A 517,884-nucleotide genomic window follows, 5' to 3' on the forward strand; every position below is an offset into this window, starting at 1 on the left:
AAATATTTGCTCCAACGAAAAATGAATTTTTAAACTTTTGCTAAAGAAGAGGCTAATTATCCTATTGTTAAATAAATAATCCCAAAAAATTAAAGCACTAAGATATTACCTGATTACAAATTTCATTCACTTTAAAAATATATAAATAGGAAATAACACCAGTCGACTTGTTTGAAGCGCTCCAAAATAGGCGTTCATTATCAAGACTTGCCAGACGTAAATGAGAAGAAATGAAAGTGATTTGAAATATAAAATGCAAAATTGCCAACGAAACATGAGAAAATAGCAGGAACAACAGTGGCCAAAAATTGGTGATCGTAATGGGTTACATGCAGCGTAGAGCAGAATTCTCTATCTATGCCAGCACTTCACTTGCAGTCACCATTAGCGTGTGGAGAGTCATAGATGAAAGTACGTTAGTTTCTGTCTTGATTTCCAAATAGATCTAAGTTTTTCAAGTTAGGAAACTATATGGAACTGAAGACTACATCAAACGTAGTTCTAAAAGAAAGCGTCATGGAAATTTAAAAAAAAATATTTTTAACAATTAAACACGAAAAATATTAAAAAAAGAAAAAATATCGTAGTACAATCCCAGACAACAGAAAAGAGGAGGAGAGGGAAGGGCCGAAGGCATGGAACCGATCCTCTCCCCAGATGGCTTATTCGAGCGTTGCGACCTCTAACAAATCAGGTTAAAATGCATTTCCACCCTAATTTCTTCTTCACCACTTCGTCTCGGCCACTGTGATTTTTCTTGTTTTGTTTTTCCTCTTTTTTTCCTCTCTGCTACAGTGGTTTCTCTAGTTTTGTTTCTCAACCTTATTTTTCCATTTTTCGTTGGCAAATTTACGTTTATGCTTCAAATCACTTTCGTTTCTTCCCATTTACGCCTGACGGGTCTTGAAAGTGGGCACCTATTGTTGTGCTCTTCAAACGTGTCGATTGATGATCAAAATGAGCTGCAGGTGGCGTAAAGCAGAACTCTCTACGTATGGTAACACTTCACACGCTTTCACCAATAGCGCGTGAAGAGTCAGGGGAGAAGGACGTACATTAGTTTCTCTCTTGTTTTTTAAATAGATTAAAAACTTTTAAGTTGGGAAACTATTTGGAACTGAAAACTAAAAGGAGGAAAATATCGTAATATATTCCTACACAACTGAGAAGAGAGAAGGGTCAAGGCATGGAACCGGTGTTCTCCCCAGATGGAGTATTCGAGCGTTGCGATCGCGAACTGCTATTTCCTATTCATATATTTTTGAAGTGAATGAAGTTTTTAAACAGGTAGTTGTCCCACTGGTATTTTAATATTTCAACCAATAAAAATTTTCCCTCATACACTGAACCCGACACTGGAGTTTTAAAAGGGAACAATATGCACCATCTCACCTGCATTCGAAGCACACACAGCACAGGAGTATATGGATAAATTCTCTCGAAAAACGAAAATGTTCCGGTAGCAAAGACGGTAAAAGAGATGTCAGAAAAATGCGTTGATAGCAAGTAACCTCCACCCAAAGGACGCGGAAGAAATATGCGTGTGTCTCAGTTAACGTCCAACTCACACCTTGAAAAGATTCATTCGGTAATCAGAATGATGTATTTTGCACAGATTTCAGCTCTGCACTCAGAATGTGAAATAATGTATAATTTATGTACCAGACCACGAATCAACTATAATGTATGATTCTGTTTGTAGAATTAAATATTGGTATTGTAATTCATGCACAGGGCAATTACAGTAGAATCATCAGCTTTTGCAATGTCGTACTTTTTTTTTACCATTTAAATTAAAGGAGGCTCGCAACGATCAAAATATTTGCAACATTAGTTAGTGTGCTTAAATAGTGAACTGCAACAAGATAGAAAATTATTTTCGAGTAAAAAAAATACTAAACATATTTATCATAAAGAAAGCAAGTTCCACTGCAACTATATAAATACACTCCCAATTTCTATTTCTTATAATAATTATAAAATTCTTGCATAATAACGCAATTGGGCAACATACATCTAAGTCGTACTAAACAATCAATGCCCGATTGCTAAGTTTTTATTCATTATTGGAACAAATAAAAAATAATATAAAATTTCATTATTAAAACTAACCCTAGTAATTAAAATTTTTCAAGTAAATTTTTAAGAGAAGATAATTAATTTTAAAGTTTCACCTATACAATCAGTCCAATATACATTTATCTTTCTGTTCGTTATTAGTTTATCATTCATTATAAGTTAACCATTACTTGGATTAAAAAATTATAAAATTCATATCTATTTAAATATTCATTACGTATGATGATATCTTTTGTAATTTCCCTGTAAATATATTGCAATAAGTTTTCTATAATGTTTAAACTTTTAATACTGTATTCTATGGTTTTTTTTCTCTGTAAATGTGATCAACTGTCGATTCAGCATTTTTGTTAATAATCGAAATTAAATCAAAGCTTGTTAACCAAATTTAAGTGTAAAATGTGATTTATCTTTCTGCCGTAGCTCATTTGTAAATAATTCCTTTTGAGGATATAAAAAAAATGTTATTGAGGCAAAATTCCAGCATTGTATATATATAATTGAATGATCCACAAACATTCTAAGAAGAAATTTGCATAATTTGAAAATAATAATTAAAATAATGTAATTTGTCCTAAAAAATCCGACTTTACTTAATTTAAACATAAATTTGATTTCTGGAGACGTGATTTTCCTTAACGGGAGAGTAATCTAATCCATAGGAGGTCAAAACTTTAAACCATTGCTTAACTAAAATTTATACTAGTGATTATAGTTTACATTAAGTAAAAATGCAATTTACATACAAATTTGTGAATTATATACACTACCCTACAATATTGGTGGATACACTTTAAATTTTTTAAAAAAATTTTAAGAAATACGTAGAAGATTATTTTGTAACTTTAGAGACAATTAGTTCATGCGATATATAATACGTAGCAATAAAATTTTAGGTTTTCAGAGGTTTCAGGGACCGACAATAAATTATGAAAGAAAACAAGTATTTTTGTACACCCTGTGGCAGAAAATCAAGCTATAAACTTGTAACTTTCGCCGATTTGTTTGGTTGTTACTTGCAATATAGCTGCATAAAATTTCATAAACCGAACTTAAATATTTATGGAGATATGAAAAATCTTTTTTACCTTACGTTTTTTTGCTCTAATTTTAAAATATTTAATAAAATTAATTTTTTTCGAAGCAATTAAAAATTAGTTACAAAATTATTTTTTTATTAAATGACAAAAAAAATCGCTAAAAATTGCGCAAGATGTTAACAGTAATCTTCCGGACACCCAACTGTGGGAAAACAGATGAAAGGAAACATTCTTTTATGGAGGATGAGCCCCCACAATGCCGGTGTCATTTTCAATAAAACGTCTGTAATAAAACAAAATTGAATTTGTGGAAAACCAGTTAAAATTTTGAGCTTTCTTTTAAAAAGTACAAAAACTACTTATAAAATTGCTTGAAACTTTATAAATTTTTAAGGTATTCAAATCAGACTTTTTTCATTAGTTGCCAAATACGATTCACAACCAAATTATAAAAAATATTCTTTACATTTTTTCCGCGCATGCGTATTATAAAAGAATTGCTTTTAAATAGTTATACCAAGCGCAATTTTTTTTCTTCCAATTTTAATACAATTTTGTAATTGTTTTTTAAATGCTCGAAAACTTTTTTTTTAATTTTAATGAATATTTTTAAAGTTATAGCAAAAAAACGTAAGACCAAAAAAATAGCTTTTTTTAAAATAAAAATGTCCATATTTCCATAAATATTTAAGCTAGGTTTAAGAAATTGAACGCAGTTATTACAAATAACAACCAATATAATCGGTATAAGTTACAAGCATATTGCTTGATTTTCTGGCATACGTGATCAAAAATACTTATTTTCTTTCGTAATTTATTGTCGGTCTCTGAAAGTTTTAAACCTTATTGCTAAGTATGAAAAATCGCATTAAGTAATTACCTCTAAAGTTACAAAATAATTCCCTTAAGTATTTCTTGAGAAATTAAAAAAAAAACTGAAAGTGTCTCTTCCATTATTGCAGGATAGTGTATATGTAGCCCTTAAATTATAAGACGTAATAAATTGCTAAAGATTGGCCACTCCTTGTTGAAGTCTAAGTACTTTTTTTCTGGGGCAACAGAATCAATAATCCGTACAAGTAAAAAAGCATAACTTACAAATGATTTTATAACTCGTAAAGGTATTCCTACCCACTTTTTTTTAATCTCAAAAATGCAATTAGTCAACGGTAAAAAGTTAGATTTGCAACACAGTTTCTTGGACTAGAGGCACTATAAGCCTTTCACCAATAAGCACGAGAGCATTGTTAGAGTATGTTCCACTTATAGATGCATTGCACCGCGAAAAGCTGGACTTCTTTCTGTCAGATGAGAATCGGAACATTTTCGCAATGAGTGCCTTCGAGTCTTATTTAGCCCAAATATTAAGAGGATTGTGGACTCACGTTAAGACCAACAGATTTAACAGATTCAGGATATCACATAGATTAAGAAGACTTAACTAAAACGTTTTATGTTATAGTGCATTAAAGGAATTAAATATGAATGATTCTTTAATCAAGTTGTTAAATTAATGAGTTTCAGTTCGGAAACCAGCGTCAAATTATTTCATTAATTTAAGGAACTTTTAAATCTGAAAATATAACGCTTTGCAACCTGCATTTTTGCTCAATATTATTGTTATAAATGCCATTCTTCGATAAATGTATGCCAACTGAAATGCTAACCTACTACTTAATCTTAAATGAATTTGAGATCCAATTTGAGCTTGTATTAATGATGGAGAGTGGGTTTAAAAATTAAGAAAGTGATAAAAATTTCGTTTTTTCTCCCCCCCATTGTTTATTTGACTATTCATATCTAGCTACCATAAAACAGCGAAAATATTTAAAGCATTCGTTTTTAATAATAAACTGAAAGGTAGAAACAGTTTAATCTCGGCTGATTTTTACTTTTTATTAGTTACCATTTTTTTTTATTAACATTTTTAGGTGCACGCTTTATCACAGCTTGGCTAGACTGTTTTCATTATCAATTTAATAAATGTTTCAATTACGGAACTATGGTTTAATTTATGTATACTTAATTATTTGAAGTTCATATAAGTAATTCAAAAGCAATATTTCATGCTTATACAATGAAGAAAAAATACATCTTATTAAAAAAAAACCCCTACTAATCCCAAAAAATTCTCTCTGGGACTGAGGAGCTTTAAATGATAATTTATCATTAATTAAAGGCATGTATCAAGTAGCGTGCACAATATTTTTTACAATGTTTATTTTAGCGTATTAATAATGAAAAACGTGTTAAATAAGTGGTAAAGAACAATTAATCACGATTAGAGAAAGGATATAAAACATTCTTATAAGAGGAAATAAAATTGTATAATAAAAAAAACAAAATAATGTTCCTTTAAGCATCAATTTTAAGAAAAGAACATCTTACGTCGCATACCTAATATTTTTCCAATTTCTTAATAAGAAAAGCCAATGCGCTAAATATTATTTCATGCGATTCTATAAAAGGAATTTGTTCATAGCCTTAACTCAAGATAGATGTCACTTTAAAGCAACATTCTCTTTTTTTTTCTCATCATTAATAATCCAACATATGGTAATGTGTAATTTAAAGAGGAGTTATTTGGCAATAACCAACTTCATTTCAGTTGGTAAGAACCTATCTTTATTTCTGTATAAACAAGATGTACTGCATGTTTTTGTGAAATCGATGGTATACCTTATTAAAAATTGTTGCTAGTTTCAAAAGTTTTATCAATAAAGATATCATCCATTGAATTATTAATATAATTTTAGATGATATTAATGTATTGAAATGAAATAAATTTTATTTCATGTCGTAGTTAAAGCAATGTATATATAATAAACTTGTAAAAAAATTTTCTCTCTTATCATTTTAATTTATAGTTTTGATTTGCGTTCTATTCATTTTTAACACATCTTATTTCAAGAGCACTTTTATTTTTTTATGAGGTTACAATTTTATTAATGTTAGAAATTTAATGAAGTGTAGGGTGTTTATAACTATTGATCTTAATATATACCTACATATTTTTATTGAGGCTATGCATGAATTAAATATGACGCAAAAACTTGTTGCTGTTATAGCCTCGATTCTTAATATAACTGATATATATACCAGCTGAAAGTCAATAGGAAGGAGAACACAGGCTTCAACTTAGCACTTGAAAATGTAATTAGAGATTAGGGATCAATACCAGAGGAACAAATTTTAATAAGTCAATTCATATTTCGGACTGTGGTGATAACATTTGCTTAGAGGACCGCACCTTACAGGCTTTCAAACAAGCATTTACGGCCTTGAAGAAAAATGCAATAATTAATTTGTCAGTAAATGAAAGCAAAACAAAATACTTGCCTCGTTTAAAGTCCAATCCACAAATTATCCACTCGAAAATCGAAACTTATGAATTTGAAAAGCTTTCAGGTCATAATTATTTAGGAGTGGAAATAAACAACAATACTCCAATCCCTGAAGTACACAAAAAAATACTTAAAATCAGACTCTCTTAAAAATGAGAACTAAACTGCTTCTTAACAAGAATCTTAAAAGATCTATACTGACATATGAATCAGAGGTTTGAGCATTGACTACACACACATATATATTTTTAAAAAAATAAAGAGTAAAACGTACAAGTACAAAATAAAAAAAGTAACAATTTTAAAAGAAATCGAAAATTCAAAGCAACCTTAACTTTTTATTAAAATGTATAAAACTTTAAAATGCATGAAAATAATACAAACTTCATTGAAATAGTGAACATTGCAAATATGCAGAAACCAAACCAGAAATCAAAATTTTCTCATGAAATAGTGAACATTGCAAATATGCAGAAACCAAACCAGATATAAAAATTTTCTCATGAAATTTCAATGCTTAGAAACATTTGAAATTTCAACATTAGTTACTGTTTTCATTAAGGTAGGTATTAAATTTCAATAGCAATAGAAAGAACGAGATAATATTTAAGTATATTTATTTTTGATTTCTAAATGCCCATATTTGAAAATGATTTGTCATAAAGATAATTGCTTGATTGGATAAAATTTTTGAGCCAAATTGATGATTAAAATCCCAAAATTCATGATGTTCTAGTAACCAAGGATATGCACAGAAATTTTTTCAGTGAGATTGCAAACAGTAAAAAATTCATTAGAATAATAAAAAATCATATTTTTATTATCCTAAATTTTCAAATACAATTTCAATAATTTGCTCAAATCTCCTAAACCAAAGGTTTTTAGTATGAAGTTCAGTTTTTTGATATTATTTAAACTTATTATTAAAAGAATAAAGAAAAATTATAATACTTTAAACCAAATATAGTATACAAATTGAAAAAGATTTTTTTTATATGGTTGTATTGATTAAACACTCATATATGTTGTTTATGGTACAGGGGTCATTGTGAGCCCAACTCAAAAATCCTGAAAATTTCTTGAGTAAAATCATTAATGAAGTATTTCAAAAAATTAACGTCTTTATAAATTTAAATCATTGATATTTTCAAAACATGAAATTCTAAATAAATTATATACAGCCTAATTTAAATGAATAATTATGTATAAGTTTACTTTTATCTCTAATCACATTTATTATTCTACCAGAAAAAATATTTACAAATGAAAGAGATTTCAAGTATAAATTCTAGTTCTAATAATTTTAAATAAAATATACAAGAGTTTTATACATAAATGGTATCAGTAATTTCTTAAAACTTCTGGACCTTGGATTTCCAGAAAAGCAACATTTAAAAATCATGAAATATAATTTTTAATTTATTAGATTTTAAGGGAGGGGGACATGAATGTTTCTTTTTGATCCCCCCATTGATGCAATACCACAGTTAGTAGTAACAAATTTTAATATATCTGAAGAAATAAAAAAATTGGCTTTCATCCTTTTCTTTTTTAAATTCAAAATGTTAAGACAGTAACTACATAATCTTTTAAACGTGCAACTTACATTGTTTGATTGCTTTAAATTAGTTGTTGAGAAAGGCAGAGGCGTCTCCTTTTCAAAAATTTTTATTAGTATTTATTACAGGGATTCCTCTGTGGAGGGATGTGTTTTTTTCTTCGTTCTCGCCAATTTGCAATAGGGGTCAAATCTATTCTAACAGATTCGGAAAACGTTTCTTCAGTGATTTTCAGAACTGATTAAATGGAAGTTAAACAAGCATATCCAAAGATAAGTTTGGAGACAGATGTCAGACACCACATGACCATCGCCTTTCAAGATTCGGATTTCTTACCAAAATTGTTATTTTTTCCGGCCAGTTAATGGGTTTCACGGTCACTTTTAATAAAAGGCCCCTTTTGTAATAAGGAGACAAAGATGTTTGGTGGCCTTGATTTTTAACATAAGGTGTTGGAAGATAAAATAGAAATTTGTCTGAAGGAAAACATTCAAAGATTTCAAAAAAAAAAAAAAATTTTTTTTTGAGGGAAATTTTTTAAATCTTTCAGAAAAGAGTAACAATTTCTTTCAACGCTTTTATTGCAAATACTTGTACCTCTTTTCAAAAAAGTAATGAAAAAATAAGTAAAAGTATGAACTTTTTAATTTTTACTTTCGTTACTTGTAACGAAAGTAAAATTATAGCCAAATATATATATGAATCTTTGAGTCAATTAAAAAAGCTATTTGTATTGACAATATTTTTATTATTTCATAAAAGTTTAAAAAAAGATACAAAGTAAAATCAAAACTACATATGGAAAAAGAGCTGCATCCATTTTAGATGATTGAAATTTACATAACATGAAAACAAACACATTTATTACAAGTGATAAATAACAAATGCAAAGAATCATATGGAAGATTTTCATACCGAGATAAAAGTAGAGATAGTATGAATATTCGAGACCAATAAACTTGGTAAATAAAGAGTAATTTTTTTTTTAACATTTCTTCAGAATCAAAAATTTACAAAATTACGTAATATGCATCTTACTCTTTTCTTATAACAATCTTTTTCATTTTTCTAACAATCATATTTTTTTTAAAGCTATCTCAACTTTAACTCAGTCGGAATGTTATCAGTAACTTCTCCCAAGTCAAGAATTACTCATAAAAATAGATAATTCAAGTAATTAGCAAGCATAGAAATTGAACAAACAAGATATATTTAGAAATTATTAAAACTAATTATGTATCATTAACACAAAGAAAATATCAAGTTTATTTTATTGTAATTACTTCATTTTTTAAAAAACAAGTTAAATGGCCATAAACAAATAAATTTACGAGGAGTCTGAAACAGTAAAAAAAAAAAGAGCTCATTTTTTATTAAACATCATGGTTTACATAAACTGTGCATATTTTATATCTTAATTTAAGAAACACTGTACAGGTGAAATATATTATTCAACAGTAGGCTGTAGCCATAAGGTGTGCTATAAGAATTCTACTGTATGCCAATAGCACCTTTTCATTTAAGATATGACAAAATATAAAGTAGTAAATTCATAAAAAATGGCTAAATGAAACACAAATTAAGGAATGTAAAAAAAATGAACATTGGATTATAACTAATCAAAGTTAATTCAATAGAAAATGATAACAAATTATTTAATTTTAATTATTTCTGAAGAGATAGTCCTAATTAATGTTACTTTTTCTATATTTAAATATTTGAATGATTGAACAAGGTAATGATTTCAGAAACAGATGGACGGATGTTCAGTATTTAAGTGCAGCAATAAAGTATTAAAACAAAGCTTAAAAACAACGCTAAAAATTGTCATTAAAAAAAGGTGCAAGGGCTTGTAAATAGTAAGATAAAAAAAAAAGAAGCATATAAATATGATATAACTCTTTTGGCTTTTTAGACATAAATATATACCACTTTACACAATTATGTAAAACAAAGTGACAAAATTACATAAACAGATGCTGTGGCACTTCCTAAAAAAATCTAAAAACGCACTCAATATAAAAAAAAAAGATACTTAAATAAAAACAACACCACGCTATGATTATCAATGAAATGCTTGACACAATGATGAATATAATAAAGCTGCAATATTTTTTTTTCATACCTTACTTTTAACCAGCAAAGAAAGATTAAAGTTGAGAGTGACACATTGTTTGGTTCAAAGTATACATCTATACATTAATGTTGGCAGCATCTGCATACTTTAAACCTACATTTTATGGCATCATCAATGAATTATGATAAAAATATGATGAAGATAAGTTCAGTGACACTATTCCACGTGATTAAAAAATAAAACATGAGGAATTGAACACTGAATAAGGCATCACAGAGGAAAGGCTTTTTAAATAGTTGCCAACTGTCCAGTCCAGTACAATAAAATGATAGCAGGGCAAATGGATTCCAACAGTTCAGAACTCAAAAACTCACATGTTGAAAATTCTTCCAAATATTTTTTTTTTAAGAAAAGAAAGAAATAGAATGACAAATCTTAATGAATACAAAGCCCAATGGTTATCACTTCATTTATAATGTCTACGCATGAGGAAGATGTTTGTGGCAACTGATTTATGTACCATTTCTCTTAATCATTCTTCTTCACTTTCACCTTGGCCGTACATGTCGGCCAGTTTCTGGAAGCGGGGTCCCCAGCCGTTGAGATACTCGAAATCGTGGTCATTGTCATCGTAGCAGGATGCCAAAGAGCTCAGAGAACCAGCTGAGCTTCCACCTCCCTCATAAGCGTAATTACGAAGGTCATCAAATGGAGGAACGTTAATGTCCGTATCGGCCTTGTCCTGATGGTCCCGAATGAAATCTCCTACATCTGGCTGTACACCTGGTTGGGCTGAAAATTTCAAAACAATTCAATTATTCTCTATAAGGCTATTTAATTAGAGTTTAGAGCTATAAATAATAACTTAGAAGGTAAAAATGTTAAATTTTTTTAGGAATAATTATTCTATCTCTACTTAAATTGGAGCTTTGAGAGATCAATAGTAAATTTAAGACCATATAAAGAAATGTTTAAAGTTTTTTAAGTGACATAAAAACATATTTTTATCATAATCATGAATTTAATAAGATGGTAAATTTATATAAGAATATTCAGAAAAAAAATTTGCAAATCAATTTCCACCTTTAGTTCTTTAAAAAATACAAAGATGGAAAATTGCTTACCCTGCCACTGGTGAGGTTCTCTAATAGGTCCCTTCTCTGGTCCAGATTTAGCACCAATTGGAGATCCATAGCCATCAATAGGAATCTGTAGTGTCTTAATGTCATATGCATTCATGTCATCCTCCCCGCCACCTTCATCATCATACACAATGATATTCTCTCGAACATCATCAATGATGTCTTTCTGGTCATACGGTTTGGGAGATCGAAAACGTGAATAAGCCATAACAACGAGTGCCAGGACTAAGAAAACAAAGAATATTTATACAATACAAAAATCAGGCTAATATTTGTTTAGTATAAACTAAATCACATAAGTGAATTGATATATGTAAAGAAAAGACATTACATATGGAGTGGAATATAGAGTTTATTGGAACAAGAGTAACAATTACCTAGATTGCAAGAAATCTAAATAATATTACATACACAAGGTAACAAAATTGTTAAACAAAATTGTTGCTTTATAGAAGTCAAACAACAGGAAAAAGAAAAACAGAAGAGGAAATATCACCTGAGTAAAAAGTTATCCAGAAATATTAATTTTCATTTCAAGATAATTTTACGCAAATTTTAAATAAACCTTTACATTTTAATTACTACAAAAGAATTAATAGTGATCAAAAAAGGATTCAGTATTTTTGAAGTAAGACAAGAAAACTTTTAGGGTTTGTTTTTAAGCAGGTCTTGAGACAGGGCTATTATTTTATCCCCTATCTACAGCCTTATTTGGCAATTAAAATAGAGAAATGAAGCTTCTCTTTTGAGTCTAAGGATATAAATAAATGAAACTTACTTAGAACTGCAAAAATGCAGAAAATAATTAGAGCCATAGCAGCAACACTGAGCTGCATTTTCTTCTCTTCCCGAACTGCATTGCAATGCATTCCAAAGTAACCAGCACCACAAATACATTCATATCCTTGACCATCAGGAAGATTGACACAGGTACCACCATTGAGACAAGGCTGTTGTGACACACATTCATCATCATCAATGCAATCCTTCCTATCAGGTGTTACAATGAAACCTTTGGGGCATCTACAAAAAGAATGTCCAATTTAATGGCATCTATAGCGATTGAACATGAAAAATCTGTGTTAAATTTCGCCCGACAACTTTAGGATCAAATATTAAGCATGAGCTAATATGTTAATAAAATAAATTTTATAGCTATTTAAAACAAATTTTTATACAATAGCTTTCCCTTGTTTTAATAAACATAAACTGCTTTATTAAAGTAAAAAAGATTGTGAATCAGCAAAAATGTTTTCTGTCATTTTAGAAAGTTTAAAAAAAAAAAAAAATTTCTTTGGTGAATTTAACGCCAACATTTCGTTTTTCCTGAACACTTCTAAAGTTTTATACCAATTATCATACATTAAGTCAGTGGATCCCAGTTTTTTTCGGTTATGGAACCCTAAGTAATCAACCTCCTTTCAGATGATTCTTAACTTCATAAATAAAGTTCATTAAGGTAATTATGTCTGTTATAAGCTATAAAAAACTATTTTTAAAATATTTAATTAGAGGAATAAAGATTTCACATCGTTTTACCATTAATAATCTGAAATTAGGTTTTATTTCTGACAGTTAAAGTTGCAGTCCTTGTTCTATATCCAGTCTAGTTATGAATTTATTTTGAGTTCATGTTACACAAATGAATAAAGTAAGTGGAACTATGATTTACTTCGAGATAAAAACTGCTGTTGAAAATGGCTATAAAGGGAAACATATTTCTTTATTAAAGAATTATTTTATTTTGTTTTGAAAAGTGCGATAGGAAATACTAATGCAATATTTTATAAATGCTAGTTCTTTTCATAATTTGTTCATTATATGATTATTAGAAATGTTATTCTTTTAAAAAAAGATCATTTTTCATTTCATTGGCATTTTACTCTAAATAATTTTATGAAGAAAACTGAAAGATTAAATAAATTATGAAATATACATTTTAGCTAAATAAAATCTGAGATTTTAAATATCATCACTGGTTATAAAAAGTTCTAACTTGCGGAACTGCTTTCACTCTTCCATGGAACCCTAGGTTTTTGAGTAACACTATTTGGGAACTGCTGCATAAAACTATCATTAGGCCTATCTACATTTTCATACTTTTTTGACATTTATTATCACATAGAATTGAAAATAAAATAAAAATAAGTTTCATTACTTACGTGCACTCATAAATCATCCACAAATCCACACATACAAAGGGTGGTGGGCAGTATACACCAAGACAAGGGTTATTGGATGGACATCCAGATTTCACATTTTGAGAATCTAAAACAATGGCACTTTGAGAACCATTTTCCATGGGTAAATACCTAGAATCCAATCTTATATCATCCAAGCAACCTACAAAACAATTGATATATTTAAGCAAAAAGTTCAATAACTAATAAATAAAACATGCTAAAACACCATATTCACCTTCTTGGAAATCATTATCCACAATGGTAACACCAGGAGCAAGATACTGAACATCTCCGCCAGCTATGACATTTTGCTTCTCAATAACCAACTCTTGATGGAAACCTTGGTAACCCAAAAGTTCGCTATAGCGTCTGCCACCACCACCATCGAGTGATATACTGGCCGTACTACCAAATCGCTGTACTTTAACAGAGTGCCACTGGCCATCACTGACACTGACATCTGGCAACCACAGCTCTTGTTCTTGTGATTTGTAATGATTTAGATTGAAGCGGAATCTAAGAGTTCTGTTCCGTATCTAAAGTGAAAAGTAATTAAGCATTAAACAAAAAAGATGCAGATAAACAACATAAAACACACAAATTTAAAGTATGCTTACTTCTAGTACTAGATATTCACGACCGTGCTTGCTTGTTGCTCTGAATAATTCTCCTTGCTTTTGCCTCGTTCTGAAACTCAGTCGAATTTCATTAGAGTATTCCCCAGGATTGAATGTCAAAGCATAGCGGATGTAACTGTTTTGCTCAAACATTTTTTCTTGAGTTTCTAAAAAATGATGAAGTTCTTTTTAGTACTAATAATAGGTACCTATTTAATTACAATTTCATATTTATTTAAAATATTAAAGCCATAATGATGGAGAACTCACATTTGTGTTTTGATAATGATGGTTAGATGACTTAAATGTTAAAAAATTATTTGAACTTAGTAAATGAAAAAATTATAATAATAGTAAATAATTATGAAAAAAAAAGAAATTGAAAGTGAATTATTTCACACAGAATCTTTCAAACATAGAATTCTTGATAAAATAGCTAAGTTTAAAAAATATTTGTGATAATACCAGGTTTCACAGTTTAGCATGTGTATTGCAAATCCCAATATAATGAGATTCTGGGTAAAAAGAGTTTTTTTTTTTTTTTTTTTAATAAATTCTTTATTTTGATGTTAAAAAAAAGCAAATATAAAACTTTGTTGTTAAGGCATAACTTGGATGCAACAAGGAATCAATTGTGTTAAACATTTTTTTTAGTATCTTCGGTGGATTATTTTTCAGTAATTTCCCTTCACTCAGGTAGAGAGTCAGGCAAGTCTATTGATTTAATGAGTTAATTGCCTTGCTTTTTGCATTAAATGAGTTTAACAGAATTTACAATGATAAACTATTTATGAATTTGACAATTATTCTAAAAAATAATGAAATATTTCTTACTTATATTGCAACGTTCTCCATGATAACCAGGAAAACATACACATTTTGCAGAAGTGTAATTACCCACACATGTGCCATGCTTACAGAACCTTTCAACTTGATTGATATAACAATTTTCTTCAGCAGGTGGGCATCCCATAGTACTATCTTGAGATTCGCCAACATTAGCCAAGTCGTACATCTGTTAAGAAAAGATAATAGTTTTAAATGATAAATGTTCATACATGTTTTTAAAAAAATATAAAAAATGAAGTTTATAGAACTATTTACAAAATCAATAGTATTTTTACAAGGATGTTAAGATTCACCGAGCAGTCCTACGAAATACTAAGTGTGATAAGAATAAGCATTTGTATAGTTTGGAAAAATCAACAAGAGAAATTATAGAATGATCAATTAAAAAAAATTACATTTATTAATGAAAACTACCAATTTACAATTCAGTTGAATAAAAATTTTTTAACAAACTAACCCCTGAACAAGATTTCAGTAGTATCCATGAAAACTTTTTTAAGTTTTCAAGCCTATTCAGTTGTTTCACAACAAAATGGGTATCGGCAAATTTAAGACTTCATATAATAATAAACAAAAAAAAAAAAAAAAAAAAAATTTAAAATAAGTAATTTGTTCACATTTTGTGTGGCTTAAAAATATAAACATTTTAAAAACTATGTGGAAACTTCTGATAACAAGATAAATGTACAGCCAAAAAATGACAATTTACTGTAACAAATGTCAAAAAATGAACAGAAATGACATGGATTTATGACAGAATAATGGGCTTACTCAAGTCTGAAATTGGTGCATAATGACGTCATATAAGAAAAAATCAGAATTTGAAAAATAACTATGAAATGGGGGAAAAAAATGAGTAGCTATCTAAAAATATTGGAAAATAACACTGGTTTACTACAATTGAGTTGTGAATCAAGTGTGTCAAAAGTGATTATTTAAATCAATATTAGAGTGTGAAATTAATATCTTTAATAAAAAATTGGACTACGAAAAACCAGGTGGAAATGATAAAAAAAATTATTACAGGAACATGTAAATTAATGGCCTAATCAAAGGACTATCGTATATCGGTGTTTGATAGACTCACAGGAAATGGCAAAAAAAAAAGTACTTGGCAAATAATGATCGAAAAATGAAGTAAATTTACAATAGAATAGTCATGAAGAGGGAACATCAAAAAGAATAATAATTTATGTTTGAAAAACCAGTTTTATAATAATATTACATAAAATATATTAAAATTGAAAAAACCATGATTAATTGCTAGAAAAAACTATCGAAAACAGACTTTTCAGTAGAATGGGTTTCCATAGCCCAAAGTAACTGGTGACATTGCATAAAAACTACGATGAATCCTGTCTTGGTCTTGGAAATTTACATCAAACAAAATGTATTGTTTTTTCCCTTAAACTTTACAATTTATATTTTCCCCTAGTTTTAGAAAATTTCCATTAAATTATTGTAAAATATATATATATTTAGTTATAAAACTATGCAACATTTCACATTTTTTTATCATTCTGGATAGTTAAGGAAGCTATTCTTGAAATTTCAATCCAAGAGAATATTAAGCACAACATTATTAACTCAAAATAAAAGTTTCAGAAACAAGATAATAGATCCCAAAACCATATTAACTTGCTAATTTAAATAAAAAAAATTATTGAAAAAAAAATGGTATTTCATTTACATTGTTCATTAAAAGAAATTTTTTTAAAAGTTTATTCAGCATAAGAAAACATAAAATGCCAGGGAAATATTCTTTTAAAATTAATTAAAATACTCCATTTTATATTTAAATGACATTCCAGAATACCTTTCTTTTATTTAATGATAAGAAAAAGAGAAGAAAATTTAACAGAAATATGTTTCCAATTAAGATTATTTGTATAACAAATCCTCACAAAATTATTCAATAAAATATGATATAAAATAGTGAAAAATAAATGCACTTAATATTGTGAGACTTACTTCACTATTATGGATGACATTTTTAATGCAACCATTAAATCCTTTCCGTGTGTGAGCAAAGTTCCATTTGTAGGAGGAAAGTACCGGATGATTGACACCACCTAACTGCAGGGGCCCATTAACATTTAAAAATTCATTGAAAGGCTTAATAGCTGCAGTGCCTTCACACATAGCATGGTTAGACACAGGAGGATCAACATCTTGATTTCTAGCAGACATGCAGTTATCTACAACCATTCTCACCGTCTAAAAAGAAGTCATTTTTTTAATCAATAAACAATTTTTTTAAAAAAAAGTTATGTTTAATCATTGTGAAACTTAGCAATTCTTAATTTCTAAATGGTTCCATAGAGCAACTTACCATGGCTCTATAGAATAAACATTAATAAACAGAAAAATTGTATACAGGAAAAATACCCTAATAAAAATGGACTGTTTTGAAAAAATGATACAAGAGCAAGCTTTTCCTATAAATTATGAATGGGTCCTGTATAAGATAAAGTAGAGTAGCACTGAGTTATCTTTAACTTATGGCAAGGAAAAAGTGTGAGATTTTCAAACATGCAAAATATGAAAGGTCAAAGTAAAGTAATAAAAAGTACAAGTTAAGACAAATTCCTTATAAGAAGAGGAAAACCTAAGAAACATTCATTAAGCTACTCATTAGGAGTCATGGCAAGCGTGAAACTGTTTTAACATAATTTGAAATGAATTCTTAGAAAATAAAGTAAGAAACTATAGTACGTGAATTAAGGAACAAAACATGCATGCTCTAAATAATATTTGTCACATTGTGTAGTTATTTTTAAAAATGAATATTACAATAAATTACAATGCTTGCTTTATAATTTTTTTTTTCCTACAAGGGTATTCCCACACTTTAAAATTTTTGTTCCACTTTAGTAAAATTTTTTTTAGCAAGAAAGAAAAACCATAGTCTGAAAATACAAGAGTTGAAACTAACAGAGAACTGTGATAGTTTATATGATTTTCAGTCTCACGAAAATTGTTTACTAAAATCTTCTGGGACTGATGTCACCCATCTTTTTTAATAGTATATCTATATATCACAAATATATACCTTATAAAAATTGCACATTGCATTTACAAAGAGAAGTTGAAAATATTAAATGGACAAAATAACCAAGAATATCAGGATGACAACAATGCAATTTTAAAAAATTTAAACTAAAAAAAAGAAGAAAAAAAAAAAACTGAAAAATGGTCATATTGACCCTAGTTGCTTGTACATTAAGGAATTTGTAAATAGAAATAAAATATAAATACATATATATTTAGTTGAACCTCACCTCTCTATCCCAAAATACATCTAGTTGATGCCAGCCTCCATCACTTAAACTTGATCCTGTATCAATAATTATTTCCGTGGTTCCAGAACCAAAATCGATGAGGAGTCTAGGTTTACCATTCTGAAGCTCCAGAGAAAAGAAATCCTGGACAATTTTTTCATTGGAGTCTGCTTCAGATATAGGGCCATTGTACAACAAAAGTCCATTTTGACTCTGAGTCATAAATTCTAACTTAAAGTGTGAGGTTTCACATTGCTGAAGAGGTGGGAACCAAGCAAAACCATCTCCACCAAAATGGCGAGTGGTCTTTTGGCACTGGGGTCCATTAAATCCTTCACTACAGGTACAGCTACAAAATAATGAATATTAATTAGAAAAATGAATTTACATTAGGATACATAATTATAACAGAATCTAATAGGTAATAATTACCTATAAAAAATTATTTTGTTAATAGAAGTTCTTATAATTTTAATGCATATATGTATTAAACATTAATTAACATGGTTTACACAAATTAACACGATGTATTTAGAGTCCCATAACAGGTGATGTACTGTGCAAAATGCAATTTTTTTTTTAGCATACTAGCTTAGCAGTATATGTTGTTTTACTTCTTTAAAAAAAAGAAAAAAAAATTAAGATCATAAATTCGTAGATAGGGAAATTCGACGCTTCAGTCATGATATGAAATAGTTAAAACATTCAAATAACAGTGATATGAATCAATATTTATAAATTTTATGCTTTGAGAGCCAACTGTCAGAGACTTAATACAAAATTTCTTTTTTTAGAAATTAAAACACATTCTGCTATATATACAAAATTTAATTTTTTGCTCAGGACATAGCCTATTTATAGGGATCTAAAATATCATACCAATTAATGTGAACTCTATGAAGGGAAACTATCAGCAATTACTATGTGTTTAGAATGAATGTAATAAAAGAGATATGTTAAATCTAAATTACAAATCTTGGTACAATTTATGTAAAATAAATTGCAAACAAATTATACAAGTCATCATTAAATGACCATTTACATTATATATAAGTAAATCTTTATGTTATTTTATTTTTCAATATTTAACAAAGCATAATAATAAATCATAACAATAAGATATCTTTTTTTATAATATTTATAAAAATATAGTAATTCTAAATTACCTAATTCTTGAGATAAAAAGTTATAGTGATGTGTGTAAAGCAAGTAACCACATGAATATTTAAAAAAAACAATAATTAAGCAATATACAATTAAAAATATTGAACTTGATGCTGTTTTCAACTACTATTATAGAATAAGAAAACCCTATATTTGTATATTTCTGTAAGAAATATGGTAGAAAAGTTTGTTTAAATTGCAAACTTCTGCTATACAACAGCTTGCAGCACAATAAATTTGTCAGGTGCTTAAAAAATAATTCAAAATAAAAGCAATGCCGAAAATAATTTTTAAATGGAAATTTTTTTTTTTTAATTTTAGAATATCTTAACTTTTTTTTTTTGAAACAACAAATAGGACACACTGAGAAAATTTTCAGCTTGCAAATTAATTTAAAGAAATAGCCCATAATTTCAGCAATAAGTTGAACGCAAAATTCCTACATTTTGAAAAAAAATTAATAGATAAGAAGAAAACAAAATTTTCACACACTTAAGTAGAAGAAAAAAACATCTTTAAATGAAAGTTACAGAAATATATTAAGTAGAACAATAATCTATTACAAAGGACATAAAAGTCTAAAAGCAATAAGTAATGCATAAGAATACTATTTACTTTATAACTCCAAATTTATCTGAACATATTCCATCATTGTAGCAAGGTTTAGGTCTTGTCTTGCACGATTCCATTGAAGTAAAATCCCTTGCTCCGCAAGTACACTCAGCCTCAATTTGGGCACGCACACCAACCAAGGAAGTGCGATTAGCATTCACAGTTGCAGGACGATCACCGTAAACTCTCAAATAGTTTGTGCAACTGTCCTCACACTTTTCTTCATAAAGACATTCATCTATGTTCACCATCGTAATATTCACACCAACAATTTGTTCAATCTAGATAGAGTAAAGAAAAATAATTGCACACAGTTTCAGAATGATAATGAAATAAAATAACTGAAGCTTTAATTTATTAAACAAAATATTTAATTTCACAAATAGAATTTTGATAGCTCAGCCAGAAAATACAATTGATGTACAAATGATAATTTTTAGCTCCAATATTTAAATTAACTTGACGCATCAAAAACAATTATAACAGAGTTTTAAAAATTTTTTCATATTTTTTTACTTTTAGCAGCTACAACAGATTTCTATCACTAAAAAAGGTTTATCTGGCTCTTGCACCCAAAGCTTCCAAATAAAGGTAAATCACTAAATTTCTATCTACATTTTTTTTTGTTGATTTTTTTATAAATTATAACACAAGATTGAAAATGTCTCACATCACAAAACACACTATTTGAACAAGACTATAAAATGCTATGTATATTAATAGTAAAAGATTAACTTAACATTTATACTTAAGCATATAAAGATTGGCTATAGTATAATAAATAATAACTAATATTCGTTACATTTTACAAATTAATAACACTGTACTTGAAATTTTATAAGCTAATAACACTGCTTTAACTGATTATTAGAAAACAAAAATTCTCCAAGTAAAAAAAAAAAAAAAAAAAAAAAAATAAATAAATAAATAACAGAAATTTTAATTTAGGTAGTATTTGAGAAAAAAAGAACTTACATTTTTTCTGTGAAGACCTATAAGTCCATCTAATCTAGAAGCTTTATAATAAGGCGATCCATGAGCAGAAAATCGAATGTCTGCCATAGGAGGATGGTCTTGATGCTTGAGCACAGTAAATATATCTACATTGTCTTTTTTCACTTTTAACAACTTAGCTAAGATTTCTCTAAATTTGTTGTACTTGCTTTCAACTTGAACTTTATTTTTCCAGTCCCATATCCTGATAAAATCTTCATCAGAATGACCTTAAATAACAGCACATTGTTAGTTAATTTAAAAAACATTTTTATGCCGTATTTTAATGACAACTTAGAACACCACTTTAAGATTAACTCAAACATGATGAATAATTATCACAACAATAAATTAAAAAATCACTTTATACTTATCACACATTTCACTTATTGCTTATAATTAAAGTAAATATATTACATAATTGACAATATTCATTCTATCCAAACCTAAGTTAAATATATAAGACAGTTATGAAGTAAATGAGATGAAACTATAAAAAGTATTCACTACATTGAAGAAAAGTTTAAATGTAATTTCAAACAAGCATGTATAAATATTGACAAAGTTAAAAGCTAATAATTTTACTTGAGGTTATCATAAATAATATAAAAAATGAAGCACTGATATTTGATTTATGAAAAAAAGTATTTAAAATGTAACAAAAACAACCAATTGATTCAATTGAGTTTTTTCAAAATAAGTTTCAGTGCTTCGCTAAAAAAAGTAAAATAGAAAGTGATTTTCATGTTTAGTATTTTCTAATTAGGACCTGATGTTATTTATTAGAACATATAATAAATTCCAAAAAGTGAAAACTAGTTGTTTCTCAACCACAGTCAGAAACTATCGAAACAACAAGAAAATTATTGAGCTCACCAGCAATTCTTATAGAACCAGAACTAAATACAGCTTCCTCCGGTATCTCTTTGACTGTAACAGTTACAGTTGCTGGTACTTCTTCATTCCGTTTTTGATCAATAACTGTAAAATGCAAAGTATATTTTCCTCCACTTATTAATTCTATCATTGATATTTCACCAGTTTCAACATTTAAGTCAAAATTTTGATGCTGTTGATTATCTTTCCAATAATAAACTTTGTCTGGAATATCCCAATCATCTTGATCTTCTACATGTACTCTACCAATTGGAACAGGTCTGGTTGGCTTTGTGGCTCCTGAAAGATTGTATGTCAATATAGTTTTATGTTATGCAAAAAATGACAAACCAAAGAAATAAAAGATGCGATAATTTTATAAAGTTTATCATAATTTATTTTGAATATTTATAGGGCTAAAATTTAAATTTATTATATTCTTAAAATTATGCAATATTTTTTGTTGTTGTTAATATTGACATGCTTTGGATAACATAAAAAATGTTTGATATTTCTTTTATTATAAATATTTCAAAGAATACACCAATGTGGCATATAATATGATAAGTAAGCAACTAATAAGAATTTATATAAACCATACAATTAATAAAGTGGGGCACAATGCTTTATAAGTAGAAAGCATCGCATGTAAAGCACTGCTACAACAGTCTGTTTCATAGCCAGGGGGTCATAAGTGTTAAGGCTCTATATTTTGAGACTAATGGAATGACTGTGCACAGACAGGGTTACACACTGGCTGCCTGTACCTTGCAACAAGCTGGTACTCAGTCTAAAGTTGGTACATCAATCTAAAGCTGAATGAGGTTCAAGCTGCCATCGGGGATAGAACTATGATCCTCAACAGTGGCAGTTAAAAGCCTTTGTAACACATTAGATAAGGCGATAACTAAGTTATAAACGAAGACTGTTTCATTTGTTTCAAATCAGTGCATGAAAGGGAATACTACAGAAGTGAGGAACAAGTTAAAACACAGGTAATACCGACCAATGACAAAAGAGGAGAGGCAAAACTGGAAATGGAAGCAGTTGCGCTCTCGTGGGAGATTAGAGAAAAGTGATAAGATTTAGAATCACGGATGTAACTCGAACATTTGGTAAAAAATGGACATTTGAAAATAAGGAATCCTAGAATCAAATCATTAAGCAATTCAGAGAAAATCAATACATATTAATGCTTAGAACAGTAAATTTTTAATGCATACTAATGCAAGAAAAACCATGACATAAAAAACAAACAACAATACTATTATAAAACCCATGATCAGAACAGTAAATGTTTTATGCACATTGTAGCAAAAGTGATTTTAAGTCAAAATTTAAGATACAAAAATCAAGACATATCAATAATGTTTCATTCAATAAATAAATATTCCGTTAAATTTTGCAAAACGTCTAAAAAAATAAAAATTGTATGGAAGAATTTACAAAATAAGATGATAGTAATATAAAATTATTAAATTTTTTTTTTTTTTTTACAGTCAGTATCATATAGATCAGGGCTTCTTAAACTGTGGGTCGCGACCCCCCTGGGGGGTCGCAAATATCTGATACTTTTCAATCATTATAAATAAAATTTTAAAATTAGTATACACACTACGTACAAATATAAATACAAATAAAAATCATACAAAATACTATTGTAGTTTTATTATAACTATTTTTTGAAAAAAGTGGCAATGCAAAACTGTTATGTAGGGCCTATAAATGAAAATATGGAAGTAGCATTTAAAATAATAAATACAACGCGCTCCTCGATTTTCAACTGAACGTTCGACATTGATGTCTGGCCGCCGGCGTCAGTGTTTGCAAGATAACTTAGCGATTATAAGTACCCAGACGCCGCGTCGCCTTACAGCTTACACATACAATACGGAAGCATAATCAAGCTAGGCTAGGCGAATTGGCATATTATTTTTATAAAAGAATAATAAAAAAAATTAAATGAAAGCTTCTTTTTCGGCGTCTTTGTGATACGGTGCCTTTGTGCGCTGCACACTTTGAACACGCCATGCGTCGGGGTTGATCTGATCGTAATTTGTTGTCATTGCACTGGTAAAGATTTAAGTGTAGTTATTTTTCTGTTTGTACTTCAGTTTGGACTCAGCTTTGTCTTCGTAGTGACATGTGTGTATTTACTGTGTAATTTTCAGTTGGTGTTTTTAATTATTACGTTAAAGTTCAACTACATTTTGTTTAATTATTTATTATTATTTAACCATCATGGATAAATGGCTAATTAAAATTCCAACTAATAAGTCTGCCACGCCGTCACAACCAAGTTGCAGTGCTTCAAATCCGACTTCTAGCAAAACAAAAAAAGAAAATATGACGAATCATATTTGCAGTATGGCTTCACATGCTCTTCTCACAACAATGAAGAACAACCAGTGTGCTTAATTTGCAAAGAAGTTTTGGCTGCAGAAAGCATGAAACCGTCAAAACTGCAGGACATTTGAATACTAAACATGCAACGTTATCAAAAAAGCCAATAGAATATTTTGAGCGTCTTTTGCAAACATCAAATAAAGAAAAGAACACTTTGGAGAAGTATGTTACTTTGAATGATAAATATCTATTGGCATTGTATGAAGTTTCGTATTTGATAGCAAAAACGAAAAAGCCTTTTACTATTGGAGAGCAACTTTTACTACCTGCAGCTATAAGAATGTCTGAAATTGTTCATGGAAAACAGTATGCTGCTGAAATTAGTAAAATTCCATTATCAAATGACACTGTGTCCAAAAGAATTTCAGACATTAGCAATGATCAATTTCAACAGCTTCTTATGAGGCTTAAAGACAGCTCAAAGTTTGCAATACAACTGGACGAGTCGACAGACATTTCAAAAATGGCACAGTTGTTACTTTTTGTAAGATATATTTATGAGGGAAGCATTCATGAAGATATACTGTTTTGTCGTCCTCTGGAAGGTCATACTCGTGGAAAAGATATATATATAAAAGTAAATGAGTTTTTTGAAAAAGAAGGATTAAATTGGAAAAATTGTGTTGGTGTGTGCACGGACGGTGCTGCAGCAATGACCGGACAAGATCTTGGTTTTACAGCATTTGTTAAAGCTGGAAATGATCATATTACATTTACACATTGTATGATTCACCGAGAGGCACTTGTTGTTAAAAAAATTGCACCAGAATTAAACACTGTGTTTTTTGATGCAGTCAAAATCATTAACTTTATTAAAAGTCGAGCACTTAATAGTCGATTGTTTAAAAATTTGTGCATTGATATGGATTCGGATTATACAAGTTTATTGCTACATGCTGAAGTTAGGTGGCTATCAAGAGGTCGAAGTTTGAAACGATTATTAACTTTAAAAGATGAAGTTCTTATATTTCTAACAGAGCAAAATTCTAATTTGGCCGATTATTTTCAAGATAATTTATGGCTTCTCAAGCTATGCTATTTGGCAGATATTTTTGATAAAATCAATGATATGAATTTATCATTGCAGGGAGTCTGCGTTAATATGTTTATGTTAAAAAATAAACTTGAGGCCTTTGTTAAAAAAATTCTTATATGGAAGAACAGAGTGGAAAGTGGATAGCTCGAAATGTTTCCATTTACTGACGAGTATATAATTAGTAACAATATTTCAAAAAAAGATACTCCTATAACAAAAATTATAGTTAATCATTTGAAGGATATGGAAGTTTACATGCATAGGTATTTTCCCAATGATATCGATACACAACAATGGATTTGCAATCCATTTTCAATTGAAATGGAAGAAATTAATTTTTTAAACTTAAAAGCACAAGAAGAATTTGCCGAATTAACAAGTGATACTACCCTGCGACTTAGATTTTCTCAAGTGCCTGTGCATGAATTTTGGATAGAAATCAAATCAGAATATCCCCTACTATCGGAAATGGCAATGAACAAATTACTGCCATTTTGTACAACATATTTATGTGAATCAGCCTTTTCCACATTAACTTACATAAAATCAAAATACCGTTCAACTTTAATAAACGTTGAAAATTTATTACGATCTGCACTAACTCAAATTGAGCCTAGATTTAATTATTTGTGTAAAAATAAACAATCACATCCGTCACATTAATATTGTTTGATGTTAATAATATGTTTTTATTAAAAAAATTGTTACAAAAGTTTATTTTTTCTATTGAATAAATATATATATAGTTTTATGTCATTCTATTTATTGTGTTTTATTACGACCGATATCCCGTCAATGTTTCCAATTATATATATGTGAAATGAATGGGTACGTATTCTTTAATCCTTATTTTATTTACATTGTAAAATAGTGCAATATTACATCTACGGTTAATATATATTTCATTATATGGAGGAGGGGGTCGTTTAAAATTTCCTAAGCTTGAAGGGGGTGGCTATATAAAAAAGTTTAAGAAGCCCTGATATAGATCATATTATATGTCAAAGCTAATATTGAGAGCTAAAAAAATTTCAAGTAATTAGTGCATTAAAATTAAAATACATGCCTTGATAACTGTACACAAAAATGTCTTTTTCACCAGGGTACATAACATTGTCATTTTCATCACCAATGATGACAGTTAATGTGTTTGTACTAGTGAGGGATGGAACACCACTATCTGCTATGACGATTGGAACATGGTATTCTTTCTGTTGTTCTCGATCAAATTTAACTTTAGTGTAAACAGTAGCTGAACCTTTGCCGTTATCACCATCTAGAAAAGGAAATTACATATTAAATCATGGGGTCAAAGATGATGTTGATTTGATTTCTCATTTAAAATGAGTCTTAATTGAGAATAATACATTTATTTTCATGACTGACTTTAGAGCTTTGTGAAAATACAAACCAGAGAAAAAGTTAAAAAATTAATGTGTTTGGTTATTGAAACTGAAAACTTTTATTTCTTTACATATGGTTCACAATGTTTTTATGCATGTCAATATTTTTATGTTTGTTACAGATAACCTAGTCTTTAAATATTTTGGAAAAAAAGTAAGGAATATTAGTTTTAAAAAGAGATCTTTGTTCAACTATATGTATAGAAACTTTTTTTCTCTGTAGCTGTTGCTATGAAACTAAAGTTGAAATTAAAATCTCAATAATGTCACAAAACATTTTCCCACTATGTACTTTTGTTTAATATAATTCAAAACAACTTTAAGATTATTTTTTTTTGAAGAGTATCAGTGAATAATTTAAGAATTACAAATATAAAAAGAATTTTTTAATCAAATAAAAGTCGGAATTAAAGATTATTTTTACGAAAGTAGGAAAAAGACTGCTTGCCCATATTTGATAAAATAAAGGTTTATCCCAAAATTGCAAAAGGTACTAAAAGCAATAGACCATTTAAAAAAATAACCAATTAATAAACAAGTATTTAAAATAAATTTGGTAACATTATTTATTCATAATTTTCAAACAATTTCTGTTTTTTTTTGTGCCAATAGTACCTAAAACTCAAAAAAATTACAGAAATCTGTAGTATCCGACAAATGAAAAATATTTTTCAAATTATAAAAATAATTTTGAAGTTGAAATCAGTAGCAATGGATTATGTTTGTGTTACAAATTTAAAAGTTTTAATTTAGGCATTTAATTAAAAGTTTCATAAAAATTGCTATCAACGAAAAACTAGAAAAAAAAATTTGGTTATAAAACACAGTTTAATCTAACTGAAAAAATAATAAATTTAAAATGTGCAACTACCTTTGTTAAAAACAACTCTAAAGGAGTTCTTGATGGTGTCATCAGCATCAGTATCCAATCTAAATTTAAACCAAGGTTTGGTATTTGGAGCCAGATCAGGATCATCAGCAAATATTTCAATCACTTTGACAGGGGGCTCCACATTCTCCATCACCACTGGCCTGTAATCTTCTCGGAAATGAGGAGGATTATCATTCACATCTATTACATCCACAATTAAGGTGGCTGTAGCCGTTCTTGTAGGAGTACCTAAATTAAATGAGTAAACACCATTGTAACTTATTTATCATACAAAGGCAATAAATATTATTCTTATCACATAGCATATTTTGAAAGAAAAAAGATGTTTCTCAGAAGAAAAAAAAAAAAAAAAAAGGTTTATATTATGGTAAAATTTAAGAAAATTTTCAGCAGTTTTTTACTTTTTAAAGTTCATATGAATTATCAACCTACATGAATTATAATTTCTTAAACCTAAACTCGCCAAGAATTAAGCATCTGGGTAAAATTGTACGAAAATTTCCCTGCTTTGCACTATTCTTCCATTGAATAACATGGGAGAAATCGGTTATTTGATACAGGAAAGCCTGCAGCTAAAAGTTAGGAAAAAGCCTGGAGAAGTTTGGATTAATGCTCAGAAGGTAAATCATACTAAATTGTTCTAGATGGGAGGAAACTAATATGGTTTATTTTATTATGTTACACCAGTATAATATTGTGTTCAAAAACAAAAAGAGAAAAGCAAATTAGAATAATGAATATGCTGTAATATCAGTTTCAAAATTTATATTTTAAATTGACCGAATTTTAATATGAAAAATTTTTTGTTTACAGATGCTGATTTTTCAATAATGTTTCAAACCAATTATTTTTTAGATGCTTACAATAAAAAATTGGACAAAATTTTCAAGTGGTCTACTTTACTTGAATTCAAAGTTAGACACATTAACAATTTAAACCTTGTTTACTTAAAGTAATCAAATAGATATATAATAATTCTAAGAATTCGAAACAATATTGCAGTTTAAAAATACTTTAAATACAATTTCTAGTAATTTTAAATGAAACTGTTAAATTAGAAATATTTTTTTGAAATCCTTATTGTAGACTAATTTCATAGCACTAAATATTTGTTGTAAGTACATATTAAATAATTTATTCAAATTAGCAATATATTTAAAACATACCATCATCAGTTGCAAGAATCCTGATATCATGACGATTGACTGTTTCTCTATCTAAGGGTCTTTGAATAGTAACAACACCTAGTTGACTAATTTTAAACTGCCTCTTTTTATCAGATGATCGATCAATAGAGTATCTGTCAAATGGAAAATACACATAAATTATTAAATGTCTTTTGAAAAAGGAAAATACCATCATAAGCTTTAATGACGATTTTACATTCTCAATACATTTCAAATCTTACATTTTTAGAAGAAAAAAATATCTTCTGTTCTTTTTAAAAGTATTCAAAAGAAAAATACTACCTTGAAATATTAAAAAACTCATGAGCATGAAAAAAATATATTTCAAATTGCATATTTTTAAGCACATTATTTCTATAATTGAAGAAAGGAGAGAGTAGTGAAAAAAATGACAAAGAAAGGTAGAAAGTGTGTGATTTAAGAAGAACAATATTAATATTAAAAAAAAAAACTAAAATCCAGTAATATTCTTTTCTCCCTTATAATAATATTTTATAGATTAATATATTTTTATATTCAACATTATATATAAGAAGCATTTATGTTATTACTATGATAAATCCCAATTTTTCTATAGCAGACATTTTATGTCTAACAGTCTTTTATCTTTGTATCCAGATAAGTACTCAATAAATTTTTACAATTACAGCACAATGTGCATAACTGCCTTACTGCCAGCATATAAATATTCTTCTAGCTTATAATTATTGTCCCACAGTAACTAATGAATATCAAGACATTTTGATTTTAGAAAAGTTTAAAATATCGTTTTTAATATGTTACTGTTGGTTTGAATTCACATTACAAAAAATAATAATTTTCTGCTCCCTTGTGATGCAGTGAATTGTCAAATTTATATGGACTGATTTCCTAATAAAGCCATATGAAACACACATTAAAAAGAGCCTATAAGTTCAAAACACAAGTAGCAATATGCAGAGAAAAGTGTTACGTACTTGACCATCGACTTTCCAGCTTGGTCTGGATCACGAGCTTGGAACTTTTTAATGACATAGCCCACAGTCACATTCTCTTCAACACTGGCTCTTAACAAAGGTTCTGAAAACTCTGGGGGATTGTCATTTATGTCAGTTAATCTGATGAAAACTTTTGAATAGTCAATATGATAGGCATTGGTAGTCTCTCCTCCATGATCGCTCACTTGAATGGTGATGTTAAATCCATACCTTTGCATTGGATCTTCATAATCCAAAGGCTGAAAAAATGCATTTAAAATATCAGCAAATGATAAGTTAATAATGATTAAGATTACAAAATTACTTAAAAGGATAGTGCTACAAAGGATCAATAAAATGAAACTATCATAAGTTATTCTGATTGAAAGGATCAGAATAAATTACGATAGTTTCACAAACTATCATAATATATTCTACAATAGAAAAAATAAAGTTATTCCATGTAAGATTTGCTCAGTAAAATAGATAACTCTGTATCACAAAATAACTAAGTAAATTATATAAATCACCATATCCCATTTGATTGTTGCTTAATTTCACTGACTAAATTTCATCAGGTTTAATCTTAGACTGTTGTATTGTAAAATAACTAAATAATTATATAGATTATATAAATTGCCTTGTTTCATGCTGTTTTATTTGAATTTCATTGACTAAATTTCATCAAATGTACTCTTATATTGTGGTATCATAATATAAAATAAACAATAAATAAATTACATAAATAGCCTATTTCATTGACTAAATTTCACAAAATTTATTCTCATATTCAGTATTCTCAGTAAATAAATTAAGTTGTGACCCCCCCCCACACTTCATTTTATTGTGGCGTGACTCACTAGTAGAATTAAACTTATATACAAAAAAATAAAAAAAATAAAAAAAAATTGTGAAATGTGTAAAAAAAAAAAAAAAAAAAAAAAATTAGGAAAGAAAATCATCAAAGGGAAAAAAAGCATTAAACTTCAATTAATTTAATAATATGAAGTTCCAAGAGATAAGGCCTTTCATGGCTATTTTAAAACTCAAATGGTACTATTTTGTAGAGAGAGTGAGCAGGGAATAATTTAAAACGAAATTATCCTTTAAAATCAAATTATCATTATAGGAGAAATAAATCAAAATTAATTTATCATAACTTATTTTCAGAAGAGAAGGAAATAAAAACCTTAGCAATCTTGAGGGAGCCAGTTCCATCGGAATTGGTAACCATGGTAAACTTATCGGCACCAAAAGTATTATTAATAACTTTGTAACTAAAACGATTAGTTTCCAACAAATCTTCATCTTTGACAGATACAACCAAGATGGGTAATTCTGGAATATCATCACCTTCAGTTTCGTCAACCTGCACATACCACTCTTTTTTGGTGAACACTGGTGGCATATCATTAATATCTTTTATCTTTATAGTTGCTGTACCCGTACCTATAGGGAAAAAAACCAGATAAGTAAGGTGCAATGGTGAAAAAAAACTTCTTTTAGATTAAACAATTTATATAATGATTGATCTTACCTTGTAGACCACCGCCATCAGTAGCAACCACTTTGATAGTGTACTCTGATATTGCTTCTCGATCCAAGCAGCACACTGCAGTCGTGATAACACCGGTATCTTGGTCGATAGCAAAAATTAATTCATGATTTTCATTGACTTGATTTTGCTCAATTGTGTATTTTAGTTTTGCATTTGAGCCTTCATTGGGATCATCATAGTCTGTAGCAGTCATTGTCATCACAGTCATACCTAGAGAGAAAATTAAGAGAGAGTATTATTTTGTGATATTTTTTAGAACAATTAGTCAAAACAAGTTCTTTAACCCACTGGTGATTTAGCATATGGGCAACATCAGGAGAATGTTTCTCCCTTATATACTATTTCCCAATCTAATAACTTGGAAAAAACCGGTTTTGTTATGCAGAAAAGACTGCAAGTTAAAATAAGACTTTTTACGTGTAGAACCGTCAGTGGTTTAAGAAAAAGTATAAGTAAAATTTAAAAGTGGTGACAATTCAATTAGAAAGATAGCTTTATTAAATACTTAATTTATGTAAACTTGTCACATTCATAATTTAATGCTCACAGGACCATAAAGATGTTCAATTAGAATAACATAGCGAACAAATAATGAAAAAGTCGTAAGCACAAAACATTAGATTCATGAAAGAATATTTAAAAAAAAAAAAAAAAAACTTGTGGTAATAATAGTACACTAAAATTTGAAATAGAGCTTCAACAGTAAAAGAAAGTATCTAAAACTGAGCAATATATTTATAAATAATAAATTGTTCAGATATAATCTCTGATCCTTTAAATTACTAAATTCATCAATCAATTAATGAATGCTTACTCACTTTCATTAGAAGTGACATATTTAATATTTGATGCTGCAAAAATCATGTTAATATACTTAAATCATGCTCACTATATTAAAATATATAAAGTTGAATATTACTAGAGCACCAAGAGTTATAAAATGAATAGTTTGTCTGATGTTTTTAAATTGCTTCAGCTAACAAATAATTTCATTCCTAATAAAGACATGTGTTGGATTGAAATCTAAAAAGCGTGCAGCATTAAAATATAGATCTAATATTATTCAATAAGAAAATATAAACACTAAAATGAAACAAAATAATTATTAGTAGGTAGTGCAGTAGATATTTTGAAATAGTGTTGTAGACTGATAGGAGTATTTTTTTTAATTTAAAAAGCCTTTTATTACCAGTCAGTTACAATTTTAGTTAAATGTTAAAATCTAAAAATAGTAAATATATTAAATAAATAATAAATTGTTCAGATACAATCTCTGATAATTTAAATTACTTAGTTCATTAATGCTTATTCCCTTTCCTTAGAAGTGAGTGATTTAATGCTGCAAAAGTCATGTTAATGTACTTATGCCACGCTCCACTATATTTAAAGTTGGATATAACTACAGCTATAATCTTCTTCTATACTACTAGTTGAATATTACTACAGTCAAATATTACTATCAGTAGAAGTGCAGTAGATATTTTAGAAGAGTGTTGAATTATAATACTTAAATCAAGTGAGGGAAATTTAGCAAATTTCTCCGAATTTTTTAAGGAAACACATAAAGTTTAATTTGGGAGCTGCTTTCAGATGAGTAGCAGAGTAATTTACTTTTTTGATTAAAGTAAGTTATGACATTATTTTGGCAATTTATAATGACACTGTTGATAAGGGTATGGAAAATGATTAACAATAAAGTAAAAACTTTTACATATAACATCATTCTAAATTGGTTTAAGGAAAAAATGTTCAATAAATTTCCTTGATAACAAATAAATTTTATCTAATTTAGAATTATTTATTTATTCAAAGGAGAACTGAAAAATAAATTATGCAATAATACACTTATGTGTAACTAGATTTAAACTTCTCTGAAAAATGGTAATAATAAATTATATATATATATAAAAAAAAAAACTACATGTAATTTTTTGACAAGTTGCTTAGGAAAGGGAATTTATGTATCTAATTTTTGAAAAATTGTTGAAATGTTTTCAGAACTTTTTAGTTTATTAAAAAGGCGCAATAAGAAAGTTTTTAAATAATAAGATAAAACAAAAATATTATGAAAAAGAGTGGAGAGCTCTAGAAATTTTCTCAGCTCACTAGTCTACATCTGTTTCAAATATTTTAAAAAAGAATTTTTTCATGTTTTTTTTTATGATGCAACAGAAATGTTACACTACATAGTAACAAAAGGCGAATAACAACAAAAGGGAATCAATGACAAAAAGAATTTTACCAGCAGTGCCATTTTCTGTAACATTTCCAGTATAAATGGCTTGGGGAAAAAACGGGGCATTATCATTAATGTCCTTGAGATTAACCAGAACATCAGCATAGCCCACAAGGCCTTTTCCACCTTCATCTGTAGCATACACAGTGAAACGCCACTGAGAGCGTCCATGTGGTAAGTCTCTGTCCAGAGGTCTAAGAACATAAATTTCACCAGAAGTATCATTAATAGCAAACTTGCTATCCTCAACTTTGTCTTCAATACCTTGACCAGTAAGAAAATATAAGATCTCGGAATTTCTGTCCAAGTCCCCATCAGTGGCATAAACCTTCAATGAATAAATTCTGCATTAATATTTTTAAAACAAAATTTCTTACATTTGTGAAATAAGAGTAGCAATAAAATAAAAGATTTCTAAGGTTATGGGAAAATGATACATTATCTCTCCCCTTTATGAATAAACTATTTTAAAATTCTTTAAAAAATTTAAAAATTTGAATAAATTTTAATGAATATAAGTTCATATATATACAATCAGTGTATATATGAGTGTTTATATGAACTTCTATAAACACTCAGTTATATAAATTATAGAAATACTAAGTAAACAAAAAATTATATAAAAAAAATAATAAAAATGCTCATTTTTTGAATATATAAAAGTACACAAAAATTGTAAAAGGAAAACTTCAACAAAAATTTAAGTAAGTTAAAATTTAAATAAAAAAAGTAATACTTATTAAATTGTCTTGTCAGAATGTCAAATCAAATGAATGAAAATATATTTTGAATGCCAATTCATTATTATAATAATAAACTGAGTAGGTCTCCTAAATCTAAATTTATGCAGAGTGAATAATTATATTGCACCAAAATCTGTTTTCCAGTAAAAATGATCAACATTATGGGTGAGTTGATTTTTAGAAATTAGAAGAAGCAATAAATGAGCAACAATACATGTTTTAATAGCTTTTTACAACACCAACTTTTCATACAAAATGCAGTAAGACAACTAACAAACTAACATAAAAGCGCCTTATATTATTTCGAAAAATAGCATTCACTTTATGGTTGAACCATTTTCTCACTTGCATCGCAATTCCAACTCAAACCAGAACATTAACGCTATCATCATCGAATAAGCCACGCATAAATGAATAACAATTCCTTTTCTGTAGATCGCATGACAGCAATTTTCCATATAAAATTACACAATGCGGCCAATACAAAAATCCTCTTTCATTATTTGAAAAAATATTACTTATTTTACAGCTGAAAAAAGTTCTCACTTGCTCAGTAGTTCCAACTCAAACCAGAACATTACGCCATAATCGCCGAATCATCGAGAAAATTCCGCAGGAATCTCTAACATTATTCCTACTGTAAGAATAACGGGACGAGCCATCATTTATCTTAAAACAATCGTAACTGGGGAAAATAACAACGATGCAATAAACATAAAATGTTGCTAAGGAGCGAACTTCCGAAGTCTCGAGAGCGGGGTTAGGGCAAGAATAGGAATAAAATGAGATCGAAACCATGGCTCTCTGCAAGATTGATGCCAAGTACTTGAACTTACTGCTGGTACAGAGAAGATCTCATAGATTAATGTTCATTACCACCCGGTCTAGCAGATATTAACGATAGAGGCATTCTTCTTCCAAAGAGCAAGTTAATGACGATCTTCAAAAGCTCTGGTTTGAGTTAAGGCGATTTGCCATGATGGATATCATTGGATCACACTCGAGTTGGAACGAATTAAAGATTTAATAATCTTGGAACAAAACGACGACCGATTCCGAAAGAAGATGTTAAGAAAGTTTAAAATCGCAGCGGTTTTCAAGATTTTTCTTCTTTAGGTAATGACACGTAAAAAAATGACGTAGCAGAATTAACGATCTCCTTCGAGCTTATTAAGTATGCACCATCACGTACGGACGCAAAATCTAAGTTAATTAAAAGTATAATTTCAGGCAGCATAGATTTACTGAGTAAATTTAAGTTATTTAATTCGCAAGTTCGCAATTAATGTGAAGCACTTTAATTAATGGGAATTGGGGAATAACATCGGGACTTAAACATTTCTGTAATTGAAGATGAAAGCGATTTAAACTCATTCTAATTTTATTGATAATTAAATTTTATTTCGGGTAACATAAAACGATTAATGAGACAATGCATAAATTAATGGACGTCAATATTAAGTTTAAATATATATATAATATTAAATACCCTACTTAAACTTTATGATCAAATAGAATATTTTTGAAAGACATACTATAGTACATAAATTGTTAAGTTAAAATTCAAGCTAATTAAATCAAGAGTTCCAACATAACTAATTTCGAATAAATTTGCTTTTAAACTCTAGTTTGTGGTGCGCTTTTGGATTAGTTACTGTTTTAAAGTTAAATTTAGAAAGAAAGAAAAAACCACGCATGCGAATTAAAAATGTGAAAAGACTACGCGTCAAAAATCGAGTTAAGACGGGCTCAGCCCAAGCCCGTTTACTGAAAAAAGTTTACAGGCTCAGACCAACACCTCCCAGATAAGAGCAGGCCTCAGCACGGGTTACCATAAATATCCTTTAGTAGTTCAAACGCAATGACATATTTCGTATTTTCAACCACTGCGCAGCTTAGTATCCTTAACGAAATGTCATCTTTCTTATTTTTCATCTACTGCGCAGTTAACTTCGTTAGATTGGACTACTAAATTGAACCGTGCTGAGGCCTTCTTTCTTCTAGGAGGTGTTGCTCAGATGGACTCGGACTCATGATAAAATTTTCGTAAACTTTTTATTACTTTTAAACAAACGTTTGGTACAGTTAAGTATAAAAAATGCAAAATTTTTAAATTGATATAAAAAGGTTTCAATGAATATTTTCCTCCTTTAGACAGCCAAAGGCTTAATAGCAAGATCGCAAAGTTTGGCCTTTATCCGACTTATATTTGGGGTGAACTCGGGGCAATACAAAAGTTTCAATATTCCAAAGTTCGGAAGTCATTTGGAATCTTCGTTGATTGATTTAAGTAAGTTTAGCAAGCGCCGGATGTGACTATACTGCGTCAAACTCAAAGTTTCTTTTTAAAAAAAATACTAATAAATAAATTTAAAAAAAAAGCATAGAACTTCTCTAAGCAATAAAATAGAGAGATTTGTACGTGGCTCTTCAAGGAAGATTTAATATCAAAGAAATTGCTAGATTATCGATTTAATTACAAATAAATTTCCTTAAAGTTACCTTGAGGATTCTTTTAGGCAATCCATCGGAGTCTTCTTCCAGAATGTGTGTTTGATAAAGGGATTGCGTGAATTTGGGAGGCAAGTCATTGATATCTTTCACTTTTATAATAACAGTTGTGCTATTTTCAAACAATGTGTCAGAAGCAACAAGCGTCAGGTTGTACTGCAAAAGAAAATACATTTTAAATAAGACATTCACACTAAGTTATCTTAATTAAAACAAAAACAGAATTGTGTAGTTGGTAGTTTGAAATGTTCGACTCAGACATAAGCAATGTTATTTTATTGTCCATTAGAGCAGGGGTTCCCAAATGGAACCCTAAATGATTGACCTTTAAACGGAACCCCATTTATAAATAAAATTCATAAAGAACAGTAAACTTATTAACCAAAGAAACACTACTCATCATTAATTTAAAAAAAAAACATTTAATAGGAGGATATAAAGATAATTTTTTATCGAAAATAGTCTTAAAATTCGGTGTTGCGTTTAACGGTAGAATTCACAGGTCTGGAGGGGCATTTAGTCAAGTTGTGAATTTTGTTTTTGACTTGTTTACACATAAGCTAAAATTGAAATAAATAAGCTAAACTATGGTTTTCGTTGAAGTGAAAGAACTGATATAAACATTGAAAATAGTTATCAGAGAAATACATTTCTTTTTTGTTGAATTTGGTTATTTTCTTTGAATTGAAAAGCTTGATGGGTAGTACTAGTGTAATATAATTACAGTTACTGGTTTTTTTTTTAAAAAAAAAAAGGTTCTAACACCAGGAGCCTCTCTTACGGAACTATAGGGTTCCGTGCAACACCTTTTGCGAACATTAGAGCATCTACATTGAACCAGTTATTTCAATATAGCAACCGAAATTTAATATTTATCTTTAAAAAAAATATTTCGAAGGAACAACTTAAAATATTAATTCCTTACATGTTACTACACAATAAATGTAAAACACCTCGAATCCTCCCTTCCAATAAAGGACGAGTGACGTGACCTATATCTTAAGTGGATGTAATTTATGGTTATTCGCAATCATGTGTCTTTTAAAAGAATACAATAAATTTATCAAGCATACTTTTTCGTTTGGAAATTGTATTCATTCTTTTTGTCAATCCTCTTAATGTTGTTTATTTTCGAGTTAAAATATGTGGTCATTGTAGTTATCCTGACATATGTTATTTATCAAATATGGTAGTCATTTTTCACTTATTTCAAAGGGTGTTTTTACGTACATATTAATATCGAAAAAAAGGTTGCGTTATTACAAATTTTTCTGCTAATTGTCAAAATTGGTGAAGTATTTTTTTAAAGGTAAGAAGTAATATTTACGGTGCTTACATTTTTACCCGGACTGTGAGAATGACTGTATTTTTACTTTATTACGGATAAAGGTATTCAAATTAAAATAAACTTCATATCATAACACATAATTAAGTTGAAGAAATGAATTAAAAAATAAACATTTGTACAAAATATAGGAAGTGTGCTAAACCATTAAAAGAAAAGCGCTAGATATTGATATCTCACCAGCACACTCCCACACATATAGACACTTAATTACATGAAGAATCCTTAATGAATATTCATGAATTATAAAACCATCACAAATCATACATTAAATTCATTTACATATTTTTTAATTAACTTTTCAACTTAGCTAATGCTAAATAAACTTAGTTCTCGAATTTATGAATCCAAAGATAAATTATAATTCCTCTACAAATTTAGATTTTTTTTCCCCCAACAGTTCAAAAAGTTTCTGAGGTACAGATTCCCAATTTTTTTTTGGCTGTGGAACCCTAAATGATTGACCCTTTTTGCAGAATCCTGAGACTTAAAAAATTTCTTAAGGAACTGTGAACGTATAAATTAACGAAAGACTTAATTATTTTGAAAATATGTACAGATCTAAATTTTATTAAATATTTTTAATACATTTAGTGAATGAATGAAATTTTTTCATCCTATCGTTTTATCAATATTAGTCTCAAAATTGGGTTTTACGTCAGACAGTTGAATTCACAAGTACGGAGTCAAGCATGATTAATTTGATTTTAATGTATGCATAAACTAAAAATGAATATATTTTCCATTAAAATAAATTTGATTAATTCTTACGCCTCGGCAACCCTGTGACCTTTCACGGAACCCCGGAGTTCCGCGGAACACCCTTTGGGAACTGCTGTTTTAAGTAATAAGTTTGAGATAAATTAAAATTTGAATGATTACATAACTTTCTTTGGGGGGATTTTTTCCCCACTTGATCATAAATATTTGTTTAAATAATTCTTATCAAAAATGCATTTTTTTTAAAAATCGTAGAACCAGCGCCGGAGCTAACCTGGGAATCGAACAAATTTAACAGACTCCAACCTTTTCTCCATATTATACTCTACAGCGATGATAAACATACACAATAACTTTCACTATCGTATTAATTTCTAAAGATATCTATTTTAAACTCACTCAAAATAATTAAGGCAGGATTAGACCTTACAAATATGTATACAAAATTTATACACGATGCAACAAAGCTCAGCATGTTTTAGATAGTCATAAATGATTGTATGCTGAATAATTACCCAAAGGGGCTTTCATATCTCGAGGACGATATTAGATGGTAATCTCATAAGAAGTCACATGACAGGAATGATGCCCCTCTGTAGAATATATCAATAAATTAGGAGTCTGCTTCAAACCAATATTATAAAGCTTAAGGCTACTCAGGCAAGTTATAACTAAAAAAATTGCTCTATTGCAGTATTGATACGATGAAATAATAATTCCGAAAGGAAATGCAGTTTGAATATATATTTGCATAACATTGATTGAAATATGATTCAACTGAGAAGCAAAATGTTGAATAATGTTTAACTATAAAAATAAAGCACGATTTAAAAAATTGTTTATTATAACAAATTTTAATTTTCAAACATGAACACGATACAATCGATACTGCCGAATATTATTTCTAGTCATGCCTGTATGATTTTTTTTTTTATTTTTAAAAAGAGGCAGACCTCGCCTTAGATAGATTCTGTCTGAAGGAAATACATGGATATTCTGATAGCCAAAAATTGAAGGACAGTTGCAAAACGGAGAGACGCTAAGAAAAGACTTTAGAAGGCCAGGGCCCACACAGGCCTGCTGTGCAATCAGAAAAGAAAAACACGATTAAATTAAAATTATCTTGCATTTTCTGAAATCTATAATGTGTTGAGAATGTCTTTATTTCAACCATGCATATTAATATCGCACAAACAAAATGGAAATGAGAAGAATATTTTCTGAGGTAACGGTACGATGAGCAGCTAGAATAAATAATCTTCAACAAAAACGTGATTGAAATTCGAGAATTATTATTGGATTTTATTACATGTCTTTGCGCCTCAGAAAAAGACGTATTGTACAACTCTAAAATATCATCTTAAAGCTTATGTCTTAGACAAGAAAAGATAGCTATTATGAATCAAATTTCCAGACATACACCAGCATTAAAAAAAGTTTATTAACGATTTATAAATCAACTTAAGAGACTACACACGCATATATATATGCATATAAAAATTCTCAGGTAGATACTATGAAATACACACTGTCAAATAAATATTTACGATCACAAGGTTCGAGCAATAAATTTAAAAACATTTCAACGAAAAGGACATAAGCTAATAAAATAAATACAACGGTGGAGAGATTAGAATTTATGTTTTTTAAAATTTACGAAGAATATAAATAAGTCGCGACTTGGCTTGCCATCCATCCTCGCATAGCTACACAAATGACCATTTTAAGAGTTCCAGAATGACGCCAATGTAAAAGAATAACCCAAAACCGGAAACTTTTTCACGCTTCGTAAAAAACGTCTTTGAAAGGGAATAAAAAATAGGAGTCTATAATTCTGAAAGAAAGAGAGGCCATCATAATAAATTATTAATTTTTTTTCCAAAGGTAATCTGGATAGCGAAAAAAATGCAAGGGCCGGTGAAAAAAAATAAATAAATAAGAACTGAGATTTTCAGCTGCTCCAAGCTACTTTCCACACTCTTCTAACATTTCTAAAGGATTCTAACTGGCCTTTGTCCAAGATTTGGGCTGCAGAAGAAAAAAAAAAGCGAACATGGTTTTTACTTATTTGTTTTTTAGGTTAAAGGGATAAAACTTATTGTAAAACATTTCATTTTTGTTTCAGTTTTGACCCCAAGAGCCAATTCTTTTTCAAATCGAATCAGAATTGCAGCAATAATAAATTAATAATAACTCGTGAGACATTTACATTTTCTTTGCCATTTTTCTTAACACACTACTTTCACAAAATATGTTTCGATCCTATAAAAATTCAGTTATGTCCTTTCATTGTAAGTAATTCGAACTTATGCACAAAAAAGTTTTTGTCAATGGTTGAATTGAAAAACAATAAATGAAAGAAAACAGCAAAAAATTTAAACTGTGAAACAAAACAGCACGAAAATTATATTTGATTGCATAAGGGAATTATTTTATCTTCACATTTTCCTTTAACTAGATAGGAGTATTTAGTTACTTAAGTAAGGCAAACATTTACAAAAGGGTTATAATTCTTCTATAAAAACAAAAATTAAGGATTGTTATTATCAAATATAATCGCAGTTAGTAAAAAAAAAAAAAAAAAAAAAAAAAAAAAAAAAAAAAAAAACTAATTTTTAACTTTAATAAAATAATACATGCTTTCGGTATATTACAAGAAGAGCTGATAAAATTGTATTTACTAAGTAGTGTTTAGTTTTTTATGACTAAATTACTCAGATCAAGCAGAAATAGTTTAAGTTCTGGAGTTTTTAAGAACGTTGAAGGATCGTGAAGAACCCTGTATAAAAATTTATGATCAGAAGTTATTTAAATAATTTCGAAGGCAAACTGACATATTACGAATCCGGAACGATTAATAATGGATCAGAAAAAAAAATTGAAAAATGGATAGAAATATACATAAAAAAGAATTCTAGAAACTTCGAAGACTGTTGCTTGACAAAATGGCGCATCACGGTTACAAGACACGGGAACTGCAAATTCATGTAAAAGAACTCATTAAATACAAAAGATTTTGACTTAAAAATCAGGCCAACAATATTTTACGACTGAAAAGGAATATGGAGACTATACCACTAATAACTTTTTATAAGCATACTTTCCTGGAGTTTTTCTTGACATCGTAAGAAAAAAATGACTCATGAATATTAAAATTTCTCCTTCATATGAAAATTACTCGCGTTGATAGAGAATGAAGAAAATGGGCGAAAGCAATGTAAATGTAAATTTTCCACAACATTTTCATAATTTTTTACTTTTTTTTTTAAAGTTACAATGACGAAACATATTGTGAAGAGACTTAAAAATAAAGTAATAAAATGATCAGTAGGATCAACGAAAAGCTTTAGGGCAACATGCATGGCGTAATCATGCTAACTTCAAAACTTTTCATGACATTTGCATTACTACACTACTAAACCAAAAGTACTAACTACATATTTTAATGTAAATAAACTTCTCACTTAATCTCGTGATGTTTCTATTGTTATATTTATCTATTTCAAAAGAATTCTAACACAAACCTAATGTTACTTATTAATTTAAATAAATGTAATAAAACATCGAGGAAAATAAAATACCAGACACAGTGGATAAAAAGCTAACATAGCAAATAAACAAATTGAGATCCAAGTAGAATTTCAAAAAAACCCAATTTTTTTATTACAATAAATTAGAAATATTTTCTCTGTCACTTCGCGGAAATTTTAATTATTAATAATTTGTCTATAAATATATAAAAATATTAAAATAAGTTCCAACAACAAAACAGAAAAATTCTTTTTTTACCATTTGTATATATCTACAAACCTAAATTGAAACAGAGAAAATGAATTTATTCTGAAAACGGATTGGTTATAAAATCCTTCATTCAAAATTTTAATATTCTGATCACAACTCGACTTCAAAATAATACTTTAAGTTGAAAAACAGTTCAGATAACATTAGCAATTTATTTGCAATTTGACTTGAATATTTTTTAATAAAAATTAACAACTTAAAATTAGATATTATTAATATGTTAATAATAAAATGTAATATAATCAGTTTTAGCACATATTACATCGTTAACAATGAAAGTAATGAAAATGTTTAGTACTATAACAAAATTAGCCTTGATACATATAATGGTAACGCTAAAGGTATAATAATGATTAAAATTTCATGATAAATGCAAGGCTATGGAGTCAGAATCTGAGTTAGGCAGATTTTTGGGTAAAAGGAGTCATCAAGAATCAATCTACAAACACTTCGACTCCAACTCCAGTTTTTGGATAGTTTGAATTAAAAATGAATTAAAAAAAACTAATGGCAAAATGAGTTATTTTCTATTGTATCGACATATTAATAAATAATTGAAGAAAAAGGAAACTAGTAGCTTCCTAGACAATAATATCTTGCTAGGTTCAAAATATGTAGATCCAAAAAGAAAACTGTAGATGGGAAATAAAGAGAGCCATCTCTGAACTTTCACGAAATATGTAGATCGAAAACAAAGAAAGAAATCTCTGAACTTCACGAAAAAGGAAACTATTCTCGGAACAATTAGAATACTCGAATCAGGGCAGTCAGATTGCAGTCCGAGCCTACCATCCTCTTCCATTGATGAATTAAGATTTTGAAATTTATTGGGAGAATATTAAAAAGAATGAAAAAATACAAACAAGATTTTTCCACAGCTCTTGAAGAAATTACGATAGCTCATGCAAGAACGCCTCTTTTTAAAACTTATACAGATCTATTCTTAAAAGTTCAAAGAAATAGCTCTAACAGTAATAACTCTTCTTCCTACTCAAGTTAGTGTGGAAAGATTATTCTCAGTTTAAAGTATAATAGTGATAAATTTTAATAACAAAATCTAATATAACCAGTCTTAAGAGATACATCGTAAACATTAAAAGTACATTATTGAAATTTAAACTATAAAATCTAATATAATCACTTTCAACACATGCCACACGATACCTCTAAAAATAATAATGATGAAAAATTTCAATAATAGAACCAGCCTATAACGCTAATAGTATTAAAATGTTAAGTTCAAAAAAAGCAGGAGTAGAAACCAAAGAATATTGAAATTATTTTACGAAAATTCCCCCATCGATCGATTGTCAAAAGTACTTCAAAAGCAATTCAAAATTTATTGTAAGTTATCTTTACTTTAACATCAGAAGTTATTTGACAGAAGGAAAAAAAAAAAAAATACATATTGTAAAGGAGTGCCGATAAAATTCTTGACACGATCAAGACTGCATTTTTCATTCCATGTCCAGTGATGTTAGCCTTGCTTTTCTCGAAACTATCTCCCCCACGTTGGTACACTTCAAATAGCCTCTGTAAAAGCAGACAATATAATATATTTTTTGCCCCCTTCCACATTTCTTGCGTGAACTTCCGAAAGCAAGGAGTTGTCTTCAAAGTGTTGGGTCGTCAAAAAGAAGCCATGGACACGAGAATGCTTTTAAGGCAAAACTAGGCAGGACATGGCCAGACGAAAAAGGGTCTGCCAGTTATCCATAAGGACCAGAAGAGGAGGACGGAGAAATAAATAATCAAAAAAGAGAGCCGTACTTCGAAGTCATTGATTGGATAACCCCTTCTAAAATAAAATAAAAAAAATTTTTACGACTGGGAGGGATGGAAGGTTACAATTTTAGCGAAATTTTATTTTCCTTTCGAATTTAGAATGATATGAGCCGAGAAGAGACAACGATATTTCTGTCAGAAGTTGCAGGATTTAAGTTCGGTGGGAAAAAGTTCGCATATACGCACAATGAGCAGAATCTTTTAAAATGAAGATGAATGGTAAGAAACTTTTTCCATTTTAATAAAAATTCGTGTATATCCTGAGAAGAAATACTTGAAATAAAGACATTTTTCTAATCATCAAAAATATCAAGTGAATGCAACAAAGCTGAAGTGAAGTAAATAAATTTAAATTAAGTAGTTGATTTTTGACTTTGTGCACCGAATACTTGAAGAGCTTGAGCCGATATAGTAATTATCGGCTACAAAGGTGACATTTTTATATCACTGTTCCTTCATATTGTTTGCACGTAGGTACATAACGAGTTAAGAACTTTTAAGAACTTTAAATTTTGTTTATGATTAAAATAAATATGAAATATTTAATGACGTAAACTATAAGCTTGTCTACCCAAATCATTATATTAGCCGAAATAAAATGATACTTTCTGTCTAATTTTGACTTTTTTTTAATCGCGCATAAGGAACTCAAACCCTAGATCACGATTGGAATAATTATTACTTAAACTCTAATAGTTTTTAATAAAACATTTCAAATATTAAAAAAAAGTTTTTTTTCTTTAATTTCATTTAAAAAGCAAGATTGATAGTTAAAAACGAAATTTTGCTAATACCATTTACTATTCAATTTTGTCGAAAAAAAATTGCAGTTCATAACAGGAAAATGCAGAAAATATGTATTGATTTGAGATATTTTTTCTTTCTTTTTTTTCTTCCCTTATTAATGAAGAGTTACTCTGCCTTAACAATATTCAAACTTCAAACCCAAGAGATTAAGAAAAGGAGAGAGAAAAAAAAAAGGTGATTTTTCATGGGAAAAAAAAATTAAAAAGAAGAGGAACGAAATAATAATAAAAAAAAGTTTGCAATCATATGTTTATCCCATAAAACAAAATATTCTAACTCAATTTACAACAAAAAAGTTAAAATAAATGAGGCGCAAAAAAAGTGTCGAAGCAGATAATTAAGTGTCTTATTCTGGCTTAGGTAATTAGGTAAGAAAAAAGGAGAAAAAAACGTTGCAAAAACATCATGAAACCATAAATCATAATGCATTTTTCGTAATTATCTACATAATTCGTTTCTTCGGGTATTTAATTAAATGAGAAACTATCAGGATTAAAATCTAATTAAGAAAAGTTTGCAGTATTAAAAGAAAAAAGTATTATCAACCTTTATTCTGCAGTAAAAGTTACTTGCTTTAAGTAAGTTTAAAGGTATCTATTAATTTTTTTATTTCTTAATTTTTTTCCAACAATAAAATAAATATAATTAAATTTTGTTGACTTCCACACCACTTTAATTCGTCATTCCTTTTGCATTCAATTATTTCGAAGTCAACTGTTTAAATATAGCAGCTTTATAATAAATTAATTAAAACAAGGAATATAGAATAATGAAGTACTAAGTTTAGATATAAAAATCGGTACTATCATTTACATTGTTAGCAGTTTTGTCTTATATGGTTTGATGTGAGAATTGAATAATTAAATTGTTGAAAATAAGTAAGAAAGAATTAAATATAAAAAAAAAAAAATCAAATTATCCTCAATTTCTTAAAATTAATTTTAGAGAGCATTAGCAAAAATAATACTGTTATACCAACAATTTATTTTAAGAATAATACCAGTCTAAAAATGTGAAAGGATAATTTTTAATTTATTTATAACATTTTAATAATATAAAAACTCAGAAATTGGGAAAAAGAAAGCTGAAAATGATAAGGGGTTTCTAGAAAAATTATGTTTTATGATTAGACAGAATTTAATAACTTATAATACCTTACAACAAATGTTCATACATCAAAATGTGATTTAATAAGGACAGAAAACAGGCGACAAAAAAAAATAGTTTTATGGGGGATGATTTCCCACAATACCGGTGTCATTTTTAATAAATTTTGTTTAATAGTACAAAATGAAATACGTGGAAAACCCCTTATCATTTTGAGCATTCTTTTAAAAAGTACGAAAACTACTTTAAAAAATTGCTTAAATCTTTTTTAATTTTTAAGATATTCAAATAAGATATTTTTTATTAACATTTTTTTTAGAATTTTTCCCGCTATGCGCAGTTTTAAACGATTTTTTCTCAAATTTTAAAACAAAATTTAATAATTAATTTTAAATTGCCCTAAAAATTTTGTATTCTGCAAACATTCCTCATTTTAAAAATTTTTAACGGCGAATTCTGCCACTTCGCCGATAAAAATGAGCCATGTAGAGTAAATGTAAAAATGTGTTAGAATAGTAGAACGCTAGGCGTGAGAAATCCAGTCATTTTGGTAAACGATTTTAAAACTAGAAAAAATTATAATAAAAATGAAAAGAAAGTACTAAGTACGCATTGTATTTCCTAACGTCGGAGAGAGAGACGCAACCCGCATGCTACAAAGCGCCACCAAATGACCCGAAGTTAATTCGTTTCTGAATGACTTCATAACCTTAGAGCAGGATATTAAACAAGGACTGAATATTCACCACGCAATACTTTCAGCAAATGCGGCATGTCATTTCCTACAAGACAAATGTTCCTGGAGAGCTCTCTGCAGTTCTGTATAATAAATCCATAAGGAAATTCACGAGTTGCTCACTTCCAAAGTCTAAAAGAGGGGAATGTTTCTGTAAGCCTAGATGAATAAATGAAGTCTCCTCACTCCGGGAGGAGATGCTCCAATTACAAAACCGGGATTGTCAGGAAAGCATATTTTATCGGCTATTTTGCAAGCCGAGACACAAGTTAAGCCCCGGAAATTTATAGAAGGTTATGTTGATAGTTCGAAGTTTGCATAAACTCACGATAAAAAGCAATGTGTAAATCATAGCGTATTATAAACCTAAGATATCGGAGACCGAGTGGTGCAGGCTGGCAGATAGATTTACCCATTTAATAACTTCACAACAATAACTTCATTTTCGAAGTAGCAGATTCACTTTCTAACAGTGAATTGGAGATTTTATAACATTCTCCGTTCCGTTCGGCGATTCGAAAAGAAAAAGGCGACTGTACCAGTAATTTAAAAGCTTAGTGGAAGAAGGATGTACATTTTTAGCTTAGTGCAAGAAGCACATTTTCCCATTAAAATTAGTATTACATAGCTGCCAACATGGATAAGAAAAAAACCAGGAGATTTTGCAAAACAATATAAATTTCATGATAATTGTATCATAATGTACTTAATATTTTATACATAGGGAATTTTATAGTCATCAGTATAGAAAGACAGCAAAATTTTCTTGTTATGATTGACAATAAATGAACTTGAAATGTTATGTATTATGTTTAACCATAATTTTAAATAGTAATCAGCATTTAATTCATCAAAGATAGTGAAAAGATTTCTTAATCGATTTAAAAAGTTCTAAACAAAAATAAACATAACATTTCAGAACAAAATGAAAGGTTCTAAACTGATTTTTATAAATGAAGCTCTCTTCATTATGCATTTGCAATATTTAAGTATTTTTAAGTATATTTGCAATATTTAAGTATAATATTTGCAATATTAAGTACCATTTAAGTATTCAAGCAAGTTATAATAATCTGTCCAAAAATTCTATTTCATTCTTTTAGGAAACTTACTCACAATTATAGAGAATTTTCTAAAATGTACAAAAACCTAGTAGGCCAGGAGAAACTGGCAAAATCCAGTAGAGTTGGCAGCTATGGTATTACGTTAAAAACAGGTGGACATGGCCTCCCAAAAAAAGTTAAAAATCCGAACATAAACTGCTGTTTGTAGAAAATGCAACACCATGAAGGAATCATCAGAATCAAATGAAATTCGCAGCAAATGTCAATTATAGGATATTATGCAAATTAATAAAGTTTCAGAGCCATCGCGCGTGCGTGGCGCGCGCAGCGCCCTCTGAATTGATGCTGAAAGCGTATAAATAAAGTGCTGTAGCGGGACGTTGAAAATAGTCTATGATTATTTGTTAGTGGCAAACGTTTAGTGAGACCTGAGTATGCCTCCACGACGGAAGAATAAGAAATTCAAGCAACTTACGGAGTTTGAACGAGGGAGGATAATCGGCCTTCGAGAAGGAGGATTTTCCTATCGCGCAATAGCAGCTCGTATGCAGCGGAACAGTTCCACAGTGATGCGAGTTTGGAAGCAGTGGACCGACGAGCACCGAACAACTCGAAAAACAGGCACTGGACGACAGAAGGTGACGTCAGAGCGCGATGATCGACACCTGCTCCGCATGGCGGTGAATGATCGCACAGCTTCCTCCAGGCAGCTGGCAGCACATTGGTCTACTGCTACAGGTGTACAATTGTCGGCTTCGTCAATTCGTCGTCGTCTGCTGCGCCGTGGATTGCGTGCAAGGGTGCCATTATACAGGATTCCCCTCACGGCGGATCATCGACGGCTGCGTCGGCAGTGGGCTCTTGAGCACAGAGACTGGCGAGCTGATTGGCACCAAGTTGTCTTTTCAGATGAATCACGCTTCAATTTGTGGACCCATGATGGCCGTGTTCGTGTTAGACGTTATGCCGGTCAACGCTGCCTTCCTGAGTGTATTATTGAACGACATAGTGGTCGAACACCCGGAGTTATGGTCTGGGGTGCGATTTCGTATCATGGACGATCCAATTTGATACGAATTGAGGGTAATCTCAATAGCAACAGATACGTCCGTGAAGTGCTACAGCCCGAAGTCGTTCCTTTCCTTCAAGGCATCCCTGGAGCTATCTTTCAGCAGGATAATGCACGCCCACATGTTGCGCGGACTGTTAGAGACTTCTGTTCAGCACAACGCATGCAACTTCTTCCTTGGCCTGCTTATCCGCCGGATATGTCGCCTATTGAGCACGTGTGGGATATGGTTGGTCGGCGTCTCACTCGTGATCCGCGTCCTGCAGTTTCCAAAGACGAACTTTGGTTGCGCATACAAGCGATATGGAATTCTCTTCCTCAAGCAGATATTCAACATCTGTTTGACTCCATGCCACGTCGTATAGCAGCACTTATTGCAGCGCGTGGTGGCTGCACCAAATACTGATTTCGGACGCTTAATTTGTTTCTTTTGTTTTGAAAATTTCATCATTTATTTGTATCAGTACAAGTCGTTTCTGCATTAAATTTCATTTGATTCTGATGATTCTTTCATGGTGTTGCATTTTCTACAAACAGCAGTTTATATCTGACGCAAGATTTTCTAGCTTTCCAGAGTGGTACCTTGGTCGCCATAACTTTTCAATACGTAAAAATAAATTATTCAGCATTAAGTACATGAAAAGAATAAAAAGACTAAAAGAATAAATGATTTTGCCCTTTCTCAAAGCATTTGGCACTTTCATATACATAGGTTCTGTGCAATCTATGTGGCCAAAAACATTAATGGGGAAAAAAAACTCGCGAGATTTTTTCTCTTCTTGATTTTATCGAAATTCCCTGATTTTTGTAACTGATGGAATAAATTATGACTAAAAATGTAATACAAAACAAGTACCTATAATTGCTATTAAAGTTGGAATATATTTTTTTACCAATAACACAGGATGAAATTTTTTTTTAGAAAAATACCGGACTTTTGGGCATTTCAAACTAAAATTATTTTTGGAGATATACTTCTATTTTTAGGCATTAATTAAATTCCTTGACGTTTCCGACTTTGATAAAATTTCTTGACTTTTCTCTGCTCTTCCTGATTTCCCTGTTCTGTAGCCACCTTGAGGTAGAACCAAGGTTGCTCTGCAGTAACTATGCTGGTAAGAACTTACGTACTTGAACGCGCAACATGAAAGTGCAAAATCTCTCTAATTTTTTTCATGAGAAAAGTAATATACGCAGTCCTTCTTAATATTTACCACAAATGTTACAATAACTTAAAGAACATGATTATAGAACAAATATCTCAAAAAGTAAAGAATAAATTTTTAAGCTAATTTTTTTTTACTCGGAACTGAATTCAGATGGTAAGATTTAGTTAGCCAAAGAAGCATAAAAAAATCAAATAAGAGATTCGTAACTATGAGGTAAGTATTTCAGATAGAAATTCTCCACATTTGCCTTTTGGCGTAAATAAACCAGCCATGAAATAGAACAAATGCGTAAATAACACTACCATCTTTATTCTAAATGTCTTTAAATTAAATACTATATTAGAAGAGAATTTAAATTTTATAAACATAATTTTAAAAAAGCAAAATAAAATGATAGAATGTAAATTGTACAAATTAATGAACAATTTACGGTGACTAAAATGAAAACGAACCAACTTGAGTCTTAAAAAAAAAACGAACTCAAAACAATTCTCTTTTCTCTCTCAAAAGGAGGCATAAAATTTTTTCATTCAAAAAGTGAAAAAGATGGAACAAGTTATTTCTAATTTGCAATACGCAGAAGTTTTAATATGGAAACATTAATTTTAAGTGGAAACCACGAAGTTCGGGAATTAAAGTGATTAGTTCGAGTAATTAAATTTTAAGAATATATTTATATAATTAGGATCGATTTTCAGCAACGCAATATTAACATTGAAGAATTTAAGTGGATTATTCAAATTTCATTTATAGCTTCCACGAAGCATTTAAAATTTCGACATAAATTTACTGAGTGAGAAATGAAAACACGTCAGTTAATACCAGATGACGTTGAATCAATGTTTTCCCAAGAATTTCAAGCTATGGAAGCTCATAAATTATTAATTATAACACCTCATTCGGTAAAATTAATATTTTAATTTCAGAAAAATAATTTTTTTAATGAAATTAACAGGGACTTACCACACTAGCGTGTCTGTTGTTAACTCACGGAGTCAGTGAAATACGTAAGTTTGTTTTACTATGTCAAAGCTCTAATGTTCTATTGTTTTTAACTAACCTTATTTATTGGTCATTAATGTTATAAAAATTATTTTTAGTCCTGCTTATTATACGTTTACTAAAGATTCACGGCTTAACAAACAATGAGAATTCAGTCTAATAATAACACTGTTCTGTTACGTTTCGATAAACTTTGCTCTCTCAGAAGACCCGTTTTACCTGATTTTGTCCCCACACCGTACATGTGAGTCTATGCTGGTTATGTGAAAGCTGCAGTGTAGCAGAGGAAGAAGAAAACTACACCCAAGGCTGAACTAACGCTTTATGGGTCGCAGGACAAAATATATTACGAGCCTTCTACGAGCACAAAAATCCTTATTTCCATATTTTGTAGAATTTTTGAAGACCTTTTGCGGTATGTGAAATAGTTTAGCTCCAACAACTTCTTTCTCAATGTATACGGTTAAATCCGCAACACTTTTTGGGCTAACAGTAAAATCTTTTCGTTTCTTTCAACTAACAATTTAGTTTCTTTCAAAATATCTTTTACGAACAAGAGTTGGTCGCAGTAGCAATTATATATATATTTGGTACATAAGAAAAACGTAGATACGCAGCGTTCAGTTACAAAGTTCGTCAAAGTGTAGTGCGCAGCTACATCATACTGAACTCTAAAACTAGGTTTCCTTTTACAAATAATATGACAAATTGAACAGACACCCTAGTAGAATAGTTTGTCACGCAGCAAAGGGAGAGGGATTAATAGTTCTTACAGTCAGTACTGACATCTATTAATTACTAGAAACCAGGCGAGAATAAATATCCAAGTTTCTAAAGCAAAACGCAACAAACAGTACATTTTTGTCTCCTTTTTTTCTTTGCTTAATTTTTCCACTCATCGGGGAGTCTTTTGAGAGTTCTCGTCTTCCTAGTCAGATTCAAATGACAAATCCATTAATTGAATTCGCAAGTCTATTTCCCCAAATCACAACAGCAATAATTCTCTAAAATAATTTTAAAATGCCAAATGAAATTTTTAATTGACAATCTAAACAGTTTACATTAAGAAATCATTTATTTGTTGAGGTTTATTTGATTTATAATTTACGTGCTGCTTTGTAAAAAAAAAAAAAACAAACAACGAATAGGGGAGCTTGTGGGAATTAAGTTTAGATCAGATACGAAAAAAATAAAGTTTTTTTCTTCTTTTTGCTAATTTTTTACGTAGCGCTTTGTTTGGTAATGAATTATGGATAAGTAAAGCTTTGAAGTTGAAAACATTCACACAGGCAAGAGAGGACAGAAAAATGCGCTTTTCATATATCAATACAAGCAGTAATCGATGCTTGCAGCACAGCTGGATGAAGACATAATCGATAATGCGTATGTGAAAGGGATGTTTGGCGAGAAAAAAATTCACCAAACTCATTTGCATAAAATACTTTACATATTTTCACAGTGAATTTATACCTCGTGGATCACAATACGAATAGCCTGAATCAAAAAACTCAGTGAAAGGGGATCTAGATACAAACATTCCAAAACAGACACTTTTGTATATCGAAAACATTCTTTGAATGCTTATCTACACAGAATATAGACATATACATAGGTTGTATAAAATATGAAATAGGATTTTAAACTTGAATATGACATTTAATATCACTAATTTATTCATGTCGAGAGAAAACAAGAAAATTATAGGGCATAAAATAATATAATTTATTGAAGAGCTCAATGATTAGTGTCATTTTGACGAAGTTGAGTAAATTAGTGCTTACCATGCCTTTTCGAAGCTCTTTTGCCAAGAGAATTGTTTGTTTTATTCATTTACGTCGCACTAGAGCTGCACAATGGGCTATTGGCGACGGTCTGGGAAACATCCCTGAGGATGATGCCATCACAATTTTGATCCTCTGCAGAGGGGATGGCACCCCCGCTTCGGTAGCCCGACGACCTGCACGCGAAGGCGAGCACTTTACGGTAGAACAGTTTAACGAGGACCAATACCGCACACCCTCGGTCCCTACGCAGACTGATCCAAGTGGTCACCCACCCGCACACTGACCGCAGTCAGTGATGCTTGACTTCGGTGATCTGCTGGGAACCGTGTCTTAACGATCAGTCCACTGTGGGACTTTTGCCAAGAGAAAGTAAGTCCTTGTGTCTGAAGAAAAACTATAATTTTAAACCATATAAGTCATCTTACCGCGAAGAATAATCTGGGCTTTAAAACAGACGAATAACTTTTTTTTATTTTCTCAAAACTGTGGCTTTTCTCCTCATTGACATTTCGCTCTATTTTCAGAATAAACAAAAAGGGCGCTGGCTAAAGACGGGCTAAACTCGACCTAACACGTATGAGGAACTGTTGCAAAATCACAGAATAATATGTCATTCGTAAAAAAAGCATTATTTCATGCGACGATAGAGCCTTAGAAAAACAGCAGTAAATATATACATTGCCAATAGCAAATAAAGACCAGATCTTTATCTCTCTTTTCTGCAAGCTTCCATTTCGTTAAGTCTAGAAATCTTTTCATTTAAACAGTTCGAGTCACAGCTATTGCACTTTTATGATCTTAACAAGCTGATAAAAGACAATTTTTCTAAGGTTATTCGCCGATTGCTAATTGCTCAATTTTCTTCACACTAAAAACACCCTTCCCTTTATCTACGAAGATATGTTATGTTAATAGGATCTTTATAAGAGAAATCTCATCCCCCCCCTTCAGTAATGTCACTTAAACCTTCTTCCCTTACATTATAAAAAATAATAAGATCATAAGATCTTACATTATAAAAAATATACATATTAAATAATATTACACATGAAAATATTCAGGGATTTTCTCCATTGCCAGCTATTTAATTATTTAAAAATTATTTTAAATTCTCCTTCAAATAATTAAAACTCAATTTTAATAAACAATTGTTTAAAAAAAATTCTATAATATTACACATATAAAACGCATATAATGACAATTAGTTTGAAGTTACATTGGCACTTAAAAATATTTATTCTAAAAATCACCTACTTCGTATTCTTGTTTTATAAATTCGAGTGTTTAATTTCATATTGTTCACTATGATTTACATTTATTAATATTCAACTATTAAGCATTCAAAATTAACAGGGAAACATAATTCGCAACTATTATGCTAAAGTGCAACTATTTATAAAATTGAAACAATTGTTTCATTTATAAATAGCTGGATAGAAAAATGTATTCTAAAACTTCAACCACAAGACAAATGAAGATTTGAAATTGAATAAGAATGTATTTTCCATTTCAAGATTTTTAAGTAACCATAAAATGTCAGAAAATATCCCTTTTACTGAAAATCATTTGAAATGCAAATGAACTTGGAATGTCATTAAAATTAATAGGCATTCTATTTACTTATAAGTTTTAAAAACGCTGTCCCGAACATTAATCAACGTAAGAAATTCTTTTTAAAAGCACTATTTTCTTAAACATCGTAAATATTTGCTTTCCAGAAAAAAAAAATTTGATGAATAGCAAGAGACATTTACTAATTCTTAAATTGAAATGTCCTTTTTTTCCTCCCTTCTTTTACCGTTTTTACCATACATCAAAAGTTGGAGGCCAGACATGTTTCAATAATGTATTCGTTTCACTTTCTTGGAGAGCTTTGAAATAAATTGTGCATTATATCGTCCTTTGCGCTTTTGGGAACAGTGCAGAGAAAAAAAGTTACATAAAAAATTGCTTTAAAAAGGCTCAAAGTAGCATAAAATCAAAATAAGAAGATGTTCTAATTTACGTTTATTCACTCACTTTTTAACGAGTTCAAAGTTAAAAGGAAAATTGTTTAAAAAGATTTAATGTCTGCTTTCATCGCTTTTTAAGAAATTTGCTTTTCGGTGACTTTACTAAAACCATTAAAAATCAAATCTTTAAATATTTCATTTTAATTTACGTACTTATCTAAATTCTTTAACTGGATTAGAGGTTTTAAGTATAACCATTATTTTTTTCTAAGCTCTAAAAATGGTTTGGAAAATAATTATGTTTAGCAAGTTACTAAGGTTCGGAAAAAAAAATCTTATAATAAAGGAACATTTTTATTTTCTTTTAAAAAAGCTTTTTTATACATCTCTTTTATATTTTTTTTTCATTTGCATGAAACAAAGAAATTTTTAATGTATTTTTAATGTATTTAAAGAGAAATTATTTTTCTTTTAAACTTGAAATATTTTTTGTAAATCTTAAATATTAAATTTAAAAAAATACATACAACGTCATTGCAAGAGCTTCGTAAATGTGCTTTTTTTTTCTTCCTGTGCAAAATTATTTAATAAGTTTAAAAGAACAAAGAATAAAAGCGGAGAACCGTAATAAATACTGACTTTGAAAGCATGTATTTATTGAATAATTAAAAAGTGTCAAATTATGTTACATAAGAAAACTTGGTATCAAGTAATTGAAATAAATTAAGCAACTGCAATTAAATGGGAAAAATATCATTTAAATGAGGTATCGTATTTTTAAAAATAATTTTGAAACATATGGAAACCTGGAAATTCGAATGAACAATTCAGTATTTACACTTTTCTCATAGCCATCTTGTTAAATTTTCAATTTTGCTTTATCTTCTTCATTTTCTGGTATTGAATAATTTATTATTGTTATTTGTATTGAATAAGCTTTTAACAGAGTGCCTTTCAGAAAAAAAAAACAATAAATAAAGGGACCACCTTATTCAATAAGAAGAAATGGTGCTTGATAAATTTTTAGAGCTTATATCGATTTCTTTATTCAATGTAAAGCAACAAAATAATGTTATTTGTGGCTGTGAGCAAGCAATTTAAAAACTGCATAGTTGTCCGTTCTTAGATTAAGACATTTGATTTTATGACAAGCTGGAATGTTAACGGATGTCAATAATAATTTCGTTTAATGTAAATTAGGCAAAAACGAAGATATTTATCAAAAATATAAAAATCGACAAATGTATGATACTAAACTAGCTTTCGAAAAATGCTGATTGCAGAACTGAATTGGTATAATTATATCAGAAAAAAAAATGCATAAAAAACTAAAACGCTTTATCTATCAAAGTGTGGTTGGCTGACGGACTTGAATTTCACATGCTTTGAAAGATATTGACGAATATAGTGATTATCCAGCAGAAATGTGAAAATTTAATGAAAAAGAACATATTTAGAATTTTCCCTCCTCGTCTTTTACACCGTCAAAAGTTATGATGGGTCGAGAGGAAAAAGGCCTCTTAATTAGCATAACATAATTTTATTTTTTAAGAAGTTGAGTAAAAACTACCTCCAATGAAAAAAAGAAGAAGATCTAAACAAAAAAATTTCGTTTAAAAAGCACTTACCGATTTTCTTGTTTCATAATCAAGGGGACTAGCAACATAAATAGCTCCTGTTTCATTTTTCACAGCAAAAGCTCCACCTATGTTTCCCGCAGTTATTTCATAACGTATACGAGAAGCTAAACAGAAAAGAAAAAAAGGCCATTAGAAGTGGTAGAAACATTTTACACGTTACATTTATAAATGCAATTATAAACCAACATTACATCAACATTATATCAAATATATTACATTTATAAACCAAGTAAGTAAACGCATAGCTATTTCATTTATTGAATAAAAATGAAATTACAGTCAGTTAAGTCAAAATATTTATTAAAAGAACAATGGTAAAGAATCTATCAAATCACTCGCAGTTTAAATTAGTGAGTTGCAATTACTTAATGTTAAAATGTATTGAATCAGGAAGTAGTGGTGCGCATAGACTTAGGTGCAAGACCCCTGCAGGATTTAAAAATGCGCCCTATTGTAGACTTAAAATTTTTTTTAAAATTATAATATGAAACGAACACAATGAAGAGACGTTCGGGCATTTGTAATTCATTTTATTTTAATTTATGTATAGTAAAATTGATTAATGAGTGACTGAATTGATTAAAATTGATAATTGCGATGTAAGGCAGAATTTAGAAAACGTACTAAATTTGGAATGTTGTATAAACTTATCACATTGAAATGAAATTAATCTTAAAAATACGAGTAAATAACTAGCTATCTTACAATTCTTATATTCAAAGTTTAGTTAAGAGATTTTTTATTCATAATATGAATTAAAAAATATTTTATAAAGAAAAAATTATTTTTATTGTAATATAGAAGGGTGGGTGCCCAAGTATTTAAACACGCTGAGGGCAATACGATAATTTTTATTAAAACATCAGTGCATGAAATAATTTTTTTTCCAAATACTTAATTCTTTTTTATTAGTCAGCTTAAAAATATGGTTGCAAGCAACACAAAAATTCATTAAAAAAATTTACTGAATGTGCATTGAATTAAAGTAAAAATTTATTGAGCAACATAAATGTAAATTAAATACTTTAATTACAGAAATTGTATGAGATTTAAGGAATATTAAATCCGCTTTTTAAGCAACAAAAAATTGGAAACAAAGTTCAAAAACAGTTAGCAGTTTAAAAGCCCATATTCAAATTTTATGTTTTGTAATAATATTATATTAAAAATATCGAGTTTCAAAAAAAAAAAAAAAAAAAAAAAAAAAAAAAAAAAAAAAAAAAATAACTTAGATTGTGACGATGAAATCGGCACAAATGAAGCACGTCAAAGGAGATGATTAAAATGCCTGATTCGAAAATCGCAAATCGTTATAGCACCGGATTAAAATACCAGGATTTTTTAAATCCCGTGGAAAAGTTCAGCAATAACTATTAAATAAACGCCGTGGTCTTGTAGTTTTAAACCCAACCTGGATGACAAAATAATAATAATAATAACGCTGGGATGCTGGGAATGTGTATTAACTCTGCATTTGGCGCAAAGGGCCACCAGGAAAAAAATCAAGGAAATAGTGTGTTGTTTATATACACGGGGCTAGGTGATCGAGCTCGAGCAGATACAAACCTCAATGCTGTGCTCCCCAGTAGGTTCTGCTCTTAGCTTAGCCAAAGTAAAACCAAAGCAGAATACCACCCCCTCCTTTTGATTGCTGTTAAATTAATTTATGGTGGTCCGAGTAAAATTCTAGGGGTCACAGATCAATGGATCACCGTTAATTTCGTGCCCTAGTTAAAGGTGAACACTCAATCTCGAAAGACAAGATTGATTTATGAAGCTTAGCTACAAGTTTATCAATTAAGCATTCAATTACTATTAATATAACAATCTTTAGGTGAAACTGTTGAAAAAAAATATATTGTTATAGTAGCATATAGTGAAGGATTTCTTGAGGGCAATACATACTCAAAGACATTTTTACGGCGCGATGAATCTTTCAAACATATTTAATATAACGAGAGTTAAAAAAAAAATCTGGCAATTTTTTACTACCGAGCTAGTCCTGATCGAGCTCGAGCAGATACAAACCTCAATGCTGTGCTCCCCAGTAGGTTCTGCTCTTAGCTTAGCCAAAGTAAAACCAAAGCAGAATACCACCCCCTCCTTTTGATTGCTGTTAAATTAATTTATGGTGGTCCGAGTAAAATTCTAGGGGTCACAGATCAATGGATCACCGTTAATTTCGTGCCCTAGTTAAAGGTGAACACTCAATCTCGAAAGACAAGATTGATTTATGAAGCTTAGCTACAAGTTTATCAATTAAGCATTCAATTACTATTAATATAACAATCTTTAGGTGAAACTGTTGAAAAAAAATATATTGTTATAGTAGCATATAGTGAAGGATTTCTTGAGGGCAATACATACTCAAAGACATTTTTACGGCGCGATGAATCTTTCAAACATATTTAATATAACGAGAGTTAAAAAAAAAATCTGGCAATTTTTTACTACCGAGCTAGTCCTTTCGAATAAAGGAAATGAAATTTATGGCTATTTCAACAACAATATATCCTCAATAAAACTCATACCTAAATCTTAAACATTTCACAGGAGTTTGAGTTTATCAAACGACCTGATAATTTATGCTTCCCACGAGGGAAAGAAAAAGAAAATCGGAGCATTTTAAAAGTAGAATAAGATACTACGAAATGGCGACGGAGAAATTCAACAGGAACTAAAGAATTTGTATACAACATGAATAAAAAAACACACAGCGCACCGGCTTTCGCTTTTCATTCAAAATTCAATATTACAGCCGCATTCATAAAAAAATATAGAAGGAGGGTGGAGGCCCAGCTCATACATGGTAAAAATTGTATTTTTAACTCAAGCAGAAACTATTCTCCCGGATTGAATTCGCGGAACGCTGCTTTGAAGTTCGAGAATCCCTATAAATATTTTTGGCATATACACAGCTTTTTACGCAAATTATTCCATGGGAAACAAAACAGCAAATTCAAAATATACAAACATAGAGTTTAAAATCCACGCTTATTTTATAGGTTGGAAAAATATTTAGTTAAAACAATAAGTTTTACTGTTTTTATGAAACAATGAATATTAATTAAAACAAATTAAATTTACTTTATACAGTACTTTTAAGTTTTCAAAGAATTAAGTGTCTAGCGGAAAAAAAAAAAATACGTTCCAATTTTTCATACCTTCTCACTACTGCTACATATTTTTCAAAGTTGCATAAATTCATTTCCAAAGTTAGACTTTAATATTTGATTCTTTGCTTTATAAATTTTATCACCACGACATAAAAATAATTTAAATAAGTAATATAATCAATTGGTCGAGTTTCGAAAGCATTTTAGTTACTTTTAAAAACGGACGAAAATATGACACGGGTATGATTTAATCCTCAAAAAAGAAAAGTCAGAGAAATCACCATTCCTATCTGATGGGCACCTTAGTCAGATCCGTTAAAAGGATAAAGAAATAATGAGAATTATAAGAAATTAATAAAAATTCAATATTTTCGATGAACTCGATAAATTTGTACAAAGAGTTAATAGAGCAGCAGTTAATTACTACACAACAGCCACTTCTTTATAAAATAATTGTAGTTTACTAATAAGGTATGATACCGGTTGGCCTGTTTACACTACAACGATAATTAGAGATAATGTTTCGAAAGAGTTACATGAACGTATGAATAAATTTGAAATCAATTCTTTTTCATGTAATTCCTTCGTTCACATTTAACTCTTATCAGGGCACACTTAATTTTAGAAATTTATTTTCCAGGAATTTCAAGAAAATTTCAACGTTAATTTATACCATATTTTATCTATACCATGCATTTTTTCATCGGAAAATTTTGATTTTGTTTGTAACGTCAAATATTAGATTTTGTGAGCAAGAAAAAAAAATGTCACTGAATAAAGATGAAAACAAGAAAAGTTTCGCTAAAATGTGGAATTTTTACAATAAAAAATTGCAATAAATGTTAAAATTACTTAAATCTTATCTCAATAAGTGATTACTGTTACTGGCAATTTTAAAACTGGTTATTTTCCAGGTATGATTAATAACAAGGAAATTTCCCAAGTTCTTTACAAAATAAATAAATAAATAAAATTATCTAACAATTTCAGGTTTTCCCTGACCTATGAGAGTCCTGCTCTATGTATTCACACATATGAATCGCATATTTTTTTTTAAATATAAAATAATAACTTAAAAACTTTGTAAAGTTTACTTAAAAACTTTGTAAAACTTTTGTTTTTATTTCTACTGATGAAACAACATAAATCCAAAAAACTTGGCACGTTGCAAGCAAAGAAAAAAAAACATTTATCTCGATTTAAAAAAAAAAGAAAAAGTAACACGCATCTCGCAATCCAAAGAAGAATGAAATGAAAAGACAGAATGGAATCAATATAACACTTTACCAGACTACACGCTAAACAAAATAACTAAAGTATAAAAGGCATCTGATTTGTTAACACCGATTTAACTATTAAAGAAATCTTAACTATCAAACACAGAATGGACAAAAGAACGTAAATGGTGTCGCTGTACAAAAAAAAAAAAAAAAAAAAAAAGAGGAAATATCAGCCAACGATAACGTAAAAAAAAATAAAATAAAAATATATCCCATTAAGATAGTATTCACAGATAAAATATATAGGTTATATATACCGAATGCCAAAGCTTTGAAAAATAAAGACACCATTGAAAACAAAATTTCGACCATAAGCTATAGAAATGTCAAAGTCGGAGACAGAGGGAAAAAAAAAAATGATTTTAGCAGAGTTGAGGAAAAATAGCAAACCAATAGGAGAGTAGAATAAATAGATCCAAACAGACGGGTTTCGTCTTTTTTTTTGGTTACAAAGTAATACAGAAAACCGACAGAAAGCAAACGTTTCCCGTTCCAAAGAATTAACGTCAAGATAACGTCGGTCAGGACTGTCCAGTGGCAGGACGTTTCTGACGAGTGAAAATAGCCCTAAATAAAGATATGTGTGTCTGCTGCGATCTTTCTTTGTAATGAATAAAAATCTGACAAAGCTCTTGATAGAAATGTTCATTGGATAAAAGCAAATGAGATACTATTTTCACTCTTTGTAACTGAATTCCCTATGAATTAATGAATAGGTACGAGTTCAGAAAAAATGCGAATGAAGCTGCTTTGCTTTTTCAATGCTAGATTAAATATTATTTTGAACAGTTTTACGTTTTTAGAAAGAAATTTTAGGTTAGCAAGTTATATATTATAGGCTATAAGTAGCAAGATTTATTTCATTAGAAAAAAGGATTAATCAACTAAGTCTAACACTTTATCGATTTTTCTTTTCTGTTATTTTTGTGTAGCAAAAAGGAACGATAGGGACGTTTTAAAATTCTATGCATTGATGGATTTTAAGGTATTTATGGAATTAAATGTTAAGTTTAATGCTACGAAGGACGGCTGGTTCATACGAATTCTACTCTCGGCTCGCACCAACCACAGTGCAGACTTAAAATATCCTTAATGGCAGACGAATCATGGGAAGAATCTTCTTGCCGTCGAGCTAACGATAAGAGGTTTTCAAGATTTTAATATCCATGTAAAGCAATAGAGGGTTAATTCCATCAAAAAGTCCTCAACGAAGGATAAATTTGTCCCAATGCTTGATCCAAGAGTTCCCTTGTCTTCTGGATTGGGTTCAAAATTACAAGGCTACGGAGTTGAACATTAGTCGTAGTAAACTTAGAATTGGGTCGGCTGTTCAATGCCGGTAGTTAAAAAAAAAAAAAAAATGACAATAAGTAGTTTAAGAGATTACAGTTCCAGAGTGTTGTAAGCAAATTTTGATGTAATATTAAAATGGAAAGCGTAAGGGGGGAAAAAAAAGTTAGAATGCCTAGAGGCAGTCGCGTAGTTTTGGAGGTGGGGGACAAACCCCTCACCGAAATTAAACATTACTTGATTAACACTAGATTCATTACTTGATTAATACTAGATTCATTACTTATAGATTCACTAGATTCATTAGATTCACTAGATTCATTACAAGTTTGAAAAAGTAAACAGTTTTGTTTATCTTGGTTCTGAAGTCAACGTTAATGGCAATATCGCACCCGAAATACAAAGAAGAATCAATAGTGCAAGTAAATGTTTCTATGGATTAAAAAAATATTTAAACTCAAACCTACTAAAAAGAGATACTAAACTGTTAATTTATAAATGCTTGATCAGACCTATCCTAACATATGCCTCAGAAACTTGGACAACAACACAGAAAGATGAGAATTCCTTGGGAATCTTCGAACGTCGGATCCTAAGATCCATTTTTGGGGGCAAACAAGTTGATGGTACTTGGTACAGACGTTCAAACTCACAACTCTATCGGGCCCTTAGAGAGCCTGAAGTTGTCAAGTACGTAAAAATTCAAAGAATTAAATGGGCTGGTCACATCATTCGGATGAACAGAGAGCGTCCGACAAACATAATCTTTTCGGCTCAGCCCATCGGATCAAGGCCCAGAGGTCGACCAAAGCTGAGATGGGCCGACTGCGTGGAAAGAGACTTTTCAGTCTTAAAAGTCTCAAACTGGAAGACAACTGCCAGGCAGAGACAGGCCTGGAGGAAGTTGATTGAGAAGGCCAGGGCCCACCCGGGGCTGTCGTGCCATTGAGGAAGGAAGGAAGGAAGATTCATTACTCATAGATTCATTACACTAGAAGTAATTTTGACTGCTTTTAATTCCAATTAGAAAAACAATGATGACATAATGTCTTAGAATTTCGTACAATATATAATTTTTAATATTGTTAATATTTAATAATAACTTGTTATATAACTGTAAATAATATAAAAAATTAATTTTAAACAAATTTTCTTACACGTTATTTTAGTCTTTTACAATCCAGTCATTTTGACTGCTTTTGGGCAATATATATATATACTGAGTTTCAGTCTTTCTAGTTAAATGAAGTAATGTAAGGCAAGTAGGATGTTGATATAAAAAAAAGTTTTCATTATTCATTGTTTGTAATTTAAATGTTTAGAATCTCTTTCTGTATACATATAAAATGGTAAATAGAAAACTCAATCAATAGAAAAAAAAAATTATTTATGCCAAAATTGATGAGTTCATCCATACATTTCCTCTTCAAAACTTGGGATGACTATTTGTATGATCGATTTAAAAAGAGCGCATTATAACTCAGGCAATAAAATCCTTAACAATGCCATACATAGGGTCATTATAAAATCATCAAGTACGCCACTTGCGCAGCATTTTGTTTTTCAATTCCAACGATGACATTCAAGATTTCACTCCGCACTAATTCCTTAACGATTCAGAAAAAACCTCAGTACAATTTTTCTTTCGAATTAACCAGACCCAACAACAATCTTTTCAAAATAAAAGTGCAAAATAGCGAACTTAAAATTCAAGTGAATTTACATAAACAGGTCCCCATTTGGAATCGAAAATTGATACAGCTACTTCCAGAGCAGTACTTATTATTTAATCGAGCGGCGTCGAATAATGTAGCGTCAACCTCAAGACAAAGCAGATTATGCAAATCTCCAAACTAAATTATGACTTAACGAGTTTGAAATTCCCATTAGTTAATAATACTTTAGGACCGATATTTAGATTTGCACGCTGTTCGATCATATTGTCATTAGTCAAATTCTAGGGCAGGCGCATTACCATCGATTTTTACTTCACATTTTATTCCTCATCTCTCAAGATATTAAATGCTCTTTTAAAAGCTGTCACAGATGGATGATAATATAAACTTTTATAAGGATATTAATGGCAATAAGTAATGGAAGGGGTTTGCAAGAGCGATAACCACTGACCTGTCTGGACTCGTTCCATTAGCCTGGACTCCTCAAACAGTTATTGAATTCCCATACACATAACGATAGCCGTACAGAACTTAATATTTATTTTACGATATTCAAATCTCACGAAAATAAATTACAGAATAAATTTAGATTAAAATACGCATTGTACATTATAAAAGAAATTTAATTTAAAATATGGATTTTCCTTACAAATTCAATAAAATATGACGCTTTAACATATATTTATAAACTTTTTAATACGATTAAAAAATTCAAATAATTAAAATAAATTTTCAGCTATTTTTAATTATTACATCAGAAATGATAAACTTTTAATTTTTAGCATATTTTTATGATGTATTTCTTATGTTATGGAGCAAAATCCACTAGACTCAAATAGAAAGATATTTATGTCACAAAACTGTCCAAAAGACTAATCGAAACGATAAATTTTGATTAAAAACTCGTTTTAATCAAAAAGTCTAAAAATGAGAGAAAACTTAATTAAAATTTTAAATAAACAATCGATTTGTAATGGCATACACACACACAAGGATAAATCTTAAAATATTGTTTATTGTTTCACTAAATGATGTGAAAGATATCGGACGCTGGGACTCAATGAAATAAATGACAATGTTCTATTTAATTATTAATACAATAATTTACATCATAAATTGCTGAAGATTAGTTAGAGGAATCATTGCAAATGGAACAAAATTTCCCAAAACTAGTTTATTTTAAATTGAAAATAAGCGCATTACAAATCTCAATGTACATTCATTATCTTATAGGGATTTATCGAAAAGTTTAAAATAATGAAAACTAATTATGAAAATTCAAGACTAATTTGATGTAAAAATTCTAACCATTCGTTAAAATAAGTTGGATGAAATGTTGAGGACAAATTACCAGGAACTACATACAGTTCTACTCATTAAAAATGAGAATTATAAAGTTAAATTCTTTACAAATCCATTTATTATCCTGATTAAAATGAGATTATGCCAGATGTCAAATGCGCATAATGTTATTCAACCCCCCCTCGTTAAATAAATGCTTATTTAAGAACTTGCACAACACGTTAAAAAAATATCCCGAAAGTTTATTTTGAAAGAAATCAATACTAAGTTCAATGTTGACAGAAGACTTTTCAAAAATCTTTCGTTTGAAAAAGTCTTTTAGTTTTCTTTAAAAATTAACGCCAAGGCGACAGGAATAAGTACGAAATCCGCATACAAATTTTCTAAGAGAAAACATTGAAAAAGAAAAGAAGCGAAATGAAATGACATTCTCATTAAAAAGCACCGTAACCTCGCGCTTGAAAGAGGAAAAAAAAAGAAAGAAAAATCATCATGTACTAAGGATACAAATCACAAATGAAAGAAAAAAAAAAGACATTATGTGGGGAGTTGGATTGAGAAAATAAGATTATGGAAATCTCAACCTCTGGCCACGAAGTACCATAAATTTAATAAAATGGAAATCGGCATTCAGTGAGGGAGGAAGATATAAGAAAACAAATATGGAGTGTTTATATTCTGGAGTTCGCCCTCTGGGGAGATTCACCCGTCTCGGTTTAAGTGTTTACCCGGCGTTATGAATCGGGAGAACGAATTTCTGCTTACAAATAAAAGTAGATTAAACAAAAACTTTTACTACCATGAAGTTTTATTTAATAACAATTTACATCGCAGTCGAAAGCTATGAAAGAATAATGCAAACCAGAAGAATCGAATAAAATAGAAAATTCTTTTCTCTATATAAGATTCTTGTCACTGAAGTGCATCAAGTGAACTTATATTATTAAAAAGATAAAGAGCCGTAAATACGGTTTACCACAGCAAAAGCTTTTCAAATAAGTTGTTTTTACAAAAAATTTAAAAGAATAGAGGGGGTAGAGGGTTACGTAAGCATGAAAAGAAAATAATAATTATCATACGGAATAGACCTTAATGCACATTGTTGATTTTTTAAATTTTCCTATCCTTATAATTAATCAACACAAAAGAAAGAAAAAAAAGTAATTCCAATTACCTACTATAAATATGCAATGTAGTTCTGCATAAGGATTTAGTTTAATTTTGACAAAATTACAATACATTAGTATTTAACTCTTTCACGCACAATTTTTATTGATCATGTTTATTATTTTGTATTAATTTAGGTCAAAATAAAGAAAAAAATATCATATTTAATAATGTATGTTTATGAAATACAACATGAACAACATGAGTGTTTTTTTCTTCTTTTTTCCTTTTTGCGATAAAGGTAAAATCTTTCAAACATGGCTCATTTTCTCACAATAATCATTCTTTAATTTATAAAATCAATTACTGATAAATTATTGAATATTAACGGAAAAAAAAATTTCAATCTATTTTTTTCTTTTTTTTGGGATTTTATACTTAATGCAAATATAATTCCGACGACCTAACACAGGGATGGGCAAACTTTTTTGGTCGAGGGCCAAAAATCAAGAAAAAAAAATGTTCGGTGGGCCAAGTAAGATCTTCAAAATTTAAGAAAGAAAAAAAAGCGATATACAAGTTTTAATTTAAATATTTAGTGGGATGAAGGAAATTGCGATTTCATTTCTAAAAGTTCCTTATATTAAGGTTCGAAATGAGATGTGCTCATTTTCAGGAACAAGGCTAAATCCTTTTCTGTTAGTCTACTTCTGAAATAATTTTTTCTAAGGTTCATAATTGAAAACTCTTGTTCACGTATATAAGATTAAGCTACAATAGCACTGATTTTCTGGGCGTGAAATTTTTAAATTTTGGAAACTAGCTTTTGGTAATGATTTGTCAAACTTAGGCATATTTAGAAACAACTGCTTCAGATGATTGTTAGATTGTCCGCTCTTTGGAGCGTAAAATGCGCAGTCTGCCAAATGTGAAGTACAATTTACCTATATTAGATTCCATAAGTCAGCTCCTCGAGAATGACAAACGCTAGTTGGAGCCAAACTACGGTTATTCTATAAAGAACTTCTGCTTTCAACATTTTACCAACAGAAGCTGTCGGTGCCAACTATTTCCATCAATTTATGTTTTGTAGAACAAAAATAGAGAAAGTAAAAATGTCATCAGTACTTTGTTAAAAAAGGAAAAACAGAAATAATTTTAAACATAGTCGACAATAAAATGGATGTATATTGTTTATATTTGCCGCTGATCGGCAAATAAAAATTCTATCCGCGGGCCGGATAAAATCCTCCGGCGGGCCACAGTTGGCCCGCGGGCCGTAGTTTCCCCATCCCTGACCTAACAGATAAGTCTTAGTAGCTATTAGACAGTTTTTAAATAATAAAAAAAAATATTACATGTCTTTCTATTAATTAGAGCGTTAGAAAAAAAATATAAGAAAGGGACACCAGTGTCCCATCTGCATCAAAGAGTTAAAACTTAGTTTGATAATTGATTTTTCGATATTATATTAAATAATTTAGTAAATGTCAACGTCTTTGTTAAACAAAAGACCTCATAATATTGCTGATTTGGTTTATAGTAAATCCACCATAAGACGTTTAAACATTCGTCATCGCGAAAGAAAATTTAAAAAAATGTTGTGAAACTTTATATCTATTTCCTGAAACAAAAACAATATAAGCATAACCTTTATTTAATTTAGTTAAATGGAAAAGTCATGTTAAATAAGTTTGCCAGCTATTAAATCTGTAATCTATCAACCACAAATCGTTTATCTTATGGCATTTTAAAGAAGAAATTTTACCCAAAACCATTAATATAAACTTCATTGTTTTCGTCTTCTGAAAACATACCGCCATACTTTCCATGAGCTCACTTTCTTCATATTTTCTTTTTTTTAGAGGGAAGATAAAAAAAAAACGACGCCATTTAAGATGAATTGTGTTTCAAGTTACGATACATTTCTCAATGTTAAATGAAAAGGGAAAAAAAATTAACGTTAAAAAAGCTTTAAAAGTAAGACTTCAAAATAAGTAAGTTAGAATTTAAATATTTCGGTTCTTTTTAAATTCAATAAATATAATAGAAATATGGGGTTTAACTCGAGACTCATCAGTTTGAAAATAAATTAATCAGTTTATAACCTATTTAATTTTTTTCGGTTACAGCGCCATTTGCGAAGCAAAATGCATAAACCTATAACTTGAATAGGGTTACTTTTGCTGGAGAAATCAAATCTGCAATAAAAAAAAATACAGTTTCCAAACTATTTTTACATCCTGTATAATAAACGTAATGATTGTTTAGAAGAAAAAAAAAAGGAACACAAATCACCTAGGACGTAATTTTAATAGAAATTTTAATGTACTATAATAATGTAATAAAAAGCTAATCTTTAATAACCAAGTGATAAACAAATCTAGTTCTATCATATATAATTATCAGTCATACAAAGATGGAAAAGGACATGATAGTTTGTCTTTTAAACTTTGTTCATCCATTTACCAAGAGAAAAACCAGTTAGGGTGGCAGAAAAGCATTATTTATTCTGCTAGTGATTGACGTTCGGGAAGACAACTGCTTTAATTCATTTTTATTAAATTTTTTAAATTTAATAACCAATGCAAATAAGTTGGTTGTTCAACTAATGCCAGATACATAGCAGTGGGCAGTTTAGAATTTTTTAAATTTTTTCCTCTACAACATTAAAACAATGCGATTATGCAACTAAAATATTTTCTGATAAGTAATATAAAATTAGTCGACTTGTTATTAAATACATAAAAATTATACTATTTGCTTAGTTCGCGCTAAAACAAATTAATTGACACTCCAGTTTATTCACGTCTGTTTAAGAAAAAATTAAGATATTCAAAAATTATATTTGGTTTACTCAGTTCCTTCTAAGAAAAAACTGTTTTCGTCGATTTTAACAAAAATAGAAGCAAATCTTAACGAGTTTATTAACAGACAACAATAAACAAGCATTTTTGCTTTAAATTTTTGAGATACAAGTATTTCATTTTCAATCATCACGTATTTCTTAAAAATAATAATAATAATTCGAAATAGTATTTACTGCGCATGACATTATGACGGTATTCTGCCACAAAAATTTTAAAATAAATTTATTTATTTTCTAATTTTTTTCAAAATTAACATTCACAAAATAGAAAATATTAATATATAGAGGAGAAAAAAACAGTTCATAGTTTCAACTAAGCAAAATCAACCACTTACGACAGAAAAACAATCAAAATGCAACAATTTGGTCTTGTTTCGAGCATATTTATTTTTGCTTATTCTTCTGTTTGCTAGCGTAGATTTCAAAAGAAAAAAATTATAATCCATCCAACAAATGCGCCTTAGAAAGATGCTATTATTAGACAAAATGCTTTCAATCTCGTTTAAGAATTTCTCCCATTGTGCTTTACTTTTACCGAAAAGGTGGGGAAGATTTAGATTAAACTTCCTTATTTTTTCGAAAAAAAAAATCTTTTTATTTTCTTCTGATAGGTAACAAAGACATAACTAGCATTCCATTACACTCAGTAACTCATATTCCGAATTTTACTTCTATCACGTATGTTTAAACTATGAAAAAAAAATATATATATATACATTTCTCAGAAAGACTCATATTTCGTAATCTCGAGAGACAGTTTTTATAAATTTTTAATACTCACTGCGTGGCAGTTATTTTAAAAAAAGAAAAAAAAATATACACGTCAAAAATAAATGAAGTTTTTAATATTAAATGCAATTTCAGAGAGAAGGAATTTACAGGAATCGTGGCAGGAACTGTGAGCATTCTTTTCAAACATAATTACTTCTTTTAAAGAATTTATCAGTCATTAAATTGTTAAGCAAATAAGCTCTTTGAAACTCAAAATTTTTTTATTATGGCAATAGGTTGACATAATTATTCATGCCAAATAAATTAATTTCACATTTTAAAATCAAGCTAAATAACGCTTTTAATCATAGTAGTTGAAATCCTTTTAATAAAAACGAATCACTAAGTCATTTTATAAAGCTTTTATTTTGGCAACACATTATTGTCCTTTATCACAAACAGTTAATTATGTATAAAAATATAGCCAATTTTAAGCTCGCGGGCAAGAAATATGAGCAAAGCATAGTATTAGTGCCCTTTATTAATGAATAACTTTTAAAACTAATTTATTTAAATTCATTAAAATCTCATTTAAGACCCTATAGCCGTGGTCTCTAAGGAGATAGGGCGATGCCCAAGTTCGTTGCCAATGAGGTGATCCAAGTTTGAATCCTAGCAGCGGCTGGTCGATACGAATTCAGCACACCGACCACAATGTTGACATAAAATATTCTTAGTGGTAGACGGATCATTGGTCAGAGTCCCTTTGCCGTCGAGTTAACCGTGGAAGGTTTTCGTAATTTTCTTTTTTCCTCCACGTAACGCAAATCCGGGCTAGTTCCATCAAAAAATCTTCCATGATGGTAAATTTTTCCCACTATTTCATCCAGATCGTCTGGTTTCTGGATTGGATTCAAAATAACAAGGTTACGTAGTTGAATATTGGTAATCGTTAACTCAAAATTGGGTCAGCTGTTCAATGAAGGTTAAAAAAAAATCACTTAAAATCCCCATTCTCCCAGATCTTCAACTATGATGAGAGATTAGAAAATAAAACCAATTCCCCTTCAAAAACTCTATGTAATAAAAGTATATTTGTTAAAAGTTATATTGAACTATTATTTCTCACGTCTTTTGAGTTCTTAAGAGAACGCTCTACTGCAGGAGTATAGCATCCTGTTAATAACACCAATCTACTAAACAGAGTGACGCATTACTAAATAATTTAATTAGAGAAATTCAAGGGGCATTTCTATCACGAATGGGAACATCAATCATTAATTAACACCAAACCAAGTTGTAAACTATCCACTCTTACTGCGACTAATCAACGGCGAATTAAATTCAGACAACACATCTGTTACATTTAAAGAACTTCCACCAATAAAAGGTGTCACAGAGACAGGTTTCAAGTTGTAACTTGTAATACAATTTGGACAAGCCAGAGTTGCTTCGTTAGTCTCGATGCAACAGACACATTCCTATCTTCATTCGAGAACTTCTCAAATTTTCTCGCCCACCCAGAATTGTCAGGGCCCTGCGGAATTTATTTCAACTCACGGATCCGTTCATTTCTTTGTGTGTCACATGATCATATTGATCCCTTCGAAACCAATCTTATTGGAATTGGGAGAGCGTGTTTGCTTTAATGGGATTTGATTCTATTGTTCATGGGAAGGCGGATGAAATGTGTGTGTCTTCTTCCCAACATCGCCAGATGGTTGGCGCAATTCACAGACTTAAGTTTTATCTATGCAAACATTTCTTGATATTGGATGAGATTACGCATTTGCCTTTTACTTAAAAGGATGGAGATGTGGTTTTTGTAAATGGTAAATCTATATTTCGCTTTGATGGATTGCTATTGTTTCCAAAGAGATAAAAATCTTTGCAGAAGTCAGAAAATATGCTAATTTTAGCGATGGTCATAATCCTTTTTCTTTCAAGATATCAAATTGTAGCTATCTCTCATCGAAATTTGTACATTATTTAAATCAAATAGTAAAGTTAGAATTACTTTAGAAAAAGAAAAGAGCATTACGAAAAAGAATTGTAATAGAAAAATAGCTCACAGTTTCATTAATGTAACTGTGAGATGATAAACAAATTCTTGGAAATTTGTCTGAGTCCAAAGTATTATCGTAAATGCCAAATGGCGGACAAATTGATAACACGAATTAAAAAAAATATATATATATATAATATTTGAGTTCCTTAAATTCTTGAACAAAAGGTAAACGAAAAATTACCAAAATTTGTGTATAAAACTTAACCAAAAAAAGTTTTTGTTATTATTTTTTAAATATATGTTAGTTATTCTAAATTTAAGTAAAAGTCACGTATTTCTTACATTTTCTAATTACATAAAATGCTATATTACACAATTACAGTTTCGTGTTTAAGAATTTATAAACACCTATATTTACTTATTCAAGTTTTAATCCCTTTTATTTTCTATACCACAATGCTATTAAAGCTATAGATTTTATCACAAGGCATTTATGAGGCCCTTCTTCAATATACGCCCCAGTTGGAATCACAGTTTTAATTATTTATAAGCAGCAATAATAAAAGAAAACGTAGCAAATTTATTATACGAAGTAATCCCCATAGGTCGCCTACTCTCAAGACGAAGAATATAATAACATGCCTAGGTTAATGCCGCAAGGTTATAAAACTACATTGAATACTCATGGTACTGAAATCAAACATTGTCATAAACTAAGTACAACGGGGAAGAGAAAGATCTTTAAAATGTCTAAGGATAGAAAATTCCAAGTTTGAAAATAAATCTTCAGTCAAAGAAATTCGGCATGCATAAAAATATTATAAAATAATAACGGGGTTAAAAATTAAGAATTAAGATACAATTTTCCCCTCGTCTTGATAAAAATTATTACACAAATCAAATCATATATTTTTTGTCAAATAATTATTTATTCAATTATTATTTTACCAAATTATTTATTTCGGTTAACCTATAAAAGGGAATTAAATTCGATGTCTTACAATGGGAAAGATGAAACTGAAAAAGAATCATTCCTTCATTTTCCAAAACGATGTATTATTGGCACAAGACAAAAATGAAAAGCTGCCTTGGACGTTGGAAAAAAGAAGAAAAAAAAAAACCCAGAGAATTCTTACTATAAACCCCGGACGGGATGACAGTCTACAGCCCAGCATTTTGAAAGATGATTGTCCCCCATTGCCAACATTCCAATCCAGAAATAAAAACCAGAACGAGTTATTGAATATCGAGTGGAATAAATGATGAAACGGAGGCAAGAAAAGAAAGACCGCGGCTAAGGAAGAGAAAAAGACAGACAAAAGTAGACACACAACGCATGTTATCTTTCAGAAGAAAATTTCACTTTCGTTTCCAATTGAAGGGAACACTCAATTACGCAGCTCGCCAAGGCAGAAGAAAAGGTGACGCAAGAATGGGATTTTTGTTGGAAGAGCTTTTCGAATCAAAATTTTCGATAAATCATTCCTCCACTGAAGCAAGGAACACAATGATGAGGATTATGCGCCTAAGAGAATTTTTCACAGATTAAAATAGAATAGCGTTTGAACAATACGCATTCACGGACATTTGAACAGAGGGAAATCCCCTCTCCACATTTTAGTCAATGTATTAATTAAGTTTAATCATTATTGGGGACAAGAGATTTTCATTAAAAATTATTATCAACTTCGATGTATATTTAAGTTGCAATCTACGAGAGAGGAGAGAGAGAAAAAATATGAGACGAACAACGTAACGCAGTTATTTAGCAGAAATCGGTTGTTTTGCAATTTATCTAGATAATGCGCATATCTGAAGATAAGATTTTCGCTGGAACAACAGTAACGATTCTGTATGCTTCAATTAACAGAATATTTATTTATTTTTCGGTGGAATCTAGTTAATATAATTAAACGATAAATAATTTAATTGATAGAATCAATCAATATATAACTATAATACAAAGTATCAAACGGTTCAAAAATCTTATCACAATTAAGGAAATTATCATAATTTTCTTAATTGTAATAAATGAGTAGGGAAAGAAAATGAGAGAATCAAGCTTTTGAACTTGAACGACACAGAACCGTTAATGTGTACATTACCCTAGGAAAACACTGGCCTCCACACTTCAACGAAGCAAACCAGTTAATCAGTAGATTAGCTAGTTAATGTACACATAATGGCTTTCGAGCTTTAGCAGTAACATAACTATAAAAGATCACTTCATTTATAATAGATAGGATATTTCGCTAACAATATTTCAGGAAAATTAAGTATGTGTAGAGACAAAATGTGATGATTCAATTTAAAGATATGTACTTTACAAACTTGAAGGAAAAAAAAACTACTTAATAAGAGGAACAGTACATCAAACAATTTTTATTTCATAACGAGAAAAAAAAAACTGTAATTCAAACCGCTATTGATATTAATTAATATATGAGATAAAATTTAAAAGCATTAAATTTTCTTCTGAATTACATTTTTAACAGCAAATAATCGATAAAAAAAAACTTCAATCAATCGTTAAATTTTTTTGTGTGGAAGGGACGGCCATTGAGTTTTAAACAAATGCAACAGACTAACTCTGGAAACGTTTTAATTTATCATACTAAACTTGTTCAAAATCCATCCATCAAAGAGACTTTAATAAATACACAACAAGCTAAAAGTTTTTTGCTTTGAAGGAAAAAAAAATTCTTTCAATACCAGGGAATTTTTCAACATCTTTTATCTTCTTAACTTGGCCTTTCCATAAATTACTGAACATCCACTATAGCTTGATCGCTACTTCTCGATTAAGTTCAGCAATAGAGAAAAAAAATTACATTAAATAAATGAATAAAAAAAAAAAACCTTGATCCAGATATAACTTTTTTCAAAAGCGATATTGTAGAACATCTGACGGGTGCTTTTAAATCGTTTACTATCGAGTATGCTTTGGAGAAATTTTTTTTCTTCACTCATATCGAAATCTAGATTTTTGACGATGACCATATATTTTAAAGGTAGAATCCATCGATCAGGGTGTAAACGGTAAAGAAAAACATTTTGCCGGAGTTTTGGGGTAATAGAAAAAGGATTTCAAAAAAGCCGCTTTGAAGTATGAATTTAAAAATTTGAAAAAATATTAATGGTATCTTCTTTCTCGAAAGTCAATATCGGTTGCTCGAACAAAGGTGCAAATAAGCTTCACACGAAACCCATAAATACTTGTAAGGGAGTTTTTAGTTTATCGCATATTTCGCTGAACAATAATTTCATATATTGTCACATTATAAGTTATATAATTTATCCATTTGCATCTTAATTCATTTACAAGGGAATAATTTCATACCAGTTTATAACCTTTATCAATCTATTGTAGAATGAAGATTCGTGGTATTTAAAGGACCAGGCAGCTTTGATTACGAAAACATCAATCGTTTTTATTATTAATGTATCATAATGAATGGATACAACTAAAGTAGTGCTAAAAGTTACTATGTTTTGTATTTTTTATTTAAATAAATCTAAACATCTCACATTTTTATTCAATAGAAGCAGTGATTTGAAAAGTTTCTTTTCGAGTTTTAGTTTATAAAAATTATTATATATATCTAAAAAAAATAGGAACAATAAAAATGTTTTATGTTTCATTTTATTTTATTATCATTCATTACGTATAAACATGAATTTATTTTCTATACATAATTCATATTTTTCTAAATCTCTCAATAGTTCATTTATATACCATCTTTCACTTAAGGCAAGGAAAGAATAAGCAAAAAGCATTCATTACCCAATAATTAATGAATTATCCACTAAAAATCGAAACAAAATAGACAGTAATTTAATAACAATGTATTTCTTGGGTTAAAATTAGCGCGAAAAAATCTTAAAATAGAAAATGTTACAGAATAATGCCGTGACTGCAGTTTTCTCATAGATGGCAGATTAGATTTAATATCATGATCCTCGTCTCACCATTTTACCAGTCAAACCAAGAAAGCTGATAACGAGCGAATTTTAAAACTGTTTGAAAGCAGCACACTAATTACATTTTACGAAAAGATAAACACGATCAAATTGCACATTGATGCTTAGCTGAAATTAAGATCGATTCACGGGGGAGATGTTTCTGGATAAAAGCAAGGTTGGATAAAAGCTATACAATTATTGGGAAGCAGGTATTCAGAAACTAACATTAGAGAATTAGATCTCATAGATTTCCTTAAAATTAAACGCAATTTGCAATAATTTTTCTATTGAACTGCACACCAATTTTCCTTAAGTATTTTACAAAAGACAAACAATGTATTGTTAAATTACAAAAGTAAATCAACTTCAAAAGAAAACACGAAGTATAATATGAATCTTACGGAAATATTTCTGTAACCATAAATTTATTTCAATTTTAAGCGAACATCTATGTCATTTAGAAAATAAAAATTCACTTATCAGCAGATAACAAAATCTAAACACTAAAATAACAAATTACGCTAACCCCTTGACGCAGATGGGTTACCGGCGTCCGTTTTATATATAATTTTTTTTCTTCCTTAAGCTCTAATTACATGCAGAATTATGTTTTGGTATTTTTCAATTATAAAAAACATTCTAACAGTTACTAAAAAAATTTTGTTAGGTTATAGGAATTATATTTGTATAAACTAAAATATAAAAAAAAAATAATAAATTTTTTTTTTTTTTTCATTGATGAATAACTGGTTCTCTAAGATCCAAATAACCGGAAATAAATTCAAATATAAAGAATTATTGTCCGGAAGTGAGCCAGTCAAGATTGGAAGATTTTACCTTTAAAGCAGAAAAAGGCACCGGTAATCATAAAATATTAAAATTCAAAATAAAATATTTTTCACTTATTTTGACCGAAATTAGTACAAAATAAAAAAAAAAGCATGAAAAATATGATTAATAAAAAACTCTGCATTAAAAGGTAAGGTAGTTTATAAAGAAAGAAAAAAAAATGGTAAACACATTCTTGGAAATAAATATTTACCTTGAGGCAAAATGGGAAATATTAAAAAATTATTTTTGAAGCATTTCTCAAAAAGGTCTTTGGATTCAAAGGTACAAAGGTTATGTCACTATTATAAATGCGTTACTTAAATAAGGATTTTATGCAGATTTTAAAACTTTTTCAGCAACCGAAAATCCAGCATTGTCATTTAAGATATAACAGGCGGATTTGGAGAGTTGCGACCTATTACAAAATTTTAAGGGACGTAACTCACCGAATTCACATTTTTTAAAGCATGAAATACGGAAAGAAACTACAGAGACAATTTACAAACGGAAAAAATGATACGTAACCTACCGTAGCTAACATAACTAGCATAACAGCTAAAGCCTTAACCTGCATACAAGGTATACGTGTAGTGCATAATCAGAACAACTCTTAGAAACTGGATGCGATTGGAGTAGCTTTAAATTTAGCAAATTCACGCTGAGTTCAACTTGTAACTAAATCTTGGAAATCCACATACGTAACCAAAAAAATTTAGAAAAATAATAAAATCGGTGGAATTTAGTTTGTGGAGAAATTTTTTTTTTAAAGGCCAAAGAAGTCACCGGTCAAAATCCCCGAGCGCTGTTGTTGTTTCTCACTCTGGCTAAATCAATCAACCCTTCGGGGAGGCACAGCTGGTAGGCTGCACTTTTGATTCTTCTAGGATAGACCTCCATCAAATAAACAAAAGCTTTACTCCCATCTTTTCCTCTTTTTCTTCTCTCTACCAATTCTTGCACCGTCCCTCGCCGCTTATGTGATTCATCCCCATGGTGAAACAAAGGAATAAAAGAGACCAGGCAAAAAAAGGATTTTTTATTCTTCCAGATAGAGGTCAGCAATAGCTTCAAATAGATGTATTGGATTGAAAATATTTGATCTTGAGTCGCTATGTTTTCTTTTACGTCCAGATTTGAAAACTACAGATTAAGTTTCGGATACGAAACTTTGTCAAAAGTGTCAATTTTCAGATTAAGATTCGTTTTACTGCTGCGAGTTTTGATAAAATTTGGTAGACAGCTCCGACAAAATAAATTCTGGAAGGTTTCAACTGGGAAATTTATAACTCCAGTACACTTAATCCATATATCTGTATCTTGAATTAAGTGCGGAGTAAATTTACTGCAACCTTAGCAGGGTGTTAAATTGAACCACGTTTTCACGTAAGTTGAACTATAATTTCATGGAAGTTGAACTATTCTTCAGTATAATCAATTTTAAGATTGCCGAACTTTGCACAATGTAAAGATTGCATAATATATTGAACAACATACTCCAGATTATCTAACAATGTGTAAGGGTATATTGAAATACAGTTGTTTCCTTTCCTGTCAGCACGCAACATTCCAATTTTCATGGATAAATGTTACTTTACAGTTTGTCTACTTTATGAATCAATGTTAATAATTGTTTTAAATGTAAATTTTTTTACGGTCTTCTAAAGGAACTTTTAACTTATACGTAATACAAAAGTATGGGTTTAGTTTCTCTGACATCTTAATAAATTGTCTCCACTCAACAACTCCCAATTTTAACAATATTTGGGGAGCAGGTACAACAAAAACAAAACAAATAAAATTTTGGTGCACACGTAAAATAATAGTGAGAGTTCAAGATCCAATTTATATTGTCATTTCATTTTCTTGTTACATGATTTTGTGCATGTAGCTTAGAAATGAATGTTATATAATTAATTCATTATTATTTTTAGAAAATTTTTCAAGTAGCCGCACTTTCAAATACAGTAACGAACGGAAATGGGAAATGTTGCGTGTTTCTAACACTTTGCATTTCTTGTTGGTAAGACTAGATCCCCCTCCCCCTATTTTCAAAAAAAAAAAAAAAAAAAAAAAAAATTTTTTTTTTGATAAGAACATTACAAGAGGTCGTTCTTTTCTTACTCCCTCTTTTTTTCAAGGCTCTACAATTTCTAAACCAACGGTAATCTGGTCATCATTACATGAAACAGTCTTCACACGCTAGACTCATCGATCTAAATCACTCGTTGATTGAACCTTGGTACTTCACAATGTCAGTGCCTTTACCACGAAGCCCATCGCTGTTCAACGTGTAAATTCAACCTAACACTTTTTCACAGAATATTTGTGGAGAAAACAGGATATGGAATAAAAGGGAAAAAAATCTACAACAATGAAGAGGGAACAGGAAAAAAAATAATCAAAATGCTGCACTTACAATGTAGCATATCAGAATATTTTCTCAAACAATAATTGACGTAAAAAAGTTACATTCAATTTTCTTTTCCAAATAATATTATCTTATAAAAGGGATAAAGAGAGAAAAAGAAGAAGAAAAGACACAACCTTCGAAATATCTACATCTTCCAGCAGGAATGTTTTAAAGGCAAAAAATAATTTTAGTATGGAAATAAGCTGCACCGATTTGAACTAAAATTCTAGTTTTATTCATAGGATTAAGGAATTTTAAGTACGAGCGTTGTTAAGTTTTAATCGGATTAAAAATTTCACAGAAGAAAATAAGCATTGAAATAAATTAAGGCAGAATTAATTCCACAGGAAGAATATTAAGGAGAAAAGAAGAAAAAAAAAGGAGGTACGAGTTAATCATTTCACCGTCCTAAAATTAACACCACAGAAAATAAAACTAAATTTGCAAATCCATTAATCTTGATGATATGCCCAACAACATAATATGATCGTTAATAATGCTGAACTCACTATGATTTTGAAGAGCTTTTACTTTAATCTAGGGGTTGGTTATAAAATTTTTAAAAGTATATTATTATATGGTAGACTTATAATTTTACGTAGAATTTGATAAGTTTTAAAGGATTAATTGAAAGTGCTCCAAAGAGGGTATTTTTAAAATAAATAACTTAAAGATGAATGTTTATCAGACAAAGGTTTAAGAATTGACTTAAGCATCGAGTCTTTTAGTTTATAAGCCATGCACTAGATTAGTTCATAGTGTATTTTTCCCATGAATAACTTTCTTTATGGGGAACATTTTATTTAGCAAATGAATAACCAAGTTCATAGGCAGTTTTAGTGATCCTCTATATTTAAAACGTGGTAGCAAACTAAATGTTAAGGGTGTATTTTTCTAAGCTTATTCACCAAGGAATTTTTTATTTTTTGAAAAACACTTGTTTTAAACTTGAAAATTCCAATTTTAATACTGGTTTGACACGAAAATTTAATATTTATAAATATTTAACAGGTAATTGAACGTTAAAAAAATATCACCACTTAGGCGATAAGTTATTGGTCTAGATGAAAATTCTTAAATTTAAGTTTTTGCAGATTCTTCTGAGGCCAAACAATACACATATAAAGGAAATTTTCAAGGATTAAAAAAAAAGTTTTCGAAAAGCACATCAAAAGTGTATATGGACCGGTACATCACTCGTGAATTTTTCAGAATTTTTATGCAACAGCTTGAAATTTTTCAAAAAACAAATTTTTTATAAATTTTTCCAATTTTTAAAATTTGTCATATAAAAACAAATTTAAAAATTAGGAGGCTTTTTTGCGGGGAATGGGGATGATGCATAACAAATCTGAAAAAATTCATCTGTGATACACTAGTCCAAATACAACTTTTGGGAGGTAGTGCATTTCAACTATCGAAAATTTCTTTTTCGGTAATCCCCCATGTTCAACTCAATAGCCTGGTACTTCGAACCCTAGGGACACGTGGATCAAGCATTTTGAAAACGCTGGGATTCAACAACTATGAACAATTAAAATCAATAATTAAAAAAATAATTCCCTAGAAAACGTTTCATAGGACGAAAACGCTTTCGAAGCCTAAGGTATAAATAGAAGTTTTCGCCAGCACTTAACAGCTTGACTGCATGATTTTAGATAATTTATTTTATGCGTAGGAATGAACTTATAATAAGACGTAGTGTTCAATTTTGTTTAAAATCAAATATAAAATTTAATCATTATTCGTTATTAATCAATTTGTGATACATGATTTTAATATTAAATATTCATAATATTTAAATTACTTTTTCCCCAGCCATCTTACAAATTGACGATTCATAGAAACCAATGCATTTTTTCAAGGGTATTGCTATCATGCAAGAACAGAACCTATTTAATATTCGAAGCGTGTTGCTTTGAATACGATGAATGAATACAAATAACGGTTTGAGCAAACAAGTTTAGAATATTTTGTTCATACCTTCGAGTAAAATAAACTAAGGAAACTATTTATACAATTATTTACAATACATATTTTTTGTTAAAATTCTACCAATGGGGTGTCCTTAATAATAAATAAAATTAAAGAATGGAGAGGGAATACTTGGCACATGAGTTTGAGAAGCCAATTTTGGAGCAAATTTATTGAATTACTAAAATAAGTGAACAGAGTAAAACGATAAGACGGTTATATGTTCCTATGATTCAATAATACAACATTATGAAAGGATGAGAAAGTTATCAGAGAAACTTGCCCTTGATATCAAGTTTATATTTAAAAAAATTAATAAATTTCATTTAATATATTTCAATACCAAAATTGGCTTATAAATACATTAATTAAACTTTGTGCTTTGTTATAACGTAAAAACTTACAGATTTTTCCGTAGCCAGTTGATGATTTGGAAGGTTTTTAAACGTTTCTTTTAAATATTATAAAACACTTATTTTAAATTTATATTTTCAATATTTAAGCAAAAACTCACAAAATAAAAAAAGGTGTGATATTTATGCTGAATTGTATGAAAATGCTTACATCTTTGTTAATGATGTATGAAATATTTAAGCACAAAATTTGTAACATAATTCGCCAACTCACGATTTTTTACAGAACGTTTCTCCAATGCGAGGTGGCTGCTTTTGGAAGAATAATAAAGGAAGGAAAAATATATTTTATTAAAAGTTGTTTAAAAAAATCTAAAAAACACCATTTTGCCGTTTTTATTTATTTATTTTTAAATTTTATTTATTTATTTAAAAAAAAAATAGCTCATTTACCCGACCGTAAGGTGTCTAACTTTGAAATATAGCTTCTCTTCAATGGATGAAAATTTAAATGCCACTTAATGTTTAAAAATTGAAAATAAATAGGAACTGGGAGCTGCAAACACTCGGGAAAAAAAAGAACATTCCCTGATTGATTTTATCGAATTTCCTCGATTTTCTGACTGGATATTATAAGGAATTTCTTTTTTTTATGCCACATACGTAAACATAAAATATATTACAAATTATTTGACATTAGAATTGAAAATAATTGAAAAAAATTTTTTTTTAAGAAAAAATATCAGACCTATATTCATAAATTAATTAATTTCCCCTGGCTTTTTAGATATTTCAGTTAAATTCTCGATAATTCCCCCGTTTTTCCTCAGAGTTATAATTCCCTGACTTTTTTTCTGTTCTGTGGCCATACCAAAGACTCATTCACAAACAATAATGAACGATATTTTTTAAAGTTTTTTTCCCCTTTACTTTTATATTCACTTTTTGCTAGCATATTTAATTTTTCAATGTTAACACAACTAATATTATTCTAATGCACAGCTTACACGACAATAAATAAATAAAAAGAAAATAATTAATTTACTACAAAAATTTTCCTTTCTTCCAAAAGTCTATCATATTTGTTGAAAAACCGTATGAGAAAAACTGTGATGCGGTGAAAGTTAGGAGGAAAAAAGAAAACTTTTAAAGAAAGTTGATAAAAAAAAAGAGCACTAAAGAATTTTTTTCCAACACGATATGACAGTGGATAAAGTAAAATAAAATTTTTGATAAGATAGAAATAAATAATTAAGGAAAAAAAAATGGGGAAACAACACAAAGTTGAGAAAATACAAAGAAACTAGAAAATAGAAGAAAATAATTTAGGAAAGAATAGGAAACAATTTTTCAACCTCTGGAGTCATGTATCAAAACGAGTAATTGGAGAAAAATACGACAAGGATAAGGGATTCGATTTAAATCTTGAGCTGAATAGTTTGGCATAAAAGAAAAAGCTTTTTCATTAAAATACATTTTATCAGACGAAATATGAAATGTAAAATTATTAGGAGCAATAAAATTATTTAATCTGCATTACGTTGCTCTATAAAAATATCTCACAATCTATCCTAAATATTAAAGTCTAATTCATTCCGTGCATGGATTTTCTAGCACAAATGCCAGTATGAAATTCAAAAAAATAAAATAAATAAAATTAAAAATATAATAATAAAAATAAAAATTAGTAGATTTTGGGAAAGATTAATTTCATACTAACTACTATACATATATGTAATTGCTGGAAGAAATTACAGTCGAACTCGTTTATAACGACCTCGGATATAACGAGAACTCGGATTTACCGAGGGAAACGAGAATATTTGGTTGGATCAATGTTAAGTGTATGGAACAGAAGTCGCTTTTAACGAGCAAGACCCGGTTTTAGCGAGCAATATTTTTCGGTCTTGCAATCTTTTTTCTCATCTTTCTAGTCTTTCTGTCTTATTTTTTTTCATAATGATAAGAAATGGTCGCGAAATTAAAAAAAAAAACAAAAACGGCGAGCTGAAACTTGTCATAATTTTCTTTCCGTTTATTGTTTCTTTCCTTTAAGACTGTAGCGCAACCAGAAATTTTTTGCTGGTTGGGGGGGAGGGGGGTTAGTTGTCATTAAATTAAGAAAAGTATTTAATTAAATTAATTAATGTATTTAAAGTAAGTAAGTATTAATTAAATTTTAAGTAAACTCAATCATTTGACCTCCCAAGCTCCTCCACCCCCTCTTTTGGTTGCACGCCTGCCTTAGGGACTCGTTTATTACGAGCACTCAGATTTAACGAGTACATGTTACGGTCCCTTTGTGCTCGTTATAAACGAGTTCGACTGTATCTAAAAAATTTTTCTCAATGTAGTTATTTTAATGCCATATTTTTTTAATATAAAATATATTACAAAACACTTATACGTGACATTCAATTTGAAATTAGTTTTTCTTGGTAAAACATCAGACGTTTATAAATTAATTCATTTACCATGACTTTTTAGATATTTCAGATAATTCCCCGGTTTTTCCAAACAGTTAAAATTCTCAGACTTTTCCCTGTACTGTGGCCATATTAAAGAATCATTCACAAATAATGAAAGATACCTTTTTCGGTTTTTTCCCCTTTGCTTTTCCTTACACTACTCTTGACTAGCATATTTATTATTTTTTTAACAGTAAACACTAGGATTATTCTAATGCATAGCTCACAGCTTATACAACAATAAATAAATAAAAAAGTACAATAAGAAATGAGTTTATTACAAAAATTTCTATTTCTTCCGAAAAGTCTATCATATTTGTTGAAAAACCCCGTATGATTAAAAAAGTTATGCCGTGATGGTCAGGAGGAAAAAAGAGACAACTTTTAAAGAAAGTTGATAAAAAAAAGTAAGAGCTCTGAAAATTTCCAGCACGTCATTACAATGAAAAAAGTAAAATAAAATTTCTAATAAAATAAAAATAAATAATTAAGGGGGAAAAAAAGAAGAAAACAACGCGCTAAAATGAGAAAAATACAAAGAAACTAGGAAATGGAAGAAAATAATTCAGGAAATAATAAGAAACAATTTTTCAACCTCTGGAGCAATGTATCAAAACGAGTAATTGGAGAAAAATATGACGAGAATAAGGAGTTGGATTTAAATTTTAAGCTGAAAAGTTTGGCACAGAGAAAAGTGCTTTTTCATTAAAATGCATTTTGGCAGATGAAATTATAAAATGTAAAATTATTAGGAGCAGAAATATATTGTCCTTTAAAGAAAGACGAAACATTTAATCTCAAATTAATAAAATAAAATGTTTATTTTTTTAATTTAATGTTTTTTTTTTTTGTAAGAGTTTGTTAATGTTATCCTCTTTTCCCCTTTTAAAATGATCTTTTCCTTTTCTTACATCATTTACCAAAGCCTCTTCTATTGAAAAGAATTTTTGATTTATAGTTTTACTATTTTTCTCTCCCTCAATGGAATTACGTTATATTCAAAATAATTTATGTCAGCAATTTGTTATTCAACAACAATATAGTTTAAGTTTTAATCATTTGTATAAATTTAATCTGCATTCCTTTTTAAAAATAAAAAAATATATATAACAATATATCCTACATATTAAGCACTAAAGAATATTTCGCATTGATTTTTTAGTATAATTAATTGCCTGTAGAGAAAAAAAAACTCAGTCAATTTTGTGAAAGATTAATTTTATACTAATAATTGCTAATTTAAAATAAATTACAAAAACTATATTACGCGGGAAACTTTAATTTTCAAATTGACTAGAAAATAAAATGTTTTCATTGTGCTTATTACAGTTCTGAATATAATAAATATTGAGTTTATTTTATAATATCGAAAGAAATTGAATTTATTTCACATAGTTATAACATATTCTTTAAATAATTGAAATGAGAATTCTAAATAAAGCTAAACTGAAAACTTTAAAATATTTCAAAAAAGAAAAGCATTAAGCTAATGACGTTTAATGATGCTTGCTACATTGTTCAACAGTAATACTTCAATATTCGAGCAATATACAAAAACAATTTTGATAAGGATTTTTATTTCTGAAATTTCCTTAATTTTAGGAAATTTTCTAAAATGTACAAAATTTAGGAGAAACTGGAAAAGTTCAGTAGAGTTGACAATTATGTATTAAATATTAAATAATCCAAAAAAACTGATACACAAATTGATATACTTAATATCTCTTCTAGTATAAGCTAATATCTCAGACCCTTACCATACAATATCAATTCCCAAATCTTACTCTCTTTTTAAAAACTAGATTATATGAACAGGGCAGGAACACAAACATTCTCACCCAAATATGAGACGGAAGGAAAGACGAATATTCTGACTCTAACATAAGAGGAGGGAAATACACGAACATTTTGAATCAATTATGATGAGAAGGAAAGGCACAAAAATTCTTATTCAACTAAGAGAAAAAGGCACAAATATTCTCACTCAAATATGAAAAGGAAGGAATGTCACAACTATTCTGACTCAAATATGAGAACGAAAGACAACTATTCTGACTCAAATGTAAGAAGGAAAGACAACTATTTAGATTCAAATATGAGAAGGAAAGACAACCATTTTGACTCAAACATGAGAAGAAAAGACACAAATATGATTTAAATATGATGAAGGAAAGACGAATATTCTCACTCAAATATGAGAGAAGGAACGACACAACTATTCTGACTCAAAAGTAAGAAGGAAAGACAACTATTTTGACTCAAATATGAGAGAAGGAGACAACTATTCTGACTCAAATGTAAGAAGGAAAGACAACTATTTTGACTCAAATATGAGCGAAGGAAGGACACAAATATTCTGAGTTAAATATGAAAAAAGGAAAAACAAAATTATGAGGTGGGAAAGACACAAATATTCTGACTCAATTTTGAGAAGAGGAAGGACACAAATATTCTCATATTTCCTAATTTACCTAAAAGCGACCAGCATTCTATAGAATGCCGGCCTTTCCCACTTTGCCGCTATCATATATACCAGCGACTTATAAGCTGAGCTAAACACCAATATATTCAGACTCAAATATATTGGGAGGGAAAGGCACAAAATTATGAGGTGGGAAAGACACAAATATTCAGACTCAATTTTGAGAAGAGGAAGGATCCAAATATTCTCAAATTTCTAGTTTGCCTAAAAGTGCCCGGCATTCCATAGAATGCCGGCCTTTCAATCTTTGCCGGTATCATATATATACCAGCGACTTATAAGCTGAGCTAAACACCAATAAATTCTCAGACTTTCAAGATTTATTGACTTTAAAAACATATTTCCTAAGAGCTTTTTGCTTATATATATAAAAAAGGAAGCATTGATAGTGAAAAAGAGAAATCGATTTTCGAAACGTATAAAAAACTTCTTGTTTGAGTTTCCTCTGTTGGGCGCTTCTTTTTCAGACCATCCCTATAGTACCAACCCAGTTTCTTTTTAAAGTAAAGAGAATTCGTTCGCGTTTCCCAGTGGAAAGTTAAAAACTAACGTCTGCTTTTTTTTTCGTTCTTCTTCTCCCTCTTCTTAACGTCGACATTTAGAGCCTAAGGAAACAACTTACATATTAAGTTCAGCAAATACTCAAAGATCATATTTTTTCAATTTTGGAATAATATCCCGAATCAGTGTACTGAAAAAAAAAAGTTTTTTTTTTTGAAAGAAATTTGTTACACTACTAGAGCACAGAGTCAGTTGAGAGAGAGAGAGGGGGGGGGGGGAATTATGGTTAATATATAATATTTATAAAATAACATTTTAAATAATACGATTTTACACTTCATATGAAGTTTCGGTTGATTGATTGAATGTAGAGGTTTTATGGCACAAGATCCAAAGGAGGATATGCTGCGCCAAACAATTTGTTGAGTCAGATCTAATGGTAAATTACACACAATTATTTCATTGTCATAAAATAAATGAGACAAATAAAATTGTATATCTCAGGACACGTACTTTTAAAAGTTCATCAAAATCGATAAATAGCGTAATTCTATAAAATACACATTAAAAGTAAAACGGTTCATGAATAAGAAATAAGAGTGAATAAAATCAGATACAGTTATATACAATTTAAAATGCCAATAACTCGCAGAAATGCGAAAATGTTAGGATGATGAATTTCACCTAACAAATCCTTCATACATAAAATAGTGCTGTTAAAAAGGGTAAGACGATGTCGGTTAAAACAAGGACAAATGGTTAGAATGTGATGAACCGTAAGTAAAACATTAAAAGAGTCGCATTTGGGAGGAGATTCTCCAAACAACAGATGAATATGCGTAAGTCGAGTGTGGCCGATTCTGAGACGAATTAGCTTTACATCTGCATTACGTAGACGCAATACAGGTAATGGATCTATATATGGTTTAATGTTAAAGAGTTTATTTTGAGTTTGAAGGTCCCAATGCTGTTGCCAAAGGGACGAGATGAGCTGCCGAACATGAAGTTTAATGTCTGAGAATGGTACAGATATTGTTAATTCAGTAGTTGCAGATCGTGCTGCAGAATCAGCCAACTCATTCCCTGGTATACCGACGTGACTTGGTATCCAGCAAAATGAAATATCAAATCCCTTCTTGTGAAGAGCGATTAATAAATGATTAATGAAGCATAAGATTGGATGAGTATCGCTGCGAAAATTTTCTAACTGGCTCAAAACGCTCTTACTCTCGGAGTATATCAAATACTTTCATTCGGAGAGTGAAGAAATATATGAAGCTTCGGATAAAATTATATTTAACCCCTGTAACAGAATATTGTGCCTGCGCCATTATTTTAAAAACATAACGTATTATTAAGGCATAATTTAGATTATTAATAATGAGAAAAAGGGAAAATTGAGCAAGACACAATACTTACTGTGAATAGCAAAACTAGCTTAAAATGATAAATAGAAGGAAAAAAAAAAACGTAATTTTATAATTGATGTAATTTTGGTAAACATGACGCAAAAAATTAAAACTATTTCCGTTAAATAGTAATTTAAAAAATGTGTTAGCTGTTTTCTTAAAATATGTTGAAATTTGCGATTTTAAATCATATTTTGCAGGATAAGAACAGTTCGGTACTTAAAAATGAATTTAGCTTATTTTAACACCAAAAATGGTGGCGGCTATACACCAAATTTTTTTACAGAGTACATCATGATAAAAAAAATTATAATGTTCATATTTAAAAAAAAGTTATTACGTTAATCACGCTTTTTATTCCTTCACAAATTTCACAACACTTTTCTTTTTGCAGAAAACAAATCAAAAGACTAAATTAATCAATAGGAAATGCACAATTAAAATTGTACCGAAATAATGCACAGCTCACTACAAAACAATGCATTTCGTATAATTTTTTGGAATATTTTTATTAACGGAAATCGTTAACAAAAATATTTTTCTTTTTTCCGACAGGAAGCATAACAAAAGAATATTTCTCCTTCTTTGATGAAAACGGTAACTAGTTTTCTATCATTAAGTTTTTATTTAAAATCTCACGGCCTTAACAACAGGTTTTGTGGAACAATGCAGTAAGAAAAATCAATAAATTCCATTGTTTTTCTTTTAGCGAACAATATATGAGAAGCTTTTCATCTGAGAACGTTAAAAAAAATGAAAGAGAATTTAGGTTTGAAATAAATAACGTAGTTTTTTAAAAACGAATTTCAAGCTATAGAAATCAAATTAATAATGCAGATTAAAAATAAACGCGTAATTAACAAGCTAGAAGAAATCGCATAAATCACCGTTATAGCAAAAGTGAAGAGGTCATCTTAAAAAATCAGGATGCAAAAATGGGTTTCCTTTTAATCAATATAAATTTTCTATGTAATTAAAACAGAATAAATGAATGCTAATTAATTGGATCGAAAATACACGGAAAAATAACAAGTGGGGAATATGGAGGGAAAAAAAACATTTCGAGTCTTAATCAATTTAACCTTGTAATTAATAATATTGTGTTTAAAATTTAATTACTTTACAACAAATTTAATAATATGATGTACAATGCATTGGATCGAACATACACCAAAAATGTAGCATATCATAATCATAGATAGCATAATCGAATCGATCCGGGGTTTTATTAGGGGCCGTTCAAATATTTCGTTAGTTTATCTGTGGTGATCCCACCCCCTCTCCTACATTCATTCACAATAAATAATTAAACATTTTTAAAACACTTATGTTGTTACATTATTAAACTTATAATATTTTTTTTTTATTATTTAAAATAAAGGCAATTTAGAGCCTAAGGTAAAACCTCCGTCAGAAAAAAAAAATTTTTTTTTTTTGAAAGTTACACCTGTCTTAGAGGCTAACTTGTTTTTAGAACGAATCTACGACAGTTTTTAAAGCAAACAGTTTTGGGTGCTTAACACACTTTTCATGCAGAGCACACACTGCTTTGAATTAATAAATGATTAATACATTGCATAAATTATCTATAATAATTATTTAGATTAAAAACTTCATTTCCCATCATAAATATATAAAAGGGAAATAACAGTCGACATGTTTGAAGTGCTCAAAAATAGGCGCTCATTTTCAAGACTAGTCAGACGTGAATGAGAAGAAACAGAAGTGATTTGAAACAGAAAATGGAAAAGTTGTCAACGAAAAATGGAAAAATAAAGGTGAGAAACAAAACTAGAAAAATCACAGTAGCCGATAGAGAAAAAAGATGAAAAACAAAACAAGAAAACCCACAGTGACCGAGAGGGGCAAATCAGGATAATACATGCTTAATACATAGATTTAATAGAACTTTCTCGAAAATATTGAAAGAAAAAAAAAATTATATCAAAAGCCAACTTCCTTTAAAGAATACTTGATATCAAACACTAACTTTAATTATATTTAAAGCTAACTTAATATTGAATCAAAAATAAAAAAAGTGATGCAAATAAAAAAAAAATCAATAAACTTAATTATAAATAGTAATACAGACATAATTAATTCCAAAGTTTTTTTGCGCCGATTCGGCGAACCTTAATGCGTCTTTCAGGCCATGCCTTTTAATTGCTAAACGAATAAAAAAAAAAGTAAACAGAGATAATTCAAAGACAAGAACCACTTCAACCGTAAATTAAACCACACTTTTATATTTTAATTGAATAAAGATATTTTACAAGCACCCACTCACAAGAAAAGGTTTCCAAAATTAACGAAATAAAGTTTTTTCCCAGTGGTTTCAAAACTTTCCCCATTAAATATAAGTACTTAGGATTTATTTACTATCCCATAAAGTGGAAAACTCGCTGCAGCTGTTATACCTTTGTGCTTTTTTTTTTCTCCCCTCCTGCTAAATTAAAAGTATTTAATTACGAACACATAGTTTCGCACTCTGATTATTCCTCGCAGAAAGGGTAATGGTGCGCATACACTATAGACCGTCGATGACAAGAGTTAATATTTTACAAGAGTGCTTCAGTTTTTTTTATTTTTATTTCTTTCGTTCCTCAAACCAGTTCTGACGTTTTGTGTCGAGAAAAGTGAAACTTAATAATACGAGTTATGAAAAGAAGATCCAGTTGACAGGCCAGAAAGGCAAGGTTCTGGAGATGCAGAAATTCCATCAACGCAGAAAGCAGATGTCACAAAAAAGAAATTCCCGGTTGTGACACTCGATGCATGAGTGACATAGACAGGGTAATAATGAAACTGAACTATATCTTGTATAGAACAAGAGGAAACATATGTTTTATTAGGAAGGGGATAAGGAAAAAAAGTAAGCTTGGCATTTGTTATACTACTCAATCAATGGCTATTCACAAAAACAAGATCTGAAGTTTTTACGGCAAGAAACTGATTTATAGATCAACGGATCCTAAATGGTGTTCCGCGGAACCTTAAGGATTCCGTTGATGGGTGGCAGGGGTTCCGAAAGTTAGTACTCTGTTTTAACCAGTTATGATTTTCAAAACCTCGTATTAAATTTAATTCATTATTTTTACGAAATTATTTGATAAAAATGTTTGCGAATGAAGAAAATTCTAAACGATGTTTTTTTCTAATAACAATATAAAGAATGAATTACGAAAATGATACAAAAAATTACATTAGTATTTCGCATCAAATAAAATAATTAAATTCAACAATGGAGAAGTATACGGATGCTTCTCCGATAATCATTCCTCAATGATTATTTCAGTTTTCGTTTTTATTTTAACGGAAAACGTACCTTAGCTCATTCATTTTCAGTTAATGTTTGCACTAAAATCAAATTAACAACTCGACTATATGCCGCATCAGACCTGTGAACTGAACTGTTTGACATAAAACCCAAATTTTATATTAATAGTGATTAAACGATATCATGAAAAAATTTCATTTTTCAATCATTTACTAAAAATTTTCAAAATTAATAAAATTTAGATGCGTACATATTTTCTAATTGCAAATAAAATTTATTCATAAATCTCGGGGTACCCGCCAAGATAAGGATTGAGGTTTCACAGTCGAAGAAAGTTTGGAATTTGGGAAAAAGTTGTTAATAGATTAATCGTGCTCTCTCAAAACATTCACATTAACTTAAAAAAAAAAACAAGATATTACTGATTCATTCATTTTAAAAATTTGTTAATCAGCTTATGAAATTATAATGTAGTTGAGATTAAGTTACTCGTTAATTGAAAAACTGGATTTTAAATTTTTAAAAAATGAGTGACATACTTAAAATTAATAAAAAAGGTATTAGAAAACTTTTGTGAAAAAAAGGTATTAGAAAACTTTTGTGAAAAAAAGGTATTAGAAAACTTTTGTGAGTTAGTGTATTTTTATATTGTAAATTAAATGTTCCTTTTTAAAAGTACATTATAGAACAAACACATTTTTTTAATAACTCCACCTTCCCAAATATTGTCAACCAAAGGCTTTTCTTGGTTTGAAATTAAACTTACCCTTTTTATTTGAGACTAAAATTATTCGTTATGTAAAGAAAAATCGAAAGCTAGAGTACGCTAACATAAGCAAAATATTAAGAAGGTCACTTCAATTGAAATTAGCATTGCTTAACAATTTTTTTAATTTCTTTTGTACGAAACAAATGCTATTCATAACAGTCTGAACATAACTAACTGAAATCAAATAAATGTGATTTAAACTTTGTTTATTACACAATGCTTATATAACATGTTTATTTTATGAATGAAAAATAATTCATGAGAACAAAAATTAGAAGAATTTTTGAAAATAATAAAACATTTTAACGAGAAAAAGCATTATAAAACTTCTCCAACTATATCATGAGCATAAATCCATTTATCTAACGATTAACTTCATTGAAGCTTGAAATGTTTACTTCATGGCTGTTAACGTTAAAGCTATTAATTACGTAAAAAGCTGTAACCTCAAGATGAAATCTGCTAGCACTTTTCTTAAGATGCCATTTAAATTTTCTTACAGGTGTGAAAAACGTAGTAAACTTAAAAATTTTTTTTTCTTTTTCTTTTTGAGAAATGACAGAAACATGAAAAATGACATGTCTTATTTTTCTTCCGCATATTTTCCGTTAAATTAAATTAGCTAGGGGAAAGCTTGAAGGAAGAAAAATGAAATAAATTAGAAGAAAAGAAATGTCACCTTTAAAAGATAATTAATTTGGAATAACCAGATGGTAAGTTTAGGAAAATAAATAGACCTTTAAATTTTTAATCACAGTGAAGGGCATAAAAGAAAAAGCTTAAAAATGTCAAAAATACTACTTTGTAAAACTTTATAAAAATTAAACTATCATTTAAACATTAAAAACAAAGATAATTAAATGGATTTATTTCAATAAAAATTAGAAAAGCTCGAAATTTGTAGGTCTGGAAATTTTTTTAAAAATGGTAGCAAAATAAATATATATCTACATGTGTTTTTAACATCGTAATTTAGGAATAACTTTGTGATTCACAAATGAAAGATAAATTTCAGAAGTCTTAAAGAATTTTAGCTACCGCTCATTTTTTTTCCTTCCAGGTCGTGGGAGCCCTGATACATTATAATAATACATCCATAACAAAATAAATTCCATTAAAGGAAAAAAAAATATATATAGGATGCATTATAAAGAGTAATTTTTATCTTAGGATAATTATTCTTAATTTGGAAATATCCCATTTACCATCGTAAAGGAATGCGTCCTGATGAAAACCTTTACGTAACGTTTTCCCATTAATTTTTTTTCCTATTTTGCTTTATTTTATAATTCTTCTTTGTGCTTTTATATATATTAAATATTTTATCGCATTTTTGAGTTAACTATCTTTTAAGCTAAATATCTTAAAGTAAAAATCGCATTTACTGTCATTATATAATGCTAGGGTTTTATTAAGTTAAAATGCAATAGTAATTCGCACCAATTAGTTATTTTAATCAATCTCATACTCGCACATTTTAAATATAGAAAAGAGGGAAGTTAATTCAATATATTTTAAAAATTCTTCATTAAAAAAGCTACATTTATATATAAAAAAAAATTTAACCGAGAAAATTATTTTTTGTTGTTGTTACAACTAGAGAAAGAAAAAAAAAAGATGAGCTCGTAAATATTGTTAAAAATAATTAAACTTGCTTCCTCAAGCGTACAGATATACTTCGCAAAATTCGTGAGCCTGCTTTAATTTAGAACCGAGAAAGAGAGAAAAATGATTTAATCTCGGAAACTACCGAACTGTATAATATTCTAACATGACTTTCCAACGTTATCATGAGACGAAGAACACTCCTTACAAAATGAAATTTATCCCTTTTATAACCTTTTGGGGATAAAAACTTGAAACAACAGATTTCTGGATGAAGGACAGAATAATTTAGCCGAAGCGTTAAGTGAAACAAAGGAGGGCTTGATTTCACGATATAAGCCTTCAGAGACAACAGTTGAATAAGAGATAAAAATTTTTAACTTGCAAAATTATTAGAAACTTATAAAATTGTAATCTGTACATGAGAATTAAAAAGTAAAACACACTTAGTGTTCATTCTGATTAGAAGATAAAGTTTTACTGGAATAGTTTTATTTATGCTTGTTTTAAAATGAATTATTTTAAGAGTGAAACAAAAAAAAAAAAAAAAAAAAAAAACAAACAAAAAACAATTCGAATTAATTAAAGTTTTCTTTTCTTACATTTTGTATTTAATCACTTTAATGGCTGTTTGGAAAACAAACAAGTTTTAAATGTTTTTTTTTCTCCCGAAATTAAGAGTATCATATTTTGTGATTTATAATATTTTGAAAAACTAGGGTCATTCCTGACTTTTTGGGAAATGATCTGTAGTAGAGAAATTGTGAAGAGTGGCTTAAGTAATTTTTAAAGTCCAAACCTTTTTGCAATTTAGCACAAATGCAAAAATGTGGCACTTCAAAATCTTCTATGAAAGAGTCTCCAACTATATGAGGCTGTTGCAAATTTTTTTTCCATCGGTGGTAGTCAATTAAAGCAGAATTTTTTGTAACAAATAGAATTTTTACAAAAATCTCTTAGAACTTAGGCATTCGTCTTTACCAGCGCTTCTTAACATTTTCATGGCCACGGACCGGCCATCGTTTGATAATTTTACAGTGACGCGACCAGAAGAAAGAGAGGCATGGACGTTGATTGTCTATATTTTAAATGGTTTTGATTTAATAATTTTAATTTAATTGTATTTAAATATGCCTTTAAAACAAAATACAATTACGTGCAATTTAGGTGACGAATCCCAGTTTTAAGGTTATCTCAGATTAAGTTATATCCTAGTTAACCTTTAGTCCATAGAAAGTCGTACAACCGAGAGAAAAATACATCGTAGTAACTAAAATGGAAATAATTTAATGTCTTAGGGTTGCTCTTCGCTGCCCGGGGGTTGGGGATCTCTGATCTGTAAGACCTTATATGTATTTGCTTAAATTAATTGTGTTTAGAGGTCGAATTTAGTTTTTGTCCGAATTTAGTTTCAGTTTTGTGTTAATAGTTCTTTTAATTCTATTTGAAATATACATATATTAACCTTGCTATCACTAGGAAAAATATTTCCTAGTCCGTAGAAGTTAGAATGTTTTCCTGCATTCAATGTATTCATGTTGGATTGGTTTTAAAAAATAAAATTATTAATACAAAAGTTTTCTAAATATAGTTATACAAATCGATTGTTCACCGATAAAGAATAAATACTTAACTTTATAGTGAACACATAAGCTAACAGAGATAAAGCGTACGTGGACATAACACGATCATAAAGATATAGCGTCTTCCGTTAACTGCATCATCGAATTCTTACTTATCTGTGATACATTTGAAAACTGTTACGAAATACACGTAAACATAAAATAACCAATGTAATAGTTAGCATAAAATGGAAAACAACTAATATCCAGAGTCGGTGCACGTACAGCCTTTACCAGTAGTAACGATTACTATAGCAGATAAAATATAGAACATAACACCATAAAACGAAGCCCTTGAAATGGACATCAGCAGGAAGGGGAAAAAATATATTGATATCTCTGTCCATTTTTGATTTTATGAGGACGAGATAGCGGGAAAAAAAAACTGATATCTAAAAATTCAATGTTTTTTCTTTCCACGTCTGAAGCAAGCTTTGCAAGAAGACTTCTTTGGAGTCGTTACAAGTCAGATGACGAGGGGTTGGGGACATAACAAGATTCGCCTGTGAATCTCTTTTATTCCTCTGTCAACTACTGGCGATATCATTACGGGCCATTTTGTTCCATCGAAATGCCTGGCCTTTTAAGAATATATATATCCCAGCTGGTGCAACGAGAAAGGGGGGTGTATGTGATCGATACAGATCGTTATCCAAAAGCAGAATCAATGTCCCTAAATCGACTTCTTATCTATTCCTTTTTCAATTCTCTCTTTTTATCTTCACGCCACTGACCTTTCCTGTCCACAATTTTTTTTTTTAAGGCAAAAGCTATTTAAAAAGTAAAAGATGAGAAAGTTAAGTTTTTTTTTTGGCAAATAAATTCGATTGCATTTCCGAACATACGGAGAAATGGAAGCTGGAATCAGGATTGGTATCGCGCCATTAATTTATCGGAAAAAATAGATAAAAGAAAATTCAAAATCGCTGTAATTCGATAAAAAGGAATGTATATAAGAAAAATGTCAAAAATTTAAAATAATATTCAATGTCATTTTCTTACAGTACTCAGAATTGCATAGCATACAGCGGTTACAAGCAAAGGGTTTAACCATTCATCGCTTTCAAAAGTTTTATAAGTTAAACAATGTTTAAAATTAAATGATTTATTACGATTATAAATATAACCGACCTTTATACGCATTACTATGAGCCAATTTTAAAAATCCCTTTGAATACGTAGCTCTAAATTATAAATAAACAGATAAGCAAAAATGGATTTTCAGCGATGGCTGGTCGATATGAATTCTGCGCCCCGCTCGCACAGTGAAGGCGTAAAATATCCTCAGTGGTAGACGGATCATGGCTCAGAGTTCCCTTGTTGTTAGGCTAACCGTGGGAGGTTTTCGTGGTTTCCCACTCCATGCAAAGCAAATGAGAGTTAGTTCCATCAAAAAGTTTACCACGAAGACAAATTTCTCTATACACTTCATCCAGGTGTTCTCTTGTCTTCTGGACTGGGTTCAAAATGACAAGGCCACGGAGTTGAACACTAGTAGTCGTAAACTCAAAATTAAGTTGGCTGTTCAAGGACGGTTATAAACTAAAATATACCATGTGCTGCATGTAACATAAGGGAAAAAAGAAAAATCCGTATGAAATCCCCCTTAATTATCCGTATTCACTTATATAAACTAATATTAATTGTAAAAAAAAATCAACACTGTATATAACACGAAGGAAAAAGACTCCAGTTAACTGGATTAAAATTCGGTGCCGATGCTAGCTATTTGAGCTCGACTTAACATTCCGGGGGGGAAAAAAAGGTTACAAAACAAAGTTTCGAGTGATTGCAAGAAAACGCTTAGGAAATATAATCTGAAAACAAGCATTCCGCACGTACGAAATAAAGCACGTTATCGTCCCCTCGATTAACTACTTTACGATTTTATCAGACTACAGATATCTCCTCCAACAAACAGCAGATTTTTCTTTCTTTTATTTCAACCTAAAACAATGGGACGGTAAAAGACGATGAGGAGAGTTTGCAAAAGATCGAGAATCGCATCAACATTCCAGTGTGGGACGCTAAGCACGCGACACGCAGCTTCTCTCCATCATTATCACTCACGAGCGAAAGTGAAGGGATGTTTGGAAAGAGAGAGGGAAGAAAAAAAATCACACAAGTGCTCTGACATCTTATTTTCGATCCGGGAAACTGAACCCTTCCCTTCAAACTACTAATGATGCGATCTGTTTCTTAGACGAGAGTGAAGTTCAGTTCATGAGACTTTATCTTTTACCTCGTGATGTCGTATTTTCCGGAAAAAACGATGCTAATGATTCTGCCTAAGAGGTATCCCAGATTACAGATAAGCTCATGTGTGAAGAGAGGTTTACAGCTTAATTATGGAAGTTTTTACTAACTTTAGATAAATTGAATTATGAAAATAGAAAACGTAACTTACAAATACCAATTTTAATTTTCATAGAAATTTGTTAGCAATACAAATATTACTTAAAACTTCATCCGCTTCAAAAAAAAATATACAAATTGGAAATAGCAGTCGACATGTTTCAAGCGCTCGATAACAGACGCCCATTTTCAAGACTTGTCAGGGTGTGAATGAGAAGAAAAAGTAATTAGAAATCACTAATCACTTCTGTTTCTTTTTAAAATATATGACTTTCTATTATTAGATTATTGAAAAGAAACGTGATTACTTAAAAACTTTACTTAATTAGACGACTTGTAAATAAGTTGCACAATACGAATAATTAAGCAACTAATGTAATACTTCACCATTAGCCCCATTTGAATCATTTAACTTGCGGAAATGACATTTAACGAGCATTAAGACTAACTACTCTAAATTCTAATTGCGGGTAAAAGTTACTGGGAAAAGTAACAAATTCAGAAACAAGATAATGTTTGACTTTAGAGATTTTAATTTGAACGTCTTTCAAATAAAATAATTAACCACATACTCTTAGCTTTGATATTTAAGTAATGTGATGAACGATTTGTTCTTCTCAAACATATATAAGTGGGACTTATTTTTAAACAAATAAATGAAATAATAATGCTTTTTAGCAAATCAATATTATTACAATTTTAGACTGAATGCTCCGGACTTTCACAATTTGTTTCCAAATGCACCTTTGAAATTGTCATGAATTACAAAGAAATTTTTCACCATATAAATATAATTCACCAGTGTGCGCAGCCAAATCTTTCAAAAAAAATAAGCACCTTTTAAGTACTTTTCAAGCACTCAAAAATCATTCTTAAGCACTATATACATTAACAAAATGCAAAATAATTTTCAAAGACATGATAAAATAATCAGTTTCTGACAAAGAACTCTCTTCTTGATTATATTAGCCACCTTAAAAAAATGAGAGATTTTTTGGTTCGATTTCAGAAGCTGGAAAATGAAGCCTGGAATTTAGAATACCTTGCAAAATGCAGCAGAGTTGTACATGAGAGTGCAAGAATCTCACCGAACCCAGGTCAGTAGACGTATATATGGTCTCGCAAGTATTTCATCAAACATATAAAATGATTAGCGGTTTCGTACGCTATGAACCGACGGGGCGCCAAAACAGATTGTGGTTGAATGAATTGTGAAAAAGTTGAATAGAACAATGTGAAAACCACGCTTTCAACTAATATGCGAAATCATAATTTGCCTAATTTGCGAAAATCCACATAGTGAAGGAAAAAAAAATCTAATCTTCGAAAAGGGAAAATTACGCACTTAACACCCCATGAAAAAAGCACATTTAAGGGCTTTTAAAATCGAAAATAAGCACCTTTAAGCACTTTTTAAAAACGCTACGCACCATGTTCACATTAGATCCACTGTACTTAACCTAATATTAATTTTATACTTTGTTAATTAAGGTAAGAAGGCAACTATTAGACATAAATTTTAATGATAAAATACCGATAAAAAATTCGATTAATATATTTATTCATACGTGTAATACACCCTTCTTCACGCATACAAACGTCATCTTTTTTAAAAAGCCTTTTTCAGGAATGTTTATAGTTAAGACTTTCATGTAGATTTCGAAGAATTAACTATCTAACATATTTAAAAAGAAAAACGACAACATAAAAAAAGGAAAGGAATTTGAGTCGAAAAAAGACAAAATATTATAAACAAAATATATTACTATTTAAATGAATCAATCACTGGTAAAGATATACCTAACTTCAAAGCACTTTGTTCAATATTAACCAAGAATTCCAAAGAGCAAATTTAAATTCAGCAGCAACCTAATTTAATTTTAATGGCTCGATTCGGCGCAGCGGGAGCAAAAAAACAAATTATCATACACATTAGGGGGCTTCGACATGAAAGCACACGGAATATTTTCATAAAAAAGAAAAAAACAATTTTACTACCTAAAACAATTTATTTCGTTTAATATGCTTAAAAGCCCCATTTGTATAACGCTTATTTTATTCTTAAATAAAACACAAGAATACTTCATTATCTGGTCTAGACCCAAAGGGAAAGATCAAGTGTTTCTATCAGGAGCCGAAAGAAAATAGATGTTCGTCACAGGGTCTTATCTTTTTTTTCCTACTTCATCTTTGTTGTACAGAGAAATGTTTCTTCGCTTCAAGAAATATGTCTTGGTACCCGCAACCATTCGCGGTCATTTGTTAGAGGGAGGCAAAAAAAACTAACAAAATAAAGGAGTAACAGAGGAAATTCGGTGGGGGAGTGGTTTTGCCTTCCGGAAATCGAGCATCTTTTTCTGGCTAAGGCCGGTCATTCTTTAAAAAGGACAAAATCGTCTTCCAGAACTATAAATAATCCACTAGCAAGAACGTAAGTAATGTCAAATATGATATCAGATAGCGTTTCAAATATATTTTGAAGGTAATTTATTCAATTTATCTAAGGAGATGTTTTCAGATCTCAAATCTTGAGTAGAATTCAATACTTCACTCCTCGTATTTAAATCTTTAACGATATGCCATATCGATTAGCACAATGCACAATTGTAAAATGAATTCCTTAGAGCATTTTCAATAAATGACGATATTCATTTTACGACATTAATTTGCATTCATTTTACGATATTAATTTGCATTCACTTAAAGGCATTCAATTCATTTTGCTGCAGTGAGTTATATTCGTTTTACAGCAACCTAACTTTCCACGAATAAGTTTATCATTCGTGTTTTGCAAAAATGCATGGTGGAATATTAAAAGGAAACTTTTACAATGTACAATAACCTCAAAATAAAATGAATAAAGAAGTCTCAATAAAAAATGATAATAAAGACTTACTTAAACAGCGTTTAGGAAATGAGGAGATTATTTAAAATGTCATGTGCATGAAAATATTTAGGTTTGCAATAAAATTTGGAAAATATCTATCATAGAATGCTTTCGATTCGATTTTCAGGGATGGAATTCTATCATAAAAAGTGGCAGTCCACTAAACAAGTTGCTGCTTTTTTATTTTTGCACATTCTTACGTGTTTGAGGACAAATCGTTGCTTTGAAACTAAACCGTAGTAGGTAACTCAAAAAATCAAGTTTTTCAGGAGAGCGATTTCTAACTTTTCAAGATGGCGAATCTGCTCTAGCATTTAAATTTTATGAACACTACGCCAAAAGTAATCTACATTAAAAGATAAAAGCTTTAAAAAAAAGTGTTATTGTTGCAGGAAATAAATAACAAGTAAAATTCTAAGATAGAATATTATGATGGGGAAAAGAAAAGGGGATGGAGCAGACTTATAAAAATCATTTCAAAAAGTGCTTTTGAAAAACTCTTCTTGCAATCTAATACGAGATAAAATATTTTTACCTCACACAACAAACCATATCCAAAATTTAATTGTACGCTGTAATATTTTGCTAAAGTTTAACTATTTTGTACTTTAGTGTCTGCGCTTCTTCTTAAACCCGTGAAGAAAATGCTGTTATTGATTTTTCCATTAACTTTGTTGCTTTCTAAGAAAGGAAAAAAAAATTAGCACTTTAACTATCACATAACTGTATCTAGGTTATAATGAATCTTCCCAACTTTTCTTGCAACTACATTTTCCCTAATTTGTAGCGCTGTCTTCATTTATTATTTTCTAAGTAGAACTAAATGAGACAGGAGTTAAAAAGTCTAAATCAAACTTTAAACATTTAAATTTGCTACATATAACTATTCGAACAGCATCATTCCACATAAAGTGAAATTTCAAGGTGTTGGCAAACGGAAATTGTGTACTTCGCTTTTTATAATAAATAATTAAATAAAACCGTTTTAAGTTTTGAATTTGTCAGTATTTGATGGGAAAACAAAGCCTCAAAATTTAATGGTTCTTGTGCAAAAAAAAAAAAAAAACTTAGATTTTTATGAATTTGTGAAAAATTTGTTCATAAGTTTGCGAATAAGAGCACGTTTTTTCAGAAGGAAAGAAATTTGTACAGGATCCATCCATTTTAAAATGAAACATATTGAGTAGAGTAAGTTTTTGATTTAAAATATTTTGGGAAAATTCCGTTTTTTAAGGCAAAATATAGAGTGAATGCTTCGCTTTTAAGGTAAACTATTTTGTGAAGAGTCCATTTTTTACAAGAAAACAATTTGTGAGGGACACTTTTTGCGAATAAATAATTTACGAAAGAGTCGTTAAGTCCGTTCTTCGAAGGCTCTGTAGTCGCATCAAATGATGCTTTTTTGAGAATATGCTGTCTTCATAATTGATGCGTGTTTGCAACAGTTATTTGTGACCGTTAGGTTAAGTTAAGCCTATAAGCACGCGTCTTCAAGGGGCAAAAAAAACATGGAGAAAAGCCACACATTTGTGGTCTAATTTTTTAATATTTAAGAAACTTCATCCAATGCTTCATTATCTGGAATCATAAAAATTTGCAAAATATGGGAATATGCATTGAGTTCATAATTTTTATCCAGGGGGGAAAATATCACCAAATGAGCAATTTTTTTTTAAAAATAATAACTTTAAATCCGTTCTAAAAAAAAAACCCAGATAATTCTTTAAAGCAAGATGACATCTATAGCTTAAAATTATAGTTTTGCTCTAAGTGCACTTAAACTATGGCTTTTTTTAATTTTCCATGGCGAAAAAGCTTCAAAAAACCATGTTAACGGAACCACATTTCTTCTACACAGACTGCTGAATTTTAGATTTGAAAAGAAAATTTTTGGCGGATAAGTAATTCCTTTGAAGATACATTTATCTGGTAAATGTAAGAAAAAAAAGCACTTATTTTCAAAAAAAAAAAAAAAAAAAAAAAAAAAAAAAAAAAAAAAACATAACATTAAAAGCACAAAATTTTAAAATCTCAAAATTTAATTGATCCATACATTTAGTCGATAACTTACATTCAAATTAACGTAAAGAAAAAAAAAAAAACCTTTGAACTTAGTAACGAAAAAGTAACGCGCTGAAAACATAATTTCTTTAAATTTTTTAAAATTTTCCGTTTAAGTTTTACAACAAAAACGATATCTAAAGCAATATGAACATGACTCACGAAAAGATTTTTGTATCAAGAGTTTAAATCTTTCTATTTCACTCGTATAAGGTGGAGAAAAACCATTCGACTCTAAGTATTCATACGCACCGAGAGACTTCGAATAAATTAAAAGGCTATACTCACAACACGCTTTCTACAGTCTTTTCAAAAGATATGAGCGCCCTCCAGTCATAAATAATTGAAATTCTCTTTTATAGGAAGGAAAAATCAATTTCGTCAGAAAACTACGATTCGCAATCATGAATTGAGATTTTTTTTTCCTACCATCATTTTTTTTTTTTTTTTTTTAACGAAAATTTTCTTTTTTACGCCCGGAAATAATTTTTTCTTCTATGTGCTTCTAGTATACCCTCTAGTGCATTTTTATCGATTGCTTCATTTTAGTGACGAAACTAATTTTTCAGTGATAATAATCACAAGTATTTTTCTAGACTTGGTGAAATAAATTCAAAGCAATTATAGTGTCCAACTCTTTCTACTTAAAAATAGTACATATGATTTAACGTTTAAAAAGCAGAATAACTATTAAGAAGCAAAAACTTATTTTCTGAATATTTTAAAATATGTATTCATATTAAAATAAAATGAACTGATAAACCGATACCGAAAAATGGTTTTCCTCCGTTTCTTAAATAGTGAATATTTATCGCTCCAATAAATAAGCTGATAGTTCTATATATGATAAAGATAAATATTTTATGATAAATGTAACTTAGGGTTGATCTCAAATTGAGGCCGAGAAGTCTTATTATAGCTGCATGAGAAAGAAATAAAACTCACTTTATTCTTTCTTTTATTTTATTTTATAACTTGGAGCATTTTTGAATGCATATCAAAACGCAGTAAAGAACATCTAGTTTATCAATCGTATAATCATTATTATGTTTTTCACTAAAACTGCTGTTGCATTTTAAAAACAATAAACAAATAAATTAAACCTTTTACTACTTGATCTTTGAAGCTGTGGTACATCAGAAAACTTATGAAAACTTCATAATATAATGCCACACATTGTTTAATACCATTTTTCACTTTCTACTTCTTCTGTTTTACCCATTACTCAATTAAGCATTTACGCTTTTGTTACATTAGTTTCTATTCTAAAACCTTTTATCTTATTCCTCTATGCAAGCTATATGCTAATTATAATATCTTCTGGTCTTACGCTTTAAATCCTTCTAGAATGAGCGCATTTATGAAGCAGAGCTCCAAAACGGATCGTCTGAATTTCCGTGATAACGGAAATGTCCGTTAGATAAATTTCCAGCAAGTTCTATTCTAGAAAGTTTTTAAGTTTGTTAATAAATTGAAGTATATTGATTAGTTTAAATTATAATATGAGATTTGATAATGATTTAGATGTGATGATAGGTACAAATGCCACGTTTTGAATGGATAATAATTGATATTTAGAGCAATTTTCAATTTGCTTGATGAATTTCTAAGACCACACTAGTTGATTTTTTTGTGTTCATTATTTTGATATAAATAAAGATAAAAAAGAAGAAAAATCTTTGAATCCTTTTCAATAGATATCTACATTTTTGGTTTTTGTGACACCAGCATTCCTACAGCAAATAAAAACAAAACAGAAATAGCTCGAATTTAGGGCACTTTCTGCCACCAGAACTAATCTGATCATTCAAACGCGGCATAAATTTTTTTAATTAACTACAAGAAAAAACTTATTATGTCTCCTTCAAAGAAAAAATAAAATTTATGGACATCGACTGCAGTACCTTAAATTGTTAACCTATTTTACTTTTCTTCATTTATTCGCGAACTGACTAATTCATTCCTTCTTTTCTCTCTTCCTTTATTCTATCCCTATATCAAGATAACGGTTGTTATAGTGACGTAACTTTCATAAAATATTTATTTAAATTATTATAAAAGGCGATAATAATTAAATGATGTAGAATTAAGTCCATGAAAGTGTCTGGCACAATTTTGTTTTAAATTTAAATGTTGAAATTTCAAATTTATATATAGTGCTACGCTTGGCATTCATGTACTGACAGTATAATTGTTTAATAACAAAACAATATTTTTTGCTCTTTCAGAATTGTTTTCATTTAAAACTTTATAATTTTTAGATAAGTATTAATATAATATTTTGTTTGCTCCTAATTTCTCTGTTTTCCTCATTTATTTATTTGTTTAGTCTCAGCATTTCAATTTCTGTGTTGAATCTTCATGCTAATATTTTAGATTTTTTTTTTCACTTTATTTTAGTAAATACTTATCTTCAATCATTACAGGCTAATGAACTTAATTAGGTTCATGGTATTATAGATAAAAATAATTTTTGATGAGTATACCATAATAAATGAACCATCTTTATTTATTTTTTGGTTTCATTTCGAAAAACGAGTCAAATAGCACTCTTATCACCTTTAAATAATAAAAAAAAATTGAGCTGTGCTTGAGAAATAGCTCGGAATAATTTAAGGTATGAGAGGAATCTCGGTCTTGATACTCCATTGCTCATTGGAAGAGGCTATACAACGTCTTAATTAATTCCGATTAAACTAAAGCATTCTCTGTAGCTCCCCCAGATCATCAAAATGGACAGAGCCATTCGAAATTTAATCCATAGCTAAGGTAATAACACAGAAGGCGATTATAGTCACCCATTCTGATTATTATTAATGTAAATGCGTTTTGTAGTTATGCAAAAAAAAAGAGAATATTTTAGGAATACCATTCTTTGCCTTGGCATATGAACTACATCAAGCTTTTCATAAAATTGTGCAAATTCATCCAAACTTTAAATATAAGATGATTGATTAGAGATTTTCATTATATAAAAAAAAGACTTACATTCATCTTTATCTCTAGCTGTCACAGTGATGACAGTATGCTGTATGTCCTCATCTTCGTTGACCTCTGCTTCGTATGAAGCTTGTTCGAAGTAGGGGGGATTGTCGTTTTTGTCACCAATTCCGATACGGATGTACTTGGTCACTGAAATGAAAAAGGTTTGGTATAATTAAAATGCTACAGGTTGACAAAACTTCTTTTAACAACCTTTTCAAGAGAAATTATCAATAAATTAACTACTAGTTAAGAAATACCAAAACAACAGGAGCTAATTGCAAATTATTAGGTGTCATTAGGCGATCGTTTTCAAAATTTGCCAGACCTGAATGAAAAGAAACAAAAATGATTTGAAATAATAACGTTAAGTTGCCAACGAAAAATGAAATAATAAAGGTGAGAAACATAACTAGAAAAACCACAGAGACCGAGAGTAAAAAGATGAAAAACAGAACAAGAAAAACGGGGTAAATTAGGTTAAAATGCATTACCACGAGTTATGGACCGAAACAAATGTCGTAACAAGGGAATCAGCATTCATATGAATAAAACAAGATTTTAGGGCATCAAGATGAGCTTATGTGATATAACTAACATTGTAGAAATTGAATTTAAACCCAAGATTTCAACAATATGAAGTAATTGAAAATTTCTCGAATTCTTGATAACGGACATATCTGTCGTTTTAATTATCATCATAAATATTTAATATAAAACAATAATGCATATTAACACAAGTAAATTGTGCTGAAAATTGTATCCGAAACAAAAATAAAATACATTAGGGAAACGATTATCCGGAACGATCGGGACCATCGCTATTCTGGATAACTTATTTTTCCGGTTTTCTGAATCGCTACAAAAAACCGTTTTTTTTTTTATTGTTAAACCAAACTAAAAAAAAATATTTGGAAATAATCTTAAAAAGAAGAAAAAACGATGAAGTGATTATTTCCAAAATGATGGTAAGGTAAACATCGTTCAAAAAAGAAAGAAAAATCCTAAAATCTTATGAGGGGGAAAAAAAAAAATTTAAAAAAATGGCGGGAAAATTTATTAAATTTCGTTCAGGTTTTTCGGTTTTCCGGATAACGGGTTCTGTCCTGTAAAATGAAAAGTATTAAAAAAAAGTAAAAGAAAAGTTCCACGGAGCATCTTAAGGTTGTGTAAACAGTGTTTAACTTCAGATTAACTTTTCGCAGAGAAAGCTTTAACATTAATAGTCAAGATATAAAAAGAAAGGAGTAACCATTAAAAATTCAGTTCAAATAAGAATTTTTCGATTAAGACTTATGGGAATTTCTCGACTAAGATTTACAGAGCTCATTCGGTAGCTCCAATCAAACTCAACAAATCCCAATTGATTTGGAGAAATCTAGAAACTCAAGACGTCGGATTTTCTTTTACTTTTTTTTCATGGAGATCTCTCGTTTCCGGAAGAGACTTGTTCCGCCCGCTTTATTCGAAATGTTGTTCTAAGAAAGTTGTTTGCGTCGGTCCAAGGTAATTTGCGGGCTTACACTGCCAAATCTTTTCCGGGATAGTGTCCCCACTGACAGATGGGTGACGGTAATGAAGCTACGGTCTGCTGGACGATTATTTAGTAATTTTACCCTCTCCCTTTTGTTTAAATAGGAATGTCTTGACAAATGGGATAAAAAAGTGTTATCGCAGATATATATATATATATATATATATATATATATATATATATATATATATATATATATATATATATATATATATATATATATAAAATATTTAAGGATAATATCATCAGGAAAACAAGTTGAAAAATAAGGTTTCCTACATTCGAATTCGCCATAAATCTGTTAATTCTTATGTTCTGTTCTACGTTAACCAAAATGGCGATCTGGTCTCCCTTTGTATTATAAAACCAAAACATCCCTAATGGATGAAGTGAAAAATTCCATGCTATTAACGTCCCACCTAATTCATAAATTAATGTACTAACGGAAAGATAAGGATAAAAATATATATATTAATATCTTTTAATCAGAAATAAGAATGACGACTAATGGACGCTATACCACAAGAGTAACGTTTCGTCACGAATTCTCTTTCAAAACTAGTTTATAAAAAATGAGTTCAAGCAAACTTAGAGCAAGCTATGAAGTTTCAATATTGAAAATAAATTCTCAAAATATCAAAAGGAAAACAAATTATGAGAAGGTAACTTAGGATTATGTAATGGAGAAGTTCTCTTCCAATAATTTGTTTGTATTTTCACAATTGGAATTTTTTCCCCAGCAATTGAAACTTTAGGGCTTATTCGAGGATTGGATGAACTCACTTCTTCTTTCTTTAAAATTAGTAATGGATGTAAAGAGAATTTGAGACGAAAAGTTTCTCCCGTGGTATGGCGCCCTACGTTTAATCTTTTATGATAAAGACTTTCTTTAATGGCTTGACTGTCACCATTCCACGATGAAGATTTTAGATCATTTTGTACTAGACGGAAAAGCGAGAAATTGGATCTAATCACTGAAATAAAGATACATTTAATACTTCGAAAAAACCATCATTTACAAACATGCAAAAAGAATTAAGGGTTCAATAGTGTCTAGTCGAACAAATAGAAAAGACGTCAGGAGACAATTATGATATTTTAAAGGGACACGCTAACCTTCCTAAGGAATTCCATACGGCGTCCCAGGCCAATGGGCCCATACGTCAAGTATTGGATGCCTCATCGCCTTGACAGAATCTAGCCCAGGCCGAAGACCAAGCAATACGCGGACACCGGGCAAGGTCCCGAGTCATGCAAGAAATAGAGCACTATAGTCGCGATTGAGAGTAAAGGAGACCCGACAAAAACCAAGGAACAAACTACTGGTTCAAAACCTGAAGGGCTGCAGCGCCAAATCCCCTGCAGACTCAGTTAAAACCGGGTCGACAGCAGCAAGACCGCCGCCACCCCCGCGATCCATCGAGCAGTTCCAACCTGGAAGGTCTTAAACTACATACTTTATTTAAAGAAAATAAAATGAAAAATTTCAAACAAAGTAAAACAAAGCAAAATCAGATCAAATGTACAGCAGATTGAGAGTCGCCGAAATGGCTTACCAAAGTCGTAGCTAACCTTCCTAAGTTAAAAGTCCCCCAAAAGCACACGCGTCTATAATTTCTTTTCCTTGATGAAACCAGTAACAGACTCTCGATGAATAAAATCGTAAGAAATAAAATATTAAAAAAAGTTACATAATTTTTTTTACAGAGCATCACTAGGAAAAACCATGGAGAATATTAAGGCTTAAAGTCACAGCTTCGATATTTTCACAAAAAGAAAAATCAGATAATAAAAATAAAAAACCATAAGAATGCTTAAAAAAAAAGAAAAAGAAAGAACTATTTCAAATTAAGAGAGCAATTCAGGGAATAAAAAGGAAGCTGAGTAAAAAGAAAAACACTTAAGAGCAACTCTGAACATCAAGAGTTCAAACACTGTCTATTTCCCCCCCCCCCAAAAAAAAACAATTCACTTTAAATTCTAAAATGCAAAAATAAAAATCGAACAAAAGGAAAGGCGTGCAAGATGAAAATAAATTTTTTGCCATCGTCTTCGGGAAAAAGTCAAGTTTTGTTTGAGTAATGCATATTTACTCTCCCCTTAACAGACCATGTCTTCACCAAATGTCCCCAGCTATTGCTATCATCATAAAGGATCTTCTCAGAGAAGGTAAGCGAAGGGAGGAGAGGAAGAAAAAAATTAGGAATCCAGAAAGAATCTCTGGAGTTTATCCAAGAATTATCAAGTAGAAGTTGACTCTTCAAAGTGGAGAGGATAAAAAAAATAAATAAATTTAATGCTGATATCTACTTCTGATGGAATACTGGCGTGTGTCAGTCGGAGCAAACCAAGATGGGTCAATGATTCGTACACTCCTAAAGCATGTCTACTGAGGCGTAGAGAAATGGATAAGTGTACAGAGAGGGAGAAAGTAAAATTTTTCAAAGACAGAAGGAAACGATTTGATATAATGGGGATAACCAAAAATATGGAACCAAATGAAATTTTATATAAATCTTTCCTTTCTTTAAGTTATTCCGACGCTTAACTAAAATTTATCATTCGGAACGAATTATTTTATATATTCAATCAAAATACAATGAATGGGTCCTGGTTTACGCCGCACTCCTATTAAATGAAAACTATTTGTCCTATTAAATTTCTTTGTACATATTAAGCATAACTTTCGCAATAGGATAACTATTGCTATGCAAAATTTGTGGAAAACAAATGTATGAAGGAACCTGTGCAGGTTAAGAAGATGCCATAACACGGAAGAAACTTTCATCGCAAATTCTCTTTCCCCTAAATAACTAATTTTAAATTTAAAGTATAGAAAAAGTGGGTTCAGACAAATCTAGGATAAGCCATGAACTTCAAATACTGAAAAGAATTTTTTAAAATATCAAAATGAAAACAAATTATGAGAAGATAACTTAGAATTATGCAATGGAGAAATTCTCTTCCAATATATTGTTTTCAATTCGATATTTTGAAATTTTTCCCCCCAGCAATTGAAACTCCACGGCTTACTCTAGGTTTGGCTGAACTCACTTTTTCTTTCTTTTAAATTAGTAATAAAGGTGAAAAAGAATTCACGACGAAAAGTTTCTCCCGTGGTAGGGCTTTCGTTTAAGAGTTTGGTTTATTAAAACCAAAAGAACCAGGTATAATTTTATAATATAGAGTTCAAATTTTAACCATTCCCTCTGCAAAAGTCTAAAAGTAATTTTGAAAAACAAACGGGGCGGTCATTCGGATTTATTGAAACCAAGAGTACCAGATATATTTTGAATAAAAAAAATATTGCACACTTTGAAAAAGCAACTTTAAATACGAATGGGATTTTCATTCTTTGTTTAACACAAAACCTCTTTGGTTCAAACAGGAGAAAATTGGCACGCAGTAACTGATTTTCATCATTGTCACCTGGCTCGGCGCCATCAATATCATGAAGCAAGACTTCAAAAAGAAGAAAAGTAAAAAATAATAAGTTAAGCAAAATACGGGAGAACTATCTGAAGATTAACTAATCCATGATTGTTATTATTATGGTCCTCTCATCAGTCGCCAAGAGAGCCAATAATACTTGTTTTCTAATTATATCCACAGAAACTATCCGCCACTGAATGTTTTGGACTGCTGCCCCTCTCTGAAACACAGTTAATAGGTTTTGGACGACGATTTGCCCATTACCGACAATTGCCGCAAATGGAAGATAAGGTGGAGGGGGTCACCAAGTCCCTATCATTCTTTCGGCAGGCCAAATTATTTCCAATACCCAGGTGTCCTCGATCGAACTTTTCCGCTAGTCTTCTGGAACAAGCGGTAATTTTTCGGATAATTCTTGATCCGTTTTCGACTAAAAGCGAATGGCTTGTAGTAACAACTATCGAGTCCGTTTTCCTTTTCTTTCCAATGGCTGACTCAGCTTCTAAAAATCATTTTGTAGAAGTAGTTTCTTTTTACGATACTTCCCACAATGCATCGAGTTTTTAGTTTTGGGAGCACGTGAACTTTTTGGGAAACAATTACAGAAAGAAACAAAATTTATTCAATTGCATGTTTCAGCGATTGGGTAGATAATAAAATATAACACAACACGGATTATAACGGATTTTAAATCAAATTTCTTACATTAACATTTTCTTACTTTAATTAAAAGAACAATAGAAAATAAACCCAGAAATAAAACCTAGGCTATAATAATCTAAAATAACCTTTATGTAATTATTTAATCATTTGACGCACATAAGTGTCACATTTTATAAATTCTTTCTGATGCTCAAATTACAAGTAAAAATATATTTTGCTACTTGCTAATAATAAAAATAAGTTTTATAGTTATAAAAAAAATCTGTCAGATTTATTGGAACTATATTTGTACTAGATATAAAATCCAAAAAAAAAAAAAAGTTTGTTACATTTTTTTTCTTCTCATTTATATTCAAACGTTTATCAATAAGTGATTTCGTAAATTAAAGAAATTTTAATGATGAATAAATTTTTCTCTTAGATCTAAATAACTGCAAATAAATTTTAAAAACTATTCTATTAATTAAACTATACTATTAAGTGTAAATTTTAAAAACTATTCTTTGGAAGTGAACCGTGTTTGGAAGATTTTACCTTTAACGCAGAAAAAGATGTTTCGTGGTATGTTTTATAGCCGTACATTATTACAATAAACATATTTTTCACTTATTACAACCTAAATTAAAAAAAAATAATAAAAAAAAAAATATAAAAAATATGCTTAATATACCTAGAAAAAAAAGTGTTATTTGAATTGTTAAAGAAAATTTCTTAAATAATATAAATAATTGAAACATGAATGTAGTTAAATTAACTGACAAAATAGTTTAAAATAATAAAACGCACTAAAAATTATTCATATCATTCATTAATATAATATCGAAGTAATTTCCATAATAAAAAAAAAATTATAAAAAGTAAAAATGGATTTTAAGGACATAGATCACTATTCATTGATTCCGAGAGTTCCGTTAATAATATCGACACGGTGTCCCAGGATTATTGAAACAAACTTTAAGCAGAGGTAGGGGAGGGACATCAGATATGTGATCGGAAACGTCTCTATTCGTTGTTGCTAAGCGGTATTTTTCAGAAGATGGATTGAGCGTGGTGGACCGGTTTCCTGGCCACCACGCTCTCCTGATTTAAATTGTAAATAGCATGGATTTCTTTCTTAGGGGATGCACTGAAAAATGTTGCGTATGCAACAACTGTGGATTTTGAAATGGATCTGGTTGTAAGAAGTCTGTGCTGGTGCGAATATCCAACAAAATCCGGGTGTATTTGAGCGAGTCCGTCAATCCGCAGTCCGACGGTGTAACGCATGCATCGCTAGCAATGGTGAAAAGGTTGAACATCTTTTGCGAAATTTTCACATATCATCTACAACAACGTATGCAATACCTTTGTTTCCTGTACCTGTCATACTACCTTCCCATGACATTTCCGATCATGGTTTGCTATACAATTCTGAATCCTTGTGAAGTCCCTACATCCCCTTAAAGTTTGTCCCAATAATTATGGGACACCTTGCACGAAAATATCTGCAAGTATGTGTATAAACCAATCAAGATAATTCATAAGATTATTAATAAAACTAATAGGATTTTTCTACTCTAATAATTCTATAAAAAATACTAACCACAATTTAAAACACTTAAACTTATATGATAGCTAATTCTAAATTGTACAATAAATAAGACTTTCGAATATAATCAGCATTTTATGAACAAAGGGGGAAAGGAGTTCGCTAAAGAAAACATAATTAAAAGCCTTTTTAATTAACTAAAAAAAATAATACCGGAAGAAACTATAACAAGCTCGACATAAACTAAGAACAAAATGTTCTTTTTAAGTTAGTATTGTTGGTTTTTGATGTAGTTTTAATTTCACGGTTTAAATTAAAAAAAAAAAACACTCCTTTTTCACATTTTAAAGAAACAAGTAAATAATAAATCAAATTACACAATAGTCACTTCGTTAAAGTGAACGAAAGAAAATCCTTCAACTAGAGCTAATTTTCTTAATAGAACAGAATCAAAGAGACTCAGCGATTCTTAAGATCTAGTGTTTACAAACACTTAAATATTTCCCCGTATACAAGTCAGCAAACCGATTTCCTCACAACTTTCCTCATTTTTGCATCAATTAACCATTAATGAATGAGTCGATAATTTGAGTTTTTCAAGAGCCTTTTCCAGACTTAAAGGTAAAGCCTTTTCAGTCAACCTATGACTAATAAATCAAGAAGTTGTGAACTAGCAAGTGGGTTGAATGGCTGTATTTATTTCCAGCAGCATTTATCAAAGCAGATGGCAAGGAAGTTTTTGTTTTGAAGCCTGTGGGCGTACACAGTTGTCCAGTTCCAGGGTTTTAAACAATTGCCTACATCCTTTCTCTTTGACAATAGGAACAGTGAATAATACGCGGAATTCAAAATGCAGTTTAAAAGCTACTCGGAAACCATTAGAGAATTTAAACACGGTCAGGGAGATATTGCGAATTAGCAGTTGCCATGACTATCTTGAATAACTTCTATGGAAAGCATAGGAGAATTTGGAAATAAAGCCCCAAGAATTATGAGATATAAATTATGATGCAGGAACGAAAGAGATAACAATAAAATATAATATAATATACAAAGTTAGGAAATTCATAAGTGTAGTTGGTTTCTACTCAAGTTAAGCATCAAAAAGATGTCAAGTAATTTGAATACAACTAGATTTGTAATAATCCTAATGGTTTTAATATTAAACCACTAATTTTAATTCGTAATTACATTAAATTGATGAAATTTAATTGTTTAATGAAAAATGCATAAATATAACAACACACTAAAAGGCTTAAAAGTCTGTTTTGCGGTGTGTCAATTTCCCAAAATTTAGGATCACAAATTATAAGTTTAGAAACTTTTTTTCATTTATTTATTAACTTTCACAGTTTTCTCTTCAAGTTACCGATTTAATTCCTTTATTTCCTTTCCCCCCCTTTTATTTATTACTTACAACAGGATTCATAAAAAGATACTAAATTATAACATCCTCTCCCTTGGACTAACATACAATCCTAAAGTAAGATGTCTGTATTCCAATGAAAGATACTGGTTTGTCATCCTTGGTAAAAGTTAAGCCACATGATAAATTATTTTTATGAGCTGTTATTCATCAACTAAAGAAACAAAATATTTAAAAAAAACTCAGCAACCGCATATGAAATAATTTTTAAATTTACTCAAGATATATAGGCAATATTTATTACAAATATTCAGAATGGACTTGAAACTCTTATTTCCTGATAGAGAAACAACAGCACAGATTACTTGACAAAATACACAGGAAGGAACCAGAATTGTTTCCAATCGTTATCCAGGACAGTTTGTGACACAGGACAATTAATCATGCTTCATTCCATTGCATCTAGGACAGCAATCGCAGGGTTTGTGTGAAAGATGTCTATCCCAAAGGAGGTGGCGAAAAATTTTCCTACGACACCAGCCATGCCACTGATGTAATGAATGGCTGAGGAATGAAAGAGCCTAACCAACAAGGTCTTTTGTGTTCCAGAATGAATTCCGGAAATTCTTTCTAGGCAAAGTTATACCGAAATAATTAATGAACAGAAAAATTTGGTCGTTAATACCTCATATCAAGAATGCGTTTCAATTATTCAGGAGTTTAAAATTTTTCAAGCAATCGAAATTTATAAACGATTTGTAATTGGCTTTTTGGATTTTAATGTTTGAGAATATGAAAAAAATAAAATTGCATTTATTTTGTAACATTTACACAAGTTGATTCAATAACAAAGTTGTAATTAAAGATTATTTATTAAGTTGTAGAACATTCGAGAGATAGTCAATGTGAGGTATGTCTTGATTTATAGAACATCTATGTGTACGTACATACTTCATATATATTTCGAAGGCAAATAGATGGAAAAGTCAGAAAATTTAAATCAAGTGATATTGAAAAAAATATCGATACTTAATTTTGACAGTGATGAAAATATTAAATAATTTTTATTATATTCTACTAGTATAAATATATTCCAACGAACTTTGTTACGTTTACCTTTATTACTTCTTTTTACTACAACTTATGAGAAACGTAAAACAAGCAGCCTTCGGGTCAAATTATAATGCCGAATATTAGTTAACACGACTTAAAATCACTAGATATTTTTATTAAGTATAATTTATAAATACATTTTTACGGTTGAGCGTTTTTTTTCTTCCTTCCATTGATCTCGAAATTACTATTTCATATTCAAAATAGACAAATAAATTAAAGAGATTAAACAGGAATATTATACCCATTTTATTTTTTGTTCATACAAATAAAATTACTTTTAAAATTTAATAAATATGTAGTTTTATTTTATAACGAATGAAGACTTATTCTGCTGAAAATAATTTAGCATAATAATAGACTTATTTTTATGTTTATTGATCTAAATTAGTTTATTCTTCATTTGATATTTAGGTGACAAATTTTTATCTACTAATTCTCGGAAGAGTTAAGTTGAATAAAAGTAACTAGGACTTTATTTATTCAGCGACTAATTTGTAACAATTTTAAAATAATTGAAACAATATTAAGTTAGAAATTTAAGTGTTTTAGATATTTTTTATTAATATTGAGCATTATTAATATATTTTATTAAAATTTTGATTGTTAAATGAAGAAAAAAAAGCATTCTAAAAAATCTAATGTAAATAAATAAAAATCCCATTTCTTAGGATTTTTTCAAAAGAGGAAAAAATACAAACATCTTTAACAAAGTTAAAAAAAATATATAAACTCCAACTACGATTTAAACAATTTTTATTTAACAATTAAAACGCAAATCTATATCGATTGATTTATATTACTAGTAATATAAGTAAGCTAAATCGCGAATCAAAATTTATTAATGTTTACTATTGATAAAATTAAGGACTGAGTACAATCAATATTTTTTTCCGATAATATCTTTACTTTTTGTTTCAATACGAATCTCAATCGTTGAATGGCAACTTTATTTCTATACTATGTCACTAACAATGTCAAGCTACGTAATATTTTTAATGGTACGACAAGTTTATACACAACCTTTAAAGAAATGATGAATCACCGTCAGTAAATTAGGCAAATTTGCATTAGAAACAAATTGAGAGCAGAACTAATGATTGGAAAAAACATTTGCAAACTTTCAATAATCGTATTTCAACCATTACTTTTCAAAAAAAAAATTATTTTTCGTCCATAATGTTTATTTAATTGTGCCTTCTAAATGAAAAGGGGGTAAACAAAAAAAAAAAAAAACTTTTTCCTTTCAGCTTCGTGTCATTTGGAAAGTAAGTGATAACTTACAAAGAGATAAAGTTTCCGTTTGGAATGTCAAATTACAAGTATCTGTTAGAAAATTTAAGATAGACCGAGGCTGAACCTGATTGTAACCGTTTATATACTAGTTGGCGCATTACCGAAATTTAATCTGTTATGACATCTCAACTCTAGAGGGCGATACCAATATATTTATATGTTTACGTTATTTAACATTTTAAATTTCAGCATGTAGAAATGTGTTCCAGTTGCTTTGGCAGCAAAAGAATAAAAACAGTCATACTTAGGAATTTGCTTTACTATTTTAATGTTGTGAAGAGAATTGTTTTTAGTGAATGTTGTTTGAAGGGGAAAAAAGTCGTTCGATGTACTAAACCACATTAAGATTAGATATTAAACATCATTGGCATGCCTTTAAATGCAAATTGGATTTCTATGTTGTAAAAAACTCTGTCTCTATGTGTCTTTGAAATTATTCAATACATAAAAATAATTAATTTTAAATAAAGTATTGTTTGTTTCAAGTTATCTTAATTACTTTAAATATTTTCATTGATATTGTTATTATAATAGAGAAGTTAAAATTCATATGTGTTTATTAAGAACATGTTGAATTTTTGCTAATATTTACGGTTTAGTTTTTAAATTTTCCGGAAATTTTTTAAAGCAAATATCTCATTTCTGTAAATTGCTTTGTCCAGACATAAACAGAACTAATAATAAAGAGTCGTAGACATCCTTAACCACCATTTTATTTTGGCACAATAGTCCAGGGTTTGCCAAAGTCTTCAGTGGAAGATTCCTCCAGGATATCCAATTGGAGATTTTTAACTATTATTTACACAGAAATCGTTGCCCACCTCACCAGATGCAACATTACTTTTGGGGAAGTCCACTTTAATGTAATTACAAACTAAAAGGTAAAAGTTGCTGAACTAGTTAAGCCTGGATAAGCTAACGAATAAGATTCAAAGTATGTCTAATCGAAAACGGAGATTTTTAGCTTGAGCGATGTAAGAATATTATTTGAAGTTTAGTTTTAAAAATTATATCCAATTGATAAATAACCATTTCCGTAAATTAGAGTACCTTTTAGGTTTCAGAAAATCTGCACCGAAACTAAGTATTCTTATGTTTTAGAAGCTATATATATCTACCTATAATTTTTTTTTATAAAATACCACATTTGGAACAGTCAATTATTTAAAAACATATTTACGAAAATCAAATCATAATCTGAATACCAGAGTTTTGATCACGCCAAGGTAAACAGAGATAGAAAAGGAAAAAGAGATTTAACTGACATGCGAATGGGTAGCTCTCGAAACTAGTGATTGTTAGTTGAATTACGGTAGATTAAATTTCTAATTAACAAAACAGTTTCATAACTAAAGGCTAAATCAGCCATAGTAACAGAAACTCCTCACTAAAGTCAAAACAACAATGGATAAAGTGAATTAATTACATGTCTCAGGTTCTGATTCGAATAATGCCATCACTGGATTCATTATTACGTTCAAATTTACCGTAACTGATGTCATTGTTGAGGGCGTGCATCGAAAATGTTTCACTGTTAGCTAAAACCCTTATGACCTGAATATTAACTTCAGTTTGATGGAAATAAAAGAATATAATTAACTAGCTGGCAACGATGAATGGCAAACTGTTTCAAAGTATTCATTAGTAGGTTTATTTCGTTAAATAGTTTTATTGTGGTGCAAATGACACAACTTTAATTTTATTAAGGTCAATAGCAATACTGATACCAGTGAAATTTAGAAATAACAAGGCAGATAGCCAAACACTTCAAACGCAGTTGTCATTTTAAATTGAAATGTTGCGTTTGGTACTGGCGAAAGACAAATTATTAATGCATACAAAACACATTTAAAATTACTCGTAGTAAGAAAAAATATTTAGTTGTCGAAACGAAAACAAAATTTAATGGAAGACACAGGTCATAAAGGCATAGCTCGTCAGATATGCATTTTCCCCTTATAATTTACTTGCTGAATTGCAGTGGATCTTATAAACTGACAGAATATTTTTAGAGCTTATTTAAATTTTTTCAATTACTGTAACAGTAAACTTTAAAAAACAAACAAACCCGGAATGTTATGAAAAAGAAACTTTTTTACCATACATCAATTTTCTATTGTTGCAGAAGATACTTTTATTCTGAGTTTATAAGGTATTTTTTACACCTTTTTTTCTGAAATACCGTGAAACCTTCAGGAAAGATCACCAGTGTAGCGACTTCCTCTATTTGCGAGCACTTTTATGAGGCATGAAATTTTTTCCATAGACTTTGTGTTTAAGAAAACGTTTAGGAGAAACCATCAAAACCTCTGCACCAAATGCCGAAAAGGTCAAATAAGGAAACACGAAAAAAATATTAACAAAACAAATAAGTAGATTTAAATGTATTCAAAATATTTATGAGCAGCTCTTATTTAGAGAGCTCTTTTTGGCAATCTCTGATCTACAACCTCATGTTGCAGTCAAAGTGCATTAAAGACGATGCTATCAATGATTAATTTCTAGAAATGTTGGTTAAATTAAAAAAATAATTTCATTTTTTAAAGCTTAAAAAATTTTATGATAAAAAATTTATTGCAAATTTAAACAAAAATCATATTTTTTTAAATATATTTAAAGCAGTCATTTTTATTGACGTTTAATTTTATTCATGAATCCGGTTTTCATGATTCCAACAAAGTGGCATTTTTGCACCAAGAAAATGACATTGAATGAAAATAAAATTGCATGCGAAAAATCATGTACCCTAAACAATGAAGATAGTCCCTAAGAATGACTAACCTTTATCAACGACCATTTTGCTGAGATTGGTCGCTCCCGAGAGGTTTCACTGTACATTATTCGTATGTTGCAGCTAGCAATTTTGAAATTATTGCAGTTGATTTACCACCCTCGTCTTTATCTCATGATAACACCAATAGGGTTGTCTTATATCCAATTAAAAGTTTAAATTCCAAGCTTTTTTTTCTTAAACTAAGGTAATTCAATTTTTAAACGCAGAACAAAAAGTAAAAACAAATAAATAGAAAATATATTATTTAAGAAAATGATGAATTCTTACATCATTTAACAGAAATTAAATGAGATGAATACTTGAAATCTTTTACATTAAAAATAAAAAGGAAATATTTTGAATAACATTAAATAAATTTTGCAGGTGTATTTGAAAATGAATAAACGGAAGATAAACATTTTGAGGAAGATAAAACGCTTTAAATAATTAAAAACGTATTTTACAAAAATATGAATAAAATGACTATGCAAATAAAACAATCTAATTGAAGGAGAGGAATAAACAAAACAAAACAAAACTCAAAACTTTTAAAATTTCTTTTAAAAAGGGAATGAGTGGCAGCTTTTATAATGGTAGAATATATGAATTAATTTAACACAACAAACAAGCGCGAATAAACAAAGACGCGCCTCGTCAATAACTAATATTTGTGAAATGAGTTTACAAATTGCTTTTTTTGAAAATGGTAGAAATTAAAACATTGTAACCCGAAGACGGCATTGCAAATTGCCGCTTTTGAGGTTTCCGAATAAGTTTCAAAGAATATCTATAGTCTGCGAGGTTTTAAAGCTCTATACAGTTGAATGAAGATAAGCAAGCAGGATGAATTTTTAACAGTTCGTTTTCTCCTTGTTGAATATTTAAAAGTTACCAATGCTGCACGATTGATTCTAAACTAAGTTTTCATGAACTTCTACCAAAAGTTAAGATTGGCCTGGCTTCTCTCTGCGAGGTCAGATAGATGTATGCTAACATAAAGAAATCCTAATCTCTAGAACAATGATATTCTTAGCATTATTTCTAGAAAATAGCCGTAGTAAAACATTTTTGTTTCAACTGAAATTTTATACATTTTGAAAATAAAATGACGCCGATTTTTACGTAACGTATTTATAACAGTTCGAACTATTATTAATGTTGGAGTGTTAGCTTTATAAAACTGATTCAATATTACCAATCGATGTGTAAGTGAACAATACTAATAGATTTGCTTGAAGAAATTCGAAATATATTGATCGTGAACCGATTTCGCCAATATTAAAGGATGACAAAATGGTATAAAAAAGAAATGCATTGAATTGAATGTAGTTTAGCACAAGGTTCATAAAAGGGCATGCAGCGCCAAACAAACGGTCATAAAATAGAAACAACGAGAAGATAAAAGGCATAAAGCTTTTTGCGAATTAGAGCCTACGCTTTAGCTTTTCATCAATCTTAAAGCAGTTTTTTATTATTTTTATTTTTTAAATCATTTGAGACACAAAATTAAAAATTTATACCCCAGTACACATTCGTAGGTAACAGTACATTCGACCACTTTCACCATTCATAAAGGAAGACAAAATTATTTTTAAAGAAAAAATGAATTATTATTATTACTGCGAAATTATTATTTTAGAATAGTACTTGCTTTTGTAGTTTATTATTTTGAATTTAACACCCTACAAATTACTAACAAATTGACTGAAAAGAAAGCAAATGTAAAATAAAAAAATCATATTTCATATTAAAAAAAAATGGTAATTAATATTAAAATCTTGAAGCATTAATAACCTCAGCGCTCGGTATAATCCAGTTATCTAAATACGGCTGAATTTTCTTAATGGTTGATAGAAAAGTAAATATTTTGTAACGTAATTCTCTCTTCCTGAGGGAAAAACTTTAATAGCTTTTTACTCACACAGAAAAAGAGGATCGAGATTTAGAGAGAAAGAGGGGAAAAAAATCCAATCCTCACTCCTTTAATTTACCTCCTGGAGACTTGCGGGTCACTTACATTTTTCATGAGTGTCGCGAAGGAAATTGAATTTTCTCTAAACTATGATTTCTTCGAGAGCACGTCCGCTTTTAATTTAACTTCAAAAACGACTTCACCAATATTTAAGGATAACCAAATTATTAAAAAAGAACCGAAGGAAGTAAATGTAAAGAAATAAGTAAAGCAGCACGCGTTCCATCTGGAGATATTAACGGTCTTTTTTTTTAACACTTAGAAAGAGTGAGATTTAAACTTTACTTCGGCTTCGTGGCACATTTGTTTGCGTAAATATTGTAAGTCATCTTCCGAAAAATTTTCTTTCTCTCTTTTATTTTTTTTTTAAAAAAACATTAAGGGAAAATTACATGACTATGTTCACTGTGACCGTAAAATTCAAAACATCTGTATCACATAATGGCTTGGGGAAAAACTTTCTTAAAAATGTATTTATTTTTATAAAGTATTTTTTTAATGTAATGACAGAAAACCTCTTCATCAGAACCACGGTAGAACGGATTGGCGCATTATCTTTTTTTTTTAAATATATAAGTTTTGGAATGAAATTATTTTAGCTTTTTTTAAAAATATTTTAAGACATTAAAAGCACTATTTCAAAAATAAATTTTTTTAAAACATTTTATGATAAAAAAAGGAAAATAAAAGCTACATTTTAAAAATTTAAAATAAATTTTTAATTATTTTTCATTTTTTTTACAATGCCATAGACATAGCACTTAATTATAAAATGTATATAAAGCTTTTTTTTTAGTTAATTAAATTTATATCCCTCAGATTGGGGAATATATTAAAATAACCGACTAGAGACTAAAGGGAAGATCTTTGAATTAAAAACCAACCTTTTAGACTTTAATTCCTTTCTCATAGCTTTAGTGACTCCTAGTAATAAAAAGCTCACAGACAGATAAACATAATTTGTAATTCAGGTATAAATAATTTGTAATTTTCTAACAGACTGGAAAAAAATGATTAAAATAGCTGATTTCCTTTGATAAAGGCTTTGAATTGCAACCAATCATTTAAAATTCAACAGCTGTTTAACAGCTTTGATAACTCCTAGCAGTAAGAGTTTCACACATAGATAATCATACTTTTTTTAATCATGAATAATAAAATAATCTAAATCATATAAGTATGAGACATGAAAAGAGTCCACAAGCTTTGAATATGGATGCCTTTGTAATTTTAAACTTTACGCAGCATTTAAAAGTATTCCGCGGATTTTTTTAAACATTATGATGTACATTCCACGCCGGAGGTCCTACTTCTGTAAAATATTTTAAGTAGTGGTGAAATAAGACCAAGAAGAAGACCAGGGCCCACCTCTCGCTATTGTGTGAATAATGATAATGAGTGAAATAAAAATTAAGATAAGTTTAATTTACAGCAAAATGAAGTCAGGGTCAAACGCAAATCTAAGCTATTTACAAAGAGTAGTCAACTGTTTTCATCACCGGTGATATCGGTAACCGGAGTTACAGCATAAAATTGAATGTAGTATATAGTTCGTTCACCAGGAGTGGGCTCTTGGCTCCACCTCCTCGGACGCATAGTTCATTTCAGCGCGGGAGTAAGAGGAGAAACATCTCCGCGCTTGAAATTGAGACAACTCTAAATGCGCGCCAAACGCAAACAGTGAATTCTTTTTCAGTCACTTACTTCGCTTTATCATCTGCTATTATACCTTTTGTGACTCTAGATTATTAAATATATTTTAAATTTAAAAACTACTGTTTTCCCAGCAAAATGTCTCAAAAAAGACAAACTATTCACTCAAAAGAGAGAAATATCAAATTTATGAGATATTTAATGTTAAAAAAATGCCCGTAGAGATTGCGAAATAAATATTTTCGTCATACGATCGCCAATTAGCAACCTTGTTCATTATCGTTCACATCCTTCTTCCAAAAATAGCGGAATAGTATCGTCGAATACCACGTGATGAAGAGTTAAGTGCCAACTCCTGGTGAACGAACTATACCTACAATGCAACAAGGAGGATGCTCAATGTTGCCAGTGATACAGTTAATTAAAAAGAATAGCAATAACATATATGTTTAACGAAAAAATGTTAATAAAGACATAAAAAAAAACCTTGAAATGCTTTTAATTAGTAATCACTCAATCTTTGTCACGCACAAAATTGGCAAAGACAACAAACAAGAACAAGACAACGCGGCAGCGCTTGCATTATCTTTTAAAAGTAAAGTGTTAATTTTTTAAATATAAAATCAGTGGCAACAGCTCAAAAATAGAGAAATTTTTGACAAGGCCGTTATCATAAGTTAAAATAAAAAAAAAAAAAAAAAAAAAACAATCTAACCCAAGCATGTAACATGGATAAGGTGCCAAGCAAGTGAAAAGAATAGCAAACGGCCTTGGCGTTGAATCGAGGTGAAAATGAGCCATACCATAAGGACGGGAGGCATACATGGTAAGGAGCCAAGATTTAAAAACTATTTTTCAAATCTGTATATTTTAGTCAATGGGACTGTCAAGCACACATCTCGATAGATAATCATCACACAACATCATTTATGCAGCATCAAAGAAAAATGCTACACTAAGTGTTCGAACTATAAACATAGTTGCTTGCCTTAACACTAGAAAGACGAGTCGGGCCATTTACCCCTATTATTCTTTACTGCACTGTAATTCAAAAAATAATTGACTGAGAGTGTTGAGCATTTCTGATTTTTCATTAATTTAATCCAATTTAAGAGCCTACTTGAGTTGAGGGGCCACTCATGGTATTTATGTAGGTATATCCTAAATCCAGGTAGGTTAGGGTATTTATTCCATTAAGTTAGGGTACTCCCAGGGTTCTTCTAAGGTTAGGGTACTTCCTAGGTATTATTAAGTAAGGGTTCCCTATTTTCATTATAAAAACAAGAATATTTTAACATATCTTTAATTATTATCTATAGAGAAAAGGAAACTTAATTACCTGTTAATGTATAATTGGAAAGGTAGCGTTCTGTTTAGTCAAATATTTTCGTTAATCAAATCGAATAAAATACCATGGAATAGAATTTTGATGACTCGGTCTCTATATTTCTTATTAAATTAATTCTGATTATATTTTGATATTTTGGATGTCTAACTGATCTACACACAAGCAGTCTGGGAAGGACCAGACTGGCCCCTTCAAGCTCTCAAGATATCAGCCTTTCCGGAGTTTTACTTAGAGTTTACCTATTAACACCAATGCAGAATTATATTTAATGTTCTTAAAATAAGAATTTTGATAATCATAAATGCTCTTAGCAGATTTTTAAATAACCTCAACTGAAATTGCTTTTAATGTATTGGAAAACGGATTATCATAAATTGAAATTCAAGATTAATTATATGTAGTATTATTAAAAGTATACATCTCCCCCCCCCTTTTTTTTTAAAATCAACCACACTTTGTTAAAAAGTAGATATCGGCCTACTGGCAGACTGATGAAATTGAGAATAAACGATTAACCACATATTTTCCAAAAATGTAAAAACTTATCACTAAAAAATTATGATAAAAAATCATTTAACAAAATATTAAAAAAAAAAAAAAAAAAAAAAAAAATTGCCATTAACAAACCTTTTGTTACTTAAAGTTAGTAAATTTCAGGAATAATTGTGAATGTGCTGGGAAAAAAATTAATAACTTGGAATTAATATTTTTGCTTATTTTCTCAAGCTTTTAAATGCAAGTAAGCACGAAATATATTTAGTGGATCGTGACAAGTAAAAATTTAGGAACTATAGCTAATCGACATAACTTTACATATTCGAGGCTAAATTTTACAAAGCGAATTTAACGCTTACTTTCTTTTGGCAGAGTTTTAAGTGCCTAACTTTTGTCTTTAACCGTAAGGGGGAAAAAAGTGATTAAATACCAGCAAAAATATGAAGTCCCGCAGATTTCATCTTCGAAAAATTGTCGGTAAGGAAACAAAATAAATTGTCGATGTTCTTTACACACAAAAACGATTAGTTCACAAGAAAAGCGGGGGGAAAAAAACTCTTGCTTTTGCTTGATAGAATTGACATAAGCATTACAATTCTAAATGGCACTGTTAGCATTATTCTGAAAAACACATTTTCTTGAAATTTTCGCTTTACTTGGGACGAACAATAATTAGAAGAATCAGCAAGGGGTCGGTTTGAATTCGTCACGACACATTTAAGAGTGCTTAATGAACAATTACAAAAAAAAAAAAAAAAAAAAAAAAAAAAAAAAAAAAAAAAAAAAAAGTCGAAAATAAGAGTTTAAAAAAAAATCTCATTTCTTCAAAAGCATAATTGCTAATATCACAAAAGGCATTTAAATGGAGTGATAATTAATAAGAAAAAAAAGGGGAGGGGGTAGAGAGAAAAGCGGAAATTTAAAAGCATTTAGACGGAAATGTAAATTAGAAGGGAGAGCACACAACAAAAGACTTTTCGTAAAATGGCGACGCCATAAACTTTCATAATTTCTCAGTTATTCGGCTCAAGGTGATGGCGTTGGCAAAGCAGAGAGAAAATGTACTCACTTAACACAGTGCAGCTGGTGGAATTCAGGGAGCAAAAAAATGGAAAGAATAGCAGTTATTTATAAAACGCGAATTTAAAAAGAAGTCGGAAGAAAACAAGGAAATGATTCAAAAATCTTATTAAGGAGAATAGAAACTAGTTCGCTCTTTTAATCTCAAGTGTCACAGTTGTAAGTGGAAAATTAATAAACAGTTCCAAAACGAATTCTAAGCAGCAAATGTCTCTAAGAATGAATTTATTTTTTTAAAGACATATTAATTTTAAACTTTGAATCCAGCACACCTTTTTCAGCATGGAGAAAAAATGCGTCCTTATATTTATAGGAGGTAAATAGAAGCCATTGGAAAAATTAAAAACTAATTTAGGAAAAAGTTATTTACAAATGTCTCCATATAGTAAACTGATAAGTCTTTGTTATAATGATGAAAATTTTACTTAGAAAAACATTTTATCTCGTATTGTTTTTGAAATTCGGAAAATAAAGTCCTTTATTTTGGGAAAAATAATTATTAAAAAAAATTAAATGATTAAGGGTTTGCAGGCTGTTCAAGCAGTAACATTTATCAATTAAGTCAGCCGGACTTCACAAAATGTAAGATAATTTATGCTTCCCGGACCGTTAAGAAGAAACTTTAGAATATAGCAGAAACTTTTTAGGGTAAATTCTGTTTCACCTTCATTGGTAATTTAACATTTGAAGTTCAATTGGGGCAAACCCAAGGGTAAACCATAACATTTCAAATACTGGAAGAAAAAAAAAAAACGTTTTCAAAATAATCAGAACACCACCAAATTATTGCAGGATTATTTCCTGACTGCGTAAACCCCACCTTAATTAGTTTGTATTATGATATTTTGAAAAAAAAGTTCTTTTGAAACTTTATGGTTTACCTGAACTCGAACTCTGAGAGAATTTGCCACTAAGGATTCAGCGTCCTCTTAAAAATATTTCCAATAGACCCAGCCAAAAGATAAGTTCAGTGAAGAATAAGAAACTTGCAATATCAGAAACATGGTATTAAATACTTAAAATAATTTACAACTAAGATATAATTCGAATAGAAACTACCGCTTAATGAAAGCGATTTTCTTTTTGTTGATAGACATTTCTTCAAAAGGTTTCAATAATATTAATAAAAAATTGAGAGAAGACAAACTGTTAATAAGAATGTGAAAGGCTATTTGATGGGGATCGATAGCAGGCTATTAGGCGTCAGTTTTATGGTGATTAACCGCCTCCCAATTTAGGATAGCGCCAAGGATGGACATCTATTTCCCGCTGATTGGGGAGTTCATTGTCAGGTGTCAGCCATCAACTATCATGTCCGATAAATAGTTCGTCAACAAATATACACTTTACAAGCAAAAAGCTTTATCAGTTCTTTTTCTGTCGGATTTTTGTTTTTAAAAAAAATGACAGCGCCATTATTATATTTCTTAAAATAAAAGATGAACATTTGTTAATATCAGAAATGGTGTGATGGTTGTGAAAAATTGGATAGACTCACGAGTTAAGAAAAATTAACTTGACAAACCACTTGTAAGATGGGCTACGAATGACTTTATGTCTTCGAGTGGTAACGGAAATGACTGAATAAAATCATTGACAGAAAGACATTAAATCTAAGTTATTCCAACGGATTTTGTTTACAGATATAATTTGCGAAACATCAGCTTAATTTTTTTTAACGATTATTAAAAAGACCCAAAATGCAATATTTTGAGAATTGTGAGTAAGGCAAGGACACAATAACCACGATAAGCGCTTTAAAGCGTATAATCCTTTTATATTATTATTTTAAGTACATTGCTTTTCTGTTTTAATAACATGATTTATAAGTAAAATGTAAAAAAAATCTTATTCTGCTGTCCATAACAAGTACTTGTTAAATGCTGAATTAATTTTTACTAGTGTAAATACCAAGATTGTCATAAAACAATTCATATAAAATAAAAATGCTTTTTTAAAAAAAAAAATAATAATTAACGGTATAAAAAATATGGTACGTTGTACCATCAGAATGTGAGATTGCTGTGAAGTCGTCATCTTTGTTATAATTTGCTACACGGCTGATGAATTCGTTGCATCGGTATAAGCAAACCGTACAAGTTGAAAGGCATATTCCTAGTTAAATACATGTAAATTTGTACCTGATGAAAGCATTTTTATATCCAAAACGGGCGATTCGATTGACATACCAAAATTAATTTTAAAAAAATTTGCAAAATATTAATAATAAATAAATAAATTATAAATATATATTTGCCTCAAATATCCTTGTGCTAAATGCATTGAAATGAAACCTCAATGCATTACGAAAGTTATTGATAAAAACTTTTTGAGAACTATTCCATCCTCCCCCTATTCAAATAGTTTATCATCGTAAAAAAGAGTGAATCGAAAAAAATAATTTTTTTTTCAATATTTAGCTCACTAAACAAGCTGCTGATTTAATAAAACCTTCTACTTTGATTTTTTTTTTTTGACGTTTCCGTTAATTTTTCTATTGCATGGTAGTATATAAACAATTTTGTTCCTATTCTTAAAAATAAAAATAATAAATATAAAAAGAATAATTTTTTATAGTCTCCCCTTCGTGAAATCCCCCAATACTCAAATTAAATAACGGATGTCTTCTCCATTTTTTTTCCACTTCTGCATAAAACATGCCACTTAGAGCGATACAAAAAACGAGCCCAGTCTAATACAGAATCCCTATCCGTTTAAATAAATGTTTACATGCCGACTGCACGGGGGTATTACAACAAGATTGCGGAATGCAGAAGGAAAAAATAATAATGAAATACTTTGAATACCCTAGAAAGCCACTTTTAAGGTTTTATTCAAAACTTTTGATCAAGAAAGAGAAAAACGCAATGGCTTAAATCGAAGGGAGCATAAAAATATTAAATGACATTTTATCCTGCGGTAACTCAGTGACAAGTTACACGAGAATTCGGCGAAAAAGGAAAACAATCCCAAGTTTCTAAAGTACAAATAACTCAAAAGAACAATATCTAAAGTTTAAAAAAAAATAGCAATCAAGTAAAAAGCTTCTCATAGAGTAGGAAAAAAGGGAACTGTGTACCCACTTTTTATGTTTTGAGTTTTTCTCTCCCATTCAATACAGATTTCATTTGAATAAAAGCTATTGCATTTAGAGCTGCACAGTTTTAATTTTTAAGAGCGTAAATTTGAAGTTCGTCGGTGATTAAAAAAAAAAAATGAAATATAATGTCAGTTATATATATATATATATATATATATATATATATATATATATATATATATATATCGGGTTGGAGGGAAAGTTCTGTCGTATTTTAAGGAAAATATTTGAATTCATTTATAAAAATATGCGTTTAATATTAATCAATTTTATATGCTTCGTTATTTGTTACAACCTGTTGCCATCTTTCAGGTAACCTGTGAATTCCTGTTTTGTAGAAGTTCTCGTCCTTAGAATTGAAATAGTCAGCAACTGCCTTAGAAACACTTACAAAAGACTTGAATTTTTTACCCGTTAGATAATTTTGCAGAGATCTGAACAGATAACAATCTGATGGTGTAATGTCAGGTGAATACGGTGGGTGACTAAGGATTTCCCATCCTAACGCATTCAGTTTTTGAAGTGTCACCATTGCAGTATGCGGGCGAGTATTATCGTGGTGGAACACTATTCCTTTTCTGGACGCTAATGTTGGCCTTTTTTCTTTGATAGCTGCTTTTAATTTATCTAGCTGATTGCAGTACAGAACCGCGTTGATGGTTTTTCCCTGTTTCTGCAACTCGTAGTACTCTGGACCTTTCCTGTCCCACCACAAACAAAGCAGTACTTTTCGCTGATGGATACTTGGTTTTGGAACTGTTGCTGACGATGTTCCTGGTTTGCAGTAGGATTTTTTTCTCTTAATATTCTCGTAAAGATTCCACTTTTCATCTCCAGCAACCAGCCTGTCCAAAAACGGCTCCCTCTAATCAGATGTGATGAACACATTGTTACACGATCAGATAAATTCTTTTCAGTTATTTCATGTGGAACCCAAACACTTTGCTTTAACACAAACCCAAGAGATTTAATGTGATCTCCAACAGTTGTATGATGAATGCCAAACTCTTCTGCAATTTCTCGACTTGTTAAATGTGGATTATTTTCCAACATGGATTGCAAAACATCACTATTGATTGACGACAGAACTTTCCCTCCAACCCAATATCAATATATATATATATATATATATATATATATATATATATATATATATATATATATATATATATATATATATATATATATATATATATATATATATATATATATATATATATATATATATATATATATATATATATATATATATATATATATATATATATATATATATATACACACACTACCGGTCAAAAGTTTGCGAAAATTTTGAAATCTACAAAAAAAAAGTTCTAAATTCAAATGTTCATAGAACTGAGAAAAATCATTCAAATTGCATAAAAATTTGATATGTTCTAAGGTGAACCCTCTACAGTTAATTACATATGATCAAATTGCAATACTTTGTTTTTTGCGAACTGAATCCAGCTTTTAATCATGAGTTGTTTCTATGGTGAAAAAAGTTTTAAAGTTTGAACACTTGCCAAACTTGCAAAAAAAATTTTTTGTACTTTCTGCTAATAGAAAATAGTTATTTGAACAGTTCTATGTAAGCCCTCAAAATTTAAAATCTATTTGATTTTTTTTGACGAAGTTATAGAATTTTGAAAAACATGTGTACTTTTCTCGATTTTTAAGCATTCCACATTTGCGGTCCTTTGGTCTATACATCTTCGGCCAAAGAACTTTTTAATTTTAATGTTTTCTATATTTTCAAATAATTAATATTGATTATAAAACAAATATTCTTATTTATTATTGTAATTATTGTTACTACAAAGAATTTATTATGAATATAATTAAAACAATATCTAATAGATGTCACATTTCATCGAAAATTTGTTTGTTCTTGCAAACGATGCTCTGATATTTGAATCGAAGTCAGTTATGGGACATTTTACAACAGGAATGGAACTCTATATCACTTGAAGTGATTAATGGTTTATTAGAACGAATGCTATGCATATGTAAGGCTATAATAAAAGCAAAATGTGGATGGTTCGAGGAATCTAAGATTTAAATGTTAATTTATTTAATTACAAAATACGAATAAGAATATTTTAAATATTTGACCTGTTGTAAATAAAATAGATTAATAAAAATGCAAATTTTTTATACTATTGTTATTATCTTTTTAGAATTATTTATGTAATTATTGTTATAACTTTTTATTTTAATTTAATATAAAGTAAAAATATCACAACAAAACTAATACATGTAAGCAATAAATATAAACAATAAATATAAACAATAATAATTACAATAATGAATAAGAGTATTTGTTTTATAATAAATATTAATTATTTGAAAATATAGAAAACATAAAAATTAAAAAGTTCTTTGATAGAAGATGTATAGACCAGAAGACTGCATATGTGGAATGCTCAAAAATCGAGAGAAGTACACATGTTTTTCAAAATTCTATAACTTCATCAAAAAAAAAAATTTGAATCGATCTGAAATTTTGAGGGCTTACATAGAACTGTTCAAATAACTATTTTCTATTAACAGAAAGTACAAAAAATATGTTTTGCAAGTTTGGCAAGTGTTCAAACTTAACAACTTTTTTCACCATAAAAACAATCCGTGATGAAAAGCTGGATTCAGTTCGCAAAAAACAAAGTATTGCAATTTGATCATATGTAACTAACAGTAGAGGGTTCACTTTAGAACATATCAAATTTTCATGCCATTTGAATGATTTTTCGCAGTTCTATGAACATTTGAATTTAGACCTTTTCTTTGCAGATTTCAAAATTTTCGCAAACTTTTGACCGGTAGTATATATATATATATATATATATATATATATATATATATATATATATATATATATATATATATATATATATATATATATATATATATATATATATATATATATATATATATATATATGTATATATATATATATATATATATATATATATATATATATATATATATATATATATATATATATATATATATATATATATATATATATATATATAAATAAAAGAAATCATATACATACACTATGAGCTAATGTTTTTTTTCCAATTACTTAAAAAAATGTACAAAAATTTAAAGATTAACTGATTTGCATTTAACGGCTTTAAATTACATGTTGCTATTATTTTTAATTGGTTGGTGAGAGCAGAGAGCAGGTGGTAGCCCCCTAGTCTTTATCATTTGCGTACTTAAAATGAACCAAAACTGTTTGGTTTAAATTCTTAAGCAAAAATGATAATATGAAGTTCATCGCATTTTATAGGACTGAAGTTAGTGCTAAAAGCTCTCAGAGGTACAGTTGAAACTTTAGCTTATGATAATTTTGCTATGATATGCGATCAATGCAACCAATTTACTTAAATTTATAAATATATCATAAAAACCTATTCACTGAAATAAGAATATAATCTTGTAGAGTTTTTCAAATGCTCACCATTTTGTTAATTACGATTTAATTTCTACTGTCGACACACGCACCGCATAACTACATTAGTAATTGTACCGTACATACGTGTGCCCCCCCCCCTTTTTTTTTGTATGCAAGCAAATAGGTACATAGGCAATTGCGGAGGCCTTTAAGAATACGCAATTTATTACTTATCTTATTCATCAATACATATTTAATTTCTTTTTGCACCAATATTTGTAGTAACAATTTTTTATGAATTTGTTTTATTATTAATTATTTTATATTTTATTCAAAGTAAACAATTAAAAATTTAACTTAAATAAAACACTATTCTTTCCCCAGACGAAAAATAAACTACATTTTTTTAAATTATTTTTTTAAAAGTAACAATAAATATTTTATAATAAAAAAGAGGTTCTCACATCTGCGGTAAAGAATAGTAAAAAGTGTTCTCCTTTTACTTTTTTCAAACCTAAACTTTTTAATGTTAGTAAGTAAGAGAAACTTTTAAATCCTTTCTTGCTTCAAAGATTAACAGTTTTTTTCTAAAGAATTAAAGAAAACAAACACTTTTATTTTTGTCCCTTCAAGTAAAAAAAAAAACTTTCCTCAAGATCAAGTTCTTTTCACTTGTTCCACAAATTGAAGGTAGGAAAAACAGGAACATTTCACGACTACTCCTTTTGTAACTCTTTTCAAGGGTATCAATTCTTCGAATGGAACTCATTTAACCGAATCTAGATACGAGTTTATTTCCCCACATATGTTCTTTTAGGAAAAAATATTTTTGAACTGAAGAAAATATAGACTTTAATAGGAAAAAAAAAAGAAAAGTTTATTTTTAGTGGGAAAAAAAATAGAATGTTAGCGAAGTTTTGGAATCGAAAAGTTACACTGAAGGAACAGATCAAGCGAATTTGAGAAAAATCAATTTTAGTATGCATAGAATAACAGAAAGTTGTTCAGGAACTATCACTTAACATACGTATCAGAGAAATATTTAATTATTCTTTATGTGCATTGTATTTTTCACACAAATTAAATAAGAACTTAGTCGGACATGTTAAATGACTTTCTGCTTTAGAAACAACGAAACAGCAAGAAGTGTTTTTCAAAATGTTAAGTAGCATAATCGTCCACTAAGCTCTTCAATATTGTGAGTGAAGAATGCAACGCATATTAAGAATAATCGCAGTAAAACTAAGAGGCTTTCTCCTTTTGATCTAATTGAATTGTCGAAGGGGTGGAGACAGGGAGGGAAAATATTAAATATGCTTTTATTTCTTTTTATTTAATTTTCTCAATTAAACTAATTGTCGATTTCTCATCTGCTCGGCAAAATCTTTCGTAATATGTAAATTACAAGGTCGTCACTTCAATATTCTACTGTGGTCAAAAATTTTTATTAAACTTTTTTATAACACGCATAATTAGAAATCACAAATAACGTGTTAAGTTATTCACACAAAAATTTGAGATACTAATTGATAATACAGTTGAAACATACGGTATATAATATTTTTAGAATCGCAATACAAATAAAATTGGATATATTTTGAACATTTTTCCAGATCTGCGAGTCTTGTTATATTGTTTCAAATAATAATTTAGAAATGTAGCTAAATTAACACAAATTGAATAAAATAAAAGTAATGGAATTTATCAATGTAACAAGACTTACTCTATAACTATTTAAAAAAAAAACTTCGCCCCTTTAAAATAAAAACCAGAGTTTTGCTTAACCCGAAAATGATTAAATAATAACCGCCTAAAGTATCTTCAGAATGTTCTTAAAAAGTTCGGTTGTTCTATGAACTAAAGCTTTTTAGCAAATGACATGCCCTTTATAAAAACTCCTGCGAGAGCGTAAACATTATTCATGATTGTTATGTTAAGCCAGCGCTCTATATGGTTGTATGGTTATTATGAAAATGAAGGAGTATAATGTGAATATGTGCCATTTTTAAAATTAAAATCACGCGTGTTTAAAATTTGAAATATTTCTCTAACACTGCAATTTTGAGCTCCTAAAAAATGAGAAAAAAATTTAGATTATTCCATCTGTTTTAATGATTTTCATCTAGGCAGAAAAATCTCACCAAATTAGCTATTTTTTATAAAATATATAAACTATCTGACTATTTTCGAATGTAGATAAATTTTTGCCCCTTAAAAAGTGCATATAGTTTAAAATCTAGAGCATATTTAGAAGCAAATCTTTTAACTGTGGCTTTTTTAAATTGTCCTTAGGTATAAAGCCTTTAAAATACGGAAAAGGGTCATTTTTCTTTTTTTAATCTCTTTTTTTCTTCCAATAAGCATAAAAGATTCACTTATAAATGTTAGATACTTAAACTAACATCCGCATTTTAACTATCAATTTAATCTTATTGACCAAAACCGTAAATTTTACAAAATATTTTAATTATTTAAAAAGGATTCACCAGTTAAAAGCTTGCATCGATTTTTACGAGTAGCTAAGTCAGACAAACGAAAATATTTCTTTATCTTTCCTAAGAAAATTAGACAGTTAACGTTTTAAGAGTATCATAAAATGAGTAAAGTTTTAACAAATCGGAGTTTTAATCGTATAAATTCGGTAAAGAAATTTACGGAAGTAGTTAACGGAAGTCTTAAAATATATTTTTACTATTAAAGTTTAGATACAAAATATTACACTTTGAAAATGAAAGTGCATTTTTATTACACGAGTTAAAGGGGGTTTATCGTTACCTATGATAATAGTGCAGAGTTCAATTGGTAAAGTAACCTAAAGATTTATTTAAAGTAATAATTTAGCGATTATGGTTAAGTGTCAAATTTGATAGAATGAAATAAGAGCAATTAAATGTTTTCTGAAATAAAATAACAAAACCTTGAATAGTATTTTAAAAATTTATAAGTGCATCAATTAAATGAATAACCTCTAGAAACTAAAGCGGTAAGATATTACTTGATTACAAATTTCATTCAATTCAAAAATATACTAATTGGATACAATAGTCGGCATGTTTTAAATGCTCAAAAACAAAAAACTTTTGTTTCTTATCTTTCAAGTCTAGTAAGTCTTGAAAATGGGCGCTTGTTTTTTTAACACTTGAAACACGTCGATTGTTGTTTCAATAAACATACTAATATTATTTTTACTTTATTTTACTTATTTATATATTTTTTGTGAGCTAAGACGTAATCATAACTTTCAAAATGTCAAACCACAAATGCTTTTTTTCCTTAAAAAGAAGTCAAATATTTATAATTAAACCAATACAATTCAAGAATGGAGTGAGAAATAAGTTTAATAATTTCAATTGTACAACATAACTTGACATTATTTACACATCGCGATAATAATTAAAAAAAGAATTCTCGCCAAGTAGCAGGAACATTATAGCTTAAAATAAATGTATGCCAATAATTTATTCATAATGGTAACATCAAAAGTATGATAATATCCTGATCATTATCGTTTATAAGTACAAAATCGTCGCCGGTGTTTTAGACAACGATAATTATCGAATACTATATTATCGTAAGAGTGGATAAATATCTTTTCTGAAACGAACTTATTAATTAATGTAAAAAATAATAAAAATTGTTTAAAAAAGGAAAATATTGTGAAATACCGATGCCCATAGGCAATATATCACAATATTACCATTTCGTTTTCACCCTGTACTATAATACTATACCATACTATACCATATAATATAAGGTCGAAAAACATATTGAAATACCGCCAGGAATACTTGGAAATTCAATCCTTATCGGTTGCTAAGAGCATCTGATACAGTTATATAATAATATGAGGCCTACTTATTAAAAACCTAAATCGCATCAAAAATATAAAGGAAAAAATAGTAAGCATGTTTCAAACGCTTAAAAACAGGCGCTAATTTTCAAGACCTAGCTGATTGTTGTTTCTAATTTGAATATTTTTGTAGCGAATTAAGTTTTTAATAAAGCAATACAATATCACTTCAGTTTCTAGGGAATATGTGAAGACTATTAGAATTAATGTGAAGACTATTAGAATTATAAGCAATTTATGATCTGAATTTAAAAGCTAAAGATACTTATTTATATTGTGTAGCAAAATGAAATATTTCAGCCCTGTCTTTGTTGTGGGTAAACAAAAAGTTTCAACCCCTCTTCATACATTATTGAAAAATCTAAGACAGAAAAAATACATCTGTTTCGATTCTAGAAGATAATTTAATGCATTCAAATCTCATTTTTTCTTTATGTTCTTAAATATTAATTTCAAATAAATAAGCTTATTACAATTCTATTAAAGTTTTACATAGGCACAAACTTTAAATTCTGATTAGCGGAGGTATAAATATGGCAGTTCTAATTAAAAGAAGGGGAAAAAAAAGTAATATACCTCGAGTTATGTTTCAATAAAAAGAAAAATGTCGTTAGAGTTTTAAAATTATTTTTTTTAAAAGTATTTTTCGTTTTTTTCCTTAATAATATTAATTTAATTAAAGGTTGAAAAGCTTGGATGAAATGGATGATAAAAGATTTTGGAAACGAAAGAAAATTCGAAAGAGAGGAGAAAAAAAGCGTAGGTATTCTGTTTCACGACTAAATAAATTAATTCAGAAGAAAATGATTTAAATACCGTGAAATATATACAGATGAGTGCGCTTGAGGATACTTTAAAAAAAAAAAAAAAATTCTAAGACAAACCAGAATTTTAAAAACTTTTCTTTAATCTAAAATTTTCTTGAATAATAATTTTATTCAACAAAACCATTTATTCTTAATAAAAAATTAAATATAATTATTAAAAATATTTGATAGAATGAAATTTCTTTCAAGTCTCACCTTAAACTGTAAATTATTTGTAACAAATTAAGGAAAAACTCGATGCCTTAACTGTTGTTCATGCTTTTAAAAAGTAAATTCAATTGAGTCTATTCAATTAAATATTTTACTTCGGGGGAGGGGGTAAAAATAATATATAAAACTATTCAAAATCACAAATCTTTACTTCTAAGAGTTCAATATTTTTATGTAATAAATATAATATAACAAATTAAAAGGGAAAAAAATACTCAAAGGCATGTTTTAATTATAAAATTAAATTAGATAGAACAAATATCAGAGAAAATTGAGAAACAATGGCAGGAAATTAAGAGTAAATTATTTCAGTCCAAGGATAATATTGAAAACTAATCAGAATCATGAACTTTTACTTCTATGAGTTTACTCTTTTATAAATATGGCACTACAAATTAAAAAGGCTTAATAACGATAAAAATCTTTCTAGTTAAAAGGATAAAATATTCAGAGATATGTTTTAAACATAAAATAAAAATAGAACAAATATCAATGAAAATAGAAATATAATATGAGACAATTTGAAACACATAAATTTATACTTCTAATTATGAGTTTATCCTTTTTCGCGAAATAAACATGGCAGAACAAATTAAAAAGAAAAATTTAAATACTCAAAATTACGTTTTAATCACAGAAGAAAATTACATAGAACTAATATCACAGAAAATTGAGAAACAATTTCAGAGGAAAAGAAAATCTAATTTGAACGAAATATGTGTATTAAAATTATTCTAATAACAAATGTTAGTTCCTTTTTTCAAATTTTAATTTTAAACATTTTGAGATGACATAATACATTACATAGTTTCGAGATAATTGTAACTTCTGAAATTTTTGAGGAATTAAGGACAGTTTTATTAAAATAGGACATATATTTCACATAGTGGATATTTAAAAATCAAATATGAACTTCAAAAGTAAGCGGTCTAATTTGCGAGTTGTTTTATTATTTGAGCGTAACATCTGCCTCAGCTTAGAGGTACATTCCGACTATTCGACCCAAAAATAAGAAAATTATTTATAAACAACATGGCATTTGGGGTAAAATAAATGTCGGGTTGGAGGGGAAAGAAAAGGGGCTAAATGAACAAAATTTGAGATTTTTTTTTTTACTGCGTTTCTTCTTTTATTAATATATTCACACAACTTTAACTATTACCAAACGCTATTTACTACAGTTTATACAAAAATGATTTCAATTGGTTGATTGATTTAGAAGCAGAATTTAAAAAATAAGCTTATTATTCAGATGCAGTATGAATCAGGGTTCATAAAAGGATTTATAAGTCGTAAACTGATTAAAGGAGATGCTAAATCCTTTTAGAAGCATAACCTATACGCTTCATTCTAAAACACAATATATAAATTATAAAAAGTTACAAAATAATTTTATGTTATTTTTTTACCTTTTGGCTCTACTACAGTGTTCGAACTTGGTTTTGGAAGTCCTAGCATTACAGACAAGCGATTCTAGCTCGGGTATATATGTCAGGTAAAAAGAATTTAAAAAAATAATAAATAAATGAATGAAATAAAAAGTCAAAGGAAGTCCGAGACCGAAAACTATTTTTATTGATGCCAAACCCTTTGTGAAGATCTACAAAGCCCTAGGCAAACAATATGGATTATATTAAGACGTCAGATTTACTTGTAACTGAGCAAGTAACCTCGATAATGAATCGTTAGGTTTCGAAAGTGTGTTTCCTCTTGTCCCACATAAATTAATACAAAATAATGAAAAAAATATGATTAATAAAAAATTCTGCATCAAGAAATATGGACATTTTTTATACTTTAAAAAAAAAAAAAACGCCGTCCCTTTTTTTTGCAATAACTTAAAAATATTTAATATAATTAAACAAAATGTTTAGAGCAATTCAAAATTCATTACAAAATTTTGCTTTAAAATTTTAAAAAAATTATATATAATTATTTCTAAATATAAAAAACAAGGAAGCTAAAAATTACCCGAATACCAATTGCAAAGCTTTTAAACGGTAATAAAATAAATAAATAAAAAAAACCTTCGATAAGTTTTTAAAACTAACTAGGTAAACACGCCATCGTTATTCAAATCCCGTTCTTCTTATTATCATTATGCGTAAGTTTTATTTATTCACTTCAAAAAGATGCCCACCTATATTTATGTATGAAAAAGCATTTCTTTATCATTCAAAAGACTAAATTATCATAAATAGACGTTTACAGTACGATACACCATTAAGGCAAAGTTGGTTAAAATAAAATCAATACTTGAAATGCATATCAAGGGCATTATGCGAAGACTTTCTATGACTTTATTCACGATAAAACTTTTTCTATCGAATACTGTTTTTTTAACGAAGACGTTGAATACAGAAGTCAAATTTATGTTATTTATGTAAATAATTAATGAAGATCATATTTAGTTTAAAACTTTTACAACATTCTATAAATATTTATAACACTAGAACGTTCTATAAATTACTATTTAGGTTTAGAAATGTTCTGAAAATAAATAAATAAAAAAAATCTGAAAAATGTAGGATGTCTTGTTTTTTAAATTAGAATCTAAATCATAGGAGGTAAATCATATTATCTAAACCTAACGATTCATTATTGAGATAAATCAGAACGTTAAGACGGCATCCAAGAATGCATGAAAAAGATCACATATTTTAGAAAAAATTCTTTAAGTCAATTTAACTTCATAAAATAAGAAATTAAGAATATCTTGAAAACTTAAATCTATTTACTCTAAAGGAGTTCATTCTGAAAACAGATTTTAAAAAGATTTACACACATACGAAAAAATTCTCAGACAGAATACTTGCTAATTGGATTTATGTTACTAAAAAAACAGTATTTTTAATTCGCTACTAATTAATATTTCTGATAAAAGTGAAATTTATAAGAATCCGAGCCTGCAAATCCATGTATCACTTCTAATGATGTATAAATTATGTTTCTAACTTAATTAGGTCTGAAATTACATGATATTTTTGCGCGTTTAAAGTTTCCGTTTTTCTTTTTCGTGAATTTTCTTGACAGTAAAAAAATATAAGTTAATATTCTTTCAAAAATTACGTATAATAAACAAATCCCAGGAGCGTCTTTTAAGAACGATATGCCAAATACTTAATTCAGTATGTTTTTAAATAACTGAAAATATTTAAAAATATTTGACAAAAGCCTTTTTCTTTTTTTGCTTGTTTGTTCAAACCAAGCAAAGAAGTTAAACTATATTCAATTCTAATGAAGAAAAATATTTTTAATTTATGTTAAAAAAAATTGTCTCCATTTATATCTTGAGCTACATTAAAAATTAAAAGTCACTTCAATGCAGTCTGCTTCAAACTTTATTAAAGGCACTGGGAAATTAGATTTATACTATTTAAGAGTGAAATGTTTAAGGTACTGAATTTTTTGTCAAGCACAAATAATTAAATTTTTCAAGGTTCAAAAATAAATATGTATCAAAAAGCTTTTTTTTTAATCAAAGAGAAAAAGAATTGGTGAAAATCGAGTACAGTGAGGAAAAAAATGTTAATTAATTTGGGCTTATTTTCTAATTAAGTTATGAAAGTTACGAGACATGAAAACGTTTTCATTAGAATGTACATATGGACAAAATTTGATTAATAAAAATATGAGATTGGGGGGGGGGGGCACTCAGCAGAAGAGTGGTCATATGTTTCGGTTCATTGAAATTAATTTCATTTGTTTATTTTAAATGGAAATTTTCAGGCTCATTAATCCAAAATTGTAGGTAAAATATAGATAAAAAATTAATGTTATTTATTATATTTTATTTTAATAATGGTTCTTCATTTAATTTTAAACTACATAATTTTAAACAACAAAACACATAATTTGAAAAAATCTGGTTTACTAGTTCTCAAAAAATTACATCTAAAAAAAAGGATTTCTTTAAAATTTTATTTCAAACCTACTTAAAAAATTAGTAAAAAATTTAAGAAAGCCTTTAATATAAATAACAGGAAACACATTTTAATGTATGCATAATGTCCTAAAACAAGTACAAATTCCTTTAAAATGTCGATAGAAAAAAATATTGGCTGTCAAAGGGAAAGAGATCTGAAATATACAAAAGGAAAAAAAAATGTTCATGATATATCATAAATATACATGTTTTTAAAAGTCCCTTAAAGCGATTATATTTTATGAATCATCCAACTACACCATTCGTTTCCGTATTCCATGCTGAACCAGAATACAAAATTTATATAATTCTAGTCACCCGTAACTGCACCGTTTATTTCAGTATTCTCTCAAAGTGAGAAGACGTTAGTTTTGTCACCAAACTTAAGAATACCAAAAAAATTCACAGCAATTTTGTCTTTTTCAAAGATTTTTATCTCTCATATATATTCGGATCGATATATTCCGCAGTCTTCTATTGATAAATAAACTATCAAAATAGTCACACATATCTTCCTTTCCTTCTATTCAGAAACTTTTCATTTCAGGTTCTTTTTTTAAAGATATTTCTGAGAAATGTGAAAGATGAAATTGTACGAATTCCTAAACGAAACATTTTTTTTTGTTACTTTCCATAATAATAAAAGGAAGAAAAAAAATCATAAAAAGACATTTGCTGGTATCAGTTCTAAACATTAAAATAAATTTACTTGATCAAATATCAATAGCTTTCACTGTGAGAAATTCACTACTTAAACTCAGCTTCTTTGACAAAATTTTGTAGCCATTTTTTTAAAATAAATAATTAATAAAGTGATTGATTAAACAATCGTTTGAAATTTCCATCAAATATATAGTTCAAATAAAAATTAAATCATCAATAGATTCATTTTATTTTTTAAAATATCTTAAAATTCTAATTGCTAACTATCTCTCTTTACTGATTATATGCAACATACAACTTTATTTACAACACACTAATATCTCTAATAACTAAATTCCGTGGCACTCACACGATTAACTACAACGTTTAATAAAAAAATATGATTTATTAAATTCAATGTTTCCAATCAAAGAGAAAATTGTTTACAAGTTTTAAGAAAGAAAAAATATAAAATGAAGTAACTTCTTCATCATAAGAAACAGGATTTTTAAATTTAGGTTTATCATTGCAAATAGTTAATTTGAATTTTAATAAATAAACATTTTTTAAAACAGAAAACCCTTACTTGCTTATTTTTGTTCAATTTTTATAACAAACGCTATTTTAATTATAAAGACTTCACGGAATTCTAGTTAGTTCAAATCACATTGCAGAATTTTCAGTATTAAATAAGAACTTTTTTTAGTAAAATAGGAGAAATGAACGTTCTTTTTTTTTTTTTCAATTATCACAATTTCCAGGAAGAAAAAAATTATTTAATTTCAATACCATTAAAAAAACGTATTAAAGAATATTAACAAAATTACATAACTACATTTTAAAATGCATGAAAAAAAATTCTCAATCAGGGTTAATTAAATAAGCAATTTTCTCATCTTAACTCACCCAAATAAGTGCTGGCACCCGTGAGGACAAAAAGCAGTTTAAGAGCATCTAGCATTGGCAGTCCTGTCCGAGCTTATGTATTATGAGGGAGGCGGGCGTATGGGGGGCTCAGAGGACAGCGTGGGCCCCCCTGATCCGAACACCGAATCTGGTATCCAGCAGCAGTCCGGTATTATCCGTAAGTGCACCACACAACAGGAGAAACACCGTCAACTTCGGCGACGGTAGCACCACTGGCAAGAGAGCGGGACTGGCACATCGATTCCACCGCTGTTAGCTCCTCTCGATTCTGCCTTTCTTGCACAGTTGAGTTAGATGCGCCAGGAAAAAAGGGGGGCGTGGGGCAGATAGTTCCCGATTTTTCCATTTCGGACACTCCTGCCGGCTTTTATTTATTTTTTCCCCCTTCCAAAGTCCGGATAAGGGAAATTGAAATCTGATGCCGTTCACTACGAATAAAGAGTTCACCTGATAGAGCCTATCGTTTAAAATAAATACACAAAAGAAGTTCCACTTGACTACATTCCTCTTTTTGGAAACTTTTCGGAACTTCGGGGGATTCGATTCAAACAAAATGGTGTTTTCTTGACATTCTCGGTAATTTATTGCTGATTTCTAAAAGCTATTTGAATAAGTCTCGTCGTACTTTAATTCGCTCACAAAGCAACTTCAGGGTAATCAAGTTGAATTTTTTTTTATTAAGTGATATGACATAATGTCTAAATCATTCTAAAATCAAGCATCATTTTTCAATCATTGTAATAAGAGCATAAAAAAAAAAACTTAATGTATTGAAAATATTTGTAATAGAAACCAAAACTTTTTCTCCTATAAAATGAAAGATATTGCTAAGTCTATTAGACGTATTGAGATCGTGAATAATTAGACTAGCAGATGAATGGACTAACCATTAGCGAATTTCTAGACAATAGGAGAAATTAAAAAAATACACCAATAGACGTAGAAATATTATTTGAATATTTAAATTAGCAACCTACTAATTTAAAAATTAATTTATAGATTCATTTTATGATGTAAAATTCAAATATTCTGAACTAACTAAATCTAAATTGAATTTAAGACAGTATTTCAAGAATAAAACAGCAAGAGTAGCATCAAGAGTAAAAGAATAAAACAGCGGTTCAGCTTCATACATTTAAGAGTTACCAAAAGTGGAGCACTACGTGATAGGATTCTTTTTAATTTCTGAACACTTATGCGATTGAACACCACATGGTGTTTTTCTTTTGCTTTAGGTTCATTCCAATAACAAACAAGCATATTACCATCCACGCATTGAAGAAACGGAGAGTTGCATCACTGACATTTAACAAAATGGTCATTAAAAATATAGGCAAAAGCCGAAATGCTAATTATAAACTTAAAAAAGAATGAATAAAAACCCGTGTTTTCTATTAAAATTACTTCTTACGTGAATTTTGGGACACGCTGTAATCTAATTAAATAAACTTAACATGGTTTTTCAAATTTCTTTCGCCAAGGAAAATAAAAAAGCCGTAACCAAGGAAAGTTTAAGTGCCTTATACTACAAAGCTTAAATTTAAACTATTTCTATCATCTTACCGAGAAGAATTATCTGGGCTTTAGAACGGACAAATAAATTAAATATTTTAAAAAAAAGTTATTAAACTTCTTTAAAATTTGTCACTTTGGCGACATTTTTCCGCCTAGTTAAAAATCTCTGCTTTATTCTCAGTTTCTGCAAATTTATGAGCCCCGATAACATAGCATTAGAGCAAGTTGTTAAATATTAAAAAATTAGACGACAAACCCATTTCCTTTTCAGAAATATCTGGCTTTTCTTCATAGTGAAGTTTTGCATCTTTTCAAGCTTAAGCATCGAGAGGATAAGCTATAGATAGGCTTAACTTGACCTAATGGACACGAGTAACTGCTGCAAACTCAGATCAGTTACGCAAAAAGCGTATTCGCAAATTATTCGCAAAAAAGCATCATTTCATATGACGACAGAGCTTTTGAAAAACAGCCTAAAGTCGAAATGGTAACAACTTTAATAAAACTCACTGTAAAAATTGATTGTAATTAAATAAAGAGTCAACGAACTTTTACAACGTTTTAAGTGAAACGATAAATAAATATCAATGATGTCGGGGTAACTAAAAATAAAGTATTTATATAAAAAATATAAATAAGAAATTAATTATTTTTAATAATGCCATAAAATAAAAGCTTGGAGACTTAACCAAGTTCATTTAGCCTTTTTTCACAGAAAAACAGACAATTGATGCTTAGTTAAGGGAGGGTGGAGGGATTTAAAAGCCATTAAAAGTCAGTTACTCATTCTTCACGAATTTTCAAAAATGTAATTTTCTTCTTGGAAAAGAAAGAAACTTATTATAAATATGTTCCCTGACATAATTAAGGAACGTTTAACGCAAAGCATTTCATAAATTACCAATTAAATGCGTGTCACGTGTCAAATGGGATGTATTAAATATTCATGTCCAACAATGAATTCAGCATCCAACAAGTCTGATAGATAAATTTCAATTATAGGCACTTTAACGTAGAATTGGTATCCAAATAAATGTTTAAAAAAAGGACATTTCATATTTTTATGTGATTACAGAATTGCACAGTATTTTTAAGGACCAATCAATTTAAAACCAACTCAAAAAGAAATATCATCGACTTGTGGTAATGTGGGTCGCAATAATCATAGCACAACAACCATAGAAGTTATTTACTTTTCTGCCACAAGTTCTGGATCTTTTTCAATTCATTGTCCATTTGACTCTGATTGATTGCATTGAAAGTTGTTGGAAAAATTATAAATTTTTAGATAACAGGGATTTTAGATTCTTTTATAAATCGTTACAAAAAAATCAAGATTTATTAGGAACAGTATATTAATATTTTTTTAATAAACTGTAATCGGAGAAAACTTTCTTTCCTTCCAAATTTAAAGACGTCTGCTTTTCCGTAACAGAAACTAATAATCCTTTACACGTGAAGAAAAATTGGTTCGTACCATAAAACGGAGCAAGCTTGCTTCAACTTTGAAAATGTGTTAAATTGCACCAAATTTCCGTTCAAGTTGAACTCTAGTACAGCGGTTCCCAAACGGTGTTCCGTAGAACACTAAGGATACGTGAAAGGGTCACAGGGGTTGGTCCAAGAATTAAGGACTTAATTTATTTTTTTCACCAGCGATGATTTTCGAAACCTGTAATTAAATTCATATCCGATTTATACTCATTATTTATTTAATATTTTCGCACTTTTAAGTAATTATTTAATTAAAATGCTTGTGAAGAAAGAAAAGTGAAATTGAAAAAATTCTAATAAATATATATATTGAATGAATAATGAAAATGACGCATATAAGAAAAATTGTATTATTTTGCATAGAATAAAAATAACCAAATTCAACAAAGAAAAAATATGTATCTCTAATAACAATTCTCAGCGCTTATTTCGGTTTCCCCCCGTCTTTATTTCAATGCAAACCTGGTTTTAGTTCATGTATATTTAATTTATAAGTTACACTAAAATCAAATTAGCAGACTGCGTGCATGTCCACGTCTGTTAATTTAACCGCTGATTTAATAGTATTAAAAAAAATGATACGATGAAAAGAATTCATATTTTATTTATTCATTTCATATTTTCATAATAATAAATAAAAATTTAATAATTAAATATTTTCATTTATTCACTTCCGACAAAAGATGATCGATCCATAGCCTCAAAAAAAATTAAAAGATAGTATGGAATAGAAAAATAGGAATTTTATTTTGAGTCTTGTAATTTTTCCAATTTTTCCGCAAAACTTCCCCATTTACTTTAAAAATGAATTAAATTTTACAACAAACACAGTGTTAAGGTCAAAAAGCAATTTGCACACCAACTCGAATTTTTTACCAATACACGCGGCCAAATATATCTACTAGACTGGACCTTTCTGACATAGATCTGTTTGATTGACTAAACATACTTTTAAAACATGCAAGGATTTATAAATCAATGTATTTAGCTCCTCGGGAAAGCCATTACATCGAATATCTCTTAAGGTTTCGTGTCCTTATTTGCGCTGCTGACATAAATAATTCCAAGAAGATAAAAACGAGAAAAACGTGCCACAAGAAAAAGGAAAATAAGGAACTATTTACGTACGAAAAACAAAACTGTAGACTTAGCCTTAGTGAGAAAGACCAAATGAAATGTTTTTTTTTCCTTTCAAAGAAAGGATATTTAAGAGTAAGAAGCACTACATGTAGAAGTCCGAGGGGGGGAGGGAGGAAACCCTTATAAAGAAGAGGCGAGTAAAATAAATAAAATTCTAGGAAATGAACAAACAATGAGTGAGTACTGGCCACATGTCCAGTGGCCGAGTAATTCAAGGAGAACTCATTTCAAGAGAGCAATAAAGAAAGGCTAAGTCCAAAGGAGTGCCTTAAATGGAAAGGGAGGGGGGAGGCAACGAGCAATTTCCAGAGCAATTCTAACGACTGTCAATTATCAGAGGGAACAGGCTCTGGGAATGAGGTGTCTTGGGACCACAAAAGGATGCGGATGGTTGGAATTGATACTGCTTGGCTGAATGGTGAAGGACCGGTTCTCATCCCGAAATTGAATAATGTTTTGTTCTTTCCAATTCCTGATGTTAGATGGGCTTTTAAATGTTGCAGGAAAAAATAGTATGTTGAAATCAAATGAGCAATTTTCAATCGGAAAAAAAAAATGCAACTAATTTCTTCATTAAGCAGAGAAGAATTTAAAGAATTCATAGTATCAGACATTCAATCTTGTTGTGCGCGTATCTCTTGTATGAAAATATGCAGAAGCATGCATGGCTTTCAGTAATCTTATTGCGTATAAAAGCATATTAGTAGAACCTGAAGTCAATTGAACATAATACATAAACATAAAAAAGGTGTATTTCAGATAACTGATGTTTCTATCAACATAAATCGAGGTATAGAGAGAAATAAAAATTGTTTTTCTTTAAAGATTATATATATTGAGTAAAATATTAATATATTAATAAAAATTTTATCAGCTTGTTTATAGAACGAAATTGAAAGGTGCCGTTTTCTACGAATTTAACAGAAAGCCTAATTAAGAAGTTCAATACAATGATTTTTGTTAATAGATTTAGAATATCAATTTGATTAAACCAAACTCAGACTAGGAACTTAGGTTATTATTTTGAGACACGTAGCTCGTTATTAAAAATTTGCTGGGAACCAACATTTAATTGGTTATTTGCAATCTTTTTTTCTTCCGGGGTTTAAAAAATACAATACAAAGGCATAGACAACATTGTTATTAAATACAAGGCAAAAATTTTACATGCTGGCATAATTATAGAACTGAGTAGATGAACACAATGTGAAAATTTTTGGTTTTTAATAAAAGGCTAACTCCTGTGATTCAAAACATTTATTTATTTATAACCGACGTTGAACAGCCAGCCCAATTTTGAGTTTACGACTACCAATGGTCAACTCCCTAGTCTTGTAATTTTGAAACCAATCCAGAAGACAAGGGAACTCCTGGGCCAAGTATTGGGAGACATTTGCCTTCGGGGAGGACTTTTAGATGGAATTAATCATTCATTTGCATGGAGAGAGGAAACCACGAAAATCTCCCACGGTTAGTCAGGCAGGAAGTAGACTCGAACCCACTCGCCTTCTACTGAGGATATTTTACGTTTGCACTACAGTCGTTGCCAGCCGAGTACGGAATTCGTATCTCACGCAATTATTAAACCTTTTCCTGCCTCCAAACTTTCGAATAATTGATCGAATTGAATGCATTGTAATTTAATGTCACAAGAACAGGTGCATATTAAACATGCAGAAATTCATAGAACATACGTACACAAGTTAAGGAAATTTCAATCCAAATTTGATATATTTTTTTAAAGTTTTATCAATTTAGACCAAACATGCAGCTAAGCTTATTAATTCTGCAAAAACATTATAGAAAATAAATTCAATAAAAATGAAGACATCAATAACAGAAACTGTTTCAATCAAGTAATTTCGAGAAAGAAAAAAAAACTGACAAATTAACATTTCAACATCACCCGATAGATTAAAACGAAAATGAAGACATATATCTGAGGAAACGAAACAAAACAAAATAATAATAATAAAAAAAAAAAAAAAAACACCAAATGATACAGGAAACAGATTAGATAAAGCTAACCGAAAATAAAAATCCGAGAAAACATAGAGGTTACAAGATTGCAGTGGAAGAATCTCAATAATACAGAGCGAACAGGCCTCGAAATTATGTTTCGCATCTAAAGGGAAAAATCTTTTTCTTTACATAATAAAAAGAAAGACTAGTAGAGAAGTGATTAAATTTTGGGGCTGCGGCACGTGTTTCGTCTTGTTTTGCAATTTAGCTTTCGTGAAATCAGAATTTTTAAGATGGGATATTGTCAGGAAAGTTTCAGGGCCTTGAGGAAATGCAACAACGAAGAATATGCATCTGATGTTGACAGTATGGACCCTTCTCTAGATGAAAATGAAAATTAGAGCTAGTTTGAACTCTTGTAAACAAACATAACTCGGAAATGCCAGAAAGTAAACAGCAAAACTTGTTTAGTCAGGGTTGCGCAAAACTGAAATAATTTTTAAGATTTACGGAAGCAACATTTTACCAACGTCAAATGTTATCAAAGAATTTCTAAAGCAAGACAAAATATTAATAAAATATAAAAATAAATCATTAAAAAATATAAATAATTTGGCTCAAACTATAAAATCCAGAAGAAATAAAAATATTCTAGGTGAAATATTTTCGAAAAAATATGCAATTAAAATAATTAAATTAAACACAATTTTAATTAAATTTTATTATAGAAACAACAATAAATTGATTCAGAACATTTCACTATTAATTTCAGTTCAAAATTATTTCCTTTAAAATTAGGCACTATTTTTAAAAATTGTAACAGTCGTTTTATAATTAAAAAATAAATAAATAAATAAAATAAAAAACCTCAGGTAAAAAATCATACTTTCAAAAATAGGAAAGCTTTTGCATTTATTTCGATATTTTAGAAGACTTTCTCCATAATTTGAGTGAATAACGCATGGAAAATAAATCTGATAATGTTAATTTTGGAAGATGAAAAAGCCACAAAACAAGATAATTGTCTTTTAAAATCAATCATAAAACAATTTTTGTTTTGAGAAGAATGAGCATATTAATAGATAAATCGGATGTAGAAACCATTAGTTTCTAACGAACAATAATTCAATACTCCAATAAGGATGTTTTTTTTTACTCGCCTCTTTTAAATGGAAGCAGCAGCTTTTGTAACTGAGATAATGAACCTCCAGCATCGATAAAAATCGAACTATAAGAACATCCCTCTGAGTTTAGAATAAACATTTGCGAAGGATAAATCGGTTTGTCAGTTAATCAGATTTAGACACTGATGCCATATTTTTAAAAGGAAGAAAATCTCTTCAGTATCGATAATCTTCTTGATTTTGGTGATTTGCAACGACACCAAATTCAGTGACCATGCTGGAAACCAGATGAACAGAAAGTGGAAGTAATGAGACAACAAAACTATGCCAGTTTAGTATGCACAAGTTGCTGGTTGATAGAAAAACATATTAAAGAAATTACTATGAAGTACTTCATATTCAATGTACTCGTAAATAATATATCAAATAATTGATCTTGAAGTTTTTCAACCATCAACAACGTCGGTACACAATACCTATTGATAGCAATAGGCGAAATCATTCTCGTCGCTTTAAGTACATAAAATTTTATCGCCATTTGATTTAATTTAGCAGATATTTTTTCAATCGCATGTGTTGAAATTAATCAAAAAAGTGCCCATTTAATTCAAAGCAATAGAAATGCTTAACATAGAGTTATGTTTAAAAAAGATTACCACGATAAACCTTAAAAAAATGAAAACACTCGAAAGATTTACTAATGAATATTTTAAGTTTCGAGCAAAACATAATTTTTATTTTAAAGATAAGCATTAGTTTAAAGTATACATTCGAGGTTAACGAGGAAAGAATGTGAATATAATATTTCTAAGTATCTGCACATACAACAAATTTTAAACATAAACTGAATTAAAACTAGGCGAAGAAAAATATCAAAGGACGTTTTCAATTTAAGCGCCGAAATATGTTGATAAGCGCAACATTTGAAAAAGCAATATCGAACCAAGCTTAAAGTCAATTTAATTAACAAAAGTGAGGGAAGGTAATTCCCAATTGATGCAAGTAGGAAATTCCCTGTCAAGAAAGCAATCAATGGCCATTAAAAAGAATGGCACTGTACAGAAAACAGAAGTTGCAAACCACTATGGCGTAAAATTCTTAAAAGACTTCAAAAGATTTTTCCGATAATCGTCGAGAATGTGCAGGAAGGTGAGATGAAAACGATGGCAGCCAAAAATCGGGCAGAATGGAATAAAAGGTCTAAAAAGAGAGTGTTGGCAGAACCTTTTCCGGCTTCAGCAAAAGAGGGTCAGTGGTCCCTATTCAAGCTCCATTGCCAAGATAACGACGACACTCTAAAGGCAATCCATTTCTCACACGGCCTGGAAAAGTAAAGGGGGCTTGTTTGTTGGGAAAAAGAATCGATTTTACAAGATTTATCTCCTCCTACATTTGTAACACTTTTCAGCCCCAGGAACCATCCCCATTGCTCTAAGTAGGCTGACACTCGCACACGAGTGACTTTTTTTTCCCCTCTCCCATTTCATACGCTTCAAGTATCACTATAGCTATCTTTTAAATTTCAGAGGAACTATTTTTTTCCCGTGCATTTTTATAGCTGTATCATAAGCAAAGTTTTGCGAAATATTTTTACATAACCTGAACATGTTAGATGACACAATGTCGCCAACGTAATCAGTTTCTTATCTCATAGTTTGTTGCTAGCATATAGTAATATAAAATTTTTATTTGAATCAGGGAAAAGTTTCAGTCATTTGACGAACTTAGTTAAACCGTAAGACGAAATAAAAACATAAAAAAAGTTGGAGATAGAGAATCAAGTTGCGAGGAAATGAAAATATATAACTTTAATACTAAAGAATATTTCAGCAAGTAAATGGGAGCATTTTAATTCAACCTCTTCTGAACTTGTAAAAGAATGAGCAATAAGTGATACCTGTACGAAACTGATGAGTCAAAAATTAAAAATCAAGGGGGGGGGGAATTGTTTATGTACATGAGGGTTGATTCTGAGGAAAAACAAATTTCAAGGTGGATAGGAATCGTTTTTCTCAAGAACAGCTTATCTTCACTGTGTAATAACTGTCGGGGAAGACCATTTTTCACGCGTTTGATTTGCCAAAATTTAGTAAACCTCAAAATGCAACAGATGACGATCCAATCGTCATATCCGTAAAGAAAAAAATGGGCATAAATTGTTTCCCCCCCTTGATCTTCAATTGATATTCATTAAATTAGATTTATTAGATTGGATTGATATTCATTAAAAAAATTCATTTAAAAATACACATAAATGTGGTTATCAAACATAATGTGTGAAATCGTAATCCAAGGAGCTTTAACAAAAAGAAATAAAAAAAGGGGTGATGAATTTAACTTCATAGCAGGATAGAACATAATACTGAGCTTCCTAAAAATTGTCCAGAAAGCTATGTTTTAAAAATAACGTTGAAAAATTATCCAGATATTTTTTTCCGAAACAGCCCAATAATGGAGCTTTAAATCGACCGCCTCTAAGCGTTAAGTATCACTATTGGCTACGTCAGCAAGAGCTAAAACCATAAATTTCTAGATAAGATAAAAGAATGGATTTAAATAAAAGCCCCCTACATTCAACGTGGAAGTTGTTCACCCGTTGAAAATACAGCAGTAAATATATAAATGAAATCCTCATTTTTTTTCCCTATAAAAGAGGGTTTTTCATAGATGAAAAAGATATTTTAATGTGATTAATAGAGTTTTAAAAAACGCTTGTCCTTTTAATCAAAGGAGAACAAGAGAGAAAAAAAAACTTAACGCCTAGCCAAGCTCTTTTTATTCTGTTATAGACTTTTTAAATGTTATGTTTATGCATCTCCAAGATCAGATATAACATTTTTCATTGCGTTTTTCACACAAAACAGTCATCGCCATATTTATTCACCAACAATCATAAGATTTTGGAACAGATCCGGCGAAGCGACAAAAAAATAAATATTAATTTAATGAAATTGAAAAACTCTGTTTTGTTTTAAGAAATTACCTAGTCATTTTCAACATAAAATGTTAAAAAGAAGTTGCCAGAAAACTTTTCTCGGTTTTGACAACAAAGAAAAACTTTCTACCAAATTCCAAAACTAGTCATTAAACTAACATTAAACTGAAGAAGAAGCAGCAAATGTCGAAAGATAATTTATGTCCCAAAAGAAAGAAATGAAAAAGAGAAACCTTTCAACTGTCGACTTCTGCTACTGGTGGAGCTCCAAAATCCAAAGAAACTGGAGATATATAACTTAATAAACTCTCCTGGATTCACAAGAACATAAGAAGTGAAAAAAAGAAAAAGATCAATATGGAAAGAAAAGAAGAAAAAAATGCACGCATTTCCTGAAGAACAATGTATCAAATAGAGAGGAAAAACCAAGATGCTTCAAACGTGAATAAAGAATGGGTCACACTAAGTGATTAAGTGAACAATGATCCGGTTTTTAACATTTTGGTATTTCTGTTTTCTTAAACAATTAAGTTACATTGTGACAAAGGATATTTCTTTTTATAAATATGTTATCGGAAAATGAGTATAACCAGTCTTGTGAGTAGAAGTTTTTTTTTTTCTGCTAGTGTAGAGAAAAAGCATCTGAACATATTTGCGCAAAAAATATATAGAATTCGTGGAAAAATATGGAATTTTTATGTGAATGAATATTGTTTATTTTTCTTCTACTCTTGAGTTGACAGCTCGTGGTGGGTCTAGGTATTTCAGAGAATTTTCTTTCTCCATGTATATATATATATATATATATATATATATATATATATATATATATATATATATATATATATATATATATATATATATATATATATATATATATATATATATATATATATATATATATATTAGTTACTAAACAAATATCTTAGATTATCGAAATTATATATTTGCACTAAAATATTAACCCTCCCCTTCAAAAACAAAATATTTTTCAATGATGAATAACTGTTTTTCTTAGATCTAAATAACAGCAAATAAGTGAGAGTTTGAAAAATTATTGTTTTGCAGTGAGCCGTGTTTGGGAGACTTAAACGCAGAAAAAGGTACCAGTGTTTCATGCTGTATTTCATAACAATAAATTATTAAAATGCTAAATATAATATTTTTACACTTATTTTGACCTAAATTAAAACAAAATAATAAAAAAAAGTATAAAAAATGTGTTTAATAAAAATTTCGCGTCAAAGGGCTAAGTCAGCCTCAAAGGAATAGATCGAAATACATCGAAATAAAAACAAAATTAGCAATTTTTGAAAAATTTAATAGGACAGTAGAATTTATGACACCTTTAGTTTTGCATATAGATTCTAAGTTCATCAAAATTAAACTAATCTACTCTAAAAGAACGTTAGACGGTGTTATTTTTCTCAAAAGGTTAATCAAGCTTCGAAGAGTCTGTGTATTCTCGCTAAATTTCATCAACTAAATTCATTTCCCTGAGTCACTCAAGATAGAAAGGAATTTTACACAATATTTCCCTCGTTAATTTTGTTTCGTCAGGGGATACGTTGCAAAATTCCAAACGCCTCCACATTACACCACCTCCACTAGATATATTCCAGAGATAATAATCTAGCTTAAATCCTTGCCCATGACCGAAAATGGAAAAGGGCCGCAGTGGGTGTTGGACTAGACCAAGGTAAATATTTTCCCAGAGATTTTCTCTCTCCAGCACTGAGCTTTTAAGCAACATATTCGGTAGCAGACAGCCATTAATGCCGATGAGGCAAATAATGACCTCCGCCGTCAAATTCAAACAGCTTTTCTATTCCGTCAGAGAAGAGATCCACACTGGAAGCGATAGTGTCAAGTTTCATCGAGATGGCATTTTGCATTATAATATATTCGAAAACATATGCTTGAGGGGGACTAAAAGCTAGATTACGAACGGGGTATTCTTGACACGAACGAAATAATTGCAATTATCAGTTCGGAAATAGGCTGATCTTAGTAGACAGAGAAATTACAGAATCGCATAATCCCATGCATAGTGCTCACAAATATGGAGAGAATGAAGCTGGCAAGGGAAACGAGGATTAATGAATCGCCCTATCAGTGAGCTATATGGGTGTACACAAAATCCTTAAACATGTAGGTCACAAGTAGGCCGTTTTATCTCGAATTGAGATGAAAACCCAGCAAATAAACATACATGACACTAAAAAAAATATATAATAGTTTAAACTATTCTAATTATATTAATTTAGGAGTCAGTTAAACCATATTCATATTTGCTGTATATGTAAATTATAGTATTATAATATATTATAACATTATAAATTAAATTTAAAACTGGAAAATAAATTGTAGTTTCTCAGTTTATATATGTATATATATTACTCAGTTTTCATATTGTTATAATATATATTACGTAATTATAGAATTTCGTAAATTTAATCGCACAATACTGCGGTTCAATTTGAATTGAAGTTTGGTTAAAATGCAAGTTTTCATAAATTTGCATCTTATCATGGTTTGACATTGAACTGGTTTTGCTGTCAGAATATCTTAGATTCCAGTTTGAAAAATCGATTTATTGAGGGGTAAAAATAGGGTCAGACGAAAAAGTAGGACAACTGGTTGAAAATCTTTTACAGAGTGAGGGAAAAAAAAACAAACTTGGTCCTATCCATTGGCGAACAATGTCTTCGCTCAAATAGAAATATAAATGAAATAAAGAAAAGAGTAAACAAGAAAAAAAAATTTGTTGTTCAGATTTATTGTACCGCTAACGAAGCAAAAGGAAAGTAGGCCAAACTTTCGTTTAGTTAAGAGCTGATTAACTGATTTCTCATAAAATATAACGAAAAAGAAGTACCGAAAGCTGCTTTTTGAATCACAATTAGAAATTTAACTTAGTTTTTTCAAAATCGATAGAATCAGAGGATACGTCTTTTCAAGAATCTGAATCAGTTCAAAAAGTTATTGCCCGATACAGTTCAATACCGTTCCTAAAATAATAGGTAATTTTGGGTCATTAAAAATTTGAAACGTAGTAAGAAATTTGTTCACATAAAATTTTTAATATAGTATTGACTGGAATTTAGTTGTTCCCGTGCTTAACAGACTTTACATTAAAAAGTAAAACATTGGAAAGTAGTTAAAACAGAAACTATTAAGAGGTCGGAAGCTATACCAGGAGAGAAGCTTTTCACCGCAAATTCTATTTCAACTCCATAACTAATTTAAAATGTAAATGAAATAAAAAGTAAGTTCAAACAAGCGTAGAGCAGGTCATGAAGTTTCAATTGCAGAAAAAAAAGTTCAAAATATCAAAATGCAGTTACATTATACGAAGAGACTCCATTGCGGAATTCTAAATTATCTTTCCATAATTTGTTTCTCCCATGGATATGGAGTCCTCTTAGCTTGCGGTACGACACCATGTTGACGATATAAATATATAGTTGAAATATACGTATGAACAGACAAATTTATCAACAGAAACAGATTCATAACAGAACTTTAAGGCAAGTTTAAATTAAACTTTGAGCTTTTTTTCACAAGTTACATTGGTTGCAATAGCAGAGGTAGACATCAATAATATTTCTCAACCTAAAACAATCTCAATCTCAGTAGCATGTTTACCGACTTTTAACAAGTTATAGATAGCTGTTTGCTAGCACATTTTAGATCAAATCAATTTTGTTTTTAACATTCTGAAAACATATATTCTTTAGTGAATGTGTAGATCTTAAGATATAAATTGCTTTCGAAGAATCACTCTGAGGAGGAGGTAAAAATATTGGAAGTAAACCAAGATAAGAACAAAAATTTGTTTAACAAGAGAAATTGGCAAAACAAGAACGAGAATCAATTTTCCATTAAGAAGCATAACCGTTCAAGAAATACCTAAGAAAAAGAGAAACAACACTTAAAGGATAAACAGAAAAAACTAAAATGGGGGCTAGCAGAGTCCAATCAATCTTGGGAAAGTATCCAACCTGCTACTTACAGGGCTTTTCCAACAAGCGGCTCGTTCCGGACAAGTTCCTAAGACTTTCCTCTGCGCAGTTAACTCAATCCCTGTTCTTTGCGTGTTTTCTCCTCAGGCATAAACTTTTTAAAAACAATGTAACAAGAAGGGGAATATATATATATATATTCACGATAAAATGGAATGGTTGGAGGACCGGAAAACAGGAAGTTTGATGCAGAAAAGCAAAGCCCGAACAGCAAAAAAATAGAGACTATATTTTCGAGAAACAGGAGGGATAAAAAGAAATTTCTTACAAATGAGATGACTTTTTGTATACATTTTGTAGATCGAATCTTTCTACTTTTAGCTAAAGATTTAACTTCGATTTTTTTTTCTTTTTCTCTTTAACTACTTTGTTCGATAAATATTCCGAACTCATATGCAAATTCAGGAAAAAAATTGTAAAACACGGAACGTGATAAAACATTTTTTCCCTTTAGCTAAAGGGGAGTTTTTTTTTTCCTTAAAAAAAAAAAAAAGGTCGTACTTTTATACAAGCATAAATTTGATTCACCTAAAAGAAATCATAAAGCAAAAACTAAATTAAAAAGAAGAAAAAAAATGCAGTCTAAATATTCTTGAAGGACCATGGAGTTGTATTGTTGTCACCATGGAGTTGTATTGAATTTACCGGCGGCTATTCCGAAATTGCTTTAAAAAAAACTAGTCTTTAATCCTATATTTAAACAGTTTTAGGTTTTAAAAAAGTGGAGTACTAAACGTTTATTAACTGAAAGATTACTCTCAATTTCAAAATAATAAAAAAAGCAGAATACATAAGCATAGGCGATTTAACAGAGCCTTAATATATTTAACAAAAAAAAAAAAACCTTTAAAAGTTTTTTATCTGCTTTTTACCTTCAACTTAAAAATATTTGGCTAATACCTTTTAATTTCATAGCAAATTTCTAAATTAATGTGCTGCTTACGAGACTTTTTCGTAGAAGAAGAATACAAAAATTAAAATTTAATTTACAAAGTTCAACGATAATTTAAAATATAGTGCAAAAAAAAAATTAAAAGACTTCACGTGTAATAAATTAAAATCAATATACATTTTTAGTTATGAATAGAAAGAAGAAAAAAAAGTAAATATTAAACAAATATGAAGAGAAGATGGAGAAAAGCCCCTTGTCGTAAAACAAATTGCTTTCCCGCAATACGAGAAAGAGAGAACGAAGAAGTGATGCTCTGAGGGAAAACTTCAGATATTAGGTGCAGGGGTCAAAAGAATTCAAACAGATCGCGAACAAACGAAAAAATTTTATAACATGCAAATTGTTCGACAAAGAATCTGAATACTTACTTTATTTTGCACTAAAAACTGTTCTGATTAGAAATAAATTTCTGCCTTGAGTGTTTTTTTTTTCTTCTTGTGGAAGTAAGCATGCAAAAATAAAAAGCTTTGATTTTTATTTTAGTTATTTAAACCCTAAAACCAAATTTTCTTATAAAGCAAAGTACTAGTTTTAGGGAATAAATTATATTCTGTCTGGATAAATACTTCTTTTTTAGTTTTTACACCGACTTCCACAGCTGGCAATATGAAAAATAAAATAAAAATACATATTTTACGAAGCAATATAAATTTTATGCAGACGATTGGATGATATTAATATTTTAGGCGAGGAAAATTGAGAATTTTCATAGTTAATAAAATATTAAAGCAATATAGCAGTAGTAACTATAACTTTACTATTTTACATTTATAATTGATATTAAAAAAGACATGAATGTAAAAAATGTTTCTCATAATGCTTTATTATATTTTTTGAACTCATAATTCTGAATAGATATATATACTGATTTAATTTTGGATAGTTACAACAGATATTTTAATTTCTTACACAAAAGCTTCAAGCTGATTACAACAGTATAGTTTGCGTCATTATTTAATAGTAATACTTATATAATTACGCAAGTAAACAGAGTAATAAAAAAAAAATTTAGATACCGATTTCCTCCGAAACTTTAAAAACCACGTTAATCAAGAACCAAGAGAAATTCAGATTAAATTAAGCGACCAAGAGAAACTGTAAAATTCATGTAGAGTTAACAGTTAAACATTCCTTATTTCAATCTTAAGTAATCTCATTAAATTACAATGAATCAAGTTAAGAAAAGAATCAAATACAGCAGCTTTCACACGAAATAAGCGGAAGGACTGGGAATAAACTAGAGCAAAAGCAGATTCGTCGAATTGCAGTAGAAGATCTAGGAAGCGTCCTAGTAGTTAGTCAAGAAACAGCTTCGAATAGTTCGGAGGGATTAAAAATCAATATCCGTCTATCTGCGCTACCCGGAGTCCTGAGTTCGTTGCACAGATCAAATGCTCAGAGCAAATTGATATTTCATGAGGATAATAAAAAGGAAAAAAAAAGTTCGGGAAAAAAATGGAAAGCAAGGAAAGAACGATAAAATAGCGAACTAGAAATAACGAAGTGACTATAAATTCTACAATAAATCTTCTTGTTTAGATAAATCTCAAAGAAAAAAAAATAAAATCTGACCATTTGTTTAAATAGAAACATTAAATTAAAAGGAAAAAAAATCTAAAGAATCTAAAAATCCAATCTTTAGATAAAAATACATCTAATCACATTAATCTGTTATTAATGTGAATTTAATTTATTTTATTTTATATATTTATAACCGTCGATGAACAGCCACCCAATTTAGAGTTCACAACTATCAATGTTCAACTCCGTAGCCCAATAATTTTGAACATAACTCAGAAGACAAGAGATCAAGCAGTGATTCTCTTGAATTATCAACTCCTAGAAATTTGCCTTTGTGGAGGATTTTTTGATGAAACTAACCCAAATTTGCGTTACATGGAGGGAAAAAGCCTGACGGCAAGGGGACTCTAGCCCATGATCTGTCTACCACTGAAGATATTTCAAGTGAGCACAGTGGTCTGTGGGAGCCGGGTGCAAAAAAGTTTCAATTGTTATAATTTTAGACATGATTGCCATCTTTAAAATGATGTAAAAAAATTTTTACATTGAAATTCAAAAATTCTCCACAATAATTAAATTAAAAAATGCGTAAAAAATATTTTGTAAAAGTTAATTTTTACGCGGAATTATCTTTGGACAAACGAATTTTATAATTGTGTGCAAAAATTTTTCAATTTGTTTAAAAAGTTCGAGCTATGGTGAAATACTCAAAAAAGTAAAATTAACATTAAGGATTCTAAATTTTGAACCACTCTTCTGACCAAAATATTGGGACCCTATTTCCCTGTCTATATTTTGGGGGTCAGAAATCCGAATCCGTCGAAATTCAAAGAAAGTACGTTTTCGTGCATGATTTTGAAACTGAAAACATCGTTCCCCTATCGAACTAATAAAATTCAGTTCTAGAACGTGCATATTCGAAGATTAAATTAAAGGTTATTCGGTGTTGTTCGTTTTTTTTTTTTTTTGTTTGCAACCAAATTGATTATCATTTTAACCATTAATTAACCATTTTAATCTTCATTTATAGAACCATGTATAAATCTTCCGAATAATCTGTAAAAGTTGACAGACCAGAAAAGATATATCAGGGATCTGTCCAGGTTTTTCTGAGAGGTACCTATTTCGTGAAAATTTAGACATAATTTGTGAAAAATTAAAAATTACATTAAAAATCAACAGGAAAATATGACAAAAATATGGATTTATAGTTTCTTACGGGATACAAAAATAAAATTTTAAGAAAAAGTATTTTGTGAAACTACCGTTTTTCCTAAAGTTGAATTTGTAAAGGTACCGCTAAACGGTAGTAAATTTGGCCTGGACAGACCCTTGTAATACATATTGCAAAAGCAAATTATGTATTAATTTTTTTCTTTTTTTGTTTTAGACAACATGTCAGATGGGTACTTATACTCCAATGGAAACAAGCATTTCACTCAGAATAAGAAGCTCTTTAACTAAAACAACACACTCGCGACATAAAGCTCTCGTTTTCAGTAGGAATACATACCACCTGGAAAATATTCTGAGTGACTCGATCCACATGCCATTGCTTAATGCAAAGATATGCCTCCAGCTGCACCAGCTTAAACAGAGATGGGAGAGGTCAAATATTTCCCATTATGGAACAAACCTCTGTTATCTCAATGTAGTGAGACTCTCTCGGGACATCCTATGTTGTCCGGATAATATCTTAAAATTCTGGACAAGAGGAAAACAAAGGAATAACTGGAATCTTTCATCGATCGAAAAGATGGCCTTCATCAGACAACGAAGAAACACAAAACGAAGGTACAAACAACATTTCGCAGTTGTTACGCAAGGGCACATTTGGTATGGTCTCGGGGTTAATGGACCAAACAAGAGTCCCTCGGAATTATCACGCCCCACTGCTTGGAATCATGGGCACGTACTGGTAATACGTCACTGAACTAGTAGAGATTTGTGTCTTAAAAAAAAAGTACAGTTAAAGAACTTTTAGACAAGACGAAAAATGTATAGAGGTGATTCTATTTAATCCCAAGAAAACTTCGCCAAACCTTTCAAGAATATTTTTATCAAAACGAAATTGGGTGCCTAGGGAGGCCACCGTTAGGAGTAGGTTTCGAAATGTTAAGAAATGGCATTTATTTTGTCAAAGTAAGCGACGAGTGTTCATAGTAAGTTCGAGTGGGAAAAAAAAATCATAATTCCAAAATATTTGAAAAGTATCAAAAGGACTTCTTTGGAATTTCCATATAAATTTTATGCTTTTCAGTTTTAATGAAAAATAAAATGAATAATAATGCAGAAATGTTTGAAAAGCACTAAAAAGACCTTTTTAGACACACACACACATATATATATATATATATATATATATATATATATATATATATATATATATATATATATATATATATATATATATATATATATATATATATATATATATAATGGTTTTAAAGCGATCTAACCAAACATTAAAAATTAGAACAGAAAAAAGAAGTGAGAAACAATAAAACTTTAAAAACTTTAAAACCCAAAGAACTAACAAAAATTTTTTACATCGCTTAATTAAAAAAAAAAAAAATAATAATACATACAAATCTTCAATTTACTAACGATATCTAATTAAATGTGATATTTAAAATAGTAGAGGACGGAAATTCCGTTGATTTATTCCAAGAAAAGAGATCTACCTAAAACTTAAATACTTTTACAAGAAAATCTAATGAGTTAAAAAAAAATCATTTGCGAATCAAAACAATTATTTTATACAAGAAGAAAACATGAGCAATTGAAAACCGAGTAAACATTTGGAGCTAAAGAAAAACTTCTTATTTTAAGAAAAAAGTTTGAGAAAAGAAAATTTTAATTGGAAGAGGGATTATTTTTTGTTAGAAAAAAATATATATAATCATTATACTTTATTTTAACTTTCTAAGTTTGTACGACATTATTAAAAACACAATCTTAATATAAGTTTCTGTGGAACTATATTTCAACAATTAATTTTAAGTAAAGAAAATCTCATAACTTTTAATTCAATTTAAAACTCATTTTATCAATCTAAAGATTGATAAAATGAGTTTTAAATAGATTGATAAAATGAGTTTTAAATTGATTGATAAAATGAGTTTTAAATTGATTGATAAAATGAGTTTTAACTTGCTAAAGCAAACATTTTCAAAATGATGTACTTCATTTTAAATAATAATAAAAAAATAGTATTTGAATAAGGTAAAGATACGTCAAATTTCGAAGGAAATATGTGTTTGAAATAAATAAATCCACAATTTAAAAAAAAAATCTTCATTTTCTTAAAGCTTGTATCAAAATAATCACAAGATATGAATCTCACTACCTATTTTCATTAATTTTTTTAAAAAAAAATTCTCAAAAACCTCAATGGTAACAAATGATACTTTTTACTTAACATTTATGTAATTTTGTAAATCACACTAGCAAAAAATATATTTTGTAAAACTCAAACGACTTTTCGAATTTTCATTATAACTATTCAAATTGAAGTTTAAAAAAGAAGAAACACATAAAACTTTGAAAAGCGAAAATCTATAACTATTATTTACTCGAGGCACAAGTACTGAAGCAAAAATATGCCTAGTACAAAGAAATCCCAAAATTACACTTTTTACTGGTTCATGCCATTTCTAACCTTTACAAAAATCGCTAACACAACTATGGTAAGTTAAAATCATTAAATAAATACCTGTTTACTTTTTTTGTTGTCTTTTCTTAAAGTTTAAAGTATTAAATTTAATACAACGAAAAAAATAAACAATCAATCAAATTCATAGTTAATCTACTGACTAAAGAGCAACTAAGTTACAATACACTGAACCAAGTTAAAATTACTAAGTAACTTGTATCGAACAAAGGTTCCATTATCCGGTCACTTAGTAAGTTAAGTTATATGAATTAGAGCAACCACTGTACACATTTGACACTGCTGCCTAAATCCCCTATCGTCATCGAGTCAATATGTACCTCAAATGGGTATGGCATAAGGACCAGGTAATTACCAGACGTTCTGATCAACAATCGATGGTTGAATTTATAGTCTTCGAAGTCCAATTTCCGCCCCCTACTTCGTGATATGTAACATTTCAAGCGATGGGCGAAGAAGCCATCGATGTCGGGCGAGCATATTAAAGGCGGGTACATTCTGAGATGGAACATTAATAATCAGAGGCAAAGGAACACTGAATCTCACTTAGAATATCCAAGGGAAAATATGCTTTCTTTTTGCGCTAATAAGGCCGGTGAAAGATGGTGATGGAATTTTTGAGAGAGGTTAAGTTTGTCGATACTCGTTGCGACTATCCGCTTTAGCAAAATGAGATTAACGGCGCTTTGCTAGCTAATTGCCTGTTAAGCTCACTAAAATTTCGGCAGTCAACTAAGGAGGGTGTTGAAAATGTAAATGGGGCATCAAAGTTTGGGAAGAAATATTAACTTACTGTTTACTAAAACAATGTGTTAAGATTCTAGATGTTAGTACAACAGCTACAAGGCTCTAGAAACGTTAAATAGAAAATGACAGATATACAATACAAAATAGACAGAGTAAAATAAAGCTTCAAAAATATTGGAAAAAAAAACATAAGATATAATTAAAGATGTATTAAAATATAATTTTAAACAGATCGAAGAAAAAAATATCCGAAAAAGAGGGAGATGAACAGACGAGAACTGTCTAACCTCTTAGCATCTTTAAAGTTAGGTAAATGACAATTTTAATTTTAGTTGACTAATACCTTCGTTTTGTCAACCAATTATATGCTAAGTAATTGCTAAATATAAAGAATTTGTTTATTTCGCATCTTTAAAACACATGAGTTTCAAGAAATAACGGGAAAAAAAGGGAAGTCAATTAGAATCTTAGATAACAATTTAGAAATCTCTTTACAAATCGCTTTGGAAGTGATTTTAATGAGTAAAACTATACTGTATTCATTGCCAACTTATTCTCTCACAGCATTTTAGTTTCAGGATGAGGTTTACATGAAATCGAGACAGACTTATTTATCGAACTGATTGCCCCCCCCCCAAAAAAAAAAAACAATTAACCTCACTCCACTCACTCAAAAAGCGGGAAATGAAAAATATATTGCCGCTGATCGATAAAACACATTTTTTATACTATTAACCAGCGCAATTTGCAACAAACAACTTTCAAAAATATTTCGAATAAAACAAACAAGCTTACACATTGTAACGGAAAATTGATACATTTCTCAACAGATTTGTAAGCTTCCAGCAATAATTTAAAAGCCTTATTTTTCAATATTTTTAACGACAAACACTTATGCGTGGAGATGAACGATGAAAAATAGCTGCGGTACACGGTCTCTCCCAACAACAACCAAGACAACAACAACTGTTAACTTGAGACGTATTACTAGATGAAAATAAAAAAAGGAGAGAAAGAAAGTTCCAAGATTAGGCGAACAATTAATGAGAAAGGAAGGCGACTCGAAAGGCATTCAGGTTGATTAGCAACCAATCTGTTGGGCGAATGTTAACAGCAAACAAAGCTTTTCTTCCCTCAAAATGTTCGATACTCCCCCACACGAAAAATCTGAGAAGCCAATTTAAAAGTTAGAGTCGGCGATCATTAATAACTATCCGAGTCGGAAAAGGCTTTCGGCTATATTTATCTGCACTCTTTTCGAGGCAATTAAGAAGCATCGACAGCAAATTAGCACGAGAACGAGAGTAATTTTTCAGCTTTTGCGGTTGAATAACGTGACTTGGAAGACTAATGACTCGAAAGAAGCAATTTATACCGCCCATTAAAATGCCCGAGAAGAGTACAACTATTTGAAAAAGGTGATTTAAAAAGAAAAAAAACCACTGTCTTAACGGGGAAGATGCACAGCATTTTCCATGGAAAGCAACCACTTAATGCACAAGCAAAACCGATGAAAGAAAAACTGTCATCTTACAATGTTATTCGAGAATGAGATCAATATTAACATGACACGTTTAAAAATACTATTTAACAAAATTTGTAGAAAAGGATTTCTTTCTTTGTTTTTAGATGCCCTGAAAATTAAGTAATGACACAAAATTTGACTTCGGGAGAAAATACCTAACGGTATTAAACTGATTTCCTATTTATTGAACTAATAATAATATATATTTTTGGCACTAAAAAAGAAAGAACTATTTTCTTGACCAGAGTAAAAGCTAATAATGATTTAAAAAAATACAGCCCATGAAAAAAGTACAGAGCCGATGTTTAATTGGTCCAATGGCACAATATATGTAAATCAAAACGAGTAGCAAGTTATTAGAAATTATTAATTACTACTTTTTAAAAAAAAAATGACAATGTTTTACTATTCTAAAGAGCTAGAAAAAGTGCAGAAAAAGCCTTGTATCTCCAGATAAATAAAATAAAAAGTTATACAAAAGACTAATTCATTTATTTTGTGTCCTAAGTGGGGCTGATAATTAACTCGCTTAAACGTGGAAAATTTAGAGCGAATTTTTTAATAATGCTGTAAAAGAGGGTACACGCAAACGATTGACCTTGTTGGTTAAGTATCGGATTGATCTCTAAACTTTCTATAACTTTCCCGCAAAGGCAAAATTCAGAATTTTTCCCTGAGGCTATTTTTTCCGTTGTATGATGTCACGCTACTTTCTTTTTAGGAAAGCCAAATAAATAAATAAAATAAACAAATAAAATAAACAAATAATAAAGTACATGATGGAAATATTAAAGTGATTCTAAAAAAGTTTTAACCGTCAAAATAAATCAGAAAACCTTTTACCCAAAGCTGTAGCAACCTCATTTGTAGCACAATGAAAACTTAAATGAGATTTATATTCGTAGATATTACGATACTACACTTAGAAACAGATCGAGAGATCGGCCAAGAAACATCTGCTATTAATTATATACATATACAAAATGAAGAATATAAAAGTTGAAAAGTAAAACAATAAAACAGAAATAATTACAAGCCACAACAGCGTCACGCTACCGTGTTTGTCAGTGCTTTCCATTTTTGTTCTCTATTTTGTGGATATTTATTATTGTGTAGTGTTTTAATGCTGCTTGGATTATTCCTGCTTTTCTATCATGTAATTTGTTTTGATTTACATTTTCTTCAAATATATACATATAAATATACATGCACTAGTTTAAAAGGAAGAAAAAAACAATCTCTTTCACTAATTGCTGCTTACATTTGCTATTTATCTACATTAACGATAATTCAGGACTAAAATGCGGACCTTAAATTACTCTTGTAAATCCATTACTGCATAAGTTGTTTCATATAGCATACGCGGTTGAAGGATTTACTGAATCAGAAGTAAAAGGGATGACGATAGACAAAGAGAGTCAGGCAAGACAAAATTTTAATCAATCATTTTTAATGCTCCAAAACTCTAGCCAGGCAAAGTCTTAGATGGAAGGAAAATTAAAATCACAGAGGTGAAAAAAAAAATGGTAGAAAAGAGAACTTCGTATTTCTAAGAGCCACAGACCATCTTCAAGAGGTAATTAAGAAGAAAGTAATTAGTCCAAAATACCATTTAGTCATTCTGATTAAACTCTCTTTTATAAATCCTTGCTTTGGCTATCAAGTAAAGGAGAATCGGGATTGGAAGAACCAGTGATTCAGTCCAAATCCCCAAAGGCTCCAGTGCGCCTTTTGTGTAATGCATCAATTGTCTGGAGTACACCAAATGATTTAGAGGAGAAAAAAATTTACAAAAAAAATATCATTTTTATATCAGGATGGTATAAATTGATGAAGGAAAAAAAATCTAATGAAGCATTACGTTACATTTATATTGATTTCTTTTTCTTAGTAACATAAAAACATTTACAAAAAAAAAAAAAAAAAAAAAAACATTTTGTTAACGCAATTCTAAAAGCCTAATTGGAGAATTTTATGAAAATAAAGGCGATCTTATTAAAATAGATTGTTTTTCAATCTAATAATTAACAAAATTTGATCATTCTTCTCTGTAATGTGATAATATTACTCTCTGTTAGTAAACAGTATAGTAATTTCGTTAGAGATGGAAAATATAGCACGAATTCATTTTATATTAAATTAAAAGATCTATGATTATGAAGATACAATGATTTTTTTTTATTATTATTCAATATATGCGTAGTTAAAACTTTAAAGAGATGGCAATGTCTGCTAATTACGAAACATTTGAAACGATTGTTTATTAAGATTTTGATACCTTCAATTTAAATTTGTAATTCATGAATACTTCTGATAACTGCTTTAATCGAAGGTTTGTTGTTAATTCCTACAAAATGTGAACCATGCTATCATTTATTGCGTTGTGTATTAAAAAAATAACAAATAAATCGTGTATCATTGCGGTAAAGCATAAAATACTTTACTTCAAATACAGCGTATTGTTTGATAAAATTAATACTTTAAGTCGATTTCAAATCATATGTATTAAAATAGAACTGAAAGAAATTGCAATGAGAATAAAAATAAAAAAAATATGCGTCCCCCCCCCCAAAAAAAAAGAAAGCAATCAATTAAAACAATTTCACAAAAAATTAAGTGCTTTTTTTTTCCAAGGTATATTATAGTTTAAGTAGAAAAAAAATTATTTTGCGTAAATGTTCCTTTTTTAGTTTGGAAAAGTATTTTTTCAAGGTAATGCGACCAATATTTTGCACACATACACCTATTTTTTTCTTTTCTTCCCGAAGAGCGAGGAAAAGAAAAACAGATTAAAAATTAACGAACAGAACCGGAAGAAATAAATAAAAGAAGGAATAAGAAATGCACAAAATGCGGCTTTTCCCAATCATAATTAATGCATTACTAATTGAGTTTGTTTGAAATAGTTCTTGATGGCTTTTTCCTCGCGACCCAACTCAGCCGTATATAGATGGAGCGGAGAGGGGAAATATTAACACAATGTTGACCGGTGACGAGTTAATTCTTTTCATGTCCAAGCGTTGTTGACCGATGACGAGTTAATTTGTCATCGGTCAACAACGCTCGGACATGAAATCAATATTTAGAATGTTTTGCTATAATTCCATATTTATCGACAAAATAATAACCGGTGGCATGACATAGTTTCTGTGTAAATTTGTCGTTCAACAAAGTGTTAAGTATGCCTTTAATCATTTTCATTAAATTTTCACGAATAAACTTATGATGGATAATTACTCTCTCTGTATTCGGCAGTGCCATTTGAAAACATGTAAAATAGTCGACGTCAAAATACAAATGGAGATAGATAAGCAGGCATTCTGACATATAATTTCTTTATGGAATTTCAGGGTAAGATAATTTTTTGCATTAATTAAGTCTGTTTTTGCCAGTTAAACGAATAATAAAAGTATTAATGAGAAAAAAACTGAAAATAAATGCTTATTATTAAATTAGATAACTAAAATTACTAACTGCATAACTTATTGCTTAAAATTATAGCGAAAAAATACACAGCGCTATTTCTCTGAATCTAATAACCCCTAATCCCACTTTTTTCGTTAAAAAAAGTTAATATGACAACATAAGAAGAATGCTTAATCATCACTAAGTTTGTCAAAGGAAGAAAAAAAAAGTGAAAAACAAAATAATTTTAGGTAAAAATAAAAATAACCTAAAATACACAGAGAATAGAAGTTTTTAAACATAATTAATTCATTGAGTTATTAACGTTGAGATGCCACAGTAGCAACACTAATCGAAAACAAATAGTCTCCAGCTACTCAGCTTGAATTATAAAGCTACAGAGAGAGGAAGGGACAATTTTCAATACACAATTTAATTTCTATTAAGTCAAAATCATCAATTACAAGTAATACACCCTGCAGAATTTAAGAACGAGTTAACCATGAATTCACGCTTGAAACGTCAAAATTTTTCTGACCATTTTCAGGTTTAAAGACAAAATATTTCTATCGTCCTAAAAAAAATAGACTTTTGGAAACTTTTGAGTTAAGTAAACTGAAAGTAGCACTTGCCGTGAGTAAGTTACAAGATATATTAGCATTTTAAAAATAAAGCACAATTCCTAAGGCGTTATGATCGTGAACTGGCAACAGCAATGTTAAATAGTATTAGGATAATAAACAACAATATATTTTTTTATTAAAACAGATCAGTAAGTGTTCTTGTACACTATCCAATTCAGTCAAGACTAAAACTGTAAGTATTTGAATCTTTCGATTAAAAATATTGAATGGCTTATATTATGAATGAAATGAAAGATATGAGTCACCGTAATCTCATTTAACAATCAGAAGCGAAAAGAATGTTTCAATTTTAATGAAATGGCACTAGGATTTATAATCAGGAATGTCTACAATAGGGCGAAATACGTGACTACAGGGCATTAGTGAGAATTTAATCACCCATTAGAAGGCTGTTACACTATTATACACCATTAAAAGCGATCGTAAAATTTTGTGAACATTAAACACATTTGCTATAAAGAAAAGAGATAGGGGAAAAAAGAAAAAAAAGAAGCCTTAGCGTTTAAGATCATTAAATTTAAAAGGGCCGACATACGACTACGATACGATTGCATAACCGGCTCAACTTAAATTGTTTAACAACCTGAAAATTTTACACTAATTCATATATATATATATATATATATATTTTTTTTGAAAACCAAGACAAATATGTTGTTACATAATATAGGAGTTCATTTTGTTGATAATAAATAATTATAATGAAAAAAAATGTGTTGCAGCCGCTAGTTTGTATAAAAAAAATTTTTTTTTACAAAGATTTCAATGCGAAGAGGCTGTGAACGTTTTTATGATGCAAAAGAGAAAGAACAAAAACAACATTTATTATTGCTGGTTAAATGCATAGAAATAACTTTCAGAAGTGCAAACGTAAAGAATTTTCAAAATAAGTAAAATGTATTATTTATATTTATAGAACGATATGCAACACTATCTTCACCGCTAACTTGTCAGAGAAATTTTGCTATTTTTACATTTTGAATAAAAATTCTATTTGTAATTCTAAATTTTTGTATTTTTTTTCATTAAATATTCCCATCTTCTATCATTAAATATTCCCATCATACACCTTTCAGAAACAACATATTAAACGCAAGTAACATTTTAAATAACATATATATATTTTTAAAAAAATTTCGTAACTGTAAATATAATCAAATGAAAACTATTTTTGAAACTTTTAGAAGACCTTGCGGGAATTATAAAAAAAAATTTTAAGTTGAAATTTTGCGGGTCTTAAGTATACGAAATGAAATTTTTTAGGGGGGGAGGGTAAAAATTAAAAAATAGAATTTTGCTTTGGTGGGGGGCAGACACTCTATAATGCTTTGAAAAAATGTAACAGAATAGAATTGAAAAACCCCTATGGAACTAAATCAACGTTCTTTAACATGCAAAACTTGATAACATCAATTATCAAAAAAATTCTTGGAAAAGAAAGAGTAAGTTCTTGATTTTTAAGTTAAGTTCCTTATAAAGTTATTACAACAGTAAACATCAAACACAAAGTATTCATCCCAAGTTGCAATTTTTCAATAATATTTTGCATTTTTATATTAAATGTCATGAAATCAATTGAAAAATCATAGAAATCCTGCGTTTCATTTTTCAGTTTCAAAATTTGAAACATTTAAGATGCAAAATAAAAATATATTAATAAAAAATATAATTATATTATACTAGATAAAAACTTTGGTTACTTTAATTTTATTAGCATTTATCAAAGCATTTCAAATATTATTAACATATAATTCAACAAATTTAACACATTCCTTCCTTATAGATATTGCGAAAAAGTACATTGAAATAGGACTTTCGAATACTAATTGTTACTATTTTTTCTTCCTAAAAAAATATTACAAAAATAATTTTTGTTAAATTTCTGTATAAATTTTTAGGCATAAACCATAACCTTAAGATTTAGGCACATATATAAAACTGTACTAGAAAATTGACGCTAGGCATTAATGGGTTAAAGTCAAAATTGTAAGTTAATGCACTAGCATTGATATAAAATGAACCCATAATAGCTCATGACTTAGAAAAAATTATTTACCTATCATCTACGAAATCAATTGACTCTTTCGAAAAATAAGAAAACAAACATAGGGAAAATAGAAAATAACGCAATCATTTTGATCACAACGATGCATCATACAGTTCAATCGTTGATCAGGTAAATATGCCACAAAGAAAATCAAAATATATGAGAAAGATCTCAAATCTTTTTTTTTTTTTTTTTGGCCACGGTTCAGAGACGAAAGACATAAAAGATTATTCACTACCACCCTGGCAAACAGAAATTCGATTAAGTTCCTCGCGATATCCAGAGAGGGGAAAAAAATCCTTGCACAAAGCTGTCAGAAGAGGAAAAGCAAAGCTAAGACAGACTAAGCCACCTGGGACTTCTTGTATCAATTCTAACACCTGAATCGATGGGGATACACGAATAAAATCAAATCCAACCTTTCACTGATTCATTGTCTATCTCTGGTCTCGAGAGTTTCGCAAACCGCCTACACAGAACAACACGCATTCGATGCTTTACATATCTACACCTTCACCAGACAAAACAAACTTAATTACAAATTATTTATTCAAACATGCACATAATTTATAACGAGGAGATTATTATTTGATGTTTAAAACGTTGTCTAGAACTGCATTCACCGCAATATACATTTATAGAAAACTGTGAAGTAAAAACGGTGATGGCAGGTAAAATATTTACGAAAATGATGGCAACAGCTTTTAAAAATAATTCTAGATTATGTCGTGAATATGTATCTTATTATAATTTCGCAGGTTAGTTCGTTTTGCTTCAATGAATTTCAATGCAATAAGAACAATTTCCTAATTTGCTTTTATAAATTATTAATGTAAAATTTTCTAATAGCCTACGAAATTTACGAATATCAAAGTATATAACACATAGCGATATTTTAAGAAACTATTCAACAGTATATCAAAGGGAGTGAATACTATTTATCTTGCATTTTGAAATAATGCTAATTCTGTGAAAGAATTAAAAAATTTCAACACAGAATTAACAATTTCAGTAACTAAACAGAATTAACATATCTCACCAACAACTAAATCGTTTTTATTTTATCTATGGCTGAAATCTTGTAATGTTTATTACGTTTTGATAGCCTCTAAGCAAAATATAAAATGTGCTAAGTTAATTTTTAAAAAAATAAGAATGGCGAGTTATTTTTTAATGTTTTAACAAGATACATAAAATATACTAAACGTCAGATCAAAATCGATCTAAAACTAAAGAAATATTTGGGCAGTAAATTCATATTCCCACTTTAAAAATTTAGTATAAAAAGCAAAAAGAAAACAAGATTGGTGCACACTTAATTTTTTAAATCAGCCCATTTACAAACCCAAAAATAGTTTGAAAGGAACCTCAGGGTATTTACGAAACACACTTCAAGATGACAACTACTAAAATTAAATAAAACCTAAATATTATTAATTAATTCAAGCATATGAAATAAATGACATTTATCGCTACGTGGAAAAACTGAAAACGACGTTATTAAAATAAAATCAACCATTAATTTGAAAACAGTAAGCTTTTATTGATTAAAAGAGCATTACTTTTTCTGCTGATAAGGTTTTTTTTCGCTCTTTTATTTGTACACCGAAAAATTCAGTGTTTTCCTAAGAATTATCGGTAGTACTTGACGATTAGATTAGTTGTAAGTGCTCTAATTAGGTTCCGGGGAGTTCGGGCTGGTTTGAGAAAAAAAAGAATTAAAAAAAAAAAAAAATAGAAAGTAATGCCTTTAAGCTTTTGAAAGATTAATTAATAAAGATAAACTGTCTTTATTTTGTCTTGCAAAAATAGATACGTGAGAAGGTAGCATGTGCACTGAATATTCAGCTGAATAAATATATTTTTCACGGAGTGTCGATCAAAATATCTCTGTTGAAAAAAATTTCTAGGAAAATGAATGAAGGCGTAGGAGGAAACTTAAATCTTCAGAAATCGAGAATGAACAAACAAGATAATGAGTTCACTAAATTTACTCAATGAACTGAGAGCATTTAGTCAATGAACGAATTGTAAAACGAATTAGGGTAGCAACAATAAGCAACGTACATAAGTCAATATGTTAACCCAAAATAGAGCAAATTACGTAATTAATTGAACATGAATTTACGAAATGAACTGTGTATATTGCTTAATAAAAAACTGTAAAACGAATTAGGGTCGCAACATTCATCAGTTAATACGTTAACCGAAAATAGCGCAAAACTAAGAACAAAATTATACGCAATTAAGAACAAAAAATACACTTTAAACAGCATTGCATTTGACCACATACAAATAACTTTCATTGTAAAGCCTGGTTTTATGGGATGTAGAGCTGCTAGTAGTAGTAGCGACAATAACTTAGTGTTAAACTAGTATTACATTAACAGACGGGGAAACAAAAAACCTTAGTTGGATTATATTGAAATAACAGTGTCTCAATAATAAACCTAGATAAATCTTTTAAAACAAATTTACACTAGAATTATAGATAATACAGAGAGTGAAGAGTATAAATAAAGCGGAAGCCAAGAAAATGAAGCGGTAAAATATTACTTGATTAACACTGAACATACCATGACCAGTCAAAAATCCGGTTATTGTCTCATTCACTTGCGGCAAGTCTTGAAAATGGGCATCTGTTTTTGAGAGCTTGAAATATGTCGACTAATTGCGAGTTAGTTTAAAAACATCAAATTTAATAAGTTAACGCAATACTCTTTTATCCACTTGAATAAAATATTTACACCCTTAATAAAAATAATAATATAGATGAAATTTCAAACGGCAGAAAAAATTCAGAATGTGATAGAATTTAAGTACTAACTGCCTTCACTGAAAACATATTTGCATAGTGAAAAATAAATAATAAATCAAAATACGAAGATAAATAAACATTCACTTCGGAAATTACTTTCACATTCAACAGCGAAAATGCGAATTTCTCTCTTGAAAAGCTAATTAAATTTCAATAAGTAATTAATAATTGAATTCTAAGTCAGCGGATAAAACCAAAATTTAATTCATTTAACAACGTAAACAGGGAAGAAAAATCTCATCAAGCCTTACATTTCATAGCCAATGTTACCAAGTGATAATAGGCTAAGAAATTTAATAAGTTAGGAGCAAATACAGATAAGCGTTGGAAGAGGCAGTTTATGTTTACCCAATGGCACAATATGTCAGAGAGGAGATGTGTTTGAATTTCTAGATCCAAGAAACGTTTTCCAGAAATAAAATAACAAATATTACTTCTAACTTGTGAAATGAACTTTAGGAACGGGCTCATGACATAGGAAATTTTTAATTAAAAGTGGGGACTAAAACTTCTCTCTTTCAGAAGCTCGAAAACAGTTTGTGAGCGGATCAAAACAATTCAATAAGTTGAAGATATTGGGTGGTGAAATTATTTGGATTGTGTAGGTTAAATAAGATACTGCATGTAAAAGAATTGCATGATACACATGGGAGAAAACTGATTAAAAAAAAATACAGCACAGAGATTAAATTTAGAAATATATAATAAAAAAAGGAATTTTAACTAGCCATTTTTATTTTAATAGGACTAATCTACTTGCCAAAGAACGGAACTGCAATAAGATAAAATCGTACCAGTTACTATTTAAAGCCTAATTTATGTTTAATGATGTAAGTTACCGGGTTTTATAACTGTCGTTGAACTGACCGTTTGTTAAAATAGGAACATTAAATTGAAAGAAAAAATACACACAAAAAAATATGGAGATAAATTTAAAGAACAAGGTTAAATATGCATGACGATTGTCAATAAAGAACATTAATGTGAATGGATTTTATTTCATTTTATACATTTATATCTGTCGATGAACAGCCGATTTAGAGTTTACGATTAATGTTCGACTTCGCAGCCTTGTAATTCTGAACCCAATTCAGAAGACAAGGAAACTCTTGTATCAAGTATTGGGACAAAATTGCTTTCGTAGAGGACCCATACTCCCACAGTTAGCCTGGCGGCAAGGGAAATCTAGCCGATAATCTATCTACCACTGAGGATATTTTACATCCGTACTGTGGTGGTTGTGAGCCCGGTGCATCGACTAACCATCGCTGGGATTCACACTTTTTTTATACCAGAAGTTACACCTTTTTGAAAACAAACAAAGCTATATATAAATTTATAAATAAAATCAACTAGAGGTATAGTTTGAAAAAAATAGGGAAGAGATAACTTCAAATTAAATCTTCGCACAAAGGACCAATTTCATTTACGCACAAAAAAAGGTGGATTTAATATTACAACAAGTTATTAAAATAATCTGAAAAATGCGCCAGCAAATAAAGAGCAGTTAAAATATGGAGGGAAAAAAAATCGAATTTTTCAGTTGTTTTTCAAAAGCTTCATTATTGGGAACTAAAATGTGCAGAAATCACCGATATTCGTCGTAATTCACACCCCTCTGATGTTATGGTATACATGAAAGCCCTTAAAATTGGAAATTAGTCCATTATCATAAGACGCGGGTAAAAATGTACACCAAACGATTTTTAATGAAATTCGGGTAATATATTCACGAGTGGAAATGCGGTCATTCATACATAAAATTACAGTGCCTTCGTACATAAAGTTCCAAAACAACAAGTTTTCCGAATTGCAAAGCACCCTCTCGAAGAGGATAAAATTTCCATACTAGTGTGACAAAAGATCGAGTGAATGCCAAGTAAAGCTCACAATTGAACGTTTGCGAGACAGAAGTTACTAAGATAATTCTTGTCCGTAATTCCTTTCTTTTGAAACCAGCAAAGAAACCTAAAGAATTCACTATAATCCGAAGAAAAATTAAAATGAGAACGCATTTTTATAGACGGTTTTAAAAATAGCAAATTCATGCTTTATGTAAAATAAATTATTTAAAAATAGAGCCACAAAGCTAGTTGAGCAAGAAATGAAGTAGAAATAACTCAGTTTAAATGCCTCTGACTCAATCAAAAACAGAAATTAGAGCAATATAGGACGCATCACTTTCCCATTTACATTCGTTTGGACTCAAGTTAATTACGTTTTAATGGGGGTCGTCGCCAGAGAATCGGAGAGACAAGGATTTATTTTATAATTAATAGCAACAGGGGAAAGATTTGTCTTTGAAACGCTGCATCCAGCAAACTGCAATTTATTTCACTGCATTGGAATTCTAATTAGATTTACGACTGCGTGTATTTCCCTCCAAAATCTTATATTTTAAAGCGAGCAGCCCAAAAACGCCCCGGTAGTCAAGAAGTTTTCTAGTAATGAAAACGATTAAGGCTAAAAGACTAACGGGCCTAGAGCTCATCACCGCAGAGGGAGTCGAAAAGGGGGGAGAATCATTAAATGTGGAAATGATTTTAGTTTAAGCACGCTATAATGCCATCCCGCGTAATCATTTGCGCAATTAAAGCAACACAACGCTTCCGTAGAAACACTGCCAAATAAACAGATTTTTAATTTCATTTAAAAATTCGCGGATTAAGGTAAATAAAGAAGGAGATAATAAAATGAGGGGGAGATTTCTTAATAAATGCAACGCACGCCGCTTACGTAGATAAGCTTTTATTATGCTGGCTTCATAATTAGCATTTTAAACTAAAAGAACTTCATCAACAGGGTAGGATTAATGCTAATGAAATGACTTAAGTTACGATTTCTTTTCATACCGTTTTTTTTTAAAGGTAAATTTGGAGCGAAATATTGAGTTAATGAAAGTAATTTAAATAAATAATGAGCTGGAGTATCGATATCTAAAAGCTAATACGCCACTGCAAAAGCTACTAAAACTTGTAGAAATATCAGAAATAAACTGGCATTTTAAGCTTTTACTTGTGCTTCAATAATTACATCTAAGAAAACGTTAAGATCCTAATTTACTTGACGGGTTTATCTAATGTCCCTTAAACTGGAAAACTTCATAAGCTATTAACGAATAAACATTAGCAGTCGACAACAATTAAACGGGTAGTTAATTCTTAAGAAGGACATCTACGATGCAGAAGTATTCTAAGTATGTAGAACTAAGGAGTAAACTTTTGATAAATTCGAATGCTAATGCTAATTGTAGTATTGAGACAACTACAATGCTAATTGTAGTATTGGGAAAGATAAGCAGTAAAATGACTGAACAAAACAAATAGTAAATAAATAAACCTAAGAAACTGAAGTCGTAAGATATTACTCGATTAAAAACTTCATTCTTTTCAAAATCATCTAAATAAGAAATAACAGTCGACATGTTTCAAGGAGAATTCGACTTTCTTTATTTCCACCCCAGCCACATGACCTCATCTTGCTGCCCTGAAATCTTGCTTTTACGAATGCTGATTCCTTTGATAACGACATTAGTTCCTCATCACCTCTTAATAGCGCGTGGAAATGCTTTTTACCCTTATTTGCCCCTCTCAGCCACTGTGGCTTTTCTGTTTTTAATTGCTTTCTCTTTCTCGGCTACTGATTTTTTTCATCCCCCATTTTATTTCTTACCTTTATATTTCCATTCTCGTGGGCAACTTTACGTTTTATATTTTAAATAACTTTTGCTTCTTATTCACGTCTGGCAAATCTTGAAAATGGGAACCTCTTTTTGAGCACTTGAATAATGTTGATCGTGTTTTTCCTATTTATATATTTTTGAAGCAAATGAAGTTTTTATTCAAGCAAAAAAAAAAAAAAAAAAAAAATTAAAACCACTTGAGTCTATGTTCCAGATTAATTGTTAAAGTGCTAATGGTTGACAAAAAAGCATTACATCTAACTATCTAGCACAGAAGTTGTCTGCTCAGTAACAGAAATAAATTGGTTTCATAAATTTTATTTTGTACACTTCTTAAATGCTGGGAATCTATTAAGTTAATTGAATAAGTAAATAGTGTTGAATTTTACGTGTTGACACAAAATGAAACTTTAAATACTTTGGCATGAATGTATCAAAATGGAAAAATTTAATTTAATTAAAAATTTTAATTTTTAGTCCAAAATCACGAACTAAGGCTAAAAAATTTAAATGATTAAGAGAATATTCTATTTAATAAAGGAGCTCACATGTGAATAAATTGTTAGTATATATTTTCTAGTTGAAGTACATGCATCCCAGATAAAATAAGAGTTAAATCAGAAGTTCTATAAGTAGCTGAATAAATTATTAGTTTAGAGCAGTAGTGAATGTTGTCATTAATTGTTTTTTAACATAGTACCCACTTTTACAATGTCATTGGATTTAACAATTTTAATACACAACCTGTTCTAACAATGTTTTTGATATTTTTACTTCGTAATAAAGAAAATTATTTTTCCATTAATATATATTTGCCAAGATGTCAACTATTGGTTTACATTTTCAGTTCTCAAACTGTCCTTTTTCTGCTTTAAAAATTATTAAAAAAATTATGATAAAAAAACTATTAAATAATGGTTAAATACAGAGTGTCTTGATAAAAAGTTTTTAGGTGATGGTCAGTGAGACCATAGCGAATAAGTTTCACACTTCAGTTTTACAGTGATTGAAAATCAAACCGTGCAATGTTACAGCAACGTGAACGATACATAGTAAGGGAGTGGCTAGCAGCGTTGCCAAGATTTAATTGACAAAAAAAACAAAAAAAAAAAAACTTAACGATACAGAAAATCTGACAATGTCTCGGCACTAAACCGATGCCATTCTTTTCCTGAAAAGTGCACGCCTGACATGACCATACATCAGGCTTTCAACGAACTTCACTATCTAGCAGTGGGCAAGCCTGGGGTACAACTTCCCTCAAAAATTTGTTCGTCAGTCTCACAGACAGAATGTTAAGCTTGTAAATGATTTTTAGAGACACTATATTTACACGGTCTACAAAAAGTCCAACATAATCTGCATAGAACTAAGAAGTTTTTTTTTTCTTTTACTGTATGATAAACCTAATGGCGTTCTTATATACTGTGCATTCTGATAAATCGCTCAATTCTATTGCCTTCGGGAAAATAATAAATTTTCAAACACCAGAAATTGACAAATAATTTAGCAAAGAAAAAGGATTATTTCATGAATTTAATTGCTCAATAAATTCAATTTAAAGTTGACTGTTTGGCTGCCATTTGGGTCTATTGAAACGAATGATAATTACTAAGTTCAGTGACCATGAAGCAATATCAAACAAATGCAAGATGGGAAAATATAATTTGTATAGTTTATTAATATTTTCCTCAACAAAACTGTCGTATTCTAAGATGTATTCGTTATTTTACAATCTTCGTTAAACGTTTCACGTTTTTTCTTGTTCCCAGACAAATGCGATATAAAGGAAAGGAAAGAGGAGTTACTATATTATAAACTATGACAAATATTCTCCTAACAATACAACAAGAATGAAATTCTTACGTTCTCACTGAAGATTCAAATTCTATCTTAAGTTCTACCTTCATTAAAATATTTATTTAAAGACCTAAGAACGGGGATAGTAAAATTAAAACGCATCAAATTTCAGTAGTCAGCACAGCTTTCAGTGGCTATATAAAAACAGCAAATAGACTCAACCGCAAAGCCTTTTTTTTTTATGAAAGTACATTAAAAATTTCATATGATTCATCTCAAAGAAACTACTTTAATATTTCATCTTTTTTTATGAGAGAAAAATATTCATTTCATCTTAAGCAGGAGAATAAAAAAGGGATATAAGACTGCCATAAAAAAAATTTCAAATACTTTTTATTATACTAAATTCTAGAAAATAAGCGAAGGAATTGAAAGAGTCACTCGTCTTTTCATCCTACGGTTTCGAAAGAGAAGCCGAAAAGAAGATTCTCTAGACACCTGTCCCCCATACATCAAACATCCCTAAAAGAAAGTAAGGTTAGTGTGCATGCTCAGAATCGCAGAAAACCGGGATTCCTTTTCCACTGGACTATTTTTATCGTAGGGAAAGTCCAGTTTTGATCCTACCAAAAGGAATAGAGCCAGAAAAAGAAGAAAAATCGAACAATCGGTAATCAATCACCGTATTATCCCTCCACTGACGACTTTCCTCCAGGATGTTCTTTCCATTTTGGTTCGACAAGTACTCCGGTGGTTCCTCAGATAAAGAAAAATCCCTGAACTCTCCGAGTAACACTTGCACCAAGATCCCCTCTTATTCTCCAGACATATCATCTATAAGCTTTACGTTCATCCCGGAGTGAGAGAGTTGTTAGTGGGTGGAGCGGGATGGATGCGTAATTAGTTTTGAGAGAGGACATCTATCCCGGGCTACAGCTTTTAGAGTCACTCTTTTCGTTCTTTCTTGTCACAGCAAATGGAGCAGAAAGTAAATTGATTCCGCCAGAGACAGTTCCCAAAGTCTATAGCAATGATATTTTCTTTCAAAAGGGGGGGGGGGATCTTTCGCCCATGAAAATAGTTTATCCTTAGGGAATGGCAGAATTCCTCAAAAGTTGTTGGGGGATATTTAATTTTAAATAATGCGACGAGCAAGAATTTGTCAAGGAAAATTAAGGTGGGAAGAAAGGAGAAAATCTGTCGACATTTTGCTAAAATTAATAATGTCGGAATGAAAGGTGCGGAAATAAACTTAATAAATCAGTTTTCATAAGAGAAGAAGTTACTAATTAAGTAAAAATATAGTATCATACTGTTCTACTAGTAACAATTTAAAAAAATATTAGGATAAAAACTAACGTAACAAGCAATCATTTAAAACGCCATTCAGGTTTCAACTTAAAATAGCAAATTTTAAACTGAGAAATTATCAATAGGAAAGAATTTCTTTAAAAATATGTTTATAGGAAATGACTTCATTTTTTATCAATAAAATGGCTGAAAATATATTACTTTGAAATCCGATTATTTATAAACGTCATTTGAAAAAGAAAAAAAAAATCCGCAGCAGCTATTAATACATGAAATCGTAACTTTTTTTATTTGAATTTAACACCTTCGTTTTCATGCCTAATGATCACCTCTTAATGACACCTAATATGAATACCTCGCATGCTGTGCAACTAATCGACACATTTTAATCTCTCAAATTCAATAAAATAAAATAGCAACTCACACCCGGCGATGGAGACCCAAAGATTTAGTCCAAAATGTGAAGCTTACCTGCAAAAACAAAGACATAGGTAATGAGAAAAACAACTTCTCGATAAAACATTTGGAATAGAGAATTTAATGCAACTAAATAGACACAGTAACACAGAAACCACAATCATGGTAAAACAGCAGTTTTTGAACTGATGTGCAAACAATACATTTCACGGAAGCAATACCAATAAATGGGAAATAAATTCTTGGTCATCTATAAGTATCCTTACTCATAATAAAATAACACCATTGGGAAATTAAGTGGCTTTATCACAACCTTTTTTTCCGCTCTCGATATGTATTAAGTTTATAGAAGTATGGGGCTGTTGGAGAAAATGAGTCATAAATATTTAAGCACATCAAGCTATAATAAAATGTTACGATGTTGAGTTGGAGAGATGCTAGTGGTTGCAAATGTGAAATAAAATTTCGTTTCAACAAAATACATTATAAGATACGCGAGTAATAGTTAAGGCAATATTCCATGAAATATGAATTGGTTAAATTCGGCTGTTAACACGTTGAATACCATAGGGATCACTGGTGACCGGCACTAAGTTGGTTCGTAGAGCCACAGGGGTCACCGGTGACTGGCGAAACGAAGATTATTAGAAACACATAATTCGAGTAAATTTTTAACTTTTTTTATATTATTATTGTTAGTAAAATGGTTTGAAGAAATTAATGCAATATAGAACACACAAAAATAGTTTTATTTATATACACAGAGATTCTAACTTGCTCCGGACAGCGAATTAATATTTTATAAATAGTGATTCTTGGTTTAATAAATTCAGTTTAGTAGATTTTATCCACCATTATTTCTAAACAATTCGTAGGATTATAAAATTCATCACTTTTTTCAGATATGCCATGTAAATCTTTTAAAAAACTAGCAAAATCTGTCTAATATTTGCAAATTTAGTTTGTAGTTATTTACCGTTGCGGCCAGACAGGCAAGCCATGTAAAATTAGGGTGGCATTCAACGTGCTAAATACAGTTACAAAAATATTCAAAAGAAAATGCGATCGTCATCAAATTTTTGCTACGACATAAAATCACAAATGCAACAAACAAAAAAATTTAAGAGTTCTGACGCATTAACCCCATTCTCTAAGTCAGGGATGCACAACCATTTTCGAGCAATGGGTCACATAACTACAAAATGCAGTGTTGGGGGCCAACATCATAATGATGTAATAAAAAATAGGAAAATATTTAGATTATGTTTGAAAGTAATATGACTGAGTTACACATGAGCAATTCATTTTTCATCGCGTACAGATTATGAAAGTAATAAATGTAAAGAAACATACTTATCAGACTACAAAGCAAATAATGATAAATTACAAGATATTCCTACCATGGCCACGAATATAGAACATTAGAAATGGAGCCTTAAAAAATGGGGCTCAGTGTTTGGGTATGGTTAAGGAGAAGTGTTTCAAAATTAAAAGTTTTTTTTTTCTCCCTCTAAGAGAGAAGGGCCAATATCGTCTCAAATACTGATATACTACAAGTTTAACATTTCATAGCTATCAAACAAGTTATACAGCATTAAGACTTCATAGCATTCTTTGAACAAACTAAATTTAAAAGATTGACATGTAAGAGTCTGAACTCAGGGAATAAAGTTTTGACATTAAATCAAGAGACAAAAGCAATACAAACATTTATTTTAATATAAAAAGACAAAAAACATATCTAAAGTATTGTACGGTCTGACCCCATTTCAATTATTATTATTTTGGAGACATTATCAAAAATCATAAAAACTCAAGAGATCATTAAAAAAAAAGAAAATTAACACTGTAAATAATTTTTAGATAGACAAGCTAAGATATTATTTTTTATTAAAACTAAGCGGGGAAAAAATTAAAAATATGATGGTGTTTAAAACAACAAATTGAAAAGTATTGCATTCACTTCTCCCAAAACAAATGGGGAAAAAATGATATGGATAATTAGACAATATTAAGAAATCCGAATTTTATGAATATAAAGATTCTTTTTAAACACAATTTTTTCCCCCTATTGCTAAAACTTCTCAACATAGTTTTCTATCCCCTTCAGGCATTTGAAAATTAAAAAGAGCCGATAAAAAAAAAGGGAATGGAATTTATGATAAGAAAATATGATTTTTTGAAAAATAATTTTTTTTCCTTTCATTTTCATCTTTTGAAATAATAATCCTGTGTCTGAATTTTTATGTGTAGCATTTTCAAGGGATTATGGCATTATTTTACCAGCTATTTAAAAACAGAAGGTTCTTTTTCTAACTAACTTTTGCATTTTAAGTGCAAGTTATAACAGTGATTTTTTTCTTCAAATATGCATTAAAAAAAAAGTTTTACTCAAAGTCTTAAACAGTATTTTTTCTTTTCTTTTCCCTCTTAGAACGCCATTAATATTTACAAGGTATCAAACATTTTTAATTATAGATTTGTTTTCAACGTTAGCTTACACATCATCATTAACTAATCAAGTGAGGCCTCTTTTATTTTTATTCTCCCAAAGCTAATTCTTTCTAGTCATGAAGTATACAATAAAAACAAAATAAGTATGCTGCTATATAATTTAAAAAACATGCTACTTATTATTGAAATTAATTCCCTTTTCCTGTAATTTGTAAGAAAAATGAGTTAAAGGGTAAAATAACTATTTAAAAGTTCAAGTGATTTTAAAAATAGATATAAATTTAAATTTAAAAGTTAAATAGCAGCAATAAATGGCTTCACCCCCTGTGCGCTGACGCTCAATAACCCCGAAGATTGGTATGCAATCTTATATGGTTGGCGTTGCAAACCATGCTAGCTTCACACGCTGCTAGCTTAAATCCATTTGAAATGTGATCTAAAGTAAAATCTTAGGAAATTGAATCAATCACTAAAAATTTTTTAAGGCTATTTCATTTTTAAAAATTGAAAATTTTTAGCAAAAAATAACGAAATAAGCATTATTTCACTGTTACATCTTTCCTAACAGTCATGAATACTTTCTGTCGCTCTTCTTAGAGCTAACTTCTTCTTTTCTCTCTCTTCATTTTACTTAGGCAGGGCGCGTAGCCAGATTTTTCAACAAAAAACAAGCACCTTTTAAGCACTCAAAAAATATTTTCAATCACTTAAAAAAAAAAAAAAAAAAAAAAATTCATACTTAGGATCTGTGTAGCAATAAATTTTTTTTTCTTTCTATCGTTTAAAGTTCTTAATTTTTAAACATAAAATCAATAAAATTTTATAACACTTACAAAACGTTACATAACCATGATAAAATAACTAGTTTCTGATAAATATTGCAGAAAAAAAATCAAGCATTTTTTGTAATTTAGAACGACAATCGATACGGCACAGAAAAAAAATCTCTTTTTAAAGATAGAAAATTCAACACTTTTTACAAATCCCGAATATAAAAAAAGCACCTTTAAGGGCTTTTAAAAAACGTAAATCAAAAATAAGCACATTTAAGCACTTTTTTAAAACGCTACGCACCCTGTTAAAAAGACTCATACTCGGTTCATACATATATACTCATTTTTCAATGAGTATCAATGAATAAAATTAATCTATTGAACCTGCATAAGCATAATTAAAACATAATATAAAACACTTTGTGGATATGTCTGTGTGCTTTTAACCTTGCAATTATTCACAATTTATAGGTCAGTTTGTTTCAATATTTCGTTGTTCAATCAATAAAAGAATTTTCATCCAGAAATTTGTAAGCGTTTACGCTTTCAATATGCTTAATACAGCTCACGCGCTTGATATTTCAATTCTTTTTGGCCAACGCAAAAAAAGAAATGAGAACTTTGTTGTCGCCGTGTAAGAAATACATAAATACATATTTAGACAGATAGATAACGACTGTATATTAGGACAGCAAATTATAATTAATAATCTTTAAAGAGATAAAATTCAATTAATCTTCCGAAATTTCTTTAAATTTTTTTATTTTAAACGAAATGAAGAGCACGCACGTGTATACAAAAATGAATTTTAATTTCGGGATCATGGTTGATTTCACGGTTTGAATTAAGATTTAAAAAAAAAGAAAGAAGAAAGAGAAAAAGAAAGAGAGAAACGAGGAATAAAAAGGAGGGTCGGAGATAAACAAAGTAAGATAAATCAAATCAATGTATGTAAAAAATAAAAAGGAATGAGAGTGCAATGATCGAACTAATTCCAATCGATAGTTAATTATTAGCTAGAAAAAAGTAAAGGAAAATAATGGTTTTTCAGTTTCATTTAAGTATTAAGAAGGGGAGAAAAAAAGAAGGGGGGGGGGGAATTACCATAAATGACAAAGAAAGGAAAACGTCAAAAGTTTTCTCATAATCAGTTTTAAAATATATCTTATTATAAATGAGTATCGTATTAAAATTTGTCTAAATGAAATGTAATAAAAAAAAGTGATGAGAAGAAAAAAAAGAGCAATATTCATAATCAAGTCGTAATCTGTTAAGGTATGATAAATAAAAGTTATAAACAATGATTATTTAAAATTTTACAATGTTACTCTTGTAAGCATTTTCGTTTGTAAATGATTTCCAAGAAAATTTAATTTCTCTATAGTGCTGACGATTAGCACATTTTGGAAACTATTCCATTTGCATAAACACATTAAAAATATACTTATTGAGCACAATTTTGGAAAGATTTGATCCAGATATTTCAAACTTTACTGACACTGGACAAAAATCTCAAGCAGCATAACATATGTTCTTAATCATGTTTAAAAAAATATCAATATAATAAGTAAATTAATATCAATATAACCAATATTGACATAGTCGTGAATAAAAAAAAAAATTTAGTCCCATATTAAAAAAAAAAATCATTTTATTGATTAAAAAGATTTTTTTTTTAAATAAAGGTTAAAATTATTCAGGGACTATTGACATTAAGAATATATTCCTTATTCTTTACTATTCTAAACGAGGCGTTTAGTAAATTACAAACATATTATTGGACCCCTCCGTTTATCACACTGAATAATCAGTTTTTATTAATTTTTTAAAGATAATTATATCAGCATAATTTAGTTAGTTGACTATAAATTACTTTTTTTTAAACGTTAAAAAAACTCTACACGCCTTCAATATTAATATTTAATCATTATTTTTCAGCAATCTTAATCCCCAAAGCTCATAAAGGATGTAAAATAACCAAGATGTAAAATAATCAATATATTAAAAAAAATACCAATAACTCCTCGAGTTCATAAAAATTCCTAATCCATCTTATCAATTCATGGGATAAAATAAAAAATGAAAAGAATATCCCGCCAATAAATGCACGCCAAGAGAACAATCGAACTTTTTTTTTCCCTCCTTCGCTCTCCATCCTCCACATCACCTCTCTAAGCATACTAAGCCCTGATGGATCACTTACTTCGGACCTCGTAGCAGAAAAAAAATATAAAAAAACTTAACAAAGTTTCTTCGACATTAAACGTTTTGAACAAGGTCTTTCTGTCTTCTTGCCTGGAACCGCGTCTTTCTCTCCTCACATCAAAATGACTAAATTAAATTTCTGTCAAAGAGAATAATGGGATGCAAAGGAATTTTTAGCCTGTTTTTCTGATCTAAATCAGTTGGGGAGTGACGAAGGGCGACTTGAATGATGGGGGTGGAGAGCTCTTTTCAAAGTATTAAATAATAACCTGCCCCAACACATCTTTTACCCCCTTTTTTAAAAAAAATAAATAAAAAGAGTGAAACAAGGGAAGTAATGTGTTTTAAAAGCACGCTCCTGGAATTTTTATAAATCCATTATTTCTTAAAGTTTAGAACGGATTCGGCTAGTTTTTAAAAAGCAGTTAAGTCTTGTTTATTTTAAAATTAATTATAATACATTTTTTTTTCTTTGTTTAGCAGCTTAAATTCAGAAAGTTTAAATACATAAAAGTTCTTTATAAAATAGAGCATAAAATATCGCCTCAAATTATATTATTTTTCTCAAATAATGCTAAATACTCATCTTCCTATTCAACATCATTGTAATCGAAGAGTATGCTTTACTCACTGAATAGTAACACAAACTGCCAACTCGACTCGGCGGATAGTCTGATAAAACAAAAATATTTTTTTTAAGCTTGGAAAATATTTTATAAAAAAGCAAAGACAAATGATAAGCGCATTATTAAGTCTTATTTTTTATTTCGAAAAATAAAGCAACTAATTTTTCATATTAACATGGCATTCGAAATACTTTCGCCAAGGAATATAAAAGATATAATTTTAGAATATAGATGCCATGTTGCAGTTAAGAATTTGGATTTTAGAGCGGACAAACAACTTAAATATTTAAAAAGTTACTTAACTTTTTTTTAGAAATTACCAATTTGGCGACATTTTTCAACCAAGATCAAAATTATGAAAATCAATGCCCGATTCCTATATTTCGCAAATTTTTATGAGCACAAATAAGTCAGCATTGGAGTAAGTTTTTAAAAACTATTAAAAAAATTAGATCACAAATGCTTTTAATTTTTTCAAAACTATGGTGTCTCTTCATATTGACATTTTGGGCCATTTTCAGAATTAGTACAGGGGCGCTGACTAAACATGAATTAACAGTCCTGAATAACTGTTGCAAATTCACAGAAATAATGAAAACAGCATATTCTTTGCGAAAAAATATCATTTCATGTTACAATAGAACCTTCGAAAAACCTTAATGATTTATTTCTTCTAACATCCTCTTTTTAAAATTTAAGCAAATACAAATATATACAAAACCTAATCATACAAAAGGAGGATTCATTACTCACAATTCATATAAATTATTAATTCCTCAACAGTACTAAGAATGATGAATAAAATTCATGAAGGTAAAAATTAATTTTCCGCTCTAAAGAATTATTTATCGCATATCAGTATCGTTATTACCTGTTATCGTTATTGCCTGTTTATGCTTTTCTTACTTTTATAAAAACAAAAACTTATACTATTCAATATTCATAAACAATTCAATACGCACACTTTCGTTGTAAAAAATTTAAACGAGCAAAAAACGAGTTTTTTTCACTGATAGAGATTTCAATAATATTTAAACAGTATTTAAAAGTTACATAAAAAATTATTAAGAAAACTCGAATGAGTAATTAATATCAAACTGTAAAAAGTTTGAAAGCAGATAGTTAACCATCGTCGTAAAAACTCCAGAGGGAAGAAAGAAAAAAAAAAAGGTTCAATTCCCTCTTAGTCATAAAAACTGTAATATTCGCTTTGCACATTCAAATAAATGTTCTCTATTTACACTATAGAGACGAAGTTTTAAAAGAAATCGTATTAAAAAGAGGAAAGCATTCAAATATATAGGGAGATATTCAGGTTGCTGAAAGAGGCTGTTATGAAGCTTTTCATATCAATGACTCTCTGCGCAAGTTCTTAAAAAGTTGCTACTTGGGCACTTAAAGAGAGGAAATTTAGAGTCAAAGGAAAGTTAATAGGAAAGGATGTTTTAGTTGTGAGACATTTACAAAACTATCAAAAATCATTTATAGAGCGTAACAGCAATTTGGAAATTTTTATGGCTAAAATGACACTGAGCTGTAAAAAATATGGACAGTGATTCAACTATAACTAAATGGCGCTACGCCAAAACAAGATTCCGAGTTATTTGTTCAGCTTCTTTAGAAAGATTTCACGTTGATGACATCGTTCAACCAATTTTCTTCATCCCCCTAACTTGACATATTTTCTTTACTGACTAAATATGCAGAAAGTAAGAATTAAGCTTCATTGCCAAACGTATTGAAACACTCAGATTTGGAAGGGGGGGGAGAATTTGCCATGCTTTTAGAAATGGGACAAAAGATAAGTTTTGCCACTTTTAATAAATGTGCCACAAAAAAACCATCTATTATAATTTTAACAATGAGTGCATTCGGACATTTTTATCCTCTCAGTCCCTTCATGCAATATGAAAGAGAAATGAATATAATAAATACATATACATATTGTGTGTTCCACGTTTCATAAAAAAAAATGATGCTCCTTGAAATAATTTGATAAATTAAGATGTTTAGAAGCGTTTCTGTCGTCTTAAGATATTATCGTTATTTTTTCTATGTTTCAAAGCAAAATCACATACAATTATGTTTAAAAAAATTAAATGAATAATGAAATTTAAAAAAAAAAAAGTTAAATTGATAACGTAACATAAAATACCAAAGTTTTAGATTATATACAGTATTTTAAAACAAATAGGTATATAGGGTGGTAAAAATGGTATTGATCAGTTTTTTTTTTTCTCCCTCTTCTAAAACTTTACTGTATAATAATAAGACAAAAACTGTCCTTGGGATGAATAGAAAATAAAAACAACCTTTTGATTGTAAGGAACGATGTTTCCATTTGTCTAATATTCAAAACGTAAGTATCTTCAAAATAACGGTTCCCCAATCGTGTTCCGCGGAACCCTGGGGGTTACATGAGTTAGGAATTATTGCATCAGTAAATCTTATCAACTTTGAAATTCAAAATAGAATAACAAAATTCAAGAATAAAACACCAGTTTTCTATGATAACCTTCCACACGATTTATAACAGTTCTTTATCAAAAATTATAATTAAACCTATTTTATAAAATTACAACTTAAGCGGCAAAAACTACTAGACTTAACTTATACACGGGACCATGGTTAGGGCTGGGCGACTGCCCAGGGCCGCCAAAACTTCAGAACTTGTTAAATATAGTTATGTTATAAGATTATTTATTTTCCTGCCTTATCTCCACTTTCTAGCCACGTTAAGAAAATTTCTTTAACTCTTTATAAGTTATTCTCCTAGTTCTATCTCTTTCTCTGCAGAAAAGGTTATTTATCTTATAGCCAGTTATTGTGGCATGTGTAAGCATGTTAATAGATCTTTCCGCTGGGGGTTGGGAAGAAGAAATTGCCATTGAGATCATCATTCATTTTGCTATTTAGTTACTGTCAATGAAACAAGTTTCTAGTTTCAAGGAGCACAGAATACTATAGTGAAAACAAAACTAAAAAACAGTAAGTTAAAAAAAAAAAAAATTTACTGATGCTATGCTGAATTTTGTGATTGCTTAAAAAAAAATTTCTCACAGTTCCTATAATCATTACTACTACAGAATGTTCATTTCCAAAACTGCAAATTAATAAAAACAAATTTGACATCAATGATAACTACTGCCCGCCTTTCACTTTCGGCACTCATTTCTATTGAGGATAATTTATCAACTTTTTTTGGATTTTTCTGTTTTAATAGACAATTTCACTACTCAAAAAGTTAGAAAAATTGCAATATAATTAACTTATCCATATTTGTAAGCAATATTATACGTTTCTCCCCCCCCCCTCCTTACATTTTCAAAAAGTTTGGATATATTTTTCTTATTACTTTGATACATTATTAATACGAATAATTTTAATTTATATTTCCAAATCTGTCTAATTGCATTTCATTTAATAATCCTTCTTCATATTAGGAGTGTAATTTTTAAAATAATATTTGATACATTATTAATACGAATTATTTTAATTTATATTTCCAAATCTGTCTAATTTCATTTCATTTAATGATCCTTCTTCATATTAGGAGTGTAATTTTTAAAATAATAACATGAATTCAACTTTGATGTCATCGAAAATAATTATATTAAAAATTTTAATTATTGCCCATTTGAGAGAGTGAGGAGATCAATTTTTAATAACTGCCGCGGATAATGCCAAGAAAATAAGAAGTAGGGTTGGCATGTTCAAAAAGCATTTTACTTAAAAAAAATCATTGATTCATATGATTAATTATGTTGTGTTTTTTTAAATCACAGATTTATGTAGAAAATATTATTCATACTGTGCTGCATTATGTAATATGTATATACTTAAGGCTGTGATAATAGATCACTGATATCAAATCTCATTGATAATAAATGTTTTATTCTTCTAATGAGGAGTAGCTCAATAAATTATAAAACAAAATAAGATCGTTTTTTATTCTGCTCAAGAATTACTTAAATGTAGATAATAATGCAACTATAAAATTACAATATTTTACATGTAAAATAATTTGCTGTTTCACTATCAGTTAATATATTTTAATTATACCCATTTAATTATATACATATTTATTTTAATACATATTTAAATAGTATTAAATATGTAAGCAATGTTTATACTTGTAAATAAATATTAAAGACTTGTTAAGCCAAGAATAATTTAAAAATGCTTTCTGGTCTAAAATTAATTTTCATTTGACAAATAGATTTTCTGTCTTTACAATTCATTGAGGTTTTGAGTTTGATAGATAAAAATAACATTTATTCAGCTGTTAATTTGTTATGATTAAATAATAGCATTAATCTTTTTATTATTAGTGGTGCTAAAAAATTAGTTGCAGTAGATTAATAATATTAAGTATTATTTATATATTTTATCAGAGTTTTAATCGTTAAACGAGAAAAAAAAAATCAATGCTTAATATATATATATTTTTTAAATAGAACAAGATTTTGATCAACTCTGATAAAATGTCTGAATCTTTCGCCCAGGGTCGCTAAAACCCTAAGCACGCAGCTACTTCTACAATAAAAAACATAGCCTCAGTAAATCTGTGAATTCAACTGCGTAACATTAAACCTAATTTTAAGACTTATTTATGACACAAGGAAAAAATTTCATTCACGTCAAATGTTTCTAAATTAATTGGAAGTTTTTTTTTTTCCCTTTATACTCATGACTGCTAATGAAACGTTTAAGTCAGAGTTCCACCAAAAGAAGTTCAATCGTATTTAATTCCGCAGCTGAAAAAAATTGGGAACTAGCTATTCAAGGAAATTGATTTTATTTGTTTTAGCCCCGAATCTTCTTCAAATTAAAATGTATAACCACTCTTTATAGTTTGATAACATTTATTCATCCGTTTTTAAAATATTTCTTTGTGGGTAAAACAAGTAATTCTATTAGTACTTTAACCATCAGTCAAAAGAGTAATAAATTGCGATGAAAAACAGACATTATACGTTCATTCGGCAATTATAAAAGGTTAAAAATTACTGATGATTATGCAATCTGTATCAGCCATATATGTTGCATAATTATCAGTAACTTCAATAACTTTTCGAAGATATATGATATTCGTAATCATACAATCACGTTGTTGTGAACATTAACAAGCTGTTCAGTGCAAAAACGATATTCTGCTGTTACAGAAATCAAAAAAGTGCAACAAGTAGTGAAAAAAGAATTTTTTTTTTTTCCCTTTGTGAAAAGAAAATGAATCAATGATACAGGTGCAACAAGATAATGCGTTTCTATCGATATCGAGACGAAATAATGGGAAACCAGCCATGAAATCCGATTAGCCAAATCAACATGGCGACATAACAATTTTCGATACAAACGTATATAATACCTTCTCTTGAGGGACGTTTCGGCTTCGATCGAATAGAATTTTTATGATAACTAAACATCCATCTTTTCAAATACAGTTTCACCGCGTAACGTATTCCCAAAAGACGTATTGCAAAAAGATTTTTATTGATGCCTCCTCTTGCATAACCAGATGTTTATTTTCGACGCGAATATAAATTGATTGCCTTGATCGATATTCATGTTTTTTCAAATACCCGGCATCTGCCTTCACTGAAAGATGGAAGAGATATCAAGAAAGGGAGAGAAGTTGTTGAAATGTATACTGTGGAATTTGAGAGAATAGCAAATAGGGAAAATATGGATATCTAAATATTAAATGGAATTTTAAGGTTACATATTTCTGTAGCCGGGATCGATAAATCACTTGAATGTAACAGAATAATAATTTGTTTGGTATTTAAAGATAACTTTGTATATATACGACAAACAGATAATTGATAAACGGTGAATATTTCATATCTGAAGTTATAAATATATTTAAAAAAAAGATAGAAATAAAGACTACTCATGGAATAAGGTTAAAACTCTGTTATTTTTCTCTTTATGATGACTCAAATCAAATGAATACAAATTTTGTCACAGCACGAAGATGGATACATGAATGATAAAATGGGAAACAAATATAAACAGTTTTAATTCAAAGATATTAAAACGCATTTTAATAAAGAAAATTAGTTAAATATATTAAGAAAAACCATTCGTAACCAATTGAAGACCATGATTATAATGAAGTTTCCCCCCCCCCCGATATTTATCTATAAAACAAGCCCAAAAAAGAAAAATACTAAGTTAAAGCTCACTGATCAGATGTAATGGTATACCTGCAAATGTTTTCATTACAGGCAAATGAATTTTGTTACGAAAATATAGCCTTAACCTCCTGGCCCAAAACGAGCTGCTGCTGGAATGTTTAACTTTACTTCTAATAATATTATGATTCAACGTGCATTACTTGAAAATAAGCTCAAACTGTAAAATTACAGCTTTCGTTCTATTAAATTCTCGATGTCTTCTTTCTTTCTCACATTTCAAAAAAGAATATTTATTTCGATGGGGTTCAACACGTGATTCACACAGTTAAATAAAGACAAAACTAGGTGGTGATAAAAATAATAGTAGCGACTAAATATCGATTGAAAAACACAAACTGACTGAGACAAAAAGCCGACAGGAGGCCATAAAAGTAAACCTTCGACAACAACGTAAAAATGGTTGGTAAGTCATAAAATGTGAACATAAAACGTCACAAATGTTTCCACCCAACCGAAGCAATAATGTATGTTGAAGTTAACAAATCGTAAGACTTCGTTCCTTATTGATAAACACGGCATCCAATTTCCCAATCGGGTGAATTATTTTTTGCAGGGCGCTATTCTACCGTGAAAAATTCTTAATGACAAAACTTCGGTAGATAACTTTAAAAGGTCACCTTGGGAGCAAGCTGCATATTACTGCCTGGGTTGAATTACATGTTACTTGTACAACACGTATTTTATAGTGTCGCTTAGAGAAATATCGCTTATTACAAAAATATTCTTCATAATACCTGCAACTCTTAGTGGCTAGATTGAACAGTCACTTGAGAAACACCGTAGGCATTTCTAGAATTGAATTAGATAAATTGTAATTAACTCGTCCTCTTCCAGGGGATTTTTTTTTTTTTTTTAACGAAAACCTACTATCTTTAAAACTAGTATGTTATGCGGACGCACCTTACAAATGCAATGAGCTAAATTTAGTTATGAAAGAAAATATTTTATGATGCAAGTTTCTTGTATTCGTGTTTAAACTCTCAGGTAGGTTCTTGATTAGTATGTTTATTCATGTACTTTTAATTGTGCTTTATTCATGTAGTTTATTGTGTAATTCATGCACAAGACTAATATACCCTATCCACATTTTGATAGACATTATAGTTGAGGAGTATATGACAATGAAAAATGTTTATCATACTTAACTAAGCAAATTTCATTAAATTTATTTCAAACGTTTATATTTACAGCTTAGTTGAAGAAAATGATAACATTTTGAACAGTACATGTGAATTTCATCACATTGTTGAAAAAAATTTGTTAAAATTCCTCGCACCGTTGAAGATTAAAAGTTAAAATACAGCTTTTAGAATGTATATGGCTACACACGATTTCATAATTTAAGAAGTACTAGTTCAAGATTGTTAGAGAAAGTCGAGCTTGTGGGTGGAAACGTAATTATCATTGTTATAATACCGAGGTCTTGAACTTTTGTGTTCGACAGAATATATTCTAGAATACCAGTCAGGCAGCGGGCGCCATGATGCCCCCAGCAAGCGAAGGGCTACGGATCCCCGTAACAAAATATTAATTTTTTTTTTTAAATTTTCGTAATGAGTTCTAAGGACAAAATGGTAAGATTAATTTGAATAGATTGTGGGACACGGACTTCTACACAGAAATAGAAAAATGCTTGTGAACAAACGGCTAATTTACCTTTTTTAAATATAATGTTAATATTAAAATCAATAGTACATTTGGTTAGACAAAATTTTTGAAACATGCTATACAGTCTTTCCAATTTTATGACAATTTTGAACACAAAGAATATTACAAATAAAACTTTTTGGAGCTCAACAAACGAACAACATCGTAAATCCTTCGACATTAACAGAAGGGCTGGCAAGAACACAACGTACGTAAACAAGCTAACAAAAATCTTAGTTTGGCGAGACGTCTTCGAAGTTAAAATCCTTGTTCAAATTTTGGTGTCAAACTTCACGCTTCTAGAAGAAAATTTATTTCTTCCGAAGGGGGCAATGAATACGTGACGTCATGTGCAGGATATAAATTACCCGAAAACGGGCCACAGGCAGATCGATGACAAGGAAAACAAAGTTAACGGCTATGCAGGAAAACGAACCGTGTTGGATTTCGCTTTTGACAACTAAAATGTAGACTTCTTATGGGACAACCCCGACATAAGAAAATGTATAGTTTTAACAACTAAAAAACCAACACATTTAACCTTCCCCTTAACTAGGCATAATTATGACTAATTTTATAATTGTGTCATAAAGAAAGCTTTTTTAAATAATTTGAAGAGAAAAACAGTTTTATTGCTTGAAATTTGCGAACAATTAGGCAAAACTATTGAGAGGAGACTATACCGTGGGAGAAATCGCTCACGTTGAATTCTCCTCCCCCATATAAGTAATTAAAAATTTACAGCAAAGAAAATTAGAATTCAACTAAATAGAAGAAGAAAAACCTAAGTTGCGAATGCTGAAAAAAATAATAATAATAACTGCAATCAAATTGGCAGGATAGCTAATGCTCTGGATTTTCGATCCTTTTTTTTTCTTTCTTTTTCACTTGATTTCTCAAATTCCAATATTTTCATTATATTATTTCAACTAATCACTTTCTGACGCTCGCAATTAACGAAGATTTCAATGTAGATCCTCATCGTTTTCCTGATATTTATTAATCGTTTTTTCAGTGTTCTCCTTCGAATTTGAGTAATTACTTTTCGATGTACAGAGTTCACGTCTATCCGCCGTTTTCTCGGCAGTTATTATTTTTTTTTAAAGCTATTTTTCGTTTTAATAGCATTTTAATATGGACATTCCATTCCGATATTTTCAATATAATCTTATTTCGACAACCGAATTTGAAATTGGAGCAATCATTTTTTGACATGTTTCAATCATGATTAAGCTGCCATAAATCAACGTCATTTTTTAAACGTTTTCTTAGCAGTTGTTACAGTTAGTTGTTTTATTCTGGTTAAGCAATTTCCACATCGCTTTGAAAATCTCTTTGTTTTAAATACGATATTTCAAAATAAAAAGATTCTACGGAAGTATTCGGAATCGCGGATTTGAGCATTTAAGCTTTCATACTAGTATAAATGTTTAAAATATTTAATATTTACCATTCAGTGATCGAGTTATTGCAATAAGTCACAAAACAAATTGCATCAAATTCTGTACTGTATTGCAAAACCGCTTTAAAACATACTTCTATGAACCCTGATCTTGATAGTATTTTTTAACGCTAGCAATTTTAGCTACTAATTTGAAAATTGAAATCATGCCCTGGTTCAATATATAATCAAGGATTTCTTAATATATAAAAAATGTGTGGATATAATAATCTAAAAAAAAAAAATTTCTTATACATACCCCACGCTGTCCAAAATCGATATACATATTTATTTTTAAAAGCAACGATATACATTCAAATATTAGGCCTATCATGTAAGTTATAAATTATAGGGCACAAAAGGCCTTAAGGGAGCTTTTCTTATGGTAAAAATAAATTATAGATGAATAAGAACAAGTTGAAGGTATAAAATTAAAAAACAACTAAAATTTATCAAAATAATTTAAAACGTCAGTTACTTGTGTAACTCAATTCCATCTATAAATTAGGAATGTCATGAAACTAATCAGACTAATTAGAAGAGGAGTATACCACGACATGAACGAAACAAACTAGTTCCAAACAGGATAAAATTCGTCGAAATAATTTTTTTCTTCCTCACTTCTACCAGAAGCACAAAAGATCTGTCAAAGATCAGCCAGTACATCAGGATGAGAAAAAAGAAGGAAATTCTTTAAAATTTACGACACTCAAGAGAGGATGGAGGAAAAAAAAGAAAAGGAGGCATTTCCGATACAAAACAGAAAGAGGACCGAAATGAATGGTTCGAAATCGAAATCCGTTGCAAGTTCTGGAAGCTCCATTCCATTAAAGGTAATTTGCAATTTAAGTAGTCTTTTAAAAGTCTGGAATTTATCTTAGTCCCCGGGGTGACAATGATTACATCCACAAAAATGGGTGAGAGTGAGTTTTGGCGAATTGGTAAAAGCATTATTCGCGTCATTCAATCACTCATTAAGATTTGAAAAATAGATATTATTCTCAAACGGTTTCAAATAATTTTTTTTAATCATTAAATAATACTTTTTATTTCAAAAGAATTTTATTTTTGTGAATTTACTTTATCTCCAAACTGCCTATAATGCTACTTAAAAAAGAAGGTAGTAGTGGTGATAATAAAACACCAAAAAAGATGGTAAAATAAGCACTAATAATAAAGTACTTTAGGGAGATTTAACCCTAGACTCCCTAAACAGAAATCACTGTTATTCTTTATCTAGTTTTTTGACTCAAAGACGATGAATTAAAAACGCACTTATTTTGTACGTTTCCCTTTTAGCGTTAATGGAAATAAGATTAATTTAGTAATTAATATTAGCATTTTTTTATACATAATTTGCCCAGAATTAAAGAAGAATAAAAAGGCAAAATAAATTAAAGTTCAAAATAATTTTTAGATAGATTTAGACCAAGATAAATAAATGTCAATTAATCATTCGACTCATGTACGACGAATTGAAGTTGTGCTTACTTAGTCATTTCCTTTATTTACGTCAAATAAATAAATAAGAGCAATATTCTTAAATCTTTATTAAAACAAAGATAATATTTTAAGTTTGAAATTGCTATCGTCAAGATTTCACGAAACTGGCGAAATCGGTATTCCATAAAAATTTTTTTTTAGTTATCTAGATTTAATAGTTTCATTCAAACTATAAGGAAGGCATAAAGCGCTAATTTCTAAAAAAGAAAATAATAACTTATTGCTGAAATATTCTATTTATAAGCAGTTGATATAAAATCTATATTTGACCTAAATTATTCAACATCAATCATTTAATTATTTTTATTTATATTTCCTTATATAAAGCAAAATATCCTTAAAAACTTAGGTTACAGTTGGAAGTTCTGCAGTAAAATTAGATACATTTGGGTAATTAATTTCGTTACAGTCATCCTACAGGCATAAAATTTAATTTATTGATGACTTTAAAATTCTGTGTAGAAATTATATAAGAAAGTATTGAGTCGGGGAAAAAAGGAGGGGAAGAAAAAGGGAGAAATCCCAATTCATTTTCGATGAATATTTTACAACGAACAGTAATGCTATGCTGCAACAGGTCTGTTTTTATTTTCCAGAACATTTTATTCCCTCGGTGGTTATTATTTTAGTAATGGAATTAAAAAACCAACCGTTTTATTCAACATTCTAAAAAGAATCTCATAAAGGTGAAGGAAAGAAAAGGGAATAAAAAAAAAAATTTCCTCGGGGGTACAAAAAAATAAGGAGAGAGAAAAATAAAACTAGGATCACTTTAAAGAGAAGGAATTCAAATTTTGGGTAACATGGTAATAAAGGCTCTAAGTTTGATTTTTAATGGCAGAGGAGAATAAAACTTTGTAGAGCATCCACTTTCAAAAAGGGTGGTACATAAAGCTCCTGCCAGATTTTCTCCAGCTATAAAAGAGCAAGAAAATAAAATTCACACCTTTGCTTGGTGACTAAAACGCAGACGAAAGTATGGTATTTCATTTTATGAGGGTAGTCCTCCTCTGGCAAAGAACATCCCTTGAATAAAGCATCCGTCCCTCCCGCGTAAATAAAATAAATAGGAGTTTTCCACAACTATCCCCGCGTAATGTGTTCCACTATAATACTCTCTCTTCTCTTCAAGGAATAAATAAGAATCTCGGAAAACTTCCCCTGAAATATTGGAGCGGAAAAGTAAAACCGGGATATTTTTCACGGCAGTTAAAAATGAGAGAGCGCATTTTTCTCATTCGAAAAGAGGAAATATCTTGTATGGTTTAGTTTCGAAAAGATCATCCATTTAAAAACGTGTATGGGGGAATATATATATTTCTGAGGCGACAAAAATACCGAGTGGAGATTAGGTAACTCAACATATTTTGTGAGATATCCCATTAACTGTATAATTAGCATTATCTCATATTATTCAATTACAATTAATGTAATAAGATCAGAATTAATGCAATACTTGTGCTTGTTTGTTTTTTTAAATACGGAAGAAAGGAAGATATTTATAGCAATGTTCAAGATGGGAATCAGACTATGTTCCGCTGAAAAACCAACAATGATTTTTAATTACAGATTTGTAAGATGATTAATAATGGATGGTAATTAACTTATCTCGAGTTTGTTATTTAAGAACGCATCTCAAGTAGAGAAAATAAATACTTATAAGGATATTATCCGAATAAGAATTTCATTCTCTCCAAAATAAGCGCCCATTTTAAAGACTTGCCAGGCGTGAATGAAAAGTAAAAGGAATTTAAAATGAAAAACAAAGTGTTGCCAATGAAAAATGGAAAAATAAAGGTGAGAAACAAAACTAGGAGAACCACAGCAGCCAAAAGAGAGGGGGGAAAAAAAACAGTGGTTGAGAAGGGCAGTGATAAAGTAATGTCGTTAACAAGCAAATTCATATAAATAAAACAATATTCCTGGTCATCATGACTGAGGTGGAAATAGTTTTGGCATAATTGAACTTATGCCCAAGATTCTAACAATGTGCAGCAACTGGCGGCTTCACGAATTCTTGATAACGGATACATCTAACTTTGAATGATAATTTTTCTTTCATTTAAAAAAGTGGATAATTCCCGATTTTTTTTCTTTATTATTTTTTTTAAAAAACTAATATTGAAGAGTTTTTTTTTTCGAATCAAAATTTTGCAAATAAATATTAACAAAGTAACCTGATCAACACAGTATCCACAGTTTTCTCAACAAGAACTCTCGTTTCGGGGCTTTGTTTTGATTTCGAATACATTTAGAGATAAAAAAGAAACTGACTTATTGTAACTGAAATTTTATCGGATTGTAAATGCGTTGATGAAAAAAGCGTTTGCATCAATAAATCCAACATTCAACATGATTGTTGTTGTTGTTCATTTACGTCGCACTAGATCTGCACAATGGGCTATTGGCGACGGTCTGGAAAACATCCCTGAGGAGGATCCGAAGACATGCCATCACAATTTTGATCCTCTGCGGAGGGGATGGCACCCCCGCTTCGGTAGCCCGACGACCTGCACGCGAAGTCGAGCAATTTACGGTAGAACAGTTTAACGAGGACCGCACACCCTCGGTCCCTACGCAAGCTGATCCAAGTGGTCACCCACCCGCACACTGACAGCAGCCAGTGATGCTTGACTTCGGTGATCTGCTGGGAACCGAAGATAATTCCGTAATGATAGTTAATAGTTTATATGCGCTCGCTCAGAACACAAGTGAATTAAAACATATAAAAATCAATTTTCCTTAAGAAAATAAATTATCATTATTAGCAATCAAACATTAAACTTTTGAACACCAATAACGGGAAAGAAATGCAAAAAAATATTAATTGAAAAGAAAGATCGATAGAGCAAATAAGCTCTAAGTAATTTAGAAACTGGAGTTCATATGACAATATTGGGATAAAAATGAGGAGTTTTCTCCTTTTACTGACACTTTTCTGATATTTGGGGTATAAAAAAAAATTGAAGACCCCGAAAATAAATAACTGAAAAAAACTTTTTCGCCTTTACTTTCTATACTTTATTGCGCCTTAACTTTATCTGTAACTGTCCCAACGCAAAAGGAGTGAAGAATCATTTGTCATGAAATCATGGAGAAAAGTCTGTATTCTTTTTCCAGGATGATTATAAGTAAAATATTTTATACAACTATTCGTTATCCTGCAGCCGATGTGACAGCGTGGCATTTCTTTCTGGAGGAAAAACTCCCAGTCTATTCACCTTTATCAATTTTTATATGAATTCTTGTTTAGAGAATTCTCTTGGACTTTTCAAAGAATGGATTTTCGCGGTTTTTTATGATGTCTTGATTGTGAAGGCGAAAAAAATAACGTTTCCTTTTTATAAAGAAACTACGTAACAATGTAGAGTACATTTATACAAGTCATTAATTCCTTGCAGTTGTACAATATAAAATCATTCATGGAAGAAAAGTTTGAAAACCATAATAAAAATTGTTCAGCGTTGAGGAAGAGAAAAAAAAAACTATAAAAAGTTTTCAATTTATGTTGAAAACCTAAAGAGTACTTGGTCTGAATACAGTAAGGGATTATTATTCTTCGAAGCTCTATTACCAAGGAGGGAGGGTATTCACAATTTGAGTGTCTTAAGAGGACGTCCTATCACGGGAGAAACTTTTCGTTGCTAATTCCCTTTCACCTCCATAACTAATTTAAAATTTAAAGTACAGGAAAAGAAAGTTCAGAGAAACCTTAAATAAGCCATGAAGTTATAAGAAATTCAGATACTTAAAAAGAAATTTTAATTATGAATGAAAATAAATTTTGATGACTTAGGATTACGCAATAGAGAAGTTCTCTTCCAATAATTTGTTTTGTTGTTTGATATTTTGAAATTACTTTTTTCAGCGATAGAAAATTCTTGGCCAGAACTCACTTTCTTTTTCTTTTAAATTAGCAATGGAGATAAAAGGAAAATTTGCGTCGAAATGTTTCTTTCGTAGTATGGCTTCATGGTTCATCGAAGCTAAGATGTAATTTCAAACTATATATGCTAAATTGTTGAAAAGAATAGCCTGAACTTCAAACGAGACAAGTATTTTGAAAAATATACAAAAAAAATTTTTAAAAAAAGGCAGTTCAGCGAAATTTTTTTTAAAAATTTAAATCAGTCTCAATTAGGATAGTTTTGAATTGTTTCTAAAAAGCCGAAAATATTGAAAAAATGCAATAAAGGAGTAACTTTCGAAGTATTAAAAAATTAGATATAACATACGCTTTTTTATTTTCGGAAGAAAAAAATCATAACATTATTTTGCACGTTATTACTGCTATTTTGCACCATTTAAATTATCAGCATAGAATAATGTCCAGGAATGGACAGAATTTACCCTAAAATTTATGAATAGCAATTTCAAATTCTCCACACTTGTGGAATTGGCTTAATATTAACTAAAAAGTGTTATTTTTGAGACAGAACCTTTGAAAAGAAAAACCTTAAACAATTAAATATTAATAATGGAAAAAAAGTATTCAAATTTATAGAAAGTAAGCGTTATAAAGAAAAATACTTATCAAGCAAATTGCTGAAATAAAGCTGGATAAAAAAAACACTTGGAAGTACATTTTTGAAAGTACAATAAAAACAAAGCATTTAAGCGTAAAGCGCGGATCCATATGGATCAAAAGTTACTTCACAATAAAACATGATCTTAAAAAGTTATTAAAAAGCGACAGGAATTTCGATTTTTCCTTACAAAATAAAAACAATAAGCCATGATCTATGACACGACGTAAATAAAACAAACATTTAATTACAACGAAAAAATATGGATACACTTAAATTAAAGCAGAGAAACGAAGGGGAAAATCAATTTAAGAGCGCTATCAAAATGGCATAATTAAATCAAGACCAAAAAATGTCATCAAACCAAGTTCATTAGTGGTCGACCCATCCTTACCTACACGTTTAGTAGTCAAACAATTCGTTAATGCATACGAAAGAAAGAAGGAATAAAAAAAAAAAAAGAATCGAAAAATCCTAAAAAGATTCTCCGGGACAGTCACGGCCTTCTAATCACTTCAAAACCAATAATGGATTATGCGCCTACCTTGTGCAAAGCTGGGCGGCATTAGAGTTGATGAGAGATAGTCTGAAAAGATTTTCATCAATGATTTTAGTTGGAAGAAGAAAAAAGAGAGAGAGAGAAAGAAATTCTGACATAGATCGATATCAAGATTTCGTCAGAAGGTTAGAAAGAGCGAACCTTATAAATTGATTTTGGGAAAAGAAAAATTAGGAAGCCTTCAAAGTATCTCTTTGTTTGCTATTATATTTATTCTGATAGCGTAAAAGGTACAGGCATAAATGGCTGAATAAAGACAAAACGGTTCTTTTTCGTTGAACTAAGTATTTCAAAATTATTCAATTTCTTTTTTCTCCCATTTTGGAACTAGAGGTTACATGAATATAAAACAAATACCATTTGATGACCAGAGGTACAGTGGGGGGAAAGAAAAAAAAGCACTACTCTGAAAAACTTTTGATCTAATGATTCGGAGATTAGGTTTTCACGTTCTGGGACTCAATCTTAATTGCTCGAAGGCGTGACCTCAAATATGCTAATTAATAAATGTGGACTATATTTTAAGTTACGAAATCAGACACAAAAACGCAATTTCTTTGAATAAACATACAATAAACATACCTCACAATCTGGGGAATATGATCCCCATAGTTCCAATACATTTCTCTTAAAAAATTTTTTTAATTTCAAATAAATAATGATAAATAAAACATTATAAATTAAATTTCCACATTTTAAGCGTTATTATTAAATAAAAATTACGAGAAAAAAATACGTTTGAAAGCAGTAATATAGAGGACAATTTCAATAGGGAAAAAAAATATTAAGCATTAAAAAATATTTATTTCAGATTTTGAAATCTTTACACGAGAAAAAAAGATGAAATATAAACAGTCTAGTATTGTATGCTAACATGAGAACATACAACAATTTTAATTGGCCAAAGTAATTAATTTTATTCAAATAAGTTTGATCTTAATTGCGAATAAAGGCTATATAATATTTTTAATCTAACTAATTTAAAATTTAAAAAAAAAAATTTCGATTCTTTTACGAAATTTTCTCAGACATTGAATCTTTTTCTCTATGGTCAGTTTTCGGACTTGGCATCCATACCGATATATATGAAGAATATTGAGTGCTAAGGCAACAACTTCGCCTAAAATGTGTGAACCGCAAACGAAATTACGCCCTTCAGGTAGTAATTACAAAAAGATCCTGGTGAGAGAAATTTTTTTTTTATTTTTTTTTTAAGAGGAGGTCAGGGAGATATGGAACCCGCGTACACTTGAAGAAGTTAAAACAGAAGAGTATATACTGATTGAGATAGCTATAAGCATGGTAAACTTATTTTAAAAACACTGGCATTTAAAATGCAAATTGTCTTAAATGAAACCAATTTTTTCAATGTTTCCTTAACGCTGTTTTTCGAAGTTCGGTAGCCAAAGAAAATAAAAAAGCCATAGTTTAAGTGCCTTACACTTGAAACAATGCGATGATTTTAAACTATATACATATTCCTGCAGTGAAAAATTATTTGGGCTTTAATACACACAAATAACTTAAAAATTATAAAAGTTATTAAACTTATTGAAAAATCGCCAATTTGGCGACATTTTTTCACCTAGATGAAAATTATCAAAATCAGTGCCTTAATCTCAGTTTTCGCAAGTTTTTATGAGCCCAGGTAATGCAGCATAGGAGTAAGTTTTTAAATATTAAAAAATTAGACCATACAAGCTTTTCATTTTCACAAAACTGTAACATTTCTTTATATTGACGTTTTGCGCCATTTTCAAAATAAGCGTAGACAGCGCTGGCTTTAGATAGGCTAAACTTGATCTAAAAGTCATGAGTAACATTTGCAAACTCACAGCAGTTATAAAAAATAGCATATTATTCGCAAAAAAGCATCATTTCATATTACGACGGTGCCTTCGAAAAACAGTCTCAAAAGTTTTTATCTTACCTCCAACTGTAATATTTTCTCCAGTGATTCAATTAACCTTTTAAATGAAGTTAAAGATTTCAAACTTGCCATATCTCTTCAAGTTACTCGAGTAAATACTTTGTCGACTAAAAATATTGAAGAGTAAGAGTGCAACAACTAGTTGCCCAACCAAGCTCCGCAAGATTATCGCTGAAATGAACAAATAGCGGTGATCTTGCGAGTCAATTCGGTAATTACCTCGCTTTTATCTAAAATCTTTAAACAGCATTCTGATCTTAAAAGGTTGATACATTTTGGAGCAAATCCTTTCGCGAGAAGGGATTTCCAGTGACGATCGTGAAAAGCCTCCATGAATCATTCAGACTTATCGCTTTACCTTAGAATACGCAGGGCGAATGGATAGATAGTGACAAGTGCGGTTGAATTAATTGGATTTCGAATGACAATGAACCACAGTAAGAGCGATGGTCCTTTAAAGGAAAGCAATCGCAAGGCAAGCCACAACTTGATTCACAAACTCTAAATTTCAAAATAAAAATAAAAAACGAAACATACGAATTGATTTTTTACATTAAAGCTAGCAAAAATTCTGAAATATTTCAAAGTAGGAAAATTCTTTATTACTAATGGCAAGAGATTAACCCCTAAGAACTCTTGCCAAAGACCTATCTGCTGTTTAGGAAAAGGTAAAGTGCATTATACAGATGGGGATTCATGACACATCTTTCGCTCACCCAAGTTAAAACCAACTGTATATGTTACCTTAAACAATTTAACCTCGTGAGCATCGGCCCAGACGGTGCTTTTAGGCGACGAACGAGGGGGATTGTTTAGTTGGACAGCCAGTACTTAATATTAATTAATTGCTTATAAAATCTCGTCGTTTGTATGCAATTAAACATCATGATCGTTAATAGTACTTTAAAATCGTCAATGGTAAATTTAATTATTATTCTTAGAATTATTTGCGGCTGTATTATTCTAACAGCCACATATTGTTAAGTTAAGGAGGACACTTCGAAGCATTCAGAGAATGAAGTTATACAAAGACTGGAAAACACTCTGAATTGTCACAGAATTAATAGAGTAACTGAGAATTGTTACATTAATTCCCTTTCAATTAACGTGAAATGCAACATTATGTACAACTTTTAATTCCAAGGAAGGAGTTTCACGGAAGGATGTAGAAATTAAATGTAAAACATTAAATACTTGGCACCGCCATTTGTTAAAATTTACTAAAGCAGAAACAAAGCATTTCCGTCGAACGAATTAGCATTTTAAATTACGTCTGTACAAGCCAATGCAAATACACATTAGTTGAAGCCTCAACATCAAATAAACGAAATGGAAGAATGTGTCTTGTAATTCAAATTTCATTAAAAGATAGAAGAGGGAAAAGGGAGGCCTTTTTCATTGAACGATGCATTATTGGGAGATTTGATAACAGATAGTCAGTCAATTGGAAGTAATTTTTTCATAAGAATGAGTTTTGCATTAAAAACGCTATCTCTAAAATATTATAAACTGAAGTATAATTTGTCATTATTAATCGCAAGATCAACAATTTAAAATTTGAATTTAAAAAAATCACAAATAAGTAAATGATAATTATTCCAATTAATGTTATTTGAAAAAAAGCAGAGCATCCTAACAATGTTAATACCAATTTTACTGCAGTAACTTTTGATGAGCAATGCAGGAAAATATTGGTCATTAAACACAAAAATGTAAAGTACATCAAAAAAAGAATACTTCAATACTATTAATGCATGAGGTTCGCACGATTATTTTAGAAAGAAAACTAACAGAAAATTAAATGGGAGAAAAAAAAGAATAGTAATGGTATTCAATAATTAAGAAATACATTTATTCCAATCATTCATTTAATTCTACAAAAGTTATAGAAAAATAAAATGCCGTGTGCACAATTACGATTTTAAAGGAAATAAAATAAGAAAAAAATTAACGCATATTAAGAAAAAAACATGCACTTCAGTAACAGTACAATTTCTCTTCATAAAAATTTTAGTACTTCTTTTCGCAACGAATAGTTTTACATCCTACTACGTAAGACTAATCTAAGTAACACTTGAAATGTTCAAGTAATAGTTAATGCAGTAGACTTGATTGCATGCTATGTATTAATAAGCAAATTGTTGTATTTTACCTGACAGTGCGTAATTAAAAATCTGATAACTAATTAAGAATTAATTACGAAAAAAATCGTTAACGTTATTAAAAAACGTTTTCAAGGAAAATGGCGAAACTGATTATGTATTTTTACAATATTTTTCACTCATCTGCTTTTGGCTTCATTCATTTGATAGCTTGCCAAAATTTTGATTTTTGATATAAAAAGATCATCATTATATTGCTTTATGATCAGGTCTAGAGAAAATCTCCTGAATGTATTTTCAAATTATATTTTTTTCCTATCTTCCAAACAAAAGAAACTAGCTCAACACGATTTTGGAAAGTTGATGGTACACAGATAATCTTTTTTTTTTTCTCTCCCCATTTCGTTTCTCGGTAAGTAAGAAAAATGGTACACAACGTCTAATGCCCTCCAGGTACAGAAATGTTAATATATCAGAGGATTTGAAATATGACAGGTTACAAAATAGCTTTCGGATCACAATACTCTGCTTCAGATAGGACATAGCTGACAGCCTAAATATGCAACAAAACAGACTTAAAATAAAGGGTATAGTTAGAATATTTTTATTTATAAGAAAAAGTTATTCAAAAATTCCAAAAAAAGTTCTTTAGCACATGAGAAATTACGAAAAGTAAACTCTTCATTTGTAATATGACACATGTCAAACATCAAAAAAGGATAAAAGTAAGCAGAGATAAATCCAATTTTGGATGCATTCATTTATTCTTTAAAACGACACTCCACAAACAAAATAGTAAATAAACATTATGGAAAAAATAACTTATTGTAGACCGGGGTGGGTTCTATTCCCTGTGGTATTTTGAAACCTATCCAACTTAAAAGCGATGTGCAGCAGCTTGTCTGAGAAGTAAAAGCGGAAAGGGTGCAGTGCTGACCAAGTAGTCACCATTATTAACTATAAAACCTTAGCGTCTATGACCTCTAGGGTAAAACTGACCTTCCGGGTCAACGTTAATTTTTTTTTAAAAACGGAAATGAGAAAAATTACATTAAATGAGCATCTGCAAATAATGGAAATTGAAGTTTATTAACATAATTTGAAACTTTCCTATTTGAATAAAATCGAAGGTAAGCACCTTGATTTAAATTTAATAACATTAAAAAAAAGTGAATTTTGAATGCAAAATTTAAACAGCTAATTAGCAACTGCGACCGTATATCATGATGAAGTAAAGAGAAATACTTGAACTCTACGTTGTTTTAAAATAGTGATACTGAAAAACGGAGGACAATTGAAAGTAAATAATTTTACATTTTTAGCAATTTGATTTTTTTTAAATAAGTGCTGTCGGACGGAGCACACTGCGCCGAAAAGGGTTATCTTTGAATTCTAAAATTAAAATATTTCCCCGACATTTATCACCAACACATTAAAAAAGAAGAAGAAAATTTAAACAACGAATTACATAGCAGAGTTCGAAATAGCAGAGTTCGAATGCAAATTTGTATGCAAATTATCTCTCTAAATACGAAGTTAAAATAAATCTCAGTTCCTCATCCCAGTGAATATACAAATTTCCAGTTTTCATGTAAACCAAAAATTAGATTAAAAAAAAAAAAAAAATTATATCGCGCAAATAAATGAAAAGCAACCAAAGTTAGCTCAAATTACAAATCGCTGCTGACAACAGAAGCAGATTAATTCAGGGATGTTCAGAAGCTTAAAACTCTGAATAGGTTGTTTCAACCAGGACAACTTTAAATTTTAACCATCACCCCGGAGTAGCTTTCAAACGATTTTTGATGCATCCCTTCAATACAGCATTATTCCCTATTAGAAGGAATATCCATTTATCAAATCAATAGGCAAATTATAACGTTCAAAAGGAAGGACAGGCAGATACCCTCCATCTATCAAACAGGAGAATAATATTCGACAAGTGCACGAATCCGTGGATTGCGATCTTCAGCAAAGGGATCGCTCAACTGCCAGATATTGTTTGCACACGGAAAACGAAGTGGCCTGAATGAAATACACATGGCAGAGTCCTGATAAATGACAAGTATGCCTGGCCAAGGGATTAAGGCGTGGCAGCAGCAAGTGGCATCATCAACATGTAATGGAATGATGACAAATGGGATAACGTTGTTAAACCTTACGAATTTCATTACATTACATTTACAAGGGGTCTTGTTTGGCGTGAAATCTTTCATTACGCAAATATACCGGAAAGAGAAGATGCTATTTATTTAAGACTTAGACCGTTGCGTGATATCTACGGCACGAAATTCGGAAGATAAAGCTAGAATTATTTACGAAAATTGAATTCCATTTTAAACATAATCATCTAAAAAATTACTAGGGGCGTACAATGTCCGCCTCTGACACTCAAATTGGCAGTAAGGGCCCAAAAAAAGATAGTGTTTTGGTGATTAAAAATACTGTTGTAAAGTTAAAAAAAATTTAAATGCTGGTAATAAAACTAATAGTATTAAAACAGTAAGAGACAATTTATAAAAGCCAAGTTTCGTGATTTTCGAATTTTTTTGCTAACTTAAAGGTAGTATCTTACAGACAGGAAAGGTATTCTAATTCCAGAACATAGGTAAAATTACATGAAAGCAATTTCTTTATTACTTATTTCTTTGACTTTTTAATTTATTCAATGAAAAGTGTTCTGCCATGTAGTGGATAGCAAACAAAACGGACAGGAAATAAAAATGGTTAATTAAATCCATCTCTTTTAGCAAGCCTTACATAAAAAAGAGGTAGCGCTGGAAATCCTTTAACCCTTTTTCCAGAACAAAGAATTTCGATTCAAAATTTTAGTCAGTGCGGCCTTATATTCAATATATTTTAAGTGAAGCGACATACATTATTAGACCTTTGTTGATTAAAGAATAGTGGTTGCTAAACGTTTAAAAGCAATTATTTCTATATAGCTAGTGGTTTGAAACATTTGTCGAATTAGTGTTGGCAAACAGACTACACTGCGCCGGAAAGGGTTGAAGCTCAAAATCTGTATTAAAATTTAATTAATGCATTTTGATAAAATTTAAATATATTAGTAAGTTATTATGCAAAAAAAATACTATATACTAAGAGTTCTATTGAAACTAGTTACCAAATTTCAAGACAAGTGTTCTTAAAGTTTTTTCAAGGTTCAAAGCTTTTCAAAATTCAAGCTTTAATAATACTTACCTTAAAATTTTATAACTTAAGTTCAATGGAACATACTTCAATAAATAAATGGAAACAAAAATAGTTAAAGGAACTTTACAAAAGTCGGTATTTTTAAAATTCAATCACTCTGGAACTATTCGATCGATTTTGCACAAATTTTGTATTTTGCCATATAAAATTGCATTATTTAAAATATTAAAAGAAAAAAAAAAAAGAAAAAAACTGTACACCTCGAAATTCAATTTTTTTTCCGGCTATTAATAAGAGAATGAAAAATAATAAATATTTACTAAAAGTTATATTTCGCATAAACGAATCTTGTAATTGAACGCAAATTTTTTAAATTCACTCCGTCGTAATTAAGTTTTTGAGATATGGCGAAATACGTATACAGTACATTAAGAGGTTGTTCAAACTTTGGACAGCTTTCTTGTCCAAACTACTGGGACTATATTTCCCAAATAGCGGCTACTCCCTATATTTTAGGTCAGAAATACGTTGAAAATAAAAGGTATTTGTGTCTGATTACGTAACTTAAAATAGCGTATGCTCTAATTAATTAGCATCTTAGAGGTCATCCTCTCGAACCAGTAAAAATGAATCCTAGAACGTGAATATCCTATCATTGGATCAAAAGTTATTCACGGTGGTCCGTTTTTCATTTTGTGCACTGTACGTGCCAGACTAGTATTTCGATATTTCGAATTTCAACAAGCGAAAATGCTTCAATATATTTTGGAGTAATTACTAAACATTTTTCCTTTTCTTTAAAAATTATGGGGAAACATCGATTCCTACGCAGAAGAGTATAAATAACAATAAGAGTCCTATACTAATTGAAAATCATCGGTTTATGGGAATGTTTCATTCAACTTTTAGTAAGAGTTCATTAACATTGAAAGCTGGGATATTAAGGTACCGGACGAGGAATACAAGGCAATAAATAGGCAACATTGCCTTATGCTATGAGCCATAACAAAAGAATCCTATTAAGAGTTACCCTATACTAAACATGAATTATCGATGGCGGATAAGAATAATAGGAAAAGCATCCTATCGAGGCATCACGATAGAGGGAAGGGAAAAAAAAAAATAATAATGGATAGGGAAGATGTATTATGATCCATAGATCAGAAGAAAAAGAGGGAGAGGGTATAAAAAAATAGAACTGCTCATGAAGGATAAAGATTGACGCGATAAAGAAGCTTAAGAGGATTTTGAGTGGGAAATGAGAGGAGAGAAAAAGGTAAAAATTCTTCAAAACTTGTTGAGAGCTTGTGTTTGGGGTGGTAGTGAAGTGAGAAATAATTGTTCTGACAAAAGGAGGAGTTTTAATAAAGTGCATTCTCAACCCTCCCCCAGTCTTAAGTTTTGAAAATTTTTGAGCAGTTAACACCTTCTTTGAAAAGCAAAAGGTAAATCAGTTGGATGATGGCAGTAATACTTCGGAAATTAAGGCTGATTTTAATCATATCACATGAAGTTTTATTCATAAAATATAATACATTTTTCAGATACTCCTTTTTCAATTGTGCCACTATAGCAAAATTCTTTTTTTTTTTCTTAATATATATATATGTAAAACTTGACCTTAAACTCCTAAAAGATAGAAAAAAATAAACTTTGAGAAATATTATGAAGTTGTTCTATATAAAACTGATAAAAAAAATTCTGGTACTTCTCAAACAGTAGAAGCTTTTATTATCAAGTGAAAATTCATATAGCAATGAACATCTGCTGTATAGCAGCCATTCTCATTGAGCTACATAACGACATGAATACTACAGAATTTTAATTCATAAGCCTATTTATTGCCTTGAAAATACTATATTGAAAATATACATTAAAAAATATTGATTAATATCAATTTTTGCAGCTCATTAATATACTTACTACCGGTAGTCGTAAATAAAAAAAATAGCTTACGTTGTGACATAAAACAAAAAGGGAAATAAAGTTTTTTCATAGCATAGCATTGTACTTCATAGCATAGAAAATAACGTTAACATTCAGAACATTTGGAGAGAGAGAAAAAAAAAAAACTATCGACAGTCTCTTATTGAATATATGACTAAAAGGCTTATTAAATTTTGAAGGAAATTAAATTCGATTCGTAACTTGAGGCCCAAAACTGAATTCAAATACATAAATTTAGATCCGTAGACTTCAAAAAGACACAAAATATTTCGTTTTCCTTAAAAAGTTATTTTAAAATTGGAAGTACACAGTTTAAAGAAAAATAAATCTATATTTTCTGAAGTATAAAATGTATGCATGCTGTGTAGTAGCATACATTAAACAAAAAGGATAAAGGGAAAAAGATTAAGATAAAAGACTTATTTAAGTAATGGATTTTTTAAGCTAGATTATTTAGGTATTAAAATAAATAAATACTATTTTTGTTATCCAACATATAAATTTATAATTATTTTTTCAATAAATAATATACAGTAAGACCTCGCTATAACGACTCTTCATGTAACTCTTTGGAACAGAATTTTGAATTAATTTAGGTCAAAACAAGTAAAAAATTTTATATTAAGCATTTTAATAATCATGGGATACAGCATAAGACACCAGTGTCTTTTCCTGCTTTAAAGGTAAAATCTTAAAAACACATCTCACCTCCAAAAAATAATTTTCAAATTTGCTCATATTTGCAGTAGTTTATCATTGAAATTTCTTTAATTTACAAACACTGCTATTGATAATTTTTGAATATGAAAGGGGAAAAAACTTTTCTGACTAAATTTTTTTTTTTTGGAATTTATATTTTAATAGAAATGTAATTCCGATAGTTTTTTTTTTTTCAAAAGTATCAGACTGTTTTTTTTTTTTTAAATTAAAAAATATCAATATACTTATGCTTGCAATTAGGACGTCAAGTATAAATATATTTGTGTGTGTATGTATATAAGGGATTACGGTGTCTTATCTGCGTAAAATACTACAAATACTAGTACTAGAGCCGCGATGGCTCAGGGGATAGCGCGTTTGCCTTTCAATGAGGTGAACCGGATTCGAATCCCAGTCATGGCTGGTTGATACAAATTTCGCATTCGGCTTGCACCGACCACGGTGCTGACGCGAAATATTCTCAGTGGTAGGCGGATCATGAGTTAAGAGTCCCCTTGCTGTCAGGCTAACCGTGGGAGGTTCTCGTGGTCTTCCTCTCCGTGTAAAGCAAATGCGGGTTAGTTCCATCAGAAAGTCCTCCACGAAGGCAAACTTCTCCCAATACAAGATCCAGGAGCTCCCTTGTCTTCTGGATTGGGTTCAAAGTTACAAGGCTACGGAGTTGAACATTAGTAGTCGTAAATTCAAAAATTGGGCAGTTCAATGACGGTTATAAAATATAAAAAGTATTAGTACTAGTGCTTTTATAATCGAATTCTTAATATTTCATCTTTTAATAAGCCGACCAAGATTCTTCAAGTTTCAATTAATTATTTTTTTAAAAAAAATTTCAATATAATAATTTTATTTTTACATAAACACAACTTATCATCAAAGCAAAAAAAACAAATCCATCAACATCTTCACAATCCAGTTTCCAATAGGAGTTAAGGATGAATAACGCTAAGCGTAAATGTGCACGTTAGGAATTCAGAAAGTATGAGAGAATAACCAGCATTCTGATATAAACGCGCACATTAATGATTAAGATGGACAGAAAGAGCAAAATTTTTGCTTTCTCACCATTCCCCATCATTCGCCTTAAGGATGAGGAAGGAAGTTCATACGAATCGATAGATGGACGGTCAGAGGGGACAAAATAGAGCGGAATATCAAAGAGAATAGAGGACGGCTCCGATATTAAGTCAGGAACACGAGACATCTCCGCCAAAGCAATAATAGAAATTTGTAGGACGACACATAAAAATGGAAGAGAAAAAAAAATATAGCGGGAATGACAGAGTGGTAATATTGACTGAATAACGGAACGCAGGACGATTAGAAAATCAATTGAAGACTTATGGGGAAACTAGAAATATACAATGTCAATAAATTCCCTTAATCAAACGGATATTATTTTCTTTTGAGTGAATCGATTATTTTTTATTCAATTATCACATACATACCCCTTAAACATGTGTTGAGGTTCTGGCGAAATATTTTCTTTGAGTGGCAGTGAACTAAGGCAGAAATTGTTAAAACAAATTGAATTTTTATATATCAGAACTTATATGATCATTTGCCTATCTGATGATTATTTATAAGTAGTGGTGGATCGAATTCTTTTATTTCTAAATTATTAAAATATAAATAAATTACTTTTGCAACCAATAGTAAATATTTTTACTAAAAATTATGGAAATTCTGTATCGTAGTGATCATATGCAACTGTGAGAATTTAGATTTTATGGAACAATGCACTTCCATTAACAAAAGTTTACAATAATTACGTATCAAATAAGGCATGTTAAAATACGAACATTTTCCGATTTTAACAGAATTCGAAGAAGGTTTTACCTGAGATGGTATTCCAAAAATTTAAAGAACGTTATCAATATTTTAATTAAAACTTAATACAATATTGGGAACAAACTCAACTGAATTTTAAGAAGGGAAAAAATTGAAAGAGCTGTTACATTCAATGCAGTTTTTTGGATTGAAAGTTATTTTGCATTCTTATCACACCTACATCCACATTTAGCTACGGCAAATCCAAAACGATACACAGTTGCAACGAGAAAATTGTTTATACGAATTAATGGCAAATGTAGCGACGTTTTTCAAGTAAATGTGGAGCAGTTTGTCCGTAATAATTATGACAATTTTTCATGGAATGAACCTGGTAACATTAAAATGCGAACATGAAACATTTGTAAAAATTCCATTAGTTATAATTTTGAAAGAATTTAATTGCATAAAATTGGCGATCAGAATTTATTAAACTAGTAGAAGATTTTTTAATGGAATTTCTAAAAAAATTTACAATTTCTTTCAAACGAGAGGTGGAGTGGGAAAAATTGAGCAAACAAATTGAGAAATATAAGGTATCGTTCACAAAGTGAAAAGAAATTTCGATATAATATCAATCTGTTAAATAAAAATCGGGAAATTGGCACTGATCCAGTTTTCAATAGATATTCGTAATTTCGTAGTCGGAACCAATATAGAAACTACGTTAAATCAGTAGCAAATGGCATCTCTAGTAGAGCTACAATTTCAAGATAAAATAAAAATTGACCAGAACAATTTTAAATCTTGAACAGCAAGAACACAAAGTAAATATAATTTAAAATATGTTCAATAGATGCGTAATACTAAGACTCATGTCTTTAGAAAACTTTTCCATAAATACACACACACAGCATCTGTTAATTAAAAAATGAAATACAGATCAGAGAATTGGACGAAAAAAATTAGGAGGAACTTTTATAAAAATTTTATAAAGATCCCACAACAAAACTATTTCTAAAAGGATGCAAGTATATTTGCAGAATTCAATTTCAGGCTAAACACTTAAAACTAAATTAACCCACTTAATACCGCATGGTAGTTATATGAAAACTATAAATAAAAGTTTTATAAGAAAATAACTCTGCGGGTAGTACGTAAATGAAAAATCCTTCTTTTAATATTCAAATGAATGAGAAAAATTCTCATTCAGCATTGTATAAAATTCTTCATATTACTAAAAATAAGTAATAAGCTTTAGAATCTTCAAAATGATAAAAGACTAAGGCTAGGCTACAAGATATGATAATAAATTTTGGAAGAAAAAAAGAAGATATCCAGGAGAATTTTGATTAAGGACGAAGAAATAAAATTCCATCTGTTTCCATTATTTTATTGAAAAATTCTTCAAGCCAAAGAATCAAATAAGAAGAGCCTATTTATTTCATCTCGTTTTTCTTGGAATACAGTTTTCATTATTTTATTTCAAAACTATTTGGAAGATAAATCTTTTACATAACATATACGTATATCAATTTCATAATGATTTCAAAAGCTCCCTCCTTCCCGACTTTTTTAAGATTATTTCAAAGCAATTTTTGTTTAATATTATAAGTGCCATTTCAAATCTACAATTCAAAAGAAAGAAAATCGTTCACTTTAACTTGGCAAGATTATTTAATTTTTTTTTTTTTTTGTAACGTTAGCAGAAAAAAACAAGCAACTACCAATCGAATTTTCATCCGGAGATTTTATTTGACTGTGACACTTTGTTTCATAATTTAAAGAATAAGTTATATTCTTATTAAAAATGAGGAATAAAATAAGAGCTTATTTTATTTTTGATTGATTGAGCTTAAATTTATTATTATTTTTTCAACTATATTATACTTTTCCTACTTTCCAATGATCCAGAGGCCGCCTAAATTGCTATGTCAACAGAAACAAACAAATTGTATTTTCCCACTTGGAACACTCTCTCCTCTTGCGCACATGGAATTTTCTTCTTCTAAAATTCAACAAATTTTGGTTTATAATGGAAGTAACTTTTTGTTAAGTTTATCTGATCACAGCCTGATCTTCGAGCGGCCCTCAATTAAAATACATGAGGTTGGTTATCCATGAAACTATAAAATCCTTAGCTACAGTAGACATTTGAGAACAGTCAACCGAAAACTATAAATCAGAATTTCATGAACAAAATAATGGAAATTTAATTTCAGAAAAATTAGCTTCACGAAGAACCATAAATGGGGCATCGTAGCTTTTTCAAGGTTGCCACTCAAATCTGGAAGAAAAATTCTTTGTATTTTACTACTGTATATTTTGCACAATATATTAAGAGAAAACACAGAAACTGTGCTTTTGTGCAGGCTATATTAGGAGGATAACTATACTAGTTTTAATTGCCCAAAAAACTTAAGAGAAATAAGCAACAGCTCAACATACTCAAAATTAATAAAGCTATAGTAAATGAAATAGTATAGTACAAATAAACTATTATCTTTAAATATCCCATAGATTGCGCTTTGAGAAGTCAGCATATTTTAAAAGACGAAAATGAGAAAATAAGTTTGTAAGGAAAAATTTAAGATTCATTGGATTTTTGCTGTTATTTTAGATGATTTTTAAATTCCCTACATTTTTTAGGTTTGGAGTAGTGGAGCAGCAACCCTGTTTATAGAGAAAATTTAAAAAAAGAATATTAGTTCCTCCAAAATATCTTTGTGAATTTTCGATGCAGTAATAAAGTATAGACATTGTATATTTTGATCTCAACAACTTAAAGATAGCATATTACGCCTTATACGCAACATTCTCCGTCGTACGCTATTTTCAACAAACGATTTCTCCACTTCCAAACGAGGACAGACAATGGTGGACGGCATCATTAGTATTTTATATACAGGAGAAAATAGAACATTGTGGTGTTATAGAGCTTTTACAGTGTGGTGTTACAGTGTTAATTACTTTATTATGAAATCACCCGAATCATTTTCATTAATCAGCTGCAGGGTTTTTAAAACAGACTGACTACTCAGAAAAGCCAACATTCTTAGTTTGCAACAAAATACTGATATATAAGCATTTACTCCCCACAATATGAATTTTATTTCTCCAAAATCAAAGCAAAGTAGATAATTTCAAGACTTTTGGTTTTACTTTATACGTTTCAACTTCGGCTGCCTTTCTTTTGAGTGGAATGATGGAAATTTAAAGTAAAAACAAAATTAGTTATCTTCATAAATATCAGAATATTCTAAAACGAAATTTTGAGATCATTAAGAAGCAATACAACTTTTTATTGAGTATTCTGATGATGTGGACTAATGTTTTCTTAATTAAAAGAAGGAGCCTTTTTATGCAAGAGAGCAATTTGGCTTTAGCTAGAAATCTGGGCTAACGGTAGGCAAAAAAAGTACAGTAACCATGACGACTGAGTGAATGGGCGCCGGATAGGAGAATATCCAGATCCTGTTTCGATTAAATAGCCACGTCAACACCGGATTTGATAAATATCCGGTAACACATCAACCCACATCATTAATACCACACAGTGACGCCTTTTCTATTGTTGCCAGAAGTTTCTTCATCAGAGCTTTTAGATGGTTAAGAATAAATATATAAACTGAACCCAACATGTGAAAAAGCTGTGTGTAAGCTTTATAAACAAAAAGAAAAATTACAATCACGATAAAAATCAAACTAATAGAGGTTATACGATACAAAACTTATTTGCCCAGAAAATTCAAATTTTCAAAGATAAAAGAAAAACATATCCCCCTCTTAACATAAATACGAATAATAAACAGATAATTTGAAAATATTTATGTTTAGAAAACAATCAACTATGAACAATTAGATCCTGTATTAAAAATTAACAAAACGGAATCAGGATTGAAATATCATGTATTTGGTAAATCATGTTGAGAATCATTAATTCAAAAGCAGAACAGAAATAACAAGAAGTGTGAAATCAGTATAAAAGAATGAAAAGCGACCAACACTTAAAAAAGTTTTTAGAACAGAAAAAGTGTTGAAAAATTCCCCCGCGTTTATAAGTTTTTGAGAGAACTGATGTGGTATTCAAAATGTGAAACTACACATTAACATCTTACGTGTAATTTTATTACCCTTTTTTTAAATTTGTAGAATCACAAAAGATCTTTCCTAATAAGGTATTCCAATTAAGTTGTTCTTAGCTTCTACTGAATGTAACCAAAATAAAGATACATTTACGGAATACACTTCAACATACATTCCATTGAACCAAACATCTGGCGAGAAACGAGACAAAATAAAAGTTTTATAACTCTCAGTCACAAATACAGGATAAAATTATAGACTAAGTCATATTAAATAATTGTTGGCTACATCCAGTAAATTTTTGGCTACCTTTAATAATTTACACGTATACATTTTAGATAAAATTAAATAACTAAACTAATGATAAATTGATAATTTAAATATTAATGCATCTGAAATGGAAAAAATTTACTTCAGAGTTTGATTTTTCCATTGAACCGTTAACCAACTCAGATTTATTTTCCATGTTTCGAAAAATAAAGAAAGAGGACCATTCTCATGAATTTTAAAGAGGTTATAATGAATTACCATTAAAGAAACGATAATGAAATGATTATTACGGAATTAAAAATTTGTTATTACGAATGAATGTTATTATTATAAAACCCACAATTTTATGATGATTTAAATTCCATTCAGTTTTAAATATTGCATTTTCGAATAGATCGATAGGCATTAAACAAATATTGACCAATAGAAAATGTCGCATTGGAAAAGATGCGCAATCCAATCCATTTATAAGCAGTTCAAAAAATTTCCATTATATGTATGGTAATGAAACCATGGTCTTGATAAGATATCAAAAATTGAGTCAAGACTCAAAGCCATAGTTAATAGGGATTAATTACTTCTGGCTTTTTTTTTTAATTTCAAGGACTGCTTATAACTAAAAGGGGTTCATTATCATGAAAATATCCTATAAGATCAATCTTTCTTTTTTTTTTAATCACAGGAAAACCTGTTAGTTTTGAGAAAAAAAAATCAGGTTCTGATCAAAACATAGTTCGCAGTGATCAGTAAAAGGTTTAGCCCATACAATGACTTCATGAATTAACAATTATGCCAGTAATTAAAATTTACATCTTCCTCTTCTCAAATATCTATAAATTTCTTCTACATTCATTATTCAAACAATGCGTTACATTTGTTTCCCATTATGTCTTCCTATAAAAGTCTAAACTTACGCAATCCCAAAGTCTAAAACAGCTGCAATAGCAAAATGCGGGATGATTAATTCCTTAGTGAAACAGAAGGTAAAGCCAATTTGATTATATGGAATAAGGCAGCAATTAAAGAACGTCAGTAAGCATTTAAACAATCAGTCAGTAAAATAAAAAGTTGCACGTGATCTAGAAGTGGAAATATCTGAAAATACATCATAAAGCCAAATAATTAAAACATAGAAATTTGCTTTTCGAAGAATATAACAATTGTGTAACAATTCAGTCAAATACAGATTGAGCTGAACCTTAACAGATGCTAAGCATTTGAAGTTTGCGAACGTAAACGAAGGAAACTTTCTGATCGAATTAGTTTCCTGTAATTAAAAGAATAACTCACAATATTACGTCCCAAAAATCAAGAGGAATCTTGAAGAATAACTAGAGATGTTCTAGATTATCGGTATTCAATAATGAGATGGAAATAAAAATGAAAAAAACTTGATATTTTTGGAAATAGGAATAATTAGAAAAGTTATTAGTGAAACGGTAGGTTTGATATGTAAGTTGAAAGTAGTTTATGAGAATTCTTATTTATCTAAAATAAAAATTTAATAAATCATTAAAAGAAACAAGGCAACAATTTTTACCAATTAAATAATTTTACAATCGATAAGTAATTAATATCGTTAGAACAAAAAAAATAAATTTAAATTAAAAAAAAAAAAAAGAATTGACGAATCATAATTATGCATATTTGTTTTTAAAAAAAAATTTTTAAAAATTAAAGAAAAAAGTTTATTTCAAATTTCAAGTCTTGGTTTAAGTTCAGAAACATTTTTCATTTAAGTTCTAATCCCTCTGTTAAGCTTCCGAAAAATGTTTAAAAATATTAACAAAAAGAAGGAAAAAGTGGGAGAAAAGAAAAGGAAAAAAGAGAAAGAAAAAAAAAGAAACATCAAGTGTAAATTCATAATGCCAAGAAAAAGCTGAGAGTTCTTTTGTTGCTAAAATGACATTCTTCTTCGCAGGGATGATAATTTTTAAGAAGTTTTACACACCGCAAACAGCTGCGCTCGAGGAAGAAAAAAAAAACTCATTGAATCAAAGGAATATTCTTTTTCTGCTTGCAGTGGAATATTTCTTTTTTTCAGCATTATGTTCATGATTATTTGGCAACAATCTTAATATTTATTTTTATACAACACAGAAGTTAAAAAATTAAGATTTTTCTTTTCTTTTCCTCGTTGTCTTCCATTTACTTATTTTTGTCGATATTTACAAATTTTTTTGATCTTGTATTGTTGAAAATGAAACAATGTAAACGTGATATATGAAGTAAATCGCAAAAACTTGCATGGGATTGTAAAGCATCGCAAACGTTAAAAAAAATCAATATGCATAAAAACTTGCATATGTAATACAAATTAAATTATTACCAATTTTCAAAGGTTTGTCAAGATGTTATAAATCATCCTACTATCAAATAATGATCTTTATCATACACATACAATAATGGAAAAGGCTTATCAAAGACATATAGAAAAGACTTACTAAAAGTATTCTCAAAGTATTTCAACATAACCGGTGAGCATGTCAATTAATTGAAACAAAATAAATGATGGTGTTATAAAAAAAAAAATTTAAAAATTCAAAACAGAAATTATTATCGAATCTTAATACAACAGTATGGTAATTCAAATAAAGACATGCATTTAGAAAAAAAAACAAAAGAAAATTTGCAAAGGGTTGCGGTTACCCTATAACTTAAACTATAACAAAATTTTAGCTTTCCCTAGAAACCACGCTATCGCTAAAAGGGTTGAGGGTTAGCGTTACGGTTAACGTAAGAAAACGTTATGCAAAATCTGTATAGTATTAGGTGTTTTTCTTGGGTGTTATTTTCATAACCTAAAATTTACGTTGCATGTTTTCCATAATACTTCCATAATACTTTCCATAATACTTCCATAATACTTACTTAAACTATAACAGTTGAACATCTTTTACTTGATTTTTTGAAATTTAAATAATCAGCAACTAGATTAGAGAATATTTGTAAATTGTATACGAAATTATCCATTTAAATTTTTTTTAACCCTTACAAACCTTATTTTCATGTCGACTACGGCGTCTGTGTTAATAGACAAGAAAAACTTTGGAGCTATGAACTATAAAGGTGTCTTTTTTTTTTTCTCAAAAAAAAAAGATTTCGCGTCTGGCGCCTAGGCAAAATTTAACGAAGTTCGGTTACGGAAAAAATATGCTTGTGAGAGTACACAAAAGCAGAAATTCAACTAATTGGATCATGTCAAAGTAAAATAATATCTTCAACTTATAAGTTTTGAACTTAAGAAAATAAAATTCCTGAGCATTTAAGCTTAAAGTTTAAATAAAAAAATTAGACTAGGTGAATAAATTTCAAGAAAGCAAAATATTATCTTCAGCAATGAAAAATGCTTTATTTGGAGGAAATAGATGTCACTTAGCAAAACTCTGGGGAAAAAATAAATTTGGTTATAATATTTGTGGTGGTAACTATGTGGGTAATGTTTTTAAATTCATTTTAATGAATTTTATTTGAATTTTAAAAAAATTCTGAAAACCTTCATTATTAATTATATACTACTAAGATATATCTTTCGCAAAAAATGCAGAACTAATTTTCTGAGGCGAAACTTGATTTTGCACCTAACATAAATTAACGATTTGACGTGTGCAAAATTCTTTCTTAAAAAAATTATAGTAAAAAAAAAAATTAAATAAACATTTTGAATATAAGTTAGATCTAAATCGCCGTAAATTTTCATGCATCTGAAAAAGACATTCCGGACTTAGAAGGAGACAACTCAATACAATACATATACCGGGAATAAGCTCGATGCAAATGAGATTTCAGTTCGAAATGCATACAAGGCCTGAGGAAAAGTGGAAGAGCACACATTTATCCCATCAACAGCGGGAGAACAACTACACACGAATATTGAAATGTCTATGGTCATCGCCCACAACATTTTACTGTTCAGTACATTAAACAAATGAACGAAATGTCTTGTTTCCATAGCTTAGCGCGAATGAACTTCATCTGCATAAGAATGAGAAATTTCAAATTAGAAGAGATGAGGGTGCCCGTTATCAACATGAGACAGTTAATGATTAAATATGCAGATTATATTTTAACAGTGCATTCCTCCTACCAACACAAAGATGGAGATAAGCTATTTCGCTCAACAGGAACCTGACATTAGAGAGATTAAAGCAGTCATAGAGAGTTGATGAGTTGAGGCAACATGAAAAGCTCAGACAGAAAGCATTTCTTATCTTCTTTTTTTTATAAAAAAGGAAAAACTTTTAGAAAAATACTGAATTAAACTTCTAAAGAACAGCCCAGTTTCCAAAATTATACATAGTTTGATAATTATAATCGCTTAATAGCATAAATCGTTTGATAAATTAAATCGTTTGATAGATTAAATCGTTTGATAGATTAAATCGTTCGATAGCATAAATTGTTTGATAACATAAATAATTTATATAGTAAGAATAATTAGATAGTATAAATAATACGCATCCCTGTACATAGATTTTCAATTTAAAGGTAACTTAATCTTTATAAAGAAAAAAATAGCTCAATACTTAGAAAAATTCAGCATAATAATCGTTTAAGAATATAAAAATGCAGTTCGAAATAACAATATTTAATTTAAAAGGTCTTATAGAACAATAGCTCGAAATTTCATAATTCATTTTATGATTTTATACAGAAGAATTTAGAACAATAATCATTTCATAAAATAAAAATACATTTCCGAAATACGATTTTTATTTCGAATTTTCATAATAGCTAAATATTTATTAACTTATTTTACGCCACATTAAGAAAGCTTTACTTCATAAAATACAAAACATATTGTTTGTACAAATTTTTGAACTAAGTTTACAAATGCTGCAAAGAATTGTCCAATAGCATCAAGAAATGAATTTCCTAAGGGATAAAGTCATATCATTTACTTGGAAAATTAAACATCAAACTAATGTACTCAATGTAATTACACACATTAATTACACACATTAAAAGGTGTAATTACACACATTACACTCCTGCCATCAGCTTACTATCACATAATACCTTTGGTATTTATGCACTATAATAGCATTAAATGAAATATTTACTAATTTATTATTTCATTGCCGACATCAAAATTAGGAATAAATAACTCAATGGCATTATATAAGATTTTCCTGTATTTGAAGACACAGTGACGGTTTCTAATAAAATAAGGATTTTGTTCCTTTTTAGATAAAGAAACTTTTAATGTAATTTTTTATTTTATTTTTTTATGCAAAGTCAAAGATTAAATTGCTTGCGTTTTCTTTTCTTACTTTTAAATTGAAAAGGAAGAAATAATTTTTTCTCGATACATCAACATCAGGCGCAATTTTAATCCCTTATAAGGGGCTGCGAAGTATACTTTCCATTAGCTTTATTAAATTTAAAATACCCATAGAAAGTTATGTTCTCAATTGTGATATCTGCCACTATATGCTGATAACTAAAAAACATTTTTTTTAAAAAATGAAAATCTTAGTTTACATAAATGCAGGGCAAGAAAAGTGGCCAACACTGAGATGCTATTTTCTCTTATGCATTCTCTTATTTTCTCTAAGCATTCGTTTATTTGATCATTTCGCATCGAATTTTATAAGTAGTTATAAACACAAAATTTACTAATTCGGTTATTTATAAGAACAGAAACAAATAATTATAATCCCGACGAAATTAGAACTTATATTCCCTGCAAGAACTGCACCGATGTCCAACTTTATCCAGGATCACATTCTCGAGTGTCCAGTCCTTACCCCACATGTTTTACAACTGGGTATGGTGCCATTGGATTCAGAACTTCGTGAGATCCTTTACAGTAATGATGTATTGGAGCTTGCGGATGCTGTTTTGAAGGCACACGAGGCCATTTAATTGTCCATGGACACGATAAAAAAAAATATAAAAAAAATAAGAACAGAAGTTCAATTTTATGGTAAATTCTTTAAGGTGGATAAAATTTTGAAAATCTCCTCCACCCTCTTCTAAAATAAATACTCTTAAAAATCAAAATAACTTTAAGTAATAAGCTAAATGAATTTTTCATAAATCAATCTCAATTCTAAAAACGTTCTAACATAACATTGCCAGAAAAATAAATTTCTCGATAAAGGTTTTAAGTAGGTAGAATTCTTAGCTGCAGAACTTCAGTGAACTTTAGATTCTGAATGCATTTTGGAAGCTTAAATGTAAGAACTACGAATTAAATGCGGAAAAAAAAAAAGTCTTGAACTTAATTTATCTACCCTTTTTTTCCGCCAAGAATCAAGTACAGATTAAATCTACATTTGTAGACGGTCGATGTTATTTCCGACCACACCAGAGTGTAAATTCAGCCTGGAAAGAAAGATGGGGGGAGAAGGAGCTATGGTCTTTGGGGAAGGATATAAAAGGAAGTTTCAATCTGAAGACGGGAAGACTACAGCGTGTGGAAAGAATACCAAAGAGGACCCCTTCAAGATTCTTCTATTTGCGTCGAAAAGAATACGGGTTGGAATAACATAATTTCTCCCGCTTGTTATTCGTATCAGGAAAAGCCAATGGTTTCCGAACTTGTACTTTTTGTGTTATCACGTAAGCAGGCTTTTGTTTGGGAATAAAAACAGACGGGGAACGAAAATAGTGGTAACAATCAAAAACCAAAATTGAATTTAACATGAGGTTATGTCCCTCCCAAAAGACATTTTTACTACACCCGAATTTGAGCGCAACTAAAATAATTGAAGGCGCTGATTAAGTTGGTAAGGCAGCTTGTGTCTCTTTCCTTTTTAAACATCGCGATAATATTAAACCTTCAATTGAAAGTTTATAACCATATAAATATCTAAACATAAAATATATAAGTTGATATAATGATTTAAATGCAGCGTATAAGTATTAGTACTTTGGAAATAATAGCAATCAAAGTAAGTAAGTGTTAAATAAGACGTAAGAACGCTGGAAACAAAACATGTCGTGAAGCTTTACGTCGAGAGGCGTCGTTAAGAAACACATGCTGATCTTGTGTCTACAATGCAATCTTCTAAATAATTAGAACATGTTAACCCTTTAATCTATACTCTTTATACACCCGTTGACACTGAGACATCAAATGAAAGTTTATATTTGATCCATTATTAGAAATAAATAAAATCCAGTTTTCCTTAAGTTAAAAAACGCACAATTAGGTACGATTTTATTTTATTTTTTTCTGAAAAAGCATTTTCTTTTCTTTAGTTTAAATTAACTGCAATATTTTAATGTGACTAAATTTCATTTTTACTCTTTTTACAAGATACCTTAAGGTCCTTAAGTTTTAAAGCGCTTTCAATTTAAAAAAGCTCCCGTGAATTTTTCTAAAAACTTTTAAAACAATTTTATTTGCATACAATTATTTTTTGCCAATTTAAACAAACAAAACATGGAAAAAAGAAGAAAGAAAATATAAAAATTTGGAATGCATCGACAATTAAACAATTGATTAATTGCCGATTAATTTAAAGTTGACGCATAATATTGACGTTAATTTAAATTTGACGCATTGCAATGTTACAAAATACAATCTTTAAATTGTTCTAGATGAGTCGGGTATATTTCAAATTTAATTAGAGTAAAAAATATTAATGAATTATTAACATAAATAAATTGCATTCCCAACCTCCCCTTCTTTTATTATGGGGGGGGGAATCTATAATCGTAGAACATATTTTAAAAAAAACTGACAAAATTTTTTAAAATCAAATATTGTTTTTTAGAAGTTTTGTGAATTTATTTCTAGAGATACACAAAATCTAACTAAAACCCTCATCCTAAGTAAAAAAGTTTCTCCTTCAGAACAGTTTCTTCTTTGCAGCTAAACAGGTAAGTCAAGAGTTTCAGATGGTAAAGCAACTAGCAGGCGATGGGAGGAAAATGTCTCTTTCCGCATCTTCTGCCAGAGTGAGAATTACAGTACAAAATGCGTTTGCGATATGCATTAGTGTTTATTGAGCGTGGTCTTTTAGATTTTCATTTGATTTAGCTTTTCATATTTCCCGTGATTAAACTAACTTTAAAACGGAAATGATACTGAAATTGGTTTAAATCATTCTAATGTTACATAATGTACATATTTGAAACAATAATTTAGTATTGACGTTATAGGGGAAAATGTTTTTCTAACAACTTGATTAACAAATGACCCAATTTATATATCAGACTTCAACACGAAATTGAATCAAAAGACAAAACCAAGGGGATAAAAAAAAACTTGAAAAAAGGTTAAGATTTGAATTTCACGCCTAACTTGTAACTTCTAAGGAAAATGTAAGAAAAAAAAATTAAAATTTTAATAATTATTTCTAGTTAAAAAGAGGTATTCTTGAGACATAAGTTCGAGAAAAAGAATATTCAAACATATTAAATTTTCAAAAATAAAACAAAATCGAGTTATTTTCACAACAATAGAATACAGCGATATCAGCATTCAAATAAAAATAAGCTACTTAAGGACATTTGGAACAGCTGCACTAAATAATATTTACGGATACCAAATAGACTTCAAAAAAGTTTTCTTTTGAACGTTAACTCTTTTCATTTCCCCCAACAAACCAAACTCTTAAAAAGAGACTGTCAACAGCTGATGCAATATCAAACGTAGTTTTATTTCACTTCGAAAACTGATACAAAAGACTTGAAAATGAGAAAAATATTCAGATCGGAGGTGGGGAGAAATCTTGTAACGCGATGCACAACAGGTAAAAACAAGGTACGGAAAGAAAATTCCAATAAGCAAAACTACGTTGAAACTTACAAAAGGGTAAGAAGGAAAAATGCGAGGAAAACAGGAGAGCATTTTTCCCAGTATTCATTCGTTTATCGAAGAGTTGGCTTCAACCCTCGGTGTCCATGTCGCAGCCCAAAATCCGATGGCAAATTTTATTCAACGATTCTCTCAGCTGGATGAGAGGGGGGGGGGGCTTTCCAGTCTTCATCCTCCCTTGAAAATTCTATCCACGTTCGCCCCCGTGTGCTAGAAATGGTTTTACATCTGCAACAAGATTAAAGTTGGAGAGGTTGGGGGAATGGGAGGATGGCAAACGTACACACTGAATAGAAAAAAAAATGTTCGAAAAATCTGACGAAGGAATTTCTGCCGCCTGGTTAAATCTTTCATATATTCGACAAGAAAAAACGTATATCCACCTAGTTTTTAAAAATCTTTTATTCCATTCTTCTAACGGAATAAAAAGAAGTTGAAAGTTAGAATCCTTTTTATTCAGAGAGAAGGATCTAGTTCGACATTGTCAAAACAGGGAAGGGGTTACAAAAAAGCAATTGACTTAAAATCTGTTCTAAAAGGCTTAAGAACTTTTTCTTTTTTGTCTGTGTTTGTAAAAACTTTATTCGGTAGTAAAAATTAATGCTGCTCTCAGACAAACAAAACTTACATCAAAAACTAGATTTAAAAAATGTCGGATGATTTTTGTTTGATATGTAAGAACAAAAAAAAGAAGGCATACAGATTAAATGAAAAGGCAACATCAAAAGAAATCGTAAGAAAATATGACATAACGGCATTCTGATTTCGCTGAAATCATTTGTTCAGCGAATTCACGTAACTCGAAACATTTTTTCGATGAATAAAAAGAATTAAATAAAATAAAAAATTTGATAGCATCGTAAGCTGGCGAAAAAGATCAAAAGAAACATACAAAAGGCGTTTACTTGAACTGAAAGCTGGAAAATGTATAACATTTTTATATATTCTAATCTTTTATTCTTGGATAACGCAGCAACGTAAGAATTATGAAATGATCGCTGAACTTTAACTTAGATATTTTGATGTAGTAAACATGGGTTTTCAATGGCTAAGCATGTGAGTGGGAAAAGAACGAAAAGTCTGAAAATACCTATCAACTCAAATCCTGAAAAATTAAATAAAAAAAAATAAAAAAAAAGGTGCGTGAAACAATTTTGCTCGAAAACAAAACATTTAAATTATTAACATACTTTTTTACGCACATTGAAAAGAGTTCAACAAACTGTTAGGCTTTTATAAATAAATCATGATTAATAAGATGTCGAGAGCTTAATTTGACAATCATGATAAGAAACACTTTTTTTTTTTTTTTAAATAATTGTGAGTGATTGTCATATGAAATTGAGCGTCAGTCATATGTCTGGAAATGAAAGTTTTCACATTTTTTTCCATGGAAATTTCGACGACTTTTACTTTAAGACGCTTTTTTTCTCTTACCAGAGTGAATGACGGAACGTTACATCTTTTTTTTTTTCTTCTTTTCTTTCGATGCATTACTGGAATAAGTAACAAATAAATGCGTCATGTAGTACACTTCGCATTAATGATGCTCATTTTTATTAATTAAAATGCGCAGGTCGGCTATTGCCGTCAATTATCAACACATCACCAAAAATCAGATGGCTATAGCTGTCGTTTAGGGCAACGTGTTAAAGAGGATAAAATAATAACCTTCAGAAATTTAATTTCTTTCGAAGTTTAGAAGTCGGAAGAATCTCGTGCCTGATTAATATACAATATTTACAAAATTTCTTCATTTTTAAAGGAAATAATTCAGAATAGTCAAATCGCTAACTCACATTTTAAGGCAACAAATTATCCTATGAAATTAAAATGATTTTTTTTTCCGTTTAAGACATTAGAATTTTACAACCAGTGGGTACAGTAGTAAGACCCTATTAACTTTCTAGATGAAATTTTAAATATAATTGTTTTTTATATACAATGGGAAACAAAATTATTATAAAAACTAATATAAATAAATAGGCTTGGAATAGAAAATAAGCCAATAGTGTATGTGAAACTATTACTATGAAACATTTATTTATTTTGTTCAGATTCCATCACCTTATATGTGACAATACTGTACAATAAAAATAGGTTCTACATCTTGTGACGAAGTAACAATTTACAAGTTTTTATATAACATTTTGCATTAGTACATTTGCTATAAGTTATTTAGTTTTAAGAAAAATTAAGGAAGAATGCTTCACAAAATATAAATTTTACAGATTCTTTGTCCCCTGTCTGAAGTGAGGTCATCTTAGCGAGAGGAATGTGTTCCTAGCATTTGTTTTAGTTATTAAGTTTCTTTACTGTTAAATCAAAAATTATAATTACAAAGTTTCTTTTTGAAAATTAATTAGTACTATGTTTTTATTTCCCAGCCCGCTGGTGGTAAAATTCTAATATTGAGAAGCGAAAAAAATATCTTAGTTGCTTCTAAAAATCAGTAAATTATGCACATTTCTTTTATATATAGAGAAAACAAAATACATCACCGATTATCAGCCAGGCGATTTCTTTAATTAAAATTAATTAAACGCGAAACAGGGCGAATCAAGATTGAAAGCCTCCCTCCGGCAAATTAATTACAACAATCGTAGTTTCTCGAAAAAAACAAAAGCTTCAATTAAAACCTGTAAAGTAAGAACTCTTTCCAAGAGAGTATGCCTTTCATGCTTATAATAACAATAATAAAAGATCATAATTATAATCATCCAAAGATGGAAACTTTCCAGCTCAATTAGGGGAGGAGCAATCAAAGTGGACTTTTCGAACTATTTTAGCTCTGAGAGCCTACAGTGTGTGTAGAAAAGATTTCAGAAAATTTAAGAACGAATGGGTAGAAAATGAGGAAAATCCCTCGACCGGGGATTTGTGCGGGACAGAATAATAAACTTCCGGTAATTATCTAATATGTATGAGTGCGATGAACCACGCGTGGGATTTTGGAAGCTAATCCTAATGGTTTTCACGATTAAACCACATTAATAAATAGAAATGGGTTGACAAGGGGTCGAGGTGAGGGTGACCCCATCAATTTTCGTAAAGACACTTAAACGATTAACATGAGGGATTTATCAAGCCATCGTTAATAATAGATAAGTCCGGCAAATACTGAGTGATTAAAATATATAAGTAAGAGTTTACATGGACTTTTCATTTTCAAGGATTTTACAAATATTTTAAGTAGAGAAGATATTACAATTCGTAATAATAGTGAACGTCTACCTGAACTTGTAAAAATTACTATGTTGTTGTTTCTAATGCCTATTGCCAATACCAGCAAGTTTGCTTAGTTAAACCAAGCGAATTTAAGGCAGAGGGTGTGTTTCTTGTTTTTCGGCGAAACCATGTATGGCTTCAAACACGCACACGTCACTGCCCGTTTATAGGGCAAACCCATTCATGCATCCACGGGTCGTAATTTTGACCTGAACCAAAGAACGATCAATCTTCAATTCAGTACCCCCAGAGGTAGAATTTGTTGTGGGAACATGGAGGACTTTGTGACCCGACAGATTTTACGTGCACCTGTCACCATTTAATACAGGAGGAATCTTCGGCAGGCGGGGATCGAACTCACGACCTCATGGATATGGGCCCAGCAACTTGCCAACCAGAATATTCCGGCCCAAAAATTACTCTTATACATGGGTGTTCATTAGATTCAATTTTAAATAATGTAATAATACAAATTATGTCGTAGAGTATGAGGAAGAGATGAGCTCGGGTTTGCTTTTGGAGCTGCCTGTCCGAAGCCGAGATACATATATGAGGTAGAAAGGTCAAATTTTGCGGTCTCGTCACTTGGCCTTCGGAGATAGTTAAGGGACAAGGGTATTACAAAATTAAAATCTATTGCTATCGCTAACTTGTGAAAGAAAAAGCGAAGAGAAAAACTGAACCAGCTGAAACTCCAAGAAGACTGTAAAAAAATTTAAAAAGAAAATCAAAATCGTAAGTCATTGATAATTAGCGCTAATAAAAGTCATTTGATAATCAGCGCTAGCCTTACAAAGCCTGTAAATTTTTATACCTTATAAATTTTAAATTTTTTAAACTGAAAAAAATCATTTATGAAAATTTTATGATGAACCTGAGCCTTCTCGTGCCCGAAGCCTTTTTCCGGGAAACGAGCTCAAACCTTCGTGAGGCTGAGCCCGTCTAATCTCTAGGATCTAATCTGGACTTGAAAGGGTTCAGCTATTTATTTCAAGTATTGTCATGTGAGGTCAAATTGCTCAAATAATGTGAGGAGTAAGTATATTGTTCATAATCTATTGAAAGGAAAATTGCCACAAAGAATTTTTAACATCAGATGACAATTACTACCAACAATATTTGATATAACGTTATTTCCATGTGGTGTTTAGTTTATAAAAAATGATAATTTTAACGCGCAGAATTACTGAGTACATTTGTATTAAATTTGATATATTACGGAAAAAAAATTTTTAAAAATAAATAAATTTAAAAAAAAACATTTGCATTGATTGCAAATAGAACGTTTGAACAATTATCTTTAAAAAAAAATTAAATAAATAATATAAACTTTAAAGATAGGCTCATGTTCGATACGTAGCTAATTTCCTTTAAGTATTAAAAACCAGTAAAAGAAAAGAGAAAAAGAAGATTTGCAAAAAAATAAGGTACCAAACGATCTTTTAGGAGAACATAGAACGAAAGATGAGCTATGTTAAACAACTTGAAAACCATTCATTCCGCTAACAAATACATCGATAAAACTTGCTCAGTTTTTTATTCCATCACATTCTTCAATAAACTCTTATCACTACGTAACAGAATTAGCATACAGGAATTCATGAATAGCTATTAAATCGAGGATGAAAAAAATAATTAAGAATGTTCCATATTTTGACAATCCTGTAGCATCAGACATCTTCATTCCAACACAATTCCTAACCACAAATTAATCTACCGTAATATTTCTAAGGAAAGCCTTTCCTTCCACAAAACTTTAGATTAAGAAATGTCAATACGCTTTCAGAATAAATTTGGCGCCCTTTATTTGGCGGATTTCGTTATAAATGACCTCATTACCCTCGTAATTTTCCTAACACTTCCCCTTGCACTTCGATGTATCAAGGGAGGGGAAAAAAGAAGCATTTATTCTATTCTGCAATGCTTATACCGCTACAACAAAGAGGCGTCGTGAAATTGCTATCATTAAGGAAATTTCAATTCATTTAGGAATCTTTTTCTTCATTGGAGAATTTTCCTTCAAAGCTAGACAAAGGTGGGGGTGAATAAATCAAACAGAAATTTTAAGTTTAACACAAATATAGAAGCTGTGATAATTATGTTGCGGAAATTTTCTCTGAACTCTCCGGATAACAAATCTAAGATCATCCCAGCGGGTTTAATTGATGAATACCATACCATGGAATTATAGAAATAAATAAGTAATGTTTTTGGATAATTACAGGTAAGGAAATTGTTGTGTAATATTACTTTTAAAAAACACTAATTATAAAATGTATAATAATAATTTAAAAAAGAGCATGAATTTTTCACGGATTATTTTGCGTTTTGCTTAACCTTCTGAGACCCCAGTTTTAAATAGCAAATAACGTAATAGAAAAAAAAAATTCAATATATTTTTTTTTAAATTCATTTAATTCATTTTTAGCATTTTGTGAGTCTTGCAGGATATTTTTATGGTGTATTTCTTTACATTTTGTCTCTGAAACAAAATGCATTCGAAAAAATAATAATATTTTTATATGCCATAAAACTTCCAAAAGTTACTTGAATAGAATTTATTTTATTATGATTTTTCATTGAATTAAAACAAAAGATAGTAAATAGAAGGAAACATAACTCCGACAAAAGAAGATAAACCTGATTGACGTACTAAACAGAAATAAAAAAAAATCTTAAAATCTTTTTTTAAGAGATTAAAATGTACTAAATGTTATCTAATGTATTGGACGCTGTGCCTAAAGAGGGTAATACGCCAAAGAGCCATTACATTATGACCACCCTGCCTGTCCTAACATGTAGGACCACCTTTAGCCCTCAAAACTGCTAGCACCCGCCGTGGCATTGATTCCACAAGGTGCTGATAGGTAGTCTGAGGTATCTGGTACCAAGCGCTCACCAACTGGTCCTGCATTACAAGGGGGTAGCGTGGCAGCACGAATTTGGTTTTCCAAGTAGGACCACAAATGCTCTATTGAATTAAGGTCAGGTGAATTTGGGGGCCAATACATGATTTGAAAGTCACTGGAATGTTCCTCGACGATTCGACCCTTATGACATGGTGCATTATCCTGTTGGAAAACACCATCCCCCGCTGGAAAAACTGTTGTCATGAATAGGTGAACCTGATCTGCAACTATGTTCAAGTAGCTTACAGGATTGTTCTATGAGGATTATGGGTCCTAATGTGCCCCATAAAAACATTGTTCCTGGGCGAGAAACCATGAAAACCTGGGTGAGCCCATTGTTATAAATGGAGGGTGGTCATAATGTAATGGCTCTTCGGTGTATATTGCAACATACTAGAGAAACATATTTATAACTGAATCGATAAATAATTTTATTGTAAGAAAAGTAAGAGTGGAAATAAGGACGAGAGGAGAAAAAAAAAAAACAATATTTGCAACTGAAACAAAAAAAAATTTTTAAAAAAAAATTATACACTGTAATATTTAAAATCGTAAAATAATTGTACGAAAAATTTAAAACTCAATGAATTCAGTGAATTGACGTTTTTTTTTTCAAAGGGCAGGAACAACGAATACATTTTTGACGACGAATATTTACACAACTAAGCCATGACAAAAAAAATTTCTATTTTGGTATTTACAAAACAGATATACTACACTAGCAAGATAAGCCATTTTGTTCGACAAATTTAGTTCCACAAGGAATGGAATCATTTGCTGATACCAACCTCTTCTCCTAAAATTTAAAATGTGAAACAAAACGCATGCAAAATTAATAGCAAACAAAATTCCGAGTAGAATCTAAGAAGAAAAAAGAAAGGAAAAAAACAAACATACAATCGGTAGAATCTCAAGAGTCAATAAATATCACGCCATTTACTTCACCTCAGCTTAAAAAAAAGTAAAGCCTTCAGTTCTCGCATTCTCATTATCAAACACTACTGTTTCATTGTACGCTATAAAAGATAATGCTCTGCAAAATAACAAAGTTAGAAATACTCAGCTTTTAAGCAGAATCGAAGCAATTATATTCAGACTCTTTTTCCCTTCCATTTGGAATATAGGGAATGTACAATAAATAAATATTCGAATATCGACTTCATTTCCATAAGGTAATTACAGACAAAACCATCTCATTATTTAGAACATGATAAAAGCATTCTTTTAATTTTTTTTTCTTCCCAGGAATTTCGTTACTTATTTATGATTCGATAACGCTTGAACAAACTCTGTTGTCATTAATTCTAGTTCAGTTAAATATATATATATTTTTTTTTTTTAAAAATAAAACTCGAAAAAATAATCCTTTCATCTTTAGGTTTTATTAAGATGAGGCAAATAATTGTTACAGTTCTAATGCATTCGAGATAGCATAAAACCCATTTTCATCTGGAGTGTTATTTAGATTGAAAGAGGATAAAAATAAGTTCTCCCCCTACATAATGAAGCAATTATGCTTTCATTTTTTGTTTAAATATTCTTTGAAGTAATCTTATCTTAATGCATTTCAAAGAATTGAAAGCTAAAACAATACATGATTCAATAAAGCTAGAGTGTGCGGTTATTTGTTAATAAGAAAACTTGAAAAATAAATTGATAAATATAATTCAGGTTTGTTGTTAATTAAGATGCTTCTTGGATATAAATAAAATACAAAACCACTATTTTATCTCCAAACAAGACCATACAGAAAAGTTTCTCATGATTTTAATCTAGTATTTAACCTAGTAACCCATTTAACCTAGTATTGAAGTTGGTCCAAACAGATCCTAGGCTATTCCGATTATATTTGCTGACTCATACACATAACATTAAAGATATTGTCTCTTCCAATGGTGTTAAGAAGGTAAATGAAAAATTTACCTTCAATCATATTTACCTTAATTCATATTTTTATGTGAAAAAAGTTAAAACGAAGTTTAAAATTGTGAACAATGTTTGAAGACAGAAAATAATTAAATTGAAACAACGGTGGACTAAAAAAGAAGACCTTTAAAAAGTCCAAGTAAGGAAATTTATTTAGGAGAGCGGAAACTCATGATTTCAGGTTATAAATTTTACCATTTAGCTCATATTATAGAGGGACATAATTTTAGTAGTCGTAATTATATTAGTATAAATGTATTAGTCATTCTTTAAAATTTGACACTGAATTTCTTTAAATTTAATGTTTTAATACCGAATATTTATTGAATATTTTTTTTAACATTTGAAAATACCCCATTGAAGTAAAAAAGTTAGTTTGTTTTCAGCGTATACTATCACTGGCACTTTGTGTTCTTCCACTTCGTTTCGGATGGCATATTGAAACCATACGGACCGACGCGATTTTCCAATCCAGCGACCTTTCTCTTTTAGTAAAAGGGTTTTAGAGTTGAAAAACAGAGTTGACTTTTCTAAAACAGTTTCATTTTAACTGGCTCAGCATTAACAGTTTGTCAATATCAGAATAGGATAAAAACGAATGCATCATTCAACATCGAAATTAAGTGCATTCATTGATTGATTTGTCAATAGTAAATTTCTTCCGACAAGCAGCATTACTGATGGCTTGAAATGCATGCGAAATCTCTATTTATCATCGAGTTTGAACTAGGGTGACACTAATTACCCTTTTGAGCTAAATTAAAACTAATGAAGTATCCGCTTAATATGCAAACAAGCAACGATAGATTCTTGTTAGACGATGAAGAGGAATAGATTGATACTTAATGAATATAACACGCATATTTCTGAGAAGATCGCTTCCGGAAGCTCGTGAAATAACAGTTTTGCATTGCTAAATTTCAAGAATTTAAAGTAAAGTATTTTGAAGAGAAGTGGTGGTCGATAACAATTTGTCTCTGCCATCCACCGCAGGACAATCTATCATAAGACATATTTAGATTTTTTGGTATAATAACTCATTTTTTATTTATAACTAAAAGCTTCATTCCGAAAAGATTCTTTTTAAAAAATGCTCCATTTAAAGAATAGTTCCATTCAAAAATTGGGTTTTATTTCTTAACTTAGAATATTTTCAGTAATTTAGACAAAGTAATTCTTACCGAAAGCTTAGTTAAAAATAAAACTTTTACATTATAAGGGTACATTATTAGATCACCTTATCTTATACAGTAAATCATTATGTACCGTTATCGTACTTAACTATTCATATGAGAAGTAGTTTACTAACAAATCATTGGGGAGGAGGGTATACCTGACGATCTAATAATAGCTGTCTTTAAATTGCCTAATGAAATTTTAAGTTTTTTGATTACCATTTCAATCGAAGGTATTTCAAAAAATCTTCAGTTCACTCCCTTTGTTTCTTACGGCAGTTGTAAAAAAAAAAATTTTTTACGGCAATGAAAACAATTTATGTTTTTAATTTCGCTTTTTGTAGTGATTAGTTAAGATTTCAACAGCGTCCCCCTTCGCTTAAATAATGTTTAGCGACCCCTGTCCTGATACGCAGATTTTTTGTGTCAATGATTTTAACAAATATTATATGCAGCCTAAACAAAACACAAAATATGTTGAATTTTATAATTAAAACTGATAGCGTTTTTATTACAAAATAAGCACCACTAGAACATAAAAGTATACATTTGACATTAAACGTCAATTACGTGCCGTTATTAGTTAAAAGGAATATGATTTATTTAGTAAATATTTATTAATTATATCATTATTAATTATATTTAACAAAATGAACATCAGTTAACATCAGTTTAATTCAAGTTCATTTTAGAAGTACCTACTATAGTGAAGGATTCCAAAAAATACATATTTTAAGGGTCCTCTTTACGGAAGATCCAATATATCAGCAGGATGCGACACTAACATACTAATTACCAAGAATGAAAATGTTTACTAAATTCGAAAAGAAAGAAATAATTTACATATACGAGGAAGAATCATATTCTTAATTGACCAATTTATAGAAAACTCTTCCAAAATGTAGTAACATAGCAGTTGAGAATATAAACTTTATTTTAATCAATAACATTCACTGATCCTGCACAATTTCGCCCTGAAGGACACTAGATAAAAAAAATAAATCAAACTTGACACCCATTACAGAACAACGTATTTTCCATTTCATTAACATTATATTAACATATACGAGCATATCTAAAACATCCAGAGGGGTTAAATAATAAAGACAATTTAGAAGAAGCTGGTGCTCTAAGCTTCAAGACATGCCAGCCAAAATCTTCGATGGAGAAAATCTTCCGATGGGGAGACGAGGAAAAAAAAGAGAAAGGAAGACTTATTTATCTTGAGATCGAATACTTCTTCAATTTATTTTTGTTATAATCGAAAGCAGCTCTATCCTCTGTCACCTCATCGATTTTTAAATTACTCCCTTAAAAGTAATGAGAAGCAGCAAGGACCGCGGGGTCTCCAACGTTTCTATCCATCACCACGTGTTGCTTGGTTTGGGATCATCGTTTCTTTTGTTATTTATTCGGACTTATTTGAACGAAAGAATTTTTTTTCCCTTCTTTTTTCCCTTAAGGGTTTTATTTCGTTCATTTTTTTTATCTCTCTCTCTAAAGTGCGCGAATCTGTACTTTTTTAGAGCACAAACTGGCAGAAAAAAAGGGTTTTCCTATTTGTGAGGGAGCAAATCTTGAAAATAACAAGGTGGATTCTTATCCCGCCCCTTCAAAATTGAAACAAGACACACAAGTTCCAAATGAGTTCCCTTTCCGTGTTTACACAGCTCCAGACAAGACATGGGGAAAATATTTCCTTTTTTTCTTTACCCTTTTATTTTATCCCGTTGTCTTCTGTTTTTCTAGGCAACTAATCAATAGTGAAAGTTTAAGACACACAAAATAGTACCGAATTTGATTGGCACACAAAATACCTTTTGAAATCGGAAAACCAGCTCAGACACCATAATAACCTTCACAAAAATGAACGATTTTGTAACACCTGTTTTTCTTTTAAAAAGAGACTAAAATATATATTTAAAATAATTATATTAATAATAGAAATATTTAAAGGATAAGAAATTATCAACTAAAGTTGTAGTTTCATTATTTACAATCCTGCGTCTAACAAGGGAAACTAGGGAAGTGTGACTCGCCAATTTTGAAATAAACTAGTGGGATGTATGCCTTATGACGAACAATTTTAGGGGGCAACATTCGTTTCGGCCCATAGAAGGTCTTGTGAGAGATAAAAAATAATTCAATATATGGAAAAATCGGTATTTTATTAGTTCAATGCAGACTATTAGTTATTGTAATTGTCTCATAATCCAATTAATTTGTAATTAATTGGATAATTAATTAATTTTTTAATTAATAAATTAATCAGAAATTATTAATTAATTAATTGATTTGCAATTACATACTCCAATTAATTTGGAAAGTTTTTTGGAAAAAAAAAATTTACAAAAATTTGATGTCAATTTTTTTTTTCAAATTGACCTAACAGGTTTTTCTGAAAAACTGCAGATACATAAAATTTTCAAAATCAATTTTAACAATAAATATGCATTATATAGTACGTGAAAGTAATTAATTATCCAATTAATTACAAATTAATTGGAGTATGAAACAATTGCAATAACTAATAGTCTGCATTGAAGTAATAAAATACTGATTTTTCCATTATTGAATTATTTTTTATCTCTCACAAGACCTTCTATGGGCCGAAACGAATGTTGCCTCCTAAAATTATTCCTCATAAGGCATACATCCCACTAGTTTATTTCAAAATTGGCAAGTCACACTTCCCTAGTTTCCCTTGTAAGCAATACCAGTCTTTAAGATGTAATCGTAATTTTTTTTTTTTTTTTTTGTGCTCACTTTTATTAATAGACGTAACACATAAGGATCCCAAAGGACCACCCGTTTTCTAATGGTTTTGACCCACTCATAAGTGTCACACTTCCATTACCCTCTACGGTCAGGCTATATTATATATAAATATACGTCATGTACTAGCAATACAGAAACAAAACACATGATGCAGCTATATTTCAAATTTTATTTTTAAACTTTATCTTCTTTATTAATGATGATTTGATAAGATTTTTGATAATGATTAGAAGTGTACTTATTATGCTGAGAAAGATGAAAAAATAAAACAAATACAAAAATAGTTAATCTGCAGGTATTTTTATTTTTAATAAAAGATGTTTCGTGCATTTTGTTGCCGCTTATATATCTCTTGTTACTAGCTATCACGATTTCAGGAAACCCTTCCCACCAAGTGTGACATTGTTTAAAGACTAATGCCATAAAAGAATTTTTAATTTCTACAATTCCTTTAAAACTCAAAAATTAAAGAGGGTAAATAAAATAAATAAAATAAACTTTCTCTCAGGTAGCATCTGGTAAAATAATAATAATATAGTTTTTTAAGTACAACAAAAGCACTATCCACAAAACACTATAAAGTAACAAAAGCACTATCCACAAAAGTATCAAATCCTTAACGAAAGTTGAGACGGACACTTTCACCAATCAATAAATTTATTTTTAATTATTAATTTGAAAAAAAAAAGTGATTGCAATAGAAAAACCTACATAAATATTTGACACTACATAAATAGAAATCGAAGTGCCAAAATAAAATTGGGAAGAAAAAACAGTTAAAATAAAATGTTCAAGTGAAATAAGAAAATAGTTATTTATAAAAAAGCTCCAAACAAGAAATCTCAACTTAATTGGGGCGTTACTACTATAAAAATAATTTAACGATAAATCATCATTACCATGCATCAATAACCATAATATCGCGATCATTACGAATCATAAATATTGTATCATTATCGTGAGTGTTAATTTCCTTTCAGCCGACAAAACTATTTACTAATTTAAAATAATGTAAATAAGTTAAAAATCGGGAAAGGTATCGCGATATATCGTCAACGATATATATTATATATCCTAGCTTTACTGTCGCCATATTAAAACCTCTATCACTCAGCGATAATGTCAACACGTGATGAATAAATTTTCAGTTGAAAATATTCGATTTCGATACTCCCAATGTAAAGGAAAAAAGAACTTCATTTGTATATTTTTTTTTTCCTTCAACACTTTAACTACTGAATACTTAAGTTGAAACATAACTTCACAAGCATAACTTTAATAGTTAAAATTCTTGGAAGATCGGTTTTCCAAAGCATGACTTTGAAGTTGAATAAAAAATAGCATAAATATGTTTTATTTATTTTCCTAAAGGGAAAAATCGAGGAAATGTCAAGTTATGAAGAAAACGAAAGGACAGAAAAACAACGCACGCCTAAAAAAATTCTTCTCTCAAATGGTTTGAAGCCTTTACAAGCGGTGTACTGTAACGAAGTTACTTAAATCCCATCACTGGGTTTCAAGCCGCAAGGAGCGCTTTTTTTAGGAAGCAACTCCATAAAAGACAACCTTTTATTCAAAAAAAAAGGGAAAAGACATTTTATTTTAGGTATACAGTTTCCCTCTTGTCAAATTTCACTCAGAACAAAGAGAAGAAAAAAAAAGAAAGGACGGGGGGAAAAAGTTAACATTAAAGGGAAATGTATTTTTGAGGCGAATTGCGGGTGCCCTTTTCGCGAACAGCAATTTTCAAAGCTTAAGTTTTTACCTCAGAAATTATTCAATGGTTGTTTTCAGTTTAAACATAAAATGCTTAGCAAAAAAAGGGCGGAAATTAAAGTTGAAAAAAAAAAAAACTTTCTTTTGTAAAGCAGTTATTTAAAAGCAACTAGAAGGTATTCTTTAAATAGCATTACATATACTGAATCAAAATTAAACGTTTTACACGCAAACGAAAAGGAAATAAGTTCCAAAAACTAATTCAGTCTTTTTTTTTCTCAACGGGATTTTTCCGTATTCTTTTGTTTAAGCATTAAAGACTTTGCATAAACAGCTCTGACATATGAAATATTCATTTAATTAAAATGTTTAGTGGAGAGACTTCAATTTGACGTTATTACCGGCGGCTTTCAGAGATTAATAAAACATAGTTGATTACTGATTTCGTTCTTTTTTCCTTAAAAAAAAGAAGAAAAGGAGTTTACGTTATGGTAACGACGTCAAAAAGTCGATGAAAAACTTTGACAATGCAACAAAGGAATTATGTAAGCATAGAATTAATTTCTTAATATGACTATCAATGAGGGAATGAAGGAAAAATATTAAACCATCTAAGGAAAAATTCAGAATAATAAGAATAAGACCTAGAAAATTCAACACCCTCAACAACGCAAAAATTTATTAATAAATTTCATTACTTTCTTCAAATATTTATTGTAAAAAATACACAGTAAATGTCATAATCAATATTGTCATCTGTTATTAATGCTGTATAACAGATACATCCACTTATTCAAATAATACGCCTGATCATAGATATCTTGATAAAAGAAAAAGAGAGAGATTGAGAGAGAGAGAAAATGCCATACATGAATAAGCCGATGTTACGTTGTTTCATGATAATAACTACATAACTATGATCACTCTCAGCGGTTTTAGAAGAGTGCCCCACCCTGTTTGCCCTTTGAACCCAATAAATGCACCCTTTTGGCCTTTTTTGTAAAAATAAGCAGTCATCTCTTAAAAACATTGCTTTTTTATTCATATTCCATTTGAAAAAAATTAATACACTGTTTAAATAATAATTACATCCAGGTAAAATTACCTGTTTATAGGTTTAATTCTGATTACTATTACAAATATTTTCTTTGTTAGAATTATTCTCAACTGGTTAAATGTTTACAAGTAGGAGGGAGGATAAAAAATTTTTTAAGTGATTTTAAATTTCAAAATTATTTTTTAAAGTTTTTTTTTTAAAAGCAAATTTAAATGTTAATTTTTTCTTAATCTTCAGTTTAAATTATACAAAGAAAATTTCAAATTGATTATAAATTAATCCTCTTTGTTTTTTTCTTTTAGTTTATTTTCTTAGAAAAAAAAAAACTATGCTATATATAAAGTTATAATAATTAACTGTGATAATGAAGGAGAATTATTTTTAAACACAGTATCATAGAAGGTAATTTAAAAATTAAGGATAAAATTCTGTCATTACATAATATTACACATTTTAATAAGCTTTCATGGTGTTAATGAGTGTCCTTTCAAAACTCGAAGTGCCTTTTCTGACGGGAAGTGCCCTACCCTCTTTTATTCCTAGGGATAACTCTAACTATGATACATGTAGAAACCATGATAAAAGAAAGACTTGTGTCAAAAATTATGTGATGAAAGAAGGTACAAATTTTTATTACGATCCTTATTGATCCACTTCAATTTGAAAACAACTTTTGGTTTGGAACCGCATATTTTTAAAAAAGTATTAAGCCCTAAAAAAATCCAAATGACTTAATAAATTTACTTTTTACCATATTAGTATACTATAGTAAGGAAGAAAAGAATACTACGTGTCTAGATTTTTAATTAAGTATATTCTTTTTTAAGTCACATGATAAATACATCCTTATTTCACTAGATTTGAAGTTTGTCCAGATAGCTACTAAACCTAGTGATATCTGTCAAAGGACTTTTTGTTAAAGAAAAAAAAAATTACTTTATAAGATTCCTCATAAATATACTTAAGCAAAATCAGTCTATTAAAAAAATTGGCAAGTAAAATTTTTTCTGAAATCTTAAGCATTAAAAATGCCAATTACAAGAATAAAAACATTTTTATGCCTATCAGTGTATAATATCAAAACTTGTTCTCTACTCCCCTTTTGTTAGTATACTAGTAGACAATAATTACTTATTTAAAAATAGTTTCTTTGTAGGATTATTGATTAAGTACTTAGGTAAATTAGATTTGCTGTGCTTAGGTAAAAAAAAAAGTTTGAAATCGAATTATTTTTACAATTTACTATTTTTTCCCCAATAAAGCAAATTGAATGTCTTTCAATTTACTTTATTGAAAAAAAAATGACCAATGTCTTTCCTAAAATAAATTGAATTGCTTACACTACTCTGGTTTCCAGAAAGAAAGAAAACAAGAAAAAGAAAGAACAGAAATACAATCAGAAAGCCCTCTTTCTTTACCTTAGGAGCTTACATAATATTTGAACAGCATTTAAGGTACATTTAATGTGTATTTGGTTATTTTATTGCACACATTAAAAATTAATTAAGATGAATAAGATAAAATTTATTAAAATGGCCAGGGTTCATTAGATAAATGAATATCAATAAGTAGACAAAGGTTGCGTAGAGTTAAATATTTTATTTAAAAATTTTAACTTTGAAAGCGATAAAACATAAAAAATAAATCTACAGATTTTTTTTATATCATTAAAAATAATTTAATAAAGAGGTGAAAGAAAAAAAAATTTACATTTTTTCCCTATTTCTTAACTATAGCATAGTTAAGAATTATTTAATAAGTTTCTTAGCAAAAATCAGAAATTTCCGTAGAGTGAAGATTTTACATCAATCAATGGAATAGGTATAAAATAGATTTTAATATTCAACTAATGAATGTCATTATAAAGAAAAGAGTAGACTATAACTTAGACTTTAAGTTAGTTGGATTTGAATTTAAAAAAAGACACACTAGGTGCTGATACAATGGCCAAAAACAAATCTTATTGCAAAAGAAAAATCATAAGGGTATTGCAGGCTCATTAAAATCGTGTTTACCTAAAGAAAGCAAACTATCTAAGATGCTAAATTTTATAATTTAATTATTATTGTATCATTTGAATATTAGTGTATCTTTTAAATATTTTTCAATCTAATCAATTCACAAAAGCTCACTTTTCTTGATTTCTTTCATACTTTAAAGTGTTTCTTATTTTATTGATCATTTAACTTTAAAAAGTAAAAACAAGCATTAATTTTATCACTATTTGCTTCTTGATTAAGCTTTTTTTGTTTTAAAAACTAACCACACCAATAGATGGCAGCACCAGAAAAATTAAAATTGTAAAATTAAGTGCAACTTCTTATTTAAAGAATAAAAAAATAAAAGAGTAGATTTAACAAATAATACTCTATAAATAAGTGAATCCTCTAAAATTAAAACTCAAATAAAAATTAAAAATGAGAATATTTGATATAGACAATTGGCAAATAAAAATGTTTGCAAAATAGTTTTTATCTAAAAATATTTTAGTTTTCCAATATTATTAGTTGACTGTTTTACAAAAAGTGATTATGATGGTTTATTTTCTGAATGTAACTGATTCAATTCTCAATTTTTATCAATTGTAAATTTTCAGCATAATTTTAAATTCTACGCAGAACTACTTTTTTAAATACTTCCAGTTAAAAAAATAATTAAAGTAGCAAGAGAAAAGATACATTAATATTGATCAGCACTAAAAAATACTTCTTCATAGTTGTTACCGAATGATAAGGATTTATTTCCATTCCAACTTATATGAGAAATAAAAATCTCTTGGTCCTTATTCAATTAAATTAAAAGATTGTAAAACATTTTACAAATGAAAATTATTCAAAATTTAGATTTAATCTATAATAACAAAACAGTATAACGGTACGAGCCAATTTACAATACATTATTACATTATCTCAACATTACACACAGTTGATCTCTATTGAAGCTTTATCTCATTTTAGAGAAGATATATATATAATAGTCATGAAAATCCATTTTAGTAAGTTCAGTGTTAAAATTTAAAAACATTTCTTGACCTTCTATACTTTCAAAAATTACCCAGTTTTTTAAAAATTATTTGATTAAAAATATGGTTCAGTTCTTACCAGCTAATAGCCACATGTTTGAAAAAAACTGAGCTCTTAATCTGCTCTGTATATTGAAATTATAAAGAATAAGTTCTTAACTATCAATTCACTTTATATGCAGATATTTAAAGCATTGACAATATGTCAAAAACAATACAGCCACCCTCAAAATCCAATATTTATTTTTTTTTTCATTCAAGGAAACCACTTATTTGTTTTTGTCATTATTAATATTTCAGTTACAGTTGTGGTAAGATATTAGATTGCAAAGCCATTTCATTTTTACATGCCACAGAATTTTAAAATAATAATGACAAATTCTTTGAAACGTACCTGAATTTGGTTCACCTTCAGGAACATTGGGTCTAGCAGAGGGGTTTCCATCAACAGCTTTTACAATTACAACATAGGATTGTCTCTCTTCTCTATCAAAAATTTCTTTCGTAAATATCTCCCCAGTTTCTCGATCGATTCTAAATTTTTCCCCATCATCCTTATCTTCAATTGAATAATAAACCTACAAAAAACAAAAGTAAAATACATTTTACAATAAAAATGGAATTAAAAAGATAAATTTTTAATTGCTATTAAATTGCTCATAAGATAACAAAGAATTTTAATGAAATTTGTATTATTTTTAAGCTAAGTTTATAAGAAAAAAAAAAGGTAATAAGATATGGTACACCTTATTGGTGTAAAAAATTAGATATGAAGTTTTTAAACATATTTTTTAGATACTTAGTGCATTAATTCAATTATTTACAATTTACAAAATGAGATATACTGCTAACAGATTCTTTGAAAACTATAGTAAATGCAAAATATTTTTTGGGCAAGCATTTTGAATAGCTAATTTTTTTAATCGAAGGTGTTTAACAAGAGGAGCAAAATATTTAAGCAACTGGGCACGTATAGAAAAATTTTGTATTTAGTTTCAATAGTGTGGAAAATAAACAATTGTACAATGGAATGAATCTATTTGATAATTAGAAATTGAATTATTAGAAAAAACAAATGTTAAGAAAGTATGTATATTTTGTCTCTTCAAGGATAAAAAAAATACATAGATAAAATGAAATGAAAACATTCATGTTTGCTGAAATTGACTTAATCTTTAAATGTAAATTAAGTTTTTTTTTTTTTTTTTTCGAAATAAATAAAAAAAATCTGAAAAGTTGAAGCTTAATACCCACCTTATTATTAGGATATGTACCATCTTTATCTACAGCTCTTATTTGAGTAACTTTAGTTCCAATAGGCATTCCTTCAAGCACTGTCTCCTGCTCTTGCTCAACAAATAATGGAATTTCATCATTTACATCTTGCAAAACTATATAAACTGTAGCTTCACTAGCTAACTGTTGAGCACCATTATTCTGAAAATATTACAACATATACATAAAAACCTGTAATATACTGGAACATGAACTTAATCAACCAAATATTTACTGTCAGCTTTATATTAACAATTGAATTATCACATACCTCAACTCTCACAGTTAAATTATACTGCTGGACTTTTTCATAATCCAATACATAATTCACATAAATTCCTGCCCAAGTGCTGCCGCCTTCACTATATTGAGAAAGATAAAATGTATCTTTTCCATTCGTCTGCTCAGTTCCTCCTTTGATTAAAGTATAAAACACTCTTGGGTTATCGGGAATTCCAGATCTGAAATTTAAAAAGAAAAAATTATGTTTGGTATACTAAATAAATCATTACACAAGTACTTAATGACATTGACACTTAAATGCATGCATCAATTACAAGGTTAGTCAGGTTACATTAAGTTATTCTTAAAATAATTTCTTTAAAAAAAAAATGGATAACTTGCCTAGCTTTTAATGCTGCTACTTTTTGACCAGGCTGGATGTTTTCTTTTAATGAAATAGGTCCATATACAGGTTGATCCCAAACAGGTGGATTATTTTTTCGATCAACAACTTCCAAAATGACATTCACTGAAGCTTTCATTGGTGGGACACCTTTATCGGTTGCTTCTGCTCTCAGAAAGTACTTTTCACGCTATAGACAAAAACTTGATTAGTAAACTTCAATTGAAACATAAAAAAAAGATTTAAAGGAATTTAATATTAAATAAATTAAAATACAAATAGAGGTAATCATCACAAAATTTTAGAACTACTGTTTACTAGTTTTTTTTAAAAAAAACTTTTTTTGATGAAACCGATGAGTTTTTTTATATTGATTTTAAATTGTTCTTTACATTAATTAAATCATTAATCATTTTAATTAATTACATTAATTAAAAGTTTGAGCTTATCTCTTGATAATAATTGCATTACATTTTTCTATAGCATTAATTTAGTCCAAAAGTAAATAAACACAAAAAAAGTATATTGGTAACATAAAGAGACTCGTATTAGAGCTCAATCAGTATCCCTCGATGAGTCAATGTACTTTTCAGGTTTGTAAGAAAATTGGGAAAAAATCTAAATAAGAAATTACATTACCATTTTTTAATTTAATTTCAATGAACCTTGATAAAACATTGAAATTATTACATTAAAATTTCAATATGTAGAAGTACTTATCCAAAGTGTCAAAAGATTTAAGTTTCAAAATTTAATAGTGTATAAAGAAAATTTTCTTTGACTTAAACATGTTTTAAGACTTACATGTTTTTAGACAACACTTCAAATAATTTTTAAAGTATTTGCATATACGGGGTAAAGATTATATATCATTTTGGAACTTAGCCTTTTAAAAATTAAGGCAAACAAATACTTTAATTTCAATAAGAAATATTAAGTTTTTATCGATTGATATTAAAACTGAATTCATAGCTACTACTGAAAGCTTAAATTTTTTTTTCTTAGGCAGTTCTCTCCTGAAAAATGATGTGCAGCCTTAACTTAAAACAAAGAAGTAAGCTTACATCAAGTGACTTCTTCAAACTGATCCATCCTGACTCTGGATTTATACTAAAATAGCCTCTATATTCTGATGAAGTTGGAAATAGACTGTAGACAACAACTCCATTGTTATCAGCATCTTCATCAGATGCTGCAATTCGAAGAACATTGCTTCCAACAGGTGTGTCTTGCTTTATATTTTCATGATATTCTGAGCGGTGAAACAATGGTGGGTTGTCATTCACATCAGTAATTTCCACCTTGAAAGAGCAAACTCCTTCCAATGGAGGGTTTCCCCTGTCAGTGGCCTTTAAGGTGACACTCACAAATCGACCATCCTCTCCTTCTCTATTGAAGACCTAGTAAAGAAGAAAAATGCAATTAGATCTATTCACTAATATGAGAGGGAAGAAATACTAACTACAATAGCTTGGAATTTTTATCCATAAAATAATTGCTTACATTTCATTTCTTTACTATAACAAGGTCTAATTTAACTTACTTTAGTAAATTGACTATTGTTTAGTAAATTGATCAATTGTTTACATTTTAATAGTAAACTACCTATAATTATCTTAGACTATTAATATAAAAAAAAACTATATCCACATTTCCTACATAGAATATGTAATAATATGAATAATTTTCTAATATTTTTGTAATTATAAATGTAATAATATAATATGTATTATTATATGTATAATACATTTGATACTAATCAATTTCTGAATAATAATATTAAACTTCTCTTTTTACTGACCTTATTATATGACAATTTTAATCCAAAAAGTGTATCAGTACAATTTTTAGATTACAAAATGTAAATTGACATTGAGCTAAATAATTTATGAAATGTGATTTCAAAATAGTCAACACTTCATGTAACAACACCAGTGGATGGGGTAAAAAACAGGCATTTTTCCATTAGGTTGCTATATCAGGAGTGTACAAAAATATCATTCATTTTTAATAACTAACAAATGCTAAAAGAATCTAACAAAAATAAGCTACACTTTAAAAAGGCTTAAGAAAAGTTGAATAATTATGCACACATTTCAAATAGCAAGATTTCAAATTTCCTTCAATAACACATATATTATCCCCTTCATTAACATAAAATATATAAGCTCATAGAGCAGCAAAGTCTAAACAAAGTAAAAAAATACGTAAGTGGCACATAAATCACGTAAGGAGACAAACATTTTCCCAATATAGAGAGAGAGAAAATAAAGAAAAAATTTACTATACACTTGAAAAAGAAGTTTACTAAGATTTTGAGAGCATCCTTTTAAACCTAATGAATGCACACTAGTAAGCCAATTTTAGAGCACTGGTGCAATTTTTTTTTCTTTGTGGCAAAAGGGGGGGGGTGTTTACAATAATAAACTTTAACTATCTTTTAGAACAAAGATTCTAACGCATCCTGCAAATCTTCCTCCTTTCAAAATGAATTCAAGATGTTTTAAATTTAAGGTGCAGAAACATCAAAAGAATAGTGGCTTAAATAATTTCTTTGAAACTTTTATTATTAAACTGATGTGTTTCAATGGAAATGTTTTGTTTTGGAAGCGTAAAAATACTAGTTTTCAGCTGCTTTGCTAATTGACTAACTTGGTTTGGATAAGCTTTAATAATAGACGTTCATATAACATTTTAATAAGCATTTAATATTACATTGCGCCCTGGCATAGCAAACACAATAAAAGAGTGGCTTTAATAGGGGATTATACTAAGAAGGGTAGACTTTCAACAATAAGGAATACATTAAACTTTGAAGGTATTAACAATTTCAAAAAATGTACTGCTTAATAACAAAATTTGTTCAAAATTTTCAAAAATTAAAACCAGAATGCTCTTTTCATGATAAGCACAAATGCTTAGCAACTCTTAAGTTTATTGAATACTTTATAATTTCATAAATACTTTACTTACATCGCTACATAACTGAAAGTAAATAGTATAAAAAACCTCAAATTTTAAGAAACTATGAATCCATTTCAAAAGACAAGAATTTTAATAGTTATACATTTACTATGCTCAATCATGCAAGAATCTCTACAAAAATATGCAGTTTATAAAAAATAATTTAGAAAAACATTGTGGGAAACACAATTTTTTAGGAGATTATTAAAAGGTCATTTTCATTGTTAAACATATTATAAATTTAAGCAGAATATTTGAAATCGGAATACATTATTCTTGACAACTAGTACCCAATGAAACTAAAAGCCCAGGTTGAGCACTAGCCACTTTGGAATAAACATTATATACAAACCATCTTCTTGGGTACCACAGCCGAGTTGCCGGCCGAGGCCATCTCAGTCATTTTACCCTAACTAGACCTGTTTTATACTATATTTCACCATCTATTAACTCCTTAGTCCTTTAACTAATTCTCTGTCCAACTATCTTGTTATAGGTCTTCCCCTTTTTCTTTTCTGCTCTGGTGTTTGAAAGGTTATTTTTAACAGGATTTTCAACGCTATGTCGAAATACATGTCCTACCAACCTTGATGATTTTTACTATGTGTGGTTCTTTGCATTTTGATTGTAATTCATGTCGGTAACAAATTCTCCAGGTTCTGTTTTCTTTAACTGCACCAAAAAATTTTCTAATATTTCTTTCTTGAAAGTCATCAATTTCTCTTCGTCTACTTTCTAAATTGCCCAGCAATTACTGCCATATAAAACTATTGATCTCACTAGTGTTTTGGGATAACTGTATTTTTTTTAACAACTTGTGAATTTCGATTTGAACAGGTTTCTTAATCCATGATAACATCTGGTAGCCATGTTGATTCGATTTTTGATTTCAATTATAATGTCATTATTATTGTTTACAATTGTACCTAAATATTTAAATTAAGCAAACAACAATCTACAAACAATCGCTACTAAAACATTTCCTTATTAACAGCCATATTGATACATAAAACACTTGTCTTGATGCAATCAAAAAACCTTTGATTAAGTACGAAGAATGAAAAGAAAGATGCAATGGTAAGATTTCAATAAATACAGCAGTATATATAAAAATATTATTACATACATTTATGCATACATTTGTATATATTATTGCATACATTTGTAAGTATAATGTCAATTTTTTGCTTATGTTGTTAGGTCTTTAGATTGTAAATTGTATGATTAATCCACACTTTTGCATTTAGCATGTTCTGTGTTAACATAAATAGTTGAACATAAATTCCCTTGTGACTCTAGTTATAGTTTAAAATTTGGATCATGCGAAGATTTAATCAGAAGGACAGAATAGAATATATTTAATGTAACTCTAATACGTAATTTTTTTCACAGAACACATCATGGGCAATTTAAAAAACAAAAAAACAAATTTTAAGTCACAGAAATGTAAATTTAGTCTTAAACATAAAAAAATAATAAATTTGACAATTAAGTACATACTTTTTAAAGAATAATATATATATTCAAAAAATGATATAGAAATTTATACAATTATAATAGATTCTATTAAAAGAAATAAAAAAAGATAACAAATTTTTAAAAAAAATTCTAAATTGCTTTAACCTTCATACTTTGATTATATATTTATATGTGTATTGGGTGTAAGACCTTATGTAAACAGCATGTTTGAATTTATTTTTAATAATAATTCATAAATGATAATAAGACTGATAAATCTAAAAAAAAAAAAAAGTACAATTAGAGGAGAGAGAAAAATACCTTATTTGTCCTAACATCTCCAGTAATTTCATCTACAATGAATTTTGTTCCTCTTTGATTTGGTTGCTGTACTACTGAATATCGTACTTGACCATTATATCCCTTATCTTGATCTGTTGCTTCAACCTGTTGGATAACACAAAGCATTCAACGTTAATTAAGAAAAATTAACAATAGCATAGATCAGATGATTAAATAGTCAAAATATGGCAAAAATGACGTTTAAAATATACTGAGTTTTAAATAAAGTAAATAATTATTTCATCTCAACCAGTTAGACATTATCTGCTTGGTCAGATATCTAGCTTAATTGAAAAAGACAATACATTTTATCTGTATATTAAATCATTTTGCATTTATATTTAAAATAAAACAAAGTATATTCCAGAGCAATTGGAAAAAATCGCTCTGGAATATGCTTAGTTCAACCTTAAACTAAGAATTATTTTAAAATAAACAAAATCATACTCAAAACAATTTATTTATATAATACTGATAAATATAACTTTAATTTGAGAGCTAAAAACAAAAAGAAAATTTTTTAAAAAAATGCATTTTTATAACATACTATTATAAATAAATGTAAATAAAAGATTTGGATTTACTGCATTGGAATAAGTTTATAAACTGCTATACTGCATCTACTACACTGAAAATATATGGATGTAATTGTTATCAAAATCATCTTAAATATTATCATTAGGAGGTAAATCAAAATAACACATTTTGCATTATTAAGGAAAAATATTGCTCAATAAATTTTTAGTATTAAAAATAACAACTTCGAACAAAGTTAAAAGTTCCATTTAAAATCAGAAAAATCCATCAAAAAATAAAACAAATCAAATTGTCAAATTTCTTCTAATATATAGCTGCAAAACAATGACAAAAAACTCAAACATCGAAACAAAAATCTTTGCTTACTATTTTGTTTATTTCAATACAAAGCAAAAGAACAAATAGAAATAATTGAGTAGCTATTTATATTCATCAAATTGCTTACATGTTTATTTACAAAACAACAAATTCTTCAAAATTTAGTCAGTAGAAAATAATTTTCATTCTAATGACTGACATAAGTAGAAAACCTACCCTTATGACAAAAGTTCCAGGGTCTGCATTTTCTTCAACTTTGGGATTATAATTATCACAATTTTCAAACACAGGCTTATTATCATTTACATCAGTTATGAAGACAACAACAAGCGCAGTACTTGTGTGAAGTGTCCGCTCGCCATTTTTACAACAAGCTCCATCATCTTTTGCTGTTACATTCAATTCATATTTGTCTTTGTCTAGATGTATCTGACCATTAATTAATCTTATAACACCTACAATTCAAAAGAAAAAGTTAGATAATTTTTAATTACAATAAAAATTAGAACTTCACCATTTTATTTTTTAAACAGACTATGTTTATCTGCAAATGCTGGACTGAAGTTTTTATTGAATCAAATTATAATTAGATGCAAACCAAAAAGTACTTAATATAAGAAGTGAAACAAATTTATCTAATTTCTTAAATTTATTTAATATCTCAAAAAATTAGTTTTAACACTATAAATGAGATAAGAGAGAACCATACAGTGAGGAAAAAATTCAAATATTAATTTCATTTATAGATATGTTTACAAAAAGACATTAAAAGCAAAATAATTTCATGTTGAGAATTCGGCAATAATTTTATTAATAGTACTATGAAGAAAATTGGTTGAATTATTTTAAAACAGTAGTAAATGATTTAAAATAGTTCTTAATATAAAAAAAAACACAAAACAGGAAAGTGACAAAATGTTGATATTATCCTGTAAGAAAGCAGAAAACATAACTGATTCTTAATCTGGATTAATAAGTTACTAACTTAAAATATTCTATACAGCCAACCTAAATAGATTTCTCATTTTTTTCAAAATATTAATTATATATTTTCAGTTTTTCATACAGATTTTCAGTTTTTAAATATGTTAATGCTATAGTTTTACTTTAATTACATAGTTTAATTATTAAAACATTATCTGCACAGATATATTAGTGTAAAATTCCATTGATGAGAATTATCAAGCATTTTTGGGATAAATTGCAGAAATTTAGTAAGTTTAATATTACAGAATATTGTACATTTAAATATTACAGAAATCGTTACATAGAAAAACATAATTAAAGACAATAATTAACATTAAGAAGAACATTAGATAACATAAACAAGAATAAGAACATTAAGAAAATACAATAATTTTCAAGTATCATGCTCAATTTAACTCGCATGCCTGTAAAAGTAACAAAATATTATAAAATTTTTCAAAGAAACCATTTGAAAGAAACTCAGAAAATGCAATGCTCAGTTTGAAACCAACTTAATAACAATACTGATGTTTTTAATTTCTAAGGGTACATATTTTATATTAAAAATAACTACTTTGTTAACAATAAATATATTTTCAAATCAAAACATATGCATGCTAGCAAATACAATTTAATATTTTTATTCATATTATTTTGTAAAAAACAATACTATGGCATGCATAGTAAAGAACACACTGGTTATATAACAAATAAAATTAAATAATAAATAATAAAACTTGATATCTATAGTAATTCTAGTCAAAGCATGCAGTAATAAAAATAGCATGGTAGGCAGTTAATGCCTTTCACATGCATTATTTATAGGAAGAAAGCAAATAAATTTAATGGCATCTGAATATACCTGTCATCCTATATCCAAAGAGCTAAGTAAGAAAATATCCAACTATTAAAAATATTTCGAATGATAAATGGTACACATGAATAAAAACATTTATGTATTTTTTTAATTAATAAAATAGCATTTGATATCTTAAAGTATTCAGTAATTAATTAATAAAATCCCAGACAAATACGTATGAAATTAGAGGAACTCTTACAATAAATAATCTAAGGAAAGCTTGATAATTTTAAGTAGCACTTACATATTAAATATCTGAACTTAATAAATAATATATAAATAAACTTTAAATAAAGACTTGATTTGGTATCGATGTATTATCCTGTCAACCGTTATTGCTAACACCACGCCTAGGTCATTTTGGTATCTTCCAAATTTATTTTTACATTTATTTTTACATAATAAAAAAAAATAGACAACATACATAAATTATTGCATTCAAAAATGAGGAATTATTCATATTTGAACAACTTCCAAATTTATTTTCAGATTTGGCAAAAGTGGTCATAATATATCAGAAACACTTTGTTTTAATTATCTTAAATAAAAGCAATTAAAAGCAGTAAAAGAAATCATACATATAAATAATCTATGACAACAATTTTCAATGATACTAAATAAGTATGCTACCTGTTCTTTCTTCTATTTCAAACATTCCAGCAACAGTATCGCCACCTTGGAAACCGAAGACAACATTATCCCCATCAATGTCACTGGCAACCACGGTAGTCACTAATGTGTTAGGACCAGCATTTTCATCCACACTTGGAGTATAGACATCCTGACTGAACTTTGGAGATTCATCGTTTCGATTTTCTGTATAGACACGAACAGTAGCTGTACCTGTAAGCGGAGGTTCTCCTCTATCGACTGCTCGAACCGCTAACTCGTATGTATTTACAATGTCTGCATCAAGACGTTTATTAGAGTAAATAACTCCCCGAGCATCAATTGTAAAATCACTTTTATCTAAGGAATATTCTATGTCAGCATTTTTTCCAGAATCAGTATCAGTGGCAGAAACTGCAATAAAAAATAAAATTTACTAAATTCAATGTTAAAATATTTGATTTATCTAGTAATATATATTTAATATATACATATTTAATATAGTAATATATACATATTTAAGGCAAAATTAAAAACATTTCGGCTAAAATATTTATCCTTAAGAAATAATAAAAACTGAAAAGCATAATACTTCATTCAAATTAAGCACTTGTACATGTAAAAAAGATAAGAAAGTTGATAAAGATAATTACAGATTTAAATGATCCGTTTTGAAAAAACTGTTACTTGAAATTAATTAATTTAGAACAGAAATTAAAAATTTCATAGTAGTAATTGAATGAAAATTATTTATTAAAATCCTTTAGTATTAAATATTTTTTCAAGTTTTCAAACTAGAATTTTATTTCAAGCAAATTAAAGAAACTTTGAAATTTCAAAAGTTTACACTTGGCAGATAGGGGGAGAAAAACATGATTAGAAAGACTTTGCCAGTTTTTTAATTTTTAGATTCTATTTCAACAATATTCCTCTCAATACTTACAATTGTTTGCAAATTTGCCTTTTAGTTTACAATTGCAAATAAATATTATTTCACAGTCTTTATACTTTTAAACTCTTGATCAGTAGTGGCTATATTCATTCTTCAATACATTTTACTCCTATTTATTGCTTTTATAATTGTAGCAGAAGCAGGCATTTTAGCCGAAGTAGGCATTGAATCAGATATTGAAAACCAATGGGATGTGTGTTGCAGTCCATAAATGCGTCATCGACTTCAGAAAATTTTCAATATCATAACAAAGGCCCAATGTTCCCTTCAGATACAGAGAAGCCTACTTTATTAAACCCCTTTGCAATGCATTTCAGTCCACACTATTTAAAGAAACAAATTCAGAGTTTTTAAGAACATTTATTTCTGCTTTAGAGGCATCGTGCTGATCAATGGAATCAAGAAAAAGAAATGATTACCTAAGCTGTTTAATGAAACGTTTTTTCAAATTATTGAATTATTTCAAGATACAAAGGTTGAAATTTGCTGGAAAAATTCCACTCGCAAGTTATAAAATTTAAGCTCCCAAACCACCCTTCCTGTGGTTTGACCATACCACTACCCTTCTGATTTTGACTCAAGAAGGGAATCTCTTTTTACAGAAAAAAGGACAAGTAAATAAAATAGAATGCATGATCAGCTTCAAACTGTACAATAGAACAAGACTTTTTTTAAAAAATGAGAGAAAAGAAAGGAAGAATGATTACGGAAAAAGTCAGTGTGAGTCTAGCAAAGAAAAAATTATTTTGATCTGCTAGAAAAACATTAAGCAGAATTTTCTTAAAAAGAGTACATAACTTAAAATCCAGAATAATTTAATATTATCGGTATTGGCAATTTTCAGGAACTGGCAGAAAATGGCATCAGAGACAGGATAATGCATGTAACAGACAATGTAAAACTGGGGATCCACTGCATATATATGGGATAAAAATATTGAAATATCTTACAAATAGAAACGTCTTTTAAGCTATATTTAGAAACGCATGATAAATTTGTTAATGAAAGGATTCCCTAGTCAGTGTCTAGGTTTAGCCATTAGCGCTGCAGTGAAGCAAATTCGGACTGTACCATATAGGAATCTGCAAGGTAAAATTGAATGTAATCCAAAAGAAAAAATTTAACCATTTTACTTCATTTTAACAGATGCAGAACTCCAAAGAATTTTTGGGATTTTCTTAATAAGTATATTTCTAAGAATTATTAACCATTACCTACAGAAAATTCTTTTAATTAGAATATTGACTTTTTATGGCTCTTTATGAAAGAGCAATTTTAAGCCTTAAAGTTAATAAGAAAATCTATTTTAAGGTAAGAATTAATACAGAAAGACTCGTTAGAGAGATTTTATATTGTATAAATATCTATACATGTGTGTGCATAGAATATTAGTGGCGGTAGTGTGCCATCTAGATTAAAGCATTGCATCATTCAATGATGATTTGACATTACATCAGCTACATTTAAATAGCGGCACTGCTGTTGAAAGATAAATTGAAACTTTTAGAACTGATCTTACATTTCACTTTTGAATAATATAGATATTAATTTCCTGTTAGCACCCCGAATAGGAGGTCGTATAATGTATTTTAATCTTTATAATTTTAATTATATATGTTAATGATTTGTGAACTTTTATAAGAATCTAGAATTAATCATATACCTCACCCCTTTTACATACATACCTATAATATATATTAAGTATTTTAAAACTAATCACTCCACCTAACGGAGATATATACCTTGCAAAATAGATGTTCCAATAGGCACATCTTCTGGTACTCCATATGCTTGATAATCAGGGACTTCAAAACGTGGTGGATTGTCATTAACATCAGTTACATCAATATTAAGCTGAAAAATTTTAAGATTGTTAGATTAAACTTAAGTTCTTAACTAAGGAGTTGACTGAAAAAATAAATTAATAGAAGAATGATATAATTATAATACATACAAACATAAAAAATTACCTCAAATTTTAAAAAGATTTATTTAATATGGCCAATTTTTAATGGCCATAACAAAGTCAATTTTTTATATTTTCCTTTAAAAACACCTTATTCTGGATTTGCTGATTTTGAAACATACCACTTCATAATAAATAGAACTGTTTTAGACATTTTAATTTCTTCCCTGTAACTACTGTTAAAGATTATAAAAAAAGGCAAGAATGTATAATCATTTTGATGAAAGTATTCGTTTGCCTAGAAGATATAACTAATACTTACAGAATAGTACCGCATATCCTTTGTTTAGGATTTTGACCATTAATTTAAAGGTGCACATCCTGCAGTGCAGGTACCAAATGCAGCCTTTAAACTTACAGGGAGAAAAATGTAGTTAAAAAATTATCTACAAACTTGACTATTTTAATAATTAATGACTTTTAATATCTACATGACTGCAACTGAAATATTTCAAATTGTTCTTGAAAATAATTTCAGTCAACTTGGAAAAAATCTTTTTTGACATTTCTATCTTCTATAAACAAAGCATGTCTGAAATTAATGTAGTTCAAAGATTTGTTTAAATATTAAAATATTTCTTTTGACAACTGAATATGTTGATCTATAGTGTCAGTTGTGACAAACTTAATAAAAATATTCATTAATTTACATAAGTTGTGCATATTTTTGTGTTAACACATAGGTAGATCTTTGAATATTTACTTAATCACACAAACAATATAATATTAAGAGTAAATTATTGCTTCCAAATTTTGAACAAATAAATGCTTCATAGCGTACAAAAATTGATCGATGCATACATATAGATATTTAAGAAGTTGAATTATAAAGGTTTAGCAATTCTTAACTACACAAGAATACATACTTCAACATTTGTCGAAAATCCTCCAGAATCTTCAGTAGCAGTGATTTGCAAAGAAAATTTCTTAGGTTGCCGTAGATCTTCGTAATCTAAATCTTTAGCCAATTTGACAATACCATCAGTGGGCCCAATTATAAAGGTTCCAGCACCTTGACCCTTAGTACGCAAAATATAATGTATTTGTCGATTAGCAAATGACATGGCTTTCACTTGAATGATCCTATAAAATAAATTATTCAACATTAGAAAAATGATAAAATTATTAAAAAAAGATTCTACTTTCTACATTATATAATAGTAAATATACAAAATTAGGTTCGTGAAAACAGTTGCCAGGGGCAAAACTGGTGAAAATATAACATAACAAGTGAAGAATATTTATTAGAGCAAAACTATTCAAATCATACAAATATGGACTGTAATCATTGAGTTAAAAGGTTAGGCAGTATGTCAACAAAGTATTATTAAATTAAATTCAAGTACATTTACAAATAAAATAGCATTTCAACAAATTTGTCCACTTAGCATAAAAAATACCTAACAATTTTAAGTGGAGGAAAAAAAAAATTTATTTGGCAAACATTGTAACCCAGATTAATAACATACATAAGAAATTTTAAACAATATTCTCTTAAGTTTACCAGATGCTTCAATTTTTAAAGCTTCAAAAACTCAAACTTAGGGTTGATATTCAATAAAAAATAAATCTTAAAAATTAATTATCTTAAAAATAACTACATTGTTGATAGGATCTTTAAAAGATACTTCGAAAGTGAATAATAACATCACAACAGAACATATCAAACTCTTTCACCTATAGATCCCAGTCATTGAAATATTCAGATGCTTGCAATTTGGACTCAATTCCAAATTTAATAATCTAACCAGCTATTATTGAAGGGGGATATTATTATGAAAATAAATAATATACAGGTGGTTGATATGATCCACTTCGTTTAAAAAATAATACTGAAAAAACCAAATAGAAGAGGTAATAAAATGAACCATAATTCAAAAGTGAATTATATTAGAACATATCACCTGTAATAATGGAAATAATGAATTAGATTTAACTGGCGTAATTTGAAAATGCCAGGTTCCATTTTTAATAACTGTAGAACGGTGACAAGTAACAAATAAATCATCTACAAGCATCTAAACAAATTTTATATTCAGACTTATAAGCAGCATACATTGAAAACCAAGAGTAGTGTAAGAAAGATGTTAAGATGAACATTGAAAGATGTTAACATTAACATTTATGCCTAGTAATATAAAAATTAATAATTTTTTAAGGAATTTTAGGAAATTTAATTTTAAAAAAAACGAATGGGAAAGAAATATTAATTGATGAAATTTAGTCTACTGATTTTTTCTTAAGACTGATTTCAGTAACCAGGACTGAAGAGTGGTACCCATGGTGAGGTTCAAATTTATTTTAATCATAAATTTTAAAAATTACATAAAAAAGCAAATTCATACTCTGAATCCTTCTTTTTATTCTCAGGTATACTAGCAGAATATGACTGCATGAAGAACTGGGGTGGTCTTTTACCGCCAATGATGGATAGCCGTTCTTCACCTGTAGACTGTTCTTTTCCAGTCACCTTGATGCCATTTAAATCTTCTGCTTTAACATAGAGAACATATTCTTGGTCCAGCATGAAAGGATCACCTCCAACAGTTCTAACCTCCCCTGACATCTCATCCACCTCAAATCGACCACCGGCTGAAAAATAAGACAAATTTTAGAAACCACTAGAGTAATTAATAATATTAAAGAAATATTAATGTTAAAAAAAATTCCAGGAACAACTGACATTTGATTAAAGATAATGCAAATAATAAATAAAAAATTTTTTTAATGGAAAGCAAAAAAATATTTTTCCCCAATCACTCCAGTACTGAAAATTTCTGACAGTGTAATAATTGCAGCAGCGTGCTTAAGATTAGAGGTCGGAGGAAAAGTAAAACATATTTACAGGTCAATTCCATGGTGACAGACATGACATAAGACAACTTTTTTGTACCCATTTTTAGATGCTAAATATTAAGATATCTTCCAAAACTTTGCTGCGAAGCAACTTATACAAATCTCGATTAAAAATAATGCATAACATTAGCTTTATGGGAAAAACATTTTAATAAAAATATGGCGTAAAAATATATAGTAGGCATATACTTTTCTTACGAAATTTGGATTTGATTATTCAACGAATTCAGGGCAATTCATCATTTACAAAAAGCCTATTCGAAGATGTTAAAAAGTTCATTAAAAGAAATCGAATATTTCTAATAATTTTGTAAAAATAACTCCTGGCGTCATTTAACTAAGTAGTTAAAAAAAACTTTCATTAATTCAGAATTTGAAATTTTAACAAGTATTAAATTTAAAATTGATTTAAAAACAATGCGTTAACTCTATAACAGCCAGTTATAATTTATTTTTAAACAAATTTTAAATGTTGGAAAGTTAATAAAAATTAGAGTATGCATAAATAACATTTCAAAAAATATCATTAAAATTGCTTAATTTCTTTTAAAGCTTTTTGCATTGAAGGTGCCAATATAACATTCATAAAAGCTAGAATTGCCCTTCAGTAATGAAGTTCACACCTAATTTTAGGCAAATAATAAAATAAGCTTGTAGTATAATTACTTACTTCGATCTCTAACCAAGAAATAATGAATGTTACTATCCAGATCAGGATCTCGGGCCTGCAGTTTAAATACAGATGTTCCAGGTTGGGCATTAAGCTGCACAACAGCTTGCATTGGCATAGGTCGGTTGATAAAATATGGGTTTTCATCATTGGCATCTTGAACATGGATGATTATCCTCTGGCGATCTGGTTCTGAAAAAAATTTATATTATTAAAAATACAATAAAATATTTAAACAAAAGTTTAAAGGCATTTCACATAACACATTACTAGATGAATTACTTAAAATTAAAGAGAATTGAAAGTACTGAACATGAAAACGAACTGAAAAATAACAAAAAAATTATGTTTACCAATTCTTTAAAAACTATTGTGTCTTTCAATTCCAATAAATAATCTAAGGGTAAGTTTTATATATATATATATATATATATATATATATATATATATATATATATATATATATATATATATATATATATATATATATTCCCCTTTTCTTTTTTTTATAGTTTGCCACTAGGTTTATTGCTACTTCAAAAACTGACTTTTATTTTCCTTTTTAAAAAAACTTATTTTAATCTAATTCACACCAGTTATTCATAATCATCAAACATGAAACTGAAATAAATCATTCCAATACACTACTTGTCAATGGAATGATTTTTCCCCCAATTTTCATAAATAAAAAGAATTGAAATAACATTTTTATTTACTTAACAAAAATTATTCAAAAAACAATTTTTTCACTAAATAAAGAACCTTAAGTTCGAGAGTCAGAATAAATTAATTTAACTGTCATAAACTATTTTGTTTACTCTACAAGCAATACCGCTTCTAAGACTAGCACTGGAATAATTTTATTAATTATCGTATATATTTGTCCAATATTCTTTTCATTATTGTACAAATAATAAATTAATACTAGTACTAATTCAAATATATAAAAAATTTTATTTAAGGACTACATTTGAACGCAATCATTACAAAATATCTGTAACTATTTCAATAAGGGAAAGAAAAAGAAAAAAAAAAGGAAAAATTTTGACATAGGAAAAAGTAACTAAAAGAAAAACTCATTTCAAATTATACTGTTCTTATCCACTAAGATTTTATTATATTAGTACTTTTTTAGCTATTATTAATATTAGCACTTTTAACGATTATGAGTTTATCTCACTAATTGTACAAAACAAATAATAAACTTAAATTACATTATTTTTTTTACTGAAAGTGTTTTAGTAAATCATTTGCTCAAAAACCAAGTTTATATTTGATAATAAGAAAACGATTTGAAAATACAAGTGATTCATAAAATCGTTTGCACAAAGATTTGTACTTTTTACTTATTATTAAATATAATTCCTATACATCAAACTATTTTTAGAATATAAATAATTTAAATCGGTAATTCACAATTCTCTACAATTTTCATGATAATTTTGACATCCTTAAGAGAAATTTGCTTTTAGAGTACTCATGTAAAAACATAACAGGTTAAATTTCACTGATTCCTGAGTCACCGTAAAAATATGCTAAAAATTCAGGAAGTTAGCAACTCAGGTGGTAAGTCCGAAAAACCTTTCTCCCTCTGAGAATACGTTAGGAATGTTAAACCCTCTTTTAAGCGATCCCTCGCATGTAAAGAACGGCTATAGTAAAGGAACGTGCTTCTTTTTTAATAGTAATATTCTTTACAAACACATAGAAGTTGTTTTAAATCAAAAGTTAAAAATAAGATCAGAGTGAAGTCAATAGAAATTAAGTTCAGGTATTACAATGTCCTAAAAGTATGAAATAAAAGTTAATTTGTAAATTTAATAATAATAAAAGAACATTATAAAACAACTATCTACATAAATGTTCCGAGAATAAACATCATAATTTATCTTAACACTTGTTTTTTCGCCAAACGATACCCATTAAAAACAAAGAAAAAAGAAGAAACACGTTTGATAAGGAAGATAAAACATTAAACAAGCTATTTTTTTGTTCAATGTACACGCGAAAATATTTACAGTGTAAGCAAACTAACCTGGAAGCTGAAAAAACAAAAATTCTTTATTTGTTTGCGTTAGGTAAAACTTTTTAAAATTAAATTATACTTTCATTACATTATTTTATTAGTATATTATAATTAACATTAGACAAAAGAAAGAGTTTATTTTGGCAAAAATAACTAATGTTTTTATAAAGATTTAGAAAAGAAAGTAATGCTCTATGTTCCCACAATTAATATCCACCTTTTTTTTTCCCTCGAATTAAGTTACTTTGCAATGACCGATACTTTTGAAAAATGTAATAAAAAACCGCAGAAGCGAATTTATTAAAAATTTATTTACAATTTTTTTTACGAGTCTCCCTCTTGGCAAATGGTAATTCAACACTATTATATGATATACGTTTTAGTGATATCCAATTTTGATTAAACAGTACTCGCATTACACCAGGAATAAACGAGACGATGTAGAAAATTAATAAACAAATAAAAGTACTACATCAGAAAACAAACACGTCAATAACAATGACATGGGAGCTCCCCAAGAATTAAATCACAAATTCCTCTTGTCAACAACGTAGTTGCAGGCGTTACGTTTCCATACATGCAAGGTCATCCTCCTAGAGGCGATAAAGAAAATAAAATAAAAAACACTTTAAATAAAAAAATATAATAAAAGAGAGGTTCGGCTGACGACCCTACAAAAGCCCTCTGCAATAGCTGACCGTAGCTTGGTTCCTGAGGCTAACCTACGTGGTCTCTTTCTTTTTCATAGTGCAGTTATGGAAGGGGGAGGGGAAGAAATCAGACAGAACCTGTTGCTTTTCATGAGAGAAAGTTATAACAGACTAAATACGCCCCAAGGCTTTGAAGAAGAATATCATTAGGAAACTAAATCACAGCCCAGAGTCAGGTATTTAAGCACACATGCGACCGCAAAGACATTAAAAGAAAATGCCTGTTAAGATTTTCTTGGTACATATCCATCTGTCTCATGAGAAAGGATAGAGACAAAAATGTTATATGAGAAACAAAAAATAAAGTATTAACAGAAATTGATTTGATCGTTGAGGGCATATGCCCAAAATCATTAATCGGTGGAGGGTGCTAAAATTTCATATTTAATATTTTAAAATTGATCAACGAACAGATTTTTTAAAAACAAAAATCACTATTCGATCTAGTATTAAGTTAGCACAGATAGGGTTCATATATCTAACTAAAATTACACATAGTAATTCTTAAGCTCAATGTAATTAAATTTTAAAATCATATTCTTAACAGTCATACTTCGAAACTTACTTTTGAGCAAGCTAAAAAACCTCCTGTAGCGTATCAAGCTATATTAAAGAACTGTTCAGTTTTTTTATAAAAACTTTTATTTATAAACACAAACAGTAACAAATGTGAATTACCCGTAACGGGATAGTAAAAAGATCATAAAAACAACAAGAAAAACCCGTAACGGGATATAAGGAAACTCACCCGTAGCGGGATAGATAAAATATTATAAAACAAGTAGATAAAGTGCCCGTAACAGGATCTATGACAACTGAAATTCCACACAAAACTAATTCCAAAAAATCAACAACTTTCTGGTGTTCTAATTTTATCGTCTGCTTTTATTATTTAATTTATCTTTTTATGTGTTTATTTTATTTATGCTTTTGCCAGCCCGTTAGTTTTTAATATTTTTACTTTAATTCATGCTTTTGCAAACCAATTATCCTTCTTATATTTTTAGACTTTATACTCCGAAAAGTTTTGTGCTCAAAGGACAAAACTCAGAATCAGTTCTTTGAGCGTTTCATAAAATACACTATGCAAAACTTTTTTTCCAACTAAGTTTCATTTAATAAGATTTAAAATAGAAATAAATAGAATATAGTACATTTATTAAGACAAGCGTAACTTGCCAAAAAGTAACTTGTTAATATGCGTGTTATTTTTGCTTGTATGTTTTTCTTTGTAGAAATATATCACCTTAGGGATTATATTTAATTTATATTAAAAAACTATTTTTTAAAAAAGCTAAAAAACTTTAACATTCTTAAATAAAATTCACCAGTGCTCAAAAGTTCGTCCTAGAATAAGACTAAGATAAATACTACAAATATTCTCTGTTAAAATAGATATTAACTCCTTGACGTAGATGAACACCAGTGCCCCTTTATTATATGTATATTGTCGCTCAAATTACAAGCCAAAATATATTTTGGAATTTTTTAATTATAAGCGTCTAATAGTTACTATGAAAAATTGTTAGATTAATGGAATTATATTTGTACTAAAATATAAAAGTATACTAGCAAATTTTTTTTATCAAATTATTTTGTAAATTGAATAAATTTACAAAATATATATGCGCACGCACACACACACACAGATATATATATATATAATATATATATATAATATATATATATATATATATATATATATATATATATATATATATATATATATATATATATATATATATATATATATATATATATATATATATATAGTTAAAATAAAAAGCAGAAAGTTGAGACAATCTCAGAACAATTGAATTTCAATCCCCTTAAACGGAATTTAGAATCGCTAATATTAAACGAAGTCTATTAAACGAATATTATTCTTCTATTAAACGAAGTCTATTATTCGATATAAAAATTTGAAGCACTTATTCGTGATCGAAAATAAATGTCAATGAAAGGAAAATCAAAATACTCGTTAGAAGTAGTTTTAAAACAAACAAGTTACACTTACTCTTTCAACTGTATTTTCCTTATGATAGAAACAGACAGTGAAAAAGCAGCTGTTCCAATAAAGATTGGATATCAAAGCATTCGAATAACTTATTGCATTAAGTCTACACATATAATAAATAAATAGGGGAATCTGAGGAATTTGATAATTTTTAGTAGAGCTCATCAGAAAATGGATATTCATGCAATACACACCAGCAACTTAAAGATGAATCACCTTTGGAAATATACCGCAGGGCTCGAATTTAACGATGGTTAATTAGTCCTTGCGGACCACTAAAACTTGACTCAGACTATTAAAAAATAATTATCAGTGGTCCCCTAGACCAGCAGTTCCACATTTTTTTCGCCAGTGGAACCTGTTAAATCAGAACTGTTATAAAATATTTAACTATCAGTTATTTTATCTGAAATTGAAAATCCTGATGAGAAATAATTATGAATTTTTTATAAATACAAACTTTTTTCATTATTTACTCAATAAATTGCTATTGAAAAAAATATATATACTTTTAAATTTTGCTTATTTTTTCAATGGCATTTTCCATAAGTAAGTTCATGTAAACCAGTGTTTCTTGAACTTATGACTTTTGTGTACCCTTTCTAAATTCTTCGAAACTCTGTGTACCACTAATAAAAAAATTAATGTATTTTTTACTATAAAAAATTGCCTAAAAGTTAAAAATCACAACTGGCTGCTGACACCACTAATTATTAACTGTTAACTCTGCAAAAAATAGCCAATAGTAAAATACCTAATCGTTAATTTCATGGCTAGCATTGTTTTTAAATAAAATTTTCCGAAATTATCGTTTGATAAGATTTGTTCGTTTGATTCGTTTCGCAAGATATTTCACATAAGAACGCGTACCTCTACTAAACTGTTCCCGTACCACTGGGGGTACGCGTACCACACTTTGGGAAACACTGATGTAAACTATTAAAATGAATAAGTTACGGGTTATTGATTAGATATAAATACAATTTCATTTAAGTTTTTTCATTTAAGTTCCATATTTTTCATTTATTTTTTGTTACAAACAACCATTGTAATTGTTAATATTACACAATCTTTGTTTAGTAATTTTTCAAATAAATTTATTTTTAACAAAGGAACTAACAGAGGTGTGTAAACAGATCAGTGAAAACGTGTATGAAAGAGAACAACCGTTTAATCCACGGATTTAACCATGGAGACTAGATAATTTTGTGAAAGGTCCGTTTTTCGCGAAATTGTGAAAAAATTACTCACATTCTTTCAACCAGGGTCCTCTTTCATGAATTTGTGCAAATAGGGTCCGGTTATTACAAAAATCTTTTTCAAGGAGTTTTAAAATTGTAAATAGATACAAGATTATGCTCGGCACTGTAAAATTGTTATTAAAAAAGATGCAACATACAAATATTTGGTATTTAACCTATACTGCTGAACGCAGAATATTCATTTCTGACGAATAATGGAAGAAGCGTCTGTCGAAGACAAAACTTAATTCGTTTACATCCATCTTTCTTGTTTACTGCCCTGGAAAGGGTTTACTCGATTAACAAAATAATAATGAAGATAAATTATTTTGTGAAGGGTCCGATTAAAAGAAAAATCATTTTGTGAAGAGTCCGTTTTTAAGATAAAATATTTTGTGAAGGGTACCTTTTTATGACAGGATATTTTGTGAAGGGTCCGTTAACGGACCCAAATTTCTTCTAAACAGATCCCTGTAAAATGTAACACTTTCAAAAAATTTAACTAAAATACTATCACCCATAAAAATTGTCCCTTATAAATATATAATTGGGTACTTGCAACTCGAGAAGATGCAAAATGATTATGCCTAAACATGATTTAAATCAGATTTAATTGGCTTTTAAATCGTCACATGCCACGAATTACCTACGATGACGGCACTCCAATTCTCGTAGCATAAAAAGAACAAAAACTCTCACATTTTTATGGACTCAATGCATTTAGTATGCATTTCCCACTCTTTTTAAAGATAGAATTTATTTTTAATGCATATACATACACCGTTACGGAAACATCTTGGTGACATATTTCAGTCCTATAAAAACGGGAGGGAGAACCAAGGAATGCACGAATCGACCAAAATAACATGGAACTTTTTTTTATAGTCAAGAATTAAAAAAAAAAAAATTTTTTTAAAAATGCTATAAAATTTTACCTACTATTAAAGCCATTAAGCCAAATACATACGACACTTTTAAACATTCAATATCTTTTGAACACTGGGGGGTGGTGCAGCTCAATAAAATTCGCTTCAAAAGATATTTCAGGGAGAGAATAAAAGAAATATATGAGGGAAAAGGGAAAACGTTTTTTATGCAGCACAGAATGACAAAGATATGTGAAGAATGATTAGGGGGGTTGGAGAAATGTCCCAACAGTTGATGTCTCATCGTAGGGGCCTCCGAAAGGTAAGGAAATGGGTAAACCAGAAAATAACTTCCTTCTTTCCTTTACACCCACATCTGATGTCATTTCAGCAAATCTCAGAAATTAAGGGGAGAAGAAAAAATATATTTTTAGATCACTAAATGAAATAACTAATTCTTATTCCATTAAGCACAGCATACAAACCAATAAAAATATATAGACTAGAATACATAATTTCTAATGGTGATAATTAAAATAATTTCTACCTTTTTCATTTTCAAACATAGCCAAAAAAATATTTTGGTTCGAGTTTTCAGTAATATGGTAGCTTTTTAGAGTAATTTCAATATTTTGGGCATATTGACAGCTCGAAATTCTAGCAATTTGAATAATGAAGAAAAGAGGGGAAAAATGAAACAAAATAACTTTATGTAGAATAAGGAGTTTTTAAAAATAAAAAATTAAATGAGAAAAAAAACTATTAAACCATCAAAGAAAATGTTGGTTATTTGCGAAAACCTATTCATGATTGGTTGGCATGAATAAGTCAGTATAGGACACGTACTGCAACCTAGCCATTTTTTGAATAATGAATTTCAGTACAATTTTTTCTTGCAAAATATTTCAGGACATATATTCTTAAATTACATCGAATTATTTTTAGAACCGAAATAAAAAAATGTATTTGAATTATCATAGTGCTATAATCGATAATTTTTTTTTTTAAAGAAAAATTATCAAAGCAAGTGGTAGGGTAAGTTCCACCATAAAGTATCATTTTTAAAGATTCCCCTTGAAAGGATGAATAGTTAACTGAATTAAATGAATTAAAAAACGTTAATTCTGTTAGTCTGTGGTTTGTGTCCGGTTAAGGGATCCGCTTTTCTGGTCCAGCACCCATTATAAAAGATCACTATTTTTTTCCTTTATTTTTCCTCAAATATAAAAATTTTATTGTTCTTCACCAATTATGAACAATAAGAGATTTCCTTTCCAAATTACAATCATTTTTTAAAAATCTAGGACGAAGATATACACGGCGGAGCAGATTAAATAAATGATTTCTTTTTGTCTGATCATCAACAAAATCTTAACTTGTAAGATTAGAAACATGTAAGAACATCTAATATTTTGTAAAAAAAGAATACATTTTCTCCAGAAATTGATAAACAAAAAGATTTCTTTTTTCCTTCCCCGTGGTAGTTTTAATGCCAGATGACCGTAATCTACGCATGAGTGAAAATAACCTTCACGCTCCGTGATCCGACTCCTAAACCAAAAGGTTGAACGAAAATAAAATTGCGGAAAGTTCACACTCCTCTGTCCGTTACGTACAAAACGCACCGGCCGGCAACATTCTATTATTTTTATTTAACAATACTGAATTTTAAAAACTATATGAAAGGTATATCAACTGTAATACAGTAAAACTTTTCGGGAGCAGCTACTCTCTGTTCCACAGTAAAATGGTCGTTAATTAAGACTGGTCGTTCTGAGGGGTTATCTCCATTGATTTCATAATCTTAAAATGGTACATGATTATGCGCAAACGTTTTAAATTTTAGTCAGTACTATTTCCTTGGCGCAGAAATGCCACTTGAGTTGGCGTCGTGAAAACCAGATCGGTGAATAAACATTTAGCGTCAATAAAAATGATCCCTACTGAGTAGAAACAAATAATTGTGAGTGAAAACAAATTTGCCAATTACGAATAATAAAACTATTTTAAATAAATGAAATAAATGGTTTTTTGTTTAAGTATAAGAATATCATAGAAGTATAATAAGAATTGTATAAGAATTTTTCAGAATAACATTTGTATATGAGGAATTAGCGTCATTTATATAATAGCCTTACCAGGACCCTTTTTCATGCTTTGCCTTTAATAGCATTTGTCATTCTATAGAATGTCTAGGTATTATATGCTAAGTCTAAAGAAAGCATGCAATTATCATCAGGGGTCTGTTTAGAAGAAATTTGGGTCCGTTAACGGACCCTTCACAAAATATCTTTTCATAAAAACGGACCCTTCACAAAATATTTTAATTTAAAAACGGACCCTTCACAAAATATTTTAACTTAAAAACGGACCCTTCACAAATTTGTTTATCTTCATTATTATTTTGTTAATCGAATAAACCCTTCCCAGGGCAGAAAACAAGAAAAATGGATGTAAACGAATTAAGTTTTGTCTTCGGCAGACGATTCTTCCATTATTCGCCCGAAATTAATATTCTGCGTTCAGCAGTACAGGCTAAATTCCAAATATTTGTATGCTGCATCTCTAATTTAGAAGCAGCAATTGTTGTTTATTTTTTAAAATTTAATTTTTTTAATTATAATTTTACAGTGTTGAGCATTAATCTTGTATGTCTTTACAATTTAAAAACTCCTTGAAAAAAAAAATTTCTGCAATAACGGACCCTATTTGCACAAATTCATAAAAGCGGACCCTGGTTGAAAGAATGTGTGTAATTTTTTCACAATTTCACGAAAAACGGACCTTTCACAAAATGTCTGGACAGACCCCTGATCATGTATAAGTTGCCTAAAAACGTCCGGCATTATAAACAATATCTAGTTATTTCATACTTTTCCGGTAACATATACAAAGAAATCTAATCTAATAACACAACAGAAAGAACAAACTAATCAATTAATTGTATTTTTTTAAAAATTAAAAGAAATTTTTTTTTACAACTTTGTCATTACTAAGGTAGCTATGGTTGATACGCAAATTCTGATGAAATATTTGCGGTTTGTGCAAACCATAACAAATTAAACCATAATAAATCGATGGCGTGCGACCGGTATTCTAGAATGTTAGAAAATACGAGGTATGCTTGGGGACTTCCTTCTCAAAATCTTGGAGTCTCGCTTTTCTTAAATTGCTTACAACTCTTTTCAGTAACATCAATTTAGTGTGGCTCAGTAGTAAAGTCAAAAAAATTTTAATATCTAAAAAAAAAATATTTAAAAAAATAATTATTTTGTTAATCAACAGCAACCACAACCAATTTCAAAATTTACATTGCACTTATTTTAGTTTCAAAATTACCAAAAATAGAACAGACAGAAAACAAAACCTATCTAAAACGAGAAAAACCTAAAATAATTCCGTTAATATAAATCATATATCAAATGAAGGTCGAGTCATAAACAAAAGATGTCACGCAAAGGAATTTTCGATCGGCGGATATCCTAAAATCAACACGCGCTGGTGATTACAAGGACAAAGCGTCCAACGACGTATAGAGTGACTGGAACGACATTTATTGGTCAATGATTTAAATATTTCCGAAGAAAAGAAGGAAAAAATTGAAAGTAAGGCACGACAATTTATTCGATTGCAATTTTCATCTCGTGTGAAACCTGTCGGAGATTTAATAAAGCAAGTTTTGATGTTCGGTACCGTTAAGTAAAATTTACGAGTTCTTCCCAAAAGAGTTAACAGAAGTTTTTACGGGAAAATGAGCATTTTAGTGGTCAATACGTTTCTTCCTGTTTCATCCATAAAACCATAAATCTTACGCTTTATGCGTTTATAGTCGGGTTTAGAGAAAAATCATTGATCCACGAAATATAAAATGCAGTAATTAATTTTAAAGTTGGTGCCAATGACATTGAAAAAGTCGCTATTTATTACTTTAAAAGCGTTGATACGTGAAGACAGAGAGAGAAATAAGGATACAATTTTTGATTTTGGTTCCCATAGACTGATGTCTAATTACACATTCGTTTGTCTTGCGTATGTCTAAAAGTCAAGTTTTGCATTGACTCTTGGAGTTCAATTCAATCAATCTTAAATCTCTAGGAATTAACACTCAACGTCACTTCAATGCCTTAACTTTTTGACGAAGTATAATATAAAGTTCGAATTTAAAATTTGTAATTATGCTGCGCAATTATAGAATCTTTGGAATAGAATTTGGATTGGATTCAGTGCAAAATTTAATGGTCTCTATAGGAAAAAATTAGAGGTCGCCATAAGCCCACAAGGCTACTAAATCTTAAAAATAGTTATTAAAAAAATTGTCTGCCTTTCACCACTTTTTTCGTCGAAAATGCACTCAATTTGCAAAAAAGTATCAACTAAATATATAAATGGAATTATTGTGAATATTTTATAATCTAAGAATTAATGTACGGTTGTTTCTTAAAATGTTTCTCACAATAGAAATCAACCTTGTAATGCTTAACATATTGTGAGATATTTTAAGAGAAATATATCTTACACTATTAATGGGGAACAGTTTCTTTAATCGTTAAAAAGTTTCAAATTTTGAAAAGTGGCCAAAGTTAGAAATTCTACACCTGTTCACTGGCTGGTAGCAAAATTTCCATATTTAGCGAAATTTTATTTCCAAATATTAATGGTCGCTATCTAATATAATGAGCGAAATTTAAACAGAATTTGTAAAAAAATAAGTCCGTCATAAAAAAGGAATAAAAATCAGGGAGAATACCTTTAACAATAAAGAAGGTGTTAAGAAACTCAACAGATACAGTAAATTTTATTTTAAAATCTCCCAACCAGAGGGCTAATACCATTTTTGCAATCTGAATAATAAATCAAAATCAGTCTACCACTGAGCTAACAGATGTAAAGAAGCGACTTTGTTTTATTTTAAATATCTGGAGGGTTATACCCTTATTATAAGGAACTTTTAAACAAAGTAATAATTAGTTTTTTTGTTTTTGTTTTTTTGTTTAATGACCTTTATTTTATGAAATGCGATATAGTAAGACATGAGAAAACATGTTCGAAGTTTCTTTTTATACCATTCGATTTCCTTTATCTTAACTATATCAGATATGATTATTAGAACATTGAGCAAATTTCAACACACTACACATCATTTTGATCGTTATCATAACACGATCTAAAATTTCTAAACAAAAATATATGCATATATTAATACAGATCAGACTTCGTTTGGAATTAGTGTCGAGAATTCCCGTGTATCTTTAAAGGAAGAAATTTGAAACAAAACAAAATATTCAATTTAAGACCTCCTATCCTTGCTTACGTAGTCTACAAACAACTCGTTTCATTTTCACAACCAGTTGAGTGTATCATACACTCATTTCAAAATCTTTTATTCGGTCGATCCCTCAACCGCGCCAGCATACCTTAAACAACAGCACTCATCTCCGTCCAAAACAAGGGAATTTAACCACGCGTGGCTGATATACATACCATTTGTACCCTGCAGCTATGAAATAAACGAAAGAATAAAAAGCCAAAAGACGCCAACCGTGGCATCTATTCGATACGCAACTTGGAAGAAAGTTGTAGAAGTGGGCAGGTATGAGAAAGGCACTTCTACTTAAGTAAAAGGTAAACGATCTGGAATTGATAGATCTCTGTACAAGAAATATCGCACCATAAAGCCAGCGATTACATTAAAAATTGTCGGATAAAAAAAAACATAAAACAATCTGGCTTTTTGCGTCAAGGGACCAATTTCGTATTTTAAAAATAACACACTGCAAAGCCACATCAACAGTAATTTACGTCACTTAACTAGTTAATTATTTAAAGTATGACGTTATTTTATAAGCATAATAGATTCGTATAATTTCTTTGATAATAATAAGCAATACATTATTAAAATAGATAAGTTTCATGCTTTTGGGTAAGATATTTCCATATAGTTAAAAATAATGCAGAAATTTTTAAATTCATATTTTTTTCCTTACAAATATCACCAGTATTTAAAATTGTTACAACATAATCTTATACTTTTTTAATATTAGAATATTTATGTGTCTTGGTGATCAGAATAAATTTTAAAACCAAGAATTGAATCTTAGAGCTTGATATACAAATATAATATTAAAAAATGTAAATGAATCATTCTTCAATTAACGGATACAACGTTTTTTAAATATTAAATAACTTCGTCATTTTTAGAATAAACTAATGAACCACTTTTACAAGAAAAAAACCTTTAATCAAAAGTTAGAAGCTGGTAGCTATGCAATAATAATAAATGCTTGAGTTCAAAATAGATTTATGTCGAAAGCATGAAAAAATTTATTTAAAAAAATAAGACTATTATTTATTAATATATTTTATGATAATTAAATCATTCCGAAAATGTCAGTCAGGTATTTCCCTATCATATCAACAAAAAGATAAATTTATTAGATAAACTGTCATAACTAAAGATTCAGATAAAGAAATTGTCTCTCGCCTCCTCATTATTACTCAGGAAAGCTTATGCTTGTGATATCATACGTCGCTTGAAAATAAAAAATAAACAAAACGAATAATTAAAAATAAAATAAAAATATAAGGATTTGTATTCCCAGCAAAAGTCATGATAGTCAAAACAGAACGAGTGAAAAGGATAAGAAACGGGTTTAAGTAGAATATAATTAATTGTGTTTAGAATATGCGCACTAGTACGAAAGTTTTATTGCAGTTTCATATTACACGATTCGTTTCTTACAGAATTAAAATAATTACTGATTCGATCGTAATAAACTCTATTAAAATCAGGGACTGAAGTTGACCCAGACACAATTAGATTGAGAATTTCGATTATTATTCACGTAATAAAAACGGAATTTAAATGTATACAACTTTAAGATTGAAAAAAAGCAGTTCTAATAATTTATTTTTTGTTAGAATAATTTAGTGACATTTATACTTATTCTAATTTTATTTAAGTTACATAAATTTAAAATAATAATATATATACATAATTCAAAAGAGTTATGAAAAATTTCATTAGGTTGAAATAACACCTAGAGTTCTTGAAAATGTTTAAACCAATTACTAAAAAAAAAAAAAAAAAAAAAAAAAAAAAAAAAAAAAAACTGATTTCTGTATATTTAAAGTCCACAAATATTACGTTCTTCGAAAACGACAGAATTATCCTCTAAACCAGTGGTTCCCAAACAGTGTCCTTACACGGAGCTCTGGGGTCAACCGGGTTCTGGGAGCATGGAATTTTTTAAAGTTTTTTTTAAAAAAAAAACGTTTTTGATATCTGTAATTACATTTAGATCCAATCAATAATCCATTATGTACTTAATAGTTTTGTTACTTTTACGATATTATTTAAAATAAAATGATAATGAAAAATAACACTTTTTTTCGGGGGGGGGGGGGCATAATTTTTCAAACAACAATGTACTGAACAAACTGAAAAAGATACGCATTTATAAAACATTGCATTACTATTTCCCAACATGATTTTCTAACCAAAATAATGAGATTGTTTTCATATATATACAGGGGTCTGTTTAGGAGAAATTTGGTTCCGCTAACGGCCCCTTCACAAAATATCTTTTCATAAAAATGGACCCTTCAAAAAATACGAGTATTTTAACTTAAAAACGGACCCTTCACAAAATATTTTAACTTAAAAACGGACCCTTGACAAAATAATTTATCTTTTAATCGGACCCTTCATAAATTTGTTTATCTTCATTATTATATGTTAATCGATTAAACCCTTCCGGGGGGGGGGGAGAATGAAAGACAGATGTAAACGAACTTCCTTTATTCGTCCGAAATGAATATTCTGCGTTCAGCAGTATAGGCTAAATACCAAATATTTGCATGTTGCATCTCTAATTTAGTAGCAGCAATTGCTGTTTATTTTTGAAAATTTAATTTTTCTTTTATTATAATTTTACAGTGTTGAGCATAATCTTGAATCATCTATTTACAATTTAAAAACTTCTTGAAAAAGTTTTTTTGCAATAACAGAACTCTATTTGCACAAATTCACAAAAGCAGGACCCTGGTTGAAAGAATGCGACTTAAAGTTTATTTTATGTTCACAAATTACGAGCAATTTTTTCACAATATTTTAAAAACAGGACCTTTCACAAAACGTCTGGATCGCCCCCTGATATATCTATATGAACAGGCATTCACGGAATTTGCAGTGCAGGAAGAAAGTTTACAAATACCGAGCACATTCAAGCAGACTGCTAAAAATCTAATTTAAAAACTGTTTACATAGATAAACTGATTTTGTAGAGTTTAAAAAAAAAATCACCAAATCATGCTGAGATCAATCAAGGAATAACGGTCCAGCAGATAACGCTGCATGAATAGAGGGGCTTTGTTGGTGAAAAAATGTTGCTGATTGATATAACTTGACCCAGGACGTAATCACTATTAAATAGCCAAAACGTTATCACTATTTGCAGTATTGCTCACTGCTCCTCCCATGTTTCAGAAAGTCTGGGACCATGGTCGAAACAGCTAATAAACGCGATAAAAGAATTTGTTTACAAAAGCGAATTACAGAAGAGAGGAAATGTTAAAATATTTCAGTATAGAAGCGAAGATTCAAATAATAATTTCGATAGTGACCATGCTAATCCACTAGTTACGAAATAATAAAACATTGTGTACTTCAAATTTTATCTTCAGATCCCAGGGGCCTGTCCAAACATTTTGTGAAAGGTCCGTTTTTGTATAATTGTGAAAAAATTACTCGTAATTTGTGAATATAAAGTAAACATTAAATCACATTCTTTCAACCAGGGTCCACTTTTGTGAATTTGTGCAAATAGGGTCCGGTATTGCAAAAAAACTTTTTCAAGGAGTTTTTAAATTGTAAAGACATACAAGATTATGCTCAACACTGTAAAATTATAATTAAAAGAATTACATTTTTAAAAATAAACAGCAATTGCAGCTACTAAATTAGCGATGCAACATACAAACATTTGGTAATTAGCCTATACTGCTGAAAGCAGAATATTCATTTAGGACGAATAAAGAAAGAAGCGTCTGCTGAAGAGAAAATTTAGTTCGTTTACCTGTCTTCCCCCCCCCCTTCCTGGGAAGGGTTTATTCGATTAACAAAACAATAATGAAGATAAACTTGTGAAGGGTTCGTTTTTATGAAAACATATTTTGTGGAGGGTCCGTTAACAGACCCAAATTTCTTCCAAACAGACCCTTGGTTATAATCTAATTTTATTACATATTTGAATATTATCAATAATATTAATTAAATTCAAATGAAAGATGAAAATATACAGAAAACAAAACTTATGTTTCAATAAATTTTACGAAATTCACAGTAAAAAATTCTTTAGGAATTTAATGTATTTTCCTTTTGTATTCAAAACTGTTGGCTTTTGAAACAATGCGAAGATGAAAAAAAAATTTCGTTTCTCGAATTCAACTTTTTCCTAATTTAAAACGTTCCCCTCCCACGCATTATTTCCTTTTTTATTTGGCTTTTTGAGAAAATTTTAAAAATAAGGTGATTTTGATGTTTAATGAAAACAAACATTGCTCATATCTCTCTTCTCTTAGTCAGAAAAATTAAACAAATCACAACCCTCTTCTACATTAGGAGCTTACAAAATATTTGAACATCCCCAAAGACGCCTGGAGTTCCTTAATGAGACAATACTTGTCACCAAATAGTTAAGTAGTACAGTAGTCAATTTAATTGAGTCAATGTTGATACGTTAAGACGAATATGTTAATGCTAGCATGGCAATGAAAATTAATTTTTCAATCGATGACGAAAATTTAGAACGATAACACACCAAATCAAGGTAAAAATCCCAAAAGTAGCCCCCATAAAGGACTATAATTGATGCTAAAAGAGCCAAAAACCTTAAGAAATTAATCCAATCTAAAATTGGAAAATAAGCATAAATCTACTGAAACCTTCCTTCTAGAAATAGGAACAGCTTCCAACCAACAATTCTTTTATTCTAATCTAAGGCAGTCGTTTTAACACAACTGGCAACTGTGCTAATTGACACGAGAACAATAGACAGAGCCACGCCTTGATAAAACAAAAAAATTTCCTCGTTTATAAGTATTTTGAAAATTTAAATTTTTTTTTTTTTAAAAAGAGTCTATAGAGAAAACCGGATTGTTTCACTTTCGTAAACCACTTTTATTACACTTATACCAAACAGGTTTAATAGTAGAATAAGAACATCGCGGTGGTTAGAGTTTGCGGTTTGATAATTATGGGAAAAAAGAAAAGAAAAAAAAAAAAAAAAACACATTTCAGATAGTTGGGATAGCTCATACTTCATAACCAGGGCAAGTTAGTATGTCCGTCCTGTTCAATTATTCGGAAATACCTTCTAGCTCTAAAAATCTCTAAAAATATTCGAAAAAGGCGAAACATCTGTTTCACCTCGTATAAGATATAACAATAATTGTTCGAGTATCCGTAAAATGACGGATAGAAAAATTTCACTGAGTTACAGCTTCTACATTAAAAAAAGGTTTTTCTACAAAAAATTCCGAAAATTTCTTTAGAAATCCACTGGACAGAGTAGAGTACTTGATGCATAACGATCGTTTCCCTTCTGATTCTTTTTTTGTGGAATTTTATAACTTCTTTTTTTTTTTTGCGTTTTATATTTATTGGCTTTTTTACGGACAACAACTTTCTCCGAAATCGTGAAGAGTGTAAAAAGAAAGGGTTATATATTTATCTTTTGTTTTCATCGATATGTTCAAAGAGAATTGATCAAAACAATGCCTTATCTTTTTTTTTTGCTTTAATTATTTTAATTTAAAATATAAAAGAATTGCCATCATAAAAATGCTTGCTTTTTGAAATCAGTTCTTGGCCTTCACATAATCTCAACAGATGTCAATTTTTGAAAGAAAAAAATAACAAAAAGTATATAAACAAAAAAAAAAAAAAACGATTTTTGGCTTTTTTTATTATTGATTTTGAAATAAATATGGCGAAAATAATAACTATTCAGATTAGTGAATTTCTCCTCTTTCTAATGTAAAGATATATTCAAAGCACAAATGTCTACACCACAGTTAGGAGCGTTTCTTACCAAAATAAATTAGTTTATAATTGGTAGCAACTTTTAACAGTAAATTAAATTTCCCAATATTAAAATTTTAAACAAATAACTAAAAGATATGCCAAGTATAAATAAGATATGCCTAGTCAGAGAGAAAGTACGTTTTTGTGTCAGATTTCGTAACTTAAAATATTGTCTGCACTACTTAACTAGCATATTTGAGGTCATCCTCTTGAACCATTGAGCCCTAGAACGTGAAGATCCGATCATCAGATCAAAAGTTATTCAGGGTGGTCCGTTTTTTATTTTGAGCACTATACAATAATTATCCATTTTAAAAATTACACAATGATTTATGGAGTCGTAAGGGGGCCAATAGGAGTAATAACAGAACAGTTATACTAACATAATAGAATAATTTTAACGGAAAGAAAACATTCGAACCCATCGACAATACGTTTCTCAATAAATATACATTCATACCGAATTTGAGATGTATCTAAAGAATTACATCAATAAAAATATATCAACATAGTAGAAAGATATGAAGATGAATTCGCGATACTCATAAAAGAAAATAAGTTATACAGATGAAAAGAGAAAGAAAGAAATTAACAAGAAGACAAAAAGCATCATTTTGTCCGGTCACTGAATTGTTCTTTAACCTCACTTGCCTCCAAAATTTCCGTAAGTCACCAGTACAGTTATTGTCTTTCTCTGAACCCTGATGAAACCTTTTGTTCTTTAGTTCAAGGTAGGCTGATAAGAAAAAAGTCGTCCAGTCACTTCGTGAGCGGGAAATGAAGAATAAAACAATCTAGATCGAAATAAGAAGGGTAACACACTGTCACGCATATAGTGTAAGAAGAGGCAGTTGGTCAGAATTCGTACCACCCACTAAGTCCCATTATAGACCAATAAGTCTTGATAATAATCTTCAAACCGATCAATGAAGAAAGCTATTTTTATAAACATAGCGGGTTTTTGGTGTCCATGATAAAGCGCAATAAACAAAACAATCAAAAAAATTCTCACATTCTTTAAATTAAATTCCTCCTAAAAATTAGCGACTAAGACTGAGGGACTGATATAACATAACAATTTTGGAAATTGTTTTGTTTGATTTCTCAATCAACAAATTCATTTATTGCAAATTAAATTTTTTTAAAAAATTACTGGTTAAATATCAAACTACTTCTAAATGCCTACAAAATGAAACAAAAATTATAAACGTATAAACTGTTCATGGCGACTTGGAAAAGCATTGTTCATTAGCGAAGGAATCATAAATAGTTCTGATTCAAACATAAATGTTCAGCGGTGTGCATTGCAGTTTTAAGAACTTTCTAATTAAGAGAACGTTATACCACGGAGAAAATCCTTCGATATCTTGTATCTACATAACTTATTTAAGATTTTGAGTACAGAAAAAGTAATTTCAGGTAACCCTAGAGTGAATCATAGAGTTTTAAATGCTGAAAATGCGAAAAAATTATGGGAGGATAACTTTCGAATAAGCAGTGGTAAAGTTAGCAAGTAGTATACAGCGACAAAGTTATCCTGCATTACGCAGTGACAAATTCATTTTGCAATATTTTATTTGCTGAAAAAAAATTTTCAGCATTCGAAACTTTAAGGCTTAATCTAGGTTTACCCAGGGGTCTGTCCAGACATATGGTGAAAGGTCCCGCTTTTGTAAAATTGTGAAAAAATTACTCGTAATTTGTGAATATAAAATAAACGTTAAGTCACATTCTTTCAACCAGGGTCCTGCTTTTTGTGAATTTGAGCAAATAGGGTCCTGTTATTGCAAAAAACTTTTTCAAGGTGTTTTAAATTGTAAAGACATACAAGATAATGCTCAACACTAAAATTATAATTAAAAAAAATTAAATATTCAAAAATAAACTGCAATTGCTGCTACTAAATTAGAGATGTAACATACAAATATTTGGTATTCAGCCTATACTGCTGAACGCAGAGTATTCATTTCGGACGAATAAAGGAAGAAGCGTCCGCCGAAGACAAAACTTAGTTCGTTTACGTCTTTCTCCCCCCCCCCCCTGGGAAGGGTTTATTCGATTAGCAAAACAATAATGGATATAAACAAATTTGTGAAAGGTCCATTTAAAAGAAAAATTATTTTGTGAAGGGTCCGTTTTTAAGTTAAAATATTTCGTGAAGGGTCCGGTCCGTTAACGGACCCAAATTTCTTCTAAACAGATCCCTGGTTTACCATAACTCACTTTCTTTCTAAACTTTAAAATACCAATGAAGGTTTTGCGATGTAAAATTTTTTCGGTAAAATAGTGTTAGACATTTTTTTTAACCGGGTGCTAACAAAATAACTTAATCACATATAAACCACGTGCACACCGGCATTAAATTGCAAATGATTATCACAATAATATAAACCATTTAAATTTAAATTCAAATTCGAATAAATAGTATTCATCGCAGTTTGCATTATTTAACTTATAATTTTTGTAGCGTTTAAAAAAAATAAATTATTGCAAGCAGATCACTTTCATGACCAAGAGGTTTTGAGTTATTTCTGTCCAAATAGATGAATAACCTTTAACGTAACCAGATATCAAAATAAACAGCAAGTAAGATTCAATAATTGGCGACACTGAGAGCTCTCATTATTCTTCCAACTTAATGGCCAAGAAGGGAACAAGAAAAAATCATTCTTAAAAAAAGAGATCTCCCTATCAATCAGATGTGGCGAGCAACTTGAAAAGAGCGCCAGTGCGACGATTTCTTTCTCTAATTAAAAATGTTAACCTTCTGACTCGCAGACACGCTTGGCTCGTTCTTCTAATTTCTCGTTAAGAGCACTTTGTTCGGCGGCAACACAACGTCATTAATTTATTTTTATGGGCGAAAAAAGTAAAAATCAGAATGGAAGATTCGATGAAGCATTCAGGAGATTATAGCGTGGGAAAAATCTTGCACTTTTGCATATTTTTGCAAGTAGGTACTTTAACTTCTAATAGCGAGGGTTATGAGACAAAATAAAAATTCTTAAACTGAGAGACTTGTCCACCTTTTTACAGAGATTCAAGAGAAATAAAATCACTCATTATCAGTAGAGATCTTAAACGAAGAATATACACATTCTTCGTCTTAATCCCTTATATTAACCCCTTCAGTTAGTTATCACAACAATTTAAAACAATTATTAATTAGTACAACAATTTCAAATTATAAGTCAATCACTATGTCTAAAATAAATAAAAAGTAATCGCTGAATCATTTTCGGGTGGAAATCAACTTTTCTTTTTATTTTCGTACCTAAATAATCGGAAGAATTCGAGAATTTTTAAATTTCTAGTCCTATGTAAAAAAAAAATGTTTAGGGGTTCAGAGATATTTTTTCCAACCAAACTGTATATTGAAAAAAATATATGTTTTATACTGAGCAATTTGACAATGAATATAAGATATTTTTAAAATTTTCAATGTTGCAGCAAAAATACTAAAACCTACCTACTCACAGAAAATAACACACCTAATTTCTATGCTGGAGTTTTATGCAGACTAAAGTATCTTGTTAAAAGTTATCTATTCAAAGTTTATTCTTAAAATCTATTTTCTCAATTGGATCTTTTTCACCTGGAGCGCAAGATTACTCGACTTCTAATAAACTTAGGAAGATAAATTTGGGTAATTGGTTTTAGTAGCATTTTGATTAAATTCATACTATTTTTTTATCAGAATAATTTTTTTCATTCCAATTGCTTTAAGACAGTTGGGTTCTAAAAAGTGCATATTTGACTGCCTATTAAAAGTTATTTTTGTCATTAACATGATTTTTATGACTGCGCGTCAGACGTCATACTTTTACTAAATTTACTGCTAAACAAAATTAAATTGGAAAAAATTTTATAATTGTTTCACCTAAGCTTTTACATTTAAATGCTTAATGTTAACTTGCGAAAAATAAAAAATAATAATTCAGGAGAAATTTTAAATAAGTTATACAGTCGTACACTGTTGCCTACTCAATAAAATCAAAAGATTATAGATCCCTTAAACCAGGGGTCTGTTTAGAAGAAATTTAGGTCCGTTAACGGACCCTTCACAAAATATCTTTTCATAAAAACGGACCCTTCACAAAATGATTTTTCTCTTAATCGGACCCTTCACAAATTTGTTGATCTTCATTATTATTTTGTTAATCGAATAAACCCTTTCCAGGGCAGAAAATAAGAAAGATGGATGTAAACGAATTAAGTTTTGTCTTCGGCAGACGATTCTTCCAGTATTCGTCCGAAATTAATATTCTGCGTTCAGCAATATAGGTTAAATACCAAATATTTGTATGTTGCATCTCTAATTAAGAAGCAGCAATTGTTGGTTATTTTTTAAAATTTAATTTTTTTAATTTTAATTTTACAGTGTTGAGCATAATCTTGTATGTCTTTACAATTTAAAAACTCCTTAAAAAATTTTTTTTTGTTGCAATAACGGACCCTATTTGCACAAATTCATAAAAGCGGACCCTGGTTGAAAGAATGTGAGTAATTTTTTCACAATTTCACGAAAAACGGACCTTTCACAAAATGTCTGGACAGACCCCTGCTTAAACATAACTCCTATATAATGTTAAATAACAGGGGTCTGTTTAGAAGAAATTTGGGTCCGTTAACGGACCCTTCACAAAATGAATTTTCTTTTAATCGGACCTTTCACAAATTTGTTTATCTTCATTATTGTTTTGATAATCGAATAAACCCTTCCCAGGACAGAAAACAAGATGGATGTAAACGAATTAAGTTTTGTCTTCGGCAGACGATTCTTTCATTATTCATCCGAAATTAATATTCTGCATTCAGCAGTAAAGGCTAAATAGCAAATATTTGTTATGTTGCATCTCTAATTTAGAAGCAGCAATTGCTGTTTATTTTTGAAAATTTATTTTTTTTTAAATATAATTTTACAGTGCCGAGCATAATCTTGTATCTATTTACAATTTAAAAACTCATTGAAAAAGTTTTTTGCAATAACCGGACCTTATTTGCACAAATTCATAAAAGCGGACCCTGGGTGAAAGAATGTGAGTAACTTTTTCACAATTTCACGAAAACCGGACCTTTCACAAAATGTCTGGACAGACCCCTGAATAAATATAAATAAAATGGCGCCTGACAATTTAAGTCATCAGAGCGAATAAAAAACAATACAGAATATTGCAGGGAAAATTAGGCACGCTTTGAAGAATTACGTAAGGCCTATTCTCTTCAAGAGATTTAGAAAACAAGCTACTTCCGAAACTAATTACAAACTAGGTCAGAAAAATAATAACCAAAATTAAATTTAGTAGAGATGATACGGAATGCAATCACGATACCGTAGTTTAGATACCCGCCCAAGATTCAATTTTAAAATAATAAGTGGCCTGATTTTGTTTCGTTTAAAACTTGTGTATTTATTTGCAAGATGTGTAAGTTATTTTACTTTGAAATTAAAGGTTAAAAGATATTTTATTTGCTGGAATTAAAATGAACATCCATTTTATCTAAATGGAGAAATTAGTCGTAAAAAAAAATAATAAAAAAAGATAATCTTAAGAACAAATTGAATTTAAGTCTTTTTGTTTAAAAACGAGCTCAATCCTGACCTAGCTTCTTTAAAAACATGTTGAAGCAGAAAAAAGTGTTAATAGCTTAAATTAAAAAAAAAAAAAATTTAATTTAAATTTTAAAAAAATATATTTTTCGCAGTAATTTTTTTTTTCATATTTATTTTAGTTTTACATATAACTTTAAAATTTAGATTTATTGATAAATAATCCGCTTGAGCCTTCATTCTTAAAAATGTTAGACTATAAAAAATTAATGTGCTGTTTGACAATTTGAACGAACTATGTGATTAATAGTAGTAATGTATAAATGTGCAGTTTCACAGTTCTGTACACGATTCGAAAAATTCAGTTTTACTGTTCTCAGATAAGCAAAATATTGAAGAAAAATAGCTAGTTTAAATTCAGAAATTCTTTAAATTTACTTTTCTTTCTAAGTATTGCTTCTTAGTTTTCACTTAAAATAAAATGATGCATTTCCTAACTTAGATATTAAAAGAAATATTTGAACTAGATTGCAATAAAAAGGTGTGATAAAAAAAAGTGCTTGAATATTTTAATTTTTTTTTTTAAATAGTTTTCATTACTTCCTACTTATGTTAGAAGAAAACTATTTCTTCCGAGGCGGTTTTTTCCTCTGTGGAAGTTGCTATTCCTAGAGTTAGTATTTCTCTCCCTTTTTCCTCTCAAAATCATGCTTTATTTTGTCAAATTCATAAAAAACGGAATCTTTTTACACAACAATCGGGACATACTACCGGTTTTTGTGATTTTAACATGTCGATAATGTTAGTGTAGTATAACTCAGTCAAAATTAATATTACTATCTTTTTAATTTCAGAAATTGATTTTCAATTTTTGAATTATTCTATTATTATGTAACCTATATTTAAAAAAACATTTACTGACAATTATTTTTCATGATTGAATTCATAATTCTATATTACACAATTCAAATACGAATCACGAAGTTCTATTTCCGAATTTTGGTCTAAAAGGTCAAAAAGCTAAGTTTGTTCAAAACAAAAATAACCGAAGGTAAATCATGAGCACTTGAGAAGAGAGAGAGAGAAAGAAATCAACACAAACGTAGAATTACAATGAAGGGAAAATATACCGCAAGTTTAGTCTACCCAGAGCAAAACATAAACTTCCACGAAAAAGGTAAAGTTCACAGATAAAAAATAACAGTGTGGAAAAAGAAGCGAAGACAAATTCCATCAAATCCTCGTTACCCAAGGAACAAGTAACAATCACTCGGAAGTGACGTCACACGACCGCTGAATTCCTTCGCCATGATTTCACTATATACTAAAACCACTTCTTCGGCCAGCGATCACTTTATCCCGCGATAACTGTATCAAAAAAAAAGCACCTTTTAAGAAAGCCAGACTGATGAACAGTTGAAACAAGTGACGTTCATGTTCTATGAAAGAGCGATTGTAATGCGGATGAAGGAAAGGCTAAGAACAAAGAAATGATCATTTCAACCTAGGATTAGTACAATATTTTGTGTTTCATGCTAAGCTTTTTTTCCAATTCAGTTTATGTTCCTAACAAAGAACAATAATACGGGTCAGAGTTATTCCACTTGTAGGCGTTTACATGCAAATCTACTTGACACAATGGTGGCAAGGGCGTAAACCTCTAAGTTCTCAATCAGAATATAAATGGAGCTGTGAGAAATTAATTTAAATTGCACTCGGCATGGGAAATCCGGTCTTTTTTTCTTCCTATAGGCGAAAGTTTTCTCATAATCAAGGCTTCAAAAATCTTGTTGAGTACATCGATGCATAAAAATTAAACAGCTACAAGCGGAATACTTATTATTAATCCAATGAAATAGCTATTACAATGCAACATAAAATATTATTAAAAAAAATTTAAACAAATATGTGTAATACCAATATTATTCTTTTACAATTGAATGTATATTATCTGAGAATTAGCGGGTAGCGATATGTCTGGTTTTTCGCTCAAATTCATAAATTGGAACGCAGTGTCATCACAAATTCAAGGTTCAAGGGAACCGAAACATTTAAAAGGAAAATTCCAAGATCACATGCCACGCACAAAATTTACATGATTACTGTGAATGAAAACAAATGTTTCTTTTTATTATTTTGCTGAAATAAAATGGAATGAAACTCGTTTTTCCATTTATGTAAGTCACCGGAAATTTGAATCGCGCATTTCAGTGATCATCTTTGCACGGGCTTGATTTTGTGCCAATTTCATAGTAAATCCATGTGGTTTTTAGCAATTACAGTTACAAATATTTATTTATTTATTTATTTTTTATAAATTTTAAATCCTGATACATTTAACCCGTTATTATTACGTAGGTAAATTTCGAATCGCGCACTTGAATCACAATTTTTTGACCAACTTTTTGCGATAGTTACACCCATGGGTTTCTAAATGATTTTAAAACTCCTTCCTGACATTTTTAAAACGAAACTCATGAATCTTGAACCGTGCATATGAGCAACCACCTTTCGATTTTCGACCACTTTAATTCAATTTTGTAGCGATTTCATCGTTTATTCATGTGGCTTTCGATCGCATTTGAACAAAAAATAGCAAAATAATTCACAGTAAAACAACAAAATTTGGAAAAATTTAACAGTAGTGTAAGCAAGATTTAGAGCAAAAATCTATAATTAAAAAAAAAAAAAAAACTACTTATAATATTACGAATCAGTAAAAAGAGGGTCCGTTTAATGAGATTTTGTGAAAAATCACAAAAACCAGTGATTTGTTCAAATTTTGTTGTAAACCGTCCTGCTTTTGAGAACTTAAAAAAAGTCTACTCATTATTTTCGGAATCTAAAATCAATAAGAATCTTATTTTCATTTTAAAAAAAAACCTAAACGTTCCAAGATTCAAACAGGCATAGTTCTAATATTCTAATTCCTACTAAACTCAACATTTACGCGTTCTACATTAAACTTGCGTGTTTAAACAATGAGAAATAAGCACGTGGTTCAAAGGGTGTTGAATCAGCGGCTGACTACATAGCCTACAGCTGAAAGTGACAGATAAAACGTCCCCAACAAAGGCGAAATCACCAGCGCAAGAAATAAATACCCACTCGCGTGCGAACCGTCTGCATATGATCAGTGTGTTTCGGAGATTCGTGGCATAACCACAAGGAATGAAAATAATCAAATTTTTTTTTGGAGAATGCTATCACCGGCGATTATGCATTACTTTTTACGCCACAGTGCTCTAATAATCTAGAGATCTTCTTGTGTTTACATTCTCAGCGACAGAAAATACTACTTTTTCACGGAGATTTTATGGAGGGTTATTAACCTGCTTCAATCATAAAATTTTAAAGATAGTCATTAAATGTTTTTAGACATAACTATGATCAACTATGTTTAATCAGGGGTCTGTCCAGAAATTTTGTGAAAGGTCCGTTTTTCGTGAAATTGTGAAAAAATTACTCACATTTTTTCAACCAGGGTCCGCTTTTATGAATTTGTGCAAATAGGGTCCGTTATTGCAAAAAAAAAAAAAACTTTTTCAAGCAGTTTTTAAATTGTAAAGACATACAAGATTATGCTCAACACTGTAAAATTACAATTAAAAAATTTAAATTTTAAAAAATAAACAACAATTGCTGCTTCTAAATTAGAGATGCAACATACAAATATTTGGTATTTTGCCTATATTGCTGAATGCAGAATATTAATTTCGGACGAATAATGGAAGAATCGTCTGCCGAAGACAAAACTTAATTCGTTTACATCCATCTTTCTTGTTTTCTGCCCTGGAAAGGGTTTATTCGATTAACAAAATAATAATGAAGATAAGTAAATTTGTGAAGGATCCGATTAAAAGAAAAATCATTTTGTGAAGGGTCCGTTTTTAAGTTAAAATATTTTGTGAAGGGTCCGTTTTTATGAAAAGATATTTTGTGAAGGGTCCGTTAACGGACCCAAATTTCTTCTAAACAGACCCCTGTTAATGTAAACAATGGGGAACGTATGCCGACTCGTCAATCCGAATTTATCAGAAGTATATATAAAATGATTAAAAAATAACTTCCTAGCTGAGATATGATTAGACCATTTAGCGGTCACAGGGTTCTAAAGTATGGAATAAAATTTTGTATGAATATATTAGTAACACGATGCATTCGGGCAACTTTGCCACAAAAAAATTTATTACAACTGATCGATGAAAATTTGAAAAAGTTCGTTGGAAAGATTTCATAAAAGTTGGAGCAAACTTGTCACTATAGCTACAACTTCAACTTTAAAAAATAATAATAATTACGGCGAACCACCTATTTTTTTTTATTGAAAGCAGAAATTTCACTGACGAATTTTTATGTTACCCGCCTGCAATGTGTTAAGTATGCAATCAAACATGCAGGCATAAAAGGATTATCCAGATTATTCAAAAGGTTATGGTGGCAGAATTTAGCAATTTTCTAATGGAAGCACCAGCTCTTTGGATTGAATCGTGATTCTCATAGTACTATCAAGATAATTTCAGCACACTTTGTAGTGATGCTAGACAGAGATGAAGAAAGCAAAATGTCGCACACAAATCGGTGTACAGCTGAATCAATGGACACGTCGAAAATTAATTAATTCTCTTAAAGCCATCTCCTGCTAACATTTAAACCAGTGTCACCATTTTAAACATGATAATAATTCCTTAGGGGTGGAACAAAACAAGTTTCCAATAATAATAGAATATATTTTCCTCTCAAAGTAAAAAATCCAATCAAAACGTATACAGAAAAATAAGTAGGACACAGAATCGGAAAGTTTTATTACTATGTAATTAAGATCTAAATAAAATGACGAAGCTAAAACTAATTCTAACATTTAACAAACCAACACTTTACAATACAATACAACATACAATAAACGGTCTTTTGATCGGTTCTGGTGTTTTAATGCTAAAAAAGTTCTACTAAAATTTAAAACAAATTTCTTGACGTTAACCAACAAACGCCGTCTTTGAATTAGGAAAACAACCTTTCGACCAAAAATTATACAGAAAAAAAAAAAAACTAAATAATTAGCAGGAAAATCTTTGTGACTGTTTTACAAACATATTCCAATAAACTTTGAAAAGGTACTAATTACAATCAAAATCATTAGACTGTTTTTTTTTTTTTATTCTTTAATTAAAATAGGTTGGAAACAAATGTAGTTAAAGGATTATTGACCTTTTAATTAAATTATTGAAAAAGGAAATCAAGATAAAACTCAAAAGAAAGAGTCCAACGAATTGAAATAGTTTTTCGAAAGGAAGGAGACGCGTGTTTTTCGTCTGTCATCACAGGCCTCCCAGAAGCAAATTATTAAAACAACTCCAAAAGATAAGCAATAACATAAGTCTTGAAAAACGTCTCTAAATCACATAAAAAAAATTTAAAAAAAGATCAACGAATACAGATAATGAAAAAAGAAAATAAGCTTAGCTTTTTTAGAAGGAAAAAAATTCTTTTTGTAAAACTGGAATTCCTTTCAGTGAAAGTAAGACTAAAGAAGATAAGCATTGTTAAACAGTAGAACTGATAGTAGAATTGATAGTTGTATGAAAGAAGAAAAAAAATCTTAAAGATTTCATGCAACAAAGGATTCGAATAAGAGTTTAACAAATAACACTCAATGTTACTCTAGTTTAACTCTGACTAACAGACACCGAATTAAAATAGTACCCACTACTCGAATTTATGCTTTCTTCATTTAAATGAAACAATTTAACGTAACTTAAATTAAATTTAACGTAAAAAGTAGTGAACTTTTAATTAAGTGAAGATAATTGATAAAAGTTAACATATGCAATGGTAAAAGATGTTAAGGACATATCTAGACTTCGCAAATCTAGTAAAAATAGTCTATTAGATGATCTGGGGTCTGTCCAGACATTTTGGGAAGGGTCCGTTTTTGTAAAATTGTGAAAAAATTACTCGTAATTTGTGAATATAAAATAAACGTTAAGTCACATTCTTATAACCAGGGTCCGCTTTTGTGAATTTGTGCAAATAGGGTCCGTAATTGCAAAAAAACTTTTTCAAGGAGCTTTTAAATTGAAAAGACATACAAGTTTATGCTCAACACTGTAAAATTATAATTAAAAAAATTAAATTTTAAAAGATAAACAGCAATTGCTGCTACTAAATTAGAGATGTAACATACAAATATTTGGTATTTAGCCTATACTGCTGAACGCAGAATATTCATTTCGGACGAATGAAGGAAGAAGCGTCTGCCGAAGACAAAATTTAGTTCGTTTACATCTGTCTTTCTCCCCCCCCCCCCTTCTTGGGAAGGGTTTATTCGATTAACAAAACAATAATGAAGATAATCAAATTTGTGAAGGGTCCGATAAAAAGATAAATAATTTTGTGAAGGGTCAGTTTTTAAGTTAAAATATTTTGTGAAGGGTCCGTTTTTATGAAAAGATATTTTGTGAAGGGTCCGTTAACGGACCCAAATTTCTTCTAAACAGACCCCTGATGATTGTTTAGTTATTTAGGGTATTCGACTATACTCGACATAACGTACTCGAGGTGGAAAAAAACTGCATAAGATATTAGCTTGAAAATAAAATGGCTAAAAAAGCGACAAAATGAAAGCATCATGCAAGGGAACATGCATTATGCAAATTGCAGTTTTAACTTGTATTTATTTTGTAAGTTATATTTTAAGAGCTTATAATCGTATAGATGCATGCAAATCGTCCAGAATTCTTAACAATTACGTCGGCCAAAAAAAATACACGCAAAAAGCTCTGAGGGTTAATTTAATAAAAAGAATAATCCTTTGAAGATTGTTAGTACAAATAACCAAGTTTCGCGCCAATGAAAGCTACAAAGCAGCATTTAATCCAGAGATACGCACGAGCTGCTTGAAAAGCTATTTCCGGCGATACTTCCGGAAATATCCGGTCTCCGGAAATGATGGACACTAAGCGAAACAAGTAACGGACACGGAGCTGATAAAGATCGTGACCTTACATTCTTTTTTTCATAATGAGAACGCGATGTTCCGTGGTGATCAGAGCAAAATCATCGATTTCACTTATATTTTGAGGGGATTATTTAGAAAAACGATCTGGATTATGTAGCTGCGTGAGCGACTTCTTACACGAATATCCTAGAAAATTAATTACTTTGATTATAAAACACTTACTATATATTTTATAATCATTCAAATATAAAAATTGCTTGAGTGTTGCATTTCAGGGTCACCACATTTAAAAACATGTGTAGAGAGGGGTCTGTAATTTTTTACCCTTTCTCCCGCTTTTCTTTTACAAACATTGATATTTATCGATATCTAATACGATATAAAACAATAAACCTGAACTGGAGTTTTACCAGTTAATAATAAAATTTGGAAATACAAAAACCTCACAGCTAGAGCAGGGGTCTGTCCAGACATTTTGTGATTTAACGGTCCTGCTTTTATGAATTGGTGCAAATAGGGTCCTGGTTATTTCAAAAAAAACTTTTTCAAGGAGTTTTTAAATTGTAAATGCTCAACACTCTAAAATTATAACTGAAAAAAATAAAATTTTCAACAATAAACAGCAATTGCTGCTTCTAAATTAGAGATTAATTTAACTTACAAATATTTCGTACTAAGCCTATACTACTGAACGCAGAATATTCATTTCGGACGAATAATAGAAGCGTCTGCCGAAGACAAAACTTATTTCATTTACATCCATCTTTTTTCCCACCCCCCACTAGATAGGTTTCATTGGATTAACAAAACAATAATGAAGATAAAAATTTGTGAAGGGTCCGATTGAAAGAAAAATCATTTTGTGAAGGGTCCGCTTATAAGTTAAAATATTTTGTGAATGGTCCGTTTTATGAAAAGATATTTCATGAAGGGTCCGTTAACGGACCCAAATTTCTTCTAAACAGACCCCTGTTGAGTGTGGATTTACGAAAGGGAATATGCAATTGAAGGCTCCTAAATTCCAAGAGGGCTGTCAAAATCAAAAAAACGAATAGAAAGTAACTCTGCAGGGAAAATAAAAATAATTAATTGGAATAGAAATAAAATTAGTTCTATAAAAAATAACATTATAAAAATATAAATTTAATTTTAGAGTTAATAGAGTACATAAGTTAGGTTAAGAAAAAAGAGGGTAAACTTGAAACTAAAGTTTTGTGCGTTTCTCGGGTTCTAATTAACTTCTAAACTTAAATTAGGCTCTGCTTATAATATAATATAGATTAAAATCGAATAAACTTAACATATCGGTGTCAACATATCAACAGATTTTCAAACAAGAAAATTTGGCGCACTACTCCATAGCTAAAAGAAATTGCAAACACTAATTACAGAGATGCCAACTGCTCCGGACCAGCCAAAATAAATAAAAAAACGGTAAATAACTACAAACTAAATTTTGCAAATATTTGACTATTTTTGCTTGCTTTTTAAAAGGTATTGCATGACATAAGTACTTTAAAGTGGTGAATTACATAAGCCTAGGAATTATTGAGAAATAGTGGTGGATAAAAATCTACAAAATTTAATTTATTAAACCAAGAATCACAATTGATAAACTACCACTTTAAAATATATATTTACCGTCCGGAGCAAGTTGGCATCTCTGTAATTATAACCGCACTTATAATTAAAGAAAGCATTATATTAAATAACACTCAACAATAACGAAGAAACTTAGGTTTTTTTTTTTATGTATTAAAAAAAAAAATACAGAAATCAAATAGCATAACAGCAGAGAGAGAATTTCACCAAAAACTATTTGAATTAAGCTATTGTTTGCCAAGTGTTTCGGCGCCAATAGGTCGATCACGAAAGACTGGGTATAAGGAGTTCAATCCCCGAAAAAAAATGAAACATCTGTTCATTTAACCAGGCTTCAATCGTCAGCAGAGGCGTATCTATGGAAAGAAGCGCCTATGGCAAACCTCTTACTGGCGCCCTTACTAAAATATTAAATTTTTTTTTTTTTTTTATCCAATACAAAATAAAAGCATTGTTTGAAGTATTTAATTCTTTTGACAATATCACAAAAAGATTGAATTGAATTTAAAAAAAAAAAATTGATAAATAAATAAATATTAAATATAACAATAAAATTATCTCTTTTTAATTGTTATGCATTCACGTGTATTCGAAATCCTCATCGGTAAGAAATTAAAATACCTTTTTTATCATATTTATAGAAGATTCTATTGCGTTTTTTCAATTGTCAATAAAAATTCTAAGAAGAAGTTGTTTAATTAAGCACAATTATATTTTAAAGTTTTACAAATATAATTTGGTAACAGAATTACGTACACACAACAAATGTAGCTCTGAGTTAAAGAAGAACTATAACATAACCGGATGATTACTCAACATTTTCAAAATTAAAACTGACGGAAATTGATTTTTTTTTAAATAATCACGCTTTGCTAACATCAAAATAAAATCATCGCGATATAATAAATTCTTTAAAGATTACAGTGTAAATAATTACGATTTGTTATGATAATTACGAATAAAATAGCAACAATAAAAAAAAAGATATATTTTGATTAGTTTATTTACTGTTCAATAAAATAAAAAAACCGATGCTCTTAATATAATTACGTTTTACAATCCTTATATAAAAACAGATAATAAGAAAAAATATACACACAATTACATACAAAACAAGACTTAATAACGACAATAATACATTTTTTATTGAGAAATAAATTAGGGGAAGCTGACGATTAGTTTTAAGAATATCTAGAAATAATTCTTTTGCTAACAGTAAAAAAAAGGCAAAAAGTAAAAAAATAGACCAGAATACATTCTAGCATATTTAATTAAAAAAAAAATATGAAAAATTCTCTTCGCATCACAATGGAACAAATTAAAAATAAAGCAAAATATTAAACAAATTTGAATTATGAATTTTTAGACGTTCAGTGCGCAAAAAAATAAATAAACGGACCATCCTGATAACTTTTGATCTAATGATCAGATCTTCACTTTCTTCTCATCTCAATGGTTCAAGGGGTGACTTAAAATATGATAATTAATAGGTGCAGGTATGATATTTTAAGTTACGAAATCAGATACTAAAACGTACTTTCTCTGAAGTTTCTGTTTATACATGCCATTTTTTCGACGGATTTGGATTTCTGAATCCCAAAATTTAGGGGGTAATCGCAATCTGAGAAGTACCTAGAGAGATTTTCAAGCAAAGTGAAAAAAAAATTCTGCGCAATTATAAAGGTCGTTTATAATTGTGTAAATTAAGTTGTTTTTAAAGAAAAAGAAAAAAATATAAATCATTGAAATATTCGAGAAGATGACTTTTTGCATCTTTATGGAAATACATTTCTAAATATATTCTTAAAATAAAGATAATAATTTAATGAATAAATATTATTGTGATTATCACTTTATTGATAACTTTTTCTTTCAAGTTACTAAACTGTTGTAATGATTGGGTTATAAACTACACATTATAACATTAATATTATTTTGCTACCATTTTACTTTGATTATAAGAAATAAATATAATATATAAATGGAGGACACTTAATAAACCCATTTGAAAATAGTATACCAATTTTTTTCAAGCAATGTGATATGGGATGATATAAATGTAATGTAAGTAACATATATTGTAAAACACTTGAAAATTAAAAGAATAGTATTTATATAAAATTAAAAAAGTAGTATTTATTTTATCTATTTTTTATTTGAAAAAAAAGGGAAGAAAATGGCAATCTGAAAAAAAAGAAAAAATATAGGAGAAAGATTTGCGAAATTTTGTGGCCGAGAAATAAGGAAGAAGTTGATTCAATTTCAAAGTCAAAGACAGTTTGATAAATATTAACTGAATATAATTTAAAAATTCAGAACAAACATGTCTTTAAAAATTAGAAGAAAAAATTTCAATTTGTAAGTAGAAGGATTATTGCAATTCACATTTAAAGCATTAAAATATAATTAAAATTGTGAGTGAATATACTTCTGTAACTTAGAGTACAAAAAAAAAAAAAAAAATGCCAACAACTGACGATATGCTTCCTAACCATTCAAAGGAAGAAAAAAAGATCAAACTTTTACAAGTGGTTAAATTCAAAATTTATCTATTAAAAGAAATAAAAAGAAAAGCATGTTACTTCATGAATGTTACTTACTTGTAAACAAAAAATGATTTACCTATCGCAATAAATTTTCAGAAAATTTAAAAAATTATGTCCCCAATAACATTTGAAATTTTAACATTTATCTTTTTTTTACTACATATTAATTTTAATAATAAAGCATTAACGAATATTTAATTATACAATGTTTTATTATTACTACAAAAAATTCCTTGTGCATGTTAAATGTTTTTTCATATAAAACAGCAATAATAGAAACTAAAAAATATTATAAATTCTAATTTATAAAATTAAAAGGGGGGAGAGCCAAATGTCCCTCTCGATCTATATGTATATAGAGATGACAACTTGCTCTGTTTAATGGGAAACTTTTTTCTAGTGGTAGCAAAATTTATGTTTTGTTTCTTGGTTTATGCAGATATACAATTATTTAATTATTAAATTTGATATAAAATTATTTTTTAAGCCACTACGTATGTATAACTCGGAATTTCGTGTTAAACACAATTTCATTCCAGTTATCTAGTTGTAAGCATTTAAAATTTAACCAAAATTATCCAAACGTTTGCAAGCTTTGGTCTTTAACTTTCCACCACTTAATAAAATATTTCTGAGAAATCTTAGCAGTTGGCATCCCTTCACATAGACATCATTTCTAAAAAATATAACGAACGCCTATAATGCTAATTAATAATTTATGCGTAATACATTTATTTAAATATTTAGGAAATGATTACTTACAATCAAGGAAAAAAATCTTACCACTTAAATAGTTGAATGAATTAAAACCTATCTGAAAAAGCTGTAACCTATCAAATTAGATTATAAAATTCCAAAATCGACTATAAATATTTATTTTCTTGAATTAAATTTTGAAATAACAACTAGAACGAGCAGAATTTTTCATAGGAGCGTGAACACCTAACAACTTACAATTACGTCTGTCTTTATTTTTCAAAATAGAGGGGTGTACTACCAGACAGAGGCACCTCCCATTTTTAGTATTTCACACTTTTGTGGAGGTGATTCCCACCATGGATGATAAATATTTCCTGTTTTGGAAGGATTTACACTAATTTACAGCAGGGGTTCTTTTTGAAATCTATTCAACAGATCCCGAAAACGTTTTTCAAAGAGATTTTAACCCCTGATGAAACTGAAGATTTACAAGCATGAGACACCCTATGGATTTTACATTTCTCTGTCCTCTGGTCATCACCAAGATCTATCTCTGCCTAAAGGGGTTCCCTGATTAATTGCCTTTTTAGAACGACTACAATCTTGTAATGTGATACGAAGAGGAGGAACAAATTCTTTTCTCTTTGCTTGTGGTAGTGAAAAAATAAAGAAAATAAAAATTTATTCAGGGATCATGGATTCTCTGCATTCTGGTCTTTCTCTTATCTTTTCTTGTTGAATGGGGGACTTCTTCAAAAGAAAGAGTAAAGTTACAGTGGGATGCACTATGGGAGGTCTCACTTTCCTTTAGATAAGGAGAAAAAGTTTCTTTACATTTCTCACCCACTTTTGAACATCCTAAAATTCGTTCGTTCGTCTTTCATTTTCTTTTAGTCTCTTATATTTTTACTCAATTTTTTCATATAGATAAATATTTTAAATTTAAGGATTCAGCTTCTTTATTATAGTTTAATTTTAACGTATGGTATTTTCAAATATACATAAATAATATCAAATAATCTAAGTCGAAAGCATTTTTTTAAGTAAATTATTTTAAACTGAAATGAATATCAAAGTAAGCTATTCTAAATAAAAATCAATAAATATTTTTAGGATTTGTATTCTTTTTTTATTATTGAAAAGTACATGATTTTAAATAAATACGTTATGCATTGCCGAGGAAGAAGAAATTTGATATATCGATATATTTACTACTCAAAAGCTATAACATCATACATAGCACAGGCTATATAAACTATATTAATATTAATTAGTTAATCATTATATTAATTAGTTAATCATTATATTAATTAGTTAATTATTTTATTTTTATATATAACCATGATTGTGCGTTCTAAAATAATCACACTATCACTTATATACAAAACTCACTTTCTGTTGTTAATTTTCACAAACATGAAATTAAAGTGAAGCAGCATGTAACGGTTTAATTATAAATTAAGTTTATTATTAATTCAGAACTTTAAATTGTTTTACATTAAACACATTAAATGTATAGAATATTTTTGATTGATTATTATGAATAAAATAATAATGTAAAATAAACTTAACACTACGTTTTTCAAAGGAAGCAAACCGATTTTGACACAAAAAGCGAAATAGTTGAATTAATAATAATAATAAATGCGGTAGATAATAAGAAATCTTTTATTAATTCATGGAGAACTGTCTCAGGTTTCTCAACATTCTAGGACATAGAAAAAAAAGAGTTGTTTGTTATTTTTATTAATTACTAATTTCGTTTATATACTGAATTAACCTTTTGTATTCTCCATAAAAATTGGTTAAAGTTCGATATTTTTTTTTTTTACGTGAATATTAACTTGACACCCGCAGTGGAAATATTTTTATTAAAAATTTAAAAAGCATATTCGAAAACATTACGTAACACCCGGAAAGTTTGAAAATAAAATTAGGTTATATTTTATAGATTTGAAAGGCAATTTTTAAAATGAATTTTTAAAAATGAAATACCAGGAATTATTTTAATTTTCCTCTAAAATCGAAGAATACTTGATTAGTCTTAAAAAACATTCACAGAGTTAATTGAAAAATTTTGATTTCCACCAGATTCTCTGCAAAAAGTGTTAAATTTTGCAGTTATATACATTTATTTATTTTTTTAAACTTTAGTTTTCCTTAAGAAAAATATTTTATTTATTTATATTGATCTTCTTAATTATATTTAAGGAGCATCCAAAAATATAAGTACTTAGGGCCTCTGAGGTTCTTAATCCGGCCCTGGCGATAACTTAAATTCTTTCTATTACAGCTTTGACTTGTTGTGAAGCAATGATAAGCTACATTTTCGAAAATTTTAAATGCATTTGAAATTATATATGTGGTTAAAAGACTTTTAGTAAAAGGATTTTGATGAAAATTAAATGGGAATTATTTAGGAAATTTTCTAAAATTAAAAATATTTTAATTGGAATGTATCAAAAAGTTAGCAACGAGAGTAATAATTATTAAAAATTAAGCATTATTCTTTGAATTATGATTTTATAATTAAAATTTTGTTTTTGCCGAAATCGTCGTAAATATAACAGCAGAAAGGACAAAGATATTTTTTTCAGTTACTTATTTTAGTAATTAACGTGAATGTATTCATGAACATTAACAAATTATATTTAACCTGAATTGTTTGACGCTTGTCACCTACTTTGTTTTACGATTAGCGGTTCCCTTTCATACTTCACTCTCCCAGTGACAAAAAGAGTCCCTCAAAAGACGATGTCTTCTTTTCGAGCCCACATGAAATGGTTAAGTGTTGTATACTTGATTTTAATTCGCCCTCTAACTAACTCTCTCTCTCTCTCTCTGTATATATATATATATATATATATATATATATATATATATATATAAATATATATATATATATATATATATATATATATATATATATATATATATATATCAGGTTGAGTAAAAAGTTTTCCGCCAAAAAAAACAATCCTGTAAAATGATAAATAGATCGAAAATCAGCAAAGTTAATGAGGATAGTAATCTCCATTTAAATCAACAATAGTCTGCCAACGTTTTGGCAACTTTTCAATCCCTTCTGCGAAGAACTGGGAGGTGCGCAAGTCCAGAAAGCGATCAACCTCATTTATGACCTCGTCATTTGAACGGAAGATTGTGCCATCAAGATGCAGCTGCAAATGTGAAAACAGATAGTAATCTGAAGGTGCCATGTCTGGAGTGTATGGTGGATGTGGCATCAAATCCCACTCCAGTGTGTAGAGGGTCCAGCCGGTCATTGCACTGACATGTGGCCGGGCGTTATCTTGATGAAAGAGAACCACCTTCCTTCTGAACTCGTTTTTTCGTTTTTCGCGAATGGCATCGCTAACTTTGACTAGCATATTGCTGTATATTGTACTGTTGATAGCCTGCCCGCTTTTCAGGTACTCTTTGTAGATAATTCCACGACAATCCCACCAGATACAGAGAAGGACCTTCTTGTTAGTTAGCGTTCGTCTTGCAACCGAACCTGCTGATTCCCCGGGTGCTGACCACCCTCCTTTACGGCTAGTATTGTTGTAGTATACCCATTTTTCATCACAGGTCACAATTCTGTCCAGAATGTTCTCTTTCCTTTGATCTCTGAGCAGAACCAAACAGGCCGCTTTTCTTTTGCTCTTGTCTTCAGCAGTCAATTCGTGAGGCACCCAGCGGTTAAACTTAAATGTTAAATTTATGCGTTTGAGGGCATTTACTATTGTTTTTTGGCAAACGTCAAGCTCTAACGCAATGGTTCGTGTTGAAACATTTCTGTCTTGATCAATAATTTACTTTAATTGGTCACAATCAATCTCAATAGGGCGGCCAGAACGTGGTTCATCTTCAATGTTGAAATTTCCATTATTAAACTTTCGAAACCAAACTTTTACTGTATCATAAGAAACAGTATTGAAACCTAAACTTTCACACATTTTCTTGTGGCATTCAGTTACACTGAGTTTATTTCGGAATTCATAGTACATAATCGTTCTGATCTGCTTACGTGATAGCTCCATTTCAAACACTTTTCTGGTGCACAAGATTATGAAGTTTTGACAAACAAATTACACAGTTGTTAGTTCCAACTTTCAGCTTTAAAATGCAAAAGCCCATTTCAGAAAAGGTTAACTACCACGGGAATGGCTGCTGCTGGCACGGAGGTATCTCCTCTTGGCGGAAAACTTTTTACTCAACCCGATATATATGAATTTAAAAAAAACACTTAATAAAATTTTTAAGTAAAAAAATCGTTGATGTTGATCGATTTTGCGCCTTTTTGAAATAATGCGCCCATGGCATTCGCCATACTTGCCATACCCTAGATACGCCACTGATCGTCAGTAACGAAACTAGATGAAGGAAGAACAAACAATTTTTTTTCCTCGACTCTCCCCTCTCCAAACTAGATATGGAAATACACTACTATAGACTCACAACTGCTGCTGAATCACACAGCAATTCGAACCAAATTATCCCCAAAACCTAAAACTTCATCTAATTATAAGAAGAAAGGGGGAAAAAAAACTACACAATGGAACATGCAATTACAGGAGCATCTGGAATTTTAAAAAAAGAGGAAGGGGGAACCGTTTAATAATACTTTTATTTCATCAGATTTTTTTTCAAAAATCAAATGGGGTGAAATGGTTTTTTCATACATATTTTGAACATAGAAAGATGTTGCGAGAGAATAAGGATCAGAAAATATCCTAATATCTTTTCACTTAAAAGAAATATGGGCTATACTTAAAATAACAATTAGAAATCTTTACGAAAATGCTTAAAAGGGTAGATAATTTGCAATTATCTTGTTAATTACAATAAAATGATAAACGTACAAACACAAATGCTAGGACGAACTGGGGAACGGAATACTTACTAGTTTATTAAACATTCGAATGTAGACAAAAATTATTAAACATTATAAAATTCACGACAGTTATATTACTTTTAATTAAAGGTACACAACCTGCAGCTCTGATGCTAAATGCTTCGAACCAAAACTTAATTTAGGAAAGAAAAAGTATAATTATTTTTAAACTAATTAAGTTTCAATAAAAAAAAATTTAAAAAAATAATACCAAAATAGATACTACATGGAGTCCTTAATCATGATTTAAATATAAATGAAAGAGAAAGAAAGGATATGATTTATACATAAAAGGATAAAAATTATCAACTAACATTGAACTAAATGTATTGCGTTGAACTATTTTAGCTGTAGGCTAAATTTATTGCTTCCATAAAAGATCGTGTACTTGTAACTTTAATAATAATGCCCTATTTACATGTAAAATAAAATAATAAAATATAATTTTAAAAAAAACTCAACTAGTGGCTATAATTCGATTTTCAAACACGATCGAATCTTCTTAAAAAAGAAATTCACAGAATTATTTCTCTATAGATTATTAAGCACTTATATTTTAAATTCGGATCATAATTTTTTTCTTAGTGACAAGTCCAATTTCTGTGGGATTGAGATGAGAGATCGTTATGACAAACGGCTTCTAAAAAAAAAAAAAAAAACTTTTATTTTAAAAAAATAAGAACAGCAATACACTGATCTATTTCTCTTATTATTCTTAAGAACATGTGGTAACGCTCAGCACACAAAATTTCAAAACACACATTATATCGCCGAACATGTCCAAGAAGCTTAACTGAATTACGTAGTCAAAGTCAGTAACAACTTAATATTTATGGTACCATTATACACATCAGCGGAAAATGGGATTTAAATTTTTCGGCATTTACATGAATTTGAACACAGATATTTAGCCTTGAAAAAAAATTTTAATTTAAATGTTTTAATCATAGAGAAAGAAAAAAAATAAAACTTCAAAAGAGAAAATAAATCTAAAGGGTTGCAAATAAAAAAAAATAATAACAATTGTTAGATAAAGGAAACGGTCACTAACAAAGCAAGTAGTAATGAATGTAAGAACTAACTACAGCTTTCATAAAACAGAACGGCATTTTAAATTTATAATTCATAAATTATCAAGTAGGCATTTAAAAAGGAAGTTCCAAGTCACCCTTTCACAGTTAAATCGAACAATATCGCTGCTGTAATGCAAAATATAATAATGCATTTAAGGCCTCTGAGACCACTTTATTATTTCCGGACAACATAACCCATTGTATTCCACTGATAGCAAATTCTACTTCACGCTCTCGTGTCCAATGTATGGCTCAGAACACGCGCTAAAAAGGTACTTCAACATCTGCCGAGCAGTTATTTTTAAAACTTTTTCTTTTTTCAAGGCGGCATCAGATTCTTTTGGGTTTAGAATATGAGAACAGGAACTTCTACTTCAAAGTATAAAGTGTCCAAACTGTAAAGGTATCTGAAGAATAACATTAAGGGGTACAAAAAGAAAGAAAATTTGATGAAAGAAAAAAAAAATTATTTTCCGATTGAATTGATTCAGTAATCAATAAAAGGAGACGAATTAATAATATTAAATAACCTTTTAAGAACCTAAGAACATCATTGTTTGTTGTACCGTTTTCTTTAAACGCAATGGTAAATTGTACACATTATTCATTAATATCTTAAATTTCAATTAAATAAAATCGCCCCAAAATATTTTTGAAACGACCTCCTTCAAATTTAATAAGAAAGTTTAAAGGGCTTTAACTTTAATTACGCAAACAAGGACTCAGGCTGTTTACTGAACCAATTTATCTTTTAATGGGACCCATCACAAATTTGTTTATCTTCATTATTGTTTTGCTAATTGAATAAACCCTTCCCAGGGCGGAAAACAAGAAAGATGGAAGTAAACGAATTAAGTTTTGTCATCTGCAGACGATTCTTCCATTATTTGTCCGAAATGAATATTCCGCGTTCAGCAGAATAGGCTAAATACCAAATATTTGTATGTTGCATCTCTAATTTAGAAGCAGCAAATGCTGTTTATTTTTGAAAATGTAATTTTTTTTATTATAATTTGACAGTGCTGAGCATAATCTTGTATCTATTTACAATTCAAAAACTCCCTGAAAAAGTCTTTTGAAATAACCGGACCCTATTTGCACAAGTTCATAGAAGCAGGACCCTCGTTGAAAGAATGTGAGTAATTTTTTCACAATTTCACGAAAATCGGACCTTTCACAAAATGTCTGGACAGACCCCTGGTTTTAATATTTCACTACCTTTTCTAACTATTAAAGCAACTACTATTTGTCAAACTTATAATATAGTAAACTTATTTCTATAACTGCCAACATTTCCATTGTCATGAGAAATGACCTGTCATTTATTTAACAAACTCAACAATTTATTTACCAATATTTCCTTGCCCATTAATCAAATATTTTGGAGAAAAAATTATTCTTTCACTTGGCAGCTTTATAAGCAGCAATAACTAATTGTAATAATCTTTAAGATAATTAATCTTTATAGTAATAACCCTGAGGCTAATGTACTTCTCCCGTATACATACAACATATTTGGTTAATCTTTTGAAAAGTTAAATCCTTTTTGTTATACAATTATCATGAAAAAAACAAAAGGTAGGTATGCGATCATATTTTATAAAGCAAGAAAGATTATTAGTACAACTAAGCCAATTTAATTTTAGATTATCACATTGACTAAATTGTGTTGAGATTGTTAAGAGCAAACTATAGTTTGTCTACAGTAAGAACTCCCCCCACCACAAAGTCTGAGACTGCCTGCTTTTATAAAAACAAGAATAGTGCATTTCAGGGAGGGTAGGTAGCTTTTCTTCACTCTAAGGCTCACATAGTAGACCAAAGGAAATGATTCCCTTTCTCTCGCCAACCAGAGTCAAAACCTGTCCTAAACAATGATCCCACATCCCTACTTGAAATAGTTATACCTCGTTACCATAGTCACTGCCAGGGGTCCAGAAGGAACAGTTGGGGGAGTTCTTACTTTAGACAAAGTATATGCACTTTTCAAACCTTCGCCTTAATTATAAGGTGAAAAAAAAAGATAGAAAATATTATTAAATGCAAGGAAATTTAACTGCCCAAAAAAAGTTTTTAAATATGATCAAAGGAATTAACACTGAAACCTGTAATATTAAGGTAAAAAAATAGGGAATTCATCAGTAATGCATTTTACAGAAGCTAAGCAATCAAGTTCTAATATAAAAAACAATTGACTTACCTGGTTGTTGAGGAGCTTTAATTTGTACCCAAAAATCGATAGTCTTTTCACGTTCAAGCTGTTCGTAATCCCACGGTTCTTTCACTTTCACATCACCGTTGTGATCAACATCAATCCAACGGCTACCATTTTCGAGAGTGAAAATTTCGTCAGGTCGAATACTTTCTAATCGAAACATAACCTTTCCAGGCATACTGGCATCAGACTCCAAGAAATGCTCATACGTTCTCGTTTGTCTGATGGAACGCTTCGATCTCCTATGGGGTGTAACATTTTCTTCAGAAACAAGATTTCCAACACTAATCACAACAGGGATGGCATCACTATATAACATTGGAATCCTATTGTCATGCGCTTGGACATATAAATTGTAAACGCCAATTTTTTTATCACTCATCAATAAAACCTCCCCTGTTTTGGGAACAATCACAAACTCCTTGCTCTTGCTGTTCAAAAAGCTATAAACTGGTTTATCGCCATCTGCATCGACTGCTCTGATTAATCCAATTTTGGAATGCTTAGGAGTATCGAGAGGCACATTAAAATTGTAATTCCTTCTTCTAAATATTGGTGGGTTGTCATTAACATCTTTCACAGCAATTTTAATAGTTGCAATTGCAACATCACCAAGGGAATCGGTCGCATTTAACAACAACTTATAGGTGGCTTTAGATTCTCTATCTAGCTTTTTGGTGGAGACAATCGAAATCGAATTTTTGTGTCGTACGACAGCAAACCGTGAGCTGCCAGACAACGAATAATTGACCATCCCAACATCATTATAAACAGCCAAATCACTCAAACCAGCCACAGTGGTTTCCGGTGGCTCATTTTCAAATATGTATCCATGATACTCCGGTTTTGAAAACTGCAACATGTGAAATCGATGCCTAACATAGATGGTTATGGGGTGTATTAAGGTTTCGTCGTGCAACTCTTCTTTTAAAATAAGATCGACCTTACTTCCTGCTAAAACAGAAATGTTTGATGTAGATATAAGGGACCCATCTTGAAGGAGGGTAAAATGTGGTGAACTCTCATCTTCTAATAAGTGTATCCGACCATGAGATTTAAGCTTTTTTATACTATATCCAGGCTGGATGTCATGTGGAACGGAAATCTTTACTACAGCAAAGGCAGGGGTGATTAAAAATATTAAAGTTAAAAGTCTCGAAAAATGAATCATGATTGATGATGACTAGGAACATAGATACCAAGGCACAAGTACCTAAAATGAAATGAATGAATAATGTAAAGTGTGTAACAATAAAAGAAAAATTAGTAACGACATAATCTTGCCCTGAGATAACAGTAGCCTTACAGTAGCAGATGCTATAAAGCCATTATCAAACAGTTTATACAAATATGAATACTTTATAGACATCAATAGGATTATTTAAATAATACTTTTAGCTACAGAGCTCTTCAGTTGACATTGGCACATGCATAACTTTTGGAATAACTTATACTAGGAAAATTTTTTACAATTTTATGCAATACATATGTCTTACGTTTTAACGGCAATCTACTTCTAAAGTCTCTTTTTAAAGGCAATATGTTTAAACCATAGCCCCTTCATGTGACTCAACAGAACACATATCTAAGCAGCTACAAAAATCTATAGACTATAATTTCTTAATGTATACATTTATAAACAGCTTTATCTAATTAAGGACTTTTTCCTTTTCTTTTTTTGCAATTTTTGTTTTTCTCATAAAATTGCAATTAAAACAATAATTAAACTTGTGAAAGTTGTTAATTTATGCCAAAACTTGCAAAATTATTTCAATAGGCTTGTTATAAAACATAACTACTTCCAAGCTTAATGTACTATCCATGGTTAAAACTTTTACTATCTGTCAAAAGGCCCCTAATCCTGGAAATAGTTCCACATTTTGAAAATTTGTTCGGAGAACCATTTACATCACAGATTTTTACCAGACACTAAACTAATTATGTATTATTGATTTCTTTAGTTGTAACCTATAATAGAAGAAAGTGACATTGTAAAGTATCAATCACTTGGAATATCAATCCATTTGGAACACTTTCAGGGATCTTAGAATGATTGATAATATATGAATTACAAATAATTTTAAATTAAGCTAACAACAATCAAAATCACTTGATTAATCAAAATCTAATAAAGAATTGGGTAGAAAGAATATAAAATTCAAATCTACTAAATAATGATTTATCATTTGATTGCTAATACTTTAGCCTACTTTTCAGTTACACGCTAGCCACAAAAGTCAAATTATCTATAAATTAAGAATTTATATATTTGTTTCCCACATAACTCCAGAACCTTTTGTTCTATCAGCCTGAAAATTGGAAAGTCGCTGCAGAATTTTTTTTTCTTGATCTTAAAATTAGATTAGATTATCCAGGAAAGCTTTCCGAAAAGAGTAAAGTTCTCTTTGTTTAAGTGTTAGCCAATGTTATAGACTATAAAACATTCAATTTTTTTTTTAAAAAAATTTATAGATATCAATGATGTTTGCAAGCATGTAACTATTTAATCTTTAAAAAAAAAAAAAATATTTTTTTACTTTTATATTTACAGGGGTCTGTCTAGATTTTTCTGAGAGGTAACTATTTTGTGAAAATGTAGGCATAATTTGTGAAAATTAAAAAATCAAGAAAAAATTGGGGATTTATTGTTCCTTACGGGATACAAAAATAAAATTTTAAGAAAAATTATTTTGCGAAACTACCGTTTTTCTAAAATTGAATTTGTGAAGGTACAGTTAAACAGTTAAAAATTTGGCCAAGACAGACCACTTCTTTCTTCTATTCTTTACTCTCTTTATCAGATAAATTGATTGATTAACATTAACACGGCAGCATAAGAGAACTAAGTCTCAAAATTGGTATTTCTAAAATTATTTAAAACCACATATTTATTTGTTTGCAAAAACATTTCTTAGACAAATTTCTCTACAGAACCAATGGCAATCGAAATGGGAAAATATAGTTACGTGTTGTAGGGAAAAATTGATGAAGTGTTACTAACTAGTTCTGGAGAAACAGAAAAAAATGACCTGCTACTGTCACCTATGTTTAACTAATTTATGTACACATTGCAATAAAAATATAATCTAAGTATTAAGAAGCAAAATTATTGGAGTAAAGTTACTTATTTGTTCAGAAGAGCAGTAAAAAAAATCACCATTTTATTATTGACACCAATAATGCTTAATGAATGTTAGATAAGCATCAGATTTAATAAATATATACAGTAGAAATAGCTGCCTTAAGGTCCCTTGAAAGGGATAAAACCAAATAGAAATTACTTGTAAATTTTAACTATCATGAGTTGTCAGCACTAGCATCATGACAAGTGATACATAATGCAGTTAATCTTTATTGTGATGGGATGAACTATAAAAAACATTGTTTGCCTAATTTAATAAAGTCACCGGGAAGGACAATAAATAATTGGAATTATTTTAGTTTTATTAATTGTTAAGGTATTCAATTTTGTCCATGATCTCATAGTGTCTTGTTAGTGCTTAATTTTTTCTTTTTTAATCGACCCCAACTCCATAAGAGAAAGGGGTGCTCAACTAGTTTAATATTAGATCGAAAACGGGGCACTAATGACAAAGGCGAAAGTTTATATTTCACATTATAAGAAGTAAATCCCTTGATAAGTAACAATGAAAACATTATCAATACAACACAAAAATAATAAACAACAAAGAAAATACTCATTAAAAATTCATGCAATAAGGGTTTCACTAGATAAGAGGTCGTACAAATAATAACAATTTATTCGTCAAAATCTGAGAAATAAATATTCCCTCCTATTCAAGATCTTACAAAATTAAGGATATGAATCATTAGCCGGTCTTTTAAGTTGCAACGGAATGCAAACAGTCACACTTATTGCTAGAAGCAGTGACAATGAAGTTAACATATGACAATTCTGAGACTTTAAATGTTATTACATTTAAATTAGAGAGAGTAATGCCCGTTTACAACCACCATTGAATATCAGAAACACGGAGAACCAGAATTCAAATATTAAAAAGAACCAAAGAATATAACATGAAAAAAGGTAAACAAAAACTTACTTCAAGAAATATTCATTTATAATATTCCTAAAACATTGTTAAAATTTTCATAATTTGCTTTATTAAAGTTCAGACAACAAATCCAACCCTGCCCGCTATCAACGTGCCAAACAAACTCGTTGGCCTTTGAACCTGTTTGATAGTTTGAATTGAAGAAAAGAAGCTTCATGGGGTTACAATACCAATGAGCAAGTATTTGGCGTCTGCAAAGTATCGCCAACTAAATACTTTCACAAAAATTTAGTTATAATTTAATTCAAGAGATGGCAGTACTTACCAAAACTGTAAGTATGACTTTACAATTTCATCCAATCCCTGCATTTAAAGATCCGGTGATCATGTAACAATAGCCAATAGAAAAAGCGAACGCAGTTGCATCTCCAAAAATAAAATAAAAACTTAAATAAGTATAATCAAATGAATGATATCTTAACCCTAGGTGAAATATTAGTTGTATAAATGATATATATGAAACTGATCTATTAAAAATTACCATTATTAATTGCAATAATTATTAAATAGTAGTTGTTATGATTACCTTAAATATATTGTAGATGCGCAGTTATTTTTTAGTAAAAATGTAACTTTCTTTTTAATGTGCATTGCACAAATTTATAAGTAACTGTATCTGTATTCTGTTGGCTTGTTTGTTTTGAAATTAGAAATCTTGCTTTGAAATTAGAAACACGCGAGACGTGAGAAAAAGAAGATTTGTATATTACTCTAAAAAAAATTCTAGGCTTATGAAAGATTAACCATATTCAATAAATGGAACCGACACTCATTAATGAATTTGGAGTTGTCAGAACTTTGGAAGACGATGATGAAATTGATGATTCGAGCAGTGATAGTGAAGTTAGTATATTTTATTATTACCAATGTGTTTTTAGAGATTTCCTTGTGTTTGGGAAGTATAATTCCTGGTATGGAGACAAGAAAATCAATTAACTTTTTATAGAGCATTTATGTTACAATCAGCTATCTTTAGTTCGATTAGAAATATATTTTCATTTAAACTACTTAATCATAAAGTACCAATTTGAAACAAAATTTAATCTACTTATAATGATTCAGTTTTACTAATACTCTATCACTTTTAAATAATAATAAATAAGTTTTATGATTGACATTCCAAGGGACTGGCAAATATTGCTAAATTTTAAGAGCCGTAAATTTACGAATTTTGTGGTCCTTTTATTGAAAAAGATATTCTCTTCCTTCAATCAGCCATTAATATATTATAATTATTCTAATGATCGTCAAAAGAAAAGAACAGTTTACTTGGAACAATTAACGTTTAAAGTGAGCACTGATTAAGCACCTGCAACAAGAAAAAGCAATTATGAAATGTTAAAGCGAAATTAATAGCATGAAGATTTAACACATCTAAGAAATACTATTTGCATTCAAACATAGAGTGTTTCTCTTACATTTGCAGTGGTGGTTGTATATCCTGTTATTCCGGTATAAATTACGTCTAAAATTTACGAACCCGGCAAATGACTTTTCTGAGAACTATTAGTTCCCAGACTTTCATTTATTAAAAACATAATACGACGAAATTTTCATTTAACTCCGCAATCTAAAATTTAATTTCTATGATTTTTGCTATATCCCGTTATTGAGACATTTACATTTTAGTGGTTTTACTTATTTTTGCTGTCTTTAATATCTCTTCGATGTGATCAGTATTTACCTAATTTAAAAGTTACATCCTGCTATACGTTTGCCTGCATCCTGCTCATGTGATCATACGTCCCGATTTGTATCCACATGATTCAAATGTTCAATATCGCGAATTGTATTTACGCATTTTTAAGGCCATATCACACATAGCGAAAATTTGTTCAATTCAACCATCAACTCAACCCCAACTTCGACTTTCTGTTCAACAACCATCTGAAACAGTTGAACTATGGTTGCCATACGGTTGAAAAGAGTTGATCTTTGATAAACGAGTGATTTCTTTCTTTTTAGGCGATTTAGCGCTTTATGCATAATATATTTTTATATTATTCTTTACCTTTAGTCATATAGTACTTATTTTAAATTATTCAAATAAATTATCTTTTAAGTTTTTCATATATTTAATAACATAATATAGCTTTTTGCAACTTACATTTACTATGTATATTTTACAACGGAGAAAACAAAATCTAATATAAAAGTAAAAATAAACAGTATGAACAAAATTTAGGAGTTTGATAATTTTTTGCACCAAATTAATGCAATTAATTTTTTTAATGTTGACTTTTAAGTTTTTGAAAAATTATTAAAATAGTTTTTTAAGAGTTTGATAAGTATTATTATATATATGTTTAGTGAAATACTCTAGTTTGAAAAAAATTGTGCTATTTATAGAAAATTAAAAGTTTATGTGAAACTGAATTTTTTAAAAAAAAAAAGTTATTAAACGGCACTATTTTGTTAAAGATTCAACATGAATAAACACAAACTATTTAAAAATTAGGAAAAACAAGAACTGATAAAAGTGATCAATTTATTCCAAAAGAAATGTAAGAGCAGTTTCGATTAATTTTTTATTAGCTCTTAAATGATATTTCCTGTGGTGGCGGATGTTACATTCCAAATGTTTTCTTCAAGAGTTCAATAGATGTGCTCTCCATTTCGATGCTCCATTTAAAAGTTTCCCCAATGGGAGCCTGTTCAAAATTTTGACTCATCTTTGCTGCAATACGAGTAAACAATTTTATTAAGAAAGGTGAAGCAAGTCTATTTAAGGCAACAGACAATAAGGAACAGTCATTAAAAATAAAATAATACCAACCAATTAATTCTGTCAGCATATTGTTATGGTATGAGTAAGTTTTTTATTATCAGTAAAAGCTGAAATAAATTTTTAATTGTTTTCCATGTTTTTATAATAAGGTTAATAGAAAGTGAAATTAAAATTTTAAATTATGTATAATTACAAGGAGTATCAGTTACTTGTCCCATTTTTTCAAATATTTAACCTTAAGAAAAAGACTTCATTTTTAGATAAATAATTTTAACTTTATCTTTAATTTCAAAAAATAAATTAATCTATTAAATTATGAAAAAAGCAGATATAAAAAGTACCTACATATTTGTATATTTAAAGTTAAGCGTGTGTTAATATTTTTTTATTAAAAATATTACCTTGAAAAAACCTTTTAGGTGCTTTAACGGGTAAAAAAATATTTTCAACTTCCTTCATAATTTATTCAAAACCAGCTTATTAATTATATAAAGCATGCAACTGCATTTGAAAAATAGATCCTTGCAGACTATGCTATTTAAATTTCCATCTAATTTAATTTCATTAAATATTACTTTTTGAAAAAACCCGCTTAAAGTTTTTAATAGCAATATAAAATTACAGATTCAAGTTTCTTTAACTTTATAAATATTAAAAACTTTATCATATAAAGCATGCAAATCTATTTGACAAACTTACGCTACAATATAAATTACATAAAATTAAACGTGAATCAATAAGTTTTAATAAAAAAAAAAATTTTTATTAATAAAACCCACTTAGCATCCCAAGTGGGTTTTTTTCAAGGTGGGCCCACTTGTTGAACCCTGATAGAAAGTGCAAAGTAATTGGGGAAAAAAAACAAATTTTTACTCCGCGAATACTGACAAATATACAGTTTAAAAGTAAAATAATACAAAGAAATTAATTCTGTCAGCATATTGTTTAGGTATGAGTAAGTTTTCAGAAAAGTTTCTTTTTCTAATGCAATTTTTTCCTTTATAAAAAAATATTCAAAATCGCTGAATTCAGTACCAATTCTAGAATAATTGCTGGTGTAATCTTATCGGAACTATAGAAAGAGCAAAGTAATTGGAAAAAAAACTATATTTTAATTCGGCGAATACTAACAAATATACAGTTACGTACGAAAAAGATTAAATGCAATTCATAAAATTTGTTTATCATTTAAAGCAATGTCAAAATATAAAACAAAACTACTTTTATGTACTTGCAAAATTTATTTCAGATTGGCGAATTAGGCGTAGAAAATCATACTTTTAATTCTCGATTAAAAACATAACACATTTATAACATAAACTTCTTTGATGGATAGAAACAGATTTATACTTCTTATAAAATAACTTTAAAATCAATACTCAATTAAACACTCACCTGAATTAGTATATAACAAATTAGATACGCTGCTTCGTTACATAAACTTTGCCGCCATATTGTTTTGACTTGTGCTATCCCATAACCCCATGTGGTTGCTGCCACCTGATTGGTTGAATTGTGAAGTTGCTTCAACACTTTTGAAGAGATGTGAAAGAGTTGAACAGCAGTTGATCCAACTCGGATAAGTATGGCACGCCTATGTTTTCGGACGGGGTTGTCTTCAGAGTTGAAATTGAGTTGAAGGTTGAATTGAATGAATTTTCGCTATGTGTGATATGGCCTTTAAAAACAATTTTGCATCTCGTATTCCCACGAGTTTTAAATCCAATGGCAGAATTCGTTTTCATGCATTTTTATAATCCAATGTTGCGATTTGTATTCCCGCTTTTGCAATGTCAAACATAAATTTACATAATAGATAATTATATATTTATGTAAATTTATATTTGGGTTAATTATGCGTTTACAAGCTAAGCATTACAATTCTTAATCACGTGCTTTTAAAAATCAAATATCATTATATTAGTCCTATTTAGAAAAATTGTGTTGAATATGAAACAAGTATGGTAGATAAGAGATATCTTGCGCGTAAAATTTTCAGAGTTTTTCTGTTCATGTCACAATCACCCCTAACCTTTTTTTTTTTTTTTTTATTTACTAGTTTTTTATCATTTTATTTTCACTTTCTTCAAAATTAATAAATAAATTTTTTGAAGACCATTAAAAGATTGTTATTAATTATTATTTTATAATTTTTGCATTTATTTAAATTTTTTTTTAATTTTGTCTTTTCTGTTTTTTAAGGAAGAAGAAAAATCTACATTTTCATCCAATTTCACATTTGATGAGGACGATAATGCTCTAAACAGTAAATGGAATGACATTCATAAGTATACCAGGAGGAAACCGAGCACTCTAGAAGAGAAAATTGCTTTAATTAGAGCTGAAAAGAGGCAAAAGCGAGTAAGGATTAAATTTCATGTATATTACATGCATTGATCTGGATATTGTTCCTTTGAAATAGTTTTTTTTTCTTCAGCTAAATATATTTTTCTTTTCCTTATATCATAGTTTCAAAAAGAAGAAGAAGAGACAGAGGAAAATATTGTTGAAAAATCAGCAGAGGTAAATGAGGTTAATGCTGAAGAACTGGATGAAGATGATGTGGAAGCTACTGAAGATTTAGCTATATCTTCTGATGAAAATGAAGAACCCTCAGGTTAATATTAAACTCTCATTTTGTTTTATATATATATATATATATATATATATATATATATATATATATATATATATATATATATATATATATATATATATATATATATATTTTAATGTTGTTGAAATCTAGTATGTATAATAAAATGCCAGATGATTTACATGTCAATAGTGTGAGCACACATTAACAAGTTTAGGTGGCCGAGTGGTTAGCGTGTCTGACTGCGAAGCCAATGGCTGTGGGGTCAGATCCCGCTCTTGGCATGGATGTTTTTCTCCCTGTGTTGTCTTCTGATGTGTGAATGTGGCCCACCCTATGATCGGGTATTTGTGGCTGTCTGGCATGGGTAATGTTGCTCGCCTTCGTGAGTTTGGTTCACAGGTGCCCACTGGGTAACGATACAAGAGCAACACTTCCGGCATCTTCTAAAGCAAAGTACAAAGGTTCAGTGCCTGCCTTTATTAAAAAAATTTTTAAAAAGACCCACTTTTGGAATTTTTCTTCCAAGGCTTATATTATTCAACATTATGTTTGTTATATAGTACATTGCTGTTTAACATCCTGATTCTTAATTAACTGTTCTTGATTTATAGAATTACCCTTATTCTCTACTTGTGAAAGAAAAAAGGTACTTGTCTCAAACTGATAATATAAGAATATGAAAAGAAAAGCTGTAAAATCTCTCTTTTCGATTTTCAATAGGTTATTTGTAAAAAATTGAGGTAAGGAAATTAAAAGAATTGAGCAGGGAGCCAGGTTAATAAGTAGTAGAAGAAGCTTGGGAACGGTTGCCAAGGTTTTGACAATTATCGGTTATTTCCAGTTTTAACTGTGGTTTAATCCATCTTGTCAAAAACCCTAAGTTTTAGTGAATAGATTAGATGTTATAAATGAGAAGTATTTATAAATAAAAATATGCATATTACAAGTGGTCAATCGATTATAATCTTGAGTTATTTTAATATTAAATACGTTGTTTTGACCATTACTGTCTGAAACTGAAATTTTTGTGTAGAAAATATTAAATAATTATGAATAAAAATGTGTAAAATTGAAATTTATCTAATCTGTTAATTTTTTTAAAATATTGGAAATAAAAATACAAAAACGATCAGCTTAATATAAAAACACTCAACAAACATTACATATAAAAACAATTTTAATTTACTCCCATTTTAACTCCTCCTTTTCCTGAAGCATGCAGTTTTAAAAAAAGTTCTCTACTTATTAAAACAAAGCTTTAAATTTCATTCCATTGATTAAGTGTCCTTAATTTAAGGAATATGATTCATTTTTATTCGCTAAGAATGTATTTAATTACACAGGCAGGGTAGTCTCGGAACAAGAAAAAATCAAGGAATTTTATTAATTTGCAAAAGTCAAGGAAATATAATCGATTTTAATCAAAGAATCAGGGACCTAAAAGTCCAATATCCTTTCCTAAAAAAGTGATCTTGTAAGAATTTAACCTCTTCAGGAATTGCAGATGGAAATAAAATCACTTTCTCACCCCACACAGTCCACAAGTAAACTTAAAGAGTGTGTATACATAGTAATAAGGTAGTAGTACTTATAATTAATTTAAATTTTATAAATATTTCTGTTTGAATTATGTCCCGATGAGAGAGTATCACAATCCTAAAGAAATTATAAAAACTAATTTTTTATTTTCAACTTTAATCGCATATAAAAATAAGGCCCAAGTGAACCTTTTAACATTTATGCTTCCAGTTTTAAAAATCAGGAAAATTCAGAGTCAGAGGTTTTTTTCTGGCCATCCTGACTGATATAATACTGGTTTATGTTTATATATATTTAAAATAAATATATATAAAATTACTACATGTTTTTTACTTTGATGAATTGAATATTTGTTAAGATTTTAAAAGCAATGCATTTCTTTCTGTTGAGCAATATGTTCATAAATATTAAAAATTTTTAAAAAAAATTCTGCGAATGATATTTTTAAGAAAATTGAAACAATGTACTTACTATTGGTAATAAATGCATTTCTGTAGAATTTCAAATGTCTGACAGTCATGGGACCACATGTATGTCATAAAAGCAATATTTTCAATCAGTGCAATAAATCAATGCATAAGATCTAGTTTTAAGTATTCCCATCTTTGAAATGAACATGAATGAGATTTTTAAATTATTTTTGTTTACTGTCTCTTTAATCCAATATTTTAATTGTTAATTTAGATATTGTTAAAGTCAAGAAGAAGAAAAAGAAAAGGAAGAGTATGTTTGAATCTGACAAGGTTATCGATGTGAGTTTTTTTTTTTATTTATTTATTTATTTATTTTTGAACTATTTTTGTTGTTCTAGAATGATTTGATTGAAAAATTACCTTGCTTAATAGTTGTTTTCATTATTTTAAATGCAGCAAAAAATTTGTTATTTAGATTTGACAATCCAAATAACTTTAATTCTTCTTTTGATGATTAGATTTAAAAACGATTGAAATAAAAAAATTCAATTATCTCAAATTTGTTAAATGTTATGAGTGTAGAGACCATATAATAATTTACTTCTGACAAAAATGTTAGCTTCAGTACTTGTATTTACAATTAAAAAATTCAGTATAATCAATAATATTTATCTTTTTAAGGTTTTGTTGATTATGCTTTTATAAATAGCTTTTATTTAAATATAAAAAATACCCTGTATAACCTTTATAAGTAGTAGTTAAATTAATTATAATTTCAATTTTTTTTTTTACATAATTAAGTAATGTAATTTAAAAAATAGAATAACTCAATATTGAATACATTTAAAATTGTGCATAAATTGTTTTTATGGTGGCTAATATGATCAAGAAAAGAGTTCTTTTTCAGAAACTAATTATTTTATCATGATCATGTAAAAGTCTTTGATAATTAATTTGCATTTTGTTAAAATATGTATGCGTGTATTTCTAATCATTTACATGTCTTATCTCACTTTACATTTCATGTATGTTTGGTTCAATTTGTATAACTCCTTGGTGCTTTTTTCTTATTTTATCCTGTTTATTTTCATTATAGATAGACAGTGAAATCCTAGGGGAAGAAATCAAGTATGATAAGGGTATGACTTTTCAGCAAATGAATTTGTCTAGGCCATTACAGAAGGTATTAGTTCTTACTAACTTGAAAAGTTTGTGTTTAAAATAGTCTTGCTTTGTAAAAACTTTTGCTTTTTGTTCAAAGTACTTTGTTTGTTTCATTACCTTTGAAATCAATTTGATTTAGCTCAGTACATTTTAAATTAGTTTTTTTTTTAAATTTATAATGTTAACAATATTTATTACCAGAAAAAAATCAGTTCTGAATATAGTGTATGTTATATTTTAAGTTAGGGGTGCAAAACTTTTTTGAGTGAAGGGCCTCTTGCACAGCTGATTGGCTAACGAAGGGCCGCACATGTATTTAGACATGTTATTGACAAATGTTGTAATGTTTATTTAAACATTAGCTTTCTATTTTTTTATCAAAAAAGAATTAAGAACGTTTTTTTTTAACTTTTTATTTTCTTTAAATAAAAAAAAACTTTTTTTAGACGTTATTATTATAACGCAGTAATTTTTAATAGCATTTCTGTTGACTTAATTCTTTTTTCTTGGCTTTTTCTGGTAATTTGAAAACTGAGATGTTCAGCTTTAAAATTTTCTTTCAAAAATTTAGATTGATTTTTATGTTCTCTGTTTCGCTTTTCGACATTTTCAAAAACATTCTTGATTGGCCTTGTTTTTTAGAGTTAATTTACGAATACGTTTTTCCAGGAAATATTATTCTGAGCATTGAAATTTTAGTTTCAGAGTTGCTATGCTGCTAAAAGATTTTACTATTTGTCCCCAAGTGTACGGCGTTCAGTCGATGTTTTTTTTTTTCCTTCTTTTTTTTGCCGAATATTTGGTTTTTGACCAAATCACAATTCATTACCACATTCGACCAAATCAAAATTCATTGCGGGGGGGGGGGGACGAAGGGAAAATAACTAGGATTTACGATAAAACTGCACCGAAATGCCGTAACAAAAAGTGATAACTGCGCGATTAACTATCACGTGACGTAATAACATCATAGTTAAATAAAGGGATCGTAAAAATCATGTGGAAAAGTATAGAAATATTTGGGAGGATAATTGACTTATATTTATGCTCAACTCAGCACGAATAAAGCGTGTCAAATGCACGATTTAAAATTTGCATGTCGTAATAGAATAATTGGAATTTTTTATAATACGTGGGAACGCATAGCAATAACTGCTGGAAAAAATTGTCAAAAAAAGAAAGAATTGCAAAAAAAAGATAAAAAATTACTTAGATTTAAGATGAAATCGTCACGAATAAAGTTCAAGAAAAAGTGATTATTTAAATGGGCGATCTGAAATTTGCATTGCATTTTCAAAATAACGTTGAAAAGCAGAAATAACTGTTTTAAAAAAATCATTTATATTTACAATAAAATCGGCTTAAAGAAACCGCATACGTACATTTACTAAAAAATCTGTTAAAATTGATTGTGTCAAAACGTGATGACTTAAAAGTGCGATTAAAAAATGCCATTTTTTAAAAAATTTCATTGTGTTTAGAAGCTCTTGCGGGCAGCACTTCAGTAGTCAAAGGGCCGCATTTGGCCCGCAGGTTTTGCACCCCTATTTTAAGTAACAATGTTTTGAAAACACCAATTAATGATACAATTTTTTAAAAAATGATTTTATGATTTTTGATGCTGACCAAAGTTGTTTTACTCCTATTTTCTATTTACATTCGAAAATTGAAGCTCCTTACTGAAAATTAGTAACTGAGAAGTAAAATAAATTCATTTAATAGGTGTGTAAACAAAATTATAATTCTTTTTTATCTCTTCATAATCTAGTGACTTTTCGTTAGAGATGGAAGGAGAGGACTTTGTTAAATTAATTACTGATTTAAAATTATTACTAAAACTTTCTGAAACAATATTAAATTTCAATTGATTATGCTATTATGAAACGTTACGTATTTTTAAGTATATCAATATTTTTTCATATTATGTTTCCTCCTTATCCTGTAACTTGATAATGGTAGTGATCATGTGTTAAAGGTAATACAGTAGAACCTCGTTAATGAGAAATCAGTGGAACTATCATAATTATTTCATGTTAGCCTAATTTTGTTTTGTCCGATACATCATGGAAGCAATTTATTACATATTATTAACACATATTATGTACTACATTAATATATGCAAATAATACCATTGTGAACCAAACAAATTGTAATAAGCTTAAAAGTTTAAACTACTTAATTAAACTAATTTTTTTTTACTATTTTATTTACTTGCTCATCATCTACTTTTGGCAAAGGAGGAAAATAGAAATAGCATTCCTCAGAAGGAATAATTTGGATTTTATTCACATGCTTATTATCTGTGTGTCCTATTTCCTTTCATGTTAAGTGATAATCAGCTTGAAAATTTCATGTTAAACACGTAAAATACAACTATGATTGATTGCTGACTCATGGGACCAAAAAATAAAAAGAATTTTTTTTTCTTTTAGGCTATTACTTCAATGAATTTTTTACATCCCACTCCAATCCAAGCTGCGACAATACCAGTGGCTTTGATGGGAAGAGATATTTATGGTTGTGCAGCAACTGGAACAGGTAAACATTTAGTATAAATTATGATGCTAATTTTTATTAATAATCTGTTTTCTTATATCAATGATAAAAATTAAGTTATTAAAATTATTTGTCATGTTTTTATGGTCATGATTTTAAGATGATAGAACAAAAGTATTGAATCTTTTCAAATTAACAAATAATTTATTTAATAGAAGTCTTAATTAAGTTTATACAATATCTTCTGGGTTTATCTGTATTCGTGTAATAAAGTGGATTTTTTTTGTTTTTGTCAGTGATTTGATATTACTAATTAATACATTACAGTTTTTTGTGTATGATTTACATAATTTATATTTATGCAGAAAGGCATTAAACATATCATTGGTTTTCCTTCCTTCTACAAATAAATTAATTATTAAATTATTGTTTTTTGTAATAATATAAATAATTATTTAGCTAGGTGATTATATTTATATTTAATTATTATTCTATAGTAGTGAAATCAATTATACATGACGCAACAATTATACATCAAGTCAATAATAACTTTAAAAAACATTCATTGTTTCATATCCATTCATTAATTCAATTTATGGAAAAATTATGTTTTTATAAAATGGGTACTTAAAAAAATTGCTTTAAAAAAAATTCCAAAAAATTTCAATCTTTTCAATCCTTATGGAATTCAACAATATTGGGAATTGTATTCTGTACTATTATCATACTGTTTTTTAGTAAATAATTACATAATAACAAAATTCAATTTTCCTTTTTTTTTTTTTTTATAATTGCAAAGTTTTGAGTATAATTGTTAACAATATGAAAGAAATGTGATATAAAAAACGTTTAAATGTTCAATTTTTATGTTGAAAAAAAGAGAAAAAATATTATTCCTTATTTTGTTATTGTAAAGCATAATCTGTTGTATCCTTTGTTTTCATTAAGATTTTGATCATATTGCATTTCTACTTGACAGGAAAAACTGCTGCTTTTATGCTTCCTGTTTTAGAGAGGTTATTATTCAAACCTAAAGACAAACCAGTGACTAGAGTTTTGGTAGTATTGCCTACAAGAGAACTTGCAGTTCAAGTTTATCAAGTTTCAAGGCAATTGGCACAATTCACTAAAATAGAGATTGTGTTGTCTGCCGGTAAGTGAAGTTATCTACCATTCACTTAAAGAAACACAAATATTTGCTTATACAAATATTTAATAGCTAACCTGAAACAGCCATATTGTAGATTTGAAATGTCTCCAAAAAAAATCTCCAACTATCTGATGTATTTGTTTTCCATTTAAACCGCTTTGTAAATTTTGTAAATACTTTTCTATAGGTGGCCTAGAATTGAAAACTCAAGAAGTAGCTCTAAGACGACTGCCCGACATAATAATTGCTACTCCTGGTCGACTGTTAGATCATCTTGAAAACACTCCCACATTTAGTCTTCATAATATTGAAATTTTAATATTGGATGAAGCAGATAGGTAAAATTTTTCTTGCCATCATTATTTGACATCCAACTCTTAATCGCTCTAAAGTTCTTAATTTGTATGTCTTGCATACTTAAACTATTTTGCAAGGCATCCTAGATAACAGTTATTATTTCAGGGCTCCGGATTTCCGGACTTTTCGCTATCAGTGATCCGGAGATTGAAGGTCCAGGCATTTCAAAAAATCATTGATCACAGAAGTTTCCGGAAATCAAATTTTCAAAGGTGGAACTTAAAAACACAGTTTATTTTTAATGGTTTGTAAGGGAGAGCAGAGCACAGTTTGTAAGGGAGAGCCAGAGATATACTTTATAAGCTTATAATCATGATTAATATTCATTTTTTATCCGTAAATAGTTGTTATAATCATAAACTCAAGAAACAAAAGCATATTTGTAAATTTTAATTTCTTCTCTAGGTCATCATAGGTATGTGTAAATGGTATAGATATGTGTAAAATTTTAAAAGTTATTTTAAGTTAACTAAGAAATATTGAGAAAAGGAAAAAAAAAACCTTGTTTAAATTTTTTCTAATTTTTCAATTTAAACTTTTTGTTTTAACTCAAGAAATTTTCCGGAATTTTGACTCACAATCACCCCTGTTATTTTATAAAAGCTGATAGTTAGCAAAATGATTGTGTATTGGGAAAGGAATACTCTATCTGCTTTGATCACAGAGATAGCAATTTTTACGTTCTCAGAGGTGAGTTTCATCAGCATGCATTAGATGGAGTACAGCTTAATTTGAATAAGCTGGAATAAAATTTTATGAATGAAAAAGTATAATCAAAAAAGGTTATTGTGTACATGTTGTTAAGAATGCACCAAGGCAGAAACATTTGTTTTTACATTTTAATACACAATTGCTTCATGAAACAAACTCCAATAGATTTTATGTATTTATTAAAATTGAAATTGTCAGTAATATAAAGTGTTTGTAACCATCTTGAAAATACCATCAATTATGAATGATTTTTTTTAAACATAGATATTTAAAAATTCTTCTATTAATTTTATTTGTAATAAGCATATATCATAAAAATTACTATTACTTGCACATCTACAGAAATTTTATTATTTTAGGATTCTAGATGAATATTTTGCTGAACAAATGAAGGAAATCATAAAACAATGTTCTTATAGCAGACAAACAATGCTGTTTTCTGCCACTCTAAATGATGAGGTATAAGTTTTAAGATAATTGAAGCGATTTATTCTCATGTTTTTAAGAACATAATGTTAATTGAATGTTTTATCTTTGTCAAGGTTAAAGATTTAGCTGCATCTGCTTTAAAGAAACCTGTGAAAATATTTATCAACAGTAACACTGAAGTTGCCATAAATCTTTATCAAGAATTTATTCGTATCAGGCCAAACAGAGAATCCGAAAGGGAAGCTGTTCTAGCTGGTAAATAATTTGAATTTTCAATCATATTTTCAATTATAAAATCAATGATTTGATGTGAGTGCGTGTCATGAAACTTCAGTTTTGACAAAACCAACAGGGATAAAATTTTTATTCACCATTATTTAACACTTGAAAAAAATTTTTAACTGGTGTATAAAGAAGATTTTTATAGTAGTAACTGATATCATAAAATAACTAACTTAATATTTAATCAAAATAGAAAATATATAATGGTCACAGAATGGTCTTAAAATAATAGTGGTAACAAGTTATGGTTTTAGATGTGAGAAGCGGGTGACCACAATTTTTTTGTTCTAAATTAAAGAAAAATGCTGTTGCTTGCTATGAAAACACTTCCACATGAGGCTTGTAAAGGCGCTATTGTCTAAGTGTAAATAGTTTCATTTAAAACTCAACGTTTTAAACAGTTGAAATTACACCCTGGCACTAAATATATGATCACAAATGGTAAGCTGGTGAGTGGAAATTTCCCACTCTGGGCCTGATCATAACTGACACTTTTTTTTGCATATATATTAGATTAGATTTTATAAGGTAATAAATTTTATGTCGGAAAATTTTCTATTTTATTTTAATCTCTACATAAATATCATATATGGAATAGCATTTACCACACACTTTCTTTTTTGTAAATTTTTTTCCAATTCAAAGTCAAAAAGCTATGTATTTACACTTTAGGCTGTTCTGCTTCCCACCATCCAATGATAGTGTTCGGTTAGGATTTTTTCTCTTGTTTAACAAGTTAATTTCCTGTAGTAATACTCTGCAGATGTGTTGATAGCTATTTCAATAAGAAATGTGGTAAAAGGCAAATAATTTCAAGAATTTTTATCAATTTTTATAAACCAAGGGATGTTATCAAATACAGTAGAGAACCAATTAACCGGGATGCTCGGGACCATCGCTATCCCGGATGTCTGAATTTCCCGGTTTTCTGGATCAGCCAAAAGTGCCGTTAATCGATGTTTTATCAAACCCAAATTACAAGGAAAAAGTTTAACATATTTAAAAATAGGGAAAAAACAAAAATATCTCCTAAATTAAAAAAAAAAAAAATGGTAGAAAAATAACATTTAAAAGGATAAAAACAGTTGCAAATTTAGACAAGAAAAACAAGTTTAAAAAATACAAAATTTGCATATTTATTTTTTGATGATAATTAAAATCCCCAAATTAACTAATATAAAACAAAACGAATAATTAAAAATCGCAATTCGCAATTTCATACCTAATTATACTGGGGGGGATGAAAAGAAAACTTATTAATCTAAATAAAAACAACACTTGAAAATTATGGAACGGAAACAAACGATATTTAAAAAAGGCACTAACATAAGTATTAAAACCTCGAAGAGACAGAATATTATAAAATAAACGGAATTAAAAAGAAAAAAAACTTAATGATAAAATTTTTGAATAAAAAGGCCACAGGCCTGCTTTTATTAACAAATAATTATATGCTTAAATTAATAAACAATCTTCTCCTTTTATTTTATTTTTTTATTAAAAGACTATTTTTAATAAAAGCAGATGTGATTGCACCTTTCAAGAAAAACTTTCTAATGATATCGCATTTCTAAGAAATCAGAATTTATTCAACAAAAAAATATTGTTTTGTTAATTGATGTCAAATAGATGAATATAACTAGTGATTAAATAATGCATTATCCGAAATAATAAAACAATTCACCATAATAAATAACAAAACTGTGTAACTGAAGTGGATGATTTAAAATAAATCTCACATTTCACCTTTAAAATCAATTACTCTTAGCCAGATGTTTCAAGTTCCTTAACTCAAACATTCATTGCAATACCTGTGCAATGCATTTTCCCCACCCCCTTGCAAATCAAAGAGAAAAGGAAATCAGCTTGCCACTCCTTTAAGTTTGATTGATGGCAGCTTATCAGAAAAAGAAAATAAACACAGGAGAAAATAAAACGTTTGTCCCTTCCCTGCCCCCTCTGGATCTAATGATCTTCAAGGTCAGGGGAAGAATTGAAGTTCCTCTGGGCAAGTGAGGAGAAGAATTCCCCCCTTTCCCTCTACTCAACTTTAAGGATGAGTCAAATTTCCGCTATTTTTCCTTTTTTTTATAATCCTTATAGTACTTTAAAATAGAGGGAAAGCCAAGCAAAATTCTTCCCGGATTTCTGGTTTCCCGGTTATCTGGATACCGGATAAATGGTTCTCTACTGTATAACAAAAAGCATTTGCAATATATTTTGGTGTTTTTAAAGAGCGAATACAGTATTTTGAAACAATAAAACTTAATCTTGAGTGTGATATCTTCAAAAAAAATGTATTTAATATTTTTTTACTTTTAAACCTTTATAGCTTTGCTTTCTCGAACATTTCAAGATCATGTGATGGTTTTTGTACAAACAAAAAAGCAAGTGCACCGATTGTATATACTGCTTTCGTTGATGGGTATTAAAGCTGCAGAACTGCATGGAAATCTTAATCAACCAGAAAGGTTAGAATCTCTTAGAAAATTTAAAGAGGAAGAAGTTGATGTTTTAGTGGCCACTGATGTAGCTTCTAGAGGTTTAGATATTCCAGGAGTGAAAACTGTAAGTTTTTTTTTTTTTAATTGGGGTTTAATATTTTTAAGTTAATTCTTTATTGCATTTTAATAATTTATTATATTTTAATAATGTGGTTATATAAACTTTATATTTTTTGTGCAATAAGCATTTAAGGTAGTGCTTTATTTATTATTATTATTTTTGTTTTAATAATTGTCTACAGTTTAAACTTTCATAATTAATTATATGAGGCTTTAATAATTACAACTTAAAAAATATTTATGTAGTTAGATACAGGCATGCAGGTTTAGTTGCCTAGGGATATGGCATCAAGCAGGTGGTATGGATGTGTTAGTTTTAAGAACTTGCAAGTGATTATGCTGTGACCTTTGACTTCCTTATGCCCCAATTGTGGTCAGAAAAAAGAAAAAGAAAAAAAGACTTTTCCTCAAAAAAGGACAACAAATGTTGCAGATAAATGACTGAGTTTTGACTTATGAATGTATCTCACAGTTTGTTTTTTCAGTTTAAGCTTAAATATTTAAGTGCTGGAATGAGTAAAAACTTCTTAGGTAAATGATTTATTCTTTAAAAAAAATTGTAGCATTTGACTTTTTAGCATCCATGTTTTTCATTATGACATTGTTTAGTTTTCAGATTAGAAAAAAATTAAATAAAAATTATATTTAGAGGTTATTTAAACAAATGTTGAAACATAATAGGTACAAACAATCAATAAGAATAGGAAAATGAGAATAAATTAAAAATTACTTAACGGTGCAATATTTTTAAAAAGATTATGTAATAAAGAGTTTCTCCACGCTCCTGATCTTTGTTAACTAAAATCTCGACCTGCCCTATGACTATACAAGCTTTTTCTTCAGCTCTTTTATGTGTTTATTTTGTTGTGATGTTTTTTTTTACATAAACAAGACCTTTAGGATAACATTTTTTAAAATTGTGTCATGTTTGCATTAGTATAGATATTATGAATGAATAAGCAAATACATAAACAGTTTTTGCTCTAACTGAATAACATTTGTTTATAATTAGAACTAGTGATTTTTAGATTGATATGTGTTGCAACACATTTGTTATTGATTAATTGCCTGAACATTTATTTTATGTTTTAATACGGATTAACTTTTCCTTTTAAGGTCATTAATTTTACCTTGCCATGTACTTTACAACACTATATCCATCGAGTAGGAAGAACTGCAAGAGCTGGAAAGAGTGGAAGGTGCTGTATAATCTTTCATGATATTAATATAATCTTGATTCCTTTCAAATGTTTTTTTTTCTTCTTTTTTTTAATTATCTTTCAGACTTGTATTTTTCTATTTAAAAGAACAATTTCTAATTAAAAGAACAAAAAAAAATTTCCTTTAGGTCAGTTTCAATGGTTGGCGAGAAAGAACGCAAACTTTTGAAAGAAATAGTGAAGCAAGCTAAAAACCCTGTTAAGCATCGGTTAGTTCCGGCTGGTGAGTAAATTTTAAAATTATGTGTTGCTCTTATGTTTTAAATTATGTGCCCAGATGTCTGTTTTGCTGTAATTTTTTCTTACTGAAGAAAATTTTTTTTTTATTTAAAAACTTAGGAATCCTTTTAATTTTTCCTATATGTATATTAGTTTTGATGTAATAGTCAATACATATAATAAAATAAGATGTATATAGATCTCTGCATATGTCCAGAACGTTTTGGGCATAACGTTTTATTTTGAAGTAACAGCACAAGATAGTAGACACAATGGGCTGTATCTCAAAACCCGATTTATTATTAAGAATTTAATAATAAAATTTTTCATATAGTAACCCATGACATTCAATCTAAGGCAGCCTACAATTTTTATCTTAGGACAATTTTTCATTTTTCGGCCAATAATATAATTTGAAAACCGTAATTTTTCTCTATTCACCCTCCCCCCAAATCCAAAATTCTTCTTCCAGGCTGTTAAAAGTCCAAGGGAGTTCACCTGGCCCTATCCAGTGCTTAAATCTTTGTATGCAATCACTCTCATCTGTTCTGCATTCCTCTCAATATCGTCCAGCCATCTAGCAATTTTTCTTCCTTTTTGCTGTTTTCCTTCTATTGAAAAAAGCTTATTATTCAGGACTCTATTATAGATTATTCAAAATTCTATTATAGATTTTAAAGAAATTAAATTTTACCTGAAACCAGCCTAGTCTTTTGACATGTCCCTGAGCTATCTTTAATGAAAATAAAAAATACATTAAGAGTAAGGAATATGAAAAATTTTTCAACTATGTTCTAACCGTAAATTTTTGAACTAGCTCCTCAAGATTATCGGATTGTAGCCGTTTCCAACCACAACCATCGTGTATGTCTAATACTGTTTTGGTAAGAAAATTTATTTTCAGCACAATATAAAAATTATATTCTGGTTATATAAATTTGTGGTTTAAGTTTATTTTGTAATTTCATGTACCAAGTAACTATGTACTGTACAGAACCCGTTATCGGGAAATCAGAAAATGGGAACGAAACTCGATAAATTTTCCCACCATTTTCTTTTTTTAAAAATAAAGAATTTTTCCTCGTAAGATTTCGTATTCTTATTATTATTCTTTCTTTTTTGAAAGATGTTTACCTTGCCATCATTTTGGAAATAATCATTCTTTTTAAGACTATTTCCAAATATTAATTTTTTTTTAGTTGGGTTTAACAATTATAAAAAAACGGCTTTTTGTAGCGATTCAGAAAACCGGAAAAATCAGTTATCCAGAATAGCGATGGTCCCAATCGTTCCGGATAATCGACTCCCTACTGTAATAATAAATAAGTGCAAATATTAATTTAGATATTTAGATTAATATATCCAATCAAAAAAATAAGTTAACACATTTTTAAACAATTCATATTGCTTTTGAAATTGAATTTTATTACATCCTTCATTTTGATTATTAGAGTTTCATGTTTATGCTGGCTCTCTACATAGTGTTTTTTCGTTTTTGTGAAAAAAATAGTATTCCTGTGTATGAGTTTAGTTAATTAAGAATGGGACTCCAGGCATTTAAATATATCTTCTATTTTTGTGGTCACTTTTTAGATGTCATTGCCAAATATCAAGAAAAAGTGACTTCATTAGAAGAAGATCTTTCTAGAGTGATGAGAGAGGAACGTGAAGATAAAGAAATGAAATCCATCGAAAAAAATGTAAAAAGGGCTGAGAAATTTGTGTCTGGGAAAAATGAGAATGAGTCTAAAAGATCTTGGTTTCAAACACCTGCTGAAAAAAGAAAAGAAAAAAGTATGTTTTTTTTTTTTCTTTTGTCTCTTTCTTATTATTATTCTATTACTTATTATTATTTTATCTTACTATTTCTTTATATATTAACCTTTAAGTTATTATTTAAAAAAAACTTCTCTAAAGAATGATCATTTTATTTTTACACTCCTTTTTACCAGACGTAAACATAATGTTAAGAGATCAACTTAAATGTCTGATTACTTTTGCTTTTAAAAAACAATATTTACTTCTATTATAATCTTTAGTATTGATGATCAAGGGAGAAGAACAGTCTATGTCCATTTTCCAAAAAAAAAAAATGACAATTGGATTGCCTTCTTTCTTTCATCTTCAATTATAATAAATCTTAACTGAATCAAAAGATGTTATGTTTTTCATTAAAATTCATAGTTAATATATAAGTTTATGGTCACTTACACTATTCTTTTTTTATATTAATATTTGCAGTTGCATTAAGGCTTGGCAATCCAAAAAGCAAAAAGAAAAAAGGAGGAGATATACCATCAGTGAGTATAATAAAGTTAGTCTTAGAATTAAGCTTCAACAACTAGTACTAACCTAATTTAATGATTTTTAATTTATCATAAGATTTTATATCTACAATAACAAATATATGTAAAAAAAAAATTCTTTATATTATACATGTACAGAGATGCTCCAGACACGCGAAAGTAAATAAAAGAACAATAAATAACTACAAAAATTTTTTTTAAATATTTGACTATTTTTGCTTGGTTTTTAAAAGGTATAGCATGACCTAAGTACTATAAAGGGGAGAATTATATAACCCTACAAATTATTTAGAATTAGGGGTGGATAAAAATCTACTAAATTGAATTTATTAAACCAAGAATCAAAATTGATAATTTACCACTTTAAAATATATATTTGCTGTTCGGCATCTCTGCATGTAGTTGAATTGTGATGTTTTGAAGATTCCTATACATGTTATAATTTGGCCAAATTTATTAATGTAAATAAATTCAACAATGTTTGTACGTAAATGTTTTCTTAAACCTAAATTTTAAAATGCCACAAAAATATTAGCATAATATCTCGATTAAAATAAGCCTGAAAATCAATAGGAAATATCTGAAACAAATACTTTTACAATGTTGACTACAAAAAAAAATAGTGTGCTATGTTATCTTTCTAACAGTGATTTCCATTTTTACTTTGGAAATTGCAAATGTCAATTAATAATTTTTCATCAAATTTTCTACCAACTGAAATATTTATGGATATACAAACTCTTCGTTAAATAGTTTTATTAAATGTAAATGTACTACAGCATTAATCTGGCTTATTTTCACTGAAAAGCAGCTTCTTAATTAAAGAGGAAATCATTTCTTCTTAGTTTTGTTGCTTGTGTATTTGAAGTTTGTTTGCTGAAGGTTGGTAATAATAAAAACTAACTACTGGCTAGGGCTCAAATATTGTATAGGTACATATTTGTAGTGAAAAATGCTTAATCTCTGAGAAATATGTTGATGCTATATCACTATGCCTCACTAAAAACCATCAAATGTGTGAATCACTTTTCTTACCTGGTTAATAAAACAATTTTTACTTAAAGAAAGAATTAAGTATCAATAATAGCTTAGCCCAAAAATTTTTCTATTTTTTTCTTTTGATGTCCACCTTTTTTTTTTTTTTTTTTTTTTCATGTGTGAAAATGTTTTTATTTGTTTCAGACTGAAGATCGTATATCTGTGGAACTTCAGAAAGCTGCCCAGTTTCAGGCAAGACAGGCCAAGAGATCCCAAAAGCCCCAAAGGACAAGGGCGATTTCTGAGGATGAACCCAAGCATAGTAAGTGTTTATTAAAGCATTATTTTATATGTTGTGAATGCTGTATTATCTTAAGTGTAAAAAACAGGGGTGACTATATTCCGGGTTACCCCAGAATTCCATGTTTTTCTCATCATTCTTCCGGGTCTAAAAACTAGAAGCGGTGCATGCGATGTTTGTGTGAAGATTGCAGAATTTCACACACGTTGATTGTTTTACGAACTGCTGCGACTAAAAAACTTATAATTCGACAAAATTCTTGAGCTTCTTCTAAATTACGTTAACGAGATGTTTATCTACATTCTTTTGCTAATTACTTGAAGACTTACATTATTCTTTCAGTTTGGCAGACTTTTGCCATTTTGAATATTTAGAACTGCTCTGGAATCTACTTATTATGCCATTCCTATTCACGTCATTTAAAAATTTAATATCACAATTTGTTTTTACGCGTTTAATATCGCGATTCGTATTCACGAATCATCATCAATATCAATTTATACGTTACTTAAAAACTACTCATTGTGCTTTGTATTCACACGATTTAAAATTCATGTACAGTTATTCGTATTTGCGCAATTTAAAAGTTCAATATTGTATTTTTGCATTTTTAATATCCAATATCGCGATTCATATTCACGTAACCTTAAACGCAATATCTCAATTTTAGTAAGAAATGAGTTTTTTCTTGAATTAGTTACTCTAAAGGTGTGGTATTCTGTATTAGTAGGTAATTAATTATAAATGTTAGTTCAAAAAGTAATGTTAAATTTAAAACATGTATGGTATGTTAATTGACATTGATTTTTTGCACGTAAAATTTTCTGAGTTTTTCACTCTGCGACACAATTACCCCTGAAAAAAAAATTTAAATAAAATAGTTAGTTGTGTAAAAATATTAAGCTTTTTAGAATTGTACTTAAAATAAATAAAAATAAAAAAATTCAATTTCTTCTGCAGTTGCCTGAAACTCTAAGCTAAGTTTATTTCATTAATAAAAATTATCTGGACTTAAGTCAGTCTCCTAAATTTTTTTATGTATTGAAACATTTACATATGTAAAGTCATAATATGTCCTTTTTTTAATGTTATTTCTCAGCTGTAGTATGTATGTTTTTCTTTTTTTTATCTTTTATTAATAAAAATATCACAAAAAATTAATAACTTAAAAAAAATTTCTATCTGAAAGATAATTTTTTTTAAACTCATATCAATGTTGCTATTTATGTGCTATTATGCTTTTAAATACAAAAGAAGTGAAAAACAATGCATGTAACTAATCAAAAGCATCATTTCGAAATCCTTATTTACTTTACTTTTGTAAATTTTTCTGCAAAAATAAATTGTTTTTTTTTTTATTAGCAATAGGTAGACTATTATATATTCATTTTCAGGATGTGCATAGTGTATATTTTGTATATTAATGTATATTTGTTTACTAGCATAGTGTATATTTTGAGACGAAAGAGATGAGGTTTTACAGAGATTTTTCCGTGGATTACAGAGATTTTTTTTTTACAGTTTAACATATTTGCTGCCGATTTCATGCTGCTATGTTTGCTAATCTAGTAACTATCGCACTAGACCAAAATCGTCTGTAAGCATGTTAATAATGTAGTAACTCCTAACTTAACTGTCATTCTTCTCTTTTGCACTACAACAACACTAGATAAATATTCATTTAAAGCCTATGCGGCATGTTGCGTGTTGCCGTTATTACTAATGTTATACATACACATGCAGCTAACAATAGTGATTAATCTACATAGGTTTATACATTTTACAAAAGTTTGAAACTTGCAAAAGGACTTTTTTTTATTCTTTTATCTCTCAGGTGTTAATTTCTTGCATTGATATATATATATATTTATAATTGCAGAAAAGCGGAGAATGCAACGCAATTTTGACAAAGAATTAGGTGACACCAGTAGAACTACACTCAAAGGATTTAGATATGAGTAAGTAAATATATATACTATTAAGCCTCATGGAACAAACAGCTCTTTACTGTTCCATATATACTACTAAACCTAATGGGACAAACAACTCTTTACTATTCCACAGTAAAATGGTCGTTAATGGAGGTTGGTTGTTCTTGGGGATTACAGCGATTTTAATTTTTGTCATAGTAATTTTCTTGGTGCGAAAATGCCACTTGTGTTGGAACCAGATTCATGAACAAAATTTATGGTGTCAATAAAAAAGGTTTCTTACTCATATAATAATGTTTAAATACAAATTTACCAATTATGGTAGAACCATTTTAAATTAATACACAATTATGCCTTTTGTTATAGTCGCCATTTAAATTTATATCATAAATATTTTTTAAATTTAAAAGATGAGAAGAGGTTTGTTTGTTTGAGATGCTTAGTTTTTTCTAAAAAAAAAATTTCTAATTTAACTTTCAGCCTTAAAAATAAATTACTAGCAATGTCTTTTCTGCTTTCTGACTGCAACATGAAGTTGTTGATCTTTTCCAGCTATCATCTAAAAGAACTCGCTAAATAAGAGCCTTGCACAAATATTTTGAATACATTTTAATTTACTTATTTGTTTTGTTAGTATTTTTTGTTTTGATATTCTTTCGTGTTTCCTTATTTGAGCTCTTTCCCATTTGGTGCAGAGGTTTGCTCAATTGCTGGAACAGATTTTGGTGGCCTCTCCCAAAGGTTTTCTTCAACACAAAATCTATGGAAGAAATTCCATGATTTCCTTATTGGTCGTACATAGAAATCGCTACTTAGAGGTGGTCTTTCCTAAAAGTTTTATGCTCTGAATTTTGTTTCTTAGTTTTCACGTTAATCATGCCTTTTTTTAAATAGATTCGAATATATATGCAAATATACAAGTGATAGTTCACTTCTTAAAGTTAGTATAGCTGCCGTAAAATGTGTGTTCAAAGTAAATGATAGTGAAATTAATAATGTTCACTAATCCTATTCTGATTTTTTAAGCAAGTAAAGTGAGGCTAGTTGATATAGTTTTTAGTTTTTTTTCTAGTGTACAAATGTGTTTTAGCTAATATGCATGATCAAATTCCTTTCAATATGAAATGTGACGATACTCCTAATATTCAGATAGTAATAAATTGAAAATTAAGTAAAATACTTCAAACATATGAAAGATTATTATAGTATTTATTTTTATAGTTTTCTATAATATTTTTTGTCTGTTTAAATGAACATGCAATGGAGTTCTGAACTTATAGTTTGATGACTAATGCTAACAATTATAAAATTCTTTCTCATTTGTATTAATGTAAAATTGTGGTACTCAAATTGTGTGCTATAAAAATATCTTTTTCAAGGGCCACACATCATGAGAAAATGGAAAAAATGAAGAAAATGAAACTCAAAAAGAAACCAAATAAGAAGTTTAAATCAAAAACTAGGTAATGAAACTTCATTATTACAATTGATTGTTTATTTTTACATGCATAAATATTAATTTTCCATTTAAATATTTATTGTATTTCATTGCAGGTATCGTAGGAAGAAATGAAGTGCAAATATGTCTTTTATGTTTTGAATAAAAGTTTTTATTTATTTAAATCCTGTTGAATTATTTTTATTTAGGATGAAAATGTCTCATCAATAAAATAAAATACATAGAAATTTTTTCTTTGTGACTATAACAAAATATTAGCTCAGAAATGTACTTAAATGAATCTAGTTACTGATATTAAATAATTTTCACTGTAGAAATATTACTAAGTTAAAAGTAAAATACTTACTGTCCTGAGTCCTATTAGTCAAAACTATTTTTTTTTTTTTTTTTTTTTTGCTAATACTGCTAATCCAGGTGTTTTTTGTTTGTTTTTTAAAAAAGAAAAAAATTTTACCATTGATTCCTTTTTTTAATGAATCTTGATAATTTAAACTCATTAGGTATGACATCCATGAAAAGTTTTTTTAATTCTTACTAGAAGTTGACCGCTTTTCTTGATAAACTGTTATTCAATTAAAATCTTTCCATATTCTCTGTACTGTTTACTTTTATCAATACTATCATCTCTCTCCTTTTTATCAATAGTTAATAATGTTTTAAGTGTGTGGCGTTTTATTGATCCTTCTTTCTTATCTAATGCTTATTCTCTGTAGTGTTCATTAGAATTATCTGCAATGGGTTTTTTTTTTCAAATGCGGGTCATGGTTTACATTAGGGGTGCACAACCTGCGGCCCTTCGACTACTGAAGTGCGGCCCGCGAGAGCTTCTAAACACAATAAAATGTTTTTTTAAAAAATGGCAATTTTTAATCGCACTTTTAAGTCATCACGCTTTGACGCAATCAATTTTAACAGATTCTTTAGTAAACGTTCGTTTAACGCGCTTTCTTGAAGCCGAATTTATCGTAAATATAAATTTTTTTTTTTTAAATAGTTATTTCCGCTTTTCTACGTGATTTTGAAAATTCAGAATTTTTATTACGACGCGAGTTTCAGATCGCAAATTTAAATAATCACTTTTTGTGCACTTTATTTGTGACGATTTCATCTTAAATCTAAGTGATTTTTTATCTTTTTTTTTTTTTTGCAATTCTTTCTTTTTTTTTAAATTTTTCTCGGCAGTTATTGCTATGCGTTCCCACGTATTATAGAAAATTCCAATTATTCTGTTACGACATGCAAATTTTAAATCATGCATTTGACGCGCTTTATTCATGCTGAGTTCAGCATAAATATATTTTTTCCTAATTATTTATATGATTTTCCTCGTGATTTTGACGATCCCGTTATTTAACTATGATGTTATTACGACACGTGATTGTTAATCACGCAATTAAATAATCACTTTTTGATACGATATTACAGTACAGTTTAATCGTTAATCCTAGTTATTTTTCCTTCGTTTTTATTTCTGCAACGAATATGATTTGGTCGAATGTGGTAATGAATTGTGATTTGATCAAAAACCAAATATTCGGCAAAAAAAAGAATAAAAAATCTATTGAACGCCGTACACTTGGGGCCAAATAGCAAAATCTTTCAGCAGTATAGCAACACTGAAACTAAAATTTCAATGCTCAGAATAATATTTCCTGGAAAAACGTATTCATAAATTAACTCTAAAAAATAAGGCCAATCAAGAACGTTTTTGAAAATGCCGAAAAGCGAAACAGAGAACATAAAAATCAATCTTAATTTTTGAAAATTTTTTTTAAAGCTGAACATCTCAGTTTTTCAATTACCAGAAAAAGTCAAGAAAAAAGAATTAAGTTAACAGAAATGCTATTAAAAATTACTGCGTTATAATGAAAACATCTAAAAAAAGTTTTATTTAAAGAAAATAAAAAGATAGAAAAAATGTTCTTAATTTTTTAAGTGAAAATCTCAATTTAAACTTTTCTCATTGCCATAATTTTAGAAGAAAAAAAAATTGCTATAAAATAAATTTTATTTGTAACTTTATTTTTAAAAAAAATGCTGAGTCATAATAAAAATGCCTAAAAAAAGAAAAACAGAAAAAAACAAATTTTTCTTAGTTCCTGAAACAAAACTTTAATACTGAAAATCACACTTTTCTATGTTACTGGTTATTTATATTACAGTACAGGGAAAGAGTGATAATAAATTAATAGTATGAGACGTTCTGTTAAAATGCTGGGTTATAATAAAAACTGCAAAAAATGGATCCTTCTCAATTCTCAAAGTATCGAAAAAATGACAAAATTGACTTGTCTGATTATAATTTTAAAAAAAAAAGTAATATCTATAAAAATTCAAAAATAAAAAAAAACTTAGAAAAATACATTTCTAAAAAATATTCTGCCAAATATTTGACTGATCATTCAACCAACTGAATTTTTCACAGAAGGGCCAAATACTCGTTACATCCCTCCCAAATTTAAAAGTAATGTTATTGCAACTTGAGAAATTCATAAAATGGCGGAAAACGTGAATTTTTAAACTGCTCACTGTTTGTAGTTTAGATTTCAATTTTTTGTTGCTTAAGTGATCTTTTTCGATTAAAAAAAAAAAGGAAAATGTTTACGATATAAAAATTCTAATAATTAATAAAATAAAATAATAAAGTACATTACAAAATAAGCATTGAATTTTATTTTGAACTATCACAGTTTTGTTTTTATTTTAGGCTTTTGTTTAAAACCTATAAATTTTCTTCAATTAAAATGTTTAATTTGAATTTATATTACTTAATTACAACTAAACTTTTTCCTACTTTCATTCTGTGGGCATTGCATTTTTTTTTAATTTATTAGAATTTAATTCTAAAATGAGTTTTCATATTGCATGATATGATAAAAGAAAAATATTTCTTTTCTTCAATGCTTATTTATTTTGATAAATCTATTGTTCATATAATAAAAATAGCAATTTTTTTTTTTTGGTAAAAAAAAAAAAAGTATCAAGTTTTTTTATTTTTGAATGAATTCTAATAATGGAACACTACTAAGTTATTGATATTACTAAGTGTTTATTGATAAAAAAAATTGAACGCTAATGTTTAAATAAACATTATTACATTTGTCATTAACATGTCTAAATACATGTGCGGCCCTTTGTTAGCCAACCTGCTGTGCAAGTGGCCCTTCACTCAAAAAGGTTGTGCACCCCTAGTTTACATATTCTTTTTATCAATTATCAAATGCACAGGACTGCATGAAGTCAAGTATGGAACTTAACTGTTAAATAACTACTCAAATTTTGAACTTAATTTGCTAATTTTTTTTTCTGCTGTAAATTCAAATATTCCCTTTTGTGTTCTTTCGACCTTGCTTTAACTCAAATTTTCTTTGTGATAGACCTGTTCAATGTCTTTCCTTGGGTCGCATTCATTTCATCGACAATCACTTCATCGACACCACTTCATCGACTAGGTCATTTCGTCGACAGGCCGTTTCCTCGACAGGGTTGTTTCCTCGACAAGTTATTTCGTCGACAAGTCGTTTCGTCGACAGGGTCTTTTCATTGACAGGATCATTTCGTCGATAAGTCATTTAGTCGACAGGATCATTTCATCGACAAGTCATTTCGTCGACAGTGTCATTTTGTCGATATGATCGTTTCATCGACAGGGTCATTTTATCGACAAATCATTTCGTTGACAAGTCATTTCGTCGACATGGTAGTTTTGTCGACAGGGTCATTTTGTTGACAGGGTCATTTCGTCGACAGGCCGTTTCGTCAACAGGTCATTTCGTCGACATGATCGTTTCCTCGGCAGGGTCATTTCATCGACTAATCATTTCGTCGACAGGGTTATTTTGTCGACAGGGTCATTTCTTTGACAAGTCATTTCGTCGACAGGGTCATTTTGTCATCAGGGGTCATTTCGTCGACAATATTAAGAGAAGATTATTTTGTAGGCAAAGTCAAGCGTAATTTTGAAACTAGTCTTATGATTTCTTTTACAATAGACGTTATGCCCCTTGCACTTTTTTGTAATTTAGTATATTTCTGATGAAATTTTTTAAGCCTAGCCTGATGCAAAATCTTAATAGTATGTTGAAGTTGTCGGAAAAAAGCATTTCATTTGAAAATTGCCTACTCCTCTAATCATATCACGTTGCAAAAACGAAACATTAATTGTATTTTACACATTTAAGTTGTATATTACACAATTTTTTTCTAATCATATTTAACACATTTGTTTCTAAGATTAATTTTTAATGTACATTATTGTAGATTATCATCGCAAAAGCAATTGCAACAACTATTGTGAATGATTCTTGATGTAGGGAGTGAATGACGGGTGAAATTAGGAAGGAAAAAAAGACGGTATAAAGTGAATCTGTGAGATAATGAAACCATATGGTCGATAGATAATTTCAATGACAAGGTTTTTTCGTCAACAGGCCATTTCAGCTGCAAAAATTTTCTGTCGATAAAAAAGAAAATTATACTTATATAACGTTTCCCCACAATGAGTAAAACGCATTAATACAGTTTAAAATCTTGTCCAAAAAAAAAAAGAGAACCCTTATGAAAAAATCGAGGTATAAATGAGGTATAAACAAGGTATATTTTAAAGGTATAAAGGAGGTTGTTATTTAAAGACGTCGTTGAGGTTGAAAAGGGTGCAAATGAATACCTCAAAACCAACCTCAAATATACCTTAATATATACCTCCAGAGGTATATATGTTTCAACTTGAGGTGTTTAATTTTACATCTTGGGAGAGGTAGATATTTACTACTTTAAAGTGTTTCATTTTCAACCTTAGGTTATTACTTATCAGCTTGAAGTATATTTATTTACACTTGTGGAAGTTTTTATTCAACAACCTAAAGTGTGTCATTTTACACTTCAGGTTATTATAAATCAACCTCAGGTGTATGTTGTTCGACCTCAGGTAATTATTTTTCAACCTCAGGTATCTAATTTTATGCTTGTAGAGATATATATTTTTCAACGTATGGTGTGTCATTTTACACTTCAGGTTATTTCAAATCAACCTCAGGTGTATTTTGTTCGACCTTAGGTTATTACTTATCAGCTTGAAATATATTTTTTTACTCTTGTGGAAGTATTTATTCAACAACCTAAGGTGTGTCATTTTACACTTCAGGTTATTATAAATCAACCTCAGGTGTATGTTGTTCGACCTCAGGTAATTATTTTTCAACCTCAGGTATCTAATTTTATGCTTGTAGAGGTATATATTTTTCAACCTGAGGCATGTCATTTTACTCTTCAGGTTATTTCAAATCTACCTCAGGTGTAATTTTTGATAGTTGGAAAGGTGATTTTTTACTAACGTAAGGTGTATTATTTTTCACCTCAAACATGGGCGCCCATAGGGGAGGGCCGAAGGGGCCCAGGCCCCCCCCTAGATCCCCAGATTTTCACTAGAGCCCAATCGAAATAGGACAAAATGAAATTTTGGCATTTCTGAAAAAAAATGAACATAAAGCCTTTCGAATCAAAGTCCTTTTCAAGTCAACAAAATTCAAATTTTCTAAAGCAATTCAAGATCATGTTTGCTTTTGTTATCACTTGCTTGAAGGGCGCGCGGGGGGGGGGGTCGTTCTCTCTCTTTTCTGCGGCATTGAATTACTGCAAATAGGCATCAAATGATACCGGTGATTAGAGCTGTCATTCATCCCGGCCTACTCAAGAAGAGCCCAGAGCCTACGGGGGATTCTTGGACATTGGGCAAGCTCAGAAGTGCAAATCGTTGAGTCCCAGTGGCGTGCCAGCCGTGGGGGGGGGGGGGCAGTCACCCTCTCTGAAATTTTAGTGAGGGGGCAAATAATATGTTTCGCCCCTCCTGAAATTTAAACATTCGAGAAAATAAAATCAAGTAAAATTCCAATCAAAAAATAGTAAAAAAGTTAATTATTAGAAGAAAAAAAACAACATTTTAAATTGAACTTTGAAGCTATTTTCCTCTGAAATTAAAGTAATAGGTTTTAATAAATATAAAGACAAGGATCTTTTTTTCAACTTAGAAGCTATTTTTCAAAAAGAAAACTTTATTTTCCTCTGATATTTAATAAAAGGGCGAATAATGCGTTTCGCCCCTTCTGAAATTTAGACATTCACAAATATGAAGTCAATTTAAATTAGTAAACTTAGAGGAAAAAAAGCCTTTTTTTCCCAACTAAATTGAGAGGGCGAGAGCTAAATTAATTTAATTTAATTGAGGGGGCGAATAATGCGTTTCGCCCCTTCTGAAATTTATACATTCACAAAAATGATGTCAAATTATACATTAGTAAACTTAGAGGGAAAACAAACCTTATTTTTTTTCAACTAAATTGAGAGGTCGAATTAATAAATTAATTTAATTTAATTGAGGGGCGAATGATGTGCTTCGCCCCTTCTAAAATTAGCCATTCGTAAAGATAAAGTTAGGTTGGTAGTTTTAGAAAAAAAAGGAACTTTTTTAAATTTAAAAAAAACAAAACATTATTTTCTTCTGATATTTAATTGAGGGAGCGAATAGTGTGTTTAGCCCCTTTTGAAATTTAGACATTAGTGACTATGAGGTCAAGTTAAAAAAAAAAAAAGGAACTATTTCTTTTTCTACTTTAAAATTATTTTCGAAATCAAAATTTTTATTTTACTGAGACTTTAAGTTGAGGGGGCGAACAATGTGCCAGTCGTGAAAATAAAGTTAAGTTAAATGGGTAATTTCAGAAGAAAAAAAGCTTTTTTTCAACTTCAAAGATGTTTTTTTTTTTAAAAAAGAAAACACTATTTATTCTGAAATTTAATTGAGGGGGCGAATAGTGTGCTTAGCTCCTTATGAAATTTAGACATTCATGAGAATGAAGCCAAATTAAATTGATAACTTTTTAAAAAGTCTTATTTTTTTCTACTGTGAAACTATTTTTAAAATATAAAATTTCATTTTCCTCTGAAATTTAATTGAAGGGCGGCGAATAATATGCTTCGCTCCTTTTGAAATTTAGCCATTCGTTAAAATAATGTCAAGTTAAATTGATAACTTTAGAAAGAAAAAAAAAAACATTCTTTCTACTTTTAAGTTATTTTCGAAATCAAAAACTTTATTTAATAGTGAATTTAAATTGAGGGGACGAATAATGTGCTTCGCCTTTTCTGAAATTTAGCAATTCGTGAAAATAAAGTTAAGTTAAATTGGTAATTTTAGAAAAAAGTACTATTTATTTCTACTTTAAAGCAATTTTCAAAATCACAAATTTTATTGAAGGGCGAATAACGTCTTTTGCCCCTTCTGAAATTTAGACATTCGTGAAAATAAAATTCAGTTTAATTGGTAATTTTAGAAAAAAGAAACTGTTTTTTTCTTAAGACAAAGACTTCTTTTTGCATATGATAACTTTCTATATACGTAATTAAACAAGAAAAAAAAACAGTTTTAAAAACAAAATACTTCTTAAAAACGCATTGCATATAAAATATATTTAATGTTTAGAAAACTGAAATAATTTCATTTCTTTTACCCTTCCCTGGAAAGAGTAATAAAATGCATCCTCCCACTGATAAAAATTGGTTTCAAAGAATCCCTTGACTTTCAAGAATTTCCTTTCCACCCACCTTGGCATATAATTCTGGTGGCCAAACCCCCCACAAAGACAGTTATTTGACTCCTCAAAAACAGCCACCTCATGTTATTCTATGGGAAAAAGTACTTTTGCTTCTTTAATTTTCATTTTTATGGCCCTTTGCTCCTTTGACCTCTTTTTAAAATGTCAGATATCCACAAAACCATATCTTCTTTGGATATCTCATCATAAATTGTCTCAAACAAGCAATTATCTAGATTTTCTGAGAAAACAGATGTATTAGGCTTTTAAGGGATCTAAACTGGGGAAGAATCTTCTTGACATTTTTCTCTGGTCATTTTGTGATGAGACTTTTAACGCTCTCTGTTGAATTTTCTTTTTTAGCTCATTTAATTACGTAATTTAAGCTATTGATTTTAAATTAAAGCATAATTCTTTTTATTTTGTTTAATTGTTTTAAATTATTTGGTTGATTTTTGTTGTTGTTTTTTTACATCAGTTTGATAAATTAGTTGCAACAGTTCTTTTTAACCTAAATCGTGTCATCCATCAATAATTCAAATTCTTAATGAAGCTTCTCGTTGAACAACAATAGAACGTATAATAAATTTCGAAAGAGGTAAGCAAATGTTTTCATTTCATAAAATTATTTAATGCTTTAATAATTATGTAATGTTAGAATTGTTTTATATAGTTGTTCGCATAGTAAATGTTTTTATTATGTTCGTATATCAAATTCATTTATATAGTGGATTAGGTCATGATTTTACTGTTTATTGTGTATGGATTTTGTTATCAATTTACGTTAGGAATTTTTTTATTTTTTTAATTGTAAAATAATATTTCGAATTCTTTTTGCTTTTAACAAGTTTATTTTGATTCAGAAATGAAAAATCAACCTTTAATTTTTTTTTAAAAAATCACAGTCAAGTCAATAAAAAATAATAAATAAAGTACGTTGAAATAAAAAAATTTTATTTTGTATTTTCGATCATTCTTTTGACTTTTAGGAGATACATTTCAATATTGGTTCTTTAAGATCATCTTTGTCTTTATTTTATTGAAATTAATTTCACATCTTTTGCTTTTATTACACAAAAGTGATGTATATTGTAGTTTAATATACTTAAAATAAATAAATAAAAATGACCGAAAAACTGCTAATTCCAAACAGTAACATGATGGAGAAGGCATTATATCAGCTCGGAAAGGTGTTTTTTTCCCCCTTTTCTACTTTTTTAAATTTATCATTTTATTTTTTTCTTATATGATAACCATTATATATGATTGATTATGTAGAGCAGAATTCAAACACCAAATCCGTTACACATTTTCTCTCTCTTTTTCCCTCTCTCATGTCAAATAAATCATTTGAAAAAACCTTCATAGACCAACTATAATTTGCATAAATAATGATAATTTTTATCTTAATACAAAAAAAGTAACTACCATTTACATTTTTAGCAATAAAAATGCAACAAAAAAATTATTCTTAAAAAAAGCTTCGTTAAAAATTTCTATAATATTTTATTATTTTCAGTAATAAAAACTTTAATTAAACAAAACATATATTTCTAAGAATGGGGCAATTTTTTTCCGTAGCATTGGTGAGAAAAAAATTTCAGTGTAATTTTTGTAGTTTTTTTTAATCATGATTTTATAGGATGGTCAAATTGTGTTAATAACTTTGTGCTGAGTAACATAGTGAAAGCTTTTTTCATGAATAATTTTTTTAAATTTAAAGTATTAATTTTTTAAAATTTTAATGCTGAAATTATAAATACTGCTGATAGAGGATAAAAAATTGATCCGATCAATACTGTTGTAATTTAACATTTCTTAAAAATGTGAATATTTCTCTTTATCTATTGAATATTTAAATATTTTTATTTTCCGTTTCCAATTTCGATTTAAATCCTGATAAATAAAACTGGAACAAGATGAGAAAAACCCTACACATAAAACTGCTTAAATTTTATTTTTCCACATTTTTTTTAAAAATTTTATTGTAATCTGAAAGCAAATAATATTCATTGTCAAGACAAATCATTAAAAAAAATTTTTTTACGTAGGAAGAAAGTCGTATGACGTTTTTCTCTGGTATGATATTTGCCTTGGAATTTCAAAAAAATAAATAAATAAATAGTCCTGTGTCAGGATTGTTTGTCATATATAATTGCATGATGACGTGAATAGTATATATATTCTGATCAGATACACGTCATTCTAATCAGAAGTTTCAATTTGCAAAATATTCAAAAATGAATCTTTTTTAAAATATAGCTATATTTTTAGGACTGGATAGGAAATATAGCTATATTTTTGGGACACACTAAAGTAACGCAATTTTATTTTTCCCTCGATGTTAAAGATACAACTGCCGAATACTTTTTTAGTTGTGACTTTTTAAAAGGATAGCATATGTGATACATAAAACCCTAAAATTTTATCCAATTTCTATAACACGTGCTGAAAATTTTAGATTTGAAACCAATAAGTGATTTAATTTTTTATAACAATATATTAAACGGATTCAAGTTGAAACTTCATGACTTGCGTTATAATTACCTTTTTGACTAACGATACTTTATTAAAGACTTTTTTATGATTATTTATTTAATTTTAAGTTTGAAGCTTTCATTGCAAGTGATATATGTGCCAGTTATAAAAGTTTAAAATCAATATAACAATTCAGATACTTACTGAAATTGTCTGAAAAATTAAGTTAAAAAATAATTATAAGTAATAACTTTATAAATTAAATCAGCTCCAAATGTTATTCTTTTTTAATTATTATTTTATCTCATACGTCATATGGTAACCATATTATATATCGACAGAGATATACTTTCATCAAAGTCTAGGTTTTAAAGTAAATCCACTTTTTTATGTTATAAAACCTTCGAAATACAATTTTCAGTATGTATCTGACTTGTTAATTCCATTATACTTGGCTTTCTGTATACCGTATAATAATAATAATCTGAATCAAAATATTTTTGTTTTATTTGATGGACTATATCCTTAATAGCTTCGTTTAAATTTTTTTTCTTTGATAGACAATATCAATAGAACTCTTTTGGTGTTAAGATTGTTGTTTTTATCATCAATTAACATAAATAACACACATCGCATGTTGTTTTTATCACCAGTTTTCAAATTCATCATATCCAATTTTATAAGTTTTATAACTAATTTTTCATTTAGTTTACGTAAAATAAAACTATAATATTTAGTCTAATTAAAAAGTTAATTTCCCTTCTAACTAAAAGTTAATTTCAGTAAAATTTTTAGAGTTTTAAAATTTATGTACAAAAGACAAGTTATTTTCTAAAAAATAATTTCGGTAAGCTAAAAATATGCAAAAAGGAAGAAGTATGCATCAAAGATTATGCATCAGTATGATAGAAGTATGCATCAAAGAAAAAAAATTTTGATAATTTCTTTTAAGATTTCGACTGAAAGAGAAAAAAGAAGTTCCTGGGCAAACTAAAAATTAGGAGCCATCGTCGATTTTATAGCTAATATATTTAGTGTAAATTTCTGTTCTAATAATTAGTTTTCTGGATCGCTCCAAATGAAAATCCTCGCCTTAAATTCCGATTGTTCATGTGATTTCCTGACAATTTTGAGGAATCTTAATTAAGAGAATATAAATTGAAACAATAGTTCATTTCGAAGAAGCAAACAAAAATTCATAGCCGACATTTACACCCAATTCTTAAAAAAAAGTTTAAAACAAAAGTTTAGTTCAGTTATATAATCGCTTTATATAATCGCATCGCATTTTTTACTGAAAGTAATAAAAACAAAGATAAAAGAATTTTTACATTCTAATTGGTCAGTTAAATGTTAAAATTTACGGAATATGTACAGAAGCGGCTAAAACGCACCAAACACAAATTATTATTTCGTTCAAGAATAAACGTTATTAGAGAGTTCTTTCGCGTAATATCTCGCACGCACTTTTAATTTGTGATTCTGTGCAGTGCACTTCAAATAATCTCGATTCGCGTTATTTATGTAAGTGAACGAGCGAGAGGCTAAAGCTTTCTATTTTATACCAAAATCGAACAATGTATTGAGCAAATAAATAAATAATATAAGCAAATAAATAAACAAAGCTCTTAGATCAAACTCGGATTTTCGCAAGACTCAACTTGAATGGCTCGAGAGCCTAACTTTGAGTATCCGAAATAATTAGAGTAGTGCAAAAGTAGTCAAGAAATTTTCCCCACAAAAACGTTTTGAATAAACATTTTTCTTTCAACGTATGCAGATTTCTTAAAATAATGGGGATAGCCGCAATCTAGAAAAAAAATGGTCCCAACAATTTAGTCAGAGCCTTCTCATGTTTGCGATTTGTAATTTTCAATTATTAACAGGGCGATTCTAAGGTTGCTCGATAATCTTTTAATTTATTCCTCTTTTTGTGCGTCAGACATAGTTTAATGCATTTTTTGTCAGTATACATGGCGTAGTAATTTGATTTTTGTCTGACTTTATTTACTTTCTATATTTAGTCAGGTATTATAGAAATGCATTTTCCTCACATTTTAATTTTCAAACTTCGTACTTTACTTTAATTTCTTGTTAGTTATTTTTTAAAATATTATTTTCTTCGGATTTTTTTCTCTATAATAATTTTTATTCTTCAGTCCTTGTTATTTATCAAATATTTTTAAGCTAAATGGGACTTTTTGTTTTTGTTTTATTTATTTTTGTTTACTCATTAATAAAATAATAAGTCTTCATAAAAACTATGTAATAAATTTTGAAAGTACCACAAATCTTTCAGATTTATTATTTTATTAATTGTAAATATTTTTTTCGATTTCATTTTTATCGGATTTTAGCTTTTGCGTTGCTTATGTTTATGATATTTTTCTTAATTGTCTTCTCTATATTTTGTTATAATAACTTAAATTCTTTAAATGTATTTCATTTAATTTATACTTGAAGTTTTTTTAAATATTTTTAAAGTATATAACATATAATTTCCCAATATCATTTGGTTTTTCAAAAGATCTACCCAGCTATCCATTTTTGTTTTGAAGAATTTTTGGAAGAACAGAATTTTTTCCATCTATCAAAAATATTTTAATATACTATTTAACAATACCTCCAACAACTTGTATGGTAGAGAGGTCATTTAGCACTCTGAGGCGAGTCAAAACATGGCTAAAAAGTACCATGACTCAAGAACGTTTAAGTAGTTTATGTTTATTGAATGTTCACAAGGATAGAATAAAGGATGTAAATTTTGTTAAATTAGCTATTGATAAGTTTTCAAAAAGCAAAAGAAATGTTCAATTTGCATTTTCAGAAAAAGTTCTGCAATAGAACTGTTGATTAAATTCCATTTCTTTCTGCAATATATTTGTAAATAATGATAACATACTCTTCATGATAAAAAAAAAGCTAGAAATAAAAATTTTTATTTAATAATTTTTTGTAAAGTTATTTGCTTTTGATCGTAGTAGCATAACATATGATGTAGAACCGAAGAACGTTTCATGCAAGTTTTGAAATTTCGAAATTTGTACTATGCTGTTAAATTGAAATATTATTTTAACTAATCAAGCGGTATTTAATGTTTATATTTATTTTATTTCTAGGTCATTGATAAATGTTGTGAATTTTGGTCTTGATTCCCAGTGAAACACTCGTTTTATACCCCCGATTAAAGATTATATCACTAATAATGTTGTTAAATTATAACTCTTTGATAAGTTTTTACATTATCCATTTAGTGTATTTAAAAAGTTACAACCAATGCTTTATTGTAATTAATAATGAAACATATGCGTATTTGATTAATCATGTATAATTAAAAGCGAAATTAATTAATTATCCAGCGAATTAAATTAAAAATATTTAAATAGATAAAATTTCCTTTCATTAATTTTTTAATTCATTAAGCTATTTGTCGTTTTCTTTCATGAGCCCCCCCCTAAATTCAAACATATGGGCGCCCCTGACCTCAAATATAAGTTTTTATGCTTGTAAAGGAAATTTTTTTAATCAAACTAAAATATGCCATTTTTCCTTTCAGGTTATATTTTTTTATGCTAATGCTGGTAATTAAATATAATTAAAATGTTTCTCCTTAGACTGCTAATTTTTAACCTAAAATATATATCTTTTCACTTGTAGAGGTATTTATCACTCTGATGGAGTTTTTAATGTTACACATTAGGTGGTAATTACTTATTAACTTTTTACGGTCTGTCTTAATTTTCACTGCTAATCCTGATGCTAAGAAACTATTTTCTAAACACATAGGCGGAATACGGATGAATCTTTCTTTCGAAAGAATTTTCGACTGATTTCCATGTATTGTGTGAAGAAAAGTAAAATGCAATGCAAAGAATATATCTTCCTTTAATTTTGAAATACAACCCATTGGAATGTATTCTTCCTCACACAATTCAAAATAGGAATTTTCACTTAACGCCTTTAATTTATAGTTTGTGAACCTTGTGCTAATTTGCAATTAAATAGTTCATAAAATTTATTAATCTTGAATTAACATGTAGAGTTGAATAATGTTAAGTATGCTGACTCATAAACCTTAAAAGAACATTTCAAATGTTTCTGTAATTTTAATAATTTCAATTAAACTATCGTGAAAAGAGGATACATTTGTTTCAGAAAAATGTGGGAACTCATTTATATAGAACAGATGTTAAAGGCGCTAATTTTTTGTAAAAGCGAAATAACAGCAAATTTAAATAATTTAGCCAGCTTACAAATAAAAACTTTTATTAACAAAAAAAAATTAATTTTTCGTTCAAGAAATCAAAATTCTTGACAATTACTCTGCTTCTTCTGCAAGTTTGCTGTGCTTACGTTATTTGGAGCATTGGAACCTATAAATAAAAAATTGAATTAGCGAGAGTCATATTTACATTGATAATGACAAATTTTAAAAGATTAGAATAATATTTTAAAGCTTATTTCGTTGCATAAATCACCTTTTATTATTATTTCTATTCAATTTTGAATAAATAAATGGTTTCTTTAGTAACAGCAGATGAATAATAATAATGACCTGCAAAACTCTCCTCCCAGTATATTTCAATTCTTTATTTTGACTGTTTAAACATATCACTTAAAAAAGCTAATTTTTCTATAAGATGCATATAAAAACTGCTGTAGAAATAACACGCTTATTGAAATTCTTAATTTTCCAATAATTCAACCGACCATTTTTAATTATGGATTGTTATGCTGATATTTAAATTTTTTTCTCAGCAAATTTTGAATAAATTCAATTACACTGGCCTGCTTGTTTAAATTTTTAGTCCAATTTCGCAAAAGAAATTGTACTAAAACCAATTCTCAATGCTGCCGATTCCGAAAATAATTGTCTATCACGTAAGGTTTTTAAAAACAAAAGGTCATTTTCAACCTTTTATTTAATGTGATCAAGAATCAATCATCTTTTAATAAAAGAATGTAGAACATCAATGTTTTGTGTTTTTCATGCCCCATCGAAATAAAAGCAACATTAAGTTTATATGTTTACTTGCCTGAGGGAATAATTTAAGATAATGCTATAAAATAATGTTTTCAAAAATCAAAGATCATGCAAACTTTATCAGTAATTTTTTAGGTGAAAAGATTTCATTGAATCAAAGGAGAATAATTTACTTGTCTTTTTTCTTTTTGGTGTATATTTAGAGTTACTCCCAGGGGAAGGCTCTCCAGTTACTAGTCTCCACTTCCTCCTAGCTGCAGAGCACGTATTATTGACAGCCTTATTCAAACCTTGAAATTCTGGATGCCATTTACGGAGCAGCTCTGTAAAAGTTGCATGTTCAAGTTGAGTAAAATCAAGTTATATAAAAGTTGCATAGCAAGTTTCATTTGGAAATTTTCAGATGAGATTTTTTTTTAAGAAATTGAAGGAAATTGAAATATATATTTATATAACTTTGATAAGTTACTAATGTTGACAACAAAAATCCAGAGTCAATAATACTTTTAAACTTTTTTAACTACAATATAAGCAGATTAAGTATAGGTTCACCAAAATGATTTTAATATTTAATTGAAATAATAAAATTATTTTTTTGGAATAGCTGTCTCAGTAAATTTGTTTTATACAATATTCTTTGTGGATTAAAGATAAAAACTATTTTATTAGAACACACTATTTATACGAAAAGTTTTCATGTTCTTTTAGTCTCTTTACGAGTCTTCACGAGTCTTATTAAAAATAAATTGAAAATCATTCCAAAATATTAAACTGCATCATGTTGATCTAGAATAATATTCAAGATTTTGCCTTAGCGGACTAAAAACTAAAATAAAACTAAACACAGTGGCGCGACAGCCCATAGAGGGCCAAGGTCTACTGTGCCCATTTCAGTTTTCTTGACCTTGGGCTCTGGGATGCAGGAGAAGATGTTCCGGTTAGGTGGTCAGCCGAACGCGGAACCCCCAGTGTTTAGTTCCCAAGCATGCTTGGTACTCATTTATCGACCCACTGAAGGGATGAAAGGCTGAGTCAACCTTGCCCGGCCCAAGGATCGAACCCAGGACCTGTGGCGCGGAAGAGCGGGGCGTTGCCTTAGTGGACTAAACGGACAAAAAGTTTGAATTTTGCATGAGAATTTTTTAAGTGGATGCCAGTTTTCCCTTACCTATAGTTGCCTTTTTGCTAACTAACTTCAGATATTATTTAATAGGTGATACACATACAAATACTTTTAAGATACTCAACTAAACCAAGCTTATGTATAAAAGGGCAAGTAAACTTAAACTAGGCTGCATTAATTTCTTCGTAAAAATTTTAGTAACTTGTACTTGTCAGAATTCAATATGCTGTTGCTGGAATTATTATGGTGTTATTGAAGAAATGATTTCTGGTGAAAAGATGCGTTCTCTTAATCTTAATTTTAATGTTGAACTAAGCCATATTACACAAGTAACTAATTCTGGCAACTTTAACTTAATTCCTGTGACAAATATATCTTCTGTTTGTATTTCCATCCAGTGCGATGACACTGGAAAAATTTATTTTGCTAATGTGGTGAACAATCTAGAATTAGAATAACTTTTTTCTCTCTAGAGGCAATGTATATGTAAGTTCAGTAATCCCCGCTTATATATAATGTAATCGCTGCTAATATCAATCACTTATTATTACCGAAATTATTCGGTTCTGATTTTTTTTCATTGATATTATAGTTTTCTGTGATCCTTACATAATTTAATGTTATTAGAATTTAATTTTCAAAATTCTTTATTTATTAGCGTTATATTTTTATTTACTCTGCACATTTAAAAATAAAAAAAATTCTTTTCTTTCTCTGCGATAATGTTAGAATTTCCAATTTCTCATCATTTCTGGAGTTTAAAAACAAAATATTTTTCAGATTATGAAAATTTATGAAGTTTGCTTTATTAATTTGTGAGGGGGGTTAAAAAATTAGTTCACTAAAATTAGCTTGAATCTTATCTCATATTACATATATTTTTATTAAAAAAAAATTTCAGATTTTATTAGGAATTCTCATATATTTTTTAATGAAATTTGTTGATTTGATATGGTAAACTTGTTTCCTACCTTAGAATCACCTGTTAATAGTAAACATTAATTTAAAAAAATGAATATTTACTTCGAAAAACAGGATTGTTTTTTTTCTTCATGTTTGTAAATATATATTTTTATGAAAATGCAACTTTTGAAGAAATATTAAAATTTTTGTGTGATGTATTTACCCTGATTGCAATTTTTATTGTATATGTTTATTTTATTAGTTAAATATGTATGTTAGATTTTTGTTGAAGGCAACAAATATGCATTTCGTTCCTTACAATAGTATTGTTTATTTGTTTTATTACCTGCAATATATAGAAACTGTTAACTTTCAATTTTCAGTGATTTATTTATAAGAGAAATTATGAACCTTTTACTCAATCAGCTTGCATACTGCTACGTTAAAACATATACATTTAAGCAAAACAAAAAGAATAGTTATATTTGAATAAATTACAAACAATAAAATATACTGTGCGTAACCTGCTGTAACGATTCACCAGTAACGTTACCCTAAACAGCGACGAGAAATATTTAGATTGATCTGTCTTATTGCTAAGCCTACAACAATAGCCTCAAAGAATATCCTCCGACTTAAATAATGTAAGATCAGGACGCGTCTTTAAAACAAAAATAATGAAATTTAAGTTTGAAAGTTGAGGCATATTTGATTAAAAGTGACAAAGCTAAATTAATAAATGTCAAGCACACTTACCGAATTTTAAAGAAACTTTCGATTGTAAACACACACGCCATTTGCCGGCTAGCACGGAACTCTGGGAAGTGAGCTAGTTGATATGAAGTGTACTTTAAACAACCTTAAAACAACCTTAGGTATAAATAAAATGACTTCATACATCTCAATAAAGACCTCACTCTCTTTAGTTGAAAAAAATTTTATTTTTTATACCTCGTAAATACCTCTTTTGTTACAAGTGTAAAAAAAACAACCTGGTGAACCTTAAAAACTGCCTCATGATTCTGGTTGATATGAAGTGAATTTTAAACAACCTCAAAATAAGCTTAGGTATAAATAAAAGGACTTCATATACCTCAATAAATATCTCACTCTCGTTAGTTGAAATAAGGTCAATTTTTTTATACCTCAAAAATACCTCTTTTATTACAAGTATCAGAAAATCAACTTGATATACCTTAAAAATCACCTTATCAATCTGGTTGATTTGAAGTGAATTTAAAACAACCTCAAAATAAGCTTAGGTATAAATAAAATGACTTCATATACCTCAATAAATATCTCACTCTTTTTAGTTGAAATAAGGTAAAAAATTTTACACCTCAAAAATACCTCTTTTGTTACAAATGTAAGAAAATAAACCTGGTATACCTTAAAAATCACCTTATCAGTCTGGATGATTTGAAGTGAATTTTAAACAACCTCAAAACAAGCTGAAGTATATATAAATCAACCTCGTACACCTTAATTACAACCTTTACGAGGTATAATTTTTATTTCTGTTTTCTCTGCAACCTTAAATATACCTCAAATATACCTCAAAACAACCTTAATACCTCAAATCAACCTTAAATATACCTTAAATTTTCATAAGGGAAGGAAAAGGAACTAACTTTTGCAATGATAATAATGGTGATGTTTGCAAAGAATTTAATCCGAAAAACACAAACCTTTTAGAAAGTTAGCTAGTAAGATTACTTCTTGTTTTATCAAAAATTTATATATTCCCTGTGTTTAGACATTTATTTTTTTCAAGCTCAGTTGATTTTTTTTCATATGCAAATAATCGTTAATTTTGTTGCTATTGACATATTAATAAAATTTTCTTACATGAAATTTCAATATTTATATATTTTCTCTTTAAAAGAAAGATCGATATAGGAAAAAAACAAACTAAGTTGTATGAGTGGCTATTACGAAGGTTGGCGAGCGAAGTGAGCAACGGGCTGAACTTCCTAGTATTATAAAAATCTTGGGGGAAAAAATGCATGAGGGGAAAAATAAAATGAAAATCCAACTTGGAAAACATATTGGGAAATAATGTTGATAAAATTTTTTGTTCTAATCCTCTTCCTCATGTCTTTGTCAGCTATTCTGCTGAAGAGGGAAGTTTCTGACAATTCTTGTGAAATTTAAATGAAATATTATTTGGAAAAAAAATCTTGTTCTCGCATTTCCAGTTTATTTTATTTCTTATTTAATTAATTATTTATAACGTTTTGGCGTTTAATAGTTTAATATGTATTTTATCCCATATGTTCCCTAAACATTTATAAGTTTTTTTACCTTATAAAATAAACTTCGTTTAATGTAAAAAAAAAAAAAAAAAAAAAAAAACTCACAATGATTCCACATCCTCGGTATGCGATGCAATCGAAATGATATAAAAAATGGTTCTAAATCAGAGGAGGGGAGGAAACCGGTCTAATTGGTTTTTATGATCTAAAACATTTGGGGAAAAACGCAATTTACTACGATAAAACAAATAAATTGACTTTTGAGTTTATAATTGAGGAGAGTTATCTATATGCATCTGATTTTATTCCCATTAATGTTTTATTAAAATAAGTTTAGCAAACTTGTTTTTTTACTCAAATATTAAAATGTTTTTCTTTTCGATTTGCAAGAGAATAAAAATTTATTTAAATTAATAAAATTTGCAGTGAGAGAATATATTTTAAAGGCGAGCAATAAGTCCTTTAAAAAGTGTAAATGGAAATGTTTTTAAATATCATGTTTGATATGTGTCCTGATAAAGAAATGTGAATTTTTGTTACCAAAACGAAAAAAGTGGAATTTTGAATGTTGATAGAGTATTTTGTGAAATTTTGCCCTTGTGGTTTTTGCTATGCGTGAAAATTTTTATAAATTGTTTTTCTCATTTGTAGTCTATTGAACAAACTTGATATTTTAACTACATATGCATTTTTTATTTTCATTTTTTCTGCATTTTAGTTTTGAGTCTCCTGGCTTGTTCAGGCAGAAAATAATCAAAATTTTGATTGGCGATAAGTCGTGCTAATAGTGGTCAGTAAGCGTTTGAAAATTGTGTTTTCATCCTGTGTAGAAAATCAGTTAAAAATTTCAGCAATTATACTAGTAAAAAATTGGTCAAATTTTAATTGCAAGATTTATTTTTCTTTTTTGTAGAGTAGGAGTTATTTATTCTTACGTTTAAATTCCAAGCTTGACTTTTTGTTAATTTTCTTTTAAGCAAAATGTGTCTAATTTAAATCCTGCAAATAAAAAATGAATTATTTCATAATTTACTTATTACTATTATTATTCTTATTAAATTATACTATTATTATTTAATTATAATAAGAGTATAATTCAAAAATAGTATAATTTGATAGTATTAGATTAGAATTGAATAATTAATACTATTATTAAATTCACTATTCATAGAAAAAACATATTTTGTGAAGACCAAACACTAACAGACTTGCAACGTTACGCCCGTGCTTCTAAACAATTTTGGTAAGGTGAGTAGCACTTTAAATATTGTGGGAATCTACAACCGCCTCGGTAAATACCTAAACATCAAGTTTGTGTTCCTATTGTTCTTCGAAATCTCTACTAGTAGTAACGAAACTAAGACTCAATTCGATTGTTCGAATACGCATATTCCTGTCCTAATGTTAAAGATGCTGAACAAAAAGTTTAAATTGCAATTAAAGTGAACATTAAGAAATTACTTTTCCATCATAAAAAACCTAGAATTTTTTTCTACTTACGTAGATATAATAATTAGGTCTATGATTATTTTCATTTCAGTGAGAATTCGACTGATGTCTATGTTTTTGTTAAAATTTATGTAAAAATGTTGAAAATTTTTACAGCAATAAATTTAGCTTTCCTCTCCTTGAAATAGTGTCTAAATTTTCATTGTAATAAATTTTTATTACTTTTAGTTCTAAAAATATATTTTATTAATTTGATTTGATATTAAAAACAATTTGATAGTTAACGTCACACTATATTAACTGTAACCACGGTCCGGATATCATGCTTGGTAATGTTCTGAAGACAATCCTTACCTATCCTAAAAATAAGTGTCGAGCTATTACGATTTAGATATAGAAAAGTAGATTTCGATGCATCAACCGTTTAAACGCTTCTCAACTACCAATTAATTAATTTAAAAAGCGAACTTCTTTTAGTGCAATTGGAACAATAAACCGCCATAAAGAATTTTACTTTAGTATAAAATTAAATAAGTGCATTTTTCTAATTTATAATAGAAATATTTAGATAAAATCTCTAAAATAGTTTCAGAATTACGCATGACACTATGATTTGTCGACGAATGACTTGTCGACGAAATGACTTGTCGATCGAAATGACTTGTCGACGAAATGATCCTGTCGACGAAATGACCCTGTAAATGAAAAGACCCTGTCAACGAAATGACTTGTCTACGAAATGACCCTGTCGACGAAATGACCTTGTCGACGAAACGATTCTGTCAACGAAAAGACCCTGTCGACGAAATGACCCTGTCGACGAAACAACCCTGTCGAGGAAACGGCCTGTCGACGAAATGGCCTGTCGATGAAGTGATTGTCGATGAAATGAACCAGACCCATATATACAGGGTGCGTTCTGAAAGTAATGTGCATTTTCTGGGGAAAATACATTTATTGATCCTATGTGTACAAATGGTTAAAATTCTTCAAAATTGTTCCCTTGTGCATCAATACACTTGCGGAGACGATTCTGCCACGCCTGGAAGGCACCCAGGAATGCCTCTCAGGAACCTTATAACATGAGCTTGGATGTTCTCCCCAGACTCCCAGTGCCTTCCCTTCAGCTCTCTTTTCAGTCGAAGGAACAAAAAAAAAGTCACACGGCACCAAGTCAGGGCAATAGGGAGGCTGGAGCACCAATGGGGTCTTACTTTGGGTCAGGTAGTTTTTGCTCCTTCTGCACAAGCTTCGCACAGACCTTTCTCATTCGCAAATCCTCCGTCACAATCCCATGTACCGCACATTTTGACAAGTTCAGGGTGTTGGTGATTGCCTGAATGCTTAACCGACGGTCTGACTTCAAAACTTCACGCTGGACATTTTCATCTGTTCGGGATGTTGGTGACCTTCTCCCGACCCTCCTAAAGGCCTTGTGCCACCTTCCACACTGAGATCTTGAAATGCATTTCACCTTAAAGGCGTCTTAAAGCATGTGACGAGTTTCCGTCGCATTCTTTCCAAACCGCACACAAAACTTTATCGCTTCCCAGCAAACACTCCATCACGCTGTGACTCGATCGAAAAAAAGACTTTGCGCAAAGACACGTCTTACCGCTCCTACTACTCGGAGCGACCTGAGACCAGGCCTATTTGGAAGGACAAATCCCCCACCACATTTTTAGACCAATCTAAATGCGCTGCGATTGATAGTTGCGTCACAATAAAATCATGCGCATTACTTTCAGAACGCACCCTGTATATTGGCCCTTTCTTTAATATTTAAGTACTTACTTATAAAAATTTAGAATTTGTCATTCTAGAAATAATTAAGATTTGCTGATAAGAAAAATTCCAAATTTCTTCTAATGTTATACTATAGTTTATTTAACCATTAGCAGACCTGCCAAGTCTCCTGCTTTTGCCTCAAATCTTCACCCTCAGGGTGTTTTCTCCTGCTTTTTTCTATTTAGTGCACGATAGAGGAAAAAAAAATCAATTTGTGCAATTTCCTTCACAACTTGTGCTTCAGATCATGCTGGCATTTATTTAGAAAAATTTTCCCCGATAGCAACATCACTCAAAATTACGGTGTGCACGAACCAAAACAACAATAACCGGTGAAATAGCAAAATCAGAGAGGAAATATATCTGGGATACCATTAGGCAAAATGTTTTTTTTTCTCTTTCTATAGATGGCAGTTTTTTTAAATAATGCTAAATCAGCAACATCTGCAGTTTTAAAACAGTAGCAGTTTAAAAAAAAAAATATGAAGTACATTTATAAAGTATTGTATTCATTATTGACATTTTGTTAATTTTGAACTTCTTCCTAAATTTTAAAAAATCAAAAGATGTATTTTAATATAATTCTATAGAACCTTATATTTTATTGTAAGAACACATATCTTTATTAGTCAGTGTCAGAATCTTATTGTGGTCTATTTTATGTAATGTAAATAATATATTTTGAAATAAACTTCCTGTAGGAAATGTGAATCAGGCTTAATTTTCAATATTGCGCTATGTCTTGATACAGAGTCTCCTACTTTTTTATTTTCTAAGGTTGGCAGGTCTGCATTAGCACAAAAAAGTTTTAATTTTTGTTATTTTTATTTAATAAATTACTAAAAAAATAAGTGCTGCAACTTTTAGGTTAATAGATGATTTTAATGTGTTTAGATCATCATATTTATACTTTAAATTATTATGTTTAGATCATAAAATTTATACTTAAATATTTAATATTAATTGGAATATTAAAACAGAATTTAAAACAAGACACAATTTAGTAAAAAACTATGAGAAATTTTATTTTCTACAAAATGTTCAATTGATTACAAACCTCAATAAAGGGTGCCCTACAACAGGATCTACTTGCTGACACAGCAGTATTCCAAACAAAAAGATAAATATTAAAAATAATCAGCAGTAGTTTAAATTCAATATGTGATGCATATGTCATTTGTAAATTACTACTGCTCTCAATATGTCCAATATAGATTTCCTAAAATTTATTAACACTTGTCTTTAAAATTTAAAGATGCAACATTTGAATATTTTAAACTTAAAGGAGATTTCTAAACAAAACTTAATGATTAAATTTAAAAAAGAACAAGACATATAAAAACTTAAAACTACCAACCTACAGCCTGTTACAATTTAAATTTTTTAGTAAATAACTAACGTCCAATGATCTGAAGCAGATTAATAACTTCATGATAAAATATATGCAAATATTGGAAGGATTGTGTCCAATTTGCTCAGCTGCTGTGCAAAGAGAGGAGACATACTAAAAAAGGTTCCCTTATAGGCGAGCTGTAGGTTGGGCAACAAGTCAATCTTGGCAGACAGACAGGGCTTCCTCACGTTCTTGAAGGAGTTCGTCTCCAGTGAGTTTCATTTTGGATTGAGAAAACTCGGTGATCTGGAGTCCCTGGACTATTTGCCATTGGCGGTTGGCAATTGTGACCGGAAAGCTGTAAATTACACCAGGTGGTGTACCATAAGAACCGTCAGAAATGACACCCATCGAAACATATTTACCCTTTCAAAAGAAAGATACAACAAATAAGTGCATTAAATTGAAAAAGACATATATATATAAATCTTAAGTAAATGAACCACATTGGATTAATAAGTTGAAATTTCTGATAATAATTTGAACCAAAATCTTTTTAGAAAACAGATGAACTCGAAACTGTACAAAGCGAGAAGTACAAATAAAAATAGCTGTAGGATATGAGATCATAATTTACGTTACTGAGTGATTCCTGGTACAATTGCAGGTTGAGTTCACAAAAAAATAGCTTAAAAACGGAAAAAGCCTTATGAAACCTGTTTATGAATGCAAATATGGCATAAATAATTCCATATCTCAGTCTGTTAGGTCGTCTGTGTAAATGTACAAAAGAAATCAGTGGCTATCATATTTTTTAATGTGATTTACTTTCGAGTTATGTGACATACATTTGAGATGCAAACAAACTTTTTGTAGTTCTTATTTTAAATCAATGTGATGCCAGGAACAGTGTGCTTTTTAGATATTTTCACACACTGAATGTGGTATGTGACCATGTTTTAACGTAGTTTTTATGTTTTCTATTACCCCTAAAATATGCTCTTCAATTTTTATAGAGCACTGAATTATAGGATATTAAATACTAAAAACTTTATTTTAATAGCTTCTCTGTAATGTGATAAAAGTTTAAATAAAACTTCAGATAGATATTTTATGCAGATATCTTGTGCACTCATAAATTTCTCTACTAATATTGCTATGCTTAAATGCATTATTCATGGGAGCTACTTTTCAGTCCTCCTGACTGATATCAGTCTTGGGAAAAAGTCAGTGGTCTAAATTTGGTCCTCCAATTTAAATCTATTTTCAATTTGTTTTTTAAATTAATTATTCAAAAACTTTTTTTTCTTAAAAACTGTAATAAATATTTTCTGTTAAAAATAAAAAAATACTCTTTTTTTATAATTATTGCTGTATTCTCGTTCTGACGTTTTGAAATGCTAGAGAAAGTTAAATTAAGATTGCTTTTTTTAATTAAATTTATAGAGCTAAGATAAAAAAAAATTTAATAATTGAAGAGAAAAATAAGTAGAGATATGAACGGCTCAAAAGTATTTATTCAGTGATTATTGTAAAATGATATAGCAAGTTAACAGTTACAATTAATTTGTTTGCTGTAAAAATACACTTATAACATGAAGAAAAATAAATATTTTCTAGTTAAGAAAAAATAAACAGGTCATTGATATAATATAAGGGCATTCTTGAGGAAAAGTACATTTTGCAGTCAGTGAGCTATTAATTTCTGAAAATTCTTCTAAAACAGATTCAATAAAGATTTTTGTTTCTATCTCTTTCATTAATTTTAAGAAACCATTGCCAGAATTTTTTGAAAGCACCTACTATAAATATAATACATAGTTACCTGAGGAGTACCACAGAACCAATCCCTCATGTGATCACAAGCAGCTTTAGCAGCAGACATGGCACTTGATAATTTTCTTGCAGCGATCACTGCAGCTCCTCTCTTTTGAACAGTCTAAAAGGGCAACCATAAAATTATTCATATTACCAATTTTTGTAACACATAATCTTTATAGTTACTACGATAGATAAACATCTTGCAATATGGACAGAAAAAAAGTATTTAATTTGCATTGTGAATAGGAATGCAAATAAGAAAAATTTCATCTTTCAACACAACTCAGATTACAATGAATGTTTACATTTACAACTAAAAATCGGGATGTGAATAGGAGATAATTAACCATGTCCTAAAGCACAACTATTATTTCTGGCAAAAATATTTTCTATTAGCAGAAAAAAATCTATTATAGTATAAACAACATACTAGATTAATTAATTTTAAAATGTAATGAAATGCAATTTAAATTGTTTTAAAATACAAAATACTTTTAGAGCTGGGAAATCAAACACAAAAGAAGAAAGAGGTAGTTTAAGAAATATTCTGAAAAGTAATTTAAAATGAAACTTAACAAAATTATTATTTTAATTCATTATTTTACGCGACAGTTGCTTTAAGAACTAATCTTTAGACAACTTAGGAGACTTAAATAAAATTAAAAACTTTAGGTGAACATGAAATCTCAACTAAAAAGCTTGTGGCAAACAATTATAATTAACGAATACTAGTTTTTGATGAAACTTGTTCAAAAATTACCTCCTTTTTAAAAAATATTTCAATTTTTATAAAACTCTCTCTACATTGATTATTATAAAAACTAGCATGCTTGAAAATCAACTGCAATGACATAATTGCAAGGAAAATGTGACTTTGCAAAGTAGAGAAAGATCAACCCACGAGTTAGAATTAGGGAATTTTGCCCATATTTTTTTAATTAGTGATACAAAAGAATTTTCCACAATGGTGACAAATTTTCCACAAAGCTGCATATCTAAATTATATACATATCTCCAATTTAGTTTCAAACTTTTTGAAGAACATTTCTTTTAAACTTTAAGAAAGGATTAAAATATATTGCTTAATCATTTTACAAAAGCTTACATTTTATATTTGTCATTAAATGTTATAAAAAACCACTTCATGTTTGAGACTCAATAAAGTTTATATCATTGCTCTGCAAGTAGGGAAAAAAATCTTTAATTTCAATGTACTGATACTTAATTTCTGACTTATTTTCTCAGAAATCTACAGCTTCCAAAGAGTTATTGGATAAATTTTGTCAATGCAATAGTTAGTCTTAAATGATAGAGGTATTTGCTACATAACATGAATTGTAAGCTATTGACAACAAAAGGTGTTTCAAAAATTATATTAACATTTTCAGTCTCATACAACAAATGTATTCATTATATAATAAATGGATGATACTAATAAAAACTACACTTAAAATAATAGTTTTCAAATGCAACAAAAACAATATAAATATTCAAATAACAAGCAAAAAGAAACTTACAGAGATGAAGTTTCCTTGCAAGAAGGCATCATCTTTAACAGCATCTGGGACACCAGTGACTGACCCATTAACATTAACAACAGCATTAGACACATCAGGATATTGAGTTGAAGAATGATTACCCCAAATAATCACATTGGAGACATTGCTAATATTGACTTTGAGCAAGTTAGCAATCTGAAAAGATATTTATTTTTTAGTCACAAAGAGTGTATTGTAAACAAATACAAAGTAACCATTAAAGAGTAAAGAGAAATAAAAATTTAGTATTTATAAATTGATATTTGTGAGCAATCAATAAACCAACTAGAACATAAAAATATATAGATATTAAAATAAACAGGGCTGACTATTTTCAGCTGCAACGAGTCAGACCACATTTTCTAGATAGTAAGAAGTAAAATTTGTGACTTCAAGAAAAAACAGCAAGTTGATATCTAGTATCATTTTGGTGGAAATAATTATTTTATACTCTTTGATAGCCTAAATCAGAACTCCTAAAACAGAGCAACCTAGGAAATTAAATGTATCCCAATGTACATTAGGTCCATCTTTTTCTCTCCTAGCATTAAAAAACCACAAAGCAGTAAACCTTTTTCATCAACTCCTTTACACAGAGAACAGAAGCAATTTCTTAACCCTTGCTAACACTGTTAATCTTGCGGACACTGTTAAAATGTAGTAGAGCCATGTAAAGAACTGAGGTTCGAACACCAGTGGCAACTTAAAGCCCACCCAGTCTCAGAACAAAGACTACCAGCTTGTCTGAGAAGTAAGAGCAGCTAGGGCACAATGCTGACTACATTGCAAAAATCATGTGATTGGTCACAAAATTGGGGTGCCTTACTTAAAGAATCTACTTAGGGGAAGAAGCCTAGCTTTCATTGATTTAATGTAAGCTAGTGCCCCAAGGTTAGGTGTGGTCCCTGTGCATAAAGGAAAAAACAACATTTAGGGGCACAACAGCATAGGTTCTATAAACAGGTTTGCACTCGCTTCTCCTCCTAACCAATACAAGGAATGGGGCGAAGAAGAAAATTTCTCTTTATTTTTATTGTTTCGTTCTGTATTTTTACACTATTAATAAAGAGTATGTGCCATTAATTAAGATTTTGCTTTGAAAATACATTCATATCATCCATAAATCTGCTAACACATTTTGGTATAGAAAGAAAGAATAAAATGGCGGGAAGCAGTGTACCCAAACATTCATGTAGAGTTATCTAACAACCAGTTCACAGGTGTTGTCACTTTGCTTCTAATGTGCATGGCAGAAACTTAGTGCAAATGATGTTCTGCTAAGTCTGAGTATGTTGCTCACGCTGTAAGTAGTTTTTCAATATAGTGTACAGTACCGAGCAGTTCTCTTTAGTTACATATTCGAAGAGCTGGACTTCCTCTTTCTCCATTCTTTGCCTTAACCTCTATGGCTCACAACAGATTTCTTTACTTTTTTTATTAAAGTGAAAGACTGTAAATGGTGAATTTGTAAAAGACATTTTTAATTAAAGGCATATCTTTCGGTGGTTTTACGAAGTATATTAAAAAAAAAGGATAGTCCTTTACTTCAATCTCATAAAGACTAGGGTCTATCATACGAAAATACTTATATGTTTTTACCTTTTATGAATGTAAAATTCTATTACACCCTTTATACAGAAGTCAAATAATAATAGAATATACTCATACTTGAGAAGTAGCTCTATTTTGATCCAATCTTGTCATGGCTGTAAAATTTTCTTTTGGTATGGATGGGGCATATTTGCTACAGATTAAAGCATTTGTATTAGCAGGATTTCCAACAACTAGGACCTGCAATTAAAAGAAAGAATACTCTTCAGTAAAATTAAATCATAATATTCTGATGGATGTATGTTCATACTAAATGAGCATCTCATGTTAACTGAGTTTAAGTTAATATAATTATATTAAAAAAACACAACACTTGTTAACTGCATTGAAAATTAATATGAAATGCACAACACTTTGCAGATCCTTGATTAACCAGGGCTTAACCCCAATAGAAAGTGAGAGTGAAGGAAAAAAATTCATGTTAGACTGAATAATACTAGAGGAAATCTTAGATGACTTGTGAAAGTAAAGACTGTTCTGAAAATGTTGGCAAAGCAACAAAGGATTAATAAAAATTTGAAATTGAAGTGCTACATAATTTTTAAGTGCTATTGATATTGTGTTACATGTTGTTTTCACCATTGGCTCAGAAAAAACAAAAATTTTGAATGAGGTACTAACAAAAATAACTGTTTAATTACTCTATGCAAAAAGATTAAAGCATACCTGTTGATAAAGTTATACAGAAAAATTTATCAAAGAATAAAATTAAAACAAAAGCTGACTTGTATCATTCATTTTTCACACAAAAAAATAATTATATTGGGATAGAAGTATAAGTGAATCTAATTATAACATTCAAATTTATATTCATTAATGTTTTCCAAAATATATCATTTGTGTCCAATTGTGTAAAAATTTAACTTAATTTATAATTTTTTTGAACTTGTCATAAATTTGCGAAATTTGCTTATCAATGATTCCAGAGTCCACTATATTATCAGTCATCCTTAGTACTTAAAAGTATTAGATGAAAGAAAGCATGTAAAAAATAATCACTAAACAATGAATATAAAATATATTAATTACATAATACATCACTCTGAAATTTTCAAGCAAATTTAATCTCATACTTTACCTTTACATCTTTCTTGGCAAATTGATCCAATGCTTTTCCTTGGCTTTTAAAAATTTTTACATTTGCAGCTAACAGATCTTTACGCTCCATTCCTTCACGTCGTGGCATGGCCCCAACCAGAAAAGCTGAATCTATGTCGGTGAATGCTGTCTTCTCATCTGCTGTAGCAATGATTTCTAAATAAAAGGAAAAAAAACTGTGATATATTATACATAATTTTAGTATAATAAACAATAAAATACACATTATATTGCATATCTTAAACCATCAATGCTTGGACAAGATATTTTATAACCTGGAAACTGTTGCAAATCTTTTATTCTCAATATTTCTAGCAATTGAACTATAAACTGACCTGAACTAGTCAAAAACAAATAATTAAAAATGTCATTGTTCTACATGCCTTTATTACTTTTTTTTAAAAAAAATACATAACAATTTATGAAACAAAATAAATTTAACAAATACAATATTTAAATTTTTAAATTAGTAAAAATTGCAATTGAAGCTTTAAGTGAATCTGAAATTTATCATGTTTTAATAAACAAATTAAACGTTGCATATTTACCATAATAGATCCCTACATTTAATATTAAAAATGTAATGAAAAAAGTCATAAAAGTGAAATTAGTTAAAAAAAATTATGAGTAATATTCACAATTAGAATTAAATATGCTATTTTGCAAAAACAAAAAAAAAATACAAAATTAAAATTTTATTTTTTTACACTCAAATGACCTAATAATTATTTATCAGAGTCAGATTTTAGAAGTATTAGTTGGGTTTTTTTCTGGAATTTGAAGTCCTAACTAGACAAATAAAAAAAATTAAAAAAAAGCAGAAAGAAAAGGAAAAAAAAAGCCTTGTAATAGGAATGAGCATGCATAACACTTGAAGCTTAGAAAACGCATGGAACAGTTAAATTGCTGTTCCTTATTTCAAACTTAATAAATGTCATTCACATTATAATCTAAATTAAAATAAATAAAAACTCAAATTAAAAATCTCTCATAAAGTAAATAAAAAACATTCAATTAATTACAAAGCCTTTTATATTTTTAAGCAGGATTTCTTTGATGGTTTTATTATAAATGATTAAACAGTTTTCCAAACAAATGAAATGTAGCACATTAAATTTAAACCACATAAATATAAACAAATAAAACTAATTTAATGGGTTTAACACACAATTAAACAAACATATGTGAATATGCATTTGAGTAGATATGCAAGTAAAAGTTACTGAATTTCTCTCCTGATTACCATGATTCTATTTCTTAAAACGCAGTCTGATTTAAATTAAAATTCTGAGATAATAGAAAACATTAACAGAATTTATCATATAATATTCAGAAATTTAAGTAATTGCTTTATGAGACTAATATAGAAATGAAGATATATAGAATATATACATATGAACAAAAAGAATGTTGTCCTTTTTACTTCTCTGTACTGGTTTTCTTATCACATCATGCTTTAAAGAATTTATCTTTAATCATGTTTCTAGCCTTAACAAGAACTCATAATTTTTATTTCTCATTCTTAGTCAATTTGTATTCTTTTATTTAACCCTTAGTAAAATTTCTAAAAAAATTTCTTCCTTTTGCACTATATTTTAAAAAATAACCAATTCAGTGGTTTCTCCTCGCAGGAAAGTCCATGCAATATATTAAGATAATATAAGCCGATTAATATATTATATAAATATTTATATTGTTTAAAAAATATATTAATGAACTTAAGAAAAAGCGTACATAAATGTCTCCACAATCCTTTCATTTTAAGATCTTTTATGATTTGTTTGTTTTTTAATTATAATAATGAAACACTAAGGATAATAAATTGGGAAAACTCTAAAAATACCTAAAAAGTTTTTATTGTTTCCTTGAAACTTTACATGCTTTATTTGGTAGAAACCCAAAAAGAATAAAGCATAAAATGCAATTGAAAAATATTAATACCTCTTAGCAATGGGAAAGCGCAATCATTTAATTCCATAACAACACCCTCCAATACACCCATCATTGGAGCAATATCAAGCAGGTGCAAGGAAATAGGCTGAAAGAAAACATACAAATTAAAGATTTTATATTCATTAAAATACACACTATTAAAAATGAAAGACAAGCATAATATGGAAAAATAATTTAGTTTTTTTCTTCTCGCAAATCTAACAATAGATAATGCTACTTTTTGCTTCCTTGATATATACCAATAGAGTGGCTGATTTATCATAGAGCCTAACAGGCCCGAGCCTAAAGCTCTCACATTTGCGTAGACTGGGGGTGCTAAAAGAATCATCTAAAAGAATTATAAGTTACCGAAAATTGCAACAAATATATAAGCTTAAAGTTACAAACATGCCATATGTTACTTACGCCATATATATTCTGAAAGTACTTTGCAATTTATTTTATAACCAGTGATGAAGAGCCACGTAGAATTCTGAATTTATGACTATCATTGTTCAACTCCATAGCCTTGTAACTTTGATCTCAACTCAGAAGACAAGAGAACTTCTGGATAAAGCATATAACAAACTAGCTTTCATAAGGGACTTTTTGATAGAACTAAATCGCATTTGCGTTGCATGAAGGGGGAAACCACCCACAAAATCAGAAAGTAAAAGGACTCTAATCCATGATCTGTCTATCTTTGATAATATTTTATATCAGCACTGTGGTCGGTACAAGTTGAGAGCAGAATTTGTATCATCCAGCAATTGCTGGGAATCAAACCTGGGGCACCTCATTGGAAGGCTAACGCTTCGTCTCCTGAGTCGCATAGACTCAAAGCACTTTGCGAACAACATATAATTTTATTTAAAGTTATGACTAGTGAGGGAAGGTTTAGGCCTACAGTTTTTTATTACTAAATCAGACCCTCTGCAAATACTAGTAGTACATTGAAAATAGCAACAAAATTCAATGGAAATGTTCACTTAAAACTATAAATGCATATTAATCAATAAATATTCGAAAAGTTGGCATGGCAAACGATGTTGAATGGTAAATTAACAATAAAAATGAAATGCTTGCATTTCAATTACTTTGACTTAGGTTAAAAAGCTTCTTATATTACCTGATCAAGGCCAAAAACATCTCCTTTGGACACAGAGTACAGGAGTGAATAGGCAATCTGTCCAGCAGCTCCAGTAACCAACACACGAATTGGATCCTTCTGAAATACACAAGTCAGGCACAATTGCTTCAATTTTACCAATAAAATGACAGGATGCTACACGAAAATGATTAAAAATGCAAACTTGTCCTTAAAAAAATTGTTTTATCCATAAGATTCTTTAAGAATTATAAATAAGATTCGATAAAAAAAAACACTTAAATAAAAATATTAATGATTTCTCTACAATTTTATCGTAACATTTGCATCAAAATAAAAGAAAACAAATAACCGGTCAGAAAGGAAAACCGGAACTATTATATCGCACTTTAAACTTAATATAGAATACTAATTTAATAGTTAAGTTTTTTAAACGCATAATATAATGATACTTACGGCCATGATTATAAATAAATAATTGTAATTTATTTATAAATAAAAATACTTGAATAATGCTAAGCTGCACGTGAAAATCACACCACTGTAGCAGAAGAGGAAGGATACGCCAAGGACGATTTGTTATTAGTTTTTTTCTTTTTTTGTTTGTTTGATAAAGATCACGTGATCATAGTACATTGTTTTTCCTGATCACAAATTTGTGTAATAAAAGAAAAATTCCCTTTTACTATTTTATAAAACATTGCTAACTAACTAAAGAAATTGTTAAAAGCTAAAGAAAACAATTTAAAACTTCCTGCAAGTATACAATTTTTAAAAAAAATTTACAAACTGACTTTAAAAATATGGCAACACTAAGCAAATGTTTGTTTATTTATAATTACTCCTATCTTTCTGTCACAAAAACAGGTGATCTAAGCTCATTTTAGTTTTAAATACGTTATTTATTTATTACATCTCCATTTTATTGCCTTTATTAAAAACTTATGAACAAATTTTAAGCTGTTTTCGAAGAATTAGCAGTTCGTGGTCATACTCTTAAAATGGAGGACGAATATGTTATTGAAGAATTTAGTGAAGATGAGTACAACTCATCAAGCTCAGAGGATGATGATATACAAACATTTATTAAAAAAGAATATGGTTTAATAGAAGTTGAAGATGATTTTGAAGCAGAAGTTGATAAAGTAATGACTGCTCATTTACAAAAATTAAAATCGGAAGATCCAAGTGATATAGCTGATCCTACTCCTTCCTGTTCAATTGAAAACGATAAAACAGATGACAAGTCTAAAAAGACACAAGCAGAAATTAATGATGAACTTTTTTATGATCCAAACATGGATGACGATGATGAAAAATGGATAAATGACAAGAGGCGATCATATATTTTCCCAACAAAACAAACTTCAAGTTCGAAAGTAAAGCCTCTACCTAACAGTGATGCTGTCCTTAATTGCCCTGCTTGTCTGTCGCTTTTATGTTTGGATTGTCAAAGACACGATATTTACAAAAGCCAATACAGAGCCATGTTCGTCACAAACTGTACAGTAATTGAGACTGAAACTTTGAATTATCCTAATAAGAAAAAGGCAAAAAAGACATCGGGTGAAATGTTTGCAAAGCCGTCTGACGTTTATAACCCAGTTAAATGTTCCATTTGTAATACAGAAGTTGCTGTGTATGACACTGAAGAAATCTATCATTTTTTTAATGTTATTGCTAGTTATTAAACATTTATTTTCTCTGTAAATACTCTAAGAGTTTTTGTTTAAATTTAAATCTTAAAAAATTCTGCTATTTTTCATTTTTGTTTTATTTTAATAAATTAAATTAAGTAACTTGTGATACTGTGTCTTCTTCAGTAGCACATGGGTTGTGTCTTCGAGGGGGACATGATTAAATGCCTGAGTCCCCATAGTTTTCTAAATTTCCCACATAAGAAAAAAATAAATTCTTAAATGTGCAAAATAACTATAAAAAGATTAATTAATTTTATCTCTTTCTTGAGCTTTAAGGAAATTAAATTAAAAATAATTCACAAAAAGTTTCTTTTTTGTGTGAAATATTGAAGGAGATTTTTAGAAAGTTTTAGTAATTGAGGGGTACAAATAACCCCCTCCACACACACCATCGATGCCTTTGCTACAGCCTAATGTTAGCCAAAGCTTTCTTAATGTTATATTGTTACTTTTAAGGTTTTATTAAATGTCCATTCCTATTATATTTTTATATTAGAACACTTTTTTACCGAAGTAAACTTTTATTTTTTTGCTTCCATTTCAAAATAATTTACAACTCTGAAAATAAGTGAAAGTTATCATCTTAATGATGGTCATGAGTAGAAAATATATACGTCAAAAAATTAGAAGTTCCACTATGTAAATTGTTTTAATATATTTAAGAGACCATTTTTTGTTATCATGCTAAATTTTTACTGAAATAACCTGTGTTTTCAACAGTTTTTTTTTTAAAAAAATAAATAAATTTAGTGTAAAGCACCATTTTAAATGTATAAATATTATCTCAAAAATATTAAAAAATTACACAGTAAGAAATGTTAATAAATTTTTTAACTTTATAAATAGAAATGTATTTTGAAGACAGTACATATAAACATTTATTTTTAGTATTAGCTGAGTGGAAACTGCATTCACTTCAGAGATAAACAAATATGAAATAACAGTTAACATTTTTCAAGCACTTCAAAATTAGGCACCCATTTTCAAGACTGCCCGTGAATGTGAGGTAACAAAAATGATTTGAAATAATAAAAAAAAGGTAAAGTTACCCACAAAAAATAAAAGTACGAAGCAAAACTAGAAAAACCATAGAAGCTGTGAGAAATAAAAAACAGAACAAGAAAAATTACCGTTATTAGTAGTGAACGTTATTATTAGGTATTTAGAACTGTGAATCAAAGTGTAAGGTAATTGATGGAGATCACTTTGATAATTTTTCAAATACTATTCAAATTTAATTTTCAAAAGAAGGAACAGGAACCAACAAAAAAGGGCTATAACAGAAAATCAAAAAAGGAAAATACATGGTTTTTTGTGTTAGTGCTAGGGGTGTAGTGTAGTTCTTTTACTTCATTCTTAGCTGGTATTTTAAAAATGCATATTGTTGAGGATGGTCTGTAGAGAAAATATTTGGTTATGCAAAAATTTCTGAATTTATTTAACATTTATAGAATTTAAACCCTTTTTCAGAATTATCCTCCATATTGAATAGAAACCCATAAAAGTTCCACTTAGAAATTTTTTTGTTAAATAAATTTCTTAATTGTGTATTGTTTCATTATATACTACATCTCTTTTACACTTGACTATGATTTCTATTAAAATTCCCAATTCTAAATCAAAGTACTTGGTCACATTTTAGAGATGATGGATATAAGTTTAAACTGCATCTCAAAATATTGACAGTTTTCCAGTATAAATTGTTATAATAAATTTTTTAAATGTTTTTCCCCTAAATAGGTTCCCAATTTTATTTGCCATTTATCAATAAATTAAGAACTTAGAATGAAGGTGTAAATTGCCATTTTTAAGATGCGTAGGAGTAGGACTACGAAATATATATCTTAAAAATTAAATGCTCCAAGTTGCAAATTTTAAAAAAAAAAAATTCATAAGTCAATTGTATTGGGCCACATATTCTTTTTCCAGAAAGATTCCATTTCCAGAAAAATTTTAAATTGTGAAGAAATGTGTTAAGTACTTCTTTAAAAATGCACAGGAGTAAAAAATATTGATCTTAAAAAAGCTCTGTTATGAACATTTTTTCAAGAGTCTCTTGCACCTTTAGATCACTTTTTCACGAAATTAAATATAAATTTTTGACTGCCTTTTTATTTTTAACGAAAAGCGTATACTCAGCCGATTTAGTAACATTGTTTAAAAAAAATCTTTTATTTATATTTTTTATACAGATATAAGTTTAGTCATTATTAAAAAAATAATCAAAACTTAGCTTTATTATTGATAAGGGAAAAAAACTTTAATATAAATAAGGTAATTAAAAATATTTAAGATACAAGAAATAAATGAAAACTGATTAACAGTTATTTAAAAAAAAATAAAGTCGAAAAAAATATGATCTTGATTCTTAAAAGAAAACGCTAATGCTAAAAAAAATATTTTACGGCGAAAAAAACATTAAAAAAGAAAATGTCTATCAGAAACGCTTTTAAAAATGCAGCATGACATAAAAACGTCTGTACGAAACAAAGTTTGTATACAAAAGCAAACAGAAAAAATAAAAATCTGTCTTAATTTTTAAAAGAAAATTTTAAAGCTAAACATTTTAGTTTTATAACTACCATATTTTAAAGAGAAAGTGAAGATTGAAGTCTAAAAGAAACACTTTTAATTGCCACGTCATAATAAAAACGACAATCGTTCTCAATTTTTAAACGGAAGATTTAACTCAAAAAATCTTAATTTAACATTTTTGCATTGCCGTATTTTTAGAATAAAGTGATCATAAAAGAAAAACGGTTACTAGAAACGCACTTTAAAAAATACTGTCATAACAAAAACGCTGATAGAAAGAAAAGTTAATAAAAAAAGTCAAATGAGAAACAGAAAAAAAACGGTTCGTTATTCTAAAATATAACTTTAACGTAGAGAATCATGATTTTCTATGTTACTAGTTATCTGTCTTGCCGTACGAGGAAAAAGTGACATTAAAATGATTATGTCTATTATAAACGCTTGTGCTCCGTTAACATGCTTCGCTTCAGTTAAAACTAAAACAAAAAGAAATTTTTAAAAAATAAATGAAATAAAAAATATTTAAATTTCTAAAACATAGTGTTGAAATTGATTTCCTTCAGGTTTACAAGTTTTAGATCTTAACAAATGTGTCTAAAAACTATTTCTAAGTATAGTAAAAAATACGATTTTAGATTATTCTTTATTAACTCTACACCAGTGTTTCCCAAAGTGTGGTACGCGTACCCCCAGGGGTACGGGAACAGTTTAGCGGGGGTACGCGTTCTTATACGTAATATCTTGCAACAAACGAAAATTTCAAAAAATTTTGTTTAAAAACAAAGCTAGCCATGAAAATTTACGATTACTTATTTTTCTATTGGCTATTTTTTTCAGAGTTAACAGTTAATAATTTGTGTCAACAGCCAGTTGTGATTTTTAACTTTTGTGAAATTTTTTTATAGTGAAAAAATACATTCATTTTTTTATTAGTGGTACACAGCGTTACGAAAAATTTAGAAAGGGTACACAAAAGTCATAAGTTTGGGAAACACTGCTCTACACTATAAAAAATTTCGAGCTATGTTACGCCAAACGTTGGTATTCATTTGCTGGCTACATAAATTGGTGCTCAGCTTTATATATATTGGTGCTTTCACTAGCTCCAAACAACGAGAGAAGTTTGCACCAAAAAAGGGTATTTTGATTGAACATAAAAGCAGCAAAAGGTTGCACCAAAAAATCAATGTTTTGAAGCTACCTAAAAGCGTAGGAAGGTTGCACCATGATTTGGTATTTTGAAAGGGAACTAAAAGCGATGAAGGTTGCACCATTATTAAGTATTTTTAAAGCGCCAAAAAGCAGAGAAAGTTAGCATCATTATTAAATATTTATTAAAAAAATAAGGAGAAGATAATTTAAATCAAAGTTATATAAATCAAATTATGATTTAATTTCTTAAATTTATAAAAATTTAAAAAAACTATTTTTATTTTAGCTGTGTTATGTAATATATATATATATATATATATATATATATATATATATATATATATATATATATATATATATATATATATATATATATATATATATATATATATATATATATATATATATATATATATATATATATATATATATATATATATATATATATATATATATATAATATTTTCCTTCATTTAAAAATTTTTGCTTTCTTCAAGTTGATATATGTAAAATTAAAATTCTTTCTTATATTTCATTCATTAAAGAACCAACAGATGCTATAGAGTTAGTACCACTAATGTTTTAACGAGAGTTTTAATTTTAGGCTGAAGCAAATTCTTATTACTATGTATTGTGAAATTATTTTGTTATTTAAAAAGGAAAATATTACTGTCACAAATAAAAATTTATATAAAAGAGTAGGCAAATATTGGATTGGTCAACCCCCAATCTCTAATTAAAAAAATATTTCAGTATTAATTACATTGGTGTATGGAAATAATAAATTTGAAGTAAATTAAGAAATGTAAAAATAATGACATAACTTGGAAATATTAACAAGAAAAATCCAGATCCATATTCAAACATAATTTATTAATTTACAATCACTTTGATGCTTGTATACATAGACAGAATGTAATAATTTTTATGCGAAATCTCAAAATTTAAATATATTATACTTTTTTATACATACCACTGCATTCATTAAAAAAAATACAAAATATTCACTCAAAAATATGATAGATAGTATGTTTTTGTTTTGTTGTATGATAGTATGTTTTGTATGGTTTTGTTGAGAGTGCATTCAATTCAAACTTATTTTCAATTTACAGTAATTTTAAATAAAAATTACGTTAGCATATGCCTCAATGTTTGCAATTTTGAAATTTGGGATCATCTAAAAATAATTTTCAATATTTTAACAAGATACTAAATTTCTTGATATACTCTGCCTCATCTGAATTATAATTTACAATATAACAAAATTACTTTTTTACGAACATAATTTACTACTTGATAAAAAGATTAAAATTTCACTCAGTTTGGAAAAAAATTACTATCATTTTTTAACAAATTAGTAAATGGCGGTGAGTATTTGAGAAAAAGCAATATTTTTATCATTATTATATTCATTATTATATATTCATTATTAAAGATTTTTCTGGTGCTATTACTTTAACTACATCACATTTTTCAGGGGGCCGGGATAGCCTGGTCGGTAGGGTGCTGGGCCCATGTCCGAGAGTTCGTGAGTTCGAACCCCGCTGGCCGAAGACTACCCAGGGTAATAAATGGTGACTGATGCACGTTAAATCTGTCGAGTCGCAAAGTCCTCCATGTTCCCATAACAAATCAATACCTCAGGGGGTACTGGATTGGAGATTGATTGTTCTCTGATTCAGGTCAAAATTACGATCTGTGGATGTATGAATAAACGGGCCACTCTATAAACGGGCTGTGACGTGTGTATGGTTGAAGACGAATTCTTGGCCATAGATTGAGCCACTTAAGAACGAGAAATGCACCCTCTGCCTTAAATTTGCTCGGTTTCACCAAGCAGGCTTGCTAGTGTGGCAAGTGGCATTAGAAACAACAACATTTTTCAGTTGATTGTAAAAAATACAACAAGATTTAAAAAGATTACACACATATAAAAATTTGGAGCCCTTTTACAAAATAATAATTGTTTTTCCAAACACAGGTACTTCATTCTCAAAACTTGAAACTATACACATTCCTTGTTTTTTAAGCTGTTCTTGAAACTAGTACTTTTGAAGTTTGAAAAAACTGCTTATAATTTCCTAGAAATCTGGTAATTTCTGCAGAATAAATATTTTTATTAATAGGCTTTACACTGGTTATAACAATATTTTTTTCTAAGCTTCTTTCTTGATTAAAAGCATTTAAGTTGTTGGTGCCTTTGTGCTAATGAAAGAAGATTAAAAATAATGTAATTTACAGTAATAAAATGTACAGGATTTGAAATAATTTCACAGAAGAAACAAAATTTGAACCCTTACATTTTTTAAACACAGAAAGATTAATCAAAGCAAGTCATATTTTAATTACTATTTTTAAAATACAATATTTAAAAAAAATTGAGAAAATGTCGTTCTTATGTAAAAAAAATGTTTAAACATTTCACCATCTGAAATATTTTTTCGAGACCAACTATTTATAGAAGGGGGGGGGTATTCTTATTTTAAGATTCCTTTCACCCATAAAGATTCTGAAAAGGAAAGTTTTGATATTTTAAAATATTATTATTTTTTTATTGTTGTAAAAATGCGCCAAAGCACCCAAGTAGAATTTCTCCTCATAATAAATTTTCAATTGAATTTCAAGCAGGGCGACCCCGCAAAAAAATTGCAAAAGAAACTGTCAACTATTAAAATATTAAATGAACAATATGATCATCACTTGGATAGATCAAAGAGTTCGCATTGAGTCTAAGTGGGCGTGATATGGCTGCTGATTACACAAGCAGTATTCATGTAGATGGTATTAAAACTCCACATGTATACTGTTTGTGAGAATTGTTTTTTTAACTAAAGTTCTTTTGTTTCATAGAAGCAGATATATTTCAGAATAAAAAAAAATTTCTTTTATTATTATAATAATACTTCTTAAAAAAAAAATTATTTAAAAAAAAACAACAACTGTAAATATTATAAAGAATACATATGGCCTTTTTCATGATCAATTATAACGTTCAATTTTATGCTTATGTTGTCTTTTCAATCCCTCACAAAACGCAAATGTGGGTAAATTACAAAAAATAATAAGAATAAGAATAATTCATGGAAAAATAAGCATCTAAAGCAAAGTATCTATGAGCATTTAAGTACTTTTTATTTATTTAGATTTAATGAAAAAATATATTTATTAACTTTTTAAATGCGATGTTTTGTTTAATTTAAAATTTGTTTCGCTTAGTAAAAAAAATACTAATAAGAAAATCTTTTTTTTTTTTAAATTATAATAAGAAATCAGCTTATTTCTAAAGGCTCTAAAACAGTGTTTCCCAACGTGGGGCCCACCCCCCACTGGGGGGCAATTTGATTGTTAAGGGGGGCAATTCGAAAATGGACTCGACACGAGTTTAACCCTTTTGCTCCGGGCCATTTAAATGCAATGCTAGATTTCGGTGCCAAAATTGAAAGAAAAAATCAAATTCTTAAATAATTGCAGTCAATAAATATTATAAATTCTTTTGGCGAGACCAAAATATCAACTGGGTTTTTGGCGTCGTCAAGTTAACCTCCCTGCAGCAGACTCCACGTGGACTTTAAAACTTTAAAGAAAAATTTTGAAAAGAGGACAACAGTAAAGTCTCTATTTACTGCTCACACTTCAATTCATAATCGTATTCTTGAGGCTAGTTATCAAATTTTTTTATTCATCGCTAAATCTGGAAAAAATCATACTACAGGAGAGAATTTAAAAAAACCGTCAATGTCAGCATCTATTAAAACGGTTCTTGAAAAAGATGACAAAGCTGTAAAAGCTATGCCAATCAGTAACAATACTGTTAGCAGAAGAATAGACGAAATGAGTGAAGATATTAAAAAACAGCATGTTGAAAAGATGAAACAAGAAAATTCTCAGTGCAAATGGATGAATCAACTTTGATAGACAGTGTGACAGTATTGATAATTTACGTAAGATATATTGATAAAGGGCATTTTGCTGAAGAAATGTTCTTCTGTAAAAGATTAGAAAGCACCACTATCTCTAACGATATACATATATAATAAGGTAAAAAAGTACATAGATGTCAATAATATACCAATAAATATATAACATCTTGTGCTGCAGATGGTGCTCCTAAGAAAAATGGCTGCTTAAAATTGAAGAAAGATGAGAATCCAGAAATGATTCTCGTGCATTGTGTTATTCATAGGGAAAACTTGGTATAGCTAGAAAGATCTTACCTGTTTTAAATGAAGTACTACATTCAGTAATAAAGTGCATCAATGATATTAAAGCTAATGCCAAATGTGAGCTTCTCTTCAAGCTATTTTGTGAAGAACAAAATGCAGACCATGTGAGACTTTTACTTCACACTGAAGTAAGATGGCTCTCTAAAGGGAACTGCTTGAAAAGATTTATGGAACTGTTTGATATTCTTAGTGATTTTTTAAGTGACAAACCTAAAATGAAGTATCTGTCAACAATCGATGATAAAGCATTTGTGAGTTATTCAGTCGATATCTTTGAAAAACTAAATATATTAAATAAGCATCTTCAAGGAACAAAGGAAACTCTTGTTGATGCAAAAGTGAAGATATTTGGTTTCATTACCCTTATTGAGTTATATCAGATATATATTAACAACAAAAACTTAGTACAGTTTCATTGGCTCCAAAAATGTGAAGTAAATAATACCACTTTACTTGCTATTGTCGATCATCTGAAAATTCTATCGAACGATTTAAAAGAAAGATTCTATGATTTAAAACAAATTGATTTTCCAACATGGATGATGCAGCCAAAGTTAGTGGATTTGTCTGATGTATCAAATATGCAGTATCAAGAAGAACTCGCAGAAATGCAAAATGTTAAGTCAGTTAAAACTTTATTTAATATAAAGGGAATGATGGCATGGCTTTGTGAGGAAACAGAAATCAAATACCCAAATTCAACTAAATGTGCAAGAAAACTATTGCTACCGTTTCCATCTTCCTATTTAGCTGAATTTGGATTTAGTGCTGCAAATGATTTACTGCTAAAAAAAAAGAAATCGTCTGGATATAACACAACGTGGATACTTGAGACTGAAGCTAACCAAATTGGAACCTAACATAAAATCTCTGTGCAGCAAGGATCTCACTAAATTAAAATATTAATGAAATTATTATAGAAAAATCTTTATTAAAACTATTTGAATTTTAGTTTTTCATTATATGTTTTGAAAATTTGCTTACTGTGTTTCGTTAACAATTTCCTAGTGATTTCATCCTAAAACCTATCATTTAAGTTTCTTAAGTGAACAATTCAATTTTTTAATATTAAAAATTATGTATATGTTACATAGGGGGGCATAAGAATTTTAGAATGACTTAGGTGGGGCATGGCGCAAAAAAGGTTGGGAAACACTGCTCTAAAACAAATCTTGTTTTGGTCGGTATTTTGTTCGAATTTCAGTTAGATCCATGGTGAAAAAAGAAAAATTTAGTGCTTTGTTTTCTTTAACGCCAATATGTTTCTTTGTTTTCTTTCTTACCTCGTGCGCCAAAGAGAAACCCAGTTTCCATGACAACGGCTGCTTTGCTGCTTTTCTCTCTAGTGCTAATTTGAGTATAATTCGCTTTGAAAATTTTACAACAAACTCATTTAAGAATGCATTGACAAAAGATCGTGTAATTATGTGACAATACAAACGAAAATGAGAAATATAGAACATGAAAATCAAAACAGAAGCATAGATATTGATAAGAAGTTTTAATCTATGTAGATATTTTTAGAATACTATTTAAATTTAATTGTTAAAAAGATTGTTTCAGATATATAAAATTTCAAAATGCGCTCACGGCACAAATTACTCTTTGCGAATCTGTAATAAGATACTTTTCATCAACATTATTAAAAATTTAAACCGGCGATCGAAACATATAAGTGCTTTCCTATTACGCAAATGGGTAACCGGATTATGTATATGGTTACAATATTTTTTCATTCACTTATTCCGCGTAAATTATTTTGGAGTAAATACTCAGAAATCATTCAAGTGGCCTCAAATTGAATTAAATATATCCTTACACTCTTAATAAAATAGACTTGTTTAACGTCTTGATGTTATGTTGCTGCTGTACAAACTTCTTCCCCAAATTTTTTTTTTTATTGGTGGCGCCCTTTCTAAATCTCTCTATCTCTTCCTGCTTAAAGAACCATATGTAATCGTCTAAAAAAATGTGAAATAACTATTTAAATGGAATGGGAAAATTTTTTAAATTTGTATTAGTTTACAATTTCTCTAAATGTTTTTCGGTGTATTAATTGATAACTTCTAGCTGTACGGCTAGTATGAAATGCAAATTATGAGAATTCAATGCAATACAATTTTTCAATATTAAATATGAATAAATATTATATACTAGGGCTTTACATTAAAAAAAGGATACCTGAAAGAAGTATAATCCCAATTTTAGATCAAAAGTTAATGAAGTTAATTTTTGGAATTTGGTAACAATTCACTTACGATATTTGTGTAAAAAGGTATTGTTGGAAAAATATATTATAGAATATAAGTTTGAATGTGAGCGATATTCTAATGTTGTCAAAGGCAACTCTCTTTAGAAATTTATGTAAAAATGCATTGTTGGACAAATATTATGTAAAGTTAAATGCCTAAGATACACTAAAATTAACAAAGGCAACTCACTTTAAATATTTTTGTAAAAATGCATTATTGTACATATATATTGAAGTATATAAAATGACATGTGTGCGATATACTGAAATTCTCGAATATTAGAGGCAACTCACTTTAGATTTTTTCGTAAAAATGCATTGCGTGACATAGAAGTATGTAAAATTAATAATTGATATAGAAGTATAATTGATATAGAAGTATGATACAGAAGTAGAATTGATATAGAAGTAATTGATAAATAATTGATATAGAAGTATGTAAAATTAAATGTGCATAATGTACAAATATTAACAAAAAAAACTTTCAACACAACTAGCACAATTATTTTCTCGACAATCTAAATTTCAAGCTAAAAGTCTGTATAAAATCCTTGTATTGATTATAGCCACAATTATTTGTGATCGACATTTGACAAATAATCTCTACAATAATGATAATCAAACCCATATTTAAGAATTTGAAATCATTTATCAATATTTAAAAAACCGTGAGAAGGTATAGCCCACATTGTCACTGAAAGCAAAATATGGTAGCTAAAAAATCATAATTATACACCGCATCATAAAGGGATAGCTCATGTAGAAAAAATTTTGACACGTGACCCGCCTTCTGTTGACAAGACCACAAAAAACGGAAGCCCCCGAATTTTGTTTCCTAATGACTTCTGAAAATCTTTCTCCTCCCCAAGTAGCAGGTTGGAGACGATTAGTTGAAGATGCTTTTTTTCCCCATCTATAAGAATTTTTTTGCTAAAAAGGTGCCACACAGCTGCGAGAGGGTTATATTGTCAGGTATATAGATCATAAATGTCAAAAGCTCTTTTGTATATTAGTTTTTGTTCCAGAATTTTGTCATGTCTTGTTAAAAAAGTAAAAGGATGGATGGTTATTTCTGTAAGGAAAGGGTTGAAATATTTTTTGTATTCTATCTGAAACCGTCATGGCCCAATGTACAGAGAAAATTTGGAAGAAAAAAAAGCGAGATCTTTTTATCGCCCAAAATATATTTATTATTATCATTATTGTTAGAATGTATTTAGAACAAATAAAAGTAAATATCTTCCTCAAATTTAATCTTATTTATATAAAGCTTTTTTTACGCATTTTGAGTTACATTTTGTTTGAGTTAAAGTTTGAAACGGAAAAAATATGGCTAAAATAACAAAATAAAGAAGAAAAGAAAAATATGTCTATCCTTATTTATATGTTTATTTTCTGAAACAGATTCTAAAACAGTAAAGTTATTAAAACTTTTAAGAATTTTCTGATATAAAGAAATATTAAAATGAACAAAAAAATCTGAAAAATAAAAAATCCTTACCCGAAAATTAAAATTAACGAAAGAAAAAAAAATTTTAATCCCTAAGAATTAAAAAAAAAAGAAAATTTTATCAAAATCAATATTTTTAAAGCACTAGAATGGTAAAAATATTTCGGTTTTGTTGCTGCTTCGACTAGATAACAAATATATATTGTATATATTTTGTCATGACAGATTAAAAGTTATAGTAAATAAACACTTCCTCAATCACACTATAAAAGCTACCGAATCACACCGAATTGCCTTCGTGGAGGGTTGTTTGATGGAACTAACCAACATTTGCGTTACATGGAAAGAAAAACCACGAAAACATCCCACGGTTAACCCGACTGCAAGAGTACTCTAATCCATAATCCGTCTACCACTGAGAATTACGTCACTTGAAGATCACTATTTCATGTTGGTGTCCGTTGCGAGCCAGGTCCGGAATTCGTACCTACCAGCCATCACTGGGGTTCGAACCCAAGCCACCTCATTGGGTGACGTGCTCTCTATCGCCGGAGCTACCACGCCTCACTTGCACGTACATGTAATATACATGTGGAAATAATAGTACAAGATAGATATAAAATTTGTACTACTACGTATAGTCACACTTGGACTAGTAATCACAATTTCACGCGGGTTAACTAGTGAAATGAGAAACGATTTCAACAAATTTCTCACTCCACAGATTTCATAAGGGTTTTATTTATTTATTTATATAGCCACACAAAGAGAGAGTACGGGAAGTCACACAAGCCACCCACATTTATATAGCCACACAAGAAGAGAACTTCACGGGAGCATTTCGTTGAAATTTCGAATGTTGCTCATTTCTAGGGTTAAAATTTTCGAATTTCAATGCAGAGAAAAGAAAGTCACAGAAAAAGGCCAAACAAAGGAACGAAAAAAAAAACAAATCAAGAGAAATTATTCAAAACCATGCAAATAAAGAAAAAAAAAAATTTAACGTGATTCAAAAATTACAGGAAGTGTTATTAGGAAACTATTGAATTAAACTAGGGAAATGCTAAAATTTTTATTTATTATTTTTTGATGTGAATTTTAAAGCAAAACAAGATTAACTTTAATTTTAAAAAAAATGTTATAAATTATTTCTTTTGCTTGAAATTAATTTAAAAATAGCGGAAATCTTAACGGAAATGTTTTTTTTCTCCTTAAATTAATTTTCTTTTTCGGGTTTATAAATATGTATTAGCTAAAACCATAACTTCAGTCAACTGTTCCTGTTTTTTGTCACCTTAGTTCACGAATTTTATACGGGTTCATTCTTTAGGACTTCATCATGTTTTTTTTAAACACTACACGTGCGTTTATGGGACAAATATTTTAAGGCAAAGATAAAATAGGTCTTAATCTAATTATAATTCTCAACGCCATAAAGTCAATGTCAGTTACTAAAAGCAACATTTTCCTTATTTCTTATCATAATTTGATCGAGCACAGCCGGTTTCATAATTACTTCTCCCAACTGGGAAATAGCTCTGAAACTTTGCATCGCTTATTTTGATAAAATCTAGTTATCAATGTACCAAATTTTATTACAATTTGAAATGATAATAATGGATCTGGGAATAGATCCACTTTACTTCTAATGACCTACGTATAACGTACAGTACATTCTTTTTAGAGAAACCAAAGTTTCTAGTCTGTGCAAGGGGCGTTGCGTTAGAGTCACAAGTGATTTTCAATGATACCAGAAAAAGATCAATTGTATTTGACTCATTACTTTTCCTATTTTATTACTACAAAAAGCAGAGGGGAAAGTCATTGAATTTTTTTTTCTCTTCACAGTAGGACTATCAGTGACCAATGAGGTATCTACCGATTGATGACCATTGCCAACCCCTTTAACATTCCGCAACAGTTTTTTTGTGCCAGCTTCATCCCTTTACACCTGCATTGAACAATACGTTGCATAGGGAAGGGTTATGTGATGCTGCTGTAATGATTGTGGTGCACTTTTTTTCCCACCACAACAATGGTTCAGTCAGTAAAAAGAAGTCTTCTGTCAGTGTCACTGGAACATCTTCAGCTTTTATTTTTAACTCCATCCAATGCTTTTTTTTTCTTTTGAAAGAATTCGTCACACATCAATTTACTTTTTGGGCGCCAAAGGTTTAGGTGACTTTTTTTTTCTTTCTATATTGACCATTTTTTTACTGATTCTCATGTCACTGACTGTAGGTTGCAAATATCCACCCCAATTTTTCGAATCTTTTGGCATGGACAGAAGCTGTTAATTTTATGAAAGATGGTTATATTTTCGTGAGAAATCATTAAAAGATTCTGTGAGCTGATTAGATAAATTTATAATTCTTTAACTCTTTGATGCAAATGGAACACCGATGTCCCTTTTACAGATATATATTTTTTTCTCCTAGTGCTCTAATTACAAGCAAAGATATTCCTTGGTATTTTTTTTAACTGTAAAAATCAGTCAGTTACAAATAAAAATTTGCTAGATTATCGGAATTACATTTGTACTAAAATATAAAATCCAAAAAAAAGTTCTTTTTCTAACACTTATTCAAAAATTTATTAAAAATTGATTTTGTAAAGAAATTTCATATAGGAATAACTGTTTCTCTTAGATCTAAATAAGTGCAAATTTGAAAACTTTTTGTTTGAAAGTGAGCCGTGTATGGAAAATTTTGCAAACGAAGAAAAAGACACCGATGTTTCATGCTGTATTTCATAAACATACTCTATTAAAATGCTAAATATTATGTTTTTCACTTATTTTGAACTAAATTAATACAAAATAATGAAAAAAGTAAGAGAAATATGTATTATAAAAATTCTGTGTCAAAGAGTTAACAATTTTTTACAAAATCTTCCCTCCTTTTTTTCTTTTAACAATTAATTTTGATAGTGCATTAGTAGCAAAATGCCGTATTGCTACTAAAATGCCAAAATGTCGCAGCAAAACAAAATGTAAAAAGTAGGAAAAATATGACTTTCTCTTTATTCGAGAGGAAGAATTACTTTCGGAACTCATTTACAGAACCTGTGAGATAAAATTCAAGATAACAGATGAGTGAGATAAAATGAATAACGATAAAATTCAAATAATCATTTGAATTTAATCATTTGAATCATTTAAAATATGTAATAAGAGAAAATGGCGCTTTGCACACTAGTTGACAAAATATCTAGAGTTACGTCGCTGGTTGTCGTTGTGTGATATGCTGACGATTACAAAAATTAAATGACAAACATTTCGAAACCTAACGAAAACGTTGTTTGTGTAAATGAATGTCTAGATTTTCAATTAATGTTTCTTTTAGTCATTTTTATTTATTTATTATGAAACATCTATGTTTTTATTTTATTTATTTAGTTTAGACTAAATTGGAAGAAACATTTTACTGCATCAAAATTCAGCCAGAAAACAAAGATTTCACAAATTCAATGAATTCTCCTAAATTTCCTTTTCGGTTTGAGAAGATATATTTATGTTATTTAATTGATTAATTTATTTCTGTACATAGCAACTAAGGTTATTATTTTTTTTCTTTCGGGTAGCTAATGTCTTGAATAAAACTTTTACCTACAATTGCAGATAAATAAATAGTTTTGGATAAAAGCTTGGTGGTTATTGGCTTATTTATGACAAATCTATGAAAACCTCCCATACGATAAAATTCGTTTATAATAGAAGAGGAAAAAATCGAAGGAAATGAAGCGGAATAACAGTGTAATGGAGAACAGTGTAAGGAAAGTTATCATACTAATTGTAACCTAAACAAGACAACAAAATATATATAGTTTTTCATATTAAGGGAAGTAATAAGAACAATGTATGAATGATTAGATTTTCTTGGTGTAATTTATAACAGTTATCGATGAAATGTGCAGGAATTTAGTTCCCCAAACCCTCTAAAAAACAAAAAATTCTCATTCTTTAGTGTTCACAAGTATCACTAACAGATGGCGCTAGATGTCAATTGCTGTTCTTTTTGTTTTTTTTTTCTCATTTAATTCTTTTTTTAAATTCCACCGGTTAGATCCATTATTTAGATCAGCAATTTTTAAACATCCATGGTGAACTATTTAACCACTTTAAATTTGTGCTACTAGATGTTAATAAAATCATCTCAGGTGAGAAAACCTGGAATAAATTTTGTAACCAAACGCCATTTATAAGGAATATTTACAGGAGCTGCCATTCGTATTTTACTAAAAGATATCAAAAGAGAACACGACGTGTGCACTGCTTTTGATATCTCCTTATGGATTCCTCCATATTTTTTCCTAAATTTCACGGAAATTTATTTTATATTTCAAAAGAAGTATAAATCAGTAAGTTATTAGCCTCTAGTGAGTGATGGTACACCTATCACAAAAAATAATATTCAAATTAATTTGATCTAATAAGCCAAATGAATTTTTTTCCTTTACTCAAGCTCAATCCAAAATATATTTTAATATATTGTTGCTAGATATAAACGGCCTGTTAAAGGTTTAAATGTGTATATGTATGGGCAAAATAGGAATAATTTTCGCGATATATGTAAAATCATGGACAATAGGTTACTTTTTTATTCATGTTTAAAAACCTAAATGTAAAATCATTGAAGAAAACATCTTTTAATACAAACATGGGCGTTATTGTTTGGTGGAGGCGTTTATATGTCCGACTCAATAATAAGAAACATCTATAAGTTCCCTTTAATATTTCAGACAGTTAAAAAAAAATTTCAAAAGTCATCTTCGATTTAAACTTATTTAATACAAAGATTTTAATCCTTCGCAAAAATTTGGAAATTTGAGATGCTTTTTGTTTTGAGTGACAGTTAGAGGACTAATAGTATGGCTGCATATTTTAATTTCGTCCACCTCAAAAAATGGACGTAAATGAATACAAAAGTAAATGAATAATAATACAAATTTAAGTTCAAATCATAGATAAAAGTTCATTTTCCACATTTTTGAAAACCAAACCTCACAACAATTGAAGAGAGATTAATAAAAATAAGGTGGTGGTAGACAGACCATGTGTTGAGAATGTCAAGAAAGAAATCAACACATGTTCCGCACTCCTGGGTTCCTGGTGGCAGGAGAAAAAGAGGAAGACCAAAAATGAGGATGCCAGAGAGCATGGAGAAATAGATTGGTTGCCTCATGCACCTGAAAGCGTTAACAGACTAACAAATAAAAAAAATAATCATAATTTTCCACGGTTACCACTGACAGTTTTGCCCGATTTTCCAATAAAAAATATTAGAATCATGGTAGCTCAGGGGATTGATCACACATCTTACAATGAGGTGACCCACGTTCGAATCCCAGCAATGGCTGGTTGATACGAATTCCTCACCCGGTTCGTACCATAGCGTCGTCGTACGATATCATCAGTGGTAGGAGGATCATGGGTAAGAGTCCTCTTGCAATCGTGTTAACAGTGAGAGGCTTTCTTGGTTTTCCTCTGCATGTAACACAAATGCTGGTTAGTTCCATCAAAAAGTCCTACACGAAGGGAAATTTCTGCCAGGAATTCCCTTATATTCTGGATTGGGTTCAAAATTACAAGGCTACGGAGATGAACATTAGTAGTCGTAAGCTCAAAATTGGCTCGGCTGTTCAACAACGGTGATAAAATAAAAAATATAATGAGGAGGGCATAGCTGTCATGAAAAAATTTATTATTTTATTGAAAAACTGATTTAGACAATTTTCATTCGATACTTTTTTTTTCTGGAAACAATTCCAAAAAAATAACTATATAAAATGATAGAATTAAATAGATTAAAAAATATTAAATAGAAGAAAATATTTAAAATAAAAGAAACACATCTGAACCGTAATAAACATGATAATTGTTATTGTTTCTCGTATTTTTTATTTAATTACTAGCTGAATATCCGTTTTTAATATAGTGTTTAAAAAAAAGAAATCAGAATCATTATTATTATTTTTGTTGTCCTTCCCTGTGTATTTACGTTATTCGATAAAACAAAACAGGTATTTAATAGTTCGTCGCATCAAAATATCGATGGTATTTAATATCATCCAGCATAATGTTGCTCGAGGCAACTCATGATATTAAAAATTTACCACAATCAAGCAACTTTTTCCTGTACTTAAATCTTCGAAGTGACGTAAAAAGAAAAAAAGAAACTTATTTCCGCAGTATAAACTGTATTGGTGCAGCTTTAATAGTTATTATTTTGTACTTGCATGAGAGTATATATGGTACCATTAAAACTGTACCAATTAACAAGCCAGTAGTACATATTATCAAAATTAATCATCATTGACGTCAAAAATAATTGGCCGATTTTGTAAGGTCTTTTAAGCGAATTAGTTCCCTTTTTCCGTTAATTTTGTTTTTCAATAGGTAGCTATATTTTAAAATTCATTCAGTAATTGTATAACCAAAATTAATTATCATTGGAGACAATAATAATATAAGCGTTTTTTTTTTTTGCTGTTTTTTTTTACGTTCTTGCTCAACAAATTACTACTATTTTCTATTTTCTCACTAATTTTGATTTTCAGTACAAAGGTTTCTTTTTAATTTCAATTACCGCTGATTTTAAATTATTTATTTTTATTTTAACACGTTTAATAACTTTAACTTATAAACAAAATTAACACGCGGTTTCAAATAACTTTAGGAATACTAATTTGGGACGCAGTTCGTCTATGCCACCACGATCACTCAGATCATTCAGAAAATCTGGCATAATGAATAAAAAATAATTACGTAATACAGAACGCGCAATAAAAACTTTTTTTTATTAGAGCTGCAAGCTAGTAAACATAACTGATGTAATCTTTGAAATATTTAATTTTCTGAATCGCCTTCAGTTTAATTTTGGCTTCCGCTAAATCAATGAGAAAATATCTTCTTTTAAATGTCGCTGAATTAAAAAAAAAAAAAAAAAAAAAAAAAAAAAAAAAAATCGAAAATCAGGCTTCGTGATTTGTTTACAACCGTCTAATATCTCATTTTAGTGCCTACATTCATACTCGCAATCTGGCATGCAGGTACACGCAGAGCACACATATCTTATTTTAATTATATGTATAGATAGATTATTGAATTTAAAATGAAGGAAAACTTCTTCTTTACCTTTATGGCCGATTCCCAACTAAGGTTGGCTCAATTAATTTCTACTGTGCTCCATATAATAAACCACTTTTCAATTCCACTTGCTGCACGCATCCTGCCTTTACAAAGGTATCGGGTACACAACTTTTGCCTGTACCGGGTTCCCTGGAAAAATTTGAATTTAATACCCGCTACCCTGCCAGGAGTTTAAACATTTTTTCCAAACAATATAAAAATCGTTTAGTTTCTTATCGAAAAAATATAGAATATAGAATGAATCGTTAAGCTATGCTATGAAGTGGAAACATCTACTAATAATGGACTTCATAAATTAATTTTTCATTTTATTTACTTAAATTTTCAATAAAATTTATTAATCTGGCTTCTGTTAAGCGCAAGATATTTTAAAAATATTTTTCAAAAATTATAGTACATTAAATAAAAAAAATATTTTAACTATTATTAATTTTCATTCATCCGATAACCGTAAACGTAATTAGTGATTAATGATATCGACTTTAGTACAATTCTTTTTCGATATCCAAGCAACCTTGAACTCCGAGGTGCTTTTTTCCGAGATTCTTTGAACTGTTATATGCTTCACCGAGTTTTTATCACTACTAGACATTTAGGTTGAAAACTACTAGACCTTTTCTTTGCTAGGTTGACAAAATTTTTATTCTGATTCGTTGTTACTATTTCTTATTCTCCAGTTTTCGTTATCCATTAATTCATTCTCTTAATTTTCTCAATTTTTCTTCTTCTTTTTTGTTCACAGGTCATCAATTTTTCATCATTTGATTTATACGTTATCCAAATCACTCCCAATCTTTGTTTTGCATAGCCGTATGGTTTGATTTAAACTGGTTTTATTATCCATTACAATATCTGTAAACCATACTGATTCTATTCTTAATTTTGATTGTTATGACATTGTTTATTATTTACAATTGTACTAAATATTTCATTACACCAACCTTAGCGAAAATCTAAGTTTATTTATTTATTTTTATTAGAAGCCTCAAAACAGTTTGACATGGAGTTCCTTTTTTAATAGTTAGTTGAATACGATCTGGGAAAGTTTTGTTAAAAGAAGTTAACTGTGAGTGGTGTACAAAATAGACACCTGGAACTTCACATAGAAGACTTGACTGGAGGTTTTCTGAAACTATGAAATTTCACAATTGTATCCAATACATAAGAACAGAACATAATAACCCTATTTGAAAAGTTTCCCTCTTTTTAAATAGGCAAGGGGATCCCATTAGTACTTAGAAGACTGCCTGGGGTGAAAGGGAGGAACAAAGAGGTGACTTCTGATAGAGCACCCCAAGTACTCTCTCTAGAATTTTTGTCACATTCTTTGTTGTTACTTGGAGATTTATGGTTAAAGAGTCAGAATGGTGACTAGAAAATGGGTGACGGTTTTCTTTCATGTTTCAGTCATTAGTTTTTAAACTTCCATACTTGCAAATTATGATCTGAACGGCAATTGAAAATTTTGATCTCATGATGAGCAATGTATTTTGAAGGATTGAGATCCTATATAATATAAGCATTCGATTAAAAAAATATTTAAAGCAATGTGGGATACGAATATATTTAAAATATTCCAGACTTGCTTCATCAATATAAACGAGGGAGTTCTGCCTGAGGTCTAAACATTCGATTAAAAAATATTTAAAGTTATGTGGGATTCGAATATATTTAAAATATTCGAGACTTGTTTCATCAATATAAACTAGGGAGTTCTGCCTGAGTATAATCTAAACATTCGATTAGAAAAATATTTAAAGTTATGCGAATATATTTAAAATATTCGAGACTTGTTTCATCAATATAAACTAGGGAGTTCTGCCTGAGTATAATCTAAACATTCGATTAGAAAAATATTTAAAGTTATGCGAATATATTTAAAATATTCGAGACTTGTTTTATCAATATAAACTAGGGAGTTCTGCCAGAGTATAATCTAAACATTCGATTAAAAAATATTTAAAGTTATGTGGGATACGAATATATTTAAAATATTCGAGATTTGTTTCATCAATATAAACTAGGGAGTTCTGCCTGAGTATAATCTAAACATTCGATTAAAAAATATTTAAAATTATGTGGGATACGAATATATTTAAAATATTCGAGATTTGTTTCATCAATATAAACTAGGGAGTTCTGCCAGAGTATAATCTAAACATTCGATTAAAAAATATTTAAAGTTATGTGGGATACGAATATATTTAAAATATTCGAGATTTGTTTCATCAATATAAACTAGGGAGTTCTGCCTGAGTATAATCTAAACATTCGATTAAAAAATATTTAAAATTATGTGGGATACGAATATATTTAAAATATTGGAGATTTGTTTCATCAATATAAACTAGGGAGTTCTGCCTGAGTATAATCTAAACATTCGATTAAAAAATATTTAAAATTATGTGGGATACGAATATATTTAAAATATTCGAGATTTGTTTCATCACTATAAACTAGGGAGTTCTGCCTGAGTATAATCTAAACATTCGATTAAAAAATATTTAAAATTATGTGGGATACGAATATATTTAAAATATTCGAGATTTGTTTCATCAATATAAACTAGGGAGTTCTGCCTGAGTATAATCTAAACCTTCGATTAAAAAATATTTAAAATTATGTGGGATACGAATATATTTAAAATATTCGAGATTTGTTTCATCAATATAAACTAGGGAGTTCTGCCTGAGTATAATCTAAACCTTCGATTAAAAAATATTTAAAATTATGTGGGATACGAATATATTTAAAATATTCGAGACTTGTTTGATCAATATAAACTAGGGAGTTCTGCCTGAGTATAATCTAAACATTCGATTAAAAAATATTTAAAATTATGTGGGATACGAATATATTTAAAATATTCGAGACTTGTTTCATCAATATAAACTAGGGAGTTCTGCCTGAGTATAATCTGAACATTCGATTAAAAAAATATTTAAAGTTATGTGGGATACGAATATTTTTAAAATATTGGAGATTTGTTTCATAATTATAAACTAGGGAGTTCTGCCCCTTTCTCGCTTTTCTCATTGATTTTTTTTCTTTTTTCTTACGGTAAACAGATTAGTTCTAAATGAAAAAGCATTCAATTGAAATTTCCCGAAATATTCCACCGTAATATTATATACATTTGGTTTCACAGATTGTAGTTCCTGATTCTACTGGAACGAAATTTTAGGAAATAAGAATGTCCCGATAACAATGGAAAATGTTTCATGCAATGTACTACATTTTTATTTTATTCGATGAAAAAAAAATTAATGCGGTCATTTTTATTTGAATGTTGCTAAAAAAAATTATGCTTTTTAAATATATACATTCTATTATGCCTAGAAGGCGAGTTTGAACTTATTTTTTAGACTGAACATCTTTCCCCAGCCTATAACGTTTTTTTTTTCCGTAAATTTTTTAACCTGCTGGGTTTTTTAATGAGTTGTTTTATCGTTCCTTTAATACCTATCTGTGTATTGCATACATAAATGCAGTATTAATTTAATAAAAACAAAGATAAAATATTTCAAGAAAAGATAATGTCCTATTTTTTGCACAATCTAATGACCATCTCTTTTTCCAAAATACACATTTATAATGTTTACCTAATAACCGAATTTAAAAACAATTATTATCGACACATATTTTTCCTGTACAAAAAATTTGGTACATCCAGTTTAACTCCTCCCTCTCTTAGGGGGAGTAACCCCCAAAGTCAATCGCAGCTAATAAGGAAAGGCATTTAGAACGAAGTTTCGATCATTGGTGGACGAAAACCGGACCCCCTTGATACCAGAGGGGAGTGGGGATATTTAGTCTACCTCTAAATAAAAATACTTTTTGGTTTGGTCTCCCATATCTGACTTAGCACTTCTGACATAAGTTACTCTCTCGTTTTATATTTACTTTTCACCTTCTTTGTTTTGATTTTACAAAGTCATCATGCAAGTAGTAATGCAGAGCAGATATACCCCCTACTATAAGCCTTTGAAAATTTCAATACCTGAATCAGCATCCATGGTATCCATTAATCCACGTGTGCAGCCTAGATTTGATTATCTGCCCTATTATCATTATGGGAATTATTACCATCAGTACAGTGTGCAACCAAGCTTATCTGTTGCCAATCAGCCAAGTCAAAAGAATGAATTAAAATTTGGCATCGCTTCCATCTTGGGATTAAATGAAACAAATGATTCTAATGATTCGGCATATAGCAATGAAAGCAGCAGTCAACCAGAGATGGGATCTTTGGAGTCCTCATCAAATCATTACCATGTCTCCTCACCAATCTCCAGTTCATCAAGTTATTCTCCCGAATTCTATATTGGTAAGTTTTTGTTCATGTTGTTTAAGTTTTTAAAATAAAATTTTCCTACTTTTAAAAGCAGATTTTTAGTGTTCTTAAAACAGTTTCATATTGAATTGATTTATTAATTATTAACGTTTACTGACATCTTATTTATTTTTCAAATATGATGCCTAAGTTTCTATATTGGTAAGTTTTTGCTCATGTTGTTTAAGCTTTTATTATAAGATTTTCCTACTTTTAAAAGTAGATTTTTAGTGTTTTTAAATCAGTTTCATATTGAATTGATTTATTAACTATTAACGTTCAGTGATATTTTACTTATTTTTCAAATAGGGTACCCAAGTTTCGATTTTCGAATTAGTTTCTGAGTATGATAGTAAAGTTTTAATAAGTGCAAAATTTTTCTTTGGGTTATTATTTATGCAACAGTTACTTTTTGTTTTAGTTTTTTTTTATTCAAGAACTATTCATCAAGTTTATTTTATTAATTTTTTTTTAAATTTTAAAATTTTTTTTTTTTTTTTTTTTGTCTGTAAAATGTGTTAGAATGATTTTCGGAAATCTGAATTTTTGGAAAAGTTGCGGTGATCAGTACTGTATCTTAAGTTTTAAGTCAAGTTCTCCAGGATAATCAATATTCAATCGTATTTTTCAGAAATCATTGATCCGATTTTCAATTTGGCTTTTTAAATAGTTGGTAATCAGATTCATTACAAAGCAGTGTCTGATATTTTTGGTATCTCGATTTTTTTTTTTTTTTTTTTGGTAATTAATCAAGTTTTTTACAAATTGCTGTCTAATAATTTGGGTATATCAATTTTATTATGGTTGTTAATCAAACTCCTTATTAAGGAGTGTCTAATATCTTTAATGTCTTAATTTTTATAAGCTTAATTTTATTTTCTCTCCTCTGAAATGAAAAAAAAAAAAAACTTTCGAGGTTTTTGTGCCCTCTTACTAGGATAAACGTTCAAATATTTTCTACTTATTTAGTGACTACTTATTAGATTTGTGTTTAATACAATGCTTATGCATTATCAAATGAATACAATGCTTTTACTTAGGAAAAAATAATTTTCTTTCTAGTTCTAGATTTCTGATACTTTTTAAAAAACTAACTTTTTTTTAAAATTAAATTTTAACAAAATTTTAACAATTTTATCAAAAAACAATTTTTAATTTTAACAAAATTATTTGTAATAAAAGAAATTTTCTCTTTATAAAAATGAAGATCATTTGAAGTTACTTCTTGCTATTTGATTTTGAATGGTAAAATGTGTTGGTCAATAAAGATATTTTTTTCTTAAAATAATCTTATGGTTTCAATTATGGCATGAAATGCTGTATAATCATATGTTGTAATACATATATAAATATAATGCAATAATCATATGTTGTAATACATATATAAATATAATGCAATAATCTTATGGTTTTAAATGTATGGTTTCAATTATGGCTTACCCATTAGCTAAACATAAATTTTATCATAATATTGACTTTTTTTTACTTTTTATTTATTTCTTATTAAAATCATCTGATGTTAGAATTTATATAAATATAATATAATCTTGTTGATGTAATAATCTTATGTTTACAATTATGTCATAAAATTTTCCATTGAAAAAATATTATAAATATTATTGTAATACTTAATTTTATCAGTTATTCCGTTATATACTGTTCAATTTTAATGCATGTAGCTTTATTTTCATTCTCTAATTAGCTTAGCTATTATTGATTGCAATATTTGACAGAATCAATTTTTTTTAAAATCAAAACAAGCCTATTAATATACAATAATATCATTAATATATTGTTTCATTCTTAAATTATCTGACTAGACTTAATTATTTCATAACCGTATTCATACTCTGGTTTAAGAAGATTTCCAGAGAATACAAAGTTTCTTCACTCTAGGATGGACTTTTTTTTTTCTTTTTTGAATATTGAAACTGCACTGAACCCAATTATACAATTTGTAGTAGTAGATTGAGTTTTTTAATTCATTGATAATTAGTCATATAATAGTTAGATCTTTAATGCCAAATGTTTTCGAAAGAATTAAAATGATGGAATTTGCAATATTTAAGCAGTAAAAATTAATAAAGCAACCATTCTAAATTTCTAAAAATGTAAAGATAAAGCAAATAGCTTAATCACAGATATGCATGACCACAATTCTTATGGCTAGCAAAATTTTTTAATTAAAATTTTCTGCCTCACAAACTGAGATTTGTTTCCTAAAATAGTTCATTAATATGCATTTTCTTAATTTTTAGACAGAGCTACTGAGTCTGAAATTAGCAGATATACTTCCTCACCAGAAAGTTCTGAGAGTGGGAATTCTTGTACCAATAAAAGGAAGAGCCCAACAATTTCTGTTGAAATAGAATCAGGAAAGTCTAAAAGAGTGAGAACCATCTTCTCTGCAGATCAAATGGCTCGACTAGAACAGGAGTTCAGCAGATCACAATATATGGTGAGTTTTAGTTTATAATTACGTCAAGATTCTGTTTGGCGCAGCATGACCATTTCTGCTTCCTGAACCATTAAATTCTACGTTCCTTTACCAAATAGCTTAATCTAATGAAATACTGCCAGAGAAAATCTAATTATGTAAGATTATTACGTCTTTTTTTATTTTATACCTCATTTTTAAAGTTAGAATGAGAAACATAGTTAAGAAAGTTATTTAAAGTATAAAAACTCTGATTTTTAGATCTAAGTTAAACAAAGTTGACGAATAAGCGCGTTTCAACATTCCAGTTGCCAGTAAAAAATTTGATTAATTACCAAAAAAAAAAATCGAGATACCAAAAATATCAGACACTGCTTTGTAATGAATCTGATTATCACAAATTTTCTTCAAATCATTTTAAAATAACTTCGATACATTGTACTACGAAAAGAATTATTTTGAACGTGTAAGTAAAAAATTTGGCGCATTAATAATCAAATTAGTTGTCTAAACTACAATTTACTTTAATTATTATTTGTTATGGCAGTTACCAAAGTATGTCCTATACTATATCTATCATTATACATTAACATTCTTCTGAAATTGTCATTTCTTTGGTTAATATTGTTTATATTAACATACAGGAAATCAATGTTTTTGATTCCCATTTTAATTACCTTATGGTTAATACTAATGACTCAGCATATATAAAATGTTTTTCAAGATTTAGTCAAGTACATGAAAAATCCATAGTTTCATTGACGTTATTCAGATTTTTGCTAGGGATTTAGTGTTTAATAACATATAATCGCACCGCAACACTAATCAAATGTCCCCTTCGCTGAAATTTAATAGACTTGATATTTTATGATGTTGAAGTATTGTTATGAATATCTAAACAAAAACAAACAAAAATATATTTTGAAACTTAAGATTATTTTAGTAATTTGTTGGATTGAGAAATCAGCAGTTAAAACAACATTAAGAAATCACATTTCTGTCTATTATTGTATTATTTGTTATGAGATGTTTGTTATGAGATAGAGAATTAAATATTCTTTTCTCTTAAAATTTATTTAAATTGCCAAAGATCAGAATCATAATATAAGATTAAGTATTTTTTATTTTAAGATTTTATAATTTCTTTCTTTTTTTTTATCATTTAGACGAAAATCATGTAACTATAGCTAACCAGCATGCGTAATATTTATATAAATTAATGTGTATCTATTTCAAACCATCAATTTTCAATTCAAATTTTTCTTTAAATTGTCTTTTAACTCTACATATTAGAAAGAAAAAAAAAGTGTTGAAAATTTGCCGCAATTAACGAAGAATTTTTTAAAATAGATGTTTATAAATTCTGGAAAACACTTAACTTCAGGAGAAAAATTTTGATTAGATTATTATTCGAATAAATAAAAGGTATCTTTAAGATTAATCTGTTCTCCTTAGACTGTTCTACCGTAAATTGCTGGACTTCGCGAGATGGTTGTCCGGCTAATAAAGCGACGGGGGGAGGGGAGCCACTCTCTCTGCAGAGAATTAAAATAGTGAGGGCGTGTCTTCGGTTTTGGTTTCGCTTCAGTTTTATGGTTTTGATTAGATTTTATCACACTAAGTAATCCTTATTTGTTCGAATATTAATAACGATTTCCATCTATTTCAGGTTGGTCAAGAGAGAACGTATCTAGCTCAAGTTCTAAACCTCACCGAATCCCAAGTCAAAATTTGGTTCCAGAATCGACGAATAAAATACAGAAAGCAGACTCTTGAAAATCAAAGAACAAAGCTGGCAAATGACAGGTCGTCCGAAGGCAGGGCCGTTTAAATATCACACAGCAAGAAGCACTCTTCCAACTAATCACTATAACATCTGAGTACGTACATGTGAAAAAGTGAATTTTTCACTGTAGTGAAGCTTTCCTTGTACAACAAATTGAATCTTGCAATCCAAAGGAAATGTGGTGAAACCTAGAGAAAGTTTTGTATAAGTTTACCGCTGAGCTCGATATTCCCAAGATAGAGATTTCGCTTCTTTAAAAGTGGAAAACAGCAGTGTATATTTTAGTATGCATTGAAAGCTTGTCGTGTTGTATTATGGAATTGTATTATCGTACATGTAAGCGTACATTTTAAAGCATATGTAAATACCATTTTGTAAATAAGATATTTTAATTTTTAAAGAAATGAGACTTTAAGCTATGAGCTGAGTCAGTTATCATATGACAGTTTTATACTTTTTATTTTTTTGGATTTATTTTAAAATTTTCATAGTAATTTACCTTAAAGGTTTGACTTTTTCCCTTTAATTGCCATATAATACAATTATAAAGCATTTTTATTCTTTTTCTCCGACGTTGCTACTTTTTCCCATTTCTTGGTGAAGTACCTTTTAAAAATTGAAGATGACCCAAATTGCTCATTTTTAAATAATTTATTTTGTCTTAAATTTAATAAATTTCGAAATATTAAACATTATTATTTTTTTGTTGTATTTTAGCTATGGAATTTCATATTTGATTATTTTACGAACTTAAACTTTAATTAATTGTAATTATTATAATTTTTTTTCATTTTTCATAGCTGCTCTTTGTAAATGTTCATTTTCATTCTTGCAATTTTATGCTTAGATTCTTTAGAAAAGTTCAAATTTTTATGTAATGTAAGTCATATGCTGGTATTGTTGTGATTATGTATTGTCCTTAAGGAGCCTCTTTCCTCCACCGATATCAAATACGGAATGGGAAGAAAATTCTAAATATGCTTTTAACCTTTTTATTTAATTTTCACAAAAGATGGTGGATATTTACTCTATTCAGCAGTATCTGAAATACTACACCGTCACTGTCATGCCTCCATGTTGCGATGGCGCTGTCAGCAAATGTAGATGTTGTAAATAAAGGTCGAGAGTTCGCACGTAGCGGCTGGAAAGAAAAGACGTTCTTTTGTTGGTCTAATTATTTATTTGGACAGTATGATATCACAGCACGCTCTCTTTCGAGAACCAGAGCCAAAACATGGCCAGTAGACCTAGAGATGATTTATGTAAAGTTATGGATTACAATATTTAATTCTGTGTCTTGAGCGATAGTTTTGGTTTCGTTGGACAACGATCCCGATACAGCGGAAGTGCAATGGCGTTCCCCTTTTGAATAATAATAATTGAGTATGATTTAAGTTGTAGGGGTAAGTGGAATCTTCGATTAATTGTAATTTGTGATGCTTTTAGTTTACTATGTGTATTGCTTTAGAGGAGTTAGTTTACTTTGTTAATTAGTGTTTAGTGAAGAGAATTGCTTTCGATGAAAGCGTAGTGATTAGTTGATTGAGTTACTGATATTAAAGTGTAGTTCTTTTAATAACTAAATATAAAAATGGCACTTAAGTTGAACCTTAAAAAGGATGAGTTAATTACGATTGCAGAAGAATTGGGTTTAATAATTCCCGAAAATGCTAAAATAGTGGATTTAAAGCGCTTAATTGAATCTAGCGATGAATTTAAAAATGATATTGAGTTTTTACGTGATCTAATTGAGAATGTTTTGGAAGAAAAAAAGGAAAGGTTAGAAAAAGCAAAACGGGAATCAGAACAGGAAATAGAGTTAGAAAAGTTAAAATTAGCTCAATTAGAAAAGCAGTTAGAAATTGCGAATATTAGAGGTAACCTAGTTGACACGTCTAAGACTACAGTGACCAGTGAAACGGATTGCGATAATTTAGAAAATTTAATAAAAAGTGTGAGAACATTAACAATTCGAGTGCCGAGTAAGTCGGAAGGGTGGGGCTTTTTTTTTACTTCCTTAGAAAGAGCCTTTAACACAAAAAATATATCCGAGAAATATAAAGCAGAGATTTTACTAAACTTGTTAGAGGAAAAGGCGTCTAATATTTTAACTTATATAACAGAGAAAGATCTAAACAATTATGAGGTGATTAAATCAATTGTTTTGAGAGAATTTGAACCCACAGCGCAGGCAGTATTAGAGAATTTTAGAAGGGCATCAAGAGAAAACGAAACACATATACAATTTGCTTCGCGCCTAACTACGAGTTTCGATTACTATTTAAATTTGAGAGGAGTAAAGGATTTTGAAACTTTAAAGCAATTGATAGTGTCAGACAAACTGTTTCGAACACTAGATCGAGATACAGCCTCACATATTAACGTTAGGCAGGGCGAAAAATGGTTTAAGCCACTTGAGTTAGCAAAAGAATGTGACTTATATTTTACATCTCGAGGAAAAATTATAACTGAAAAGAGAACCGAATTAAGGGCTTATAACAACAATCACAATTCGAATGGAAACCATAAGTATGTTCCGCCTCCTTTCAGAAACTCCCCATTTACTAGAGAAAACAAATATTTTCCCTACACACGCGAATGTTATATCTGTTCTAGTAACTCACATATGGCTAAGAGTTGCCCAAATAGAAGAAATAAATACTATGAGCAATCAAATAAAGCCAGTAATGATATTCAAAACAAAACACGAAGTAACACACAAACGTCTATAAATAAATCCAGTGATAACACTGCAGTGGTTACAAATGTAAATTCGAAACATTTGCAGAGTTCTAAAACTTCAAATGAAATTAATTTGTACCCTTTACAAAAAGTCTCTATTTCTATTGCAAGTAGACAAATAGACGCAATCATCGATAGCGGGGCTGAGATCTCTATTTTGAATACGACCCTACTTCCGTCTTTAGAAATAGAAGCTAAGGGAAAAATAATTTTACAATCCGCATTTAAAGAACAAGTCGAGGCGAAATTAGCAGTATTGCCAGTTTATTATAAAAACCCTGACGATTGTCTATTTTATAGTTCAAATATTTTGTTTGCTTTAACAGATAAATTAAACATCCCTTGCTTAATTACACCGGACGCTTATAATTCTTTGATTTGTCAAAATGATGATTCAGCTGAAATCGAAAACACTTTAGTTTTAGAATTCGACCCGTCAGTAGACGTGGGGGAAGAAATGAATATAAGTTCACCAAGGTCAGAGGATTCATTTTCTCAATCGAAAGAAAGTGAAACAGGGTGCGTTGTTTATTTAATGTCGGATACTAATAAATTATGCAGTTCTAGTGATGAATATTCGGAGGCTAACAAATTTCGAGAAATGCAGAAAGATTGTTTAACTTTAAAGAATTCTTTTCAAGATGCTAGTTTGAAAAAGAATAATTTCTTTTTGCGGGATGATTTATTATTTCATAAAGATAAAATTAGTGGCGATACAATATATCAGTTAGTATTACCTAAAATTTATAGGGATAAAGTTCTTCAATTAGCTCATAATGAGAATCATTTAGGAATACGGAAAACTAAAGAACGCATAAAATTATCCTTTTATTGGCCTAATGTTTCAAAAGATGTTGAAAATTATTGTAAAACCTGCAAAAATTGTCAATTAAAGAGCCCGGAGCGAAAATCTGATAAAATTCCTATAACCCCTGTTGTTAGAGCTCCATATCCTTTTCACACGGTAAATATAGATTTAATTGGAGAAATTGTTCCACCCTCAGGTAGAAAACACAAATATTGTTTATGTTTAATTGATCAAAATTCTAGATGGCCTGAAGTCGTCCCACTAAAAAATTTGTCTGCTAAGACAACATGCGACGCCCTTTTAGAGATATTCATGCGTACCGGAATTCCAGAAGTAATTTGCAGTGACCAGGGTACTAATTTTACGTCGCAATTGACGAAAGAATTTGAAAATAGGTTAGGAGCAAGTCCTCGATTTTCCACTCCGTCTTACCCAGCCTCCAATGGTTTAGTAGAAAAATGGAATAGGGTATTTAAACAGATGTTGCACCATGTTATCCGTTCAGATCCTACCGATTGGGATAAACATATTCCATATTTACTTTTTGCGTACCGCGAAGTACCAAATTGTACGACGGGCATATCTCCTTTTAAACTTATGTATGGACGCGAAGCTAGAGGTCCCTTGTCAGTTTTAAAATCTTCTTGGTCGGGTGAGATTCCACTACCCCTAAATCTTAGCAATTCGGCAGTAGATTATTTACAGGAATTAAAAATAAATTTGGAAAAGGCCGCAGATCTCGCTTCTTTGACTACAACTAAAAAACAAAATTCTTATGCTCATTATTTTAATCGAAGTACAAGAATGAAAGAGTTTAAGAAAGGTGAATTAGTTTATTTACTCATTCCGGATTCTTCGAATAAACTATACGCAAGATGGACGGGACCAGGCGAAATAATAGAACGAGTTAATCCTAATTCATATAAGGTTAAATTACCAGATGGCAATGTGCGACATATTCATGCTAACAAAATAAGACATTTTCATGCTAGAGCACAAACTGTGGGTGTTATATTTGAAGACGATGTTGAATTTGGTGAAATTCATCCTACACCGATTATAACACCTTCGTTAAGAAAAGATGACATTGAGGTAGATGTTAGTCATTTAGAAGAAAGTAAACAAACCGAGTTGCTTGAACTTTTGCACAAGCATGCATCATTATTCTCTGGTAAAGTACAAGTAGCTAATGTAGGTGAACATAAAATTCGATTAATACCAGGTGCTGAGAGGAAGAAACCCTACATTTACAAAATTCCCGAATCTTTAAAGACTGAAGTCGACAAACAAATTTCGGAATTAGAGAATCTAGGTCTTATCGAACACAGCGAAGCAGACATTGCTTACCCAGTTGTCTGCGTGGCAAAGAAGGATGGCAGTATGCGATTATGCATCGATTTCAGACAGTTAAATGCCGTAACAAAACCCTTTGATTACCCAATGGAAAATTCAGCGGACCTCATCAACCAAATTGGGCATGCTAAAATTATATCTTGCCTAGATGTCTTAAAAGGGTACTGGGAAATTCCTTTAGAAGAGGAAAGCCGTGATCTTACTTCATTTAAAACTCATCAAGCCCAATATAGATGGAAGGTAATGCCATTTGGCCTCCGCAACGCAGCAGCTTCTTTTCAGAAAGTGATGAACAGTGCTTTAAGCGAATATCGTGAATTCTGCAAAGCATATCTCGATGATATAGCTATATTTTCTTGTGACTGGTATACGCATCTTAAACAGTTAGATATGGTACTGACCAAATTAACTGATCTGAAATTCACCGTTAATGTCAAGAAATGCGTTTTCGCAAAAACACAAATCAAGTATCTAGGTCATATTATAGGAGATGGTAGACATGAACCAGATCCTGAAAAGCTTCGTGCTATTGAAATTATCGAAACACCTAAAACCAAGTCAGCTTTAAAAAGTGCGTTAGGTCTCTTCAATTATTACAGAAATTATATAAAAAACTATGCTGAGATAGCAAAACCATTGACGGATTTAACCAAAAAGAAAGTTCCAGAGCTTATTCCTTGGACTGACATAGAGGAATTATCATTCCAAAAACTAAAGAAAAAGTTGAGTGAAGCTCCTTCCCTTTATGCTCCAGATCCAAAAAAACCTTATGTTATACAGTGTGATGCAAGTTCCTATGGTGTTGGTGCTTGTTTATCCCAAAGAGATGATAACGGTCAACTATGCCCAATCAGTTTTGCTAGCCAAAAACTGAACAAAGTGCAGCAAAACTGGGCTACTATTGAACGTGAAGCGTATGCTGTAGTATGGTCGATCAAAAAGTTTGAAAATTACGTGTTTGGTGCGAATATTGATATTATAACTGATCATAATCCTCTAATATTTTTACAGAAGTCAGCACCACAATCTGCTAAGTTGCAACGGTGGGCTTTAGCTCTCCAAAGGTACAATATTCACATCACACACTGCCCAGGTGCTCAATTAAAAAATGCTGATGGTCTATCAAGACTAGTAAGTGATTGAATGTTGGTGTGTTTATTAGAAAACAAACTAACATATATAATAATCTGTTTTATAACTAGGCTTCTTTTCATCTGTAAATATACATAATTCAATTGAAATTTAATTTTCATGGTAATATCGAATCTATTGTATCAAGGTTTCTTTTCATCTGTAGTTATATAGAAATATATACCAGTTTTATATAAATTTGATTTGTACATAGTAATTGTATATATGATGCGTTATAACCAAGCAACTATACATCTGTCATATTTCTACTATTTTCATCTGCGTTTTGCATATTTTATGTGTAAGTAATTGTAACAAGTGTTCTATTCATCTGTTTTATTTATAATTAAGTGTTAAATATATTTTTGTATATATATATATATTATCCTATAGTGTGGATCAGATTTCGCTATACCAGGTGTAGCGCAATCTTGTCGGGGGGGTGTCATGCCTCCATGTTGCGATGGCGCTGTCAGCAAATGTAGATGTTGTAAATAAAGGTCGAGAGTTCGCACGTAGCGGCTGGAAAGAAAAGACGTTCTTTTGTTGGTCTAATTATTTATTTGGACAGTATGATATCACAGTCACTCAATCAGAAGTCTAGATATAAAGCGTGCAGTATTTCAGATTCTTCATTAATTTTTTCGGATAAAATTATACCAATAAAATTCAGCAGTATTTGAAAGGTAATTAAATAGTATATTTGTCTGCTTCCAGACTATTAATAAAAATCTCTGTTTTTGATAAATTTAAACTAAAGAATTTTTTAGCATCATCGAAATCAGTTTGAACTGTGAAACAGTTAAATTTTAAGCGTTGAGAAATAATTAATAGAAATTCAATTCTTTTTTGAAAGATTTTAGATGTCAAATTTTACCATCAGAAGATTAAGTACGAAAGATATTAAGAAAACGAAAATCAAAAATTTAACCTAAAATCCACTATCATGACATTGAATTCCATGTGAGGGTAGAATCCTCTTAATTATTTAAACAGATTTTTGATTATATTTGCTTATCAGTATACGATAATACTAATATTTTGTTATAATTTAAGCCATTTTTACCATGTGCTTGTAAAGCTGTGTGTTTTCGTACAATTGAATTACTTCAAAACAGTATTATGCTTTTGTCACAAATGATGATCTCAGTAAATTGTCTAGTCATGTTCTATTCCTATATGTATTTGTACTTTTTTTAATTTTACCTAATAAATATATGATTTCTGTCAAATGTTTTGGTCTAAATTAACATTGTCGACTTGTAAATTTAATCGGATTTTATGAGATTGTTTAAGGCATTTTTTCAGAAAGATATAGGGGTGGGATTTTGCATTCTCTATGCAGATCCGCGTGAACACAATTACTTAACAAAAATAGTAAGTATTTTCAGAACTTCAAGATTTAGAGATAATCTAAGTTCCTTAAAATTTAAATTTTGGTAACTGTCCAATAGAACATTTTTCGAAACATTGTAATGCATCTAAAGTTAACGCAAAGTTCATATATTACAAACAAAGGTGTAATAAAGTTTTTTTCTTCATCTTCTTCTTTTTTTTTAAAACTTAATGTAATGTTTTTAATGAATATTTTTCAAGAAATGCTATTAATAAAGAAAATTCAAAAAAAAATATTAAAATAAAACAGTGGTGTTGAAAGAATTACTTTTGGTACTGTGTAATGAAATATTTATAAATAATAATAATTAATGTAAAAAATACTGTGGAAACTTCAAAATTCCAATTCAACATGAGAAAAAGTAAGGAAAACTTTCTTTTTACTAAACTTGACATTATTAATAAATTTAAAAGTTCATTTATTGATGGAAAACTTTTCAAATACATTTAAAAAGCAGTAATATGTTTGAAATTCTCCAAAAATCAACTTTTTAAACAAACAAAATTGTGAAGAAAATTTCAAATTACATATCCAAATATTATCATAGATATGGCTCTAAGTTTGAAGACAATTATTATCACTCCGAATTATATAAAAAGCTAATGGAGACAGAAACAAAAATTTGTTCTCGGAAATAAACTTGTCTGAAAATAAACTGATGTTATAGTGCAAAGAAACATAATTAGTTCAAAATTTGAATTAACCTCTTAGTACAGGTTAAGTACTTCTCTAATAAGTAAATGTCGAATTTTAGGAATTACGTTTGCTTTGAAAGTCATAAAAAAATTTTATGATTAATTTTTTATATCATGAATGAGGACTATTAAATGAAAGAGTTATTTGATTAAAATATTTAAACGATGTTTTGTTAAGTTTTAATTACACTAAAATTCTCCTGTTCATAAGTTTTCGGAGGTTTCTTAGAAGGGAAAAAAAAACGCTTCTGAGTAACTTATAGCTTTATTAAAATTCATTTCAACTTCTTGCGAAATTGAACTTTTTAACAGATAAAAATTGTACGAATTTATAATAAATGTTTTATCTTAGAATAACATGTACTTACCTTGTATTAATAAAAATAAAATTTTTAAAAAAATTAAATTTGCTTTTTTTTTTCACACTCGCATATTTAGGGGCATCTAACATAATCCCAAATCGAAGAATTTAAGTGAAATTTGAAAAATCACTCGTCAGCTTTATCAAAAGGAAATGCGCATAACTTAAATTAGATCGGTGCTTTAATTTTTGAGAAATCATGTTGACTGACTAGTTTTATGGGCCTTACAGTTTTCAATTTTTCATCTGGTAATGGATTGGTGGGTTAGTTTCAAACGTACTCTTTTTTAGAGTTTTACTCTATTTTACTAATACCTTGGGAAAATATTCTCAAATGTATATGCCGGTCTATTAGATATCTTTCTTCAATTGAAATTTCTAAGCCTATTCTACGGTTCATCGAATTTAAATTTAGCTATTATTGTAGTTACAAACTGTCTAAATTATGTTTAATTCGCATATTTTTATTGATTATTTTTCCTGCAATATGTGCTATATATTTCAACAAAATTATTTCCATCAAACTAAAATATATGTTCATAAGAAAAAGAAGAAGGAAACGTTTTGGGCTGAAATGTTTAACGAATATTTTGACCTTCTGGACTATAACAATTATTCTAAAAATCAGATAATTCGCTTAATCTATTGTTGTTAAGTGAATGAAACGCATGTCAGCAGCTTAAACTGATTTTATACAGGACGAAAAAAATTGAAAGGATTCAAATCTATTTTTATCACATAACATAAAAACGTAATGATATAAAACTGTTTTTCATTGTTGTCCGCACATTTGATTCAAAGGGTTAAAAATAAAAGCATCATTTCTTCAAAGTAATCTTATGTTATTACCAAAAATTTTATGATAAGCATACTTAAATGGATATCTAAATTTATGAACCGTTTTACAATTGAGAAACAGTAAATAAATTTTATTCAGCTTTATGTAAACTATGTTCAGTCTGTGCAATTAAAATAATGCATACAAAACTGTTAAACATTGTTAGAAATTTTTGAAACGGGAAAAAAATTCTGTAACACCTTTTTAGAATTAGTGTGAACACACAATTCTATTCATCTTCAATTTTTCTCACAATTACTAAAAAGTTTTTGATAAAAAATACTTAACATGCTTGTCCTTTTTTCTTCTTTTATATCCATAAATTAACAAGGAATTTGGTGCACAATATTCTAGATGAAGTTGCAACGATTTGAGCAAATTGATTTTTCTTTTATTTGAATACTTTTAATCACATGGTTGTATTGAATCACGTGGTTGTGCATGGCTCGGAAACGCTTCAACTTTAAGGCTTGGGTTTAGTTTAAAATTACGCAGAAGCAATTTCCGGAACAGATTTAATTCGATACCTTCAAGTGACGTCACGCGTGTGTGTAGAACCTGATTGAAAGATTCACGCGTAACGTTGCTAGCAAGTATCCAAGTGAATGCTTTAAATTCAGTTGTTAAAAAAAGAATTTTTTTTTTTCAAAAGATTGCTATGGTCTAACCAGCAACTGTAATTTTTTAAAAAGATTAAAAAGAAGAAAAAAAAATATCAATTATATATGTGAATAGCTACAGAAGTATTATAACCGTCGTTGAACAGCCGACACAATTTTTGGGTTTACAACTACTAATGTAGCCTTGCAATTTTGAACCCATTCTAGAAGACAAGGGAACTTCTGGGTCAAGTATTGGTAGAAGTTTGCCTTCGTGGAGGATATTTTGATGAAACTAACCCGCATTTGCGTTACATGGAGAGGAAGACCACGAGAGCCTCCCATGGTCAGCCTGACGGCAAGGGGACTCTAGCCCATGATCCGTGTACCACTGAGGATATTTCACGTCAGCACTGTGGTCAGTGCATGCCGGATGTGGAATTGGTATCGACCAGCCATCGCCGGGATCGAACCCCGGTTGACCTCATTGGAGGGCGAACGCTGTATCCCCTGAGCCATCGCGGCTCAGCTACAGATGTATGTGTGAGTTTTTACGTATGCAGATTTTTTGTGAGAGTGGCGAGATTTTTTGTTATTAATAAAACTTAACATTCCTAATTAAAATCGCCAGAAAATCGTTCTTAACATAAATAATAATAATTAAGAAACGCAATATATGGAAACAAATCAGCTGGTAATGTATTGCGAAGTGATCTTCACAAATTCAAAACTGTAGTACTTAGATAGTGTTTATGCTCTTAAAACATTGTTTGAATCATTTTAAGCAAAAGAAAAAAAGAATTCTAACGTGATCTAACCCCTTAATACATGTACTAGTTTTAAAATCACGCGAGAAATTTGAATGATTTAATCTTTCAAAAACTTGGAGTTTTACAAATATTTCATTTTTTTCAGACTGTGTGCGGCAAGCAGAACATCTTTTGGGCCTAATTTTGATTTAGAATTAGTGTAATAATTTTGACAACTAATAATTTCAAATTAGTATCCGTTTAGAGAATTAAAAAAAAATAAAAAAAATGATGAAAGTGTGCATAATATCATATAAATAATGCCTGACATCTAAGATGGAGAGACTGATATCAGCTGCTACCTGGCTGACTCTTCTGAACTCACTGTATAAGGATTGATTAAAAAACTTCATTATTGTTTTAAATAAAGTTGTTATTAAATTTTAAAAATATATATATATAGATTTATAAAGATGAAAAAAAATTACTGTGGGTAACCAGAGTTCGGCTGGGTTTAAATTCAACACAGGGTCTATACAGACTTTATGCCCTCCTAACCAGAAAATGGAAATTTATAGTTTACAAAATTTACATTTATTTCAAAATATTACATCAATTTTTATATTCTTAGTAGATCGAGTCTAATAACTTAATCACTAGTCTCAAAAATAGTGTTAAATACTAAGAAAGTTGCTTATACCGTTTTAATTTTAATCTCTCTTAAAAAGAGCAGTCATTGCAGCTTACGATTGCAGCTCCTTTTATGCCCCAACAATGATCTTATACACTCATATCAACCTCTGATTTAGTGAGGTTAAGATGTAGACCTGAATCAAAGCACTTAAATTTTCTGTTTAAATCTTAACTGTTCACGTCAGCCTATACTACTCCAAAAATAAACAACCTTTTAGTTAAAGTTACCATTCTATTAGTTATGTAGGCACCAATTAACCATTTAGGATATGCGTAGCTTTAGTTTTGATAAGAAATAAACTAATCTTACACACACAACTATCAGGCATCTTTTATACTAGATATTATGTAACCGTATATGCAAACTAGGTTTTATGCCATTATGCATTTAAATCGCGTTAAAAAAATGCCACCATACTATTGCATAGTCATACTATTGCATAAAAAAAATATTTAAAAAATCTAAGTTCTGTATCAGTAATTCGTAGCTTAGGGTATTCGTTACATTAATACACCATGTCGCAGCAGAAATACTATTGATTAGCTAAACAACCATTTTAGCAATTCAAAAATAATTTTCTCACGATTATCTCGAAAGTAACACAATCCCTTATAGAAGCCCATAAAAATCTTAGCTCTTTTTTTCTCACCGTTCAAATAGTAGAACATAAAGTAATCACTGATACAATCTGAACAGCAATAAAAGCATTGACTGAACAGATGGCTGTCCCTTTCAAGAGAAAAACCCCTCCAGGGTTCAAAATCTTCTTCAGGAGCTGAACCTAATGACTTTACCGGACACCATCAAAAGCAGTAGTAATAGCGCCATTTGTCCCTCGCTGTTGATTTTCTATAGTATTTACCGGGGGCTATAGACGTCTTATTATTTTCTTCACATGGGGGGTAAATGTACAACATGCTGCTTTTTGTCATGGGAGGTCTTTGAACTTTTTCACGCCTTAATTGACGTCGCCTGTCCGTAAAGACGGCATTCCCATAATGTCCTCCAGAGTAGTTTGTCTAATAATCCTTATTCTTTTCAACTAACTTTTGTAGAGTACAATCCATTTAATAAAAAAAGTCAAAGGCCTTGGTTTTATTGACAACGAAAGTCAATGAACCATAGCTTGATCGAAAAGGTCATTTTAATATCGAGATTGAATCCAAAAACACTACACATCATTATAAAAATTAAAAAAATATTAAGCTTGAGAACCTTACCATACGAAAAAAACGTTTGCAATAAAAGCTAATAAATTATATATTTTTGTACAGGTTTATGCGTGCCTTTCTACAACCTCTAAAAAAATAATACTGGCATTATAAAATGTCTGCTTTGTAGGAATAATGATTAACCAGTCATCCTTATTGTTTCAATCAAAAGTAATTGGAAATACAAAGATTCCTGTAACGTTGCTTGCTTTCTGGGGGAGCTACCAACCAGAGTATTTAATTATATGCATTTACTAATCATTTTATTCTTTAACCGACTCTTGCTGACAAATACAACTTATTTTAATGTAAAAGTTAAAGGGGGCTGTACAAATACAACGTAATCATCTGGTGGAGTTGGAGGGGTTTGCTATTAGCTTATTTTTGCTGACAACGGGGGAAGAGAAGGGGTGTGAGCAATGCTTACATAAGATACATTAAAATCTCCTTATTCTCAAAAGGTTTTAAAAAAGAAGAAGAAAAAAAAGGGGGGGAAATGACTTATGGAAAATTCTCAAATAAGGAAATAGAAGCTGAATCCGGAGAACAAAAAGTTTCGAAAAAAAAACTTCAGAGATCAAGAGTTTTGAACCCAAAAGGGAAATGAAAAAAGATTTCTAAACAATATTCTAAGGCAGGAATGGCCAAGCTCCTTGATAAACGAGCCATTTTTCAAAATTTGAAATTTGTCGCGAGCTGCAATTAAACACGTATTTAAAAGGTATACAAAAAAGGTATACATTTTTTTCTCTACCGAAATTATATGTATTGAAAATATATAAATAAAAGTACAAAATATGTGTATTGAATTCAAATATTAAAAATTTATTTTACTTCTCTTGATAATTCTTTAAAATTTGGTGAATAATTGGTGATAGCACTTCTCAGTAATCCCTTGAGATGCTGGTTAGTTAATACTGATCGGTGTTTGGATTTCACGAATTTTAACGTGGAATAAAATGATTCACATAAGTACGTTGTTCCGAATATTGAAATAATTCGACAAGCAACCTTTTTTAATTCGGTCGATTACGGGCGATTACGCCACTGTTTATGTTTGTTCGCGCAGTTTTCGATGAGTAATATCATTCTTAACCTGGACCGAAATGAAATTTGTTACAACGTTGCACTTAGTCTTTCATATTTGCTATCAGTCATTTAAAAGACATTTTGAAACACATACGGAACGATAATAATTTTTTTTAAATATAATAGGAAGCGGCAAAGGGAACTCGGGTACATTTATCGAGACTCACAAATAATCCATCAAAGAGTCGCATGTGGCTCGCGAGCCGCAGGTTGGCCCCCGCTGCTCTAGGGTAAACAATATTCTAAAGTAGGGGTAGTCCAGAAATATGCTCATGTAATATTTGAACTGCCCCAATGACTTTTCCTCAGTTATATTGACAACGAAAGACGATAAACCCTATAATAAAATAAAAAAGGTAAATCTGAAAAACCTTCATGACTCAATAGTATTAGAGATGTATTTAGAATTAGTAGAATGTAGTGTTTAATGGAACAAGAGCCAGATGGTGCAAAAATGATAGTACCGTATTTGAGACAATGAAAAAGAGAGGGGTCTACCTTTGATTTAATGATTAATGATTTAGTAAATGTTTTTCGAGTGACCTGAATTCAATAAGCTCAATATTAAAATTAAAAAAAGAGAACATTATGTATTTAACGTAAATTAATGAAACTCTTCGCTATATTAGAAACAAAAGAGAATAAAATATATAATTATCCAAGCAAAATAGTAAAAGATAATTCAAGTGCCTCGAGATCATAGGAAATTATTTACATCGAGAAGCTTTCGATATTTACCTAACCGATAAATCTTTTCCGGATTTTTCCTAAATCACTAAATCAGCATGCATACATAAGCAGGAAATAATTAAAAATTTTAGAGTTAACAATTATTATTAATAAAATGTTAATAAAGTCAATGAAACAAACGATAACTGTCACTAATCAAATTTCGAACATGTCTGCATTTTAATAGCTTTTCTATATTTATTATCAGGCGAATATATGTGTATATATGTATACAAAAATTACTAACTACTAAGAAAAGGATCAAATTTATGTATTTACAAGCACACTTTATTCACAGGCACTTGTAAATATAAATGTTATGTGTGTTTAGCCATAAGTATAAAAATCAAATATTTTTTATTTATTTATTCTTATCTTAATTGAAATTCCTACTGTCAGGTTACTTTTTTCTAATTTGTTTAATTATATTCTATAAATTACAAACGCAAGGCGTTAAAATAAATACATATTTGGGTAAATATATCGAAAAGTGGGAAGCAAACTGTAATTTCCTCTTAAATCGTTTTTAACTTTTCTCCCGAGATTTACTTTAATTTACCTAGAATTTAATTGCTGCTATATAAATGTATTGCTTTGAAAATAGCACTGGAAAAAATTGTCTACGTGAAAAAACTACGTGGAAGGAAATGCCGCTGAAAAAAAAAAAAACCCGGTTAATGATAATAGTAATAAAGGTAATAATAATAATAATAATAATAATAATAATAATAAATTGAAGAAAGAAAAGGAGTTCCGTTAAAATCGCAATGAAAACCCGAGTCCAAATTTAATATGAAAGAACATTTGTTTGAAAGTAACTTCACATTTTTTACATCAATTTACTGAAAGCTTTATGCATTTTAGACATTCACATATTTCTTCAAATAATTAACATTGTCAAGAAGCTCCAAAATTTTTCTAGATCTCATTAATTACACTTGTCTTATAATAGTGAAATAATCGTATACAAAAAAAAAAAATTTCAATTAGTGGATGCTTTTTTTTAATTCCATTGAAATAAATCATTTATTAGACTTTCTCCCTAACAATTAAATACAGCAAATGCTTTTTAATATTTAAATTCTCAAAGAAGAAAAATAATTTATGACGTGAATTCTCTCCATTCCATTTTAATTAATTCTAGATTCCAATGGTTACACTTATCATATAATGATGCAAACATTGTATACAAGAAATTGTTTTTCAATTACAGAATATTTACTTTTTATTCTATGGAAACGTATCTTTTACCAGACGTTCCCAATAATCATTAAATGCAGCAAATATTTTTTAATATATAGAATTCTAAGGAAAAAATATATTTTACTGAGTCAATTCGCTCCCTTTTAAGTTAATTTATTCCAGATTCCGATAATTACACTTGTCGTATAATGATGTAATTGTTGTACACAAAAAATTGCTTTTCAATCAGTGAATATTTTTTTAAAAATTCCATTGAAATAAATCCCATCAGACGTCCTCCCTAATTATCAATGCTTTTTAATATTTCAAATCCCAAAGAAGTTAATAAATAACTTATGACGTGAATTCACTCCATTCCCAGTTAATTAATTCTGGATTATATTAACAATTACACTATTCGTATAATGATGAAAAAGTGTACACGAATTTTTTTTTTTCAATTAATGAATATTTATTTTTACTTCAGATGTTCACCCTAACAATTAAATACAGCAAATGCTTTTTAATATTTAAATTCTCAAAGAAGAAAAATAATTTATGACGTGAATTCGCTTCATTCCATGTTAATTATTTCTAGATTCCAATGGTTACACTTATCATATAATGATGCAAGCATTGTATACAAGAAATTGTTTTTCAATTAGTGAAGATTAACTTTTCATTCCATTAAAACGTATAATTAACCAAAATTCAGCAAATATTTTTTAATATATAGAATACTAAAAAAGAAAAATAATTTAATAAGTTAATTCACTCCTTTCCATGCTAATTTAATCTAGATTTCAATAATTTCACTTATCGTATAATGATGTAAACATTTTATACAAAAAATTATTTTTCAATCAGTGAATATTTATTTTTAATTTTATTGAAATGAATCATTCACCAAATGTCTCCCCTAATTATTACATTCAGCAAATGTTTTTTAATAATTTGAATCCTAAAGAAGAAAAAATATCTTATGGCGTGAATTCCCTCCATTCCATTTTTATTGTTTTCATTTTATTGGATTTAAAAAAAAAAAACTTCTATAATTAATCAATGAATTTAAGTATGACTTAATAAATTTTCTATATTTATCTTTAAAAAATTTTTTCCCTAACTCCAACTTAATATTGTTCCAAAACAAATAAAAAATACATTATAAATAATTCGGACATTTTTAACTTCACAATACTTTAATAACAAGGAGTCTTAATTTATTCATGACGTAAATAAATCATGTTGTACAAACAAGACATAAGAAATACCAATAAAAACGTATCAGCAAAAACCATCATTTTTGACGGCTCCAACACAGATTTTCAATTTTTTTCTCTCACGCAACGAAAAGGTGGGAGGGAGACATATCATGTTCGATAATTCCTTGAATGAGACCTCCCTGGTGGAGACATGTATGCCCCAAAATACACGCAATTATTATTTTACGACTGTCAACTCAATTATTCTCGCTTGACCATCTTGAGAAAAAAATATATATTCTAGCTAGTTTATTGCTCGAGCATTATCACCAATTCATTCTCCAAAAATATTCTCGTTCCCACGGTCAAACCAAAACTTCTGGCAAAGTGCTATGTTCAATTAGTCCAGAAGACGTTCTAAATTCTGTAAAAAGTGAAAGATAAAGCCCTCCCCTTTAAAGCTTGGAGCGGCGATTCAAGCACAGAGAAATACCCCCCATGGAGGACACGCAATACATCAGAGCAAGCCCCCCTTTATACGCTCCAGGATATCCAATGACAATTGTCACCCCCCTTGACTTGTCATTGAAAGCGGTATTTTGGCAAATAGCTTTACGATGCCTTCTTGTCTACAATTTATCAGCTCTAGTTTTTATGGCATTGGAGGGGAAGAAGATCTGCACCCTAGCAATAGGATGCTCTCGCTTCTGGAGCTGAGATTTCGTCACGGTCAAGAATTCTTGGACTTGGAAGGGTGTCCCAACATGAAGGTCCTTGTCTTCAGGTCTCGCACCTACTAATCGGCTCGTTATTTTAAACGGACCACCCATCTACGCAATACTGCTTTTCTTGCTAACGAGCTGGATGTCATCGATTAGCAGAAGTGGAGTTATAATCAGCCAACGTGAGATATGTTTATGTGCAAGTGTTCCATGAGAACGGAACACACAAGTTGGAATATCAGACAGGGTGCCTCCAGAAGTTGAAACCAACGAAAATTATAAGAATTCCTTCGAATATTTATCTATACCTATGACCATTTATTTTATTTCAAATTTGGCTTGCCACTCTACCCTCTAGTTTTTTTAATCCATAAATTATTGTGATTGCTAATTTTTTTTTTATTTTTAGAATGAAGCAACAGACTGTTCGTTCGGCGATTTTATTAAAAAAATAAAATATAACTCACTTAGTCAACGGCTTTCAAGAAAAAGTATCCGTATTCTCCTTGGAACGAACTGTTCGTTCGGAAATTTTATTAAATAATAAAATATTGGGCAATCAATTGTGTTCAAAAAATGGTATAAGTATTCTCCTTGATAGTCTTCGGTTCTCTTTGGAACAAACTATTCGTTCGACAATTTTATTAAATAATGAAATATTGGGCAATCAATTGTGCTCAAAAAATTTTATAAGTATTCTCCTTGATAGTCTTCCCTTCTCCTTGGAACAAACTGCTCGTTCGGCAATTTTATTAAATAATAAAATATTGGGCAATCAATTGTGTTCAAAAAATGTTATAAGTATTCTCCTTGATAGTCTTCGGTTCTCCTTGGAACAAACTATTCGTTCGGCAATTTTATTAAATAATGAAATAATAAAATATGGCCTATTTAATCAACTGTTTTCATGAAATGGTATCCGTATTCTCCTTAGAACAAACCAGTCGTTTGGCAATTTCATTGATATAATAAAATATTACCCTTTAATCAATTATTTTTAAGAGACGTCATCCGTATTCTCCTTGGTAAGTAAAAAAAAGAGCGCCGAAAATACAGCTCGAAAAAGAAACATCCGGAAATAAAAGCACTAGAAAAACACTTCTTATGATTTATTATTAAATTAAATTTAATCCTGTTTAAGTATAGAATTTCTTTGTAATCTTTTTAAATGCTTATAAAATTTCAATTAATCTTCGTACAATGGAAAATTTATAAGAAACTAATGTTACACACGTAAAATTTTACATTACAATGTACACATTTTAATAATAATAAGTCAAATTAATAAATACCCGTGGAATTTTATTTCCTTTATTACGTAGATAAAATGGATACTGCGGACATGTAATTATTGCTTTTCAGCTGGCGTTTAATACTATTTAAAAAAGTATAGTTTATAAAGTAAAAATTAAATTTGACTTAAAAATGATAATAAAAAAATTCTGAGAAAAATATTGTCATTGAAACAATTTTTTTTAAAGTTTTTTCTTTTTTTTTAAACTTAGTTGGAATCAAGTTCACTTGTTAACTATAAATTAATACTTAACCTTAGCATTAATTAAAATAAAAATATTAAGTTTATTTACCTTAGACTGTATTTTTAGGTTAAAATCAGTTCCATTTCGATTATAAATGCTCTTTATAAAAGCAACGATAATTTAAGTAACCAATTTTTTTGCTTGTTTACACGCACCCCTTTAGATCAAAAATCTAAAAATACATGTATATCGATCATAAGGTCATGTTATGGCCATTAATCGTTCATTAAATTCATATGTCATTAAACAGTCGTACAATTTTTAGAATTCTTCACATCAAAACTTTAAGGTTCAGTCTTTTTATGGAATTACATAGACTCTTTTCTGGTGCTTTTTTTTTTAATCGGTAAACGTTTTTCCATGCGCTTTTTCCGGTGTTTTTATCGGCACTTTCTCCCCCGTGATTCGTAAATGCTTAGTTGGATTTTTTGGAATCCCAAGATGCATAGTTTTATTATTACATAAATAATGGTTATCATTTCAAATAACAATATTGGTTATCATTTTCCTATAACAAAGCATTATTAATAATGATTTTATAAACATAGCTGAACAGCCGACGCAATTTTGAGCTTCCGACTACTAACGTTCAACACCGTAGCCTTGTAATTTTGAACCCAATCCAGAAGACGAGGGAACTTCTGGATCAAGTATTGGGAGAAATGTTTGCTTTCGTGTCGGACCTTCTAATGGAACTAACCCGCATTTGCATTACATAGCCGGGAAAACCACGAAGACATCCCACGGTTAGCCTGATAGCAAGGGGACTCTAACCCATGATCCGTCAACCACTGAGGATATTTTACGTCAGCACTGCGGTTGGTGCGAGACGGATGCGGAATTCGTATCGACCATCCATCATTGGGATTCGAACCCGGTTCACCTCGTACGCTCTATCCCCTGAGCCACTAGGGCTCTATTAATAATGATTGTAAAATATCAAACACTGGATTGTCAAACTCCACTTATTGGTGGACGAAAAAAGGGACACTAGCAAAAAGCACGAGAAAAAAAAACAGCCTGAAAAAAAAAAGCATCACTGAATAATTAATGAATTTAACGTTCGGTTTGAGCTCGAATTCAAAGTAATTAAATATTACTTAACTATATTATAACATAGATATTTTTTGGAATATTTAATGTACAAGGATTAATTTATAGTTTATGGAAAGGAGCTTCTTGCATTTACAATATTCAACAAAAAGAAAATTTAAACTCTTAATTAATCTTTTGCACTCGAGATTCTGTTTAAATTATGAAAAAAACCTTGCCCGTGTGGCAAGTCGCATTAGAAACAGCAACAATATCTTTATGCGCAGCTACCATTTAAAACCTGACGGCAATTAAAGTGGATCCTAAATATTAGAATGCATAAATTTTAACATTCAGAGTGGTAGATGATTTGTGGTGCCAGATTGGAAGCCTTTGATTGCAAAGGGATAATTTTAAAATCTTTATAATTCAAAATAATTATAGTACTTATGATATTATTATATAATAATATGCAATTAATGCTTTTTCAATCACTGATATTTTTAACAAATTGTATTTAAATGGAAAACTTCATAATTTTTGTTAATATTTTTAATTTATCATTTTGATCCCCTGAGAGGCTATTCTTGAATCATGCGTATATAATGATATTATATAATTGTATCGCATACAATTAAAATATACACTTAACTTTAAAAGTTAGTTTCCACAAACTTAAAATTTAACTTTACGCATTAATTATTATTTTTTTAAGTATCCAATTGCAATTGAATAAGTGTTTAATTACTCGATGTAAAAATGTGTAAATGTCTCGATGCTTTTTTTCCCGGTGCACATTCGGTCAATTACAAGACAAGGGGATCTATTTCCAAATCTATCATTCACAAATTGTAGTAAAATTTGGTGTATACATTGATAGCTTTTTTTTCCTAAATTCTTTTATTTACCTCATAGGTTTTAAATGGCAGTTATTTTAAAACATAAATCAAATATTATGTTTAAAAAATGAATTTTTTCCCTCCTTCTATTATTTTTTTTATTAGCACTATTTTTCCAGGATCTTTTTACAAGTTTCACGAATCAAATTCTAATTTAAATAAGCATTTAACCTGAAAAATGAAAATCCATTTTTTCTCTCTTCCATGGGTCCGCAAATGTATTAAATGTAACAAATGTATTATTATGTTTAAAAAATGAATTTTTTCCCTCCTTCTATTATTTTTTTTATTAGCACTATTTTTCCAGGATCTTTTTACAAGTTTCACGAATCAAATTCTAATTTAAATAAGCATTTAACCTGAAAAATGAAAATCCATTTTTTCTCTCTTCCATGGGTCCGCAAATGTATTAAACAATAAATGAAGTAACATCTGATTTACATTCATAGATTATTAGATTTACTTTCACAAATTAATTATTTATTACTTTCATCGATAAATTATTTTAAAATATATTAAAAACAATCGTAAAATTAAGAAAATGTTTTTGTTCTCTTCTTTTCATGAACATTACTTTTACATTGATCTTTTAACGTGTTACTGCTACCTCGGGAGAGTGTATTGCACAAATGTAATTTTGATTTTAATAAGTATTTATTAAAAGGAGGGGAACTTGTTCCACGGGTTTGCAAAGCTACTAAAAAAGCAATAAAAGGAGGAACACCTGATTTACTTCTACAGACCATTGTTGCTCTCATTATAGAACACCAACGGCTAAGAAATTTGTTCGCTATTGTCTGTTTTGAATACGTCGCCATCATCGGCAAAAAGAACTTTTAACTTATAATAGGAGAGTCTTCAGTCTCTCAATGGTGGAAATTAGTGATACTTGGTTGGGGGCAATTTATTTACGACGCCGGCCATCTCCCCTCACTGCACGGAAATTACAATATAATACAGAAGGAACATGGCTTGGAGGTATACTAACTATCTATGGAAGATATGGTTGATTTTCATCTATACTAACCAAAGGCGTCCTGAATTTATCCCAGACATGCACCTTGCACTTGTCTGCAAGAGAGTATTATCTTAAATATGTCTTTCTATGAATGCAGAAATGAACAAATGGTGCTATGGTAGGTGTACAAATGGTGCTATGAGTAAAAAGGCCGTTTTTGATATCAATCAAATTTAATAATGTACCCAATAAAAACTTAGTAATAGGTTATGTGTTATTTTTTAGGCTTCCGAATAAGACTTACGTTTAAAACCGTTGCCTGTCACACTGGCGAAAACTAATCATAATTATTATACAGTACCCTCTGTTGGTCTGAAGGGACAGTTTACACTGTATAGTATTATCATTGCATGCTGTCTGCAAAAAAAGCGTTACCTTTGATATATTGTTCTTTTATTGAAGAAATCAATACGATGATGATCATGTATAAAGGAATACTCTGTTCTCAATATGAATGGTTCCATTATTTCTTACTCAAACCAGAGTTAGGGGTAAATGAAATATTTTTGTACAAAAATTCGTGGAAAATATTAATAAGAAGTTTTTAAAAAAAAACATTTTACTGTTTTACTATTTCTTGAGAAGAAATTTTTTATTCTAAAAATTTATAAATAAATATTTACATAATGTGGTAAATATTTACTCTTAAATAATAAAAAAAAAGGACTTTTACATCAAAAAATTTTTTCATTGTTATTATCTATTATTAAGGCAATTATTATAAAAACTCGATTAATTCAATCTTATGACACATATCAGCTGCAGGTTTGTAGTAACACCAATTGAATTGGTAACACCAATGGATTTGATATCTAAACTTGCCACTCAGAAAGAAAAAAAAAACTTTATTCCAAATATTTTCAGAATAATGTCTTAAACATTTTCAATCAAAGAAAATCTTATTCACGAAATTAATCCTATAGCTAAATTGAAGGAATCAAATAGCATTTGAACTATCAAAATATGGGAAGGGATATCTCTGAAATCGTAATGCAAAACTCACTGATTCATAGTTGGTTTTGCATTGCGATCATATAGGCAATCTTTTTTTTTTTTTCTTGGTTCTTTCGTCTTATTTAGTTTTCTTCGTAATTAGTTTAGTTTTCGGAATTCAGAAAATTATGAAAGCGTTTTAGAGTTCTAGTAAATTAATTAAAGTTATTTAATTATTATCATTTAGTTCAATAAAAATATAAAAAGTTCCTTCAAACTAATAAGTGTATTTTTAAAAATCGCGAATTAACAAATAAATACAACATCAACAAATTTTTACGTAACCAAAAACAAAAATGATATTCTTATTTAAACCTCAGACGGTTTAAATCATTTCTGTTATATCATCTCTGCCATATTGATGAAGCTATACCAAGATGACATTGAGGCTAGTACAGGTTTTAATAAAAATGTTACCATTTGTGATTTTTAAACATTGTTTTTAATGAAATTAAATATTATCACAAAGAATTACTGGTGTAATTTCATAATCCTTGCATATTAACTAATTTTCAAAAATCGTCTAATTACACTCTATATATTCCGTAATATTAAATTCATGATTAGTTTTGCATTAAGACCATAAAAGAGCTCCTTCCAGATCCTTTTTTCACAGACTTTTTTTTTCGGTGCTTTTTTTTCATAAACTTTTTTACAGTGCTTTTTTCCCCTGTCAAATAATAGAGTAAGTTAAACGCATTTAAAATCATTGATGGACTGTTCGGTTGGTTTCTAAAGAAGGTTTAGAATTTGTTATGTCTAATGAAATTAATGTTAATAGAATGTAATGTTAATAAAATTACAAACTAAATTCAAATACTATAACGTCTCAATGTCTTCAACAAATGATATCATAGTACTTCTAAACTGAAATATGATTTTTAACGTCATTATTCACACGTCAATCAAAGGAAACTTTCCTCAATGCTTAAAGAAAAACAGTTCTATAGACGAGACATATTCTCCAAATCAACAACCCAATATTCACTGTTAGTAAACATAGACTTAAGATAGATAGACCAATATATAGTGTTAAACTTAATAAATCATATAGGGTTATGCTATTGTAAGGAGAAAATAACCCGTCCTATCACTTTTTTAATTGGTCACCTGAATAAAACTGTCCAATATCCAAGTGGGTTGTTAGGAAGTTCTCTAGCTTAAGCCACATATTAGCAAAACAGTAAAATCTGAAAACAGTCTCAAACTTAATCAATCATATACTATATGGTTATGATATTGTGTGGGGAGGAACTGAAAATGGCCCATAACACTTTCTAATTGGTCACCTGCATTTGACTGACCAAGGGGGTCATCAAAGCACTTTAAACTGTTCTCAAGCCACAAATTAGCCAAACAGGGTTTGTAAGTAATAGTCCCTTTTAAAAATCAGAATCTAACAATGATGTCCAATTCGCGCTGCTTTTCATATCAGTGTCTTCTTTTTGTGCTCAAGGAATGTTCCCGCCCATGATACTTATGTCACTTTTACCTTTCCAAACTATAGGAATGCTGACCTTAAAGGTTGCGGGTGAAAGTTGCTATATGTATTTTGTCACCTGATGGTAGGAGACAGGTGAAATCACCCCCCCCCCTCACAAAATGCCACACAAGATGGGTATCTTGAGTTGGGGTGTCCTCCTGCTGTGAGTTGTGGTCAAGGTATAAAAGATGTTCGGCTCGGTGTATAATTGGTGCGTTGAAAAGGTATTTATTGCAATAAAAGTGGAAAGCGGAACAAGTCAATATAAGTGTTTTGATATTTTTCAGATTTGGATGCGTTTTGAATGCGGGGGCATTCAGAATGTAGAGAAGGGGCGGACAAGAGACTTCAAATTCCGATTCTTGAGATTTCGAAACTGCAATTTTGTAGATACATTGTGAAAAGCGTAGCGAAATGGGTCTTTTAAAGTGAATGTGCAGTTTGAATGTTGTTAAGAAATTGTTTGATGCGGAACATTATGCGTCAATGATTCAAATGCTAGCAGAAGAATGATAAGTGGTTTTGAAACTAGGGAAGTATTATTAAAATAATTTTCTTCCCCTGATTTGATGTATTGCATTTCAGCACGACGAAAAAAATTTCTTCTAATTGGATGTTGAAAAAATTTTTTATCTAAAGTAATTGAAGTAAAGTTCTTGTATAAAGTGCTTTTTAAGGATTAGTTTTCCAATTGCCAAAAATGTAGTGAGTAGTTTTGCATTAGAGAAATGTATTCTCTAATGATATAACTTTTAGTCTAGCATTAGAGAAATGTATGCGAGTCCAAAGCGGCACTCTATGGAAATGAAATAGATTGTTCAACTATAAAAAAAAAATCATAGATATCATTAGAAGATCTGTAAGAGCTGTTATATCCCTTTCAAGCTGTTGAAACTTTCGGCATAAATAAGGGCATCACCATCAATGAAGATTAAACTAAATTCATGGAATTTTGCATTATAATAATAAATAATTGCGTCAACATTTTTCACACTTTACGATACAAAATAAAATAATGAAATTCAAGAGCAACGAATTTGACCAATCTCTTACTGTTTATAACAGTTCTTCTTCGAAAACAATAATTCTGCTTTCATCTTGTACATTTGTCAAAAACTAATTCAAGACAAAACTGGAAGTAGCTCCAGACCTGCGAATACATCTGCCTTACAGAAAACTTGATTTTAGGACTGTTATTGATTTAAAAAAAGAAGGAAGAAAAAAAAAATCTTCAAATTTTTTTTAATATATTTCCAAATTAATCTGTAATCTTTTTTGGTTGGTGCATTTACAGTTTTTTCATTTTTTTTTTAAATTGGGGTTCCACGAAAAGAAGTTCTAATCATTTAGGGTTCCTTAGCCGAAAGAAATTGAGAGCCGTAACTATACTCAAATGCCTTGTTTTCGTAATTGCGTTCAAATTTAAAGGTTACAAAAATGAACATACAAGCTGTATATTGTAAACAATGCAGCGAAGCAATTTGTCTACGAAAATAAAATGTATGATATTATATTAACTCTAAATCCAATGAGAAAAAATCGAGAATCTCATAATATTATTTTACAGTAAGGAATGTCGCTTTCCCGAAGAAAAAATCGACAGCTAATTTTCAAAATTCAAAAGATAAGCAATTCCCATAAACTCGGAGAATTATTCAATTAACGAATATTTGGATCAGAAAAGAATCGGGACATTTAGGATCAGGAAAAGAGATATTTTTAAAGGGAAATGAAAGTTAATCATTTACACAACAGCGGGCTTAGTGGAAGGATAAGGAAACGATTATTGGTATGATTTTAATCCACGAATTCATTTCTGGGTGAAATAAGGTTGTTAAGTAATTTCATCTGATTTAATCAATAATATTTAACAAAAAAAAAAACAACTATGAAATAGATGAAATATATTCTCACGCAACCAATTATCTTATACAAATACAAAAACAACATTATTACTATTTTTCTCCATTACTGATTCATTCCATGGGGCCATTCAAGGGCCAGGACAGCCTGGTTCGTAGGGCACTGGGCCCAGTGGCGTACGCAAGGGAGGGGTTTAAACACTTGAGCTTGGACAAAATGGCAAAAATAAAAATTTTAGTAGAAATTATGCGAGCTATTATTTCTTAAGGCTATATATTTTTATCTGCCTTATGCCTACTTTTTTTTCTCACGGTATTTCTCAGAATACTGAAAAAACATTTACTATAATAGGGTTGTACTTTTGAAACCGAATTCACGTGATAGTGTTACGGACTGGTTCCTTTCTGTCCTACCAGTATAGTTTTCGAGACTGGCTGTCATTCACGAGGTCTTTACGCGATGATTCTGGAATCCTAGACGCTCTGTCGTCTTTGAGATAATTCGAGAATTTTGGAGATGCGGTGAAAAATTATATAAAAGGTGGAACGGAGTACAGTAGAGTTAGTTAGTCAGACTAAGAGTTATCTCTGCCGCTTGTCTTTCGGAGCTTGTCGCTAAATCTGTTTTGATTTATCTCTACAAAAAGTTCATTCAATCGCTTAACCCGTCGTCGCTACTATTTCGACTAGTGAAGAAATCAGTAACAATACCATTGGAGATACTGTGCTCGTTGAAGTTATTCATTCCAGCTCGAAACTTTGAGATCGTAGCATAGCGGATATTTCTGTACCAATCCATATATATATATATTTGCTATTCTCGGATCTTTAGGATGTCAAAACGCAAGAATTTAACAATTTTTAATTATTTTGAGAAAAAACCGCGACCTGAAATTAGTGAGGTGGCAGCATCTAGTACCAATGTAAGTTTTTCTCTTGTACAGAAATGTGATACTTCCGTTGAAGAAAACGTTTCTAGCATAACAAAATCTGATGAATGTGAAAGTGGCCCTGAAAGTGTTACTTCCCACCGATATGACATTGGACTTTTTTTTAGAAGATATTACATTATGTTCTTAAACTTAAAAAATCAAATCAAAATTTAACTAAACAATGTTGTCTAAATAAAAAGTCAAAATTGTCTAGCTGTCTAAATTAGGGAAATAATAGTGCTTTATTACAGACTCGAATTTCTTTTAGTAGTTTCAGAAAATTATGAACACCTTATGAAAAAATTCTGCGTACGCCACTGACTGGGCCCATGTCCAAGAGGTCGTGGGTTCGATCCCGCCGGCAGAAGACGCCCAGTGTAGTAAATAGTGACTGATGCACATTAAATCTGCCGAGTCACGAAGTCCTTATCCTTTGGATTGGGTTCAAAATTGCAAGGCCACGAAGTTGAATATTAGTAGACGTAAATCCAAAATTGGGTCCGCTGTTCAACGACGGTTATAAAATAAAAATAAAACGGGGACATTAAAATATTATATAATTATGTCTCTGAGAATTTTGGACACCTCCTCCTCGCTTGTCAGCAAAAATGAGCTAATCTCAAACTCCTTCCCATGCATGCGAAAGAACTTGCCCTCATATTTTGCTTTAACTTTGACATCAACTGTATTAATCTAATTTTAGCATTAAATTCAAAACTTTGCATGAAACAAAATTTATCCTTCAATTAATTTTATGAAGAATATTCTTTAGAAATTTTTTTTATGTGCTTTAGAAATCACTACCACGATTTTTTTTTCTTACCCGAAAACTATCTTACATATTAAAGCTTTTAAAAGTATAATTATCCCCCAAATATTATGTTACAGTTTATTTGTTTGCTTAAGAAATACTATATAAAAATAAGGTGATCTTAACGTCTTTAAGTAAGCTTTGCTCATACCTCTAATAAGCAATTTACCAACTTTCTTGCCAGTAGTTTCCAGTTTCCTAATTTGACTATAAATATTTTCATAAAAGTGTGCAAGAGCCGTGGTGGCTCAGGGGATAGAGCGTTTGCCTCCCAATGAGGTGACCCGGGTTCAAATCCCAGCGATGGCATCGATGATTTTAATCGTTTGCTACCCATTTGCATTACGAATTTCACACCGGGCTAATCACAGTGCTGACGTTAAATATCCTCAGTGGTAGACGGATCAAAAGTTTGAGTTGCCGTCATGTCTAACCATGGGAGGTTTTCGTAGTTTTCCTCTCCAAGTAACGCTAAAGCGAATTAATTCCATCAAAAAGTCCTCCACGAAGGCAAATTTATCCTCAATACTTGATCCAGGAGGTCTCTTGTGTTTCCTGGATTGGGTTCAAAATTACAAGGCTACGGAGTCGAACATTAGTAATCGCAAACCCAAAATTGCATGGGCTATTCAACGACGGTTATAAAATGAAAAAAAAACAAAAGTGTACAAACAAAGCTGTCGTTATCTTTTTATTATTTTTCTCGACTTATTACATTATAGAAATTACTATTTTAATGCAAGAGCAAAATTATTGTAAGCTTTTTTTCTCATGTTTGGCACATTTTATTTCGGTTGCATACAAGCATATCCGACACTTTACTTGCAAATAATAAAAATCAAATTTGCTACCCATTCTAAATCGACTGGACCACACATCTTGCAAAGGCAACAAATGTGTGTGGAGCATAATTTTACAATGTCCGGCCACTTGGAATGTATTCATCGACGCAGCGGGTATCTTTGACCTAGCGCATCAGTGTCACAGTTGGACATAATGAAGAACCCTAAAAAGTTGATAAACCTGGCTACCGTTCAATTGCTTTCTGGTAGGTGGATAGGAAATCAATAAACTCAATTGGAAAAGCAATGGCACTAATCCCTTCAACATTGAAAAGGAAAGTTTTTCACTGCCCATGGAATTGTTATAGGAACGTACCATGATTGAAATTGAGATGGCATAAATCGTGGGAAAATCGAACAAGATGGAATTTGTCTACTTAGGGATTATCTATGGTTAAGACGTATTGATTGTTCATCTCAAAAGTCTTTTTTGCTCTTTTTTTTAAACATTTCAGTACGCTGGAGTTCTTTTTAATTCGTATTAATGGAGACAGATCAGTGTGTCTTATGTTCGCCTTAAAATTTTTAATTCAGTTAGCTTCTAGCTATTAAAAAAGGGCAGCATGGTTTTTCGAAGCTTTTTCGCCATTGAAAACAAAAAAGCCATAGTTTAAGTGCCTTACACTTAGCAAAACTATAATTTTTGAATCTATATGCCATCTTGCCGTGAAGAAATATATAGGTTTTAGAACGTACAGATAACTTACATATTTTTAAAGTTTTTAAACAGTTTTAAAAATAGCCAATTTGGTAACATTTTACCACCCAGATTAAAATTATCGAAAGCAATGCCTTGTTCTCATTTTTTGCACATTTTATGAGCCCAGATAATGTAGCATTGGAATAAGTTTTTTAATATTAAAAAATTAGACCACAAACGCTTTTCCTTTTCACAAAACTGTGGATTTTCTAGACATTGACATTTAGTGCCATTTTCATTTTCAGAATAAGCATAGAGGGCGCTGGCTAAGAATAGGCTAAACTTGACCTAACAGTAATCAGTAACTGTTGCAAAATTACAGAATATTTGAAAATAGCATATTTTATTTTAGGGTATACTTTAGGCGTACTTCGATAGAACTAATTTTCTCACCCTTATTTGCTTAAAATTGTTAAAGTACTCATCCTATATGATTAAATGCATCCATAGTATAATAATAAACGGGGCTTGCAACGCATATCCTTATCCTTGATCAACAAATTAATGGCATAAGCTTGAATAAATAATAATAATATGAATGGCTTGCTTCAGCTTTCAAGCAGTAATATGTTTCATTCAAACAGATTTCAATTTTGGAAATGCCGAAATTATTGAGAAGGTTCCTGGGAGCAATATCATTCTTATCCTCTTATAAAAATATTTGAAAAATTTGCAATAATAATTACTGTAAAAAGTACGTTAACTCTCTCGCTGCTTTTTTTTTTTTTTTTTTTATCAAAAAAGATATAGAAATTGCGTATTTTTTATTACATATTTTAAATTAGATGATAATTCCAAAAATAGCACGGCTTTGGAATCTTTTAACGATTTTCCATTATTAGTCTTTAGTATATGCTGTTTAACAAAACAAGGCATTTTCCTGATAACAATATTCTATAATAATATTTTGTGAATTGTGCTAAAGTTAAAAAATAATTTTAACAAAAGTTAATTTAACATCTTTTTTCCTTAAAGAGCAGCTTTCTCAAAGTTAACGGTGCAATATTTAAGTTTAAACGTCAAAATAAAATTGTGGATCAAATTTGTTTAAGCAATAATATGTTATACAATAGCAATAATTAAAAACACAGTTGTGGTTTTTTAATCAGTACTTATATGTATTTACTTTTCACAGATCAAACAAATACGAAACAGTAAATAAATAAATAATTTGTTTGTTCATTCTTAGCGAAAAAGGGATGCACTTATTTAATACGATCAGTCAGCGTTTTGTTTCGATTAATTTTAATGAAACAAAAGTTCTTATCAGCTAACTGGCTATAGTTCTGAGACTCGAAAAAAAAAAACTTGACATTTAGTTCAAACACGCGAGTGTCAATATAAAGAAAAACTTTAAGTACTCATAAAAACTAAACAAAACAGATAGTATATAATCAGAAAACATCTACTTGGTAGCAAAAAGAAGGAGGAGTTGAAAAATGTAAAAATATAGTGAAATAACTGGTAGAATAATTTTGGGAATCACACGTGGTCAGGTAATCAAAAATGTAATTTTAGAACTTAGAAGTAAGGATGATAAGATACTGATGATATTTCAAGACGTTTAAAAATTTTGGCTACGCATCGCCGCTCTTTATGATCCACATTTTTATGCTATTTGAAGTAACTTTTAAAACGTCAACAATATTTCAGAAAATTGTTTTTGATGTGGCAACAGTTTATTTCAAGACGATACAAAGATACCTTTTACATAACTGGTATCTCCGTTTATATTTTTATTATTTAGTTATTAAAATATAGATTGAATAATAAATAAATATATTATTCCTTATAAATTAATAAATGCATACTTATGGACATTACTGAACGATACAAAGATACCTTTTACATAACTGGTATCTCCGTTTATATTTTTATTATTTAGTTATTAAAATATAGATTGAATAATAAATAAATATATTATTCCTTATAAATTAATAAATGCATACTTACGGACATTACTGAAATTGAATCAATTGTGGAATGTTTCAAGGAGATACCTGCAAGTGACGTAGTGTGGGTATCTCGATCCTGATTGGTTGTTGAAACTTGGAATTTGTTTACGTTAGAAATAGTTCTTTCAGTTCTATTTCGAGTAAGCCAAGCCAGTCAAGTACCAATTCTCTTAAGTTACACATTCTACATTCTTACACGAACATTCTTTCACAATGAATTCAGTTCTTTTACTATATGTTTCTTACTTAACACAAAGACAGTCATGAAGCAATGCAGAACATAAATAAATTAATCGAAGTTGCCAGGTACACAAAACAAAAATATATCACGGATACAATAAAATACACAAACAAATAATAAATCTGAATTAAGCAAAAAACGTAGAAGAGAAATAATTATATTTTAGCAAATCCGATGTGCGATGCGGCGCTGTGTTTAATTTACTTCAGGATAATTAACATTCTTACTTACGTGAAGAAACTTAGCTCAACTTTAACATACCATTTTGCTTATGAACGATGTTGGTCACATATGTCACATGTGCTCGTGATCTTTTTTTTTTTTTTTTTGAAGTGAATTGTTGATTAAAAACTAAAATTAAAAAAAAAAAAGATGCATAGCCACACTTAATCAAAAACATTTTTTTTTAAAGTTATACTTCTTATGCGACTTCCAACAAGGTTGCGTTAAACGTTTAACGCTACATTTTCATTGGCCGGGAAATCACGTGGTAGGATCCAGTTTTCCCTCATTCATTTCCATATTGTTTTGGTTCTCACTAGCATAAAAATAATAAAAGTCATAAAAGTCGCGATCGCAACGCTCGAGTACGCCCTCTATCGGGAGCCTGTAGATATCAGACATTAATTTATCACGTTTTCATTTAGTTGCATCAAAATCATCGGCCATGACGGACGCCATTTTCTTAGCAGCAAATAAAAATCAAAATTTCCCTAAGGAACAGCTGAAGAACTTGAAAAAACTAACCAGAACATGCCAAACATTGAAGCAGAACACGCCATCCATTTGAAGAACAATTTCTCAATAATTTTTACCTTTCTATTACCAACAACATAACTTACAATTTCATGATCACTTGCTGTTACAGATGTGTATATTACGGTAAAATAATTTTTTCTGTCTTCAATTCATTACAAATTAAAATGAAGTTAACATTGATTTCGTCATTCCAATAAAGAAATGTGAATTCAGAACGTCAAGAACTGCAATAGTTATAGAATTCTTCTTTGTTATAGAGCAGTATATATTTCTGTATCTATATAATTCGGAAAACAACAATAAAGAATCAACCAAATTACTTGAAATAGTGTCATTTGTGCTGATGATTAATAAATTTTTTATCGTTTTCTTGGTAAGTATTTCTTAGTTTTGAAAGAATAGATAATTTCAACCAGAATTCAGCTGTTCTGTTTTTAAGCTACATATTCAAATTCATATCGAGATCTTACAATTATAAAATTTTGATGTGTGGTATGTTATCTAAAAGTAATAAAGGGATAATCTATGCACATATTATTTGAAAATAAAACTTTCAAACGAAGAACATTTCATTTGGAACTCTACGGATTTATAAAGAAGGTAAGTGTTATGATTTTTATAATAAAAAATTAGCTTGTAAAACTTTTTTTTCTTATTTGATAGTTCTCTACAGAATGGTTTCTTACGTCTGATTAAGAACTATAAGAATATTAAGAAACTATATGAAAGTTTTTATTTCAATGTAAAGAATTCTTAAAATCGTTTTTATCCTAAGAATTCTTTATTTTTCATTTTATAGTTTATAATTTTTTGATAAAAATTGTTGTCAAAATACTTTTTTTGAAAACATAAATGGTATAACATTATGTGTTTATGTATACTTCTTGCATATTCTAATGTTTCAAGTAATATGATTCAGAAAAGTATGAATAAAAATTCGGTACTTATGTATTAACGCCACAGCAGCTACAGATTTGGCTGTTCTTAAGTGCCGCCAATCTACACCTAAAATTTTTGTGACAAATCATAAAAGGAAGCACTTTATTTAAAATCAAAGTAGTTTATCGGATTTCGGTGGACAATGGGCAAAATATTTCGCTCCAGAAAAAATAAAATTGCATTTTGTTCTATTTTTGGCAAATCCCAAAGACGCATTTTCGTAGCACTAAAAAATGGTAACAAAAATCGAAGAACAAATCATTTTGGAATTCTTCTGATTTATAAAGCAGGTAAGTGTTAGTTTTTATAAAATAAAAAATTTTACTTTTAAGTAGTTTTTTTCTTGATGATAGTTTTCTATAGAATAGTTTTCTACGTCCGATTATGAATCAAAAAGGAAAAAACATGAAAGTTGTTTATTTTAATGTAAGGAATTTTCAGAATTTTTTTTTTTTTTTTTTATCGTAGGCATTCTTTACTTTATGTTTTTCAGTTTCTAAATAATGATTTTTATTAAAACATAAAATTTTTTGATTTGATTTACTTGTCAAAAAACTTTATTTACAAAATTAAATTACATAACATTATGAAGCTTATGTATACTTTTTGCTTATTTTAATGTTTGAAGTAATATGATTCTTAAAACTATGGAATGTAAAGTTTAAATAGGCCTTTCAGGTTATATCATTAAATTTAGAAAAACTATTTCTCAGGCATTAGGTTTTAACTCTAATAAGAAGATACATATTTTTTTCTGTTTATTTACAAATATTTTTCAGATGTGTTTTGGATGTTCCTTCTTTAAAAAAAAAAAAAGAGATACCATCTTGTTTTCGGTTGTATAAGAAAGGATATCAAACATTTTTCTTTTTTAAATTTAATAAGCCACATTAAAGAAGGAACGTTACAATGCTACACGCTACATTAAAGACGTCTCCAGAGTAACTGAATGACGGTTCATATAGAAATCGCAGGTATGCGTCTCATACAACAACGCCCCCTATAGTTCGTTGCGATCGCGAATTGTTTTTCTATAAATATTTTTTTAGTTTGTTTTGATACACATATAATTTAATAGGGTAGTATTTTTTATTTTCAAATTTAGTGGATAACAATTGTAAAAAATGAGTGAAAACAATCCCACGGACAATGCGACGGATTTAAGGTTATGTCAAGGTACGTCTCTTGTGAATATCAATTCGCGATCGCAACGAACTATAGGGGGCGTTGTTGTATGAGACGCATACCTGCGATTTCTATATGAATCGTCATTCAGTTACTCTGGAGGCGTCTTTAATGTAGCGTGTAGCATTGTAACGTTCCTTCTTTAATGTGGCTTATTAAATTTAAAAAAGAAAAATATTTGATATCCTTTCTTATACAACCGAAAACAAGATGGTATCTCTTTTTTTTTTTTAAAGAAGGAACATCCAAAACACATCTGAAAAATATTTGTAAATAAACAGAAAAAAATATGTATCTTCTTATTAGAGTTAAAATCTAATGCCTGAGAAATAGTTTTACTAAATTTAATGATATAACCTGAAAGGCCTATTTAAACTTTACATTCCATAGTTTTAAGAATCATAATATTACTTCAAACATTAAAATAAGCAAAAAGTATACATAAGCTTCATAATTTTATGTAATTTAATTTTGTAAATAAAGTTTTTTGACAAGTAATTTTATGAAAAAATTTTAAGTTTTAATAAAAATCACTATTTAGAAACTGAAAAACGTAAAGTAAAGAATGCTTACAATGCAAAAAATAAAAAAAAAAATTCTAAAAATTCCTTATATTAAAATAAACAACTTTAATGATTTTTCTTCTTTGATTCATTATCGGACGTAGAAAACCATTGTATAGAAAACTATCATCAAGAAAAAAACTACTTAAAAGTAAAATTTTTTATTTTATAAAAATTAACACTTACCTGCTTTATAAATCAGAAGAATTCCAAAATGATTTGTTCTTCGATTTTTGTTACCATTTTTTAGTGCTACGAAAATGCGTCTTTGCGATTTGCCAAAAATAGAACAAGATGCAATTTTATTTTTTCTGGAGTGAAATATTTTGCCCATTGTCCACCGAAATCCGATAAACTACTTTGATTTTAAATAAAGTGTTTCGTTTTACGATTTGTCACAAAAATTTTAGGTGTAGATTGGCAACACTTAAAAACAGCCAAATCTGTAGCTGTTTGGCGTTAATACATAAGTACCGAATTTTTATTCATACTTTTCTGAATCATATTACTTGAAACATTAGAATATGCAAGAAGTATACATAAACACATAATGTTATACCATTTATGTTTTCAAAAAAAGTATTTTGACAACAATTTTTATCAAAAAATTATAAACTATAAAACGGAAAATAAAGAATTCTTAGGATACAAAACAATTTTAAGAATTCTTTACATTGAAATAAAAACTTTCATATAGTTTCTTTGCTTATAGTTCTTAATCAGACGTAAGAAACCATTCTGTAGAGAACTATCATCAAATAAGAAAAAAAAGTTTTACAAGCTAATTTTTTATTATAAAAATCATAACATTTACCTTCTTTATAAATCCGTAGAGTTCCAAATGAAATGTTCTTCGTTTGAAAATTTTATTTTCAAATAATATGTGCATAGATTGTGCCTTTATTACTTTTAGATAACATACCACACATCAAAATTTTATAATTGTAAGATCTCGATATGAATTTGAATATGTAGCTTAAAAACAGAACAGCTGAATTCTGGTTGAAATTATCTATTCTTTCAAAACTAAGAAATACTTACCAAGAAAACGATAAAAAATTTATTAATCATCAGCACAAATGACACTATTTCAAGTAATTTGGTTGATTCTTTGTTGTTAATTTCCGAATTATATAGATACAGAAATATATACTGTTCTATAACAAAGGAGAATTCTATAACTATTGCAGTTCTTGACGTTCTGAATTCACATTTCTTTATTGGAATGACGAAAGCAATGTTGACTTCATTTTAATTTGTAATGAAGACAGAAGAAATTATTTTACCGTAATATACACATCTGTAACAGCAAGTGATCATGAAATTGTAAGTTATTTTGTTGGTAATAGAAAGGTAAAAATTATTGAGAAATTGTTCTTCAAATGCTTGGCGTGTTCTGCTTCAATGTTTGGCATGTTCTGGTTAGTTTTTTCAAGTTCTTCAGCTGTTCCTTAGGGAAATTTTTATTTTTATTTGCTGCTAAGAAAATGGCGTCCGTCATGGCCGATAATTTTGATGGAACTAAATGAAAACGTGATAAATTAATGTCTGATATTTACAGGCTCCCGATAGAGGGCGTACTCGAGCGTTGCGATCGCGAATTGATTGTTAGGTTTTCTCTTCTGAAATTACATTATGACGCATTCGCATACATTATTAATACAAATACATTTTCCAGGGCGAGACGATGAGGCAACAGCAAGCACTTCCACTGGTTCAAGAGGTCCACGAGGGGAAAATGCACAATATTACCGTGATTACAGAGCACGGAAGCGAGCGGAGCAGGAAAAAGAGTCGTTGAATAGAACTAGTGATCCTTCTACGACTGCTGATTCTTCTACAATTAACGTCGCAGGTTGCGAGGTTTAACTTCTTCCGCGCGAAGGGACTCCACGCACTATTTTTTATAAAACTTGACATACGTTAAATATAATACTTTACTCAAATTTCATTACTGATTTAGCAGGCGATTTAAAAAGAAACATAGTATATTTTATAAATGAAAAAAAAAAAAAACATGTAGAATCAGAACAAATATAACAAATGTATGGCTCATAATTCAAAATTTCTTGTCCGGTATTAAATTAAAGAATAATAAATAATAAATAATTGCTAAGAATTATTTTTGGCGTGAAATCATCTTTGGGTAAGCGAGTTTCAAGAGTTGATTTTTTTTTTCGAAATTGCTCAATTAGTTTTAAAGATATGACCAAAAACAACAAAATGTGAAATTAACATTAAGGGGATCAACGGCTCTCGTGACTAAAAAAAAAGATCATAATTTCCAGATGGTGGCTACCTTAAGGGTAAAAAATCCAAATATGTAAAAAAAAAAAAAAAAGAAAAAAAAGAAAATATATATATATATATATATATATATATATATATATATATATATATATATATATATATATATATATATATTTATTCAGAGAAAGTGTGTTTTCGTATCTAATTTCGTAACTTAATTTACAGTTAGCACTTATTAATTAACATATTTGAAGTCGCCGCCAGGAACCATAAAGATTGTTACTTAGTACGTGAAAATCCGTTCATTAGAACTAAAGTTATTCAGGGTGATATCTTTTTTTTATTTATTATTACCTGCTATTAGGTATTCAACAAAGTATACATTCTAAAGAATAAATATTAATATTGCTTAATTTAAAATTTAAATCAGTTGATTTCAATGAGGCGCTTGAAATAACAATTGAAGCAGACGAAATGTGATGTTTTGTGGTGATTCGTTATGTTTTATTTTCAAGGTCATTTAAAATAATATAAATATAGATGAAGGAGAGTATGTTATAAGTTCGTTTCTATATCTTGCAAATCTTCGCCATTTCCGGCTTTTACTAAATTTGAACACAATACGTAAATAGATGACCAATCAAAAATTTATGATGAATCTATTTAAAATATTTCACGCCTTAGATATGCAACAAGTTCAATTTTAAATCCTGTTTGTTTATTTTTAAGTGCATATTTTTTATTAATAAGCTTATGATATCTCGAAATTCATTCAAAATTCGTGAGACCATATTCACCAGCATTTCATATATTAAGTTTTATTTTATATTAAAATTATCACACATTAAGTTTTGAAATGTTGACTGATATGGGCTATTTCTAAATTTGACCATTACTGGTAAAAAGGTGCTGATTCAAAAGTTTATAATGAACCCGTTCGACGCTTTCATACCAAAGGTATACAGCAAATTTCTTTTTAAATGTTATTATTACATTTATTTTGTCTACTATCCACACTTTTTTTTTTAACTTACCCATAATTCAAAAGAAGAAAAAAACAATTCTGAAATTAATACAATTTCCGCTGATCTGTATAATCACTGGTTAGTAGAATCATTTCCAAGAACGGAATGATTTATCCATGAAAACGTCAATAATTCTTCGGTTAGGAGGATTTTGGAATAAAAACTTTCTCATCAAAATTTACTAATATGAGGTAAAGTCTTTGAATTGGAAAGTCGAAGATATTTTTAACATTTTTCTAAGAAATCATTCGTGCTCAAGTGCCCAATAACGTGTTTTTCACGTGCATTAATAAATAATTAATTCTCATCTCTCTTTCATTGAGATGGGGTTCAAAATTTGGTTGAATGAGGAAAGGTCAGGTGTTGCTTTTACTAGCAATTAAGAAATCAAAGAAGTGAATCGATTTCAATTTGTGAACTTATAATTTTATTTGTATTGTATTTTGATTAAAACATTAACAATGATAAATATTTATAATTAAACTTAATTAATAAAAACTAATAAAACAAAATCAAGTTCTGCAAAGTAGAATTTCGATTCGCGAAATCAGCCGTTTATTTAAATCAAAACCTCCAGGTACTAAAGCGATCAAATTTAACGAAGAGTAATATTTCATCAATAAAAATGTTTTTAAATCGCTTATTTATGCTAGTTAAAGTAGCGAAAAGTTTAATTTTTAAAGTTCGTAAAAAAATATAGCAGAAGAATACCTAATTAAAGATTGGTATTGCATCAAATTTATCAATTAATTGCATAGTTCCCAACTTGAAAAGCAATTAAGGAAATATTATATGATGGCAGCGGCATTAATGTTTTAATGTTCAAGTCTTTACAATTAAAGATTCCAACGAATTGCTTTATCCACATCTGCCAATCAATAACTCATACTTATATCTATCAATTAATAAACTGATAGAGAAAATACTTCATGTTTTGATCATTAATTTACTACCACTTAGTTAAACCTTACCAAATGACCGAAAAAATGTAAATTTAGCAATTATGACATTTCAACTTAGCGGCTTGGAACAAATGGTACATGTTTTTTTTATAAATGAAAGTATAATAACAACAATCTGAATTCGTAATAATTTAGTCCGAATAATTTGTTTAACAGATTGTATTTAATAAGTTGATCCTGCTCTAAAATCGCGTCATATCCTTCCTCCGTGAAAACTATTGATCAATATGATTGAGCGAAAGCTATCTCATGATCAGTGTACCACACATTGAGAAATTTCGGAAGAAAATTTTTTGTATTCTTCAAATTTTGTGACCTTCAAATTTTCACCAGTCCAAGAAGATAGTTAGTCAGTTTCGGGAGAAGCTATAGTAGACATCCAAATAAGCACTTACTACAGTACTCACATCAACTAAGTTAGGATGTTTATTGTTAATGATCATACTTCCAACAAAAGGCTACACGCATTTTCTTGGAAAAGATCCTTGCAGGTTCTGATAAACTATTCTGAAAATACACTCAATTAGTGCGACACGGCTATTCTCAGGGTTCACTTTGACGAGTTAAATGCTGGGGCTGCCAAGTCAAATAAAAGAGTTGCACTTTTTTCCCACATCAATCCTTGTTAAAACGTGCATTTCAGCAAAAGCCCAAATGGCACGCGTTGTTGTTAACCTAGAAGGGTTGAACAGGAGCGGGTTTCGCTAAAGGGTGATTGCAACTTCTGAGAATTCCAAGTAAACTCATTTTCTCATCTTCCACTGTATTGTTGTCTAGATAAACATGAAAAGAATGGCTATACTGTCAGGATATCTCCGTCATGGTTAAAAATCTTTTAAAGGAAAAAGTTCCCTAGGATGCTTTGCATATTTTATGCATAACGTTTAAGGTTTAAGATAAGTAAAGGTTTGAAAAAGTCTAATAATACTTAAATTATCATTGTCTGGCTGCTTTACCCTTTGGTTTATTAACGTATAAATTGGTATTTATCAAAAATCTAGGAAACTAATAAAAAAACACACAAAGTGAGCAAATGAGTATTATTCTAATTAATGAAAGCCTTTTTAACAATAAATAAATAATTGTAAATCTGGATCAGGGTCTAAAAAAAAAAAATCCTGTTTAACCCATTAACAAGCAAATAAATTTTCTTTAGCGAATACTAATTCCTCGAAACATATCTTAATAAATTATTCAGAAAAAGCTTAATAAGATGAAGTTAAAAATGAAATCGCTTTATCAATCCTTAGGTTGTACGGTTTTATGAAAATAATAAAATAGTTTTAGAATTATAACAAAATAAATAAAATAAGGTAAAATATATAGCACCAAAACAAAAAATAAAACAATGAAACAAAAAAAATTAATAAATAAAATAAATAATAAAAACTAATAAATGAAATAAATAGTAAAAATTAATAAATGAAATAAATAATAAAAATTAATAAATAAAATAAATAATAATAATTAATAAATAAAATAAAAAAATAAATATATAAATTAAAAATAAATATACAAATTAAAAATAAATATACAAATTAAAAATAAATACATAAATTAAAAATAAATAAATTAATTAATTCGAAATTCTTTGAAAGATTGTCAAATTATAGATCATATCGAATAGCATTCTGTATCGTAGCTTGTAATTTGAACAAACAAACACAATGCTATTATAATATACGGTTAATACAAAACTGAATGAAATATTTTCCAAATGCTTCGAATATGGACTTAGAATCGTTTCGAATATCGTTTGCTCTTAAGATAGCGAAAAAGCAATCGACAGGATTATTCAGATACAGACTGTGAATTAAAACAGTTCAAATAGTGTGAAAGATACCTTCGAACACCATTTCCGGAAAACAGTATCCTTATCTGTGATTCGAATCTAATTACGAATTAACTTGGCCCATGCGGTTTAGCATAATCCCCGACAGAAGGGTTCGATCTTTTCATCGAAAGGGATGCCCAAAAGGAAAAAACAGCAGCTGTTTCTTTCACTGAATCACAACGTTTGATCGTAACAATTGACTTATAATAAAGCCATCGCCTTTAAGATAAACATGTCGCGAAAATTTCAAAATTCGCGTGTTTTTGTTTTGACATGATTCATCTGTATATAATTTGAATTGGAATATAAATTGACAGATAAATATCAGAAATGCACGATGGAAAATTGATAAATATTCTATTCTGTTGATCCTAAAGTAATTTCGCTTTTTTCCAACGAAGGACTAATCATATTTTTTCAGTGACAACTTCACACTTAACCGCATAATTATCATGCGTTTTGATTAATGTAGCAAGACTTGCTTGTTAAAAAGTTCAATTGATTCTACGCAGTGGTTTTTGGTTGGTGTCCTCTCAAAAGTGGAAAGTAAAAACCAGAAGTATCGGCATATTTTAATTTTGTTGCTATTGAAAAGTACAAATGCTGTTCAAGCAAGGGGGAAAAAATTATCTGATGTGTATGAAGAAGATGTACTGGGAGTACGCCAGTGTCAAAACTAGTTTACAAAATTTCAATAAAGAATTAAAATGCACGATGATGCACCTAACCAGTTTAAGCTGATGAAGGCATTAATTGAGGCAAACCGGCGAATAGCAATTCGTGAGATCGCTAAGACATTAAATTTATTGAATTCGAGTGTTCATGATCAATTGAAAAGCCTAAAGTATAATCTTAAAGCTCAACATATGGATTCCTTTTGTTCTTACGGAAAGAAATTTGTGCAGTCTGTGATTTGCTTCTCAAACGTCAAAGAAATTATCCATTTTTTTTATCAACGGGGAAGAGAAATAGATTGTCTACAACAATGTTGCAGTCCCTACATGGCACAACGGTTAAGCTATGCGCCTACTTCTGGGAGATCAGGGGTTCAAATTCCAGCAGAGATATTATATTTCCTGATTTCTGATCTAATCGTTTGATATATTTGAAAAGTTACTCAATCACTGCAGTATTTAAGTTCATAAAGTAAGAGTAAAATCCATCTCTAACCAGTGTTTGGGATTTAATTCTTTAATGTGTGAAAAGTACTCAATAATTGCATTGTTTAAACTCATAAAATTTTGCAAAAATTGAGAAATATATATTCAATGATTTTCCTCTAGGTGGAAAAACATCAAACGGAAATTGCTTAAAATATTTGTCAATTTTAAATCCCAGCTAATTCTTTTCGGCAACATAGTATATATAGTTACAAATTATGGTTCTGCTTTGTGTAAATAAGAAATTTAAGATTTTTTTAAAACATTATTTTTATACATTTTTAACTTGGTAATTGAGCATTAGAGCCTAAAACAGGCTGTTGTGCTATTTAAATTTCTCTCAAGTAATCAGTTCCTAATCCTTCCTGTTCCCCTCCTCCCTTCGAATAGCCGTGATGACTCAGGGGATAGAATGCTCGCCACCCAATCAAGTGACCCAGGTTCGAATCCTAGTGATGGCTGGTCTATATGAATTCTGCTCCCGGCTCGCACCGACCACAATGCAAACATATATTATTCTCAATGGTAGACGGATCGTGAATTAGAGTGCCCCTACCGTCAGGTAAATCGTGGAAGATTAGTGGTTTTCCTCTACAAGTACTACGGATTAGTTTCATCAAAAATTTCTCTATGAAGGCTAGTTTTTCTCAATGCTTAATCCAAGAGTTATCTTGTCTTCTGGATAAGGTTCAAAATTACAATGTTACAGAGTTGAATATTTATAATCGTAAACTCGAAATTGGGTTTACTGTTTAACGCTGGTTATAAAATAAAATAGATACAAATAAATCCTCTTATAGAAAACTAGCTCATTAGTCTAGAAAGTTTTGGTACAAAACAAGCAGCGAGGATTCGGAATGGAATAGTATTCGACTTCAGACTTTTCTGAAACTAAAATTTTTTATTATTAAATTGTTTAATTCAATGAAAGAAATCGATGGCTCATCGAATCCTGTGTAAGTTTTAGATTATTACTCAGTAGATGTCAATTTCAATTTTTCTATACCTTTTTCTTTTTATGCACATTCAGAATTTCAGGTACTGTTTTTGTTTTATTAAATTTCAAATTATCTGAAGCTGCTTAAAAAATATTTTTGTACAAAATTCTGAAATTGCTCTATAAATTCTCGGAAAAGATATCAACATGCCATAAATACGTCATTAAACACGCCGTTATATAACTTAAGCAAGTCTGAAATGACATTTTCAGAAATATTTTTTAGTGCGCAATTATGATCAAATAATGACAACAAATATTATAACGTGGAATGAAACTAAACACAATATTAAAAAATAAACTTACCTTAAAATCTTTCTAAATTTTAACGATGACTAACAACTCGTATATTTATAATAAATTTTATTATGAATTGGAAATTTATAAACAAACAATTGACATTCACGTGAATAATCTCTATATGGATTCCTTTAAAATATTTCGTTATAAGAATTTGTTTCAGATGATTTAGTCTTGCATTATTACTCAAAAACTTCAATGGCGTAAGATAAGATATTTAACATGAACTAGAGATTTCACAAGCCTTCATAGACTATTAAACATTTTTAAAGCTTCTGAAGGAGCCTATATTGGAGCATCTGGAATTTCTTCGATTGAAATATCCGGTTATTGAGTTACTTCTTCTATAATATCGTAATACAAACTCGGATCACAATGTTAATCGAAACATATGTATCAATTCATCGTAATCGATTCCAGAATAATCTTCCAGCCATCGTTTAGGTAAAAATTTATCTAATTTGTCAAAAGATGGTAGATTTTTAAAGTAAATTTTGTTTTACAGAGAGAGTTTAGCAGTTTTTTAAAATAAGGTTTCTTGCTAATAAAGTTAAGTTTTTCATTGAGGTAACCTCTAGTCGAATCGAGGTGATGTCAGGTTAATTAGTAAACTGCTTCAATTACAATTTTGACTCCCCTTACCTGTCAGGCTAGCCTTAAAGTTTTTTTTTTCCCTTTATGGTACAGTTTTATTAGCTTAATAGATTTCAATAGGTGATCCTTTCCCAAATAGAAATATTTTATTACATGCCGATTTTCCTACTGTATAACAGTAAGAAAATTAGCATAATAAAAAAAAATTACAGAAACATAAAAAATTAACACGTTTCTTGGCATCTTGTTTTTTGTCGCTTTGTTTCGGAAAAATATGAATTTTAGATGTATAATCCCAGTAAGTTACGAATTTTTCTTTGAATTAAATGAAAATAATTAATACTTTATACGATAATTTAAAATTATCATTAAAGCAAAATACAAATATTTTTCAGATTTTTAAAATTATGTTTTAAGGTTTTTTCTTTTTAATCATTATTTGTAATGACATAATAGTTAAATAATGTATGTAAATCTAAATAATAATTTAATTGAAAAAAAAACATGCTTTCATTTGAATTTATAAAATAATTGACGAAACTTGTGTGAACAAATGCAATAAGCAATTATGGTTAATCATAAAATAAAATTCCAATTGCACTGCATGCCCTCCCTCAACGGGAAAAAAAAACGCGATTTGAAGTTAGACATGTTTTTTTTTTTTTTTTTTTTAAATAAATACGAACGCTAAAACAAATTGTGTAAATCAGTGTTAATTAATTCCCACTACATGTTAGTTATTTCAGAGAAACAATGTAAAATCTTCTGAAAGGAAATTGCTTATATTAGTGATCAAACCCAAACACTGAAAATAAACGTATACGGTTTTATAGTGCGTTTTGTATGGAGATTTGTCACTTAAAGCCTAGATAAGTTATGCCCCGTTAATTACGAACGACAAAGTCTGCATTTTTATTCCCTAAAATAATTCCTTTATTTTTCTAAAAAAGTAAATACACAATTTAAGAAATTATAAATAGTTGGAAGAGATGAATTAAAAAACCAAAACATTATTACTACAGTCAACCCCGCTTAAAGGAATATCATCGGTTCCAGCCAAATCTATGCAATTAAGCAGGTTATTCGATTAAGAGGAAAGTGCAATATTCAGTCTTAAATTCTATATTTTTGTGAAATTTTACTTTTTAATGGTATTTAATGCAAAGTACATATAGCGTTTTAATTAAATAAACTCAGTTTTATGATCAATAAGCAATTATTATTAAAACTAGTACCTTATATAGTACTACCATAGATAACTTATATAGAATGTACCATAAAATATAAATGTAATTTAAAGTTACATAAAAATAAATTAATGTTAGCGAAAAGTAAAATATTATTGAAGATTGTTTTTATACTCGTTTTAATTCGTCAATTTATCAAAATTAGATTCCCTTTCAGTTTCTACTAAGACTTTCATGACCTGAGTATTCCTTTCAAATGTATTCAGAATTTTTATTTTTACTTATTTATTATTTTCTGATTCTCGAAACCTGAGAGATTACAAATTAATGCCCCATTTTACCATGGCTTGGGAGTTTTTGAAACTCATTGTTTCCAAGATTCATTGTTTTTTTTCTCCCTTCGATTAATTCAAATCAGTCCTTTTCGCACACATCTTGCAACCATTATTCACTGGATTAAGCTATGATTAAGAGAAAGACACATTGTACACTAGTGTGTTAGATTTTTGAAACTTTTTCTTTACAAAGCTCACTAGGAGGGGACCACAAGTCTTGAAAACAAAACAATCAGCATTTTTTTTTTTTTTTTTTTGCGTTCTAAATGATGTGTGAGTGAAGTAAGTCAAAGAGGGATAAAACCCCCTTCCTTTACTTCAATGAATAATAAGCAGCAGGATTCGATTAATTTTTCAACTTTACCCCTTACACCTCTTCAGACCAAGCAATGAGCAGGAAGTCCCTATTGAAGTTATCACCTATTGTATCGTAATTACAAAACGGAAATTCCGTCTTAATTGGTGAAACATTTCTCAAATATAAACAATTTTTTTTCATTTCAGTACCTATATTTCATGCAATTAGGCGAGAACAAAAAACAACAAATATTCTTTTAAACGGGGACGTTTAACATTAGCTTCATATGAAATGATTTGGTTCCATTAAATTTTATTCGTAAAAGCGGGTTATTTGATTATCCGATATGCGATGTGGGGACGACTGTATTTGAAAGGAGGGAACCAAGTTGTGTTTTACAAACTAAATTAATAGACATTTAAGAGAATATAAGTTGCATTTCATTTAATAGAAATCTGTCACCTTTCTGCATACTTATTAAGCGATTATCTTGAATAGCTCTCATAATTATTTTCTAGATAACTATGTAAAACTCTTTATGTAAAGTAAGGAGAAAAAAAATAGACAACCTTGAATAATTTTTGATCTAATGATCGACAGAGCAGACGATGTTTTTAGTTACGAAATCAGACACAAAAACGTACTTTCACTGGATAAACATTATTTTTTCCCGACGTATTCTGATTTGTGACCCCCAAAATATAGGGAGTAGCCGAAATCCGGGAAATATGGTCACAATAGTTTAGTCAGGAGAACGGTGCAAAATTTGGAGTTCTTTATGTTAATTTCATTTTTTGCGTATTTCGCTATTGTGTCGAGTACTTTTTTTAAGAGAATTGAAAAACACTTTTGCACACAATTATAAAATCAGTTTATCCAAAGATAATTATAAGCAAAAAAATCATTTTTATCAGTTATTTTCTTCAATAATTGTCGAAATTTTTTGAATTGTTCCGTATGCAAATTTTTATTATATTTTAAAGAGCAATTCTATAAAGCAAAACACAAATTTTCAAACGAAATAAATTTAATAGTTCCTGATAAATTAAATTAAAAATATCAGATTTTTCTAGAATTCAATTTCTCAGAAACTATTCAACCAATTGAGCTAAAATGTTGTTTTTTAGGACCACATTTTTCAGATTACAGCTACCCTTTTTTTTCGGGGGGGGGGGGAGGGTCAGGATTCATTAAAAAAATACGTCTTTGTGGCTGATTTCGTAAATTATAACGTTTGCATTAACTGATTAGCATGTTTGTGGTTACCCTCTCGAGCCATTAAGATTGAGTGAGTCCTAGTACGTGAAAATCCAATCATTAAAATAAAAAGTTATTTTGGGTGTCTTCATATATTGCACCTCTCCCAAATCAAAAATTGGAAAATAAAATATATTCTTCAGAACATGATGAGTTGAAATAATATTGATCAGTTCTAACACTTCCAAATTTTTTATTTTATTTTTATATGATCGAAGAACCAGGGATGAAATCTTCACGATTCAAAAAACAAGGTAAGCAATTTACATATAGCGCCATCTATTCAGGCTACGTAATACTAAAAGTACAGCTCGGTGAAATGCAATTTTATACTATGTTTAAAGCAAGAATTTAATTAAAGAAAAGGTTTAAATTTTAACTGAAATGTATCTAAATAAATTTTCTCCCTTTAGAAGTTTTACATTGATGTCAAACCTTAATTTGTTAATTATTTCGTTTCAATAATAATTAGGTAGTTCATAAGATTTAATTCATCCAGTGTTACTAGACAATGGCGTTCTATTATGAAATTATCAAAACGTTTAACAGGTACACAAAATATAAATTTGAAAATAAGTTATTTCTCTCTCCATTATAGTATGATGGTAGTTTAGATGAAGATGAGGCCTTATACATATTTATCTGCCAAAATCATTGGCGTCACAGGGGATAAGTTTTTATGGGGTATTAAATTAAAATAACCCAGTCACAGTAGTTCTTTAATTTTCACACGCAAAACAAATTCTTATATCTGCTAAATATCAGCATAAAGATTATTTTTTTCTTGTATTTAACATTAATGAATTGAAATCAACAATTCATGAAAATTTTATTAATTTGTTTTAAAAATTGAGGCGATACTTCTAAAGATTAATAATTGGAGAGGGGGACATATACCCACTGTCCCCTATCCAACGAAGCCATAGTTTAAAATCTTAATAAGGAGAAGGAAAAAAAAAATCCAAGTATCTTCATACTATACAAAATTAATTAAGAGAGTTATTTTGAAATGTGAAGAAAACAACAAAGTAGAATATTATTATCCATTCCGACAATTAAATATAATTTACATTTATATCAGCAAAATAATAATGCTACATAACTGCTATATAATGCTAATAAACCGTTTAACTTTCATTTAAAATTTAATGTTTTTCACTTCAATAAAATGTTTTTAAATTGGAATTGAAAGAACTGTTAATCAATATTTACGGTGAATTATTAAAATATTATGGAAGTTGCTTTAAGTTTTTTTAATAGAGAAAAAAAAAAGACACACATTTAAATTCGCGATTGTATGAAAAAAAAATTGCTTAAAATAAATCATTATTTTTCTGATTACACATTAAAAATGTTATGCTAAATCTAATTCCCCCCAAAAAATCCAAATGACGATCGTCACATTACCCCTACATAACATAAGAAATTAGAATTAACACTTCGTAAATTTTTTCATGTAAAATTTACTTATACATAGTTAAATTATTTCTATATCAAATTAACCGTCAATCTATAAAAATAATGTTAAATTAATCAATTTAAATAACATGTTTGTTTTCCAAATGGAATTTCAACCAGTTTGCTTTTCGAAGAAACATCTTTTGGACCGATAAATTAAATAATAATTCCATTATTAATGTTCAAATTAGAATTTATATATTTTTTTCTGCTGTACTTAGCGAACACCTTCCGAACAAATTTATAGTGCTTCACTATTAATTAAGTGATATGGATAGATTTATCGTTTTCCTTTAATTGAATTTATGAAATTCTCTTCAATCGTTTTTTTTTTAATACCATAATTATTTTGTTGTTTTTTCTAATTTATCGGAAATCGAATGTTCTATCGATGTAAAGTCTGTTAGTAATTCGTAGGCGTGGAAATCTCTCCAATTTCGTCTACTTATTTGTTTAATCGGTCGAGCGAGTTACGAAAGATCATGAGCAGTTAGCTATGTGCTTTTCGAAACATTTTAATTTATAATTTTGGGCTATTTTTCAGGCTTTAATTAATTTTTTTGCTACAGCATAAAAATATTTACACGATATATTTACATTGATATACTTTCGAACCATTGATTCCTAGGGCGAGAAATTCCGTTGTTTAGATCAAAACTTATTTAGGGTTTACTATTTTATTTTGTGAATTTTCCCTCAGCACCTAAGTGAATCACGATTTGGTATACTTCTACGTTGGATACATAAGTTAGGAATGCACCGTTAATATGGATGTTATTTCTTATGACGTCCTTATTAGCTTCGAAAGAAATAGAATTTATTTTTGTAAAGTAATTAGTTTCTAAAGTAATAGAATAAATATGGATGTTACTTATTACTTCATCAATGCTTTATGGCAATTATCGCTATTTTTTTCTATGTAATAAAAATAAATTTTATCACAAAACAAAAGGAAAAGAAAATTAACTTAGGGGATGATGCCTCAGTAGAGCGCCCTCTATAGTCAAAATGCGCATGGTTCTCATACTGGAATCATAAATCTGCCAACAAAAAATACAAGAATTTTTTTCTTCATATTTACAGTGAAATCTTCTCACTGAACTGAATTATTTTGGTTACAATGCAAGATACTTAGTTCTAACACAATAAAAAATTACGCAGCAGCCGATTAAAATTTACATAATTAAGATTTTTAAAGTTTAAGTTGTATAGAATAAATACATCAAGCTCAGAGAACAATGTTTGGCAACATCTCAGAGGTATTGTGCAAAAAACTCCAAATCTGACAACTAATTTTATGTTCAGAAATTCGCACATTAAAAGATTTTTATAGCTCTCTTATTCAGAAGAGATAATACTCATTAAATGCAGTACAACTTACTATAAAACATTTAGGGCAGCATATTTTTTTTTTTTCTGTTTTAGTTAAGTACACAGAACAAAAATTATAAACTTGATAATGCTGTAAGCGTAGCGCGTTATCAAACAGTTTTGTCCCTAGCAAGAATGCATTCTTTTTCTAGCAGAAAGGTATTTCCATTACACTAAGGCAGTGTTTCCCAAAGTGTGGTACGCGTACCCCCAGGGGTACGGGAATAGTTTAGCGGGGATACGCGTTCTTATGCGAAATATCTCGCAACAAATGAAAACTTCAAAAAATTTTATTTAAAAACAAAGCTAGCCATGAAAATTAACGATTACGTATTTTCAATTGTCCATTTTTTGCAGAGTTAACAGTTAATAATTAGTGGTGTCAACAGCCAGTTGTGATTTTTAACTTTTGTGAGATGTTTTTATAGTAAAAAATACCTTCATTTTTTTATTAGTGGTACACAGCGTTACGAAAAATTTATAAAGGGTACACAGAAATCATAAGTTTGGGAAACACTGCACTAAGGAATCTGTTAGGGTTAATATTCCAAAACCTTCTCCTACCGTCGTTTGTTTAAAAATTGTATACCGATCAATTGAACTAAGTAGATTTTATTGGGTAATGAGTTGTGCTTGTTTTCTAAAATAAGGAATAAAATATCAGTCTATATTCAGGTACATTAATCGGTTCCTTTAGATGTTTAGGCTCAAGTTTCAGCAACGAGGTTGGTTAACAGTTATCTATGCTACGTGCGTCACAAATTGAAAAATCCAGCGTTTTATATATAGGGTATCTGATGCATTTTAGATTTTCTAATCCATGACTAATTCCCAAGAATATTTCATGATTTAACGAAGTTACTATTTTCTCCAACAAAAACATCACAATAAATTTAAAAAAGCATTATAATAACATTAATTGAATCTGCATTTTCATATTTGAACTGAATAACTCTGCATTTTCATATTTATAGATTTTAAAAACAGAGTAAAGAAAGAATTAAATTAAAAAATAGCTGAAAAAAAAAAATACGAAAGCAAATAATTCTTTTTTTCTACCGATTTCTATTCTAAAGATACTTTTCTTGTTCATCGGAAAGAAATACTTCTGATTTTTCTGTTCTCATTTCGGAATTTAAAAAATTTCGCAAATGACTGGCTCTCTTCAGCAAGAATTTTAAATTGATAAAATAAAAAATAAAAACAACGAAAATTCTGTAATCACAGAAGTTTAAAAGATAATTCACTTTAGAAATGATGTTTTCCATTTTTTGAAAGAACACCATAATTTTCTAAAGAACATGACATTTTACATTTTAATAAAGTATAACTGAGTGGGGATTTTGTTACAAATTCAGGTATTCGGAACTCCGTGAAATGGGGAGGGGTTTAAAAATTAGATTTTTCGGAAACCTATATCAAAGATTTTTTTTCAATAGTTAAAATTATGATAAATTTTGTCCAATGCCGAATTCACGTCTTTCCAGGTACCCTGTATATAAGGACGCCCATGCAGTTTCCAAGACATAAGCTCAGCCATATCACTTGATTATCATTCAATCAATTGCTATAATAATAGAGTAGTAAGGAGCTTCATTTCATTTGCTCATATTATTTTGAAAAATGTCTTTAAAAACGTATTCTAACATGTTGCTAGTAATAGCCGATTATTCATGGAAGTAGTAGGCATACAAGTGAAGTAATATTAGCTTAGATATCTCATCTCTATATGCTTTGTATCACTTATCCAGGTTACAATAACGACAACTTTTGCAAACTATCTGCATTGTACCTATTTCAAGTAGACTGTCTTTAACATGTTTATGAACTTTTTTTATAGGACTTCCATTAAAATTAATGTGCGATTAATTCAAAAAGTGCTGTAAATTTATCTTTTTTTTTTTTTGCAGCTTATGCACACATACATACACAGTTGAACTAACAAAGTTTAAAATGTTTTGTTTGAAAATTTAGAAGCAGCGTTTTCTATTTTGTAATAAGTCAATCATGAAAGACTGAAAAAAAAGTGCATTGAAAAACACAGAAGTTTTATGAAATTTATAACCATAAAAAATACTAGTTACAATACAGGAAAGTTAGAGTGGTGCACTATTATGTATTTTAGCTAATACTTTACGTTGTATGCATAAAAACTTTATTGTTTTGGCACCATGTGTGAAATGCCCTACTTTATAACTTATATAAAATAGAAAAGCATTAATATATCATCCCAAGCATTTATGCAAGGTTAAATAAACAAAATATTGCTGTTATAAATTTTAACTATTCTCTTATTCATTTTTGTGCATAAGATAATGACAAATGAATTAGACTTGCATTACAAGTACATTGCCACAGATCTCATTTTCATCAACTGATTGTACTTTACAAGCAACTTAGATGAAAATTGTTAACATGCAATAAATAAAAGAGACCATGACTTTACAGCCACTTCAATAAGGAATATAGCGAATCGTTAAATATACGACAGTACAATTAAACTTTTATTTCAATTTCAACATAATCAGTTTATATTTTTAAAAAAGAAAGAAAAACCATGATAAATTAAGTTAAAAGCTATGAACATAAAAATTTCTCTTGCGAATAATAATAATAAATGCCAGCCTGTGATCACAACGAAATTTGGAGTCTAAACTTTTAATGGAAGTTGGAAATGTACAAAAGCACAGGACAGGTCTAACAACAACACGTATTGACGTATGATATATAACATCAATGCCAATATGCACTGATGGAATATGGTACAAAAGTGTCTTTACAGAGGTAACATTCACAACAGAACTTTCAAACTAGCCGGACAACATACATAAGTTTGGAAAGCAAGAAAAAATTTACAGGAATCACTGTGTTAAAATCATTTTGACGTCATCATGGTCACGAATTCTGAAAAAGAGGAAAAAAAGATATAACCTGAGGGAGGCAAATAACTACAGTATAACTTAAATATTAAATTTACAATCAAAGAACAGTAAAAAAAAGTCATAAGATATAAAAATTCGTTTATACACAAAGCTTCAAAAATATTAAAGGACATATATATACAGTGGAGCATCGTCTATATGACGCCGAAGGGACCACTGAAAAACGTCGTATAAACGATAACATCTTATAATCTATTTTTACCTCCAAAACTAGAAACTAACTCTGTTTTCAGTTAATTTTAATGTTTTAATTTACATACATTTCTAAATTAGACGAAGTAAAACAAACAAATGACCATAAAAAAAAAAGAAAGATTACAGTAAGCAATTTGAATGTATGTTACATTTTATTTATATATTACTATTTTTTTTTTAATACTCCAAATTTGTTTTTTTCTCTTCACTTTAATCCTTTCACATTAAGTTTACAGAGAAAATTATATACGGTTGTTTGATGTGAGGATTAACGTTGAGCTGTAATTAATGACTTGCGAAATAACACAAATTCCTGAAAAGTTTTTTCAAAAAAATAAGTTCTTAGTGTTTTAATGGAATTTTATAATACAGTTCTTTATTGTCTGTTACCTGAGACCATGCCAACGGAATCATATTCATTGCTTGGAGAACACTTATTTTCTTGGGATTATGCTCTGCAATGCTTCATAGTGAGTTCAACTAACTGCTCTCCATACTGCAATTTTAGATTCTTAATCACGGCCAAATCTAATGGCTGAAGCACACTTGTGCAGTTTGCAGGAAGAAGTGAACTTTTACATTTTCCAAGAAATTAGTATCCGATGAGTGAGCTGGACATTGGTCGATAAATAGCAAAACTTTTAGTTTTTGCCTCTTCATAACATTGTCTAGTTTTTTCAGATAACTAGTAAAAATTTTGGTTGTTGTCCACGCATTCTTATTGGCGTCATTATCTAGCGGAAGCGTTTTGATATGATTTAGACATCTGGGATTTTTTGATTTTCCTACCACTAAAGGAGTGATCTTTTCACTTTCATCAGAGTTCACACAAAGCAGCACAGTAAGGCGATCTTTTCTTTTTTGCCTCCTTTGCCTTTTTTGGCTTTATAAGCTAATGTCAGATTCGGCATTAGATGATAGAAAAGAAAGTTTCAGTGTGAAGAATAAAAGTAAAATAAACGTAAACAGAATCTAAAAACAGACATATAACCGATTCTGTGTGTCGTATAAACTACATATTTTCACATTAAAATGAATAGGAGTGAATTGGGACCACACTAAAACGTCACATAAATGATGCTCCACTGCATATATAAATATAGTATATATATCGTTCTACTTAAAATTTTGTAAAAATGTATAATGAAGGGGTTATAAAACACTAATTGAAGGCAGGAATTTCTCTTTGGAGAAGGTAGCAATAAGATTTAATTTAGTAATGAAATATACAACACTGAGGAAGCCATATGCAGAGACTATTGACCAGTAATGTAAAAATTTTATATACTTGTAAACTAATAAAAATCAAATAAATAGAATGTTAAGAGCTAAGGATTATCATAGTTGTCAATATTAAAAACTTTGATATAGAAATGGCAGACTAAAAATTGAAATTCTAGATTATCTAAAAGAGGAAAGTTGCAAACAGATTATAAATGATTCTTACATTACTTAGAAATACTTAGGTTATTGCTCGCTTGAGAATTAGATTAGAACTAAAATAATATTTTTAATAGGATTCTTTTTTCAGAAACAAGCTGTATAAGTTAATGTATTTGAGAAATACAGATTATACTTATGAAAATTAAGTTATTTGTTTAAGAAACCAAGATATTTTAGATATTACACCAATAACCAGAATCCTTTACAAATTGTCAAACTGTTTTCATTAGCACCTTTAAGAAAATTACAAATTAATGGTTAAAATTTGATATTTTTGTGAGTCTTGTTCCTGAAAATTTCTAGTTTGTTAAATTTTTTAATAAAACATTGCTTTATAATATTTTTTAATAAATATAACTTTATTACTTTGAATATCACTGCAGATAATGCGGTTTTTACTACATTTTTATCAATATTAGACTATTTTCTTATTATAAATTTTTTTTTAATCTTTTGTTTATCCCGTAGGAAAACAATCTTGAAATGTTGCATAAAAATTATTAAAAAGTAGAAAATATATTTTCCAGAAAAATTAAATCCCATTTTCATATCTTAAAAAATTTAGTTTCCTAATATGAAATAATTATCAAAATACAGTTGCAGCCGTTTAAAAATTTCACACTTGAAACCTTAAGTGCTAAAATACAGTATCTAAAAAACATGCAAAATGGAATCTAAATTGTTGAAATTTTTATTAAATGATTTGATGCAGATTAACCTAAAGTTTAATTTCTTTCTAGCATACTATGAAAAATATTTTCTTCAAATTTTTGACTGAATCACCTTACAGTCTGACAATTATTAGGTTATTTAGATCTGGTAAAAGAAAAGTATCAGATCTTAATTTCTATAATTTCTTCATTTTGTTAAGCTCAATAGCACCAACTGGTAAAAATACAAGCACACCACAAAAGTAATCGATTAGGTTATCTAGCTTTTCACTTAATAAGACATCCTTTTAGCATAACTGCAAATGTATAGAAATAACGTTATTAATGATATTTCACTAAAAATTTAAGAAAATGAAAGTAATCTAGAAATATCCTTTTCACTTAACTGGGCTAAAAATAAAATTTAACAACTAGTTCAAGGAACCAATACCTGAAATTACTAGCCCTTAGATGTTTTTACTGCTCTTTTTAAATGTTATGATTATATATTTTTAAAGTTACAAGGCAAAGGATATGTGTCATATGCTTTTCAGGACAGACTAAAAACCAAAACAGTATGCTACTACTTTACACCAACTGATGGTTCAAGAGACCATCACTAATTATTTTATGGAAGTCAGTCTAATTCTAGTGGTCTCAGACCAACATTAATTTTAAGCTTTGTAAAGACTTAGGGTTTGGGAACTTGAAATTTCACTTTAAAGAACTATATTAAAAAAAACAATCACTTTTGGTCTGCATTATAAACAGTAAATTAGTTTTTTTACACACTTAATTCTTTTCATACACTTAACACATGCTTGCATTATTACTGGCACAGTAAATACACTCCACTGCGCCAGTCAGGAGACATGGAAAAAAAAAGCAATAAAATTGATTGCAAAGTAAAATAACAAACATAAGTACTTTAAGTGGCTTGAGTCAATACACGGAAAGAAGGGTCAGTGGTTTTCAACACCCATTGATACCACTAGCGAGTTGCATTTAGTAGCCATAATATGAAAACTTTTGCTTTAAATTGCAATAAATTCATAAAATAAGCAAATGGTAACCATAACTAATTTAAAATCCCTTGTCCTTATTAAAGCTTAATATTTCTTGAAAAATGTTGCATTTAATTTAATATCTTAAAAAAAAAACATTAAGTCATACAATTCAAACAATTACAGTACAGAACCCGTTATCCGGAAATCAGAAAACCAAAAAACCGGAACGAAATTCGATTAGTTTTCCTGCCATTATAAAAAAAAAAAATTTTTTTTTCCTCATAGGATTTTAGGATTTTTTGTTCTTATTTGAAAGATGTTTACCTTACCATCATTTTGGAAATAATCATTAGTGTATTATTTCATCGTTTTTTCTTCTTTTTAAGATTATTTCCAATTTTTTTTTTTTTTAGTTGGGTTTAACTATGAAAAAAAAAAACGGGTTTTTGTAGCGATTCAGAAAACCGGAAAAATCAGTTATCCGGAATATCGATGGTCCCGATCGTTCCGGATAATCGGTTCCCTACTGTATATCATTGTCCAGGGGTGAAATTCTACAATCAGGACTAGGTACAGGATGTTAGCTTTAGAATTATAGGTTTCCAAACACAGGGATAGAGTACCCTCTGAAAAAGGCCAATGAGGGTCTAAGTAATAAGATTAACCAAGATAATCCAAACATGATCTATAGGAGATCATCAAGCAAGTTTCTGTCAAGAGTAAAAAATTGTGATCACAACCTTTAACTCTGAGGTCGTCCCCCAAGAATGAAAGGCCTAATCTGTTGTTTCCTACAGGCATAGTTAGATAAAATAGATGCACACGCCATGTACTGATAAATTGGCAGTTGTTCCCCAATTTTGCAGACACTTTAATATTAAAAAATGTATCCGCACATGCAAAAAAAAAAAGAGTTTGCAATGGGGGAAAAAGAAAATACAAAGCAGGCGGACATAATCATGATCTACGCAAGGTAGAAGAAAGTTAGTGTTTAGTTGTATGCACGCTTCGACACAAGAGAAAAGATAACTGCCACTTTAGCCCAAGAATAGCGATCGAGAATACAATTAGTTTTTACAACTCAATTATCGCTTTACAATGAAATAAATATAACAGTAGAAATTTTAATGCAACTTCATTTGGAGCGAAATGATTAATAGAACTTAATATGATAATTACTTTATATGAACGTAGCTGCTCTATGTAAAACTATTAATATTAATCTTTCTCTAATGTTTTTATGTTAAAGGGCATGCATATCTATATATACATTTGTCAAGAATAAATAAAAAATATTAAATAGCCAACTGTTTTTGTATATTTAATAAAACTATTCTATTATAAAAAATATTCTGAGCTTGCAGATACTTTTGAATTGTGTGCGCAGATACTTTATGTTTTTATCTTACAATGCCTACAAGCAATTTTAATAAAAAATCTATCCTTAAATTTAAAAAAAAATAATTAATAATTAACTTAGCATTCTTTAGAATCTCTCAAGTACAAATATAATCTTAAAAAAAAAAAATTGGAAAATGTTAAAATATTTTGTAAAGCAGTGGTCAAATATTTATAAATTATGCTATTTGAATTAAGACAAAATTTGTACAGGTCATAATTCATAATAATAGTTAAAACATTTTTAACATCAGCTTCCATTTTTTAAAAAATTAAGAATATGAGGTACTAAATACTATTATTTTATTTAAAAAATGTCATATGCCTCATGTATAATGTCAAATGCCTGTTATTAGCTTGATAAGATGATTATTCTAGAAAAACAGCACAATCAGTAAGCATTTGTTACACAATTGAAATGTTTTTAGATTTAAAAAATCATTTGCTATTAACGTAAAAATTTTGGTGCCCTGAAGATGAATCTTAATATTTAACGCTGCAAAGTACTATTGTGAAAGTATTTTTCGACAAAGTTTCCCCACTTTTTTAAGGGATGGGGAGGAGAATCTATGCTCTTTGAGCAATATTTCTCTAGCAGTAGAAAAATTTGTTTTATTGTATAAGTATTTGTTAACAGAAATAAATTTAAAGTTATTTTGACCACCACAAAAACAAATAGTTCTCGGAGTAAGATAAAAATAATAACTATCTGTGCACACAATACAAAAGCAACTAAAAACTTTCAAGTATTATAACTTTAATAACTGAGAAATTTTATTCTAAAAACATGATTGAATATTAGATCTGGAAACATCTACTATTTCAAACGTCTTTGTTTTATCATAAAATTAAATGAATATATTAGCCTGGAAAAAAGGGAGCAATACGAAACACCACAAATATACCCAACTGTGTTTTTAACATGTGTAACTGACATAATTTAAAAATGCTCATAACACCCTTATGTTGTAGCTATCAAAAATTTTAGTTCTGAAAAACATACTCCCACAAATGTCATTGCAATGGCAAAGTTAAGCAAATTTTTAAGTTAGGAACAACCAATTTTCTGATACAAAACTAGTTTTAATTACAGACACAAAACAATCTTATGTTAATATACAAGGGTGATTGTGAGCCCAAGCCAAAATTCCGGAAAATTTGAGTTAAAAAAAGTTCAAATTGAAAAAAATTTAAACAAGTTTATTTTTCCTTTTTCTCAATATTTCTTAGTTTACTTAATATATTTACAATTTTACACATACCTATACCACTTACACATACCTATGATGACCTGGAAAAGTAATTAAAATTTACAAATGTCTTTTTTTCTTGAGTTTATGATTATAACAACTATTTACTGATAAAAAATGAATATCAATCATGATTATAAGCTTATAAAGTATCTCTCTGGCTCTCCTTTTACAAACAAATAAAATAAACTGTGTTTTTAAGTTCCATCTTTGAAAATTTGATTTCCGGAAACTTCCAGATCACTGTTAGCGAAAAATCCGGAAATCTAGATTTTTTACGGAGCACAATCAGCCCTGAATATAGAACACACATCTTTTTACCTTTACATTTCTCCAATTTTTATCTTAGATTGTTACAAGTGTTTTGCAATTTTAGAGAATTTTAATTAAAAAAAAAAAAAAAAAAAACTAATGCTACACTAATTACACTCCTGACGACTTTTTAAACACAAAGATACACTTAAACAAGTTTGACACAAAGTGAAAAACTGAAAATTTGGTGTGCAAAAAATCTGCATGAAGACAATTTATATACCATACATTTTGATATTTAACATAAATTTTTGAACAGTTTTAATTAAATTACTAAAATTCTAAGTATAAATGAGAAAACAAAGTAAAATTATACAAAATAATGACAAAACTCTTTCATTGGGTGAAGTTTCATTTTTACTTGCAGTTGGAAACAATATTACTAAGGATATATTTTTATGAAACTCTAAAAAATTTGCTTCAACTATTTCACTTAATCTCACACTATAGATAGTATGAAGTAAAGCAAGCTAAAAATTTTAGTCTAGTACTGTAGTTATTTATGTAAAGTTAAAGTATAGAAGGATTTGAAAAACAAAATCAGATCGTAATGACAAAATTAGAAATTTAACACAATTTACACCAGGGTTAAATTGTTCTGAATAAAGCTAAAATTGAACTCAATTCATTTATAAGACAAATATTTGCAAAAGGTTTTAAAAGGTTAAAAATTTTAATCACTGTACAAAAACTCTTTATCTTAAGAGCAATTATACTATTACTTTGCTTCACACAGATTAAAAAAAAAAAATCATAAAAAAGATCAAAGTACCTTCATAGTTTACTTGACCATCTCCATCAATATCAGCTTCCCTAATCATTTCATCAACCTCTTCATCTGTGAGCTTTTCTCCAAGATTTGTCATAACATGACGCAATTCTGCCGCACTGATGAATCCATTACCGTCTTTGTCAAAGACTCTGAAGGCTTCCCTAATTTCTTCTTCACTATCTGTATCCTTCATTTTTCGAGCCATCATAGTTAAGAATTCTGGGAAATCAATTGTACCATTTCCTAATAATTAAAGAACAGAAATTAAAATCATTTCAATTTGTAACAAGAACTCTTTTAATGAGAAAGCTCATTTTGACAAATAATCTCATGCTTCATCTCAACAAAGTTTAGGGAATTAATTGATGAGTGATAACAGTATAAGAAATCCCCAACAAAGTTTTAAACAGTCCAGAACAGCGGTTACCAGCTGGCGGCCCGCGAACTAAGATATATTAGTTGTCATTTTTTGCGGACTATTTTCATACAAAAAATCATAATTTCTTCATTTCTGTAAAATTTAACATGTTATGCTAACATGTATTTACATGTTGTTAAATTTAACATATCAAAAAAAAAATTTTCTCAGGTTTTGCACCCAAGAACATAGTTTTTCAAATACAAAAATCTAATCTTCTAATTTTAATTAGATAAGTTTGTTTTGTACAACTTGATAAAAATCTGACAGTAATAGTCAATGTTCCTTCGAACATAAACGAGTCCTAGATAAAATTTTGATAAGTTTCAGCCGGCCATTTGACTGGTGTTTTTAATTGCGGCCTCATGTAAGTTGGAAACTAAATATTGGAACACCAGATTAAAAGCTGGTGCTAAGGACTATGAAAGAAGTAGTAAAAGATGCATCCCAAACTGCCACTTAAAAGTTTAGGCATGCCGTATTACAGCGTTTTCAGGGAACATCCATATAAAAAATTGTTCCATGAATTTTTTCACAACATACACTTGAAATAATTTTTTTGAAGGGTCTTCTCTTATTAAACGCTTTTCAGTAAAATTTCATCAAATTTTCTTGCCCCTTTATCTGATTTTTGTCAGTTTGTAACAAAAATGCCATTATGAAAAGCTACATTTAAATTTTTTTTTTAAATGAAAAGTATTCAATTTGATTCCTAACTTTTGAAAAGTTATTTCAACATGGCACAGGGTGCGTAGCCAAATAATTCAACAAAAAATAAGAATCTTTTAAGCACTCAAAAAGTATTTTTAAGCATATCATAATTAGGCAGGGTTGGAAAGTTTGACGATTGACTGTTTTAACAGTCATGTCAAAAAAAGAAAAGAAAAAAAAACTTTGACATTTTTGACAATTGGCAAAAATCATGAAATTTTGAACCATGTAAAACGAACGGAGTTTTCATATGCTACGAACTGACAATATGCCAAAATAGATTGCGGTTGAATTAATTGTGAAAACGTTTAATAGACTAATGTGAACTGTGTCTTTTTGCATAATTCGTACTGAAAATCAACATGGTTAAGGAAAAATCTCATTTCGAAAAAAGGAAAAATTAAGCACTTTTTAAAAACACCCAATGAAAAAAAGCACATTTAAGGGCCTTTAAAAAACAAAAATCGAAAATAAGCACCTTTAATAAACGCTACACACCCTGAAGCATTTTCAGGTTCATAAAGGTATGCAAAAATTAAGAACTACGTAGCAATTTTAAGAACTTAAGATTTCAATTGACAGTTAAAATGTATGTTTCTAACTATCTTAAGAACCTTTTTCTGCCTCAACTCACATGAAAGAAATGACGTGAAAAACATTAGAAACTTAGACCTAGGTTGCTTTGTTATAATTTGAGGCTAATTTAAACAAAACTAATAAATTTGTGTGAACATTAGATATGTGCTCTGTTTCTTCCCCATGTACAAGATTTCTTCAATAGATGTGTGGGGATTGTGAGTAGTTATCGACCAGGCCAACCTTCATCTATGAAAAGGTACCTCACCATTGAATAGAGTTAACATGTCTTATATACTAGCGACTTGGAATTATTTGTAGTGGCAGATACACTTAGTCTAAATTTAGATAAACATATAGTAAAATATAAATTGTTATGAAGTATTTGAAAAAAGCAAAAGTTTTACATATAAACTAGAACGAAAGAGAAGTTTTTAATGTATGCCGAAAGAGTTGCCAAATAATCAGGGTTCTACTGTATATATGTTAAAATGTTTAAACTTTACTTTTTAATAATAATAGATTTCTTTTAAAGCAGTAAGTTAAGCTTTTTATGACTGATATTTTTAATTATTGAAGAAAAACAAAATAATTAAAGTTTTCCCCCTAAAAACTTTTCTTACGTTAAGTTAATGAAAAACATTTATAATTTTCATAGAAAAAAATTCTTAATAATAATTATTACTTTTAAAATAGCTTAACATAACATTTAAAACAACTTTTGAATTGTTACTAAGCTTAGTGAGTAGAATTTTTAATATATATAGATTTACCATTAAAAAGTTATTTTTATTAACAAAGAAATGAAAACAAAAGTGCCACCAGCTGATGTAGAACCCCGGTGTCTTAACTATCTGGCCTCACTTAAGACATCTAAATGCTTTACTATTAATAATAAAGAAGCTAAAACTTTAAGGATCATACCTTGACCCAAGAGCTGCAGTTAAAAAATTTTTACCCCACCCTAAGTTCTAGACCATGTTTTTCAAGTTTTTTTTCATTGGACTAAGAATTTTACAAATGTGTACTTCCCTCGTAAGTTGGACAGCACAAAACTTCAGATTATGAAGTGTTAAAGTTTAAAAAAATAATTAACATATTTGAGTTTAAGTCATTTAAATTATTCTTTTATTTTCTAAGTAATTCTCCCAAAAACATACATCATACTAAAAAAAAAGTTAACAAATATTAAGTTTTGATGCAAAGGTAAACAATGAGATTTCAGCCCACTGATTTGAAACCTATGCCAGGAAAAGGAAATCTTATATATCAAAGTTTATCTGAAATAACCAGAAAGCCAGTCAAGCATCTTAAAATCTAAATTCAATACTCCTTGATTCACAGATAGCAAGCACATTGTAGTGGTAAGCCATAACAGCCTTGTCTTATGCCAAGAAATATTTTGATCATTTTTTTTATTACCACTGAACATTTGTATCAAGCATTTAATCAGAATTTCACCACACAATGCTTAACAAAGACATAGCAAAACATTCAAAACAGCAACAATATTGTCTTGTTTACCAAAATCAGCAAAGCATTAGAAGGCATAATGCAGACAGGAAATTCAACATATAGTTTGCTGTATTTGAGAGTATGAAAATAACAAGCAAATGTAAACAATGAAACTCATAATTTATAAGTTCTAAATCTTACCAAAACTAGGCCATATTTTAAAAATAAATTGACAATAACATTAAACCAGATACAGGGGTCTGTCTAGGTTCTTCTGAGAGGTACCTATTTTGTGAAAATTTAGACATAATTTGTGAAAAATTAAAAATTATATTTAAAAATCAACACAAAAATATGGATTTATCGTTTTTTAAGGAATACAAAAATAAAATTGTAAGTAAGAAAAAGTATTTTTACTACAGTTTTTCCTAAAATTGAATTTGTGAAACTACCGTTTTTCCTAAAGTTGAATTCGTGAAGGTACCGCTAAGCGGTAGTAAATTCGACCTGGACAGACCCCTGAGATATGATGGTAGAAATCATTTCTGTTAAATAGCAGATGGCTAAAAAACCAAATTACCAAGTTTAAACAAAACCATGCATGCTTAACTTAAAAAAAACAAAAAAAAAACAATGTTTTAAATTGATTGACAGTTGCTCAGGGTTGGCAAGTTTTTGACACATGACGGTTTTTACCGGTTTATACCATTGTTGTTACCATTGGTTTACTGTATTTTAATTTGAGTTTAACTGCCTATGATTTAAAATTAATTCTTTTTTGGGCAATAAAATTAGAAAAAAAGTTGTTGAAAGATATTTAAGAACAGATTTTTGCATTTTCCCAACATGATTATATCAAATCATACTATTTGAAGTAAAATATTAATGATACTAAACAAAATTTTCAACATTTCCAAGCATCATTTTGTTTGGCATATTACATTACTGAAGAATGTCAAGTCATTCTTGACTTAGAGTTTGTTAGTAGTTACAAGTTTTGAAAGTTTTGTTTAGCTTACTTCTAATATTTAAGAAATGCCAAATTTTAAATTCTTCTCTTTAGTTCTTGAATTTATTAATAGTTCTAAGTTTTTTTTGTTTGTTTGTTTATTTCTAACAATTAAGTGCAAAATTTTGAATCCTTTGCAAATTAAGCTATAATGATGAAAGTTAAAGTATCACTATTTTCAATAAGTATATTACAATATTTCTGTATGAATGTATATCCTTCTATATGAAAACATGTATATATTTGCAAATTTAATAGCAATCTTTACAACATTCATTTATAAAGGCAATTCAGTGAAAATAATTTATTGTCCGCTATATGCCATAAATGAAAGAAAACAGTAGGTTTTTTACTGTTTTACCGGTAAAAACACGGTTTTTACCACTGACATATCAAAAATCAGTTTTAGACGGCAAAAACCCAACCCTGCAGTTGCTAAATTGAACATCTTTTCAAATTTGACATTCACATGGGTGTTAAAATAATTCTTAATTGTAATTCCATAGAGGCTATGTTTTGACAATTATAATGAAATGCTTACCTTACCATCCCATAAAGGAGTAGAACTTTGTGGAGAATTTGTACAGCTTATGGAAAAAAATTTAAAATATTGATCGATTTAACCTGAAATTTTTTAGTTATGAAAAACTAATACAGTCAACTCTGGTTAAAGGAAAACTATCGGTACCAGCCAAATCTATGCAATTAAGCGGGCTTTAGATTAAATGGGGAGCGCAATATTCGATCTTAAATTCTGAATTTGTGAAATATTACTTTTTATGGTATTTAATGCATGCATAGTAGAGTTTTGATTAAATTAACTCAGTTTTATGATCAATAAACAATAATTAAAACTCTTTGCGCTAGCGTCATAAAATATAAACGTCACTTAAAGTTGCATAAAAATAAATCAATGTTAGTAAAAAGTACTATGAAGGTACTAAAATATTATTTGATCTCTTCCGAAAAAAATCAATAATTGAAGACTTTTTTATATCTTTTTAATTCATCAATTTATCAAGATTAGATATTCCCTTTTAGTTACTGCTGAAATTTTCATGACTTCTTACAAACACATGCAGAATTAGTCTTTTTTTTTTATCTTATTTTTAAATCTTCGAAACTTAAGAAATTCCAAATTAATACGCCATTTTAGCTAAACTTAATGCGCCTTTTCAAGCTCAACTTTTAACTGAAAAAGGGAAATTACATTTTCGATGGTGAAACATTTTCAAACAAACAAATTTTTTCATTTCAGTACCACTTCATGCAATTAAGCGGGTCAAAAAACAACAAACCAGATTAAACAGGAAAGTTTAACCGGGTTATTCGATTATCCACTATGCGATTAAGTGGGGACGACTGCACATATTCCGTACATTAAATTTTATTACAGCAATTATTAATTTAACAATCTATTGAGAAAAAGACCACAGTTTTATGTAATATTTTGCTTGCTGCTTTCCCACAGAAAATTAACGAAGTTGACGATTTTTTCTTTAGTTTGCTTATAAAAATTCTATATATTTTTCTGAATTCATAAAAAATTGTTATTCTTTCATTCATTATGAACATATCATAAAAGTTAGAGGTTATTAAAATTTTTGAGTTATTTTACTCTATATATAACTGTGTGGCAATTACTTTAATTAAATTTTGATGCACAGCAATTAGGACTAATTTATTCTGTAAAATATTGCATAATTCAAGCTTCCATAGTCTAACATTTTGTTGAACACTTACTGATTCTGTAATGTTTACTTTATGTTGAAGGCGTCAGTGATATTTTGAAATTATAATCCATATAAATATGAAGTAGAATTTCCTTTAAACAGCTATTATACTCTGATTTAAACTTTTTCCCAATTGCATTTATTTATTATTAACCGCAGACTTGTAAAAATATGTAAGTTCCATATTTAAATTGATAACATTTAGCTGATTGTTAAATTTAAATAGAACGATAGATAAAATTGTTTATTAAGAATTCTAAAAAACATATAATGGAGAAGTGAGGCATTGAAGAATTTGATATGTAAAATGGGCAGTCAGGTAGGAAAAAAAAGTGAAACCTATGGTTTATATTGCACTGTATTTTAAATGTCTTCCTTCAAAACAAATATCAATAATAATTAAATGCAAATTTTTTTCATCAAGTCAAATTTTGATGCAAAGAGAAAAAAAGAAATTTGTTTTGAAACATAAGTACCTTTTTTATATCTTTATTTTGTGTAGTGTTTTTCTAGATTTTAAAAAAAAAACAACAACCTCCAATATAAATTTGCATAAATAATTTTACTATAATCTCTAAAGATAGGAATGTGAACAAATTTTTCTTTAAAAAAAGCAAAAAATCCTGCATTAACAAGTTTATCAAGTAAAAAAAATTTCTTATTTGATAATGTCATTAATTGTTTTCATCCATTTCTTCTTTCCCAAAGTATATACTGGATAACATAAGAAAATTTAAATAGAATCCGGCTTTACATTTATAACTCATGCTTTCAATTAAACTTTTTTTAACTTTATGTTCAAAAATTAAAATCTAAGCATTTATTATAGAAAATTACGTATGAAAATAAAATAATCAGAAACTTATAAAAATGAACCAGGGTTGGCAAGTTTTTGACGCATGACGGTTTTTACCGTCATGTCAAAAACCCATAGTTTTGGTAAAACTGTATTTTTATTTGAGTCAACTGCTTATAATTTAAAATTAATTCCTTTTTGGGCAATAAAATTAGAAAAAAAGTTGTTAAAAGATATTTAAGAACAGATTCTTGCATTTTCCCAACATGATTATATCAACCCATACTATTTGAAGTAAAATATTAGGATACTAAACAAAATTTTCAACATTTCCAAGCATCATTTTGTTTGGCATATTATATTACTGAAGAATATCAAGTCATTCTTGACTTAGAGTTTGTTAGTAGTTGCAAGTTTTGTTTAGCTTATTTTTAATATTTAAGAAATGCCAAATTTTAAATTCTTTTTAGGTCTTGAATTTATTAATAGTTCCAAGCTTTTTTGTTTGTTTATTTCTAACAATTAAGTGCAAAATTTTGAATCCTTTGCAAATCAAGCTATAATGATAAAAGTATATGAACGTACTTAACTACATATGAATGTGGAATTATATGAATGTATATCCTTCTATAAGAATACATGTATATAGTTGCAAAATCAATAGCAATAATTTACAACATTCATTTATAAAGGCAATTACGTGAAAATAATATAAATATTGTCCGCTACATGCCATAAATTAAAGGAAACAGGAGGTTTTTGACTGTTTTTACCACTGTCATGTCAAAAACCAGTTTTTGACGGCAAAAACCCAGCCCTGAAATGAACGTATAATTACAACTTTTACAGCAGTTAAACTGTACAAGTAGTATTTAATATTTTACTCTTAAACACTACCAAAACTGGGCTATTTGAAACAGGAGTATTTTTGTACTTGTCATGGTTTTATCTGTAGTACAAACCATCAAAAACATAGCCATGCCAATTCTGTTTAAAACCACGTTTGTATAAATTTTAATAGAAAAGAAAAATTTATTCTTGTGTAAGAGACTCACCATCAGCATCTACTTCATTGATCATATCCTGTAGCTCAGCTTCCGTTGGATTTTGACCTAATGATCTCATTACTGTTCCTAATTCTTTAGTTGTGATTGTACCATCACCATCCTTATCAAAAAGGGAAAAGGCCTCTTTGAATTCTACAACAAAACACATTTACAATGTTAACTTCAATCTAATAGACAAATAAATTACTTAAACCATTTTTATGATAAGAGCTAATACGATGTAATTTGCAGTTTAATGGTTAGAAGAATTCAGAATATTTGAAACTTTTTTTTATACTATCCAGTTTAAGTATAATTTTAAAAATAAAACTTGTTATATTTCTTTACATCTTTACCCATAAAGTCTGTTCTGCAAAAAAATAACCACTTTCTAAATAAAATAACGTTTTGTAAATTTTCTGAATACAGAAGCTTCTACTATAGCATTTTTTAAACAGTTAGACAAATCAAAATTATCAATTTAAGTTCTCCCTTAAAAGTAATAAAATATTTCATTTAACATATTGGGAGCATGACAATTCATCCGGAAGAGTAAACTTAGTGTAGTCTTAAAATCTTCTTAAAACCTTTGAATTTTATTAGACCAGACAAATCTTGGTAAAATAAAGATTTACTATTTAATAAGAATTATATATAAAAGCCATTTTGATACAAAATTTACATCCTATTCTAATAGCAATAAGGAAAAACTTAAATTTATTGTTTTAGCCAACACACAGCCATGATACACAAAGAAATTTCATGCAAAAAATTTAAATTAACGTTCTAAATTTTTAACAGTAATTAACTTTTACATTATGAAACTAATTTTAACAATAGGAACAAAAAAAGTTGAAATTTTTTAATTCTTCCGCGTCAGCACGAAAACTCGGACATAAAATATAAGTTACATTTGCTAAAATTTGTTATAATAAGTTAAAATTAATACCAGCAATAGAATATTCTTATTAATGTTGATTTGTTAAGACTTGTTACAAAATACATTATCACCTGTCAAAATTTTGTTCACTAGCACATGCGTAACAGCAAAAATTTTGTTTATTAAATTAATAGCTTATTTACACCCACATGCGCGCTCGTTTTTATTTTTTTCAACTAATACGAAGGTCGCGGCAGTAAACAGTACAAAACTAATTTAAAGGTATAATATGTGAACTATTCTATTATATGGTTAAAATATAACAAAAAGAGGATAATTATACGAATAAAAATGGCTATTTAAAGTTAAAAAGTATGCATTAGTAAATAAAATTGGATACGAACTTACCAGCAATTTGTTCTTCTGTTAGTTGATCGGCCTGGAAGAAAGCTAAGTATTAAAATCTGGCAAATATTGCGAGAAGTGCAGTTTAATAAGTTCATACAGAATTTGCAAATAAGCATTAATTTAAACTAATCACACAAAAACGGGCACAAGAAAACGTGCAATTTAAAATTGTGAGCACTAATTTATTATTAGGGCATGTTCAGCAAAATGTTGAACCTAAACAAAATATTTTGCTTAAAACGTCAAAAGCATGCATATTTAAAAGGCTATTTTTATACTTTAATGTTCTAAGCACATAACAGGAAACCACACCAGTTATGGCTTTAGTGTTAACAATTCCCGCATTGACGTAAACGGAAATCAATTCGATAATAAATCAATACCGGTTCGAGAAGATTTAAACTCAATTTGAAATATAATAAATATTTGTAACATAATCTTACCATGCTCGATTGAATTAGGTTTCAAAACTGTCACGTTTCTAAATTTATTCGTACGAGGGCTACAGCACAATGCTGAATTCTAGCAAAGAAGTGAACAGAGAACACAGCTGCAGCAAGCAACGTAGAGCGGCGACTCGACTACTAAAAGCGAATTAAATCCTGGAGCTCGCTTTTTGAATTTACCAATCAGGACTGGCGCGGTTATGGGCGAGGATGCATAGATAAAATTTCGCAGCTAAAAAATTTGTCACTTTTAAAAAAGTGACGCTATTAAATTGCGACAATAGAGAGGTGCGGCCTATTTGAAGTACAAGTTCAGCTCTGCGGAACTAAAATACAGAGAGAATCTTCCTACTAGCACTGCACAACCAACACTGTTTACCAAAAGCGCGGGCTTTCCCTTCAACGTCGCCGATGTAAGCCTATTTTCCATTGGTTTCTCTGTACCTGCAATGCGTCATGCCTTCTTACTCGCTGCAGTGGTCAGATGAAATTTGCTGCTGCTGGCAGACGGAGGGAATTTATCTCTTCTAGGTTTTTAGATGATAGTAAATATCATGTACTTGATTGAATTTATTAATTTACGTTTCCCTATTATGATTTTACTTTTTCCCTTTTCTTTACCTCCGCTTTTTGCATCAACTTTCTTTCGGTGAGATTGTTTTCTTCGGTGTAAGAAAACTTCGTTTTTGAAAAACACGTGACTCCCTAAGTTGCGATTTTGCGGTGTTGTTTTCAGTTTTCGTTCCGCTTTCGATTAGTTTTCAATAGTTATATTTTCGTTTCATTAATTAGCGGCTTTTGTCTTAATTTAGATACTTTTGTATTTTTTTTCGCAAAATATAAATGTGGCTTAAACTTGTAGCTGCTTCATCGCATTTTAATTTTATAAAAACTATCTCTGAATGTCGTAAATTTTAAAAAAAAAGGAATTTATTATAATTTTTTTATTTATGACTTGAATAATTCTATATTACCTCATTATCTTCAATTACTTGATTCGTTAAATTCCATCTGTCTTTAATTTAGGAATTAAATATTATAATTCTCTCTCCTTCTCTCGTTTTTAATAGTAGTAGTAGGTACTCTATAAAATAAAGTAAGTTTTTCTTACACATTTGATAAAAAATATTATTTTGTGAGTTTTGAAGTGATTTATGTTTATAAATTACAGATATTAGTACGTCACTTCTTTCAATAAATTAATGAAAAACACATCTGAGGAAGCTACTTGTTATTGTAATTGTTTTATCGTTTATTGCAGTTTTTAATTTATTCGGAATTATTATCGTAATTATATAAATAAAGATATTGCACATGTTTCACTTAAAACTCGTTATTTTTTCGTCAATTTATTTTTTGTAAAAATTTATAAATAAAAACACATAAAAATTTCAATTAGGTTTCTTAAAAGTGGTTTTAACCACATAAATCTGTCTCTCCGAGCTTTATCTATAATTCGTAAGATAAATATTACTTTTTAATTGTTCAAAAGCGTCTTTTTTTCCTCTTTGATTGCGTTTTCTAATGAAGTGAACATGACTCCTTACAAATTTACTAAGAATAAAAAAAGAAAGCAGCGTAAATATTTTAAATGAAACTTAAAGCTCCTAAAAAAGCAATATAACAATCAAACTTAATAATTTATTTCGTTAAAAGTTTTATTTGTTATTCAAAACGAATTTTAAAATATAATATCGACAAATGAAAATTGATTTAGAAGATTTACTTAATTTTCACATCATGTAAGTGTTTTGGTACAATTAAGCCCGAAAAATTTGGGGAGAAAGCTTAAAGTTGAGTGAACTTATAAAACTTGCTTGTGCTTTTTTTTTTCTTCGTTCTTTTCTTTAACGTGAAAGTATTTGTTATAGCGTACTTTTCTTTTGTGAAATGTTATAGCACGATTCATTTAGAGAATTTCTTGCGCTTAAAAATTTATTTTCAAGATTAATTTTCGACCGAAAAAAAAAACCTAGAAAAAGATGTAATATTTTTCCCCGAATAAGACTTTTGGTCTGTGACAACTTCCAAACTTCTGAGCATAGCTGCATCTAAATAGTGACGTATTCATATTTTCGCTCCATAGGGGGTTGCCAATCAATACGTAACTGCTGATTACCTAAGTTACATCACTGAGGTGAAGCATTACTGCAGAATGACTAAATTAACCAAAACAAATAAATAAAAATAAAAAAGCAATGCGGACTTCAGAAGAAAAAATAAAAAACTTTTATTGAAAAAGAAATGCACACGTTACACAAAACCAGTTATTGAAAAAGATAATTTTTTTTAGCATGAAAATAAATTTTAATCTATGTATTTTAGTTTAAACGATATTCTTACGCACAAAAAATATTTAAGAAAGGAATTGGTAAGCTTTACTTTAGCTTTTATCATTCAATTGTTTTTTTAAGTTTTAAATGTTAAATTTGAATTAAGTGCGGTATTCAATCAATCAAAAAGTCTACATGGAATAAAACAAAAAAATGTAACTTTCAACGGAAATCTGATATCATAAAAACTCTTAAATAAATAGATGAAGAATATAATAGAAAATTAGAATGGACGCTTCTACAAAGATGTCAAACTAAGCAGAGGAAAGGAGGGTTCATGAAACTGTGGCAAGGATCTTCTTTCTTGTAAGGGGACACACCATAAATTTTGGTAAAATTAAAAACATTAAGAGTCAGCAGATTAACTAATTTTATATTAGTTTCTTTTTATTAGTTGTTTTCATATTTTTTAATCAAAATAAGTACACGCCTAATCATTATCATTGTTATGCTTAAAAATGTCATTAAAACGCATAATGTTTACGAACAAAATCAGAAATATGATCTAAGACACACTTTGTTTATGCTAGTTTTTGTTTATATTATTTAGCGTGACTTGTGTTTAGAAAGGTAGGTGGTATGGGAAAATGTGGCAGTGAAAACGGAAAAGGGGAGGAGGTCAAAAATATTGAAAAAACAAGTGTGGCATCAAGCATCATTTTGGAAAGACCCCAAGACCCATTCTGCGAGTATACAAATTAACTGTTTGAAGAAAACGCCCCAGTCATTCATTTTCGATCATTCCAAAATGTTCTTAAATTATTTCATATCTGCATTTTAAACAATGTGCATATAATCGAATCATATTAAATGAAAATTATTATAAACCAGAAGTTAAAATTTCATAGTTGTGTCAGTAAATCTCGTTTTCCGTTTGAAATAAAAATCTAGCATACATTGAACGGGCATAAAAATTAGTAAGAAGCAGAAGCAAACAAAATTTCATATTGAATTATTTTAACAAAACGTTGATATTTATTCAATTGTTGCAGCAACTTTTTATTAACTATTTTAGTAGATTTATAAATTGTAATGTAATTGGTAATTATATGTGTCCCTCTCGGTTAATAGTTCACTTTGCTACAAAACCGCATAACTTTATCGATTTAGTTCCGCATTTCATCTGCCTGTGAACTTCGCCAAAAGGGAATTTCTTTCTCCTTCGCCGCATAAATAACTATTCTTGGAATTTGAATGCAAACTTTCAAAAGTGTGAGAGTTATTTTTATTTATTTAATTCCCTGAGTTCTTATGACTAAAACGTTCTAAATATGTTTGTCTGTATATTAAGTTTAAAAATTTGCATACCTGCATAACTATACAATTTTGGGTTAATTAGTAGTACTCATAAATACGAAACATAATATTTTAGTTATAGTTTTGTTATTTGAATTTTTTTTTCTGTTGCAGAATATAACACTTAGACAAGAATCTTAACAATAAAATGAATGATCCAGAAAATAGTATTATCTAGCCATTACTTAGTCAAAAAATGTAACTATAAAATTGCTCATTGAAGAACTTAATGTTGTTTTCTAGTCATCACCTAGAAAAAAGTATTAGGAATAAAACTGTTCGCTGTAGTGTTATTATCAGGTCATCTCACTTGGACAAAAATCTTAACAATAAAACACATTGTAAATTTTTTTTTTTAATCATTACTACGACAAAAAGCTTAGTAAAATTATTCACTGTAGAGACGTTTTAAAAAAAAATGTCGGTAAATTTTTACGGAAATAGAAAAAGGAAAATGGGGAAAATCAAATTAATAAAAAGCATACATTTGATGTTGCATGAACATTACTTTCTGTTTTGATTAACAACTGTCATACCTACGCAGCTTCGTAAAAACAAATATTTTTTATAACTGCTGATATTTTAAAAAAAGGTACCGAACTTCTACAGTAAATTTTATTCTATACCAATTTTGCATTGAAATAAATTATATTTCTATAAGTTCTCAAAATTTCTTAATAGATATGTCCACGTCAGAGGCTTAACTAGATCAGTGTTCCACTACCATTCAATCAATTTCCGTTTACACTATTCCTCTCTGGAGAATTCGTATTCTTATCCCAGTAGATACGTATTCCTATCGGTTGCACACATAACTGATTGATTATTGATGGATTTCCAGCGGACAGGTAACTGAAGGGGCGTCAGCTTAGATAGCTCGATAATTTTAAAACATAAAATTTTCTTGGGAAATTTTCGAGAATGAAAATGCTTTTCTCATAAGAATGGAATGAGATACCTGCAAGTGACGTAGTGTGGGGATCTCGTTCCTGATTGGTTGTTGAAATGTGGCATTTGTTTACGTTAGCAACTGCTCTTTCCATTCTAATTCGAGTAAACGAGCCCGTCAAGCATCAATTATCTTAAGCGACGCATTCTATATTCTTTCACAAATATTTCAATTCTTTCACTATGCATTTACACAAAAACAGGCACGAAGCCATATAGAACGAAAACAAACAAATTATGCATCGAAATTGCCAGGTACTCAAAACAAAAATAGATCATGATTACAGTAAAATACATAAACAAATAATAATTCTAAGTTAAGTAAAAGAAGTAGACGAAAAAAAATTATGTTTCAATTAATTAGATGTGCGGGAGCTGTATTTAATTAACTTATCGTTAATTAATATTCTAACTTATGTGGTGAAACTTAGCTCAACTTTAATACGCTATTTTGCTGATAAAGATTAGCTGGCGTTGACGTCATAGGTCACATGTGTGGGTATGGGAGATCTTCTTCTTGAAGTGCAAGTACCCAATTAAGGATGAATGCTAACTGATTATTTTTTATGATTCAAATTTTGATATGTATATGAGTAATTTTAATATAATCTGATAGTTATTTCAGATAATTTTCTTTATCAAGTTCCTCTGCATAATGTCTCACATTGAAACTCGTATACAATCTTTCAAAAAAAAAAAAAAATTATCCCACACTACGTGATGTTTTTTCTCATGTGATTTCTGATTCGGAAAATAAATCATTTGATTAAAATAATTTTGAAGATAATTCCTATTATATGATCTCATTGAAGGAAGTTTTTTTTTCTTGAAAAAGTGATAAAAAAGTTTGAATTATGAGCAATTTTTCTTGACTTTTTGATATCAGACGATAACTTATACAAATATGTAATAATTGTTTTATGTAAAGATCATTGAATTTTTTAACTTGTCGTTTTTGTTAGACAGTTTTTTATTCTACATTATGGACTCTTTTTTATTATTTTTTTTGGCTTTGTTATATTTTATTTTTGTTATGTAAGGAGAAAAATGCAATGTTGGTGGCGCATTGTGTCGTTACTATGAGTGGTATTTTTTTCTCCCTTTAATATAAAACACGAATCTTTATTTATCTCTTTTTTTCCATATGTATAGATCGTGTATGAAAACATAAACGCTTGATTAATTTCCTTGTGAATTCCTACTAAGACGAGTTTTGACTGTCGGGAGATTGCACGCTGCAAAACACCTGTCATTCCTGACATGTTTCGTTTGAGCGTGTATGTCGATTCCCGTTTTCTAAAAACTAAATGCAATGAATAAGAATGAATTTCACGATTTAAATAATGATAGGAAAAAAATATTTTCAATCTATTAAAAAAAATGGAAAAAGTTTCTTTTAAGGAGAGATGTTGCTCAAGCAGCCCTAAGAAAAAAATTGAGCCAGAGGACTAAAATTAGAAAGAACTGATTGTATACTTTTTGTTTCAATTGCAGAACCATTAGAGAAAACATGTTAAGAAGTGATATTTTAAACGAATTTATGACCATTAGTTTCAGAATGTTCAGAATCATGTGGAAGTGTTATCAAAACATCTTCTTTTCATTGAAAACTTTTTCATTCAGACTGTGTAGTTTTCTACTCTTAGAGCCCACTTTAATATAGGAAACTGGATGTTTTCAAACTGTGACTTAATTAGTATAGATTTATTAACATGCACCAAAGCGTTAAGCGCTTCAATCAGCTCATTAGAGAGACTTCGCAATGACCATCTTGCACGTTCTTGTGCTAAGTTCTGAAATAACTCTCTTTAACTAATTTATTGCAGTCTGCAAAGATGTCTTCGGGCTTGTTAGAGAATACTCGAAGAAATACATAATCCAGCTGAATTTATTCTAGGCTTACTGCAGTAAAGCCCGCTGATCGTGTTTATTACTTATTACTTTTTAAAACGCTATCCAGGCTATGTAAAACAATAGGAAATATTGAAAAACATGTTTCACTTTCTATAAATTATTATTATTATTTTTTTACTTGAATTCGTTTTAAAGAGATTTTATTTTGCTTTACTTCTTTACATGAATGTTTCATAAGGCTCTTTGTAACTAGACTTCACTATTCAAAGCTCATTTCTAACGGCTAGAAATAAATCAGTATAATTGAGCTAATAATAAAGTGACCACACGTCCCGATTTTGGCGGGACAGTCCCGCTTTTTTGTGGACTGTCCCGCGTCCCGCCGATTTTTTAAAATGTCCCGCTTTTTAGAAAATATTTGCATTTCTTATTTTAAATGTACTGTAAAAATATATTACCTATTATTTATTAAGTATTATGGTGAATATAAAGAAATAAAAAATAGATTTAAAAAAATACATTAAATGCATGCAGAGTAAACTAAATTAGGCAATGTACCGAGTTAGATTTATTCGGTGGTGTTCGATCATTGTCGTTACGTCTCGGCTTAATTCAGATAAGTGCAGACAGGCGGACTGCCGATAGACAGTGTGGTTTGTTGTTTTCAATTTGACTTTCGGTTTGACTCGATTCGATTGACGAAGATAGTGGTAGAGCAATAGTCGCTACAACGTAATGGCCAGAAAGGTAAAATTTAATACTCTTTTTTAGCCTTTGTAGTAAATTTTTTTATTTATTTCTAGTATTTACCCACAGAATAAAAGATAAGTAAAAAAAGAGAATGCAAATTTAATAAAGAGCTAAGCAGAGAATTACCATTTATTAAAAAAACTAAAATAGACTATATGGTACGGTGTGATAAATGCAATGCTGAATTTTCGGTCTCACATGGTGGAAAAAACGATATTACTAAACATCTAGCGACAAAGAGGCACAAAAGATTTTTTAATAATGTCGCTTCCTCATATAAAATGGAACAGTTTTTTCGCAGTGCTAGCTTTAGCAACACGGAAAAACAGCTTGCATTAGCGGAAGGGCTATTTGCTTTCCGCACCATAAACCACAATCAAAGTTTCAGATCAATGGATTGTACGTCGCAAGTGATCAAAACATTATACGACAAAAAATATGCATGTGCGAGGACAAAAACCGAAGCAATTATTTGTAATGTTTTTTCACCATATTCGTTTTCACAACTGCAGAAAGAATTAGAAAAATGCTCATTTATATCCATATATTCTGATGCTTCCAACCACAAACATTTAAAATTATTTCCCACAATTGTTAGATTTTTTGATCCGGAAACAGGAATTAAAATTAGAATATTAGATTTTGTTTCATTGCCTGATGAAACTTCACAAATAATTTTTGACTCAATAAGTACTATTTTGAAAAAGAATAATTTGAACGATAAAATTATTGCCTATTGTGCGGATAACACTAACGCAAATTTTGGTGGAAAAGCTAGAAGAGGCATCAATAACGTTTTTACGAAACTTAACGAACATTTGAACCAAAAAATTATTGGAGTAGGTTGTGCAGCTCACATTCTACATAATGCTATTCAAACAGCATCTGACTTACTTCCAGTTGATGTTGAAAATATTATTGCAAAAATTTATTCGTATTTTTATATATATACTGTGCGTGTTGAAAGTTTGAAGGATTTTTGTGAAATCGCAGAAATCGAATATAAAAGAATTCTTGGTTACAGCAAAACACGATGGCTAGCTCTTTTACCAGCTGTAGAAAATATTTTAAAAATATACGAACCATTAAAATCATACTTTTTATCACAAGATAAATGTCCAAGAATATTGCAGCTCTTTTTTGAAAATGGCACATCACAAATTTGGCTTCAGTTCATTCACAACCAAGCTACATTATTTCACTATTTTATTATTGAAAGTTATTGAAGGGGACAAAATTTCAATTACGGAAGTGTCAAATGAAATCAATATTTTAAAAACAAAATTACGAGAAAGAATTGATAATGATTACATTCCTTTAATTATTCGAAAAGACATCACTAGGTTGGAAGAACAAGGTGCCATTAAACGACCTGATTTTTTGAACCATGTCAAAAATTTCTATAATAACTGCTTGGAATATCTTGAAGAATGGACAGTTCAATTCGAAGATGTTAAAAATTTTCATTGGGTGACATTAAAAAAGGAGATTTTATGGGAATATGTGGAAAAATCTTTTGAATATATTAGTAACCATTTTCCGAAAAATAATATTTGCGAAAATGATCTTTTTGATGAGGTGTCATTGGTAAAAAGATATGTTACAGATGAAAAAATTAAATGTTGGTTGTCTGCAAATGTGGAAACAGACAAAAAATGGACGGAGTTATTCCTTCATTTTAAACAGAATAATATTCCTTATCAAAATATTTTGAAAATTGTAGAATTCGCGCTCTCCCTTCCGGGAACAAATGCAGCAACAGAACGTGTTTTTTCTAGTATCAATAAAATATGGACAACTGAAAAAACGCAGTTGAACATTAAAACTTTAAAATCTATTTTAAGTGTAAAATATAATTTGACCAATTCATGTGAAATATTTCACGACATTTTAATAAATGATCCGAATCTATTGCAAAGTATTCACTCGGATCAAAAATATGACCGTGAAAGAAAATCATAATTTTTTTTAAATAAAAAATTTAATTTGATTAAAAATCATAATGTTCAAATTATTATTTTTTACAAATATTTTTATAGTCACCGATAATTAATAATAAATACATTTTTGTGCAAGTATATGAATGTATACAATAAAATATATATAACTAAATTGTAATTCTCATTTCATCCCATTTGTCCCGCTTTGTCTCGGTGAAAATGTGGTCACTTTAGCTAATAATGATATACTTTTTCTAATTAGCTTAAAGGCATCTTGGTGCATTGGAATGGACCTAACAGTGTCAGACTGAATGAAAAATAATAGAAACTCATTCAATTAGTCCGGCTGATCATAAAATGTTGGTAGCGTTTTGAAAAGAGCCGGATTTTCAGATTCGTCTATGACGTGTTTCGGGTAAACGATATCCCTATTTTGGAAACGTCTTTTGCTGGTGGTTTTGCAACTGCATATGCATTTAAAAGTGTCTATTTTTTTCTGAAATCTTTAGGGTTTGAACAGTAATTGAATCGAATAATGAGTTAGTAAACTTGAACTGAATGAGATTATTTAATCTTAAAAATAATTCAAATTTCAGAAAAATGTTATTGGTATGTTTTACATTTTATCGGTTATTATTTTCATTTTATTTTTTTCATTGAGACGTTTTTTTTCTTCTTTTGTGTTTCATTAGAATTACAGTTGCAGCTGTTTTTGTATAACCTGGCAGCTGCCATTCAAGTAAAATGTGTGTCAGCTTTCAGAGACGGGAAAAGTAGCAAACAACAAATGGAAGAGGGAAATGTGATTAAAAAAAAAATACTGAATAAAATATCTGATTTTTTTTCCTTTTCAAATAAGATTATTCTAAAATTTTTAATCCAAAAACGCTAGCAATTCTTTTCGCAAAAAGCTTTTATGAAAACAAATTATTCAATAACATCAGGCTATTGTTAAAGTATGTAACTCCGTTATACAGTTATCAGCATTCATTATTTTTGTACGAAGTATGTTAATCAGTATATTTTTTACAAGAAAGATATGTATACATAAGAACTGTGTTTATTTTTAAAATTGTGAAAACTTCTGGAGTATATTTTTTTTATCCCAAATGTGTGTTGTCATAGTCAATTTTAGTCAGAAATAAAAATTTTAGCATTCAAAATTAGAAAACGATTTTAAAAATTCTGTATTTATGGAATCGTTTTACCAATTGTGTTATTCTTTTCATTTTAAAGTATTAACATTGATTTAAATTAGGCTTAATTGCTTTAAATTCCTAACGTTAAAAATAGCTTTCGAACTTAGCGCAACTTGCAATAGTTGGAGAAATATATCGGCAGTCAGAAACATAAGTTCAAATTGGTAATCTATTTTAACGTTCAAAATTTGTAATCTGATTTATTTCTATTCTTCAAATCGTTTGCTTGTTTTTTTATTATTTTATTTATTAATTTTTTTTTTTTTTTTTTACTTTTCATATATTTATAAATATAATTTCACCAAAACGATGCGTTAATTTTGATTATTTTACCTATCTTATACATCATTTTAAACGAATAGATTATTTTCTCTAAAACATAAATAGAAACAGTTCTTTTAAGTCGGTCATTTACCTAAAATTTTGAGCTATTTGTTTAAAATACTTCAACTTGCTATACGTACAAAAAATTAGTTATAGAATAACGATAAAGAATGTAATATTTTTTAAATTCATTCGACTTGAGACACGTTTAAAAATATGATTATTCTTATCAGAATCGAATAATATAAAAAATTTTTAAACTTGTAGTGAAATTGTATTTTTTAATTTGTAGAGAACAATTTTTAAGCGATTCCATCTTAAATTCCCTATGCGGAATACGTAAATTAATTATATATTTAAGTAAAATAACTTCATTTTGTAAATATGTACCTAAATATTTTTGTGTGATATGTGAATGAATATAAATAATTTTATTCATATTTATAAAACACCTTCCGCTCTATAACCGATAATAATATCCGCTTGTTAAGTGAGTTCAAGGTGAAATTACCTTTTTGCAATTTTTTTTCAAAATTAAAAACGTTATAAATTTCGTTCTTAAAATTTTATCATATTATACTTTTGAATAATACAATCTGAACGACCAATTTTATTAGTAATAATTCTTCTTTTTATCCCCTCAAACTAAAGAAATAATTAAAAAAAAATTTCTCAAACATCACTAACGATTAAAATATAATTGAATTTTTATTGAATTAGGTAGGTGTGCAAAGTAAATTTTGTTAAATAAAATTTTAGATTTTTTTTTCCTATTATGATTCTTTTCTTTTTAAATTTAAGAATGTTTTCAAGCCTTTTGGAATTCACACCCTACATGGCAAACCGTATCGTGGATTTTAACTGCGTTTGTTCTAAGAATATGAAATCTACTGAAAGCTCATTTTCCCCAAAATTGTAACCCAACGCTTTCTCTAACAAATTGTTCCAGTGATCTAAGAGCCTCGTCTTAAAGATGTGCTTTCACTTTCGTCACCTGTCGTAAATTACGGTTTGCAATTTTTCTTTCCTTTTTTACTTTACTACCTTGAGTTTTTGCCAAAAATAACCGAGAAAATCAGGAACTGCTGAAGGAATCCTAAGAATCATTAGTACTTTTGAGTGAAATTGCGTTAAACAAGAAATATAATATTCTATTTTTTTTCCTCATTTACGTTTTTTTTTATTCAGTTGTTTACATTTTTTCCCCTCAAGTCTCAAATTTGTAAATTATTTTTTTTAATCATATGAATATCAAAGGAAAACTATAATAACTTTCGAAAGAATAAATTAATTAATATCTCACGTATATTTTTTCGTTTCTTCAGTACTAACTCTCAAACAGTGGCGTATCTAGGGTATGGCAAGTATGGCGTATGCCATGGGCGCATTATTTCAAAAAGGCGCAAAATCGATCAACATCAACGATTTTTTTACTTAAAAATTTTATTATGTGTTTTTTTTTTAAATTTATATATATATATATATATATATATATATATATATATATATATATATATATATATATATATATAGAGAGAGAGAGAGAGAGAGAGTTAGTTAGAGGGGGAATTAAAATAAAGTATACAACATTTAACCATTTCATGTGGGCTCGAAAAGAAGACATCGTCTTTTGAGGGACTCTTTTTGTCACTGGGGGAGTGAAGTATGAAAGGGAACCGCTAATCGTAAAACAAAGTAGGTGACAAGCGTCAAACAATTCAGGTTAAATATAATTTGTTAATGCTCATGAATACATTCACGTAACTGAAAAAAATATCTTTGTCCTTTCTGCTGTTATATTTACGACGATTTCGGCAAAAACAAAATTTTAATTATAAAATCATAATTTAAAGAATAATGCTTAATTTTTAATAATCTCTCGTTGCTAACTTTTTGATACATTCCAATTAAAATATTTTTAATTTTAGAGAATTTCCTAAATAATTCCCATTTAATTTTCATCAAAATCCTTTTACTAAAAGTCTTTGAACCACATATATAATTTCAAATGCATTTAAAATTTTCGAAAATGTAGCTTATCATTGCTTTACAACAAGTCAAAGCTGTAATAGAAAGAATTTAAGTTATCACCAGGGCCGGATTAAGAACCTTAGAGGCCCTAAGTACTTATATTTTTGGATGCTCCTTAAATATAATTAAGAAGATCAATATAAATAAATAAAATATTTTTTTTAAAGAAAACTAAAGTAAAGTTCACAAAAATAAATAAATGTTTATAACTGCAAAATTTAACACTTTTTGTAGAGAATCTGGTGGAAATCAAAATTTTTCAATTAACTCTGTGAATGATTTTTAAGACTAATCAAGTATTTTTCGTTTTTGGAGGAAAATTAAAATAATTCCTGGTATTTCATTTTTAAAAATTCATATTAAAAATTTCCTGACCCACAAGCTATTTCCCCCCCTTTCAAATCTATAAAATATAACCTAATTTTATTTTCAAACTTTCCGGGTGTTATGCAATGTTTTCGAATATGCTTTTTAAATTTTTAATAAAAATATTTTCACTGTGGGTGTCAAGTTAATATTCACGTAAAAAAAAAAAAATATCGAACTTTAACCAATTTTTATGGAAAATACAAAAAGTTAATTCAGTATATAAACGAAATTAGTAATTAATAAAAATAACAAACAACTCTTTTTTTTCTATCTCCTAGAATGTTGAGAAACCTGAGACAGTTCTCCATGAATTAATAAAAGATTTCTTATTATCTACCGCATTTATTATTATTATTAATTCAACTATTTCGCTTTTTGTGTCAAAATCGGTTTGTTTCCACTCCTTTGAAAAACGTAGTGTTTATTTTATTTTACATTATTATTTTATTCATAATAATCAATCAAAAATATTCTATACATTTAATGTGCTTAATGTAAAACAATTTAAAGTTCTGAATTAATAATAAACTTAATTTATAATTAAACCGTTACATGTTGCTTCACTTTAATTTCATGTTTGTGAAAATTAACAACAGAAAGTGAGTTTTGTATATAAGTGATAGTGTGATTATTTTAGAATGCACAATCATGGTTATATATAAAAATAAAATAATTAACTAAATAAAATATTTTCTATTACAAAAGTACAGAATATGTACTAGCATTAAGAATGTATGTTATTATTATGTATTAATGCAAGTTATGCCATGTTTCAAAGGTTTATATAGCCTGCGCTATGTATGATGTTATAGCTTTTGAGTAGTAAATATATTGATATATCAAATTTCTTCTTCCTCGGCAATGCATAACGTATTTATTTAAAATCATGTACTTTTCAATAATAAAAAAAGAAAACAAATCCTAAAAATATTTATTGATTTTTATTTAGAATAGTTTACTTTGATATTCATTTCAGTTTAAAATAATTTACTTAAAAAAATGTTTTCGACTTAGATTATTTGATATTATTTATGTATATTTGAAAATACCATACGTTAAAATTAAACTATAATAAAGAAGCTGAATCCTTAAATTTAAAATATTTATCTATATGAAAAAATTGAGTAAAAATATAAGAGACTAAAAGAAAATGAAAGGCGAACGAACGAATTGTAGGATGTTCAAAAGTGGGTGAGAAATGTAAAGAAACTTTTTCTCCTTATCTAAAGGAAAGTGAGACCTCCCATAGTGCATCCCACTGTACCTTTACTCTTTCTTTTGAAGAAGTCCCCCATTCTTAAACAAGAAAAGATAAGAGAAAGACCAGAATGCAGAGAATCCATGATCCCTGAATAAATTTTTATTTTCTTTATTTTTTCACTACCACAAGCAAAGAGAAAAGAATTTGTTCCTTCTCTCCATATCACATTACAAGATTGTAGTCGTTCTAAAAAGGCAATTAATCAGGAAACCCCTTCAGGCAGAGATAGATCTTTGGTGATGACCAGAGGACAGAGAAATGTAAAATCCATAGGGTGTCTCATGCTTGTAAATCTTCAGTTTCATCAGGGGTTAAAATCTCTTTGAAAAACGTTTTCGGGATCTGTTGAATAGATTTCTAAAAGAACTCCTGCTGTAAATTAGTGTAAATCCTTCCAAAACAGGAAATATTTATCATCCATGGTGGGAATCACCTCCACAAAAGTGTGAAATACTAAAAATGGGAGGTGCCTCTGTCTGGTAGTACACCCCTCTATTTTGAAAAATAAAGACAGACGTAATTGTAAGTTGTTAGGTGTTCACGCTCCTGTGAAAAATTCTGCTCGTTCTAGTTGTTATTTAAAAATTTAATTCAAGAAAATAAATATTTATAGTCTATTTTGGAATTTTATAATCTAATTTGATAGGTTACAGGTTTTTCAGATAGGTTTTAATTCATTCAACTATTTAAGTGGTAAGATTTTTTTCCTTGATTGTAAGTAATCATTTCCTAAATATTTAAATAAATGTATTACGCATAAATTATTAATTAGCGTTAGAGGCGTTCGTTATATTTTTTAGAAATGATGTCTATGTGAAGGGATGCCAACTGCTAAGATTTCTCAGAAATACTTTATTAAGTGGTGGAAAGTTAAAGACCAAAACTTGCAAACGTTTGGATAATTTTGGTTAAATTTAAAATGCTTACCACTAGATAACTGGAATGAAATTGTGTTTAACACGAAATTTCGAATTATACATACGTAGTGGCTTAAAAAATTATTTTATATCAAATTTAATAATTAAATAATTGTATATCTGCATAAACCAATAAACAAAACATAAATTTTGCTACCACTAGAAAAAAGTTTCCCATTAAACAGAGCCAGTTGGCATCTCTATATATATATAGATCGAGAGGGACATTAGGCTCTGCCCCCCTTTTAATTTTATAAATTAGTATTTATTCTATTATTGCTGTTTTATATGAAAAAGCATTTAACATGCACAAGGAATTTTTTGTAGTAATAATTATACATTGTATAATTAAATATTCGTTAATGCTTTATTATTAAAATTAATATGTAGTAAAAAAAAGATAAATGTTAAAATTTCAAATGATATTGGGGACATAATTTTTTAAATTTCCTAAAAATTTATTGCGATAGGTAAATAATTTTTTGTTTATAAGTAAGTAACATTCATAAAGTAACATGCTTTTCTTTTTATTTATTAATAGATAAATTTTGAATTTAACCTCTTGTAAAAGTTTTATCTTTTTTTTCCTTTGAATGGTTAGGAAGCATATCGTCAGTTGTTGGCATTTTTTTTTTTTTTGTACTCTAAGTTACAGAAGTATATTCACTCACAATTTTAATTATATTTTAATGCTTTAAATGTGAATTGCAATAATCCTTCTACTTACAAATTGAAATTTTTTCTTCCAATTTTTAAAGACATGTTTGTTCCGAATTTTTAAATTATATTCAGTTAATATTTATCAAACTGTCTTTGACTTTGAAATTGAATCAACTTCTTCTTTATTTCTCGGCCACAAAATTTCGCAAATCTTTCTCCTATATTTTTTCTTTTTTTTTCAGATTGCCATTTTCTTCACTTTTTTTTTTAAATAAAAATAGATTAAATAAATACTACTTTTTTAATTTTATATAAATACTATTCTTTTAATTTTCAAGTGTTTTACAATATATGTCACTTACATTACATTTATATCATCCCATATCACATTGCTTGAAAAAAATTGGTATACTATTTTCAAATGGGTTTATTAAGTGTCCTACATTTATATATTATATTTATTTCTTATAATCAAAGTAAAATGGTAGCAAAATAATATTAATGTTATAATGTGTAGTTTATAACCCAATCATTACAACAGTTTAGTAACTTGAAAGAAAAAGTTATCAATAAAGTGATAATCACAATAATATTTATTCATTAAATAATTATCTTTATTTTAAGAATATATTTAGAAATGTATTTCCATAAAGATGCAAAAAGTCATCTTCTCGAATATTTCAATGATTTATATTTTTTTCTTTTTCCTTAAAAACAACTTAATTTACACAATTATAAACGACCTTTATAATTGCGCAGAATTTTTTTTTCACTTTGCTTGAAAATCTCTCTAGGTACTTCTCAGATTGCGATTACCTCCTAAATTTTGGGATTCAGAAATCCAAATCCGTCGAAAAAATGGCATGTATAAACAGAAACTTCAGAGAAAGTACGTTTCAGTATCTGATTTCGTAACTTAAAATATCATACCTGCACCTATTAATTATCATATTTTAAGTCACCCCTTGAACCATTGAGATGAGAAGAAAGTGAAGATCTGATCATTAGATCAAAAGTTATAAGGATGGTCCGTTTATTTATTTTTTTGCGGACTGAACTCCTAAAAATTTATAATTTAAATTTGTTTAATACTTTGCTTTATTTTTAATTTGTTCCATTGTAATGCGAAGAGAATTTTTCATAATTTGTTATTTTTTAATTAAATATGCTAGAATGTATTCTGGTCTATTTCTTTACTCTTTGCCCTTTTTTTACTGTTAGCAAAAGAATTATTTCTAGATATTCTTAAAACTAATCGTCAACTTCCCCTAATTTATTTCTCAATAAAGAATGTATTATTGTCGTTATTAAGTCTTGTTTTGTATGTAATTATTGTGTGTATATTTTTTCTTATTATCTGTTTTTATATAAGGATTATAAAACGTAATTATATTAAGAGCATCGGTTTTTTTATTTTATTGAACAGTAAATAAACTAATCAAAATATATCTTTTTTTTATTGTTGCTATTTTATTCGTAATTATTACAACAAATCGTAATTATTTACACTGTAATCTTTAATGAATTTATTATATCGCGATGATTTTATTTTGATGTTAGCAAAGCGTGATTATTTAAAAAAAATCAATTTCCTTTAGTTTTAATTTTGAAAATGTTGAGTAATCATCCGGTTATGTTATAGTTCTTCTTTAACTCAGAGCTACATTTGTTGTGTGTACGTAATTCTGTTACCAAATTATATTTGTAAAACTTTAAAATATAATTGTGCTTAATTAAACAACTTCTTAGAATTTTTATTGACAATTGAAAAAACGCAATAGAATCTTCTATAATTATGATAAAAAAGGTATTTTAATTTCTTACCGATGAGGATTTCGAATACACATGAATGCATAACAATTAAAAAGAGATAATTTTATTGTTATATTTAATATTTATTTATTTATCAATCTTTTTTTTTTTAAAATTCAATTCAATTTTTTTGTGATATTGTCAAAAGAATTAAATACTTCAAACAATGCTTTTATTTTGTATTGGATAAAAAAAAAAAAGAATTTTAATATTTTAGTAAGGGCGCCAGTAAGAGGTTTGCCATAGGCGCTTCTTTCCATAGATACGCCTCTGCTCTCAAATGCTTGGTTTTGCAAACAATTAAATTGACCATTATAATCCAAAAAGCAAACTTATCATACAACTTTTTCAAATTTGAAGATTCACATTTAAACCGTGGAATAAAAAATAATTTAATTAACACCAAACAAATCGCAGGCCCTTTTTTAAATGTGCAATAAATGTGTTGACCTCCTGCACATGGTGATTCGAGTCAGAAAAAAATCCGATAAATCCAAGATTTGTCGGCTTATGAGAAGAAGAAGAAGAAATCTCGGCTTATGAAAAAATAAACAATATTTCAGCAACATATAATCTTATGATGGTTACAGAAAAAAAAAAAGGCGAACTAATCATTGTAAATCATTCAAAGATCAAAATATAAATATTGATCAATTACAAATTAAATTTAATCGAGTTTTGTACTAATCACTTACTTTAAAAATTGGGTAAAAAAGTTTTTTTGAAATCACAAATAATCAATTATCTGTAAATTAAGCTTTCATTTATAGCTTAGTTTGGTCATGAAAGTGGTTACACAAATGTAGATAATATTTAAGAACTGCGAATGTAATTGTTTTACGATGTAAAAAATAGAAAAAGTGTGAGTAATATAAAATAAATTGTTCGCAGACCATAGCCCCTGATATGATCAGTTGGAGTAAGCTTATTTAGGTGGCCACGACCTGTAGTAGGCTGTAGTGCATTTGAAGAAGAAGACGAGGAACTGATTATTAAGAATTTATCTCATTTTTCTACTATATATTTCTCGCATCTATCTCTAAAATAAATAGTTAACTGGACAGTTTAGAGAAGTAATATTTTAAAAATAGACTTATCTCTTAAGGAAAAATTCTGAACTATTACACCTATCTTTAAAAATTTCCCATTATGGTGTAAAAGATATTCATACTGATCCTTTTAATTGTATTAACTTTTGAAATATCCTATATATTAGACGTTTAAAGAACACTCATTTAAATATCATTGAAATTAAACATCTTTATTTCAACATAATATATATAATAATTTAAATTGAAGACTAGGTGTTTAAGGAAAGGGTGTTTCAGGAAAACTATGTTAGGGAGTTTTTTAGAAACTACGTACATTAATTCGATTTATGCAATTGCTTTTATAAATATTGTGAAATTTTGTATCTAGTGGCCTCCATTAATTCATGCTTTGTTTTTATGAATGAATAAATGCGATATAAAATAAGATAAACCAACATTTATATTCGAAACATCTTCACATCAGAAAAAGTTTTCTCCCCATCTTTAGCAACAATTTGCTTTATAGTAAAATGTTGTCAAGTTGTCATAAGCAGAAGATAAAATATTTTCTTACTGTCATCTAGCGAAATTGAAGAAATAATTATCTCCTTCTCTTAACACAGGTACTGTTTCTTTTTAATGCATATGTCATATCTCAGTGTTTATAGACTTCATATTTTACTGCAAGAATTGAACAAGGCTGAAAGATTCTATTCTAAATCCTTTACTATAGACTATCATAATTTAAATTCATCTTATACATGTTGATAATGAGAAGAAAACAAAAAACCATCACTGTAAAACTTTTAGCAAATAGCTTTGATAGCGAATTTATCAGAGTAAATTCCAGCAACTTATACTAGCAAATGACTTTTATAAAGAGTGTTACGTAACTACCACCCTTACTATGAGTGTTTAGAATTCGTGTCAAGAATTATTTTAAATTAATTGCTGGAAGAAACTGAGGTGGTAAAAAACTATCACTATAATGCGGCTTTGAGGAGAATTCCTCCCGACTGAAAGTCTGGGGCTGTCTGCTGCTGTGGTAACAAGCGAGAACACATTTCTAATGGGGGTGAAATGGAGAAAAGAAGGTGCCGATTGGTTAACTCACGACGACCTGCTCTAAGATTAAGACAAAACTATTCATCCCACACCCCTATTCGAAGTGACCTTTCCTCGTAACCATAGTACCGGCCACGACGCGAGACGGGGGTCTGGAGGAGTTCTCCTGAAAGCCGCACTATAGAAGTATTTTCAAGGTAATCAAACTAGTTTTTGTTTGTTTAATCTCGACACCCCCAATAGTGATTTTGTGATTAAATACGCACTGAGACTGGTGTTTATGTATTTCTATGTATATTTTAAAAGTCTCTCAAAGTATTCTTATTAAGCAGCTTCAGGAAAAAAATGGAAACTACTCAGAATACTTTTTGCTCTAATGATCGAGCAAAATGAGTGAAATTTCAATTCAAATATACTTATATTAAAAGTCTAAGTAACAAAATTCTTTTCTAGATTTAGCATGATGACCCTCAGGCAAAAATTTCACCTTCTTCACATCTTTTTTAATATACAGGCTGAGAGGCGGTGTTTAGGATTTTAGAGGCCCTGGGCAAACACTGAGGCATTTTATTAGAGTTGATCAAAATCATGTTTTATTTCAAAATGTATATATTAAGCAATTTTTTTTTAAAAATTATTTTCTCGTTCAACTATAAAAAATACAAATAAGTCTTAATATTATTTAACAGCAATACTGCAACTAAAATTTTTAACACCTTTACTAATAAAAAGGTTAATATTTTTATTTAATAAAAGCAAACTAATTACTGAATAAATGAAGCTAGTTACTTTTTTCTATCTAACTCAAAACCTCAATGAATTGTAAAGACAGAAAATCAATTTGTGAAATGAAATATAAATTAATTTATATCAGAAAGCATTTTAAATTATTCTTGGCGGAACAAGTCTTTATTCTTTAATTAAAAGTTTATATATTAATTACATATTTAATACAATTTAAGCTTTTATTAAAACAAATATGCATAAAATTAATATAAATTATTATTATAATAATGTATTAAATTATGTATTAAAATAAATATATAGTTGTATGTACGTATAAAATTATATCTAGAGTATAGTTGAAATATATTTACTGATAGTGAAACAGCAAATTATTTTGCATACTACAATGAGCACATTAAAGTATGAAAATGGCATGAAAGAAAAAATGAAATTTTATCATTTAAAAGTTACATTCTTATCTACATGTAAGTTCTTGAACAGAAAAAAACATCTTATTTCGTTCTTTTTTAAATTTATTAACCTATGCCTCATTCTAAAAATAAAACATTTATTATCAATGAGATTTGATATCAGTGATTTATTATCACAGCCTTAAGTATATGCATATACATATTACATAATGCAGTACTTTATAAATAGCGTTTTCTACATAAATCTATGATTTTAAAAAAAGCATAATGAATTATATAAATAAATGATTTTTTTTAAAAGGTAAAATGGCTTTTAATTATGCTATTTCTGTTTTTTTTTTTTTTTTTTTTATCTTTCCTGACATTATCCGCTGCAGTTCTTAGGGAATGCTATGAACACACTCAAAAATGGGCAATAATTAATAAAATTTTCAATATAATTAATTTCTATGACATCAAAGTTGAATTCATATTAGTATTTTAAAAATTACACTCTGATATTAAGGATCATGAACTGAAATGAAGTTATACAGATATGGAAATATAAATTAAAATAATTCCTAAAATAATAATGTATCCTGAAAATATGAAAAATATATCTAAGATTTAGGAAAAAATTATAATATTGCTTACAAATATGGATAAGTTAATTATAATGCAATTTTTCATGCTTTTTGAAGCTGAAAATTTGTCTATTGAAACAGAAAAATCTAAAGAAGTTAATAGATCATTCTCAATAGAAATGAGTACCGAAGATGAAAGGCGGACATAAGTCATCATTAATCTCAAATATGCTTTTATCAGTTTAAGTTTTAAGCATTCAGTTTTGAACGTTCTGCAGTAGTAATGGTTAAGGGAAATGTAAAAAGAATTCTTAAAGCAATCACAAAATTTGGCATAGCATCAGTAAAATTTTTGATGTACTGTAAGATTGTTTTACTGTAATATTCACTGGCCTTCTTGAAGCTAAAACCTTGTTTCATTGACAGTAACTAAATAGGAAAATGACAATGGCAACGCCTTTTTCACTACCCCCTGTGGTAAGATCTGTTTACATACTTGTATACATACCTGCCACAATAACTGGCTATAAGATAAATAACCTTTTGGATTGTGAAAGAGATAGAACTAGGAGTGTAATTTATAAAGAGTTTCGTATTTCATAACAGACGTTGAACAGCCGACCCAATTTCGGGTTTACGACTACTAATGGTCAACTACGTAGCCTTGTAATTTTGAACCCAATCCAGAAGACAAGAAAACTTCTGGATCAAGTAGTGGAAGAAATTTGCCTTCTTGGAGGACTTTTAGAGGGAACAAACCCACATTTGAGTAACATGGAGAGGAAAACCTCCCAAGGTTAGCCTGACGTCAAAGAAACTCTAACGCATGATCCGTCTGCCACTGAGGATATTTTAAATCAGCACTGTGGTCGGTACAAGCCGGGTGCGGAATTCGTATCGACCAGTCATCACTGGGATTCGAACCTGAGTCACCATATTAGAAGGCGAACGTTCTATCCCCTGAACCAGCAAGGCTCTTTAAAGAGTTTATTTTATAACCGTCGTTGAACAGCCGACCCAATTTTTTGGGTTTACGACTGCTAATGTTCAACTCCGTAGCCTTGTAATTTTAAACCCAATACAGAGGCAAAGGGAACTCCTGGATCAAGGATTGGGAGAAATTTGCCTTCGTGGAGGACTTTTTTGATGGAGCTAACCCGCATTTGCGTTACACGGAGAGGAAGACCACGAGAACCTCCCACGGTTAGTTAGACGGCAAAAGGACTCTAACCCGTGATCCGTCTACCACTGAGGATATTTCACGTCAGCACTGCGGTCGGTGCAAACAGAATGCGGATTAGTAATGACCAACCATCGGTGGGATTCGAACCCGGTTAACCTTATTGGAAGGCGAACGATCTATTCCCGAAGCCGACAAGGCTGTTAAAAGAGTTTAAGAAATTTTCTCACTGTGGCAAGAAAGTGAAGGGGAAAAAAAAAAACTTGAAACATAAGTATGTTTACAAGATTTGAAATTTCGGCTGACCTAATTTATAGCGGCCCTAAGCTGTAGCCCAGTTCGCTAACCCCTAAGCACGGTCCTGTATAGGGTGTTCCGAAATCCTTTTCAAAAGTGGTGAGAAATATATGTATAGGCCTCATAAATCAATATTCAAGCATATAAAAATGAAAAACGTAATCGAAATCTGGTGAAACATCAAAGAGAAGCCGAGATTTTTTTTTTTTTTTTTTAAAGTATATTTGATTGCCTGAGGAAATTGAAAGAAAGGAAAACGTGATTATTTGATGCATCTAAAGTCGCGATAAGAATTTGACTTTTTTTTAATCCTACTTTCTTTCAAGGTTATTCGTCAGATTTTAATGAGGTTTTTTTTCCTTCACACCTCAAATGTCTGCTCCCAAATTTTTTAATTTTAAAAATGCTTCTCTTCGTTAAGGTTAAATTAAAGACCCCTAAAATAGATATTTTTTAAAACTTCATTTTTGTAAAGGAGTTTGAAAATATGTTTATGAAAAGCAGTGATTATGATACGCTCAGTATATGACGCATAGCACAAATTTATGAATTCTCTAAAGTTTAACATTTTCATATAATTGCAGAATGTAGAGAGTATTTGAGGTAAAAATAATTCTAAATTTTGAATCAAAAATTAATAATTTAAGAGTGAAACATAAAATGTATGCCATAAACACATTTCAATTAATTTGTTGTATTAGTTGGAATACATAATTTCAGAGAACCAATAATGTCAAGGGGAATAAATTTATTTTTATAATATTTAGACCTTTTTCGTCTCACTTATTAACATTGTCACTTTAGCTGTGAAAAGAATCTACCTATCGTCTGGACAATATCAGAAATACGAAAAAACCGGTAATAAACCCTTTTCAATACTATTATATTTTTTGGAGGAGTAAAAAGTCTGCGACTATCATGCATGACTAGTTAAAGTTATTATATGCATTGATGAATAAGTCTTAATAATCATGGATATTATACCCCTCCCGAAAATAAGCTAGAAATAAAGTGGTGTTATTACTACTATTTCCCACATCTGGGTAAAGCTCTCTGCGAAAGTTTTTTCGTGACGGCCAGACAATAGATACACTAATATCAAAACTGGAAAAGAAAAGAACCGTGGGTTTTGATATAGATATTAATTTATCACTGCATGCATTCTTTTCGTTTAACCCACAAATATCATATTAGACCTGATGTATTTTATGTATTCCTGTATTCCCTTCCCTCAAAGTTAAAAAACTTTTCTTTAAATATGAATTTTGCATAGCATTTTCTTTCATAAAAATTTAATTTAACTATACCAGTAGCAAATATGATTTAATCCTTAATTACCATGATTATACATATTTAAAAAAATGTTCTTTTAATTGGATTGTCGAAACAGTACTGGGTTTTTGAAAGTTAACTTGCTTTCTAAGAATCAGTTCCTTGTCATTTATAAGTAACAATAACAAATCACATCTGCATTGTAAAAAAAAAGTTTCTCAAAATTCAGCAAAAATGTGTCAAAATAGTTTCGAAACAAATAACAGCCCTAATCTGAAAACCTCAATTTTTTTAAAAATGAAACAACACTTTCTCGTTTTTGAGCAAAGTGCATAGTTTTTAAAGTGATGTAGAACTGAAATATGCGAGATAAATGTTCTTTGGCTTACGGCAGGATTCGAACCAAAGAGCTCCGGGTTCTTAGTAGGATATTCTAACCACCTTAGTTGACCACTCCTAGCTCTAAGAGAGTTAGGACGCTGCAATGTGACGCATCATGACATACTAAGTTCCAATTTGAATGGTACAAAGGGTTGCAATTTGGAAAATATGGTTCCAATATCTAAGTCAACAAATCAATAATTTTAATTTCACTTACTTCAGTGAAGCGAAAAGAAATGTATGTCATGATTTGTTATTGTAGCGGTCACTATATAAAGCTTCCTAACCCTATCTGGATTGAAATGTACAATTAGGATGGTTGGAGCATCCTGCAGATCTTATTGTGGCTGCCACTATACAAAGCTTCCTAACCCTATCTGGATTGAAATGTACAATCAGGATGGTTAGAGCATCCTGCAGATCTTATTGTGGCGGCCACTATATAAAACTTCCTAACCCTATCTGGATTGAAATGTACAATTAGAATGATTAGAGCATCCTGCAGATCTTGGTGCAGAGGTCTTTAGTTCGAGTTCTATAGACAGCCAACAATCACCTCTCTCACTCTATCACCACATCACTTTCGAGACCATGCATTTTGCTCATAAATGAGTAAATGCCATCTCAATTTTCAGTACATGGAGTTTTCAAATTCGACTGTCATTTGTTTCGGAGCTAATTTGGACACGTCGCTTTCAATTTTGAGAAATTCTTTTTTACGGTGTGCACTACCTTGTTTGATGACGACTTGCAGTTATTGCTGTAATTCCAAGGGGCCGTGGAAGCCTAGTGCTAAGAGAATCGGACTCCAGTTCGATCCTCGACTTTGCTAAAGACCCACCAAATACATGCGATATACGTGAACGTAAAATTTGTGGAATGAAAAGTCCAGTGGTCGGTCACTGAAAAGTTCCCTTCCCTTTCAGATCTATGTCTAAATTGATGAAGTGACCTCACAAATGAAATCCCCTTTGCAGAGGATCAAAATTATGATGGTTTATCTTCGGAATATCATCATTGATATTTCCCAGACCGTCGCCAATAACCCATCTTGCAGCTCTAGTGCGACGTAAATATTGTACCTACTAACCTTAATTCCATCACTATGGAATTGTTGTAATTTCTAATCAGTACACAACAGGATTTCCACTCTATACATCAGTGTTTCCCAACGTGGGGCCCACGCCCCACCGGGGGGCAATTTGATTGTAAAGGGGGGCAATTCAAAAATGGACTCGACATGAGTTTACCCCTTGCTCTGAGCCATTTAAATGCCATGCAAGATTTCGGTGACAAAATCGAAAGAAGAAAAGCTAATTCTTGAATAATTGCGGTCAATAAATATTATGTGACTTAGGGATTTTTTAAGCGACAAACCTGAAATGAAGTATCTGCTATAAGAAATACAAGAAATGATTTTCGTTTTAATTGAACTTTCGAAAGAAATTGATATTTGCTGTCGGCCCCCTTTCTCAAAGCACAAAAAGCCTTATTTACATATTTTGTAGAATTTCTGAAAACCCTTCATAAAAATTGCAGTTTTTATATAATTTTATGTACTTTTTTGAAGATAATTCTGCAATTTTCTTATAAAAAACAAATTAAAAAATACAGTATTTTTGTAAGGAAATTTGGTCACGCCCTTAACAGCCTCAGTCTAGGCCAGTGTTTCCCAACGTGGGGCCCACGCCCCACCGGGGGGCAATTTGATTGTAAAGGGGGGCAATTCAAAAATGGACTCGACATGAGTTTACCCCTTGCTCTGAGCCATTTAAATGCCATGCAAGATTTCGGTGACAAAATCGAAAGAAGAAAAGCTAATTCTTGAATAATTGCGGTCAATAAATATTATGTGACTTAGGGACTTTTTAAGCGACAAACCTGAAATGAAGTATCTGTTTACAGTCGAGGTTAATGCATTTGTGAGTTTTTTAGCCAATATCTTTGAAAAACTGAATATATTAAATAAGAAACTTCAATGAACAAATAAAATTCTTGTTGATGCAAAAGCGAAGATATTTGGCTTCATTACCCTTATTGAGTTATGTCAGAAATAGATTAACAACAAAAACTTTGAACAGTTTAATTGGCTCCAAAAATGTGAAGTAAATGATACCGCTTAACTTGTTATTGTCCATCATCTGAAAATTCTATCGGCTGATTTAAAAGAAAATTCTGATTTAAAACAAATTTATTTTCCAACATGGATGTTGCAGTCCATATTAGTGGATTTGTCTGATATATCAAATATATCAAGAAGAACTTGCAGAAATGCAAAATGATGAGTCAGTTAAAACTTTATTTAATATGAAAGGAGTGATGTCATGGCTTCGTGAGGAAACAGAAAACAAATACCCAAATTCAATCAAATGTGCAAGAAAACTATTGTTACCGATTCCCTCTTCATATTTAGCTGAATGTGGATTTAGTGCTGTAAATAATTTTATTGGTAAAAAAAACAAATCGTCTGGATATAACACAACGGGGAGACTTGAGACTGAAGCTGACCAAATTGGAACCTAAGATAAAATCTACGTTCAGCAAGCATTAAGGGCAAGAATCTCACTAAGTTAAAATATTAAATTATTATAGAAAAATTTTTATTAAAATTATTTCGAGTTTGAATTTTGGTTTTTCATTATATGTTCTGAAAATTTACTTACTTTGTTTCGCTAACAATTTCCTAAGTTTTTTAAGTGAACAATTTGATTTTTTAATATTAAAAATTATGTATATGTTACATGGGGGGGGGGCAATAAGAATTTTAGAAAGGCTTAGGTGGGGCATGGTACAAAAAAGGTTGGGAAACACTGCTATACATAGTAATTTTTTTATATGCTCTAATTTATCCCATTTAAAAAATAAGAATAAATAAATAAAAAAATTTTAAAAAAAATTACTGAGTATTTTTGAATCTTAAAATCCCAAACATTAAAAAAAGTTTTTTAAAAACAATATTTTTAAAGCTTAATAAAAATGAAAATTATTTAGCCATTAAATGAACCCTTTGGTTCTCGCGGGTCCGATGCTGAAGCCGATAAAGACTATGCCTAAACCTGCAGATTGACTCAAGTAGTTATCCAACAACGGAAAACTTTTTCTTGACTCACTTAGGTTCCCTTGTCTTCTGTACCACTTGCAGAGTTGCAAGAATGCAAGGGCTGTTAAGTCAATTAGAAATACCGGTAATAATTTGAACATCTGTTAAAATTAAGATTACTCTTCAGTCTAAAATCAGAAAAACAATAAATATCTAAAAAAAAAGAAGAAAAAAATTTTTATTAAAAAAATATTTTGAAACATTTTATTAAAAAAGAAATTCGGTCGGGAACTAATTGGCATTTCAAGTTGGAACGTGCTATTTTATGATATTAATGTGAGCAACTAATTACTGACTTTCTTGTATAACTAACCATTCAAAATCTACACAATTCTACAATTGAAATAAAGCAAAATTACCCAATTAATGAAATGGGAGAAATTAGGAGAGATCTATGAATTAGAATTAATGATTTCAAAATTTCTCATAGTGTTCGTAAATTTTTCTTTAATAATAAATTCACTTCAAAAGCAAGAAGTTGATCTATAATATAGGTACAGATGCACCCATAAAAATTTATGAAAAGTTTTTTTTTTTTTTTTTTTTTGCTGCTATTAAATAATTTTTTATTCTAAAGAGTAAAGCTGTTCTTTTTATTTTCGTTACCCGAATTGATTCTAATAAATAAATAAAATAAAATTAATACTATTATTCATAAATAGCATTTAAGATTTTTTTTAAATGTATTATTATAGCTTGCCTCAACAATTTTAATTGATAGCGTCGCAGTAGAGCTACACTAATAGACTATCGGCGACAGTCTGAGTTTCATCCTTTGGGAGCTTATCGACAGCTAATCTATAAAGATATCATATCTCGTTATGATTCAAACTTTTAGCTCTTGGAAGAAAAAAAAAGAAAGAAAAAAAAGATAAACATTTTTACAACTCTTTATCAGTACAAATCCTTATTTACTTGACTAAATACTAAATTACTTTTCATGTAGGATAAGAACACGAAAAGCATTTCAACCTGTCAATTAAATTGTTTAGTTTTCTTACAATTCATAAATCTTTCTACTATTCGTGTTGAGGAAAAAGAACAAAATAGAAGATGCCAACTTCATACCCTCCCCCGAAAATTCATATTTGCCAAGTCATTAAAAAATAACACAATACCTATCACAACTCAGTGGCTTGTTTAGGCCAAGGATATGTTTCATTCATACCTATACACTTACATAACTTTCGGGCGCGAATTGTGCATCTTGTCAAAAGGCGAAGGACAAAGTAAGATTTAAGAAAATAAATAATCGCCAATTCCTCTTTTTCCAGAGATGATCTCGTAAAGAAAATATGGGGAGACGAATTGGCGACCGTGTAAAAGCATTGATGATTCTTCTATTCTATCTTACGCCTATGCAGGAATTTTGGCTTAATATTTAAAATTTTCTGGTAGAGACGTCATATCCATAACAGGTTTATTACGCCAAGTATTGACTAAGTAATAAAAAGAAAAATCCTATGAATTTCCGGGTTTTATTTTTTCTTAAATTGCTTATGCCTGGAAGTGTTGTGTGTAAAAAATGAGCAAATTCAACACTAAAATACCAAGATAAAATAACGGAAATATGAGTATTTATTTTTCAAAAAAATATTTTTGTTTTTAACCTTCGCTCTATAATTTTACCCACAGATAGTAGCGCAACAATAGATATTTCTGTCATAAGGTTTCATAATTATTATGCAGAATTGTGATGTAAAGTGCATTTTCGCAAGTTTATTACTTTTTGTTGCGCAAATAAGAAATATTTATTTTTAGAATTTTTAATCTTTTATTATAAAAAATAATAATGCTGAGCAATAGAAAAACTTATTAAGGTGAGAAGATGAGTTTTTCGAAATACGTGTACATTGAATATTTAAAACAGTTAAAATGTTCTAAAAGATTTTCTTAGTTATGTTACAGTGAAACATATCATTAAAGGAAGTAGTAGATTTATTTCTTTAAACTACGATCCTGTTTATCTCTGCTCATATAAAATGGTTTAATAGTAAAACTTTTTAATTGTTTAAACTTATTCCGTTTTTTTTTCATAAAAAAATAAAATTTCTTATAAAACTTTCTAGTTTAGAATGTACATGGTGTTCCATAATTACATATTTTTAGCGTCTCATTACATATTTTTAGCTTCCCTGCTAAAAAGGAAATAAAAAGACGTAGGCAATAAATGTAAAAATAAAAACGTTATCGAATCCTGACGAAACATTAACGAAGAAAAAGGGATGAAAAATATCAAAACCTGTTTGATTGCCAGAGAAAATTAAAAGGAGGTCGAAGGTAATTTAATAATAAAGCAATATATTCTCAGTGATCATGGGTTAGAGTTCTCTTTTGGTCGGTTTGACTATGAGAAGTTTCTATGATTTTCTTCTCTATATAACGTGAATCCAGCTCATTTTCACTGAAAAAGTCCTTAATGGAGGCTAGTTTATCCAATAGTTCCGTGGTCTAGATTAAATTCAAAATTATTAACAACTATATGGAGTTGAGCATTAATAACCTCAAATATAGGAGTAAAACAGATTTGAAACGTGTTTTTAAAACCGGTTATAAAAGACTTAAAATCTTTCTAAAAAATGTGAAATTTAAGTAACAGCAAGCACAAATCTCATTTCAAATAGCATTTTAATCCCTTAAGTTTCCTCAGAGTGAAGCTGATTTGTATTTTAATTGACAGTTAAGTTGTACAGCGTATTCAAAAATTATATTTATGATTTTTGCCACATTATATGTAATTTTTATCAAAAAGTATCTTCCTCTGATTTACTTACGACAAAATTTCTTATTTTCTTTCTTCCCAGATTTTATCTTGATCACATTATGCAATTTTGTACAATAGCACTTAAGAAAACAGAGTGAAATAATCTTTATCAAAAAATAATCTATGAATGATAATTTTCTTTTTGATTATTTCATTTTAATATCTAGCTTCATCTTTTTCCTCATTAGCACTTCCTTTTGTTGAAATATGAGAGATAAATGTTATATTTTTCTCCCGAAATCTTTTTATCATCATCTTTATTATTATTTAAGCTTAGGCCACGATGATTAATTTTTGAGTGTTTACGTAGTCGGTCACATGATTTCAAACTGTTAGTATTAGAGATTATGGATAAAATGAATAAAAATTCTAATCATCAACATAAACATATTTCTAAAAATAACGCAATGTTAATGGTTATTAACAGATTGGATTACACAATTTTTGATGTCATATTTCAAGAGAAAGAGATATAAGAATGAGTAATAATTTGCAATGTTGCTGTCTTTCTCAATCTCTTAAGCTGTTGTTATGGTAATTTTTTTTATTCTCCCTTGAAGGAACCAACAGTTAACAGCATTATTATTAATATTTAGCATAAACGCAGAACAGGTCGAGACTAAATTTTTTAGTTTAATGAAATTGAAACAGAAAAATTACTTAATATTATAATTGATTGATTTATCTATTTAGGTTTCATTCCGTAATATGAGTACTCACTGAATAGCCGTTAGGAATTTTTTTTTCTAACTGTAGATTTTAAAATTACGCATGGCTATATCATAAATATTTAGAGAGTTTTTGCAAGTGTAGATATAGCTTAATGTTAATAGCTGAAATTTTTTTTAGATAATCCACTAAAAATTTTAATATCTGTGCGTATCTATAATAATTAGAAAAATAAACTTATAACTTAAAAAAAATTACTTTCTTCAAATGCTATTTTATAAAGTATTTATTACAATTAAAAGTAGTATAGTGAAAATTACTCATAGCAGTTTTTGTTTTCGAAAGTATTTATAACAATATCTTTCCGGAACTTTCATTTGAAATTAAAACACAATGATAACTTAAATGATTGTGTTTTAAGATTCATAAGCAATAAACTTTTAATTAGTTTACGCATTAAGTAATTTATAAATATTGAAATCATTTTTATAATATTATATAAATTATTTAAAAAATACTCATAATTGTTATGTTTGGGTTATAAATACTTTCAACATCTCAGCTTTAAATTAGATTTTGAAATATGATGATAGTGGATAAAAAACAATGATATTAGTATCACCATTCATAAAGAATGATGATCAATCATCATCAGTTATATAACATTTATTCAGTGTTATATAAAAACTTTTATCAATCATTCATGGTTTTTTTTCTGTAAAGTGACATTCAATTTATAATTTCAAACTCGAAAAGTAGTATTTATAATTTTAAAAACTACCATTTTTTTTTATATTAGCTAAAATATTTGTTTATCAGGACAATAAGTTTAACAATTCTGAATATTAAAAATGTTATAAACTTTGATTGAAACGTTTTAGATTTGAAACATATATTTTATCTCGTGTCTGTTCAGAATCTATACGAAGGCTAATAATATTTAAATGTTTTTTTTTTCTTGTAGCACAAAAAATTATAATAATAATTCGAAACAAATTTTCGATTGTAAAATAAGAACGGGAGATTAATTTGATATCTTCTATCAGAAAAAAATAAGTGTACATTAAACAGATGTACGATATCAATTTCACTCATACAAAATTCTTTCTGTTGGAAATGATTTAGTTTTTTTGCTATATAATTTTTTTTTCAGCCTTCAAAACTTTTTATGTTTTTCTAGCGATCCCATTTCTCGTATGGGCATCGTTAAAATAATTATTATTTAATAGAAAGCTTAGTTATTAGCTTAGTTAATAGTTTTAAGAAATAAGTGGCTTGAAATAATGTTACATAATGCTTTTAGAAATAATGCTTTTTTGTTGGAATAATGCTTTTAGAAATAATGGTGATCGTTGACATCTTTGTTATAGATTCCGTGTCAGGCAATTTGTATAGATTTTGTGTAGACGTGAGCAGATAAATTTCTCTTTCATATTTTGTGCCAATAGGAAGGAACGAAAAAAAAATTATATCATAAAAGAAGATATGCACTTTTATGTATACACACCTAATATCAGATTTGATCTTGACCCAGATTATGTAAATTAAAGTCATCGAGCATAAATTTTATTTGGAAGCCATAAAGTATGCCTGATCTAATATTCTTCTAATAAATAAACTGAACAATGGTAACACCTTATTTATAAACGTGTTATAATTGTACCCAGTTTTAACTATAATCGAAGCAGTTTGATTGTCTTGTCCGCAATGAAAAATGCATTAAAAAAATTAAAACTTATCTGGTTTTGATATTACGTCCCATGGATCAATTATGTGTTAATCTTTCTTTTCTATCATATTTTTTTTTTTTATCTTTCTCAAAAATTTGTTTGCGAATTTTTTTATCAAGCTTGATGTACAATATAATTTTGCAATTTTGAATTAATTTTTTTTATCATTATTTTTTTTATTTACTTTCCAGAGTATCCAGAATGTAACTTTTAATTTACATACCTCATTTAGTTTCTTTTTCTTTACTACTTTTTGATTAATTTTACTTTTGGAAAATATCAGAGCAGATAAAATTGAATGTTGTGAAAAAAAATTCCCTTTTCAATTTTTTTTTCTTTCGAAAATAGATTCGGTTGATGGATCAAAGGTTTCAGTATTGTCGCCCTGACTATGAGAAGTTTTGTTGCATCCCTATCTATGAGACGCAAGAGTGAGTTACTTTTCATCTAAAAAAAGGTACTTGGCTTCATTTTAGGGTACTTGGCTTTATAAAGTCTAAAAATGTAAGAAAGATAATTGGTTTGCAAAAGCATGAATAAAAGTAAAAATATTAAAAACTAACGGGCTGGCAAAAGCAGAAATAAAATAAACACATAAAAAGATAAATTTAAATAATAAAAGCAGACGATAAAATTAGAACACCAGAAAGTTGTTGATTTTTTGGAATTAGTTTTGTGTGGAATTTGAGTTGTCATATATCCCGTTACGGGCACTTTATCTAGTTGTTTTATAATATTTTATCTATCCCGCTACGGGTGAGTTTCTTATATCCCGTTACGGGTTTTTCTTGTTGTTTTTATGATCTTTTCACTATCCCGTTACGGGTAATTCACATTTGTTACTGTTTGTGTTCTTTGTAAATAAAAGTTTTTATAAAAAAACTGAACAGTTCTTTAATATAGCGTGATACGCTACAGCTTCAATAGTTAGGGTACTTGGTAATGATCGATTCCTTTTTGCCAAGCCTTTTAATAGATATTTTAAGAATCCTTGTCAAAAATTAAGTTAAAAATGTACACACTAGAAATAGCGTATAGATATTTAAACGGGTTGATACGTATTTGGATGTCTTTCGAAATTTCATCAAAAAAATATCAAAACCAATTTGACTATCTCTTGCTATTTTTTCCATTAACGTACAGGTTATGAACTTTTTAGCCCCTACTTCATACTCATATGTAATGGTTCGACATATTTCGATAGCGTCTTTATGTTTTTTTTTTTCTAGATATTTTTAAGCTAGTTATTTTTTTAGTGATACTACTACTTTTAATGATACTTCTATTTTTTTTACTGGTACTTTAAAATATTACTACTACCATATCAGTAACATCGCACAGTGGACTAATTGTAAGACACGGTTTCGAGTAGATCTCCAAAATAAAGTATCACTGGCTGTTTGCCGTCAGTGAGCGGGTGGGTGACCAGTTTGATTAACCTGCGAAAGGGCAGAGGTTGTACAGTATTGGTTTATACAATTGATTGGCTAGATATTTTTTAGACATTTTTAAGACTCTATTGTATTTTAAAGGTTATAATATGCACTGTATAAAAGAAGAAAAAAAAGAGAAAATAAAATAAAAATTGTCATTTTTACGTTCATTGCAACTTTTATCTTCATTTTTTTTTCTTTAGGGAAAGTTGTAACAGGTAATAAAGTGCCCATTCTCAAACATTCGATCAAAAAAAAAATTCATCGAAAATCCATAAGGCGTATAATCAGTTTAACCTTTTTTTTTGTAACTTTGAAGTAATCCGATTCACCAAAGTGCCTAATATATTTCAATAAAAAGCAAACTGAAATATGAATCGTCAAATATCCTGGCTTAAATTGTCATTCATCACAGGTTACGTATCAACGTAATAGCTTTAGGAAACAAGCCTATTAAGATAAGTTACGCCTGTTGTCATAGTAACCAAAAGAATACAAATAATGATCAAAAGGAACAATTCATAATTTCCCCCTCCCTCCCTTTCCTCAGATTATGTTTACTTAAAACTATTTCGACCATGGCCCATTTTAGATAATCATATTCTGCATTACACCTACGATTTATACGGCACTTTTTTAAAATTCCTTTAAAATAATTTGTTCTATAAATAATCTGCTAAATTTACTTAAAATTTAATTTTACGCTTTGATAATTCCACTTGCATACAGTTGTAGTTTATTATTTTAGATAAAAATAATATTAATTAATTTTTATTTACAAATACGTATTAAACTCTGTGAATTTTTCGAAACTATAAGTTTGAAACTATTTATAAGTTTAAAAATTATAATAATGGCAATAAGGTTTAAATTCAGTATTTTCGCATAGTTGCAGCAAATTTAATACAGCTTTATAATTAAGATCCTATATCATTGCTTTATACGTTTTTTCTTCTTCTTTTTTTAAAAATTTAATGCGATCGAAACACTAGATTTAAGTTGGAAATATTGTTAAAAATCTGCCAAGTAAACCTTAAACCACTATTTATGAAATTAATTTCTTCGGTGAGATCTGAACCTTAACCCCATGGAAAAAGTGCAGTACATTTGCTTAAACTAAATGGTTACTTTTTCTGACAGCTATGACTACAATATTAACTTTTAAGAGGCTCACAAGTTTAATTTTGGAATTGAAATAATTTTAGGATAAACTATTATTTTTATTCTAAAAAATGATTCATGCCAATTTGATTCCCCTTTAAATTATTCTATCATGTAATCTTAAGTTACAAGTAAAACTTAATAAAAATATAGTAAACTCATAAAAAGTCATTTTAGAAAACAAAGTTCGAGTTCTGATTTAGATATCTTAAAATAAGCAAATAAAGTTTGACAACAACAAATAAAGTTTGACAACAACAAATAAAGTTTAACTAATAGAGCAAACAAAGTTTGATAAGAACAATAGAATAGTAGAAAAATGAAAAAAGGGGTCTTATTTATTCATATTTGTGGTTTTTAATTACACTCTTTTCATTTTTTAAGGAATATTTTTCAAGCAATTTGTTCATAAAAAAAAGAAAAGCAATTTAAAAATTAGAAATGAAAACTCTGATTTGAGACTCAGTTGAAATTATGAGTTTTTAAATTTGATGAACTTAAATGAATAATTGTTAACTTTGTTCAAAAATTATTACCATTTCATTCAAAAATTATTACCATTTCATTCAAAACTTATTGCCATTTTAAATACTTTATCGCGAAGGTTTTTCATTTTCAATCTGAAATATGCTTTTTTTTACATTCAATTCATTGTTCTAAGATTTTTTCAATTCAAACTTTTTACCGTGTTTAACAAATTGCGATGGACTACTGCTCAAGTTTTATCGAGTTTTACAACAATAATAAATTTTTTAGTCACTCGGAAATCCCATTAAAATGTGCTTTTGATGTTTTTGTATCGTATTGAGTTGTCATGGAAGTTTGAAAGAAAGCTGTAACTCAGCACTTTTAAATTCTGGTGTGGTTTATCAAATTTTTAATTATCATTCTGTTCCACAATTTTTTATTCGATCTCATGTTGCTTGTAAATTCCGTCTTTCCAAAAACTTTCAGGTTTACGGCAAAACACTTATTTCTCTAGAGTTTTTTTTTATTTTTTTATTTCTACCAAAAAGTTGAAGTCTCTTTACTTTATCCTCTTTATTACTTCCATCCACATATGTGAACCGTCGCTTCTTAGCTTCTAAAAACATGCTATAAGAAAATTTATAGTTTTACTTTCACTGAAACATTCATGAATATTTAAGGTTTTGGGGGATTCCGCAATAGTGTAAGTTATTTGGGCAGAAATCCTCCGAAAAAGAAGCGATTTTCGAAAAATGAGGCTAATTCCACATGCTCGAAAATCTTACTAATTTGAAATATTATATAATTTAGTTATTTTGAAAATAATTTATTTATTTGATGCAGTAGTTCGGTGAGCTGTACGAAGTTTTTAAATTAGTATTTACTTAATTTTCAAAAATAATATAGTCAAGAACATTTAAGTCCACGTATGTGTAATACTGTACATAAGGCGAAATTTATGAGAACGTAGAAATCTCATAGTATTATAAATTTTATATTTATTTAGCAATATTTTTATGTGTATTTTATTTAACTGTTTTATATTGAGGTACATACATGCATTTAATAACTTCAACTTATTGTGTTTTTTTCCGTAATTTTGAAATTTTATCCCCAAGAATTAAATTTTTTTAAAAATTTAATATTAGATTATTTTCCATAATTATATATTTTGCGTCGTTTCCATTATTAAAATAGGTTTAAAAATGAAATTTCATACAGTAATGCATTGGTATTGCCCTTAGTATTGCATCTCACTGTAAAAAAAACTTCGCATGTTTTAAAACTTATTTTATTTCTAAATAATTATTTAATCTATTCATCATTGTACCTACTTAAGCCATAATATAACATTGTGCATGTTTGCTCCTATTTTAGGTGCATATTAACATTTGAATTATTTATATTATTTTCTTGGTTAAAACCTGAGGTCCGCGTATGTGTACCTAATATTATTAGCACCCTGGCATCATAATTCATAATTTGTTTATCTTATTATGACTAATGACAGTAAAATTGAAATTTGGAACTGTAAAATATTTTTGGTTATATTCCTTTATACTTCAGTAGTGAAAAGGTTATCGCAGTCTGGTGATTATGGTGGTCGGTGTGAAACATCTCAACAAAGCTCTTCTAAGTTCCGTTGAGTCAAAGACGCAAAGGGGCGTGAACTATTCTTTGCGTTTTCTTTCCTTCTTTCTTTCTTTTCTCCAAGCGGCGTACTTCTGTTTCCCTACTTGAAGAAAGCTTTAGTTCAATTTCAACTTTCTAAACGATGTAGTAACTAATTTATTTAAAAAATATATAATTATTGTTAATTTATTATTGATTTATTATTGAAAAATTTATTATTGATTATTTTTTTCAAAAAAATCCACTCTCATTTTCATACTAGCTTTAATATCTTAAAAGAAACTTTAAAAAAAAAATTTCTTTCAAAAAAATTGTTTTTAGTTTTTAAAAAATTATGCATGCAAATTATACGTGCATAATAAATATTAAGATCCAACGAGCAGTACAATTTTAATTCTTGTAAAAACTGTTATTTTTCGTCTGTTTTCCCTGACATGCTTAGAATAATAAATGAAATAAATAAATCAATAAAATAAAACAAATGAAGTAAAAGAAGTAACTAAAATAAAGTAAAACAAATAATTAACTGAGATAATAGCATTAAATAACTAAATAAAATAAGGAAATAAAAAATAATAATAATTTATTCTTAAGTTTTAATGATGAGTAAGTTAAAACTAACAGTAAAATTTTTCTCATCTATAAGTTTCAAATTTTTTTATTCCTTTCTATTATTTCGTAAGAATTACAATTTAATATAGTTTTTAAGTTTCACTTAAATTATTGCTTCAAAACTAAAAAACACTTATTCAAATGGGTACATTACTAAAACAATTACGATTGTTGCTTTAATTTCTTTAACTAAATCAAATATAAGCACTCTATCTTATTACTAATATTTGTAATTATGTATATTAGTTCAATAAATTTTATATATTTATTTATTATTATTCTCCCCCATTTTTATGTGTCTTTAAATTTTATTTAATTTAAAAATTTATATAAATGCTTATTTCTTCTACAAATAATTAAATATTTTATTTATGAATCATGTTCGTAAAAATGCAATACAGACAGTTAATTATTTTGCCTTTACTAAAGCAACGAAATAAAAGCATTACTCAATCACATCATTGATATAAATAATTATAAATATTACTTCAATGAATTTCTTACAATCCTTTATCTTTTATTGTTTTTCTGCCCATTTTCTTTCTGTCTCTGCAAATCTTGTTTAAAATAAATTAAGAACAAGTAAGAAACAATAAATTAAAATTTTAAATAAATTAAAATCAAAAAACGGATGAAAAAAAATATTATTTGAAACAAATTAAAGCAAAGAGTATTGTTTTTGTTTTAATAAATGTATATTTGAAAGGCAATTTATTAAAAAAAAATTTATGGATGATCTTTAACTTTCCTTATATTTTTATACGAACATTTCAATACGTAAATTTAGTATTAAAACATGTTTTAATCAATAATTATTTTTAAAATGAATTTTTTCTTTAGAAAAATGCGTTATACATCAAAGTGCATTCTTATTTTTCTTTTCTCTTAATTTTAAAAGATAAGATGAATATTAAATATTTAATCATTATCTTTTCAAACCGCATTATACTCGTTCGAGAGCTTAGATATACAGAAGCATATCGTTCTCCGAATCAACAGGTTATTTAAAAATAAGTTTTTATTTTTGGAAATGGTTAAAAAAAACAAAGGGGTAGTGCAAACTTTTCGGAAAAATTCTTTCGCATAAGTATGAAATAGTGAAAGGGGGATTTAAGTATCTGCAAATATTTGTGTAGTAGTAATTTCGGATTTCCTAGACACATGAGTTTCGGGAAAAAGACAGCGGTTAGGGACCGGTACGTTTTCCGCGGCAGGCGCAGTGCAGTTGTTATGAATCATATGTGCGGCGAAAAGTGCGCTTTTCAAATTTGCGCGTACAATCAAAAACTTTCTTTTTTTTTTTTACTCTTCGCATATACCTCGTGTTTCGTACCGTGGTTTTGGGCATCGGCGCAGTTTGTATCACTCTGGGTCAGTAGTACGCAGTGCAGTCGGTCACGTGCAGATAAGGAAGCGGCATTGCAGCTGCTTTGTTACCATAGAAACAGCGCAATGACGTCATCCTACAACTTTTCAGTTCCTGTTTCCCGAGGCGCGCTCGCTTAGAAATTGCAATTGCTCCTTATATGCACGTGTTTTTATAATATGGATTGGTTCATGTGTTGTCAACATTGCCGCAACATCATTAAGGGTTTAATTGCATTACCTTGACTAATTATATAATTTCCGTATAAGGTTTACCGTTTAATAAACACTCTGTAACTGCAGGTAGCGGAATGAAATAAATGCGAGAAAATTTATTTTGGCCGGAATAATTCTTTCTCAGCAATTTATTGCAAATAAATATAATCTAAAATTAACTTCACAGTGGAAAATGTAGCATAATACATACAATCCTTCTAGTAATGCATACAATCCTTCAATATTATAGACTAAAATATTTAATAGATAATTGCGGTGCAAAAATACTAATGAAATACAAATAATTATAGATGATTTTATAACTTTTTGTTTTCAATATTTCTTAAAAGCATTTAAATTTTTACATTGTTTTTATACAATAAAAGAATGATTCAATTAAACAACAGAAATACATACAATCGTTCTAATAATGCATACAATCATTCAGTATTATAGACTAAAATATTTAATAGATAATTGCATTGCAAAAATACTAATGACATACAAATTAATTATAGATGATTTTATTTTTTTGCTTTGAATATTTCTTAAAACTATTTAATTTTTTACATTATTTTTTACAATAAAATAGTGATTCAATTAAACTACAAAATATGCTTTTAACAAATAATTTTCCTGCAAAATTAGTGCGTATTTTAAGTAAATGCGTACGAATTTTATTTGATGTTAAACCAAAAAATCATGTCTTGTAATAAATTTTTACGAATATAAAAAAATTCAATATATCATCTGACAAAAAATTTAAGCATTAAGAAATAAATATTTAATTGCTCTTACAATCATGGTTCCTGTTATAAGAGATAAGGGAATGTTTGGCTTTTCATAAAAAAAAGTGTTTCTTTTTGGTGAAAAATACTTAAATATTGTTTTTTTACGTATTAAAATATTATTTTTCAGAATTCTTTAATCATATTTAACCGATAACTCGTAGAGTTTTGAGTAAAATATGTTTAGCAAATTAAATATTTAACTTCGAATTTTAGGACAATTTTTTTAATTATGTTGCTATTTTCTTAAAAATATCTAAGGAAAAAATTAGACATGTATTTAAAGTTTTTATCTTTTTGAGAAAAAAACTATAATACATGAAGCCGCATTAAAATTCGACTATCAGCTTTTCATATATTTCACTCTTTAAAATGCGTTCTTTTTTTCAAAAGTTAATTTTCTGCGAATAAATTCTACCACAAGTTTTACGTATTGATTGCATATTTGTTAATTTTGCTTAGTAAGTAATCTAGTGCGTGTAAAATTATTTTTAAAGTAATTCAGTTATTTATATTCAAAACAAAAAGTTAAATAATAGTCAAATTTGCAAAAAAATTTAAAATGGAAAATAAATAGTATGCGAACTATAATTACATAAACTTCTAGTAATCAATACATTTTTTTCCAGATGATTACGAATCCATTTATGGCGAAAGATTCATAATGTTTATTATTAATAAAAACTAATTTTAACTCTTATGCATAAACATTTTAAAGCGAAAACTCTTACAATTCGTCGAAAAATATGAAAATATCGTTATTTTTATGCCAAGATTCTATTTAGCTATTAAAAATTTTATCATAAATTATTTCAAAGCTGTTTTGGTGTTGAAAATCATTATCCATTGAAATTACATCTGTGTAAGGTAATTTTTTTAAAAAGAGATTGCTCTGGCCAAATAGATTATAAGTTTTTCTGGCTCACAACATTTTGCTGGTCGCCAAATATTCTGGCCAGATCTGCAGAACATCTTTCCTGCGGCTTCAGTGAAGCTGCAGTAAAAACGCCTTTCAGGAGCGCATTTATTGGGGACAGGAGCTGTGGTTAAGAAACAAGTTTGAAATCGAAACTATGCATCTATGCTCTGTAATGAAGAAAGTAGTGTTCTTTAAAAAATGTTTCAGTAATAGCACGAAGCATGATTAAAAATATCAAGTAAACGCATTTGTCTTTAATTTTCTTTTTTTTTTTTTAAGATTATTTTTTCTGAATGAATTTACTATATTTGAATTTACTATATCTGATAAAAAAAATTGTCTATCCTGATGATTTTAAATTATTTGATTTTCAAAACAATAATTTAGCTATAATTTGTTTTGCGTTTTCTGGCAGAACATCACCAATATATTTAACATAATAATTTGTTATGATTTTTAATGTTTCTGTAATTGATTACAAATAATAACTATAATCAATAATAGCCAATTCGTTAGATATCTCTATCTGAGAAATTCAAACTGTTGTGGTAGGTAAAATCAGATTTTTTCTTTTTGATACTGCCGTATGATTAAATTGATGAAGTGCATCACCAAATTAAATTCTGTAAATTATTAACGTGTGCAATTTATTAATAATAATTAACTTAAGTACACAATTTAATAAATTTCCATTTAAAATTACAGATGTAGGTCATCGGATTCGTGATTACTACCTTCGCTGAAAATTGCCATCAACTCTGTGAAATTATGAAGCTATTTATTTTTAAATATTTCTAAATTTGCTTGTGTGAATGTGGAACCTTTCAAATTAAATTCCGATCATTTTCCGACTAGCTTGAGAGCTCAAATTGAAATAACAGTTCTGCGTAGATTTTAACTGTTTCTTGATTGCATTAAGTAGAATCTAATGTGGAAAAAATTTTTCTCAGTGATTCGAAATTTTCATCATTTTTCGATGAGAAAAAGCGGATAGACACAAGACAAGACAAGATTATTTTTATCATTTATGTTGAAGTAAACATAAATGATAAAAATAAAGCTAAATAATGAAAGTAAATATAAATAATTAAATAAAGATTATAAAAACCACTTTTTCAAGTGGAGTCGAAAGACAAAATATATTTTTTTACTGCACCGAAAACAAAGAACATAGGCGCACTGCTTTTGAAAAATGTGGGAGAAGTGTATGTGATAGCAAAAGTGATAAAACTGTTGTAAACAAAATAAAATTGAATGTTTTTCTACTTTAAATCCACTTAAAAAACGTTTTTTTTTCCTTTCAAAAATTTAATTTATTATATTTTTAACATTATCTCAAAGTACAGGTAAGTTAACATTATCTCAAAGTACAAAGTAAATGTACAGGCAAAGTTTAACCCTGTAGATTAACATTTCCTCTATAAATTATTTTTGAAAATCATTAAAATAAACTTTTATTTAAAAAAAAAAAAATGCTTATTAACTGAGACTTTTTTTTTGCATAATATTTTTTATGAAATTAATGATATATGCTTGCATAGCATTAGAAACTTAAAAAAATAAAAGTAAAAAAGACTTTAAAGCAGTTGTAAATGTCTAAAAAATTGCTTAGCGTTCTAAAATATATTAACTTTAGCCCAAATTAAATTTAGTTAGATTCGATTCTGTTAAAACGTTTTTAAGTTTTTTTCCTTACAAGTCGTATTTAATGAAACTCAACCACAATAAATTGGATAAATTAATGTATAAATTAATAATTGGATAAATTAATGCTTACCTGAAATATCTCGTATGATAATGTCTAAAATGCCTAACTTTATTTCCTTTTATTCATTTATTTTTCTGAAAACGATTTTCTAAAATATTTTATTCAAAAAAATTTTTTTTGGAACATAATTTCTTTCGATCTTTAACTTTTCAAGCAAAATGCTAAGTTTATTAGTTGATTTTAGCAGGAGATATAATACAGCAGATGTGTTTCCACCTGGGTTGGGCACTAAAGAGAGAGAGAGAGAGGGATTAATATCAAATTTTTAAAATATATAAATTGTTTTTTTTAATATTTTTTCCCCAAAAATTTTCTGGATATTCTAAAGGATATTAAAAAATTGTAAATAATTTAGAACGAAAATTAAGAACTGAACAATCGATAGCTTACAGTTGGCGCATGCGCAAAAGAGTATTTGACCCCTAGCACGAAAGCTTTCAACTTTCTAATTGAACTTGATTAAAATATTTTTCTGCGGATATATTTTTCTAAAATCGAAACATGTTTTTATAATATTTTTCCATTCACTATTATTATTTAAAAAAACTAAAGTGAAACGATAATAATTTCCTTCAAATCATTGGTTTTAGTAGATTTTAAAATTCAAAATAATAGCATACTATTTTTAGTGAATAAATATTGCTCATTGCATAACATGATTTAAGTAGGGAAATATACGTTTTTCATTTTCAAATGCTCAGATTTTATTTTAATTTTCAGAAACTGATAGTGTGAAATTTCCCTTTTTTAATTTTTGAAATTAATAAAGCCTCAAAGCATAAGGCTATAGATTTAAAAATATGCCCTATTTAATGATTTTACTTTGACAATAATGCAGTCAAAAGACGTTGGTAGTTTAAATTATTGTTAAAAGTAACAGTACTTAAACTGACAAAATAGTTACAACTAAAATATTTTTTTAAATATATATTTTTATAGAGAATTATTTAAATAATTCTCTTTATTAAAATCGTAAGCTACATTACGCCACCGTCTCCGTTGTTTTGGATGTTAAACTTTACGTTATGTGATACTTTTTACGTTACTGTAAACTGTATTTACTTACATTATTGTTTCGCAGCGCAATAAGTATAAGACTTTTAGAAAGAGTGTTGAAAAATGTACAGGGTGTATGATGGCATAAGCATTTGATAATTATTAGCTGTTAGACTTTTAGTAAAAAAAAATATGCTGCTCACACTACAATCAGCAGAAATGCAACTGCAGAATCGCAATTAAACGTACTGAAAGTGCCATTTTTATTTATGAACTTAATACGATAATTTGCGATGTCTTTTATTTTTTTCGAAATTTTAATTTGCTCCAAAGTTTTCGCAAATTTTAAGCTCCCTTTTGGCTACTTTTTCTAATTTTTTTCCTTTTATTTATCACTGCAAATACTTTAATACTTCGTTTTTCTGTGAAAAATACAAAACTTAGAAACTGTAAATTACGAAGAGGAATAGAAAAATATGCAAGAACTACGATAGAATACAAAAAATTTACACTTGATAATTGGTTAGAGAACTATTAGAGTAAAGTGTTAGCAAAAAAAAAAAAAAAATAATAATACGTAAGCCGCTTTGCAACCCGCCGAAATGCAAGTACAGAGTTCAAATTTATCGCGCTGAAAGAGCTACTTTTTATGAATTTAATGCGAGTTTATTTTTCTTTTCGAAATTCGTATCTGTTTGAACATAAATGCCATTTTAAGTGCCTTTTTTTGTAAATATTTTCTCATTTTTCTGCAATAAATAATGACTATCTTATCCATTATGCAGAAAGTTTGAACTTTCTCGCTTGATACCTTTATTTCTTATTAAAGGAAGAGAGAGAAAAAGAATGTTGTCAGTTAAAAATTTTAATATAAATAATGACATTTTTAAAAATATGAAGAAAGAAATTAATATGAGAGTGATAAAAACCATTTCCCATTTGAATTGTTATAATGATATAAAATAATCCTTTTATGTCTTTAGCGAATAAAATTACTTCTCATTTATTTTGTATTATTATATCATACAGGAGAAATTCGAAAGTAGTAGGTATTTCAAAGTTTCAATTTTGATTATTTTACTGGTAATCCTTTATTTTGTTGCTATTAACATAGTAACAAAATGTTCATACAAAAAGTTATAATAATTATATATTTTTATCATGAAATTACTTTTGATGAGCGGAGAAAGCAAAGGGCAGAGCTTTCAAGTAATTTAAAAATAAGTATAAATTATTTGTCAGAGAATGTTTCTCAGAAATAACTTAAAGTTTTGATAACAAATAATTTATTTTTCAAAACAAAAATTGTAATATTTCCCTTTCTTTGATTTTATTACTATTTTTAATAAAGCAATCTCTCAAACACCGAGAATATTCATGATTATATAATCAGAAGAATATTTATAATTCGAATATTCACAAGGAATATATTCATAATATTAAAAAAACCGAACCAAATAAATTTTCATTGGGATTACTATAGGTTTTCAACGTTTAAAATTGTTTTATAAAGATACATTTGATACAAAAAATTAGAAAAAAGGGTACTAAGTTTAGTTTGAATGATTATCCATATCAATCATGGGCAAATTTCCATGGGGAGAGGAAAACTGAAAAAAAAAATTGTACAGGCTAACATAAAACTCGTATATTCGAAATTTTTAAGTTTTTATTCAATTATGTAGTTTTATTCAATCGTGAAAGCATCGATGCACAACTTTTTTTTAAAACTTCCTATATTTTATCTAAAATTCAACTTGGGGTTCTAAGTTTCTTATAAGAGTTTTACATAAGTGCAGATGTTATTTAAATGCAAACACTTTTTAAAAATATTGGAGCGAAATTTTATAATTAAGTTTTCTTTAGAGCTAAAATTTGATGAAAAACTGAGGAGAAAATATTGAAACATTTCATTACTTATAAATGTAACTTCTTTAAAAATATCTGATGTTTTTTTCTATATTCATTAGCTCGAAGAAACCAGACACGACTTCTAACGAAATGCTGAATGATTCTTTATCTTGACGTTTAAATAAAAAACACATAAGCTGTGCGTAAATTTCATAAAAAAGAAAACATTTATTGACAATCGCACATACTATTAACAAGCAAAGAGAATTAATAAAAAACACCATTTCCTTATTCCTTAGATCTAACTAATTCTTTCTTACTTTCCGTTCAGTTCTTCTTACTTCTTAACTTTTGTTTAGTTCTAACTTCCGTTCAGTTAGAATAGTTATAATAAAGTAATTCACTTGATCGAATAATAAATGAAGAACGTGTCCGTTTTCCAATAATTATGATGGAAAAAGTGCTAGCATGAATTTAAACAACATATGATACTCCTATTACCAAGTATTAATTATATACGCTTTTTAAAAATCAAGTTATCTTGAGCGTCGATGAAAAAAATGTAAATTGAGAAATACAGTTAGATTTAAAGACAAAACTTAGAATAAATAACTTAAAACAAAATGCGTGAGTTTTCAGACGATTACAATTCAGAAAATGGGTGTGTCGTTTTCTGTTTTCAGTGTGTGGGTTTCATTATTTTTGTCGTAATTCTAGAACTTTTTTAAGTATTTTCTTAGACTTGGTATCAATTTGCTCAGAATAGAAGAGGTTGGGACTATAATACAATCGGACTTCTATTTAATGAACTTCCATTTTGCGAATTTCTCTGTTATGAAAATTTTTTATAGGAATCAAGAACATTTTGGAAATTTTTTCGTAAAATAACTTCCAAATAACGAAGTACATTTTCTATTTAACGAATTTTTCTTTGAGATTCACTTTCCCTATTTCCCAAAATATTTCAGAGCATTTCAAACTTGTCAACGGATTTTATGGGGGAAATGATCTTTGATTGATTTTCAAAGCCACTTAACTTTCAGAGAAAGCAGTTTAATTCCTTTCCCTTTTTGTTTGCATTTCAAACGAAAAACTCAGAAAAAATTTAACGGATTTTATTTGTAGCAATTAAACTTAAGAATGCATGTTTAAAATTACTTTGCAGTTACAATTTTATTCATAAATTTAGCTTTTTTTTGTTGAAAATGTATGTAGCATGATAGTGTAACACTGGATGGTTTGCTCTATTCTTGCTTTCCATGCAGATTTCTTTTATTCCCTAAGATTTATAAAATAAATAGTAGATACTAGTTTACAAGGCGAAATTACCGAGTTACCGAGTAGTTACCGAATAGTTACCGAGGGGAAATTTTAAAAGGCGAACCATCAGCCCCTGCACTTTTTAGAATTGAAGAAAAAACAAATTTTTTAAATACATCATCTGCGCAAATAGCTATGGTTTTTTGATATACCAGTTTTTGCCACAAAGGGGAGTCAAAAAATTTTAAATCTCAAATAAAGAAGCCAGAAAATTGTCTATAATAATGTGTTTGTGATAAAATGAAATCTGTACCTCTGTGAAGAATATAATTTTAAATATGCAGTTTAAACTTGAAAACTTGATATCAAAGATAAAGCTCCTTTTAAGTAAAAAAAAGAGGGGGAGGAAACAGTTATCCTTAGTTTTTATCCTTTACTTGGTCCTTTACTAATATCCTTAGTGTGGCTTTGCCCTTTAATATTTTTGCTTGTACACGCAACTAATCCATAATTTAGGACACAGAAACGAAATATTTGCCTCATTTTTTGCTGGAATATATTATAATTTTTACTTTTTGGTTTGCTTTTTTTTCTTTTTAAGTATTTATGAACTATTATCAAGATTATTGTTTATAAATTACAATCAAAGCTACCTGCAATATTATGTTCGATACGTTCTGCTCTTTTTTAATGACGCATATGAGGTTAAAGTTATAGCGTTAAAATTAAGATACACGTAATAAATAAAAAGGGAAAGAGTTAAAACGGTCAGTGTAACTGAATTGTCGATAAAAAATATATCTCACTCCACAACGGAAGCAAAAGGAATCCTTTTTTTGCTTGACCAGATGTGACGCAAATTAAAGGTCAAGAGGTTGATTTCCTTCCTAGAATTATACAAAGTTTATTTGAAGATAGATCTAATACAATCCCATAAATAAGATAAATGAATATAGAAATCCATTTAGAGCGTATTTTGATAAATGAGTTAAAATAATTAAAATGATTGTTGTGTGCAAACATTTTGTTTTTTATATTGCATTAAAATTTTTAACTTAAACTTCAAGTTTCTGGATTTTTTGTATATATATGTTTAAAATTATACGATGCTGCGTTTTCATAATGAAATTTAATACACTTATAAGTTTTTTCTTATATGTATTTCTGTTGTAGTTTAAGAGCTGGATCATTTCAACTCGACTCTTCACCAGTTTCTGACCATATGATCAATTTGTCACCAGAAAACTTTTAAACTACTAGATTAAATTCAAACATTACAGTACCACGAGGAAACTTTTGCCCAGTATATATACATGTAATATTAAGATAAAATAAAATAAAAATTTGCATAAACTTGTTTCTGAGCTGCTGCAAGTTAAACTGTCAAAATATCAATTTACTGATCAAAAAGTATTTAATGCATGTAATTTTAATATTCAACACAATTACAATAAAAAAATTACCATTTTTTAAAATAAGCGACAAAAATTAACATTCTTTTTCTTCAGAAACACAAACATTCAAGGAACAGTTTTCGTTAACATTCTGTAAAACTCGCTAAGAATATAAAAATCAAAAAAAAAAAAAAAAAAAAAATTCTTTTATTGAAATAAATTTCTAAACTGAATAGAAGAATTGATAGATTATCATTGTTTCGTTATAAGTCTTTCAATTCATGAAATTTATTTTGAAACTAAAATTAAATGCAAAATAATCACTCAAAAGATTGGTTTACTGCTATTACATATTAGTTACTTAAAAAATATTTACTCAAAGCATCAGTTTTTATATTAATAGCCACCTTAAATTTATTCGCAGTTTTTTTTTTTTTTAATTTGTTGCACTTTTGATATCCCACTGAAAATATAATTAAAGTATTTCTTTAAAAAATATATACATCAATCCACAGAAATTTATAACTTGACTGACACATATCATATGTTAAATAGTTTTATAATTTTACGCTGTTATTTAGAATAATTTTTACCTAAAAAATTATTTTCCAGCAACACACTTTGTTTATTTTATTTTTTTAATAAATCAATTAGATCTTAGGACATTTATTTTTTAGCTTCAGCAGTAATTAGCATAAGTAAATAAACTTGGAAGTTATAAAAGTTAAGTTTAAATATAAAGCTAGATGAATTCCTAGCAATAATATTTTTCAAGTAATGTTAGGAAATTACTTTTCTTCGAATTATTTCGATATCTATTTTTGTACAAAGGTACAGCCGCATCAAGTACTAGTATCATCAAATTCAATTTGATTTTATGCACGAATTAAGAATTTTAAACACCAATTACTTATTCGAATTAGCAGAAAAATAATTTACTTAAAATTAGTTTCTATGTACTAATTTTACTTTCTTCTTTTTTTAAAAAAATATTTATAAAATCGTAATTCAAAACACCAAAAAAAGAAGAAGAATAGTATATCTTAGATAGGAATATATGAATTAAGTTCGTGCTGAAGAACAAAAAAAAGTTTTCAGATGGGACTTTTATAATTCACAATATCATTTATTATTATTATGTTAATGAGTTGCAGCGCTCTGTTGTTATCGCTTTAATGCGGAGTAGAAGTTTCTTTTTGTATTCATGAGTAATGTAGTTCGTAAATAATCAAATAATGCTACAGAATCCTCCTGATGACGTGAAGCCATTGTTTTTCAGAGAATAACAATGAAAACAACAAGTACTGACAATTCCAAAAATAAGGCTGCCTCTCGTTTGGCATATCATCTGGGAGTCATTCCGGAAAAAGTCCCTCTGGGAAGATGATGCACACCATAATTATCATTTATTCTAGATATAGGATTAGCGAAATAAAAAAATATCTTGTGTATTATAATGATTATATTGTGATGATAATTTTTTGCTCTTTTTTACAATAAAATTGGTTTGATCCTCTGTTTAGGAATGGTTCAGTTTAATTTTTAAGGATTGACGAATTTTACCATCTTGGTTTTTTTATAAAACAACAACAATTAACTTAATAATGTTTCAAAATTTACGAATTTTTATTAATAGAAAATTAGAACGCTCCGTCTCCAACTTATTTCACACATCAACAGCAACGATCGCTTGCAATCATTTTTGTTGCATGTTCGCAATTTTTGCAACTTCATGCTCCGAAATGTTAGACTAGAGGTGGATCTGGGGATAGAGCGTCCGCCTTCCAATGAGGTGAACCGGGTTTGAATCCCAGCACTGGCTGGTCGATACGAATTTCGCCCCCGCCTCGCACTGACTACAGTGCTGGCGTAAAATATCCTGAGTGGTAGACGAAGCATGGGTTAAAGTCATCGTGGGAGGTTTTCATGGCTTTTCTCTTCATGTAGCGCGAATGTGAGTTAGTTCCATCAAAAAGTCCTCGGCGAACTCAATATTTGATCCAGGGGCTCCCTTGTCTTCTGGATTGGGTTAAAAATTACAAGGCTAAGGGCCTGAACAGTAGTTGTCGTAGGGCCGGGATAGTCTGGTCGGTAGGGCGCTGGGCCCATATCCAAGAGGTCGTGGGTTCGATCCTCGCCGGCCGAAGAATCCCCGTG

The 517,884-nt window shown here is 29.1% G+C and overlaps 7 protein-coding genes and 1 long non-coding RNA gene across 10 annotated transcripts; 4 read left to right on the top strand and 4 right to left on the bottom strand.

The window, feature by feature from the left end:
* Nucleotides 1-8,749: 8,749 nt before the first annotated feature.
* On the bottom strand, nucleotides 8,750-310,582 carry LOC107450889 (neural-cadherin-like). Of its 2 annotated transcripts, XM_016066818.4 has the most exons (36): nucleotides 310,349-310,582; nucleotides 306,270-307,497; nucleotides 262,801-262,992; nucleotides 261,620-261,866; nucleotides 260,141-260,357; nucleotides 259,051-259,162; nucleotides 256,378-256,770; nucleotides 254,139-254,377; nucleotides 253,047-253,172; nucleotides 249,368-249,703; nucleotides 248,303-248,493; nucleotides 247,950-248,139; nucleotides 247,658-247,840; nucleotides 246,798-246,981; nucleotides 106,040-106,183; nucleotides 56,714-56,829; nucleotides 36,736-36,900; nucleotides 33,497-33,818; nucleotides 31,234-31,464; nucleotides 30,886-31,145; nucleotides 29,697-29,956; nucleotides 28,720-28,853; nucleotides 27,533-27,781; nucleotides 26,325-26,534; nucleotides 21,817-22,116; nucleotides 20,923-21,170; nucleotides 19,951-20,228; nucleotides 18,172-18,520; nucleotides 16,862-17,107; nucleotides 14,876-15,056; nucleotides 14,042-14,208; nucleotides 13,660-13,960; nucleotides 13,404-13,584; nucleotides 12,020-12,264; nucleotides 11,224-11,466; nucleotides 8,750-10,891 (listed from the first exon to the last, which is right to left on the bottom strand). In XM_016066818.4, exons 2-36 carry the CDS (start codon nucleotides 307,453-307,455, stop codon nucleotides 10,632-10,634), a joined length of 8,886 nt encoding a protein of 2,961 aa, XP_015922304.1. In that variant the 5' UTR covers nucleotides 307,456-307,497; nucleotides 310,349-310,582; the 3' UTR covers nucleotides 8,750-10,631.
* A 128-nt stretch (nucleotides 310,583-310,710) lies between these two features.
* On the top strand, nucleotides 310,711-335,370 carry Rs1 (Dead-box helicase Rs1). Its single transcript, XM_016066858.3, has 19 exons — nucleotides 310,711-311,203; nucleotides 315,291-315,449; nucleotides 315,558-315,705; nucleotides 317,911-317,978; nucleotides 318,736-318,822; nucleotides 321,236-321,341; nucleotides 322,279-322,452; nucleotides 322,637-322,787; nucleotides 323,877-323,976; nucleotides 324,060-324,201; nucleotides 326,561-326,796; nucleotides 327,909-327,991; nucleotides 328,141-328,235; nucleotides 329,825-330,025; nucleotides 330,473-330,531; nucleotides 331,720-331,837; nucleotides 333,696-333,774; nucleotides 335,127-335,210; nucleotides 335,302-335,370. The coding sequence occupies exons 1-19, from the start codon at nucleotides 311,117-311,119 to the stop codon at nucleotides 335,318-335,320; spliced, it is 2,196 nt and encodes a 731-aa protein (XP_015922344.1). The 5' UTR covers nucleotides 310,711-311,116; the 3' UTR covers nucleotides 335,321-335,370.
* Nucleotides 335,371-349,522: 14,152 nt separating this feature from the next.
* Nucleotides 349,523-350,569, bottom strand: LOC147813919 (uncharacterized). Its single transcript, XR_015432778.1, has 2 exons — nucleotides 350,431-350,569; nucleotides 349,523-349,646 (listed from the first exon to the last, which is right to left on the bottom strand). It is a non-coding gene; the product is annotated as an uncharacterized LOC147813919 (long non-coding RNA).
* Nucleotides 350,570-358,774: 8,205 nt separating this feature from the next.
* On the bottom strand, nucleotides 358,775-368,827 carry Mdh1 (malate dehydrogenase 1). Its single transcript, XM_016063027.4, has 8 exons — nucleotides 368,673-368,827; nucleotides 368,238-368,336; nucleotides 367,118-367,214; nucleotides 365,157-365,332; nucleotides 364,136-364,258; nucleotides 362,447-362,623; nucleotides 360,934-361,047; nucleotides 358,775-359,534 (listed from the first exon to the last, which is right to left on the bottom strand). Exons 1-8 carry the CDS (start codon nucleotides 368,676-368,678, stop codon nucleotides 359,325-359,327), a joined length of 1,002 nt encoding a protein of 333 aa, XP_015918513.1. The 5' UTR covers nucleotides 368,679-368,827; the 3' UTR covers nucleotides 358,775-359,324.
* A 370-nt stretch (nucleotides 368,828-369,197) lies between these two features.
* Nucleotides 369,198-370,020, top strand: LOC107447973 (E2F-associated phosphoprotein). The gene has a single exon (XM_016063028.4). The coding sequence runs from the start codon at nucleotides 369,218-369,220 to the stop codon at nucleotides 369,905-369,907; it is 690 nt and encodes a 229-aa protein (XP_015918514.1). The 5' UTR covers nucleotides 369,198-369,217; the 3' UTR covers nucleotides 369,908-370,020.
* Nucleotides 370,021-392,339: 22,319 nt separating this feature from the next.
* On the top strand, nucleotides 392,340-398,388 carry LOC107447988 (uncharacterized). Its single transcript, XM_016063053.4, has 3 exons — nucleotides 392,340-393,004; nucleotides 395,269-395,468; nucleotides 397,117-398,388. The coding sequence occupies exons 1-3, from the start codon at nucleotides 392,617-392,619 to the stop codon at nucleotides 397,276-397,278; spliced, it is 750 nt and encodes a 249-aa protein (XP_015918539.1). The 5' UTR covers nucleotides 392,340-392,616; the 3' UTR covers nucleotides 397,279-398,388.
* Nucleotides 398,389-398,678: 290 nt separating this feature from the next.
* LOC147813920 (uncharacterized) lies at nucleotides 398,679-403,416 on the top strand. Its single transcript, XM_087159671.1, has one exon. The coding sequence runs from the start codon at nucleotides 398,825-398,827 to the stop codon at nucleotides 403,277-403,279; it is 4,455 nt and encodes a 1,484-aa protein (XP_087015797.1). The 5' UTR covers nucleotides 398,679-398,824; the 3' UTR covers nucleotides 403,280-403,416.
* Nucleotides 403,417-449,997: 46,581 nt separating this feature from the next.
* Nucleotides 449,998-467,453, bottom strand: LOC107447960 (calmodulin). Of its 2 annotated transcripts, none has more exons than XM_071182124.2 (5): nucleotides 467,341-467,453; nucleotides 466,516-466,546; nucleotides 465,237-465,380; nucleotides 457,484-457,726; nucleotides 449,998-450,418 (listed from the first exon to the last, which is right to left on the bottom strand). In XM_071182124.2, the coding sequence occupies exons 1-5, from the start codon at nucleotides 467,389-467,391 to the stop codon at nucleotides 450,390-450,392; spliced, it is 498 nt and encodes a 165-aa protein (XP_071038225.1). In that variant the 5' UTR covers nucleotides 467,392-467,453; the 3' UTR covers nucleotides 449,998-450,389. The 2 variants fall into 2 exon arrangements, with proteins under 2 accessions (XP_071038225.1, XP_015918499.1); XM_016063013.4 differs by lacking the exon at nucleotides 467,341-467,453 and adding an exon at nucleotides 466,959-467,281.
* Nucleotides 467,454-517,884: the final 50,431 nt, after the last annotated feature.

This window comes from Parasteatoda tepidariorum, chromosome 3 (genome assembly GCF_982258835.1).
Source record: "Parasteatoda tepidariorum strain Cologne lab strain chromosome 3, Ptep-v5.0, whole genome shotgun sequence".
In the NCBI taxonomy this organism is placed as follows: Eukaryota; Metazoa; Arthropoda; class Arachnida; order Araneae; family Theridiidae; genus Parasteatoda; species Parasteatoda tepidariorum.

What these genes read in the sequence shown, in the direction of transcription:
- LOC107450889 (XM_016066818.4), bottom strand. Translation starts at nt 307,455, where the DNA reads ATGATTCATTTTTCGAGACTTTTAACTTTAATATTTTTAATCACCCCT. An exon ending in AATAAAAAGAAGGATTCAGA is followed by an intron (nt 260,358 to 261,619) that starts GTATGAATTTGC and finishes TTTATTTTATAG; the next exon opens with GATCATTCAAGTGAAAGCCA. An exon ending in GGATAATGATTTCCAAGAAG is followed by an intron (nt 13,585 to 13,659) that starts GTGAATATGGTG and finishes ATTGTTTTGTAG; the next exon opens with GTTGCTTGGATGATATAAGA.
- Rs1 (XM_016066858.3), top strand. Translation starts at nt 311,117, where the DNA reads ATGGAACCGACACTCATTAATGAATTTGGAGTTGTCAGAACTTTGGAA. An exon ending in TGTCTAGGCCATTACAGAAG is followed by an intron (nt 318,823 to 321,235) that starts GTATTAGTTCTT and finishes TTTTTCTTTTAG; the next exon opens with GCTATTACTTCAATGAATTT. An exon ending in TTGTGCAGCAACTGGAACAG is followed by an intron (nt 321,342 to 322,278) that starts GTAAACATTTAG and finishes TCTACTTGACAG; the next exon opens with GAAAAACTGCTGCTTTTATG.
- Mdh1 (XM_016063027.4), bottom strand. An exon ending in ATGTTTTTGGCCTTGATCAG is followed by an intron (nt 367,215 to 368,237) that starts GTAATATAAGAA and finishes GTTTTCTTTCAG; the next exon opens with CCTATTTCCTTGCACCTGCT. An exon ending in TGCAAGGAAACTTCATCTCT is followed by an intron (nt 361,048 to 362,446) that starts GTAAGTTTCTTT and finishes TTGCCCTTTTAG; the next exon opens with ACTGTTCAAAAGAGAGGAGC.
- LOC107447973 (XM_016063028.4), top strand. Translation starts at nt 369,218, where the DNA reads ATGGAGGACGAATATGTTATTGAAGAATTTAGTGAAGATGAGTACAAC.
- LOC107447988 (XM_016063053.4), top strand. Translation starts at nt 392,617, where the DNA reads ATGCAAGTAGTAATGCAGAGCAGATATACCCCCTACTATAAGCCTTTG. An exon ending in TTCTCCCGAATTCTATATTG is followed by an intron (nt 393,005 to 395,268) that starts GTAAGTTTTTGT and finishes CTTAATTTTTAG; the next exon opens with ACAGAGCTACTGAGTCTGAA. An exon ending in TCAGCAGATCACAATATATG is followed by an intron (nt 395,469 to 397,116) that starts GTGAGTTTTAGT and finishes CATCTATTTCAG; the next exon opens with GTTGGTCAAGAGAGAACGTA.
- LOC147813920 (XM_087159671.1), top strand. Translation starts at nt 398,825, where the DNA reads ATGGCACTTAAGTTGAACCTTAAAAAGGATGAGTTAATTACGATTGCA.
- LOC107447960 (XM_071182124.2), bottom strand. Translation starts at nt 467,391, where the DNA reads ATGGAAAATAGGCTTACATCGGCGACGTTGAAGGGAAAGCCCGCGCTT. An exon ending in CAATGAAGTAGATGCTGATG is followed by an intron (nt 457,727 to 465,236) that starts GTGAGTCTCTTA and finishes TTTAATTATTAG; the next exon opens with GAAATGGTACAATTGATTTC. An exon ending in TGGTCAAGTAAACTATGAAG is followed by an intron (nt 450,419 to 457,483) that starts GTACTTTGATCT and finishes CCTCTTTTTCAG; the next exon opens with AATTCGTGACCATGATGACG.